Source organism: Gorilla gorilla, chromosome 21 (genome assembly GCF_029281585.2).
Source record: "Gorilla gorilla gorilla isolate KB3781 chromosome 21, NHGRI_mGorGor1-v2.1_pri, whole genome shotgun sequence".
NCBI lineage: Eukaryota > Metazoa > Chordata > Mammalia > Primates > Hominidae > Gorilla > Gorilla gorilla.
This window is the reverse complement of record NC_073245.2, coordinates 27,028,609-27,564,689: the sequence shown is the minus strand read 5'-3', so window position 1 is coordinate 27,564,689 and position 536,081 is coordinate 27,028,609. Positions and strand designations below refer to the sequence as shown.

Genomic DNA, 536,081 nt, shown 5'->3' with positions numbered 1-536,081 from the left:
TTTCATGAGACTGAGTTTCACTCTTGTTGCCCAGACTGGAGTGCAATGGTGCGATCTCGGGTCACTGCAACCTCCGCCTCTCGGGTTCAAGCGATTCTCCTGCCTCAACCTCCCGAGTAGCTGGGATTACAGGCATGCGCCACCACACCCGGCTAATTTTGTATTTTTAGTAGAGATAGGGTTTCTCCGTGTTGGTCAGGCTGTCTTGAACTCCCGACCTCAGGTGATCTGGCCACCTTGGCCTCCCAAAGTGCTGAGATTACAGGCGTGAGACACCGAGCGCCCAGCCACTTTTCAAATCTTTAATAAAGATCCAAATCACCTGAGATCCTTGTTAAACTGCAGATTCCAGAGTTGAGGGGTGGAGTCTTAGATGGCCCCAGGAGATGCAGATGCTATACTTTGAGTTAGGAGGTTTCATGGTTTTTCCCTACAATTACTGTAGCTCTGTAATTATTTATGTGCATTTGCCATTACTACCAGATAGCTGGGAGTTCCTTGAGGTCATGGGGTATTTAAGATGCGTGTGTATGAACTGGCATAGCCCCCGATACATAGTAGGTGTTTAATAAGTGTTGAGTAAGTGAACCAGTATCTGAAGATGTTTTACAATTTATCAAACTTATATGTCAGTTTATCATAACTTAAGATGAGCCCCCATTTTTTTTAGGTCCCACTGAACTTCAGCCTCTGCATTTAACACCCAGGTTTTCTAGACATTGACATTCCTCCTCTCCACACGGAGGGAAAGAGTTTTCATACAATGCTATAGACTAATAAAGATTTATGCCCTCCGGAAGTTGAAAGGTAATCCCCAATGTGATGGTATTTGAAGTTGGGGCCTTTGGACGGCGATTAGGCCATGAGAGCAGAGCCCTCTTTAATAGGATTAGTGCCCTTATAAAAGAGGTCCTAGGCCGGGTGTCGTGGCTCACACCTGTAATCCCAGCACTTTAGGGGGCTGAGGCAGGTGGATCACGAGGTCAGGAGTTCAAGACCAGCCTGGCCAAGATGGTGAAACCCCGTCTCTACTAAAAATACAAAAATTAGCCAGGCGTGGTGGCAGGCACCTGTAATCTCAGCTATTCAGGAGGCTGAGGCAGGGAATTGCTTGAACCCAGGAGGCAGAGGCTGCAGTGAGCTGAGATCGTGCCACTGCACTCCATCCTGGGCAACAGAGCGAGACTCTGTCTCAAAAAAAAAAAAAAAAAAAAAAAAGAGGTCCTACACTACTGCTTGCCACTTCCACCATTGTGAGAACACAGCAAAAATGTTCATCTATGAACCAGGAAGTGGGCTCTCACCAGACGCTGAATCTGCTGGTGACTTGATCTTGGACTTCACAGCCTCCAGAACTATGAGAAGTAAATTGCTGTTGTTTGTAAGCCACCCAGTTTATGGTATTCTGCTATAGCAGCCTGAACAGACTAAGACACATAAGGTCTCTCCTTAAATATGAGATTGGTATATTTCAATTTCGTTTAGAAAACATTTTGCATACTTAATCTGTGAACATATAGGCACTTTCATTTAAAACCATTAATATAAGCGGCAGGGAAGAAGAAATGATACATTAACGAGGAGCCTGAAGAGAGATGTGTATTAATAGATAGGCTGGGGAAAGCTCCTTTGCTGGGAGACATAACACTGTCAATATACAGCATAGAAAAAAACTTCATCTCCTCCCTCTCCACAAATTCACCTATTTCCTATCTCCTATCCCTATTTATGTAAGTAGTCTTTTTTTTTTTTTTTTTTTTGAGACGGAGTCTTGCTCTGTCACCCAGGCTGGAGTACAGTGGCAGGATGTCAGCTCACTGCAACCTCTGCCTCCTGAGTTCAAGCAATTACCTTGCCTCAGCCTCCCGAGTAGCTGGGATTACAGGCATCTGCCACCATGCCCAACTAATTTTTGTACTTTTAATAGAGATGGGGTTTCACCATGTTGGCCAGGCTGGTCTCGAACTCCTGACCTCAAGTGATCCGCCCGCCTCGGCCTCCCATAGTGCTGGGATTACAGGCGTGAACCACCATGCCCGGCCGTCAGTAGTCTCTTTTAAAAATAACTTAATCCTCTAAGACACAAGTGTAGTTTTATTGTAAAAGATTCAAACAATACAACAAAGAAAAAACCCCTTTGCGCACCTTCTCTCTTTTCCCATAATCCCAGTCCTCTCCTCAGAGGTAACCACTGATGTCAGTTTGCTGTATGGACTAACAGAAATACACCTTGGGCATATGTTTTGTGTTTCGTTTTGTTTTTATTGGTGTTCTGTGTAATGGTTTTATGTTGGGTATGTGGCATCTTGTAACTTGCTTTTGTGCAGTTAATGATTGTCCTGGCAATCTTGCCATTATCAATAAATCATTTCTTATAATTGCTGCAAGGTGTGACTGTTCATTCATTTAACTTTTCCCCTACTGATGGGCATTTAGGTTATTTCCAATCCTTTGCTTTCACAAACGGTTCTTCAGTGAACAGCCTTGGGACTGGCTTCTTTGCATACATGAGCTGGTAGACTTCTCAGAAAATTCCTCCCATAAGATTACTAAGTCAAAAGGAATGCATAAATTTTATTTTACTAATTACATATTGCCAGATAGCCTTCTAAAAAGGATATACCAATTTATAATCCCTCCTACAGTAGTTGACAATCTCATCTACTTACTCTCCACTGACAGTTTATTCAAAGTTTGAGGAATTTTAGAACAGGCAAAACTATAGTGAAAAAAATCAGAATAAGTGTTAAATAGGGTGGGAGTGGAGATTGACTGCAGAGGGGTCTGACAGAGCTTTCAGGGGTGATGGTCATTTTTTTTTCTTACTTTGTTAGGGGTTCAAGTTACATGGGTATACAGGAGGCAGAGGTTGCAGTGAGCCAAGATCACACCACTGCACTCCAGCCTGGGCAACAGAGACTCCATCTCAAAAAAAAAAAAAAGTTACATGGGTATACACATTTGTCAAAACTTAAGATTTGTGCATTTTGCCGGACATGGTGGCTCACACCTGTAATCCCAGCACTTTGGGAGGCTGAGATGGGCAGATCACCTAAGGTCAGGAGTTCAGGACCAGCCTGACTAACATGGTGAAACCCCATCTCTACTAAAAATACAAAAATTAGCCGGACGCGGTAGTGGGTGCCTATAATTCCAGCTACTCAGGTGGCTGAGTCAGGAGAATCGCTTAAACCCGGGATGCGGAGGTTGCAGTGAGCCAAGATGGCGCCACTGCACTCTAGCCTGGGTGACAGAGCAAGACTCCTTCTCAAAAAAAAAGAAGAAGAAGAAGTAGTAGTTTAAATGAATCAAAGAAGTGGTAGTTTAGTAAGGGTTGTGTCTGGTTACAAGTAACAAAGACTTACAAAATAATGGCTTAAGGCTTTATTACGTGTGTGTGTGTGTGTATATGGTTTACTTCACACATAGAAGTACAGTGGCAAACAATTCAGATTTGTTATATTGACTTGGTGGTGCTCAAAACCCAATTTCTTCATTTTTTTTTTTTTTTTTTAGCCAGGGTCTCACTCTCACCCAGGCTGGAGTGCAGTTGTACAAACACGGCTCACTGCAGCCTTGACCTCCTGGGCTCAAGCAATCCTCCAATCTCATCCTCTTGAGTAGCTGGGACCACAAGCTCACACCACCACCATGCCCAGCTAATTTGTGTGTGTGTCTGTGTCTGTGTCTGTGTGTGTCTGTGTATGTAAAGACAGAGTCTTGCCATGTTGCCCAGCCTGGTCTGGAACGCTTGGACTCAAGTGATCCTCCTGCCTCCGCCTCCCAAAGTATTGGAATTACAGGCATGAGCCACCACACCTGGCCCCAATTTCTATACTGTTGCTTTGTTGTGCATAGATTGTCTTTCTAAGGTTACCTCACAGTCCAGGATGACTGCTAGAGTACCAGCTATTACTTCCACATTTTAGGCAGTAAGAAGGAGGAAAAAAGATAAAAAGGGTATCCTCTTTTTTTTTTTTTTTTTTTTTAGACACAGTCTCGCTCTATCACCCAGGCTGGAGTTACAGTGGCACGATCACCGCTCACTTCAGCCTCAACCTCCTAGGCTCAAGCAATCTTCCCACCTCAGCCTGTCAAGTAGCTAGGACCACAGGTGCACACCACTGCCCCCAACTAATTTTTAAATGTTTCGTGTGTGGAAACAAGATCTCCCTATGTTGCCCAGCATAAGCATCCACTTTTTTATAGAAAGATCCCAGAAACTGGTGGGGTTGTGGGGAGGAGGTGACTCACACCTGTAATTCCAGCACTTTGGGAGGCTGAGGAGGGTGGATCACCTGAGGTCAGAAGTTCGAAACCAGCCTGTCCAACATGGTGAAACCCTGTCTCTAGTAAAAATACAAAAATTAGCCGGGCATGTGCCTGTAGTCCTAGCTACTCCGGAGGCTGAGGCAGGAAAATTGTTTGACCTGGGAGGCAACAGAACAAGACTCTGTCAGGAAGGAAGGGAGGGAGGGAGGGAGGAAGGAAAGGTAGGAAGGAAGGAAGGGAGGGAGGGAGGGAGGGAGGGAGGGTGGGTTCCAGAAACTTATACCATATTTCTAGACCACATACCCTGTACTATATAGGATTTCTCCTTTTATCTCATTGACCAGAACTTAGTCATATGGCTGCAAGGGAAGCTGGGAAACATGGTCTGTTCCCTGACTAGCAGTGTGCTCAGCTAAGACACTGTTGTTCCTTTACTAAGGAAGAAGGAGAAAATGGATATTGGGAGATAACCAGTAGTGACTGCCACAGTTAGATATTATCACTGGCCTCATCCCACAGATGGGGTAAGGTGAAGAGACGTTCCTTGGGAGCCCAGAGGAGTACAGGATCTGATCCCAAGCCCTTTACCAACAGGCTGCATGACACAGCACTTGTGAGTGAGGCTGAACAAGAGAAATGAGGTATGTCTTGTTGCTTGCTTAACACCACAGAGGAGGTTAATTGGCAAAGTAAAACAAATAGAAGCTGTAGAAAATACATTCTGAACATTCCTTACTGCCCATAGCCTGGTGCTGATGGATCAGACAGCCCCAAGGGCCCTGGCATCTATTTTAGGAAAAGGCTAAATATGTTTAAGTATATGCATGGGAAGGATACAGTACCACATGGTGACATTATTGATTTCCCTATTAGTCTTTATGGTAGAGTAAAAATCATATACCACTATTTTATAACATTAAAGATTGACCAATTATGTATGTTTTTCAGATAATAGCATGCTTCTTGAGTTAAACAGTGAGAAAATGGAGTACAAAGTAGTACAATTATCTCAACCAGTGGTTCTTAATCCCTCTTAGGCCATGTATATTTCCCTTGGGATTCTTTTTTTTTTTTTTTTGAGACAGAGTCTCGCTCTGTTGCCCAGGCTGGAGTGCAGTGGCGTGATCTTGGCTCACTGCAACCTCCACCTCCCAGGCTTAAGCAATTCTCTTGCCTCAGCCTCCCGAGTAGCTGGGATTACAGGCGCGTGCCACCACGCCTGGCTAAGTTTTTGTATTTTTTAGTAGAGATGGGGTTTCACCATGCTGGCCAGGCTGGTCTCAAACTCCTGACCTTGTGACCCGCCTGCCTTGGCCTCCCAAAGTGCTGGGATTACAGGCGTGAGCCATCGCTCCCGGCCTGGGATTCTTATAAAAAGTATAAATCCTCTGGGCGCGGTGGCTCATGCCTGTAATCCCAGCACTTTGGGAGACCGAGGTGGACCGATCATGAGGTCAGGAGTTCGAGACCAGTCTGGCCAACATAGTGAAACCCTATCTCTACTAAAAATACAAAAAATTAGCCAGATGTGGTAGTGTGCGCTTGTAATCCCAGCTACTTGGGAAGCTGAGGCAGGATAATTGCATGAACCCAGGAGGCAGAGGTTGCAGTGAGCCGAGATCGCGCCATCATACTCCAGCCTGGGTGACAGTGTGAGACTCCATCTCAAAACAAAACAAATAAAAAAAAAGTATAAACCCTCTCTCTAGAGAGACGGACATTTGTTTCTACTCACAAAGCTTGGCCTATAACCTTAGGGAGCTCATGAACTGCCCTGAAGCCCATCTAATAAATTAAATATTTCAAGAAAGTTTTTGGGAAATGTTCTAAAACGCAAATCCAGTGCAAGGATAAATGAACAGTCCCACGGTTCCTTGCATACACACATACACACATCAAGGGCAGAGTGGGCATCACACCTCTCATCAACACAGAGCCTTTCAGAACTTTATAAAATAGAGCATTTTATAAAATACAAACGGTCTGAACAATACATGCAGAAACGCAGCTTGTTTTTATTCATTCATTCAGCACTATATCCTGGGGATCTCTCCAAGTTGTCTTCCATTTTTCATAAGCATGATACATTCTTTTTTTTTTTTTTTTTTTGAGGTGAAGTTTCACTCTGTTGTCTGGGCTGGAGTGCAGTGGTGCGACCTGGGCTCACTGCAACCTCTACCTCCCATGTCCAAGCGATTCTCCTGCCTCAGCCTCCCGAGTAGCTGGGATTACAGGCACCTGCCACCATGCCCAGCTACTTTTTTTGTATTTTTAGTACAGACAGGGTTTCACTGTGTTAGCCAGGATGGCCTCCATCTCCTCACCTCGTGATCTGCCTGCCTCGGCTTCCCAAAGTGCTGGGATTACAGGCATGAGCCACGATGCCCAACCTCCATGATACATTCTTTTTACACTTCTGATCTGGTTGTTGTACTTCCGGAGAAAGAAAAATGAACACAAAATATTCAGAAAGGGGCAAACAAGGAAATCAAGCATTTTTTAAAGGATAGATGAAATGAGTTCAGACTCTTCAGCATGTAGGATTGAGTGTAATCACAAGTCATAAAATCATGAAGGATAGGAATGAAGAGACTAGAAATTTCACAGTAAACCTTAACATATAAAAACAAGAGAGTTTTTCTAAAAGCTCAGAATAAGTCACTTTAGAAAAAATGAAAGGACTGTTTCACACAGTGGTTAAGAAAGGGAGGAAAGTGACAGAGGAGGAAAAAGCATGTCACAGACAGCAATGGGCTGGTCGTGGCAAGCTCTCTGGTTGGGACTCATTTTTCCCCAGCTCGTCCCATTATTCCCTGCAGACTTCTGCCTCACCCGCTGCTACTACAGGGCAGGAAAAACTCAGAACCAGCAAAGCGCCCACCCCAGAGGCTGCCAGGTAATGTCAGGGCAGTGCTGAAGCCCTGCTGGGATATGGAGGTGATACCAATGCATGCAGGTGGGCATCTTGTTTATATTCACAATGGGAAGCCACTGTCAAATCTAACTGAACATTTTTTCATTTAGATTTGAGGATGTTTCCTGAGGTCCTACTGTGTGCCAGCTGCAGCCATGTTAGCTACCAGGAATATGAAGATGAATAAGGAGATCACAAGTGAAAACAGAAATGCCAAGATGAACTTGGCCCAAGTTCCCTTGGGAATTCTCAGGATCCTACCTGGTGCAGCAGATCACACCAGGGAGATGTTACTGGATTTTTGATGAGTGGAGCATCCACAGAGGAAGGAAGTGAGTGTTTGTTAATGACATCATTCATCACTTACGTTGGCAAATATGAATATGGAAGAGATGGCTGGAGGGTTTATTCAAAGTTGGATATTTGGAGGAAGAGAATGCCTGATGTCCTACCAAAAAAAAATTAGACCCTATGGACCAAGATACATAAGATAGATGTAGATATGTAATGGGTTTCCTCCCTGTTTTTTTATTTTCTATGGGGTCTGCTCTGGCTTACCTCCTAATTTTCCTGTCTTCTGGGGGGTAGCAGGAGGGATGTCAAATGATGGTTCAGCCAAAGAAACCCAGCTCTTCCTGATGAGGGAATTCTGAGTTGTATTCAAGGAAAACAAACACCAAAAACAGATAGCCAAAGACCAATGGTCATGATTTGAAATTTGAGTGCCTTTTACTGTAACTGTTTTGCTCCAATATTTCCACTGCCAGTCCTTCGGTGAGGTATTTGACTCTAGATAAGAGGTCCCCAACATTTTTGGCATCAAGGACTGGTTTTGTGGAAGACAATTTTTCCACAGACAGGGTGGCAGGGGGATGGTTGGCGGGAGGGTGGTTTCAGGATGAAACTGTTCCATCTCAGATCATCTGGCATTAGTTAGATTCTCACAAGGAGCATGCAACCTAGATTCATTGCATGCACAGTCCACAATAGGGTTCCCACTCCTATGAGAATCCAGTGCTGCCGCTGATCTGACAGGAGATAGAGCTCAGGTGGTCATGCTCACTGGCTGCATTCCTAACAGGCCACAGACCAATACTGGTTCATGGCCCAGGGGTGGGGACCCATGCTCTGGATGACACAAATTCTAGTCTTGCCTAGCCCTACTGTTGAGTAGCCATAGGACCTCTGCAAGGTGCACCCCTTTGGGACTCCTTCTCCCCACCTGTAAACTCAAGATGTTGACTAATTTGACCCTTTTAACTCTAAAAGGTGATGCTTGCACTCCGCAGAAGAGATACTGAGTGCCTGGCACAGTCTTAGCAATTCGTGAAGTATCCTGTCCTAGTAATACTAAGGCAGGCTCTTAAATTTTGATTTATAAACTCTAGGCCTTGGGCTCTAGACAAAACAGGGCTCTAGAGGACTTGTTTTTTTGTTGTTGTTGTTGTTGTTGTTGTTGTTTAACGGCAAAAGCAATAAATTGCTGTAGTTTTCTAGATTGTAGACTTAATGTGGTTCTCCCAACTATCCATGTCTGGGCAAAGGGAGCTGATTGACACAAGAGATCAAACAGCATTAGCTTCAACATCCTTACGTGTAAATGAGGCAAACACATCACATCTTGCAATTGGTCCTGCTTTTTTTTTTTTCTTTACTCTTCTTTTTGGAAGGGAGAGTGGAGGTGAGTGGTCGCTAAATTCAGGCCCAGTCATTAAGAGGTGGTCCCCTAGTAAAATTTTCCATGCTGGAAGTGGAAGGAATTGCTTGCTCATTTATATTCTCTATCCTGTGGAAAGCCTTCCCTCCCACCCCTTGAGCCAGTGAGTCACTTCCTCTCTGCAAACCTCTAAAGCCTCCTTTCTTTCTCAGCCCAGACCTGGCCCTCTGGAGAGGGTTTTGGAGTCGTGGGTAGGCAGGGTACCTCAGGCAGCAGGCAGCACACCTTGGATGTGAGCTGAATGGATTTTCAAATTTCACAGAAGGAGCCTCCATGCTGGAGAAAGTATGTAAGTGTTCTGATAAATGCCAAGTGTTGGATTCTAGGTTTAGCATTTTTTCTTTTTGCTTTAAAGAACTCTAGGAAAGAAACTCCCGTAGAAGGTACAGCAAGCGGGTTGCACATTTGTTTTATGACTCATGGAAATTTCTAAAATGATAAATATTGGCTCAGCAGTAGTCTGACATAAGACACACTCAACTAAAGCACCATGGTTACAAGAAACAAGAAGTGCATATTCGGTAAATAAAGTGTGGCTCCACTTCCAAAAGCTTTCAGAGAAAAAAGAGCAGCACGCAAGGCCTGGATTCTTGAGTTTCCCTTCTTGAACGGCCAAAGTTCCATTTGTTTTTCCCAAGGCCAGAAACTTCCCTGAGATGACTGCAGTGTCTTCCCAGCCAGGAAGCCATTTTAAATGGTTTGGGTGCTATACTTTATTCAGTCCAGAGTCTTTTTGGCTACTGTAATGAAAAAATTTTACACATCATAAAAATTAATGAGGTTGAAGAGACAAGTATTTTTCTCCTAAAAAAAAAAAAAAAGGAAAGTAAATATTTTTCTTGCTGAGTAAAAACTCCCCCATCTTTGTGTGTATAAGATGCTAGGCATCTTGGAGAGATGTAAGGAATCTGGAATATCAACTTTTCAGATGAAATTTAGAGAATGTGAGCCACAAATAATGGCTGGGGTCCTCCTGAGTCGAGTTTTTATTTCTTATGAAACAAAGTCAGCATTACTTTCACTTCTCATCAGCTGATTTTAGTTTCTAAAGAAAATATAATAGACTAAAATTCATACCCAATGAAAAGGCCATTGTATCCACTTACTAACAGCTGGGAGCGAGCGGCTTGGATCTGCCTTTCAGCTGGGTTTTCCTGCATAACAGGTTTATTAACAGAGCAGCGTGACTCACGAACAGTGTTCTTTAGAATCACCCCCCAACACACACACTGGAACCACGATAAACACTTGGTAAGGAGGATCAATCACAAAATAAACTGAGGAAAGACTCAGGCTACAATTCTATGCTTCAAATAAAACAGCAAAAGAGACTGTTAGGTGCATGAAGGTCCCAGGCAAGAGACCTGGAAGAAGGCACCAAATCTGAAAAGGTGATTCAGTAAGTTAGCTGGGTCATGCCAGCAACCCTCCTACAACCACTCATGGATATATGGACTTCCTTTGAGCCAGGAGGGCCCAGGACTGAGTCACTAGAATACGTTGTAGGGGACATAGCGGGGCAGAGAAAGCTAAAGCCATTCTGTAAGCTCCTGCAGAGAAGCCCCCTTGAGGTAGGGGACAGATGAGGTGCCCCCCATGGTCTGCAACACCAGTGCAGGTGGGAAGGGATATGCAATGAGGCTCTGTATTCAAAGGCCCTTTGACCCAGCTGCTGGGAAGCGTATCTCAAATTTCTCCAAAGAGAAACTGCGAGGGCCAGATTATTCAGAGAGATTGACGTGGGACCTGGTATCAATGCTGCAGAAACGGACTTCTCCTTTGCACGGCCTGGCCCTCTGTATTTGCCCTCCCTTTGCTTTTCCACTCATCTTATATTAATCAGTGTTGCAACAGGAGGGAGCTCTCCCCACCAGTGAGGCAGTGGCAGGAGTGTCTCTGCAGGTAGCCAAGGTGATGCTGGCAGCCAGGAAGGCAGCAGTTGGGATAGCTCTGGCAAGATCAGCTCACTGGCTGCCAGGGAGAGAGCCTGGGCCCTGAGCCAGGACACGGATGGGCCTGGATCATTCTGCTGTGAGCCAAACACCATTAAAAATAATTTCAGAAGGGAAACCACTTTGGTGCATTTTTTTCTGGCTATTAAAAAAATACAGATTTATCAGGGGAAAAAAATGCTGAAAATGTCTAAGAAAGAAAATAAATGTTCCCTATTAATTTTCCTGCCACATATTTATATAATAATAAAGAGGTTGTTTTAAAAAATTTAATTATATAAATTATCTGGGAATGTCTTCTTATTAAAAAAAAAAACTCTGGGTAGAAAAATGTCACCTTCACTCCCCTGCAATTCTTTCCCCCATCACCAAATTTAAGCTCTACTACTGGTTTAAAATGTGCAGAACAAAGTCTGTCCTTCCAGGTTTTGCTTATTTACACACGCGATAGATAGATAGATAGATCAATAGATAGTAATAGATAGTTTTGTGTTCCTGTGTTTTTTTATTATTATTTTTAATTTTTTCTTTTTTAGAGATATGCTCTCAGTCTGTCACCCAAGCTGGAGTGCAGTGGTGTGATCGTAACTCACTGCATCCTCAAACTCCTGGGTTCAAGAGATTCTCCCACCTCAGTCTCCCAAGTAGCTGGGAGTACAGGCACACACCACCATGCCCAGCTAACTATTGTATTTTTTTGTAGAGTCTTGCTATGTTGCCCAGGCTGGTCTCAAACTCCTGGCCTCAAGCAGTCCTCCCGCCTCGGCCTCCAAAAGTGCTGGGGTTACAGGCATGAGCCACTGCACCCAGCTGATGATTGTATTTTAAATTTTGCTTAAGAAAGCCTTTCTACCACCAATATTTCATTTGGAATTAGTTTTATATATTGTGAGATACCTAATTTTATTTTTTCTCAAATATATATCCATTTTCCCCAAAACTTTTTGTCTAACTAGCCTATCCTTTCCCATTGGTATAAAATGTCATTTTTACCATCTATTCCATTCCCATGTAGAAATGGACCAACATGGCTCTATTGCTTGCTCTATTCTCTCCACTGATTTCTTCATTCTTATACAAATATCACCTTTTTCATTACTCTGGCTTTATTGTATATTTTAAATATTTGATGTGCTCTTGTTCTTCTTGTAAAAATTGTCCTTAGTTATCCTTATATATTTTCTCTTTCATATGAATTTGACAATCTTCTTGTGAAGTTCTATTTAAAAATCTTGACGGTATTTGATTGGTATTGCACAGTTTTTAATCATCAATTTGTGGGGAATCCATTATCTTTACAATATTGATTCTTTTCACCTGTGAACATGGCATGTTTCTGTGATTCTTATTGTTTTGTTTGTTTATTTTGTTTTGTTTTTTGAGACAGGGTCTCGTTCTGTTGCCCAAGCTGGAGTGCAGTGGCACGATCTCAGTTTACTGCAACCTCTGCCTCCTGGGTTCAAGCGATTCTCATGCCTCAGCCTCCCAGGTAGCTGGGATTACTGGTGTGGGCCACCATGCCTGGCTAATTTTTCTATTTTTAGTAGAGACAGGATGTCACAATGTTGGTCAGGCTGGTGTCCAACTCCTGACCTCAGGTGATCTGCCCACCTCGGCCTCCTACAGTGCTGGGATTACAGGCATGAACCACCACTGCTGGCCATGTTTCTGTAATTGTTTGGGCATTCCTTTGTGACTATCAGTAAAACTTTGTACTATTCTTTTTTTTTTTTTTTTTTTTTGTGAGATAGGATCTCACTCTGTCACCCAGGCTGGAGCGCAACGGCACGAACACAGCTCACTGCAGCCTCAAGAGATCCTCCTGCCACAGCCTCCCATGTAGCTGGGACCACAGGCATGCACCACCATGCCTGGCTAATTTGTTTTAATTTTTTGTAGAGACAGGGTCTCACTTTGTTGACCAGGCTGGTTTCAAACTCCTGGGCTGATGTGATTCTCCCACCTCGGCCTCCCAAAGTGCTGGGATTACAGGCATAAGCCACTGCACCTGGCCTACTTTTCTTCATGTAGAGTCTATGCATGGCTTAATTGGATTATTTCAAGGTATTTTGTGATTTTTAATTAATTATAATTCATTATTGTTTATTAAAGATAAACATTTGATTTTGTTTATTAGTCTTATAGCCAGCCATCTTACTGAGCCCTCATTAATTCTAATACTTTTCCTCTTAATTTTCTTAGATGTTTTGGGAATGAGATATAAGCAACCAATGAGAGTTCTATTTCTTTGTTTCTAATTTTTATAACTAATTTCTAATTCTTGTCATTGCATGGGTTAGGTTTGGAAGCATAATGCTGACTGGTGGTGATCCTTATCTTGTTCCTGACTTTGGTGGAAAAGCTTCTAATATTCCATCATCTCTTCTGCTCTTTCTGTTAGGCTTCTGGCAGATATCCTTTAATATGTCAAATAAATTTCTTGTCTTATTTTTGTAAGAGTTTTCATCAGTGGTGGGTATTTAGTTTCATTAACTAGGTGTTACCCTCCTTTAATTTGTTAATGTAGTAAATTGTATTAATGGATTTGCTAATGCCAAACAATTGTGGCCTTCTATGATACATTCTGCTCGGGCTTGAGGTGTGTTCTCTGGAACTACTGCTAGATATGGTTTATTAGTCATTTACTTAGGATCTTTACATTTATTTTCACAAGGAAGGCCTATGTTTTATTTTGGTTTTGTGTTTGTGAAAACACAAAATAAAGAATAAATTGGGACTATTTCCTTCTTTGCCTTTTCTCTGAACAAGTTATATAAGGCAAGACTTACCTGTACCTTAAAGCTTTGATAGTATTGGCCTGAGAAACCAGCAGGTCCTTAGACCTGATCTTAAACATAAATCTAACAAAGTCAGCCTTAAACTAATTTTTATATTTTCTTTTGTTCTTCTCAAGTTTTCTATTTCTTGAGTCAACTTTGGCACTTCGTCTTTTTTTCTAGAAAATCATGCATTTTATGTAGATTTTAAATTTGGGGGACATAATACTGTACATAATAGTTTCTATTCCCTAATGCTAAAAATATGCCATCTGCAACTGTAGTTTAATTATCTTTGTGCCAAAGATAATTACATTGTGACTTCTCTTGTATTTACTCAGACTTGCCATCAGAAATATATATGTATATATATATATATATATATGTTTATATATATATATATATATATATATGTTTATATATTTTTAACAGGTCTTTTCAAAGATCCCAATTCTAACTGATATAAGATGAGCTCTCTACTAGTAAATCCGAAAGGCCTTGATGATCACCTTATCTAAAGTAGTTTGCCACCCCACTTGCCTCCACTGTCTATCCTGTTTCTGTTCTATATGATTTTTGAAGCACTTATCAGCAACTGACACATTGTATATTTGTTTAGTTGTTTATTGTCTCTTTAACCCTAATAGAATATCTGCTCCATAAGTATAGGTACTTTGTTTTCTTCATCACTGAATTGCCAATGAATTTTTCGAATATCACTTGGCACATAGATGATAAACACTAAATATTTGTTGAAGTTGTTGATTGAAGTAATTGTTCTTTCATTGAGGATTTTTGTTTTTGTTTTTTTGTCTACCCTGTGAATTTTATTCCATGGATTTTAGTTGTTCTTGTTGAGTTTGGCATTTCATCCTCATAGTTTCTTCCCCACCACTTTCCTGAAACTGCTTTTACTCATATGACTATGGAACGTCACATTGCTAAATCCAATGGCCAATTCTTAGTCCTCATCTCATACAACATAGTCAGTCATATCTTCTCTTCACTTTGAAACACTTTACTTACTTGGCTTCCAGAATCCCACACTCTCTTCCTGATTTTCCACCTACCTATCTGGTCCTTTTCAGGCTCCTTTGCTGGTTCCTCTTCATCTCCTAACCGCTGATCTCCAGAGTCTCCATGCATACTAAGTTCTTAGACTTCTTCTCTTTACTCTCTGCACTAATTCCCTTAGTTTTCTGATTCAGTTTCATGACTTTAAATATCTTCTCTCTGCTGTATGTTCCCAAATTTATGTCTATCCTTGACCTCTCTCCAGATTTCTGACTTGTAGATGCAACTGTCTATTCAACACTTGCCCTTGGATGTTTCATAGACATCTCAACTTCTCATAATTAAAACAGAAATCTTGATATTTTTCCCCCAAATCTGCTTCACTTCCAGTCTTCCCCATCTTGTAAATGTCAATTTCATCCTTCCAGCTTCAGATTTTATCCTTGTCTCTTCTCTTTCATATCCCACATCAGTACATTCTGTTGGTTCTACCCTCAAAATATATCCAGAATTCTATCACTCCTCATTACCTCCATTGCTATCACCCTGGTCTAACTCACCATCACCTCTAAACTGGATTACTGCAATGGTCTCTTGGCTGGTCTCTCTGCTTCTGCTATTCTCAGCACAGCCATGAAAGCCATCCTGTTAAGTTGTAGGTCAGTTTATGCCACTTCCTTGCCAAAATTCTCAAAGGCTTCCCTTTACTCTCACAGTGAAGCCAAATCCTTATGGAGGATTTGTAGAAATCCTGTGGGATCTGTCCTCTCGTTGCCCTTCCTGACCTCATCTGACCCGCACTCTATCCTCACCTGCCCCACTCTTGCCATGATGGCCTCTGCACCCTTCCTTGAACAAACCAGGCACATCCCATTACATTTATTCTTCCCCATGTTTAGAACGCTCTTTCTTCAAGAATCCAAATGGCTTTCCCATCACTTCCTTCCGTTCTCTACTCAGATGTAACCTCCTCAGTGAGGTCTTCTCTGACCACCCTGTCTAAAATTACCAGATGCCCCACCATCCTCCCAGTTCCCTTTTCTTTATTTTTCTCTGTAACACTTATCACCACTTATTATACTCTATTTTTCACTTATTTATCTTATTTACTTTCTGTTTTCTCCAATTGAATATAAGCTCCACAAGAACAGGGATCAGGGATTTTTATTTTCTTCTTTTTTTTTTCTTTTTGAGAGAGAGTCTTGCTGTTGTCGCCCAGGCTGGAGTGCAATGGTGTGATCTCGGCTCACTGAAACCTCTGTCTCCTGGGTTCAAACAATTCTCCTGCCTCAGCCTCCTGAATAGCTGGGATTACAGGTGCCTGCCACCATGCCCAGCTAATGTTTTTGTATTTTTAGTAGAGACGAGGTTTCACCATGTTGGTCAGGCTGGTCTTGAACTCCTGACCTCAGGTGATCCACCCGCCTCTGCCTCTCAAAGTGCTGGGATTACAGGTGTGAGCCGTCACACCCAGCCTTATTTTATTTTTTTCACTTCTGTATCCCAAGGCCCAGAAGAGTGTTGGCACAGAGTAGGTTGTCAATACATATTTGTTGAATAAATACATGAATAAGATTCGTGGTGTAGATGTACAAGTGATTTCAGGTACAGATGTGATGCCTAAGGGTAGCAGCCATCTGTGAGCTTGGGCACTGATATAGTTTGGATGTTGTCACCTCTAAATTTCAAGTTGAATTGTAATCCCCAATGTTAGAAGAGGGGCCTGGTGGGAGGTGATTGGATCGTGGGTGTGGATCACTCATAAACGGCTTAGCACCTTCTCCCTGGTACTGTCTTTGTGACAGTGAGTGAACTCTTGCGAGATCTGGTCATTTAAAAGTGTGTGGCACCTCCCTGCCTTCCTCCCACTCTCACTGTGTGACCAGACAACTCCCCCTTTGCCTTCTACCATGAGTAAAAACTCCCTGAGGCCTCCCCAGAAGCCGAGCAGATGCTGGTGCCATGCTTCCTGTACAGCCTGCAGAACCGTGAGCCAACTAAACCTCTTTTCTTTATAAATTACCCAGTCTAAGGTATTTATAGCAATGCAAGTATGGCCTAATACAGGCGCTAAGCCACATACTAAAGCCAGCAGAGTGAAGAGTTGGAATGAACCTGGGACTGAAGGCTCCACCACACTCGCCCTGAACTGCCTACCTCTGGACTGCATGTCATCATGTTAGGGAAGCAGGAGCATAGGAGAGCCAGAGTGGCACCATTTTAAAATCAACTCCATCATAAAACTGGCAAGGCACATTTCTTGTCTATCATGACCTGTGGTTATATGATGTTTACAGCTGAGGAAACAGCTTAACAATGCCTGCAAGGATAAACTATGACAGAAAAAAATGTCCAGATGTCCTGGTATTGCATAATAATACATGCTTTTAAAATGATTGTAGTTGGCCAGATACGGTGGCTCATGCCTGTAATCCCAGCACTTTGGGAGGCCGAGGCGGGTGGATCACCTGAGGTCAGGAGTTTAAGACCAGCCTGGCCAACATGGTGAAACCCCATCTCTACTAAAAATACAAAAATTAGCTGGGTGTGGTGGTGGGCAGATGGGCACCTGTAATTCCATCTACTCAGGAGGCTAAGGCAGGAGAATAGCTTGAACCTGGGTGGCAGAGGTTGCAGTGAGCTGAGATCACGCCATTGCCCTCCAGCCTGGGAGATAAGAGTGAAACTCCGTCTCAAAAAAAAAAAAAAGGATTGTAGTCATGCTTTGATGTACTTATGCACTAAAATGCCAAGAACAGTTTTCTTTAAATCAACAAACTAATAAATTTTGTGACACTGTTAGCCCCCCAACAGGTAGATATAGCTTAACTTTTATATAGGTAAGACCCTATATAAGAAAAATTTAAAACAAAGATGAGACATTTCTCCTCTTGCTTTCTGAGGACACCCTACTCTGTAACTAAGTGGCTTTTAATAAGCTTTCTCTTCTCACTGTACTCTGTGACTTGCCTTGACTTCTTTCCTGCACAAAGTCCAAGAACCCACTCTTGGTGTCTGGGTCAGGACCCCTTTCCTGGCAACAATTAGAGAAAAATAATCCTTATGTGGTTAAGCCTGTTATGTGCATCTGAAAGCAATCCTGAGTGGTACTACCTCACGGCCTGGAAAGGTTGAGAACTATTCTGAGGGTAAATAGAGAAGTGGGCTTGGGACAGATCTCCTAGTGATATGGTTTGGATCTATGTCCCCACCCAAATTTCATGTCTAATTGTAATCCCCAGTGTTGCAGATGGGACCTAGTGAGAGGTGATTGGATCATAAGGGTAGATCCTTTATGAGTGGCTTACTTTTTATTTAATTAATTTATTTATTTTTGAGACAGGGTCTTGCCCTGTTTCCCAGGCTGGAGTGTAGTGGCATGATCTTGGCTTACTGCAACTTCTGCCCCCCGGGTTTAAGTGATTCTTGTGCCTCAGCCTCCTGAGTAGCTGGGATTACAGGTGTGTGCCAGCACGCCAGGCTAGTTTTTGTATTTTTAGTACGGACGAGGTTTCACCATGTTTCCCAGGCTGGTCTCGAACTCCCAACCTCAAGTGATTCACCCTCCTTGGCCTCCCAAAGTGCTGGGATTACAGGCATGAGCCTACTGTGCCTGGACTGTGAATGGTTTGGCACCATCCCTTTGGTGCTGTTCTCGTGATAGAGTTCTCATGAGATCTGCTTGTTTCAAAGTGTGAAGCACCTCCCCACTCTCTGTCTTGCTCCTGCTCTGGTGATGTAAAACGTGCTTGCCCCTGCTTGCCTTCTGCCATGATTGTGAGTTTCCTGAGGCTTCCCCAGAAGCAGAACCTGCCATGCTTCTTGTACAACCTAAGGAACCATGAGTCAATTAAACCTCTTTTCTTTATAGATTACTCAGTCTTGGTATTTCTTTATAGCAGTGCGAGTACAGACTAATACAACCAGGAACCCCAGTAATTCAAAGATGTGATATTTAAGAGGATCCATTCCAGAGGCTGAGAAGGAATAACAAACATGACAAAACATAGAAGCAACTGGATTCATGGAGCCAAGATCAAGTGCTGCAAAAGGGAAATATGGGGCTGGCATAGTGGCTGACACCTATAATCCCAACACTTTGGGAGGCCTAGGCAGGAGAATCACTTGAGACAAAGAGTTTGAGACCAGCCTGGGCAACATAGTGAGACTCTATCTCTACAAAAAATAATTTAAAAATTAGCCTGATGTGGTGGCATGTGCTTGTAGTCCCAGCTATTTGGGAGGCAAGGGCAGGAGGACCCCTTGAGCCCAGGAGTTTGAGGCTATACTGAGCTATGATCACACCACTGCACTCCAGCCTGGGTGACAGAGCAAGACCTCATCTAAAAAACAAACAAACAAACAAACAAACAAAACTACCACCACCAAAAAACAATAAGTATAAGAATCTGTTTTCTTTTGTAAAAATACACAGTTGGAGACTGGTTATTTTACCAAGGCTTTGACTGAAATGTTATGCTTTTAGACTGATTTTTTAAAAATTGAGGTTGACTCCAAGAACTGATAAAAGCTCCTTGGAGAAGACTGGCATCATACTCGGTCTATGCAGTCTCTGTACTTGGTAAGAAAAGAATGTCACTTTCTAATGGCCCAAGAACCCCAAGTTATCTTGGGACCTCCAGAGGAGAGGAATTCACCCAATTCATACAGGTGTTTGCAGGAACAGATAAATTTGTGGCTGGGCTTGAGGCTTTAACAAGTCTGAATCTGAGATTCCTTATGTAAAAAGTTTCAGCAAAGCCAGTTTAAGAGAGCCTATAAGGCAAATAATTATTATTGGTGCAACTTTATGCAAATCATCAGGCCAAGAATAGTAAGACTAAAACTTATTTTGTAAATAAATTGATCGTACCATAATTTGTTTTTAATAAAAATGAGAGACCAGAAAGAAAAACATTATCATACATATGCTATTAGATTCTAGCCTTGTCTGTCGTTTTTGAGGGTTTTTCTTTTTTTTTTTTTGCATTATTTTCTGCAATTTGGACTAGATCTTAAATTCTTTCCAGGCTACAACTCCAAACTAACATTCTCTGGATAGATTATGCCCACTATTAATATTTGTTTTTCCCCCATTTCCATAAAAATGCCTCTATTGGCTGGGTGCAGTGGCTCACAACTGTAATCCCAGCACTGTCGGAGGCTGAGGCAGGCAGATCCCCTGAGGTCAGGAGTTTGAGACCAGCCTGGCTAAGATGGTGAAACCCCTGTGTCCACTAAAAATACAAAAAAAAAAAAAAAATTGGCCGGGCATGGTGGCATAAGCCTGTAATCCCAGCTACTTGAGAGGCTGAGGCAGAAGAATTGATTGAGCCTGTGAGGCAGAGGTTGCAGTGAGCTGAGATTGCGCCACTGCACTCCAGCCTGGGCGACAGAATGAGACCTTGTTTCAAAAAAAAAAAAAAAAGAAAGAAAAAGAAAAGAAACATGTCTCATTAAAAATCCACTTGCTTTATGTTTTAGACAGCAGGAGGCTGGTTTTCCAACCAATTCACTTAGATTCCAAATGCCATCCAATTTCTTTTTACAAACATTGTTAAACTGGGCTTAAGCATTTTATTAATTATCATTGGGTGCTATTTGATTTTTAAAATAATTATTTGTTATATTCAACAGGGGTACAGATGGTTAAAGTTTATGTCTTCCAGGCTTCAACAGTTCTGAATCAAGCTAATAATGGCCCAGCTATTCCAATCCACACTATCCCAGGAGGAGCCCAGTTTTTACAGGTCTTTAAAACAGTAAGCGAGAGATTTCAATGCCCTCAAAATTAGGCAAGGATGACAACCCTGCTCAGCAGGAAGCAGCTTCGGAAGATGAGATCTTTGGCCCTGTCTCCTTAAGAATAAGAAGGATGAAATCTCTCTGGGGGAATCGAGGTACGATAGGAATGGGACAGACTTCCTCCCTCATATATATATTTATTTATTTATTTTACTATTTTTTCCTTAATTATATTTAATTTTTTACAGACACAAAGTCTTACCATGTTGCCCTGACTAGTCTCAAACTCCCGGACTCAAGGAATACTCCTGCCTCTGTTACTGGAAAAAGGAGTTGACATTGTTTGGCTCTGTGTCCCCACCCAAATCTTTTTTTTTTTTTTTTTTTTTTGAGATGGAGTCTTGCTCTGTCACACAGGCTGGAGTGTAGCAGTGGCATGATCTCAGCTCACTGCAACCTCTGCCTCCCAGGTTCAAGCAATTCTCCTGCCTCAGCCTCCCAAGTAGCTGGGATTACAGGTACCTGCCACCACACCCGGCTAATTTTTGTATTTTTAGTAGAGACAGGGTTTCACCATGTTGGCCAGGCTGGTCTCGAACTCCTGACCTCGTGATCCACCTACCTCGGCCTCCCAAAGTATTGGGATTACAGGCGTGAGTCACCGCTCCTAGCTGAAACAAAGAGCTGCTTTCTTCTTTTTTTTTTTTTGTTTTTTAAATGGAGTCTCACTCTGTAGCCCAGGCTGGAATGCAGTGTGGTGTGATCTTGGCTCACAGCAACCTCCACCTCCCGGGTTCAAGGGATCCTCCTGCCTCAGCCTCCCGAGTAGTGGGGACTACAGGTGTGCACCACCACACCCAGCTAATTTTTATATTTTTAGTAGAAACGGGGTTTCACCATGTTGGTCCAGGCTGGTCTCAAACTCCTGTCCTCAGGTGATCCACCTGCCTTGGCCTCACAAAGTGCTGGGATTACAGGCATGAGCCACTTCGCCCAGCCCCAAATCTTATCTTTAATTGTAATTTCCACATGTTGAGAGAGGACGTGTAATCCCCACGTGATTGGATTATGGCGGCGGTTTCTCCATGCTGTTCTCATGATAGTGAGTGAATTCTCATCAGATTTGATGGTTTTATAAATGGTAGTTCTTCCCGCAGTCTCACGTGCTCTCCCTCTCTCTCACCTGTCACAATGTAAGACATGCCTGCTTCCCCTTCTGCCATGATTGTAAGTTTTCTGAGGCCTCCTCAGCCACGCGAAGCTGTAAATCAATTAAGCCTCTTTCCTTTATAAATTACCCAGCCTTGGGAAGTTCTTTATAGCAGTGTGAAAATGGACTAATACAGTGGTCTTGATCCAGACCCCAGGAGGAGATTCTTGCATCTCGCACAGGAAAGAATTCAAGGTAAGTGGTAAAGTGTGATGAAAGACGAGATAGTTTATTGGAAGCTACTCTGTCACAGAGTAGCACATTTTCAGAAAGCAAGAGGAGGAACACACCATTTTTGTTTCAAGTTTTTCTCATATGGGGTCTTGTCTATGTAAAGACTAAACTAAGCTGTGCCAATGTGCAGGTGGGCCGACAGCATGACAAAATTTATTATTCTGTTCATTTAAAGAAAACTATCTTTGGCATTTTAGTGTGCAAGTACATCAAAGCATAAGTATAATGATCTTGAAAGCATATCTTGTTATTGGTATTGGGACATCTAGGCTTTCTGTTGTTGTAGGAGTTTGCCCTTGCAGGCATTACCAAGCTGCCTCCTAGGTTGTAAACACCTTAGGACCATGGGTTGTGACTGGAAAAGAGTGTGCCTCGCTAGTTTTAAGATGGAGTTGATTTTAAAATGTTTTCACTCTGGCTGTCTTAGGCTCCTGCTTCTCTAACACCATGGCCTTTCAAAGTGTTGGGATTACAGGCATAAGCCACCATGCCGGGCCCCCTCCTTCATAATGTTTAACCATGCCTTTTACTTAAAGAATTCAAGGAACTGGCCTTAGGAAATCTAAATATCAAACCAAGGAAGGAATGCTGAGCAATTGATTTACAGCCTTGTTGATGCTGGCCAGACCATCAGATGGCCCATTACTCAAGATAACCATCACAACCAGTTATGCCACCTGCATACCCTACCTCTTCTGTGCTTCGTCCAGCCCAGCCCGCAAACCCTACCCCCAGTGTCAATGCTCATGCTTTGCCTAATAAAAAAAAGCCCTACCTGCTCTTTTTGGAAAGTCAGTCAGGCAATTCTCTTTTTCTCTTGTGCTACCTCCCTTTTGCCTGGGCATAAGCTTCACTGAAGCCTCGCCTGGGAAAACTCTTTTGTCCTCATGTCAATTTCTATTGCATTGAGAGCCCAAGAATGAGAGGTTAGTAAAATATTGACTTTCCCCTTTTCACACAACAAGAACACAAATGATCAGATTATGTAACAGATACATTTCTCAGCTTGGGAATGCAGTTTGTAGGTGTTAATGATCATTTTAGTATTTGAACCTTTGTCTGGATGCATGGGAAAGTCTTAAAATGTTATTTGTCCTAAAAACTTGATTGGTTTCAGTTACTGCGGAAGCCTATTATTACAGCTGCTAAAAGCTTGATGATTTTTGGAAAAAGAGGGATGTTTTACGTTTTCATGACGGCTTGGCTATTCCACAGCACTATGAAAAATAACAGATACATCTGTATCTTTAGGTGATGGATATTCAGGAGGTGGTAAGAGGTTCAAAACAGAATTATGGTTTTAACTCCATATATTATTCCCAACTCTGTGTTGATTTAATGGGAACTCTCATACTGATTTTTTTAAGTTAGGTAATTTATTTCTTGTCTTAGTACTTCCATTAAAACCAGCATAGAGTGGACACAGCTCTTTTGTTTTGTTACATTATTATCTCTAGAGAGCTGATCTATTAAAATAACTATGTAGAGGTACTTCAGCTAATTTGATTACCTGAAAACAATAATGTGGGGCTGTAGCAGTGACTGTGCTGCACCCCCGTACCCCCTCAGCACTCACCTCTATGTGCTAAAGCCTGCTTACTCTAAACCATCTGCCACTTTCTGTCCCACAAGTGCTGCACAATTGGGAGTTGGGGCTGTGTAGGGAGCAGCCCTCAACCAATGATGGATAGGGGATTGGTGGATAAGTACCCAGCTTCGCATCCCTTGCCTGGGATATCTCTGTGATGCATTCTACTCTGTCTCCTAGAACCCTTAGATATGTTGAGATCCAGTTGCCCCCATGGTGATGGTGGTCACCCTGCCATCATTGGCTACTTTCCCTTCCCCATCTCACTTCCCCACTCTTCTACTGGTGTCCTGGGATCATGTCCAAAATACACTACTTGTACTCAAATCCTTGCCACAGAGTTGGCTCCTGGGGGACTTCAAGCTAAGACGGATGCTTAAAATAAACATAGACCATGTGCAAAAAATAAAGGCAGATATTTGTTAAGCACTTACCATATGCCAGACAACATTTAAGTCTCACAACAACTCTTTTGGGAACTTCTATCACCTCCAGTTTATACATGAAGCATGTGAGGCTTAGAGAGGTTCAGTGTCTTGTGTAAGTCATGTAGCTAATGGGTCATGAAGGATTTAAATCCAGACTGTTTAACTTAAGCGGACATAGTTTTCATGACCACATGTCCTACAACAGCATATCAAGTTGCTTCGCATATCTTCACTGGTACATATTTCATAAGCTTTTGAGGGCATTTTGCTGGTGGATTTTTCTGATAGATGAGCTGATAGATTTTTTTGTAACCTATCAACAGTAATAATGTTGCATAACTTGGATGAGTCTGCATTCACCCAATGGAAATCTGAGTCACATGCCAGAAGGTTTTTTTTTTTTCCAGCCACGTGAAGAAGTTCAATAATGTTTTATTTTCTCCTAGCTCTTCTAAAATGTTTTTGCAGCTAACACTGTTGCTGCTGTTTTTCTTAAAACTGGCTGCCCAGCTTAAAATTCATTGTGTGATAAATAAAGGTCACCATTTATGCCCTAATAACAAGTTGGATTGATCCAGGGTTTTAGTCGGTCAGGACGCTGTGTGAGGCATATTCATTCCTGATGTGAAAGACAACATTTCATGGGCTCTGGATGACCCTTCTTTGAACTGAAATGCTCTTCTGGCTGCTGACTTTATCAAGTTTTTTCTTTGTTACACGGCAAAAGACACTCTCTGCTTACCGCCACTGTTGGTCTTCAGAAAGAATGAAACAAATGATTTGTGGTTCCTAGAAAATGTTATAAAATTGTTTCCCAAGTTAGGTCACTGCAGTTACAAAATTTTTGTTTCAGTAGAGGAGTTGGCCAAAAACAACAGAGCCAATGGTCAGCCATTATTCCAGGGGAAAGAAAATATTGAGATTAGCTAGGAGTAACTGCCTCCTTTTCCACTGAAACAGAGACAGATTCCTCTAGTGGTGCCGAAGCTATTTTGAGATAAATCTGTTTCTCTCTTTATTTACTGGCTGACTTCCCTAGTTTTTGAAATTGACTTATAAAATTTTGGAAGGCATTTTAACTTTATAAGGCAATTTATTATAAATTATTTTTCAGAAACATCTTGAGCCAACTAGAAATGAAAACAAACCATGTTCTCAGGCTGTATACTCTAATTCTAGTCTAATTTTTTTAAACTTAGCATTTAAATTTAGGGTTCCATGTTAAACAATACACTTAGGAAGACTCTCTTTGAGCTTAATGAGACTGAGGAAAGAATGCCAAAATTTCCATCACCAGAGATATGGTATTATTCATAGGTAATGTGAGGTTAGTAAATGTTTAACAACTGACTTTTTTTTTTCTTTTTAAGATGGGGTCTCACTTTGTCACCAGAGCAGGCATGCGATGGTGCGATCATAGCTTACTGCAGCCCTGACCTCTTGGGCTCTAGTGATCCTCCCACCTCAGCCTCCTGAGTAGCAGAGACTACAGGTGCATGGCACCACACCTGGTGAATTTTTTTTTTTTTTTGGTAGAGATGAGGTCTCTGTATGTTGCCTAGGCTGGTCTTGAATTCCTGGGCTCAAGCAGTCCTCCCATCTCGGCCTCCTAAAGTGCAGGGATTACAGGCATGAGCCACAGTGCTTGGCCAACAGCTGACTTTCTAGGAGAGAAATGTCTTCATTTGTAGTGTTTATCATTCCTGTGGTGTAGATACTCTCACCGTTTCCAATTTCAAGCTACCGATGAGGTGTCAACCAGCTTGCAAAATTCCTGAAAATTTAGCAATTGGCTCTCATTATCTCCTAAGAGGCAACTCCAGAACACTCCTGCAGGCGACTCAGCCAGCAAGTGCCCCAAATGCAGGCAGGGGAACATTGATGTGTTGACTCTGCAATGCCCTGAAATTGATTTTGGAGGTTACAAGGACATCAGTTAGCAAACCCTCGCAAAGTGGCACTTTTGGTTACACTGTGTGTGTCACCCCAAAACTCAGGTTACCTTGATAAAATAATGTACTCTGAGAGAATTTGGTCCAAAATATCCTATTTAATTGTTGTTCTTGCCAAATCATGCAATTAGGGTCACCGAGGACAGTCCAAGTGCATTTTACAGACAAGGACCACTCACAGCTCTGTGGCTCTGGTTTAGACTGCTATGTTCAGCAAAGGCTGACCACAGAACAAAATAAGCAACCCATATCCAACTTGGATGCTACGCTTTGTAATGGATTTTGTTTTCGGTTGACATCTGAAAAGCCACAGCCATTGAGGATGCCTGGGAAGTGTCTTCATTAGCTATCACTTAAGGACCTCTCTTATTTTGTTCATCTTCTTAAAATAGAAAGCTCTTTTCCAAGGAATTAACTTTTTCTTTTCATGTGTCTTATAACTATAGTCTTTCTGCTGACTGGTGCACTGTTCTCTTTCTTAATAAATGTATTTTTGTTCTGTCCCTATATATTTCCTCTAATGATGACAGACAATGTAAACCTAGCCATCATAGCAGACAGCAAAGTAAATTTCAATTTTGGACTGCTACTAAATTTGACCATGCCCCTTGAAACAGCCCCATCAGCGAATGTGGAATGAGAGGGCCTGGAACTGCTGGTAAGATCCCTTGTAATGATCCATCTTTGGCCAAGCACTATTCAGCTTTCCCATTTAAGAGTTTCACGACAAACCTCCCAACATGCAAAAACTTTATCTTTTATTTCAAGTTTCTATCTAATATTCACTAATTATTATTATTTTTTTAGAGACAGGGTCTCACTATGTTGCCCAGAATGGGGTGCAGTGGCTATTCACAGGAATGATCATTGCTCACTGCAGCCTTGAACTCCCAGTCTCCAGTGATCCTCCCGCCTCAGCCTCTCAAGTAGCTGGGATTACAGGTGCATGCTACAGCTCCTGGCTCTAATATTCACTCACTCTTTAATTCATTTTATTGGGCATCCACTTTGTGTCAGAAGCTTTAACTACTTGCTGAATGAGATTTTGTAGCTCCCAGCGTTCCTAGTATCTAACGAGCCAAATGAATCAACAAAGCATGGTGAAGTGCCCACGGTGTAGTAGCAACAGTGGGAAACTATTACTACCTGTAGGCTTTAAAGGAGCAGGAGGAAAGGATCTTGGAGGAGAGATTATGCCAGAGCAGAAGGGAAGCAGGAAGGGAGTCTTTTTGATCTCCTGACAGTGACTTCCATTTGCCAAACCCTACAGGAAGCTAGAGGACATGAGAGGCACCCGGAGGTGATGCAGTCTGGGAGGGCCAGGCTTTCAGCGTTTTAGAGAGGCATGGAGAAGGATGGAGGGTGGGCACCTGGGGAGATCCTCAGGTGGACAATGGCCACTGAGGGATGCCCAGCATTGCTATCAGCCCTGCCCTCAAAGAGCTGCAGTCTAGTGAAGATACTCATACAGCAGGTCTGCCAGGTAAACAGCGGGGGACCTCAACTGGAATGGTGTCTTGGGGTATGGGGGCGTGGGTGTGTAGAACTGAAGACCACTTTAGACATCTTCCGCATACATTAATATACATGAGGGGTTGGGTGGGAGGTGTAAAGGAGTAGGGAAGATATTGGTGTCAAAGCTGAGGGTGACAGGCAAATGGAGAAAAGGATGATGTTTGCTGGGTGAGAAGTAAAGCCTGATGACATAAATTTCAAATAAATGAAGGCATAGAAGTCAGTAGGAGTTGATCACGAGCAGGCAGGTGGTAGAGGGTGGAATAGCAGGAAATATTCACATCACTTGTAGCTCCTTACCAAATGAACTAACAAGTCAGATGGTTGGAATAGGTCATTCTTTGAATTTTGGCCAGACCCTGCTAAACAATGGCGAAGTTCTGTAAACCGACTATTTTTAGAATTTCATTAGAAAACTTCATGTGGAGTTTAGGTCTGAGGGGGCGTTGAGGGGCTTAAAATGTATAGTATACTCCTAAACTGTACCTTACTATACTCCTAAACTGTATGCACAATATGAAAATAGCTTGCACTATTGTTGTCCCCCCCAATTTCAGGTCAACGCTGGGAAGCTAGTAAACTTTGGAAGATAGAACATGTTCTCTTGTGTTCAATCAGTCCCTACTGATATTAATAGAAAAGTAGACCTGGACCTACAAAACAATGGACAACCCAAATGTATGTTTCTTTTTTTTCTTTTTGTCTTTTTTTTTGAGATTGAGTTTTGCTCTGTGGCCCATGCTGGAGTGCAGCGACACAATCATGGCTCACTGCAGCCTTGACCTGCCAGGCTCAGTCTATCCTCCCACCTCAGCCTCCCGAGTAGCTAGGACTACAGGGGCACACACCACCATGCTCAGCTAATTTTTTGTATTATTATTATTATTTTTTATATATAGCGACAGGGTTTTGCCATGTTGCCCAGGCTGGTTTCAAATTCCTGTGCTCAATCAATCCACCTGCCTCAGCCTCCCAAAATGCTGGGCGAGAGCCACATGCCCAGCCCCCAAATGTATGTTCAATCTATGAATATTTGAATGTATATTTCTGTCAGAAATATATTCATGGGCTGGGCATGGTGGCTCACACGTGTAATCCCAATACTTGGGGAGGCTGAGTCAGGAGGATCACTTGAGGCCAGGAATTCGAGACCACCTGAGCAGCACAGCAAGACTCCTGTGTGTATGAAACAGTTTAAAAATTAGCTGGGCATGGTAGTGTGCACCTGTAGTCCCAGCTAGTTTGGCAGCTGAGGTGGGAGAGTCGCTTGAGCCCAGGAGGTTGAGGCTGCAGTGAGCTGAGATTGTACCACTGCACTTCAGCCTGGGCTGAGCAAGACCCCATTGCAAAAAAAAAAAAAAAAAAAAGAAGAAGAAATATATTCATGGATGCATGTGCCCAATTCCTTGGGATCTATCTCCTAACTGATACAAAGCAGGGCTGGAACATCCTTCTTTTTAGGACAGAGTGGGCATGCCAGTTGGACAACAGTGGCTTGGTAATATATCAAACCACTTGACAGTCTATTCCCAGAAGGAAACGGGCTGTGGTTCAGATGTAGGCTGACCCAACTTGAAAGTGGTGGTAGGTTTGTTTAATGATATCTTAGAGAGAAATATAGAGCAGAAATATGAATACCACGGCTAGATTTATAGCCACAGAAATTATAACTGTAAAAGACACTTCTCCAAACGCAGTCCTGAGGATGGCACCTGCTGGGACAATGACTCATTTCTGCATTTATGAGGTCATGGGAAGGGCTGCTTTTCATGCATAACCAGAATGACGATGAGTTGGTACGACAATGTCTCAAGGACATTCTGAGACTGTGCAGAGAAGGCAAGTCCAGATGTGTCTGAAAATCCGTACCATCATTTCGGTAGGTGTAAAACTCCTACCGTGGTTGTCAATGAAATCCTGGTTGCTGAGATCATGATACCATCTGGTGAATCAAAGGAAGATTTTTGCATTTTCTTGCTATCATTAAGAAACACCTGTTCTCAGCACAATTTTCCTGGAGGTGTTGGGATTTTGAGAAGTAACTTTTTCTTTTGTTACAATTTCAAACTTATGGAAAAGTTGCAGGAGGAGTAAAAGGAACTTCTATACCTCTTACCTAAATCCACCAATCATTTGCTTTATTATTTTATGTATTTATTTATATATGTTTATATCAACATAAATGCATATCTATTATTTATTTTTTGAACCATTGAGAGTAAGTTGGATATCATGCCTCCTTATCCCCAAACCAGTTTCCTGTGAACGAGGTCATTTTCTTTCCTTCCTTCCCTTCCCTTTCTTCCTTCCTCCTTTCCTTTCCTTTCCTTTCCTTTCCTTTCCTTTCCTTTCCTTTCCTTTCCTTTCTCTCTTTCTTTTTTTTTCTTTTGAGACACAGTGTCCTTCTGTCACCCAGGCTGGAGTGCAGTGGCACAGTCTTGGCTCACGGCAACCTCTGCCTCCCAGGCTCAAGTGATCCTCTCATCTCAGCCTCCCAAGTAGCTGGAACTACAGACGTGTGCCACCATGCCTGGCCAATTTTTGTATTTTTGGGGGTAGAGACGGGGTCTCATTATATTGCCCAGGCTGGTCTTGGATTCCTGGGCTCAAGTGATCCTCCTGCCTCGACCTCCCAAAGTGCTGGGATTACAGGGGTGAGCCACAGCACCCAGCCAAGGTCATTTTCTTACATGTCATAATACAATGTTTAAAATTAGACATTTTAACTCTGTTACAATATTTTTATCAATCCCCATTCCATATTCAAATTTCATCAATTGTCATCACAATGTCCCTTATAGATTTTATTTTTGCAGTCTGGGGTCCAGTTTAGGATCCTGCATTACATTTGGTAATCCTGCCTTTTGTCGGTGCCTGTCAGTCAAAGCACCAGGCACACACTTGCTGTCACACAAATTTGTTTTGTTTTTTTTTTTTGTTTGTTTTTTTTTTGTTTTTTTTTTAGTGCTTCAGTTTCTGAATTAGACCCTGAGAAAAGCAGGTTGGATGCTTAGTGCTCTCTTTGATAGTGTTTGAATCTCAGGCTTCATTTTCCAGCAACTCTTCAGAGTCAACTGCGTGTGTGCAGTTAGTTGGAGAGAGAGCCTTGCTTCTGAGTGTGTTTCTCCATCTGCTGTGACCCTTCCTACAGACTCATCACTTCCAGGAGCACTGAGCATACTTCACGGGTGCGTCTTTAGAGACTGGGGCCTCATGGAGAGGCCTGGCTACAGGGAGCAGGGATAGCAGGGATCCGGGAGCCAGGGGTCTGCCTGCCCTTTTACTCCTGGGCTGTCACTTTCCATGGCTGACTTACCTTTTGAGTTGGTCCAGTTTGGTGGAAAGGCTTCAAGCTGTGCACCCTGGTGGGACCATGTGGCAGGGCATTCAATTTTAGTATAGGGTGGCCCTCTTGTGGCAGACATTTGCATGTTCTGGGAAAAGGACGGATGGTAGAAGGTGCAGAGTCAGAGTGTTAGAGCAGTGTATTCGTTTGCTAGGGCTTCCAGAACAAAGCACCACAGACGGGTCCACCCTAACAGCCTCAATTACCTCTTTACAGGCCCCATCTCTGAAGGCAGCCACATTTTGAGGGAGTTAGGACTTCAACATGTGAGATTTGGAGGAATACAATTCTGCTCATAATAAGCAGAAAGGAACCTTAGATATTCTTTAGCTTAAGTCCATCATTTTAGAAAACAGATTGACCTGTTCAAGGTCACACAATAGTAGGCAGCAGAGACCTAACGTGAAACCCACCTCTAAGGAGTATATGATTACCTCCATTACCTTTTGTTTCTGTAAAATGTCCAAAGCAAACTCAGAATGTATCTTAACTGAAAGGGATGGCTCAAAATGCTAGAGTATGAAATTGACTAAAAGGCAAAACATCTAAGCCTATTTTACTCAGGCTTTTAGATATTTGTTAGTGAAGAAAAATGTTAATTAAAAAATTTTGAAACTATATTTTACATTTAAATAACTTTATTTTATTTATTTTTTGAGACAGGGTCTCATTCTGTCACCTAGACTGGAGTGCAGTGGTGCAATCTCAGCTCACTGCAGTCTCTGCCTCCCAGGCTCCAGCAATCCTCCTACCTCAGCCTCCTGAGTATCTGAGACTACAGGCATGTGCCTATATTTTTTGTCGACATGGGGTTTCACGATGTTGCCCAGGCTGGTCTTGAACTTCTGGGCTCAAGCAGTCCACCCGCCTTGGCCTCCCAAAGTGCTGGGATTGTAGGTATGAGCCACTTCACCCAGCCTTAAACAACTTTAAATGGAATAAAAGATATGATGAACATTAAACCTGGCATATTTCACTAATTTCTGATATTTTTATACTGCTAAAATCACCATGCATCTGGTATTTTGCTTTTCTTTTCCCCTTCAAGTTTGTTATAAGCATTTTTATTTATATCATAGTATATTCCACAAGGTTAAAATTGTTTGGTGGGGCCAGGTGTGCTAACTCTCACCTTTGATCCCAGTACTTTAGGAGGCTGAGGCAGGAGGATTGCTTGAGGGCAGGGAGTTCGAGACCAGTGTGGGTAACATAGCAAGACCCTGTTTTTTTAAAAAAATAAATACATAAATAAAATAAGTAAAATTGTTCAATGGTTATAGCCCATTTTCTCCTATTGTTACTGCAGTTTGCTAAGCCATTCTCCTCTCTGCACCTCTCCCTCTCTTAGCCATTATACATATATATAGCCATAACATAAAGCAAGTAATATTTATTAAATGTCTATACTGCAAAGGTGATCACACTTTTTGCAGGTGTTTTGGAAAATAATTTCAAACTTTCTAGGAAAAATGGCAAGAATAGTACAAACAACCCAGATTCACCTCTTAATATTTGTCTAATTTCCTTTCTATCTCTCATGCTTATTTATGTTTATATTTATACATGTCATTTTATTCAGAATCATTTGAGAATAAGTTGCATACATCATGGGTCTTTGCTCCTAGATAGTTCAGAGTATATTTTCCTTTTTTTGAGATGAAGTCTCGCTCTGTTGCCAGGCTGGAGTGCATTGGCATTATCTCGACTCACTGCAACCTCTGCCTCCTGGGTTCAAGTGATTCTCCTGCCTCAGCCTCCCAAGTAGCTGGGACTACAGGTATGTACCACCATGCCTTGCTAATTTTTTTGTATTTTTAGTACAGATGGGGTTCACCATGTTGGCTAGGATGGTCTTGAACTCCTGACCTCATGATCCGCCCACCTTGGTCTCCCAAAGTGCTGGGATTACAGGCGTGAGCCACTGTGCCCAGCCTGAGCCCTCAGAGTGTATTTTCTAAGAATAATGATATTATTTTACATAACTGTAGCATAGTCATAAACTTCAGTAAATTTAATCTTGATACAATTTTATGGTCTAATCTATTTATATTCTAATTTTGTTAATGAACCTAGTGATAACCTTTATAGCAGTTTTTCTCCTCCAATACAAGATCCAGTCTAGGATCCATATTGCATTTATTTATTTATTTTTATTTTTGAGATGGAGTCTCACTCTGTCACCTAGGTTGGAGTGCAGTGGCGTGATATTGGCTCACTGCAACCTCTGCCCCGCCGGATTCAAGGAATTCTCATGTCTCAGCCTCCCGAGTAGCTGGGACTACAGGCACAAGCCATGATGTCCGGCTAATTTTTTGTATTATTAGTAGAGATGGGGTTTCACCATGTTGGCCAGGCTGGTCTCGAACTCCTGACCTCAGATGATCCACCCACCTCAGCCTCCAAAGTGCTAGGATTACAGGCATGAGCCACCACACTCGGCCCTATACTGCATTTAGATGTCCTGTCTCTTCAGTCTCCTTTAATCTGGAACATTTTCATAGCTTCTCTTTGTCTTTTATGATATTAACATTTTTATAGAATACCATCCCCCTTCTGTTTTTATTAATAGGATGTTCCTTCTTTGGGATTTATCTGGATGATTCCTTATGATCAGATATAGGCTATATATTCAGGTTATGCAGGCCAGATAAAAGACGTGTATTTCTCGGACCAACCAAGATACCCTTGAGAGTGAAAGATGATGCTTGCTATATTTACGCTGAGATAGTGGGTGTAAATGTGTCTTAGGCAAACTGGGATGTGTGGTTACCCTACTTATATAAGTGATTATTCTCATTTTACCAGTCTCCATACTGGGACTAGATAGGTTAAATCACTTACTGAAGTGATGGGACCAGAACTTAACATCAGATCTTTCTTATTCTAAAACATCCATTTCCTGTCCCTGCCCCCAAACTACTGCCATTCAACTGTACTTAGAGTAACTCTTCCATAGCTGACCTTTCATCAAGTCCTGTGGAATCTATCTCTACAAACATGTCTCTTGAATTAACAAATTCATTCAGCAATGATTTCTTCCTTATGCATACGATCTCTACTCCTACTCAATGGTCTCCCACCAGTGATATGGTCTTTAGGGCTGTTGACAAATATTGCACACTCCTTCTAAGCACATAGCAGGATTGCATTTCCCAGTGCACCTGAAGTTAGACAATACAACCACAGCATTTTGCTAAGATCTTTATTTTAGAAGTTGTCCAGATTATCTTGTGTTTTCATTAGTCAGTATGGATTCGCCTCCTGCACCCTGAGGGCAGAGACTTGATTTTGTGCAATATTTAACTCTGAGGCTACGCTTTGTGAGGAGATATTTTCTGAGTGTTTATTTCACTGGATTAAATTGAAATAATTTTTTGTTATGTTTCTAGAATATATTTTTCTCAAATGGTATTGCCATATGTGGTCGATTGAGTTGTGGGTCCTGATTCTCCACTCCAGCATGATGGGATTATCCACCCACACCCTTGCCAGGGCCTCAGGCTGAGCCCTGCCTCCTCCTTGCTTCCTCTTGACTTTATTTGTGGCCATGTGATTTGCTTTGACCAATGGGATGTCAGCAGACATGACGCAAACAAAGGCCTGGGATGAGCTTGTGTGGCTGGGCTTGCTCTTGTGCTTTTTTCATTGCTAGTTTAGAAGCTTGAGGGACATTGGGAGCAGAGCAGCCCCTGCTGAAAGGAGACCTACAGCTGGAAGACAGCTGAGCTCCCAGCCCCAGGGAATGCAGTGATAAATACTTCTATTTTGTTCTGTAGCAATATTTGACTGATACATGGTATCATAGGGAACAAATGATTTTATAACTCTTGCTATATGTTGGTTTTGCTCTCGTGAGGAAGCCTGAAGTCAATTTACCATGCTATCAGCATGGTATATATGCACCTACAAAAATATTCATGTGGTTATCCTCAATTTGACCATACAATTACATTTTATGTATTTTTATTTATTATTTTTATTTTTATAAATAAAAGAAATGGGGGTCTCACTATGTTGCCAAGGCTAGTCTTGAACTCCTGGCCTCAAGAGATCCTCCCACTTTGGCCTCCCAAAGTTCTGGATTAGAGGTGTGGTCCACTGCACCTGGCCAAATCTAATTTTAAATGGTTTAAGAAAATAGAACAATAACCATGCCACCAGCACAGTTTAGGGCCTTGCAGAGCTTTATTCCAGACGGAATCTATTATCTTGAGGTAATAATTTGGTGTAATAATAAACTCCACAAAGATCTGTGTAATTTTCTTTCTCTATCTTTGATAACTATGACTTTAATTTGTAGTATAATCACACACAATCCATATAGTTAGTAATTATATGGTACTACTAATCCTTTTAAGAAAACAACCCTTTTGATAATTATTTTTAAAGTTGGAGATATGACAAAATATCTACATTCAGAAACATTCTCATCAAGTGGTATTAATTTCTTTTCTTAAATTTACTTTTAAATTTGTCAAAGTCTAGCTATTAATTATATATATATATTTTAAAAGCTTGTCCTTAAAATCCAACTATTAGTTTCATAATAAAAATTAAAATGGAACATAATGGCGCAAAATCCTTTATTATTCTCGAATTGAGGGTTGGCCAATTAATGGCGGATCACTTGAGCCCAGGAGTTTGAGTCCTGCCTGGGCAACATAGCAAGACCCCGTCTCATTTTTTATTAAAATTTTTTTGTATTACATTTTACGTTAAAAAAAGAAAAAGAAAAAAGCAATTTTTTTCTTTTTCTTTTTCTTTTTTTTTTTTTTTGAGACGGAGTCTCACTCTGTTACCCAGGCTGGAGTGCAGTGGGGCGATCTCGGCTCACTGCAGCCTCCGCCTCCGCCTCCCAGGTTCCAGCGATTCTCCTGCCTCAGCCTCCCAGGTAGCTGGGATTACTGGCACACGCCACCACGCCTGGCTAATTTTGGTATTTTTAGTAGAGACGGAGTTTCACCATGTTGGCCAGGCTGGCCTCGAACTCAGGTGATCCGCCCGCCTCGGCCTCCCAAAGTGCTGGGATTACAGGCGTGAACCACCTATTACAGGCCCATGGGTGGGGCTCTATTTGTTTTTTCCATTCAAGAAAGCATGTCAAACTCCATCAGAGCATGGGTGAATTATAAAAACATAACCGTGCATGTCTCCTAAGTTATTGTAGGCTTTTATGCACGGGTATTCCTAAGAAATTACTTGCGCCACACCTCACTACTTAATGGAGACATGCCATTTTATTTTGCATCCATGGTTAAGAACCTCTGCTATACAGAAGGGTCCTAAACGTCATGTTATGATTATGAAAAAGAATTGCATGCATAACCGAGCAATTGGAAATAAAAAAGACCAAAAGAAAAAAAAAGAATTGCTTAAGTAATCAGAAAAAAAAAATGGCATTGTTAAAGAGTTCTACAATTGAGTTTGAATGCAAGAGGAGACAAAGTGACAAGCCCTGGGCTCTTGAGCTAGTCCAAGTTTAAAGAGTTCGCTTGGGGATTCCTTCACAGTCCCCAGTGGAACCAGTGAAAAGAGCGTCATGCCTCCCGTGTCCCCTGACCCTCCATTCAATCAAAAGCAACAGGCCTGAACAATCACGGAACAAAAACCTCATTGCCCAGCGTAACCTTCCAACCCCGGAGCTGTATGGGCCGCTAATCCGCCGCACAAAGCGGGCCGCTGCTCTTTTCTTCTCCCGCGCCCGGGCCCAGCGTGGCGCCCAACTGCTGATCGGCTCTGGAACGTCCCAGCAGCGCGCCGGGGGCCTCCGGTGTTTATTTAGCGGGCTGCGGGCTGCGCCGGGGGCCTCCTGGAGAGCCGGCTCGGCGCCGCCCGCGCGCCCGCGCCAGAGCAGCCATGTACCGGCGCAGCTACGTCTTCCAGACCCGCAAGGAGCAGTACGAGCACGCCGACGAGGCTTCGCGCGCCGCCGAGCCCGAGCGCCCGGCCGACGAGGGCTGGGCTGGGGCCACGAGCCTGGCGGCGCTGCAGGGGCTCGGCGAGCGCGTGGCCGCCCACGTCCAGCGGGCCCGCGCCCTCGAGCAGCGCCATGCCGGGCTCCGGAGGCAGCTGGATGCCTTCCAGCGCCTGGGCGAGCTGGCCGGGCCCGAGGACGCCCTCGCCCGCCAAGTCGAGAGCAACCGCCAGCGCGTCCGGGACCTGGCGGCCGAGCGCGCCCGGCTGGAGCGCCAGGGCACCGAGGCGCAGCGCGCGCTCGACGAGTTCCGAAGCAAGTAAGCGGCGGCCATCGGGGGAAACCGAGGCAGGGCGTGGGCCGTCCCGGCGGCGCGGGGCTGGGAGCACGCTGCTACCATGCAGGGGTGGAGCGCCGTCTCTGGTCCCCTGTCGATCGATGACCTCATCCCTGCACGCAGGTGGCACATTTCCTTAAGCTAAGACTAGCTTCTATTTTGATGGCACGTCACAGTTTAACGAAGTTGTATCATTTACTTTTCATCTATTTTTAAATTTTGGTATAACTTACATGTTATAAAATGCACAGATTTGAAGTGCATAGTTCAGTGAGTTTTGACAAATGTATATACCCGTGTTACCACGAAAACAAGTGAGATATTTCCACTACCCCTGAAAGTTCCCTCCTCCCCTTCCCCAGTCAGTCCCCTTTGCCCCAGACAGGAGGCATCCATTCTGATTTCTATCACTATAGATTGACTTTGCTTATTCCACAGTTCCACAAAAATAGAATCTTATGGGGTGTACTCTATTGTCTGGCTTCTTTTGCTCAGCACATTGTTTTTGAGATGTGCCGATGTTATTTAATCCTTACAGACTTATCTTTACCGCACCTGTTTTACAGATGAGGCGACTGAGGCTCAGAAAATGTAGGGATTTGGGGCAAGGCCCCTCAGCTGGCGAATTGCTGTCCTGGGACTGGAATTTAGGTCCCAGGCATGCTAAGTCTAATTGCCTTCATGGCATAGCAGCTGACACCTGGGAATTATGCTCAGTATGTGTCCTCTAGTGTCTTGATACTCAAAGTGCGGTCCATGGACCAGCAGTATTGGCATCACCCGGGAGTTTGCTAGAAATACAGATTCTTGGGCCCACCCTAGAACTCCAGAATCAGAATCTGCATTTTAACAAGCTCCCCAGGTGATTTTCAGTTTAAAAAGTTAAATGTTGAAGACTAAGAAGCACTGGTCCAGGGCATGGTCTCCCCTCCCACAGATTGAGTAATGTGTTAAAATCACATAGGAGCTGTTAAAAAAAAGATGCAATTTCTCAACATTTTTTCAAGTTATAAATGTGTGTGCTCTTTGACTCAGAAGGCCACTTCGAGGAATTTATTATAGGATGCACTCTAGCAGGTATGAAATGGCATGCCTGCACAGATACTCACTGCAGCAGGTACACTCCAGCAGGTGTGCAATGGCATGCCTGCACAGATACTCACTGCAGCAGGTACACTCCAGCAGGTGTGCAATGGCATGCCTGCACAGATACTCACTGCAGCAGGTACACTCCAGCAGGTGTGCAATGGCATGCCTGCACAGATACTCACTGCAGCAGGTACACTCCAGCAGGTGTGCAATGGCATGCCTCCACCGATACTGCAGCAGGTACACTCCAGCAGGTGTGCAATGGCATGGCTGCAAAGATACTCACTGCAACAGGTACACTCCAGCAGGTGTGCAATGGCATGCCTGCAAAGATACTCACTGCAGCAGGATCTGCAATAAGCCTGGAACCAAATAAATGCCCATTAAAAGGAGACAGGTGCTTCCTCCATGTAATGGAATACTATGCAGTGGAAAAAAGTATGTTATTGTCATTTAGTCTTTTAAAAGGGGAGAAGAGTAGAGTTTTTTTTTTTTTTGCTTGCATAAAAAGAATTTCAGGACACACACAAAGACACACACACACACAGACACACACACAGGCACATGCCCCAATGACACTGGCTACCTGAGGGGGATAAGTGAGTAGGAACTGGGCAATTGGGAGACAGAGGTGGGAAGGAGACTTTTAACAGAACATCTTTTTATATCTTTAAAAAAATTATTTAACTATGGGCTGGGTGCAGTGGCTCACGCCTGTAATCCCAGCAGTTTGGGAGGCCAAGGCAGGCAGAACACTTGAGGTCAGGAGTTCCAGACCAGCCTTGCCAACATTGTGAAACCCTGTGTCTACTTTAAAAAATACAAAAATTAGCTGGGTGTAGTGGCACGTGCCTGTAGTTCCAGCTACCCGGGAGGCTGAGGCAGGAGAATCACTTGAATCTGGGAGGCGCAGGCTGCAGTGAGCTGAGATTGCGCCACTGCACTCCAGCCTGGGTGACAGAGTGAGACTCTGTCACACACACACACACACACGCACACACACACACAGTTATTTAACCATGTAAGATATTCATCCATTTAAAATTACATAAATGAATTTTAAAATACAGATGTCTAGGCTCTACCCTGGACCTCAAGAGGGGCCCAGAAGCTTAAACATTTTTAATGAGTGCCACTGGTCATTCCAGCCAGATTTGGGAACCCTTGGCATAGGGTAGTCAGAGGATTTCTCTAAACCTGCTCTATGTTTGAGTTCCAGTTTCTCAATCTGAATCTTGGGCAGGTTATTCAATGTTGTGTTCTGAACACATTTATCAAATCACATTTATTGATTCGATTCCTGTCAGCTCTTTTGTCTTGGGGTTTAATCTATAGAAACAGACTTGGAGCTGGTAGAAGGGACCTGAAAATCCACTTGTTACAGAACTTCATGGGGAAACTGAGCCTGGGAGAGGGCCTGTGGGTGGCAGAACTTGAACCTGGGTTTTCTCACCCTGGGCCTATGCTCTTTCGGGAACACTGTATCTTGAGAGAATCCGTTCTTGGACTCCTGCAGCCTAAGGCCCAGAAATAGGACCTCATTCAGATGAAGCTCATGTTCTCCAAAGCAAAGGGTGAAAGTGCCCTGTGGCTCAGACATCCGGGGCAGCTTGATGGACCATCAGGATTCCCTGGATGGCCTTTGTGTTGGCATTAGACTATAGTCTACTGTACTTTGGCTGGTAAGCATGACATCCATGAGTCCTAGTTGAAGGAAAGGCCATATTAGGTTTTCCTGGTCTTTACTGATTGCACTTGGTTCTGAGTTATATGCCCATCATGAAGCAGTTCCTTCAGGCTCTGTGATTTATTTAAAATTCACATTAATTTATTCCCTCCCTTTGCCCCCTTGGAGAAGTTTTGACATTTGGATTGTGGTAGTGGGAACTGAAAATCATTATAGAAATGCTCATCCACATCCATAGGCACACACGCATACACATACATGCCAGGCTGGAGTTTACATTCCAGAGGTGAGTTGATGGCTACCTAAAGCCAGGGGAAAATAATGCAGCAATGGGTTAGTATGTGCAGGCTTGGTTCCATGCCAGCGCTAGGCATAGTCTCTATCTGGCAGTTGAATAATTTCAAAATCAGGTCTTTAACAGGTCAAAGACTAAGCAAAACACTAAATAAAACAAGAATGAAATAAAAACAAAACTATCAAAATACAACGACAGAGTCAATTATCCAAATTGTTGAAAACTAAAAATAATTTGTGCAAAACAATCAGTTAATCGAAGCCAGTTTTTTCACTTTATGAATATACTTATATGAATATACACATTATCATGAATTCTTTGTAGTGAAATCACTCTCTCTCTCTATTTTTTTTTTTTTTTTTTTGAGACGGAGTCTCATTCTGTCACCCAGGCTGGAGTGCGGTGGCGCGATCCCGGCTCACTGCAAGCTCCGCCTCCTGGGTTCACGCCATTCTCCTGCCTCAGCCTCCCGAGTAGCTGGGACTACAGGCGCCCGCTACCACACCCTGCTAATTTTTTTGTGTTTTTAGTAGAGACGGGGTTTCACCGTGTTAGCCAGGATGGTCTCAATCTCCTGACCTCGTGATCCGCCCGCCTCGGCCTCCTAAAGTGCTGGGATTACAGGCGTGAGCCACTGCGCCCGGAAATCACTTATCTTTAAATATAATATCTAGGCTTGTCTTTACAGCATGAAAATTACTCACAATATCAGGTTAATGTGTTGATCCTCAAACATGTTCTTAAGCTATGGAAACTCTTAGATATTTCCAGCAGGAAAGAGCAATAAGAAAATTAGATTTTATTAACAGTTTTATTCTCAAAGCTAATTATACATTTAAAAACTAATTTCTGGCTCTGTTACGGCAACACACAAAATAAACTACCAAATGTAACATCCTGGTGTGAAAGGTAAAACTTATGCAGAGATGTTTAGTTTCCTAGATAGAACTCAGCTTCGCAGATGGTTTTAGATCTGGGAATGCGTGCACATTGCACATATTCATAATTGTTCTTCCTTCAGTTCATGACTTTTCCTTCTGAGAACATGGTGGTGTGGTTTTCTAGCACCTTTCATGGTTGCAGAATACTTGAACCCATGGCATGGGCATGCAAGGGCACAGAAAACTATGCTTTGTGGATTGGGCTCAGTGTTAATTAGGATTGCTTTCAACTATAAAGGACAGAAACTCCAAACTGACATTGGTGCGCTTCAGACCAATTAGGATGGCAACTATAAAAAACAAACAAACAAACAAAAACAACAGAAAATAAGTGTTTGTTAGGATGTGGAGAAATTATGGACTGTTGATGGGACTGTAAAATGGTACAGCCATTGTGGAAAACAGTATAGCAGTTCCTCAAAAAATTAAAAAATAGAGTTATCATATGATGCAACAATTCCATTTCTGCACATATACCCAAAAGAATTGAAAGAGGGTTTTGAATAGCTGCTTGTATATATATGTTCATAACAGCACTGTTCACAATAGCTAAAATGTAGAAGCAACCCAAGTGTCCACTGACAAAGGAATACGTAAACAAAATGTGATAGATACATAGAATATTATACACCCTTACAAAGGAAGGTAATTCTGACATATGCTACAATATGGTTGAAACTTGAAGACATTATGCTAAGTGAAACAAGCCAGTCACAAAAAGAAAAATATTGTATGCTTCCACTTACATAAGGTAGCTGGGCTTGTCAAATTCATAGAGACAGAAAGTACAATGGTGGTTGTCAGGGCTGGGGATGGGGAGAATGGGGAGTTACTATTTAATGGGTAGGGAGTTTCCACTTTGCAAGATGAGGAGTTACAGAGATGGATGTTGGTGGTGATTTCACAATATTATGAATATATTTACTATCATAAACTGTATACTTAAAATGGTTAAGATGGTAAATTTTATGTTATGCATATTTTACCCCCCCCCCCCCATACAGAAAAAAACAGAAAAAGTGATACTGGCTTACCCAAAATGTCACTGGCTTATCCAAAATGTTTCTCACTTGTGTAAGGTCTGGTTAAGCAGTTTAGTATGATACTGTACAGTATTTGCGACACAGAAGGTTCTGTGTGGCCTTCAGGAAGGCAGCATTCATGTTTCTGGCTGCAGGATGGAGGGAGGGATGGAAAATGAGAATAAAGGGCACACATACACCATTACTTACTAAAGGTATCTGAAAGCTGCCATGCAGACTTATGCTTCTATCCCATTGGTCAGGACTTAGTCACATGGCCACACCTGGCTGCAAGGAATGCTGGAAAATATAGTCTCCCTTCTAGGCAGTCCTGTGCTTGCCAAGCATCAAGGGCTCTAACTCCTGAAGACAGCAAGAATGGGCATTTGGGGGTCACCTTATAGGGAACAAGGGGAGGGGTCATTTAGGAAGGAATCTTCTCTCTTCAGGGTTAAAATTCCCCCAGAGGGACGTGCCTCAGTTGTCCCAGCTGAGCAGAAAAGGAGCTGGGGTACTTATGCTCCAATTTGCCTCCTTCAGAGTTTGGGGGCTGCTCCCAGAGGCCCTGACTCCCTGGCACGTCCAGCCTGCCCCACCCACTTGCCCAGAGGAGGCCGTCGCTGTGTGGGAGTGATGCTGCTGGGAGGAGGGAAAAGTGTTGGGAACATCTGCCTGAGTTTCCTCATCTTTAATGCAGCACTAACAATAACTGCTTTCTTCTAGGGTGATGTAAGGATTAAATGACATAATCCAGAAAAACTGACAAATTACATGTGTCAGCAAATAAAATGCTATAGGAAATCCAAGTACGGTGAGGTTAATGGTGGTGTAGATTGTGCAGGGCAGTCTCCCATCTCTGCCACTGCTGCACTTGGGTTGTAGATAGGCCAGGATATAATTCCCTCATCCTTGGGGTGGCTGGGAATAAGGCTGTAGGGGCTGGGGTTGGGGCCTTCGGGCTGGGAGACTCCTATTCCGCTAACTGCCCCTGGTTACCCCACGCAGTGTGCAAATGGTACCACTTTCTGATTGGGAGGCAGTCAGCTAGGAAATGCAGCATTCATTAGCTCTACTTTAAAATTAAGACCCTCTCCTTAAAGGAGAGGGCATCGTACCCAGGTTGAATTTAATGCTGATTGTGTGATCCATACATATGAAAGCATGGTAGTTACCCAACTCTCACTTATGTGTCCAATTTGCAGGTATGAAAATGAGTGCGAATGTCAACTCCTGCTAAAAGAAATGCTTGAACGGCTTAACAAGGTGAGCGGAACACATCCTTGGGTTTATGTGGCTTAATTACAGTGTTGAATGGAATGGTGGAAGTGCAGGTTTTACAGGCTTCCTCTTTGTGTTGCTTTGGCGGTCACTACTTCTTATGCAGTCACTCTCTCTCTTGACTTGTTAATTTCAATTGAGTCTTTATGAGTGAACTCACACACCCATACACACACCCCTCTCTCATGAGAGAAACACAAGACTATGAAGCTTGTTGGTTATGCTAGGCTAGCAAAACGTGCCGGCGTTACAATGACAAGCTGCTGTTTTACTTGTCAGACATACTGATCCCCAACACCAAATTTAGGAAGGACCTTGCTTTGGGCAGTGGTTATTTGGACACAGTGATACCTCTGTCCTGTTGGCTAAGAGTTTTGAGATTGCTGCTCCACAGGAGAAGTCTCAAGAGAACAGAGGAAGAAATTTCTGTTTCCTCTAGAGTTCCCTCTTATAGTGTGACCAATAGCCCCAGGGGAGATGCCAGGGGTTCTTAGCCACTTGACTTTCCTGCAGGGTTATGTGGAGTCGCTCTTTACAGAACAGTGGTGATCTCCTTCTTGGGATTCTTCATCATCATTCTAACTAACTGATTGGATTTTCTGTTTTTGCTGGGAGAATCCCACCACCAAAAAGCAGAATGATTCTGGACCACCAGGGTTGTACAGAACCAGGGATGGCAGATAGCTTTAAGCATGGCCCTTTTCTGATCGTTTTTGAGCTCAAATGTCAGAGCAGAACGACCCATGGAAATTATTTAGTGGAAGGGCTGCTTGATTAGGGCACATGGGCTGCCCTTCCCCGCCCCTTCCATGCCTACAACTCATCAAAATTGCTGACAAAACCGCAGACTCTTCCCTGCCATGCCCAGGTATGCTTTAGGCTTCTTTGCCACATGGAACTCCAGGCAGCCTCTTTGGACAGTCAGGGTTAGCGTTGGATGTTTGCCATCCCTTCACTTTGTCCAGCCTTTGCTGTCTAGGATTACTCTGCTGGTTGAGGGGAAAATCAGAACTAGAATCTAGGGAAACCCAGTTTTGCTTTGTATGTTACCTGCTCCTCTGCGCGTGAGCACGTGTGATATGTTCAAACCAGGACAGTGTGCAAAAGAGGGTGCAGTTTGTAATAACACAGGTCATTCAATGCAGGCTGGGACTCTCAGGACAGCTAGTAGGACACTTGGGCACCCTAGATAGAAACACAGAGATGGCAGTGAGAATGCGCTTCAGGAAGGCCCTGAGGACACACACTCAATAGTTGGCCTGGAGAACGATGGCCTCGAGCCTGTTGGACATCTGAGCTGGGAGTTGGGCCTTATTAGTGTCTGACATCACTCTGCTATTCTGCTGACACCTGTAGCTCATCCCCATTCTTCTCTTCCCCATTCTGCAACCTCGGACTGCCAGAACATGGCCTTCAGACATGGGGACCCAGCACCCTTCACAGCACCCCTCAGGCCCTCCCAGGCCCTCTCCCCAACACTTCCACATGTTGCTTTGTGAGCATCTGTCCTCACTTGTCACTCACGCAGTGCCATCCTGGGTACTCTTCAAATAAAGGGGAGAAAGAATGGGGTTCCTCTTTTACCCTTGATGGAAAATGACAGTGAATTTAAAAAACAAGCTTAAACTTTCTGTTGTTTTTCTCTTTTTACAAAAGCAATCCATATTCTCAGTAGAAAAAATAAGGCAACATAGATAACGAAAAATAAGGAAAAGGCATCGCATAATACACCTTCATGTATATTGTGACATAGAGTGTGGACATTTGAAGTATCAGCCCTGTAAGAATATTATGAAGGTTCTGGGGAAAGATGCTACCAAGAATGTGGGTGAGACCAGCACAGGCAATTAGCATGACTGGCCCCTGGGTCCAGGTAAGACAGTACTGCCCGCAGGTGAGCTGCAGAGCCCCAGCGAGGAGTGTAGCCTGTTACTAGGAACCTCCTGCTACGGCTGAGCATCTGTGAGACTGTGGGCCAATTGCCTCATCCCTCTGAGCCTCGGTTTCTTCATCTGTGAAATGGAATCACAATATTCCCCACCCACCATAGGAGTGAAAGTGCCTAGTGAGAACTAAATGATGTAATAATGTATATGACTTGCCCATCACCTGGTGGCGCTCAATCCCTGATCACTGTTATTATTACAGAGCACTTGATGTGACAGACACCAGCTTGATTTTCTCCACAGTGTGGGTGCAGAACCCTGTTGAAATGGGAGGTGACTTTAGAAAGTGCATGGAGGAGTGATATTTAATAGTTGTGAATTTTTTATGATTACCTGTTATTTACAGCGGATGACATAAAATATTCCTTTCCAAATAAATCTACATAAACCTGAGTACCTTTAAAGACAAATACAGAGTGAATAAGATGCAGGTGGTCCTTGGATAATAGTAGAAATCATAAACACAGCAGGCAGATGCAGGGAGCTGGGGAGGGCCTTGTGCAAGCCTGTGGGAGCCTCAGAACAGCCCGTGGTTATTGGGGGGGCAGGTTTTATTCTCAGAAATGACCTATTCCAAATCCTTCTCTGGGCCAGTGAGGAAACTCACCCTTGATGAGGTTAAATGACTTCAGAGCCTCGCAGCTCAGCTGTGGTAAGTGTAGACAGGAGTTGGGGTCTTTTGTATTTGTGGTTTATTCTCTACCTCCAAAGAATAGTCAGGGAACCGGTGTTACTCAGAGGCCAGACACGAAGCCAGAGAGTTCTCGGCTATAGGTGGCCCCATGGACCTTGATGTTGGTGTCCTGTCCACACACCCTGGGGCCATCCCAGTGGTCACTCAGACACGCTGAACACCCTGATCACTGCCTGCATGTCGGGCTCTGGGAACATGCATGGCCCACATCAGTATAGTCCAGAAGCGCTGGGTGTTAACACCCCAGGAACAACCCTCAGTTGCTGTGGACTGGGATAGGTGGATAAGTTCCCCACCTCTCATAGCAATGGTTCAGAGCCGCATTCCACATGGTCCCTCAGAGGGACCCCAGCCATACTGAGCTGTCTACAATGGCAACCTGCTCGTCACATTCCTTCATTGGTTTTGTTCCCTTCTCTGGCTCACTTCCCTCCCTTACCTGTGCTTCCTGGGATCACCTCCCAGATAAGCCACAGGTACCCAGTTTTTGCCTTGGGGTCCACTTCTGGAGAACCCAAATAAGTCCCTCAAGGGCAGGGCCAGGTGAACACTGGACCTTTTTGTTCTCTGCTGAGATCGTCAGATGACATGAAAGAGGCTAAAATTCACATCGCATCAGCTGGTCGTGTGAGTGATTTTGGCTTGCAGGTTTTGGGTATTTTCTTACATCAGATCAACGAGGTTTTAGCTCAGTCTCAGTGGCCATTTCCTTTGGTCTGACTTGTGGAAGGGATTCATCCCTGGGTGTGGCCGTGGGACATCACTGATCCAGTCTTTGCATCCCACTTGGAGGATATTGCAGTGTATGTGAAAGGACTGATGGCCCCTGCCTTCACAAAACCACCATGCATTTCTTCATGCTGCCCGTGTAATCAAGCCTACGGAAAGAGCTCCTGCAGTTTTATCAGCCAGATAAATTATAGTAGGCCACTCTTTGCTGTGCACTTAGAAGTGAAATAAACTCCTCAACACGTTACCTACAACCTATGGCCAAAGTTATTCAACTTCTCAGCCTTTTGATGTAGTAGGAATTCCAGGTGACTTTAAAATATTTGGGTTTGCTAACTTCTAGATCTCATGGTCACCAAATATATATGTATGAAGTTACTGGTCTGCTATGATGCCTGATTTGCTTATCTTAAGGAAACTGTAAGCAGCAGACTTTAAAGTCTCCCTCTCCTTTTCTCTTTAAAATTCCCAGAATTTTAAAATGATGTGGTTTCTAGTCAAATGCTTTCACTTAAAAACAATTTTAAAAATATTTAAAGGCTGACATATATACTTTTTCATGTAATTCATGTGTCTCTTAAACGTGCCTGAGGAAAGCAGCAAGAGGCCAGGGAGTTTAGGGGATAAAATGGTGCAGGCATGAAGCCCGACCTTCAGGGCTATGCCTTTGTATGCCCAGGAATTCCTCTGAGCCCGGAAATGAACTTCCAGAGAAGAGAAGGAGAGAAAACTGGGAAGGAAGAGGAGGAGTCTGGGGGTGGAGAGGCAAGAGGAGCGGAGGAAGAGTCAGGATGAATGCAAAGGGAGAGACAGCAAAGTTGAGGAGACTGAGGCAGAGGCAAGAGAGAGGGTGGAGAGATGTAGAATTTGTCCAGTGCCCTCCAGGCCAACATTAGCACCTGGAAGAACAGCCATAACATTTTTGGAGAGGTTTTTGACATCCAGAGTTGAAGGAAAAGTGTTTTTTAATTAAATTCCATCTAACTAGAACTCTTAATGAACTTAAATACCCATTCTTTAGCAGTTGGGTTTTAAATGGAGTTTCTGGGATCCCTGTGAATAGGTCAGCAAGGCTGTTTTTTTTTCCTTTTCAATCCCCACCATTTGAGTTAAAAAAGGGCTGATTTTCAATAATGCTCCAAATTCTAGTTATTTCTCCAGCTCCTTTCTAAAACCATGGCTGTAAATAGTCTAGATTAGTGGTTCTAAAACTTCAGTGTGCATCAGTGTTACCTGGGGTGAAAGGTGGGCGGGGGGGCACGTTAAAACCCAGACTCCTGGGGCCCAGCCCCAGAAATTCTAGGCCAGTAGGTCTGGCATCTGCTGGAGTATTTGCATTTCTGATCCGTTCCCAGGTGTTGTGATCCAGGGACCACACTTTGAGGACCACTGGTCTAGATCTAGGACACAGGCAATTATCAGAGTTGGAATGTTTTGTAAAATTAGACTATTGACCCATAATCTCAATTCAGAAAAATCTAGATGATTCTGCTGGTGAAGCTTTTGAAAATTCAGCTGACAACATCCACAGCATAATAAAAACACAAGCGTCTACACATTTCTGAGTTCTGGCGCAAACAAAAGAAAACACTTCCAAAACAAATTTTCCTCAGCGTATCAGCAGCTGTACATTCCAGTGGGCCCTACTCACCTTTGGGGGTTTTGGGGTCAGCTTATCGGGTGATTATCTTCAAAGCAGGACAGTGTGCTTGCAGAAACATCTGCTTAATCCCTATTTTAAGAATACATATTGACTGGTCTTTTACTATCACTATGAGCAGTTTTAAAGATTTAACTGATGGGACCCAGTGCTGGTGGTTTTGACACAATCCTAGGAGGGAGGTGGGGAAGAATGACAGGCACCTCGAAGGACAGAGTCAGGGCTTAGCACTCAGCTCTTGGCTAGGAGAGAGAAGCCCATGGTAGGTTCCAGGCCTGTTATCTTCCACTAACTTCCATTCACGAGTTCAATGATGCACTGCATCGGTCTGGCCTCAGCCCTGCATACGTGGAGGGAGGCTCTGGACTTCAAGGTGCATTTGGCAGAGCCCTCATGTTGCATCGAGTTGCTTGAAGGGTCTCTGAGGGAAGAGGGCAGCTGAGCATGGGAGATGCCTGTGGCCCCTTGGCTTTGCTTCAATACAGTGGCTTCCATGGACTGCTTTGTTCAAAGGATGGCACATGTGACTTAACAAAAGTTTGAGGACCAGTGACCCCAGGGTTCCTTCTATTTCTAAAATTTGGAATGTTTGAGTCCTTATAAATAATAACACAAAGGGTCCTTGAAGCCCTGTTTCCAGTCATTCAGCTTTGTGGCTCAATCTTGGATGCATTTTGTTAAGAGTGATTGAGAATTCTGTGCCCCACCCCATCCTCAGCAGTCTTAAGAGGGGCAGAGGGAAGATAGAACAACATCCACCCAATACTCCTGCACCTCCGGCCCAGATTTAGCCAGGCCTCTCTGAGGGTGTGGTCCCATCCCCGGGGCTGAGAATCACTCCACAGGGAACCACTGCCTTTGAAGGGAGTGGGGATGCGTCCGGTAACACTGTGATTTTCCTTCACATCGTGTGGTCCAGCTGTCAGTCAAGATGGTGGTCATGTGACCCGTGCTGGCCAATCACAGCTCTCCTGAGGGAGGGATGCAGGGACGAACTGATTCAGAGCTGGGTCACTCTGAGGACAGATCCTTGACTCCTGCTACTTAGATTCCTGGAACTGCCTTGGTTTCCGTCTTTCCTGAGGTCTGGCTGGTATTTTACAAATGAACCAGGGTTTTTCTGAATCCTCCACCCTTTTCTGTTGCTGGAAAGATTCTGGCTTCCCTTTCCACCATTTCTCTTATGAAAGGGCTTCCTAGGCTTGTGAAATGCTTCTGGGTATTTCAGAAGACCAGACACCAGGATCTCCAAGGGGCCTGCCCACTTCCCCTGCGGTAGGAAGGCCTTGATTTGCATGAGTGCATCAGTCTGGGTCTGATCGCCCCGGGCCGGGTAGCGCACGCCTTCTGGAAGAAGAAACGCTATAGCTGAGTTTTCATTAGACCCTCCCTCACTGTCCCTGGGTCGCAGGATGTGAGGACCCATCATTAAGGGCTCAGAATGGTAACCCCCTGAAGGCAGAGCTCGTTAAAGGTCAATGGCTAATTAATTAAACACATGAATGAGCTCAGAAGCTAAGTCCCGTAGTTAGATTTCATATTCTTGTAGTTTGGACAGTTCAGTGTCCTGGATCTGGAAAAATGTGTCCCTTTTTGTAATTTGGTTCATTCTTTTATTTCTGATTTAAAACAAAAAACCCCAAAAACTTCAGACCACGTGTAGATTTATTGAAGGGAGTGGTTTTCCCAGGAGCTCTTGCTTCTCCCAGTGGGCAGTGGTGCTGGTGGCAGCAGGAGCCCGGTGCCAGGGCCAGGAATCAGGAGGAGCCTTGGAGAGAGTAGGCAGGAGAGTCCAGGGGCCGGGGTGAGGAATGACTCTGGACACTGGTGTCCTTCCCTCTTCTGTCGAGAGTTCCTTACCTGGGGATTCACCCTGCAGCAGAAACCTGGAGGAGCACTGAGGAGGAACAAGATGTTCTGTTGCCGAAAATTGCTCCCATAGAGCTGTGCCATGCAGTATGGCAGCCACCAGCCGCATGTGGCTGTGGAGCACCTGCAATGTGGGGAGTTCGAATTGAGATGTGTTATGAGTGTAAAATACACAGCAGTTTCAAAGACCTCATCTTGGGAAGATATCTCACTACTAACTTATTGATTACATGATGACATGATAATATTTTGGGTATACTGGGTAAAATAAAATATATTATTAAAATTAATTTCACCTGTTTCTTTTTATTTTATTTAATGTGGCTACTTCTAGAAAGTTTAAAGTTGGCCAGGCACGGTGGCTCACGCCTGTAATCCCAGGACTTTGGGAGGCCACGGTGGGTGGATCACTTGAGGTCAGGAGTTCAAGAACAGCCTGACCAACATGGTGAGACCCCGTTTCTACCAAAAATACAAAAATTAGCTGGGCGTGGTGGTGTGCACCTGTAGTCCCAGCTACTTGGGAGGCTGAGGCAGGAGGAAACGCAAAAGGAAATGATTTTTTTTGTTTGTTTGTTTTGTTTTGTTTGTTAGTTCATGTCTTTTATTAACTCATACGGTTCCTTGTCTTCTGGTTTGTTGAAGCAGTAAGTCAGACAACATTTGCCACAATAATGTCTGTCAAAGTGGCTCGCCATAAACACTCCAGCACCACATTCATCAGAAGGGCACTCTTGATGAAGGTGACTAATTTTGCCATTCTCGTCTACCTTATAGTATTTCAGGACAGCCAACTTAATCTTCTTTCTCTTGTGCTTATTCTTCTTGGGAGTGGTGTAAGACTTCTTCCTTTTCTTAGCACCACCACGAAGTCTCAACACAAGATGAAGAGTAGACTCCTTTTGAATGTTGTAGTCAGACAAAGCACATCCATCCTCCAGTTGCTTGCTAGCAAAGATCAGTCTTTACTGATCAGGAGGAATTCCTTACTTATCCTGGGTCTTGGCCTTTATATTTTCTATCGTTTCTGAGGGTTCAGCCTCGAGGGTGATGGTCTTCCCTGTGAGGGTTTTCACAAAAATCTGCATTTTGGTGGCAGCTCCACTGCAGATGGTTGATGGAAAAGGAAGGAAATGTTTTAAGATACATTCCTAAGGGTTGCACATTGACTAATTTGATCTTGTACAACTCTCAAGTTCTGTAAGATAAAATCTTCAGTTCTCTTGGGTAGATAAAAGAGCTTCAGAAGTTTGAGTTGGGTGAGGGTTGGCCACTCCCCTACCATCTTGCTAATGCTTTAGACCAAATTCACACAGAAAGAGATTTGTTAAATATTAACATTTGTTGTGATGCAGGCCCCCAAGGTCCATACAACCTTCTCTGTAGGCTCCATGAAGTCTCAGCTCTGGTGTCTTAGGTGCTAAGAGAACACTTTGCATGGAAAGCTCATTCAAGACAGAGGCTACAATAGAGTCAGAATTTCAGGATCCTTCTTGTCAGCATCAGACAATCAGAAATCTTACTACATCAGCAGTCTTTCACAAGAGCAATTAAGGAACCAAGTGCCTTTTATTTTTATTGAATTAATTAATTAATTTTTTTTGAGATGGAGTTTTGCTCTTTTTGCCCAGACTGGAGTGCAATGGCATGACCTTGGCTCACTGCAACCTCTGCCTCCCAGGTTCAAGTGATTCTCCTGCCTCAGCCTCCTGAGTAGCTGGGATTACAGGCATGTGCCACCATGCCCGGCTAATTTTGTACTTTTAGTAGAGATGGAGTTTCTCCATGTTGGTCAGGCTGGTCTCGAACTCCTGACCTCAGGTGATCCGCCTGCCTCAGCCTCCCAAAGTGCTGGGACTACAGGTGTGAGCCACCACACCCGGAGCCACCACACCTGGCCCCAAGTGCCTTTCTTAAGAGTACAGTCTCAAGGCCTTGCCAGACTGAAACCCTAGTAGCACAAGGGCGGGGAGTGTCTCTACATCTCATGGCCAGTCCACATATTGTGACTGTCATAACTCTGTTCATGCGAGTGTGGAGAGTGTCTCTTACATATTTTAGTCAGACCACGTGTTCCCCTTGATTAATGAGAGCCCATTGCTCATACTCATTATGTTTATTAGCAAGTCACTAATAAGTCAGTAAAAATTCACTTCCCAAGGCCTCAGGTGTTGGCAGGTGTGCATGGCAGAGGTATCTTGGGAGAGTGGGGAATCCTGATGAACCCAAGTAATGCTCACCTGTAATATCACACCGAAGATGCCAAAGTATATAAGTCACTTCTGGACATCATAGCACAATCTTATTAAGAGCATGAATAATTCTTTCATACCTACTTGGTGTATCCAAACAAGATCAATGAGGTAAGAGCCAGTGAATTATCAGAAAGTTTCCTGAGAAAATTCAACCTTTTGTGATCAATGTAGTTTCCAACCTTAGAGGAACAAACAAATGCTATTCACAAAACAGTCATTCTAAAAAATGCATTTTTGTATGAAAGATGCATCTCCTCAAGGTAAATGTTAACAGTCCTTGGGAGAAAACTGCTGGAATACAGATTTCAGGATTTAAGGGAAAACAATTTCTTTCTTTCAGTCTTAGAAACCCAACTCACTGATGATGAGATATAGAACAAATATAGACGTTACTTAAATATTAACTTTATTTGGTATGTAAATATACCTAGCGCTCCGATCTTTCTAGATCAAGGTTACTTAACCCTGGCTGTATTGACCCTTTAGGCAAGGGAATTCCTTGTGTGCAGGGTTGTGGGGGGATGCTGTCCTGTGTATTGTAGGGTATTTAGCAGCGTCCCTGGCCTCTACCCACTAGTTGCCAATAGAAGGACCCTACCACTAAAGTGGTGACAACTAAAAATGTCTCTAGACACTGCCAAATGTCCCCTTGGGGGGCCAAATCACCCTCTGTTGAGAACTGCTCTTCTAGAACAGGTCCAATGGGCTAAGCCATTGCCTTGCTAGAATGCATAATCTCAGACCCCTCCCAGACCTACTGAACCAGAGTCTGCATTTCAGTAAGCTCCCGGGTGGTCTGTGTGCTCATATACCCGGCCAGCTTTACCCCTGTGCTCCATGGTGCCTGTGGCCAGGGATATGTGGCTCTCATTGCAGGAAGCTGATGAAGCCTTGCTGCATAACCTGCGCCTTCAGCTGGAAGCCCAATTTCTGCAAGATGATATCAGTGCGGCAAAGGACAGGCACAAGAAGGTAATCATGACCCCTTGAAGCCCTTCCTCTAGAAAACCCAGTTTGGGTTTGATCAGGTAAGCCAAGGGTACTGTGGCTTAAAACAGACTGCTAGAGTGGCATACCTTTGTGCATTTTCCCTCGAACCAAATAGGGGTGAATTGGTCACTGGACAGTGCTTAATGAGCTAGACGTGCTTTGAAGAGTGGGCAGTAGTGGGTGTGTTTTGAGGGCCCTGGTGTTGGGAACTAGTATCTATATTGTACAGTATAATTTACAGTGATTTTATATAGATCTGTCTTCATTAAGCTACAGTCCATCAACTGTTTCCGCTCAGAAAATACATTAAAAAGTCTTGTTTTTAGCTCTGCCTCTGAGCCCGTTAATTGCAGGAGCACATTATTCAGGAGCTTCCTCTCCTGCAGTGCTCAGACTCCCCCAGCCTCCAACAGTTCCTCACAGGCCTGATTCTGGGGGGCCCTGGCATAATTGAAAGATCAGATTCTGCAGCTGTTTGACCATGGGTGAGTGGCCTAACCTCTCTGAGCTGCTTTTTCATCTTCAAAATGCAAATGCAGGCTCTCTTTCCCAGCAGTGGTGTGGGTGAAGTAGTGTAGCAGACCTGTGGGTGCCTCAGGGCTTCCCTCTCCAGGGGCTCTGGCCTCCTCCCACTGCCATCCCTGCAGCTTTGCCTGAGGACTTTCTCCAAGCAGCTGGAGGCTGCTCTGCCTGTAGTGGGGTGTTGGGGAACTCCTGTCCCCAGGAGCAGGGAGCAACCTCAGCCAGAACTGATGGGAGTTGGTGTATAAACACACCAGCTCCCTCTCGCCTTTGTAGACCAACTCTGAGGCTTTTGTTCTGCATTGGCACCCAGAGATACTCACCAGGATTGAGCTCCAGGTGCCCACAGTGGTGATCCATTGGTAATAGCCCTCGCTGACTGCTCTCCCTTCCTGCCTCACTTTCCCACTCCACCCGTCATGTTTCCTGGCATCATTGCCCGGTCAACTGTTTGCACTCAGATACTCAAATCCCTCTCTCAGGGTCTGCTTCTGGGGAAACCCAAACTAAGACAATGTGGGAACACGGGTACAACCTGGAGCTTGGCAAGTGCTCAGTGAACCTCCAGTTCCCTTCCTACCTCAGTGTGTACCTGCATCAGTACACCAGGCCTGTCTGCTCCAATCAGGGTCCCTCCAGCTTTCCATCAGGCCCAGCCATTTCCTCCTCCCCACCCACCTCCTTGCTTCTACCCTGCTTGATGGAATCCTGGGAACAGTGCCTGGGCCAGTTTTGAAGCAGCTCAAATAATTCTTCCAGGCCATTTAGGATGATGATGATGATGATGACGGTGATGATGATCGCTCACACTGTGAGGCTTCCCTGTAGTATCTCACTGGATCCCAAGAGCAGCCTTGTGAAATACTGCTCAGGTCAGGCTTCCTCTAAGCAGAGCTCTAGGTAGTGATTTTTTGTCACTGATGTCTTAGTGGAGGGCTCTGAGGAGAAGGGGAGGAAAAGGGCAGGACAGGGCAGGGAGCAGAGCAAGGACATGTCCTCAGCCGGAGTCCAGCTGTGGCCTTCTCATGATCCTACAGGAAGCTCTGGAGTGTGAATGTGAATTACACCACAGCTGGGTCCCTCAAGGAGTTGAGAGAGTTGGTCTTTTGTACTCCTGTGCTGTCAGTCGTTGGCCTGGGTTGGGGATGAGGCAGGGCCTGGTAGCTTCCTGGACAAGATGACCATTTGTTGGCCAAGGGCTGCTTTCTGGAGAGGGCCGTGTCATCTGTTATTATTCACAGAGCTGGGGACAGGGGCACTGGCCGGTAAAGGGGATCGGCATCCCTACAGATAGTTATCCCTGTTTTACAGAAGAACTTGCATTTTAGGAGGTTTAAATAGCTTGCCGGAGGTCACACATAGCCAGTAAGTCTTTTAGTCCAGGCCTGATTGACCAAAGCCCATTCTTTGAAACACTGCTGGTGTTGGAAAGGGTCCTTTGTGCCCTCCAGGGCCTTTTAACTTATTTATTTTTGACACGGTGTCTCATTCTATCACTCAGGCTGGAGTACAGTGGGGTGATCACAACTCACTGCAGCCTCCACCCACCCCCAGGTTCAAGTGATCCTTCTACCTCAGCCTCCTAAGTAGCTGGGACCACAGGTGCACACCACAACACATAGCTAATTTTAAAACTTTTTGTAGAAATGGGGTCTTACTATGTTGCCCAGGCTGGTCTCCAACTCCTGGGCTCAAGCAATCCACCTGCCTTGGCCTCCCAAAGTGCTGGGATTACAGGTGTGAGCCACCATGTCTGGTGAGGGCTGGTTTTTTTCTCTTTTTTTTTTGTGCCTCCGCCACCCAGGGCTTTGTGAAGACCAATGCACCAATGTAACTGAAGAGAAACAGTGAAATAAGGCAAGTCTTAGTTTATTCATCGGCCCCGTTGTTCTTGTGAAGATTAAAGGAGACTGAGGTGCCAGGAATGAGCATGGTGCACATGTGGGCAGGCCCACCCATGGCAGCAAATGCATCAGTCTCTTCTTCCTCCTGAACCTGGTCATGGTCTGTCCTGTCTGTGATGAGGGAGCGTGTGGAAGTGTCCATTCCTGTTCTCATCTAGTACTAGAAGGAAAAACCAGCGCAACTCAACTTATAATGAGAATGTTTTCCCTCCCCCAACAGAATCTTCTGGAAGTTCAGACCTATATCAGCATCCTGCAGCAGATCATCCACACCACTCCTCCAGCATCCATTGTGACGAGTGGGATGAGGGAGGTAAGAATTGAAGCAGGAAAAGGCAAACCAGCCCTGGAGGGAAGCTGTAACTGGAGACTCCCAGGGAAGGTCTCACAGGTTGGACTGTGAGGGCGGCCACCAGGGTCCACTCCCCACTCCTGCCTTGTATTCTCATCTGAAGTTTCTTCTTCTGATATTTTACTTGTACTGTAAATGCCAATATTTAGACATGTGAGGATGTAAACTGCATCCTTGACCATTTTCTTCGGTATTTTCTCTTGAGAATTATGAGCTGTTCTTCCTTGCATACTTTATAAGAAATGACCAAGCTGCTTTCCAAAGCCATGTGCCATTGTTGCATCTCCACCCACAATGCGTGAGGGTTTCTGTGGCTCCCTGTCCTTGCCAGCACTTGGTATGTCAGCTTTTTAGTGTGTCTTTGCTCTTCTAATGGTGGTGGTTTTAATTTGCCTCCCCTAATGACTAAGGAAGCTGAGCATCCTTTTGTGCACTCATCTGCCATCCGGATAGCTTCTTTGTGGAAGTATCTGCTCAAGCCTCTTGCCCATTTAAAAAATTGGTTTGTTTCCTTATTCTCCCTATCAATCTGATAATGAATTTCAAATACAGATAATCTCAGGTAATTAGTGAATATATTTTTAAGACGGAGCTCTGCTAATGATTATGTAAGCCTGTGGCATTGAAACTAGTGGGAAAGGATAGAGATTGTTGAAGCCAATTTGTAAAAATTAAAATTTGGATATGAAAAATTATTTCCGATATTATGTTCCAAATTCCTTCTTCATTTAGCTCTCTAGCTGCTCAACAGGATAGTAACGCTTTTCCTAATATGGTTTATGGAATTTTGTGATGCATAGCATGATATATATATATATATATAGACTGGTGCCGAGTGAGGTGGCTCATGCTTGTAATCCCAACTACTCAGGAGGCTGAGGTGGGAGGATCATTTGAGGCTAGGAGTTCAGTACCAGCCTGAACAACATAGCAAGACCCCGTCTCCAAACAAACAAACAAACAAGAAACAAAAAAACCCCACAAACACTGGAAATGATGCAAATTAAATAAAAATGTTACAGTGTCCCTTCTTCAGAGGTTGTGGTAGGCTAGTACAGGGTTTGGTGGATTGGTCAAGAGATAAGGTTCTGGGTCTTTTTGCAAGGATGACCTAGGATGGTGGCTCTCAACCCTGGTGACACTTGAAATTGCCTAGATGTGTGCTCAGGCCATGCTCCGAGTCAATGAATGGGCTGCCCAGGAGGTGGGGCCTGCCCAGGACCAGCATGCAGACAAACTGCTGCAGAACCCATGGGCTGGGGTCACCGGCTGCCTGAACTTTTTCATCTTAATTATTTTATACAAAGCTAAAGAAATCCCCAAATTTGCTTTAGAAGACACTTTTGAACCCTGCAAAGTATCATCTAAGAGACAGGAAAGTTACTTTTTTTGGCATTCATGAGGATAGTTTTGTCTGAATTGCCCACCAGTTACCATTTCAGGATCCTGTTCTCCTTAGTGGATGTAACTGAGGTTGCTACAAAGGCCTAAAAAAACTTTTCCTGAAGCCTTAATTTTCTTTCCCAGAGATTCCTTTCCAGAGATGTTACTTTTATTTTTCAAACCCAACTCTAACTCAAAGGTGTTTTACATCCAAGCATACCTTTTGAATTGTATCATCTATTCCCTTGTAATAAGACCCTTCTAAGTCGTAAGTATACAGACACTAAACTGACTTTGATGTCATCGATCAGCATCATCTGGGCTTGTGAGACGTGCAGAGTGTCCAGTCCAGCCTCAGACCCACTGAGGCAGAATCTGCATCTTAGCCAGATCCGCAGGGACTTGTGTGCATGCTCAGGATAGAGAAGCACTGATTGAGAAAGTGTCACATCTTTATGAGTCTTAGCTTAGCAATTCTACAATCAAGTTAGACGGTCACTTTCCTGTATGTCTGTGTCATTGCTGCAGCCACTTTGTAAGGTGTTTGAAGCAGAGGCTGTCTTCCATGCAGCCTCTGGACACAGAAACCCTCATTGTAGACTTGGTGTTTGATTTTGCATGGCTTCGAGTCAATGTGCTCTGTGTCAGAATGCATGGCTCTTGAGCAGTCAGGCCTTTGTGAAACAATTTGAATATTTTTGAATAGACGTGGAAAGGCAGGTCAGGAGAGAGGCACCTGCTTGGCAGAGTGTGGAGAGGTCAGAGGATTTCCTTCTAGCCAGTCCCTGGAGCGTCACTTCCCTTTCACCCACTGGGGCTGATGGCTCCTGCTTTGTGCTGCGCTGACATCTGAGCACAGCGTATGGCTCGCGGCTCCAACCAGCCTTCATTTTCTTCGAGAGTGTGCATTCCAGGTTTTCCTTTTCACAGAAGGGAAAACAGAGGCTTTGAGAGTCAAATGCCTTTTCTAGAGTCTCTTAGTAGGTTCATGGCACAGCCAGGTCTAAGCTCTGGTCTCCTGGTACTTGGTCCTGGCATTTCACACTCCCAAGGAGGTTCAGACTTTGAAGACAAAGCAAAAGGCATTGATGGCTGTGCTGTGGGCCTGGCTTAGTCTTCTCAGGCCACTATAACAGGACACTACAGACGGGAGGGCCGACAGGCAGACATTTACTTCTCACTGTCCTGGGTGCTGGAAGTCCAAGATCAAGGTGCCAGCAGAATTGGTGTCTGGTGAGGGCTCTCTTTCTGGCTTGAAGACGGCTGCCTTCTTGCTGTGTCTCACGTGACAGACAGACAGGGGGTGGGGGTGGGGGCTCTGGTGTCTCTTCTTGTTCTTACAAAGACCCTAATCACATGATGGGGCCCCCCATCCTCATGACCTCATCTAACCCTAACACCTTCCAAAGGTCCCACCTCCTAAAACCTTCATCTTGGGAGTTAGTTAGGGCTTCAACACAGAATTCAGGGGGACACGATATTCCGTCCATACCAGGGCCCCGCACCTTCTCTGCCCTTTTCCTCTCTGCATGTCCCATGAGTCTGACTCTGGCCTTCTCTGTGCAGGAGAAGCTCCTGACGGAGCGGGAGGTGGCCGCCCTGCGGAGTCAGCTGGAGGAGGGCCGGGAGGTGCTCTCCCACCTGCAGGCGCAGAGAGTGGAGCTGCAGGCCCAGGTACGCTCGAGTCTGCCGCGTGTGCACTGGGGCTTCCCACATGTTTCATGGAGGTGTTACACGCAGGCACACGCATGCAGCTTGAGGAGCTGTCACACGCTGAACATATCCTATGTTCCTGGCAGAAACGGGGTTTTCTGAGTGGGTGGCCAAGCGCTCTGCTCTGGCCTGGACTGAGGAGTTTTCCAGGACACAGGGAGAGTCCTGAGCTGGGGGACACAGGCGCCACACTCATTCCTGGCCCCTCAGAGGTGCCCCTTGGGACTCCTTCGAGTCATGCCCTCCCCACCGAGTCTCAGGCTTAGGCTGCCCCAGTGTCTACATCATGCATTCATTTTGCCCAGGTCAAGCTTCGTAAGAATAAGAAGAAACAGACACCATAGGGATTTTTATCCTCCACTTGTTCAAATCTGTGCTTCTGTTTTTCTTCTCATGGTAACAGTTCTCCTTCGGAATTTGATTACAACCCGGAAAGAGTGGTTGTATCAGTGTTTGCTTCTAGTTAGAAACGTGTTGGTGGAAAGCTCACATTTCTACCCCCACCCCTTTTGGGTGAAGCTTAATTTGAAAACAAAACAGAAAAGCTCCACGCTGTCCTGTGGCCTGTGCCTTCTTGGCTACTTGCCGGCTCATCTTCCTTTGTTCCTTCCGGTTCTGTCTCTTTCTCATTACCCTACAGCAGGTCATTCCACAGGGACGGTTGGGTTAAAATACTGCACCTTTGTATGGCTCTCTAACCACATTTCCCAAACCAAAAAGTAAGTTGACATTTGGTTTGACAAGTACACATGGGGACAAGAGAGCAAAACGTGCAAAAATCGGACGCTTCAGAAAGCCTGGACCATTTGGATGTTATGTGTTACTCTGTCTAAAAATGTGAAGCCACAACTAGATGTAGCGCTTTTTATTGATTTCCAGTGCCCCCATGTCTGCTCAGGATTTCATTTTGGGACCTTGGAGTTCACATCCTAATTCCCATCCCAGCATGCACCACACAAAACTCACAGTGCAGCAGCTGTCAGGGGCTGCTGGAAAGCAAACCCGGGTCTGTGGTGGTCCCCTGAACTGACGATCGCTGCAGGAGAAACCAAGTAAGGCACTTAAAACTCCTCCTTCTTGCGAGACAAACCCTGGCTCAGGGACCATGTGCCTCATCCTGGTGACTGGGGCCTGTGTGGTTTCTTCTGAGGCTCTGACAGGATCGAATAAGGGTTGTATGTGTTTGTGTACATGGGGTGTGTGTGTGTGATATACATGGTATGTGTGATATATGTGGGATGTGTATGTGAAGTGTGTGTTGTATGTGTGTGTCATGTGTATGTGTGTGTGCTGTGTATGTGAATAGGGATGTGGATACAAGCCCAGTCGTGGTCCTAGAGACCAGTGTTTTCCAAACGGCTAGTGACAACTCATTTTTGGATGTAAAATGAACTCAGTAGAATTGACTGGCATGTAAAAGGAAGTCAACAAAATGCTGGACTAAAATATAATAAGAAAAACAGTGTACAGCAAGTGAAAGGGAGGATTTGTTTTGTGAAGCCCTTGTTTTATCTCTCTATATCCATATGGATATGTTGAAATACACACACACACACACACACACACACACACACCCCTATCTGATGTGTATGGCTTGCAATGAGAAATGTGGTTTTTCCTGGGGCGGTGGTGATAAAGTTGAAAACCACTGCCCTAGAGATACTGAGAAAGATGAAGGAGCCCAGCCTAGATGGCAAATTCCAGTTCCAGGACAAAAAGAATGTTCCTCTCTTTATGTACAGGTATTTGTTGAGTATCAAAATAAGAAATTTCACAACAGATTAACCTGGTTTCTGAGAACATGAAATGAAACCGCTGGTTGGCCGCCTGTTTCTGTCCTGAGTGGCTGCAGGAGGACTTCCTGGCTTTTCCCTGCTGCCCTCGTCTCTAAAGCAGGGTCTCAAACATCTCTTCTGTGCTGCCTCCTCCACTCCCACCCTTGGCAGTCTGATGGAGACCGCTTCTCAGAAAAATGATGGTAAAGGCATAAAATAAAATACAGATAATTTAAAGGAAACCAGGCTGGGTGTGGTGGCTCACGCCTGTAATGCCAGCACTTTGGGAGGGCAAGGTGAGTGGATTGCTTGAGTCCAGGAATTTGAGACCAGCCTGGGCCACATGACGAAACCCCACCTCTACAAAAAATACAAAAATTAGCTGGGCGTGGTGGTGCGTGCCTGTGGTTCCAGCTACTTAGGAAGCTGACACGGGAGGACTGCCTGAGCCTGGAGAGGTTGAGGCTGCAGTGAGCTGAGATTGAGCCACTGCACTCCAGCCTGGGCAACAGAATGAGACCCCGTTTCCAAAAAAAAAAAAAAGAAACTAATTATATTAAAACAGTTATCAAAATATTACTGAATCATTTTAAATAAAATGACAGATGTGCTTATACTCAGTAACAAGCTGTAGCATGGAGCTGATGAAACACGGCTGTGTCCATTTTCTGTTGCTGCCTTGATGAGTCACCACCAGCACCCGTGTCATCGCAGTTGTGTAGGTGGGAAGTCTGGGTGGGTCCTATCGGTTTCTCTGCTCTGGGTCTCAAAAGGTAGAAAGAAGGATGTTGGCCAGCCTGGGCCCTTGTCCAGAGGCTGTTAGGGGAGAATTTGCTTCCAGTCTCATTCAAGTTCTTGGCAGGAGTGAGGACCCTGTTTCTTTGCCGGCTGCTGGCCAGGAGTGGCTGTCAGGGCTGCCCATGCTGCTTGGCTTCAGGCCCCTCCACGTTCAGAGCCGGCAGCGAACTCTGAACCCTCTTCCTGCGTCTCATCTCAATGACTTGGACTTACACGTTTCTCTGACTTCTGTTTTTAGGGGATAATCTTGAATAAACTCCTTTCCTTAAAAAAGAGTAACTGATTAAGAACTTTAATTATATCTGCAAAGTCCCTTTTTGCCATGTAACATATTCAAGGGTGTAGCACCAAGGGGAAAAGGTCATGGGGGCCAAAATTCTGCCTCCTTAGCTCTGATGAAAACCCAGACGTGGCTGGGTGCACCCGGGAGCTCCTGACTCAGTGGGTCTGGGGTGTGGCCCGGGATGCTGCATGTCTAGGTGTCCCTGTGATGGTGCTGCGGCTGGTCCAGGAGCCACACTGAGAACCACAGGGTAGGGGCGGGTCCCAGGGAGGGGGCGAATGTTCCACCTGGTCCCCCTGTGTCCCAGGCTTGGTCCTCATTTCAAATGTTTGTGGCTGGGTTTTTGCTTGTTTTAAAGGTTTTAGTGGCTTCCCAATGTAGCAGCTAAGCCAGAGCTGAAGGAAGATTTGGCCGCACACCGCCGGGCAGGGCCCGCACTGTGGCCGGAACTCGGTGGAGGGCGGGCCGAGAGAGAGCGTCTGCTAGCACCAGGGCCGTGGCAGCGGGTTCCGCCTATGGTTAGGGCGTCCGAAGCTTCCCGAACTCTCCACAGCAGGGGTCGTGAGGGTGAGGTCCCCGTCCCAGCAGCGGGGGCACCACCTGGGAACTTGTCAGAAATGCAAATTCACAGGCACCCCAGACCGCTGACCCAGGAGCTCTGGGGCGGGCCGGTGCGCCTTGTTTTCACAAGCCCTCCACCTGGCTCTGCGGGCTCAGTCTGGGAGACGCTGGGCGGAGGATGGGAGAATAGTGCCTGGGCTTGGAGCTGGAAGCTGGAAGCCTCTCCTTCAAATAAGTGCACATAGACCCGTAAGAGCCCTGGAGGAAGCACTTCGGACAGGTGGAGAGGAAAGGACAGGTAATTCTAGTTCCCTAAATTGCATGGACTGAGAGTTTCTGTGACAGGGAAGTAAAGAAAGTCACTTTTTAAAATTGCATGGACTGAGAGTTTCTGTGACAGGGAAGTAAAGAAAGTCACTTTTTAAAATTGCAAAGTGGGAACCGCCCCTGTCTCATTTCTCATTAAAGTCACTTAGCACCATCTAGTGGTTTAGTTTGTGTAAGACAGTATGTAATGAGTTTCCTTTTTTTTTTTTTAAGACAAAACAAAAACAAAAACAAAAACACAAACAAAAACAAAAACCTTGCACCTAAAGGTGTCTGGGGTCCTAAGGACTGAGGTGAGAGCTCGCCCCTCCAGATGGGGCTCGCGTCAGGCTCCTGCCTGTGTCGCGCCCTCAGCGGCTTCACAGCCCAGTCGGGAGACAGATGTAAACCAGGCAATCTAACGGTCCAGGCAGAAATAGCAGTCTCCTGGCTCCGGATAAAGTTCAGGTTGCCACACGGCCCCACCCTTGGAGGAACCCTGGGCCAACCTCTCTTCTCTTCGTCTCCTGACCCCTCCTGCAGTTTCTGGGACCTCCCCTTTGCTCATTCCTTCTCTCCTTTCTGGAAGTCCCTTTCCTTCCTCGGTTCCAGGGACCGGTCCTGCCTCCTGCTGGAAGCCCCTTTCTTCCTCTGAGATGCCCTGGGCGTGCCTCCCCTGCTGGACTGCGGCCTTCTAGAGGAGGGTCCGTGTCTCATTCTCCTCGGCCAGGCTGGTGCTGGGTGGCAGTGGATGCCGTGCCACAGTGGCTCTCGTCACAGGCATCTCCATTCCTGTTGAGCTCCTGAGACAGGAGCTCTTACTGGTTTTCGTGAACACTCTTCCTTCTGATGAAAAGTTTAAATTATGGAGCTATAAAAACCACATCGATATAGACATCAGTCCACTTTTATAAACCAAGTCATCACTTCACTGGACTCAGCAGAATCCCGTAGAGCATCTGCGACCAGTGCGGAGTTGGAGGGCTCTGGGCCTCATGGTCATGTGGGGGATGGGGGCTGTGGGGGCGCCCAGGACAGGAGCTCCTCCCGCAGTGCTCCAGCAGAGGATCTCCAGCCTTTAAAACATGCAGCCTTCTTCAAACAAACACAAATGCACACCCAAGAAAACACCCCATCCCTCCACCCCCTACCACTACCACAAAAACAACAATCACCACTTCATGAGACATAAAAAGATTGCACTCCACTTGTAGGGTAGAAAGATCACAGGTGACTTTCCTGGGCTCTCATTTCCCATTTTGTGATGCTTTGTGATTGTATTTACAGTTTAAAACTTCGCTAAGTGAAAACCTGCAAGGAGAGGTCTCTGCATGGCTCACACTGGTTTTCCCATGTCTTCAGAGAGAACAGGCTGGTGTTGGCCTGTTGCTGTGTGGGAATGGGGAGTTTGCAGGGGCCCTGGAGACAGAGTGTGTGTGTGTGCACGCACGTGTGTGCTTGCATATTGTTGCCTGCAGCAGGGAGGGGCTGAGGGGCAAGGGTGGCCTGGTTCTGGGGGGTGTTTCAGACCTTGTACAGGTAGATTCGAATCCTGCTGTGGTATTTATGGGCAAGCCACTTTGCCAGTGTGCCTCAGTTTCCTCATCTGTAAAGTGGAAATAATGACAGCCCTTCCCTGATAAGGTTGTTGTGAGGTTGATGAGTTGACCAGCTTAGGACTTATCAGCATGAGCCACTACCCCCCGCTCTGGGCTGGGGAACCCACACCCAAAAGGGACGGCCACCCCAGAGCTCCTGGGTCAGTGATCTGGGGTACATTCTCTTCATATGTAATTTTTTCTTTTACTGTTTATTATGGAAGATTTCAAACATAGAAAAGTGAGAGATTATAGGTGCTATGGCTCACGCCTGTAATCCCAGTACTTTGGGAGGCCCAGGTGGGAGGATCACTTCAGCCCAGAAGTTCAAGACCAGCCTGGGCAACATAATTAGACCTTGTCTCTACAAATTTTTTTTTTTTAATTGGCTGGGCATGGTGGCATTCACCTGTGGTCTCAGCTACTGAGGAGACAAAGGTGTGGGGATCGCTTGAGCCCAGGATGTGGGGGCTTCAGTGAGCCCTGATGGCAGCACTGCACTCCAGCCTGGGCAATAGAGTGAGACCCTGTCTCAAAAATTAAAAGTGAGAATAGTCTGTCTCATGAGCCCTCCTGCCCCATCCCTCAACACGTGGCCCCTCTATGTTCTCTACAGCCCCACACACTTCCCTCACCATGTAATTCCAACACTTCTTTGAGATTTAGGCCTCAAAGGGGTCTTTTAAATCCCCATATTCCTTGGAAGTGTTTCCTGGAGTGTCTGAACACTCTGGTGTGGGTGAGATGTGGCTGCACCAGGCGTTAGTGTGTCTGACTTGTATTTGCTATTACAGGCGACTGTTTGAATCCAGATTTCTTGGGAGGAACAGAAACTGGATCACACTAGCTGAAACAGGAAGGGGACTCTTGTTTTATTCAGAAGTAATTTTAGATTTTTGAAAAGTTGCAAAAACAGCACAGTAGTTTCCAATATATACCCCTCACCCAACTTCCACAAAACCGTGGGCCGATGATAAAAACCTGGAAATTAACAATGATCCTGTCATATTAATAGACTGCACTAAAATCTCACCAGTTGCTCCACTCGTGTTTTTTCCTGGTCTAGATCCTGCTCACATTTAGGTGTCATGTCTTGTTTGTCTCCCCCAGACTGGGATGGTCCCCAGTCTTTCTCTGTCTTCCATGACCGTGATGCTTTGGAAGAACCCAGGCCAGTGGCTTTGTGGCACATCTCTCCTTTTGGGTTTCCCTGATGTTTTCTCAGGATTAGATGGAGGTTCTGCATTCTTGGCGACACACCCATGGAGTGATGCTGTGTCCTGAGTATTTCGTTATGTGGCTGTGTCCTCATACAGGTGACATTAACTCTGATCACTTGGTTAAGGTGCTGTCTGCCAGGTTTCTCCACTGGAAAGGTACTATTTTTTTTTTTTTCAAAGGAGCAGGGTATAAAAGGCAGGGCATGAAATCTGAGAGCAGGTGTGCATCAGGAATTAGGAACCTGGAACTGGGAGCTGAGGCAGCCGCTCTCTGTCTCCTTTTCCTCCTCTTCCTTCTCTTGCCATGGCTCCCTAATTTCTGTTTGTCTTTGCCTTTCGGCTTCATTTCTTTTCCTCTCCAAATAATTACCTTTCTCAACTTTGCCGTGCACATTGAAAGCTCGCCACTCCAGAGCGGCAGCCTCAGACCTGTTCACGTGTCCCTGTTGTCTAGAACCTGCCACCAACTCTGCGATTTCTGAGACTCCTTTCCAGATTCCCAGGAGAGAAGACATGTGACAGGCCAGCCTAGGTCAGGCCCACCCCTGGTCCTATAACTCTGCACAGGAGAGTGGGGTCACCTTGTTGCTGGGACCCTGCCTTTGGATGGGTGGGGCTGACATCAGACACAGGGACAACGTGGACTGGACAGACATCTCACTAAAGTGCTTAGCACACGTGCCTTTTCTTCCCTTCCTCCTCCCTTCTAATGCAACAGATCTATGGCTGAACACCTGCTTTTTTTTTTGTTTTTTTTGACAGAGTCTCGCTCTGTCACCCAGTCTGGGGTGCAGTGGCATGATCTCGGCTCACTGCAAACTCCGCCTCCCGGGTTCAGGTGCCTCAGCCTCCAGAGTAGCTGGGATTACAGGCACTGGCCACCACGCCCGGCTAATTTTTGTATTTTTAGTAGAGATGGGGTTTCACCATGTTGGCCAGGCTGGTCTTGAACTCCTGACCTCAAGTGATCTGCCTGCCTTGGCCTCCTTAAGTGCTGGGATTACAGGTGTGAGCCACCACACCCGGCCATTTGCCGAACACCTTTGAAAGCTACATTTTCACTTAAGGAATTTCATGATCCAAGGGCATAAAGTGTATAAAGTGAAGAATTGGGTTTTGATGGCAATGATCATCTTCCAGGGTCTCCAGTAGGTACATTTAGGTCTGGATGTAGGAAATGCCTGCAGTGGACATACATGAAGTTGAATATAGATGCGTGTCTTGCCCCTTGTGACTCGAAGTGTGGCCCATAGACCGGCAGCATCAACATCACGTGGGAACTGGTGAGCAAGGCGGAGTCTCCGGCCCCCCATCCCTGCTGAGTCAGACTCTTAACACCCTCAGGTGGTTCCAGTGCACACTGGCTTCCAAAAGGGCTGCGCTAGGTAGAAGTGTGGTTTTGTTTGTTTTGTTTTGTTTTTGAGGACCATGCGTGTCAAATTCTTTCCTACTCAAGAATGAGATTGGAAAAGAATCACGACTATCTTGGCCTCTACTTTATAAAGTTTAAATTTTTTTTAAGCTTCTTGACTCTTTTTTAATAACACTTGATCAAGCACAAGAGAAAATATTGCAATCAAGAGATGTGGGAAACGTGAGCTGCAAGAGGCTGCGGCTGGGGTAATGTGGCGTCACTGTCTTACCAGAAACATCTCTTTAAAAGTGGGACTACACGCCAAAATAATGAGAAAAAGTGTAGTATCGTAAATACATAAACCAGTAACATAGTTGTTTATTATCATCGTCAAGTATTATGTGTTGTACATAATTGCATGTGCTAGACTTTTTTTATGCAACTGGCAGCACAGTCTGTTTACACCGGCGTCCTCACAGACATGTGAGTGAACGTGTGGCTCCACGGCCCTAGGATGGCTACGGTTGTCACAAGGCGACAGGAATTGTCCAGCTCCATTGTACTCTTATGGGACCACCATCCTATATGCAGTCCATTGTTGACTGCAGTACTGTTATATGGCCCACGACTGAGCATTTGTGGGTCTTTGTGTATCATCACAACCCCTTACACTGAATATAAAACTATCTCTTTCTGTTTTCCTCCCTTAATTTTTACTTGCTCTGATTAATGTACTGTATTTCTCTGACATTATTTTGTGTGTACACAAGGGCACACACATACACCTTAGCTACCAAAACATAAATGTAACTCTGCCGATCCAAACTCGGGAGAAAATCAAAGCTGAATGAGAACAAGGAAACTTTTCTCCCACTCAGTATTTCAATAAAGGTAGCATCTTATCTATTTAGTATGTGCTTCTTTTTACTTATTTTTTTGCTATCAGATTTATGCTAATTCATTAAAGTCTGAAGAATGTACTTTATTTGAATTATACATATTATTCCACCGATAGCAAGTTTTTTTGCTTTTTCTTTTAGACAGAGTCTTGCTCTGTTGCCCAGGCTGGAGTGCAGTGGTGTGGTCTTGGCTCACTGCAGCCTCTGCCTCCCAGGTTCAAGTGATTCTCCTGCCTTAGCCTCCCAAGTATCTGGGATTATGGCGTGTGCCACCACTCCCAGCTAATTTTTGTATTTTTAGTAGAGATGGGGTTTCACTATGTTGGCCACGCTGGTCTCAAACTCCTGACCTCAAGTGATCTGCTAGCCTCGGCCTCCCAAAGTTCTGGGATTACAAGTGTGAGCCACCTGGCCTAGGTTTCGTTTTATTTTCTAGGTTTGTCTTCAGACTGCCTTTGGGGTGGGCCTCCTTATGGGCTAATTGCAGAGGGTGCTGATATTAGTGCAAGAAGGGCTGGGTACGGTGACTCACACCTGTAATTCCAGCACTTTGGGAGGCTGAGGTGGGAGGATCACTTGAAGCCAGGAGTTTGAAACCAGCCTGGGCAACGAAGTGGGACCCTATCACTACCAAAAAAAAAAAAAAAAAGCCCAGCATGTTGATGCTTGCCTATAGTCACAGCTACTCAGGAGGCTGAGGTGGAAGCCTTTAGCCTGGGAGGTCGAGGATGCAGTGAGTCGAGATTGCACTCCTGCATTCCAGCCTGGTGACAAAGTGAGATCCTCTATCAAAAAAAAAAAAAAAAAAAAAAAAAAAAATTGTGTAAGGACACAGGAGCTCAGTTTTCACATTGCTTTTTAGCTTAAGGATTCCAAAGTGATTCATTGCTAATCTTGAATGGACAGAGAAACACACAAACAACATAAAACATTCACCGAGTCCAGGTTCCTTTTCCTGGTGAGGTCTGTCTCTTAGGGAAGAAGGGGGATGGATTTTCTTACAGTGTGTCCTTGCCCACAGACAACAACTCTGGAACAAGCTATTAAAAGTGCCCATGAGTGTTATGACGATGAGATTCAGCTTTATAACGAGCAGATTGAGACACTGCGCAAGGAGATTGAGGAGACAGAGCGGGTCCTGGAGAAGTCTTCTTACGACTGCCGGCAGCTGGCGGTCGCCCAGCAAACCCTGAAGAATGAGCTGGACCGGTATCATCGTATCATCGAGATTGAAGGCAACAGGTGAGCGTGTGCCCTCCCCGTCCAGGCCACTTATTCCTTCCACAACTCTTTATTGAGTGCCTATTGTGTGCCAGGCACAGTTATAGGCAGTGGGCATGTGTCAGGGAAGGAAACAGAACAATTCCTGACCCCATGGGTGTTGGATAACTAGTAGGGGAGACAGAGGATGAAGGTACGACCAGTGCTGAGGAGGAAGTTCCAGCAGGGAGGAGGGTGGTGGCAATAGGGGTGATGGGGGAATGCTTGCAGTTTTAAGTAGGGTGGTCAGAAAAGGCCTCACTGAGAAGCCTGTGTTTTGCTCATAGGCCTCTGGGGACATAAGTGTCCCAGCAGGTGGGATGCCCAGGAGTATTTAATGAGGTGCTGCAGGTGAGCTACCTGGCATGGAGCCTGGCACTTGAGGGCACTCAGAGGTGTTGGTGATGCTTCTGCTGCCATCCTCACAATTCTTAGCACCTTGCTGAGTCAGTCTGTGGCTGTGACTATGTGTCTGTCTGGTCTCCTCCATAATGGAGCTGTGGCTCGATCCCTACTCACTTTAAGAAAGCTGGGAAATTCTCTCTTTCTCTCCAGCTATGCTGGTATTTATAGCTACCGTGATTTCCAGAGAACGGGTTGGGAATTAATTTGTGATTCTTCACTTCAGTCTTGCTAAATTCCTGGGTTTCGACTGAATGAAAAGAGAAGCCCCCCACAGCTGAGGTCCCCACCAGGAGCAGCTCTTCCCTTCGCGCTGGGTGCTGTCTCTTGGCTGTGAGCACTCGAATGCTTGGCAGGAGAAGCAGGATTTTATTTTTCTTTCTCCAGTGCTGGTCGGTGTATCTGGCATGATTCCACATTATATTTATGTCACAGTGAACACTTTATGCACACATCTGCAAGAATAAGTCTGGAGCTGGCATTTCGGTGACTTTGTAAACATTTTTGTTTTGGGACAGGGCTTCACAGAAAGGTGGCTGGATACCTCTTTTATTTATCTATAAGTTCTGATTTTGGTCTAATTTTAAATTGATAGAAATGTTGCAAGAATAGAACAAGGAACTCCTGAATACTCCAGATTCACCAGTTGTTTATATTTTATCTCAATTGCTTTATCATTTTTTCTCTATTTATATATGATGTGTGTGTGTACATATATATGTATATATGTATATACGTATATATGAGTAGATATATGTATATATGTATGTATATATATGTATATATACGTATATATACACATATATACATATATACACACACATATATACATATATACACACACATATATATACATATATCTTAAGTTGGAGATATCATACCCTGTTTTCCCTAAATACTTCAGCCTGGGTTGACTACTCTAATTAAAAAAATCAAAAAGGCAAAAAAACAAAAGGCAAAAAAATAAAAAAGGCACTGTCTCATGGAGAAGTGGCATTTTTAGGTTATAAGCAATCCCCACTTTACAATTTTTTATAGGTATGTTTCACAGTTTATGACTCTTGAGCTCAAAGAAATGATCACTTCCTTTATGTCCTCATCCAGTATGTAAATGTGTATATGGCTGTCTGTTTAAAATGATATCTAATTCGTGAGCAATTTGGTCTAGAGAAAGCTTTTTTTTCATTTTTGCTCAACATTAACGAGAGTCGCTCTTGCCCCTGACCTCTGTTTGGCTTGTTCTTTCTGGTTCTTTCTGCCAGGCTGACCTCTGCCTTCATTGAAACTCCCATTCCCCTGTTCACCCAGAGCCATGGAGTCTCTTTCAGCACTGGATCCGGTGGGAAAGGTAACGCTCCCCAACACTGGACTTCTGTTTTTTTCTGTCTTGAAAAAAACCAAGCGGCTCTCTTCCTGACTTTAACATTCATGCTTGCTTCAGATCCATCTGGAAATTAAATGCTTTTATGTGAGGGAGGACTCCTTCCCACCCTCTGCCCTCTCTGGCTTGCTAAGTGACTGAGCTGAGAAGTTTATAAGGAGAAAAATCGACTAGGGGGCTAGGCTACCTTGGGCATGCCATCCCTAATGTGAGGCATTTATTTTGTATTTTTATATTTGTTTTATGGTTTGACAGCAATAACTTTTGCAACACAAGGCATTTAATTGGGCAAAAAGTACAACTCAATATTCACTTCTTGCTCCCTCCGCTCGGCAGTAAGTGAACACTGGATCACATCCCACCGCCTCCCGACATTGAATCAAAGGGTTTGTGCCAACGCGTGTAACATGGTGTCCAGTGCAGAGTGGCTGCTCAGTCATCGCTCATTCTCCCCTCCCTCAAACCAGGCAGAAACAGCTTGGCTGGTAAATGTGGCATCTGCCTTCAACATTTGGTCTGTAAGACCTCACCTCACATCGAAATCTCCCAGTTCTGAACAAGCCCAGCATTTGGGGAGAAAAGAGAAGGTGGTAATATGGATGCTCATGCATATAGGGCCTTGAAATCCTTATTTCCAGATAGCTCAGAGGGCTTTGTGGAAATGGCGTTCCAGAGTCAACATGGTTGGAAAGGGAACAGCCTTGCAGCTGGACGCCCAGGGCCAGGTCTGCAGACGTGCGGCCCTGCAGGGGCTTGCTCTCAGAACAGTCCCAGCTTGGCTGAATGCTCTGTTAATGCTGTTCTGAATTTCTTAATAATTTGGAACAAGGGGTCTTGTGGGTTTTCTTGGCACCGGGCCCTGAGATTCTGTGCAGTCCTGTAAGCACCTCCTCCTCGCATACCAGTTCCCAGCAGTTTTCCTGTGCTCTGTCCCTCTCTGCATCCCTTGCACCTGTGGCTTTGTGACCCATGTCTGCTGTTGCCAGCTCACCTGGCTCTCTTTTTATTGTGAATCAGCCGTGCTTGATGCCGGTGCTTGATCGGTCTTGCCCTGTGGTTACCAGTGGGAAGGGATGCAGGGGATGACTTTTGGGCTGAAAAAGTTCAAAATTCACTATGTGGGTGGAGCCGGGAAGCCTCATAGATTATACCAGGTGAGAATTTTGTGTGTTTTCTTCAACTTTTAGTTTTTCCTTTCAGCTAGTCTGGAAGCAGGAGGGTGGACTTGGGGCAGGGGATTCCTGTCATTTCTGAATTTCATAGCATCGCTTCCTCTCTTGGCCTGGGAGGAAGGGGAGGCTGATCACAGCCGGGTGGCATTTATCTAGCTTGAGCTAAATATGGAATGAGGTAGATCCACCGTGAACAGGTTCCATCTCCAGGCCCAAGGCCATCTGAGCATGTCAGAAGCCCCCAGGTGGCTCTGTCGTCTCTCCTTTGAGGAAGTCAGAGGAGAGAATAACTTTGCGGAATGGGCTTCTGTGGATCCAAGTGTCTGCTGTGAGCTCAGTGGGGCTGCAGTGGGAACAGGGGCTAGGGCTCCCATTGAGTGTCAGGACAATGGCCTTGCATACCTTCGTAGGTTCTGCCTGGTGTGGGGTGAACTGTGGGTGTCAGAACAGGGAGCACCTTCCCTCTGGAAGCCCAAAGGCATCCAGTGACTTGTCCAGAGTCGCCCAGCTGGACCTCAGCCTGGGCCATGGAGCAACAAAGCCAAGGCCTTTCTTCCATTGCTTCTGCTCCAGATGAAGGAAGCCCCACCCTAGTACTATAGGCGTTTGTTTCCGAGAGAGTTAGCCTATTTTCCAACCAGCGTATTTTCTTTCTCTCTCAATGACAATTATACTTGAATTTCTGCCTGTGTGTTTTTCCAGATCTTACCAGAGCTCTGCAGGATATAACAGCAGCAAAACCAAGACAAAAAGCCCTCCCCAAGAATGTTCCAAGGAGAAAAGAGATTATAACAAAAGACAAAGCCAACGGAGCTCTGGAAGATGCACCATTAAAAGGTTTGGAAGACACAAAGCTGGTACAGGTGGTACTTAAAGAGGAAAGTGAATCTAAGTTTGAATCAGAAAGTAAAGAAGTAAGTCCCCTGACACAAGAAGGGGCTCCAGAGGATGTGCCAGATGGAGGGCAGATAAGCAAAGGCTTTGGGAAACTATACAGGAAGGTCAAGGAGAAAGTGAGAAGCCCCAAAGAGCCTGAGACCCCCACTGAGCTCTACACCAAAGAGCGGCACGTGCTGGTCACAGGGGATGCCAATTACGTGGACCCTAGGTTCTATGTCTCCCCCATCACAGCTAAAGGTGGGGTGGCTGTTTCTGTTGCGGAAGACTCTGTGCTTTATGACGGCCAGGTGGAGCCCTCTCCTGAGTCACCCAAGCCCCCTTTAGAGGATGGGCAGGTGGGTCTGCAGGAGAAAGAAGATGGACAACCAATTGACCAGCAGCCTATGGACAAGGAGATTGAGCCAGATGGTGCAGAGCTGGAAGGCCCTGAAGAGAAACGTGAGGGTGAGGAGCGGGACGAAGAGCCCAGGAGACCCTGTCCCACGGTCACACCTGGTGCAGAGGAACCGTCTATACCTGAGCCTCCAAAGCCTGCGGCTGATCAGGATGGAGCTGAGGTGCTTGGGACTAGGAGCAGAAGCCTGCCAGAAAAAGGCCCTCCCAAGGCTTTGGCCTATAAGACAGTGGAAGTGGTGGAATCTATCGAGAAGATTTCCACGGAGAGCATTCAGACATATGAAGAAACCGCTGTGATCGTGGAGACCATGATTGGAAAGACAAAGTCAGACAAGAAGAAATCAGGAGAGAAGAGCTCTTAAAATGCCCAGGCTTAATGGGATAAAATGTCTTTGGGGCCACTGTACGGGTAATGCTTTGATATTTTAGAGCAAATGATAAGAGGGTGAGGGTTCCTGTTTGGATTAGACCATAGTTGACCCATCTGGCATTGCCAACGAAGCCTTCATTAAAATGTTTTCTTTGCTTGCACATCCTTTGTCTAATTAATAGGGACCTTGGGAATGTAGGTGGGTCAGCTTCATGAGGACAAGGATGCTCTGTTAAATGGCCACCATACCGTCCTCATTTAGGAAAGAGACATGCTCTTCATCCTGGTTCATAAGTCTCATTAGAGACTCAGATAGCATCTGGATTTCACACAGAAACGTGCTGGTTGATGACATCGGCTCATCTTTATTCCATTTCAAGCACAAATGTGTGCTTATGTGGATGAGTGTTTTGCTAGAGATGAAATTATTAAAGGCATCTCTCTTAATGTGGATTCCCCCAGAAGCTGATCCCAAAGCAGAGAATGCGAAGTTTCATTGGAAGATGAATTTAGGATGCACAAGTAGGAGAGTGGAGAAGGCAGGGAAGAGAAGGGAACCAATAAGGAGGACGTTACCACCAAATCAGCTCACACCAGGGGCCACTGAGGAGCTCTGGCAGACAGCATAGATCACGTGCCTCAGAGTCAGCCTCCCTGAGGGGTGAGGGAGCTGGGGTATTAATCCTCCAGCTCCTGGCAGTCAGTGGGAGGTGTGCTCTCTGGGGGCCAAGAAAGCTCTCAGGCAAAGATGTCTAGGTGCTGGCATTTGGAAGTCAGGCCTGGAAATACAAGGAAGTACTAAGGGTCAAGGGGTCATAGGCAGTGCACCAGTGTCATCTGCCACCATATGTGTACCAAATGTACTTGGTATGAGATACTTAAAATTTTCTCACTCGGAGATTGCAACCTAGGTCAGGTTTCAAGAAGCAAAGTGAAGTGTCACTGTGTAAGTTCCTTGTTTAGAAGTGAGTTAATTAGTCCAGCAAGCATTTATTGAACATGTACTATGTGCCTGACAGTGTGCTGTGCCATTAAGGGGCGATTTTTCAGACTTATCAATGCTCTCAGTTACCATAATATAGCAGTGGCCATGTGAGTGTGCATGATCTTGAGTGTGCACACACACACATGCACACAGGTACTTACTGTGTCACATCCTAAAACACAGAAATTACTCAAAACCAGAATCTTTACACAACTGTCTATGTTGCCCTCCAGTATCTATCTTTGTACTCACAGTCCAAAAATAAGTTATGCCAATTAAAAAAAGTCTCCTTCCCTGTGTAGCTTCTCCAAAGTACATTAAGGGAGCTGAGTAAATGTGTTTAAATGGGTTATAGTATCGGCATACAAAAAGCATCTGGTGAGACAACTACACATTATTAGAGGAAATTGACAGAGTCACAAATTACATTCTGTTATTTCTTGGTTACAAATAATATAATACTAAATGGAGTCACCTTTCCTTTCTATTTAGAGCTTGAGACAATCTTGTTCCAAATTCATTTGAGGTTTGGATTTCAAGAAAGAATTAGGCTTTTGTTGTTTTTTCTAAAAGATGAATGGGGAACCCATTCCACTGAGTTTTGAAATATTTATAACTTAAAAGCTTAAGGGAGAATGATAGAAACCATTAGCTGGAGCCCAGGATGTACTAGGCTTTGGGCCTGTGTGTCTATTATCTTCAGCTTCAACAGCCACTGCAAAGCCTTTCTTTTCCTCCTTGGGTCTTTTTATTTTCTGAACTATGTGTTCAGTTTATATTATTTTAAAAGGCAGGGGGTATTGCTTTAGAAAGAAAGGTCATTTTTATATTATATTCAATCAGTCAAGAAAAATGGATTGGGATCTGTTCTGTGCCAGGCATGGTCCTGGTCACTGGGAGACAGCAAGGAACAGTGGGAAGTGGTCCTGCTCTCACAGATGTGATGTTCTGGTGGGGGAAGAAGGAAACGCCATGCAAGCGGGTAGCGAAGAGAAAGTCAGAGACTCTACCATGAAGGGACTCAACTAGCGTGACCTGCTAGAATGACTGGGGGTCTAGTTTGGATTGGGTGGTAAGGGAAGACCCTGTGAAGGGGTGATGTGGGACCTGAGTGACAACACGGGGTATCACATACAGAGCTGAGGGTAGAGCATTTCAGGCAGAGAGAGCTGCAAGTGTAAAGGCCCTGGGGGCAGGAGTGAACTCGGCCTGTTCAAGGAGACATAAAGGGGACTGCAGGGGGACAATGGAAGGAGGTGAGGTGAGGGTGGGAGGCAGGGACCAGGTAAGCACCATTTCCTGGCAGGTGCACCTCAGCCTGAAGGTTGAGCCCATACTGTGAAATGCGGGGCTGGCTGCAGTGCACGCTTTAGAGCCTAGTCAGGCTCTGACTGTGGAAGGGTCCCAGGGATTTGACTCACTTTCTCATTTTCTTGACACTCTACTGTCCCAATCTAGTTCTGTTTTCTCCTGTAGAGCTGCAGAATGGGTTCATTTCTGGGCTTTCTCTCTCTCCAGGGTCCTGAAGCATGCACGATATCTTTGGTTTCATAAAGAGTTTCTTGTTAGTAACATGGAGTCAGAGCAGGCCTCCTGACAGCATCCATGCAGGGTCCCGACAGCATCCATGCAGGGTCCCGACAGCATCCACGCAGGGTCCCGACAGCATCCATGCAGGGTCTCGGTCTCCTCTTCCCTGAGGCAGCTTTGGGTCTGTTGGGAGCAAGACTCTCCCAGAGTGCCTGCTCCATACAGCAGCTGTGTGGTAGCCCCTGCCCCACTCATCTTCCCAGCACTTGAGTCAGTGACCCGTCACTGCAGTTGTATCAGCCACCCAGGGTGTCTCACCAGATCCCCCAAGTCTCCCTGTTCTGGTTCATGACCGCTCTCCAGCTTCTCACGGCAGGCGCGTGCGACTCTGCCTTAGAGTTTCCTGTGGCCACAGGCACATGCTTGGTCCATACCTGGGCAGATTGGTTTTCCTGGGGAGTTCATGCTCCCGGGAGCAGCCCTCAATCGAGGGTGGACGGGACCTGGAGGAGCAGGTCTCTTCTCCCCAGCCCTCTCACTCTGCTGTTAGGGTAACTTTTAGGCATATTCTACATAGTCTCTTGGAGCTCCCCAGTGGGTTTGAGCCTCAGATGCCTATGAAGAAATGCACTGATCAGTGCCTCCGGTATTGGCCTCCTCCTTTTCCTGTCTCACTTTCCTTCTCAAGATATAGGTGCTTCCTTTCACATAAATGACTTGCCCTTCACTCCTTGTCTCAGGGTTGCCTTCTGGTAGGACCCAACCTGAGACAGCGGACTAACATCTGCCACTCCTACCTCCGTCCCTCAGGCGACAGCCCTGATTTTGTATTGAGTAGCCGCTCCTCCCACACTGGATACAGCCCTAATGTATCAAGATATTCTGTCTTCCTCTGGCCTCAGGGTGGGCCAGTGACCCGGACCAGCCCAATCAGATTCACCCTCAATGAAATTAGAAATCTGAGTCCGGTATAGCTCAGGCTGCAGGTGCTGGCACTTGCCCCCTGAGACCCCGGCAAGGTTGCCTGCCAATCCTTGCTGTGTTTCCGGGTCCCCAGCCTTGCTCCAATCACTGTCTTTTTTCTAGGATGGTGTTGGCTGGTTCTTCAGGCCTGAGGGCTACATCACATGTTTTTGACATACTGCTTACTTGTTTCCGCTAGTTAGAGTTGGTTTTCTTTGCTTGTAACCCCAAAGATAACTGCTAAGTAATAAGGTTAGGTATCAACAGATAAGGAGGTTTGGATTAAGTTGGGTTGCCCCCAAAGCAGACCCTGAGAAAGGTCTTGGGTGCAGGCGGTTTGTTAGGGTGGTGTCGCAGGAAGGGTAGTAAGCTCCTGTCTCTTGCTTCAAACCTGCCCCTCTCTACCCAGTGATGCTGGGGCTGGGACTCTGCAGCCAGGTCCTGCTTAGCCAGCTGCTCCCTGGGAGGTACTGTTAGAGGGGAGCTGGGGGAAGACTGAAAGTCTGGAGGAGGGAGAAGGCACTCACTGGCTTTTGTTTGCTTTCTGCTCTTGTCCACACCACCCCAGCAATCCTTCTGTGGTCTGAATGTTTATGTCCCTTGCAAATTCATATGTTGAAGGCCTTACCCCAAGGTGAAGGTATTAGGAAGTGGGGCCTTTGGGAGGTGATTAGGTCATAGGGCAGAGCCCTCATGAACCAGATTAGTGCCCTTATGAAAGAGACCTTAGAGACCCCCTCATCCCTTCTAGCATGTGAGTTGGGAGTGAGGAGGTGCCATCTATGAACAAGGAAGTGGGCCTTTGCCAGACATTGAATTTGCTGGCACCTTGATCTTGGATCCCCCAGCCTCCAGAACAGTGAGAAATAAATTTGTGTTGTTTATAAGCTACCCAGTCTATGACATTCTGTTACAGCAGCCCAAATGGACTGAGACAGCTTCTTCACCCTGGCAGTGGCAGTTCCTTCCTGTAGCAGCAGCTGAGTCCAGTTCTCCATTTTCCCAGCATTTGCAGGACCAGCCTCATCGCAGTCTCTGCAGAGATGCCTGCACTAGCCTGCTGATGCCCCTCCTTGGTCTGGGTCCCAGCACACTCCCACCTCCGAGACTTCCAAGTTGTATTAATTCCAACCTCTCCTCTTAGGTGGTAGCTAGCTGCTTCTTGAAGGTCTGCTGACAAGAAGTGGCCCACTAGGCACTTGTATTCCGTAACCAGCCCCATACCACCCCCTGGGCTTCTCCCTAAGGCCTGTAAGCGTTGATTTTACAAGAAAAAATCTGCCTGGGTTTCTGTGAGAGAGTGCCAGCGGTCCTGAGGGAAATCTTGGCGTGAACCAGCTGCTGGGTGGTTTCTCTAATCTTTTGGCCTCATGCACCTGTACCCAAGTCAGATGACTGATTTGCACATTGGGACCACTACAGACCTCCACCTGAGCTTCCTCTGGCTTCACTCTGCCAGGTCTTAACTCCCCATCTTTCAGGTCCTAACACGTGCACTTGTGCTCCACCTCCGGGCACTGTGGGTGGGTAAGGCAGGCTGGGGTGCCACGGATGCCTTAGGATCCTGCCCGGGCCAGGAGGACCTCTTCATTGTGTGAGCCCCCCTCTCCCACAAATGTTGGACTTTTTGGTCCATGTGATACTTGTGTTTTCTTTTGCTTTTTGAATTAACTAGGTAACAGTTCATTATACTAATTGTATGGTACTTTGTATTAAATTCTCTCTGTTAAAATCACTGGTATGGTTTCTGTCTCCTGACTGGAGAAAGAGGAGGCATGAGATGGGGAATGGATGTGTCCACGCAGGGGGCATTAATGAGGTGGCCACCACTGTGGGCAGCTGGGGCTCCATCCCACTGGGGACCCTTCAAGAGAGTGGGTAGAACATCTTCAAATTGTCCCAAGCAGGAGGTGAGGAAGCTGAGCTACCCGTCTACCAGCTCTCCATCCCATTTCTCCTCAGGAGAGGGTGGCCCTAGGGCACTGATGCCCTATCACCTGTGGCCTGCTCCACACGAGGTCTGGGGCATTTCTGCAGCTGGGCAGAGAGATAGAATGGCCTTTGGCATGCATGGAAACTGTCTACAGATAACCTTTAGGTGGGCCAAGGAAATACAGGGCAGAGGTTGGCAAACCTTTTCTGTAAAGGGCCAGATTGTAGGCCACACAGCCTCTGCTGTAACTACTCAGCTCTCTTGTGGTAGCATGAAATCAGCCATAGACAATACAACAACAAACAAGCACAGTTGTCTCCAACAAAACTGTATTTACAAAAGCAGGCCGCGTACTGGGTTAGGCTATAGTTTGCAGACTCCCTGATACAGAGGATGCACCAACAGTCTGCCGCAAAATTCAGTTAACATCTCAGAAGACACTTCTAAAGCTGGCATTGGAACCTGTCTCTTCCTTCCACCTTCATGTTGGGAAATTCCATTTAGTTCTCTCCTCGACTTGAAGCTTACATTATAAGAAAGATCTGGCCGGGCATGGTGGCTTACTCCTGTAGTCCCAGCACTTTGGGAGGCTGAGGCAGGTGGATCATCTGAGGTCAGGAGTTCGACACCAGCCTGGCCAACATGGTGAAACCCCATCTCTACTAAAAATATTTAAAAAATTAGCCAGGCATGGTCGCACACGCCTGTAATACCAGGGGAGGTCGAGGCAGGAGAATCGCTTGAACCTGGGAGGCGGAGGTTGCAGTGAGCCTGAGATCACGCCACTACACTCCAGCCTGGGCAACAGAACAAGACTTTGTCTCAAAAACAAACAAACAAACAAACAAACAAACAAAACCTAAATGAAAAAAAAAACCCAAAAAACAAACAAAATCTTCAAGCAGCCATTACTATCAAGTTTATCCTAAAATTTTTCTAACATAGATTTGTGGTTAGGACACTGCTGGTGAATGAAGTCACTCCAAAACTCACATGGCATTTGGCACATTGATGATTGATATCTTGATTGGTACAATACCTGACTCCATTTTCTCAGGCATGGATAAAAGCAAGCAAACAACATAAAAAGCCACACTGACTTATGTTGTATTCAAACAGAGTTTTTGAGTTGAAACTTATTTTATCAGAAGATACACTCCTGGTCAATGACTCCACTGGGCTGATGCCCTCACCAGCTGTACCTGCCCCTTTACCCTCATGCTTGCATCCTTGTGACCAGGAGCTTGCCTGTCACCTGTGGCCCATCAGTGGTCCTGGGACATGGTGCCAGAAAAGAAAAAGATAAATTTTAGCTTCTTCCCTCCATCCAGTTTGAGTAGCTCATGGGATACCCTCTGGGATTCAGAGGGACATCTTTGAGGGGGTTGTGAGGTGGCACACCCCATCTTGGGATGGGGAGGGCAGGTTGGCCCAAAGCCTCCTGGTTGGAAATCAGTAATAGTGACGTTAGGCCTAAGGAATTACCAGCCTCATTTGGCTCTTCTGGCACCTGAAACTCTGTGAGCTGAGATTTCTAGTTGCCTTCCCATCCCATCCCACCGCAAATCATGCATGAAAGAGCATTAAACATTTAGCCACACAGAATCTTCATCTTTTTAGGCTGAGTGCATCCCTCACCTGAGATCATTCTATTCCCAGGTTCACAAACGTGAGTCTCTTCTCAGTTCTAAGAGAAACATGGAGCCAGGACATTGGCTTGGAGAATTTACCCCAGGTTCTCAGACTTTGATTCCAGGTCCCTTATACATCTTAAACCAAATTTGATCAGGGTTTTTTGAAGCCAAGGAAAGGGTTCAACTAAATGCACAAGAGACTAATGGAAAAACTCAAGTACTAGCTGATTAGTTTACAATTCAAAGAGAGGGTGTTGTTTTCTGCAGATCTAGCTGCTTGGATCGTTTATACCGGTGTTAATATTCTTGGGAAGCTGCATAAGGCATGAGGAGGCTGTGGGTGAGCATGCAATGGGACCATTGGCAAGTGGTGGTGTTTTAATGCACTCTCTCTGGGGGTGGCTTTGCCAATGTATTGGCCTGTATGCCTCGATAGACTTCAGCTCTTCAGGGACCGGAATTCTCCCTTATGTCAGGCTTCATGTTTCCCTACCCTGAATGCTGCCAGACACTGTCTTCCAGCTTTGGTCACCCTGACTCTCGTCTATTCTAAGCTCCCATGTGCTGAGTGCCCTCCATCCTCCCACCCTTTCTCTTGACTTATTCTTTGGAGACGAAGAACCACCCTGCTGGCCACAACTGAACCACCTACATTAGCCTAGGAGACATTCTGTCTCTGGCATTTCACAATTCCAGAGTTTTAAGGATCCCCTAACTCTCTTCCACAACCACTGTCCTTTATCTTTGCATTTTGCTTTTTAGAAATTTCTACCAAATTAGACTATTTGCATCTAAACACTTTAGCTGTGAGATCACCATTTCCCCTAATTCAGCACTTCTTTCTGTTAACTATAAAATACTTATGTGTCCTGAAGGTCTTACACTGTGTGGTTTTCATATAATCACTCCAAGAAAATGCGCTGATCACATGAAAACCATGCATTAACTTATAAGTGATAGGAATGAAGACATAGAGTAGTAACTCTATCAGAATTTTTTAAAATCATTTTTTAAACTTAATCTTTTGGAAATCAATCTTTAAACCTAAGTATTAAAAAGGAGTTTCTCAGGATCACAGGATCAAACCTTGGACCTTATATCCACCAATATCTATTTTTAGTAACAGACTCTGTTTATATTTATTTATTTTTGGGACAGTGTCTTGCTCTTCACCTAGGTTGGAGTGCAGTGGTGTGATCACGGCTCACTGCAGCTTCCACCTCCTGAGCTGAAGCTATCCTCCCACCTCAGCCTCCTGAGTAGCTGATACTACAGGCACATGCCACCATGCCCAGCTAAGATTTTAATAATTGAGTTTAAGTGTTATATCAGAGGACAGAATTATAAATTGTTTTTATAATTAACATGGGTAAATATAGTATATTAATATTTTATGAATAATTATTAAGATCTTTTTCTAGAATAGTCTGTGGTCTATGGGGTAAGGTACAGCCAGTTTGTAATAATGTTCATGGTACCATCCATGAAGAGTGATTGCCATGTTAAATCGGTTCTTAAGAACATGTTTTAAGGGAATGTCAAGCACTCTCTGTAGTAGAGACTCTAATGCTCACCAAATATTCCCTTAGTTGTCACAGATTTCCCAGTTGCGTTGCATTTAGCCAGGGCTATTGCCCAATACTGGCCAGTGGGCAACGGGCAGAAGCGATGCATGTGTCTCCTTCAGGTTAAACATAGAAGAGCGGATGAATGTCCTCCTTGGGTTCTCTTCTGCATGGTGATTGTAGCAGCCTTGTGCTATGATTACAAACCATACGGTGAAGCAGCCTGGATCCTGAGTCACTGCATGGAGGTCTGTGGCCTTGGGGAGTCACCTGAACCTTCACTGGAATTTGTGTGGATGATAAATAAACCTTTGTTGTATTAAACCACTGAGATTTTGAGATTGTCTGTTACTATAGCATAACTTAGTCTAGCCTGATTAATATATTTTAAAATAGTGTTTCTAAAAGATTTTTGACCATCACTCACAATGAAAAATGTATTTTACATTGTGATCCAGTACACACACTCAGACACACACACGTGTGCACACACACATCTGAAACAAATATTTCAGGAAACAATACTTATCCTTATTATGCATGATTATTCTATTCTATTCTATTCTATCCTATCCTGTGATTTTCTTCTCTCCTACTGTATTCTAAATTACTCTATTTTATTAAAAACTGACTTCCTAAATTGATTTTACAACCCACTAATGGATGTAACTAGAGTTTGAAAAATACTGCTGTAGGTAATAATTTGTGTATGATTTATATGTTAATTATAAGTCTTTTATGCATACTTAGTAAAGCAGGCTCTTTAGATCTCTCTTTGGCGATTTTTAAATTATCTGTTCCTAGAATGGAGGAAAGTATTTTCATGTACGATATAGCACATCTCACATAATTTCTGGAGCGTAATGTTTTATTGTTGAGCCTCCTAATTTACAACATGTCTTTTGAAATTTGCTTATAAAATTTTGTCACAGGGAGCAACAATGTTAACCTAATTACTCATTATTCACTTATTTTCATTTTTTAAAATAAATGACTATAAATAACTGTCTCTTGAGTTAGGATCAGGGATATCATAAAAACGTCACTAGCGAGACATATTTTAGTATTAATACTGATGCAAAAAATGAAATAGAGACCAAATATTTATATATATAGCACTATATATATTTTTATATATTGTATACTCATATCAAAACTTGCCATTTCTCTTAAGTAGCTGATAAGTTGCTTTCTAATTTTATAAATTACACCACACCTGTGAAAATATGGACAACTATTTTATATTTTTGCTGCTATATAAGACATTTAATGTTTATACAGAGAGCTGAAAAATTACAGAGGTGATGCAATGGGAATTGATGAACATTTTCACCTGAATTTCCACTGGCCTTTTTCAGCCAGAATCATCTTGATATTCTCTGAATATTCTTTTAGAAATGAATATGGTATCTGTTTCTTCAATAAATACACATACACACATTATAGGTATATGTGTATATACATTTATACAAGTGTATGTATATATACACATATATACACACATGTATATAGTCTACATATGTATATATATTTCTGTGTGCACTTATACACACATGCACACATAATGTCCTTTGGTTTATTTTTAGACCATTAATGTGAAATGAATTTTCGATGATTTCCATTTATTTTTTTCTTGAAATCTAAACTGGTTTAAAAAGACCTTTGCAACAAGTAATAAATTTCTTTTAAAAAATCATATTATTACACTTTAAAGCATGATATAGAGAAGGTCACAGGGTGTTAGAGAAGACAGAAATCCATGCCAATATGGGAGAAAAGAAAGCAAATGGGGTTTTCAGATTTCTCTCTTAAAGTGGCCACTTTCAGGGAATTGAACCTAGTGCTCTGTGTTGCTGGCTTGAAGGAAAGGTGCTCCAGGCTAAGCTCTGTGATCCCACAGGAAGGGAGATGGTGCCTGGAGAGGCTGAAGACAAAGCATTTCTTGGGAATGGATGTGCATTGGGACTGGGGATGAGAAGCAATCTCTGGGTAGGTCACTTTGGTAATGTCTAGTTGGGAATGGAGTGGTGACTTTTGGGATTGACCGTAACCTTTGGGTTGCATGTTAAATGGTCTCAGGGACTGCTTAGTTGCCGAGAAGGTGGCTGTGTGCTTTCCTCACAGAGGTCTTCTCTCACCTCCTTCAGGCCTCAGGTTCCTCTGGGATGAACTGCATGGCCCTGTCTTGGTAGAAGAGGCTCCATACAACTGGAGAACTATGTGAAGATAGCGCTCGCATCTTCAAACGTGCCCCTTTAACCTCCCATGACTCTTCCAGGACAGAGGCCTTTTTCCCAACACATTAATGACATCAAACTGTGGGGGAGTATGAGATTCCTCTTCCATTATACTACTTGGAAATCAAAGCCCACATCTGTGTGTGTAAAGCTGTAAAAAAAAAAAAAAATTACTCCTGTCGCCTCTCACTCAGATCAGATTGAGAAACCTCAAAGTGACTTAGGAAAAGGGACATTCTTGTTTGAAAAGCTAGTAAACTACTCTTCACCAGGTGTGTTTCCAGGCTTGTCTGAATTTTTTTTCTCTTTTGGATAGCTATGTGAGGAGCCCCAGAAAATTGGGGCTGGGATGAACTCTATACAAACTGAGAAAAATTTGGGCTGCTCTAGCGGATTTTAACATCACTCAGAGCAGCAGCTGGTGAGAGCACAGCCACGCTAAGTTTTATATTTGCCACGACGGCTGAGTAGAGTGAATTATCTTGGCATTGGTAGTAAAATATCCAGCACTCATGCTTCCTGGATCTCTTTCCCCATGCAGTAACTAGGGCTCTCTATGAATGGCATCTTTTGAATCACACCACCTTAATCTACATCCCTGGCAAATCTCATTAAATTCAAAACATCGCTCCCCAAAGGATTTATAGCACAGTGTCTCCTGTGCTTTCAGAGATGTGGCGCTCACCCCCTGTCCTCAGCTTTGATTTTCTTGTTACGTAACAGCCCCTTGTTTGAGACCATGGACAATTGTTCTTGGAGTCACTCTATGTGGCTTTTAAAATATGTTCTTTTCTCTTCTCAGAAACAAACAAAAAAAAAATTGAGGGGAAAGCTGTCCCAGTTTTTTTTTTTTTTTCAGGATATCACCGATTTGAATGACAGAAATAAAGAATTTAGAGTCACACATAGGACATGGATGTTGGGAACGCTATATTTGGGGCATAGAGTAAAAAAGATTGTTTCCATTGTAATGAAAATAATCATTGACAGTGAGTGAAGCTTCAGATTAAGAAGACGGAATTCCCTGTACGGGTGATGGAATTGCTAGGTGCCTGCCTGAAACGTGGAGCGAGGACAGAGGCGGAGCTGGGGAGGGAGGGCGGTGGGAAAGGCGGATGTGCAGCGCTAGTTCTTGTTAAGGATGCTTTTCAGGCTTCTCTCCACGGCTTCGTCCAGCTCTTCCTCCAGCTCCTCTTTCTTGGACATGGCCAGCTTGGACTGGTAATCCCGCACCACCTGGTCGATGTACGGAGCGCTCTGAGTGCCATGCAGCATCAGGGTCCACTCCTTCAGCACCCCCTTCTGCGGGGCGCTGCCGACAAATCCCAGCTCCAGGGTCCAGGTGCCTCGGGCGTCTTCCCCCCACGTGTGAGTGGTCATGAAAGGCCACTTGTCAAAGCCCACCTTGGAGTCGTCATCCCTTGGACGCCGGCTCAGCAAAATGGACTTGGTGCCCATAGGGGAAGTCATGTTGATGTTCAGGTCTCCTCTCCTGGTTGCGTTGACCGTGATGACAGCCTGGACATGCTCCAGGTAGCGGACAAAATTTTCCTTCCCCTCACAGGCGTCGGTTGTGAGTGTCAGCACCAACTTGCCAGTGGATGGTATTTTCCTGAGGGCAGAGTGAAGAGGAGATAGGATAAGCAGTGGTGGGTGCACCTTACAAGGGATTTTGAGGGCAGCTTCAGGTAGCAGAAAGGGCAAGGGCTTTGGGGTTGATCAGAGAGACCTGGGTTTAGTTCCCACACTGGCTGTGTGAGCCTGAGTTAAGTTACTTATCTCTTTTTTTTTTTTTTGTCTTTTGAGACAGGGTCCCACTCTGTTGCCCAGGCTGGAGTGCAGTGGTGTGATCTCAGCTCACTGCAACCTTCAGCTCCTGGGTTCAAGTGATTCTCATGCCTCGGCCTCCCCAGTAGCCAGGGTTACAGGCATGTGCCACCATGCCTGGCTAATTTTTTGTATTTTTAGTAGAGACGGAGTTTCACCATGTTGGCCAGGCTGGTCTTGAACTCCTGGCCTCAAGTGATCCAGCTGCCTTGGCCTCCCAAAGTGCTGGGATTACAGGTGTGAGCCACCATGCCCGGCTGTGAGCAAGTTACTTACGCTTGGAACCTTCTGTGTGGAAGGAGAATGTAGCAGATGCTGTGATGTCCCTCCTGAGTCTCCTAAGTCCCTTCTGAGTTCACCTGCAGCTGAAGCTCCCTTGCACCTCCACTGCTTCCTACCCCAGGCACGAGAATCTCCCCGTGTTCCCCCTGGGCTTCCTCCCACCTCCGTGGAAGCCTGCACAGCCTGTGTGCTGGGCCGCCCAAAGGTGGCAGGGATTTAACCTTTGAGGGGTAACTCTCTCCCAGTGACTGACAGGTTTTTACCCTGGTTTCTCTATTCCTCAGCGTGACAACTCAGTGTCCCTAGTGGGACTGAGCTCAGCTGCTCACGGTGGCAACTCGCTCATTAATGCACTCTTCATTGGCTTTTCTCCCCTTCCTTATTTTACATCTCTAATTCCTCACTTGTGTTACCTGGGATCATTTCTCAAAAAACTGTCAGCACCCAAGTCTTGTCTCAGGTTGCACTTTTGGGACAACCCAGACTGAGGCAGGAACTCATAATGCCTTTCTTTCAAAGTGCCAAGTACTTTGATAAATAGAAACTGTTGCTAATATGACTTCCATTACTACCATTAAGAAAAGCTGGGCCGGGCGCAGTGGCTCACGCCTGTAATCCCAGCACTTTGGGAGGCCGAGGCGGGCGGATCATGAGGTCAGGAGATCGAGACCATCATGGCTAACATGGTGAAACCCTGTCTCTACTAAAAATACGAAAAATTAGCCGGGCTTGGTGGTGGGCGCCTGTAGTCCCAGCTACTTGGGAGGCTGAGGCGGGAGAATGGCTTGAACCCGGGAGGCGGAGCTTGCAGTGAGCCGAGATCGCGCCACTGCACTCCAGCCTGGGTGACAGAGCGAGACTCCGCCTCAAAAAAAAAAAAAAAAAAAAAAAAGAAAAGCTGAAAATAGGTAAATTAATTCCAGTGAAAGGCAGTCCAATGAATGATCAGGAGACTTTGGGGGACTCTTTGGCGAGAGTCGGAGAGAGGTTAAGCCTAAGTACTCTCTAGGCTGTCCTTATAGGCAATCTCCTTTCTGGAGATGGCCTTCTTGGAGTGGGAGAAGCTCAAAGGTTCTTGCACTAGAAAGAAGGAAAAAAGGAAACCGCATTTGAGGATTGCGTGGTGTAACAGAAAGACTCCAGACTTTGAGAATAAACCCATTTGGATTAGAATTCTGCTTCTATGTTTACTGCTCATGAGAGCTTGGGCAGGTTATTTAAGTACTCGAAGTTTCACTGTCATTGTGGATGGTTCTTTTTTTTTTTTTTTGAGACGGAGTCTGGCTCTGTCGCCCAGGCTGGAGTGCAGTGGCGCCATCTCGGCTCACTGCAAGCTCCGCCTCCTGGGTTCACGCCATTCTCCTGCCTCAGCCTCCCGAGTAGCTGGGACTACAGGCGCCCTCCACTGCGCCCGGCTAATTTTTTATATTTTTAGTAGAGACGGAGTTTCACTGTGTTAGCCATGATGGTCTCGATCTCCTGACCTTGTGATCCCCCCACCTCGGCCTCCCAAAGTGCTGGGATTACAGGCGTGAGCCACCGTGCCCGGCCGGATGGTTCTTGTGTGGTTAAATAAGACCATGTATGAAATACCAGGCACAGGCGTCGCTCCGCCCCCGGGGAGAACAGGCGCTACCATGGAGGAGTACCATCGCCACTGCGACGAGGTTGGCCTCAATGCTGAAGAAGCCCACAATATTGTCAGAGTGTGCAGATGGGGTTTTAGGTGGTGAAGATTATAATTACAACAACATCAACCAGTGGACCGCAAGCATAGTGGAATAATCGTTAACACATCTGCTTAAGTTGGGAAAAGCTTATAAATGTATTGTGAACTCTGCAGTGGTCCAGAAGAGCGCATATGGCTTTCGCACAGCAGCTCCTGTTTCTGGGATACCACATTTGATGGAACCTGTACTGTAAGATGGGAGAACTGGACCATGAACTGTATTGTCAATGTTTTTGCCATTGCTGTTCTTTAACTGACTAAAAATGTTGGGTTAAAGCCATTAACTTAATAATTTGTCAGTGTATCCTTTCAAAAATAGTTATTTATTAGTGTGCTAGATGACAAGTGTGCAATATACTTTAAAGCTATCAACAAAAACTGAATATTGTAAGCAAGCGATATCATAGTAATTGGCAGATTATCTCATATTCTATACAGCATCATTTAAATACGAAAAATTTAATGCTAGCAAAAAATAAATGCAGAAATATGGCATGACATGAAAATACAATCTTACATTTACACTAGCTTTTCACTAATATTTTGTACCTAAGGTGATGGGGAACTCCATTCAGATAATAAAATTCTCTTTCAGCTAGAGAAGTTAACAGGAATAAATATATGAACAAATAAGCTGCAAGGATAAATGTGGAGAAAATGATGAGAATTAGCTAATATCTTTTCATTTTTTAAAACTTTCTTCCCCTCACTTCGTTGTACATAATATTTAGTGGAAAGTAATTTTTAAAAATTTTCTATCAACTAATAGCATAGTAACAGCTATGATTAACTTGTTTACTTTTTCTGAGGATTAGTAAATCGATTTTTTTTAATTTCAAATTTTTGGATTTATACTTGAGGGTGAATTAAATCTGGTAAACTGAATTTCCTAGTTAAACAAGATTAGTTGCAGTATATGATGAACAGTATATGACTCAAACAGCTGCCTTACAATTCATTCCATGTGGAACAAACATTTATCAGATGCCTATTATGGGCATATGTCTCTGCTAAGCACTATAGTTATCAATGTGCTGTGCAAATGCTAAGTTCCTTTTAGCAATTGTTCAGTTGGAAGACAAGTATTAATATTTGGGGAAGGAAAAAAAACAGTTGTTTTACACGGGAGGAAAAAAGTGAGTCTGGTTACACATATAGAAGTAAGCAAAATGAAAAGCACTTATTGCTTTCTGACAGAATGATAGATGTAATTTTAAGAGTTGCTCCTAGCAAGTTAAAAATGCATATAAAATATGCAACTCTTAGTTAAAGGCCTTATTATCAGTCTTATCTATACAAGTAGTAAATTTTGTCATTGCTTTAATTACAACCATCTGTAAATAATTTTGAAGACTTATGTGGGGTTCAAATTGAGTGGAATAAAGTATAGATTAAAAGTATACAATCATTAGCAGGTTATCTCAGGGCTTATGAAATGTAATTAAATTTATTAAGAAAATAGATAAAAATTAGGGTACACAGCTGGCCACCAAATGCGAAGTCAATCTGTTACTTAACCCTGCAAACAAAATCAGTTTTCATATTACCACTAATACTTATAGAGAGTGGAATCATAACTCATTGAATTTTGGAGAGGAATAAACTTAGTGTTAATATTGACAATATTAAGGCAATATTCTTGTAGGAATACCATGTGCATGTTGGATATTTTGCCAAATAACAATAATTAATACCTGTTAAATGTTTAATAATAATATTAACAAAATAAAGGAGTTCAACGCAGTGATCTTTGTTTTTGGCACATCAAAACTTCTCAGTCATTATTCATGTTTCTTTATGCTGCTGGTTTTTGTGCCCTTGAAGATTATAATGGTGACCAACATATATATGCAGACTTATTTTTTATTATTGTTGTTTAAGCCTGATTTAAGAAAAAAATATTCATACCTCGTGAACTTGCTATCTGTTCTGTTCCTAGTTAAAATATAATAAATATTATCTTCCTGTGCTGAAAAATAAATAAATAAACGAATCAATAAATAAAATAAAATAAAATACCAGGCACAATGCTTGGCACATGTACTGGCCCATTGCCTATGCAAATACCCTCCCTCAATATGGCTTTTATTTTGGAGTATAAATAAAATATTTTTAAACACACATCTTGTAAAGCACATTTACAAAAAGACAGTGGTCATGTGCCCAGTTGGCGTAAAGCCTTGGTTCTGCATTGCCCTAGGAACCAAGGCCATGAACCTGGGAGGGCTTGCTGAAACATACAGTGCAGTTCATTAATACTCTCTGGAGGAACTTTACAAATATAGACTTAAACGGTTTCATGGAGTACTGCTGTATTCCCCTCTCCCACCCCTGGATACTGATGCTGAATGATGTATGGAGTGTCCATCAGCTATGGGGATCCAGTGATGGTGGGGGTGGTCTTTCTGTTCCCAGGATCTGGGGAAACCATCCATTTGGTGGAAAGCAGGCATTAAGCCAACTTTGCAGGTCGGGGTAATGAGGGCCATAACCTGGATTTCTCAAAGATGGTGCTATTTATTCAGAACAAGATCAGAAACAAAACAGGTAAGGTGATAAATAACTAAAGATTGGGCTCTAGCCCAGCAGTGGACAGCTGTGTAGGGTAGCACAAAGAGTCTCAGAGTACGAGTCCAGTTGTGGGCAAGTATTTGCATGATCTGAGCTATTAATTCCTGCCCTGAACAGTTGTTGGCAAGATAAATTATCCTACATATACATTATATATGTACATATATATAATGTGTCTATATGTGTATATACATGTATACTCATATACATAGTATATTTACAAATGTCTAGACCAGCACTGGCCAATAGGACACTCTACGATGATGGAAATATTCTATATATATAAAATCTCTAGTATGGTAGCCACTGGCTACATGTGGCTAATGAGCAATTGAAACATAGATCATGTAAGTGCTGAAATGAATGTTCAATTTATTTTATTCAATTTTAACTAATCTAATATGTTATTATATAACCACATGTGGCTGGCTGCGTCTGTACTGGACAGTGAGGGTCTAAATTGTTTATGTATGTTGAATTTGAATCTGATAAGAACAACAACAACAACAGGCAGAGAGTCTCTTGGCCTTCTGTTTCAAGGGCATTCAGTTTTTTCCTGGCTCACAGGCTCTAGGAAAAGCAGTTGGGGAAACTGCAGCTTTGTTTCGCAGGTTTTCTGGCCACCTCTCTGGAGGTCTCTGAAATATTCATCCAGAACCTCAAGGTATGAGGGAAATGACACATTCTATCACAGGGTTTCTAGGCAGACAAGCAGCCAGGCCCAGAATCGGACTTTCCTTCTAGAGTTGAGCCAGAGGGGCTTTGGGAGTCTTTGCGAAGCACAGTTGCAGGAAGCAGAGAATGATAACAGGAAGAGAGAACCTGGCTCTGAGTTCTGTGTTGAATTTGAGCTCTCTTTTCTTTCCTGTAGTCTAGGGCTTCTTGAAAAGTTTCAAGAAGGAAATTCACAAGCCAACAACCAAAGACTGTAACTGAGTGGCAATCATTATAGATATTATAAAACATCACTAATCATCTGTCAAGTTCAGTAGTCACTATTATCTTAAGAATTCAGAACACCAGCTGAATTCTAAGAAAATTTGTTTTCTGTCCCAATTTGCACCCAGGACCCTTGTGGACTGGAGTCATAGTGACAGACCCTTTACAAGTCAATTTGTAGAAACTCTGGCAGAAAAATGGCATTGCTTCCCTTGTGGAAAACTGAAAATATTTCTTCAATTGGCTAAGAATCAGAGATGAGACAGCCACTTTTGCTAGAAATAAGACCACAGCCCACCATACATGAAGTTTCTGTGAATTAACTATAAGGTCCTTCACTACGTGAAAAGAGTTGTTCTAGTGCTGAGATGACCTCTTATGATGGAAGGAGAGAAATATGGATTAGACTAAACCTGAGATGACCTTCAGGCATACCATAGCTAAGGGTGTTTTGGTAGATAGTGATAGTGCCTCATTCAGATCCCCTTCCCTGGGCTGTGCACCACCCCAGCTACTGTGGGCATTGGCTGCTAACTGTGGTCTTCTGCTTGTGTCTCTGAAGAATCACCCTCATGAGCTATGGAAACCTGGCTGAAATAAGAATACATAAAACCAACGCTCTTGCCCCCAAGCGGGACAACTATGTGGTGGCGTTGATGCTCCAAAGCCCCCAGTGGGTCAGGCCACATGCACATACCTGGTTCCACATCCTTTCTTGGCTACTTCTGCCCCTCCCAAATCCCTCACTCTCTTACAGTCCTCCCTGAAAAGCCCTCCCTCAATAAAGCACATGTACTCAAACCCAATCTCAGGCTCTGCTTCCGAGCAACCCAACCTAAAACAGGTGTTATCTGTCTCTGGAGAAGAGCAATTGGAAACTGATTACCACATCCCTCTGCACAGTGTCTGAGGACTATTGACTATATTCATGTCATCGTTGGTGATACAGAATATGGGCCTCATTCCATCTGTGGGCTCAGTCACCCTCACTTCTTTTGCTTTCTTTAAAAAGCCCTTAAGAAGTTATTGTAAAGATAGATGTAGGCCGGGGACCACTTTGACATTAAGGGCATGGCAGAGGAGCCTGGAATTTGAGTCCCAAGAAGGAGCCTCACTGGCAGAACAACAAGGGCTGGTGTGTTCCTGTCTGTGTGAATCTTCCATGGTGGCTGTTGTATCTGTTTCTCCCAGGAGCCCCACGCTCATGGGGAAGGCCTTAGCGACTAAGACTAAGGGAGGGAAAATGACAGTGAGGCTGAGAAGGGGAAACTAGAACACAGGCCACCGATTGCCCAGGCTAAAGGTCTTATTTGAGAGTGAGTGGTGTGCATTTGTGATAGAGGGTGCAAGGGAGAGATGGAGGGAGACTGAAAGACATATTCCATGCACCTTGGAAAGCCGAAAGACAGGTGGGAGTAGGGACAAACACACAAACTTGTGTTAAGAATCACACATTTTCCTAGAAGACTTGGACACTGGGGTGTGCCTAGGGGTCACAGGCCATGCTGGCTTTGGAGCATCAACGCCACCACACAGTTGCCCTGCTTGGAGGCAGGAGCATGGGTTTTATGTATTCTTATTTCAGCCAGGTTTCCATAGCCCCTGAGGGTGATTCTTCAGAGACACAGACAGAAGACCACAGTTAGCAGCCAATGCCCACAGCAGCTGGGGTGGTGCATAGCCCAGTGAAGGGGACCTGAACGAGAGGCACTGTCACCATCTACTGAAACCCCCTTAGCCATGGTGTGCCTGAAGGTCATCTCAGGTTTGGTCCAATCTGTATTTCTCTCCTTCCATCATAAGAGATCATCCCAGCACTAGAACAACTCTTTTCACGTTGGTTGAGGAGTCTGGCTTTTTTAGCACCACGGAGAGACTGCCAGCTAGAAAAACTCCCCGATCCTGCCCTGCCACGTGAACTGCTTCCTGCACAGGAGCTGGGTCTGCTGAGAGAGGAGACATGTGGCTGGACTCTTCTGAGAATATTAAGTTACTATGAAATTAAATTAAAAGCATGCTGTGAATTCCAGAAGCAGCGAACTTGGTAGAGAAAGAACACCATTCTCCCCTCACAGGTCAGGTTTTTGGCTGGCATTGTGGCATTGGGAGAGCCTAGGAACAGTATTTTCCAGATGTTTCCTGTTTCTCTCTTTATTTGCTCACTTGCATTTTCTGATTTTCTTACAGTGACCATGTATTGCTTTTATGAGAAGAAAAGGAATAAAACATTCTTATTTTAAAGCAAAAAGGAGATACATGCTCAGGAATTGTCAATTTATAAGAAGGTTAAATAGGAGGAGGTTGGTGGTGGAACAAAAAGAGGCTCTGCAGAAACATTTTAAATAGTCACAGGGTGTTAGTTTCCAGGCCATGATCTGGAGCTCATTTGCTGCAGAAAATGAAGCATGCTTTCTGGAGGTTTAAGAGTTCTTAGGTCGGGCGCGGAGGCTCACGCCTGTAATCCCAGCACTTTGCGAGGCCGAGGGGTCAGATCACGAGGTCAGGAGTTCAAGACCAGCCTGACCAACATGGAGAAACCCCGTCTCTACTAAAAACACAAAAATTAGTCAGGCATGGTGGTGTGTACCTGTAATCCCAGCTACTCAGGAGGCTGAGGCAGGAGAATTGCTTGAACGCGGGAGGCGGAGGTTGCAGTGAGCTGAGATCACGCTACTGCACTCCAACCTGGGTGACACAGTGAGCTCGATCTCAAAAAAAAAAAAAAAGAGTTCTTCTTTGACCTATTAGAGGTAACATGCAAAATCCTAGTGTTCCAGTCTTATAAAAGACAAACTTGGGGTTGTGGGGGTGGCTTGTATCTTTATTTTATTGTGTATCATTGCAAGTAAGTGTTTAAACTGCCTTGTGTCAAGAAATAGGTGTTGCTTCCCAGGAGGCCCTGGGGAATGCTTCTTGTGTTATGAATCTTCAACTGTAAGATAAAGTTATGAAGCTGTGGCCTGGTGTGGTGGCTCATGCCTGTAATCCCAACACTTTGGGAGGCCAAGGCAGGCGGATCACCTGAGGTCAGGAGCTCGACACCAGCCTGGCCAACATGGTGAAACCCCAGCCCTACTAAAAATACAAAAATTAGCCGGGTTTGGTGGTGGATGCCTGTAGTCCCAGCTACTCAGGAGGCTGAGGCAGGAGAATCGCTTGAACCTGGGCAGTGGAGGTCGTAGTGAGCCAAGATCGTGCCACTGCACTCCAGCCTGGGCGACAGAGCAAGACTCTGCCTCAAAAAAAAAAGAAAAAGTTATAAAGCTGTGATTGTTTTGATAGAATAATCACAATAGTAACAATGACAGCCACTCTTTCTCAAGTGCCCAAGATGCCTGCTTTTGTGGCAGTCACATGAGGACACTCAGCAGGTGGCCATGGTGAGGTTTTCTCCTCCCCCTGTAGCAGAGTCAGGTGGGCACGAACTTGTGCAGGAAGCCTCTGCAGCTCGGGAGTGCCGGTCCACAGTCCCCCAGGTGGCACAGGGCCGAGCACACGCTGACCTCTCACTCCCATGCTGCTTCCGGCATTGATACCAGGTTTTAACATTTATTTCCAAATTCACTTAAACTTCAGAGCTGAATCACATATTTTGGCACAGCCTTAAAGGAGCTCAGTGAACAGTCCCCTCAGGGTGCCCAGAGGGGCTGGGGGCAGCTGTGTTGGACAGGTCACTCCCAGCTGGCTGATGGGGCCGGCCTGGGCTGGCTCCGCTCATTCTACACACAGCTGGTGCAGCTGGTCACAGCCAGGTGTATTTTCCCCTTTGATTGTAGCTGAGCATCCTTCACTGACTCTCTTGATAAAGCCTCTTTAGAAAATTGCTTTTCAAATTGACTCCATCTCCGGGAAGATTAATGCCAAGGAAACCCACAAACCTGACAATCACCACTCACTCCACCTTGGAAGCTGTTTCTGTGCAGCCCTGCACGTTATGGAGAGTGGCGATTGCCACGGCTGTTGATTCCTCTACCCCACCGCTCCTCGAGTGTGCTTCACGGTCACAAGGGCCTCCTCTGTCAAGCGGCACAGCCAGCCCTGGGGCTGCTCTCCAAATCTCCCTGTGTAGCCTCTGCATTCTTCAACAGGTGTATTTGCCCTAGACCTAACTCATCTGCATCTGAGAACAAGTTCTGGTGTGGGGGTGGACGAGGGACTGGAGGGCACTGAGAGGAGGCAGAGCCCTTCCAACCAAGGCAGAGCCTCCTTCCCACACTTGCCTTGCTGGCCCGCTGGTCCTATTGCCAGCAGTCAGACATTTCCCTTGTGTCCGGCTGCTGCTGGCTGAATATTTTCATTCCTTCATTCACTTAAAAAATATTTATCACCTGTCTACTAAATGCCCAGCACTATTGTAGGCACTAGGGGTACACCATGAATATGACAGACGAGGGCCCAGTCCTTTGGGAGGGCCCAACTGAGTTAGTGCTGAAATATAGTGCTTTCCCATTTCTCTTCATTGAAAACACTGCATTGATCTTGCATAAAGTTCCTGGATAGTTGTGAGATGTTGGGATGATCACATCTCCGGACCTCAGATTCCTTACAGGGACTTGGATAACATTATTTCCAGTGTTCTCTCTGGCCTTAAATTCCACATGTATGCAGATTATGATGGAATGCTAAGCATATTCAGAAACTGGGAGATAAACTGCCGTTCATCTCAGCATACGCCCTCATTCCCTCTCTCTCCTTCTCTCCCGCGGTGCTCCCCTCCTGCCCTCTGTCATAATCACATGGTGCTTGACGATCATTAGAAGTCTGTCCGGCTTGTCCAGTGCAATCTCAGAAAATAAATCCTGGTATTGACACATAGCTTGACTAAGAGGGCCGCAGTACATTCCAAGCTAACTCTTCCCCTAAATACTGCAACGGTGCTGCCTTTTTGTTAATTGTAAATATTGCTTATATGCAAGTAAGTGTAGATATTGTGCCAGTTGCACTGCCTGTGAGGGACATTCCAGCCCCCACTCCCTGCTTGCAGAGTGTCTGTAAACGCACAGACATCGTAAGTCTTTCTCCTTTTGCAATAAGGGAAAGAGGTACCAGGCCCCAGGGCCTTGTGGAATGGATAAGGACATTGGAGTTAAGGCCGTTTGCTTTATTTGTCTGATCCTGTTTTCTCACCTAAATTAAGACTAGGGATGCCAACCTCCTGTGATTAAATGAGATAGTGGAATAAAGTGCTATCCCAGTGACTTTCCGAGAGAAGTTCTTAGCAGCAGTTCTTACTAGCACCCTCCCAAGGCCGCCTTTAGTCTTCTGGGATGCTGCAATTGGATGTCGTGCTGGGGGAAGGCATGAGGCTATAAAATGGACCAGCAAGCCTTTCTTTCAGTCTCATCTTCTTGACACCCCTTCATAGAGTTTATGTTATTAAATCTCCACTTCCCATTCGGTTTGCACAATTCAGCATCCCTCCTGCTAAGATGTAACTACCAGATGTGCCTTAGACATGGCTGTCCAAGATGGTAGCCACTAGCCACATGTTGCTATTTAAATTTAAATTAATTAGAATGAAATAAAATGAAAACTCTTGTTTCTTAATCATGGTCATCCACTTTCTAGTACTCAATAGCCACAAGCTATTGTATTGGACAGTGCAGAACATTTTCACCACTGCAGAAAGTCACTGCACTTCCAAATTTCTCAAGAAATTATTCTGAACTCTAACAAGGGAAACAGTTGTTAACGCCCATTTCATGTTGACTTTGGGTAAAGTTAGTTATGATGAGTAGGATTTAGCCTTAAATCCCCCATTTGGACAGTGGTTCCCAGTCTTGTCTCTTTGTTCATTCCCAAAAGACATGGCAGACCTTGGCATTGTAGACCAGTGAAAAGGGCCTCTGGAATGCCAGTGATGGGGTTTGGGAGATGGCAGCACCCACTAGGTGGGTGTTTCAGAATCCCCAGGGGAATGTTTACTGAAACTCCCTCCCCCACCCAAGCCTCACCTTCTCCAGGGGGAGTCACTGAGATACCTGAGAGCCCACGGTGAGGGGTCAAAGTGACTGGGCTCAGATCCCAGTTTGGCTGCTTAGTAGCTGGATGACATTTGGCGTGCCCTTGACCTTTCCCAACCTCCTGTCATCAGTAATGGCACTGTGAGCTCACAGCAGGGCTGCTCTCACATATGGCCTAATGTAGGACCTGTATGCATGGGAGCTGATTAAGGTCAAGGTCATGTAGTGAAAAGAGCCTGGGGTTTGGGTTTAGATGGGCTTTGCTTCAAGTCCTGCTCTGCCCTTTGTGACTCTGAGCACATTTTTTTTTTTTTTATCCTTTCTGGATCTCAGCTTCCTTGTGTATAAAAAGTGATAATGATAGGACACACCTCCTGGGCTTACAAGGATTAAATACAGTAATGTAAATGGGCCTAGCATATACCACACCTAGTTGGTGTTTCTCCCTGACACACAGCATGGGACCAGTTTGTTGTTAAGGCTGCAAAATATTCACCCCTGCTCCCACCTCGACTGCGTGAGTGTAAGGCACACCCTCAACAATAGGGTGGCTGTGAAGCTTACGTGTATGAAAGCACATAGTATGCAGTTGGCACTCAATAAAAGTGACTTCCAGTCTTACATTTACAGCCTCTGTGGCCTTGACTGTGTCAATCAGCTTGTTTAGAGCTCAGAGAAGTCTGTCTTGCCAAGAGGAGGGACACGGGAGTGAACAGAAATGATGTGTGGACACAGCAGCTTTGGAAAATGGTGAGGAACTGTGCAGAGTAGCTATTTTTATTATAGGACATTTATAACATCACTTGGGACTTGGGCAGCTCTGTGTTTTTAGATTATTATAGGGCTTGGGCTGAAGCTTTATTTTTTCCATGTGGTGCTGATTAGAGTGAGGCCTTCTTAAATCATGGACTGTTTCATGGAAAAAAAATACTCAGCTTGGCAGTAATCCACTTGGTGCCACTTTCTAGGGGTTCAGTGAGTAAACAATGAGGATGCTCACTCATGGGAAGATGCTTGTCCATGGGAGGATGCTGGCCTGTGGGAGGATGCTGACCTATGGTGGGCTGCCCATCTATGAGAGGACACTGGCCTGTGGAGGATGCTGACCTATGGTAGGCTGCCCGTCTATAGCAGGATGCTGGTCTGTGGGAGGATGCTGACCTATGGTGGGCTGCCTGTCTACAGCAGGACGCTGGCCAGTGGAGGGTGCTGACCTATGGTGGGCTGCCCGTCTACAGGAGGACACTGGCCCATGGGAGGATGCTCACCTATAGTGGGCTACCCTTCTACGGGAGGACACTGGCCCATGGAGGAGCTGACCTATGGTAGGCTGCCCGTCTACAGCAGGACGCTGGCCTGTGGGAGGATGCTGACCTATGGTAGGCTGCCTGTCTACAACAGGACGCTGGCCCGTGGAGGATGCTGACCTATGGTAGGCTGCCCGCCTACAACAGGACGCTGGCCCATGGGAGGATGCTGGCCTATGGTGGGCTGCCCGTCTACAGCAGGACGCTGGCCTGTGGGAGGATGCTGACCTATGGTAGGCTGCCCGTCTACGGCAGGATGCTGGCCTGTGGAATGATGCTGGCCTATGGTGGGCTGCCCGTCTACGGCAGGATGCTGGCCTGTGGAATGATGCTGGCCTATGGTGGGCTGCCCGTCTACAGCAGGACGCTGGCCTGTGGGAGGATGCTGACCTATGGTAGGCTGCCCGTCTACGGCAGGATGCTGGCCTGTGGAATGATGCTGGCCTATGGTGGGCTGCCCGTCTACAGCAGGACGCTGGCCTGTGGGAGGATGCTGACCTATGGTAGGCTGCCCGTCTACGGCAGGATGCTGGCCTATGGAATGATGCTGGCCTATGGTGGGCTGCCTGTCTACAGCAGGACGCTGGCCTGTGGGAGGATACTGACCTATGTTTGGCTGCCCGTCTACAGCAGGATGCTGGCCTGTGGGAGGATGCTGACCTATGGTGGGCTGCCCATCTACGGGAGGACACTGGCCCATGGGAGGATGCTCACCTATGGTAGGCTGCCCATCTATGGCAGGCTGCTGGCCCATGGGGGGATGGGCATCCCAGGGCACATGCTTGTCCATTGGAGGATATTTTAGGCTGAGAGGATACATGACTTGGAATTTGCATAAAAATCAGACAATTATTTCACCAAAAATTCTAGGAGATTACTATCTTTTGATTCTACAGGTGTAAGCTAGAAGAGTTCACATCTAGTCATGGATGAGAAGGAGAGGCAATGTTACATTTATTAAGTGCCTACTGTGTGCCTGCTGTAGACTCGTGTGTTGCTAAAGTCTCCCAGCAGCCTGCGGAGGAAAAACATTAGCTCCGTTTTACTGGTGAGGAAAGAGAAAAAAATCTCTTATTTTGGGGCCCATTTGGATAGAATTCAGAGGGTCTAATAATTTCAATGGAAAAAATCCCACATCTTAATTTTCACTAGATTATAACAGAAACTTTTCTTCTCTTTCGATTATGAATGCAGGCCACAAAGCAGAGTGGCATTAGCTCCTCCTCGGACTTTGTCATCAAAGAGATGGCAGATTTTCGTGTCCCACCACAGCCACTGCATGGATCCTGCAGCAGCAATTAGTCATCACTGCTGCTCTGAAATTATTGTGGCCATTAGACTTGCCACTAGAGCTTTTTACTTAATGTGCTGACAAGGGGACATATATTTCAGCATGAATTTATTTTCTAATTGGTTTCAACATAATTGGTTTCCTTTGCAATCCAGTGCATTTTATCTAATAAATTTGGAAAATATTAGACTGATGGGGCCCATAGACGTCACCATGCTGTCAAAGGGAGACAGGGCACAAAGGTTGAGAATTGCTAGAGCAGAGGGTCAGAAATGTCAAAAGTATTGTCTAAGTTGGTGAAGTCAAGATCGGAATTCAGGTCTGGGTAACTGAGTAGAAGAGATGCAGCAAGTCTAGGACCAATGAAGAGTGGCGAGGAGGATAAAGTCTGAGAGGGGTTGGACTCTGGCCAGGCTCGATGGTCCCTGGAAATATGACCCTGGCAGGGAATGAATTTTACCACCATTTAAATGATGTAAGCCACGGAGGTGTATTCTCAAGGTAGAATGAGAATGAATGAGCTATGACTACACATGGTGACCTGGACGAATCTCACAAGCCTCATGCTGAGAAAAAGAAACTGGACACAGTCCAGTCTGAAAACTGGTGAAACGAATCTACAGAGAGAGAAGCAAAAACAAAGGGTGCCTGTGGAGCATGTGGACGAGCTGGAAGCAGGTATGACGAATCTTCCTGGGTTGATGGAATGCCTCATCTCTTGATTCAGTGGTAGTTACCAGGGTGTATACATTTATCAACACTCAAATGATACACTTAAGTTCTGTGTATTTGATGACATGTAAATAATACCTCAGTGATAATAATAAAAATTACTATCTCCATTTTACTAATGCATCAAGGAAGACAGAGGGAAATTAAGAAGTATCCTTACTGACCAATCCACTTGCCAAGGTGGGGCAGTTGGAAGGGAAGTGGGTGCAGTTGACTAACGCTGTGGTTTCTGTGTAGGGAACCCCTTACACAAATCCCTCCAAGTGGCAAAATCCACCTCACTCAGAGGAAAATCAAGTCCTTAGATTGTCCCACAGGTAGAATGAATAAACGAATTGTGTTATAGTCATACACTGGAACACTCTTCAGCAATGAGAAAAGCTATAAGCACACATTAAACATGACTGGATCTCACAAACATAACTCCAAGCGAAATAATCTAGTTGTAAAACAGGACATAGTGTATGATTCTAGTAAGTATGGAACAGGCAAGTTAAGCTATGGAGTTAGAAGTAAGAATACGGCTACGCTGGCATGGGGATGTTAATGGCAGTGGTCACGGGGGCGGGGGGGCCTTTGGGGATGTTAGTCATGTTCTCCTTATTGAGCTGGGTGATGTTTATAGTGGTTGATTTGTGCCCTTAGAAATAATGGCATACATCACTGAAACAGTTAAGGCTCACAACCAAAAGCAGGGGTTCTGTGTTCTATGTAAATGGTGCCTCCTGGATTTATGCAAACCTGCAGCTCTGCTTGGAAACTGGTTGTCCCTGAGTCAAATCCAGGCCGAGGATTGTGGCTCACACCTGTAATCCCAGTACTTTGGGAGGCCAGGGCAGAAGGATCACTTGAACCCAGGAGTTTGAGACCAGCTTGGACAACATAGTGAGGCTTTGTCTCTACAAAAAATAAAAAAAATTAGCAGGGTGTGGTGGCGCATGCCTGTGGCCCTAGCTACTTGGAAGTCTGAGGCAGGAGGATTATTGAGACCAGAAGTTCAAGGCTGCAGTGAGCTGTGATCACGCCACTGCACTCCAGCCTGGGTGACAAAGTGAGGCCCTGTCTCAAAAAAACAAACAAACAAAAAATACAGTTGACCCAAACATGAAGAGGGAATGTGATATTATGCCAATGCCATGGAGCCATCTCAGGGGCACTTTCCACATGCAGCAGAGGGACCACTACCCCCACTTACTCAGGGTCCTGCACGGAGCCTCCCACACAGTGGAATCTCTCAGGCACGGTTTTCCAGTCTTTAGCCATTTTCACCATGGCACCTGCATCAAGGACCCCGTAGCCAAAGAGGTGATTAAATTCCAGGCCGACCCCATTGCGCCGCCACTGATGGACCTCGTCGTGAAGCTGGTTCCGTTTGGAGGTGAGCACAGTCAGATGCTGCATGTCCCGCCAGGTCAGACCCAGGCTGGATACAGGAAGCAGAGAGCAAGAGGGCAAGGGCAAAAGGCAGGGTGAGAGAGGGAGAGAGGCACAATGATTAAGAGAAATATTACTCAGGACACAGACCTCTCGTAAGATTTTGGAATCTCTGTGAACTCTCAAATTCAAGGGAGGGTGTCCATGCACTATTCAAAACCACTATATAAGTCAATTAAAGAAATCTTCTTGCTTTTCTTACTTACATAAATTGATTTCAAAAGTCTATTCTAACACACACACTGGAATGGCTAAAATGAAAAAGACTGACAACGGTAAGTGTTGAAGATGTGGAGCAACTGGAACACAAGTACTTTGTGGATGAGTGTGCAAGTAATTCCAACTAAACTGGAAAACTGTTTGGCTGTATCTTCTAAAGTTAAGCTTAAGCTATGGCCTGGAAATTCTTTTCCTAGGCATATACGTGACCAAATGTGTACATATTCACCAGACCTGTGTACTAGAATGCTCCTAGCCCCAAACTGTGAAACCCCTACATGCCATCCAAAAAATAGGGAGTAAACTAATTGAGGTGTAACTTATAGAATGTGGGGTACTATACAGCAGTGAGAATGAATGAACTCCAGGTACTCTGAACAACATGGAAAAGTCTCACAAATACCATGTTGGCCTAAAGAAGCCAGGCAGAAAAGAGACCATAAAGTATGATTCCATCTGTTTAAAATATAAAAACAAGAATGACTAATCTATGCTGTTGGAGGTCATATTAGTGGTCAGTCTCGTGGGGCAGTGACTGGAAGGGGATACAGGGAGCTTCTGAGTGCTGGTCTTGATGTCCCTTCATCTGGGAACTGGCATGTGGGTGTGTTCCATTTTTGAAAAGGAGGGTACCAGTTCTTCAAGGGTAGAGAAATTATATTCAGCATATTTATATCCTTAGTGTCCAGGATGGTCCTTGGCACATTGTTTGTTCAGTGAATAAACTAGTCTTCTTGTAAATGTTACTGTTTTTGGAAATTAGTGTCTATTACTACACATTGTCTATGTTTTTCAAATTGCAAATCATGATTTGTTTTTGGGCCAGGTTATTGCACAGGTTGTCTATCTGGACTGCACATAAAAATTTTCTCCTAGGGGCATTGAAAATCTCATGGCTAGGGCCTCATCTCAGACCAAGTAAATCAGAATCTCTGGGAGTGAGACCCAGGCATTGGAAACTGTTAAAACTTCTCAGACCATTCCAACAGACAGCCAATGTTGAGAACCAGTGATTTAATGGTTGGTGTTATTATTTTAAAAAATGAATGGAACAGAATAGAAAAGCAGTATGCACTGCACATAATACAGGAAGCTATTTTTTCATGAAATACTTGGAGGGTAGCTGTGTGTGTGTGCTGAGCTGCAGTGCAAAATTTATTACTCACTGAGGATTCTGGTCAAAAAGTTGGCAAAACCTTGCACTACAGTTCTCTTCAGAAGTCAAACAATTCAAAGGACCAGGAGCAACATAACTCATTTGATAAAATTTCAACATATGCAAAGTTCATTGGTTGGAAGATCTGAATCAGAACCAAGAGTTCAAATGATCCATGTACTCTTGAATGCAGACCTTCTTCTATTAAGAAGCAAGTTCCACACTTGGACACAGGAAGGGGAACATCACACACTGGGGCCTGTCATGTGTGTGTCACATGTCACACACGTGTGTGTGTCACATGTCACACACGTGTGTGTGTGGGGTGGGGGGATGGGGGAGGGATAGCATTAGGAGAAATACCTCATGTAAAGGATGAGTTAATGGGTGCAGCAAACCAACATGGCACATGTATACATATGTAACAAACCTGCACATTGTGCACATGCACCCTAGAACTTAAAAGTATAATTAAAAAAAAAAAAGAAAAAAAGAAAAGAAGCAAGTTCCAAGGAAGGTCAATGCTTATTTGAGGAGATTCAGAACATGTCTTGGACATATGGTGTAAAATGATGTAAATGGTGTAAAATGGTGTAAATGGTGTAAAATGGTGTAAAAGTTCCTTAAGTTGATTATGGCTAAAAACTGAGTGTTTTGCTGGAAGGGGATTCTGAGTTTATTAATCTCAGAAGTGTTGACAAATGAGGATCTAAATGACCAGAAGGCTGGCTAGCAGGTTTCTCATTTCTCATCTTTGCCATGAAAATGGGCTGTACTTCTGATGCCTGGAGAAGGGCTCCCTTAAATGTTTCTCTGCAGATTTATTCTCATGGGGTGCATTTTAGAAAGAGAGAGAGAGTGAGAGAGAGAGAAATAATGTTTCAGAACAAGGAACTTTTCACTTTTGAGATAAACCACAGCATAGTCCACTCTCCAGTGTAACTGAGTCTATGACACTGTTTGACCTGCTATTTGCATATGTCTGAAGAGTAAAACCAGGTTCCTTCTAGTATCCCTTCTGAACGATTTAGGAATTGACAGACTACAATATTCTGTAAAGTAGGTATTTATTTCATCAACCTGCTTTAATTGTACCATAGTAGCCCAAGAATTACAGGTGATAGTTATTAAATAATTAAAAAATAAATTTATGGAGTATCTGCGATATACAGGTCACTGTTTTGGAGACTGTAGGACAAGAAATGTGACATGTTCTTCCCTGTTCTCAAATGTTTTATATGAGTTGGGAAAATAAGATGCAGATATATGAGAAGGTACTGTGCAATGAAGTGATTGTATGGATGTCTGTTGAGTGTCTACCACATTCAGGCATCGTGCTAACTCTGGGCATGTCAGACGGATGTCCCTGTCCCCACAAGCTGACAGCCTAGGGGGACAGAGGGACAACTCAGTATTGAAAATGTGAGGGCTGTCATGATGGGGGAGCTCAGGATGCTGAGGGAGGCATCAGTGGAGCCCCCGTGTTATCCTAGTCAGGAGTTCTCACTGTGAGCCTCAATCCCCCTGTGTCAGGACCATTAGTGACATATGTGAATTTCCACCTCTCCTGAATCAGCATCTTGGAGGTCGTGGGCCTGAGAATTTGCATTTAATCCAAATGATTCTTCTGTACAGTGATGTTTGAGAACATTGGTAGTCTGGGACAGTGGTTCTCAACCTTGTCTGCACATTGGAATCACCTGGGGATGGTTAAAAAAATGATGTCCAGGCTCAGAGGTTTTGATTCCATGGATTCCTCCAAACATTTAGTATTTTCAATATGCAGCAAACCTAGTTCAGGGGAGAGCTTCCTAACTTCCTGGACGGCACTGGTGGGGGTGGGGGTGCTGGTGAAAAATAGAGCTTTCCAGGGGCTCCCCTGGGGATTCTGATTCTATGGATCTCCAGTGGGCTTAGGGTATCTGTGTTTTTCACAAGCACTCCAGGATTCTGATCATCAGGAAATCTGAGGAACTTGGGTCCAGGGGTCAGCAAGCATCTCTTAGGAAGTGGCTGACCAGGAGACTGACTTTTTGTTTAATGTTTAATTTTTAATTTTTGTGGGTACACAGTAGGTGTATATATTTATGGGGTACATGAGATATTTGGATACAGGCATGCAATGCATAATAATCACATCAGGGTAAATGGGGTATCCATCACCTCAAGCATTTATCCTTTGTAGGAACCTGACTTCTAACAGAATGGATTGTTTTTCTCGTGTGCAAGGCTGTTCCCTCACCATTCTCTTTCAGAGCATAGTACTTCTATTTACAGCATCAAGTTCCCCTGAACCCAATTAACATTTTCCTCCTAATGATCAAGGCAGCAAAAGTAATTTAAAGTCAGCACATGCATCTTTAGAGAAATTGAAAATGGAAATGTTTTAAAGATGATGCTGTAGTCTTAAGGTTGGAGGAATCACTTCTACTAACATCTGGTAAATTCTAGAAGTCAACAAGAGAATTTTAATCCTTTTACTTGTTGGATCTGATCTTTATCTGACAATGTAAACTGTGTGACCTGGAGCAAGTTGTTTCACTTCTCTGGGTCTTGTTCTCTTCATCATAAGTGATGTTTGGAGTCATAAAAGATCTATTCATTTTCTTTCATTTTTAAAATTCTGAGTCTATCCTCTAAATTTTGATAGGATTAAAAAATAATTTCAAAGGTTGGATTATTTCCAGTCTGAGAAAAATAATGCATTTGTGAGTCAAGCTGGCATTTTCTCCATAGCCTTTGTTTGCTCACGTCCTATGAGGACGTGAGAGGAAATTCAGTTGTCGTGACTCCCTGGTGTAGTTGTGGTGTGGAAAATCTCATCTCAAAGAAAGTGAAACCTGATTTTGTGCATCATGTTTGAGGGAGAGCTAACTCATTCACTGCAGCCCATTGCCATGGCAGGATGAGTGGTGAGCCCCACAGGCAAGACAGTGGCAGGGCCTTTTCTATGTTCCACAGAGAGCCCAGTGGAACAGGCATCCTAATGCTTAAAGCCAACTGTGTGAACTTGGATAAGTTACTTTAACAATTCGAGCTCAGGCCTTTACATCTTTAAAATGGGCATAAGGCCTTATAGGCTTGTTGCAGGATGTAAATGTAAATTATGTATGTAAAGTACCTAGCACAGTGCTGGACACTGAATAAAAAGACTTTATTATTATTAATGATAACATATATCACATATATCAGAAGTTAAAGTAAGTTAGACTACTATTTCCTAAGTATTGACCACAATATTTAAAAGTATGTAAATGAACGTTTTTCAGCTTTAAGGCATATTCAACCTTAAAAATCACCAGACATCCAATTAAAATATTAACTTCCCTAAAAAAAAAATATTTCAGAAGCAGAGCTAAAATATTCCAGGAAGTCATTTGAACCTTATTGATGATCTAACTTGCTACCTTTTGTTGATAAGACAATAGAGATCCAGAGATGAGTGATTGTCCACTTAGATGTCAGAAGACATTAGCAGTTGTATTTCCCTCCATATCTATCTTTTCTCCTTCCTTATTAAGAAAACTTCAGTTTTACTCAGAACAGCAATGCATTCAGCTATAAAATTACATTTCCCAGCCTCCCTTGAAGTGTGGCGGTGGTCATGTGACAGTTCTAGCCAATGAGAAATAAGCAGAAGCCACTGGGTGGGGCTCCTTGGAAAACCCCTTCAACATGGCTGACTCAGCTGGTTTCTTTCTTTCTTTCTTTCTTTTATTTTTCTCTTTCTTTCTCTCCTTCTCTCTCTCTCTTTTATTTGTTTATTTATTTATTTTTTTGCCCTTTGTGCTTCTCCTTTTCCTGCCTGAAATGTAAACATGGTGGCTGGAGTTCCAGCACATCTAGAGAACATGAAAGTGGCAGAGCAAAGGAGCAGAAAGCTAAAAAGAGCTGGATTCCCTGATTCACAATGGTACCCCGGTACCCTAAACCAGCCCTGGGTTCCTTATCTCTGTATTTTCTTTCACATGACAGAAAAATAAACCCTTGTCTCTGTTATTATTTGGATTCGTTGTTTCATGCAGAAACATTAAATCTTGACTGAATACCAACACCTAATCAGAGGCAGAAGCCAGCTACCCACACTCTGCACCCAGAGTCATAGATTCACAGAGCTATTGCCTTATTGATCATCCTCACACCCTAGTTCACAGATCAGCGACAGGCTGGCAGCTTAAGTATTCCCGGAGAACAGGCATTGAAAAGTCAGGTTCCTGGGCCACCCATCCCTAGGGATTTGTATTCTATGAGGCTTGGGTGGGGCTTGGGAATGTATTTTTTAAAAAACTTTACCCAGTGTGCTCAATTTCACTAGCTATGAGGGAAGTGCAAATTAAAACTACAATGTGACTCCATTGCACATCCATAAGAATGCTAAAATATAGAAGACTAATAATACCACATTTTGGCAAGGATGTGGGGCAACTGTAATTCTCATATACTGCTCAAGGTAGGGTCAATGGGTACACCCACTTCAGGAAACTATTTGACGGTATCTACTAGAATTGCACATATGTATATTAATGACCCAACATTTTGACTCCCTAGTAGATGCTCAACAGAAATGTATCTGTATGTTCACCAAAAGGCATGTACAAGAATGTTCCTAACAATATCACTCATAGTAGCCCCAAATGGAAACAATCCAAATATCCATTTATACAGTGGAGTGATATTCAACAATGAGAATGAACGACCTATAACTACATACAGCAACATGGAGGAATCTCTTGCTCTGCTGAGCAACAGGGCACATAAATCGTCTGTTTCTTGATTTGAGTGCTGGCTACGTGGGTCTGTTCATTTAGTTAAAATGTCATGGAGCCACACCTAATGAATTTCTTTGTATATACTATACTCGCTAAAGAGTTTACATTAAAAATCCATCCCCTGGAAGGTCAGTTTTGGAAATGTTGTTCCAGTCCAGCATGTGGACCACTTTACTCCGGATGATTTTCTTGAGTCAAAAATTGATCTTCTTATGACGTCTACCCCTCGAGCCTAGCTTACCCTCTAGGACCACAGAGAAAGCACCAGGTCATATGAGAGAAACCTAAATACTCGAAGGTGGCAGTCATCCCCCACTAAAATTCTTTGAAATTTCTCTGATATTGGTGATACTGGGAGATGGGAGCAATATTTCCTGTGACTCAAGTAGGCATTTTCAAGCATTAGGCAGAAAAGTACATTATGATATTAAACTCCAAAGTGACAACTGGTTAGGAGAGAGAGATGGTTTTCCTTTTCTCCCCTACAATCATGATGGGGGAAATGTTGTTCTCTCTCTTTCAAGGTCCTGATGGACATACGTTTAGATAATTTGTTGTTATGCATGAGGACTTCCTGTAACCTTATCTCAAGATAAGAGAGAGATGAGCTGTGGGACTGCTCTGTGGAGGCCCTATTCCTCATCCCTCTGGGCTCTCATTTGGAGTATCTCATCCTGACCAATGGTTTTCACTTTTGGCTATTGGAGCCGCTTTGCCTAAAGCTAGAGATGCCTTGGAGTTTACTTCTCCAGAGTAGCTCTTAGCCGATGACTGACTCATATAAGAATATGACAGTCCTGCTTCCTTGCCTGGAGGTAGAACAAACTCTGAGCCCTAATTTACACTCGGGATTAGACTGAGGCCAGAACTTTTGAAGTTGAACCTTTGCTTGGATTCTTCCCCATCCCTAACTTGTTTCCCCTACTCCCTTACTGCCTTTCCTGGGATCCCTTCCTTAATAAATCACTTGCACCAAAATCTCATCTCAGGGTCTGCTTCCGACCTCAGAAAGTTGGTATTTTGAAGAATTTTAGGGCTGGCTCCCGTGATGGACTTACCCACAAGCTGCCAGGTGTTATATTTTTTTCCTCTTTATGCCATCAGGGAATATTAAGTTCATGATCATTGCTTCAAAACAAAGCATGCCTGAATGGTGACTGCATTCTTTTCTGTAGGATATCTGGACGTATGTGCTAAAAGAATGGTGACTAATCAAGACAGAGCCATGAATCTCTAGGAGTCCAGCAGCCTCACTCCTCCACTTTGATTTATTTAGGTCTTCCATTTGTGTGCCTATGGATCTAGGCATAGGCATAGGATTTTGTTTGTCAAAAATCCAGAAGACTGTGAGTCAAGTCCTGACCTCTGAGGTTGAAAGGGCAACCGGAAACCCTTCTCGCTTTTGGAGCACTCCTGCTCCCTGGCTCTGCGCAGCTCAGCTACAGGCAGCAGGCTCTGCTAATTGTCTCCTTGCGGATGCAGTGAGCAAGGCCAGCTCAGGCTCCAGGGCCCACTCAGACCCTGAGATGAACAGTTTTATCTTCAGGAAATGTACATTGGATATGAGTAAATTTTGTTTTCTGTGCTTGATAGGGCAGAGGTCTCTGTGCCTAATAGTTGAGCTTTGACCAGTGACTTGGCATCATAAATTTTCTACCTGAATTTTGTTAGAAGAGTCAAAGTTTAGACTTGTCCAAAAAGAAGAGTCACTCTCAATTTGGGGTCTTATCTGTAAAGGGAGGATAATTATGCCTTTTCTTGTGAAGGTAGAGGGTTGAACTAGGTAATCTGTTGAAGCCCCTTTCTATTCTAGGAACCAACTCCTGCCTTCTTTGCAAATCAGAAAATGCACTGCATATGTGGAGAGAGACAAGCAGGGCTGCCTAGAGATTGATGCTGGGAGCCCTGGTTGCCTAGCAACTCTACTCTCCTTCCCCCAGAGACTGAATCCAACTTCTCACAAGTTGCTGGGAACTGCATTCTCTGACAATTCCCTACACAGCCGGCACTTACACTCACACTATGTGTGTGGTGTCTGAAGCCCATGTGTTCATTCTGTGAACATAAGGCCAGCCTCAGGTATCATTAAAAGAAAGTAGAGTAGCAGGTGGGCAGGTACCTCCACTGCTACTCAAATCCAAGGTGTGTCCAGCAGTAGCAATATGTGGCCTCTCCATAGGATGGTGAGGACATAGGAGATGGTCTCCTCTTACCTTCAGCTTGGAAGGTTTCCCAGGAAAGCCCATATCTTGGTCTACACTGCGTGACTTTGCCTATCTTGTTTCAGTGTTAAAAAGTGAATCCACTTCACAAATTAACAAATCTTGAGTGGGACCACCTTGTTTGCCACATGTTCTGAAACACCAGCTTGGCAATTTGATTTGTCTTCAAGTAGCTGATTGTGAATATCACGGAGTAGAAGAGCCCAGGGATACACAGAGGATAGAGGGGTAAATTTGATGAAGAAAGAAATATCTCTGTGCCTTCACTGGGTATCTGAGTAAGTTGCTAATACGTGCTGCTGGGTGTTGTGAGCTCCCAGGAATGTGGTTTTATGGTGTGTGCGTGTGTGTGTGTGTATGCACACGCACGTGTGCTGGTGGGCACATGGGCCACTTAGAAATGCACAGCAGAGTTCATTGGCCCTGACTATTCATGGCCTCTCACATCCACTTTTCCCTCCATGGACACCTGGCATGTGGGCAGAGAGACACGTGTTAGTCCACCCTGCAGAGCTGGCCCTGAACCCAGAGCTATGAACATACTTAGCCTCCAGAGCCAGTGCAAACACGCCAGCTGCCTCGGGGGCAGCTGCAGATGTCCCAGAATGCCTCAGAGTGCAGTTGCCGTACAAATCTGTGGTTGCCTGGAAGGGAAGATAATGAGTAATGAGTGGATAAATCATGCTATTTTGAACCCCCGCACAATGTGGAGCAGGGGATTATCTACTCCATTTATTTATTTATTTATTTATTTATTTATTTATTTATTTATTTATTGAGACAGCCTCACTCTGTTGCCCAGGCTGGAGTGCAGTGGCATGATCTCAGCTCATGGCAACCTCCGCCTCCCAGGTTCAAGCGATTCTCCTGCCTCAGCCTCCTGAATTAGCTGGGATTACAGGCACGTGCCACCATGCCCGGCTAATTTTTGTAATTTTAGTAGAGACAGGGTTTCGCCATGTTGACCAAGCTGGTCTCAAACTCCTGACCTCAGGTGATCCACCTGCCTGCGCCTTCCAAAGTGCTGGGATTACAGGCATGAGTCACTGCCCCCAGCCTACTCCTTTTATTTAACCTATGCTTTGTTCCCAAGAAGATTAAGATGAAACTAAGGATAAACTTAGCATCCATATGCCTCTCTTTTGCCCTAGGTTTTATCTGAGCTTCCTAGTAGCCCACGTAAAAGGGGATACATAGTCAGTTATAGTTACAGTGTCCACAAGATAAATGAGTTGTTCAAAGAAGCATATCTGTGGCTATTCCAGAGACTACAGAGAGATTTATTTCCTGAAACCTAAAAGGAAACATTATGAAGTGGAAAGTGATGTCAATACCCCCACCCTAGTTTTGTTGCATCGGGACTGGCCCTTGGAAAGGCCAAAGGCCACTTCATCAGCATTTCTTTTTCCTTCATGGGGGAAAGAAGGCATTCCCGAAGAGGAAAGAATCAACATGCTCAGCTAAAGTCTCTCTAGAAGGGCAGGCTATTAAAACATGTTTCTCTACATCTAAAATCCACGGAGAGATTCTGAGATGTGTTGAGTCAAGACAACCCAATATGTGGGTATCACCTCCACAACTCTTATTTAGAGGGGAGACTGGTAAACAGATTTTTAAAGGACTTTCACAAAGTGAAAAACCTCATTTTCAATGTTTGTGAGAGCCAGGGTGTTCATTAAAATCATGTATAAACGACAGGAATTCTTCCTCTGTCTGTAGGATCCTCAAGAGAGCTTATTATTTTGAGGAAGAAATTACCAGGGAGGTTTAAGGGCATCTATCTATTGAGCAAAATTATAGTACTCAGAGGAAACTCAAGGCCTTTAGCCAGCCCAAGTAGAAAGAGTCATAAATACGGGTCGAGGACGAATTTACACCACTGAGAGGTCTTTGGGGTAGGGAGTGGAGCTTTCAGGCGTGAGAGTGAAGTGTCACCTCACCTGTCCCTGTCTGCTCTGCCCTTCTCCCTTTCTGTCCATACAGCTTACAGGATAAGAGGGGTCAAAGCCCCCTTCTGTTTGGGAGGAGCTGGCACATTCTTCATCCTCCCCAAGACCAAGGGGGAATGCAGGAGGGCTCGTGGGAAGGACAGGTTTTTAAGGTCTGCGTCCCTTCCAGGTAAAGGGCTTCTCCTCGCTCACACAGGGGCATGGCCATCTTGCCAAGTTGGGATCCCACGTGGGAGCGTGGGATCAAAACGCTGGATGGTACTAATGATTTTGTCCTGAGCTCCTGTCCTCCTGTCTCGAGAAGCCTCAGTGGAGATGGGTGCAGCCAGTCAGGATATAACTCATGCATGACTACTGAACCACCTACTAAATCCTGGTTTGGAGGTGTAAGAAAAGGCTGATCTGTGAGCAAAATCTCCAGAGAGGAAAAGATCCAAAAAGCTTATTATGCTTTACAGATGATGAATTTCCCAGGGGCTTGGAAAATTCACCATTATACCTAGTTGCCAAGAAAGGAAGATTTTTTTTTCTTTGCTCAGAAAAGAGCAACAAACAATAAATCTATGATTATTAATCTTTTTGTTCTAAAAATCATGGCTCCATTTTAAAATATGATGAAAATCACAACTCTTTCCCTGAGAAAATAACAGATGTGTGTGCAATTTTAGGGGGTTTATGGATCCAGAAAAGTCCATCTGTGAATGTTGTTTTTTAAATTGCTATAAATAAACAGACGGGTTCTTGTTTCAGACAGGGTTACAGTGTGATGCCTTGGTTCTTACAATGAGATAGTTATTCTTGTAAGTGATGGAATGAGGCAACTGATTGGTAAACCAGACTTCATCATTACTTGTAAGCCAGAAACAATAAACAAGAAAATCTATGGAAAACGATCCAGAAAGGAGTCCTCACTGATCATGCTACTAGCTCGCAGATGGGAGGTCCGTGCTTTGTTAGAAAGCAGGGCTGGGCATAGAGAAAAGGGGTCTCCCCCTCAGAGCCTTAGTTCAGGCTCTGAGGGAGGGGACAGGAGGGGAGCAAGCCAGTGTCCTAGCATCCCACCCTGACACAGAGGTGCAGTGGCCCTAAGGAAACAAGGACAGAAGGGGACGTGCTCACCACACCGGCCTCGGGGTTCCTTTTCCTCCCGTTGCTGAAGGTGGAAGCCAAGGTGGAAGAGCAGCTCTCGTCGTACAGGGCGGTCCTGCCGTCGTTGATGGCTGAGTTGATGGAGATGGTCCACATGCTGGAGGCGTAGCCGTCGCAGTTGCAGTCGTCATAGCTGCCGCCGTCCCCGGAGGCCCACACGTAGATGCTGCCTTTGCCGCCGCGGCCCTGGGGAGAGCAGGGGAGACGCTGCCGCTACCCACAGCCTGGGCTGCGAGGGGGCAGGGGAGGTCTCCAGCGCAGGGGTTGGGCTTCTTCAGCAGTTGAACCTAAAGACTGGGTGCACTTTTTAAACTGGGTTGGACACCATATCCTTCTGGCAGGGCATTGTGGGAAACTTTTTTTTTCCAGGAAGAATTCAATCTAAAAAAGTCAACTGAATTTACAATTTAAGCTGGGGATAATGAGGTAAGAAAATTGGAAGAACTGTCTTAAAATTTACAAATAAACTGCTTTTTAAAAAAGCTATAAAGGTGGTACATGCTCACAATGAAAAGTCTAACTGTATGGAAAGGAAAATAAAAAACAACTCTCTAGAGGTAATTATTATCTCATTCTTACATCTCCTTATGTATCAGACATTTTTTAGTGAAAATGCAAGTATATGGACATATAATTTTTCTTAGCTACATAAGCTATACAAAACATTTATAGAAGATATATACCTTTTATTTTAAATAGCTATATATCAATATATAAATTTAATGTAGACATTATAAATACAAAGCATACACTTACTCCACAATATATAAAAATCTTACGTGTGTGTGCATATGTATATATTTTTTCTTTTTTATTCAATTGGATACTAGAATCCTTTTAAACAGATAATATGTGACATTTTACTTGAGCAAGGGAACTCCAAATGTAGGAAGAAAGTCTAATATGATCAAGTAAAACACACAGTGAATAAAACCTTAAACACACAGTAGTATGCACAGTAGTTATTGCCACATGCTAATTAGTTTAAATGGCAAACTTTGCGTAAGTCCCTACAGTTAGCATGGCTCTTCTCCTCAAACCACGTTCTTAGAGGTTCTTAAAAATCCTTTTCCTTGTCTTCTGAGTATTTTCCTCTCTACCTAAACAACCCAGGATTGGACCATTAGTTTCTTGCTTCCCACTTTCTTACCCCAAGGCAATGGGGCTTGGGGCTGCTTAGTGTTCACCTGTGGGCTGGGAGGGTGGATAGGAGTGCAGCCATGCAGTGCCGGAGGCAAGGGGCAGGTGCAACCTCCAGCCACTCCACAGCCTGGCCCAGGGTGGCTTGGTTACCCTCTAGAGGGAGCAGACAGAAGAGATTGTCAGGGAAAGTCTCTCCCTGTGTGGTCACCAGGTGTCCATGGTCCTTACGCTTGAAACTGACACAGAATCAGTGGTTTAAGGGTGGAGAAACCAGAAGGAAGAGAGATGACTGGATTACCTCCAAGCGCTCTCTGCCGCCTGACAATCAGACGTGACATTTTCAATTGCTTCTAACAGCACTGGGAATTAATCAGCCTGTGATTGATTGAATCGACAAGTGAACAAATATTTATTCAACCACTAGCTGGGAACTATTCTCAGCATCTTGGTAAATCTATGCTGGAAAACTCCAACCAAAACAAGGAACTGCTCTCAGAAACCAGGACAGCGAGGGAAATAGATCATTCCTACAGTTGGTGTGGAGGATCACACTCTCAAACAGACTCAGATTTGGGCTTGGTATCAAGAAATAGCAAAAGTGTGGCCGGGCACGGTGGTTCATGCCTGTAATCCTGGCACTTTGGGAGGCTGAGGTGGGTGAATCACCCGGGGTCGGGAGTTCGAGACCAGCCTGGCCAACATGGTGAAACCCTGTCTCTACTAAAAATACAAAAATTAACTGGGTGTGGTGATGCATGTCTGTAATCCCAGCTATTCGGGAGGTGCAGTGAGCCGAGATTGTGCCACTGCACTCCAGCCTGGGCGACAGAGCGAAACCCCATCTCAAAAAAAAAAAAAAAAAAAAGCAAAGTACAACTGATGTGTTTCACAATAAATGGGTGAGTGAGGTTGACCATCTGCAGAACTTTCTCCTGAATCAGTCCATATGTAGACTGCTAGTGAGATGAAGCAACGTTTGCTAAAATGAAGGAAATCGATGCTAAACATTCTCTTCTTGGTGTGGGGAGTGTGGTAGATTGATTGTGACCCTAATTATTCATGATTCCTGTATTTATGCCCTGTGCACTACGCCTTTGCAGCCCCATCCATCAAGAGGAGTGGTCTATTTCCTACCCCTAGAATCCAAGCTGGCTTTATGTCTTGCTTTGGCCAATAGAATGTGGGGGAAAGTGATTCTGTATCAGTTCCAAGCACTCCTATGTTCTCTGATCTCTCCCAGAACTCCGTTGCACCGTGAAGATAAGCCTAGGTTGGCCTCCTGATTGATAAGAGACAAGTATTCCAGTCAAATTCACTGCCCCTGCTGCCAGCTGCCAGACACAGGAGGGAAGCCATCCTCGATCCGCCAGTCTCTAACTCACTCTCCTGACATTAGCCTAGCCTGGTGCAGATCAGCAGAACAACGCAGCTGACCTGTAGACCCAAGAGCAAAATTAAATGATTATTATTTTAAGCTACTGAGTTTTGGGGCAGTTTGTTATGCAGCCAGCTCACTGTTACACAGAGAGCAATTGTCAGCCTGTTTCTGAACCGTGAACAGTAAACAGCAAACGTTAATTTTGTTTTAAACCATGAGACTTGCCCACAAGAATGCTTCGTTTTCTAGGAATATTAAACTTTGTTTTCTTAAGCTAGATAGGACACATGAAGCAATAATAATTGTGTCCTTGCTTCTGGTGATTGTGTTTTAGCACCAAAAAGTCTCTGGCTTCTGGGGAAGATGAGCCAGTGAGGAAAAATCTCTAGTTCTAGGGGCAGAAATGAGTGGGGAAGGGACCTCCGTAAGAGGACTGAGAGCTGGTTATGGGATGAGGCTGTTGCTGGCATGCCACCCTACTTTGGCTTGAACTTATATGTCCCCCCAAATTCATATATTAGAACCTAAGACACAACGTGATAGTCTTAAGAGGTGGGACCTTTAGGAGGTAATTAAGTCATGAGAGTTTGGTCCTCGTGAATGGGATTACTGCCCTTATAAAAGGGCTCCAGGGAAATAGCTAGGCCCCTTTTGGCCCTTCCACCATGGGAAGACCCAGTGTTTGTCCCCTCTACGAGATACAGCAACAAGGCACCATCTTAGAAGCAGAGAGTGAGCCTTTGCAAGACACTGAAACTGCCAGTGCCTTGATCTTGGGCATCTGCTTAAGGCTTGATCCATTTCTGCCTCTCAGCTTCACCTGAACAGGAGCTAGGCAGAAATCGAGACAGAACAACTATGGCTCACATCTAAACCATAACCCGTTAGAGGAAGAAGTGCAGAAAACAAAGGTTGACTATCACAGCAAGCATTTCTATAGCACTTACTACATGCCAGGGACTTGTTAAGTACTTCACATATTATCCTATTCAGTCCTCACAGCCACCCTACAGGCAGCCCCATTTACACTGGCCACACAAAGGATAAAATACTTAGGAAGAGCCGGGCGCGGTGTCTCATGCCTGTAATCCCAGCACTTTGGGAGGCCGAGGTGGGCGGATCACGAGGTCAGGAGATCGAGACCATCCTGGCTAACACAGTGAAACCCCGTCCTACTAAAAATACAAAAAATTAGCCGGGCGAGGTGGCGGGCGCCTGTAGTCCCAGCTACTCGGGAGGCTGAGGCAAGAGAATGGCGTGAACCCCAGGGGGCGGAGCCTGCAGTGAGCCGAGATCGTGCCACTGCACTCCAGCCTAGGCGACAGTGAGAATCCGTCTCAAAAAAAAAAAAAAAAAAAAAAACTTAGGAAGAAATTCAACAAACTTAAAAAAAAAAAGCTAAGGAAGTGCTAAATAAGGCTTTGAAACTCTCTGAACTCTATGGAAGGAGGGACGAAGATGAAGATTTGATCCCATGGAAAGATATTGGCCATATTCTCGAATAGAAAGACAGGATCACAGAGATGTCAATTTTCCCTGTGTTAATATAAAAATGTGCCAGGTGCAGTGGCTCACGCCTGTAATCCCAGCATTTTGGGAGGCTGAGGCAGGTGGATCCCCTGAGGTCGGGAGTCTGAGACCAACCTGACCAACATGGAGAAACCTCGTCTCTATTAAAAATACAAAATTTAGCTGAGCGTGGTGGTGCATGCCTGTAGTCCCAGCTACTCGGGAGGCTGAGTCAGAATTGCTTGAACCCAGGAGGCGGAGGTTGCGTTGAGCTGAGATCACGCTATTGCACTCCAGCCTGGGCAACAAGAGTAAAACTCAGTCTCAAATATACATATTATATATATATATATACACACACAAACACATATATATATACACACACATATATATACACACATATATATACACACACATATATATATATACACACACATATATACATATATATACACATATATATACACACATATATATGTATATTTATATATGTAATATTATCCCAATAAATATACAATATATCAATTGAGATTCAGCCAGGCAAATATTGCCACACTTGGCAGGTCAACAGAGGGAATTTTATCCAGGGAATAGGTGTTAAAGGAAAGCCTAAAACCCAAAAGGGAAATGGGAAGTCACCCATGGATTAGAGGGTGGCCGTGGAGCTGAAGGACAAAGGGAGGCCATGACCCAAGAGCCAGCACTGTGGGTGGGGCTGTCTGCTGGGGGGCGGGGTCTCCACCCTAATCCTGCAACTCATGCTCAGTGAGTGGAACGGCTGTCAGCGGCCTGAGGCAAGTAGGCCAGCCTGATGGCTCATGCCTGTAATCCCAGTGCTCTGGGAAGTGGAGGCTTGAGGCAGGAGGAGCACTTGAGGCCAAGAGTTTGAGACCAGCCTGGGCAAAGTAGTGAGAGGCCCACTCACCCCCATCTGTACAAAAGAAAAAATTAGCTTGGCATGCTGGGGCACAGCTGTAGTCTTAGCTACTCGGGAGGAGCCCAGGAGTTTGAGGAGCTGGAGTCTGCAGTGAGCTATAATCACACCACTGCACTCCAGCCCGGGTGACAGAAAAAAAAAAAAAAAAGGCAAGTGCATTTAGGTGAAATTAAGTGAGTGGTGCAACTCCACTTTGAATTCTGCCAGTCTTTTGGAGTTTAGTGGGATTACAGTGTTTCTCAAAAGTTTTTACCAAATGGAAACTTTCAACCTAGGTACTATGGAGTGTACTTAACCACCCTGGTTCTCAACTAGTGTGGACTTTTGCTCCAGGATGCAGTGATGGAGACATTTTTGGTGATCACAACCATGTGTGTTTTACTAGCATCTAGTCCATAAAGGCCAGGGAGACTACTAAACTTCTATGCAAAGGACAACCTCCTCACCACCGACAAAACAGTATTTTGCCCAGAATGTCCATATGCCCAGGCTGAGAAACCCTGCTCAGTGAGGGCAGTGAGTTGGAACTTGCTGGGCATGGCCTTAAGTAGCCTCTCACAAGCCCAAAATTTCTGAAACATTCAAGCAAATTTTTTATTTTGCTCATAATATAAAAAGAATGTTACAAATTGCTTACCGTCAGCTAAGGTGACATTCCAGCTAGAGACTGGTGCAGTGGCTTGCTGTGTCCCCAGCGCATTGTCTACGTTTGAGGAGGTGGAAATCCCACTTTGAGAAACTTGTGGCTAAAGTGAGTCAGTCCCTCCACCCTAACCAATGGGTAGCCACCAGGGTTAATGACCAGAACATGTGCTGGTGTGGGGTTGGTATGGGTGCAGGGTGCAGACCCCTGGTGAGGCAAGCCTGGGAGAGCTTATCTTTTTGTAAACAATTATAGTAATTTTTATTTTCCAGCCACCTTAATTTCTTAATACAACATTAGCATACCTTGGAAAAAGTTATTGTATTTTTTACTATGAAAATAATATTTATTATAGAATAATTGGAATATAGAAGATGAAGGAAATAAAAATCCTTTATAATCTTACATGAATAGATAATCACTGGTGATATTTTGTGGATTCTTGCCAATTTTACATATAAATGCAAAGTATAAGAACGGGCTTGAAAGTGAAATTGGGATAATAAAAATAGATCAACTTTCTCGGCCTGCTTAAAATGTATTTCTCACAATTTATATAATTGACATTTTTTATGTGATTAAATACTCTTCTACACCATAATTTTTTATTAGTTTTATGAAATAGCCATTCCGCAATTTATTTACACCCCTTCTTGAATGTACATGGAATGTTGTCTCTAGTTTTTAAAAAAGTACTTTATGTTTAAAATGAACATAATCTTATATATGTCTTTGTATGTTTATTTTCTTAGGCAGTGTTTCTAAAAGAGGAAATTTTGGGTGAAAAAAATGAATGACGATTCTTAGTCCATCTGCCATATTATTGTTCTTGATAAAGTTTATTAACAGTTTATATGTTTACCAGCAGTGCATGAGAACTCTATATTCAGCTCATATGCGTCATAATTTAGAATTGTCATTTCTTAAAAATAGTTTTGCCAATTTGGTGGGTAAAAATAGTACCTCATTGTTTTGAGTTATATATTTTTTCACTAAAGTTGAATTTATCTTTTTGTGTCTTTCCTGCTCATTTGTATTCTTGCTTTATTATTTAGCAAAGCCCCAAGCCCCAAAAGATAATATCCTTTGCCTATTTTTTTTTCTTTCATAGATTTTTTTTTTTTTTTGAGACAGAGTATAGCTCTGTCACCCAGGCTGGAGTGCAATGGTGTGATCTCGACTCATTGCAGTCTTTGCCTCCCGGCTTCGAGATATTCTCCTGCCTCAGCCTCCCGAGTAGCTGGGATTACAGGCACATAGCACTGTGCCCAGCCAATTTTTATTTTTATTTATTTATTTTTTTTAGTAGAGATGACAGAGTTTCACCATGTTGGCCAGGCTGGTCCCAAACTCCTGACCTCAAGGGATCTGCCCACCGCAGCCTCCCAAAGTGCTGGGATTACAGGTGTGAGCCACCTCGCCTGACCTCATGGTATTCCTTTTATTGGTTTGTAAGAGCTCTTCCTGTATTAAGAAACTGAGCTAGATTTTTATTATCTATATGCATATATATTTACTCAGTTTTTCCTTTTTCTTTGATGTGTTGGATTTAGACTTGCAGACACTTTTCCATTATATTACTTTAATCTGTTATTAAAATATGAATTTTAAAATAAACTCATATTTTAAATTGCACATGAAACAATGTATTGATTTATGAATATTGCCTTTCTGCACTCATAGTTCATGAAAAATTTTATTCAAATTATTCATGAACATCCTTGGCAAATTTTATTCAAACTATTCACAAACATCTTCGACATTTGCACATTTGTCCTCACTAGGTCAACTGGTTACCTGTTGAGCTACCTAACTGTTTCGGTACACATTGTGGTAGTCATTGCTGCTGCTTGCTAAATATTGCAAAGTGTCCACGGTCTGAGCCCATGACCAGGCCTCTTTGTGGTTGGGTGAAGTCTTAGAAGCCATTTTAATCAATGAGTTGTGAGTGGGAGTGATGATAGATGGTATCCTTTGTAGTTTGGAACTTTTACTGGTCAGTTCCAGACTCTGCAGAGTCCCTGTGGGTTCTGTGGTAGTTCAGCGGGAGTAGGGTATCAGGTTCTCTGGAAAAGCCAAGCTAAGGATGATGCAGTTGCCCTGGCCTCTGATGTAAATCCTCACCTCGATTCAGTGTTTGATGGCGCCTGTGGTTGTCTTTAGTTATTGTCTGGTTTTCTTGTAACCACCTTGGAGGTCAGAATCCTGTGTTATTCTGTCTCACTGCTCAAAGGATCCAGCCATTGTAGTGATGAATCTTTCTGAAGTCAGAGGTGCTGCTGAGTTTACATTCATGTCAACTTCTAACCTCGGGTGCATTTCTCACTGGGCCCAGGTGGGCCAACGCTACTAATAGCGCCAAAGGGTGGGTGACCAACTCTCTTGGTTTGCCCAGGATTGAGGGGTTTCCTGAGATGTAGGACTTTTCAATGCTAAAAACAGGAAAGTCCCTGGCAAAATGAGACGGCTGGTCACAAGGATCACCCGAAACCCACCAGACTTTTCTCTTAGTTCTCTTTATCCCAGAAATGAAAGGAAGGACGGTAACGGCACCAGCTGTTTCCAAGGCTGAACCGCAGATTCCACGCTGCAGCAGTTCTGCTCAGTTGCGACCTTCATCTGGCTGCAGAGCATAAATCTGGGCTCACAGGGTATTCGTGAGAGCTCCTTGGCAGGAGGCATTCATCGTCTGCCAGAGGCCCTGGCACTCGCCGCCATGGTGTACGACCCGTGGCTCTGATTAAATTTCAGCAGGCGGCACTGTGGCCTCCCCTCGCCCATGCCTGATTAATCACTGTCTCCCCAGGCAGCTCTCTGTCCCCTGCTTTCCTGGATGGTGGTTTTCTTGTAAGTGGTCCCTGTCCATACATTCCAGCTGGAAGAAGACCTGAGTTCTGTGCTTTGCCCTTTGCAGCCCCTTAGGGAGTAAACAATCAATGCGCTGTCTCATCTGTACCTTAGAGAATTTTTGTAGCCTTGTCTTTAAATATTCCTAAAATATTCCCTCCAGCAGCAACTCTGAAGAGTGATTAAGAAGAAGTTGGGATGTAGTCATCAGAGCCAGCAAAAGGCGTGCCAGGGTTGCCCTGGGTGGCTGCATTTCCTCAAGTTGTGGAAAGTTCATGAATCAGTTGTCACTTTCAAGACCTTCTAGCGTCACCCGAATTCCCCTTCTGGTTGTCAGAGCAAAATAAGATGCTGTGTCCCATAATGGCTGGTTTTTGTAGCTCCGTCTTTGCAAGGGCTACATCCTTTTTCTGAACAGTAAACACATCACCTTGCCAGTGCTTTATTTATCCAGAGAGTGATGACTCTAAGTCTCAGGTTAGGTTTTGCTTAAGCTGCACTTTGGGAGTTGTGTGTGAGCCCATATCCCTTGGGCTTTAGAATTCCCTGTGCCTGGGAGTTTCCAAATGTCAGCATATGCATCTTTTTGTCTAAGGGCTTCCTCCCAAGAGGCTGAAAGGCTGCTCTGTGCATCTGTCCTCAGGCTGAAAGCACTGGGGCATTTACAAACTTTTGGGAACAAACCTCATCAATGTGTTTTATTCCAGCTCCTTTCCCACAGGGTGGGATACCTTTGGGGTGTGTTCTCAAGTTTTGGTGTGGTTTTCTGAAGTTTCCCAGTGGCATTAAGCTCCAGTTGCTGACAGCGATGACTGGCAGGATAACATACCCTTAACTGGCCCTGTCTCTTTCCTGCCACACCTCCCATTCATCACTGGTATTCTCTTCACCTTCCCAATAAACTACTTGATCCCAAATCTTGCCTCAGGATCTGCTTCCAGGAGATCTAAAACTAAGACAGAAGTCAATTATTGAACCCTCTGGTAATTCAGGGGCCTCTGACTGTCACCGTCTTCCCATATACAATGTGAAAAATGCTGTAACTGTAAACCCAACACATAGACTACTAAGCAAAAGAAAAAAAGGATTTCCTTCTTGCCCACTCCTCACTGCTTCTCTCAAGTATTTACTAAGCAAATGTAGGAGGTGCAAACTTCAAATCCCTAAGGAGTCAGGTAGGTGATGTTTGTGTGAAGCAGCCGTCAGACAACTGGGAATGGTGGGATCTATGGCAAACAGTGCATGCCCCGATAAAAGTCTCTTATCCATCTCCTCTTTGTTCTCTTCCTTTTAATCATTACTATGTTGGTCAAACAAAACATATGTACAGGATGATAAAATTGAAAGACAAACGTAAGAAGTGCCTTGTGTAACAGGTAATTCTCTGACTCCTTTGTTTGTGTGAAGATTGCCTTTCAGAAGTGGATTTTTCCTTAGAATAGACCAGGCAGTGGAAGTCACTGGGAGAAAACCTTCGCTAATGCACAATGAACCCTCACTTCCAAAATGCTACAATGTTTTCCAAAAAATGTCACCTTGAAACAAGGAAAGATTTATTCCCACTGCTTGGGGAAATTTATTCCCATTGCTTGGGGAAATTTATTCCCATTTCTTGGGGAAAAGTCAAATGTGAAATAATGTATTTTTCATCATACTCACTCCACTTTCTAAAAGATGCACATGCTGTCATCTGAAGATCAGTCATAACAATTTTTCTCTTAAGCTTCAGCGGGCTCGGCATGCTTTGCAGGACAATCACACTTGAAAGGGCCTTTTCACCTGCAGCCAGGGAGGCTACAGATGGAGGAGAGAGAAATATCCTGCTTCGAGAGGCAGTGGAGAAGTGCAGAAGTCCGTGGAAAATGACAGGGGCACCCAGGAATGTGGAGCACTGCCACCATCTGCACTGTCAGTCTGGACAGAGGGCACACATCTCCTACCTTCCCGACTCTCTTTTGGCCTCAGTTGTCAAAAAAAGTGCCTCTCAGTGAAAATCCATGTCTGCTGAGGAAAGGGGGAATCTGCCAACTGTTCCCCTGGGCACCTGCTGTCACCTGATCTGGGGGGGGCTTGGATGTGTAACCATTTCTCTCCAGTCACACAATGAATAATGCAATAGGGAAACAGGCTGTCTGTGCATCAAAAATTTCATCCTAAATGCTTCTTAAGGAGACCAGGCATTGAAACAGGGTAGGGACGTCACTTTCCTGCCACCCGATCCTGTTGGCAGACATTCTCTGTAAACCGCATTGTGTCACTCAAATGTCGGGCTCCCGTTGCTGTTTCAGATGGGTTGAATTTCAACAGCAGACTGGCATAACCTTGTAATAAAGCGTCTTCACTATTTACTAAACGGTGTAGCAATGGACATTTAGCTGCTGTCACCATGATGTTCACTTCGAGGACTCTGTTTCCCATCTCGTAATTGTGTTTCTGGGATCCTTGTATTTAATGTAAAAGTGGTGAATTCCTTAAAGTGTGAGATCTTTCCTTGACTTAGAAAAGTTGTCCTTCACAGTCTTGGGGTAACTTAGGACTCTGGTTGGGAAACTTGTCATTTTGGGGAAACATAAAACCTTGGGGTTTCAGGTATTTTTCCTCCAGTTTTTCCACTTCCCAAAGGGAACTTCCAGATTCATGAAGGCAAGGGTGGCTGTTACTTGCAGGGAGAACACATAGGTATGTAAGTGCTATAATTTAAGGGAAGTCAGAAGAGTCCTCTAACGAGGGGTGTGCTATTAAATGTTCAACAACCAGCCCTCTGAAGAGGGCATAAAAGGGCTTTATTTTTAGTGTTTGTCAATTTCCATGTTGAATTTCAAGCTCCCAGTGTGATGTTATTGGGAGCATTTCAGCACAGCACTCTCCCTAACTTGGAAACATGTTTCTCTCCTAGGACTGCATCGTGAGCGTTTTCACACGCTCATTCCTTCGAGGAAGCTACATCAGAGAAGGGAGGGAGGGAGACTTCTCAAGGTCCTGAACTAGAAGAAAAAAGTCATAATTGGATCAACTATTGACCATCTTGGCTGTAAAGGAGAGGGCCAGGTGACATCAAGGTGACCTTGAATAGTGAGCAGGTCATTCCCGCACTGCCAAACCTCCTTTTTGATGATCCATTCTAAGACTGGAAAGTGCATTAGTTTGCCAGGGCTGCTACCGAAGGACCACAACCAAAGGACCAAAGTAACAACCAAAGGACCACAAACTGAGTGGCTTAAACAACAGAAATTTCTTGCCTAGAAGTCCTGGAGATGGAAGTGTCGGCCAACCCTGCTGACACTTCCATCTCCAGAACTTCTAGGAATAGAATCCATCTCTAGAAGTTCTGGAGACATAATAGATTCAATTCCATTCCTAGAAGTTCTGGAGAAGGAATCTATCCCATTCCTCTCCCAGCTCCCAGTGGGCTGTTGGCCATCTCTGGCTTTCCTGGGCTTGTAGATGCATCCCCAGCCCTTCTGCCTTCATCTTCACATGCTGTTCTCCCTGTGTGCCTATCTGTGCCCAGATGTTCCTGTTCTTTTTTTTTTTTGTCTTTTAAATAAGGACACCAATCATATTGGATTAGGGGCCCATCCTACTCCAATATGACATCATCTTAATTAATTATATCTGCAATGACCCAATTTCCAAATAAGGTCACATTATGAGGTATTGGGGATTAGGACCCCAACATATGAATATTTGGGGACACAATTGAACCCACAACAGAAGAGGTGCTGATGCTATTTGGCTGTGTCCCCACCCAAATCTCATCTTGAATTTCCACATGTTGTGGGAAGGACCCAGTGGGAGGTAATTGAATCATAGGGGTGAGTCTTCCCCATGCTGTTCTCTTGATAGTGAATAAGTCTCATGAGATCTCATGAGATCTCATGGTTTTAAAAAGGGGAGTTTCCCTACAGAAGCTCTCTTCTCTTGTCTGCCACCATGTAAGACATGCCTTTCACCTTCCACCATGATTGTGAGGTCTCCCCAGCTATGTGGAACTGTAAGTCCAATAAACCTCTTTCTTTTGTAAATTGCCCAGCCTTAGGTATGTCTTTACCAACAGCATGAAAACAGATTAATACAGGTGCATACAGTCTTATATTTATGTTCAGACCTTTGAAAGGATTCAACAGCTCAGAAGAAACTACTCCATCAGATGCCTAAGAAGACTGTGAATATAGACAACTACCCTTTGATGTCCTCAGAGGAGAAAGAAAGGGGTTTTGTTAGAAACCTTCTGACTGGCCTCTGACCCTGCAAGTTCCAAACCTTCCCAACAGAACCACACTTCTTGGTTTTGGAGGCTCATCTTGGGGTGTTTCCCCTAATTTTGAGCCAAAATTTCCCTGAAAGCATCGAGGGCAGGTGGCAGCTGGAGCAGAGGCTGACAGATTGTAACAAGCAAGGGTGCCAATGGGATGGTGTCCAAGTGGAAACACCTCTAAGCATAAGCCTCAAGGAAGGGGAAGGGTGAGTTGGAGAGCCGGAGCCACGAAACCGGGGAGAAGCAAACACGGTGAGTGTGGCCTAGCCCCGTGACTGCAGAGCCCTCCTGTGGCTTTCCACACATTCTTGGGGCTGGCATCCTGCAGCCACCTTGGATCAGGATGTCTGTCTGGTCCCAGGCACTATGAGGTCTTGCCTGAATCTATCTCATTGCCCTGATCCCTCTTAGCGCATTTTTTTTTTTTTTGAGATAGAGTTTCACTCCTGATGCCCAGACTGGAGTGCAATGGCATGATCTCAGCTCACTGCAATGTGTGCCTCCCAGGTTCAAGTGATTCTCCTGCCTCAGCCTCTTGAGTAACTGAGATTACAGGTGCCCACCACCACACCTGGCTAATTTTTTGTATCTTTAGTAGAGACGGGGTTTCACCATGTTGGTCAGGCTGGTCTTGAACTCCTGACCTCAGGTGATCCACCCGCCTTAGCCCCCCAAAGTGTTGGGATTACAGGTGTGAGCCACTATGCCCAGCACCTCCTGGTGCATTCTTACGAGAAACCAATTTATTTGGGCTACCTAGGTCTCTGTTTCTTCAACACAGAGACAAATGGCGTGTGGCTCAGTCATCACACAGCCCACCCGTCCAACCCATTGTCCTGATGAGGAAATACAGGGCTGTTCCTTTCTGGAAATGTGTCACCCCTGCTGCCCTTTTCTATTCATTGTAGGTTTTAAGAAACCATATGTTAGGATCTTAGGATCTCAGGTTTAGATGATTTGGATCCTCAAGATCACGTAGAGCAACACCTTGCAAACTTTAATGGGATCTTGTTAAAATGCGGCATCTGTGGGAGGGGAGGAGGCGCTGAGGTTTTGCATTTTTCACTCTCCCAGGTGGGCTGTGGCCATACTTTGAGAAGCACTGACTCAGACCATTTTGCAAAAAGTGAGGAATGGAGACACCAACTAGTCTGAAGTTCCCCAGCCAATGGGGGGCAGGACTGAGGTTAAAACTCAGGTCTCTCCACTGTCAAGAGCTCTCCACCTGCTGAAATATCCCTGCAACAGGACGGACCTGCTGCTGTGCAGTGTTGGCTCTCTAGTGAAGACAGAGACGTTGACCAGCATCCAGAAAAGCTTGATGCTGAGAGATGAGCCCCTTCATTTGGTGCCCTATGTGCTTCCTTCCCCTGGGGCCTGTGACAGCTGTGGTTGGAGGTGCCCAGAGTGTCACAAAGGCCTGGAAGGGCCTGGCTGTGTCCTAAGGAAACTGTCTTTGCAAAGCAAGTCTGGGGGTTAGATCCAGCCTGTGTACCAAAGTTGGCCACCCACTGCGCTGAAGGGTTCCACTTGGTTTGAAATATTGTTTACTATTGTTTAGGGCTTAGACTCTGGGGAAGTTACATGTGAACTTGCCAATTTTTGTCCAGTGAGATGCTTTAGTCTGGTAAGACTAGGAATGTGTGTAAGCAAGCAACAATTTAGTAAGGATCCAAAGTTAGATTTCTCATGGCTAAATATAATCTAATCAGACTGAGCTCATTTCATCAATTCTTTTACAAATTTTACATTGCCTAGCATTCAGAGGCTTAGACTCACTAGGAATACAAACATGGACACAGGGACAGAAGCTAAGGGATGATTTTGGAGGCTGTGAGTGGTGAAGAGATGGAGAAAATTGGGGTGGAAGAGGCCGGGTGCGGTGGTGCATGCTTGTAATCCCACCTCGGGAGGCCAAGGTGGGAGGATCTCTTGAGTCCTGGAGTTTGAAACTAGCCTGGGCAACATGGTGAAACATGTCTACAAAAAGTTAGCTGGGCATGGTATCATGCACCTGTAGTCCCAGCCACTCTGGAGGCTGAGGCAGGAGAATCACTTGAGCCCAGGAGGTTGAGGCTGCAGTGAGCTGAGATTGTGCCACTGCACTCCAGCCTGGGTGATGCAGTGAGACCCTATCTCAAAAGAAAAAAAAAAAAAGGTAGAAGAAAACCTAGTCTAAAAAACCAATGGTAATAGGCACACACTTAGTTCTAAGCTTCCTGGCAGCCAAAGGAAAAAGGGAAACCTAATGGGGTAAATTTTGAGGCAGTGTTTGTGGGAGGTGTTCCCTAGAAGCAGAGCCTGAGGCAGAGATTCAGCTGCCCCAGACTCATTGAGGGAGGGCTCTCAGGAGCAACCTGCGAGCAAGGGAGTGAAGTAAGATACAGAGGGGAAGGAACTCCAAAGCTATGTGGTCTTGGGTAAAGCTTTCCCTTGGCCTGGCCCACAGGGGGCTCTGGACCATAAATTGCATTGAAGACTCCTCCCTGTTGGAGGCAAACAGGCTCCTGCCTTAGTCATCGGCTGTGGGCTGTGCCCTGGGTGTGGGGGGCATAACTTTCTGGGAGAGAAGATTCCATCGTCAGGGCAATGCTTCGTGAGAGGGGCCACTGTGAGCCATCAGCAGCCAACACTCACAGCAGCTGGGGTGGCCCCCAGGCCTGGTAAAGGGGATCTTGGTGGGCACCAATGGCATCCATTGTAGTCATAGATTTCGATGTGACTTTCAGCCTCTCAACCGTAACATTTCGTGTCTGCATTAATTCCATATCCGCCCCCTGAACAGCTCATCCACTATGTTCTCAAGCCCCAGGCCAGTTCCTGAGGATGGTCTGGGCAGGAAAACACATGTTTTCTGACCTCAAGAAATGTATGGAAAAGCAGCCTTCAATTGCCCACTCTTATTTTCTTCAATATTCTCTTTTTTATGCCCGCGTTAAACATAGTGTTCTGTACTTTCACTTATTTTAGTGTTATCAATGTATAAGTAATGAGTTTATGCATTTTCCATAAACAGACTGTACATAAATGTGTATGTGGAGCAGATGCATTTTATAAAATATTTATAATAGTGCTGGTTTCTATAGCCATTTCATCTATTTGAAATTTACCAAAATTTAAGAAGCAAATTTAAAAACATTCCCAAAATGGAGTTCCAAAAGCCACCCACAAAATCTCACACACTGTCCTTTCCCTCACTGAGCACCAGACCACTTACTCCACACACGGCAGTGACCTTGTGGTGTGAGTCCCACGTCCAGGCTGATTACAGAGAGTCCTCTGGGAGCACGGGGTTGGGGGAAATCTGCTGGCCTGGCAGCCAGGACAGGCCTGAGAAGACTGCGCAAGCCTAGGGGTGGGAGCTGTGCCACGCGTGGCAAGCAGATGGATGCATCAGAACAGCTCATGAAGACACAACAGTTTGGTAATGGATGCTCAAGTAACGAATCTATCGGCTGAGGCCCCAGGAATCATGGAGGACAGATGAGCCATCCCCAGTGTGCCCGGTCCAAATTCCTGACCCAGAGCATCCCAAGCGTAGTAAAGGAGTTGTGTTCTGTGCTATGAAGTTTTGGGGTGGTTGCTTAAGCGACAGTCGAGACTGGGACAAATTCTGACTCTTTGCAGGCACTTCTCAGTGCCGAGCAGTTGCATCTTTATCTCATTTATACATCATAGTGACCCCTCATTATCACCGTTTTACAGGCCAGGCTAAGTCACTTCCTGATAGACTGGAGCCCAGAAATCCTCTGGTCCCTGAGCCTGGGGTCGTGTCTCCTCTGGCGTGGCTCCAGCCGCAGCGTCTCAGAGAAGGGGCCCCCTTCCCCTCCCTATGCAGCACTGACCTGCATCTCATCCCTTTGGAGGCTCTGCCCAGCTTCCTTCTCAGCTCTGTCCAAGCCTGGGCTAATCTCAGAGGAGCAGCTGTGAGAATGCATGCTCAGACCCCCTGCCCCACGAGCATTGTGGTCATAGTCTTGGCTGCTGCCTCCTGGATCTACCGCCCCGCGTGCGCCGAGACCCCACATCCTGTGTGCTACTGCCAGCCAACGACTGAGTGGGTGGTGGGGGTGCCAGTGCAGTCCCCTTTCTGTCTGTGATGGGCAGCTTTGGCATGGGGACTGCTGTCTGAGACCCTCCCTCCCCAGCCCCTTCCTTCCCACTGTCGTTTGCAGGAGCCAGGTAGGCATCGCGTCTGAGGCTTTTCTGCCCTCTCTCCTTATCCATCACAGGCCTCCCCGCAGTCAGCCTCCTGCATGGCTAAGCCCCTGTGCTGTCTGATTCCTGCAGGACCTGGACTCACACGCAGAGTGACAGTGGTTCACCCAGTTGCATCTACCCGTCCACCCACTTTGTCCCACCTTGTGAGTGGCCGGGGCCTAGGGGGCCGGCCCCCTTACCTTGTTCACGCCATCGGCCATGGCCTGCAGCGTGAGCTCCCGGGGCCCATCCACTGTCTTGCCGTTGTCTGTGGGGCCCCAGCTGGCGCTGTAGATGTCAATCAGCTGTGGCATATGACTGATGGAGGAGGCCTCGATGATGTCTGTCATGAATGGCTGGTCCAGCATCCGGATGCCTGTGGACACGTTGAGCAGAGGACACCATGTTTGGGTTCCCCAGTTTGCAGGAGACAAGGAGGTGGAGGAGGGCTTGGGCCCTGGGTACTTGGAAGGGTTGGAGATCTCAGGTGCTCTGGGGCCACTGTGCAGTCCAGGGATCAAGAAAGAGGCACAGACGGTCCTACTGGCTCCTTTCTGCATCCCACCCACATCTTTGCTGATGTAATGATTTAAAGACAATTTTATTCCCCTAGCAAAACTTACTAGAATTCATAATGGGAGAGACCACCTTTGCTGAAGCGATGCTTTGGTAAGCTCGTTTCTAAGTAGAAGCTTGGCCTCAGAGAACTGGGTGTCGGCTGCAGCCAAGTTTTAAGGGAGAAATAAAGCTACTACATATGATAGACGGGGGAGGCAATCAATATTTGATATTTGAGGAGAAATTCCAGCAGGCAGAGGGCAGAGCGCAGGGGACAGAGAGAGGGGCAGGGGCAGTGCAGGAGCAGGTGGGGTCAGGAAAGAGGAACTCCCATTTGCACTGTAGCTGAGAGGGACTTTGGAGAGGACAGAAAGGCAGAGATGGCCATTCTAAACTGTATTAGTAATTCTGTGTCTGACGACCGCCTCTCCTTTCTTCCCTATAGCATCGCTGTAAAGTTTGTGTTCCTCTCTGATGCCTCGTGGGAGTGATTTCTCACAGAATGTTGGGAAGGAGCAAAGTCCTGCAGTCCAGGATAGTGTGGGACACACAATCCTAAGACACAGGGGCACAGGGTGAAGGTGCCGGCGCTGCCCCCACAGAGCTGGTGCTCCTAGGCCTCCAGTCCCCGTTCGGTCATCCACAAAGGCCTCTCCAGGGGGATCTCAATAGCCGCCATTGGGTTGGGTGTGCTGTCCCTCCATCACTACCCTCAAAACTTCGCTGACGGGGTCACATGCCTCTCTCCAGGCTTTGTCATCTGGATGGGTCAGTGGGTTCACAATTCTGTGGCATGGAGCTTAGAGTGCTAGTGAAGCTGACCTGAGTCTTTCCACCCACTGCGATTATGGAATGAAGGGGTTGGGCCATGCACAGTCAAAATCTGGGCCCCAAAACTCCTTCTTTGTCCCCGGTGGCCAAAGGATGTTGTGCCTGAAGGACACTATTTCACAAGCCTTACTCTCTAACATGGCGAGCACGTCAATTGAATTAAAAGCCACCCAGGTCCTTGCCAGGCAGCTGAAATGGACATGAAATTGCTTTCTTTCCTGAGGGACTACTACTTTCAGTCCTCAGGAGACTTGAGGATCTCACTTTCCTCTTCAGTGCTCATAGCCCTCTTCTTGTGTACCTTTAACCTTCCATCGCAACTACTTATTTGCGTGTTTCATACACCACCAGATGGCATGGTCTTTGAGTATAGGGCATGTGTCTATTTTGTTCACTTCCATGTCCTTGAGGATCAACATGATGCTTGGTATTTATTTTAAGCTTGACAAATATTTGGTGAATAAATATCTGGCATTATTACCTTATTTATTTGATTTTCTCCCCAACACAAATAACAGGTCCAGAAGAATGAATAACAGGCTCTGCTTATCCATCTTCTACTATTAACCTATAAGTGTAATCACCATTAATGACAACAAACACCCAGTTATCAGTTAGCATTCTTTCTCCTGGAGGAAGCTTATCTAGAATAAGCCTAGTCTTTGGTTTGAACTTTCCAGATGTTAAATTTTATGGTCCATTTTATAAGGAGATAGGAAATTTAAGACTCTGTATTTTGCTTTTGGTCCACCTATATTTTTATTTATTTAAAAACTTTATTTAATGCAGGTGACCAATGAGCCACAGAATAAACTGGTCAGTGCAGCTTCTTCTTGTGCAAAGTCATGCCCACTCTGTGGGTGGGAAATAGACAGAGGCTGGCGTTCACTTGCTCAGATGCTCTTGAACTTGCCTAGTGCCCAGATGACCAGGACTGAATGGCCCACTCAACTGGAAGGTGAGAAATTCAACCCCGGCCAAAGCAGGCTTCTGCTGCCCCACAAACAAACGAATGCCAGCCCTGGATTTTGCCAGGGCTGGTGCATGGCACTTCCAGCTGTGCCTTGAACCCTCTTCCTCTTTGCAGCTCTTATCACCTTCATGGGCTCCCTCTGTGCTGCGCAAGAACCTCAGAGTGGATGTGTATTAATCTTCTAACTGTTTTAACATTATAGGGTGGCCACAGGCTGAGAGCAAGTCTCTCATTCATATTCAGGGACCAGGCACCCAACATTCTTTTAATCTTGTTAAGCTCAAGAGGAATGAGGCATGCATTAATTGAATGAGATACAGTATTAATTTTGCAAGCAACTGCACCAGGCAGCCAAGACAGAGGCTCAGCGTGACCCAAGGGTTTTTAGGGAAAGCCTCTCCTCTGCCCCTGGATGCTCTAGGAGCTACAGGGGAATGTGGGGTGGAGACAGAGAGTAGACGGAGTGAGAGAGAGGGAGAGAAGGAGAGAGGGAGGGAGAGAAGAGGCAGACAGACTGGGAGAGAGAGAGAGGGTAGATAGAGGGAGAGAGACAAAGAGAATGGGAGAGAGAGAGGCAGAGGGAGAACAGGTAGAGAGAAAGGGAGAGGAGAAGAAGAGAGTGGGAGAGAGAGAGAAGGTAGAGAGAGAAGGAGAGGACAGAGAGAGGAGAGGGAGAGAGGGAGAGTGTAGGAGAGAGAAGATAGAGAGAGAGGGAGAGGAGAGGGAAAGAGAGGAAAGGGAGAGGAGGAGGAGGGGAGGAAGGGAGAGAGAGAGAGAGGAGAGGGAGAGGGGGAGAAGGGGGGAGGAGGAGGAGGGGAGGGAGAGAGAGAGGAGAGGGAGAGAGGGAGGAAGGGGGGAGGAGGAGGAGGGGAGGAAGGGAGGAAGGGAGAGAGAGAGAGAGGAGAGGGAGAGGGGGAGAAGGGGGGAGGAGGGGAGGGAGACAGAGAGGAGAGGGAGAGAGGGAGGAAGGGGGGAGGAGGAGGAGGGAAGGAAGTGGGGGGCGGAGAGAGAGAGAGAGAGAAATCAAAGGAGCTAGGAGTCTGTGTCTTCACATCCCTAACAATGCTGATGTGTGTATTTGATGGGCAAGAACAGACACAGGCACACATGAAGTGTTTCTATCTGACCCCAGGCAGGCCTGCACAGCACATTAATGAGTAGAGGTGACTCTGTGGGTCTCTTACATTCATTTAGAGCCTTCTCTGTCTGCCTGTGCAGCAGGCACTGTGGCTAGCCCTGGTGCCCTGGGGGCTGCATGTCCAGGGGATTTGAGCTGCACCCTCTCTGCCTCTGCTCCTGTTGCACAAGGTGTGCCTGTCCCTGCCTCCAGTAAATACTGCATCTGCCCACAAACTTCGGTGCTCATCAGTGCCACTTTTTGTGCTCATGAATATTAGCTCTGGATGATAAGGAGGAAATTCATGCTCATCCAGGTTTTAGGTTCTGAAAACTCATGTTAGTCATTGTACTTACAGTGATTTTTACTTGTTTATTGAAAAGCTCAGATAAAATATGTTTATCTGCAGTGTTATGAGATTCATTGGCCAATAATAATAGTGATAATAATATATGAAAGCAATTCATAGCTGGTAGAGAAATTTCACGGCATTTTCACAATGGTCAACAGTGTGGTTTTTAAATATTTTTCAAAATCTTCAATCAAAGGTGATCTCATCCCGAAGCCCAGTGTGTAAATCTGTGTGCTTTGGTTTAAAAAGGAAGGTGAATAGGACCAAACCCACCTGGCCTGGCCCCTTCTTGGGGCTGCTCTGAGAGTCTCTGCAGAAATCCAGAACAGTGAGGAACTGTAGAGCCCCACCCTCAGGCGCCTCTTGTCCCTGAGCCCTGGTTACTCTCTGTCCTCTTTCATGAGTTGTTATCTGATTTTTTTTTTTTATTTGCTCCCTGTCTTTGTCTCCTCCTAGACTGTGAGCTATATGGGGCAGGGGACCTGTCTGCCAGCTTCCATCCCCTGCAACAGGAAGGTGCCCACAGTAACTATGGACCACACAAAAGGCCTGAAGGCAGGAGACAGTGTTACGACTCCTTGATGTGGTCTCGAGCTTTAATATTTTCAGAAATATACATTTGACAAATTTGCAAAAACCATCATTTGGAAGGTCATTGTTTGTGGTATATTTGCTTGATTTTGTGGATTTTGAATAACACATTTAATTTTAATTTTTGACTCAATCTTTTTGATTGAAGATGTTGTTTACTTAAAAATTAAAATGAAAAAAAAGAAGGAAAGAATGGGGTCCTTTTTAAAAAAGACAGTTACTTGAATAAAGGCATTTTCAAAATAAAAAAATGTAATATTTTTCTTCAAAATTTATACAATTAAATCAGTGAAAATGGAAATGTAAATAAACTTTCAAATAATGTTCCTGGGGTTATTAAAGCTTGAAGACTGCCGGATGACTTTTGGGACATCCCGTATGTGCGGGTCTACATGTCACGGAGTTTGAAATGAAGACGGACGCGAAGAGAAATGGAGAAGATCTTTGCATTGATTAAAATGGGTTAGGGGCTAACCTTTGGGACACACCAGGAATGCCTACAAATCAACAAGAAAAAGACAGGAGCCTTGATGGAAAAATGAGAAAAATTTATGAACAGAAGAGGAACTCAGGTAGATGCAGAGACGCTCAATGCTCTCTTCTGTTCAGAGGACTCAATTTACAATCTCATCTCCACTCTTCTTTTTTGAATCCCTGGGTTAAGATTCAACCACATTTTAACTTTGGGCTTTTTCTGGAGACAGCGTGGAGGGGTGCTGGGGAAGGACCTCAGACATCACAGGGGCGCCCCCCTAACCTGTAACGAACACCTCGACTTTGAGACCAGCAACGATCCGAGTTGGCCACCAGGTGGCGCTTTAGACCTCCTTAGCCCAGAAAGCTCCCGAATGGAAAGATTCTCTGGAGGGTTTGGCTCATTTTTAGCAAATAATTAAAAACCAGCCAACTTTTGGAATTGCCAGCCAGGATGAATAAAATGTTTTCCTTAAATTTGTAAGATAAACTCTGCTGTTTTTGCAATCCATGAGTAATTCCCCAGTGCTTCCTCAAGAATTCATGCTGACGCCCCAGGGAGCGAGAGGACACTGGGTTCCCTAAGGCACAGGCATGGGACTGGAGCCTCGCAGCCCTTGTAGTTAGAACCAGCGTACGTGGTCACAGGGGAGCCAAGCTGGGGCTAAGGGAGTGGGAAAAGAAAGAAAGGAGCCTCCCTTGCTCAAAATCTTTGGATGGCTGTTCTTGGTTTCTGGAACCTCAAAACGTTGCTGTGATGCCCTAGCTGTCATTGGGCTTCACAGAAGCCCAGTCGCGTCTTTGAGGTGTCAGGCTGCATTCAGCAGGCGAGGCAGAGCCTGCTGCACCTGCCGGGTCCTCTGGCCTGCTCCCTGGCTTTTTGCCTGGGGGCGTCCTCTGCTCAAGGAGCTCCACTCAGTTCAAGCGAGCTGGGCCGGCTGGACAGGCCCGACGGCACCCCCAAACAATGAAAGATGGGAACCGGCAGATTAATGCCGCAGCCTCCTCACATTAGCGGGGTCAGTTCTGAGGGGTGTTCTCCACACTCCCTCAGAGAATTACCTGCAGGACGGGGCCCCTGTTGTCCATGAGACTCACTTCGTTGGCCTCCATTCCTTTCCTGTCTTCTTCCCCCACTCCCTCACTCTGGCTTCCGGGGACCACCTCCCACATTAACTGCTTGCCCGGAATCCTTGTCTCAGGTTTTGCTTTTAGGAAGAGCAAACTAAGACAGCAGGAGAATTAGATACATTTGATGAGCACTCAATGCTCAGGTGTTTTCAGAGTGCAAATAATAAGAGAAGAGGAGAAAAGGAAAAGAAGGAGATGGAAAAAGAAGCTCCCAGGAACCTCCAGAAAGCTGTGAGCTCCCCCTAACTCTTTTAACTTTTGCAGATGGTCATTTTACTTTGTTCCAAAAACCAGTTACCTTGGGTGTGTGAATAAGAAATTCAGGTTTGAATTTTTCAGTTGCTTCCAGTTCTGTCCTGTGAGTAGAGAACCCGCCTCCCTTAGATTCCATCCCAGGTCTGAGCCTGGCTTATAAAATATTAACCCAGTGATATTCTTTCCCCTGAGCTCATAATGGCTCCTGACATTTTAATGCCAGCATTTTGGATGCGCACAAAGTAAAGAGAGCTGAAACCCAGGGGCTAAGCCTCCTCTATTTACATTTTAGAAACCTCCAGATGTATTCTTTTGTGACATTCAGCACCCAGTTCAGGCAAGCCTCTTAGCAAACAGTGTTGAAAAGAGGTTAATAGTGGGTTTGTACAGGTTACTTTTGCTTTATTTAGTTCCATGGAAATGGAGTGTCAGCAGAAAGTAGGTTTATGGTTCCATTAAATTGCCAGGAAAAGAAAATATCAGGACAGTTGTAAACAAAAAAGAAAAGAAAAAAGAAAAACAAGGTTGGGTGACTCAGCCAGAATAAATTAAGAATCAATTTGATGCAAAACTTGGAACAAGACTGGTGCCACTCCATTCTCAGACATCTTGTTGAAAGCTTATGAATCTCTCAGTCTCTGTCTCTGTCTGTGTCTCTCTCTCTTTTTTTTTCTGAGAGGGGAGGGATGTTGGGTTCTAAATTTCCAGTGACTTGCCACTCTTATTTCTAAAGGCTCCATCAAGAGGAAATTCTTAAATATCCTACCCAATGAAATGTAAGAAAAAGGTTCTAGGTAGAATTTCTCTTTTTAAAGATGAGTTCCACTGTGCAAAACATTTTGAAGAGCTCTGAGTATGTTTACAAATAATTTATACACACCACCTTGTATTCTATAGTCTATATTTGAGACTCATTAAAATGTTATTGACACTGACACAGAAGAGTAGTGACTGACAATTCTATTTATATAAAGTTCAAAAACTGGCAATAACCATTTTTTTTTTGCTGTTAAAAAACAAGATCATGGTTATTCTTGGGTGTCTGAGTAGTAACTGGAAGGGGACATGTTTGGGGTGCTGGTTACGTTTTGTTTCCTGATCACTGTATGGGTATGGCCAGTTTGGGAAAAGTCATTAGCTTACTTATGATTTGTTAACTTTTTTGAATTTATATTATGCTTAAATTAAAAATTTAAAACTATTGATATTGCTATGCAGGTTAAAAGAGAAAAATTTTTTTCACTTGTGCCAAATCTGTGGATCCTAGCTTTTCTGTACCAGTGGGATTTTTTGCTGGGCCACAGTCAGCCTTGAGATCAGTGTGATACCTAGTGGGGGCCTCTGTTTGGCAGGGATGGCTTACCTGCAACCTTGGAGTTGTATGCTACTCCAACTCCACAGATATTGTTGTTGGCGGCAGCAGAAACTTCTCCTGCACATCGGGTCCCGTGGCTTTGGAAAAATATAAAGACACATTAGATATGCAGTGAAACGAATTTGGCTAGATCTCTCATGGGCTCAAAATTCTCTTTGGAACAAAAATGAAATCTGCATATCATATACAAGTAAACCCTGTGTCACGGAAGAGGTCAGCCCTTGTGTTAAAGTTCTGTGAAGACTTAAAGTGCTGAGCAAACCATTATCTACCTGTCTTTTAGTTTTCTGTAAAGCGCCCCATTTTGGGGTGGTTTGTAAAGCCGCCATAGAGAAATAAAACAAGTATAAGCTGAATCACTGAGAAGGCTGTGTTTTCAGACCCAAACAGCATTCAAGATGCAGAAGATTCCAATGGTACAAATCATCTGGAACTACCAGATCCAACCATGAAAAGTCCACTTTATTTATATTTATTTATTCTTTTTTTTTTTTTTTTTTTTTTTTTGAGACAGAGTCTCCTCGGTCACCCAGGCTGGAATGCAGTGGTGCAATCTTGGCTTACTGCAGCTTCGACTTCCTGGGCTCAGGTGATTCTCTTGCCTCAGCCTCTTGAGTAGCTGGGACCACAGGTGTGTGCACCATGCCTGGCTAATTTTTTGTATTTTTTGTAGAGAAGGGGGTTTCCCATGTTGCCCAGGCTGGTCTCAAACTCCTGGGCTCAAGCGATCTTCCCATCTAAGCCTCCCACATTGCTGGGATTACAGCTGTGAGCCGCTGAGCCTGGCTAGAAAAGTCCATTTTAATGGTGGGTGGAACAACTACTGAATCAAATGGGCACGTTCCCAGGTCTGCTGGGACAGTGAATGTATGGCCTGAGGAATGCACAAGGTCTTTCCACTCACTGTCCAAATTGTGGCAAACAATTAGGAAATGTGGGTGAATGGGTTCATTGGCTACATATCCCTAGGAATTTTCCATTTCTGCAGCATCAACTAGTGTACTGTCTGGGACATCCTCTTGGGGCAAGCAAAGCTATCGCACCAGCCCTTAAAAATATCACATGCAAGGATTGAAAATACACACACACACACACACACACACATTTTCTTTCTCTGTATGAGTCAAAGTAAATCCTGCCTCCATAAAGGCTACATATTTCATGCCTCAAAATTCTCTTTGGAACAAGAATGAAATCCGCCTATCATGTACCCAGATATGTAAACCCAGTGTCACTGCAGAGGTCGGCCCTTGTGTTAAACCTGTCCCTGTCCTAAAACAGTTCACCAAAGGCTGGAGGACAAGTGCATGTGAACCAGCTTGAACAAAGTAAAGATATTAAATAAGTCTTCTGTATCTTAATTTTGGCCCTTAAGCGGAGGAGAGGAATGCCATGGGCTCTCCAGAGGAACATATGGGAAGAAAAATTTCATTGCTAAATTAGACAACACTAATTAGCAATCAGCCATAAATAGAGGTTTCTTACGATTGTTCCTAACACCAAGCCTTCTCACAACCCTGGGCTTTTGAATCTGGACTTCTCTTGTCATTTATTTTGACTGAAAGAATGTGGCAGAAGTGATGAGCCTGGGCCTCAGGAGACCATGTGGCTTTTCTGCTTTCTCTTGCCACCCTGTCTAGGCTCCATGTGAGCAAGCCCGGGCTAGCCTATTGGATGATGAAAGACACATAACCTGTCATGCCTGACACCCCAGCCAACAGTAATCCATCAACATGTGAGTGAGGTCATCCTAAACCAATCAGCCCCCAGCAACCTGCCAGCTGACCAGGGAGACAAGGGTGAGCTCAGCCAAGACAAGCCTAGCCTGGTCCAGATCAATAGAACTTTCCAGCCAACCTATAGACTTGGGAGCAATAATCAATGCTTATTGTTTCAAGCTACTGAGTTCTGGAATAATTTGTTATGCAGCGTTATCATGGCAGTAGATTACTGACACAATGAATGTACAAGGCTAGAGGGACACCATGGCTCACGTGTGGGGAGCCAGGGTTTGCAGCTGAACTGTCAGGGTGACTGTATTAGGGCTTTTGTGAATAGCCTGTATTGAGGGGCTGCTGGGGTGTCCAAATGAAAACCTGAGGCCCTGTGCCCAACCCTGTGGATTTCCTGAGAGAAACAGGCACACCTTTTCCATCCACACTGCTGGCTTTTGCACCAGAGTGATTTGATCATCTCACTTAGTTTTTCCAGCCAAAAGCATGTATTTATATATGTACTACACTTAGGGAATAGTGTTAGATATATCCAGCAATATGAATAAAACAACCTCTTTCACCAGCACCTACTATGAGATGGGCCCTGTGCTGAGAGAGTTACATGTATTATTCTATTAAATCCTCACAACAGCCTATTATTATCCCCATTTTAAAGATGAGAAAACTGAAGCTTAGATAGATGTGAAGTCACATCTCAAATAGGAGGCAGGACAAGAATTCAAACTCAGGTGTGCTGCTTCCAAAGCCCTGCTCTTAACCATGATCTTTAACTATCATGTAATCCTGTTAGAAACATGCAGATTAAAATTGTAATGGTTAATTTCACTTGTCAATACGGCTGGGCCACGAGATATCCAGACATTCGGTCAGACATTATTCTAGGTGTTGCTGCAAGGGTATTTTGGATGAGACTCACACTTCAATTTGTGGACATTGACTAGAGCAGCTTGTCCTCCATAATGTGCGTGGGCCTCATCCAATCACTTGAAGGTTTAAATAGACAAAAGATCTGGCCTCCTCTGAGGAGAGAGAATTCTCTGGAAGACTGTCTTTGGACTTCACCTGTAACGTTGGATCTTCCTGGTTCTATAGCAGGCTACCTTCAGACTCAAGCTGGACCATTGGCTCTCAGGGTCTCCAGCCTGCTGGCTTACCCTGTAGATTTTGGACTTGCCAGTCTCCAGACTTAGGTGAGCCAATTCCTTATAATGAACCTCTTTTTATATGTAGACACATGCTACTGGTTCTGTTCTCTGGAGAACCATGACTAAAACAAAAAGTAACTAAGTAATTAAATCTGCTTTTGCTGGTTTCTTAGTTCAGTCATTTGCTAATACCCATATTAGTCTGTTTTCACACTGCTATGAAGAAATATCAGAGACTGGGTAATTTATAAAGGAAAGAGGGTTAATTGACTTACAGTTCAGCATTGCTTGGGAGGCCTTAGGAAACTTACAATCATGGTGGAAGGCACCTCTTCACAGGGTGGCAGGAAGGAGTAAATGAGTGCCAGCAGGGGAAATGCCAGATGCTTATAAAACCATCAGATCTTGTGAGACTCACTCATTATCATGAGAACCGCATGGGGGAAACTGACCCCATGATTCAATTACCTCCACCTGGTCTTGCCCTTGACACATGGGGATTATGGCAATTACAATTCAAGGTGAGATTTCAGTGGGGACACAGAGTCAAACCATATCACCATTCAACTAGGTATTCTGGTACAGTATTGTCTCTCACTCTGTAGCATGGTTTTTGTTGGTGGCAGAAAATGCTAAATGGTCACCAGTCATTCTTTTTTCTCCCCAGGCTGCAGTAAGGCTCCCATCCTCCCTTGCACTTGTATGTGGCCATGTGACTGAGTTATGGCAAATATGTGAGCAGATGGGTAAATGCTATTTGTAAATCTGGCCCATAAATATTACCCTTGGGCAATTATTCACACTCTTTCCCCTCAAGTAGTTTGATGCAAAAAAGCCCAGGAACATTGGAAACCTATGCCAAAGATGAAAGGAGTCTGCATCCCCAAATCACTGCTTAGAGGAGAGCTGTTCCACCGGGAACACAGAGATGGACTGGTGGGTGAGTGATACACTTTTTTTGGTGCTAAGCCACTAAGCCACTAATATTTCAGGGCCAAGATTTATTTGTTACAGCTACTAGGATAACCTGAACTAGCACATTTTAATCTTATTCCTATTGATTATTCCTATAATTTTATTAGATCCTACTCGATAAACTGTTTTGGAAGGATAAATTCTAATAATAAGTGACATAAACTAATTTGAAGGATCCCACAAAAAGAGATGTTGGGTGACAAGGATCAGTACAAAGCAGTCTTTGATGAACAGAAAAAAAATGGCTGCCTTGTCTAGTGGTCGAATTCCCCTACCCTCTCACTAGGTGTGTGCAGGGTGCATGATGGACTTTTGGCATTTGTTTATTTAATGCACACTTTGAGGCTGGTGTGTAGAAGTGGGTCTTTTAATGGTGAATGGGCCTGTCTGACACTTTGGGGTTTCCATTTTGGCTCAGGCTTATTATTTAAATATGTGAAATTATGAAATATTTAAAAAATATAGACAATTTCAGTGAATAGTACGATGACTCTCATATAGCCACCATCCAAGTCTATCAAAGCCAAACATTTTTCATACTTTGCATTATTTTTATAAAAACATAATTCTTTATAGGCTGGGTGTGGTGGCTCACTCCTGTAATCCCAGCACTTTGGGAGGCCAAGGTGGGCGTACCGCTTGAGGTCAGGAGTTCAAGACCAGCCTGGAAACCCTGTCTCTACTAAAAACACAAAAAAATTAGCCAGGTATGGTGGCCTGTCTCTGTAGTTCTAGCTACTCGGGAGGCTGAGACATGAGAATTGCTTGAACCTAGGAGTTGGAGGTTACAGTGTGCCAAGATTATGCCACTGCACTCCAGCCTGGGTGACAGAATGAGACTGTCTCAAATAAAAAAAAAAGGCTGGGTGCTGTGGCTCACGCCTGTAATCCCAGCACTTTGGGAGGCTGAGGTGGGTAGATCACGAGGTCAGGAGTTTGAGACAAGCCTGACCAACATGGTGAAACCCTGTCTCTACTAAAAATACAAAAATTAGCCAGGTGTGGTGGCGCGTGCCTGTAATCCCAGCTACTCAGGAGGCTGAGGCAGGAGAATCGCAAGAATCAGAGAGGTGGAGGTCACAGTGAGCCGAGACGGAGCCACTGCACTCCAGCCTGGGTGACAGAGTGAGACTCTGTCTCAAAAAACAAAAAACAACCCCCTCCGCACCAAGAAACAGCATAAATCTTTACAGATACAATTGAGGCCCTCTCTGATGCCATTCCTTCCCCTCTTTGCTTCCTCAGAGGTAACAACTGTACTAAGTTTGCTGTTCAGAACGTTTTTATGAACTTATAATCAGGTATGCATAAGCATATATGTCACTCTTTGCATGTTTCAAACTCTGTATAAAAATTTCCTAGTGTATGATCTATGTAAAATTGGCTTCATTTGCTACAATTTCTGAAGTTAACTTGTGAATTCTGGTTCATCCATTTTTAGTGCTGTGTAGTAGTCCATTTATAAATATGCTGTGATTTATTTATTTATACTTCTAATGATAGGTATTTAATTTGTTTGCGATTTGCTTGCTATTACAAATAATTAGAAAAGAAACATTCTTGTTTATTATTTCCATGTACACATAAGAAAGAGTTTCTCTGAGGTCTTCTTGTAGGATTTAAAACAAGTTATATGGCTATGTACTACCTGCTTCAAGGTGTGAGCAATCCTGTTGCTCAATCCTTTTCAACATTGATCATTGTTGAATGTTACCATTTTTGCTAGTCCAGTTGGTGTGAAACGGTTATGTTATTGTTTCATTTTGCGTTTCCTCATCACTAGCAAGGTAATCTTTTCATAGGCTATTTGGCTTAGATTTTCTTTTCTGTGAATTTCCTGTTAATAACCTTGGCCCATTTCTTCTACAAGGATATTTATTTATTTTTCATTGATTTGTAGCTGTTCTTTACAAATTTTGTATATTAAGCCTTTTTTTCCATAAAATTTGCTGCACGTCTTCTAGTCTGTGGCTTGTCTTCCAAATTTATTTATTGTGACTTTTTTTTGAACAAAAGTGTTTAATTTTAATGTAGCCAGCTTTATTAATCATTTATTTTTCCATGTGGTTTAGTGGCTTAAGAAATCCATCCCTAATTTACATTCTGTAGAGAATCCTCTGCCCTTTCCAGATCTTTTTCCAGTCCTGGAGAGATTAGCTGAGAGTCTAGCACCTTTTAAAGGTCTGAACAGGAATCATCTGTCATCTATTGCCTCTAAGAGTGGCCACTTATGAGATTTCATCTACATAAAAAGAACCCCGGTCTCCACAAACCCTTATCTTAACCCAGACACACCTTTCTATTGATTCCAGGTCTTTAGGTAATAACTCAACCAATTGCCAATCAGAAAATCTTTGAATCTAACTATAACCTGGAAGCCCCTGCTTCAAGATGTCCTGCCTTTCCAGACCAAGCCAATGTCTACTTCACATGTATTGATTAATGTCTTATGTCTCCCTAAAACATATAAAATCAAGCTCTAACTCAATCACCTTGGGCACCTGTTCTCAGGACCTCCTGAGGCTGTGTCATGGGTCATGACCCTTAATCTTGGCAAAATAAACTTCTAAATCAATTGGGGAAAAAAGGAAAGAAATCAATCCCTATGTCATGATCCTAAAGATGTTTTTCTTTATTTTTTCCTAAAAGATTTATATCCATTTAGGTCTTTCATTCTCCTGGAATTTATTTATGCTCGGTATGTGGTGTGGGTGCCTATTTCTCCCCATGTGCATAGTTATCACATTTATTGAATACCTTCACTCCATCTTTCCTTATTGTTTTTATTGCTATCTTAATCATATATTAGGGTTCCTTTTATGTGGCGTCTGTTTTTGCACTCTCTATTCTGTTTCTTGATCTTTTTGTCTCTCTCTATGCTAACCCTACGATCTCATATTATTACGGTTGTGTAATGTTTTGGTATCCGGTCGGCAAAGCTTCCCATCTTGCTGTTGTTCTGTTGTTGTTGAACTTCAACCTTGTCTTCTTCTTCTTTATCTTCATTCTCTTCCTCTTTTTTCTCCTTTTTTCCTCCTCCTTATTTGTCTTCTTCTATTTTGGCCACTTGTTTTTCCATATCAATTTTAAAACAATGTTGTCTAGTTCCACTGAATAATCTATTGAAACTTTAATTGAAATTGCAATGAATTAATATGTTAATTTGATATGATATCTTTATATTGTTCCATCTTCTTATCCCAGAACTTAGTATGCCACTCTATTTATTTAGGACTCCTTTATTCTTTTGTAAATTTTATAATTTTCTTCTTAATGATCTCACACCTTTTCTTAGATTTATAACTATTTGATTGGCTATGAAATGTAGCATAGTGTTGAATTAAAGAGATGATAGGGAGAACCCACATCTTGTGAGACTTAGAGAATGCTATCAAAGCTTCACCATGAAGAATAATGTTTGCTGTAGGTTTTTGATAAACAGGCTGTTATCTTCAATTCGATAATTATCTCCTCAAGTGCATCCAGGCTAGATTTTATGCCATTTATTGAGATTTTATTCCACAGGCTGTATTTTTCAGCTGCAATTGGTTCTTTTCACGTCCATGCTTTTGTTTTTGCCTATGTTTCCACCATCATTTAGTTTTCTTTAAAATAGATGTCATCCATGCATTTATCACTCTGAACAAACTAAAAATAACTTATTATAAAGTCTTTTTCAAGACTGCTTCATATAACCGATTTCATATAGTACAAATTAATATCCTGATTTTTAGTTTTTTTAGGTGTATTTTTTTCAGGTATTTTGGAATAGTGGATTTTAGGATAATTTTGATGTGGAGATATTTTTTCGTCTTTTTTTTTTTTTTTTTTTTTTTTTACCTCTCTTCCTTTCCTGGCTACTGGTCCTATGATTGTTTCAATTGACTCCTTAGTTCTGTTTCTGACAACCAGTTTCTACAACAGTGTTTCAGGGATCTGCAGTCACAGAGATAAGGAGATAAGACAGATTAGTCAGCAAGCCAGTGTGCAACTTGGCTAAGTTCATGCACATGAGGCTGTCTTTGTCTTCTGGTCTCTAGTCTCTCTGCATCTACAGATTCTTAGACAACAGAAGACCCATGGTGGCCAGCTGCAGTCTTTTCACCCTTGGCTTTGGAGAAAGAAGCTCCAGTGTTAGACATGTTAGAACTGAAATGCAGAGACTTCCTGGCTAGTTTGGCATCGACCACGTTTGCTGGCTAATGTCCAATGAGCTCTACAGGGTAAGACTTTGGGGTTTCAAGAGCCTACTTGATAGAATAGATGAGAAATGAATAGCTCAGGCAGAATAGGTTAGAATAGGTGACAGGTGAGAATGAGCAAAGCTGCCTCTGGGGAAGTCCCTGAGTCTGCTGGCAAGCACCCATTGCTTTCTGGAGAAGTGAGCAGACTCCTCATCTTTCTGAGGCCAGATGCTAGACATTTCAATTTTCCTAATAGATCAACTTTGTTTCATGCATACAAGGTATCTTTGGCTACAACTCCTTTTTCAATCAGCAATGCAGAAACACAGGCACTAGAATCTTGACAGAGAGTTTAACCTTGAGCTGACTGTTATCCAGTTTCTGTCAAAAGCTTAAATGAGAGAGCAGATGTCTGAGAAAGATGGGTGAATGCTACATTTACTCCTGTAGCATAAATTCTCCTACTTTTCTTTGTCGTTGAATAATCTTTGACTTAGCTTCTGTAGAAATCTCTTTGCTGAATTTCACAACTCTATTGGTTGTCGGTTAGGGAGTGCTTACCATGTGCCATGCTCTGTACCAAGCACTCTATACCTGTCTTGAATCCGCAGTACAAGCCTTCAAGGTGGGAGCTTTAGTCCCTGTTTATAGATAAGGGAACTGATTCAGGGATCACTCATTCCATACCAAGCAATTAACATAATATTACATTTGTCAACATAATGTGCTGTATTTCTCTCTCTTAAGAAAAGAGTTATTGCCGTCTGAGTACCATAAAATCTCTATATGGCATGTACACATTAGCTTACAAAGTAGAACTAATTATACCTAAATATAGGTCTTTCTTTTACAATCTTTATAATTTTCTCCATAACCCCTAAATCTATATTACATCTACTCCTTTTAGCTGAAGGAAAAATTTAAATAATAAATACTTTTCTAATCCAGGTAGGGGACTAGAAATTTAAAAATTAAATGCTGTTGGATTTCACTGTGCTCTGGTTTGGATGTAGAAAGGGTTGGTTACAAGCAGTAACCTTTGAGCTAATATCAACTGATGAGGTAGTCTTAAAGCTCACATGAAAAAGACTATGTCTTTGAAAACAGTTTGCATTTGATTATCCAGGAGGTGTTTCAGAATTAGTTCATAAAGACATAAGGGAAAGATGTTCATCTACTCCCAAACCATTAAGTATCACCAGGGTAAGGTATCAGCTTACATCAGTGTGAAAATAGCCAACCAGAGAGGGCCTTTTTTCTCACACTTTTTTGTGGCCTGTTGCTTGGGGTTCTTCAGAATGAAGTATGACTTTTAATAAGAAAATAAAAGTTAATCCCAGAAAACCTTTCTTATTTGAAGGTTTAACTAATGCTATCAATCACATTGGCTCACAAAGAGATAAATGTTCTTCAGCCTCCATTTACCCATCTTCCTTCCCTCCATTTTGTTTGCTTGAGTAATAAATGTCTTCTCTCTTCCTGAATTTATAGTAAATTTTTGCAGCCAAGAATTGCATCTAACCTAGAATCTCTCACTGTTTAGGGTTTAATAGATAGAGTATGCTGCATCCCCAACGCCTCATAAATATCGTCAATGGCAGGGATGACATTTCAGTAGTGAACGCCTGTCAAAGAAATGCTATGCAAGAGAGATTTTTATGGACAACAGCACAGTAATGGAATACAGATCTGCAATGCATCACCAAACATTGACCTAAAATGAGCAGGGCTGCAAGATTATTGACAAAACGTGGGCTGCAGACCTTGAGAGCAGCAGGCAGCTTGACAATGGACAGATGTCAAGGCCACTCAACATCTTGGCGTGGTTGAAAAGGTACGCCACTCATCTATCAACCAGTCAGTCAATATTTTTTGAGTGCCAGCAAGGAAAAAAATGTGATGCTAAATCCTGATACCTCTCAGCAAATCAGTTATATCTGTTTTGCACATTACTGATGCTCATTAAATGTGTATTTTCTACCTTTTTGCAATTTGAGTTACTATTATTATTATTTTGTTTGGTCAAATGTATTTTGCTCATTGCAAGCTTAGAGAAAATTATACTCTTTTTGCAAATGTCTTAACTGTATTTCAAGTACATCCCTGGAGCTCAGATACTGCATGTAATTATTAAATGGTTCACAGTAGAATAAATACGCTTGCTCTGCTTAAACAGGAATAATCCAACAAAAGCAAATCAAGCACAAGGCAAGCTATTCTAATATACACATTCCCTAAAAGCAGTTCTGCATATGTATGAAGTTTGTTTTCCTAAAGCACCCTTGGCTTGGAGTTTAATAAAGGAAAACAATGAGTAAGTGCAGAGGGTATGAGATGATGCTTTAAAGTGTCAGGAAAACCTAGGAGAGATGTGTTGCTATTGAACTCAGTCTCCCAACCAAGGGGAACATTTTACTTCTTTGAGTGTCTCCTATAGTGCATTTTATTTTCTACTTTCACAGCAGTGAGAATCTCGTGCTGGACAGCCACTGCCTTTTCCTGTGAAGCAATTGCTCCTGCATTGTAACTAGCCTTTGTGGCAGTCAGTGTGGCTGGAATAGTTAATAGCAACAAGCCTATCGCTGCTCAGCATGTCAGCCCTATACTGAAGTTTCAGGGCATGCTGACACCAGACTTTCTTGAGAGCCCCAAGTCTGCTGAACAGAGATGGGGCATCGGATTTGGTGCCTATGCCCAGAAAACACCTGAAGAACCTGTGGGATGCCTTGGTGTCTGCACAGCTGGTGGGAGGCCCATGCTGGGTCCTGTGCCAGCCAACAGCAAGTGCCAGGCTCCAGGCTATTGGGGCTTCTGAGAGTAGCAGCATTATCTTGAGTGTAAGGAGAGAATGAGCCTCATCTGTGCCCCTGGCCCAGTTTCTGACCCAACCACAGAATTTCTTTCTTTCTCCTAGCAACTTTTTCAACCCTTTTATGTTCCACCTCACTTGCGGATCCTTCTTAGAATGCTGCCTCCTGCACCAGCCTCCAAATCCCACAGCAGTTATCCAGACCACCTCCTGAACATATCCTGCACCTCCCCGCCAGCCTATCTTTGTCCAGATTATATCCTTGCCCTGGGATACATTCGTTCCCTACTCCCAACTCTACCTATTGCCTTAGATAAAATCCTAGACCAATGACCCACTGGCATCAAATCCTGCCTCCACTTCTTATTAGCCCTGTAACCTTGCACAAGTAACTTAACCTGTCTGTGCCTTGGTTTCCAAAAGGGGAAAATCATAATACCTATTTCAGAGGGTTACTACGAGAATTAGTTGAATGAATACATGCAAAACACAGAACAGGGCCTTAAATACAGTAACTGTTCAACTTGCATTAGCTGTCCTTGTGTTATTTTAGTCTGGGCTACATTTTTGCATTGTAGTAACTTGGGCATCTGTTGCCCAATCATTTGACATTGTAAGCTCCTTGGAAGCTTGCACACCAAAACAGTTTCGTGATACCAAACTGAAGTTCTAGTTCTGTTATTATCTCTTTTTATGCCATATGCTAGTTAAATTTACTTCTTGTTATTAGAAAAAAATCAAAAACATACAAAAATAGAGTAAAATCCCATGTACTCATCACGGAGCTTTAACAATGATTAACCCATAACCAATTTTATTGCCTCTATACTTCAGTCATTCTCTTCCCTCCTGCCTCAAGCCATAAGTAATATTGAAGAAAACATCAGGCATAATATCATTTCATCCCAGAGGGGTTTTTAAATAAACATATCCTACACTCATGGAAGGGACGCTTTATTCAAATTCTCCTTCACTCAAGCAGGAATCATCTTCAGGATAATGGTGATGTTTTGAAGTAAGGATTTTCCTGGTGCTGTGGACTTGAGCTTCACCTCACCAGCCTCCCATAATCATTTACAATGGTAGTTATGTTTGAAAGTAGTTGCGATTTGAGTGGTGGCATCATCCAGTCTTTGTAATAACAAGCCATAGTGGGTGAGGATCTTTGAAAATGACTTGATAATTGAAAAGAACCCATTTACTGGTCAAAGTGGACACTCTGTCTTAGTCATTGGCTCCCTAAGGCATGGGGATCATGCTTGCCTGAGTCACTATGACTGTGTCTTGGGTAATTGGACACTTGGGAATTCTTACCACTGACAATGATGAGTTTTATTGCCCTAAGCACTAATTAGTCCTAATTGGAGGTTTTTAGCTGGTTTAAAATTATACTTTTGAGAACAAGTTTGCAAATGAAATATTTAAGAGAGAAGACATTTCCTTAGTGTTTTTAGTTTTTTTTTAAATTTTTTTTTATACTTTAAGTTCTAGGGTACACGTGCACAACGTGCAGGTTTGTTACATAGGTATACATGTGCCATGTTGATTTGCTGCACCCACCAACTTGTCATTTACATGAGGTATTTCTTCTAATGCTATCCCTCCCCGAGTCCGCCACACCCCCTGACAGGCCCTGGTGTGTGATGTTCCCTGCCCTGTGTCCAAGTATTCTCATTGTTCAATTCCCACCTATGAGTGAGAACATGCAGTGTTTGATTTTCTGTCCTTGTGATGGTATGCTGAGAATGATGATTTCCAGCTTCATCCATGTCCCTGCAAAGGACATGAACTCATGCTTTTTTTATGGCTGCATAATATTCTATGATGTATATGTGCCACATTTTCTTAATCCAGTCTATCATTGATGGACATTTGGGTTGGTTCCAAGTCTTTGCTATTGTCAATAGTGCCACAATAAACATATGTGTGCATGTGTTTTTATAGTAGCATGATTTATAATCCTTTGGGTATATACCCAGTAATTGGATTGCTGGGTCAAATGATATTTCTAGTTCTAGATCCTTGAGGAATCACCATACTGTCTTCCACAATGGTTGAACCAATTTACACTCCCACCAACAGTGTAAAAGCGTTCCTATTTCTCCACATCCTCTCCAGCATTTGTTGTTTCCTGACTTTTTAATGATCACCATTCTAACTGGCATGAGATGGTATCTCATTGTGGTTTTGATTTGCATTTCTCTGATGACCAATGATGATGAGCATTTTTTCATGTGTCTGTTGGCTGCATAAATGTCTTCTTTTGAGAAGTGTCTGTTTATATCCTTCACCCACTTTTTGATGGGGTTGTTTTTTTCTTGTAAATTTGTTTAAGTTCTTTGTAGATTCTGGATATTAGCCCTTTGTCAGATGGGTAGATTGCAAAAATTTTCTCCCATTCTGCAGGCTGCCTGTTCACTCTGATGGTAGTTTCTTTTGCCGTGCAGAAGCTCTTAAGTTTAATTAGATCCCATTTGTCTATTTTGGCTTTTGTTGCCATTGCTTTTGGTGTTTTGGTCATGAAGTCCTTGCCCATGCCTATGTCCTGAGTGGTATTGCCTAGGTTTTCTTCTAGGGTTTTGATGGTTTTAGGTCTAACATTTAAGTCTTTAATCCATCTTGAATTAATTTTTGTATAAGGTGTAAGGAAGGGATCGAGTTTCAGCTTTCTACATATGGCTAGCCAGTTTTGCCAGCACCATTTATTAAATAGGGAATCCTTTCCCCATTTATTGTGTTTGTCAGGTTTGTCAAAGATCAGGTGGTTGTAGATGTGTGGTGTTATTTCTGAGGCCTCTGTTCTGTTCTATGTATCTGTTTTGGTACCAGTACCATGCTGTTTTGGTTACTGTAGCCTTGTAGTATAGTTTGAAGTCAGGTAGCGTGATGCCTCCAGCTTTGTTCTTTTGGCATAGGATTGTTTTGGCAATGCAGGCTCTTTTTTGGTTCGATATGAACTTTAAAGTAGTTTTTTTCCAATTCTGTGAAGAAAGTCATTGGTAGCTTGATGGGGATGGCATTGAATCTATAAATTACCTTGGGCAGTATGGTCATTTCCATGATATTCATTCTTCCTATCCATGAGCATGGAATGTTCTTCCATTTGTTTGTGTCCTCTTTTGTTGAGCAGCAGTTTGTTGTTCTCCTTGAAGAGGTCCTTCACATCCCTTGTAAGTTGGATTCCTAGGTATTTTATTCTTTGTAGCAATTGTGAATGGGAGTTCACTTATGATTTGACTTTCTGTTTGTCTGTTATTGGTGTATAGAAATACTTGTGATTTTTGCACATTGATTTTTGTATCCTGAGACTTTGCTGAAGTTGCTTCTCAGCTTAAGGAGATTTTGGGCTGAGATGATGGGGTTTTCTACATATACAATCATGTCATCTGCAAGCAGGGACAATTTGACTTCCTTTTTTCCTATTTGAATACCGTTATTTCTTTCTCTTGCCTGATTGCCCTGGCCAGAACTTCCAACACTATGTTGAATAGGAGTGGTGACAGAGGGCATCCTCGTTTTGTGCTGGTTTTCAAAGGGAATGCTTCCAGTTTTCGCCCATTCAGTATGATATTGGCTGTGGGTTTGTCATAAATAGCTGTTATTATTTTGAGATACATTTCATCAATACCTAGTTTATTGAGAGTTTTTAGCATGAAGAGCTGTTGAATTTTGTCAAAGGCCTTTTCTGCATCTGTTGAGATAATCATGTGGTTTTTGTCATTGGTTCTGTTTATGCGATGGATTACATTTACTGATTTGCATATGTTGAACCAGCCTTGCATTCCAGGGATGAAGCCGACTTGATCGTGGTGGATAAGCTTTTTGATGTGCTGCTGGATTTGGTTTGCCAGTATTTTATTGAGGATTTTTGCATCGATGTTCATCAGGGACATTGGTCTAAAATTCTCTTTTTTTGTTGTGTCTCTGCCAGGCTTTGGTATCAGGATGATGCTGGCCTCATAAAATGAGTTAGGGAGGATTCCCTCTTTTTCTGTTGACTGGAATAGTTTCACAAGGAATGGTACCTGCTCCTCTTTGTACCTCTGGTAGAATTCGGCTGTTAATCCGCCTGGTCCTGGACTTTTTTTGGTTGGTAGGCTATTAATTATTGCCTCAATTTCAGAGCCTGTTATTGGTCTATTCAGAGATTCAACTTCTTCCTGGTTTAGTCTTGGGAGGGTGTTTGTGTTCAGGAATTTATCCATTTCTTCTAGATTTTCTAGTTTATTTGTGTAGAGGTGTTTATAGTATTCTGTGATGGTACTTTGTATTTCTGTGGGATCGGTGGTGATATCCCCTTTATCATTTTTTAATGCGTCTATTTGATTTTTCTCTCTTTTCATCTTTATTGGTCTTGCTAGTGATCTATCACTTTTGTTGATCTTTTCAAAAAACAAGCTCCTGGATTCATCGATTTTTTTTGAAGGGTTTTTTGTGTCTCTAGCTCCTTCAGTTCTGCTCTGATCTTAGTTATTTCGTGCCTTCTGCTAGCTTTCGAATTTGTTCACTGTTGCTTCTCTAGTTCTTTTAATTGTGATGTTAGGGTGTCGATTTTAGATCTTTCCCGCTTTCTCTTGTGGGCATTTAGTGCTATAAATTTCCCTCTACACATTGCTTTAAATGTGTCCCAGAGATTCTTGTATGTTTTGTCTTTTTTCTCATTTGTTTCAAAGAATGTCTTTATTTCTGCCTTCATTTTGTTATGTACCCCGTAGTCATTCAGGAGCAGGTTGTTCAGTTTCCATGTAGTTGTGTGGTTTTGAGTGAGTTTCTTAATCCTGAGTTCTAATTTGATTGCACTGTGGTCTGAGAGACAGTTTGTTGTGATTTCTGTTCTTTTACATTTGCTGAGGAGTGCTTTACTTCCAGTTATGTGGTCAATTTTGTTATAAGTGCGATGTGATGCTGAGAAGAATGTATATTCTGTTGATTTGGGGTGGAGAATTCTGTAGATGTCTATTAGGTCCACTTGGTCCAGAGCTGAGTTCAAGCCTGGATATCCTTGTTAACCTTCTGTCTCGTTGATCTGTCTAATATTGACAGTGGGGTGTTAAAGTCTCCCCTTATTATTGTGTGGGACTCTAAGTCTCTTTGTAGGTCTCTAAGGACTTGCTTTATGAATCTGGGTGCTCCTGTATTGGGTGCATATGTATTTAGGATAGTTAGCTCTTCTTGTTGAATTGATCCCTTTACCATTATGTAATGGTCTTCTTTGTCTCTTTTGATCTTTGTTGGTTTAAAGTCTGTTTTATCAGAGACTAGAATTGCAACCCTTGCTTTTTTTTTGCTTTCCATTTGCTTGGTAGATCTTCCTCCATCCCTTAATTTTGAGCCTATATGTGTCTCCGCACATGGGATGGGTCTCCTGAATACAGCACACTGATGGGTCTTGACTCTTTATACAATTTGCCTGTCTGTGTCTTTTAATTGGGGCATTTAGCCCATTTACATTTAAGGTTAATATTGTTATGTGTGAATTTGATTCTGTCATTATGATGTTAGCTGGTTATTTTGCCCGTTAGTTGATGCAGTTTCTTCCTAGCATCGATGGTCTTTGCAATTTGGCGTGTTTTTGCAGTGGCTGGTACTGGTTGTTCCTTTCCATGTTTAGTGCTTCCTTCAGGAGCTCTTTTAGGGCAGGCCTGGTGGTGACAAAATCTCTCAGCATTTGCTTGTCTGTAAAGGATTTTATTTCTCCTTCACTTATGAAGCTTAGTTTGGCTGGATATGAAATTCTGGGTTGAAAATTCTTTTCTTTAAGAATGTTGAATATTGGTCCCCACTCTCCTCTGGCTTGTAGGGTTTCTGCCGAGAGATCTGCTGTTAGTATGATGGGCTTCCCTTTGTGGGTAACCCGACCTTTCTCTCTGGCTACCCTTAACATTTTTTCCTTCATTTCAACTTTGGTGAATCTGACAAGTATGTGTCTTGGGGTTCCTCTTCTTGAGGAGTATCTTTGTGGTGTTGTCTGTATTTCCTGAATTTGAATGTTGGCCTGCCTTGCTAGGTTGCAGAAGTTCTCCTGGATAATATCCTGAAGAGTGTTTTCCAACTTGGTTCCATTCTCCCTGTCATGTTCAAGTACACTAATCAAACGTAGATTTGATCTTTTCACATAGTCCCATATTTCTTGGAGGGTTTTTTAATTTCTTTTTACTCTTTTTTCTCTAACCTTGTCTTCTCACTTTATTTCATTAGTTTGATCTTCAATCACTGTTACCCTTTCTTCCACTTGATCAAATCGGCTATTGAAGCTTTTGCATGCGTCACGAAGTTCTCGTGCCGTGGTTTTCAGCTCCATCAGGTCATTTAAAGTCTTCTCTACACTGTTTATTCTAGTTAGCCATTCATCTAACCTTTTTTCAAGGTTTTTAGCTTCCTTGCAATGGGTTAGAATATGCTCCTTTAGCTTGGACAAGTTTGTTATTACTGAGCTTCTGAAGCCTACTTCTGTCAACTCATCAAAGTCATTTTCCATCCAGCTTTTTTCTGTTGCTGTCGAGGAGCTGCGGTCCTTTGGAGGAGAAGAGGCACTCGTTTTTTAGAATTTTCAGCTTTTCTGCTCTGGTTTCTCCCCATATTTGTGGTTTTATCTACCTTTGGTCTTTGATGTTGGTGACCTACAAATGGGGTTTTCGTGTGGATGTCCTTTTTGCTGATGTTGATGCTATTCTTTTCTGTTTGTTTGTTTTCCTTCTAACAGTCAGGTCCCTCAGCTGCAGGTCTGTTGGAGTTTGTTGGAGGCCCACTCCAGACCCTGTTTGCCTGGGTATCACCAGCAGAGGCTGCAGAACAGCAAATATTGCAGAACAGCAAATATTGCTGCCTGATCTTTCCTCTTGAAGCTTTGTCCTAGAGGGGCACCCACCTTTGTGAGCTGTCTGTTGGCCCCTACTGGGAGGTGTCTCCTAGCTAGGCTACATGGGGATAAGGGACCCACTTGAGGAGGCAGTCTGTCCATTCTCAGAACTCAAATGCCATGCTGGGAGAACCACTGCCCTCTTCAGATCTGTCAGCCAGGGGCGTTTAAGTCTGCAGAAGCTTCTGCTCCTTTTTTCCAGCTATGCCCTGCCCACAGAGGTGGAGTCTATAGAGGCAGTAGACCTTGCTGAGCTGTGGTGGGCTCTGCCCAGTCTGAGCTTCCTGGCCGCTTTTTTTTACCTACTCAAGTCTCAGCAATGGTGGACACCCCTCCCTCCACCAGGCTGCTGCCTTGCAGATCCATCTCAGACTGCTGCACTAGCAGTGAGCAAAGCTCCATGGGCGTGGGACCTGCCAAGCCAGACATGGGAGAGAATCTCCTGGTCTGCTGTTTGCTAAGACCATGGGAAAAGCACAGTATTTGGGCAGAAGTGTCCCATTTTTCCAGGTACAGTCTGTCACGGCTTCCTTTGGCTAGGAAAGGGAAATCCTCCGACCCCTTGCACCCACTGTCCAACTAGTCCCAATGAGATGAACCAGATACCTCAGTTGGAAATGCAGAAATTGCCCGTCTTCTGCGTTGATCATGCTGGGAGCTGCAGACCAGAGCTGTTCCTATTTGGCCATCTTGGAGTGGAACCTTTTAGTTTTTTTAAGGAGTATTTTTACAGCACATTGCCCAGGAAGATTTGACTAGGGGAGATTTTGTTTGGGTTCAGAAAATGAGATTGGGGGATAATCTTTCCATTGGTTATATTTTTGTGCTTACATCAATCCATCAAAGACTAATTTAGTACCTACTAGTTACAGAAAGACAGCAAGTAGCCAGTGGATATGTTGCCACTGCACTTTCTGATATTCATGCGGACAGCTGGTAATCAATCCTGCTGAAGCCAGACCCTCTCATGGCCCTTCTCAGCACTGTGCCCTGGATGGCCACTGCCAATTCTGTCTAAACCCCAGCTTAATGGCAGACATTTGGTAACTTCACATTCTTGTGTCTGAAATGGTTTATTTGCTAAATATATGCTACCATCTAGGGTTAGAAGTCACAGAGGTAAAACACACTTCATGCCAAAAGTTTCCAGACCTTTTTTATACATTCTCATCCTCTAAACACACACCTCCAAGCATTGCATGTCATTTTCAGGTTGCAGGTGACGTGCATAGAGAATGAATTGTGCTATCCGACATCAGCAATGATCTTTACAAAATATTACAAAATTAAATTTTATTTTCTTTTTTCTTATTTTCTGCATTTGTACTCAGAACCTGCATACCCTGTGTCAACCCTTGATGAGACTGAGGGGTCTCAGGTCAACCTGCTAACTTTAGAGACAGAATCTAAGCTTTCTGTCCACTGAGGCTCTACCCTTGAACATATTCTGGTCATCATGCTGCCTGTATCAAATAATAGAAATGATACTCAGCAAAGAATAGTACAAATGTGGATTTGGAAATAATTTGAAGCATGGGGCTAATCTTGGCTTTGACTTGAATTTTAACTGTTTGACCAAGGAAGCCCTTCAACCCTTCTGAGCCTGTTTCCTTATCACTAAACTGAAAATGACAACATTTGTTTTATGTGCTACTTAGAGTGCCATGAGAAATAAAAAAAAAATGGATAAAGTGCTCTGCACATCATATATTTTTATACAACTAATTGAAATTCATATGTTTTTATGAACTTCACCCAAGGACGTCAATAACAGGGAAACACTAGGTTTAAAAATTACAGTATTCTTTCATTGAGCAAACTGCACATCTTTATTTCTTCATATCTCTTATTTGTAATTAACCATTTAAGAAAAATGTTTACTTGAAGAAAAAAGAGACCACATTTCCATGTTTAGTGGCAAAACAAGCTGAAGGAAAATTATTCTCTTGGATGGACTGTTTGGGTAGTTTCACATCATAGGATCTTTGTCCCAAGCAATACTTCAAACCTCTGCCAATCACACTTACTGTTTTGTTGAAAGGGACTCCATGAGCTGTTATGGGGTTATAGCAGAAAGTGTACAGAATGCTTTTCAAAAACACATAGACACAGACCCATGGGGCAAAATACTTCTCTACAACAGTTTCAACACATAAAGCAAAATCAGCATGTTTTAAATCACCTCGTAATGGGTTGAGAAAGAACTTCTTATTTCTATTTTCTTTTCTCTTTAATGGATTAAAGTAGCAAATAATTTCAAGTTCAGCAGAAAAAAACAGTCAAAAGATTATTCTAGAGGAAGATTGTAATATTAAAAATTTCACTTTAGAGAATGTAGCCACTAAGAAGAAAAATCACAATATAATTTAATGAAGCATGGGGATTATTTTGCTGGTGGTAGTCAAGCCTGAAACAAAACAAAGTAGAATAAAACCCCAAAGCTTAAAGTCAAAGAGACCTCCCAAGGCCCAGTTTACCTGTTAAACCAGTCATCTGTGTACCGAGGGTAAGGATAGGGGTCGTTGCTGCTGAAGTCGTAACTTGCTTCGGCATTCTGAAAAACACAAGGCATCTCATTAGGTCCGTACAGCCAGAGGCGCAGTAAAGGGAAAGCGCTGGGAGACTTTAAACATTTCTAGTCTTCCCTGGAGTGCTGGGTTAGTGTGCTGCACTGGACCAAACCTTACAAAATTGTGTTGGAGCCAAAGCATGTCCTTGGGGTTTTCCATCTTCTCTTGATATTCTCTTTCAGGCTTCCCCATTTCATCCTATTTCAAGCCTTCAAGGGGTTAGCAAATTTAAGCCCTGTGTTCTCCAGGACTGTCTTCCTTTCAAGTTGATGTAGCCCTTGTGGGTTAATGGATTTCACCTGGAACCCAAGGTGTAGGGTAAGCTTCCTTAATGCTTCCTTGGATAGATGGCCAGATGTTCTAGTTCTCACATCACAAGTGAGATGGCCTCTAGAGTTTCCTTGCTTTACACAGAAAGCTCACAACCAGCTTCTTCCTTCAGCCTAGCATAGGCTGGTTTCCTTTCCCCTTATGGGTTTTAAACCCCATGCCCAAGGCTCTGACGTTGTCCACAATTGACCTTATTTATTCACTCAACAAATATCATTAAGAGTCCAATATATGTCAGAGACTTTGCTAAGTACGGGAATACAATGGTGGCATCCCTGCCCTTATGTAACTTATAGCCTAGTTGCGGGAACAGACATCAATCGAAAGATCAAACAAAGAAATGTACCATTACAAACTTCAATAAGTATCTGTATGAACTCTTATGCCCTACAGCATATGGTCAAAAGTGTACTATTCTCTGTCATCCAGCACCTTCCTTTTTCCCACTGAGAATCTTTCCCCACATAAAACAATTATGTAGCCACTAAAACTGTCTAAGCAATTTTGTGGGTTTTTTTTTTTTTTAACATTTAGGTCTCTAGTTGGTTTGCCTTTTATTCTGGTCTGTAATGGGAGATGACCCACCATTGTTTAGTGAATAACCCATTCCTTCCCCATTCCCTTCTCTGCTTGCTTGGAGAAGCTGATCTCTCTCAAGTTCCTTTTTCCTCATCTCATTCTCCTCTCCTTTGTTTTGGGGGTCTGAAATGAAGACCCCAGATGGCTTCTTGGTTCACAGTATACACTGGGCCAGGAAACAGTGGGTTAGAGGCACATTCCAGCTTTGGCATTTCTTGATGTTATGGGTCCTGAGACATATTTAGGAACTGTGCTTTATCATAAGATAACACACTAGTTTTGTGACACACTTGAGTTGGTGACACACTTGAGTTTGTAAGCCTAATGTGGTGCCATAATGTTTTTAAGAGCAACTCCACTAATTCCATTAATTTTTGTTTTATTGTTTAGATGACAAAATCACCAGTAGTTGTAATAATCAGAGTTGTAATGCTAATTTATTTAAATAAATGCTGTACTTGGGCAGGAGTCACCCTGAAATTTGGCCCAGTCATTTGCCTGGAGTCTTAAGCGTGTCGATCCTTTATTCCAGGATCTAGGTCTTCATTCAACACTTGGCTTTCAGAGAGGAGGAAGTCTTCTTGTCTCCACTGACCATAACTACTGGCAAGTCGCCAGTTTTTCGACTCCTTCCCCACTTAGACCCCAGATTGCTTTCATTCACTTTTAAAGTTTAATTCTGTATCTGGCCCAGAATCCTTGTTCCTGGGAGACCCTCTCAGATTTGGCCTTTCTCCCACTGACTTCCCGTGCGATATTTGGATTTCCGTTTTTTTCAGAGATACTATTTTGAAATAGTAACTTGTCTTCCCCAAGTGTGTTCTGTTCTCCTAACCTCTGAATTTTTCAGAGATAACAGCATTCTTAGGTATAGTTAGTGGGGTAGGAATATCGAGAGAAACACAAGTTAATACTTTTTTTTCTGGGCTTCAAAGCTGAGATTGAAACTTAAGCAGTAGATTTGGAAGAGTATCTGCCCAATCTGGTTTGTTTCTCTTTAGAAAAAATTAAAATTCTCTAAGGTGAGGTGGGTGGAAATCCAGCACGAGTGGCCACTCAGCAGGCCCCTGAGGCTGCCTCTTCCTTCTGAGCTGTGCTGTTGGAGTGGGAAGGGGCACGCTGGGATGCCCAACCTCAGAGAGGCCTGGGACTCAGCTCACAACAGGGACATAGTGTTGCAGATCAGAAATGCCCCTGTGAGGCATCTGAGCTACAGGCTTGGGGCAGCTCCATCCTGCATTCCCTTGATTCCCAGTGCAGAGCAGGGAGCAGAGGTTGGTGAGGATGTGACGCTGAGAACTAGCTGGCCTAGGACATTCCGGTGGTCAGGACAATAAGCATCCAGGGTTTAGGCAGGATCCGGGTGAACTGACCACCGAGGCCAATGGGAATGGTGTTACTGCAGAAGCCAGAGTGGACAGATGATGAAAACCAGCACTAGGTCCCCGTCTCCCTCTCTGGAAGGCTGTATGAATCTTTTGAAGCTTGAGGGTGCTTCTGGAGACAGGGAGGACAGGGGCAAAACCTGAGTGGACTGAGACCATGTTTCTATCAGGCTGGCAGAGGGAAATGAAGTCAGTGAGGGAAACCTAGAGAGTGTTTGTCCCTTTGTAGCTGCTGCCTGAGTGACAGGCTTCTCAAACTTTCCACTTGGGCTTATCTTTTGGGCTGATAATTATCACTGGGGTCTGTCTGGGTGAGGCTGTTGGCTCTGCTCCTGACTCTGGGAAAATAGTTTGGCCGGACATGGCAGGGGTTGGAAGGAAGACCTGGAGAATTCTGAAAGCAGAGCTTACAGCAGAGAACCCTCAGAACTCTGCAACCACTGTTATAACAAGAAGAAAGACCTTGTATTGTCTGGGGTCAAATTGGCCTCTGAATGTTGAAATGGATGATAACTCAGGAACCCCAATTATTTTGTTGCCTTTGCAATGAAGTTTTGATGACTAATGCTTAATTCCTTGGGTAACAGTCTACACTGAACATTAAGGAAGGCAAGCAGTTGTTATTCTTGTTTGGCTGTATGTTTTCTGGCTAAAAATCAAATGGTTTCCAGCAAGGAGGAACAATATTTTGCAAGGGTTCTGTTTATGCTTTTACAGCCAAACCGAGTCATTTATTGATTTGAATTACAATGCTGTCTCCAAAGTTATTTGTGTACAGGAATAAGTTAAACTGGCCTTGAATGATACTGGAGTTTTCTATAATTGCCATTAACATGGACATTTGGAGCAGGTGGTGTTTGGTGAATTTAATGTTCTGGTCACCGAGGCTTGCCAGATGCTTGCTTTGTTTGGACTTCTCTAACTTTTTACTGAAATCCTTTAATCGATTTTCCTGCTTTAGAAAATACTAGCTGTTTGGTGAAAATAATTTAATCTCTGATGATTCAGGATCGAGATGATTCAGAGTCATCATTAAGAACTTGAATTATCATTGTACCATCACACCGAGAGTGAGAAGGTTGGGTTGATTCCAAGCTGACCTCAGGGCTTCTCTGGGAGTTATTTCTGGGAGAAACTTCTGATGATGGCTTATGTTCGCTTCTAAAAGTTTAATGCACAGGGGAAAAAAACCCATCCCTGGTATATAATAATACTAAGGCTTAATTTCTGAATATTTGAATGCATAATTAGGAAGAAAGATGAGACTTGCTCTTAGCTAGAAAGTTTAATAATTACAACTTGGCATTGTTTGCAGTGTGTACTTTTCAAACAGATGGCCTGCACCACGCTAAGAAAGGACAGTCACTTATTATATTCACAGATTTCTCTGGCTTTTTATATATGAGGTGCTGTAATTGCCTGGCTATCAAAGATGCAGGCCCACAGATGACACCTTTCGGATTTGGGGCTTGTCTATCTGAACGGCTGGTGATGAGAGAGGTGAGAGCTCCTGCAGTCAATGGTGGCTGTGCCCATTGCTTTTACATCCACAGAGAAGCTTCTGAGGCTCCTGAGATTGCACCTGGCCCTGGCACTGCCATCCATACCCCCAAATCTGGAATTTAATGCCTCTGTGATCAACGGGCTTCCCTGGCTGGGCTGCCCTAGACAAATATGTCTGCAGGTACCAGCTTGATGTAGGGGAAGGAAGAGAGACATTCAAGTCAAACAGACTTGGTTTTGAAATGAGGCTGTTTTTGACCTTGGAAATTTTCCTATTTTTTAGAAACTGTAGTTTCCTCATCTTCAAAATGTAGGTGGTAAAAGTGTTACTAGTTGGTTGCTGTGAGGATAAAATGAAACAAGGAATGTAAGCTGGCAAGCATGTTGCCCCACGCAGTATGGGCAATGCCTCACCTGACTTCTCCTGTTGTGTCCTCTTTCTTTGATCACCTACAGCAAAGGTCACAAAATATGGCCCACCAGCTAAATCAGCCCATGGCCTGTTTTTGTAAGTAAAGTTGTATCGGAACACAGCCACATCCATTTATTTATGAATTGCCAGTCGCTGCTTTTGCACTCTAACAGCAGAGATAAGTCGTTGTGACAAAACCCCACAAAGCCTAAAGTATTTACCAAGTGGCCTTTTTTTTTTTTTTTTTTTTGAGACGGAGTCTCGCTCTGTCGCCCAGGCTGGAGTGCAGTGGCGCGATCTCGGCTCACTGCAAGCTCTGCCTCCTGGGTTCACGCCATTCTCCTGCCTCAGCCTCCCGAGTAGCTGGGACTACAGGCGCCCGCCACCACGCCCGGCTAATTTTTTTTAGTATTTTTAGTAGAGACGGGGTTTCACTGTGTTAGCCAGGATGGTCTCGATCTCCTGACCTCGTGATCCACCTGCCTCGGCCTCCCAAAGTGCTGGGATTACAGGCGTGAGCCACCGCGCCCGGCCCCAAGTGGCCTTTTATCGGAAAGAGTTTGCCAATCCCTGACCAATGTCTTAGGCCTCTTGGGCTCCCAGGCTGCCCTCTGATAGCCCACACTATAGCTTCTTACTCAGTCTTCGTCTTTCTAGGCAGATCTCTCTGCTCTGAGACATACGTGCCCCATACCTCGTTCTCTCCTGGGCTACAGCCACTGAATCTGGTATGAACTAGGCTGATTACCTTGTTGGGAGTTTGAAGCTTGCTCCTCCTGTGTCTCATGCTAGCCAAAGGTGGGTTTTCAGGCAGATACTGAGCCCCAGCTCACCGGGTACTGATGGAGGCTGAGGAGAGCATTACATTGCGATGGTGAAGAGGTGCCACCGTGGTCTCCACCACTCCACTGCCCACCATTGGTCAAGCCCCTAGGGGTCACTGTCCTCTAGTTCTTCTGTTTCTCCACCTACGAGTGTCCTGTTTGTTTCCAAGGTTAGAACACTGCCCTTGGCAGAGAGTGGCAGTTACTTGACATAAGAAAGAAGGCCAATGTATTTAATATGGACATCCACTGATGTGATTGAACAGATATTTTTAGAGTACTGAGGGGCAAACTCTGTGGTCCAACTACAAAATTGTGAAAATGGATTCTGTAATCAGGGCTGTTGTGTACAGTTGTGCAGGTTGTGCATTGTGCCAGGGGTTCCTGCCCACAGGGAGCAACTAGCGTCTGCATTGGACTTGCCAAGCCATGTGCACCACCCCCACACCCCAAGGTGGAGGAGGCTTTAAAAAAGAATTGGTCAGCCCAGAGGGGCTGATTTTTGCTCATTTGTCCACCCAGAAGGGGACATCTTTTCTAATTTGCCCATAGACAGGGTGCTGTTTCCCAGTTCACCCACCAGTAGGGAATGTCATTTTCAATTTCACACAAATGGCACTATATACCTACTAGCATGTCCACGAAGCACAAGAAACAGGTCTCTATAGTTATAGTTGTGCACAAACCCGACCTCAAGGAAATTGTGCCACAGAAGACAAGATGTTTCTTGTGAGACTTGAATAACATCTTAAATAACAGGAGTTTATGATCACGAGTACAACGTGGTAATGATTAACTGCCAATGTAATTCCACAGCTACAGGAACTCAGAACAAGAAACCACATCGCATTTGTCCTTTTATTCTGTCTTGCTACTTTCCCTGAAGGCATTTAACCAAATAACCCAGCTAGGAGCTGTGTAACAATATTAGCTGAAATTGCACTGTGCTCATGGACTAATGAAAGAGAAATGAGCTCCTTCAGACAGACTCTCAAACTGCAACCATATTGCCCCAGAACAAAGCTCATCTGTATGGAAACTGAGAAGCAAAATAGCCCAGTCCGTTACAGCCTAAAGAATTTTGCTATTGCGCCTACTTGAGTCTAATATGGCCATGGCTTAATGTTCCCAACTGTGCCTATTTTGATTTTCCTCAAGTAATTCTCCCACATGCACTGGTTTAACGATAATGTTCTGCTCACTTTTGACTGAAACGAACATTAAAGGGATTTATGTCTATATTAAATCTGGCTGTAAAACTTAATGAAATTTAACATTTCTTCAGCATTCAAAAAATTTAGAAAAAGATACATAGTCAGAAATTTGTTTGAAATCTTTCTTCCATACTCCTAAGTTTGCCAGGGTCATATAATTTTCTAGTGACACAGTGTTCTCCCATTGTGGATTTGACACATTTTCCCATCACTTTCTTCTTGCTTTTGGAAATTCTAGCAACTTCTGTAGTCACTGGAGCACTTTCCAGATAAGAGGAGTTATATAACTGAACTGTCAGGCCACACAGTTGTGTCCTGGGTGGCTGGACATTTTATGTTTTCTTTTCTTCTTTTCTTTTTTTTTTTTTTTGAGATGGAGTCTCGCTCTGTCGCCCAGGCTGGAGTGCAGTGGCGTGATCTTGGCTCACTGCAAGCTCCGCCTCCCAGGTTCATGCCATTCTCCCGCCTCAGCCTCCCGAGTAGCTGGGACTACAGGAGCCCACCACCATGCCTGGCTAATTTTGTTTTTGTACTTTTAGTAGGGATGGGGTTCACTATGTTAGCCAGGATGGTCTTGATCTCCTAACCTCGTGATCCACCCTCCTTGGCCTCCCAAAGTGCTGGGATTACAGGCTTGAGCCACCATGCCTTTTTTTTTTTTTTTTTTTTGAGACAGAGTCTTGCTCTGTTGCCCAGGCTTGAGTGCGGGGGCATAATCTCAGCTCAATGCAACCTCTGTCCCTAGGGTTCAAGTGATTCTCCTGCCTCAGCCTCCTGAGTAGCTGGGATTACAGGTGTGCCACCATGCCTGGCTAATTTTTAGTAGAGACGGGGTTTTGCCATGTTGGCCAGGCCAGGCTGGTCTCGAACTCCAGACGTCAAGTGATCTGCCTGCCTCAGCCTCCCAAAGTGCTGGGATTATAGGCATGAGCCTCTGTGCCTGGCCAGTATTTTCCAGAGCTAAGCAGCTCCATCCTTTGGCCCTCATTGCCACCATTATCAGCAGACTTGGGAGAGGTTCTAAGCACTAAACAGATGAGGAGATAATAACATTAATTCTTAATGGCTAATAGGGTGCCCCAAATTAAAAAGATGCCGTTATCTTTTTCAAAGTTGTTTAAAATATATTATTTAATTGATATTTTCCAAAACCCTGTGGTGGAGGAGGGCAGCTGTATTGCAGGAAGGAGCAAACAGTTGCTCTAAGTAACAGCTGAGGCAGACACCTCCGGAGGGTGTCTTTAGAGTGGCCTTTGCCTGTCTATGTCTTCTTGCTCGGCTTGCTATTTTAGAAGGCCAGTGAAGCATGTATTAGGCTAGATGGAGGCTGATTCCCACACATGAATTTTAAGAGCTTCCCTAAAAGCGTACATTCCTGGAGCTGACCTGATGTATTAAAAATAAGCTGCCATTCATTGGAATGAGGCTCTAAGAGCTGGCTCCAAGATAGGCTCTAAAACTTGGGTGGAAAAATTTACATTGTTATTTGCACTAGCCACCACCTCAAATCAAGCATTTCCTTCAATTACAAATGGGAAGTACAAACAACAGTATTATTAGCAGTACCTGTGAGCATATCATCAATATGTATCTTCATTCCACATTAGGGTTGTTGCCAGTATGCTAAAAAGTATCTTTTCAGCACACCCCTACCTGCCACTAGATTTTGTTATTTGATGCATTAATAAAGGACATATGTCAGCATTTCACAGATGTGTAATTTCAATCTTTTGATAACTGCTTCAATATAATAGCATTCCTCGGTGCCATGGTCTGAATGTTGGTGTCGCTCCAAAATTCATATGTTGAAATATAACCCCCTGTGTATTTGTATTAAGAGGTGGGGTCTTTGGGAGGTAATTAGGTCATGAGGGTGGAGCCCTCATGAATGGGATTAGTGCCCTTATAAAAGAGCCCTGAGGGAGCCTGTTTAACCTTTCCACTATGTGAAGATGTGGCAGGAAGTCCTTGTGTATGAGGAACAGGCCTTCACCAGACACCAAATCTGCTGGCACCTTGGTCTTGGAATTCTGGTCTCCAGAACTGTAGCCAATAGATTTCTGTTGCTTATAAATTACTCAGTCTAAGATATTTTGTTATATCAGCTCAAACAGACTAAAAAACTTGATTACCTTGTATATCTTGTTAATGTATTTAAAATATTATTTTGACAATGAGGGGACACAGGTGCTTCTGTATGTGGTTGGTTGGTGTGGAAGTTGGCACAACCTCTTTGAAGAGAAATTTGGCAACATCTATCAAAATAAACATGAATGGACTGTTTGACCCAGCAATTCCACTTCTAAGACTCTACCCTAAAGACATACTTCCATATGAATGAAAGATGTATATTTAAATATATTCATTCCAGCAGTGACTGTAATAGTGAAATATTAGAAACAACCTAAATCTCCGACACTGGGGATGAGTTAAAGAAATTCTGGTGCACCCGTATGATGCAAAACTCTGCAGCTCTGGCAAAGATGAGATATGAAACTGGCAATGAACTCATTCCCAAGAAATGTTGTTAAGCAAAAAAGGCAATATGTAGAATAGAGTGGATAGTGGGCTTCCATTTGCATAGAAGAGAGGGATGGACTTGATAGTAAGTACAGAGTAGTTCTGAGAAGAAGCACAAGGGTCTTTTTACAGTACTTTGCCTGGGGAGAGGCGTGGGGTCTAGTGTGGAAGGAAGACTTAGTTTTAATTACATTTTGTAATTAAAATTAGTAAAAATTACATTTTGTGTGTTTTTTTTACTGTAATGATATCAGGTAGCACATATGGAGTGCGTATTTTGTATAGGGGGCTCTTAGATATTTTGTATGCGTTACTCATCCTTATGATGTCCTTATGTGGGTAATACCCTTATTGTCATCCTCATCCTATAAGCAGGGCAGCGTAGGCACAGAGAGGTTGAATACTTTGCCCAAGGTCACACAGATGATGTAGGGCAGAGCAGGGATTTAGACCAGGCAGTCCGGCTCCAGAGGCCTCTCTCCTAAGTGTGCAATCTTGCTTTTCTGCATCAGAATTATATTAATCATATTCTACTGCATGCATTGTTTAAAAGAAAAACAAATACCTGGCAAATAAAAAAGAATAAGTTAGTGCATTTACTTCCTAGAACATCAGTGGATCATTCTGTTTAAATCCAAGTATATACATTTAGCTAATAATTTAACCTCCCACAGAGGGCCATACTTCACTAAAGGGCTAGGGGAGCACATGAAATGTATTATTTTGTATGGTCCATTCATTTTTTTTTAATAACATGGTTTTATTTAGTAAATTGTCTCATCCAAGGTTGATGTAATGCCTTTGAGGCCTAAACCAGCAAATATGCCTCCAATGAGAAGGTTAATTCTCCTGATTTCAACAGCAGGGTTCAACCTGTTTCTTTGTTCTCTGTTGATTATGTTGTTCCTTATAGAAGTAGGATTTTTTTTTAAAAAATAAAAATCATACTCTCTATAAGACAAATAACACTGACGACTGAATTCCTCAGAATCTGAAATACTTCCTCTTTTTTCTAGAGCCTCTTCAACACTACCAGGTGGCCCCTGGGTTTCTGAGTACAGCTTGACAATCATTGACTGAAAATGCCATGAGATGCTTACACGTGGTGCCTGCTTTCCATGTTAAATAACATGGCATCGCACGGCAGGACTGTGGCTCCTTGCAAAACGCTCCTGCAATCCTTCTTATTATGCCGGTGACAAAGTCTCTGCTAAGTGCCCCCATGGCTTTAACACCTCCCTATACTTGTTAATCCTTCTTCTTATCTGACAGAGGCAAGCATTGGCAGGCAGAAACACCCTGCTTCAGTTGCTTACATTGCATTTATTTTGACTGTCAGTTCTACTGATGTCATGGAATATTAGTTGCTTTTCTATTTGAAATAGTGATTTATAGTTTCCCTTTAAAATACATTTGTTTATGTTAAAAAGTGAGTCAATTTAAAGAAACATGCTAGGTAAATAATAACACCAGTAGCAAAAGTGTATAGTGACTGTTGGTTGGTTTGGGAAACACTGGAATAAAGTAATGGTGTGGGAAATTTGTGGCTTTGACTCCTCCAGTAATTAACAAAGTTGGGCTCAAAAGTGGGCCAAGATTTAAGTACTTCTATGGGGTATTTGAAAGAGTGATGGAAAAGATGATCTGTCTTAAAATACCCATCCTGCCACTTGTCATTTTGATAATAGGACTGTAGTCCTTTTCATTCCATAGACTGTTGACTTCAAACATTTCCATTCATTCATGCACTCAGCCAATCACTTATTTTTTTCATTGAACAAATTTATTGAGCACCAACTGTTTGCCCCCACTGTACAATAGCAAGTTGCTGTTGCAGAGGAAGATGCCCTTAGCTGAGGTGTCTCATTAGCCTTCATGAGCTCATATATTATTATGGAATTTTTAATAGCACCTTCAGTTATCAACTAACAGTGGTTCCTAACTCAAGCTGCACAAGAGAATCACCTGGAGAGCTTTTAGAAATACAAATGCTTGAGCAATTCCTAGATTCTGATTTAATTAATCTGGGGTGGGGCTTGAGCATCAGGAGCTTAAAAAAAAAAACAAACCACCAACAAACCCAACAGAACCTCTTTTGGTGGTTCTGATGTATAGTCCAGGTTGAGAACCACTGAGCTAACACCTTTGTTCATACCTCATATCCTAGCCTTCTTGTGGCTTAAAATGTGATCTGTGTACTAGCAGCACTGACATTACCTGAGAACTTGTCAGAAATCCAGAATCTCAGGCCCCAGCCCAGACTGACTGAATCTGCATTTTTTTTTTTTTTTTTTTTTTTTTTTTGAGACGGGATCTCACTCTGTAACCCAGGCTGGAATGCAGTGGCACAATCATCCCTCACTGCAGCCTCCAACTCCTGGGCTCAAGTGATCTTCCCACCTCAGTCTCCAGAGTAGCTGAAACTACAGGTGTGTGCCATCATGCCTGGCTAATTAAAAAAAAATTGTAAAGACAGAGTTTCACTGTGTTGCCCAGGCTGGTCTCAAATTCCTGGCCTCAAGCGACCCTCCCACCTTGGCCTCCTAAAGTATCGGGATTGCAGGCATGAGACACTGCATCCAGCCCACACTGATTCTTTTATTTGTGAAATGGGTGGCAGGTTTGCCTTTGATTCCCCGCTTTTCCTTTCTGCATCCATAGCCTCCCTGTTATAATCTTCTCTCGCTTTCTCTCCTCCCCTTCCACCTAAACTCTTCCACAGGAAGAAATTGATTTTGATAAACCATTGACATCTTGGCAGAAATACATTCAGACATTGCCTTTCCCAATATTATCTGCTTTAACAGAAGAGAATGGGCATTGAAACAAGTTAATCTCTAATAGTAAAGATTGAAAGGTGTTAATTTTGGGAGCGTCAAGAACTCCTTGGCATGTCTCAGACTGAAGTTCTTTCTGTGGAAAAAGCCAGCTCTGAGAACAGAGTTGTCACAATGGATTTCTTTGGTTCTGAAGGAGAGGTCTAATGAGCCAAAGAAAACAAAAGAAAACAAGAGAAAGTGTGTGACTACTAAGCATAATATTATTGAATTTGGCCGGGGGCGGTGGCTCACACTTGTAATCCCAGCACTTTGGGAGGCCGAGGAGGGTGGATCATGAGGTCAGGAGTTCAAGACCAGCCTGGCCAAGATGGTGAAACCCCATCTCTACTAAAAATACAAAAATCAGCTGGGCGTGGTGGTGGGCACCTGTAATCTCAGCTACTTGGGAGGCTGAAGCAGAGAATTGCTTGAACCTAGGAGGTGGAGGTTGCAGTGAGCCGAGATCATGCCACTGCACTCCAGCCTGGGCGACAGAGTGAGACTCCATCTCAAAAAAAAAAAATATATTGAATTTTTGTGCTTCTGGTAGTTGAGGGCTGCTGGAGGGATTGATTCTGCAAGAAAGAAGAGTAAAAGTTCAGAGTGGAGGGTTTCCTGCTATTAAACAAGTTTTGATGAATATTACAGTCTGAATTATTTTTGACTCCTGCTGCTTAAAGTTTCTTTCAAATTTTTAGTTTTAAAACACACCCAATTATAGACAAACTCAATGCCAAGCTGCAGGAATGAGAATAGGAGCTAATTTTTTTTTAAAATGTGCTTATATTTCAACTCACACTTATTTTTATACCCTGACTTTTTCCTGGAAAGAAACAATGTATGTTTTCTGGATTCCAACAAATGATATAGACAAATAAAAGTTAACAGTATAGTAAGGTGTAATTTGGATTTAGCAAAAATGGAGATGCACATAGGTAACTCTAGGTGTGCTTTGATTCTGTGCTCAAGTCTTTGCTTGGCCTCATTGTCCAAACTTGACCTGAGTATCGCTTGAAGCAGATCCGAATTCATGACCCATTCTACTTAGGCAACTGCCCTAGAACTGGCCGATTCTCCCAGCCTTGTTCCAGCCTGGTTGGATTTCTCCCATTTCCTAGTGGCCTTCACTGCTGAGGTCTCTCTGTGCCCCCCATGATGACAAAATTGACCTTGACTCAGCCTGGGCAACATGGCAAGACTCCATGTCTACAAAAAGTATAAAAAATATTAACCAGGCATGGTGGTACGCACCTGTAGTCCCAGCTACTCAGGAGGCTGAGGCGGGAGGATCTCTTGAACCTGGGAGTTGAGGCTGCAGCAAGCTATGATTGTGCAACTGTATCATCTTAGCTTGGGCAACACAGTGAGACCCTGTTTCAAAAAAAAAAAAAAGTTGACTTTGAGTAAGCTTCTTGTAAAAGCAGCCCCAGCAGTGCTGTGAGCCATCATCACTTCATTCCCTATCATGTCATGAGAGGATGATGTGGAAACAATGGCTAATTTGAAGTTGAAGGAAATAGAAAAGACGTGGGTTTAAGAAAAGCAGTGGAAGGTAGCTTTGATAGCTTAATGAGAGGTTAAGGCCAGTGATCACACAGGGATGCCCTCCGGGACTCAGGACAGGAGGAGGGCAGCCTGCAGATGGGCTTACCACAGCTGCAGTTATGGACTTGCCTGGAGAGAAGGCTGAGGGTTGAAGGGGCCCAGTGTAGCTGGCTCAAAGTACAATTGAAGCCTGATTCTTGGAGTTCCACAAAGACTGGGTGTACAGTCAAGGGTCTACAATAGCAACCGTGTAAATCAGCTCAAGGAGAGCAGCTCCGGAAAAGGAACCAGAAGATAATGTAGTAGCCAGAGTCTAAATTTGTGTTGTCAAGGTGATGAGGTACAAGTCAATTTGTGTTTCCCTCTCTTTTGACTGGGTGTTCTCTGATGTTGTAGAGATGCTCAAAGCTTCTCCGCCCTTGCCTCCTCTGTGAGAGTTCTGCTTGCCTTTGAATGGCTGGCGAGGTTGAGGCCACTACCTTTGAGTCCAGATGTCCTGAGAGAGACAGAGACACTAGTTTACAGCCCTCCCCCTGAGACTGATTACACAACTTCAGTATCACCTGCTTCTCCTTTTTCAGCTCTAAAAATAGCAAAGATGAGTTCACTGACAGCTGAGTCACCTCATCGAAGGGGTTGTTGTGTCCAAATATCATTGATTGGAGACTTTGTCTAAAACACATCTTAGATGATGTTTTTTCCTTCTGTCAAAAGGACAGGTATATGAATAATAAATACTGTATCAGGGGTCTGTTGCTATTATACATATACATATAAGTTTTGTGTGTAAATTACAAATATGTGTAATTCAGCACAAATTAATTTTGTGTGAGCCCCACAGCAGTTTTGAGAATTAAATATTATAACCCCCATTCTACAGATAAGAAAACTGAGTCTCCATGAGGTTATGTAATTTGCTCAAGGTTTTCCAGCTAGAAGTGGTTGAGTACAAAAAATGTGACCTTCTGACTCAGAAAGCATTCTCTTCTCTCTGCACTGCATGACATCTGCAGCTCATTTTTATGATAAAAAGTAAAGAAAAAAATGTACAAGACTGTGAACACCTTGCTTATCCCAGCACACTCAGCACTGAGTGAGAACATTAAGACCTAAGTTGTATTAAATGATAGCAAAATCAGGACTACCGTCATGAAAGGTGGACTCAGGGACTTGAGTTTCTACTCATTTTTGCATCCATAATAAACCAACCCCCAAAATTTGTCAGCAGTCTTCTCGCTTATTTGTTTTTTCTTGTAACAGTTAATCTTTGCTTTGATGATTCTTTTTAGGATAACATTGCTAAGAGGAGAAGATGGAAATAGAGTGTCGTGACCTTGGGAGATAAGCAGAAAGGAAGTACAAGGCACTTTGTAAATATCTCAGTGTTTATAATAGCTGGGGAAAAAAAAGTTAAGTAGATCGGTTCTCTTTCAGGAAGAAGTAGTTTGAACCTTTGAACAAGACCAATTTTATGTTCCCAGCTAATGTGAAATGTGACAAAAAAGAACTGATCCCCAACTGTTCTGAAGAAAGATTAAATGCACTTCTGGTTCTTTTCACAGCTATTCATTATTTTAATTGGTTTTGAAGCCAAAAAACTTGGACAGCATTTGGGATGGGAATCCAACTTCATAATTCATAAACTATGGAAAAGTGATTATAGCCTTCATTTGGAAGCTGGGCACATACCTTATTAAGTTGCTACAAGATGAAACACCAAAATCTACATTAATCACACAATTCCTTTGTGCACAGGGGTTCCAGCAGGTGAATTATGGGACACTGGTTTCTTGGGAAGGAAATACTCTGCCCTAGACCTTTTGGAGATGACACGTCCCTGACTCATGGTGCTCTGTGCCATTCCTGCTACCACCATCATTCGTGGCATTTTCAAGAACCAGGAAGAGAGCTCATCCAACCCCCGTGCCTCCCTGTTCCTTGTCCTCTCCTCACATGACACTCTGCAGTGAATAGATGTCCCTCACTTTTCCATCCCCTACAGTTAGCTCCAAGTGGTTCAAGGACATGTCCTCTCCCCACATGACACTCTGCTGTGACCAGATATCCCTCGCTTTTCCATCCCCTCCAGTTCACTCCAGGTGGTTCAAGGATATGCACTGGGTTTTTTACTTGATACCACTTGCACATAATAGACTCTCAACAAATGTATCAGATAAATAAGCAAATTTCAAGAATTGTCTAAGTTGTTTTGTTGACGTCAGTATCATTTGACATTATAAGAGTTGTCAGGTGGAGCTCACTCAAGCTCTGAACATTAACAAAATTATTATTATTTTGTTATTATTATAGACAAAACTATAGGTACAGAAAACAGATCCAGGGTCTTGCTATGTTGCCCAGGCTGGATTCAAATTCCTGGGCTCAAGCGATCCTCCTGTCTCCACCTCCCAAGTTTTTGGGACTACAGACACGTGTCACCATGCCCAGCTAACGAAATTATTAAAATAAAACTGTTTGCCTTTGGAATTCGGTAGAGCAACACAAGCATGCTTCCAAGAGTTTTCAAGTCTTTAAACATTCAGCTTTCCATTACTGTACTTGTACTTTTTTTACATTAAATGTTGATATTTCAAGCCTCCTTTTTTAATGTGCTAGTGCCATACCACTTTTATTTATACCACACTTAGCTATGGAGGTGTTGTAAGCAGCATTATTTACACATTTTAATTGCATTTTGTTGTTATTTTAGGAAAACAAGTGGAAAATGGAAATGAAATAAACTGACACTAGAGATAAAATAGAGGTCTCATAAATTTAATACAATTGAAACAAGAGAGAAATCGTTAGGTGTGCTTTGAACAGAAAATCTTTAGCCCCAACTGAATACTTACTGGATTTAACTCAACTGTGCTCAATAGTGATTGAAAAAAAAGAAAAAAAATTTAGAAATATTCATCTTTTTAAAGTTAAATGATTAAAAATTATGTCTAAGAGTTGAAGTATAATAGGGATTATGTAATTATGATAATTCTAACTTTTTTTTAGCTTTCTGGGAGCATAATCTTACATTATAAATGCACATTTATTGTTCAAATTTGGGAACTGCATATATTTTCCAAAAAATCAAATGGAAAAATACTCAGAATTTTATTTAAATTTATTCCATTCAGTTAAAAATCTTGAGATATACTTACTTATAAATTTTTTTGAAACTTTTAAGATACAAAATTTGATGGGAAAAGAAAAAGGAATGAAGTATCTTAGCTTAGCTTGACACGAGACCTAAAATAAAAGTGGGCAAGTGATGTTCTGGTCTCATTGGACTGAAGGCATCAGAGTTCACAGCCTGAGTCCTTATCTGATTCTGGGGACAGAGCTGGGATGAACGGCTACACAACGCCTATCATAGCACATTTACTCACAGACCAAGGCTATCCAAGTAAGAGTGATATTTACAGAGTAAAGCATTCTGAACTCCAGGGACAACCGCACTGTTTTCTAGGCTCCATGACTCTGAGGACTGTCACATTTTCTAGACATTAAAGAGCAGTTGGTTTACCATACAGCCCCTCAATCCCAAGACAGAGGACATTTAAATTCTATACAAAAATCTGTGTGTAGATGTATATAACGATTTTATTTATAATTGTCCAAACTGAAAGTTATCCAAATGTTCCCAGACTGGAAAACAGATAAACACATTGTGGTACATCACACAAGGGAATGCTACGCAACAATAAAAAAGAACATGTTATTGATATATGCAACCACATTGATAAAGAATAAATGCTTGGAAAAGCCAGACTCAAAGGCTGTGTACTGTATGATTCCATTTGTATAACATTCTAGAAGTGACAAAACTGTAGGAATAAAAAGCAGATCTGTGGTTGCCAGGACTGCGAGTGGGAAAAGGGGCAGCAGGAGGAAAGTTTTTTGGGTGATGGGGATGTTCTGCCTCTTGACTGTATGAACTTTTGTCAAAACTCATGGAACAGTGCACCAAAAGGAATATATTGTACTTCCTGTAAATAAAAGTTAACATAAAATACAGCAATTGGCTATAGGACTAGAGTAATTTTAAGTAATAATAAAGTGCTCTTCTCCTGGTAGAAAATTATGATGATTTCTAATCAGAGCTTTGGAATGTACTAACTCTTCTCTCAAGCCTTTTTTAGGGGACCTATTCAAAAGAACTGTTTCCCCCCAAAATTGACTAAAATGACCACTGGGCAGGTTGTGAGTTTTTCCTGACTTGTCAGCAAGGTGCTGAGTGCTTTTCCTGTCAGGTCATTTCATCACAGGAACAGGCATAGTTTCCTTCAGGGCCATATACTCTCGAGTTTGGAAAGTGTTTGACTCCATTCAAGGAAAAACATAATACCTTGGGGGATATAGCCTAACTGTGTTAGTTGGAAAGTGTCCTATTTCCTGAAGGATGAGCTACATGAGACAGGGGATATTTGGGACTCCTTGACAGGATGGCTTCTCTTTCCTTTCCTTCCTTTCCTTCCTTCCCTTCCCTTCCTTCCTTTCCTTCTTTCCCTTCCCCTTCCTTCCTTCCTTCCTTCCTTCCTTCCTTCCTTCCTTCCTTCCTCTCTCTCTTTCTCTCTCTCTTTTTTTTTCTTTCACATGGTATCACTCTGTCACTCAGGCTGGAGTGCAGTGGTGTAATCATAGCTCACTGCAGCCTTGATCTCCTGGACTCAAATAATCCTCTTACCTCAGTCTCCTGGGTAGCTGGGACTACAGGCACCCATATGTCACCATATATATCTAATGTTTAAATTTTTATTTTTGTAGAGATGGGGTCCCACTGTCTCTGTTTCTGAGCACCCAGCACACATTTGGGAGAAGAAGAGCTACTTCCTTTTCCCAGCACTAGCCCAGGTCTTGGCCTTCCAGCCTCCACCAGTAGCTCATGACTCAGCATTTAAGTTGAAGCTTGGTGGGCAGAAGAGGCTCCCTTCCATTTGTCTTCATTTCTGGTTAATTACAGTAATTGGCACAACACTGTTTCCATCCCTACATCTATTAACCAGCAAATGTTCAAGTCATAGGCTCTCAACTCTCATTAATCTCATTGATGAGTTTTTTAATTTTTTTTTAAATCAAGTGTTTTATTTCCTCATTATGGAAGTTTCAAGTCAGCAGCGAAAATAAGGCCATGTTGATGTCAGCTCCACTTCTGCTTTTCAAGGACATTGGAGAATCTTTGAATATTTCAACATTCTCTCAACTTTATTTTTCCTGTCTTTGAGATCAAAATGAGAAGGGATTCTCCTGGGAGGACTATGCATTGATTCAATCTTTTCAGAGAATAATTTGATAAGGTTTATTAAAATTAATATTGCATGTACTACTTGACTCAGAAATTTCACTTCTAAGAACTTATTCTAAAGGGATATTCACACAAGGATTTGAAGAAGATCAAGGAAACGCATTCGTCTCGTAGTTTATAACAGCAAAACTTTAGGGGAAACCCAAAATGTCAATCATTAGGGGCTTGGTTAAACAAATGACGGCGTATCCACACCGTTGGAGAGAATATGTTGTTAAATAAAAGAGCAGGTTGCATGATACGGTGTACTGTATGATTGCAGTTGGGGGAGAAAAAAAATCTGGAAAGATCCACGCAGAACTGCCACGTCACCAAAATTGGAAAGTGAGTGGGTTGTATAGAGGAGGAAAAGGAGAGGAGAGAGAAGGGAAATTGCAGTTTTTATTTTATCTACACTTCTGTAATGTTTGAATCTTTTTGATGATGAGCAAGCCTTGATTCTATATTAAAAAGGCAAATAAGGAAAAAAGAGTGATGCGTTTCTAAGAAATTAGTACAAATGATTAAACTAGACCCCTTTTAGAGTGTACAGCGATTGGAGAGTTTCCAAGTGCCCTGACATCTGTCATCTTCATTTATGCCTGAGACAACCTAGGGAGGTGAGCAGGTGGGCAGTGAAAATTCTGAGGCAAGACATGGCCAGGCTTCTCCACTCATTCTTCCCACATTCACAGGGCATTTTTGGTGGTAACTGATTTCTAAACTGGCTCTTTTGCTTATAGGTTGTGCTTTAAATCATGTTTTTTAATTGAGGTATAATTTATGGTATCATATGTGATCTTAAGCATGCATGCTGCATCTTAGCAGTATGTAAATCTGAGTCACCATCATGCCAATCAAGATAGTGGACACTGTCATCACCTTGAGGAGTTGTCTCACCATATGATGCCCTTCTCAGTTAATCTTCACCTACCTTAGGCAACCACTGTTCTGATCTCTATCGCTGTATCTGAATTCTGCCGGCTTTAGAGCTTCATGTAAATGGAACCAGAGAGTATGTACTCTTGCATTTGTCTTTGTTGGTAGCTAACAACATTTGGAGATTTGCCTATTGTACTGTATGCAGCAGTAGTTTGTTTTTTTTGTTGTGGGATAGTATTCCACTGTATAAACACATCACAGTTTTATTTATCCATTCACTTGTTGACGGGCATTGGAATTATTTCCAAGTTTTGCAAATATAAAGCTGCTATGTATATGCCATTTTATAAACATACGTTTTTGTTTCTCTTGAGTACATACTTAGGAGTGGGATTGCTGGTTGTATGCTAAGTGTGTGTTTAACATTACAAGAAACTGCCAAACTTTTTCCAAAGGGATTGCACCATTTGACATTTGCACTAGCAGTGTAAGAGGTTGTAGGTAGGTTTCACCCTCACAAATACCTATCTTTAAGTATATCCATAGGATTTTCCTGTAAAGGAAATGCTACAGGGACCTTTCAGCAGCTGTAAACCCTGCACTGAGCCCTTACCCATTCTAGTCCTCACAGCTCCCCAGATTAGAGAGATAAGATAAATGAGCCCTGGTCCTTACCCCAGGCAGTAAGTCCAGAAGACAAGTCTCTTAGCCGATGGTCCCTGAAGCTGCAAAGTCTGAGCAGTGTTCAGGCCTGAGCATCTGTTCACACCCTTTCCATGAACCAAAGAGCATCTGTTTCTTCAGGTTCAGTCGATATTCATTGTTGTTAATTTGAGAGATCTCCCTTTCTCTCTCCACCATTCTCTCCCTATATCGATATTGGAATGTGTGGACATATACCCTATATTATATATGCCCTATGTCACATAAGGGCATATTCCCTGTATCCTGGCTGTGTGAAGTGATGACCATGGCTGTTCCTCCCAAGACCCTTGACTACAAGCACATCCATGTCCAGCAGTTCTCAGGGTGTGCTGTGCCCATCCTGAGCTGTACATGGCGGATTTTAGGGGTAGACGGTATCTATTTTTATGATTGTCTTATTTATATGGCAAGTGAGATTTTCCATTTATGGTGGTAATGTACAGTTAACTTTTAAAACTACCTATTAAAATAGTGAATCAGTTAAGTAAAAATGATTAAATAAATAAAAGCACAGTGGGTCATGAGAATTGCAGTTTGATTTCATATTTAGAAAACCCCAACTCTGGTACAATTTCTCATTATCTATTAAAGACACTCTGAGTAACTTGGTTGATCATCATAATCAAAGGAGATTTACTAAGCACCCGTTGTCACTCAGAATATAATGAGCCCCAGAGTAGATACAGGCCCCTGCTTGAGACTGAACATCAGTGATACTGTTACTAAATATATTCCTGTCAAAATCTTTGTAACATCTAACTCTCCATGACGTGCGAAAAATCCGAGCATCCAATTAATTTCCAGATCAACGCTGCATGCTTTCTGATTAAGCATCATAAATGCTATTCAGCGCTCTCTGTGGGTCAGTCCGGGTTCCTGCTGGTGGTGGAGCGAGGCTTTAAGCTCACTGCTGACTCCCCTCCTGAATTTCCTGTGCACAAGACTCCTTCAGGACCCTAGTGCCTGAACTTATGAGGTGCCTAATGAGGCCCGCGCTAAGTGATTGTGTTTTTGTCTGCTTTTTTTAGAGATATATGTTTTGCAGATATCATCTTATTTTAGGTGTTCCTGAAGGTTTCTGTTTTAAGAGGAAGAGAGAAAGACTATTTCGGGAGCACCTCTGAAGTTCAGGGTGCTTTAACTACATTCTTTCTCTCTCTCTATCTTTCTTTTAACCATAACAGCTCTTTGGCAAATAATCTTTCTCCTAGAAAAGCCCCCATCTGCTCTCCCTGCCTCCTTTCTTTTTCACTCCCAATCTGTCTCTTTAGCAGGCAAATCTTTGAAAAATGCCAAATCTAGGCATGTTATTCCCCCTCCCTGCCACCCTGAAGCTTCCCTTTGCTCCTAGGATGAAGTTATGAATCCTCATGGCTCACAAAGTTTATACAGTCAGTTCTCTTTCTACTTCTCCAATGTCATCTCATGCCATATTTTTCCTTCCTGTACTGATATACTTCTTTCCCCCAGCACACACACACTGGCCTTCTTCAGATCCTTGAAAGGGCTGAGCATGTTCCTGCCTCAGGGTCTGTGCACAAGCTTTTCCTTCTGCTTCCAGATTCCTGGCTAACTCCTCCTCATTCTTAAGGTATCAGCATAGGGATAGCTACTCTAGGGAAACCTTCCCTTAACTGGCAGCCCAGATCTGGTTCTCCATATTAAACACATTTATATCACCGAGTACTCTTCCACTGTAGGAAAGCACCTAGATCATAATTATTTCTGTAGTTATTTCTTTGGAGTCTATTTTACCCTCTAGTTGCTAAGGTCCTTGAGGGTAGAAACTATGTCTGCTCTATTCAGCCACTTGTCCCCGCCTCCCAGTTGGGATCCTAGGGATTCTTGCTTCCTGATATTCATGACCTTGTATACAGTCCCCTACAATGAACAAGGCTGACCCATATAACCAATAGGACATTTCAAAATTGTGGTGTGTGACTTCTGAGGCTAGATCGTAAAAGATATTGTAGCTTCCATTTTGGTCCGTCTCTGAGATTGCTTGCTCTGGGTGAAGTCAGCTGTCATGTTGTGAGGATGCTCAAGCAGTTTGTGGAGAGCCACGTGCAAGGAGGAACTGAGGCCTCCTGCCAACAGCCCCCACGTGAACCATCTTGGGAGTCGATCCTCCAGCCCTGGTTGAGTCTTCAGTTGACTGCAGTCATGGCCAACATGCTGACTGCAACCTCACGAGAAACACGGAGCCACCCAGCCAAACTGCTCTTGAATTTCTGACTCATAAAAACGGTGTGAAACAAAATATATATATATATTTTGTTTTATGCTGCCATGTTTTGGGGGTAATCTGAGATGCAGCAATAGGTAACTAATATACTACAGTTTCTGTTGTAGCATAGCTCTCAATAACTAGGTGTTGAATGAAAACATGAAGGCATATTGCTATGCTTCTTTTATATCTCAGGAATGTACAACATGTACAACAGAGAGGTTAATTAACTTGTTTCAAATCACAGTAACTAAATATAGAGGCAGGATTGGACCCAGATCTACCTGTCTGCATGATCCTTATTGGTGCCATTCCTATTATTCTGTTTTATCTCCCTTAAAGACAGAGATCTTAACATCTAGCTGGACAGAGGATTTTATGTTTTAATACAGAATCTTTTGCTGATTATACTGAGGACAGGGCTACAGACTAGGTATTTATTGCAAAGGTCTCAAAAGTGGATTGTGCTCACTTGGGAGGATGTGCTGGGTGATCCATTGGAGTGTTGGGAGGAAATCTTTTAAGCCTTGTTTTACCTTGATTTAAAAACGATGTATTCATTGTAATAGTGGTAAAAAATATGTAACATAAAATTCATCATCTTAGCCATTTTTAAGTGTACAGTTCAGTAATGTTAAGTACCTATGCAAACAATCTTCAGAACTTTTTCATCTTGCAAAACTAAAACTCTATACCCATTAAACAATAACTCCCTATTTTCCCCCTCAACCCAGACCCTGGCAACCGCCTTTCCACCTTTTGTCTCTATGAGTTTGATTACTCTAGATACCTCATATAAGTGGGATCAGAAGAATATTTGTCTTTTTATGACTAGCTTATTTCATTTAGTGTAATGTCCTCAAAGTTCATCCCTGTTGCTGCAAGTAACAGAATTTCCTTCCTGAAATTCTGAATAAATAATCTTAGGACCTTAGGATCTTAAGGTGATAAAAAGGCTGAATAATATTCCATTATATGTATGTAATACATTTTGCCTCTCCATTCATCGATTGATTGATTGATATTTGGGTTGCTTATACTTCTTGGCTATTGTGAATAATGCTACCATGAACATGAGTGTGCATTTTAACTTTTAATATTTATTTATATTTTATCCTTTAAAATTTTCTTTCTTGGATATGCTTTATAATGTACCTAGCCCATTGATAGTAGTACATACACATACTGTCTGAATAAATAGCTATACATGTATTAGGAGAGCCTAGTTAAAATTTTTTTACAAACAGGGATGTCTGATTGGAGACCTCTGATTTTGTAAGTGTCCTAGATGCTATTAGATGCCCCATCCATAATAACTCCTTGCTTTGAGCATGTCAGTGCACATTGACACAACTTCCATCCGTCAGCATTTTATCTCTTTATCTCTGGAGTCAAATTCACCGATGATATGGCAGCTTAGAAGTATAGGAAATTGTTCCTCTCTCCATCCTGATATTAATCATCAACCAATGATGGATAGGAGTTGGTGTGTTCATACTCGTACTCTTTCTCCCTCATGTGTTCTAACTCATGTTCTAGGGGTGCTTAGCAGAACTGAGCTCCTGTTGCCCACAGTAGGACACACTTGTGCACACCCTGTATTGACTTCCTTCACTTTTTCACTCCCCTGCTCCCCTACCTGTGCTTCCTGGCACCAAATTCCAAATAAAATGCTGGTTTGTGGATCCATGTCTCACAGTCAGCTTTTGGAGGAATCCCAGCTAAGACAGTAAATGAATGCAAAACTCTTTGAAATCACTCAGCCCCAGTGATTAGTGTATACAGCATCATGCATGGAAAAGGAGCATCACTTTGACTTAATGTCTGTCATTCTCAAAAGCAAATTAACTAGATTCAAACTACTTGACGATTCCATTTCCTTAACAAAACTAATTCAGCTTTTGTTTCTTAATCAGGGATTTTATTGGAAGGGAGGAGAGTTTCATAAGATTTTAGAGTTACAACAGACAAGAGTTCAATTTTCTCAGCTCTCAAATGAGGGTGCTATGCCCCCAAGATATTTAGCAGTTTTCCAGATGTCACACTGCTAGAAGGTGCTACAGCTGTCACTGGAGCCTGTTTTGAAGCTCTCTGGACTTAAGTTTCTAACAAAACCATTTTCCTACATCTTGACACACAACTGATTAGACCAGCGGATTTCAGCAGACCTATTCTTAAAGGATCAAATAGTAAAAATTTTAGGCTTTGCAGGCCATATGGACTTTGTCACAACTACTCCACCCTTCCCTTAGAGCATGCAGGCAACCATAGATATCAAGTAAAAAAGTGAGCGTGGCTGCGTTCCGATAAAACTTTATTTACAAAATCAGGTGGCCAGAATCTGTGTAGTTAGCCAACCCTTACGTTAGGTACAGAAGAGACAAAGGTCCTCTTTGCCTTTGCATTTAAGAGAAATACTTTTTCTTATTTTTTTGAGTCAGAGTCGCGTTCTGTCACCCAGGCTGGAGTGCAGTGGTGTGATTGTGGCTCACTGTAGCTTCGACTTAGGCTCAATAGATCCTCCCGTCTCAACCTCCTGAGTAGGTGGAACTACAGATGCACCACCCTGCCCAGCAAATTTTTAATTTTTTTGTAGCGACAGGGTTTTGCCATGTTACTCAGGCTGGTCTCAAACCCCTGGCTCAAGCAATACTCCCACCCTAGTCTCCCAAAGTGCTGGGATTATAGGGATGGGCCGCCGTGTTCAGCCTATGAAAAATATTTTAATTTTTAAGATTCAAATTGTTGATTGATTGATTGATTGATTGAGACAGAGTTTCACTCTTGTTGTGGAGGCTGGAGTGCCATGGCACGATCTCGGCTCACTGCAACCTCCACCTCCTGGGTTCAAGCAATTCTCCTGCCTCAGCCTCCCAAGTAGCTGGGATTACAGGCATGTGACACCATGCCCGGCTAATGTTGTATTTTTTTTTTTTTTTTTTTTTTAGTAGATATGGAGCTTCGCTGTGTTGGTCAGGCTGGTCTCAAACTCCTGACCTCAGGTGATCCACCCACCTCGGCCTCCCAAAGTGCTGGGATTACAGGTGTGAGCCACCAGGCCTGGCCTCAAATAGTTTATTTTTAAATAGTATGTAGTCACTTAAATACAGATGTAAGTGCTTTTCCTCAGACCCAAAGAATAGATTACTGGATTCTAAGATGTATCATTGCCATTTGTCCTCCCTCTCAGATTTTTGCTGTGTTAATCCTTCATGATTACTAGCACTGAGGGTATTGTGTTCTAGTTGTTGCTTATAGGACACAATGGCACAGACACAGACAAGATTTTCTTCCCCAAATATCAAAATGAGAGTGTATACTTTTCACAGTGTCAATATTAATTACTTGTAATTTGGTGTTCGGTGTTATTTTCTATATTAATTTCAACACAATGGGATGAGTCTAATTTGGAATGATAAGATTCATTTGCATTTAAATTGATATTTTAAGCATTCCCTGTGAGGAACAGATAGAATCCATGATTATAATTATAAGCATTGTTTCCAGGGCAGGTTTGTTTCCCTTTGGAAGGATTTGTAAATATGGTGCATCAAGTTTAATATTAATAATGGTGACACTATAACACCACGTTTCTCAAGAGAGACTTGTGAATAGAGTGTCCATATTTTGAAAATTCTCTTCTAGTGGAACAGTGGATAAGCATCGCTCATTAGTTAAGAACATGCTCATGTTGGTTTTTTTCCTCTTTCTTTTTCTTTTTTTTATTTTTCAAAATCTTTTTGACACTTAACTGAGTGGAAAATAACCTAGGTTAATTTTTCAGCTTGAAATTGCATGCTTTGAGAAATCAGATGGCCTATTGTTAATTGCATATAACACAAATGAATGAATTAAAAGCATCAAGGGAATCATTCCTGCTGCTTTCTGTAGTTCTCTGTTTTCTTGGGATGGACAAGGCAGTCTTGGATAGAGAGGCTTTCTGTTTTTTGGTTGTAGCTATGAAGAAATATAGCATTTCTCCCCAGAAGTTACTAAAGAAGTACTGAAGTGTTCATTTCCTGGGGAAATTGTCTTCTCTGTGGCACTGACCTACAGCTTTTCTTTCATAACAAAATGCTGGTGTTGACTGAGGTATAAATAAGGAGACGCATAGCAAAAAGACAGAGATAGGAGCTATGTGAGGAGAAAGCATGGCCAGAAGAAATTAAAGGGTGAAGGCAAAAGAAAAAGAGGAAAGCCAAGTGTTCAATCCTCAGCCAGTCAGTCATCTCACAGATACCTACTGACCACTCACTCGGTTCCAGCCATGGTGCTGTGCTGAGGATAAAGAGGTGAACAAGACAGGTCAGATCCCCGTGGCCTCATCCTCCTGGGGCTGACATTCTAATGGGGGAACACATGCAACAAAACAAAAATACAGAACCACAGACTATCTTAAGAACTAGGAAGTGGCTACACAGGGTGTGCAATATAAATTGAGATGGACTCAACTGTGGGAAGAGCTAGTGTAACAGTCTTCTAAGCCTTTAATTAGGGAGAATCCTGGATTGTAGAGTCTGGCTCATCGTGAGTGAGCAGGACAAAGGCAAACATGCTGAGTCTCACAGGGAAGGGGGAGAGCCACCTGTTGGTTTTAAGCACGGAAGTGATATGGCTTCCACTACTTTGTTCTTTGTAATGACCTTTCTGCTTGTTTTGGGGAGAATGCATTGCAGAGGGTAAGAGTGGAAGCAGGAAACTTTTGTGGGGTCCAGGAGGGAAGTGATGCTGGCTTGGTCCAGGATGCCAGTGGTGGGAACAGAGAGGCAGGTGTATTGCCTAGCAGAGCTGGCAGATAGGGTGGCCGAGGGGAAAAAGAAGGGAGCAGCAGTCAAGGATGGTAACGTTTAGCACATTAGTCATTGTGACCATGGCGATGCCATTTGGTGAGATGTGGGAGACTGGAGGGGGCCAGGTTAAATGAAGGCAGCATGACAGATGGTGAACTTCACATTTTGCTACTCACTGTCTGTGTGAACTAAGGCAAATCACTAGCCTCTCTGATCTTCAGTTTCCCGTCTGTGACAGGTGGGTAAGAAAGTACCCACTCCACTGGCTTAACATGCTCGTTAAATGTGATCATGCATATAAAACACAAGGCCAAACACACAGTAAATACTCAACAAATTCTGGGAACTAACACTCCTGCTATTCCACAGAAATCAATGGAGAAATATCAGAACCATGGCAGGGAGAAGAGGTGGGAGACAACACATGGTTCTCATACTTCGTTAGCCAACTATCAACTCTCCATGGGAGGAGAGATGGATTTGCGAGTTATTAATAATCAAGCAAGCAACAAATCAAAACTCCCCAATAAAGCTGCCATGTAGTATAGGATCATTGTGACCGCCTGTGAGTGATTAATTGAAGTGGTTAATAGCCTTGGCCATGGTTTTATTCACAGATAATATATTTTTTGTTGGTAAAGTGCCTGGTAAGAATTCCTGCAAGGTGCTGACTGTATCAAATGACTCAGTGCCCATCTGTCACCACACAGGCCTCTACACAGGGACTGGCTCCTTTCCACCTAGTGTTCTGGAACATTCTTTACATGATAGAGAAAGAATATGTGTGTGTGTGCTTGCGGGGTGTTGTGGAGAAAAAAAGGGAGGGTGGTCCAATATCCATACCAGAATAGCTTCAACACCTTGAACATTCTCAGAAGTTCCATTTAATTTCTATTTTTTGATTGATCAACAAAGACCCAGTGTTCATATAAGCCATATGAATAATCATTATACTCTTTTGATTCTGGAGACAATGAGAATCTTGTTGGGGATGACAATTATAGATGGGGAAACTGAGGGCCATAAAGATCAAACAACGCATTTTTTTTTGGCTTGCAATACCTCAATGGGAGTCTGTGAACTAGTGCTCTTTGAATAGCTTAGACTTACACTGAACTCCTTATTTAAAAAATTGGCAATGCTTGAGTTATAAAACATAATCCATCTCTTTCCATAGCTTAATGAAAACAGCTCCTACACACTGTAATACATCTTATTCTTCTGCCTAGCAGAGCACTCATTGTGGAGAGGTTGTGTGCATGCCACATGGAAAGTGCAGACCTCACCATAATACTCCCGGTGATGTTAAGGAACATTGCTCAGAGCCAAAGTCTGGCTTCCTGTTCTTGGCTTCAGGTTTTAATTATTGGTTAGTAATTAAAGATTCTTTCTTTGTGAAAAATAATTTCCCGTAGGTTGGGAGTCAGCAGCAGGGTTACCATGGTGGAGAAGCTAATCTTATTTCTATGTCAGAGATTCTCTCCGCCTTGGCCATGTAGGATGGAAAATTCTGCTTTGCCTAAAGCTCCAGACTGCTCTAATGTAAGATCAGGATTCCTGGGAGCCAACCCTGTGGTGAAAGCTTGTAGGCAAGTGATTTATTAAGGATGTGCTCCCAGGGGAAACCAGTAAAGTATTCTGGGAGGCAGGACAGGGAGGGCTGGGGAAGCAAGGAAGTGGAAAGAAAACTTAGAATAACACACTAGTTGTTAGCAGGAAAGTGGAAAGAAAACTTAGAATAACACACTAATTGCCCCTTTTAATTTCATTTAAAAAATGCTTTCTGCAAATTCATATGTGTCCTTAAGGCAGGAAGGGAGGGGGAGGCTAAGAGAACAGACTTTGAGGTCTGACCACCTTAGGCTTCTGTTCTTCCCTGCTGAATTCTAGCTGTGCAATCTTGGGCAGGGGACTTAACAACATCAAATGCTTATTGAGGGTGTCCTATGAGCCAGAGGCAGTTCTAAGGGCCTTGTGTGCACTACTGAATTGAATTATCACAATCACCAGTAAGATCAGTATTATTATTAACCCATTTTACAGATGAGGAAATTGAGACACAGAGAGATTAACTTGCCTAGGGCACATAGTTAAGAAGCAGTTGGACGTGAGATTTGAATTCAGCGAGGCTGGCCCAAGAGCTCTTCTTAACTTCTGCACTAAATTTCTCTGAGCCTCTCGTTGCAGCAGAATTATTATTTATGAAAGGGCCCCATGTGGCAATAGGCAGAGTATACTTATTTTTGAGATAAAAGCAAACATATTAAGAAAAAGTAAAAACTGAAGAGTGGTCTATTTTTATTAATTCAGAGAGACAGCAAGTCATTCAGTTTGTGCTCAAATATCCACTATAATCAAGAAGGTTGTATTAGTTTTTATTGCTGTATAGCAAATTATTACAAACATAGTGGCTTAAAACAACGCAAATTTATCTCAGAGTTTCTGGACGTGGGTTAACTGGGGCTTTTGCTCAAGGTCTCACCTGGCTGAAATCAAGGTGTCACTGGAGCTGTCTCATCTAGGGCTTGGGGTCCTCTTTCAAGTTCATTCAGTTGTTTGTGGTTGTAGGAGTGAGGCCTCAGCTCCCAGGGAGTCCGCCATTCCTTGCCATGTGGCCCTGTTCACATTATGGCAGTCGCATCTTCAAGGCCAACAGGTGAAAGCCTCCACTGCTTAGAATCTCTCTGACTCCTTCCTTCTCTGACTTGTAGATTACCTTTTAAAGGGCTCACCTGATTAGTTCAGGCCCACCCAGGATAGTCTTTCCTTTGATTAGCTTAAAGTCAACTGATTAGGAGCCTTGATGACATCTGAAAAAAATCTCTAACTCTGCCATATAATGCAATCTAATAACCTAATTGTAAGAGTGATATCTCATCATAATCACAGGTCCTGCCATACTCAAGAGAGGGACTATACAGAGTGTTTACAGCAGAGGGTGGAAATCGTAGGGGGGCATTTTACAATTCTGCCTACCATCAAGTCTTTGTCTTCAAGGAAAAATGATTAAGAGCTTTTAAAGGTAAGAATGGGCTCTAGCCAAAATGACAGTTATAGTGCTCATGATTCTTTGACACAACCACAAAATTTATCTTCTATCATATTTTAGAAGACTCCATGGCTTCAGAGTCTGATCCTTAATTGAGGCCTGGGCATTGTTTCTTGGTCTTTGTTGCTGCTTCAGAAAACTGTAATTGGATGATGGATCAGACGTTTGGTCTCCATCAGATCCGCATTTGCCCAGGCAATGATCCCATGTAGGTGTGGCTCCAGTGGACGCACCCACTTGGGCTCTGTTGCTTGGCAAGAAGACATGGGCAAGCAGTGTGGATGACTGCCCATTTTGCTGTGGCATCAACCCACTACTCCCCTCGTGGGTGGGGGACATGGGTTCAGAAATCTGGTCAGGCCCGCCTTAGACACCCAGAACTGTGGCTTTAAGACAGTATGACTGGGAAACAGGCACATGAGGAGAGGCACAAAGTGAAAATGGATGTCAGCTCAGCAGGAGCAGCATTGTGAATCACAGCTGCAGCCAGGGGTTATTGCCAAGTTAATTATTTGTAAGGCTTGGTCACCTAAAGGTTTTTGGTTCTATGAGATAGAAACCCAAATAAAAAAGCCAGTAAAATATTTCACATTTTGGGAATTCAGTGCGTATATACCGATAATGAAGACAAAGAAAGGAACAAAGGCAGTTGAGAATAGTAATCTTTCAATTTTCTTATATTTGCAAAAATGACTTTCTTGTGGCTTATCAGTAAACATTGCTACACTTTTTCTGAACAGGTGTGTTTAGTGATAAATGGAATAAAATCCCAATAGTCTCATTAGCATCCTCCCATCTTTTCATCCATCCATTCCATCCAACTATCCATCCATCTATCCATCCATCTAACCATCCATCCATCCAATCATCCATCCATCCATCCATCCATCCGTCCATCCATCCATCCATCCATCCATAATTCAGTCTTTTATTTATGAAGTCTCTCTTAATGATCTCTGTGGGGAATGAGGCCTCTGGTTCATTCTCTCATGAGTAAAAGAGTTGGAAGACATTACCCTGGTCTTTAAGCCAGTTAAATTTAGTCAAAGAGATGAGAATCTGTCGAAGAGTTTTAGGGAATTTGGGGTAAGGAAATGATGTGGGCTACTTTTTAAGTCTAGGCTTCTAGGTGGAAGCAAATCTCCAGATGAAATCCAATTACCCATTTGTCTAGTATCGTATTGATGAAGCTTCTAGATGAATTCATATGCTGTATCGACCCAAGAAAACAAGTTCATCCCCCATGTGGTGAGCTGCATTCTTTAAATGCATTTAAGTATCTTTCTTTCTCTAATTTTTTAGGGCTGACTTGCTTTTTCTAGCTATTGCATTCCTATGTGGGTGGTGTTTTATTTCCAGGCTAGCACTAAGCATATTATAATGTAATTATATACTTACATGTGAACCCCCCAAGGTCAGGGACTGGATTTTTCACACTTCATAATTCAGGCCCCTAGTATAGCATTTTGCACACAGTGGGAACAATATGGCTTTCTTGAATGCTGACTAAGTTCAATGAAACAAATACTAGTCAATTGAATAATTAAAAATAATAGAATGACCAGATATTTTCTTTGCTTTCAGCTATAGCTGTAAGTTTAGGTCCATACAAGTAGTTTCATTTTGTTAAGCAAGGTTTCATTTCTTCCCTATTTTTAAAGCAAAGTATGTTTCTGTAAAAATAAATAGTTTCCTCTAGTACATGAGTTGCATTAAGTGATAGTCATTTGACTGACGGTCTATCAAAGTGATTTTTAAAAAATCCCCATTCTCAGTATTCAGTCTGACGTCCTGGTGATAAAGTGCTCATCATGATCCAGCCAGCATTCAAGAGCACATTGAAAATGCCAGCCCTTCCTTTCAATAAGAAACAAAGGTTATTTAAGCCTCAATTTCATATGCAATATTAATGTGCTTATTTAAATATTCATAGGCCTAAAAGCCAGAAGCAATGTATGTGATCAATACTTCATAACATCTGAGTCATTCGGGGCTGAGTACTGTGCCGGTTTCTTGCTGCCGCCCTTTTATCATGGAGGCCGCATGCCCCCTGGGGCCCAATGTGCACACTTCTGTCAAGCTCAAGGTACTTCCTGTGCTGGCAGCTCTTCTGAGCTCTCAGCAGGCACCCACTTCAGAGACAGTCACCTGTCAGGACCCATCTAAAGAATGGAAAAGTGCAGGAATGTAGGGGTGGGCCTTTTTCTCTTATGATCACTTCTGTTGGTGAAATAGCAACCCTGGAACATAAATAATGTTCCAAATTTTGAACGGAACCAAAGAACCTAATTTGTCCTCTCCTATCTAGGAACCTAATTGCATTTCCAGCAACTTGAGGGATTCTAGACATTAAAGAAAAGAAATAGCTTGTAGTTATTTGCATGTGGATTATTCACCTCTCGAATCGTATTCTCTCCAGGCTTGCAGCCATAGGAACTCAGTTAGGTTCCAGGGTCCTCTCTTTCCTTAGTATCATGCATGATGAAGGAGGCAATGGTGGCATCCACCTATGAGGTGGTTGAGAACTAGGAATTACACAGAGGGTTGTGCATGCTGCAGTTTCTGATCATCGTGGATAGAGGGTCATCATATAATTTAGTTCCTGGTATTACTTGCAATAATATTGGTGAGTTAACATTTAATGCAATTTAACAAATATGTATTAAATGCTTGCTTAACACTGTGATAAGTGTTAAGAGGGACACAAAACACATACAAAGTACACACTTCCTTACAAAGAGCTTATGATCTAACTGTGATGTAGTCAAACATTATAGGTGAACTGCACTGTTGAATGAATGAATGATTGAATGCATGAATGAAGTGCCAAAATGAATGAGTAGGTTAACCATCAGAATCTTGGAGTGCTTTAAAAGAAATACACACTATGAGGCTTATCCCAAAGATTTTGATTCAGTAGGTCTAGGATAGGCCTAGAAGCCAATATTCTAAAAGAAATATACACTATGAGGCTTGTCCCTAAAGATTTTGATTCGGTAGGTCTAGGATAGGCCTAGAAGCCAATATTCTCTCCAGACTGGGGTACACCTCAAGTACTGTAGGAGGATGGAGAAGGGGGTCTAGCATGGGCAGCTGTAACAGTTACTACACAAAAACGGCCATAATATGTCAGCAGCATATAACAGCAGCTGTTTAGATAGCTTACGAGTCCACAGTTCAGCTGGCAGCCAGGTGCTCTGGGCTGGGCTCAGCTAGGCAGCTCTGCTGAGCTTGGCTGGCTTGCTTGTTTCTGTGGGTTGGCTGAGGTTTGGTGATTTTGGTGGGGCTCAGCTAGGCAGCTCTGCTTCTCACTGCAGCTCTGTAGGCCAGTGTGGGTGGTGGTGCTTCAGGCCGTGGCAGCAGGGCAGCTCTTCTCCATGTCTCTCACCCTCCTCTAGGGTACAGCAGGAGAGCCTGGGAATGCCCTTCTAATGGCGATGGCAGAGGCGTGGGAAGGCAGTTGGGAGCACACAAGGCCTCTTAAGGCCTAGGCTCCAAACTGGCACTGTCAGTTCTAGATTATTCTATTGCTTAAAACATGTCACAAGGCCCAATCCAAAGTCAAGGGGTAGGAAATACACTTCACCTCTTTAAAGGGAGATTCTGCAGAGTCCCATGGCAGAAGCTGTGGTCTAGGGAAGGATGTGGAGTTGAGTCAATGCAAACTTCTGTATTTGCTGCACTCAAGAATTCTTGGAAAAGCTCATGAAGTGTCATGAATCTAGACAGATTCTCAGCACAGGATCTTGGAGCTGCTCAGAGCATCACTCACAGTTTCCAAGCTAGAAGACGGAGTGCAAGAAGTGGCCCATCCTCCCAGCCATCAGAACAGGAGTTGATGTCCCACCCTGCAATGGCTTAAATACCAGGAGATTTCCCTGGCTCGGAGAAAACCTCACTTGGGGTAGTTCCTACCTTATAATCCCTTTGCCCACCCTAGGGATTAACCCTCCCTTATGACTATCCTTGAATATTCATCTAGTTTTAAGGTATGTGACAGGGAAGAAGATGCAGGTCAGAAATGCCGCTTCCTCGGGGGCATCCTTCATTACATCCCTGGCCACGAGAAATGGGTCTTCTCCCTGCCTTTACCTTCTCTTTTCTTGGATGTTGTTTTTCAAAGCCTTTGAGATTTATGTTGGTATCCTCTGATTTTTGCCCTTGACTTTGCAACCCTCACAATCTTGTACTTAGCCTGGATCAGTTGTCCTTTCTTCTTTTAATGACCCTAAGCTCACTGGAAGGTCCAATGAACAACTGCACTGGTTTCTTGAGGCACACCCCTGCTTCTCCATCAGGACAACCCAAAATTGTGCAAAGTTGTAACCTCAACTCTTCTGAGACGGAAGGAAATGAATGCTTATTGAGCATCTATTATGTGCCAGGCCTGATACGCATATTATCTCAAGGATACCTTGCAACAAACCTGACAAGACATCCATTTTGCCCATTTCACGGATGAAAAAATTAAGGTTCAAAGATGTTTGATATGCTCCTCTAAGGCTGCACCATGAGTTAGGGAGCCAGGAGTCATCTCAGCTTTGACTCAGTTTCCACTACTGCCAACTGTCAGAACCCTACCCTTGCAAGCTGGCTGTTTTCCAACTGTCAGCACATGCAACTCTGCTGAAGACTCTGTCTGCAGGGCCCTATTTTTCTTGTCTAGAGTGAATCCTTCTATCTCCCCACCTCATCTCTACTCCTGGGTAGTGGCCTTCACCCAGTGGTTGACAGGAGTTTGTGGGTAACTCTGAGGCCCACTCGGTCCACACTGTTTCCCAGAGTTCCCCAGGGAGATTGAGCTCCCATTGCCCTAAGGGGTAATTTGCTCTCTGGGCCACTCTCCCTTTCTGGCATCAATTTCCTCCTTCCCAGCTGGTGCTTCCTGGGATCTCCTCTCAAATGAATGACTTGCTTTCAAATCCTTGTCTCAGGGTCTGCTTCTGAGAAAACCCAGCACACAGCAAGAAGGCTCTCCTTGGATTCTATAGACCCACCAGCTTTTTCTTCACCTTTGTAGCTTCAGCAAAGCTGCAAAGCAGGAGACGTTCTACCCCACCCACCTCCATGCCCTGAAAGCTGCCACCTAAGTCACACTCCACATGTTGTTGAAGAAGTCTCCCTTTGTTCCATAGACCTAACAGAACCCCTGAGCTTGGGCCAGTACTGTGAACCCAGCCTGCAATCCTCACTGGATTGGGAGCTCAGAGTAAAGAGACAACGACCTCCCTGTCTGCCTTCCCCTCACCTGACAGTCATGTCTCACATGCTTGCATCTTTACTGACCTGCCGACTTCTCTACAGAGTGCCTGTGTCTTATTTATCTCTCTTCCTCTGGGGCTTGCACGTAGCAGGTTCAATCCACAGCCATTGTATTGACTTAGAGAAAATACCCAGTTATTATAGCGAAGATGGGTAAAGGAGGTTGTAATTTTAACCTGGTCTAAAATAGTCTCTTGGCTAATACTCATTTCGTGTCATGACTATTGGGATAGAAAAAGAAAAATTTTAATTATTTGGAATAGTGAACTTTTACCAGTGGGACTGGATCCCTCCGATGAAATTCAATCATAGAACAATAGAGTAATAATCCAAGTGGCCGTTATTATCCTTTACTCCCAACACTCAGCAGGCTCAGTGTAGATTTTTTGAATTAGATTAACACTAACAACTTACATTTATATATTGATTTGCAATTTTCCAAGTATTTTATTCTTAGTTTAATGGGAATAAACTGGACTACCAGCATATGCTGTTTCCTCTCTTAATATACAGAATAACCAAGCTTTGAAAATAATTCTGCTTTCAGAAACATTTTGGCTGGTTTGATTATAAAGTAATTTTTTTGAAGAGCCTTGGGTAGAGTTTTCAATTCTCACTGAAAATAAATCAGTAACCACAAAGAGTTTTTTCAACATAGAACATGTCTATTTATTTTAACCTTTAATGAATTTCCAAGGCATCTCTGGGGCAGACATTGCTACATCCCCCTTCAGCCTGACACCCTCATGTCTCTGGTGAACTGCAGCTGTCTGTACCCACACCTCTGCCCAGGGCTTTTCCCCAGGCTGTGGGGAGGTAGGAACATCTTTTGGGACAAGCCCTCAACCAACGACTGATGAAGTTGTCACATAAATACCCCAGCTTCTTGAGGCATCACATCCCAAGGGGGATCACTCTGGCTCACATATTCTATGCTGTCTCCCAGAGCTCCCCAGTGAGATTAAGCCTCAGTGCCTACAGTGCTGTCTTGTTTGATAACTGCCCCGTTTACAAGCTACCTTTCCTTCCTGGACTCATTCCCTGTCCTCTACCCCTGCTTCCTAGAATCCTCTTCTAAATAACCTACTTGTACTCAAACCCTTGCTTCAGAGTCTGCTTCTAGGGAAACCCAAGCAAAGACTCCACCAAGTACCTCTCTCTCAAGGGGCACCAGGCTGGCTCATCCCTCCAAGCCATTAGGTCACTTAACGAGGTGTGAAGCTGCCTGTTAATTCTCTGCTCAAATAATTTTCGAGCCTATCACTGTCTACTGGTTTCATTGCTCTCCTGGGCTGGTCTACTCTATTTGCTGTCCTCATTGTGTTAATGATAGTGTACAATTTTTAATTAAAAATAAAGAAGATTAATGTGGTTAGTCGCTCCGAAGTTGCCACTCTGAACTCTACACAGGGTGAGAGAGACACTGTGCCATTAAAAACCAGCCAGTTTGGGCCCTCTGCTGAGGAATCAAGCACGAGATAGTTAGGTGTTCAGTTTTCTCATCTATACCAAAGAGGCAGAACATTTTCACAGCCATATGTAAATATATATAATTTCATTGTCAGCTTCCAAGTGTTTGATACAAGTTGAAGACTCAGACTTTGCTCTGAATGAAAGTTATCAAGATGTGCAGTTTTGTACAGAAATCACATTTTTTGTTCAATTCTTAGGTCTCATGTAGTTTAAGTTCAGCATAGACATTGTCATCTCTTCAGTAACATCCCACCAGTGGCCATCAATCTTCCCCTTGAATATTTTCAGGTATGAAGAATTTGTTACTTTCATTAATTTACTAATCTTTTATTTTTATTTATTTATTTATTTATTTATTTATTCATTTATTAATTATTTTTTAAGACGGAGTCTCCCTCTGTCGCCCAGGCTGGAGTGCAGTGGTGCAATCTCAGCTCACTGCAACCTCCGCCTCCTGGGTTCAAGCGATTCTCCTGCCTCACCCTCCTGAGTAGCTGGGACTACAGGCACGTGCCACCACGCCCGGCTAATTTCTTGTATTTTTAGTAGAGACGGGGTTTCACCGTGTTAGCCAGTATGGTCTCGATCTCCTAACCTCGTGATCCACCCGCCTTGGCCTCCCAATAATTTACTAATCTTAATCACTAGACAGTTCTTCCTTTGACTGAGTTAAAATCTTGCTTCTGTGGTTACCACCCATTGGTGGGAATTTTCTTGGGAGAAATTACTGAACAAGTGGAATGCCTCATTCTACCAGGAGAATTTGAAATATTTGAAAACATACTCAATGTGCCCGCTTTCTTTTTTCCAGGAAAAGCTTTTCCAGTTCTTTCAGTTCTCCTTAGCATGGTATGGCTTGGAGTCCACCCATGTTACTGTCTGCCATCTCATCTCCCTCTTACAGTGAAACACTGATTGGAAACAACCTAATTGTTCAACAATTGGAGATCAGAATGTTTAAATAAATTATAGCATGAGCAAATGCCATGTAGCCCTTAAAATTATGTTTTGGAGAATATTTAATAACATAAAAATGTTTATGGCACATCAAGCAGAAGGGAAGAATATGCAATAAGAGTCCAATTTCATTAAAAATAGACACATAGAAATTAAAGGCCCAAAATATGTCAAAATAACAAGAATGTGGTATTATGGCTAGTTTTGAATCTGTTTTATGCTTTTTCATATTTTTTGACAGATAACATGCATTTATTTTTTAATCAGAAAAAATGTTCTTAAGAAAGAAAAGAAGAAAAAAGAACTTGAGACTCACAGAACCGATAAGAGTTCTTCAGGTATATTCTGGTATTGCAGATCTCAGAGGAGCTGGCACGGCTCAATATGGAGGTTCCACATTCCAATTTCAGATGAAGGTTTTGGCAGATGGATCACACCATCCACTAACATTGTACCTGCAGCTCACTGGAACCCCAGAGGATTCTTGCCCCCAATGAATGACTATCTTTTTCGAATCTGGCAGCTGGAGTTGGGAGCAGCCTGACAGGAACTGCCTGGGCTAGGCAGGGAGAAGGGAAGGATGCAGAGGTCGGTCTTCATGTCTTAGGCCTTTGTGGGGTTATGCTATGCACAGGAGACAGGCCATGTGCCCTCAGCTCTCCAGCCCAATGGGTACCACCCCACCTTGAAGTCCTCCAAGTGGCAAGATGATTGTTTCCCCAAGGATGGTTTGGGAAAGTGAGCAGAACTCCACGTGGCTGCCCTGTGAGGCACTGGGTCCTGGAGATGGAGGGAACTGTGGAGAATATCAATGCTTCTGTCTGCAGAGGGTGGAGTGGGGACAGCCCTCGGAGGGAGGACCACCGACCCTGCAGGCCATGATCCCTGCCACACTTGCTCTCTGGGAGGAACAGCCCCAGATACATCAGAGCCTTGGAGAAAATGCAATGCAGCACTTCTCAATCCCCTGCCTGACACATCTCCAGGGCCCTGCAGTTATGGAGGAGGCAGGGAAAGGTGAAGGCACTAGTGGAGTCAGCCATAGTCAGGGGGAGGCAGGAAGGACTGTGTCCAGGGCAGTCCCTTTAAGGAGTGCATGAGAAGACCGGCAGACAGCTCCACTCATGTTCAGTAGGGAAGGCACCATGAGGAGACAGGGAGAAGGGCTGTTTCCTTAGACTCCACACACAGGACCGCTGGCACAGGCAGTTTACAATGGTCTTCTCCATAGACATGGATTATTATCATTGCCGGGAATATAGCTTTGGTTTAATTTCTGTCATTTCTCTCTGGGGCCACATTGGCTGGACTCTGCCAATGATTCATTTAATAGTTTTTCCTAATATTAAAAAAGATGCTGCTCTCAATTTATGCTCTTCTAGATTTATAAGATCCCTTCAATGCCTTGTTTCTTGTTGCCCAGTGCATGAAACACATGGAATATTCCCACTTTCTTTGTGCAACGTAGAGACACTCGCCTTCCAGGACAAATGACCCAGACTGGTGACCTCCAAACACTTTTTGCTGGGTAACCATCCTTTCTTTTATGCAAGCCCTTGTTCTCTAAATATGAGTCTCTTCAATGACTAAGATAACATTTTTTACACCTAGATCTGGAGGTCTCAGAAGTATAGCTTAGAAATAGTTTGGATAATTTTAAGTGAACACACCAATGCTTGAATCTTGTACTCCCTGGGGTTAAAATAAGTGATCGATTCTGTTTAAAGGGCTTGTGGGCTTCATCAGGAAAGCAGCGTGTGACTTGCTGAGTCAAAAATTAGAGTGTGTGGTTCTAGCCCAGCAGGGCTTTTGGTGATTCTCTGCTAACATTGCTTGTTTGTCAAGGGATAGTAATTCTCAATGTTATGGGGGAAAGTCAGTGGAGTGGTCATAAGTGACACAAATAATCAAAAAAGATAACGCTCTTACTTTCATAAAGCTGGGGCTGCAATGTGAGTCACTGCAGTTTTTGGCTTTTTGCCTTTGGTTTTGTCCAACAAGAACCCAAATGGCTCATTTCCACCCTTCAATTCAATATCATCAGGTAGAGTTGATTTAAACCTTGCCAAGTCTCTCTCTTCTTCCCCCTCCCCGTACCTACTTTCTTGGCACTCTGCTCTTTCAGACATCAGATTTCTTTCTTCTCTCAAAGCCACTGCCTTTTCCTGCTGCCAGGCCACATGCCTTGTCCATTTGCTTGCGGCCTGAGCTGTGGCTCCAATGGGATGGACAGTTCCAGTGTGGCTGCCCATGTGGCTGTCTGTGTGTGCATGCATGTGTGCCTATGAGTACGCGTGCATCTTTTGTGCTTATGCATGTGTGTGTATGTTCCTGTGTGTGTGTGTTCCTCCACGTGTGCATGCATATGTTCCAGCAGGTGTACTCCTGTGTGTGTGTGTGTGTGTGTGTGTGTGTGTGCATGCTCCTGTACTTGCATGCATGTGTATAGACATGTAGACACGTGCATGTTCCTAATAGCCAGGGACACCAGGACATTTAAGATGCATCTGTTTCCCCACCAAAGTTGGCTTGTACTTACATAGTTGGAGGCCAGGTCTGGGTGGAGATAGTCAATCCCTGTGAAAAGACAACAATAACACAGGAACCAAAGGTTAATACCTGCTACTGTGTCCTCAGGAAAGCTGCCCAAGAAAGTGCCCTCTTTATGGGGCTGGTGCCAGAAGACTTGCCATGGGGGTGAGTGCCCCATCACACAGCTCCCAGTCTTGCACCTCCCTTCTGTGTGGAGGTGTGAAGGTGGGCTGCACTGCCAGAGTGGAGAGACAGCTGCCCAAGACACGCTTGAGAGTGAAGCCAATTAGAGTTTGAGGCCCAAGGATAACACTTCTGACATAAATGTCAGCACTAGGGGGCTTTGTGACAGTGAGATGGATGGCTCATCAGAGCACTGATCTAAGAGAGATTTGTAGAAATCTTGACATTTTTAAAGCATCAACTGGCATTTCTCTGAAATGAAACTGGCCCTGGGGAGGAAAAGTGATTATTATTTAACAGGGCATGGACAGCAATGGATTAGGAGAATGTACTCTGGCATGGAAATAATAAGAGAACATGGCTGGGCAAGAAAAGCCATTAGGTAAAGGGCAAATGGTTTCCAGTGAGGTGTTGCTGGTTGGGAGCTGAGGCTTGTCTCCTCAGAATGTGGCTTTCCAGGAAGCCTGAGGCTTGAATGTCTCAGCAGGAGCCCTGCTTTCTCCTGAATGGTGGCCTGTCTTGTTGCCCAGTAGTCGTTCCAAGGGTAAAATCGTGGACTATGAGCACTGCTGAGTTCCATCAGACCCTTGGACCTCAGAAAGCATCAAGAAACTCCAAGGGCAATTGAAAATCTCTCATTTGGGTTTGCAAAACCACATAATCTTTGCAGCAGTTACACCTGAGCATCTAGCCCTCCAAGAAACAGGGCAGGTTCTTGACACCATCTAGCATAATGGTTACAAACGTAGGTTTGTGGAGTCAAAGACAGGCATTTGAGTCCCAACCACCCTGATAACTGCCTGCAAGACTTCAGGCAAGTTGCTTGGACTCTGTGCTAGTTTTCCTTTTTGATCAACTGGGGGTGAGAACAATGTAAGGACTAAAGAAATGAATGCATGTGGTATGCTTGGCCCAGCAGCTGGTGCATTTAACAACTATATGGGGATGCAATATCTAAAAGCCAGAAGTATCATTAAATCTGTCCCAAGGCTGCTATCTTCACTGCATGCTTACTAAGGCTAGGCCACCATTAGAGATTTGCCTTCCCCAAAAGAGCTTGTATTAGGATGCATATTTCTGAAAAGAAATTTTTCTTTTTTTTTTCCGGTTATACAATTAGTAACTGGACTGAGAGTCACTAATCTACAGTATGTGTGTTAGGTTTCACTGTTGATTTTGATGAGTGAAGCAATTGCTGTCACTATGGCTGCTTTCTATAGTTTGGGAGACTATAGTCCCCTCCCCAAATCATTATGCCTTCTTCTCCCACTTGCCTCCCGAGGTCTTCAGAGGGAAAGGCATCAGAATATTTAAAGACAAATATTTTTAAATGTTGTTAACCCTTGTTCTGGATCCTAATTCAAAGACGGTCAATTTTGGTCAGGCATGGTGGCTCACGCCTGTAATCTCGGTGCTTTGGGAGGCTGAGGCAGGAGGATTGCTTGAGGCCAGGAGTTCAAGACCAGCCTGGGCAACATAGTGAGACCCTGTCTCTACAAAAAATAAGGACATCACTGCACACTAACCTGGGAGACACAGCAAGACCCTGTCTCTAAAAGAAAACAACAAACAAATCCCAAAAAGCAAACCAAGAAACATCCCCCCAGCAAAATGGTCAGTTTAGGCTGTGGGGTGAAGTTGGGGATGAGCATAGGTTTTGAAATCAGTGGATCCAGTTCCACTCCGGGCTCAGACACTAACACTTGTGTGGCTTTAGCCAAGTGACATAATCTCTCTGAGCTTTGGTTTCCATGTATTTGAAATGGGACTATTATTTACTTTGCAAAGAAGTTTTCAAGATTAGAGACAATTCATTGAAAGTCTTCAGCTTATAGTAAACACTTAATACATTCTATTTCTTATCATCATTAGTCCTAACATCTACCACATCTCTGGAGTAGTGTGCATATGCAGAAGAAAAGAAACATTAAAAAATATCCACTTGGTTTCAGCATATTGTGTTGAAATTAAATCACTTCTATTCGTTAAGATAGCTTAAATTTTGTGAACTCGTTGGGTGAAAAATTTTGATAATTTTTACCTAAATATAAATTATCAAAAATATATTTTAAATATTTATATTTTAAAATATATTCTCTGGGTGTGTCTTTTTTCACACTTAGCTAGATCAAACAAACTTATCTAAATAAGTGTAAAAAAAGACACACCCAGAGAATATATTTTCCAACAGGAAGTCAATTTTTAAAACATGGCTTCATGTTCTGAGAATGGAAGCTGTTAAGGAGAAAAATGTTCCAATAAATAGTAGTGTCTTCTCTGTCAAGGGAAAATACTGGAGCAAGGAGATAATTTGAGACCAGAAGGAAATTAGAATTAAAACAAGAGAAATTTAGCCTAATTAAAATAAACGATCTTAAATTAGGTTAAGAGGAATACTAAGTGTTAAGTTAGAACAGATACCGACTTTGGTCTGAGAAAGAGAATGATTGATATGACTGTGAAGGACAACAAACATGATTCGGAAAAAGTAATAATGGACTGAAGAATGGAAAATAGTAATTTGGTAACTAGATAGTACTTTTATATTTTTGTATATTTGATTATCTTTTAAGGTGGGAGGTACTGAACACATCTTCCTAATTGGCTTATTTTTAATTCTTACAATATTCTCATATTCATTCTTATACTTCATGCTTCTGTTTATTTCTCAGCAGTGAATGCCAGGCACAGTGTCGGTCCTGGAAAACCGCAGGTGATTTAGACGTAGAACCTGAGCTGTACAACTATCTATGGCTCACAGCCTATGGGGGTACCGACTGATCACCAGCCAATCATAATAATAATTGTGGCACAGAAATGACAAATACTTGGTTATAATTTTGTTCATAAATCATTAGTATCCTATCATCAATTTGAAGCTTCTTGGAAAGTCTAATCCACAATAGTCCCAATTCTCAGGAAGCGGTGACAGTCCTGGAGACCTCGAGGAACTAGGAAGGAGTTCCATGTGCACATTCCTAGGTAGAATGTTAATAGTTCACTTCAGATGCGTAGCATGTCAGAACCCTGGCTCTGAGCTCCAGTTCTTTAACCCTAACCCTAACCCTAGAGCCTCGGGGCCCAGGCAGAGAACTGCCGTGGGGTGGGGCTACCATAGAAAACCCCCACTAAGACAATGCCCAGTGGAGCTGTGGGGGTGGGACTGCCCTGAGACCCCAGAACTACAGACCCACTAACATGTGATTCCCGTGTGGGAGAATGGCAGGCATGAGACTCCACCCCATGAGAGCTGCTGCATGGGCTGTGCCCAGTGAAGCCATGGGGGAGGGGTCATTAGGAGCCTTGGAGTCCCAGCTCCCACCTCAGTGTGTCCAGAAGGTGGGACATAGAGTCAGAAAAGATTACTCTCAAGCCTCAGAATTTGTTTGCCTTTTTGGATTTTGGACTTACTTGAGACCTGTTACTCCTTTCTTCTTTCCTATTTCTCCCTTTGGGAACGGGAATGTATGTTTTATGCCTGTCTCACCATTGTATTTTGGAAACACGTAACTTGTTTGATTTTACAAGTTCACAGCTGGAGAGCAATTTGCCTCAGGATGAATTGTACCTTGAGTTTCACCCATCTCTGATTTAGATGATATTTAGATGAGACTCTGGGCTTTAGACTTTGATGTTGTTGCTGGAACAAATCAAGACTTTTGGGGCTACTGGGCTAGAATAAGTGTATTTGTATGTGAAGGACACAAATTTTCGGTGGGGAGGTGCTTGCGGGCAGGGTGAAATGCTGATTTGAGTGTTTGTGTCCCTCTAAAATATATGTTGAAACTTAATCCCTAGTTGCAATAGTATTTTGAAGTGGGGCCTTTAGGAGGTGATTAGGTTTTGAGGGCTGTGCCTTCATGAATGGGGTTCGTACTTTTATAAAAGGGCTTGAGGGAGAGAGTTCATCCCTTTGTTACCCCTTCTGCCAGGGGAGGACGCAGTGTTTGTCCCCTCCACAGGATGGAGCAACAAGGGGCCATCTTGGAAGCAGAGAGCAAGCCTTTATCAGATACTGAATTTGTGATTTCCCAGCCTCCAGAAGTGTGAGAAATACATTTCTGTTATTTATAAATGACCTAGTCTAAGGTATTTTGTTATAGCATCAGGAACGGACTAAGACAGGCACATTGTAAACATCTACAGCCAATCCCCTGGAGTCCTGTTGGGGCAGGATAGAGTTTATAGCCACTCTGGTGAGTAAGACATCAAGACCAAATTATAGTAAAGCACAACATGTGGGCACTCTTTTTGACGGTCCCAGCTGAGCTCCAGTGACAACCAGCAACAACCACCAGCCATAGAAGTGCACCATCATGGATGTGCAGCCCAGCGGGGCCTTCAGAAGACTGCAGCCCAGCTAATATCATAACTGCATGAGCAACACTGAGTGAGCAGTGCCCAGCCAGGCTCTTTCCAGATTCTTGTGCCACAAAATCATGATTAAAGATAAATAGCAACTTTAAGCTGCTAAGTGTTGGGGTTGGATATGGTTTGGCTGTGTCCTCCCCCAGATCTCATCTTGTTGGGGGGACCCGGTGGGGGATAATTAAATCATGGGGGTGGGTTCCCCCACACTGTTTTCGTGGTAGTGAATAAGTCTCACGAGATCTGATGGTTTTATAAGGGGAAACTCCTTTCACCTGGCTCTCACTCTCTCTCCTGCCTGCTGCCAGGTAAGACACGGTTTCATCTCCCGCCATGATCGTGAGGCCTCCCCAGCCACGTGGAACTGTGGGTCCATTAAACCTCTTTTTCTTTATAAATTACCCAGTCTGGGTATGTCTTTATCAGCAATGTGAAAATGGACTGATACAGGATTATCTGTTACGCAGCAAAAGTAAGCGGAGCAGTCACCCTGCTGGACCTTCCTACTGTTTTCTATGTGATGCAGAGTTCTAAATCTCTCAGAAGGGTGTGGGTGACTATCTGGTCCTCAGGTTTGAATCTTTTATTTATTTATTTATTTGAATTTATTGAAAAAATTGTCTTTTGTCCTGGAGAATTTCCACATCCTGGTGGTGTCATTTTTTTTTTATACTTTAAGTTTTAGGGTACATGTGCACAACGTGCAGGTTAATTACATGTGTATACATGTGCCATGTTGGTGTGCTGCACCCATTAACTCGTCATTTAACATTAGGTATATCTCCTAATGCTATTTCGAATGAGGCCCCCATTCATAAAGTCTCACCAGGAAGGCAGAGCAAAGGATTAGGTTCCAAGTACCAAGAATGGTGGTTAGAATTAGTTGTGAGATTTTGGGCAGTTTCTTGCCTCCCTAAACCTCAGTTTCTTCATCTGTAAAATGGCGATTATAATAATACCAACCTTAGGGAATAACTGTGGTTGTATTTCCAAAATGCTAAGCAGTGTCTAGCACATGGTGATTACTCAATAAATGTTCGTCGTTTTTACTGTTAGTTGTTTATTCTTACTTCAGCTTGAAGCTCCCTCTGACCTTAGCTCACTGGCCTTCCATCTCACTTCCTTGGCTCCATCTGATAATGGCTAAGGGCCTTGACCCATGCCTTCTCTGATCTTGTGTGATCTTGAGAAGCAGCCATCTGCCCTGAATTATTCTTGGGCTGGATGACTCTTGTCCATCCCTGTATCTTGTCGTGATCACATTCCATTTTCCAGGTCAAGTTCCCAACTCTAAACAATTCCATTACAGTAAAAGGGAGGAAGTTGTCATCATTAAGTGGGGTCCTTGCTAATATCTACATACGTGAAATGTCCTAATAGACCCTTAAGAAATAATTTCTGCCCCTTTAGACAGCAGCTAACCATGGAGGTCCTCTCCTAGTGATATGTAGGATGTGGAAATGACATTGCTTTGTACCTAAGAGAAGGCAGCAGATATTTATTGAGCATCCATTGAGTCACTGGATCCAGCAGAGGGGATGATGGCTGAGTTTGGAGTTGGGCAACCAGAGTTGGGAGGGCAGCGATTAAAACTGGCTGTCCACAAATTTAAACTTCTGCACGCAGATGATTGAACATTTGCCACACAGGCCAACATGTGAGAGACAATGTTGATAGAATATGACATTAGTTTTGCCCTTCGGTATCAGGGTTGGCATCTGTGTCTGTCTTTAACCTTATTTTGGAATATCTTGCCAAGAAAATGTCTGGGACATGGCACCATACCATTCATGCGTGCAGGTCGTTAAGAGAGAGAATGCAGTACTGATGTTGCCAGCCTTCCCGGTTCTAGCTGTGAGAACAGAGATGGCCAATTACATGGCAAGAGCATCTGTCCTTGTCCTCACCATGTGGGGAGCTGCCCTTGTCCCAAATGTGCTCATTTTGCTATTCAACAGTGAACTTGGATACTTTTCTTCAGTTATCATACGGAATAGCATGTGATGCATTAAAAATGGCCACAAATTCAGAGTTTATTTCCTTTCCACTTGAATCTGGATTGGCCCTGGGACCATTCATCCAACATAAGTGGCAGAGTTACCGGTGCCCATTCCAGATCTAGCCTTTAAGAGGACTGGCAGCTTCTGCTTCTTCTCTTTTGGAATGCCTACTCTTGGGAGTCCTGAGCCACCTATAAGAAATCCATCTACCTTGCTGGAGGCCTCATGTGAGAGGAGAGGTCCTCAGACTCCATGGAAAGGGAGGGAGGCTGAGCCTTTTCAGCCTCCCATTGGAGCCTCTAGTTGACTCCAGGGTCAACTGCCTTCTGACTCCGCCTGCATGATAGACTCCAGTGGAACTTGCAGAACTGCCCAGCTGAACTTCAGCAACCCACAGAACTGTGAGAGATAATAATATGGTTGTTTTTTAAACCACTCAATGTTGGGATGCTTTGTTCTGCAGCAGTAATTGACTAAAACGAAGAAGAAACCAGGAATTGTAATTGGGGGGCAGAGTTTACTTTTTTGGGAACCCAAAGGCCATTAATCAGCTGAAGAAAGAACATCAAATGAGAAATTCTGCTGAGACTTTCTAAAGGGCTTGCCTTTGCATGTGGAAATGAGTCAGGAGCCAATGACTTTAGGAGTCAGTCAAAGAGCTTTCAGTTAAAGTATACTGAAATGGGCATCTACAGTACTCTTGGAGGTTTCCTAAGAGCAGAGCAATGCACATCTGTTGGCACTTTAGTGCCACTTTTAGGGTGGCTTCTCTGATCCCCGGCTGGGGATACCCAGTAGGATATGCTGTTAGAAATGGTCATGACAATATCTCCTAGGTAGGTTTTCCCCAAACCCTGATGCATTGTTTTCCTGGGTGAGCTGGCCTGAACCCCTTTGGAACAGTTTTCAAGAACAAGTGTGAGAAAAGAAGAAACATTTTTAAATTCCTGACATCTGAGCACACACACTCTCATGCAGGGCTCCTTTCTTCTTGTGAGAGCACTTGGCCTCTGGAGGAAGGTTTTACATCCACTTAAAAATGTCTCACACATCAAAAAACATTGAGGCATTGTTTTTATGTTGATATTTAATGAGCCCACACAAGACAACGCAGGTTTTAAGCAGGCTGGCTCCTCTTGGTTTCCTCTGTCATTTCTGCTTCAAAGCCTTACTTTAAGGAACACAGTGTTCTGTTCTTTGAGGATCTTCAGATGGGAAAGGCTCAACTGTTTCATCTCTGTGTAGCCTTTGTATATAATTGGGTCAATAATGCACAGTAGAGCTTTTTGCTGGCAGACCCAGATGGGTGATGGAGGGCAACAACACATCCCCAGTGAAATGACCACAGGCAGCGATTCTCCACAATCTTGGCAGGGCCAAGGACGTGTGTAGTTGGAAAAATGCCAATTCATCAAGCCCATTGGTTTTCATATCACAAACTATGGAAAATGAAGCTCTGCTAAGTCTTTGGTAGGCACGCAGGTTGAATAACATGTAAGGGATGTCTGTAATAAAAGGTTATCAAAGGCTACTTTACAAGGGTTCATTCTGAAAGCAGCAATAAAGTCAAATTTCCCCAAGCTCCAATCCTGTTACTGAAAAGCTGTTTTATGGATGTAGAGTCACGCTAATGTAACCTTCTGTGATGATGAAAATGGAATTGAATTTCAGCAGCTGCTAGCCCCATGTGGATATCAAGAACTTGAGGCTAGTGTGATTGAGGAATTGAAATAAAATTTTACATTTTATTTAACTTTAACTAATTAAAATGTAAAGTTAAATAGGCACATATGGCTAGTGGTGACCGCATTGGATAGTGTGGGTCTAGAGAAATTGATGGTAAATATAAAGAGGTTTGGAGGACATTTTAAGGTAAAGTGTAAGCAGTAAGAAATTATGGTTGAGTGATAGGCAGCTTTCATTTATTCGTTTGTTTAGCTTATTATTTATTAATTCAAAAAATATTTGTTAAGTGCAACCTCAAGTTTGAGGACCACTGATTGGAAGAAAGGTGAAGATCTGGGCACAGTGCAGTGTGGCCATCATGCCCAGTATCTTGCTGTTCCATCTCTGGTTAGCATCTCCAAAACAATACAACTTTTATCAAAAGGCAAGCAAAGGTACGCTTATTTCCAAATGAGGCACAGGCTTCAAAATACTCACCATCATCCATAATTCCGATGGTAACACCTTTCCCCGTGTATCCCAGCTCCCAGGCTTCAGCCACATTCAAATCAAGGCCAGGAGTGCCATCAGCTTGCCCAGTATTGATCTGGTACAGGAATTTCAAAGCAGAGAATGGTATTAGTTTGGTGTTGTAAAGCACCCATGTACATATTTACTTGACATGCTCTATAGCCATCTAATATTTCAGGACCAGCTCAAAGGCCACATCTTCCATGAAACAGTACTTCTGGGTGTCCCTCCCAACCCACCTATAGTGTTTCCTCTCCATTTTTTTTTTGGTATAAACACTTTGTGTTTTCTGTTTTCTGTAAATATGCAAACATAGTTTCAATCCCCTAATATCTTATAACTAGATCACTATCTTTAAACTTTTTCTAGAAGAGAGCTGCTATTGCAGGAAACCCTCCCTGATTTAGAATTAAATGCTCACTTTCATAGCTCTTTGTTTATACCTCATGTTTTGAATTTACAGCATATTGTTTTGGATTATTCTTATTTGAATATAACTTCTTACTAAATAACAATATCTTTTGCAGGAGATAACATGTCCTAGTTAATCTTTGTAATTTCAGTGCCACCACACTAAGTCTTGTTCAAAAGTATTTGTTGAACTGAATTAAAGAAAACTGGCTCACCTTTAGTGCATGTTCTAATGCAGAAAAATAAATCCTAAGGCCCCTCATCCTGGCCCCCAAAAATATTTCAGAAAAGAAAGAAAGGAAAACAAAGAGCAATTCCACAGTAATATGTCCACTCCCAATCTTCATGTGTCTTTGTACTGTGTAGGTTTTCTCCAGGATGGATTGTAAAAAAAATAATGAAGTCAGAGCTTGTATTGGCAAAAGCCCACAGTGATCAGTGGCTGTTATGATATTGCTAAAACATTGTATGATTGTCATTGGGGCTCTTTAAAAACTTTACTGTGCTCTTTCTTCTAGAGACATGTTAAGACTACACACCTCTCCACCCACTCTGAAGTTAGAATGGCGGATGACTGATTTTGGCCAATGACATGTGATCTCATGTGCCATTTTTTCACATCCAGGCAGAAGCTTTAAGAGTTTCTTTTAAAAATTCTACAATTTGCCCCTTTTCCTTGCTGAAGGGCTTATGAAAGCAGTGTGGGAATGGAGCTCAGATGGAGGTTGGTCAGCCTGCATTTCTGAGCAATTATGAAGCATTAGTCTTGTAGCAAAAGTGAGAAACAAGCCTTGCTTTTGATAAGCTACTGTGATCCGAGGGTTGTTCATTATTGCAACAAACCTAGCCTATCCTGACTAATACAAGTACCCTCATTCAATTACCCATATTGGATTTTCAGACTTCCATGCCAAAAAGCATAAGTCAGAGTCAAGCTCTGAAGCCCCAGAAGGGAAATTGTGATGAATTCCTGTAATGTAGCTGTCCACAAGGCTGTAATTTAGTTCTCTCTCTTGTTCATCACTTTTTAATCTTAAATAAAATACAGCTTCATTCACATTTACAAATTAGTCACTCCCTTTCTGTCAATATGCCCTGCAGTTCAGGTTGGTTTGGAGTCACTGATCCCTTTTTAAACATAGCTTGGCCAATCCAAATGGATCATGATGAACTGTTGGTGACCCACAAAATGCTCACTTCACCAGACAAAATGGGTTTTAGTGCCTCCAGGCCTGCCTCAGTTAAGCCCCATGGAATTGATTTCCTGCCATTGTTTTAGGAAGCATTAATAGATGCTCTTTTTGCTACTTTAGTCTCCAAGCTTTCTTGCTAGCCCCTTGCAAAGTCATTGGATCCTTTCTTTTAGGCCTATGACTTCATTATGTCCCCTGTTACTCTGTCTGTTGAAACCCCTGCATTACTCTTCCCAGACCTCTGATTTGACTTTGATATAGTTTTGCAAATCTTCACTCATACACTGGTGCACTTTTTCAGAACTGAAGAGAATTCCATCAGTTGTTGGTCATAGCCTCCACCCTAGGAGAGCAGGGCTACTTAGCAGTTCCAGAAGAAAGCAGATTAGAGAACTAGATGCACAGGTGGTGACAGAAAATCAATACATATGTAAGGGGACAGAGAGGGTCACTGAGTTGGATACTGGCTAACATCCTAGTGAATAATGAGGATAGAGGAATTCATCTTTTATCCAGAGTCTCAAAATGGGAAATGTCCAAAAGGACATAAAGACACTCACCAGATACCACTGCTTTGTAAAAAGAGGATCGTTCATGTTGATGTCGATCTCATTGATATCTCTGTAACCTCGCTTTTTTCGGTCAAATCCTTCCTGCTGCAAAGCCATCTTTACCTGGAATGAAAATGCTGACATATTACCTGAATATAATCTGAACATTCCGTCTTCTGGAATTTTTTTCCATGAATCCAAATTTCATTTGTATGTCAGGTGTATTTTTTTCTTTGCCAAAAGCAAGTTCATCTCATATACATGCTCACCTTACCATTATTATTATTATTTGTATTTTTTTGTAGAGATGGCGGGGGGTCTCACTATGTTTCCCAGGCTGGTCTCGAACTCCCGAGCTCAAGTGATCTGCCCGCCTTGGTCTCCAAAAGAGCTGGGATTACAGGGGTGAGCCACTGTGCCTGACCCGTTACCATTATTTTATGAGAGCATTTACTTATGGTTGCACTGAACAGACAGGCTTTGGTGATGACTCAAAGTGAGTTTCCCTAAAGTAAGAATTAGATAGAGAAAAGTATTCTTTTTTTTTTTTTTTGAGACAGAGTTTCGCTCTTGTTGCCCAGGCCGGAGGGCAATGGCGTGATCTTGGCTCACTGTAACCTTGGCCTCCCAGGTTCAAGCGATTCTCCTTCCTCAGGCTCCTGAGTAGCTGGGATTACAGGCATGTGCCACCACACCCAGCTAATTTTGTATTTTTAGTAGAGACAGGGCTTCTCCATGTTGGTCAGTCTGGTCTTGAACTCCCAACCTCAGGTGATCCACTAGCCTTGGCCTCCCAAAGTGCTGGGATTACAGGCATGAGCCACCGCACCTGGCTGAGTAAAGTATTCTTAAAGAAGATAATGTGGTAGGGGTCATTAAGTGAAATAAAACAATGGAACATTTCTATTAAGGAGAGAGGACTGATGTGGATTCAGGAAAGGAGAGAGTGAAAACAGCATGGATAATTTTTCTGGATGGCTTCCCAGTCTTTAATTTGTTGACAGTGCTATCACGTTTGAGAATCTGCTGAAAAAGAAAACTTCCCCAAGACAAGAACAAACAGACAAACAATGAGGCCGGCCTGGAGAGCCAACAAATGCCATAGCAAAGTCCTAGAAGGTAAGAGAGGAACCTCTGAGAAGAAATTGATGGATGGTGTTGTGTCCTTGCACTGACAACATTTCAATTTTGGACAGCCAGAAAGAACCCCAAGCTCTTGGATGTAAATGCAATTTAGGAGCTGAGTTAGTTCAAGCAGCTTCTGGCAATGGCTAGGCTTTGTCTTAATCAGGAAACTTGCTTTCACTTGGACAAAGACTAATTTATCATGCAACAGTTGTGGCCAGTCTCCGAACATGTACAAACTCAAGGATTATGCACATATATAAAAGGGTGCTGCTGGATATTACTATTATATTTTGTAGCCCAACATTTTTTTTCCTCTTCCCAAATCTCCCCAGTGTATTTGGGGGAATTACTTCCAATCCATCAGGTTCTGTGTTGGTGGAGTGAAGTTCTAGGTGCCCCCCTGCTGCAGGCACTAGAGTCTCCCTCTGCCTTAGGGGTGCCTCTGTGGGTGTCTCTTTCCCAGGATTTGAATCTTGGGAAGGTGAAGCAAGGACCAGGATCCCCTGGAGCCCATTTATCCTGGAGATTCCCTCACCAGGCTCTCCTAGTAAAAGATCCTCACTATGTTCCTGCAACCCAGCCCCGGAGCTTTCAAGACTGATCCTCCAGCCGCCCATTGATTGTGAGCCCCCGATATCTTCCTGACAACTTCTCTCTGGTTGAAGTGAAGCAGAATCTATTTCTGTTGCTTGTAATCAAGAACTCTAATGGATACCAGATGAGAGAAGGACAGCAGGGCCCAGGTCAAGAATGACGGCAGGAAGAGAAGAATGAAGAGACCACAGATGTGGCAGAAAACCCTTCCCCTCCTTACTGCACTGCCTTGCAGAGGATCCTGTGAAAGGCTAGATCCTCACTTCTTTACTCTGCACACTGACATGAGAAGGCCTGAAGCTCATTTGCCAGAGAAATTGTAGCCACACCAGAAAATCTATACATGTGGAAAACAAGTATTAAGTGTGGCATTGGCTCTGGGAGTTCTTTGGAGGTATTCCAACAAAGGACAGTCACAGTCACTGTGGCAAGCTTAAAAAAAATCTCCGCAAAGAAATGTGAAATAATTAGAAAAATGGGATAGATGGGTATTTTTATAATGGCAAAAATTTGGACCTAACTAGTGCCCATCAAATGGAGATAAATTATGATTCAAAGGTACATATACATATATATATACTTATGCACGTGTATGTGTGTGTATATATATAAATATATGTGTGTGTGTATATATGTGTGTGTCATACCGTCACATATGTACATATATATGCACACACACATGTATATCCTCTAGGAAGCCATTGCCAAGATGGGATTAAATGTGCAAGTATTTTATGAGAGAAAAATACAAGAAACTGTGATGTAAGTCTGACCCCAAGTAAAGAACAGTGAACAAAGTTGGGCAAATTCATCCTTGATTCCCCTGTAATCTAAGGATGGTTTGGTAAAACTGTTGGGGATTAAATTTGAGGAGCCCTGTGTCTCCCAGAAATGGGCCTGCCTGAGTTCCCCTGCTGCTCACAGTCACTGGGGGGAGTGTGGCCTTGTTGGCACAGTGACAGATTTCAGAGTGCAGCAGCTGGGGGCCTTGGTCAATTATTTTCCCTGAAGTCAGAGATTTGTGCAGCATATTCCCATAGCTGTGTGTGTGTGTGTGTGTGTGTGCGTGCACACATGTGCATATTCATTAACAGAATGTTTAAAATGTTGAAGTAAATGTATAGTTCTCCACCCGGAAACATAGCCATCAGATACACCCATCTCGCAAACTTCTTTCACTATGGAAGCAAGAGTGCCTCTTGCACTTGGGAAGGAAGGTGTCTCACTTTGGCCATTGCCTCTTCCCATTTTGGTTCCACAACGAGAGGCCTTTATCTGCTCTACTCACTAATCGGAGGCCTTGGTTGACTTTCACTGAGGGATTCCCATTCTATTGGACTCCTTGTCATAAATAACTTCCCTGAGAGGATCTTCGGGGAGCAAGAGCAACTATCACATGGAAGTTTGAAAACTCTAAGCAATCTGTTGTTTCTCAGTAGCGTAAGAACAAAAATACTCACATCAGATTTCACCTTTATAAATAACAGTGCAGGAATGGCTATTACAACCACTCCAAACTCATTTAGACCAAGTGTGCTCTAATGAAAAGACTGCTCAAATTCATTTCCGTGAAATTAATTTTTAATTCCATAAATTAGGTTTTAATGGAAACTAGTGATGCTTAGGAATGCTGCATTCTCTGGGCACTGCCTCCTTGCAACTCAGGAATTTAGGAGTCTTGAGACTGAAGGGGGCTTTCTGAGTCTGTCAGTTTATCTTCTTGTCCACAGTTACACTTTGAAAGAGACGAACACCTTGAACAATATATGCTTTCACTTGTTACACACAAATAACTGGAAAACTTTTTTTTTCCCCACAATGATACCATGTAACCCTATTAATCATGTTTATTGTTCTGGGTTCTCATTCAATCTTAATTCATATTCATACCTAATTTTTAAAGAGTAGTAATCATACTATAAAGTTGTGAATTCTTTTTTCACTGAGTATCCTACCATAAGAATTGTAATATGCTGCTACTTAGCTATCATACTTTAATTAAAATGAAAATTTAAGTAAAATTAAATACTAATGGCTACCTAAATGTTCCAGAGTCATATACCACAATTTATCCATTTCCCTCTTATTAGTCATTTAGATTGTTTTCCATTATAAATAGAATTACCATGACCAGACAGATTAGGTTATAAACTATTTTAGAAGACCTCTGGGAAAGACTGCAGTGTTACAATTCCATGTATGATAAAGCCCTTAATGTCAGAGAAATATTTCCGAGTGTCTAAACTATATTTTCACATTATTACTAAAAGGTCACTGACTTATTCTCTCTTCCTCCTTCTCTGAATTTTAGCCTTCCATACACTATACCTTTTATTACCATTTAGATGTGATACGAATAACATGCATACAACTTAATTATTCCCCTTCTCAGAAAATAACGTATAGTTCACTTCCGTATTTAGTTTTAGAATGCTTCCTCAAATAGGACCGTTGGCCTACACGTTTGTACAAATAAAAAGCATAAGAAAGTAGAAGTCTTTGTTACTGGGAATCATTATTATTTCTATGAGAATATCTTTTAAACATTTAAAAAAATTTTGTTGTAATTTCAACTTTATTTTAGATTCAGGGGGCACATGGATATATGGCATGATGCTCAAGTTTGGGGTATGAATGATCCCATCACCCAGGTAGTAAGCGTAGTACCCAATAGGCAGTTTTTCAGTCCTTGTTTTCCCTGCTCTTCCTCTTTTCTAGTAGTCCCCATCGTCTACTCTTCCCATCTTTATGCCCATGTGTTCCTAATGTTTAGTTCCCACTTATAAGTGAGGACACCTGGTATTTGTCTTTCTGTTCAGGTGTTAATTTGCTTAGGATAACGGACTCCATCTGCATCCAAGTTGCTGGAAAGGACATGATTTTGGTCTTCTTTATGGCTGCATAGTATTCCATGGTGTATATGAGGTGTACCACATTTTCTTTATCCAGTCCACCTTTGATGGGTACCTAGGTTGATTTCACGTCTTTGCAACTGTGAATAGTGTAGTAATGAACAGAAAAGTGCATGTGTCTTTTTGGTAGAATGATTTATTTTTCTTTGGGTATATAGCTAGTAATAGTATTGCTGGATTGAATGATAATTTTGTTTTAGTTTCTTTGAGAAATCTCCAAAATGCTTTTCACAGTGGCTGAATTGATTTACATTCTCATCAACAGCGTATAAGTGTTCTCTTTTCTCCACAGCCTCGCCAACATTTACTATTTTTTTACTTTATTTATTTTTTTTTCTGTGATGGAGTCTTGCTCTGTCACCAGGCTGGAATGCAGTGGCATGATCTTGGCTCACTGCAACCTCCACCTCCCGGGTTCAAGCGATTCTCCTGCCTCAGCCGCCCAAGTAGCTGGGACTATAGGCCTGTGCCACCACGCCCAGCTAATTTTTTTTTGTATTGTTTTGGAGACAGGGTTTCACAGTGTTGGCCAGGATGGTCTCAATCTCCTGACCTCGTGATCCGCCCGCCTTGGCCTCCCAAAGTGCTGAGGTTACAGGCATGAGCCACCGCACCCAGCCTATTTTTTGACTTTTAATCAGCAATTCTGACTGTTGTGAGATGGTATTTCACTGTGGTTTTTGATTTGCATTTCTGCAATGATTAGTGATATTCAGTATTTTTCATGTTTGTTGGCCACGTGTATGTTTTTTGAGAAGTATCTGTTGATGTCCTTTGCCCATTTTAAAATAGGGATTTTTTTTTGTTGATTTGTTTAAGTTTCTTATAGATTCTAGGTATTAGATTTTTGTCAGATGCATAGTTTGCAAATATTTTCTCCCATTCTCTAGGTTGCCTGTTTACTCTGTTGATAGTTTCTTTTGCTGTGCGGAAGCACCTTAATTAGGTCCACCTGTCAATTCTTGTTCTGTTGTGATTGCTTTTGGAGTCTTCATCATGAAATCTTTACCAAGACCTATGTCTGGAATGATATTTCCTAGGTTTTCTTCTAGAGTTTTTATTGTTTGATGTCTTACTTTCAAATCTTCAATCTATATTGAGTTCATTCTTGCATATGGTGAAAGAAAGGGGTGCAGTTTTATTCTTCTGCATATGGCTAGACAGTTATCCTAGCATCATTTATTGAATAAAAAGCCCTTTTCCCATTGCTTACTTTTGTTGACTTTCTTGAAGATCAGATGGTTGTAGGTGTGTGGCTTTATTTCTGAGTTCTCTTTTCTGTTCCATTGTTCTATGTGTCTGTTTTTGTATCACTACCATGCTGCTTTGATTACTGCAGGCTTACAATATAATATGACATTGGGTAATGCAATGCCTCCAGCTTTGTTCTTTTTGCTTAGGATTGCTTTGGCTATTCGGGCTCTTTTTGGTTTCATAGAATTTTAGAATAGTTTCTTCTAATTCTATGAAAAATAACATTGGTAGTTTGATAGGAAAAGTGTTGAATCTGTAGATTGCTTTGGGCAGTATGACCATTTTAATGATACTGATTCTTCCAATCCATGAGCATAGACTGCTTTCCCACTTGTTTGTGTCATCTATGACTTTTTTCAGCAGTGTTTTGTAGTTCTCCTTGTAGAGATCTTTTACCTCTTTCGTTAAATGTATTCTTAGGTATTTTATTCTTCTTATAGCTATTATACGTGGGATTGTGTTCTTGATTTGGCTCTCAGCTTGAACGTTATTGGCGTGTAGAAATGCTACTGATTTTTGCATGTTGATTTTGTAACCCAAATGTTACTGAAGCTTTTTTTATTAGTTCTAGGAGCCTTTTGGTTGAGTCTTTAGGGTTTTCTAGGTATAGAATCATATCATAAATGAAGAGATATAAGTTGACTTCCTCTTTTCCTTCCTGGATGCCTTTTATTTCTTTCTCTTGCCTGATTCCTGTGGCTGGGACTTCCAGTACTATGTTGAATAGGGGTGGTGAGAGTAGGCATCTTTGTCTTCTTTCTGTCCTTAAGGGGAATCCTTCCAGTTTTGCCCATTCAGTATGATGCTGACTATGGGTTTGTCATAGCTGGCTGTTATTATTATTTTGAGGTATGTTTCTTCAATGCTTAGTTTGTTGAGGGTTTTTTTCTTGAAGGCATGATGGATTTTATTAAAAGTTTTTTCTGCATTTATTGAGATGATAATATGGTTTTTGTTTTTCGTTCTCTTTATGTGATGATCACATATATTGATTTGCATATGTTGAACTAACTGCATCCTAGGAATAAAGCCTTTTTAATTGTGGTGAATTGACTTTTTGATGTGCTACTGGATTTGGTTTGCTTGTATTTTGTTGAGAATTTTTACATCTATGTTCATCAGGGATATTGGCCTGTAGTTTTCATTTTTCACTGTGTCTTCACCAGATTTTGGTATCATGGTGACGCTGGCTTTGTAGAATAAGTTAGAGAGGAGTCTCCTTGATTTTTTGGAATAGTTTCAGTAGAATTGGTACTAGTTAATATTTTCTTTAAAATGAACAGATGGCTATTTCACAATTCCAGTTCAACTTTTGAACCTTGATTTGACATTTGTGCACAAATATTACCCAAGCAACTCTACCCATCCCTTACCCACCTCTAGTCTCTCTATGATGTGCCAGTTATGACCATGCTAAGATGAAGCAGAAAACATCCCTGTGCATTTGCATATGATTGTATACTTAACAAGGTACTTTTACTACATTAATTTTTTTTTTTTTTTTTTAGATGAAGTCTTGCTCTGTCACCCAGGCTGTAGTGCAGTGGCACCATCTTGGCTTACTGCAACCTCCGACTCCCAGGTTCAAGCAATTCTCTTGCCTCAGCCTCCCGAGTAGCTGGGACTACAGCCATTTGCCACCATGCCTGGCTAATTTTTGTTTTAATAGAGATGGGGTTTCACCGTGTTGGCCAAGCTGGTCTCGAATTCCTGACCTCAGGTGATCCACCCGCCTCGGCCTCCCAAAGTGCTGGGATTACAGGCATAAGCCACCACGCCTGGCCTTAATCTTCCCAACAAAACTGTGGGGTTGGTATTGTTACAGTTGAGGAAAAAAAGGTTTGGAAGCCATTGTCCAACAGTTAAAACATGGCAGAGTCATCAGGTTGATGGATTCTCAATGCTATGAACTTTCGACTAAGCCGCATTGCCTCTCCCTATGGGCACATAACACAGTCAACCTTCCAGTATCTGGGACAACTTAACTGTGCATATAACTCTCTGAGGACCTGGGCCATGATCACTTCCCTGCTGGGCTGATAATTAAACAGCTGTTAATTAGCATTGACTGTGCTGGGGTGGGAGGGGCCAGGAGAAAGGGGAGCAAAGGGGAAACCTGCCTCCAAAGATGGTGAGGGATGTCTTTGCTTGAAGTGAGAGCAAGAAAAGGAGCATAAAACACAAAACTAACATGTTGCTAAAAATACTGGTTTATTAATCTATGATGTCCTTGATTGTGTAAAATTATTTCTTGTGCCACTGAGAATTATTTTATTTACCACTATGATGGGTTGGATTGTGCTGTCCTGAAAGATATATTAAGGCGCTAACCTTCAGTACCTCAGAATGTGACCTTATTTGGAAATAGGGTCACTGCAGGTGTAATTAGTTAAGATGAGGTCATACTAGATTAGGATGGGTTCTCAATCCAATACAGCTGGTGTCATTATACTAAAAGGGCCTAGAAACAAGGAGAATGCCATGTGAAGACATACAGACACACAGAGTGAAAGGCATGTGGAGATGGAGGAGGCAGAGACTGGAGTTAACGTCACTACAAGAAAACAAGGTGTCCTCGCGAAGCAGAGGTCCCCAGCCTTGACTGCACAGTGCAATCACCTGGGAAGGTGGCAAAAGCCCTATGCCCAGGCCAACCACCAGAGCAGGGAACTGAGAGTTGCTAGGGATGGGCCCTGGCCTCAGCGGTGTTTAAAACTTTCCAGGTAATTCAAATGAGCAGCCAGCGTAGTGAGCCAGTGTGCTGGAAGAAGTATTAAAAATGTAACAAAAGTACCCAAAGAGCATGAATCTTTTATTTATGAAAAACCTCTTAATTTGCATGGTAAGATACCTTGCCTTTATTATAGTCTGAGGATTTTTTTTTTTTCTTGGTAGGTTAAAACACTTTAGCTCTAACACCCATGGATGGGCTTGAGGACACATCCATATGGGACACAGGATTAGGGCTGAAGGTAGAAGTTACCTCTGGGCCCTGGCCTGGTCATCCTTGTCACTGTTATCTTCCTGGGGAGGGTAGAGGATCTGAGGCATTTCTGGGGTGTGCTCACAGAGCTGGGCACCAGATAGGGACAGAGTAAGTTCTTCCTCTCACAAGGTGTTAGAGGCAGGGCTGGGAACTTTCGTTTCACGCTTTGGGAAGCTGGTAAGAATTGAGATGGATTGGGTTGTGTATCCTTCATCTCACAGAAAGGGGAATATAGCTTGACTTCTTTGTAGGCACACAGCTGCCTTCTGTGTAATATTGTGAAGGAGGCAGCATAGGATTGTGGATGAGAGCTTGGTCTTGGGGACAGGCAGACATGAGTTACAGGCCCTGCTGTACCTGTTGTTCTCTGGCTGTGGGGTCTCCAGCAAGCTGTGGAGCCCATTTAAGACTCAGTTTGCTCACCTGTAAAATAAGGATAAACCCTAGTGATGGCTGACACTTACTGAGGGCTGACTGTTGCACTGGGCAGTGCCCTGAGTACTCATGTACATTATCTCAGTTATTTTCCCCGACAACCACATGAGAGGTTAGGAATGAAGGCATGAAGACACCACGTGGCTGGTTAAGGGTCCTATGGTTAGCCAAGGGCAGAGCCACGGGTCATGCCTGTTGTGGGCTGGACTCTGTTCCCTCTAAGTTCAAATGTTGAAGTCCTTACCGCCAGTACCTCAGAATGGGGTTGCATTTGAAGATAGTGTCTTTAAAGAGGTCATTAATTAAAGCCATCAGGGTGGGGTCTCATCCAATATAACTGGTGTCATCATATTCAGGCACTGTTACCAACAGAGGGAATGGTGTGAGGACACAGGGAAAAGACGGCCATCTACAGGCCAAAGAAAGAGCCTGGAACAGGTCCTTCCCTCATGGACCTGATGCAACCAACCCTGATGACACCTTCATCTGAGACTTTTACCTCCATACATTTCTGTTCTTTAAGCCACCCTGGCTGTGGCCCCCCATATGAGAGCCTTCGCAAACTGACACGACACTCCAGCAGTCTAGCTATGTACTTCTCTAGCGTACTGTGCTGCTCCTCCACTCCCATGTGTACTTTGGCTGTGGTGAGGATCAAAAGTGATGGTGCATATAAGCACCTGGCCCACTGTGTGAACTCAAGAAGTGCCAGCAGTTACTTCTATAATTTTGCTAATGTTTTTGTAATGTAGAAAGGCAGTGGGGTAGTGACTTCCCTTGTTCCAAAACACCTCAAGCTAGGCTCATCTCACTCCAAAGTTGCCCAGATGCCTGGACTTTAATCTTCTTGCTCTTAGCTAACTGAAGACAAAGCAAATCAAATGTGAGAAGAGAAGCCAGCTGGAGTCCATTCCTAAGTGTGTCCTAAATGCAACACAAGTCCCCATCTGCATGAGGGGCATGTCTCCACATCTTTTTGTTAGACTTTCTTTTTTTCTTTTCTCTCTCTCTTTCTTTCTTTTCTCTCTCTTTCTTTCTTTCTTTCTTTCTTTCTCTTTCTTTTTCTTTCTTCTTTCTCTTTTTTCTCTCTCTTCTTTCTTTCTTTCTCTTTTTTCTCTCCTTTCTTTCTCTTTCTCTTTTTTCTCTCTCTTCTTTCTCTCTCTCTTTCTTTCTTTCTTTCTTTCTTTCCTTCTTTCTTTCTTTCTTTCATCTATGTGTCTTTCAGCAGTTTTACGTTCACAGCAAATTGAGAGGAAGGCACAGAGAGTTCCACATATCCTCTGTCTCCTCACATGCACTGCCTTCCCATTATTATCAACATCCCTGCTGGAGCACAGCGTGCATTTGTTACGCGTGCTGAACCGACACTGACACATCGTCATCACCCACGGTCCATGGTTTACATGAGGGTTCACTGTTGGGGCTCTAGCTTTTCTGCCTTTGCCTTTGCAATGTGGTGTGTTATCTCAGTGTTTGAATTGATGAGCTGGACACAGCTCATCAAGCGAGAAACCCCCAAAAGCGATTGATGGAAGTGATGTGGGAGATTATGGAAGAAAAAGGCCTCTCCAAGGCTCAAATGTTCTAGTTCATCTGCTTTGCCGCCAGCTGCTGGCTTTGGTTGTCGAGATCCAAACAGGGATCTGGAGAGGAGAGAGGTCTGCAGAGGGAAGACTTGGCCCATGGCAGTCAGATGCCAGGAGGGAGGGAGCAGGCAGCAGACAGGGAGTCTGCCGGCTTAATTGCCTCCTTGAGCAGAAGGTATGACTTTTTGGAAAGCCCAATTACAGGCAAATTACACAGCTTAAGTTTTCAAAGAATACCAAGTTAAGCCACGATTATGGCTGAATGCACAGTATTGATTGCCCTCATTTAGAGAGGTTGGCCCATCTTGCAAGAATAAAGATGATCAATTGAGGAGGGAGGATATGGCTGCATGCCTCTGACCACAGTTCCAGTCATTGAGTCTTAGTGACAAGTGTTAACAAATTGCTATCTATCATCTAAAGCTCTGGATATAAGGTATACCATGAGATAAATCAATGTAATTAGGGAGGGATCAAAGATGTTTCTTGTGGAGTGAGGTGCCAAGGCAGCCAATGAGAACCCTGAGAAAGTGAAATCTCAGCTTCTATGTTGGTTGGAACATGTGCATTGCAGCCAGGGCTGTGCTTGTTTCCAGGGTGGTGGGGGAATGTTAAGAGATGGATTTAGGGAATTACATTAAGGAAAAGGATATTAAAAGATGGAGGCTCTATGCCAGATATTACGGCAGGAATGGTTAGACTGGGGTGTGCTTGACAGGACAATTTTCCAGAGAAGCTAGAAAGTCCCTAAATGCTGTTCTTGGCCAAAATGACATGTTCCTCTCAATGAGTGTCTCCTGAGATGTAAGTGCAGTAAAGAAGCAAAGCTAGCTAAGCCTCTTTAATACATGAATAGCTTTGGCCATGCACATTGTAGCACCCCAAAGAGCCTGCCTGGGCCAGGTGAATGGCTCTGTTTCCCACTGCAGGTGGGCTAAAGGGCCTCAGTCTAATAAAGAGAGCTCCTGGGAGGACAAATGGGAGGAGGAACAGAAGGATGGTAGGGGGGACGAGGAGAAGTCTCTGTCCCTCTTCACTCCAGCTGTGACCAGTCAGTGTCCCCACATCTGACCAGTGCACTCAGCACTACACCTCCCTGGAAAGGCATTTGGGGGTGAGAGGTAAAGGGGAGCCAACAGGGCCCACAGAGAAAGTGCTCATGGCACCTGGCTAGGAATGAATGGCTCCAGCACCACCCAGGAATACAGGTTCCAAAAGCTTTGTTCTTGCAAAGCCTCCTTCATTTTGTTGATTCATGATCCAGTTCTGCTAGTGAACCAGAAGGAGGATGCTGGGTGGGGACGTGTCTGGATTGCCTAGTTCCCATTCTGTGCCGGAGGGAGGCCTCATTAATGTGCTTCTGGAAGGCACAGGTGGATCTGACTGAAGAAGTTCTGCAGTTTCATTCAATTATGCTGTATATGGCCAGCAAGCTTCAATGGAAAGAGCTAATAGCATCAAGGTCATGTGTCTTGGTCCTGTGGGTCAGTTACCTTGACTCTGTTTCCATGGCCACAGGCTAATGATGGTACCCCAGCCCCAGCTGCTCCCTTACAGGTGTGTGTGATGAAAACAGGGGAGGTGGGTGCGTGGAGAGTATTCTTGATTTGATCCAAAGTCATGACTCTCCTGAATGCTAAAGACTATGCCCCAAACCGTGCGGTTCAGTGAAAGAGCACCGAATTTCAAGTAAGAAAGAACTGGGTTTGGGTTCTGAGGTGGTTTGCTTCTGATTTGTGCATGTTCTGAGGTAGGGCCTCAAATTCTCCAGGTTGTGCTTTCTTCATCCAGACCATGGGTTTGGCAAGTCTAGTCTACTGACTGCTTCTGTAAATAAACTTTGTTGGAACACAGCTATGCCCATTTGTTTATACACTGCCTATGGCTGCTTTCACACTGCAGCCGTAGAGTTGAGTAATTGCAACAGAGACCATATGGCCTCAAAGCCTGAAATATTTGCTCTCTGGCCCTTTACAGAAAGTTTGTTGATTTCTGGTGTATAGCATGGACATGATGGAATTCTTGACCTCACAGGCTTACTGGTGAGGATGACATGAAATAAACTTTTCTTGCTGAGAATAATGAAGCATACTATAAATGTCACTGGCTATAATTATAATGGTCAATATATTCATGAAATCATTTCATCGTCAGAGTGGAAGCAAGGGCAGCATTTGGGTAGTGGTACAAATCATGTGATTTGAGGGGCACAAAGAAAGCCTCCAATGACCCATATCACCTCCCCTGAGCACACGCACACTGACCACACTCCTGCCATGAAGGGTTAAGCTTTAGTTTTGAGCACTCATTATCCAGGCTGATTATGTCTCTATTTGAAAAGATCTGGAAAACAAGTCCTCCGGGAAGGGCAACACATCCAGGTATTATCACTTACCCACACTTGTGCATGAAGTCATTAATTAAGCAGCTTTTTGCAAAGATGCTGGTTGAGATTGGTTCGAGGAAGGAACAGGAGTTTATGGAAAAGGTAATTTTGAAAGCCTTGGGCAGTTTCCTGCAAGTCCGGGAGAAATGCTACTGAAATCAGCAGCAAAGGATCCGGGGCTTAGGTTGGGCCCCATCACAGAAAGAAGGACTAAGACAAAGGAAGTAAGAAGGCACTGGGAAAAGAGCCTTCCAAAGTTATTTGTTTTTCTAGGCACATATTTTTTGTGCTTGGCATGTCTTTGGCATGGAGGGATACACCCACCAGTTATTTGCTATAACAAAGGTTGCAGTATTGTTTCTTGTAAGTTTTCAATGGGGAACAAACAAACAAGCTGTCTGCTACAGAATACAAATGAATTCTTGAAAATTCCTGATCTCCTTAAACCTTCTTCAGAGTGTGTTAGTTTAATTTTTGGATGAGGACAATGAACTAAAGAGTTAAGAGGAGAGAAGATTCACTTCCTCAGTTCTTTCTTCTTCAAGGATATCTGTTTTTAATCTTCCTCGAAGGTTAGCCCCTTAGTCAACAGTGGTGCCTTGTCAATTATTTCCTCTTGTTCATATTTCATGCATTGCCAATGGAACAGTTCCAGGGTGACGGTAGAAAAAAAATGTGTGTTGAAATTGCAATTGGCATATGTCTGAAATATTTGGGGGCTGGTGACCGTGCCTCCCCAGCACCAGGCAGCTGGAGAGTAATTCATATGTCAAGCCAAGCAGCCCACGAATGACAAAACACCAACAGGGAATAAAGGTCAGAGCGATTGATTCTTAACACACTTCTACTTACGCACAGAGCACCCGATGACAGGGCGTTAATGAGCCCCAGCATGGTGATGCGGAACAAATGAAAAAAGTAATGAATCGACTTTGCAATAGTGCTCCTGGAAGATACGGAACAATCCATGCTCTTAGATTAGCCTGTGAGAAATACCAGGAGAAAGTGGCTTTTCATCCTGCGGTGGGCAGTTTTCTGTGGCTGCTGTAACAGATGGCCACCGACTTAGTGGCTTAAAACAACACAAATTCATTCTCTTACAGTTCTAGAAATCAGAGGTCTAAAATCAGGGTGTCAGCAGGGCTGTGCTCCTTCTAGAGGCTCTTGTGGGGGGAAGGGATTCTTTTTTTGCCTTTTCCAGCTTCTGGAGGCTTCCTCATTCCTTGGCTTATGATCCCATTTCTCCATCATTAACGGCCGCAACAGTGGATGAAATATTTCTTGTATGATATCACCTTGACTTTCTCTTCTGCCTTCCTCTTGTAAGGATACTCATGATTACATTGGGGCCATTCAGATAATTCAGGATAATCTCCCTGTCTCAAAGCCAGCTTATTAGCAACTTTAATTTCGTCTAAAACCTTAACCCCACCTTGCCATGTGGCATAACATATTCACAAGTTCTAGGGCTTAGAATGTGGGCATCTTTGAGAAGGTCATTATTCTGCCTCCCGCATGCAGAAAGAGAGCTAATACTCATGCTGGAGAAGTGAGGTTGGTTGCTGACAAGTTCTACTGAAGATATCTGTGCAGGGATGAAGCAGCCCTGTTTCGTGGCTGGCAGATAGTGAAAACAGAGGCCACCCTCAGGAGGACAGCTACATGTGGGTTATACTATTTTCTTAGATGAGTCAAACTGAAGCTACTAAAACCATCCAATTCCATTCATTTCCACAAACATTTAAGATGGGCTTTTTAACTATCAGGTGTTTTGGTGGCCACTGGGAATTTGTAAATAAATGAATCTGTCTCCCAAATGTAGTTGGTGTGAGTTGTATGAAGTTCAGCTACAGATGCAACATGTATTTTTTCTCATTCAGTACGGAGAGTGCTGAATAAAGGGATAGTGAGAGTCAGTCTCTGGAGAAGGACTGTCTAGGCCCACATACTGAATCTACCACTTGCTAGTTGTTTGGCCTTAGTCAAGTTTTTTAAGCTTTCTGTACATTTGTTTTCTCACCTGTAAAATCAGGATAATTATAGCAGGAACCTCACTGTGTTGTGATAAAAAATAAATGTTGGCTAGGTGCATGTCTTATGCCTGTAGTCCCAGCACCTTGGGAGGTTAAGGTGGAAGGATTCCTTGAAGCCAGGAGTTCAAGACCAGCCTGGGCAATATAGCAAGACCCTATCTCTACCAAAAAAAAAAAAAAAAAGAAAAAAAAGAAAAGAAAAAGAAAACAATTAGCCAGGTGTGGTGGTGCGCACCTATAGTCCCAGGTGCTTGAGAGGCTGAGGTGGGGATCACTAGAGCCCAGGAGGTCAAGGTTGCAGTGAGCCATGATCGTGCCACTGTACTCCAGTCTGAGCAACAGAGCACGACCCTGTCTCAAAAAAAAAAAAAAAAAGTTTATTAAAGAGCTTTATAGGCGAGGCCTGGTGGCTCATGCCTGTAATCCCAGCACTTTGGAAGGCTGAGGCAGGTGGAGCGCTTGAGTCCAGGAGTTGAGACCAACCTGGACAACATGGTGAAACCCCGTCTCTGCAAAAAATACACAAATTAGCCAGGCATGTTGACACATGCCTGTAGTCCCAGCTACCAGGGAGGCTGAGGTAGGAGGATTGGTTGACCTCAGTGGGGTGGAGGGTGCAGTGCGCGGAGATTACGCCACTACACTCCAGTCTGGGTGACAGAGCAGGACTCTGTCACAAACAAACAAACAAGCAAAGAAACAAACAAGAGCTTTATAGATTGCTTAACACTAAATGCATTCTAAATAAACATGGAATAATAACACCATCTCAACAATGTTTCTTGGAATGTGTGGGAAGAACTTCTGAATGATGCTAATTTTGCTGTATGTGTGTGTATGTGTAATTTGCTGGTGCTGGGTGTGACACACAGCTTGTCACTCAAGAACATTTACAGTATGTAGTCCACTCCTTAAACTGTCTACTCCAATTCTCCTTCTTGTAAAATGGGACGGGATAGTGCTTTATACAAACAAATCAAAGAAAATCAATTACCCCTATGGCCAGGCTAACCTTACAGTTTTGGGAACGCATGGTTCTCACTGAACAGCAGCTGAAGCAGGCTGGACAGGATTGGAAAGATGCAAAAATGCATATTGCACATGTGAGTATGGAGAGGTGGCCCTGGAGCATGTTCACGGAACACTGTGAAAAAACAGTTGTGGAGATAGATTTTTCTGTAAACAAGTCTGACTTTTGAGAGCACATGTGGTTATTCTACTCTTGTGTCTGTCCCTCTTAAAAACAGTTTTCTGCCAGAATCATTTGTCTGAAAGAGGCTTCTGGATACTAACTCCTTGCCTAGTGCTCTTGAGTTTCTCACTGAAGTACTCAAGACATGCCATGAAAAGCAGAACTCATAGTCCATCTGCTGCTAGAATTCAAAAGAATTGCTGCTAAGTAGTGTAGCTATTCAGTGCGGCTGAATAGATAAACACATTTGACGGTCCATCTCTGTAGGGTTCCTGAAAACAAGAGAATTTTTCAGCAAGACCCCTTCTTTGAAAGGGTAAACATAAAATAACACGTAGACATATACATTTCCAAAATACACAATTTATGGAAAGGAGATAGATACTGGTGGCAGCCTGCTTCACTTCGGGAGCTATAAATCACAACTTTCAAGTGTGTGAGTGGAAATATAAGAACCCTGGTGGATTGTCATTTTTTAATCACTTATTTGTTCAGAATGTCAGAGAAATATGCAGTAAGGGTAGGAAGAGATTCAATTTAAACCCTGCAATCTTTTATTTTATTTATTTATTTTTGAGATCGTCCTGCTCTGCCTTCCAGGCTGGAGTACAGTGGTGCAGTCTCGGCTCACTGCAACCTCTGTCTCCTGGGTTCAAGTGATTCTGCTGCTTCAGCCTCCCAAGTTGCTGGGATTACAGGCATGCACCACCATACCCAGCTCATTTTTGTACTTTTAGTAGAGACATGTTGGCCAGGCTGCTCTCGAACTCCTGACCTCAAAGTGATCCACCCGCCTCAGCCTCCCAAAGTGCTGGGATTACAGGTGTGAGCCACTGCGCCCGGCCAATCCTTTAAACATTGGGAATTTGGCAAAGAACTGTGCTCTTCCAGTGCTATCTCTCAGGAGGTGACTTAGTTAATGGACAGATCAGGGACAACCCAGCAGTGAGTCTGGTGGTGAATTCTGGGTTTGGGTAAAGCTTATCTTTAAAAAATAAGTAAGCCAGAAAAAAGAAGCCCACATAGGAGGGCTGGAATGAAAAATGCAAGGAACAGGGGAGGGGAACATTCTGCTGAAGATTCAGGGAAAAACACTGGACTGCAAAATAACTAAGCGTAAGAACCAGAAGAAATTCCTTGGTGTATTAATTAGGATGTACATCAAGATTGTAACAAAATAGGAGCCCAAATCCGTAAGACGGAGAGGAAAAAAACACAAGATAAGCAGTAAAATTGAAGAATTTTACCTTTTTAAACAAAAGATACAAAAGGTAAAAAGGAACAAAAGGTAAATTGAAGAATCATAGAGACAAGAAGAGGATGCCCAGCACAAAACCCAAGTTAAATCTGGTTTGAAAGCAGCAAAGAGCAGAATTCACAATGCAGAAATGGACTGGTAATGACAGGTGAATTTTAGCAGTTTTACCAGAAAGAGATTAAAATGTCGAAAGGGGAAAATTATAGGTGTGTAGGACACAGAGCAGAGAAACAGAGATTCAACAATAAAGCTATAGTTAGTTTGGGGGATGGGAATACTTCTGAATGCTTTCTCAACAGCAAATGCTACTGCTATCAAATGGGAGTGATCTGAAGTCAGATATCTTTTCATGGGGACCTGCATGACTCTTCCTCCATGCCGCCTGTGTGTTTACCCTAGAAGCTTCAATATCTCCTTACTGAGGAGCCTCAGGAGGTAGAAGTAAAGGGTGGGTTTTCTTGTCCCATTTGTTCTTAGTGGTGCCAGCATTTGGGGTAGACCCCATGCTTAGGAATTTATAGCCAGAGAGCTATAAACTTAGGCCTGAGAGGGGGAATGCGTCACATAACAGGTAGGGGTGGGTTGCATGGATGTTATAAATGGCAAATGTTGAGTCTTAGGTCCTAAAATCCCAAGGTCAAAGCATTAACTCATGACATGTCCATTGCTAGTGTTCACTGTAATCTACAGTAAACTGAGCCCATAGTCTATGCATAGTTAGGAGGCCACTCTACTCTTTTCCATTGCTGGTCCTTAGACTGAGGGCAGCAATGACAGGGGAGCTGGGCAGTTCCAGATTTATCAGTGTGTACCAGCTCCTCAGCTTGGGAATATTCCTGACAATATTCCTGGAAAACAAACAAACAAATAAACGGAACCATTGGAAAAGCCACGAAGCAAAACACTTCAGTGTAGAGACTGAAAGACTCACTCCACTCTAGGCAAGATTAATAACATGAGATCTGTATTTAGCCATATTCCAGGGAATATTTAAATTGCAGTGATAGAGACAAAATTCCAGAAACCTTCAAGTAGAAACAGCAACAACAAAAACAACCAAAACATTTTAATTGTAAAGGAATAAAAAAATCAACATGGGCTGGGCCTGCAATGCTAAATGGCCAAAGCCAATGAGGAAATGTCGGCGGATCATGAGCTCAATGTTTGTGTTCCAGCTACTGTTGCTGCAAAACAAAGAAACCCAGGACGTGGTGGCTCACAGCAGCTTGTGAACAAGCCTACCGTGGTTCTCTGATGGAGTTCACTGATTTCTGTTCACTTTGTTCACTTGTCTCCTCCACTTCAAAACATGCTCAGGTCAAAAAGCAAATGAAAGCCACCAGGTTGTTCATGCCTCGTCAGCATTTTAAAAAGCTGCATCGTGTCTCGTTTCACAATGTGAAATGTGATCACTTTTATGGAACTGTTGTATGGGGTCTGAAAAGTGCTGTGTATCCCTAAGAAGCTTTCTAGGGGAGGGTCTTGTTATAGTAATTGTTGAATAAATCTCCCTAAAAATGTGTGCTGTTCTTAATGAAAACTAGACGGGATTCCTTGATGAGGCCACAAAATCACTTCAAAAACAAGTTGCTATGTGAACATTCCTATATCCTTTCTAAGAGTTCTATCTTGAATTTTAAGGAGGGTCGATTTGCTGGAAGTTCTGCTATCAATTTGGACTCACCCATCGCACTAGTGTGTTGAGATTGTCTTCCCTTTGAATTGCCAGTGTCTCCTAATCATTCCAGGAATGACATGTATTTGTTTGCCCTCCCAATAGCACTCAGAGCTCTAGGAAGGTCCCAGTCCTGTCTCATCTCCTAGTACCATCCCTCTCCCTGGGAATGACCCCTCTCTCACTCTGTTTCTGAGTTCCCAGAAGTGCCAGAGGCAAAGTAGGAACTCACTAAGTATTTATTTAATTTTTTAAAAATAAGTTTTATGTCAAAGAAAAAGAGAGTTTTCTTTAGGGTTGCTACTCTCCTGAAATGATCCTGACAGAACAGGCAAAAAGTTCACTTGAAAACAAAACCAACAACAACAATTTTAAAAACATAAGGTTAGCTGGGCACGGCGGCTCACGCCGGTAATCTGAGCACTTTGGGAGGCCGACGTGGGTGGATCACAAGGTCAGGAGTTCAAGACCAGCCTGACTAACATGATGAAACCCCATCTCTACTAAAAATACAAAAAGTAGACACGCTTGGTGGTGCCCACCTGTAATCCCAGCTACTCAGGAGGCTGAGGCAGGAGAACTGCTTGAACCCGGGAGGCGGAGGTTGCAGTGATCTGAGATGGAGCCACTGCACTCCAGCCTGGGAGACAGAGTGAGACTCCATCTCAAAAAAACAAAAAACAAAAAACAAAAAACAAAAAACAAAAAACAAAAACACAACCCCCCCCCCCCCCCCCCAAAAATGTAAGGTTTCTTCTCAGAAGAAAGAACCTGAGTCTGGAGGGAACGCAGGTGTGGAAGTGCTTGAGTTCAGGGACAGGTAAGAGCAACTGGCCCAAGTTCCAGGGCCTGCCTGATCTGAACCCAAGTTCCAGTGCCTGCCTGATCTGACCTGAACCCAGGCACATTGTATGCAGAAAGGGGACATTTAGACCTTATTTCCCTCTTTCTCTTCTCCTCATGCTTTTTTTTTTGTTGTTGTTTTTTTTTGAGATGGGTTTTTGCTTTGTCACCCAGGCTGGAATACAGTGGCATGATCACAGCTCACTGCAGCCTCAACCTCCCAGGCTCAAGAAATTCTCCTGCCTCAGCCTCCTGAGTAGCAGGGACTACAGGCATGCACCACCATACCCAGCTAATTAAAAAAACATTTTTTTTTAAAGAGTCAGGTCTCCCTATACTGCCCAGGCTAGTCTCCAACTCCTGAGCTCAAGTGATCCTCCTGCATCGGACTCCCAAAATGTTGTGATACGGGCCTGAGTCACTGCACACCTCTCCCAATGCTTTTAAATGATTATTATTTATTTCAGGGAAAACAAAAGAATTATCTTTATAAAGTAAGATAAGGCAGATTTTTCTTTATTTCCCTCTTGGATAGAAAAGCCAATTTTATTTTCTGGTTTGCAGTAAATTTGCTGCATCCTGTTCTCATCTACAGCTGAGGGTTAAATGAATCTTCTTCCAACCAAGTGCTGAAAATGTGCTCCAAGGGCAGAGCCTGGCAAACCTGACCCAGTAAGACCTTTTCCCTAAGAACATCGCAAAAACTGAAAAGCAAGCCCAAGAATTCCCCACTGTGGTTTTCGTCATATTCTGTTGAAAGCAGTAATCTACTTAAATTCAGAGTATCTGACAAAATCATGAAAAAGTGTCACTCTCTGGGGATTCTCCTTTGTTGTTCTTTGAGGCAAGTTCTCTGGGACTGTATCCTTTAGGAAGCACATATTGGAAACAGGGCTCTTCTCCATCCTCCATCACTGGTTTCCTTCCAATGGTGTGAATTGTGAGTGATTTCCAATCTGCTGCCCTTTGGCTCCCTGAGGGAACCCCTGGCTTTTTCTTTCGGAGAAGTTAACCACACATAAGTTTCCTTGGGTGTCAATAGCAACCTAATGTTGATGCATGGTTTCTTGGATGTCCTCTATATCAAAGAAACCCAGAAATTTCTTAACCTGTGTTTATCTGTCATCGCTGACACAGACTAAGACAGAACATTGTTGTCATTTCCAAGGGTATAACCAGTTATGCACGTGGACACCTAGGATGCAGACCCCAGCCTCTGAAATGCACCACATTACCCCGTCACTGGCCCTCAGTTCATCTCAGCTTTCCGTCGACCCTCTTCAGACACGGATGGAGCTGTTTCCATGGATTGGTTGGAAATATTTTCCACTATGCTACTTAGTGCCACAGGGGCGAGCTGTATTATCAATTAGCAAATGATGAAGTGTGAACAATGATGTGTAGTTTTTGAATCTAAAACCACAGTGTGTGGTGGGGTCACCTGCTGCTTAACCAGCTTCACATTCAGAAGCCAGAACTGCCATTGTTGCTCCTCACATCATCTATTTCTATGTGGACTGCCGTTTGCCTGATGTTTGCTCAGCACCTGGTAAGCAAAGAACTTTCAAAAAGGTAGAAAAGAAAATCAATATTTCTACCCATTTAAACAGCCTCCCATCATTCAGTGACATTCGCACAGTGCTGGGGAGGAAAGCAGGAGATCAATGCATCTTAGGGACCTAGAGAAGGTATTTGGTTAATTCCTCTAAGCAATCAATGGCATTCAACTAGTTGCTAGCCTGGGTTCGAGTGACTAGGTTTTTATAAAGCTGTGGCTTAAAGAAAGAATGGCGTATACCTGTGTTTATCTCTTAAAACCTGCATCTTTCCAGCTCAGAGGCAGCAACCTGTTTCCCTGCTATATGCAAATATAAAAATCTTAACAATAGCACCAAATGCAAAATACTTTACAATGATTATATATCTAATTCTTTCAACAATATTATAAAGTGGTATTACAATTGTGACAGTCTTAAAACATAGCTGTAAGTTCTTTGATATTCTTCTCATCAAGAGGTAGATGTTCCTCTCTTTGACCTGGATGAGCATGTGACTGATTCAACCACTGATTTATCGTGAAATAAGTGATGCTGTGATGAGCCACACAATTCAAAATTGCAAAAATATGGAACCAGCCCAAATGCCCATCAATCAATGTGTGGATAAAGAAAATATGATACACACACACACACACACACACACACACACACACACACACACACCATGGACTACTACTCAGCCAGAAAAAGGAAAAAAATAATGGCATTTGCAGCAATCCAGATGGGACTGGAGCCCATTATTCTAAGTAAAGCAACTCAGGAATGGAACATCAAACATCGTATGTTCTCACTTATAAGTGGGAGCTAAGCTATGAGGACACAAAGGCATACAAATGATACAATGGACTTTGGGGGACTTAGGGGGAAGGATGGGAGGGGGCAAGGGATAAAAGACTACACACTGGGGACAGTGTACAATGCTCGGGTGATGGGTGTGCCAAATCTCAGAAATCACCATTAAAGAACTTCTTCATGTAAACAAACACCACCTGTTTCCCCAAAACCTACTGAAATAAATAAAAGAGCCCACAAGCAAACAAATAAAAACTAGACAAGGAACACACACACACACACACACACACACACACATGAAGTGATGCTGTGATGCTGTCTGACTTACAAGAATACGCCAGAAAAGGACATCTTGCGTTTTGGCCTCGGGCAAGCCAGTCAGCCTGTAAAGAAGTCTGAGCCCCCTGAGACTATGGTCCTGGAGAGGCTGAGCTTTGGTCCTATGGTTGATCCTCAGCTGGGCTCCCAGCCTGTAGCCATATGATGGGACATCTTGGACATCCAGCCCTGCTGAGTCTTCAGACAACCCCCCCAATCTCCGCTGCCGTCTGACTGCAAGTATATGGCATCCCAAGTGGGAACCGCAAGCCCTTCCCAAATTCCTGAACCACAAAATAGTGAGCCAAAAAACTGTGGTTTCCTTTCTTCTCTAGGCTCTGGGGTAATTTGCTACACAGCAATAGTAACTGAACAATTATCCACCATTCTACGAATGAAGAAATTGAACTTCATAAACGCTGAGTAACTTGCCCAAAGTCACACGATTTCTGGATTTCTGAGTTGCCGGTTTTACACCAGATTTGCCTCAGTCTGAAACCAATGCCTTTGGCTGTATATGCTAATGCCTTTGTAAAGAGCAAGTTAATTGCAGGGGAAACCCAACATGACTGAGAGAATGTGTAATTAGAAATGAAATACCACTGTTTTATGTGCTTGCTTGAAGATTCAGTTGGTGGCGCAGATCTCCATCCCAGGCCTATACAATAGATGTGTGGGTGAGAAGTACTGGTCCTGTGGTTCCAGGTCTTCTACTTCTCTCAGAGCAGGAACATTTTCTTCCAGGTGTTGTTCTCCACCCCTCATGGCCCCTTCCTATTGGCCCTCCCCAGCCTCAACTTTACCACCAGTTTCTCTGCCCCAAAGTCAGCCATCACCTTTTTTGAAGCAAAGAACATTTTTTGGCCATCCATGGCCCTGGACTCATTGCCCCCCCCATAAGAATCCGCTCTGATCACTGTCACCACACTGAGAGAGAAGCACCACTAACTGCACTTTGTGGATGCAGAGAATGCGGCTTGTGGGAATTATGTGGCATACCCAGGTTAATTGGTAAATTTTAACCCACTGTTTTCTGATTCTCATTGTACCATGCTCATTTCCAGTGTCCTCAACTTATCACACATTTGAAAAATAAATTACAATTCAGTGTGCCTGTGGTACCCAGTAATTTCTCATTCCAGTGACTCTGATGACTCTAGTGAGAGGCGTTATTCCTACATCAGGAGGTTTCTGGCTCCCTCCAGGCAAAACTGTTTTCTATATAAAGACCTTCTCTGGAAAATTAGAGTGCCCACGCCACTGCTCTTTCAGATCCCCAGTCTGGAGACTATGCTGGGAGAAATGATTCCAGGCACAAGTGACTTGAGCTGGTAAGTAACACTGACAAGCTGTGTTTCTTGGGCAAGTTATTTAACCTTTCTGGGTCTCCGCTTCTTCAGGTGTGAAGTGAGAGAATGGGCCAGATGAATTGAACATGTTGTGAACATACTATGAATACACAACTATCTAGATTTGAAGCCATATATATATATATATATATATATGCAGTGACTTGGAAGAAATGTATGGAAATAATAGCAACAGTGAAGACTTACTGAATAACTTCCATGTGCTAGCATGGTTCTTAGCCCTTTACACTTATTTAATCCTTGTTACTATTATCATCCCTATTTTACAGATGAGGACACAGGGGCTTGCCTGAGGTCACACAGGTAGAAAGCGGATGAGGCAGAATTTGAACCCTGGCTGTTTGAAGCCATAAATACATGAAGTGGCCCCAGAGACTGCTCTCTTAAACTACTTCTTAGTACTAACAAATGAGCAATAATATCCCAGGACAGACAATAATGTCAGAGAAATTCTGAAGGAAGGGGGACATTTCCAGCTGTGAAGATTATCAAGTTGGGAGGCCTCAAGAAGCTTGTGTTCCTGTGCTGCTCCATGCCTGGTGACCACCCTCGCTCCATCAGCATTTCCATAGGTGTCTCTTGTTTCCTTTGGAGGGAGGAAAGTTATGCTCCAAAACAGGATAGAGCATGAAGCATGAGATTCTGCAAAATCAGTTGCATACATTTGGAGCGCAAGTCATGGTGGATCTACTTGCTTTTTCTTTGTAAACTTTTAATTTGGAAATAATACAAAAATTGGGAAAAGAGTATTTAGAATTCCTACATACTCTTCATTCAGATTTTCTAAATATAACATTTTACCATATTTGCTTTATCATTCTTTGTCTACACATACGACACATGCAAAATCATTTTTTTCTGAACTGTTTGAAAGTTGCAAACAGTATGCTCTCTGAAGTTAAAAAACTTCAGTATGTGTTTCCTAGAAACAGTCACTTTCTCTTACATAGCCACAGTTCAGTTGTGAACATTGGGAAATTAACATTGATACAATACTATTATCTAATCTATACCTTATTCAAATTTGATCAATTGTCCCAATGATGTTGTTTATGCCCCCATCAAAAAACAACCCAGGATCCAATTTAGGGTGACTTGTGTGCTTTTCAAAACTTTTCATTTTTAGAGCAGCCAAAGCCCAAAATAAGGTAGGATTCTCTTGGTAGGACAGGGACTTCAAAGACTGTATTGCATATATAGTAAAATAAAGGCAGGGTGCATACAACCAAGATTACGAATGCTACGGTGAAAACCATCAACCTTCTAGCAGGTCAGCAATGGTGAATGCTGTGCACAGCTCAGTTTCTCGGTGTCCTTCTAGAGCAGTGGCATTCACATTTAGAAGCAGCATCAGAATCCTCAGGAATGCTTATTAAAACAAAAATTGCTGGGCCCCACTCTCAGAGTTTGTGATTCCGTAAGTCTGGAGCAGGGTCTTAGAAAATCCTAACCAATTCCCAAGTGACACTGGTGCTGCTGGTTCAGGGGACACAATTTGAGAACTGTTGCCCTAGAGAAACCTGTGCTTGATGGTGTCCCTCCCATATTTCAGGTGACAGCTTCATCAGTGATCTCTTTCTTATCAAATCCAGTGCCCTATTTTCAACTCCACTTGGCTTTTTGATAGAGGTGGCTATCAGGGCATTTCTCTACTTGTCAGAATCCTCCCATTTCCACCAAGACACTCCAACTCCCACTCAGGAGGACTAAGAAAATAGTATTTGTGTGTGAGGTCCATTGAGTGTGAAATTTGCAAGCAAAGTATTATTTGTATTAATCAGAAGCAAACTTTAACGCAACCCTTGGGCTCAAGGCCATCCCAAGCTGAGTCCACCCTAGATCAGCCAAACCTCAACCAGTCATTTAGTAGCTGTTAATGAGAAGTAACTGTCTATATTGCTGTGAACACCTGCAAGTTTCGTTAGTTTGTTATGAAGACATAGCACTGATGCACAATTTTATAGGATTCTCGTGAGATTAAATAAGTTAACAAATGTAAAGGGTTCAGAACAGTGCTTAGCATGTAATAAATGCTCTGTAAGTGTGAGCTATAATTATTATTATAACCAGTGCCTAGACCACTGAGAAAGTTTGGATAATAGAAGAGCTTCTAATGACTTCTGATATCCATCTTTCTCATAGTGCCTAGCATCCAAGACCAGGGTCCTAGCCTACAGGTTTGATTTTGACCCAATTACTTTACTTTTCTGAGTCTTAGTTACCATTTATCAAACAAGGTTGCACACTTCTGCCAACCTCAGAGGTTTTTTTTTTTTTAATCACATGAGATGATGGGCATAAAAATACTTTGAAGATTATGAACCACCATTGCTGTCATTATTTTTACCTTCTCTCCAATAATAAAAGCAATTCTGAGTGGTTCACAGTAGAGAGATCATTTAAGTGCCCCAAGATCTGTTTTTCTGGTGGTCAGTCACAGACTGGGTGTTTGGATTTTTATAAATGCTAGAGCTTATCCTGGGAAGGGTCTTACATTGGGTTCTCAAACTTGTCATAAAATTCAACTTGAGATTCTTTAATTATACTTTCAATTTTCATGAAGTATTCTTTACTTGTCAGGTGGATTGCAGCTGAGAATGGAAAAAGCAGTGAGTTTGTAGACAGAAGGCCTGGGTTTAATAGATGGTTCGTGATTCAGGGTCTTCTTGGCTGTGACCTCAGAAAGTTATTTAACTTCTGGGTAAAATGAAGGTGACACTCATGAAAGTGTAAACTGTACGGGGTTATTTGAGAATCTAATAATGTCCAACGTGCTGCAGATGTGCTGAAACATTCTTTTACATACTTTATGAAGGAAGTGTGATCAGCACAGCCCACATGGAGTGTGCTGGAAGAGTCCATCCAGCTCTGAAGTAGGAACGCTGTTTGAGTCAGGAGCGCTACCTTTAGATCTATCCATGTCAGTTCTTTGGGTGCTTACCTTTTAAACATTTTCAATCCCCATCTCCTATGACTGATTCTCACTGTGGAGACTAAAAGAGCCAGACACCTGCTTACCCAGCTTCCCTTGTAACCTGGGAAGGCCATGTGATCTGTTCTGAGCAAAAGATATAAAGGGGGCATCTGACAAAGATTTTTTTCCCCTTCATGAATGAAGAAAGAGCTCTTTCTCATTTTCTCAGCTATGCTGCTGCTTCCTGCCTTTGGAAGCTGGAGTAGGAAGATGTGCTCTCTGGACCCGCAGTAACCATCTTACAACCACAGGGGATGGTTGAGACAATTGCAGAGAGCAACCTGAGGCCTGGATTGTTAGCTGCTGGTCCAGCCTCAGACCTGGCCACCTGTAGACTTCCTGTTACATAGGCTGATTGAAGCCTTTATTATTTCAGTCATTATTACTTCTGTTCTTGGCAGCAAAATCATTCTTTATTTTATTTTATTTTATTTTAATTTATGTATTTTTATTTGAGATGAAGTCTCACTCTGTCGCCCAGGCTGGAGTGCAGTGGTGCGATCTTGGCTCACTGCAACCTCTGCCTCCCTGATTCTGCAACATCTGCCTCCCTGGTTCAAGGGATTCTCCTGCCTCAGCCTCCTGAGTAGCTGGGATTAAAGACACGAGCCACCATGCCTGACTAATTTTTTTTATTTTTAGTAGAGACAGGGTTTCGCCATGTTGGTCAGGCTGGTCTCGAACTCCTGACCTCTTAATACTCCCGCCTCGGCCTCCCAAAGTGCTGGGATTACAGGTGTGAGCCACTGTGCCCGGCCAAGAATTCTTAGCTGATATACTATCTCACAGTCTCTCTCTCACATAGAAAGGAAGGTCTAGAGCTGTATTGTCCCATAGGTAGTCACTGCCCTGTGTGGCTACTGAGTACTTGAAACTTGGCAGTCTGAGTTGATTTGTGCTCTAAGTATAAAACACACACTGGTGTTTGAAGACTTAGTACAAGAAAACAACGTAAAATATCTCATTATAATTTTGTACTGATAACATGTTGAAATGATAATATTTTGGATATACTATGTTACATAAATATTATTTAATTTCTCTCATTTCCTTTGCTTTTATTATAGAAATGTGGCTACTTCATATTATGTACACAGTTGTGGCTCACACTACATTTCTATTGGCCAGTTCTGTTATAAAAAGATAGATACCAAACTAATGATAATAACGATTACCTCCAGGGTGTGGAGATGAAAGAGGGGCTCGATATAGAGGGAGATTTCTTTTTTTCCTTCATATACTTCTTGAATTTTCCACACTGACCATATATTTACATAACAGATTATCTTCTGTGACTTTTAGGAATATAGGACAAGATCAAAACAAATGAGTTAATACATGCAAATATGCTTCGCTTTGTCAATTGTTTTTCTTTTTTAATTTTCATTTTGTGTAACAATCCTGCATATGTAATTTGTCAATTGTTAAAGATATGCACGTGTTAGCTGAGAGAGCGAAGTTTTTAAACTTGGTGACCGTCTATTTTGGAACATTATATGCACTTCAATATGTGTAATAAGTCTTTCAGTTTAAATATTAGACAAAGCTTATGGAGAAACATGTAGGGTTTGCAGTAATAAAACAGAATGTGTTTGTTTTTAACAGTAGAACTCTATATAAAATGATCTTGCTTCTGAATAATTGGGAACATTTTCATAAGTTTAAAAATAAAAGGTGACTTGTAAGGAAATTAAGATGTTTTGGGGTTAGCTCATATATAACTAATAATATTTATGATAACCCTCTTTTTAGTGGTAGAACACAGCAACTTGTAAAACAGCCCAGACTTATTCTGGCTCCTGCCTTATTGTGATGTACTGCTAGGTTTCTTTTTCTCCAAAAACCCTCGAGTCATTAAATTTTGGATTTAACATTGATTTACTCCTTTTGAAGTTTTGCCAAATACAAAGATAAATTACTAAGCCTAAGTGATTAAGGAAGAATAATGGTTTGTTTTTAGTCAACACTGTGTTTGGTATTTTAATTATTATTATTTTTAATTAAAAAGCCAGTGTGCCATTCCCAACCTGCTAATGGAGCTGGAGAAGAAAATAGCAACCACGTTCTGAAAACCAAAGAACTCTAATTCATCAGGCCAGGCTGCAGGGAGGGAAGATCACCCACAGGATGTCTTAGCTCTGCTGCTTGCTGTGTTCTGGCAAAGTTTAGATACTAACTGACATTTAGTTGAATGCACTGGAGTCTTTGAGTGTAATTTCACGGCTGTCAACAACTCCCATGCAGAAATCCAAGTGATTTTGCTTCAGGTTCATCATTTAACTCACAGCTCAGCCACAAGTTGACTGTGTGTTGTTAGCCAAGTCAGTTTTTCCTCTGGTCCTCATCTTCTAGGCAAGTGAAATAGGGCATTAGATTGGAAGATAATCTCCAAAACCTTTTTCGGCTTTGAACTTGTGTCCTCCTCTCCTCTTCCATTTACCATACATAGCACCCTTTCTCACCAAACATACAGTGTGTCAGTAAAACTGACATTTAAAGCTGCAGGTAATTATCTGCATTACAAATATCCCCACTGCTAATAAATGTGTACTAAATTATGTTTGTCTATGTATTTTAATATATAAAAAATTGTATATAATTCTATAATTATATGTAATTCTACAATATATAAAATTATGTATAATTTTATAATATATATAATTGCATAATATATAATTATGTAATATATGTTAGGTAATATTTATATATTGCATATGATATGTGTAACATATAATTATATATATATTAAAATACACACACACATACATGGGAAGGAAACTCCATTGTGGAAAACCTACACATAAAATTCCCAAATCCCAAAAACTTTTCTGGGAGAAGTCAGAGAAAAAAAACAATATATTTCCAAATCTTTAATGAAACTTAAATTTAAAAATGCTTTGTAACTACCGTTTGGAAATTTAACGTTGGTGAATGCATGATGAGCTTGCTTCCTTTTATCCTCTTTGTTCATTTTCCTACCACTCTTTAAAGGAGGAAGTAAGAAATCTTTGCAAGCATTCATTTCATTTCATGGTGGGATTGTTCTAGGTGCAGAGGCAGGCTCAGGATTCAAGAAACACAGCCGCTTAGCAAATTTCTTCTCAACATGGGCATCGCGTGCGTGTATAAAAGCATGATTTACTTGGGGTTTTTGAGGCAGCAGTAAATAAATTTGGAAGCACTGAATTGTATTAGAAAAACATGACTGAGCATTTAAAGCTTTTTCTCAGTGAAATTAATGGTATGTTTGCTGGCAATCTCTTTCCCATGCATTAATAGGGAAAAAGTGATTTACCAAAAAATGGTAATAGAAACCAGCAAATACCTTAATTTGTTGTATTATCCTGGCCAATTTAAAATTCGAGGAAGCAGAAATGGCACTGGCGGAGACACAGCGGTAGCAGCTGCTCGGTGACTTCGTGGAGCGTGCACTGTCTATGGGAGGGAGCGCCGCGTTGCCATGGCAGCGAGCAGGTCCGGGCGCCGCTCTGCCCCAGGGAGGAGAGGGGAAGGAAGGAGAGCGTCCTCCTTCCTTGGTATTTACGGGTGGGGGTCGGGGTAGGGCACAGGACCTAGCATTTTGCTAAATCTTTGGAGGATACAGGATGTATTCATGTTGGCCCCTGCCTTCACGAGACTTACAGTTAGGCCGGGCGCCCTCGGAAAATGCATCTGCTTATGTCCTGTGTCCTGAGGACTCAGGGGTGAGCCAAAGTTGACACAGCCCCGACCCACAGGGAGCTGACTTCTTGGGAGGAATGTGATTGACACAGCATTTACAAGGGAGATGGATTTCTCAAAGGAAAGCTGTTGTGCATGCATTTGTCGGGGATCTGATCTGTTCGTGGTCTCAGGATACCTTCTTTGAGGTGAACAGTGCTTTCTTTGAAAGGAGCTGTGACTTCAATTAGATTTTGAAAAATAAATGATCTTGTAGCTGTGGACTTTTAAGTTAGCCTGTTTACATTGTGTTACTGCAAACGTATAGAAGCTTGGAGTTGGGTCTAGAATTCATCCAGTCTTTTCACACAGATGAGGAGACAGAAGAAGGGGGAGGATGAGAGGACTACAGATATACTGAGAAGAGCAAGATCACAGTGGAGTGAGGCTGGAAGGAGCCCAAAGGGAGTCTGCATAGGGACTGAGGGCAGGCAGCCCCACATCCTAGGCAGCTGGCCTCCCCTGGATTGAAGATTCTGACAGGAGCCCTCTCCATGCACCTCCAGTCCCTCTCTGAGCACATGTCTCAGGTGGGTACAAATAAATCCTTTGTCTCAGAGTCCCAGAAGAGGGCTTTTTCTTCCCTAGATAACAAATCCGTCATTTGTAAGACTGTAATAAGGTTAAGAACTTGTTGAGTCTAGACAAGCAATAATTCTTGCTGTCATAAACCACATTCCATCTCTGACTGCTGTGTTTGTTAAAACCATTTTATTTTTATTTTGGAATAGTTTCAGATTTATAAAAATGTTGGAAGCACAGAGTTGCCATATACTCCTTACCCAATTTCCCGTTATTAACATCTGCCATTAGTATGGTACGTTTCTCACAACTAATGACATGATGTTGATATATTATTATTAAAGCCCATATGTTATTCAGATTTAATTCGTTTTTAACTAATGTCTTATTTCTGACCTATAATCTCATCTAGGATTCCATATTACTTTTATTCATCATAGTTCCTTAGGTTCTTCTTGGCTGTGACAATTTTCAGACTTTTCTTGCTTTTGATGACTTTGACAGTTTTGACAAGTACTGTCTCTGACAGCTTTTCAAAGGCATACAACATACACGCTGATAGAGGGCTTGATTGCCATTTGGCCATTTGCTTTTCTAAATGATTCTTATCATGTACCTGACCTCTAATATTGAGGTAGATTGCTTGTTGGCTTTGAATTTTCATCCTTTGCTGTACCCACTGTGGGTGGAAGTACTAACCTACTCTTGACTTTGGACTTGATCATGTTGAGTTGTGTTGGCTAATGGCATGGGGGCAGAAGAGACAGTGGGCCATGACTAAGCCTAGGCCTTAAGAGGACTCCTGTGATTCCACTTGACCTCTTTTGCTTCTGTCATTGCAGTGAGAGGAATATGCCTGGACTAGGCCCCTGGTGGCTTGAGAAAAACATACTTGGGCTAGCCCACTGGTGGCTTGAGAAGAATATGCCTGGGTTAGCCCACTGGTGGCTTGAGAAGAACATGCCTGGGCTATACCACTAATGGCTTGAAAAGAACATGCCTGGGCCATCCCACTGGTGGCTTGAGAATAACATGCCTGGGCTAGCCCACTGGTGGCTTGAGAAGAACATGCCTGGGATAGCCCATTAGTAGTTAAGAAAGATTAGAGGCACGTGGAGCATAGTCACTTTCTGCTGAGCCTCATCTAGAACAGTTTACCCCAGCCCACCTCTAGATGAATGGACAATAACCAATGATTGTTGTTTTTATCCTCTGAGCTTTGGAGACACTTGTTACACTTGTTATGTAGCAATAGTTAATTGAGATATGACCTACCACTGAGTAGATGGAAGGCTTTATAAAAACTTTGAAAAATATTTGGTATTAAAAAAGTATTTCTTTGGGAACATGTAATCAATGTGATCACATGCCCCATTGGGTTATTTTAGTGTCTGTCATGAGAGAACATCTTTCTCATTGAAAATATGAGCTGCCTCACCTCTGAGCCAAAAGGACAATGTCTTTTGCTATTTACAAACTGTGTAGTGATTTGTGAAAAATCAAAATTAAGCTGCTTATAAATGTGTTCATTCACTTATTCATCTCTTCAACAGCTATTTATTTGGTACCTAATATGTGCTGGGCCTTCTGCTTGGTGCTGAGCACACAGGGTGAGTAAAAGTGGAGACAGTCTGGACCCACAGGGAGCTGACTTCTTGGGAGGGAGGCAAATGACATGCAATTACAAGGGAGATGAATTTCTCAAAGGAAAGCTGTTGTGCATGCATTTGTGGGGGATCTGACATGTTTGTGGTCTCAGGAAATCTTCCATGAGGAAGGCTGACCTGAATTCTGCAGCCAAGAGGAGTTTGACTGGGCAGAAGAGGGGAGCCTTCTATGCACACTGTGTGGCAAGGAGAAGCATGGTGGCCTCGCGACACTGCACAAAGCCCGGTAGGGCTGGACTTCAGGATGAGGAGGGGGCTGTGAGGCAGTAGGGGGTCTGTCTTCTGGCAACCCAGCATTTGAGCACCCTGATTATTTAGGACATCCCCATTTCCTTCTGCAGATGCTGAAGTAGGGGAAGAGACCTTTCTCCATGCACTGTGGGAGCATGCTTTTTAAGCGTATCAAGCCCACAGCTCCTTCTCAGGCTGTAAATCTTTCGGGAGGGCCAGGAGGGTACATACTGATTAGAGACTTCCATGGGGGCTACTGATAGCTGAACATTCAGCAGTAGGGGGAATATCTGGGTTGTGGAATCTGGCAGCAGGAAGAGGGTGATCAGGACCAAGGTGGGCTAGGGTCTGCAGGAGTGTCCTAAGTCGATGGTTCTTATGGTAGGGCCTTGGCTACTCATCTCTAAATCAGCCTGGTTCCCATCTTGCTAATCTGATTCTGTGAGAGATGCCCTTGTAATTAATTCATTTTCCGCATTAGTTACCCAGATTCTACTTCTGTTGTTAAACCTAAGAACCCTGATAAGAATAGGTAGGTAGGTGCCAGATCATGCCAGCTCTTCCAGGTCATGTTAAAGAAAGTGGCCTCTTGCTTAAGAAACCTAGAGATCCATACAGAGGTGTTGGAGATGGGAGGTGACTGTCAGATTGGAGCCAGTGGTTATAGCCTGGTATCATTTGAGCTTCTCCAGAAGACCCCAAGACAAGGACTTGAGTATAGTTTATCTAGGAGGCAATCCCAAAAAGCACCAATGGGGAGAAAAGGCAGCCAATACAAGGTATGTTATCAGGCTTGTTACTACTCTCCACAACTAGGCGTCAATCCCATTGGAGAATTCTGGGAATAGTACACAAAACATGTCTCAGAGTCATCCCACGTGAGGGAGGAGGGAACTGGGGTATTTGTCCACCAACTCCCATCAATCATTGGTTGAGGGCTTCTCTGGTGGGGAGCATTCACTACTCAGAACTTCCAATCTGCCCTGAACCAGGGCCAAGTGGGAACTGCCTAAGATGAAGAGTTGCAGGTATTGGCAGTTGGAAATCACAGAATCTCTGCTCCCAGAAATGGTCAGGCCTGAGGACAGTGGGTGGGACACAAGAGTGTCAGCTCACCTGGATAAAACACTGGCTGGCTTTTATATCTTATAAACTAAAAATGATGTCGTAGGCTGGAGGCTGTAGAAAAGAAACAGCAATGAGTGCCCTGTGCTGCCCATGGAAAACTGAGCAATTGAAGAAACATATAACAAAGCTTTAGTTACTTTCTATTTAGTCCCTATTTATAATTTGTTTCTGCTTCAGAGGAAAGTTTAAAATATGCAGAACTTGGTTTTGTAGTTCAGTAGACTGAAGTTAGAACCCTGGCTCCACATTAATAGCTTTGTAATCTTGGGTATGTTGCTTAATCTCCTGTTCCTGGAAGTACCAAAAAGATGACCGTGAACCGATTATATTAGTTTGCTAGGGCTGTGAGAACAGGTGGCTATAAATAACAGAAATTTATTTGCCCACAGTTCTGGAGGCTGGAAGTCCGAGATCAAGGTGTTGGCATGTTTTGTTTCCTCTGAGGCACCTCTCCTTGGCTTGCAGATGGCTGTCTTCTCCCTGTGTTTCCTCACATGGTCATCCCTCTGTGTGTGTCTGTGTCCTAATCTCCTCTTCTTATAAGGACACTATTTGGTCTGAATGTCCCTCAGAATTCATGTGTTGTAACTTAATTCCCATTATGGTGGTATTAAGAAGTGGGGCCTTGGCTGGGTGCGGTGGCTCACGCCTGTAATCCCAGCATTTTGGAAGGCTGAGGTGGGCGGATCACCTAAGGTCAGGAGTTTGACACCAGCCTGGCCAACATGGTGAAACCCCATCTCTACTAAGAATACAAAAATTAGCCAGGCGTGGTGGCATGCACCTGTAATCCCAGCTACTCTGGGAGAGTGAGGCAGGAGAATCACTTGAACCCAGGAGGCAGAGATTGTAGTAAGCCGAGATCGCGCCATTGGACTCCAGCCTGGGTGACGGAGTGAACTCCATCTCAAGAAAAACAAAACAAAACAAAACAAAAAAGAACTGGGGCCTTTTGGAAAGTGATTAAGTCATGAAGATACCACTTCCATGAGTAAATTAATGCCCTTATAAAAGAAGCATCAGAGAGAGTTCACCTTTCTTGTCCTTCCATCACTTCTACCATGTGAGGACACAGTGTTCCTTCCCTGTGGTAGATGCAGCAACAAGGTGCCATCTTGGAAGGAGAGACTGGGCTCCTGACAGACCCCATAACTGCTGGCCTTGGCCTTGATCTTAGACCTACCAGCCTCCAGAACTGTGAGAAATAAATTTCTGTTCTTTATAAATTATTCAGTCAATGGCATTTTGTTATAGCAGCACAAATGAACTAAGACGTAAGTCATATTGGATTAGGGCTCAACCATATGACATTGTTTAACCTTAATTACCCCCTTGAAGGCCTATCTCCAAATACAGTCTCATTCTGAGGAAGGGGGGTTGGGCCTTCAACCTATGAATTTTAGAGGGGCACAGTTTATCCCATAACACCAATGAAACAGCTTACTTATCAAGATTGATGACTTACTCATCAATACTCCTTTCAAGATCCTTACCTCCATATGCTTACCAACCCAAAGAAACTTTTCGTAAACTTTTCCAGTCCCAATAAGTGCCCTGCCTTGCAAGACCAACTTCGAAATCACCCAGCTCAGGCCCTAAAACCATTCTCCATTAAGAAAATGTTCTCTCTTATTGCAGGAAGTAGGATAAGCTTTGCTTGATCAACAGGTTTCTTTTGTGGGCTTTGAAGAGTAGATAAGATTGAATAAAATGATGAATGAGTACTCTGTTATAGTACTTGGCATTTAGAGGTGTTTAACCAGTGTTAGTTTTCTTCCCTAACATTGGTTAAACACCTCTAAATGCCAGGTACTGTAGCAGAGAGGTACCTCACACGAGAGATTTTCAAAGCACGAACGATAATTTTTATTTTTCTTCCTTTGTTATGCCCAATTGACAAAACCATCTCACTTCAAAATCCTTCTGTCTCTCTGTTTTGTCTGAATAAATCTATGCCTGATACAAGTCAGCAGTTTCTAGATTATTTTCAACTCTTTTTAATAGTTCTTGGAATGTCGGAATCAATTAGAGGTTAGTCAAAGGTTTTTTCATGTGTAATACAATTCTGTTGAAGATGGCAGTTGGTGGGAATCTTGCAGACTCTAGCAGTTGAGAGTGAATTATGGAATCAACTACTGTTATGTAAATTACAAGAAAATGGAGGATAATTTGTTTCTCCCTGTAGGATCAGAGCATGATGCTCTTCACATTGAAAGAAGTACTTATCATTACCTGATTTTGTTAGAGCTTTATATGTCTGTCTTTCCCCAAAATGGAAAGCTATTAGAAAGAAAGGATTGTTAGCTCTATACTTGCTATGTAATCCAAGACAGAGTCTACACACAGTAAAACTTCAACATAAATTGATTAAGTAGAATTGAATTTAATCCTCAGCAGTGAGGAGAGTATTGGAGAGTGGGGAAGAAGGAGGACAACATCTGTGTGCCTTTCATGGATGGGCTGCTTACATACTTCTATCACTGCAATCCTATGTGGTCAGAATTGCTATTGTCTTTTAACAGATAAGGAAACTGAAGTTGAGGGAGGATAACTTGGCCAAGGTCACAGTTTTGAGAGACGACAGGGACAGAATGAAATCCAGATCTAACTAATATTGCTTCCTAATGGAAAGCAAGGAAAAAATCTTTGCTTTCCTGTTGAGTAACTTGGGTGAATAATGTTGAAAACAAATACTTTATTTAAGGCAGCTGAGACATTATTGGTTTGCATAACAACAACAACATAACCCAACCAGTCAACAGAAGGGGGAGAAAGCGGAAATAATTGACAGGGCTGTTTGATGCCTAACATTTTGCTTGTTTTACTAATGTGTTGCTTTTCATGTGCTTGCCTTGGTTTTAGTCACAACCATTACACATTTAAGCTAGTCCTGACTTTCTAGTTAGTACTCCGGCGATGGTTAAGGCAGAAGGACTCTAGCCTTTCCCATATTCCTTCTGCATTCTCCTGTACAAGCTTGAAGCTGCTTTTAGAAACCCCAAAAGACTGTCTCTGCCTGAAGGCTTTTCTCTGACTCACTAGCTGTGTGCCTAAGGAAGAGTGATGTGCTGGAGAACTAATCCTCCCCGAGCACCCTCCAGCGGTCTCTGACAGGGAGTTTGTGGATAAACACCCAACTTTCTTCCCATTGGGTGGATGACTGAGTCATGTTCTCCACAGTTTCCCAGAGGTGCTCAGCAAGCCTGAGTCCCAGTTGCCCACACTGGTAATTTCCTTGAAAACACACACTTTACGGTGTTTCTTCCCTTTCCTGTCTCAGTTCCTCACTTTCACATTGGTGCTGCCTGAGGAACTTGACCTGGGTACAAAACTCTTTTAGACCAAGTGGGCTGGCTAGGGAGGGGAGACATGAGAATTCTGCTCTTCTCTGCTGCAGTGGATAACTGCAGTTATGAAAAGAAGACACTGATTCCAGGAGGATGTATCTTGCGACCAAGGGAACGAGTCTCCCTAAGGTGCACTGTAGGAGGAGGAATTCAGGTTTCAGAGTATGTCCTATGAGTTCTATATGATTTCTGGGAACAACATGGATGAGAGCTAAGTGTCTCCTGGGCATACACCTTTTGCAGTAGGACAGCTCTCCCTGGAAAGGCAGTTCATGCGCACATTGAAGTTTGAGAAGTACTGCCTTATGAATCTGAAAATAATATAAGAAAAACATAACACCTTGAGCTTCAGTTGGTTTTCCCTCATTACATCTGCTTGTTTACGTGCCCACCTGAGCTCTGTCTTTTCTTTCTGAAAATATTTTCTAGACTCTTTAGTCCTGATAGATTTTTCCCCTTATAAATACATTTTCCTATCCTAAAAATTAAGTGAAACTACTATATCAGTGATTCCAGATGCTTGCCAATACCTTCATAATTAATGTAGTATTGAGTTAGTCATGTGACTTTGGGCCCAAAAAAGTCACCTTTCTGAATTTAAGTTGTCCAAAGAAGGATTTGAAGATAGCTGAGATCCATTTTGGCACATGCTTACATGATTCAAAGTCCCTAGAGTTTTGGTCTGGTGATACGGATAAAAGCGTTTTCAAGGATACGTCTGTGGTAGGTTGTTGCAGTAACGGCCTTGATTTATACCTCCCTCCCAGTGTTCACCCCCTTGAGATTTCCCGCCCATACTGGCCCTAGGCCTGGCCAAGTGACTTGCTTTTGCCAGTGGAATATAGTAAACATGCTATAAGCAGATGCTTGGAAAATGTTTCTGCACTGGGGCTTGTTCTGTCCTGCTGCATCTTGGAACACTGTTGACCACCAGCATGTGAATAATCTTGGGCTACTCTGTTGGAGATATACAGGGCCCAATCCCTTGCACCTCCCAGACAGCAGCCAGCATTAAAACCAGAAATGTGAGTGAGGCCGTTCAAGACCAATCAGCTCCTACTGACACCATCAGCTGATTGCCTCTACGCGATGAACCCCAGGCAAGACAAGCAGAAGATCCGCCTAGTGGAACTCGTCCTAAATGCCTGACCCAGATTATAGTGAACTAATAAATACTTTTTGTGGTAATCTATCATGTCTTAATGGTTTGTTACATAGCCAAAGCTAACTTATTGCAACTTTTTTGTCTTTATCTTATCGGGGCGTAGCTTGGTAACTATTTAAAATGGGGAATTATAGGAGCCCAGGTATAAAAAAAAAGTCATTTTAATAATCAGAAATTAGTTACAATTTACAATTAATTATTTAATGACTCACTAATGATTAATTCTTGGTTGATTACATCCTATCTGATGAAAAAATATGTTTTTCTCACAAAGCATGCTCTGTCTTCAAACACTGGCTCAGAAATGAGCATTACACATAACGAGATGGGGCTTTTCTTCTCTGTCTTATTCCCCCATTTCTGATTGCAGCTGAATTGAATAATCCTGCTCTGGCTGTTCTGATTGTGTGTGTACTCTTCCCGTGGGCTTCTTGTCTAAAGTGGCAGATGTATTTCTCTCTATCTCCCTGAAGAAATGACAATAGAAGTAAATTGTGGCCCTGTAGCTTATTCAAAGCTGCTGAAAGCAGAAGCAGGCTTCAGAGAAACCTAGCAGAACTTTGACATTTGTAGGCGTCCCTGGCAGATGGCGATTGTTGGGTGGAATGCCCCGTGGAGATGAAAGACCACCAGCCACAAGTGGTTTTGGACCATATTGTTTGGAAAATGACAAACATACTTATTGTTTCCTGACTTAAGTCAAAATAAAACAGACCAAAACAACTCCCACGCTGCAATCACAGACACTTGACATTACCCAACTCATATACAATGCAGAATGCATTTTGCCTTTGAAACAGGGGCTGGTAATGTTGTTTTTCATCTATATGAAATGATGAAAAATGTCATTTTTTTTGGATATAGGACTTGGGCAAATGAAAAACGTGATGACAACTTGACTTCAATACATTTTGGATCTTAAATGTCCATTCTTCAGGAGCCGGTAACATCCTTCATCTCTCATAGAGGGCAGGCATAAAGCCCCTGCAGAACCTCTAAACAGTGCATAAAAGACTAGAACACAAGTTCAAGGACTGGAGTTTTCTTTGACCACTTTATAGATGGAAATTGAGCTGGAAGTGTTCTGTCTTTGGTTTTCTTTGGCATTCAGAACTATGTTCCAGCTAGGAGCTCACTATAAGCAAGTAAATCAGAATATAACCTGCATGGCAGATCTTAGAACACATCCAGTCATGCAACTAAGTAGCATCCAAAGCCCAGGATGAATGCTGGAGATGACTGACACATTGAAACAAATTTGAATGACACATACATTTTAAGAGACTGTCTGTAAAATAGAATTGGGCAAACATTTTTTCTATTCTGATTTATTCTCTTCATCTCTGCTGCAGGCAACCGTCAAGCTATTTGGTTATTATTCATCTTTCCAGCCATTCCATAATTGTCCTTCCTGCGTCTACATCTTTTTTTAAAAAATTATTTTCTTTGTTATTTTCCAACCTTTCATGTGTTGTTTATGTGTTCCCTTTTGAAAAAAGAAACTCTTCCCATGTCTCTTTTATTTTGGGGGTAGTATTTTATTATTATTTCTATTTTCTGTTACTTCTTATTTCTGCTCTTTCAAAAACTGTCTGGCAATTGAATGTGCACATGAATAAAGAGGAACTGGAATGAAAATGTCCAAAAAGGATGCTGGAGGGACTGGGGGAGTTGTATTGAGGTGGAGAGGAACAGATGGCAGCTGTTAGTAAAAGAAAAACACGTCTAATAAATGAAGATTTAGTTGCCCATTTTTCAAATCCAAGTTTGTCAAGAGGGACACTAATGGACACAGCCAGAATTGGCGGCAGCACAGTGGGAAATGGCAGGAAATTATGCCCACTCCAGTGAGAAAAGGAAAGAAAAGATGGGTCAACTGGGTCTGGAAGGAGCTTTGGATAATTCAGATGAATATAGGACTATGAATATCTTTGTGAATTTGCAGAATTCACAAAGATGTTCCAAGGAATAAAGTTTAATAGGGGGAAAATTATGTATCAGTAATTCACATTTCTCTCCCTCATGCCCACCACTTTGTACTGGGGGACAGCTGAGTCAACTCTCAAGTTCTCCTTTATTAGGGAGAGTTTGGGAGCTGAGAGAGAATTAATGCATATAGAGAGGCTAAGTTGATTTACCTAACTAAGAGCTAGCAGGCGCATCTGTTGGGAGAGAAGAAAAGACTGAGTCAGAATGTTTGGGAAGCTGGGAGATGTCAGGGCAAGAAGAGACAATGTGGCACTCTCAAAAAGCTGAGAAAACAAGGAAGGAAAGAAAAGTGGACTTTAGGACATGTTCCCATTAGCATTCTCTGAGAGAGAAAATACTAGCATTAATTTTTAATGACTTTTGGCTGCTGAACCAGATTTTTTTAAAGCCTGCACTTCATAGGGCCTGAGAATTACCTATGTCACAGGAAATCTCCTGGTGCATTCAACTCTTATAATCTGTCTGCCACATCACAATATTACATTTCACAACTACAACATCACACATCACGGTATCAGAAACATGGGGGTGGTGGAGAAAGGAGGCATTATTAGCTTAATGATCAAGCACAAATTGATGCTGCGTTATTATTCTAACTTTTTATAGGACTGTGTATCTCCTGTAAGATTCCATCCTGAATCCTGGAAAAGGATTCTGGGTTGCCAGCACTCTAGATTCACTTAGAATCAGACTCTGACACTGGGATTTGAGAGCAAGTAGTTTATTTGGAGATGGTCCAGAAAGCTCTGGTAGAGAAAGGAAGGGAGACAGGGAAGGGAAGGAAACAAGTAGAGGCTGTGTTTTCAAGCTTGTTATCTGAAGAAAACTGTACAAGTGCTTGCTTACATGATATTTCACATCTATGTGCCCAGAGGCTGATACATATATTCATACATACACAGACATATAATTTTAAAGCATTTGCATGACTTGGATAACAGACGGCACCCGTGGTGTTTTTCACTTATATCAGCCAACCCTGGGTCAGTAACAATGGAGAAGGAAACGGGAAAAGAAACTTGCGAGGGTAGCAAAAAGAGAGGCATGTCCTGTGAGTCGGTAGTTAATATTTACTGAGCAGGCACAACTTGCCCACACCAGGTGCCGAGTGCCTTCCATGCCTGAGCAACCCTATGCGGTCAGGACGACTGAGATCCATCTGACCTACGAAGAACGAGCCTTAAAGGGGGTAAGGCTTAGGAGTGGAAGCCAGGCGGCCTGACTTGAGAGGCAGAGTTAATCTCTGTGGCGCACTCGCTCCCAGCAGGAATGATCGCGTTGTCAACAGAGATGCCAGCAAGGCGGGACGGTTAATTTTTAACCCTGGGGAGTGGACGCAGCTAGAGCCCCTTGCTCCTGTGCCTGCTTGGCGGGTGTGTCCGCGCGGGCCATGGATTCACACTGGCTTCACACCGGCCGGGGGTGAAGCACCGGGACAGAATGACAGCCACGGGCCAGGACGCCGCAGCCCTGCAGGAGACCGTGTCGGCGATTCACATTCACCCAGCGCCAGACTCACCCCCAAGCCAGGCTTATCTTTTTCTCACTTAATCACTGCCTAGAGAACAGGAGCCTGTCGTGTGCGAAAGGATGGGCGCGCCCCTGGCTGCAGGCACCTACTCATTCTCTGCCCTGTTTGGGGCAGAGGGAGCTGTGTGGGCCCCTCAGCTCCGCCCCTGCCCGTGGAGGGCGTGGAGGGCACCAGAAAGGCGCCGGGAGTCGCAGGCCCGACAGAGACCCGGGAGCTGGACGCTGTGCACCGGGCCGCTTTCCGCGCAGGAGGGAGGCCCCCTCTGGAGGGCCAGAGAGTGATCGGCCACCCGCGGGTTCCCTTATAGCGCAGAAAAGCATCCAGGGTCAACCAAGCTCACGGTTCACCTCTATAAATAAGTGTGCAAATCTTTGGTTGTGCAGTTCTGAAAAATCTAATTCCTTTTTTTTTTTCCTCCTCTTTATTCAACTCTCTGGCCAACCCCTCCCACCACATCCTCAACCAACACACTCAGGAAGACACACACCATCACCACCACCACACCGCACTGAGAGAGTCAGGCAGTTATGATAAATTCGTGCTGGGCGTCAGAGCGGGAATTAGTCCTGGGAGGGACTCCAGAAGTCCCAGGCCCTGGTTCCTCGGTGTTGGGCTGGAGGAATCCACAGAGAAAGCCGCAGGGTTTTTTCAGGGAGACTTCCACAGAGTGGGCTAAGTGCTTATGGCCCTGGCTTATTTCAGAAAGGAATTGAAAAGCCTTTTTCAGCATTTAATATCCCGTGTTGTAGGGAAGTCCTTCATTATGTCTATCCTAAATCTCTATTTCTGCAAGTTAGCCATCAGCATATTCCTGAAGAGCAATTTTGCTAACACAAAAATAACATTAGACACAGCAAGCATGAAAGGAGTCACACTTCTATTAGTAAACATTCAAGAAGCTTCTGATAATGTTAAGTGGCAAAGACAACACGTGAAAATTCAATTTTTGAGGCCACTGACTAGCAGACACTAAAGAATTAGAAAGGATCTTAAAAAATCAATAAAGTAAATCAATATTCCCTACTAGAGATGTAATTTTAAAAATCATTCAAAAGTAACAACTGGTGTCTTTGTGTTCATCTGGCTTAATGTGTAGTAAAAGCAGAAAAAACAAACCCAGTTTCACAGACAAGCTAGGCACCAACTCACGCCTCACTTTAGGCCACTGCACAGACTTGTCCCTCCCCAAATCGTTCACATCCAAGGCAGTAACTGTAAGCTATTCAGAGCATAACTCAGGCCATACCCTGTTAGCTCACAATTGCCAAACCAGTGAGGTTTCTACATGGGTGATAAACATTGCCTGGAGCAGAAGAATTTCACTTCCTGTAGATTTGGAAAAATCTGCCCGGCTTGATTCATTCCCACTTGTGTCCCGGGTTTGAGTCTAGATGTCTCAGCATTATTTTCAAGCCTGGCTCTGGTTTTTCCTGATATTGCAAAGCTGATGCCCGCTGAAACACAAAATAAAAAGCTACCTAGAGAGGAAATCAAAGCAGGTTGGAAATCTTGAAAATTGCTAAATGGTAGGTCCATTTATCCAGTGAGTTGCTATTTCAAGACAGGGTTTAAATGGCTAAAATTGCTCAGTTTTTGGTTGCCTGCCTATTTGTTAGGCAATGTATATTAATACTCAGGGTAATGCAGTCTCTTTGGGGTGGGGGTAGGGACATGGTGGGTGGGGAGGTGAGGTTGAGGTCTATTTTCTCCTGGAAAGGAGCACTTAGTCTTTGGAAGAAACAAAAGCACATCATTAACGGAGTGCTATCCTGGCTGAGAAATGGAGGTTTTACAGTTTGCTTTGTGCATATGAGCTATTCACTTACAATCAGGTACACACGATTTGTGTCTCATTATCTATTAGGAACTGTTCTTCAAATGGGTTTGGGGCTGGATTTTTCAATGGGCTGAGGGAACAAACAACTACTCTTATCTTCCAGCCTGTCAGCCTCAACATTCATGTCGTCCTTCCATTATCAAGAGTTGACTTGCAGAGAAAAATCTTGTAAATTATAGCCTATTGTTGGGTGAATCACCCCGCAGTGACCCAGAAAGCAACTTTGGAGGCCTCTGCCCTCTTCAGGATGCAAACAGGTTGGGGAATGAGGTTGATGAGGGGGAGAAAAATGAGCTTATGTTTTTCTTCTTTGCCAGCCTTTCTCTGCTTTTCCTACAAAGTGAGTCACTCGAAGGTCTTAAGTCAACTGCTTCCTCCTGGGTTTTAGTGTTATTAGTGGGCCCTCTTGGAAACAAAAATATGATTTGCTCTTGGGGTCTTTTCTGGTGATGGAGGTCAGCAGCAGCAGGAGTGGGAGGGGGATGGTGAGCACAACCCTGAAGAGAGAGTTTTATAAAATCTGAGGACTAGCTTACTCACAGGAGCTAGACCGTCAGCTCCTGGCCAGGTGTGGACTTTGAGGCCCTGGAAACGTGGCTGGTCCGAGTTGAGGTGTGCTGTGAGTGGAAAATACACACTGGATTTTGAAGACTAAGAATGAAAATAGGAGTGTAACTATCTCACTAATGTAGTTTAGAATATTGATCATGTGTTGAAATGGTAATATTTTGGATATGTTGGGTTAAGTGAAATATATTATTAAAATTATATTTTAATTGCCTTGTCTTCCTTTTTAAAATGTGCCCACTAGAAAATTTAAGATCACCTATGTGGCTTCCTTTATATTTCTAGTGGATAGCATTCGTCTTGATTGTGAATTCAGAGGGGAAGATGCTTTCACTAGGTTAGTGACCCAAATTCTCCTCTTTGGAAGTAATGTCAGTACTTGTGGGAACAGCCTGAAAAGAGACGGGAAAAACTTGGGTTTAGGACATATAAATCTAAGAAGTTTAGAATTCTAGACACAGAGTTTATCTGCTCTATTTCCTAGTTTAATTGTAGTTTCTTTAGGGCTAACTTGGTGGCTATACCTAAAATATTCTTGGGAACACACACACTCGCTTCTCCACCACTACGGCACCTCTCTTCTCATAGTCTGGAAGAGAAGAATGTTATCAGGATAACAAAAAAAATCATCTGACCTGGCCCCTAATTGGGAAGTTTCCTACTGTGTGCAGAACAGTGCATAGGACAGTGGGAAATTTCCTAATTGGGGGTCAGGTCAGGTGATTTTTTTGTTATCCTGATAATATCCAGGGTTTCAGTTTGTTGTCGGGTTAGTTTTTTGAACACTTCGTGCTTGGCTTTCTTGTTCACTACAAATATTAATATTTGGCCTACTGACTTCTTAGAATTGATACATGGATCAAATGAGTTAATGGTTTTGGAAGTATTTTTGGAAAATGTTAAATGGTTCTTAATGAGTAGGTTGTTATTGGCCCTCAAAAGAGAAGAGTGCCAGTCAAGGAAAAGAGGATTTACTTCTGGAGAAATTACAAGGAATCAGAAGTCCCCTGTTTCTTTGACTCTGAGATGGATGTCACCCTCTGATTGCTCCCACACTGATTTCAGAATTTGGGCTTGGCAGGAAGACTATGCCAGAATGGTGAGCTGACTTCTAAGTTTCGAAGTCCATAAAAATCTAGTCTCTAAACCTGAAAAATGTGAGGCTGCTTTTCAATGTCATCTGCTTTGTAAAGAACCTTTGATGAAATGACGTGTTTGCAGTCAAAATAGATAATTCTCAATAATAGAGGTTGCCGAGTAAAGCAGTCAGGCTATAAAATCTGAATGGAATATCTTCTATTTATTTGGTCCCTGTGTTCAGTTAGGCCTGACATGGGCACATACTGAATGAGGGAGAGGGAGAAATACTATCCCTACAGATCTTTAGAGCAAGCTGGGTCTAATGGCATTTAGAGTATATACCAATTACAGAAGTAGGGAAAGGGAAAGAGAATTATTCCCTGGAGATATTACTAAACCTATAAAATCAAGTTTGCAGCCATTGTTTGATGCCTTGTAAAACTCACAGCCTCCTATTTCACTCCAGTATAGGCTCCTTGTAGGGTCATCTATGGGAGTTATGCTTCCTAAAAATGTACTGTACTAGGATCACAAGATGTAGGTTCTTGTCCCAGCCCTGATCTATCCATAATAAACTACATAATGAAGACACATCCATCATTGTCAACGTGCACGTGATTGGCCTAAGGTACATCCTAAAAGCTGAGAACTTCTTCACGTTCTCCCAGAATGACATGATAAATCACCCACTTTTGGATTCAGTCATCTGCTTGCTGGGTCACCTTGGAAGACGAACAGCTTACTACTTCAGTTAAAGGTGATACCACCACCTGCCCCTTAATTGCTTCTATTGGGATAAGAATCAGGTTATAGGTGCCTAAATTTTTAAAGAAATATATACATATGAGATATTCATGTAATATTTATCAGGAAATAAATTAGTCAACTTAAGTGAATTTTTTTCAGAAACAGGAACTTACAAATTTAGCACCAAATGCTAAAAAGTAGATGTTTTCAATGGAAATCTTTTTAAAATCTACCACAATGCAGAATAGAAACTAACATTTTTTCTTATAAGCAGAAGGTTTCATTATCTTGTTCAATTTATACACAGTCATGAAAATGGAGGGTGTCCAAGGAGGTTTGCTCTATGTTTAATGGGCTCAAACTACTCTAGTTGTTGATCTTTCTAATTAAAAAACATTTTTTACCCTTTCTATCCCTGAGGAAGACCATTTATTCACTTTTTCCATGATTTTTTTTTTTTTTTTTTTTGAGATGGAGTCTCGCTCTGTAGCCCAGGCTGGAGTGCAGTGGCGCGATCTCGGCTCACGGCAACCTCTGCCCCTCCAGGTTCAAGCAATTCTCTGCCTTGGCATCCAGAGTAGCTGGGATTACAGGTGTGTGCCACCACGCCCATAATACAAAAAAAAAATTTTGTATTTTTAGTAGAGACGGGGTTTCACCATCTTGGCCAGGCTGGTCTTGAACTCCCAACCTCGTGATCCACCCGCCTCGGCCTCCCAAAGTGCTGGGATTACAGGTGTCAGCCACTGCCTCCATGAATATTTTTTGATGGCCTACTTGGTGCAGGATGCTATATGACCTACTAGATACATAAAGATAAATGAAACCTACTCTCTAATCTCAAGGAAATCAATCTGCTGTGAGGGAACAGACTGGTTTTAAGACTTATATTTCAATTCAAGAAAATATAGCTTGAATAACTGCACATGCATGCATTGGCAACATTTATTTTTGGCATCTCAGAGGTCAAGATAAGAGGAACAAGGCAAGTTCTCAACCAGTGTTGGCTATTAATATATTATTATTTTCATTAGCTCTTTTAAATGTTGCAAATATCAGGTAATAAAATTTCCACATAAGAAAATATTATCATGATTGTTTATTATCATCAATGTTTTTTACCTCGTGATAGCAACCCAACCTCCAGACAGAGCCTGGGGGAAAGGGTCAAATTTCATCTTTAGAGGTGTACTTTTGCATTTCTAAGCCAATTAGGTATCAGCAAATGTCTCAGCAAGTCTTATCAGGGGGACAGTGTGGTGGTTGGAATGACTCGTTTATGGAAATGGCACTCCTTGGTGCCATTCTCATGATAGCGAGTGAGTTCTCATGTGATATGGTTGTTTAAAAGTGTGTTTTAGCACCTCCCCCCTTGCTCTTTCTCTTGCTCCTGCTCCTGATTTGGAAGATGCCTGCTCCCCCTTTGCCTTCCGCCATGATTGGAAGCTTCCAGAGGCCTCCCCAGAAGCAGAAACCACTATGCTTCCTGTACAGCCTGCAAAACTATGAGCCAATTAAACCTCTCTCTTCCTCCCCCTTCCCCTTCCCTTTCTTCTTCTTCTTCCTCTTCCTCCTCTTCCTCTTCCTTTTCCCCTTCCCCTTCCCCTTCCCCTTCTTCTTCTTCTTCCTCTTCCTCCTCCTCTTCTTCTTCTTCTTCTTCTTCTTCTTCTTCTTCTTCTTCTTCTTCTTCTTCTTCTTCTTCTTCTTCTTCTTCATCGTCGTCTTCTTCTTCTTCTTCCTCTTCTTCTTCTCTCCTTTTGATGGAGTCTCGCTCTGTCACCCAGGCTGGAGTATAGTGGCATGATATTGGCTCACTGCAACCTCCTCCTCCCAAGTTCAAGTGATGCTCCTGCCTCATCCTCCCGAGTAGCAGGGATTACAGGCACCTGCCACCAGGCCTGGCTAATTTTTGTATTTTTAGTAGAGACGGGGTTTCACCATGTTGGCCAGGCTGGTCTTGAACTCCTAACCTCAAGTGATCTGCCCACTTTGGCCTCCCAAAGTGCTGGGATTACAGGCATGAGCCGCCATGCCCAGCATCTCTTTTCTTTATAATTTACCCAGTCTCAGGTATTTCCTTATAGCAATGTGAGAACATACTAATATACTATGGTTTAGTACTCTGCAGAGTATTTATTATTTCTTGACATATATATTTTTATTCATTGCTTTTTAAATAAATTTTGGAGACTGTCTTTGAACTTCAGCTTTTCTATTAACTTTGTGGAACACAGTAAGGATGAGAAGATTGCATTTGGATCAACAAAGTCTCTCCCAGCTCATCAATTGTCTAACACTCATCACTACAGCTTTTGTTTCCTCTTTGCTGTCATAGCCCTCACTATTATTTTATGGCCATGTGAAAAGAGAAACTCTCTTCATTGACTCACTTCTCTTCTGGTCCATGGCTTCATCAGTACAGATTGCCAATCCTTCCATGATCTGTCTCTGGTCAATCTTTTCAATTTTATGCTGGACTGTGCAAAAATGGCCACAATACTTCACTGCTCCCTGTCTACTTCATTCACTCCCTCTGCCATGTGACTTTTCAGATTCTTCCATCAAGAGTCAGAGTCTGTTTCCCCTCCCCTTAAATCTGGGCTGGACTTTGATTTCCTTTGATATTTACTCTGTGATAGAGTTTGGCAGAAGTGGTGGTGTGTGAGTTCTGAGGTTAGGCCTCAAGAAGCCTGGGAGCCTCTGCTCTCCTTGGGATCCTACATAGTCACCAAGCTGGGCTAGCCTCCTGGAAGATGGGAGACCACATGGGGCAGAGTTGAGTCAGTTCAAATGCCCCCACGAAAACCCCAGAAATGCTAGAGGTCCTGGCTAAGATCAGCAAAGTTGTCTCCATGACCCACAGCTGTCCATAGATGTATGAGACACCCACCTAGCTGAACTCGGTTTAAATTAATGACATGCAAGAATACTTAGCTAAATAAACCATTGTTGTTTTAAGCCATTAAATTGTGGGATGGCTTATTATGCAACAATAGCTACTTGATACGTGTACAAAACTCCCTTCACTACAGCCACCCAGGTTTCTTTCTAGTCCTAAAACACAGAGAATTTGTTCTGTCCTCGGGACCTTTGCACTTCTGCCTGGAATGCTCTTCCCTCAGATCTTTGCATGTTTAGTTCTTTTTTGGGGGGATTCAAGTCTTAGCCCAAATGTAGGCTCTTTGGAGAGGCCTTTTCTGACCATCTTTTCTAATTGTACCACCTATTTATCTTCTATCACATTATCATGTAATATGATTTGGATCTGTGTCGCCACCAAAATCTCATGTGGAATTGTAATCCCCAATGTTGGAGGTGGGGCCTGGTGGGAGGTGGTTGGGTCAGGGGAGTGGATTTCCCATGAGTAGTTTAGCACCATCCCCTTGGTGCCGTTCTCATGACAGTGAGTGAGTTCTTGTGAGATCTGGTTGTTTAAAAGTGTGTAGCACCTTCCCCTCACTCTTTCTTTTGCTCCTGCTCCTGCCATGGAAGGTGCCTGCTCCCCTTTAACTTCTGCCATGATTGGAAGCTTCCAGAAGTCTCCCCAGAAGCAGAAGCCACTATGCTTCCTGTACAGCCTGCAGAACCATGAGCCAATTAAACCTCATTTCTTTATAATTTACCCAGTCTGAGGTGTTTTTTTATAGCAAAGTGAGAAAAGACTAATATTCCATGCTTTAATACTCTGCAGAGTATTTATTTCTTGATATATAGATTTTTATTTATTGTTTTTTAAATTAATTATCTGTCGTACCTAATTAGAATGCAAACTCTATGAAGTCAGGGAGTATGTTGTGTCCCCAGAGCCTAGAACACTGCTGGTAGGTATATGGAAGAGGATTCAATACAATCTTGGTGAAGGGATAGAAGGCATTCATCAACCGGCTCAAGTTTGCCAAAGCAACATGTAAAAACGCAGATAGTTGAAGCCCACCTGTACTAGTAGAGATCCTATGGCTCTTGTTCTGGCCCTAGCCATCTCTCAGGCTGCTTCTCTTCTGCCACTGCCACCACCACCCTTTGGCCACACCAGGCTGTTTGTCATATTCCCCATGGCTCATTCTTTATGACCGTGTTATTCACTTCAGAATGGGCTTTGACAAACTCTCTTTCATCCCTCTAGGGCTCTCAGCTCAAATTTGACTCTTCTTTCTATTTACCTCTGGTCAGCAATGAGAATTAATTATTCTTCATCTATGATTTTAGAGCTCATAACAACTGTTTCTATGATAGACTTTTCCATTAGTCTGAAAATTGATTGAGATTAGAGACTATTCCTTATTCAACTTCATATTCTCAGTGCTTGGCAAGTAGGGTCTCTAAAACATTTGTCAAATTAAAAAGATAAAGCCTGTGAAATAACTCTGCATGCTATAGGGAATTATAATCTATAAGATTGAATAATCTTACAATTTAACATGGTTGACATTCTTATTTCTAGGTTGACTTGGCTGATAAGACATTAACATATCATTCCACCTTTAGTAGAACGAATGAATGAGCCAATAGCATCCAGACTATTTTCCCTCACAAATTATCTATCTAAATGAGAGATGCATGACATTTAGATTCAAAGCTTTTTCTAAATACCAATATAGTTTCAAGAGAAACTTTCCCCTAAGACTTAATGGCAAAAGAGTTGTGATTAGGTCTGACATCTATTTCCTCAGGAAAGTTATCAAGGCCGAAAGAGTTTGTGTGCAGTTCATCATGTATTGCTCTGAACTCTTGACATAGGACGTTAAAAAGATTCTGGAGTCATTGGAAATGCTTCTGCTAGTGAACCCAGTGGTTTAACCCAGTCTTGCATAGATGGAGCAATAATGAGAAATCAGGGAAGGGTACTGCGAGGCACTGAGTCACTGTTTCTATGAGAACAGTGTCCTCCCTTCAGTGAGTCCTCCCATTTCTCATTAGCACTCCACTTGTGCAAGGCCTGGTCAAACTTTTACATGTTATACTTTTAAACTTGGAGAAAAGCAGTTTCACTTTATAAATCTAATGCCCACTAGACAGAAGCAGTTATTGCCTGCCTGGGGCCATCTTCTGTTTGAGAATTCAAACAATCCTCTTTGGGAAGCTTCAGCCTTTTCTGCATCAGTCTGTATGCAGGTTCAGTCACCAAAGGGCTTATTTTTATGCGTTTTTTTGGGGGGGCATAATTTAATTGTTTGGTGTCAAGTAAACAAGTAAGAAAACAAATCAAAATGCCAAGCTGAAAACAAAGAATCTACTCAACATAATAATTTATCTACAAACCAAGAAGCGACTGAGGAACTACAGGAATTCACATAAACTTTGCACAAATTGCATTGCCAATACTCTTTGGCTAAAGGGAGATAAGATTGTATTGTCCATCTTTATGTCCATATAATTGTGTTTTAGAAAGCCCTATAAAAATGGTTCATCCTAATAAACACAGTGTTTAGTACTGAAACGTTATTCATGCAAATTCTGCTCTCATTTTGGAAGTAACACATTTGCAGAAAAATGTCAGGCTAAGAAAAGACTGTAGCACTCACAATGCGAATGCCTAACAGTAGCAAAATGCATCCTGTTCAACTTAATTACAATGATAATATTTTGTTTAGTTTTTGTGTGTATGGCATAGTGCTAAACCTGCAAAGGTTTGATTAATTACCTATTCAGTGAATTGATAAAGCTTTTTTGTTCATTTTTTTATTCAGCAAAAGTTTAATGAGTGCCTACTATGATTGATGCCATTGCAAATGCTAGGAATGCAAAAAATACATAAGGAAAATAAGACATTTTTCTGTGTTTATGTTTTTTATTGTCTTGAAAGCATACTTATTAGGCGATGTGCTTGATTTTTTTAATTAAATTCTCATAATGACCTTTTGAGAGATGTAGTATTATACCCATTTTAAAGATGAGAAAACAGCTTGCAAAAGAGTTAAAGTGACCAGTTTCAATCACATGGCTGGGAAGTGGCAGAGAGCCGAGATTTGCAGCCAAGCCTGGGGTTTTGATGGTGCTGCTCTTGTCACCAGATTACACACGATTCCTTCCCTTCTTCCCTCCAATCATCCCTCTTGTCTTACTATCCTCTTTGGATTTAGCTCCATCAGAACATTTCCCAACATGTACCTTTCATAAAAGTAGTTCTCCAGATGCCTCAAAAAAAACATTTTCATTTTGCAAGTGACTTATCCTGTCCCCTTTTTCAGACATGTGACAGAATCTTCTGATATTTAAAACGTCAAATAGTCTTAAGATAAAGACATCTGTTTAATATTATTTATACGAGTGTTTCCCTAAATTCCTGGGCCATAGAAACATTTTCTTGCCTAACATTTATTAGTAAACATATTTTGGAAAATGCTGCTTTGTCATAATTATTTTTCAATGGAGCAGAAACTGAACTCCCTCTTAGAACGTCCTGAATCTCAACCTGTAGGAAACAAAAAAATGGTAACAGGAGGAGGCAATGGAAGCATTACTAGGCTTGTGAAATGAGATTGAAAGGAGAGAGAGCTGGGAGGAGCTGCAGCCTGCTGAGGTGGGCTTAACCGTAGCAGATGATTCAGTCAGAAACAAAACAAAATAAAACACAATAGGAGGCCAGGTGGAATTGCTTTTAACTATATTCTTGTCGCAGCTTCTGGGTACTGAAAAATTCTCTCCCTACTATGGCTTCTTTTTGAAAACAATAAGCAAAAACTTTTGCTATCTATTATTATCTGCATTTTACATACGGGGAGACTGAATCATAAGCTCAATTGTACATGGTCACACAATTAAGAATTGAGCTGCAATTAAAACTCAGAAGGAGTGACTTCAAAATCAATTATCCCATCAGGCTCACAGGTTTTAAAAAAATGTGTAAGTTGCCTTATGGAAATTACACAACACAGAAAAGTTTCTAAGTAGAGAAAATAGGTAAACAAGAAAAAGTGAGGAAAAGTTAATCTTCTACCCAGATTGCTAGTCCAGTGTCCCTACAATAGCTTTCTGTGCTCCATTTCAGAAAATTCTATTTATTAACCAGTAATTGGCTCTTAAAAAGATAAGAAATCATGGATTGAAAAGCTGATTAAAGAATGTTATGCTGAAATTCCACCTCCCCAACTCAAAATATGCTGTTACTTTCTCTCTTTTAGGCTTTTGAGCTGTTACTGCTATTAATTCCTTCATAAGTATTTATTGAATGGCTACTATGTGGCAGAAATATATCTAGACATTGGGATCCTGCATAATGTGAATAAAAACACAAAAACTTACAATAGGTCATAATAAAATAACTAATGTTTATTTAGTGCTCACTTTGTGCTAAGTACTTTCCTTACCAAGTATCATTAATTCTCCAAAACCACCTTAAGAAATTGTTATGCTTATTATCTCCGTTTTGTAGATGAAAAACCTGAGGCTTATAGAGGTGAAGTAACTTTCCCAAAAGACTCCCAGTTGGATAATCATGAATTGAGAGGTCTCATTCCAGAACCATATGTAGCTATGTAATAGGTATATATGGTTATAATATATATAATATACATAATATATATTTATATATTATGTATATAGATATGGTTCTGGAATGAGACCTCCAATACATATAGTCATAAATTGAGAGGTCTCACTTAAAAATATATATATAGGCCAGACACGGTCATTCACACCTGTAATCCCAGCACTTTGGGAGGGCGGGGTGGGGGGGTGGATCACCTGAGGTTAGGAGTTCAAGACCGACCTGGACAACATGGCGAAAACTCCCCTCAACTAAAAATACAAAAATTAGATGGGTGGGGTGGCACGCACCCGTAGTCCCAGCTATTCAGGAAGCTGAGGCAAGAGAATCTCTTGAACTCTGGAGGCAGAGGTTGCAGTGAGCTGAGATGGCACTACTGCACTCCAGCTTGGGTGACAGAGTGAGACTCCATCTCAAAAAAATGTATGTATTTTTAATATATAATATAATATATAATATATATATTATATATTATATATTAAAAATATATACATTTTTAATACATATTAAAAATATATAACCATACATATCTATTACATATATTATATATTATATTAATATATAATTATATATCATATATTGTATGTTTATATTATATATTATATGTAATAGATATATATGGTTATAATATAGTAATATAATATATAATATACATGTAATAGATATATATGGTTATACTAATATATATTATATATAATTATCTATAATATATGAAATAGATATGTATGGTTATATTATAATAATATAAATATATATATTATATATATATTTTTTTAAATCACTGAGCTATACCCATCCCTTTGCCTGGCAAGAGATTGAACAATATAGGAAAAAGCAACTTGACATAAGAGATGTGGGGAAATTCAAATGAGAAAAGATGAGAATTTATAGAAAAAAGTTTAGGAGAAAAATGGATTATAGATTTATTAAATTTTTTCAAGTTCTCTGGTTCAAGATGTCAGAGTGAGCTCACATTGAGCCTCCTTCTCATTCCAAACATAGATCAAATACAAAAGGGTAATATTAAATATATCTCCATGTTCAAAAACAAGGAAGGGAGCTCTTCTTCAACCAGAAACAGGAGACAAGAATAACAACACCAACAACATATTGGGAAAAGGGTGAGATCTGAAGCTTTCCATGCTATTCGTAACCAGTACTGAATAACAACATCATAGTGCGTTCCTCAAAGCTTTTCTGATGACTGGGGTCAAACAAATCTCATTCACAGCACGGCCTGGATCCTGGTTCTCTGTGTGAATTCAGGAGTTGAAACAGGGCTGTCTACCCATGAAGATAAAGAGAATAGCTCCACTGTTTCTTGAGGTAAAGGAAGTGAACTTAGAATTTTATTACCAACTAATACATTAATCAAGAGTGAACATGATGTGAAGAACATTTTCGGACATAAAGGGCTCCAAAAATGTTTTTGGTACAGACCCTTACTGAAAGAGCTACCAAGGGGTGTGCTTCAGTAAGAAGAAAAATGAGGTCTGGAGGCAAGGAATGGGACATAAGAAGCAATAGTAAACAACAGCAACAAAACAATCTGAAAAAATTGTTTTTCAGATTGTTTTCAAATGGTTCAGACCACTTACCAGCATGTTTAAATTGGTAAATTTAAACATGCTCAGGGCAAATGACAAAGAATAATTGATAGAAACTGACATGGGTTGGTGGAGGGAGTTGTTGAGTGGTCATGGAATTCGAAGATTAAGAAAAATTTAGTATCACCTGTTTTGACTTGAGCACAAAACTCCTACTGTAGCCCAGTAAGAATATTCTTGTTTTCTCAAGGCCTAGGGTTGCCTGAAGTTCTGGGTTAAGCAGGGACAGCCTATGGAGAGATGTTAGACAAAACGTGTGATTTTTTTACTTGCCTACATCCTAAACATTGGTATTTCTGGGTTCACACACTTTGACTTGGTGTGAAGGTCAAGGCTGCTGTACCAAGTATGTAAATTGAAGAGGAGAAAAAAATATAATTATATATATATATATTTGAGATGGAGTCTTGCTCTGTCACCAGGCTGAAGTGCAATGGCATGATCTCAGCTCACTTCAACCTCTGCCTCCCCAGTTCAAGCAATTCTCCTGCCTCAGCCTCCTGAGAAGCTGGGATTACAGGTGTGCGCCACCACGCCTGGTTAATTTTTGAATTTTTAGTAGACACTGGTTTTCACCATGTTGGCCAGGCTGGTCTCGAACTCCTGACCTCATGATCTGCCTGCCTTGGACTCCCAAAGTGCTGGGATTACAGGCGTGAGCCACCATGCCTGGTCATAATATATGTATTTTTATATAAATAAAAATCCAAATAAAAGGTGATCTCCAATCTCTAATATAAGGTGATATCGCATTTTCTCCAAGAAGACTATCCAAAAAATGTTTTATAGACAACTTAAATATCAAAGCTCTTTGGACTGTAGATGAATCAGTCAAATGTCTCCTTATGGAAATTAATTTATTTGTTTACTCACACACATTTAAAATTATGTATATGGAATATTGATTTCAAACCACTGCTTTTTTACTCTCACAGTTCTTGACACTATTTTATCCTAACTCCTCCAAGGGGCCTTTGACATCAGAGCCCTCCTCCTCCTCCAGCTGCTTTTTGAGTCTCACACAGAGTTGTCAGAGCAGAGCTGCTAGCAATGTCTCCTCCACCAAAATGATGAGACACAGAACTCTTGGCATCCACATCCAGCCAGTGCTGGAAATTTTATCCTAAGACCTAAGTTCACATTCCCAAATTTCTAACGTCAAATACATTTGCTCTCTTTGCTTATCCTGTAGATGATGGTCTGCTATCTTAGTGTCTTGCTTTCTAAATTGATTTTAGAAGGCTTTTTAACAACGACACCCCACTGTTGAAGTGCAAGGTCCCTTCCCAAGCAATAGTGACTACATCTTCATTAAGTTTCTTTTCATCCTTTTTATACTTATTTCATTGGGTCATTTCCCTAAGAGCTCAATTAGCACTGATTAAGGTTAAGGCAAATTATGCCTCTCCTAAATACAAATTTATTTTATGAGTAATATAATTTTGAGAGCACTTACTATTATATACTATTATAAGAGGCTTTGTGAGGACTTCGCCTGAAGACAACTTCCTCCTTTTGAGGGTAATTTTGGTAAAATCTCAACTCACATTAGGAAAAATTAGTGTTTTAGGAATTATCTTGGACTTTATTGTTTAAAACCTTTCTATTTTTATTAACTAAAAAATATGAAAATGAGAAATGAGAAAAATAAAAATATTCTCACTGTAAAAACTGAGACATAAATAAAGTTCAACTTTCCCTTGACCACCTTTCTACTTCTTAAATATCCAGAGAGACAGCGGGTTGGACACAGATGTCAATGTCATCCTCCTAAACTGCAGAAGGAACTAAAAGGGATGCAAAAACTGAAACCTATACCTGGGCTGTAAATCAGACAACATGCATAATTTAAGTTAGCTAGCATTTCTTCCATATTTCATGCAGATAGGCTGGGCAAGGACCTCTGGGGAATGGGCAAGGACCTCTGGGGAACCAATCTATGCCCTGTCACTCAGCCGGCCAGGCCTTGGGGGGATGCATTTTAATTCCATCAATGCCACTGGGTAACAGGCGCCCACAGCAGTGCACACACTGGGTTCAATAGACACAGATGGCTCTGTTGGGAGGACAGGGCTGTGGACTTCTAATGAGGGCAGGTGTAGCCAGTGAACTGTGGAGACTGCTGGGGCTAACTCATGGCTGCCTCAGCAAAAGGGGTGGGAGTCAGGCTGGATGCTGTGACCATCCCTTGAGCTCTGACACTTTCCCCTGGGTCTCTGAACAGGTGAAATAAAACCAGAGCAAATCTCAGCATTTCACTCCTTCCTTTTCTGGGCCTGAAGTATGTGGACAGCAATTTCTCAACTGTGAGCAAGGGGGCTAAATACAGACCTGTCTCTGTGAGGAAAAACAGAGACATCCCTAGACTCTAAGAAGACTAGCTTTGTTCATTCCAAAGAGTTAGTCAATGCTTTTCACCAAAATAGACAAATAGCAAGGGATAGGGGAAAGAGTGTTTTTCTACTTCCCAAAGTTATGAAAGTAGACCTGAGAGTCCCCAAAATGAAATGATTTGATATCAGTAAGGATCACATAAAGAACAGAAATAGGATTACTAAATTCAAAACCCCTGCACCAGAAGAATGGCAGATTATGTGAAAAATTGGATTAGCGAAGGAAAAGGTAAACTTAAGAAAAATTTCCAGAACTCAGAGGAAACAATAAAGAAATAAAAATTGTAGAAGAAAAGAGAAATGGAAGATAGGCTGAGGATATCTAGTACTGCAATAATTCTTCCGGTATTTGGAAATGTAATACAATTCTAACCAAAAGTCCCAAGGGCTATTTTTTTGAAACTGGATTAAATTGCTCCAGAATTCTTCTGAAAGAATAAATGGGCAAGGAAAATTAAAAATACGGTTGTTAAAAGTAATTGTAATGAAGGAAAACTGGCAAATATAAAAACATTATACAGCCAAAATAATTGAAATAAAATTTAGGGTAAGAAAAGATAGATTTGATGAAACAAGATATAAACTGCAGAAACAGGTCCTTGTGTTTGGTACACCATAAAAGTAGCATCTCATATTAGTGAGGAAAGGATGAATTATTTAATAAACCAAATTATGAGAATTGCTTAACAATTTGAGGGTATTTTCAAACACCAAAATAAATCCTCATGGCTTAAAATGATCGCATGTGAAAACAAATAAATGAGGCACTTAGGAAAATGTTGATCTCAGAATAGACAAGACCTTTCTAGCAAAAAAGTGAAGGAAGAGACAGTGAGGTAAATTTTAAAAAAATAAACTTTCAAACTTTCTGTACATTAAAAATTAGAAATATTAAGTATCAGTGATATCTTAAATATTATAGGTTAAATATTTGTAACACATACATTATGCAAGAGCTAAAATGCATAAAAGTATTGCATCATAGACTATAGGAATAGGTAAACGGGTAAGATAAGGACAGGCGATTAACAAATGGAAGTGTAACATGTGCAAATATATGAGGGAAAACATCTACAAGAAAAATATTCCTTCTCAGAGGCTGGTGAATGACTGACTAATAGCTTCATCTGCTTCCAGTGAGTGTGTCTGAGAGTGTTAGAAAGATTTGCTCAAATACTGGCAGCTTAGGGAAGTATAATTCCTCCTTTCTATAGAGTCTACTTGAAAAAAAAATTACTTAAAAATATTTTCTAGCCCGTCGAGGGATAAACAGGAATTTAAAAATTTAAGAGTGAGGATATGAAAGTACTGGTGGTAAAAATAATTTAAATACAATGAGTAATATTAACTTACAATTATCATAAGAGCCACAAAACCTCTAAAATGGAATTTTCCTGTCTCAACACTATTGGCATTTTGGGCTGGACAATTCTTTGTTGTGGACTCTGTCCTGTGCATTGCAGAATGTTGAGCAGCATTCCTGGTCTTTTCCCACTAGATGCCAGTAGCAAACACCCACCCTCCCACCAGTGACAATCATAACTGTCTCCCAACATTGCCAAGTGTCCCCTGGGGCCAAAATCACCCCATTTCTATGTGGTGAGAACCATTCCTTTTAAGCTGAGTCATAAAATGTAGACTGTGGAGGAGGGTGGCTGAAAGCAAAGCATAAAAACCCCACCTCTATCAATTAAAATTGAAAAGTAGTCAAGTAGAGAGGAAGTAACAGTGTGCTAAAATTTAGTATCTTACTCAGGATTGATAAATATTGTTTGATAGTTGACATTTTATAATTAGAGAAAATGGGTTAAAATATGTTTATATTTTATGACAACCATGAGAAGGATAAAAAGATGGATTAAGTTTTCAAAGCATAAGAGGAAGGAAAAGAGCAATAAAAATATAATGCATAAAATAAAAGGCGGAAAAAGGAGCTAGTCTAGAAGTTATAAGAGCAAATGTATTTGTTTTGTTAATACATAGAAAATATCTTAAAGTGCTTTACTAAAATAAAAATACTTTTAGCTTAAATCAAAATGCAAAATCCAATTGTATATTATTTTAAAAAATTAGCTTAAAAATAACTGACATAGGAAGGCAAAAAATGAAGGAATTAGCAAAGGTGTATCCGGCTGATGTAATAATAAGACAGTAAAGGTGGCAGTGTTTATCCTGGAAGAAGTAGACTCAAAGGCAAAAAGCATTACATGATATGATTTTATATTGATAAGGAAGGACATTCACGAAGAGGATAACCCTGATGACTCTGAACCAAATAATATCCTGTCAAAGTATATAAACCGCTCTTGCCATTGCCATGTAATGAGCAAGCTCCAGGGAGGGGCTAGTCCTGAAAAGAGACCCATGGCAACCCCCTGAGCCCCTCCTGCAGCCTGAAGTGCACAGTCCAGTCAACCTGAGCTAGTGCTGCTTCAGACGGTAGTGTTGAATCTGGATCCATTCATGATAAGTCCATTCCTAGTTCCCCAGATGATGCTCGAGGATGCATAGCTCTCTCTGCCCAGGCAACTCCACCATAGCACCTGACACTCACCAACACCACCTCAATGGAGTTACCAAACTACTCTCCCAAATTCCAGATCTTCTCACTTCCCTCTTCAAAGGAAATGCAAGCTTACTGCCATGGCTTACAAGACCCAACAGGACCTGGACTCCACGTCTCTGTCTGGCACTGTTCTGTATCGCTCTCTGCTTCCTTCTCCTCTTGCTACCTCGGACTCTTTGCTATTTCTCTAATGTAAACAGCTCCTTTTTTGACTTTGAACTTGGCTGTCCCCACTGCATACAATACCCTGTTTACTAACTTATCTGCTTAAATGTCAGCTCTTTTAATTAATGAAGGTTATACAATTATAATTGTATTCTTATGTCATGGATACATTAATCTTTTTAAATGCCCTTAAAAATAAATATATAAAGGGGCCACTCTGAAGCTCATTTAAGCTTAGCTTACTCTCTAGATATGCTGCTCTCTGGTCTTCAAGGAAATATGATATTTAACAAAAATAAATATCTTTGAGTCCAACGAATGGAGGATCTTTAGACATACATTATCTTACTGTGAAGAGCTGTCATAAGTGGGCTTGTGGCTTACCTTTACAGTAGCGGTGAATTCACCCAAACTTTTAGGGTTGAAGTGACTTCACCAAGAAAAATCCTTCTCACACTTTCTTCTGATAAAAAATTATGATAATTAATTTAAAAATATGCAGCATAAAATCTGCCAGAAATGCAAGACTCATTTTTAAGGTGATTTGAGCTCACGTGCTCTCTTTCCTTCCCTATCAAAATTTTGCTGAAATAACTGAAGGGATGTTCATTTAGGATAAAATATGCAACAGAGCTGGAAAACCCAGAAGGCTGAGTTTGACAGGCCAGGTTGGAAGAATTTCTGGAAGACAGGAAACAGATGGCGTCCAGGTGAGCACAGGTGAAGTGCTGAGGGGGGCGCGAGTGGTTTGGCAGTGTCAGCAGTAGGGATGTCTACAAAAGGTCATCTTATTTAATCTTTATCTTTAAAAATTGGTAATTCTTTATAATTTTAGATAAGAACAACTTATATTTCATGATTTATGTAGCTGATTAACTCAATTTATGTAGCTGATTAACTCTGTCTTGTTCTGGGATGTTGGGAGTTTTTGAGACGCTGAGCTGTGTAGCGGACCCTGTCTGTGTCCTGCTCAGAGGCCCTTGGCACTCACCATTGCCAAGCCACGTCTGTGGCCCAAGGGAGCCTGCTTTGCTTAGGCTGTCTTGCTGCTTTACACTGGCAGTCACATTTCTGCTCATTGGCCATCAGAGGCTGGAGCAGTAAAATCGGACAGACACCAGATTCTGGGGCTTTGAAACACATCAGAGTCCTGCACCCTCTGAGGTTATGGGATTATAACTTTGTGTACCCTTAGAAGCTGGCAGGGCTTGAACCCCAGGTCTGTGCCACCCCTCACACAAGCACTTTTGTGGATGCCCTGCTATCAGCTTGCTTGAGGAGGGGCTGGGTGCAGGCCACCATGGTTATCAATATGGATACATTATTTTTATTTGTAAAAGTGAGAGGCCAGACACGGTGGCTCACACATGTAATCCCAGCACTTTGAAAGACTGGGGCAGGAGGATCACTTGAGGCCAAGAGTTCCAGAACAGCCTGGGCAACATAGTAAGACCCCCATCTCTACAAAAATAAAATTTAAAACATTAACTGGGCATGGCGGCACACACCTGTAGTCCCAGCAACTTGGAAGGCTGAGGCAGGAGGGTGGCTTGAGCCCAGGAGTTGGGCTGCAGTGAGCCACTGCACTCCAGCCTCGGTAACAGAGCAAGACTCTGTCTCTAAAATAAATAATAAATAAATAAATATATATATATAATATAAATAAATAAATATATAATAAATAAATAATAAATAAATAAGTAAATAAAAATGAGGCAGATAGAAAAATTAGGGACAAATCTGTAGAAACAGCAGCTTGAAATAGGAGACCCAGCTGAGCGTAAAGAACAAATGCTGGTATTGCACGGTGGTAGAGTGTTCCTGGCTCTGAATCAGACTGTCTGGGTTGGCTTCCAGGCTCTGCCCAGTCTCCTTGCTTGGGAAGTGGTAATAATGGCATTTAAAACAATATCTGGCATGCATTAAACTCTTGAGAGAGGTGTGTGTGTGTGTGTGTGTGTGTGTGTGTGTGAACTGCGTATAAATGCAGACCTCACTGAAACAACTGAAAATGCAGGGAAGATTATTACAATTTTGAATGTCAGTGAAATGTGAGGGATGCTTCTATCACTATGATATGAACAATTTGCTATGAGAAAAACAAGAGATAGGAAAAAGAGAGCTCTCCAAGCAATTAAAAACTATTAAAATTCCAGATTTAATTTAGCAATAAAATGGACATTGCTAAACACCAAACTAATAAATAAGAAAATGAATTCAAGGAATTATCCCAGAGCAAAGAGAAAGAAGTAAAGGAAGGGAGGGTAAGAAGTGTTGAGAGACCTAGAGTGTCTTACACCTATGTAATAAGAGTTTGAGAAGAAGAGAACAGAGGAGATGGAGGAAAACAGGCAAACATATTTTTGATTTGCAGAAAAGTTTTAGTGTTCAGATTGTTAACTCTCACTGAATGACAGACAAGATTACTGAAAATAAATCACATCTGGTGAAATTTCTGAATTTATAGGATAAAGGAAAAGTCCTATAAACTTTTAGACAAGGGGGAAAAACATTATAAAGGAAGGAGGATCAAGTGGAGCTTCCCAGGTACTAGACTTTCCAGTGGAAATAACAAATGCTAAGAGAACATGTAATATATTTTACAGAGCTCAGAGGAAAATGGATTGTGGCTTCTGAATTCAGATTGAAACTGTCTAACCTTCATATGTGAGGGCAGGAGAAATAAAGTAAAGTTGGTTATTCCAGCAGAAGACTAGAAAGGGAAAAAGGAAAACACTGGAGAAGTATAAAATACGCAGGCCTTAAAATGAGGACTATAAGGGATACGTAATCAGTGACACATTCCTACTGAATGTGAATGACTTGGATGCCTCATGAAAGGCAAGTGTTGTCAAACTCAATAAACCAAAGCAAGCACCTGTTATAAATTGTTAACCCAGACACACCTAACAGAGACAGGATGAGTAGGAACGGGTGGTGGAAGGCCTGCAAATAAATAGAAAACAACCACCAACTCAGAAACAGGGCTGGTAATGTTAACATTAGGAGAAACAGAGTGACATGAAAAGTACTCAAAGAAACAAAGAGAAATATTTCACACTATTAAAAGGAATATCTACTAAGAGAAGCAACAATCACTAACCTTTAAGCGGTCAACATATCTTTGGAATACATAACGCAGGACTCTTAGAAATAAAAGGAGAAATCAACTGGACTTCAATTATAGTGGAGACATTACCTACTCTTTTCAGAAACTGGCAGACCAGGAAAAGCAAAAAACATAAGGATATAGAGGATTTATGCAGCACAACGAATATGCTGGATTAATAGTTATGTGGAAAACTGCAATTGCCAAGCAGATACTCATTTTCTTCAAATACTCATCTTAAAAATAATTATAGACTACTTAGAGAGAAATAAAAATGAAAGACTTTATTTCAAAGCCTGTGAGGTCAATCCAAACCTTAACTCAAAAAGAGAAATTTTTAATAAACATTATTTATTAATAAAACATATATAGCTCTTATTACAAATAAAACAACATACCATTAACTCAAGAAATAAAAACACAAATTTCAAAGGAAATAATAATTTCACAGAAAGAGGCATTTTAAAGATAAAAGCAGAAACTCAGTCTTCCCCACCCCACCCCAAAGAGACGAATATTGGTTAATAAAGCCAAGTTTTGATTTTTTGAAAAGGCAAATATAATAGACCCACATCTTTTAAAGCTATAATCAAAAAGAGAGAGAGAAAATAGCAGTACATTACATTGGGAATGAAAGCATATAAGTACAGATACTGAAAGAATTTTTTAATAAGAAAATACTTTATACAAGTTTACAACAACAAATTTCATAATTGAGGTGAATAAGTACGTTCAAGGAACATGTAAATTACCAAAAATGACTAACGAAATGGTAGAAACCTAAATAGACAGTAAGCTTAAAAGAAATGGAAACCCCAAAGATACACTTCCAAAAAGGGACTGGACCAGCCCAGTTTAAAAATGAGTTATATTGACCATCAAGAGGCATGTTTTCTTTGCCATTTAAACTGTAAAGAAGCACAGAAAAACATGAAGGTTCCAGTTCATTTGTTGGGCTGAACAATTCCTGAGAAGAAGGCTGCCAGAAGAGGAAACTATAGACAAATACATCTTAGGAATATAGATTTTTAAAATTCTAAATAAAATATCGACAAACTGAATCCAAAGAATAATAAAAGATAATCTCATGACAAAGTAAAATATAATCTAGTCATTTCAAAATGATTTTATATTAAGAAATCTATTCATATAATACACTTTATTAAATTAATTCGTTAAAAGAAAATGCAACGTGACCATGTGGATACATGTTTCAAGTATACTTGATATAGTTAATAAAATTTCCATGTCTGATTAATCTCTGTATAAATTAGAAACATAAAAAATGTTCTGAAACATGATAATGGGAATTTGTTAGAAGCCAAAGGACATAAAAACAAAATAGAGGCATTCTTATTAAAATCTTAAACAAGACAAGGATGTCCACACTGACAGCTATTATTCATTAGTCTGGAGGTTGTAGCCAAAACAACGGCAAGAAAAATGTGTGAGATATAAATATATTATAAAACACAAGTTAAATAATCATTATTTATTCTTTATGTGAGTTTCTTCTTAGAAAATTTGAGAGAATCATTTTATAGGTGCCTTAATTAATAAGAGTTCAGCAAGCTGGAGAAAATCAACATGTAAAAACTTCATAGCTTTTCTATGTACTAGCAGTAAAGTTTTAGAAAATGTAATAAGGGCCGAGTGTGGTGGCTCATGCCTGTAATTTCAGCACTTTGAGAGGCCGAGGCAGGTGGATCCTTTAAAGCCAGGAGTTCAAGACCAGCCTGGCCAACATGGTGAAACCTTGTCTCTACTAAAAATACAAAAATTAGCCAGGCATGATGGTGCGCGCCTGTAGTCCCAGCTACTCGGGAGGCTGAGGCAGGAGAATCGCGTGAACCCAGGAGGCAGGGGCTGCAGTGAGCTGAGATAGCACCACTGCACTCCAGCCTGGGCCCCAAAGCTAAACACTCTCAAACAAAAATAAAAAAAAACACCCCAGAAAACTTAATAAGAAAAAGTATTCACAATAATAACCCAGCTATAAGAGCCTTGAGAATAGACCTACAGGAAATATGTAAGACCTAAATAAAGAAAATGATGATATTCTGCTGAAGAACCCACCAGATGTGAATAAATTGAGATATGCCATATTCTTGAAGGGTATGACCCAACATTGTAAAGGTATCAATTTCTCCTCTTCCTAATAATCAATAAGCTTAATGGAAATTGAATCCAAATATTTGATTTTAAACCATTTGTATATAATAAATTCAAACAATCAGGTCTAGATAAATTAATCAGTAAGTGATATTGAGTCAATTAGCTAACTACAAAAGAAATTCCTGTATCACACCATACACAAAAATAAATTCCAAATAGATTAACCATGTAGATGCATATTGTTAATTAATTTGCCTAATACTTTTGTAATTTTATCTTATAAATATAGAAGTACTTTTTCTTACTTTCTTTTGGAAAGATGGAATGGGGGCAGATCTTTAAGTCCTTTCTTTTCTTTCTAAAACAAGAAACAATGCTTTAAAATACTACATACTAAAATAAACGCAAAATGAATTAGAGTTAAAATTGAGGCCATGAAAGAAATAAAAAGAAATGCAGGTAATATGTATTTGATTTTGGGATGAGGACTCTATGAATAAAAAGATTAAGATATGGGACACATTTAGAGGTTGCTGCTTATCTACTCAATATCCATGCGCTGTATTCGACCTTCCTAATAGAACCCTTATATTACTGAGGACCGCAATGTGCTCAGTCACAAAATTATACTTCCCAATATTTCTTGCCAAAAGGTGTGGGCAATATTTTTGGATTCTTATGAAAGGCACTTTTTACCCCTAGATTTTTCTTGATTTTCTTGTCTGGAACAGGGATGTGACAGTAGAGTTTCAGCAGCCATTTTGTGATCTCGAGATTGGAAGTTATATGTTCAGAATGACAGAGCCAAAAAAATAAAGGAGCCTAGGTTCCTTATGACTTTGTGGAGCTCTCATATCAGCTCTATACTGCCTGCCTCCAGATTCCATTTCTGTGAGAAAAGAAAACCCTTATCTGTTTATGCTGCTGTGGTTAGGTCTCTGTTCCTAGCAGCCAAACACAATTTCTAACTGATAAAATAAAAACCTTCTATACCTCAGAAGTACCATAAATATAAGTACTGCAATTGCTGTGGAGGACAATTGGTAGCATCTATCAAAATTACAAATATATATACCCTTTGCTGTAACCATTCTATTTCTGGGAATTTATCTTACAGATATACCTGCATATGTGGTCAACAATAAATGTAACACTGTGTTATAGCAAAAGATTGATAGAACTCAAATGTTAAGTAACATTTGAACTGGTTAGCTAAAATGTAATCAATTCATACAATGGAATGAATATCATCTGTCTCTAAACAAAAAAAAAAAAAACAAAAACAAGGAAGCTGCTCACGTACTAATAAGAAAGGTCTAAACAGCAGATACACAATGGTGTTTATAGTGTGCTGCCATCTGTGTAAAAAGACGGGAGAAGAATATATATGCATATTTTGTATATACATAAAAGAGGCTCAAGAAGGTTGTATGTACAACATTAGTAATAGTGGTTATTTAAAGTAAGTAGGGGTAAAAATGAGCAAATGAGGGAAGGAGTTTTTTTTTTTAAACTTTACACCTATATATATTATTTTTGATGCAGGTGAATATATTATTGCTATGGTTTGAGTGTCCCCTCCTAAACTCAGGTTGAAATTTAATTGCCACTGTAACAATATTAAGAGGTGGGAACTTTAAGAGGTGATTGGGTCATGAGGGTGGAGCCTTCATGAATAGATAAATGCCATTATTGAGGGCATGGTTTAGGTACCGTGGGGGTGGGCTCCTCAGGAAAGGATAGTTTGGCCCCCGTTTCCTCTCGCTATCTCACATGCTTGCTTGCCCTTCCACCATGGGTTAACACAAGAAGGTCCTCACCAGATGCCAGCACCATGCTCTCGGACTTCCAAGCCTCCAGAGCTGTAGGCCAAACAAACTTCTTTTCTTTGTTTTCTTTATTACATAGTCTTTGGTATTCTGCCATAGCAGCAGAAAATAGACAAAGACAATTACCTCCTTCAAAAATCCCACATAAATATAATTTAAAAGGAAGCGATATAGCACTGTAGGTGAAGGCTTATGGAATATCAGACAGAACTAGGTGCTACTGTCTCTTGAGAGTATGACCAGGGCCAGTTATTTAACCTCTAGGAGTAGTCTTAATATTTCCATTAGTAAACAGGATGATAACATCCACTTCCTAGGGTGGTGGTAAGAATTAAGCAAGATAAAATATGTAAAGTACACATTCCAGGCTGGGCACATGGTGATAATCAGCAGGGACAAATATGATTATTAGAAATTTAAATGAGAAAAGAGAACAAACCATTTTCCATATGAATGGTAGAAAATGGGCTAATATTCTTATGACAAAATGGGATCATACAGATCCTTAGGGAAAAGTGTAGCACTTCCCAAAAGATGACAAAAACACAAGGGTAAATCATTAATTCAGTCACTAACTGAAGACCTACTGTGTGCCAGGCAGTGATCTGTGATAGATGCTGTAAGCCACACACTCAAGGTACCTGTCTTCTCACCAAAGGAAACTATAAATGATTGAGAAATATGTGGAAAAAAATTGCTTTCACTAAAAATCAAGTACATGCAAATTAAAATAAAATAAGATGCCATCTCTGACCTGCCAAATTGATGACAGAGGAAAAATGGTAATAATACCCTCTTGACAGAGATGTATTAAAGAACCTAAACAATGAGCAAACTGATGAATGCACCAATTCTACTTCTAGAAATTTATCTTCTGCAAATAATCAGATGTACATTAAAGAGTACAAAAGAGAATTTATTTTGACACTGTTTTTTGAATCTCATTTACTACAAAAAATTAGAAATGGCCATTTTTCCTAAATAGAGGAATTGTTAAATAAATGATGCTATAACCATACAATGAAAAACATTGCAGCTTTCAAAAGCTATATTATAAAGGAAAGTAAAACAAACATTGATTTTACAATAGAAAGTCAGCTTTGTAAAATAAAAAAAATAGAGAGAGACAAAACACTGAAAAGATATAAACAAAAAACGTTAAGTGGTGTTTAGCTTTGGGTATAGGTAATTTTTATTTTTAAAGTGATACTCTAAAATATATATACTTATAGATACAGACTAATTGATGTGTTGGTTTTTTGAATAGTAAAAGTATTTGTAAATAGTTACTATTTTCAGTTTTTAAAAATTAATAAACTATATTTTTTAGAATAGTTTTAGGTTTACAGCAAAAATGAGTGGAAAGTACAGAGGGTTCCCATATACCCCATCTCCACAGAACCTCTCCCATTATTGATATTCAGAACCACAGTGGCACAATTATTACAATCAGTGTTAGTTGTTAAACAAGGAGCTTCAGAGTGACCCTCAAATATGCATATGTGACTTGCTGTGTTATTTTTTTTAATGCAAAACTAATTTGGCTTGTTTTAGGTACACAAATCTGACTTTGAAAAGGCCAATTCCAACTCTCATTTTGCTCTTCAACCTAGATATTGACTAATCTAACAAGGCTAAGTGATGGAGCAAAGTTTGAGAGGTAATATCACTGCATTGATTTATATCCAAAATGAGAAGATATTTGATCACTTGCTTATTCAGCACCGTCTGGGACCTTGCTGCTGTCCTTCGGTTGAGAGAAAGGAAATGCTTCTTTCTAGGCACAAGGTGGTTTCCCGTAACATCTGTCATCCTTATTTCCTTCTATAATCTATTAATAGTACTGCACAAGAACGCAGCTTTCCTTTGCGGATAGCCTTTTGGGATAGCTTCACGCAGTCTTTTGAAATTGCTAACTGCAAGTTGATTTAGATTGAAGCCAGTATATTTGTTCGCTAGGGCTGCTGTAACAAAGTACCATAGACTGGGGGGCTTAAACAACAGAAATTTATTTTCTCACGATTCTGGAGACTAGAAGTTCAAGATCAAGGTGTCATCTGGATTGGTTTCTTCTCACACTGCTGTCTGTGGCTTGCAGATGGCCTTCCTCTCCTACGTCTTCACGTGGTCTTTTTCCTGTGTGTCTGTGTCCAAATTTGCCCTTCTCATAAAAACACCCATTATATTGGATTAAGACTCACCCTAGTGACTTCATTTGAGTTATCCTTTTAAAGGTCCAATCTCCAATTACAGTCTAATTCTGAGGTACTGGGGGTTAGGACTTCAACATATGAATCTGGGGGGAAACAATTCAGCCCAGAACATGAGCCGTGGCATTGCTGCAGCCATTAGTGGTGGAGCAGGTGAGTAGGGACTCACTGTCATTGACTTTCTCCAGCACCCAGAGCTGTCTTTGCACCCTTGGAACTGCACCTGCTCTGGTCTTGCTATTGCTGTCCATCGAAGCCACCCTCCTCTGTGACAGACCATGTTGCAGAATCCCTGGCCTCTCCCCTTCTTGAAATGCTGTCCTGGATTTCTGCTGGCTTTGGGAGCATCCTCATGTGCCCTAGGGTAGCAGACACCTGCTGAGGTAGAGGTTAGATGGAAGCTGCATGAAAGGACATGCCAAGTCATCCTCCACTAGAAGGGATCTCCTCAGAGCAGAGTTGTCCATTCTTGGAAGGGCCTGGTGAAGGAGTCCAGCTTGATCAGGTGGATTTAGAATGGGAAGTGGGGAAGGGCACGTACAGCTGTGTGATCCAGCCTGCAGAGCCAGCCCTTGGGTGAGAGCTCATCACCTTGCATGAGGAAGACAGGGCGTTCTGGGACAGAAAGGAAAAACACCCCAACCCCAGATTCCCAGTCAGGCTGCTCTTTCAGGGTGAGCTGGGGGAGGGTACATCAAGGTCAGGTGTTAGGCAAGGGCAACGAGGCCACCAGAGTAAAGCTATCTGGAGCATAAAGGCAGGCAAGCCTTATGGCCAGGTATGACACAAAGCCCAGGGGCTTAGGAAGGCTCCCCAGGCCTCCCACTAGGGTGGCCTGGGGGAATACTGGCTGGCCAGGGTCATAATCTTAACCAAAGGAGTTGTAGGATTGGTGCTCTCCTGAGAAAGGACAGCGCCACCTGTGGTTGCTAATGGCACTGCTGACTCTGAAGCACCAGGGTTCTTGGAGAATTGAGGACCTCCTTCCATAAGATAAGTGGATGCTTAAGCCACTAGTTATAAAATAAAATTGCATGACCCCACTTGCTCCTATGCTTGAGCAGACAAGAAAGAATCCACCCTCCGCTCCTTGACCTGTTTACTTCCTCAGCTTCATTTGTATCATTCTTTTATTTCCTCCCCATTTTAACACACACACACACACACACAAACACACACAAACACACACACACACAGACACGCACATGCTGGTGCAAGATCCCTGAAATGCCTCCCGACCTCATGAATAAATATTTGCAAGTATTTTTCATGGTGCTTTCCTCTCCTTCACCCTTGTAGACTCCCCACTTTCTCTCAGTCCCCCCCAGTAGCCTTCGATGTCTATTGTGACTTTGTCTGTCTTGCCCACTGGATGTGTGGCTAATTTTGTGTGTCAACTGGGCTAGGCCATGAGGCTCAGATGTTTGGTCAAACACCAGTTTAGATGTTGCTGTGAAGGTATTTATTTATTTATTTTTTTAGATGTGATTAACGTTTAAGTGAGCAGAGCTGAGTAAAGCAGATTGCCCTCAAAATATGGGTGGGTCTTATCTTATGGTTTTAGGAGAAAAGACTACGGTCCCCTTAAGGAAGAGGGAATTCTGCCTCCAGACTGCCATGGACTCTAGCTGCAGCATCAATTGTTGTTGGCATTTCCAGCCTGCTGGCCTGCCCTGCAGATTTTGGACTTGCCAGCCATCACAATTGCATAAGCCAATTCCTTAAAATAAATATCTCTCTTTACATATACAACCTGTATGTATACACCCTATTGCTTCTGTTTCTCTGGAGAACCCTGACTGATTCTGATACAGACTGTGAGCACAACCCCCTTCACTGGGATGGAGACCAGGGCAGAGGGTGCTGTGGAGGGAGGCATGAGCTGTTCTGCAATTCATGAGCAAAGCAGGTGGGCTTTTAAAAACATTGCAAATTCTTACTGGATTCCTGACCAAACCAGGATTTATATATAAACGTCTACCAAAATATGGCAGAAAGGTAATATCCAAAGCATTGCTTTGCAAGAATTGCTACATTTTTCTTCCTCCAGGTACATCTCAGTAGATTGTACTTTGAAGATTAAGCTCCTGGAAAAGTATTTAGTGCCTTTCTTATAAAGCATCTGACACATTCTAGGTGTGAAAGAAAAGGTTAATTTCCTAAAAAAAAAAAAAAAAATGATCCTGTGCAGAGAGCTTGCTCTTCCAAGTCATACAGAGGCTGCACCTAATTTCTTTATTTATCTCTAACATTCTTCCTCCTGCCTTTGAAACTCTTTTGTTTAACATTAGCATTTGATTAACCTTTTATTCAAGAGACATCTGGGTTTTGTTATACACTATTATGTTGATTCTGGCTTGTTTTTATTTCAGATAATTTTCAAGTAGCCACATGTGTTAGGTAGTAAGGTCTTCCTTTATTGCTAGTTTTTGGCAATGGGGCTCCAGGAAGAGCTGTTACTTCATTATCCAAACCTTGTTCATGTGGAGAAAACAAGTACAATCCAGTAATGACAGCAAGATTTTGTTTTCCAGGCAGAGTTATTTGGAGGAATGTCCTGGCCATTTCTGCCTTACATTTATGCATTTTTTGCGGGCTTTCAAAATTATATTTTGTGTCAATTAAAACTCACATAAAATACAATTTAACTGAAAAAAACTAAAGGTAACTCTGTAGTTAGGGTTACATGGGATCATCTCAGCAGTTCTGGTGGGGTCTGTTAAGTAACAATTTTTCTTCAAGTGTCCTTTGAGGCCACTAGTACTGCCATTAGTACTGACTCATAGGTGGGTTTGTGATGTGCTGGGGCCTGGATGAAGTTGACTGTGTCCTTAAAATCTGGAGCAAGGAAAATTCCACTATTCCACTCCTAATTCCTTAACAGTAATGATGGCTCATGATTGCCAGGGCCAGAACCCATCCAGGGTTTGTACATGTTTTGGCACTTCCTCTGAGCTTTGGTCTGAAGGTTACTGCTCTTGTGTGGCCAATCTGTCTGCAGTTGTCTGCAGCAGGAGCTCAAAATACAGTCTACTGAAGAATTCAGGGCTAGTGAGAGATTTACAGTGTTAAAAATTATAGGAGGTTGTTGTTTTGGACCAAACTTTTGCACTAGACTTCAACAGACCAGACTAAAAATCAAAATAGAGTCACCCATGCTAAAGTTCTACATCACCAAACCTGAACTATGACGTTATCCAGCCTTCTGAGAAATCGGGAGACAGAAATAACAGCTATTTTCCAAGCAGGTCAGTTTTAATTGTCAATCGACATGGTAATAAAGTTCCCTCTGCTGTATTCCTTACACAAAATAAGTAGCCTGACATGACCTGATGTTAACTAATCAGTTATTTTTCTATTGTTCTATTTCCCTGTCCCCACCCTACAAGAAAAAGTAACTTTGAAAAATAATGAATACATCCTTTGTTCTTTGTTTCTGCTTTCTTCAACCCTTCTTGAAGCCATCCTCACAGGGTTAAGAAGAATTCTGGACAGAAATATAGTTATAAATAAGAGTAAATAATCAGCCTTCACTTTTACCCACTTCCTTGAACCTGATAGTCACAGAGCACTGATACTGACCACTGGCATCCCCATTGTTCCTATAGATAAGATCTCTGACATTAGAATCACAAGACTTTTGTTTAAGAATTGCTTAAGGTGTTTTCCAGATCCTGAATTCCAGCAAAACAGTTGTTGCCAACCAGTTTGAAACCCCCAACAGAGTAATGAAATCAGAGTGAGAATACAGTTTCTTTATCTCCCTGTCCCATGACTTCACTCTGTACTCTTCACCCCATCAACAATCTCCATGCTTCAGCCCACTCCATAACCCTTAAAAACTCTATCCCCAAACTCCTTGGGGAGACAGATTTGATTTTCCCTCCCTCTTCCTCATTTGGTGGCCCTATGGTTAAATCTCTTCTCTGTCACAATCCAGTGTCTTGGCATATTGATTTGCCATGCACATCGGGCAACAAACCTAGTACAATTACATTCTCTGTCTAGAAAGCCAACCTCTTCTGCTAGGCTCATTGGAACACTTATTCTATTTTATGGAATTAAGTGTTGACCAATTCTAAAATTGCTATAAAGCCCAGCGAGATCTTTAAACTAAATTTGTTGTAATTTGTCCTTTGACAATAGCTTGTGCATGTCTGCTCTCCCTCACAAGGAAACAACAGAGAAAATGGATCAGATAACTCCTGCAAAGTAGAGCCAGTGGTGATGGTGGATAGAGTGGACGAAAGCCATTGCCAGTAGTGTGCTGTATCTCACAGTTAGCAAAGCATGAGGCACAGTTCCAGATTAGATGAGCCTTGTTAGTGATGGAGCAGTCAGAGTTCAGGTATACGGGGCCAAGCCTGGTGCTCCTGAAGACCTGGATGTGACTGCTACTCTTTGACTGTTAGCTCCATAAACCTCCATCTCTCCATTTAGTGGGAACAGTGTTCCCAAGTGAGAACAATGATACCTTTCTGGGCCATCTCACACAGTACTCAGAAGATGACAGAGCTTTGTTAACTCCCAAACCAGGAGAGATGGCAATGGTGGGGGTGGAGTTGATATAACAACCCACAAGAGTCAGGGCTACATGGATTCTGGTGAACGATATAAATGTAAATGAAGAACATGGCTGGAGTCACACTCATTAGATATGGGAAATGTGGATTCTGGCCATGGCTCCTGCAATGATAAACTGTCATTTGGCAGGCTTGTTTTCCTTATCTGTACTCATAAAGAGAGGTTTGTGTAGAGGAGAAGTGGATAAGTAATTTCTACTCTAGCTGACCTGGGGCTGAGCAAGCATGCTAGCTGGATTTAGGTAGGTAGGGTAACCAACGTAAAGTGATGATACCTGAGATGGAATTGTCCCCTGCCTTTTTCTCTAGCATGACAAGTTGCCAGTGACTTAGTTCTTCGGTGCAGGAAACTGAAGTCTTAACTGCGTTTCAAAAAAACGCTCACTCTTGAACTCATACAGTGGCCATATGCTGGCTTGAGTGAGAGATGATTAGAAATTAGGCCTGGCCTAAGAAATCTTTTAATCACTCACATGATCCGTAGGTACTTAAGGTATGGAAGCCCAGCCTCAGTGCCCCATCCATTTGGTCTAGCTCTATGTGTGCTCATCAAATTCGACAGTTCCTTCTGGAGAGTCTGAGGCTGTTTCTGTGTGTAACCTTCATTATGGGGTATTGGTAAAATGTGCTCCAAGTAAGATCTCAGTTTATCATGCAAATCCTAGACATCACTCCGTGCCTTTTTGAAATCTCCTTAAAGATTCAAACTCACCCTGAATGCCCCCGCTTGTGAATATCTTTTTTCCTTTTAGGTCTTTCTACAGAATTTAGCTAATTATTCTGTAGTCTCTTTACCTACCTATTCATTTATCTACATATTTATTTATATCTGTATCTGTCATCTTTCTATCATGTTTGTTTATCTGTGTATCCACCTATCTCTCCATCTAGCTTTTATAGCATCTTTTGCCTTTCTGTTTGAATGTAGTGTTTGAGGTGATCGAGTTCCCTGCCCAGTTGCTAAATGGAGCATGACCTACCAAAGGTGTTCATGGCAAATGGTTCATCAGTTAACTGGGATAATGGAGTCTAAGCCATCACTCTTAAGCCTAACTCCCTAAGATCCCCAATCCTAACCATTCTTTATACAAGGCCATGAACAATGAAGAAAAGTCTTACCCCGGAACATAGAGAAATAAGAAACTCAAGATCTGAATAATCTTCAAATCATGCCAGCTTATCTACAAGCCTCCCTCAGACTCATTCTCCCCAGCCTGTGTTATTAACAGAAAAAAAGATAAAAGGTGTCACTTTATTTAAAAAGAGAAAAGCCTGGCATAACCCTTTTTTTTTTTTTTTTTCACAGCGTGTGTGCCCTTTCAAAGGAAATACTTCCACTAATGAGTCTCCTTTGCTTGTCTGTTAGTTATTAGGCACTTCCTAGAAAAAAAAAATCTCTTTCCTTTAATTAATGTGGCTGTTTTTTAGGCCTCCTTTGGAGATTATCTTTTTATCCTGAGCTACAGAAATAAGATGAGGAGGAGGTATTATGTTGGCATGAACTTATCTGTATTCGACGTGACAATGGGGAGCTTTCCTCTTTCTTTGCTTGAGTAAGCTTGTCTTTGAAAAGAGCAGACCATGGGCTAAAGTGAACATTTGGGTCAAAAACAAGCACAACCAATGAAATAAATTGATATTTCTTCTTAAAGCTACATAGGACTCAGTGCAAATGGCAGACTAAGAGCCACTTCCCATGTCTTCTCCCTTCTTTGAATCCTTTGATATTACATACATATGTATCATCCTATAATATGATATGCAGAATATACATATACATACATATGTGTGTGTGTGTGTTTATGTGTGTGTGTATGGAGAGAGAGGTAGGGATTGTCTGTCTGCCATTTGTGCAGATACACAGCTATATAAACATAAATCCATATATATATATGTAAATATATACAGGCCTATATAGACATCCTTAACTGCATTAGAAAGCAAAATGGGTGCCCCCGGTGGAGCATACACCATGAGAAATTCCTGAAAGGTGGAGTCAGACTAATAGAGAATATTCCAGGGTAGGAGAGAACTGTTATGGATTGTGTGAATGGCACTGGGAAGGTCAAAGATTAAGAATAATATGGGGAAGGGGAAGTACCTAAGGGCAACAGTCAAGTGGCTTACTGGGACATCATACTAGGAATGGCAGCTTCCCTGCAATTCCCAGAGAGAATCTTTATCCACAGGTGGGACCAGTAAGCATGAGAATCAGGTGAGAGTGGCAGGGCACTTTCCAGAGGGTTCAGAAACATTCCCATTCCTGCAAGAAAAGGTATTAGAACACCTGGCTTGCTGCATAGGCTGGCCATGGCCTGCAATTGCTTGGCTAACATACAGCGTTCACTGGGATTCACAGCAACCAACAGGGGGCAGCAAACGTAAAGGTGAGAGTATGATAAAAGGTGGGCCAGGGATGAGAAGCCATACCAGCCAAGTTAAGTGGGCAGATTAATTAGAATAAAGAGAAACAAAACATTTATATATGGTTATTGGCATGCCCAGACCAAGCAGCCTGAACTGATACAATAGCTGAGTGAAAGGTCCTTGTGACATTCTCAGCATCACCATGGGAACACTGGTAACATAGTAAGGGGTGGAACTAGTTGTATATAGCACCCACATTCGGGATCTAGTCTTTACCGAGGTTTGCTCCCAAAGGACAGGAGCACCTGACCTTAAAGTTCACTGGCTTTCCTTCTGGATTGCATTCTTCATCAGGGCCAGGAGAAGTGTTCAGATAAAAAGGGAGTTCCAGGAAGGCTGAAGTTAGGTATGGGGTCATTGTCGATAAGGGAGAAGCCTAATTCCATTGCACAGTTAGGAGGACAAAGAGGTTGTCTCCAAAATCTGCCTAATAGATGGGTAGTCAACGTGGATGGTAAATCAACTGAGAAGTGTCACATGCCCAGTTTGACCTCAGATGGAGAGTCTTGAAGGTGAACCTCACCTGGGTTACTATACTTTCAAGTAAAAATATTTGCTTTTTAAGGGAGAAGAAAGAAGTCTCCAGGAAAAAGAAGGAGAAGGCAAATATGGCGGGAGATCAGATTTGGTTGCAAATTATAGTCATATTGCTTGAAAGACCTTCCAGACAAGTGAAAATGCAGTGGATAGAAAGGAACAATCCACTGAGGTTGCTGAAAAGCAAATCGGAACAACTGATTTTTGCAGTAGATACGGGCCTCCACATGGTTGGTGTGGGAGTTTATCATTTGCCACACACTGGCAGATATGCTTATTTGGCCAGCTAGAAAGACAAAAGGCACATGGAAAGTGCCAATTAATTACTCAGGTATCATTTTGATCTTAAACACCCAGGCACTAGGTGTACCTCATTATCACTTCCTGACTTGGGGAATTAATGGAGAATCTTCTATTTGTCTTAGGTAGAGCTAACAGATGTTAGAGCATTTCCCTACCTAAAGAATTCTGGAACAAAACTACCTTCTTATTAGACATGGCCCACTATATGTAGCCATAGGTCCCTTCTGACTTTTATAACTTCCTCTGGGTGACTCTGAAGTTGAGAAGGCTCTGCCACACTTTCTAAAACACAAGGGCCTGTGTCTAACTTCCATACGGCATCATTCTGGGATAAGGCATAATTCCAAGACCAAAACACAAATTTGACCCATCAATTTCACTTCTGACAGCTATCCTAAAGAAACAATTATATGTGTGCACAAAGAAGCATGCAATGTTGTTTATGTAGTGAAAAGTTTGAAAGAAATTTCCACCATAGTATATCTACATTTTGGAATCTTATGCAGTCATGAATAAGAAAAATTCAATATGTGTGTACTTATAAGTCAAATTCTCTAAGATATACTACTAAATGGAAAAAAGGAATTTGCAAAATAGTATATACTATACGATTCAATTTTGGTTAAAAAACTCTTACCACAAAAATTAAACTCTCTGTTTCCATATGTGCATGTATAACCATGTTGACATATAATAAAATGTCTGAAAGCTACACATCGAATTGATAATAGTGTTTTCTTCTGCGGAGGATATGAGCTTGATTTGGAACAAGTGAGTTTTTTTCTTTGTCTTCTACATTTGTTTGGATGTTTAGCATAAAAATGCATATATGCATTACTTTTGTAATTAAAAATAAAATAAAAAAATAAAAAAGTGTTGTTTTGAAAACACTTATTGACTCAACACTTCAAGAATACAATCAGCAATTTTATCAGAGAAACAAGGATATTTGCATGTGGATGGGCCACACACTTTTTTTTTTTTTTTTTTTTTTTGAGACGGAGTTTCGCTCTTGTTGCCCAGGCTGGAGTGCAGTGGTGCGATCTCAGCTCACAGCAACCACTGCCTCCCGGGTTCAAGCCATTCTCCTGCCTCAGCCTCTGGAGTAGCTGGGATTACAGGCATGCACCACTGTGCCCAGCTAATTTTGTATTTTTAGTAGAGACAGGGTTTCTCCATGTTGGTCAGGCTGGTCTTGAACTCTGGACCTCAGGTGATCCACCCACCTCGGCCTCCCAAGGTGCTGGGATTACAGGCGTGAGCCACCACCGGGCCACACACATTTTAAAGCTTTGCAATGAATACTCAAATGTCATGTCAATAGAAACATAGCTTTCATGGAAAAAAATGAACTTAAACAAAAAAATCAAATAAGAGAAACGAGTTTCACTACAAAATGCAGAGAACTAAGAGCAAATTCTAGAGAGAAAGAGGAATACCAGGAAACAGGAATTAGAATGATCTTAACCTCCCAATGGCACCATTGTAGGCAAAGATAACAGAGAAATACTTGCAAATTTCTGAGAGATGTTTATTCCCAACCTAATAATTGATAACTTGTCAAACTATTAATTGATTTGAACGCAGATTAAAAGTCCTAAAAAGTCACCTCTCATGAAGGACATTCTGCATCGGAATGAGGAAATAATCTGAGATAGGGAAATGAAGGGGTTCCAGGAAAGAGGAATCCAACACTATCTAGCCAACAGGGAATTCCTGGGATAATAGTGAAGGAAGTGCTAGGGTAAGAGGTGTGAGCTGGTCCAGAAAGCAACCACTACATCGTGAAGTCAAAGGATGGTATCTCTAGGGTGGATGACAACCAAATAAAGCAATGGATCGTTTAGGGGATGCGTTTGACCATACTGAAAAAATTTAGGAAACTATTAGACAATGTAGGGGGAAAAATTAGACATAAGGAGATAGGAAAGTGAGCAAGTTAAAAAAAAAAAGACAACAGAGGTCTTGCTCTGTTGCCCAGGCTGGTCTTGAACTCCTGGGCTCAAGCAATCCACACACCTTGGCCTCCCAAAGTGTTGGGATTACAGGGCCATTATTATTTACTTATTTATTTATTTTTATTATTATTATACTTTAAGTTTTAGGGTACATGTGCACAGCATGCAGGTTTGTTACATATGTATACATGTGCCATGTTGGTGTGCTGCACCCATTAACTCGTCATTTAGCATTAGGTATATCTCCTAATGCTATCCCTCCCCGCTCCTCCCACCCCACAACACTCCCCGGTGTGTGATGTTCCCCTTCCTGTGTCCATGTGTTCTCATTGTTCAATTCCCACCTGTGAGTGAGAACATGCGGTGTTTGGTTTTTAGTCCTTGCAATAGTTTGCTGAGAATGATGGTTTCCAGCTTCATCCACGTCCCCACAAAGGACATGAACTCATCATTTTTTATGGCTGCATAGTATTCCATGCTGTATATATGCCACATTTTCTTAATCCAGCCTATCATTGTTGGACATTTGGGTTGGTTCCAAGTCTTTGCTATTGTGAATAGTGCCATAATGAACATACGTGTGCATGTGTCTTTATAGCAGCATGATTTATAGTCCTTTGGGTATATACCCAGTAATGGGATGGCTGGGTCAAATGGTATTTCTAGTTCTAGATCCTTGAGGAATTGCCACACTGACTTCCACAATGGTTGAACTAGTTTACAGTCCCACGAACTGTGTAAAAGTGTTCCTATTTCTCCACATCCTCTCCAGCACCTGTTGTTTCCTGACTTTTTAATGATCGCCATTCTAACTGGTGTGAGATGGTATCTCATTGTGGTTTTGATTTGCATTTCTCTGATGGCCAGTGATGATGAGCATTTTTTCATGTGTTTTTTGGCTGCATAAATGTCTTCTTTTGAGAAGTGTCTGTTCATATCCTTTGTCCACTTTTTGATGGGGTTGTTTGTTTTTTTCTTGTAAATTTGTTTGAGCTCATTGTAGATTCTGGATATTAGCCCTTTGTTAGATGAGTAGGTTGCAAAAATTTTCTCCCATTCTGTAGGTTGCCTGTTCACTCTGATGGTAGTTTCTTTTGCTGTGCAGAAGCTCTTGAGTTTAATTAGATCCCATTTGTCAATTTTGGCTTTTGTTGCCATTGCTTTTGGTGTTTTAGACATGAAGTCCTTGCCCATGCCTATGTCCTGAATGGTATTGCCTAGGTTTTCTTCTAGGGTTTTTATGGTTTTAGGTCTAACATGTAAGTCTTTAATCCATCTTGAATTAATTTTTGTATAAGGTGTAAGGAAGGGATCCAGTTTCAGGTTTCTACATATGGCTAGCCAGTTTTGCCAGCACCATTTATTAAATAGGGAATCCTTTCCCCATTGCTTGTTTTTCTCAGGTTTGTCAAAGATCAGATAGTTGTAGATATGCAGCATTATTTCTGAGGGCTCTGTTCTGTTCCATTGATCTATATATCTGTTTTGGTACCAGTACCATGCTGTTTTGATTACCGTAACCTTGTAGTATAGTTTGAAGTCAGGTAGCGTGATGCCTCCAGCTTTGTTCTTTTGGCTTAGGATTGACTTGGCAATGCAGGCTCTTTTTTGGTTCCATATGAACTTTAAAGTAGTTTTTTTCCAGTTCTGTGATGAAAGTCATTGGTAGCTTGATGGGGATGGCATTGAATCTATAAATTACCTTGGGCAGTATGGCCATTTTCACAATATTGATTCTTCCTACCCATGAGCATGGAATGTTCTTCCATTTGTTTGTATCCTCTTTTATTTCATTGAGCAGTGGTTTGTAGTTCTCCTTGAAGAGGTCCTTCACATCCCTTTTAAATTGGATTCCTAGGTATTTTATTCTCTTTGAAGCAATTGTGAATGGGAGTTCACTCATGATTTGGCTCTCTGTTTGTGTGTTATTGGTGTATAAGAATGCTTGTGATTTTTGCACATTGATTTTGTATCCTGAGACTGCTGAAATTGCTTATCAGCTTAAGGAAATTTTGGGCTGAGACGATGGGGTTTTCTAGGTATACAATCATGTCATCTGCAAACAGGGACAATTTGACTTCCTCTTTTCCTGATTGAATGCCCTTTATTTCCTTCTCCTGCCTGATTGCCCTGGCCAGAACTTCCAACGCTATGTTGAATAGGAGTGGTGAGAGAGGGCATCACAGGGCCATTATTAACTACAGGGAAACAAAAAGCTGTTTGAGAGAGGAAGGGATGTTATTGGTATAAATGGCTCAGCTGTAAATAGTACTTAAGGACTCACAATAATATGAACACTGAATATTAACCTAGCCCCATCTTGTGATACATCTATATTCAAAAGCCAGAAAAAATATAAACATGGTATGTGTGTGTGTGTGTGTGTGTGTGTATTGCATTTAAAAGTTAAATACTCATCTTCCATAGAAGAAAGCCAATAGACAACATCTGAAATGAAGCAAATCCACACATTTCAGCATACACATATTATTTTAAAATGTGGAGTTAATTAGCACAAGAAACACTTAAAGAATTGGTGGATAATGCCTCTGAGGGATTTGAGAAAGCTGGAGCAAAATGCTTCTGTTTTTAATTATAAGGCTTGCATTTGATTTTTAAAACTGTAAACTATCATTTTGGTAAGATGAAAATAAAACCACCATGCATAACTAATTTTTTTATGATATGTAGAATTACTAAAGGACAGCAGTGAACAAAAATGCTACTACATAGGCAAGTTTCAGAGATCAGTATCAGTCACCATGTAATCGAATGCTAGAGAACAAAATATTATTGGTCATGGCCGTCATCTTTTGAACGTTTACCCTAGCATCATTTCATTTAATGCTCACATCAACCTTTCAGATAAGTAATATTATTATTACCTACATTGTATAGATGTGGTTGTGAGATGTTAAATAACAATGTAAACTTACGTAACTGGCAAGTGAGTGAGTGGTGGACCTGAGATTAAAACTAGAATTTATCCAAAGCTCAAAATCTTGGCCACAAGTTTACACTCCAGAGAGACTAGGAGGTTACAGGAATTTAGAGAGGGACAAGAGTTCTGAATTCACCCTCTTCTTTTTCCAGACCAAGCAGTGTTATGGATCCCAGCAGACTGCACATTTCCTTATACTTCAAAGAAAATGCAAATCCAATGTATTTCCTATTTAATCTTACATTGGATTGAGTTTTTAAAGATAATTTTATTTGAGCTTCTTTTAAACTCAGTTGCTACACATTTTTAGTCAGGCTACTTTTAGATTTGTCAGCACAAAACTTAAGACTCTGGCCTGAATCTCTATGAACAATAGTAAAAGTCCACAGTTTTCAGAGAACCTTTCTTTCCATCATATTTGATTGCCAGAGTAACCCCATGAAATAAGCACAGGTAATGTCATTAATCATTTCACAGATGGGGACATTGAGGACCATAAAACGAAGTGGTTACCTGGAGCCCACATAGACAATAAATGGCTGAGCTGTGATTAGAACTCGGAACTCCCAATTCTTCCTTTGATTCTCCTCTCACTATGTATGCTGTTACCTGCTGATATCACTGCACCAAAAGGGATGCATTGCTTTTGTTTCATGCCAAAGTTTATACTTTGGAAAAGCCTACTTCTTTTAGATCTTTTTCAAGTGCATTGATTTCTTAAACTCGAATAAACTTAAACAAGAAATGGACTATTTTATAAGGAAAACCATTTTCCATTAGTCTCCCAACATTATATACATATATATATATATAAATAATATGCACAAAATAAGATAGAATAACAACTCCTAATGATTATGGTTCCTATACAACTATAAAACTAAGACAAGTTTACAAGTTAAATATAAACACCACAAAAACAATAATAGCCAAAGAAACAATACTGATTAAAACACAATGTGACTACGCTGTAGACTGCTGCGGTGTAGTGTCTTGGGGTTCATTTTAATGTGCTTTATGCCATGACTCAGTTCTCCACCACTCATCCCCTCTGCACTGCTGGGAAAATTCGTTTGTCTTCTTGTTATCTATTGCTGCATAATAAATTACACCACATATTAATGGCTTAAAACAACCAGTTTATTTGGCTCAAGATTTTTTGGGTCAGGAATTCAGGAAAGACATGACTGGGTAGTTTGTCTCCAGGTAACATCAGTTGGGACTGGGGCTAAAAGATCCACTTCTGAGATGGCTTCTTCACTCATAGTTCTGGTATCTTGGTGCTCCTTGGCCTCTCTCTCTCCCCACAGTATATCAATCTCTCCACCTGGCTTGTCCTACTCACAGCATGGAGTTCTCAGGGTAGTCACAATTCTTTAGTTTCTGAGAGGAAGGAGTGGAAGCTACCAGGTCAGGTAGGGGCTGGCTATGCCCAGAATTGGCCCAGTATCACTCCCACCACGTTCTACCAGATAAAATGTTACAGAGCCTTCACATGGGTGAATAAATAGACTCTACCTATGGATAGAGGAGGAGCCAGGCCCTATTGCAGAAGGTCACACATGAAGAGAGATGTTCCAATCGTTTTAGGACAACAGAAGCATCCCAGGGTGTATCCCACCCTTTCTCAATAGCCAGAGACTGGATGGTAGTATTGCTGCCAATACAATTATAAACATGAGTGCTGAATTTATGGGAAAGTCTCAATCCCAAGGATCACCCAGAATAATAGAATATGGGCTTTTATTCACGTTTATTATTGTTTTGAATAAAAAATACACTATGCAAGGGACTTCTACTGCTCCCCAAATCCAGTTTGTCTCTCCTTCCTGAGCACATGGGAGAACCACACTTCTTAGCTTCTTTTCATTAAGACATTCATTTTGCCTAGTTCTCGCTAATGGGTGGTGAGCAGAATGATATGTAACATTTGCAAGCTGAGGCATTTACAAGTGGGTAGAGCTTATTATGCTTTCACTTCCTCTTTCTCTTCCAGTGTCCTGGAATTCATGTGCTAGGATAGTGGCGTTTCAAGATGGTGAAACTTTCAACAGCATTATATTAATCAAATCTATCCAGCTCATGCTGGACTTGTGACTTGTAGCACAGTGAAAAGGAAACATTTGTATATTAAACCATTGGGAGTTAAAAGTTAATTTGTTACTGCAGCATAATCTAGTTTATCCTAACTAATATCTTTATTATTCACAACGTTCTGGAAGAAAACCCAAGGACTCTGGCATAACACAGTTTAAGGAACACTGTTTTAATTCACACACATATTTTTCATGGAGTAGGTGCAGGCAAGGAAAACAAGTAGAGAACTAAGAAGATGCAAAAGGAGTAGATGACACTATCACCTTTTCTGCTTTGGCAAAGTTATAATGTATTTGTGAAATTAACGTGTACTTTAGATGGAGTCATACTTCCAGCTTTGAAGTCTTAGGCATGTATTGGCAGACATTTGCACTTTCATTGTAATTCCATGATAGGGATTAAAAATTAAGGCAATTTATTTCCAGTCATTTGGACTTTCATTGTTATTTAATGGTAGAGATGATAAAATGAAGACAATTAGTGAAGGTTAAATGACTTGCCCATGTCACATGAATAAGTGTTAGAATAATTATTTTGGAAGCACTGATAGAAGTTCAATGATAGTTAATATTTCAGCTCTGGAGAATATGATCCTTAGCTGAATTAGTCTATGTCTGAGATATCTTGACTTACTCATTTAAAGGAAATCACTTTATTAAGTTTTATAAAATTTGGTTTGGTCTACACTTGAGTGCCACCTGGCACCCTTGAAATTAACAATTACCCATTGATTTTGGCTCTCTGATTAAAATTTCATGACGAAACATCAATCAGTAGCAGGTGTGTGGACAAGTTATCAACAGAATTCAAATTGCCTCAAGGGACTGGATTGAAAACATGTTGGTCTGGTACTTTTAGTCATGTGAATGACCAAATTAGATTGTTCCATGGCAAATAAACTGATTTCTCAGAGAGCCATATACACACACAAATCAACCAGATTCAGAGTGATGGAGTTAAGCCATATAAACAGTCTTCAAACAGCCTCCCTGGTGAGACACTGTTTTTTCATTTAACTTGAATGATTTTTTAGAACTTTGGGTGCTTTAGAATTTCCTTTTAATATGGGGTCAGTGTGAAATACTCCTTAGAGTCTATATTAATAGATTCATATCACCCTGGCAGAGGATTCTGAACTTTGTCATTTTTCTTTGTGCTGTTTAACTTTTTTCTTAAGAACTGTTGAAGATATTGATGCTGATCAAAATCATAGATGACAAGAAAGTGGAAAGGAGACTGAATCCAAATCTAATAAAATCTTGACAGGTCAGAATGAACTCTAATAAGATGAAAATTCAAAAAATAAATCCTTTTTAAAGGTTCCTTGTTTTAGAACCAATACCTCGATCCTTCAAGGATGGATTATGAGTGTATTTTAGAAGAACCTAGAAATTTTAGCTAATTGTAAGTTCACTATTAATCAATGTGAGATCTATGACTTCCAAAAAATGCTAAAATGATTTTAATATGTGCTAATAGAAGAATAGCTTTTAAAATGTGGGAGATATGGGAAATGAGCATGCAATACTACTCTGAAATAATCAGAGCAGACCTGGATGTTATAATGTATTGTTCTCCAGTAATGTTCAGAGAGGTGTAATCAGGAAGGCATGGGAAAGAAGTGCCAAATTCAATGAAAACATCTGAAAGAACTAAGAATGCTTACTCTAGGAAGGTCCAGGGGGCATGATAACTATTTTCAAATGTTTGAAGGGTTCTCACATGGAAGATAGATTAACTTGGCTTCAGAAAGGAGAACGTGGATTATGAACCAACGCTACAAGGAAGTAGCTTTGGAATTCCCTTAAGGAAGAACTTTTATGTGGACTACCTTGGCAAATAATGAAGTCACGGACTAGTCATAGAGGTGTTCTATCAGGTGTCATCCTGTCCTGGGGTGTTGTAGAGTAGGGACTGCAAAATGGTAGTGCATGGAAAAATTTGTCCTGATGATGTATTTTCTTTAGATTGGACAGTGTGTTTAGAAATTTTAATTTAATCACTAATATTTTTTTAAAAGGTAAAAGAATCTTTACAAAGATTGGTAGTTGCTACTTTCCTTCAAAATTGTAGATGTGGCAACCAGGGCGTCCATTATTGGAGGTAACAATTAGCTGAGAATAAGAATCCGCTTCCTCCTTTTAAGAGGGTGTGTACACTCAGGTTCACCACAGTCCCCACCACTCTCTGTTGTGTTCCTCACACAGAGAAGAAGATCATTTTGCCGTTTATTCTCTTGCTTGTGTAGCTGTTTTGCTTACAACTGACCCACCTCAATTTGTAATTTATTTGCATGGCCTGTGTAGGCATCCAGCTTGTTACCCCTGTTGGACACACTGATTGACTAGGCTAAAGAATCGAACTTGTTTAGCGATCAAAGGTTTTCAAACATTATTTTTTATTTTAAGGACCCCCACTCCTTCACACCCATGATACCAGGGAAATCTTAAACCAAATCCCAATTTATAAAACATGATAGAGGAGCTATTATCTTTGAAGTGGATGAATAACCTCTATCTCATAATCTAATATTTCCCCTGAGACAAGAAATGGAATTTTAGGGTACTATTGAATTGGTTTGAACAGTACAGGTTTTGAAATTGTGTTCTATAAGTTGAGGATACCAACACATAAATGCTAGTTCTTGCAAACACTTTAGAGCATTGGTTTAAAGAAAAAGCCCTATTTCTCAGATGAAAAGAAAGACATGTAAAGGAAGGATCACAAACTGGTTAGAATTGCTGGGTTTTTAGTCGTGGCTTTGATATTAACCAGTTGGAGAGGCTTCAGGTTAGTCCCTGGAATCTCAGATTTAGGACCTCAGAGGGCATTTTACAGACTAACTAGTCCACACTCCTCATTGTACAGACAAGAGAACTGAAGACTGGGGGAAACGACAGTTTGTTCAAGGAGAGCACAGTTAATTGGTGTCAGTGTTAAGTACTGGAACTCAAGAATGACCTCAAATTGGACTCTATCATGTTCCTTTTCTCCCTAATAGACAATTATTTGGGTCTCTTTCAATACAATAGGTTTTAATTGCTTTGCTTTGCTTCTGTTGGGAGAAGAAACTTTCTCATGTTGATTCTCTAAGGTGTCCTTAAAAATTAACATCCATTAAACTATTCTTTACTTGGGATGGACTGCTCCCCCTTTTCAGGGGGAATGGAAAATTGTTTTGTCTTACCTGTTTTCTCTCAAGCAGTAAGTTCTTTATTGCTAAATGGGACATGCTCATCGTAGAGAAGATGAAATACACAATGTTTTCGGTACAGATAATGGCAAACCAATTAGATAAACTCCAGCAATTGGGTTGTTATTCAGACATGAATCTCTTTGCCTAACTGCTGTTTACTCATTTCTAGACCTGGCTGCACTGTTATCCTCTCCTGAACCCATAAGGCTTTGAAATTACTGGAAATGGCAGGAATTCAATTCCACTCATTTTCAAAATTCCCTTGGTTTGGCTTTAAGATCGTGAAACCTGTTTATAGAAAGAGATGTGCTCACAAACATGTCAATAGGCATCAAAAAGGAAAAATAGCTAAACCAATTTTAAAATACCCAGAAAGCGTTCTAAAGAGTATTAAAAAAATTTTTTTTGAGGCATCTCCAACTTCAAACCACTTTTGCCTCACAAAACATTATCTTAGAAATATTCAGTAGCTAGATAGACATACGATTATAACTGTTCATTTATGTCACCATTAAGGAACTTTGTAGTCTCCTTAAGCTAAATATTGAATAAAATTTATTTTGAAGCAGAGGTTTGAGGAGTGAGAAATTATATTCTAGAAAAAATTTTGAATCTTAACAGGAAATTCTTTTAAAAACTGTATCTTTCTGAAATCTATGAAAATATGATCAGAATTAAATCAACAACAACTTAGAATTTTATTTTCCTTAATTGGAGGGTAAGGCTTTTTCTTTTTGGTTTACAGTCAAACGTGATCTTTCTCATGGCTTTTATAGTTTCTCAAAATTAAAAAGAGGTGCCCAATTCAGGTTCTTCCCTTGACATGTCAAACAGAGGCTGTTTCCTGGTAACTTCACCTGGCAGCTTGCAGAACGAGGTCTTGGCTCTGAGTTAGTGCCTAGCTGGGATTGCAGGTTTAAGAGCTAGATTCTCATCATTCTGAGTCAAATGTGACCTCCTGCTGCTTTAAAGTACACTACCCAGCCCAGACACATCAGTATCCTTCAATTTCATAAGTTCATGTGTGAACCATGTATTTCAATATCCGTTGAGAAAGCGTTTGAAAAATAGATCAGAGAGGGGAAAAGTGAAGAAACATTGATACTTCTAATGAGAAATAATTATAGGGATGGTCAAGTTACTATGGTAAAATGTAGATGGGCTAGAACACAATGGCTAAAGTTGGTCTTCTCTTGACCTCTGATCCTGTTTCTAGATTACTTGCTGCTTTTCTGTCTCCTTTGCTGGTCCCCAGTTATCTCCTTGACTTCTAAATCTTAGAATACCCTAGGGCTCAGTCCCACAAATCTTCTCTTCTGTATCTACACTCATTTCGTAGGTAAGCTCAACTAGTCTCCTGGCATTGAACACTAACAATAGATGGATGGCTCTCAATTTATATCTCCAACTCTGACCTCTCTCCTAGATCCTTAAGTCCATCTGTTCATTTCACATCATCTCCACTTGGTTACTTAATACAAATCTCAAATGTTAACGTGCTTAAAACTAAACTCTTAATTCCCTAACCACTCCCCATCAACCTGCTCCTCTCACCATCTTGTCCATATGCATAAGTGCCATTTCATTCTATAGTAACGCAGGCTAACAACTTAGGAGTCACCTTTGCCTTCTCGCTTCCTCTCCCATTCCTCATCTAATCCATCAGCAAATGCATCAACGAATTTGAAGACTACCTTCACAACATACTCCCAGATCTGATTTGTTTCTCACTGCCTCCACCACTTCTACCATGGCCTATGCCACTGGCTTTTCTCTTCTGAAATATTGCAATCGCCTTGCATGGATCTCTCTAGTCCAGTTATCCCTCATCCACACCTCTACCCCATTGTCTATTATTTGCCCATAGGCAGAGAAGCCACATCTCATTCAGAGTCAATTCAAAGTTCTTTCCCCGGCTTATCATGTCGCCCATGCTCTTGCTTTATTTTTCCTCTCTAACCTCATCTCCTTCCCCACTGTCCTTGGCTCATTCCTTTGCAGCTTTACTCGCATTCTTGCTGTTCCTAGAACACACCAGGTGTGTCTTGGATTCCAGGTCTTTTTCCTTGGTGGTTCCTCTGTCTGGAGTGCCCTTTCTCCAGATATCCACATGAATACCTTCCTCATCTCCTTCAGGTCTACATTTAAATGTCACTTTCCCAGACTAGCCAAACCTGGATGCTTTTTATAAAATAGAAACACCCCTCTATGGCTCTCCCTCTTCCCATACTCTGCTCTACTCATTCTCACAGCATTTTGACCACCAGTCACACAATTGCTTGGTCATCTGTTTTTTGTTTCTCTCCTTCATCACCACTAGTATACAAGCCCCCTGGGAGGAGGACTTTGTCTTGTTCACTGTTATATTTCAGTATGCAGAAGAGTGTCCTGTATATAGTTTGGGCTTGATAACTATTTGCTGAATGAATGCTCGTTTGCTAGCCAACAACTAGATAAGAGAGTTACATTGTGAATTTAATAAGCATACACATATAATCATTTTTAGAAGATATAATAGAGGCTATATAAATGCATTATATATATATATGCATTGGATATATAAATGCATTTCCTTTTGCATTTTGGGGAAGGTTGGGGAGGGAATCAGGTAAGGCAGATCAGGAGAATTTTGCCCTTCAAACATCTAAGATTTTCCCAGGAAGTCCTAAAGGTTTGCTAGCCCACCATTAGAGACTCTTCACCTTGTGAATTGTAAAGACGATACAGAGCCACCAATTTGCTCCGTGTTAACTTTTCTCTATACCAGGGCTTGTAAGAATTCTCCCAAAGAAAGTTAAAACTCCCAAGAGATCTCTGGCTTTGCTAGCATGATGCCTCCCAGAGAGTTCCTGCTTTTCCTTTAGGAAGCATGAAAGCATGAACAGTACCCATCATTTAAAAATGAACATCTAGAAAAAAACAGCATCTAGAAAAAAACCAGGCTTACTCATTAGCAGCTTTCCCTGTGCCTTTTTGTAGCTGTAGTAAATAATTCTCCTCTGTTCCCCACAAATAGTTAATTATAGCACCAGCAGCAGCTCTTTGAGTTGGGAAGCCAGGCATATCTGCAATGCCCAGAGGAGATGCTGAAAGTCCTCCCTGCCACATTCTGAAAGCAGAGGATTGGAACAGATGAATTTTTCCCACAGGTTGGGGCATCCATGAAGATACCTCTGCCCTGTTTCTTATGCATACCTCCCCCATTGCATTTCTCCTTTTCCTGATGCTGTCAAGTAACTCTCAACTTGCATCACTCGTGAATGGTTTACACCTGCTGACCTCTTGGCATGTTATCTAGAAAATGAATTTGGCCACAGATGGGAGGCTAGGTCAGACACTGCTTCACTTGGGTCTCTTGGCTTCACTATTTGGGTTCAAAATATGGTCCAGCTCATGTGCCTACAGATTCATGTTTTCCCGTCTTAGTTCAGTGCAATCTCTGGAAAAGGGCAGCAGGGGTGGGTGGGGAGCTGGATTGGGCAGGGAGAGCTCCTGATCTGGGAAGCCATGTCCACTCTTCCAGAAAGGTCAAAGATCCCAGAAAATGCCTCTTGAATCAAATGTGAATTTACAGACAAATTGAGTGAAGTGGGCATGGCCGGTGTAATGAAAACTGTGGTGCACTCCCCAGATTTCCTCTTTAGGGCCCTCACACATTTCCTCCAGCTGCTAAATGTGGCTCAGAGTTTCTTTCACTGAGAATTGCCTTTGGTAGCAGGACGTGATTTACCTAAGACTATGTTTCCTTTGAGGGAGTACCCATGCCAATAACTGGTCATTATGGGGGCACAAAGGTCCGGTTCCTTTGCCTCACACTGGGGTAACTCTGAAGGGCCACCCCTGTTTCTGAGTTTCCTGTAAAATTGACTGAGGCCCCTGTTGAAAGCCCATTTGCTCAGCTTCTCCCTTTGCCCAGTGTTCTCTTCCTTGCTCTCCAAGAAGTCTCTGGCACACAACTCTGCATCTCAGAGTCTGTTTCTGGGAAATCCAAAATGAAGACCCCATCTTTGTTTAATTTTTCCTAGAAGAATCACGCCTTAGGGAGTGAATTCTAAAGTGTGCAGAGTGGAACTTATGCATGGTTAAAATTAACTTTGAAAACTCCTTAAGGGTTAGAAACTGATATTGTGTTTCAATACATCACAAGGGTGGAATTTCCCTTTCACAATTTAACCTGGTCGTGTCCCATTGTTCTCACAGCAAATGAAGAAGTCAGCTTGCGTTTAGGAAATATTTTGTATCAAAAGTATTATCTTTAAATGCTACAGGCTCACCCCCAGAAAGGTGAAATGCTTCCACTGTGAGGGTCACCAGGGAACCGAGGCCAACTGCATACTCAGCTGCCTTCAGTTCAAGGCCACTCCAGGGCATAAGCAAATTGAGCAGAACAGTGAGCTCAAGTGCCACCCTTTTTATTTCCCTCTTCTTTTTCACTTTTCCATTTATAGCTGAGCTCATTGAATTCACATAAGTGACATAAACTCAGGAGGTAACTTCACTTCTTTTCACCACATTATTTTTAATTGAGAAAATTCAGTGACTAATTAGTGCAAACAATTGTTTAAAGAACGACAAGTTCATAAGCAGTATCAATTCTCACTTAGTTTTTTACTTAAATCAGACTTCATATTGAAAGGAGTCACGAGTTTTATTTTCTTCCTATAAGTTATAGCTGTGTGGCCCCAGGGAAGTCACCTTCTCTCTCTCTGGGTCTATTTTGCCTCAATGGTAAAACTATATTTTAATGATTCAAGGTCAAGGGCTGAATCAATGTTTCCTTAAGACTCTTCCTGCTCTATAATTCTCTTTGTGCAGAGGAGCAGGGAAAATTATGGAATACAAATCAGTGTAGAGCAGCACCATGGAGTGGTTAAGTCTCCTTACAAACCATGAGAATTTGGGGAACTCAGAATCCACCCTTTGTCCAATTTATGCTACAAGGAAATGAGAATATGAAGAAATAGCAGCCACAAATGCCCTGTAAAATAAAAAGTTCTAGAAAAATACAAAATGCTATTTTCCCTTTTGTGTTTCTCATAATATTAATAAACTTAACATGACTATGTTTCTTAATAAGTAAAATATAATCAAATCTATATGCTTTATTTTTTTCCTTCAATAAAACATTTGGAAGATAAATTGGAAAATTTCTATATGTTTCTCAGAGCAGCACCTCACAACCTCAGACCTCATCCTCTTAGAGTTAACAAGTATAAGGATAAAAAACAGCCTATTCTTTGGGTATAAATCCCTTAAAAAGGCACTAAAACTATCTAATTTCTATTTTTACCCAGCCCCCAGACTGTGAGGCTCTCATGCAGTCATGGTGATGGTAAGTAGAGGTCACCTCAAATTCCATTAGTTATCCACTGGAGGAAGGTGTGGTCAAGACAAAAGAGGGGGAGGAGATTTTTCTCTGTGACATTTTCAATTTGAAAGTAGACTTTCCAGCACTTTGGGAGGCCAAGGCGGGTGGATCAACCGATGTCAGGAGTTCAAGACCAGCCTGGCCAACATGGTGAAACCGTGTCTCTACTAAAAATACAAAAATTAGCCAGGTGTGGTGTCACGCACCTATAATCCCAGCTACTCAGGAGGCTGAGGCACAAGAATCACTTGAACCCGGGAGGCAGAGCTTGCAGTGAGCTGAGATCGTGCCACTGCACTCCAGCCTGAGCAACAGAGTGAGACTCTATCTCAGGAAAAAAAAAAAAAAAGAAAGAAAGAAAAGAAAATAGACTTTCCAAAAGGTAACAGCATTTTCCCTTCTCTTCCCTTTTAATTTATAATAAATAATCAAATAATTAACTAATATAATTGAAAGGAAAGAAGAGTTTGGCCACCATACACACAAATCATATAAATCATGTCCAGTTGATTTTAAAGAATAGGAAACTTTTCTTTTGCTCCAGTGGTATTATGAGATTTCTGAAGTGATTATATTATCCAGTGAAGCTAAATTTTGTGGGTTATTGGCAGTATCTTGAAAACTCCACAGATATATTCAAGAATAGACCCTTAAAGACCAAAAACAGATCACTACCAGAACGTGTGGCTGCCTTTTATGGTTATTAAACATGTGGATACATTTGGATAAGAAAGAAGCTAGAAAGATATAGCTTCTAAATATAGAACACAAAGGAAATATCATCCATTCTTTGAGATGAGAGAAGCAAGGAAAGTTTTTATTGGACTGATAGAAGTTTCTGACTTGTAAAACTGAAACATGTTTAAAAATGAGGAATAATTTTATGGTCTAGTAAAATTGCTTAGTAAAGGAAATAAATGTTTTTAATTCTCAAATCAAATATAACCTCTCTCAAGAAATGAAGTTCAGGTTATTTTTTTATTAAATTATTTTGCTTCCATAAGACTAGTGTGTGTTACTCATAGAATTATGAGTCCTTCATGTTTTTAAAAGATATTTCACTTTAATATTCTATTTCAGATGTGCAAGTATGGTTTGACAGAGCTGGGAAGCAAATATTATCTTAAATAAATCTACTCTTCAGAAGCTTTTCAGGTACTTGTAGAATTTATGAGGTTTTGATATGTTGACCAGGGACTGAAGATAGGTTTGGCTTTAAGATTTGTTGGTGTTGTTCTAGCTAATGTTGAACAAATCTTACAGAGCTTTTGGGCATAAAATATTTGTTTTTGACCCTGATGTTGAGAAGGTATTTTCAGTTTCATTATTTCATTTCAGTGTTGAATTGATTTATTACCTCTTCAAATTATTTTCATTATCAAAACCTTCCAGACACATTGTCCTGCTTTGGTGCCTGTACCACGACTGTGAATATGATTAGGAAGAAGGCAGATTGGGTTTTGGAAATTAAGAACTGGTTCTTCATGGGATTCTTTGTGATAAAACTTGGAAGTAATGAAACAGTCATTGGTTTCTGTTACCCACTATTAAGAATGTATGTAAAAGAGGTGCTAGGGAGAAGACTATATAGTACTTTTATTTCTTAATGGAGACAGATTTTGGGATACGGAGGAAAATATAAGATGAGAAGGGCAATACTATCCCATGGATTAAAACCCTGAAGAAAAAACGGTAATCATTCATTCATTTGACGTGCTCAGTCATTTCCTGAACATCTCACTGTGCAAAGATATTACTGAAATAAACAAGACACAACTTTTGCTTTTTAGCATCTAAATGATGATACTTGGCAGTCAGCTAATCTTTTAGCAGGAAGAATTGGAAAGAGAAGAGAACATCTTTAACACAGTCTACATCAGAATCTGTTTTCTTAGCTATTGTCTGCATATTGATGAACAAAGATGAACACATGGAAAGTAGCACTTTAGCTCTTTCTAGTCTTTTTTTTTTCTGTTTTCCTTTTAGCATAAAAATTAGTTGTTACATGAGAGGCAAACATCATTGAAATTTCTGGTCTGAAGTCAAAAAAAGCCAAAAAGTACCTTGGGTTTCTACCTTTTTCTTTTTTATTTCTTGGGTTGCTAGCAGAGCTTGGAGGTTTCTTTGGTCAAAAAGCTACCTCAGTATGTGAAGCCCTGAAAGCGAGTAGCAGCTCAGACCACCCTCCCTGGGCTTTGTGTTCCTTACCACAAGCCTGTAGACAGTGAGTGAGACAGGCTGGGAAGTGGTGCAGGGACAGGAAGGAGAAGGAAGCTGGGGGCTGGGGCTGCAACCGTAGTTAACGTTAGCAGTTCTAGGAGACAGTACATTTCAGGGAATGATAAAATAACTTACTCTTAAATTCTGTGTTTATAAAGCATAACTTGCCACATCTATGTAAGACATAAAAGCCTGGACCTCCTTCTGGCTACTTGGTCTCTCCCTTTTTCTTTCATTTACTTTTCTTTTTACAATCTGTTTGAATGTGTTTGAGAACCCCCAAATTGGGGTATTCCTACACTAGACTTATTTACCCTTTTGTTTAACAGCTATAAACCCACAAGGCAGAATCTTTAGTTTACTGTCTTTGCACTGTTCATAGTCAATGATTTTTGGTTCAGAATAGTTGCCACTCTATTTTTCTATCAGCAGATGCCAAAATTAGACAACCACAAGAACATCATGCAGGAAAGACTCAGACCTTAACCTAATATTTTGGAAAAAGGCAGTCATCATTAGCAGTTTTTTTTTTCGTTTTGAAAAAAATTATGAGATTTTTATGCTTTATTTATTTTCCTAGAATGAGTTTATTATTGACAACATCCCCAGCATTTAACCTTGATGACAAGATAGGGAAAAGATATAGGATACTTGGTCTTCTTTAGTTTTTCTGCTATTTTCTGTTGGTCTTCATGGGCAAGGCAGATGGTTACAATTACCAGATAGAGGCAATTGGCTACCTGGATCCTTATAATAGATAATGAAGGGGAAATAGGCACCCCTTTTGGTGATAACAGATAATATTTTGAAGAGAAAGACAAATGATTAGAATCACCAGTGACTGATCTCTTCTTTTTATTACCCAATTAGTCCCATTTTATATTTTAAAAGTGTCACTGTACACTTTAAGAGTCAGCATTTCAGAGATCATATGTGTCAGAATGGGAAAAGCTCAGGCCAGTGGTGCTAAATAGTCTCTCTGACCAAACAGGGACTTTTGAGTTCTACTGTGCCTCAGTTCTCTTTCCCAGCCCAAGCCTTTTAAATGTCTCTTTCATTCTGCCCCCAGTTTATATGTTTCTGAATAATCTTGGAGCAACGCCTTTAATCGTGGAAGAAGAGTAGCCAATGGGACTTTTAAGAGAATACATAACTAAAAGGAAAACAACCGGCCATCAATGGCAAGGTTATGGCATAGGTTTGAAGTGTGGGGAAGACCAATGTCACGGTGCACCAGAGTGATCTTTGTCTACTGGTGCCCACCTTGGGTTCAGGGCAAGATCCCTGTCCATATGGCTGCCCAAGGGTATCCCCAGGCAATGAATTGGTATAGCCAAGGCCAAGGTTGTTATCACATAGAGTAGAGAGCTTCTCCCTTAGGTCTTGGTGCCGGCTTCTATGACAGATCCTTTAAGAATACTTGGCCTTGGCTGGCAGCACAGGCAGCTTAATTGTTACTGCAAAAGTAAAGTTAAAGTGGCTTCCTAGAGCAGAAATTCCTCTTTAGGGAAGGTGGGAACTCTTGAGAAGTTAAAGAAAAAATTGCCTGTGGCCTGTCATTTGGCGATCTGCTGAGAGACTGTTTTATCTGAATTCCTAATTGAAGCCCAAATTAAACCCGGGGAAATGTTCACATGAAAAGCCCCACAAGAATGAGTTTTCAGATTCTATCAGCTCAAAAGAAATCTCCTGTGAAAGTCCTTAACTCAAACATCTGACACGCTTTTCATCAGCTGGTCCCTGAGAGTCCTGAGAAAGAGGTTATGCTGCCTTCAATGTACAGAGAACAACTTGTCTGAGTTATTACATACTTTCCTTCCTAGTGATTCGTGTAACAGAAATCAGAATCTACCCAACTGGATGAGTGTGTAGGTATGGGGGATGGTGGAAAATATGATTACTAAAGATCCTATTATTAAAGGCAAGAAGTGGGAACAGTGGGAGAGAAGCCACTTTGTTGCTAAGATGATATGTTTGACTGGGGGAAAGTTGAATTTGAGCCATCACAGGGAGTAGAAAATGGGACCTGGAGTCCAAGAGCAAGGTAAAGACTGAAGATTAAAAAAATGGGGGTGACGAACATCAAGTAGACAGCTGAGACATGAAGGCAAATTAGATCAGTGCTAGAAAATATAGGATAAAAAGAAAGGCTGAGATAGTCTCATGGCCACAGTCATGCATGGATACTGAGAAGTCCACTGCCTGCTGTGAGCTGCTCACTGACTGGCTCTCTCATTCTTTCCGTTCACAACATGGGGCATGGCAACCTCCTCTGAGCATGTGGATTCACCAGTAGAAACCTTCTGTAAAATGACTCATTAAACTGCTTGTTGTCTTCCCATCCATCACAGGCCAAAACATGTTCCCAGGCAACCCGAAGTCCTCACCCAATAATAACTCAGGAGAAGATAGCCAGTAAAAGGGTGGTATCCCAATTTCCTCTTCCTCCAGCCATACAAAGGGGCCTGTGATTATTTATTATGCAGAGACAGAGGAGCAGAGAGTCCCTGATATGACTCTGCAAAGCATTCATTTGCCCTATCATAGTACATTAAGTGCCTTTACTTCAAAATTCCCTGCCAGCCCCTCCACACCCCCTCGGTGGGGTCAGCCATGGCAGCAGAGATTGGGAGGCAGGTTTCTGGGGAAAACTCACCCTGGGGTCTCTCTCCAGCTGCTGCTTGTGGTGTAGGCTGCGTCTTCTCTTGGCCTTTGCAAGCCCATTGTGATAAAAGTGGTATAGACCTTCAGCAAAGGGAAGCTGTGGAGAGTCAAGTAGACATAGGCATAATTAGCTTCTGGGGTTGGCCCAGGGACAGGGACACCAAAGCTGGGGCTGCTTGCAGGGGCTCCATGGGGTAGGGAAGTATGCAAGGAAACCACTGGCAAACCTCCTGTCAGACCTGGTCCTCTATTTCCCTATCAATGTCCTCCTTCCCTTCTCCTTGCCTTTGTTCATGTGGTATCCACTCTCCTCCTGCTCCCCAAATACCTTCTATTCTTTCCCCCATTTTTTAACTTTCTGCACATCCTTTGATTCCCTTTCCTTTTCCATGGAGCCTTACCTTTACATTCACACCCGCATCAGATTCTCCTTGCCTTCCTTGGTCTAGTGTGCATACCCCAGGTACCACCTCGTTGCTCCAGAATTATGCTGCGATGTTTTGTAGTCATGTCTTCATAGCTGTCTGTGACAGATCTTCAACTGTCTATCTGTGTCTTGGGCTTTTTCTGTGACCCCTTGGTGCCTTTTATCAGGCTGAGCACAGTGTGAACATCTAAATTTAGTAAATACCAGTTGGATGGCAGGTCTGGTTTCCCTCTACCTTCCTATCTCAAGGATCCTTGAAATCAGGTCAGAACCAGTCAGAGAAGTCACAGTAATGAGAGGTTGTCTTTGGCACAGGGCCTTTAAAAGTCTTGGAGAACCTAAACAGGCCAGTCATTTGTTCTATGATTCAAGGTAACTTGGTGGGAAGAGCCTTGACCTGGGAGTTTGGAGGCCTGGATGTGGCTCAGGTCTGTTACCATCAGTATGATTGTGGGCAAGTGGTTTCCTCTCTGGGCATCTTTTTCTCTTCTGTATAAATATAGGGGCTTGAAGTTCCCAGATCTCTCCCTTCTCTCCAAATGTCTTCACATTGATGAAGACATGCTGTTTGCAGTTCTTAACCTGATTAATTAATTTAACTGAATGCTTACAAATTATAGACAAATAATGTAAATATGTACTTTTTTTTGGAAATAGGACACATGATTTCATCAGATTCTCAAAAGAGTCCCTAAATCAAAAAGCATTCCACTACTCAAAGTATTTGCTATTGAAAGTTTTGGTGTGTGTGTTGCCATCCAGTGTTTGGAAGAAAAGGGAAGCAGATGTGGTTGATTTGATAGAAAAGTTTTCTAACATAGATGGGGCCAATTTGAGATTTTTAGATCACATAGAACTTCAGTGTGGCTCAAATATTTCTTAAAGAATATTTATTATTATTATTTTATTTTTAATATAAAGAAAATGTAGAGTAAATTTAGAAAACCGAAAAACGCAGATAACAAAGTAAAAATTCTTCATGTTTTCTTTTTTGGCAGTATTGGAGTTAGGTTACCTTTTTGTTTTTTTTCCTCTAGGCCTACCTACTTGTAAGAGCAAATGATTATTTCCTTAATAGTCAAATGAGTGAGTTTTAGATCTTCTTCCTTGCTTAAACACACACACACACACACACACACACACACACACACACTACATATTATGCAAAGTGGTTCTTCTCTTGTCACTCAGATGCTGTCACAGACTTTCACTTACTACCTCCTTTTTTCACATTTTTATTTTGGGTTTGGGGGTACATGTGAAGGTTTGTTACAAGGTAAACACGTGTCGTGGGGTTTATGGTACATATTACTTCATCACCTAGACTACTTCCTTCTTTTGAATGGCTGCATATTATTCCATTACATGGGCTATACCATGACTTATTTAGCCTTTCCATTATTGATGCATATTAAGATGCTTCCATTTTTTTTTACATTCAAAGATAATGCTGTGTGTTGGGGTGGGGAAACTTCAGGTATGATAGAATAAGAACCTTCAAAAATCTACTGCTATAGAAAAGCAAATAGAGCTCTGAAAAAAATTGCCAAATCAACTTATTCAGAACACAGGAAATTAACAAGAGGTTTGCAGCAACCCGAAGAGTGTTTATTCAATAAAAAAGTTGAATCTCAGTGATAATGGCAAACTGTGTGCTGTTTTAGATTGCCCTATGACCATCCTCTTCTTCATAGCTCTGCAGCATCTTTGAACATGAACATCCTCACAATCACAGCAGCTGTGAAAACCAGTAGCCAAATACATAGTAGAGGGTGCAGACTGGGTTTAGAGTTATTTAAAAAGCTCCATCCCTAAATAATTGCCTGGAAGCTATCTGGAAAAGTTCCATTTATAGGATTTGTTGTTATTTGATCTGTCCCAGGGTTTGCTCAGTTGGAAAAGCCCTACTCCCCAGGGAATTTGTCAAAAATAATCGGTGGCAAATTTTTAAGGTTGCAATTTCCTGAAGTAGCAATATGAACTGGGGCAAATAAAAGGCTGGACAAAAACCTTTGTAAAAGAATCTAGGGAATAAGATGTCAATTGAAGGCTTTACAAAGCTCTAATATATTCCTGGACACTTAGAAGGCCATACACATGGGCAGAGCTGTACACACAACCAGGAAATATCTAAGAACGCCCTAAGTGCTCACCTTTAGTTGACTTGATGTCTCTAAAAACAGGAGGTGAAGGCCATAGCAGAGTTTCAAACTGCCTGCTTGAGAATTGAGGATATGTCCCGATATACACAACAGAGCCCCTCAGCAAAGGGTAAAAACAAAAACAAAGCCTTATTGATTCAAGGTCTTTAAGAAAACCTCTGTCCTGTCATTGGCTAACTAATAAGTTAACCAAGCAGATTCAACGGCATATTATAGAAATTACAGACTTTATAGAATTAGTCCAGAAAGACATTAAATAAACAAATAGCAATAAACATATGTGTGCATGTGTCTTTAGAGTAGAATGATTTATAATCCTTTGGGTATATACCCAGTAATGAGATTGCTGGGTCAAATGGTATTTCTGGTTCTAGATCCTTGAGGAATTGCCACACCATCTTCCACAATGGTTGAACTAATTTACACTCCCACCAACAGTGTAAAAGCATTCCTATTTCTCCACATCCTCTCCAGCATCTGTTGTTTCCTGGCTGTTTTAATGATCACCATTCTCACTGGCGTGAGATGGTATCTCATTGTGGTTTTGATTTTCACTTCTCTAATGACCAGTGGTGGTGCGTTTTTTTCCGTATGTTTCTTGGCCGTGTAAGTATCTTCCTTTGAGAAGTGTCTGTTCATATCCTTTGCCCACTCCTTGATGGTTTTTTTTTCTTGTAAATTTATTTAAGTTCCACAATAGCAAAGACTTGGAACCAACTCAAATGCCCATCAATGATAGACTGGATAAAGAAAATGTGGCATATATACACCATGGAATGCTATGCAGCCATAAAAAAGGATGAGTTCATGTCCTTTGCAGGGACATGGATGAAGCAGGAAACCATCATTCTCAGTCAACTAACACAGGAACAAAAAGCCAAGCACTGCATGTTTTTACTCATAAGTGGGAGTTGAACAATGAGAACACATGGAAACAGAAAGGGGAACATCACACACTGGGGCCTGTGGGGTTGTGGAGCTAGGGGAGGAATAGCATTAGGAGAAATACCTAATGTAGATGATGGGTTGATGGGTGCAGCAAACCACCATGGCAAGTGTATACCTATGTAAGAAACCTCCATGTTCTGCACATGTATCCCAGAACTTAAAGTATAATTAAAAAAAAAGAAAAAAAAAACAGGGGTGGGGGTGCAGGAAAACAAATAGAAGTAGTAAAAACAACAAAACCTAGAAACAACAACAAACAACCTGGGGAGAAGTAACTCTGGTTTCCAAACTGTCATATTACAGTATTTAAAATGTCAAATTTTCAAGAAAAATTGTGAGACACAAAAAGAAATAAGAACATATGCTCCACACACAGAGGAAAAAATAATAAAAACTCTCTGAGGAAGCCCAGATGTTGGACTTACTAGACAAAGACTAAACTATATAACTATAAATATTCACATGATATTATATATAGATATAACTATACCCAGACATATGTTCAAAGAAACCATATCTAAAGAACTAAAGGAAAGTGTGAGAATGGTGAATCATCAAATAAAGAATATCAATAAAGAGATACAAATAATAAGAAGAAAGAACCAAACAGAAATTCTGGAGCTAAAAAGTACAATAACAGAATTTAAAAATTTATCAGAGAGCCTCAATAGCAGTAAAGAGATTGAATTAGTAATTTTAAAACTTTCTGCAAAATAAATACTGATGAATTCTACTAATCCTGATTAGTTCTAGTAATGTTTAAATAAATAATTCCAGTCCTTCAGAAACTCTTCCAAAAAGTGGAAGAGGAAGAATCACTTCCCAACTAATTCATTGAGGCCTGTGTCACCCTGACATGAAGAAAAGACAGAGATACCACAAGAAAAGAAAACTACAGACTGTGATCCCTTACAAATATGGCAAAAAATGCTCATCAAAATAGTAGCAAACTGAATCCAGTCACATATAAAAAGGATTTTCATCATAACCAAGTAGGATTTACCCCAGGAATGCAAAGTTGTTTTAACATCTGAAAATCAATTACTATAATAAATATATCAATAGAATAAATAACAAAAACCACATGAACATCCCAATGCAGAAAAACATGTGACAAAATACAACATTCTTTTATAATAAATACGTTTTAAAAAATTAGGAATGAAGGCTGGGTGCGGTGGCTCACGCCTGTAATCCCAGCACTTAGGGAGGCTGAGGCGGGCAGATATCAAGGTCAGGAGATCAAGACCTTCCTGGCTAACATAGTGAAACCTCATCTCTACTAAAAATGCAAAAAATTAGCTGGACGTGGTGGCAGGCTCCTGTAGTCCCAGCTACTCAGGAGGCTGAGGCAGGAGAATGGCATGAACCCTGGAGGCGGAGCTTGCAGTGAGCCGAGATTGCGCCATTGCACTCCAGCCTGGACGACAGAGGGAGACTCCGTCTCAAAAAAAAAAAAAAAAAAAAAAAAAAATTAGGAATGAAAGGGAACTTTCTCAATTTTATAAATCTATCTATGAAAAACTCACAGCTAACACCATACTTAATGGTGAAAGACTGAATGCTTTTCTTAAGACCAGAACAAGACAAAGTTATCTGCTCTTGCCACTTCTATTCAAGAGTGTACTGGAGATTTTAGCTAATGCCATCAGGCAAGATAAAGAAATAAAGGCATCAAGATTGGAAAGAAAGAAGAAAAACTATCTCTATTTGCAGAAGACATATCTTGTACATAGAAATTTATAATGAATCCAGAAAAATTATTAGAATTGACAAAAGAGTCAGCAAGGTTGCAGAATATAAGATTAACATGCAAAATTGATTATATTTCTATACACAAGCAATGAACAGTCCAAGCATAAAGTTAAGAATACAAGTCAATTTGAAATAATATCAAATAAGTAAAATACTGAGGAATAAATTTAACAAAAGAAGTGCAAGATGTATACACTGAAAAGTACAAAACATCACCGAAAGAAATCAAAGATCTAAATAAATGGAAAAGCATCTCATGTTCACGGATTTTTTTAAAATGGCAATGCTCCCTAACTTATCTGTAAATTCTATACAATTACTTTCAAAATCTCAGCTGTCATTTTTGCTTATCCTAAAGTTCAAATGTAAACTCAAAAGACCAAGAATAGCCAAAATAATCTTAATAAAGAAGAACAAAGTTGGAAGACTCACATTTTTCAATTTCAACACTTCTTCAAAGCTAAAGTAATCAAAGTAGTATGGTACTGGCATAGGAGAGACATATAGTAGTTCAATGGAATAAAACTGAATCCAGAAATAATTTATGATAATCAACTTATGGTCAATTGATTTTCAACATGGATGCTAGAACAATTCAATGAGAATGAATAGTCTGTTCAAGCACAGTTTTGTGCTTGGACAATTAGATATTCACATGAAAAAAATGAATTTGGATTCCTATCTCATGCCACATGCAAAATTTAACTCAAAATGATTAGTAGTCCCAAATGTAAGAGCTAATATTGTACAACCTTAGAATAGAACATGTAAATAAATCTTCATGGCTTTAGGTTAGGCAATGTTATCTTAGATACAACACCAAAAGTATAAGAACATAAATTGTACTTCATTAAAATTAAGAATATTTGTACTGCAAAAGAAATAATGAAGGAAACGAAAAGACAACCCACAGATTGGAGAAAAATTTTGAAAATCATATCTCTGATAAGGATCTCGCACAGGAATGTTTTAAAAATGTTTACAATTCAACAATAAATTCAAGAAATCCAATTAAAAGTGTGCAAATTCGAGGAATCATTTCTTCAAAGAAGAAGTAAAAATGGCCTATAAACATACAGAAAGATGTTCAACATTATTAGACATCATAGAATGCAAGTTAAAACCATGAGATATCACTTTACACACACTAGAATGGGTAAAATCAACCCCTGCCCAACTGCACCCAAACCAGCAAGTGTTGACCTGGATAGGGAGGAATTTGAACCCTCATACACTGTTGGTGGGATAGTAAAATGGTACAGCCTATTTGGAAAGCTCTTTGGCAGTTACTTAAAATGTTAAACATATAGACTTGTCATATGACCCAGCAATTCCATGTACGGGTGCATATAAGAGAAATGAAAACATACATTTACACAAATTCTTGTATACAAATGTTCATAGCAACATTATTCATGATAGTCAAAAACTAGAAACAACCCACATTTCTATCAATTGATAAAACAGTAAACAAAATGATATATATGTACAATGGAATATTATTTCTAAATGGAAAGGAATTAAGCAATGACACATGGTAAAAACACGGATGAACCTTGAAAACTTAATGCTAAGTTAAAGAAGCCTGACAGCAAGGTCATATATTGTATCACTTCTTTATATGAAATGTCCAGAATAGACAAATCTATAGAGCTGGAAATTAGATTAGTGGTTGCCTGGGGCTGAGAGGGGACAGAAATGAAGAGTGATTGTTAATGGTCCAGGATTTATTTTAAGGGTGGTAAAAATATTCTAAAATTAGATACTGGTAATGATTGCACAACTTTGCAACTATACTAAAGATCACTGAATTGCAAAGTTTTAGAGGATAAATTTTATGGCATGTGAACTATATCTTAATCAATTTGCTATTAAAAATGCTATGATGAACAGCTTTGTGATTATCACTGTTTGTATAGATGAGAGTTTTCCTGTAGGATATATCCTAGGAATTCAATCTCTAAGTCATAGATTATGAACACTTATCATTTTGATAGATACTTCAGAAAAGTTTCCCTATAAGGTTGTATATTCCAAGATTCACCGAAAAGTAAATAAGAATAAAAATATCCATTTTCCCATTCTCTAAGTAACACTGGATTGACATTTATTAATGATATTTTAACTGCAGCCAATTTATAGGCAAAATATGTCATCTTATTTGAATATTTTTAATTGTTTTGAAAGTTTGAGCATTTTTTCATATCTTTATTGACATTTTAGTTTCTTCTCTTTTGTGCATTTTTCTATTGTGTATTTGTATGTTCCTTGTCATAAGCCAGGCACTGTGTTTGGTGCTGGAGAGACGAAGGTAATGATGATATGGTCTCAGCCTACAAAGAGCTCACAATTCACAGGGAAGGAAGATTTGCACACAGCAACCTATTAACAGTACTCTGTGGTGGAGTGGTTTAAGAACATGAGTTCTGAAGCCAGATTGCCTTGGTTTAAATTCTCGCTCTTCCTCGTAACAGCGCTATGACATTTGGCAAGTTAGTTAACCCTCGTGGGCCTCAGGTTTTTTACTTATGAAATGTTTTTGTTATGGGAATTAAGTGAGATAATGCATGAAAAGTGCTTGGAATAATATCTTGCACTCAAGCATAAGTTACTCTTTTTATTGTTAGAATAGAATGTGCTGTAGCAGAGTTATTCACAAGCTGCTATGGAAACCCAAAGGAGAGATTAGTTCAATCAGAGGGATACTTGGGGAATATTTCTTAGACTTTTTGGAGAAAGGGAAGGGCATTCAGCTTAAGAGACTCTTTTCCACTTCTGTTAAAAATTATATTTTTCTAGTGTTTTAATTTTGAAGAGTGTGGCTGTTTAAAGCCACAGCTTTTTTTTTTAAACACTCCCCATATCAAGAAATGAGGTCCATGATTCCAGCCCTTGCATCTGGGGAACATGATCACTTTAATTACGAGTATGGTGGAAGTGATGCCATGTGACTTCTGAATCTAAGTCATAAGGGGCCATTCGACTTGTGCCTTGTTCCCTGGAACACACTTGCTCTTAAAGTCCTGACCTACAATTTAAGAAGTCCAACTCCTCTCAGGCTGCCATGTTATGAGGAAGCCCAGGCAACATTGAGAAGCATGTGTAGTGCTTTGCTTGACAATCCTGGAAGAGCGCAGCTTTCAAGTCATCCCATTTATGGTGTTAAATACACACATTAAGAAGCTTTCAGATGATTCCAACTCCAGCCATACCAGTCATCCTCTAGCTGTTGAGTGTTCCCAACTGAGCCTCCACACATCGTAGACCATAGACAAGCCACTTCCACTGTGCCCTGCCTGGATTACAAATTCCCACATTCATGAGTATAATAAAATTGCTGTTTTATACCACCAAATTTTGGGTTGGTTTGTTACTCAGCGATGGACTACAGAAACAAGTAGCTAGCTGAAAAAAAAGTTTTATTTCTTCAGCTTTCACGGCTGTGTTAACATAAAACTCTACAATAATATTGGTTCTGTCTGTCAACTGATGACACCGTCTTGGAGCAGCTCAGATAAAGGCTCTCAAGGGACATCCCTGGCACAGGGGGACAGGCCTGGACTCAGAGCAGCAGATACTGGATGATCTTCAAGGCATAGCCAACTTAACCAGGGGTCTTTTCTGTGAATAAAAATTTTTTAGAACATTGTAGCTTTTTGTGATTTAGTTCCTGTTCACTAAAAACCATATTCCCCACGGCAAATTTAACATAAATATTTCGTGTGATAATTCCAGGCTCAATGATTCTTAAATGTTTTCTCTACTTAACCCTGCTGATATACTCTGGATAATATTAAGATTTAATAAAATAAAAAAAGTGAGGGGAGAGGAAGAAAATGTATGTGTGCTGTATTTTGCTTTCCAAAAACTTTCTACTTTGAACACTATCAGGTAGTATGAATTTGACCTTTTGTTTCTTATTGCAGGAAGCATTATGGATCTGATAATTTTTTTTTTACTTTTAATTTTTTGGAGTCTCACTCTTTTGCCCAGGCAGGAGTGCAGTGGTGCGATCTTGGCTTACTGCAACCTTCGCCTCTTGGATTTAAGCAATTCTCCTGCCTCAGCCGCCCGAGTAGCTGGGATTACAGGCACCTACTTCCACACCTGGCTAATTTTTGTATTTTTAGTAGAGATCAGGTTTTGCTGTTTTGGCCAGGCTGAGCTTGAACTCCTGACCCCAAGTGATCTGCCCGCCTTGACCTCCTAAAGTGCTGGGATTACAGGTGTGAACCACTGCATCTGGCCTAGAACTTAGAATTTTTAACACTAGAAAGAAAATTTGGAGTTGTTAAGTGCCAGTGGGTATCAGAGGAACGTATCTTACCATGATTCTGGCTTGTTTTAGTGTTTTTTTAAAATAAGAAATTAAATGTAAACTGAGGTGCAGGGAAAACTCTTCCTTACAGTGGAATTGCCATTAATAAATGTAGAAGGAATGATGGACATTGAATATCATCATTCAGAAAATGTCATAGTAATAGTAATTGTGGCCGGCAAACATCTCCAATAGGTGCTAAAATTAATAGGTGAGATACAATAATAAACAATGGGAAATGTATCTTTATAGTGGAGAAACCTGGCAGAGACCACTTTACCCAAGCGATCTAAGTTAACTTCACCAGTGGTGAGTCATGCTATGGTGCACTAAGAAGGGCACATTGTTCATGTGATTTTCTCACCAAAAATACATAACGTGTATTTATTCAGGTAGAACCATCAGACAAACTCATAACTGACCAGTACTCTTTAAAGTCATCATGTTCATAAACGACAAAAAAGAGCTGCAGAACTTTTCCAAATTAGAGGAAACTAAGGAGACATAACTATTAAATATAATCATATTTTGGATTGAATCGTGGATCAGAAAAAAGGACACTAGTGGGACAACTGGAACATTTTGAATAAGGCCTGTAGCTAATAGTATTATATCAATGTTTATTTCCTGCAATGTTTGGTAATTTTGCTATGTTTACCTAAGACGTTAATTTTGGGGAAGCTGAATAAAGAAGGGTATATGGAAACTCTGCTTTTTTTAAAAAAAGTAATGTTTTTATTGTGATAAATATATATAACATCAACTTTTCAATTTTAATGATTTTTAAGTGAATAGTTCAGTGATATTAAGTACACTCACATTGTGCAACTATCACTATTATCCATTACCAGAAATTTTTAATCATCTCAAACTGAAACTCTGTACCTACTGCACAGTAACTCTCCAGTCCCCACTCCCCAGCCCTGGAATCCACCTTTCTACACTCTGTCTTTATGAATTTGATTTCTCGAATTAGGTTATATAAGTGGAATCATACAGTATTTGACTGTTGGTGCCTGGCTTATTTTACTTAAGCACAATGTCTTCAAGGTTCATCATGTTGTGGCATGTGTCAGAATTTCCTTCCTTTTTAAGGTTAAATATTCCACCCTGTGTACCACATTTGGTTTATCCATTCATCTGTTGATGGACACTTGATTTGCTTCCACCTTTTGGCTATTGCGAATAATGCTGCCATGAACATAGGTGTACCTGTGTGCTGTTTATGCAACTTTTTTTTTTTTTTTTTTGAGACGGAGTCTCGCTCTCTCCCAGTCTGGAGTGCAGTGGCACGATCTCGGCTCACTGCAAACTCCGCCTCCCGGGTTCACGCCATTCTCCTGCCTCAGCCTCCCGAGTAGCTGGGACTACAGGCGCCCACCACCACGCCTGGCTAATTTTTTTGTATTTTTAGTACAGACGGGGTTTCACCATGTTAGCCAGGATGGTCTCGATCTCCTGACCTCGTGATCCGCCCGCCTCAGCCTCCCAAAGTGTTGGGATTACAGGCGTGAGCCACCGCGCCCGGCTTAATGCAACATTTTTAAAGTCTAAATTATTTCCAAGATGCAAGTTAAAAATGTAAAAATATTTTAAAATTTAAATTTGAATGACCTCAGAAAGGTCATGTATTTCCTAGTTTCAAATCAGAACCCACCTACCCCTGCACTTCCTATGGTAACACACTAAGCTCCCTTTCCACGGTTGTGTTACCTTAGGCTACTGAGTTGCATACCTGGCTTGGTCTAGCTGCCTCATTTTTTCAGAGAAGACACTGTGGCTCAGGGGGTGCCAGGGCCTGACCAGATGAATGGGAGCTCTCTGCAGAAATCCCAGCTCTCCTGAGTGTAAATCCACACTGCTTGTGTGGTGGTCCTACTCTACGTCCCAGCCCCTTTGTAACCATGACTAGGAATCCATGAGATTTTGAGCTGGAATTCCTGATGGAGATGAGTGGGACTCAAGGACAGCCAGGCTGATGGGTGACATCCCCACTGCTGTGATCTTGGGACCCATGAGTCTGGATTCTTTGGGATTCTTTCTTGGCTATGAAAGAAAATGGAGCTAATTGGTCTCGTAAAGCTAAAATTTGAACCTCTGACGAGCTTACTCTTATGCAATAAACAGGTAGGTTGACTGATCATGAACCTAACAAAAGACTAACCTGTAGGCATTGGTTATTTTTCTGGGCCTTTTTTGTCTCTTGCTTTTGGAGTGCAGACCCAAGATCCACTGTCTTCTGAGCATCTGAGAAGCAGCTGCTTAAGAGCTTTATGCAAGCATAAGCTCCACCGCAGGGAGAGAAAGACAGATGCTATGTGACTTACAGTAGTATAAGGTACTTGCTGCCCACACAGACCTCAAGGATGTAAGGCTGATCGATGCATTCCTGAGATTCTTAAGTAGACTGCAAATCTTGCAAATAGCAAAGACATATTGAACACAGTGGTAGATTCCCAAACATTCACCTGAGTATCCTAGTAAGAAGCCTCTCATACTGCGGGCATTTAGTATATTTTGAAATGTTTTCTTCATTGCAACACACACACACACACACACACACACACACACACACACACACACACACACACCCTTTTTTATATCATCACTTTGTTCTCTTAAGGCAAAATATGCATGGTTCCAGAAGGAAGGAGAAAAAGAAGTGAACGAAGAACTCGCAGCAAATTGTCAGCTTGAAGATTCAGGCTGGGTGACAGTATAATAATGCTGCTAAGTCAGACTTGCAGAGTTTTTAGAAATTCTCATTATGCCACAAAAATGTATGGATCTCAGCAACACTTCTCATTGTCTTCTTTCTTTTCCTCTTACTTCCTTTTCCCACTGAAAACTATGGCTCCAAGCTATAGCACCTCTCTGAACCCACACACTCCATTTTCCCAGCAGTAGGGAACTCCAGGGAACTGGCAACCAATTGTGAACAGATAAAAAGAAGTGTTAAATTCTCATGGAGCCTATTTCCTGCTTCTTTTAAACACTAGAGTTCTCTTCCCTTAGGGAATCTGTAGATGCTCCAGAGGGTCTGTGACCTTGGCATGGCCTCCATTCCAAATTTTGTGCATCTGTGCATTCGCTTGTTCTCAGGAGAGTCTACTGCTTATTACAGATTCTCAAATGGATTCAGAACCCTCAGAACAGTTAAGGCTTCCCGGATCAGACTCTTCGCTTTTCCTTTGGCTGCTTTCTTTGTGTTTGTCCACTGTGCTGGTTTTCATGGTCCTCAGTCAGGCTTAGTCGGGATCTAGTTTGGTAGAACACTGGACATCATTTGCTATATAGGATTTTTATAATTTTATTTGTAAGAGGGACTGCTGTCAAGAGGTTTAAGAAACAAAAACTGGCAGACGAAACAATCACCAAGGATTGAAAACTGGCTCAGTTGATAATTGCTTGTCCATTTCATTTGGGGACCTGAATTTTACCAACAGGGATAAGCTCTGCATTTTATTGACTTTCTCAGAGACCGTTATTTATTTCCTTCAATTGCATGCAATCTCTTATAGGCAGAACATGATGCCCAGGAGTAGGGATGGGAGAGAAAGGGAAGCTCATTTGAATTTAGGTCTGGGGTAGGCTGCTGGAGGGTGAGAGACCATGTGGAGAAGAACTGACATGTACTTTTTCCCATTCATTTTTCACTCTTCCTAACATTTCTTTCTCCTTCCAAGTCAAGTAGGAAATGGGTTTTGCACATTACTGATATCTGCCCAGAGATGATTACTGATTTCCCTGGATTGTGTGCAAGGTAAAATGATCTCAGTGATAATTCTAAAGGTACCTAATAGACAGGCCTGAGTTTCAACTTCAGAGCAAAGGGAAAGAGAAGAACAACTTCCAGAGTGATTTTATTTCTTAATTATCAACAACATAAGAGTGACTATGTCTAATCTAAAACACAAATTAAGTATCTATTTCCATCACTAAAGAGAAACCACTTTTTTTATTCAAGCAGAATTATTTATCATCAGTGAAACAACAGCTGCTGTCCCAGGCAAGGATGGGATAGTGCGATTGACAGCCTAGGACCACTAGGGGACAGACCACACTCTTCAGGTCCACTTTGGACCACGTCCCCCATGGAATGCGTTGGACCCAACTAACTTCCATAGCACAGAGTAGAGGCACCATTCATTCAGGCATTTTCTGGAGGATATCCTGCATTTACTATTCCACTGTTAAACCAGGAACATGGAACCTCTCTTGGTTCATACTTTTACATTCTCCTTTTTACGTTTGTGACTTACATTCTCCTTTTTCATTTTGTGACTTACTATCGAAGACTGATTGTGAGTAATTACTGTAATTTCTCTGATCATCTGCCTTGTCGTGTTCTCATTGTCAACCTCCAACTGAATATCCCCAGTCAATTCTAATAGAGCCGCTCCAACCCACAGCCAAGTGGATTGTACACACTTTATAGTAAGGAAATACTTCTTGCTTATTGGAAGAGCCATCCACTAGGCTGGTTTCGAATACAGTAGTAGGGAGCAGAAGAATCTTAAATGAAAAAGAAAATTGAGGAACTGACATGTTGACTAAATATTCATCTTTCAAAATTATCTTGGTATGCTGGAAAGAATTCTCTCTCAGAACACAGTCCTCGGAATGCCTGGATTGCAAGCTCTATGGGGACAACACCGGTTTTGCTCATGTCCTAGGTGCAGAGTATCATGTCATAGATACCTGCTGAGTAAATTAAAAAGATCAGGAGGTTCTAGATTCTAGAAAGAGTTATTAAGTAGTTGTGCTATTCAGTGTGGATGACTAAGGTTATGGAGTTCTTTGGGCATTGGTAAGACATTTAATATATTGGGGGTCAAGCAGGCTGTCTAACTAAGCGAATCAGGTAAAAGACAATAGAAAGTGGTGAGGATTGTGGTAAACTGGAGGGTACATGCTCCTCCACAAGTCAAACAGATTGAAAGCATTGTGCTGGCCAAACTCAATTTGTGATCCAATGAGTGATGCACATTGCACTTGTTAGCTCTGAGCTGTCTAGGACTCTACTAAGCACAAGACAGAAGGCACATCATAAGAAATATGGAATGAAAAGAAACTCATGAGATTGAACACGAGGTAAAAATACTCTCAGATATTCTAGCAAAAAAAAATTCTATCAATTACAGATGAGGCTAGCATTCTCTGTTACTTTGGTCTGTAGTCAGGTCCAAGCTCTTTGGAGCAGCCATAGAAAACAAGAGAAGAAGTTAACTACTCCCAAACATCAGCTTTGGGGTCAGAGTTATTTCTAAATAAAGGAGAAAAAGGGGTGAAAAGTAGATGTCTAAGCTAGAAAATTACATGCTAGTATCTTCACAAGCAAGATATCCCTTTAAAAAGCTAGAATAACCCACAAGAATGCTGCATTTGGCAAGGTCAGTATAAAGTGTAATTTGTTAGTGAAACTTTATTGATACCCTACTAAATTCCACATAGACAACAAGGCTAGAGGAAAGGAAATTGTGTTTGATATCTGTCTGCTTGAAAAAGTAATTTCCATTTTTTTAAAGCAGGTGCACTTCATAGAATCTCAGCATATTTCCACTGGAGATGACCTCCATGAGTATCTAGCACTATGTCTCACTTTACAGAGACTCTGAGGGTGAGAATGTAATCATCTGAGCTCCTCTTAGGGAGGAAACTGTCTCTATTTGGGATAATTCTGTGATGGTTGGTGGGTACCTGAGGTCATGGGTGCCTAGAGAGCAAGGAGATCTGACCTGCTCTGCCTGGGAAGAATCTGCCCACACCCATGAGAGGAGGAGATGCTAAAGAAACCAAGGGGCAGATAAAAGAAGGTGGCGAGGATCTGGCAAGAAATGTGAGGCTGGGCAGGAAGAGGCCACTGCCCGTGCCCAGTGATGAGGGGATGAAACGACTCCTCAAAGCAAGTGCTTACTTTAAAGTTCTTTGTGTTTGCAACATAAATCCCCTCCTGGCACCTGTGACATCTTCAGGAAAATGCATTCTAGTCACAGATGCCTTGGGTGAATGGTAAGAGTTTTTTGGTGAAGGGAAATCAAGGGAGTTGGCTGAATTTCACACTTGAGTAACCATTGTGAAGAATGATTGTTTGGGTAGGAAGGAGACATAATTTATTAACTGGAAAGTTTTGGTAGAAGTAGAAAACTGTATCCAGAAGTAAAATGAAAATCTAGCTCCACTTCCAGAATTTAAAGAAATATTGGGAAGACTTCTACAGGGTACTTTATGGGGATTTGAGTGGATCTTATCTACATCTCAAGGGTCCAGGTATTTCTAGTTGACATCTGGATTACATAGATGAGAAAAATGAGGTTCAAAAAGTTGAATTATGTGGATATGGTCACACTGCTCTATAGCGGTAGAGCTGGGACAGAAACCCATTGTTGGTGACAAAGTTTAACCCAGCTCAATTTCATAGAGGGAGAGACCTCAATGTTAGTTTTGCATCAACGTACACATTTTTTCTTTTAGCAGTAATTTTTTACTTTTGAAATAATTTCAGACTTATAGAAAAGTTGCAAGAATAGTGAAAATAACTCATATAGCCATGTCACCCAGAGTCCCCAATTGTTAACATTTTACTGCATTTAAAAAATTATTTTCCTACATATACGTATTACTTTGGTGAATCATTTGAGAATAAGTTGTAGATGGTGTGTGTGTGTTTTCTAAGAACAAGGCAGTATAAGTATCAACATGAGAAAGTTAACTCTAATGTGATATCATTTTCTAATTTACAGACATCATTGATATGTTGCCAACTGTCTTAATAGCATCCTTTATAGCAAAAAAATAAAAAATCTGGCCCAAAGTTCAATCCAAGATCACATGTTGCATGTGGTTGTCATTTCTTTTTTTAATTTGGAGGAGTTTCTTAGTCTATCTGTCTTTCTTTTATGACGTTAATACTTTTGAAGAGTACAGGCCAGTTATTTTGCAGACTGTCTCTCAATTGGGATCATCTGCTTTCTCATCATTAGATTGAAGTGATACATCATGGCAGGGGCATTACACACGTTGTGGTGTGTGCTTCTTGATGCACTGTTCACAGTCTTAAATGCAGCTACCTCAACTTCACAGTAACTGCTCTGCTCTCACCTACCTAATAGTGACTTACAAACTGTGCACAAGACATAATTGTGGGTACATTCAGTGCTATTTACTCAATGTTTCTGAGCATCCAAGTGTGAGAATGCCAAATAACTAAAAAAACACAACTTACTTCGGTGGACTCCTTTTGCTATAATTATCCAAACAAGGCCAGGTATGGTGGCCTGTAATTCCAGCACTTTCGGAGGCTGAGACAGGAGCATCATTTGAGCCCAGGAGTTCGAGACCAGCCTGGGCAACATTGCCAGGCCTTGTCTTTAGAAAAAATAAAAACCTAGTCAGATATGGTGGTGTGTGCCTGTAGTCTTAGCTACTTGGGAGGCTGAGGTGAGAGGATCACTAGAGCCCAGGAGTTGGAGGCTGCTGTGAACTATGATCATACCACTGTACTCCAGCCTGGGTGACAGAGTGAGACCTCGTCTCTAATACAATAAAAAATTACCCAAACAAGAAGCAACTCATTGGAAATGAAATATAGAGTACATGACTTTTATTTATTTATTTTTATTATTCCTTTTTAAAAATTTTTCAGGACGGGCATGGCTGGGCCATAGAGAAAAAAAATGAGAACGGGGAGCTGGACATTTTGAGTAAACCCAATGACTCATAAACTATAAAGGGCTATAATAATCAAAACTACTGAACAAGAAGCCATTCCATTCCCAGAGGTAGAGTGGCATATGGATGCACAGAAAATCATATGCTGTCCCATAAAACCCACCAATGAGAAACAGTGCAAGACAATTTCACACAGAAGGCAAACAAGCCACATTATTTAGATGAATAAAGTAAATACGATTTCACTAGAGAGGTGGACAGCTTGACAGCTCCTTAAACAGATGCTCTTCATGCAGTGGAGGAGCCTAAATTATTTATGTGTGACTTCAGCTCCTCTCTCAACAGCACAAGGCCTGTGGAGTGAGGACGTCATGTCTTTGAGTAACCAGATGTGACAAAAGATCTCATTCAGCCTCAACTTATTAGGGTGTGTCACCAGGTTAGCACGGTCTGAGAAGGTCCTTTGCATTTAGAACGAGAGACCAATTGCTAAAACAGTTTGCCACACCCCAACACATAAAGTAGACATTTGCAGTAGCAAAATAGAGACCTCAGATTGTATGAATTCTTATAAACTAGACTATAGAACTATAGAACTATAAGTGTGCTTTTCCTTGGGCATAAACTTGAACATGTTATCTTTCTGTCTGTAGAATCAACCCCTTTCAATATGCCTCATCTTCATAGGGCTCAACACACACTTGTTAATAAAATAAGAACTCATGTATGAATGTTCTTCTGTAATTAGCTGATTTGTAAGAGGCTGTGTGGAAGGGAAACTAGGAGAGAGAGGGGTAAGTCACTGACTTAGCACTCAGTACACTTGGCTGTAAGCCAGCCCTGCCTACTCCTATGCCATTCCTAAGCATTTGTTCTCCACGGATAATGTTCAATTCTCTTCTGTAATTCCAGGATCCGCTCTTCCCCACAAGCAGGAAAACAGTATGAAGCAGCTTGTGTTGTCCATGGTTATCCATTATTCTAGGGCTGAGCTTACAGTCCATAGTGGGATTCAAACTATGATGTACCCCCTAAGAACTGAACAACCGTTTTATATCAAGTCTAGAATGACATCCAGATAACGAGACAGGTAGTGGTTATCTGACATACAGCCTCACTCACAAACTTTCTTTCTAGCCTCAGGCAACATTTCCATATATCATCCTAGAAAGAAAAAATTAAAAATGAGCATTATTTCTTTGGAATATCAGGGAGTAATGTGCCTATTAGGTGAGCTAGGATCATGGTGATACACCACTGTTCTTTCTTTTCTTCTTGGCTTCTAAGTTATGGGATTTGTTCTGCATTCATATATTTATATCTCAGGGGAGGTGCATTTAATTGTTTTGTTCTTAGCTGGACTAAACTTCATGGATAGAACTGGCTGCTCTACCAGCCGTTCGGTGTGACTACAAGGACAATAATTAATCAAGCCATTAGTATTACTGATGCCATCATCCAGTGGCAATGGAATCAAAGACATATAACCTGACTTCCTAGTGGCATCATCTATTAAATGATGTGCTACTTGTTGCCAGAATTAGTGATTCCATAGGACAAAGAAACCAGGCAGAGATCAAGGCTTCTCCAAGTTACTATTAGCTCAACTTATCCTAGGATGTCCTGTATGTGGCCATCCTGCCACACTTCCCAAGTACCCTTCGATGCCTCCTTCCACCTACCTGCAAAATCCAAATTCCTCAGCATAGTATGGATGACTGGTCATGAACTGACCCCAGGTCACTTCTTTGGCCTCATCTCCCAGTCTCTCGTCATCTAGACAGACAAAACTACTTGCAATCCTCCTAAAAACCATGCCCATTTCATTGCACATCCTGTGGTTTTCTTTATAAACCTCTTCCTTTAAACTTCTTGAAATTATAAGCCTCATTGTAAATTTACCTCAATGTATTATTGCCTGCTTTGTGAAGGCTTTCCTTCTGCTGACAGTCACGGCCTCACATGCACTATGTATTAAATCTATCACAAAAACTTTCTTGACTTGTTTACATGGAGCACTCCCATTTGTCTGTAATCAGCGCGAACAGATCCTAGAAAGACATTCGTTTAACTCTTCATTTTATACATGAGGGAAAGCAGAGCAAACACTATGTTTATGTGCCTAACAACTATTGCAAAAAGCATTTGAGCCTTGTTGCTTACTGGCTGTGGTTTAGACAATGCATTGTTGATACAATTGAACCAGCTTTCCAGACTGAACGAGACAGACAACTAGATTGTGTGACACTCCTATGAGGGATTAGCCACAAACACCAACTATTCTAGGGCTGGGCTAACAGTCCACAATGGGATTCAAACTATGATGTACCCCCTAAAGACTGAACCACTGATTTCTATCAAGTCTAGAATGACACCTAGGTAATGAGACACGTAGAGGGCATCTGACATACAGCCTCACTCACAAACTGTTTCTTTCTAGCCTCTGACGAACCTCAATTTTATGTAACTTTAGGTCCTCTGTGTAGCACATGATATTGACACACTGCCTGCCTTCCCTTGGTCCACCCTGGAGGTCACCTGTAGAGAGTACATACAGATGCCAATGTCTTTCAGGCACCGCTCTCCTGAGGGTGTTCTCTGGCAGTGGAAGCATGCTTGGTCTACTTACAGCAGGCAGAAGTATGAGAGATTTGATGTTCCCCAGGAGCAACCATCAACCAAGAAGAAATGGTAGCTGGAGGTTAAACATCCCAGCCTCCTCACCCTTTGATGGGACCACACAGATAAGTTGTAACTGTCAGAGGGGCCTGTAGTAGGAAATTGGATCCATGTTTTGTTCATATCTCCCTGTATCCATTCCCTTGGTTAGTCTCCTCCCACACTGACTCTAAACTTGGCCATGTGACTTGCTTTGGCCAGTGATACTTAGTAAATGCAACACAAGCAGAGACTTAAAAAGTGTTTTCATGGGCCAAGTGCAGTGGCTTATGCCTGTAATCCCAGCACTTTGAGAGACCGAGGCAGGTGGATCACGAGGTCAGGAGATCAAGACCATCCTGGCCAACATGGTAAAACCCTGTCTCTACTAAAAATACAAAATTTAGCTGGGTATGGTGGTGTGTGCCTGTACTCCCAGCTACTTGGGAGGCTGAGGCAGGAGAATCACTTGAACCCGGGAGGCGGAGGTTGCAGTGAGCCGAGATTGCGCCATTGCACTCCAGCCTGGCAACAGAGTGAGACTTCGTCTCACAAAAAAAAAAAAAAAAAAAAAAAAAAAAAAGTGTTTTCACCTTGGGGTTTGATTTTTCGTCTATCTATTGGAATCATCTTAGGCCAGTAAGACTGAATCCCAGTTGCTTACTTGTTCCCAAATCCATGTCTTAGTGTGTTGCATTATGTTTGTTTACTGAACTTACTCAGTATATGTTTGTTGAATGACCTTAATAATCTTCTCCTTCTATGTGTCTCTGTGGTATGACTGTAGCTCTTGCTAATTTCTTGGTCCATTGGTTTGAAACTCCCATAACTCTTCTTTGGTCCTTTCCTCATTTTCTAGTTTATGGCCAGAATGGTTTGTTTCTGGCTTCGGCTGCTGGGTCCAAATTTGGGTTAATGACAAACCTCATTTAAGACACAACTCTCCAAGGATCCCTGTCCCTTCTCCTCTGCCTAAAGTGCTGCTACTGGACTTCAAGAGATCACAAATGGCTTGTTTCCCATCCTTCTTCCCACATTTTAGGTTCTTCAAGGTCTCTCTTTGTCTCCCATTATTGGCTGACAGTTCCTAGAAACAGTCAGCTGGAACTGACTAGAATTGATTCTTGGATATCAACTACCTTCTTGGGTTTGAGCTTCCATCATCACTGAAGAGAATTGGTGGTGCCCTGATAAAAGTGATATTTTTTCTTCCCACAGAAATAGAGGAGAAGCTAAAGGCAAAGAGGAATAGGATTTGTGGATCACCTTATTCTCCTCTGTCACTGGATTCTTAATGATTAAGTCACAAAATTTTAGGCTATTAAGGGCAATTAAGGAAATCCACTTAACACAGGCACTAAATAGGATGTTCCTATAATCCTTCCTAGCATACTTGGTTTTCCTGATTGCACCATCTCATGAGACATCGGCTGGGTGTGCAGTGAAAATCTAATGATGATGCTAAGCCTTTAAATTTTTTTCTCAGTATTTATTTTGGTATTTATTGAGTGCTTACTAAATATATAGCACTGTTTAGTCACTAAGGGAGTAGTCAAGGAAGTATAAATTCCTATTCTGTCTTTTACCAAGTGTAAACCCAATAGTTGTTGGTGTGGAATCCTTGAGTCTATGAATAGCTTTGTTTGGAAAATCAGAATTTATAAAAATTCTAGGGGTAAAATGGTAAAAAAAAAACAAACAAACAAAAAAGCACATCAGGAGGACCTGAAATGAATTAGTATGGTCAGACCAAGTTGGTGTATGTGGCTAATCACTTATAGGAGTCTCACCCAATCTAGTTGTCTATCTTATCCAGTCTGGAAAGCTGGTTCAGTGATATCAATAATGCATTGTCTAAACCACCGCCAATGAGCAACAAGGCTCAAATGCTTTTTGGAATAGTTAAGCATACAAACATAGTGTTCGATGCCCTTTCCCTCATTTATTTCCTTCATTTATTAAATGAAGGGTTAAATTAATGTCTTTCTAGGATCCCTTCCTGTTCTGAAAGGCTGTAATTTCATAATCATAATTATCATTTGTAAAAATGTAAATGACTGGAAAAACCAGTTAGAGTAATGCATACTTGATTGGCTAGGTATGTCACAATATTCTGGTGGGATAGCAATCTCCAAGTGGTCTGACAAGTGCTAAGAAATCATTAATTCATAAATACCTTTAAAACCACATCAAGTGACTGTAACACTACTTTTCTATTTTAACCACTATACCTCTTGAAGGGATGGTCTATATTTAGTACCTCCACTTCATCACACTTGATGCTTTCCTTCATGATTGGGCTTTTTTCCTGTAGCAGACGTGGTTACTTTCACGCTCAGATCCTCTTGGATAGGCCTTACCATTTTGTGGGTGCCAGCCTCTGCATCTGTTTGCAAGTATTTTTCTGGATGGCCAAATTCTGCTCTGTCTGAGCATATGCCAGGACAAAATTCTGGAGTGTTAACATCAGCCTGGAGTAACTCTCAATCATCAATTAATATGTCAATGCAATGGGTGTATAAATACCCCAACTTCCTCCCCCCTCAGGCAGGATAACTCTGAAGCACGTATTCTATACCAGCTCCCAGTTTTCCAGTGGGATTGAGTTCCAGTTACCCACAGTGACAACTTGCTTTATGATGTACCCTTTATTCCTGCCTTCCTTTCCTTATCTCAATTCCCCACTCCTCTACCAGTATTTTGTAGAATCACTCTTTAAGTAAACTACTTGCATTTAAGTCCTTATTCCAGGGCCTACATCTGGGGACCCAAATTAACACTCGTCTCCTCTTCCACTGTGCTAGGGTGACTCCTCCTATTTCAACAATGACTTTGTCTCTAAAACCAGTGGCTGAGGTTGCTTCCTTCTTTCCTTCTTAACTCTCTCCTCCTTTCCTTTCACAGGCCTGTGTGCTCTTGATTCTTTTTCCATCTCTCCAACAGTCCAAGTTCTGACTCCTCTCCTGGTTCCTCTTTCTCCTTTCATGTCCAAAGTTCTCCAACATTTTGCCCTAGGACTTCGTTTTGTTTTCTCTCAACAGTCTTCCTTGACAATCCTATTTCTTGCTATGGCATGAATGAGGTGTATGTGAACAAATCCTTGTGCATGTTACTTTTAGTGTCTTGATCACCTTCATCTCCTTTTAACTTTGATAACTCACTTCCATGAACTTCATCATTATCTGGAAGTGCTCAATTTTTGGAGCCTTGAGCTTCAATATCCCACTCACCAACCATAGCTCTCTCCCTTTCATCTCTCTCACTGTTATTTCCAATTTACCTATTCTTCTATTTCATTGACACTCTATTCTTTGGAAGATTCCATTTCTCTCACCTCTCAACCCCAATCTGAATGTTGCTTAAGACATTCTTAAGATGTCTGCTGGTGCCACCATAAATCCATTCTTTCCCACTTGCCTCTGCAGTACTGCCCAGAAATCATGATCTGTCCTTTGTCCACTCCCTCTCTCACGTCTACTAGCGGTGTCCGAACTTCCATCTCCTTGAAGCCCCCATCCTAACACCTCTTCCTTCCCTCTGAACATTGACCTTGCCTCTTAATCCTCTGAAATAATTGTGATTCCTAAGTGGATATTATCACCACATTCTCCTCTGTGACCTACAGACAGGACTTCCCCTGCCAATTTTTTTCCCTTTAATCTGAAACTGAGACAGCTCCTTTTTCATGCTTAGGCTAATTTCTTCATGTTTCAGTAAAACCTAGCTACTCAAAAGATGAATAAAAATGAATTTGTAATTGAAGTTCTGATAAAAGGACTTGTGGTAACATTAGAATTTTAAGAAAGAACTAATATAAACAATACTATAAATTATGGTTATTAGTAGAAGGTTAGTATTTATATGTAACACAATGCAAAAATAATGATATACCTAACAAACATTGGAATGTGGAAGTAGGGAAGCTGAGAGAAAGTGTCAGGATGCTAATTTCCCCATTTTACAAAGCACTGAGTCCATAACTCACAAAAGTTGAATTATGTAATTAAATAAGTAAACATGTAATTAAATATATGTAACCTATCTACCATGTATGTATAAAATATGTAACTACAAACTCCTAAATATTAGACACAATAATTTCTTATGAATTTTAGGGAGGTATATTAGGAAATAATATCTCCTTTGTATAGCATATTTATCTGAAGTTTAAAAATTTCCATAGTTTTCTTTTGATTTTCTCTTCTGTTAAATTTTATAATAATTAAATTGAATGATTTAAAACTTAAAATAGCACATATGATGAGATCTCAGCTCTATAAAACAATTTATATATCTCTCTTCTCTCTATACATATTCATACAGAAGTATCTGCAATAGAGTTTATCTAAAGCTGGTAATGGTTATTTCTGAATAATGAGATTTGACATAATTAAAAAAGACCTTCTTGTATTTTTTTTATTACTTGGTATTTTTTAAAATAATGATGATGTGTGGTTCTGACAAAAATATCAAAGTTATTACATTTTTCATATTATCAGGGTTCCTAACTTATCTCGTGATTTAATTTGATTATGTCCACTCATGGTATTCATGAATACTGCAATGTGTAAAAATATTGTCTTGACATTGAGATGTTTACCATCTCACAAATGGAAGGATTCACTTTTTTTGTTTGTGTGTGTGATTATTTAAATCTTAAGAGGAAAGATATTCAATTGTCTACTACATCTAATACCAACATCAATCAAGTAATTCATTCAACAAATATTTCCTGTAGACTTAGTTTTGCCAGACACTGTGTTTACACAGAAAGCAAGGCTGACAATCTCTTTGCCCTCTACTTAAAACTTTAGAAGAGTGAAACCCAAATATTCCAGGTCAAAACTTTTTTCTCTAATGACTTACAACACTTTGCAAATGTTTTAAACCTAAGTTATTATCTTTATGTTCTTGATGCTTCCAATAGTGATTCTGTATATTGTTCACTTTTCTTTGGACTCTTTTGCGTTTGATACAAAATGAGCATGAAATGAATCTATTTAGGAAAAACTAGGAGAACAATTGGATATTTATGGAAGTTAATGTCAAATTTAAAGTTGTAAACAAAGAGCGACCCCAGGATCCTACAGTTTTCTTCCCATTCTTGTCAATTTTCTAATGGAGAAACTGCCAATACCCTGTAACAGTCTCAAGTCTACTTTACTCTATGTCAGGAAATTAAGAGTGTGTCATTGTTCTACTTTCAATGTAAGAACTTGTTTTATTCAATTATTTTTATCGACAATCTCAGCACATCACAACAATTTCCAAAAAGTTGTGGTCAAATTAGCTTCAGGGACAAAAAATTGTCAAGGCAGTTAAATTATTTTCATATGTGTCTCGCATATAAACCATCCATTAATACACAACTATACATTTCAGACTGAAGTGTTGACTCAGATGTAATTTCTTGACTTCTTAATCACTTGTGGACTTTAGCTAAATAAATACACCTTAATAAGGAAAGTCAAACAGAAATGTCAGTTTTTGAGCTGTCCTGTGATTATTTGTATCTCAAATAATAATTCACAAATTCAGCACAGAGTTTCTTTTTGAAACGTTGGATCTGAACTCAATGAAAAATTGAACTTCAGATTTCATGTTTTATTCTTAAAGCCAGACCTCTTTGAGCAGTTAGTTTGAGCGGAATATATAATTATTGTGAACTTAACTATAGCACCACTATCTGATGTGCTATAACGTTATGATCTATAGCTAATAAGACCTTCTGAAATAGAAATTGATTTCTAGATATTCATTCAATTGAGAAAAAAAGGTGTATTTCCCTTCTTTCCCTTCTTTTGGATTTTGATCAGGTTGTAACTGCAGACTTTACTTTCTTTGTTCAAAGAGCTCATCTGTTCTACTATTGATAATATCGAAGTTGGGGAATTTTAGAGAAACAAAGAAGCATGCCAGTTGCCCACTTGCTGGTTGTCACTTAATTCTATTTCCTAGCTGAATGGCTGCCTATAGAGAAATGGATTCTACAGGAATAGTTTCTTAAAAAATAGTTTTTCTAGCACCTTCGACCTGAGATTATGGACAAATCACCACCTTGTGGTCCAACTGTAGTCATAGTCAAGGAGCACATATTAAACACCTATTATGAGTAGGGCACGTTGGTTGCCAGCAGGAAGAACAGTGTGTAGAATGGGTTCTATTTGTTGCTGGAGAAGACAAATCACAAATATTTGAAAAGTTGTTTGGTAGTATATGGTGAAAATATGTGTGCTCTCACAAAACTTTGGAACAATTTTTGTTGTGATCTGGCTCTGTTTGCCTTCAAGGTTTAGAGATTCACTCTAGCAACTTAAGCAAAGGGATATTTATTGACAGCATATTAGTTTGGGCAGTACTCCCAAATCTTAGTGTCTTAATGTAATAGCAGTTTATTTCTCACTCATATAAGGTCTTCCAATTCACGGACCAGGGACCTGGGCTCCTTTCATCTTGTGATGCTGCTTTGGCATTTGGTGTCAAAATTTACTGTTCTCAATTACATCAAGCCCCAGAGGAGAGCAGAACACAGAGAAACAATTGATAGAGAATTCTTATGCATCAGGCATGGAAGAAGTACACATGACTTCTGCTTGCATTACACAGGCTAGAATTGTCACACGATCACGCTTATTTACAAGGCAGGCTGGGAAATGTGGTCTTGCTGCAGCCCATGAAGAAGGAGCAATGAATTTGGTGCTTAGCTCTTCAGCCTGTTACAGGCGTCTTTTGCTGGAAACTGGGGTTGGAAAGCTATTAGAAACTTAGATAAAATGTCTGAGTTTCCCATGGCCTGAATGGGCTTTCTCATGGTAACTGTACTGCATTCTCCTCTCTAGAGCAACTAGCCAGTCAGATTTCCTGAGGAATCCAGTATAATTGGCTGAGATAATTACCATGGTCTATAATGAATTAAATTTACTGAATTTGGGCCAGGTCATCTCATGGGTCATGACTAGCCCATGGATGGATTGCTGCTGGGCTGGGTTCCTATTCCTCACTCAATCAGTTGTCACTCCCTCACAAGTATAACCCACAGCTACTTTTTTGAGGAAAAGAGTGTCACTAGCGCACAACCTGCTTATTGTTACTACTGCAGTAATAGCTATTTTATCCTATGCACTCAGTGCTCTGCCCAGAACTTTACATGCACTAACTACATTGTTTATTTTTCACAGCCACCATATTTTATTAACCATTTTCAGAAGACAACGAGCCTCTGAGAAATTTAGTAACCTAGCCAAGTTTCCAGTGCTATATGATTCCAAATCCTGTCATCTTTACCTTTCAACATTATTGTTCCTCATTTTCTTCAGCCACAAGAGGTGTATTGGGGACAGTGAGCGTTCTGATGGCTATGACTGGTATCGGGGAAAGAAATCGATTATACATCATCAAAGCTCCAAACGGATAGAGAACACTGTGGTCTAGGTCAACCAGACAGGTCTTGAGGGATGAGCTTGGATTTGATCCAAGGCACAACATGAATGGCAGCCATGTCTAGGGAAGCAAGGTTACAGGTTGCTATTTTCCCTTAGCTACTGTGGTAAATCTTTTAGTTCCAGAAGAACTGTCCCTTAAAGTCTTCTTAGATTGAAATCTTTTAGGGAATGCTTAGGATCAAATCTATATGCTGTTTTTATTTTTTTCCTCCAAATATTGTCAATTTTGATCTAAAGAACTTTGGGATAGGGGATGTGGAAATACTGCAAGATAATTCTTCCTTTGACTTACAATTGGCTGCCTGACAAAGTAGAAGTAAAAGCATATAATCTGGATTGAACATTGTTGTGACATTATGATATCATTAAATGGGTGGTATCAAATATTCAAAATACATATATCTGACCAAAAATTTCTATCCATCATAGGTAAAGAAATCCTACAAATAAAAAGTGAAGAGGGACAACCCAAAAGAAAAACTTTTCAGGGCAAAGCATCTGAAACAAATGTGTTTAAAAGAGGATATCCAAATCATCAATAAGCACATGAAGAGGGGTTTAACTTCAGTTGATAATCAGGGAAATTCAAATTAAAGTCACGATGAGACACTACTACATACCACCAGAATGGCTAAAAGAAAACAGATGTAAAATATCTAGTGTTGGTGAGAATGTGGAGCAGCTGGAACTCTCACATACTGTTGATGGGAATGTAAATTGGTATAACTACTTAGGAAAGCCATGTGGCTGTTTGTCTGTAGCCGGCAGAATTCTGAGATGGCCCCCAAGATTTCTGCTCCCTGATGTACATGACCTATGTAATCATCTTCCTCTTGAGTGTGGACAGCCTAGGTGGGACTGTGAAGATGATAGATTTCACTTCTGTGATTAGATTACACAAAGGTGAAGAGATTTATCAAATGTTATTAAAGTCCTAAATCAGTTGACTCTGAGTTCATCAGAAGAACCAAAAGGAAAACAATCCTGGTGGGCTTGAACGAATCAGGTTAACCTTGCAAGGAGAGTGGGCTCTTCCTGAAGGCAGATATTTGAAGGGTGTGGTGTGAGAGGGCTATGGAGAGGTCTCCAGGGGATGAGAGTGGTCCCGGCCCAGCAGCCAGCAAGAAAATAAAGACTTCAGGGCTAAAACCACAAGAAACTCAATTCCTCTAAAGGCGTGAATATGCTCAGAAGAGGGTTGTTTCTTGGTCATGCCTCTAGATGGGACACAGCAGGCTATACCTTGATTTCAGCCTGTGAAGACTTGAGCAGAGGACCTAACTAAAATGTGCCAGACTCCTTACCCATGAAAACTGTGAAATAACAAACTTGTGTGGTTTTAGGCCACTAAGTTTTTTAGTGATACACAGCAATAGAAAACTGATGGTCTTATAAAGCTGTATGTATGCATATCCTTTTACTCAACAATTCCATTTCTAGGAATTCCCAGTAGAAGGCCATATATGCCAAAATACATAGACTTTAATATCCACAAAAGCTATATTTATAATAGCTAAAACCTGAAAACAAAGCAAGTGAGTGAGAAAAGGACTTAGGGATACTGGTAATATTTTATTTCTTGATTTGGGTGCTGGTTACACATGTGTGCTTAGTTTGTGAAAATTCCCTAAGCTGTGTTCTTTCCTAAATTATACTTCAATAAAAGTGAAGCGACCAGAAATTTATTAATTTTTTACTACCTGGCAGCATAATGATTATTAGGTTGTTTTCAAAATTAAAAAATTCTCACACATTATAAAAATGGTCACATGATTTTACTTGTGTAATCATTTCAGCATCTGTCCTCTGTGGATAAAACATAAAACACACCATAATACAATGAAACCCCTAGGATAATATCAGATTCTTTTTAAACCCTAACTCTCACTTGATTTTTGGTTAATCTTCAACAGGTTGCTTCAATAAATAATTTTTGTTTTCTGTTTCAAATCAATTAAAATTAGTAGCATTTTGAGAATTTTAAGGCACTCTTTGGAATAATGCCTTTGTCATTACTGTAAACTCATTCACTCTCCTAGACTTAAGTACCTTTTCTGATGGACATAAGTCTTTCGGCCAGGGCCAGGTCATGATAAAATAGAAAGCTTTAATCTCCATAACCTTTTCAGAGGTAAAGTTATAGGAGTTTTTATTTCATTTTAGAGAGAAAACAAATGTTTGTTCATGGTCTTATAAGAATCAACCAAATAATTGACAAACAATTAAATATTCATATACAGGCCACATGCTAGATATGGAGACTATATAAAGATATAGTATGTCATTTCTCCTCTTGGAAGATTTATAGTCTACCTGAAGACATAAATACACGCACCCATTAGCTAAAGACACGTTCATGTGTTAATAGAAAATAAATGATAAATATAACAAAAGTAAAAAGAAAAGGGAAAATAGCAGAACTCTAAAATTGTGTCTCAAGGGAAGAGTTATTGGCAGTCAGGGAAGGCTTCCTGGAGGCAGCATTATGTAGAAAAGCAATTATTTTTCAGTTAAGCAAATTTGGTTTTAAGTCTGAGTTCTTTTACTTCTCAGATATAAGCAGATACTTAACTTCTCAAGGCCTTAAGGTTTTCATCTGAGAATTACAGCTGATGCCAGTAATTTCTCTCATAGATTTGTGAGGTTAGAATGAGATAATTTAATAAGAAAGCATGTTCTTCTAGTCTCCATTGCTGACCTTTCATATGGATGAATAAATAACCACTGAGAATCTTTTGTGTCTGACACTGAGCCTCGGAGCAGGGAGCAGTAGGGAGTTGGGAAGCATGCTAAGCATCAGAGCAAGGAAGGAGAAGGACATAAGGGCCTCTAAGATGCACAATAACAAATGTTGGCAAAAGTACAAAACAGTATGATGAAAGCAAGATAGGACGGTGTCTGGGAAACCTGGGATAATAAATACAGACAAGGAAGTTTCCTTCAAGGCTGGAAAAACAGTAATGTGCTGGTTACAGGGAGGAAATGAGAAATATAGGAGGTATCATCCCTGAATATTTACCTTTTAAGTAGAAATACAACAACTAAACCCATATTTACTTATATACATGAAATAATGAGGACAAGTGATGACATTTATTAGCTTATGTAGTGCAGTGTTTGCCTATCAGTCGCATAAAAATTTGGAGGAGGGAAAGCTCACTGTGGTCTGTAGCATCAGGAAAGGTTTGAATTTAGGTCTTGAAGAATGGACAAGACATGGATCCAAAAGGAGGTTTATTCTAGGCAGATGTTGCACCAGGCAGTCCCTGTTACTTAAATGTGTAAAAGGGGAAAAACAATCACTGGATTTGGTTGTGGGGTACTACCTGAGAGGTTATGGAGAAGTAAGGAGAGAGGTCTCTCAGATGGGAACTGCAGGTTTCAGGTTGTGATGCAAAATCAGTGTGCTCCTCTCCAAGAAAGAATGAAGGACAAAGAGGCCTAGTTATCTGATCTCTGATCCTAAGGGCACATTTTCAAAGGGGGCAGCAAAGAGAAGAGAAAACCACTGAGAGCAATGGTTTTCAGAAACCTATGGCTCCCTCCCACTCCCCCGCACCCATGAAAAGGTGTGGGGGAGGGGGAGGGAGCCACAGGTTTCTGCAGCAAGATCACACTTAAGAATTAAAATCCCTTTTCAGCTTATCTCAATGCCCCACATCCCCTGAAAGCACCTAGCTTGCCTGGGTGGGTACTAAGGAGTAAAGAGCATGGGTTCACTTCTGAAAGATCTGGATTGAAGCCCTTGCCTGTTTTTATCTCGCACCCCTTTCTGAACCAATTTCCTCAACGGGGCCATAGGCTCAATAATGATAGTAGCCTCCTCAGAGATGTTGAGAAGATTAAGTAAAAATCTATGTAAGGACTCCAGCACGTAAGCTTCCGTATAACTAATAATAATCACTATTATATTTTATAATGGCGTTTGGGTCCTGGGTCTTGCCAAGTTTGGGGTGGGGGGGGGGGGCGTGAAGAAGGAAGGTCGGCTTCTTTATTGTGTTGGTGTCTCTCAAAACAGCCGGCAGGCCACGGGCCAAAACCACAGCGGGGTGCTCCCTCCGCCGGCGCCTTCTTTCCCCTGCTCCACCCACGCTTCCCAGAGCAACAAGTTCCTTTCCGCAAGACCCGCCCGCGCGCCACCGGCGGACCCAGAGCCTCTTCCCAGACCTCTGTCAAACTCGTCGCCAGACTCTTCTGGGGTCGAAATCCCGGTACTGCCTACGCCCTTAGGAGGAGGGAGAGGCCCCCACACCTGGAGGCGCCCTGGCGGTGGCTGGGAGAGAGGCGGGAGGCTTGGGAAGTCAGGACAGAAGAGACTAATAAGAGCTTCGGTCTGCGCGGCCCTTCAAGGCAAAACCAATAACCAAAAGCACCCACCGCTCATCTCACTCCTCTCTCTTCCTGGGATCAGGAGCGAGATGGAGCCTAAAATCTCAGGGACCTCCACCCAGCCCTCTGGTAGCCACATCTCTGTCCTTTGGGTTCCCCTCGCCCCACCTTCTCTCTGCACCCACACTCCACCCCAGCCTGCGCCAGGTCCCCTAAGGACACTGGAGAACCCTGCTACATCTTTTGCAGGAGAGACACGCAGGTCAGCCACAGCCCCCACCCAGCGCCCTTCTCTCCTCTGTCCTCCCAGGATGAGTACCCTGGAGTCTCCAAAGGAGATCCAAGGTGTCCAAAGCTGGGAGGCTCACCTATCTGCCCAAACTGTCGAACTCTGGCAACTTCTTGGAATGGGGATCCCCACGCTCTAGTGGGAAAGCCAGGCTGGCCGCCCACGCATCAGGAGAGGACACCTCGACTTCTCCGTAGGGAATCCCCCTCAAAATCCACCTCTCCAGCTCCTGTAGCCGGGAGTTGAGAACTAGGGAGCCAACCAGAAGTGCGCTCCAGGGGTGGGCGGTCGTGGGCGGGGGTGAGGGCGCAGAAGTTCCGCCCCGATTTTAGAGACCAGTTTCTTTCCAAATCTAGAGTCAGGAAGCCGTTGTTCCCGGAGAGGAGCAGGGACCGAAGTCCCTGGGAGGGAAGTCCTCCCGGCGCGGGGTGGCAGAAACACCGAGGTGAATTGCAGTGTCCAAACGTCCAGCCTCGTCTGTAGGAAACTATTCTTTCTCCGGGGGATGGGGGTGGGGGAGACATCCCTGGCCAAGTAGCCAACGCCAGGCTCAGCTGTTCAGGGCTTCATCCCTCCATCCCCAGGCAGCCTCGAGAACTTGGTACCTCGGACAGCATCCCGGGAGCATGGCATCCTGTGAAAGGTGTTATCCTATTTTCGCCATCAAGTCAAAGAGCAGTAAATTATTTTGATGACCTTACTAGTACAGATGAAGGACATTTTAATTACATAACCGGCGAAAGATCACCGGAGGCAATATCGTGTTAAAGAGCCCATGGCAGAATATCTGCAACGCACGAGAAAGAGAGAAAACTTGCAAATCTGCAATGAGATTGCGCAGGGCTGCCCCCCCACCCCCCCGTTTTGAAACAACATGCGAAATGCATGGGAGAGCTTACCTTTCGGACTCCAAAGCCGTGTTCAGCTGCAACTTGGCGAGCTTCGTCCTCTCCCCCTTTATGCAACTCCACAAGAAAATGATTCGTGAAGACCGGTCGCTCAGCAGATGCAAAAACCATGACACAGAAGAGGAACCCGGCGGCCGCCTTCCACTGGGAGACACAACCACCCTTCATCCTTCTTTGGGAGTGAAAAGTGGTGCTAGGAGGCGCGCAGGCTGGCGGAGCAGGGGACTCGGAGGGAGGGTGCAAATAAAAAATTCTTATATATAGTTTTTAAAAAAAATTTTGTATAGAGAAAGAGACTGAATAGGGTCTTGGAAAGCAGCGAATCAGTGTGTGTTCTCCAGCATCTGGCTGGAGGGGAAGCCGTGCAGTCAGGCGGCCCGGCGCGCGGGCAGGGGTGAGAATGTGGGGAGCTGTGTGTACCGGAGAGAAAGAGCGAGTGTAGGTCTGTGCTTGATGCTAAATCTGCATTTTCAGCTCCTCCTCAGCTCCAATTCCCTAGGGGCTGGAGGAGAGCACCAGCTCGGGTGACGTGAGTCCGCCAGCGGCCAATGAGGGCGGGGGAAGCGGCGGGCCCCGCCCTGGGCCGCCCCGGGCCCGCCCCCGCCCACCCCCGGCCCGGCCCGGCCGCCTCCGCCTTCTGGGGGCGCAGCGCAGCGCAGCGCAGCGCAGCGAGCCCGAACCTGCGCCCCCGCCCCTTTCAGCACCGGAGAGCTCCCCCATCTCAGCCTGGCCCGCCGCGCGCCCAGGAAAATCCCCCCAGCTGTAATCAGGCCAGCGGCGGCGGAGTGATGTCATTGTTTGTGGGAATCTGTAGGCTCTGGGAAGGGAATTACGGTGTGTGCCGCTCTCGGAGGCCCCGAGGGGAGCTGGGGCGCCGGCCTCTGTGCCTCTTCCTGCTTGTTTCCCGCTGCAAAAACACCTCTCTCTCTCTTTCTCTCTCTCTCAAACACACACACATACACCCAAGGCATACTTGCCTCCCCTTATCCGAATAACAAAGCAAGTATTAACCCTCCTCCCACCACTTTGGGCAAATCCCCGGGGAGGTTTGCTCTCCTTGGCACCAGGAGGGTTGGGGAAAGCACCTTCTAGGGGTGATCCATGGGGGGCGAGAGTGCAAGGACGAGCCCTTCTTTTTTGTAGGCTCCAGGCAGGTCCGGAGCGAAGCGGCTGGGAAGCCTAGCAGGAGACCGGGCTCGCCCCACCCGCGATGGTGACTGGAGGAGGCTCCTCTAGGAGTCCTGGCTGCACCTCCAAGATCTGCCTTCAGGAGAGACGCGGCCGGGGTGGACACGGCAGGAGGTGCATTCTCAGACCTGGGGACGTTCCACTGCACAAGGACAGCGAGGGTGCTAGTTGGGGAACGCATAGCCACCGATCCCAGGCGCCTTGCCAAGTCGCCCGCTGAACGTCTTCTACTGGAGGCGAATTCGGGCGCAGCGACGGGGGGCGGGGGCAACTAAGTTATCCAGTTAAGAAACGTGCACTCGCACTGGACTCTGCTAACTGCTGACGACGGACTCCGCTTCTTGCCTGAGAGGGAGGAAGCACGAACGTTCTGTATGTAACGAAATGAGGACGACTGTTTCAAAGCTACTTAAATATTGTTGTGTTAAAGAGTATTTACACTGATCTCATTGTATCATTTAGCTTCAAAGCTCAAAATTCTGCTTTACTTAGATAAGAGGTTAAGAGATCTTTTCTTAGGGGCTTAAGTGCATGCAATTCAGAGAGAGAGGAAGAGACTATACCATCGACACGTTACACACACACTCTCATGTATACACAGATTCCTCTCTTTTTATTTTAGCTTGAAGTCCAAATCTACACAAGTCACAACCTATGCAAGAAAAGCACCATCGGTAGAAATGAATACACTTTGAATGCCATGGACTACCCTGTCTTCAGAGCATGTCTGTTTGCTGACATAGTTGGCTCCCTCATAGCCCTTTAAAAAATTGTCATATAAAAATGTGGGCATTGCTGAAGGTTTTTATTAAAACATTAGAAGTCTGTATGACATTATTTATTATTGTTATTTGAATTCCTCTAAGAAAATTAAGCTATCTGTTAGGACTTAGGGCCATGGTGGAGGCAAGGTTTCTGGAAAAGTATTAACATGGTGAAAGTATTAATAAAGGGAAACAGATCAACTCTGGGCCCCTCAGCTCACTACTGCTCAGAGGCTCATTTCTGCCTTTGTTCCCCCTTTCTGTTACTCTATTGTTTAATAGCTTACCCCCTCATAGTCCATCCGTTTGATTATAACACAAGGTTTTCATGTTTCACCGTGTTAGCCAGGATGGTCTCTATCTCCTGACCTTGTGATCCACCCGCCTTGGCCTCCCAAAGTGCTGGGATTACAGGCGTGAGCCACTGTGCCCGGCCACTTCATTTCTTAAATAGTTTCCAAATACGAAATGCTGGTAAATGTTGAATCTCATATAGCTACATTTTAAATAACTAAAACTGTGAAAAATTGGCCACAAATGATATAAAACCTGAATGACTAATTAAAATAAGTCCTCTTTAGTGGTTTACATAAAATACAGCTCATCATAATATTGTCAGGACAGAATAGCAAATGGAAAGATAATTTTTTCGGTTATTCAAATACTAAATTTTCAATACACAACAATGTAGTAAGCAAGTGGAAGAGGAAATGTATTTATCCCTTGGATATCTATTGATACATTGTTATTTGAAATGCTAATACACACCCATGTGTGCACACAAATTGCTCTTTTAGACAACTATTTCTCAAACTCCTTTTTCCAATAACAGTAGTCAAGGTGGACAGTAGAGAGAATGGCAGCAGCACATTTTGAGGGTAGACCTAGAAGCCTGTTGCCAGGGACCCTATTGCAGGCTCTGCTAGTACTAGGTATGTATACCACTTGGCTGTGGGCCAACATATTGCACCTCTCAAAGTCTCTATCTTTCTATCTGTGAAAAGAGACTGTTGGATTAGATACCTCAGAGCCAAAAGTCTATAATTTCAAAGAGTTGTGAAAACATACGCTGTAATGTAGGAAGCATCATCAATAGTTTGAGAAATGCTGAGGACCACAATACTATTTAATAACATATTGTGGCTAACAGGCATATTTATTTTTGTGTAACCTCCCCCAAATGGTCTCATATTTATCAGTTTTGTGTACTTGAAAAAATAATAACTGACACAAACAGATTGACAGCACAAGATATAAAAATCACCCATTCCTGGAGCTTCTTTTCATTTATTTACTTTTGTATCTGTAACAATGACGTCGGGTGTTTGGTTCTGGCTCAGATGTGTCACAGACCCCTATAGTCTCTTTGAAGATGTTGTCCTGCAAAACAAGACTAGAACTCTCCCATTTTATGGCTTAATACTAGAAATCAAGAGATCTTGGGTGATTTTTTAAAAAACTGAAACCACCTGAGGCATGATTGGGATACTCACATTTAGATGTACTTCTAAAAGGAGAACTTTGGATTCATAGAGCATCATGCCAAGGAAAACCTACCACTGGGGGTACAGAGCAAGCCAGAAGCAGCCATAGGAGAGTCCCCCAAACCTTTGAATATTCTTTGGACTGCTGGAGAAAGATCTAATTTTTCTGTTGATTTCTCTTCAATTGTGTGGGATGTGTAATCTGGAGAGAAATAGGGTATATACCACTGAAAATCACAATTTAAAATACAGCCTTGTTAAAAATCAGGTTGGGCTTTGCCATTTTTGCTGCATTCATTGCAAACATTTTAAATGCAGTAATGGTACATTAATCAGGTAGGAACAATTCTCTACTGTTGTATTGTACTGTTGTATTAGTTTGTTTTCACATTGCTGATAAAGACATATGTGAGACTGGGCAATTTACAACAGAAAGAGGTTTATTGGACTTACAGTTCCACATGGTTAGGGAGGCTTCACAATCATGGCAGAAAGCAAGGAACATCAAGTCAGGTCTTACATGGATGGCGGCAGGCAACAAAAGAGAGCTTGTGCAGGAAAACTCCCCCTTATAATAACCATCAGATCTCATGAGACGTATTCATTATCACGAGAACAGTATGGGGAAACTGCCCTCATGATTCAATTACCTCCCACTTGGTCCCTCCCACAACATGTGGGAATTATGGAAGTACAATTCAAGATGAGATTTGGGTGGGGACACAGAGCCAAACCATATTGACTGTCAACTCTTTCAATGGATTATTCCTAAAGACCCTGCCCTGTCTGTTCCCTCCATTCCAGCCCATATGCAGGCTTTCTGAAATATCGTTACCACTTTACAGATCTTTGCCCAATTTTGAACTCAGCATTGATCAAGTCTTTTTTTTTTTCCGCCAGACTATACTTATTTTCCAAGAACTCACCTCATTTTCCTCTAGTATTTATATATACTCTCACATTTGCTATAACTAAAAATTCAGATACTTGGGAAATTTTAGTTTCTCAGTATGCACCCACTTCTAAATCACTGTGATTCAGTTGGTCCTACCTCTAATTCCTATAGCTTTCACCAACTTGTATCTTTTCCTTAAATAACCTATCTCTGTTTTTCCTTCAGTTGAAAATTCTCAACTGACTTTTATTATTTAAGCCATCTTAAATTAATATAGTGAAGAGAATTCATATGGCTTCAAGTGTTTATTATCATCAAAGCATTGAATCTACAGTGCTTTGGGTTATATTCCTTTTGTAATTTCATCAAAGTCATCCAATTTATTCAGACCAATCATCTCTTCACAAACAAAAGCTACTTCTCGCTTCCTTATTTTCCAGGACAGTGAAAGTTTGCTTCTTTTGCTAATTTAGGTTCTATTATTTTGATAGGATTTGAAGCAGCTAAACAATGAGGACGAGCGGCCCTTTTAATCTTCTTTTGAAAATTAGGAACACATTGCTATTCACTATCTTTAGATTCCTTTTCAGGTCTACGGGACTACAGAATAATGTTTGCTCACTTGGAAAAGTAATTAGTTATTTCTCAGGGTTTATTGGAACATTGCTTATTGTCTGCAGAAAGTGATTATCTATTCATGAATTCTCTACCTTGTGTTATTTCTCTTTCCTTTTTCATGATCTTTTAAAAACCATAGTAAATCTTTCTCAATTTACTTTTTAAATAATTATGGAAATTATCTTCAACAAGGAGTTTTTTTGTATTTCTCAAACTACTTATTACTCAGAAATAATTCAGAGAGAACAAAGTATATGCCTTGTTAGCAAATATAAACAGGAATTTTAAAAGATAAAAATTTTATGTGTAAAATAAAATTTAACACATTCAAAGGTGTACACTAATTTTATAAGGTAAACTCTGCCCATTATAATGAAACATAAGATTCTAGGAAACTACTTACTTTGATCTGAATGCTTTGGATAATTATACACTATTTAGTATCAGTTTGAACGACCTACCCCGAGTAGATAAATTGATGTATGTTACTTAACATGCTAGAGGAACAGTTATAAATTTATGGCTGTGCTCGCAGATATTTTCCACTCTTTTGAAAATATTCTATACTTTCATAGATGTTTTGGCAAAACATGGCATTGTCTATTTTTAGGGAATTTCACTATATGATATCTACTTTATTGTCTTATGATACTGGAGTGAACCAAAAAGTACACCCTTACAAACAGATATTTCTAGAATTAGTCACTCAATCCTAGTTTGTAGATTTATTTTCTCTTTTAAAATCCTACAATCCAGATATTATAATTAATATAGGACCTAGTTAGATTATTTTAAAGTTCTAATAACACATGCACTATGCATTAATTTCTTTTTAATTTTTCAAAACAGCTTTGTTAAGGTATAGTTAACACATAGTAAACTGTGAAGTTTGACTAGTTTTGCAATTTGACTAGTTTTGATATATGTATGCACCTGTGAAATAATCCCTGCAGTCGGATAATGAATATATCCATTTTCTCCAAAAGATTTCTCATGCCATTTTCCTATGGCTCCCTCCCACACTTCTCCCACCCCTTCACACCACCCATCCTCAGTCTGCCACTGCTTTGCTTTATACCACTATAGATGAAGTTGCATATTTCTTGAATGTTATATAAAGGGAATAACATAATGTGTACTTGTTTTTGGTCTGGATTCTGTCACTCAGCACAGTTATTTTGAAATTTTCCATGGTGTAATGTGTAACAATATTTTATTCCTTTTTATTGTTGGTTAGTATTCATTGCATGACCGATAGCACTAACCGTTTGTCTGTCCACTAACCTGTTGATGGACATAAAACATACACATAGACCAATGGAACAGAATACAGAACCCAGAAATAAATTCATGCATTTATAGCCAAACCATTTTTTATGAAGGTGCCAAGAACACACGTTGGGGAAACAATAGTTTCTTCAATAAACGATGCTGGGAAAACTGGATATCCACATGCAGAAGAATGAAACTAGTCTCCAATCTCTCAGCATCTAAAAAAATCAACTCTACATGTATTAAAGATGTAATTGTAAGACCTGAAACTACTAGAAGAAAATATAGGTGGAATGCATCTTGAAATTGGGCTAGACAAGAATTTTTTCAATAAAAGCTCAGAAGCACAGGCAACAAAAGCAAAAACAGACAAAAAAATTACATTGAACTAAAAAGCTTCTGCACAGCAAAAGAAACAATAGAGTGAAGAAACAACCTACAGAATGGGAGAAAATATTTTCAAACTATGTGTCTGACAAAGGGTTAATATTCTGAATATATAAGGAACTCAACTCGATAGCAAAAAATCAAATAAACTAATTTAAAAATGGACAAAAGGACTGAACAGACATTTCTCAAAAGAAGACATATATATGGCCAACAGATGTATGAAAAACCGCTCAACATCACGAACATCACAGAAATGCAAATTAAAACCATGACAAAATACCACCTTATCCCAGTGAGAATGGTAAATGTCAAAAAGACAAAAAATAACAATTGCTAGCAAGGGTGTAGAGAAATGAGTACTCGTATACATTGTTGGTAGGAATGTAAATTAGTACAGCTATTATGGAAAACAATATGGACGTTCCCCAAAATATTAAAAATAAAACGTCCCTGTGATCCACGAATCCAATTATTGGTTATATGTATTCAAAGAAAATGAAACTAGTATGTTGAGGAGACATCTGAACATCCATGTTTATTGCAGTGTTATTCCCTGTACATTAATTTATGCCAGAAATTACATACCAGTGACATCCAGTTCACAGGTATGTTTTGTAGGAAATGTGGTGTCAATAAAAATAGTCACAATCCTTTAAAAATTTATTATTTCCCGTAAAAATTCAGAGATGTGACTTCTTTTGGAATAACCAAAGATTTGGCAACTTGGTCACAATTAGCTAGTTAGTAGCTGTTGTTCTCCCCATCCCATGTAACAAGGCCTGATATGCTCAGTTCACAAGAATCCTCATCCCGCCTCCTGACTCATGTGTTTTACTTTTCTCACCCTAAAGTCATCTGAGTTTATGACTTCTGGTTTAAACAATCTACAGTGTCTCAGTTCATGTTGCTATAGAGATTTTTTTTCACCCTAAAGTCATCTGAATTTATGACTTCTGGTTTAAACGATCTACAGGGTCTCAGCTCATTTTGCTATAGCGATTTTTTTCAGTTATTGTTACTATTTTAACTTTTATTTCAGGTTCGGGGTACATGTGAAAGTTTGTTGTGTAGGTAAACTAGTGTCATGGAGGTTTGCTGTACAGATTATTTCATCACCAAGGTATTAAACCTAGTATCCAATAGTTCTTTTTTCTTCTAAAAATAATGTATTTAATAGAACACATTCAAAAAGATGAAAATAGAAGTATATTCTCTAAATAATTATTAGCATAGATGAAAAAAATAAACTCAGACTTTCAGAATACAGACTTGCAAGAAATGGAAGCAGTCTTGGCCAAAGCTACTCTTTGCCTACCTCTGAGGACAAGAAATAGACAAATTGGCATTACCTCCCTTCTCTGGTAGTGAAAACCTTTGCAAATGTCCAATATCATTAGTTTTTATGTTCTGCATTTTGCTATAAGCTAGTCCTTAGAGGAACCAGCATTATCAATGCAAGGACAGTGAGATGTTAAAGTAAAGTAGGAATTTATCTATAAATGCCCAAGAAAGGTTAGAGTGGCATTATGGGAAGATCGTGAGGCTGGAAGTAAAGATTCTTTTGTTTGACATCGGCTCTAGGTCATTTTAGTCATGTGACCTGAAGGAAGCCATTTTACCCTCTTGGTCTCAACGTAAATTGGGATGGGGATTATTTGCTTAGACTGTGTCTGAGATCAAATTAAGGGCTGACATTCAATGATAATATTTTAGATCAAGGACCCACTTCTCTTGTGCATCTCCTATCTCTTAAGGAATACTGGCTGCATGAGCTATACAATAGCACATGAAGCATGGAAGTGCATTTATACAAAGTATAGCAGTCACATAGTGCCCCTGTAGTGCTGTGGAAAAAATCATCTCAACTGTAATAGCTTACAATAAGTATTTTATTCTCACATTACAGTTTTCTGTGGTTTGGCTGATCTAGAATGGGATTGGCTGAGTAGTTTTACTTCATGCTACAGGTTGGCTCAGCTAGGTTCCAGGCTGAGTTTGGTTTTTGTCTGTTCCACACGTATTTTTTTCTGTAGCCCAGGCTAAAGTGGTAGCAGCTACCTACCCAAGATGTGCTCTTATCATGGCTTAATACTGGAGCTTAAAATACAAGCCAAGCCATGCAAAAACAATAAGGCTTTCATTGCATCATGTTTACTAATGTATTGGCCAAAGCAAATCACATGGCCAAGCACAACACTGTTTATAGGGAGGGTGAAGGAAGAGAATATTTGCTGAACAGTAATCTAAACTACATACCAAGCAAGGTCCACCATCTACAGATATTTTTATTAAAAACTGTATTTTCACAAGTTAGTATAATTTAAATAATTGGCTCAGGAACCATTTTAAAAGGTTGATTTTTTAAGATTAATATCTACAATACACGTGGGGAGTGTTGTTCTAAAATGTTGAGGAAAAAAACTTTTAATAATCTCATTTGTGCGTGGAAAAATGAACCACTCTCCCCCTAGAGTACTGGAGGATTAGAGTGGGCGTGCTTTTGGATATTTTCTTAAGAATGGCTGGGTAAACATTGCTGGGGGCTGAATCTGACACAAATGGCAATGTTCAAGGTGATGACAACAGAAGGAAGGCTTATCTTTTTCAAAATTGGATCAGCTCAGACTCAACTATAATACAAACATATGAAGCCCTGAGTATAGGTAACAGAATTTAGTTATGTTATCCTTAGATTTTTGGACACGTTCCAGATTGTAGTTTCCTGCTTGCATTAATCAGAATTCTTTCTTTTGGTTATAAGGGATAGAACTACAACTCTAACTGGCTTTAGCAATGAAGAAAATTTCTGGTTTCACATCCTTCAAGAGTCCAGAGGTGGCTACAGATTCAGGTATGGCTGGATGCAGAGCTTTCACCATCTTCACTTGTACAGTCCATTACCCTCTTTGATGGCTTAACCCCAAAGGACAGTTTCTTTTCCCCTGTAATGTTTATAAAATTTTGGAATAGCAGTTCATTAATTTGGCTTGTAGCATGTGACCAATTCTTTCCCAATTGGGTTCAAGTATTGAAATCACCTACCTGGCCAGGCCTGTGTGTTGTGCCTTCTGGAGCTGACATGGGATGTTAGACTAAGCTAAACCACGTGGACTAAGAAAGGAGAAGTTTTTATTAGACAGAGGAAAATATGGGGGCTCTTTTCCAGAGAAAGGTGCGAGGATGTTGGCCAGATAAAAACAACAGATGTCTATTACAATATCTGTTCATTAAAATGAACAATGCGTTAGGGTGAGGGACAATTTATGAAGCAGGAGTATATTGAAAGGTGTTAACTAAAAAGCTAAAATGTTGTAAACGGTACAGTGCTATACTAATGTATCCTCTAAGTGCCAGGTGGAGAGAGTGACATTTGATGAATTGGTTATTTATTTGTAGATGTTAAGAAGGACCTTTCATCCATTTGGGCCCACCAGCAATGTTAACTATTAGCCAATAGCATAAACATGTCACTAATTTGTATCTGGTGACTTGTTGATGATGGGTTGACTCAGCTTACTAGAGTATGGGGGTGACATAGCCAAATCATGGGTTCAGCCTTCATGAGGGTAGTCAGTCATTTTACCATGTAGCTGTATATAAATGCCAGGATTAAAATGGTGATTAAAAGTAAATATTTAAAAAGATACATATCTATGCCAGAATGTGTCTTCATATCTTTTTTTCCACTGTCAGGGAAAGGAGGGCTCTTGTTCTTAATTCCACATGAGATGGCAAAATCATCTAAACTTTCATCATTGCCTACAGTACTTTATGTATAATTACATTGTTTCTTCAAGGTGCCCTTATTATTTCTCCTCTCATTTTTCCCAGGAGACATGCACCAGGAGGAACTGGCAAATTTCCTTGGCAAGAACAGATGAATAAATAAGAAGCATGAGCTTGCGACTTTTAGCTGGGGTGATTCGTCAAAAACCACAGCACTGTGGCTGTTTTCAGATTTTAAGGGTTATGTTCAACCTCAATCAAGGGGAGTTTTGAAAGCTGTTATAAATCATCAAATAAATTGAGGAAAAAATTTTGGTAGAACATGATGTTACTTTTTCACGTATGGCTGAATATATTCACCTGAAGGTTTTTCCAAGCTATGCTAGTGTTAGACAATGATGATTACCTATTCATGTTTGTCTAATGTTTTGAGTGGTGAGTGGCATTAAGTGAGGAATCTCATGATGAATAATTGGCTTTAATCCTCAAGAAAGGACAAAGTATCTGAACAAGATACCCCTGAAGATCGGTCACTTGTTATAAGTACCAAGTGGTCAAGATGGATAAATTGGGTTCTACAATATAGATCATATTGGGTTTATAATGCCTCTGCAATTTTTCAACATTATTTTGTAGATCCAACAATGCATACTATATGTGTCTGGTTATTTCTGTTTTCCCTTCAGATCTCCTCTCCATGGTTCTCCACTGTGTGCTGTGCCTGGAGATTGGCTTTTATGGACCACATCAATGAGATTCATTGCTTTATGGCCTCCCACTGGATTCAGCCAACAGGAAGTGCTGTTTAAAAACTTGGAGAGTTGGGTGGGAGAGTCATCTCAGGATTTTCATTTTCCAGGCTCCCTTCCTGCTGGCTCATTACATACTAACTTCATTCCTGTCCCAAATGCTGTAGCTCCCATCAGGGAGCCCTCTCCAGATTCCATTAACCTTGCGATTCCCTTGTCTCTTTAGGCCTAACAGGATAATAACTCCAGTCTGTTGCTAGTCCCATGGACTTCACTATGCTTCATTTGCTTTATTCTTCCATACATTTGTAAGTAGTCCCTCAATAAACTCTCCTCAATTACTCCATCTGTGTAAACCAACTCTTTCATGCTGACATCCTGACTGACATATCACCTATGTAAAATATGACACATGCTATACATGGGATACATTTACATTCAAATTATGACATATTTAAGTATAGCATTTGTAATGAATATAACGAAAACAGCCTTCTGAGAGGCTGGCTGGGTGAACACAGTAGCCAACATTAACAAAACAAAACAAAACAAAAGAACACAACTTAGAAGAACAAAAATGTGACATATATTTGGGCAAAAGAAATAATACAAAGGAAAGTCATATTAAGAGGCAAGGAAAAAATTGCAAAATCCATTAGCAATTTTGGGAAAAGTCCTCAGGGCCAAACAACTAGAATTCAAATTGTGAACAACCAGGAAATCCTAATATCTAAGGGCTAGGAAATTACAAAAAAGGAAAAGGTGGAAGAGGAGGAGGAGGAGAACAAGGAGGAGGAGGAAGAGGAGAAGGACTTACTGAAGGAGAAAAATATGAAGGCTTAAGAAGGCAGGATAGAAGTTATAGGACCCTTCTCCATGACAGCACTCAGAACCACCATCTGGTACAGTAGTATGGAGGATTTGTCCATGGTTTTGGCCAGTTCACAGAGATGAACCTTCCTACCTCTGCAGATCAGGTGGGCTGAAAGAATTCTTAGTGCCTAACTGATGTGTTTTCAGACTTCCCAGGACATTACTTTGTAGTAAAGACATCTTTCAGAAGAGCAAATTGTACCTGGCTAAAAGAAGAAGGAGAGGTAGATCTCATTTGTCTCCCAGCCATTACGTGTTTGTACATGATTGATACTAACATTACTACCACCAGCAATTGATCTGAGAATATTGCTATGCTAAAAACAATTTACCATGAAGACAGGCACAAATGTGATGACTCTGAGAAGCAATTTCAAAATAAGAGGCCAGGATGAAAATAAATCTGAAGTTCACAAGATGGAAATACTCCAAATGTCTGTGCATAAATTTTGGGCTAAGTTTCTTCTAATTCTTTTATTACTTTATCCTGGGCAAAAGGTGATTATTTTATGTAATGATATGTTCCAAGTATGAGAAAAAATTATTAAAATGAATAGGATGAGAATAAATTAGCTGATACAACAAAGAATATTTTTTTTGCATGTGGAAGAAATCACAACTTAAAAATAAGGTTTTACTCTGTTATTATAAGAACACTAACCAAAGAAATAGGTCTTTAAAAATGTCTTATTTTTTATTTTCATGGATTCAGGGGTACATGTGCAAGTTTGTTACATGAATGTATTGCATAGTGGTGGAATTTGGGCTGTTTTTTTCTTTAAGCTATCTTCAATCCAATCATTCTTAACAGAAATAAATATGTAGTTTCTCAGAAAATTATTAAATGTATAATCAATAAGAAAAATCTATCCATCTGGCAGTTTCACAGCTTTGATATTAAATATCTTAAATTTAAAGTGTAAGATTTAATACTAATGGGAGCATTGCAGTGGTTTTTGAAATCTTTTCCCTGCATTGGAATGAATGGTGTGAAGATAGGAAAAGGAAACTGCAATAAATTGCCAACATTGAGGAGAACGGTAATCTAACGAGACCACCAAGCAGAGGCAGGAAGTGTCTTTCCAGCTTCACAATCAAGTTATTAAAAAGCACAGTACAGACTTACAATCACATTTCCAACAATCATCACTTGGAAATGCAAGCACTTGAAAGTCACCTTGTGTTCTACCTCTTGTTTTTCATATTCTGATTTTGGAAAAGTCTCTGGGTTTGATGACAAGAATATTAAAGGATCTTGGGACACAGATTGTCGCCCTTATCAAAATGGTGATAGACGAACTGCAAAACCTTTTGGTACCCAGGTTTTTATCAAAAATAATACATGAGCTATCTGGTCCACAGGGTTATTTTGGGTTTTAAATAAGCAGGCATGAATATATGTATAAATAAAAAGGACCCAGAGATCAGAAGATTTTATTAAAGTCCTTGGGACCTGAATTGAGTTGTTCCAAACCCTAACTGGGCTTGGCCTGGAGAAATCTTAATCCTCCCCGTGGCATCTGAAAGTTTCTGGAGATTACTCATTTTTACTTGCCTTTATTGCTGGGCTTTCTGTGTGCTGATTGGCTAGTCTGGAAAGAATTTCATTAACTGAGACATGGAACTCAAGACCCCCTCAAATTTCCAGTCCCAAACCTACATATCAAACCCATAAAGATACTCAGGAGTACTTTTGCTCTGGAGTTAGTAGGAGGCACTCTTTAGGGAAAGCAGCTGAGTTAGTTATAGAAAGTAAAAATACTTTTCCAGTTACATTGGTTTTAATGAGCATCAATAAATTGACCACACAACAATGTAACTATGGAAATTTCCTTAAAGTGGTCCCAAAATAAATACTCATAATACACAGGCCACACTCAAATAATGTGGTATAAATATTAATTGGTATAGTTTAGTGAAATGTTAGAGGGAAAAAACATGGAAGACTAGAGATAGAATTATTCCGTCTCTGTGATGGTTTGTTCATATAGTAGAGGTGAACTAGAACAAACCTGTGATGTAGCCATCCTTAAATATTCATCAGATATTTTAAAGCAAAGGTAGGTTCAAAGCACCTGGCACAGGCTTTGGACTTAACATATATGTTGCTTTTAGCCAACAGATGCCCCTCCCCTACCAGAAGTTTGACTTATTAGATGCTTCTTTACTCATAAACAAAATAAAGCAAAATGCATCTGACAGATTTTATTTTGAAAATTGGTCTGTCTTTAGGAGTTCTTGGAATCTTTGCTAAGGGTCTATTTTGATGATTTTGGTCATCATTTTTGGATAATGGTGCTATGGAGGATGCAAAACCAAAACTATGACTCTTTTAACCTGCTTCAGACCAGATCATTGGTAGTTTGAACCCATTAGTAGAAAAAGAGGCTATAATTTCACAATCAGGAAAAAATTCTAAGCTGAGCGTAGTGGCTCATGGCTGTAATCCTAGTACTTTGGGAGGCCAAGGTGGGCAGATCATGAGGTCAGGAGTTCGAGACCAGCCTGACCAACATGGTGAAACCCTGTCTCTACTAAAAATACAAAAATTAGCTGGGCGTGGTGGCACACGCCTATAATCCCAGCTACTCAGGAGGCTGAGGCAGGAGAATCGCTTGAACACGGGAGGCGGAGGTTGCAGTGAGCCAGGATTGTGCCATTGCACTTCAGCCTGGGTGACAAAGAAAGACTCCATCTCAAAATAAAAAAAAAAAATTCTACCTGTTCACCAGAGCCTAATACATGAACAATAAAACACAGACCTTAAGGTACAAAATTTTAGTTAGATAGGAGGAATAAGTTCAGGAGATCTATTGTACAATATGGTGACTATAATTAATCATGTTGTATCCTTTTTTTAAACTTTTAAGTTCAGGGGTACATGTGCAGGTTTGTTATATAGGCAAACTCCTGTCATGGGGGTTCGTTGTACAAATTATTTGATCACCTAGGTATTAAGCCTAATACCCATTAGTTATGTTTCCTGATCCTCTCCCTCCTCTCACCCTCCACCCTCCAATAGGTCCCAGTGTGTGTAGTTCCCCTCTGTGTCATGTGTTCTCTTTAGCTCCCACTTGTAAGTGAGAACATGTGACATTTGGATTTCTGTTCTGGCATTAGTTTGCTAAAGATAATGGCCTCCAGCTCCCTCCAGCAGCTCCATCCATGTTCCTGCAAAGGACATAATCTTTTTTTTTTTTGTTTTTGATTTTGTGGTTTTATTTTTGGCTGCTTGTATCCCTTGGTGTATATATGCCACATTTTCTTTGTTCTGTCTATCATTGATGGGCATTTAGGTTGAGTCCATGTTTTTGCTACGGTGAATAGTGCTGCAATTAACATACACATGCATGTGTCTTCATAATAGAATGATTTATATTCCTTTGGGTATATATCCAGTAATGAGATTACTGGGTCCAGTGGTAGTTCTGTTTTTAGGTCTTTGAGGAATTGCCACACTGTCTTCCACAGTGGTTCAACTGATTTATATTCCAACCAGCAGTGTATAAGTGTTCCTTTTTCTCCACAACCTCACCAGCATCTGTTATTTAAAAATTTTGTAGTCATAGTCATTCTGACTGGTATGAGATCGTACCTCTTTGTGGTTTTACTTGCATTTCTCTAACAATCAATGATATTGAGCTTTTTTATATGCTCATTGGCTGCATATATGTTTTGTTTTGAAAAGTATCTGTTCATGTCCTTTGTGAAAATTGTTAAATGAGTAGATTTTAAGCACTCTCAACACATGCAAAAATGGTAATTATGTGAGGTAATGCATCTGTTAAGTAGCTAGATTTAATTATTCTACATTACACACATATTTCAAAATGATATAAAATATATACAATTTTACTTTGTCAATTAAAGTTTCAATTTGTCTATTAAAATAATAAATAAATAAACATTTGAAAAACAAGGACCTCAATTACCCAACAGCGTTAGGAACAATATATTAACAAAGATGTCTTTAAGTGGCTAGATCAATAGGTATATAAGGTCCTGGCCAAAAGACCAACTCTCATGGACTGGGTTTATGGTTTATGTGACTTTGAAGGAGGAACACTTCAAGTGTTTAGCCTCACAGGCAAACTGACATGAATTCTGAAACTCAGGATGTTATTTGCAAAGTGTGTGGGAGCTCTAAGCAAATTACTCATCTTACTATTATGCAACCCTGGAAGGGTGAGGAAGTGGGGAGGGTGATGCCACCTGCATTAGCTGAGAGCTATTGCTGATGGCTGGAGCCAGAGCAGCAATCTTGAACCATGAGATCATCTCTGGAATGGAGTTAATACGCAACTTGCAGATTATAGCTACACACCAGGTAAAAGCCAGTACTGGTGATATAGTTGGGCAAATTGAAAATACCTTTGAGAGTTAAAATTTGCATAATGCCTCTCCTTCATGCTAAGCACTTTGCTCTGTTGCTTTTCTAAACATCAGTGTGGGAGGAGACAAGGAAAATGAGGGTGAGTGTGATAGAGTCAGACAGGTCAGAGTTCAAGACCTAGATTGGTCCTTGTTAGCAATCTAGGTGTGACTTAGAGCAAGATTTTAAACTTATGGTGACTCCATACAGTCTTTTGTGAACCCTTTTAGTATTGTGGGAATTAAATAGGATAAAACATACACAGTGCCTTGTATAGAGTAAATCCTCAGTAAAATTATCATATTATTATAAGCATAATCATATTACTGACTAGAAGACCAAGTATTTCAGCCCCACCCAGTATTATCACCCTCTCATTAGAAGCCTCATTTTGGACTGGGTTGCCATTGTGTTAGTCACTTTTGTTCAAGTATATCTTTTGACTTGGCTAGATCCAGACAGGCCATGGAAGGTGAATCAGTTTCAATGCAGTCCAGAGGTTTTGGTTAGGTCAAGCATTAAAGCACGCAGTTATCTGGGGCTTCTTTGCCACATCCTGAAATTTTACCTGAAAACCAGGATGATATATGGCCACAGAATGATTTAACTGCTGGCCATTGAAATGAGATAAGAAATGCCAAGAGCAGCTTCCAAAAACCATCCTATGAGAAAGGAGGAAGGCACCCTTAGCTTATTTCTCCGTTTTTTTCTCTTTCTTCCTTTTCGCTGGTTGGAATGCAGTTCTGCATGGTTTTTTTTTTTCAGGAAACTCTTGGCTCCACTGTTACTAAGTTTGCCAGAATCCTTTTCTTTGTGTGTTTCTAGACTGCAGTTGGCCAAAGAGAACTTTGTGGTGGTTTGAAGAATCAATGCGAGGACACAGCCACAATGTCTGAAGGTCATGGTTGTCATTTGCAGAGAGAGACAGGTGCACAGGTGGGTTCTGATTTACCACTGCCTCTCACAACCTCATGTCCAACTCTCCCTATTAACTCCTAGCCCTGTTGACCAAGGGCAACTCCAGGCTGACCACTGGATTCTTGGCTGCAAACTCACAAAGGCACCATCTGTGAAGTGGCAAGAACTTCCATAAACTCCTCCACCAGCTCGGCTAGGGGCCCACTCTGGTTGTTAGGCATGCTTGGCTTCTAAGTTCTCCTGGGACCTCTGATGTGTCGATTGGTGTCAGTGCTCCAGGAGGCCTGGCTGATGACCTTCCCCTGATTCTCCAACTCCCGTTTTTGGACCCTTATTCTCTAGCACCTTCCACAATTGTGTAAAGTTGAATTCCTATAAAAAATTTCTTATTCCATAGCACTCAGAGTGGTTATGCTTTCCTGATTCTGCACTTGTATTATGTTTAATTACTGTCAGACATCATTCTGAGACCATATCAGCTTAATCCCCTCCAGAATCACTTGAACTGAAATGGATTTTGATGTTAACCTCTCAGTTGTTATCCAAGTTCCTTATTAAAGCATCCAAGTAAAAATCTGGCCTGCATTTTTTAAATGAAACTGATGTCAGAAGACCTATCTATCATGGCACTCAATGTTATCCTTATAAGGTTTTACATGAGAAATATCTCGTTACCTGTTGTCAGTTTAGATTTTATTTCTTTTGAAGCATTGGTATGCTTCTTCCTTTTGGGGAAACTCTTTTATTTCCATTTTTGCCCTCACTTCCAGGAGGCTCAGAGTCATGAATATTGCCTAATTATAGGAACTAGCTCAGCTCTCAAAGTATTTGGTTATTCCTCTCTTTCGTGCATTTAATTAATTCTATTTTACTTATCTGAATTGCGCTTGTCTTCTTTTTTTAAAAGTAGGGGAAAGTGCAAATGCAGTCCCCATGACAACAAATGATGCAGTCGAGTTTCCCATATTTGGGGAAATTGCAGGAGTTTGTACATCCAGAGTGCAATGGATAAGCCTTACCCTGGGAAAACCACCTTTGTGATGATGGTATTTGCCCTGCTGGGTAAGTATCACACTTGTCTTTTATAGTAACTTGTGCCAAATTAGAAATGGTTGGGTCACAGTAAGGGACTAGAGCCATCTGAGCTAGACATGCTACCTACATTTTCTATTTTTTAAAATTTTATTTTACATATGAGCAAACTGAGGTTCAGTGATATTATGGGATGCTAAGTGGTCAGTGACAGGACCTGCAGGTGGATGCATTTGACCTTTGACTCGTGCTTTCTCCATGTGTCAGGCTGTCTCCCTGGTTGAAAGAATCAGGTATAAACTTATAGACAGTGAAATAAGCATCTCTGTCCTTCTTAACCTGATTTGAGAATGTAGATCTCAACATGGGTCCCTTTCTTGTCTATCAAAGAAGTTTGTGACTGTAAGTGAGACATGAAGCAAATGTGTGATGAAATGGAATTGGTGGTGAAGATAATGAAAATGAGGTGGTGATGGAGATGATAGTAATGCATCATTCTTGTGCAAAGGAAGATTGTGATGATTTTCAGTCACTGTCCTCTACTCTCTCATCGTGCGTTATGTTTTCAAGAGATCCAGCACGTAACAACTTATAATGTAAATTGAAGGTTTTATTACTGGATGAAATGTATTCCCTGACTCCAATAATCATGTAAAATAGCTGAAGTGATCCACTGAGGGCTCACTACATATCAGGCACTGTTTTAGTTCCTTACACATGTTAACTCCTTTAATACTTGAAATGCGGCTTTGAAGTAGATACTTTTCTTATCCCCATTTTACATATGCTAAAATTAAGGCACAAAGAGATTAGGTTGTTTTCCTGAGCAAGATCACTGAGCTACTAAGTTGTGAACCCAGAATTCAAACGCGTGGAGTCTGCCACACTGAACACTCCCTTGAGCCCGTGCTCTTGACCATGATATTGTGCCCCTATTAGTCCTATCTCCACAATCAGGAGAAAGAGTGTGTGCTTCTTAAACACATTTGGATTCAAATCTGGATTCCATAACTTCCCAGCTATATGCCTTTGAGATGGTTACTTAACCTCTTTAAGCATCAGTTTCTCTGAGAGTTCTTTTAAGTCCAAGTGATACAATTCTTTTGAAACAATCATTTACTTATTTTTTGAGTGCCTATGAGCTTAGAATTAAGCTAGGTGCTATTAATTAAAACACTTATGGGCAGAGAATTATACCACCATTCAAAGGTTTTGCTCGCAGACACAAGCATAAAGATGCTAAAAAAGACTTGCTTAATTGGAATAAATTTTCCTGCAGATGGCCCTCAAGTATTCCAGCTTCCCTTAAGAAGACAAGAAAGGCTGTTATTGGAAAAACTCATCTTTTTTGCTTTTCACTTTCTCCCTGTGTCCTATTGTATCCTTTTTTAATGGAATTTTCTTTATTATATTTCTTTGGCAAAGGCAAATCCTTTGAAAATCTACCATCCATAGTTACCTTTGCAAATCACAAATGTGCCACAGGACCCTCCCTGAAACCTAGACACTGAATATTCAGTGGCCTAGTGGATTACTAATGCATGGCAGGGCAGGAAATTTGCTTTTTCATATCACTACATTGGTACCACTGGGAAAAGAGCATTCTGATGATACTGATGGGCTGGACGAGGTCCCCAAATGTCAGTGCAACCTCAACCTTAGCTGGTGTCCAGGCTCTTAGGTGAGAAGGAATTCAAGATATGCCTGAAAATAGTGAAAGAACTGAGATTTATAGCAAAGCAAAAGTGCACACTCAATAAAGGGGAGCACGCACTTGAATATCAAGAGAGTGAGTCACGCTGCAGGTTTTGGGGCTTGTATCTTTACGGCACTGGTGGGTATGTGATTCAATATGTTCACAAGCATATAATGAGTGAACGGCACACAGAAATGATAAAAACCGGTTCCCGAGGGCTCTGGGCAGAGAGCACGGACATTGTCCACTTCACCATTCCTCAGTATTCTTATTTCCATCCTCTATGCCTTTGTGTTTCTTCTCAGAATGCACACTGAAGTTCTAATTCCTTCTGAATTTTGGACCTCAGTTCTGGAGGGGATCAGAATGTGAATTCTCTTACGCACTTCTGTAATGAAACTTTTATTTTTATTTCCTGTTCACTGTCTATTATGATAAAGCTGTGGCTCAGGTAAATCAGGTATTTTTTAATCTAAAATTCACAAATGAGAAAGACTCTTCACGAGAGGTTGAGTGATTCACTTAGGTTTCTATAGCTTAACTAGTGGGAATTCCAATCTGATTCCCCTATCATTGTTCATCCCACTGACTGTAGCATTCTCTTCAGAACCTGCAATCAGATGCTGACCTCTCTGTTTCTGATGTAAATTCATTCTTCTATATGACACATACCTCTGAAATCAGTGACCATTTGCTCACTGGTAAGTAGAAACTGTTAAGAGAAACTACAGGTGTCCCTGAAACTGGTAACCTTCCATGGTTTACCCTTTCCCGTTTATTAAACCCTAAAGTGGTTTCTCGTTCTTAGGTAAAGCTCTCACATTAGCAGCCCCAGATGTGTTTCCATGATTTTGAATTGTCAAATTTATAAATTTATAATTTGCATCAATTTTTGGATTTCTGGCATCTCTGCAAAAGTGAGCTTAGCTAGTTACATTGTGTCTTCATTCTCCCCTGCCCCCAGCTTGTAAGAGCTAGGCAGAGGCTATTTCCTTTCCATATGCTTCACAATTTGCCAGTCTCTACTGAGTCCACATTGCTCATTTCTGTTATCTGCTTGGCCTTGCAAGACTTAAACTGATGGAGGAAAGACAAGTAATTTTGAGGGCCTTGCACTTTAGTTAGTACTGTTAATGAACTTAAACTGATGAATAACTTTATGAACTAAGCAAGGATTGGAGAAATCTTTGTTGTCAGTTCATGAAACTGTCCCGAATTCTCCATTATGCAAAGGTGGGCTCCTTGCTTGATGACTACCTTGTATAACTGAATGAGTTTTTTTCTGCCACTCCTTTGGCTTACATATTTCTTAAGCATTTCCTTGCCAATTAGCATCCTCTATGAGAGATGGAAGAGAACCACACAACATAAAAAGTATTTTGTCTAGAAGTAAGTCTGAAACTAACTACAGACAGTCCCTGACTTATGATGGTTGAATTTATAATGGTGAGAAAGTGATATGCCTTCAGCAGAAATCATACTTCAAGTACTCATTCAACAATTCTGTTTTTACTTTCAGCACAGTGTTCAATAAATTACATGAGATATACGATACTTTATTATAAAACAGGCTTTGTGTTCAATGATTTTGCTCAACCATAGGCTAATGTAAGTGTTCTGAGCATGTTTAAGTCTAGTTAAGCTATGATGTTTGGTAGGTTAGGTGTATTAAACGCATTTTCAACTTGAGATGGATTTATCTGGCTATAACCCCATCATAAGTCATGAAGCATCTATAGTTAAATTAAGTCTTCACTTTGTAACCTTTGTTTCTTCCTGTCACTCCTCCATTTTATTAGCACATATTAAGACTTTATTCTTTCAGTATTAACTGTTTTTATGAAAACACACACATACACACACACACATCAGATTTTTCCATGTCCCATGCTCAATGTGGGTGTAGTCCTTGTATTTTCTCTGTGATGAAACAAGAAGAAACCCTAATTAAATATCTAGAGATCTACTGCATTGCCTTTAAACCTGTGACCATGACTGTCACTAAATTTCCCAAGGTTTTGGTTTCTTATTTGATAAAATAACTAGTGTAGGAAGTTGGGCAAGATTCTTAGTTAAGTTTTTCCTGGATTTAAAAACTATTGCCCAATTCTTCCAGGATCACCTGAAAACTTAGCAATTTATCTATGCATTTTTTTTCTATATCTTGTTGTTAAGATGCTCAGATTCCAGGCAGCTAACTCCTACTGAGAGCATCCTTTGGTGTAGCTTGTGGTAGTTTTGACAATAGTCTCAAGGAGGGACTACAAAGGACTAGAAATTCTATTCCATGACTGTAGCTTTACTAGATACCTTCTTGTGGTTTAGCTTCTTCAACCAAGATTCCATGTTATCATGGTGTTATCACATGAAGAAGGATTAAAATGTCACTTAAATATATACATCACAGTCTAAAATATCAACTTCATCCTCAGGCTCTTCCTAATTCAGGTATGGATCTTGTATATTGTGTCATGGGACATCAACACATTTGCCATGCCAAATTCAGTTCATCAGTCTCATCTAACCAGAGCATAAGCAAAAAGAAAAAAGCACAACATAACTGTAAAAAATAATGAATCTAAAATGATGTTTTAAAAGAGGAAAATAAAATCAATTTGGTGCTGCCTTAATTTTTGATGATTTACAGTGGGAGTTCTAATGCCCAGCAGGTACCATTTGACATTTTCATCTCCAGTGCTGTGAAGAGATTAGCACTTACTTGTATTGATTTAAACTAGGATTTATACCAGGGCTGTCATTTTTATGGAAAGCACAATAAAAGAGATTAGAAAGAAATTGCCAGGTGGCCCGGGTCTAATCAATTGTAGAATGCTTTCATTGGGGACTTGCAATTTTACCAAGCAGAAAGTTAACACACACAGGATAAGCAATAGGAAATGAAATTCACATCAGGCCTTGAGAATTGTGGCAAGGCCAAAACCAAACCACATCACACAATTGGTAGCATCACTCTACTAACTTTCCATGAAATTTCCAAGGCGAAATATCTGTGAAAGACAGCATTTTAGTGCCCACTGAAATAGAACAAACCCCTGCTGAAGGACCGAAGGGAAACACATGATGTATTTCAAGTCAGAACATGTAAGGCTGCATTTGGTGAGATTTTCTTAAGGCTGCAGTCAAGTTGACTCAACTAGGGTATGTAACTTTTATTTGGTTTTGATTGAGAGGGAGGAGTTACTCTATGATTGACTGGAGGTCAAGAAGTCTGATGTCAGAGAACTCAAAGTTCACTGCTCGAATTGAACTCAAAGCCCAGAAGAGATAGACGGTGGAGAGAAAAGTAATGTGAGGAGCGTTTATTGCTAAATTCAGAATCAGAGCTCACATAGCAACTGGCAGTTGACACATGAACGGTGAGATAAAAGTATCAAAAAAGATGTCAACAGACATTTTTGACATCCTAGCAAAGATGTAGCAAATCAACCTGAGGTAATCTGCTTTACTTGAAAAAATTAACCAGAAAGAAGATTCTATTTACTATTGCATTAAATTAGTTACAAGTTAAACACATACCCTACGCCAGTTATTGTGCAAAGGGCCCAAGATAGAAAAACTTAAAATCTGGGAATACTGCACATAAGAATGCTCACAACCTACAGGATGAAAGGTTGGAAATGAACGTGGCTTATTACAGGACACAGTGATAATTGTGATAATAGTTTTATGGCACAGAGGGCAAAGACAGCTCAGAGGAGAAAGCAGTTCAGTCTTTGGGGAAGAGCAGAGAGAATGGGATCAAGGATGGCTTCTAAGGGGAGCTCAAATAAGAGTGGAGTTTTGAAGAATAAGTGGAAAGACAAGGGAGGGAAGAGCATTCCAGGGGGAGGGAACAGAGGTGTGAAGGCACAGAATCATGACTGCATGTAGGACATGAGTTGGGAGAGGGGTCCAGAGTCTGGACTTTATTCCACAGGCCAGGGAAAATTCTGGCTGGTTTTAAGTGTGTGTATGTGTGGTGTGTGCATGGGCCAGGTAGGGAGAGTGACCTGATCAGAATCGTGTCTTAGAATGACCACCTGTTACCATCCTAGTCTTCACTACCTGGACCCATGCAATGCTCTTTTACCTGGTCTTTTTGCTTTCAATCTTGCCTCCAGAGTGTGATGCTCCAAAAATGTCACACTTCTGCTCAAACCTGTCAATGGCTCCTCATGGAACCCAGAGAAGTCCTGTTACATAGAACCACATCTCCTAGTACTCAACAAGGATTCTCTGCTTCCTTTCTGGTCCTCAAACTCATCTGTCTCAGGGCCTTTGTGAACATCATTTTCTCTTCCTAGAATAGTTTTTCTCTGGAAATCTCCATGCTTGTTCCTTCAGCTGATCCAGGTGCTCAGATGTCACCTTTTCCAAGAAGTCTTCTCCAGCTACTCTGCACTCAATATAACAGTGGGGGAAGGAATGAATCAATGGATGAGTAAATAGAGGGGACAGTAAAGGCGGTAAGTGTCCCACAAGAGGTTTGGGAGAGTCTGAGGAGAGCTAATACAAATATGTGGGAATTAAGGTTCTTGGATGGGACTTGGTGGATAGGGCAGAGATGGTGTGGGGAGTCTGAGGGATTAGAAGGTGCAGAGGGTCACTCCTGGGGTCTGAACTGGAGGACTGGATGGATGCAGGACATATTTTCAGAGGCAGGCAGGAATGGTCAGAGAATAAATAATAAGAACATTATCTAATGTTCCAGGCACTGTGCATTAAGTGTATTTCTCACTTCATTCTGTATGATAGGTACTTACCCTTATCATTATCATCATCACTTTTTTTCCAGGATGAAGAATATGAGGCTCAAGCAGGTTAAGCAACTTGCTGAAGCTCACACATCAGTAAGAGTCAGAGTCTCAACCTAAACCTAGATCTAATGCAGTTTATGTAAACGTAAGTTACTGTGGTTACTGCTATTAGATTTAAGTGTGAAAATCAACTCCAACAATCTATATGGAAGTTTAGGAGATACACGAATCAGATGTAGCTTTGCATTATGAACAGCACTGCAAATGCCCTGCTCCTTCTTTTTAGAGCAAGAAGTTAATTTGTTGTTTAACTCGAATCCTCTATGCAATGGACTTAAGCCATTCCCTTTTACCCTAAACCTGTAGAAATCTGAATCCCAACTCCTTCAAGCAGTGCTGGCCAGGCTGCTGCCTGTTTTATATGGTCTGGGCACTCCACAACTAGAGGAAGTTGCCATGATGTGAATGCTCCTGCTGGAGCTGTGCAATATGGCAGCTCCACAATTTTTGTGACACATGTTCTAAAAAATTGTCATTCACTATACTTACCACCTGTTAGGGAAGAAAAGGTAAGTGGAATATTTTCAGAGAAAAAGAGGAGATAGAAAAAGAATGAAAGCCTTGACAACCATGGAAAAAAGGCTCAATTCTTTGAGAGAGGATGTGGTGAAAATACCCCTGAAAGGCACTAAGACCAGCATGGGCAAGGTAGGTCATTAACACATTGCAAGGTGGGGTGTCTGGGCACAGGTGGGGAAACAAAGAAAGAAAAGCCACAGCTACTTTCATAAATATTTTATTCACAGTAAGAACGTTGACCTTTTCTTTAAGCCGAGTCCTTTAAAAACATACAAATGGGCAGTCAGTTCCTGTAAAATTACCTATCAAATCAAGAGGTCGTTGAAAATATTGCTTAACATCTTTTACTTTTCGTTTAGATGAAGAACATAGATCTTGCCTGGTGGACCAAATTTTACAGAACTTCCTCCCCTCCTCCCCTCCTCCCCACTTCCTCCCTCTTCCCCTCCTCCCCCCTCCCTCCCTCCTCCCCTCCTGCCCCCCTCCTCCCCTACTCCCCTCCTTCCTCCCTTCCTTCCTTCTTTCCTTCCCACCTTCCCTCCCCCTGCCCTCCCTCCCCTTGCCCTCCCTCCTCCCTCCTGCCCTCCCTCCTTCCCTTCTTCCCTCCTTCCTTCCCTTCTTTCCTCCACTTTAAAAAATAATTGTATAAAGTTTACCTTTTAAACCCCTCTTATTTTGAAATGGAATACAGATACAGAAAGAATGCACAAAATATAAATATACATTTTAACAAATTATTGTAAGCACTGAAGTAACAGCCATGCAGATTAAAACATAGATCATTGCCACTACTCTAAAGCTCACTTCCCCACCTGCCCCTTCTCCAATTACATTCCCTTCTCTCACCTAGATGTGCCATTCTCCTGATATTTATGGTAACCATTTCCTTGTTTTCTTTTATAGTTTCACCACCAAAGAGTGGATCCTCAAACTATAATTTTGTCTGCTTTCAAAACTTATGCCAGTGGAATCATATTAGAGATTTTTCTTTTGATCTTGCTCTTTTTGGCTCAGTGATATGTGTTGAAGGTCCAACCATGTTGTTGTTGTGTGTCACTGCAGTTCATTCATTGTCATTTCTCCATAGCAAGGGCCATACCTTCTCTGTAAAGGGCCAGAAAGTAAATGCATATGTCTTTACAGAACATATAAAGTCTATCACATATTTTTCTTTCTTTTTTGTAAAATAAGCCTTGAAAAATGTAAAAAAACACACACACTCTTAGCTTGCTTGTCATAAAAAAGAGCAGGCCACAGGCCAGACGTGGCTCATGGACCGTGGCTGGCTGCCCCTTGGTCCTGTAGTATCTACCATATGATTCAACACTTAACTCTAGAGTTGAAGGACATTTTCATTGCTCTCACTTTATTCTTTATGATGTACATAATATTATTACAAATAATATTATCATCATTACTGCCTTATACAGTCGATTGTTACTTAGAATTACCCACACATTGATCGCTTTCTTCAATATTCATGTATTTTTGCTTATTCCTGTTTATTGTTTCTGCTGATCTTTACTTATAGTGTCTTGTCTTTTTGTGTATTTGTTTATCTGTCTTTGACTATGTGCTGGATATTGCATTTTAAAAATTATTTGTAGAAATAACTTACAGTATAGGACTTATTTTTTTTCTCCAAAGATTTTCCATGCATTTTTCTAGGTACCTATAGGTACTAGCAATCAGGGATAATCTTAATCCAGCTTTAGGGTCTGGAATTTCCTGGATTACCCAGAAGAGTTACAGCCAGTCTGCAGTCTATGTAAGAGCTAGTTTACTTTCACTTCACCCTGACTCCTGGAATCTTAGACCGAAACCAGGGGGGTTACCTTGACAGGCCCAGGACCCTGGCATGCGTTCTCCTAACCTGATGAGGTTGTCAGTAGTGCATTTCGGATCATCAGCTCTGTTTTCAGGATTGGCAATTGCCTTGAGGATGTAAGTGGCCTGGGGCGCAGGACTCACAAGTTACCCTCTTTGAACCCCAATTTTCTCATCTATAAAGTGGAGATAATGAGTCCTATCCTATAGGGCTGCTTTTGGAATTACAGAGGTTATTTCTGAAAGATTAGGATGGGATGTGACTCAAGTAAGCCTAAGATACACACAACAGTTGCTGTAGTTGTTGTTATTGTTCATGTTATTATATTATTATTTAGACACTTGCACCACAAATATAACAATCAAAATACGACAATAAATGTAGATGCTTGATGAGAAGTACAGAAGAAAGATGGCATCTGAGACCCAAACTGTCTTTCCCCATACAGCTTAATGTCTACCTCAATGCGACTTCACTATTCCACTATCTTCAACAATATGCCATCACTCTTCTAGGCAACTGTTGCCCAGGAAGTTGCAAATAACTTGATTGGTCATTCCAGAAACTTCCTGAAAGATCTATCACCTCTTCAGTAGAAAGCACCACCTTACAGTTTATACCCCAAGTCTTTGAACACATCATCACAAATTCACGAATCCTAAGTGATTTTGACATGATTATTGCCCATTCCTAACCAAGCCCACAACCACTAACCCCATTGAAAGACACACCTTAAACCAGACTTCAAAATCTCCTAAGTATCCCTATTTTGCCTTGCCCCTCTGTGAAGTGCTAGTATGACTCTCAAAGTAGTGCTTTCACTTACTGCAGAAGGGTAAACTGAGGTTTATCTTTTCAACAGATTGTTTTGGAGATATTTTCAGGAATCAGCATTCCACACAGTGGAAGAGAAAATGGGGAGAGAAATGATTATTTTCTTGTATTTCTAACGGTGAGCACTGTCTTATTCCTGGGAAGTGCTCAGTAATGACTGGATGAACACTTGAGATGACTGGACACTTGAGCGTATCCTCAGAGCACACCTTCCCCAGATGAACTTAAAGTGTGACTCAAGAGTCATTTTAAATATTAATACAATTAATGTAGTAAGAGCTAATATTTATTATTTATTACTGGCCAAGCACTGTTTAAGTTTCCTGTTAAGGAATAATTTTAAAAAAGGATAAAATGATCCTTATACAGATAAAAATGAGCACCTGTCAAAAATTTAACTCACTAATTATTGAGGATCTGGTAACATGTTACAACTAGTTCAAACACATTTATAGTTACATGAAAAATACTGAAATAAATTTACAACCAAATGCAAAACTGGCCAATATCACTTACATTCCCAGGGCAATAATCAGTTACATTCCCCGGAACTCAATTTGTATTTCATGGGTAAAAACGATTCACATTATTGTCAGTTTTCTACAACTTCAGAATTGTGAAATAACTCAAAGATGAGGAAAGGTGGAGATTAACCCAGATGAATAAGGAAGTCAGGATCCCACTAATCCTTTTACTCATTTTAAAGTCTTTTATACATCAAGTATTCACGATTAAAAACAAACAAACAAAAACACTTACCAAAGTAGCAATAGAGGAAACTTCTTTAATCAGATAGAGACGTATCTATACCAAAAACCTACAGCAGACATCAGCCTGTCTGGTGAAGGACTGGAAATTTTCCTTTCAAGATGAAGATCAGAACATGGATGTCCACATTTGCTGCTTTCACTTACTATTGTAGTAGGAGAGGTCTTAAGTGGATATGGCAGAAAGAAAGAATGAATGAATGAAAAATAAAAAGGAATGAACTACTGATGCATGAAACAGCTTGGATATATCTCAAATCATCATGCTAAGTGAAAAGAGCTTGACGAAAAATCCTCCATAATGTGTGATTTCATTTATATGGCACCCCTGGAGAAAGCAAAAGTGTAAGAACAGAAAACAGATTATTGGTTCCAGGGACTGGTGTGGGGAAAGGAGCTGATTGCAGAGGGGTACAAGGGAATTTATGGGGTCATGAACTTTTAAAAATCTCCATTGTGGTGATAGTTATGTTATATGATGTTATGCATTTGTCAAAACTCATAAAACTCATAAAACTCATACCTTTGGGTATATGCTGGGTATATACCCAAAGGACTATAAATCATGCTGCTATAAAGACACATGCACATGTATGTTTATTGAGGCATTGTTCACAATAGCAAAGACTTGGAACCAACCCAAATGTCTAACAATGATAGACTGGATTAAGAAAATGTGGCACATCATCAGAGAAATGCAAATCAAAACCACAATGAGATATCATCTCACACCAGTTAGAATGGCTATCATTAAAAAGTCAGGAAACAACAGGTGCTGGAGAGCATGTGGAGAAATAGGAACACTTTTACACTGTTGGTGGGACTGTAAACTAGTTCAACCATTGTGGAAGTCAGTGTGGCGATTCCTTAGGGATCTAGAACTAGAAATACCATTTGACCCAGCCATCCCATTACTGGCTATATACCCAAAGGACCATAAATCATGCTGCTATAAAGACACATGCACACATATGTTTATTGGGGCATTATTCACAATAGCAAAGACTTGGAACCAACCCAAATGTCCAACAATGATAGGCTGGATTAAGAAAATGTGGCACATATACACCATGGAATACTATGCAGCCATAAAAAATGATGAGTTCATGTCCTTTGTAGGGACATGGATGAAATTGGAAATCATCATTCTCAGTAAACTATTGCAAGAACAAAAAACCAAACACCGCATATTCTCACTCATAGGTGGGAATTGAACAATGAGAACACATGGACACAGGAAGGGGAACATCACACTCTGGAGACTGTTGTGGGGTGGGGGGAGGGGGGAGGGATAGCACTGGGAGATATACCTAATGCTAGATGACGAGTTAGTGGGTGCAGCGCACCAGCATGGCACATGTATACATATGTAACTAACCTGCACATTGTGCACATGTACCCTAAAACTTAAAGTATAATAATAATAAATAAAAAAGAGGTAGAGAAAAATAGCATAGTGAATGCTCATGTAACCTTCATTGTTGAAGTCAATATAATTTTATCTGTACTTGTATACATTTTCTGTCCCCACCTCCAACTGTTAAACATAGCATGATTTTATCACGAAAATATTTAGTATGTCTCTGTCATGGGCAAGGATGTCTTAAACATAACCATACAATTATCACATACAAATAAGCCAATGATAATATCTTAATATCAACAAATATTTTAATGTGTTTAAATTTTCCAGATTGTCTGTCTCTGTCTCTCTCTCTCTCTCTTTTTTTAAATCAGTTTTTTGAATCAATCTAACTAGAATCCTCACATTGCAGTTAGTTGATATGTCCTTTAAGTTTCTTTAAATCTACAAGTTCTTATCTGCTCTCATTTTTTTCTTGCAGTTTACTTGTTTAAAAACCTAAGTCATTTGTCTTATAAATTTCCTAAAATTATATTTTGTTGATTGTATTCTTGTGGTATCATTCAACATGTTTCTGTGTCCTCTAGTTCCTAAAATTGGTAGCTAAATCTAGAGACTTGATCAGATTCTGGTTCAATTTTTTAATAAGAATATTTCATAGCTGGTGATATTTATTTCTATCAAGAAGCATGTATAGTCTGGTTGTCTCTTGTTTTATAATGTAATATAATGTAGCAGCCGTTGCTGCTCATAGTCTAGATCAGGGTTGACATTTTCTTGACAGATCTGATAGTGAATATTTTAGGCTTTACAGATCATACATTCTCTGTTATAATTACTTAGCTTTGTCTTTCTGCTAAGGCAGCTGTTGACAATACATAAACAAACAGGGTTGTGTTCTAATAAAACTTTATTTACAAAAAACCACTGTATGACAACAGGTGAATTTTACTGTATTTAAATTATATGTCAATAAATATGACTAAAAGCAAGTGCATAAATGTGTAGGATTGTCATATCTCTTTGACGAATTGATCCTCTTGACATTATGACCTGACCATTTTTATCTCTGATAATATTCTTGGCTTTGAGATCTACTTTGTCTTATATTAATCAGGCCACATCTGTTTTTTTGTTTGTTTGTTTTGTTTTTTTGAGACGGAGTCTCGCTCTGTTGTCCAGGCTGGAGTGCGGTGGCACGATCTCTGCTCACTGCAAGCTCCGCCTTCCAGGTTCACGCCATTCTCCTGCCTCAGCCTCCCGAGTAGCTGGGACTACAGGTGCCTGCCACCACGCCTGGCTAATTTTTTGTATTTTTAGTAGAGACAGGTTTCACCATGTTAGCCAGGATGGTCTCGATCTCCTGACCTCATGATCCGCCCACCTCTGCCTCCCAAAGTGCTGGGATTACAGGCGTGAGCCACCACGCCCGGCCCACATCTGTTTTTTTAAATGGTGTGATTGACCCACCCAAGGAGACCCCCATTGTCATGCCCTTGTATGATGCCATCCTATGAGTGCAGGTGAAACTTATGACTTGCTTCTACCCAACAGAATATGAGAAAGTTGATTTTTTCTTTCTTCTATTTTGGATAGCTTCTATTGCTATGTTTTCAAGTTTATCAATCTTTTCTTCTGCAAGGTCTAATCTGCCATTAATTCCACCCAGTGTATTTTTTATCTCAGATATTATAGTTTTTGTCCCCAGAAAATTGGACTGGGATTAAAAAAATTTCTGTCTTTACTTAATTTCTGAACATATGAAATAGCATTACAATAATTGTTTTGTTGTTCTCAAATGCTAATTTTAGCATTGGGTCAGGTCTGGGTCACTTTCAATTGATTGATTTTTCTCTCTTTGTTATAGATTATATTTTCCACGATTTATCTATGGCTTGTTATCATTGATTGGATGTCAGGCATTATCTGGTTTTATGATAGGTATTTTTCATTTCTACAAATTTTCTTGAGCTGCTTTTTCTAGGATGCAGTTCATTTACTTGGAAATACTTTTATTCTTTTGGATCTTACTTTTAAAATTTGTTAGGCAAGACAAGAACAGTTAATTTTTCTCCATGACCAATGCAAAATCCTCCTGAGCACACTACAGAATGATTTTCTTTATTGTTTAGATTCCAAATATTTAAGTATTTTATCAATATCTTTCTCTTATTGATTTCTAATTTATTATCATTGATTTTCTTTATTATTTAGATTCCAAATACTTAAGTATTTTTCTCAATATCTTTCTCATATTGATTTCTAATTTATTTCTTTGTGAACAGAAAACACATAAATTATGAGGTAGTTATAAATTATGAGACTAGAACGTCTGGCTGGGGGAAAGGCACTATGCCTGGCCTTGAGTCCTTTTCCCTTTACACCTTTTGGAATGCTTCTTTCCCTGGCCTCAGGAAATCTCATGTATGTGCTTATTGGTACTTTGCTGAATATTTGAGTGAGACCCTCTGCAGATCTCTCTCCTCTTTGGTACTCTGTCCTGAGAACTCTGTTGCCTTGTCCTTCCCAGGCCCTCAACTCCATCCTTTAAACTGAGGAAGTCTGCTGGCCTCTACCTTGGTTCTTTATTACTCTGCCAAGGATGGGAACTCTCTCAAGGTAGTAGCTGAGGTTATTGTAGAGGTGACTTTTTTTTTTTCCTCGTCTCTCAGGGGTCACTGTCCTTCATTGCCTGATGTCCAATATTTTGAAAATCATTGTTCTACAAATTTTACTTTTTGGGGGTTGTTTTAAGCAGAAAAATAAATCCAGTACATGTTATTTCATCTTTACCTCTTGCAGTTTTAACGTGTGATGCTTAAAAGAGAGATCAGTAAATAAAAGCAAATTGTATTGTGTCTGGTAATACAGCTAGATAAGAAGGAATCTGTATCTACGAGAAACACTTAGTAAGCTTCTTCGTTTCTCTGTTACCTTGATCATTTTTCCTAATAATCAAAGTCTGCAAGATTGAATGTGTAGATGTATCAGTGCTTTGGACATTTTATTATGCTTTGATGTTATCTTCACACTTTTTTCTTCATCTTCCTGTGAAAGGATATGACTTATCTTTGCTCCAATAAAAGAAAAGAAGGCCCGACAGCTCAGAATTCTTAAATGGAATGGATTGTAATTGAAAAGTACTCTCCAACTCAATCAGTTCTTGATTATGCAAGATACAGAGTGGAGAAAAGGCACTCTCCATATATGCACATGTACATGTAGGAACACATCACTAGGACTGTGTATTTTCAGATTACAAGTTGTAGAGTTTCCCATCTTGCCTGCAGCTTTTATTCCAGGTGTCCAAAGCCCTCCAGCTCACATTCCTCACATCTTTATCAAAACCTATATAATCTCTTAAAGGAAGAGTTACTAGCTCAATGTAAAGTGCTGACAGGGATTAAAAATGTTACTGTGGGAAGTTGCTCTTGCTAGGTCTGAGACTTGACTGGATGGGCCTCAGCTGCAGCATCTGTGGTCTCGGTCTAGTTTTTCTCATTGCTTTCTTCCTCTTCCCTCAGCCGGCCACAGGCAGACCTTCCTGTCACACAGTTCCCTGGGAGCTGTACCATTCTGAATCCAGTGGATAATTCATTCTGCTTTAAAGAGGAAGAAGGAGGAAAATTTTATCTTTTGTTTCCTTCTTAGCTAATTTTAATTTTAATAAGGCTTTCTGCTGCTGGGGCTCCCCCTGAGATGGGGGCCCATCTAGAATAACTAGAAGGGTAGACGACTTTTTGCTTATGAGCTCTGAAGGTTTTTCAGCCTGCACAGGTCCTGCAACACCTGGGTATCTCTGTGTGGAGCCTCTGGTGTCTGAGGCAATGCTTAAGACTGATGCTATCACAATGTTGATTGACAGGAACTTCTTCTACCACGAATATGATGAGAGAAAAACTGGCCTCTCTGGCCTTTCTGCTCTTGCCTGCCACTGGCATCTACTTCACTGACTTTATTTTATTTTTTAGAACTGGAAGACCTGCTGGTGGTGCATTTAAAAAGGTTTAAAGAAATGAATAAACAAAGATGAAAATACTTTAAGAGAGCTGCACACAGCATGCAAATGTGGCAAAATTTGTGAATAATCACAGGAAAGGGATATGTCAGATAAAATTCTTTACATCTCTCTCACGTTTGGATCTGTGGGAAGAAGGGGGCAGTGCGTCTGCTGCTGTTCTGAACACAATTCCTGTCTTTGATGCTGGGTGCTCGTGACCCTATGTGCCAGCTTATTTTTCACTCCCTGGACGGCTTCAGAGATTTCACGGTTTCTGTGATGGGAAGCTTAGAGGATTCCTGAGACATCCTGCAGCTGTGCTTGTTCTGGGTCACCAGCCCAACTGTAACTTTGCATCTACAGAACCATTTTGGCAAAAACGCGATGGTTTTTATTCATTTCCATCACAAGTACCCTGCATTGTCCTGACGTGTCTTCCTCCTGGGCCCTTCAATGGAAGTCTTATTCCCTGGTTCTAGTGGGGTGTCTTTTAGTTGCCCCCACTAACAGGCCCCCCAGTTGTGTTTTAACCTCACGTGGAAGACAGACAGGAGCAGGAGATGGGTGTTACGGTGTAGTGTGGGGCTTCTGTTGTGGGGTTCCAAGGCTACAGTTCCCACAATGTCCTTCACATCTGGCCTGGAGCCAGGAGACTCAATGGACACAAGAACCAGATTTCCCTTTTTTTTGTATAGTTATGCAATTTTTATTTAACAGAAAAATCATATCACACAAACACAGATGTCCAGTAAGTCCTCACCTAATGTTCAAAAGAGGTTCTTGAAAACTGCAACTTTAAATGAAACAATATTGCTATACACTAAACGTAACTCTTGTTTGTATCAATTAAACTCTGGTAAAACTAGTTTACTTTTTTCTTTCTTTTTTTTTCTTTTTTTGAGGCAGAGTTTCGCTCGTCACCCAGACTGGAGTGCAATGGTGCAATCTCGGCTCACTACAACCTCTACCCCTCTGCTGAAGTTGTAATTAAACTATTCCCTGCATTCTTTTCCGCAAACACTTTAACTACTATGTCAGTATCGGGGTTCAAGTGATTCTTCTGCATCAGCCTCCCGAGTAGCTGGATTACAGGTGCCCACCACCATGCCCGGCTAATTTTTTGTATTTTTAGTAGAGACAGGATTTTGCCATGTTGGCCAGGCTGGTCTTGAACTCCTGACCTCCTGATCTGCCCACCTTGGCCTCCCAAAGTGCTGGGATTACAGGCGTGAGCCACCATGCCCAGCCCTAAAATTAGATTTCTTTAATTATATATTGCTTCACTTACAGTTTCCAAGGATCTATCAACAATGTTAAGAATTTACTATACACATATATAACTTATATAGGTGTGTGTGTGACAGCCATTTTTATACAGATATAGATATATCTCGATGACAGAATCTCAGTTAGGCTTCCTACTAAATAAGACAAAATTATGAGATAATAGTTATTAAGAAATACGGTAATGATTGAGAGCATAATATACACTTAGCAATGTTCTAAGCTGGTTAATGACATAGTGCACTTAAGAAATCTAGAAGGTGAGTAGATACTTTAAACCGGTGACCAACACTTTGAATGCAAGGACTTTTTTGCTTATCTATGGTGGCGTATATCACAAAAATTATTCATGAAACTTCGTTTTAAGCTTATCAGCTATTATTAGTGTTAGTGTATTTTATATGTGGCTCAAGATAATTCTTCTTCCAATGTGGCCCAGGGAAGCCAAAACATTGGAAACCTGTGCTTTATACTATATTTAATTTGAGAATTTGCACCTACAGAGTTTAAACCGCAAATCTCAGTTTATACTAAAACAATAACATTTTGAAATAACAGTACATTTTTTAATATTTAGAAAAACGTTTATTGTTCTGATAAAATTGCTGAGTAAGAATTTTTGTAAAATTATATTTGTAACCTCTATAGGAGTAAAAATCACAAAGCAGAAGAGGTGCAACATCTGTCCCTAGTGTTCCCGGGATTTCTGAACCAAATTCCAATATGTCCACTACTCACCTTACACATTTTAGACATCATCCAAAACGAATATTTGAAAAAAATACTTCGACATAGAGCTCCTCAATATACAAATATTCCTGTGTCTCCAAAAGCAATGGAACGGCAGTCAGATCATGTAGCCCCTTACAAATGGTAAAGTGGACATTGGTTTTCCCTGTAACCTTGAAGGGAGATCACTAAAGAAAAAAGAGGATACTTAGAAGATTTAACAGCACGAGACAGAAGATGCCCCGTTGGTGTATATGAGAAAAAAATGCAGCCTTTTCAGAAATTATTTTCATTGGAGCAGAGCTTCCCAAACTACATTTTAAGGTCTGGCTTCCTCCTTGACCTTAGTCCCCTTGCTTGTGTCCTCTATTTCATTCACTGTCACCTACCTGGGGGTTTGGCTACTGTCTCATATATCTTCACATTGTAGGGCTCTTTTCTTTGCTCCAGACAGGTGACCAGGTCTGGGTTACAGATAGTAACACCCAGGTTTCTGTAGTTCTGCAATATCATATCTCTATATCAATTCTGCTGGGCAGGGTCCAGGTATTTCCACTCTTCTGCAGAGAATTCTATGACCACGTCCTTGAATGTTAAGAGTTCCTCTCATTAAAGTATCTGGAAGTCCTCATGCTTGACCTTGGCCTCACTGTAATATGAGAGGAACTTAATTTAAAAAACAGAAGTGTTTCCACCCAGAACAATAAACAGGATTTGTGGGGAGGGCACAGGTGATGATTTATCTTCAAATTGTCCATGTGATCCTATTGGAAGACTGGGCTGAGAGTCACTTAGCTAAGCTCTGCCTCTCAAGCTTCAATGTGCATATAAATTATTTGATATTCTAGGCCTCACTGTAATAAAATTTTGCAGGTTTGAAAAGAGTCCATGAATTAGCTTCTTATAGCAAGTCCCCTGTTAATGCTGATGTTTCTCCTCCTAGACTCATTATAGTACCACTCGGCTAGAGAAAAGCACAGCACACAGAGTCCCTTACCCCAACACCCTTATCACAACACAAATACTTTTCATCTGAAGACAAGACCACCAATAATCTTCCAGAAGCATGGCATTCTCTGCAGGCCCTTTAAAGTTTACAGAGGCTGCAGGTGGTGTCAAAAATATGGAACGCTTCACGAATTTGCATGTCATCCTTGCGCAGGGGCCATGCTAATCTTCTCTGTAATGTTCCAATTTTAGTATACGTGCTGCGGAGGGGAGCACCAGATTCACTTTTTAAAAAAACACTTTTATTTTAGGTTCAGAGGTGCATGTGCAGGTAGGTTTGTTATATAGGTAAATTGCGGGTCACGGGGGTTTGGTGTACGGATCATTTAATCACCAAGGTGATAAGCATAATACCTGATAGGTAGTTTTTGATCCTCTCCCTCCTCTCACCCTCCACCCTCAAGTAGATCCAGATGTCTGTTGTTCTCTTCTTTGTGTCCATGTGTACTCAGTGTTCAGCTCCATCTCACAAGTGAGAACATGCCGTGCTTGATTACCTGTTCCTGTGTTAGTTGACTTAGGATTATGACCTCCAGCTCCATCCATGCCTCTGCAAAGATCATGATCTCATTCATTTTTATGGCTGTGTAGTATTCCATGATGTATATGTGCCACATATTCTTTATCCAGTCTACCCTTGATGAGCATTTAGGTTGATTCCCTGACTTTGCTATTGTGTAGTGCTGTGATGAACACATACATGCATGTGTCTTTATGGTAGAATGATTTATATTCCTCTGGGTATATTCTCAGTAATGGGATTGCTGGGTTGAGTGGTACTTCTGTTCTTTTAATTTTTATTTATTTATTTTTATTATTATACTTTAAGTTCTAGGGTACATGTGCAGTACTTGCAGGTTTGCTACATATGTATACGTGTGCCATATTGGTTTACTGCACCCATTAACTTGTCATTTACATTAGATATTTCTCCCAATGCTATCCTTCCCCTTTCCCCCCACCCCACCACAGGCTCCAGTGTGTGATGTTCCCTGCCCTGTGTCCAAGTGTTCTCATTGTTCAATTCCCACCTATGAGTGAGAATATGCAGCGTTTGGTTTTCTGTCCTTGTGATAGTTTGCTGAGAATGATGGTTTCCAGCTTCATCCACGTCCCTACAAAGGACATGAATCATCCTTTTTTATGCCTGCATAGTATTCCATGGTGTATATGTGTCACATTTTCTTAATCCAGTCTATCATTGATGGACATTTGAGTTGGTTCCAAGTCTTTACTATTGTGAATAGTGCTGCAATAAACATAGGTGTGCATGTGTCTTTGTAGGAGCATGATTTATAATCCTTTGGGTATATACCCAGTAATGGGATGGCTGGGTCAAATGGTATTTCTAGTTCTAGATCCCTGAGGAATCGCCACACTGACTTCCACAATGGTTGAACTAGTTTACAGTCCCACCAACAGTGTAAAAGTGTTCCTATTTCTCCACATCCTCTCCAGCACCTGTTGTTTCCTGACCTTTTAATGATCGCCATTCTAACTGGCGTGAGATGGTATCTCATTGTGGTTTTGATTTGCATTTCTCTGATGACCAGTGATGATGAGCATTTTTTGATGTGTCTGTTGGCGGCATAAATGTCTTCTTTTGAGAAGTGTCTGTTTATATCCTTTGCACACTTTTTGATGGGGTTGTTTGATTTTTTCTTGTATATTTATTTAAGTTCTTTGTAGATTCTGGATATTAGCCCTTTGTCAGATGGGTAGATTGCAAAACTTTTCTTCCATTCTGTAGGTTGCCTGTTCACTCTGATGGTAGTTTCTTTTGCTGTGCAGAAGCTCTTGAGTTTAGTTAGATCCCATTTGTCTATTTTGGCTTTTGTTGCTATTGCTTTTGGTGTTTTAGACATGAAGTCCTCGCCCATGCCTATGTCCTGAATGGTAATGCCTAGGTTTTCTTGTAGGGTTTTGATGATTTGAGGTCTAACATTTAAGTCTTTAATCCATCTTGAATTAACTTTTGTATAAGGTATAAGGAAGGGATCCAGTTTCAGCTTTCTACATATGGCTAGCCAGTTTCCCCAGCACCATTTATTAAATAGGGAATCCTTCCCCCATTTCTTGTTTTTGTCAGGTTTGTCAAAGATCGGATGGTTGTAGATGTGTGGCATTACTTCTCAGGCCTCTGTTCTGTTCCATTGGTTTATATCTCTGTTTTGGTACCAGTACCATGCTGTTTTGGTTACTGTAGCCTTGTAATATAGTTTCCTTTCCTTTCCTTTCCTTTCCTTTCCTTTCCTTTCCTTTCCTTTCCTTTCCTTTCCTTTCCTTTCCTTTCTTTCCTTTCCTTCTTTTCTTTCTTTTCTTTTCTTTTCTTTTCTTTTCTTTTCTTTTCTTTTCTTCTTTTCTTTCTTTTTTTCTGAGACAGGGTCTCGCTTTGTCACCCAGGCTGGAGTGCAGTGGTATCATCTTGGCTCACTGTAACCTCCACTTCCCCAGTTCAAGCGATTCTCCTGCCTCAGCCTCCTGAGTAGCTGGGATTACAGGTGCATGCCACCATGCCTGGTTAATTTTTGTATTTTAGTAGAAACGGGGTTTCAGCATGTTGGTCAGGCTGGTCTGGAACTCCTGACCTTGTGATCTGCCCACGCCGGCCTCCCAAAGTGTTGGGATTGCAGGCATGAGCCACCACATCCAGCCTGTTTTTTTTTTTTTTTTTTGAAAATTGTGTGTTCATGTGCTTTGCCCACTTTTTAATGGGGTTGTTTGATTTTTGCTTGTTAATTTGTTTAAGTTCCATATAGATACTGGATATTAGACCTTTGTCAGATGCATAGTTTGTGAATGTTTTCTCCCATTCTGTATGTTGTCTGTTTATTTTCTTGGTAGTTTCTTTTGCTGTGCAGAAGCTCTTTAGTTTAATTAGGTCCTCTGTGTCAATTTTTGTTTTTGTCATAATTGCTTTTGGTGTATTTGTCATTAAATCTTTGCTAGGCTCCTAGGTTATCTTCCAGGGTTTTGTAGTTTTAGGTTTTACATTTAAGTCTTTAATTGATCTTGAGTTAGTTTTTGTATATGGTGTAAGGAAGAGGTCTAGCTTCAGTCTTCTGCATATGGCTAGCCAGTTACTCCAGCACCATTTGTTGAATAGAAAATCATTTCCCCATTGCTCTTTTTGGTCAACTTTGACAAAGATCAGAAGATTGTAGGTGTGCAGGTTTATTTCTGGGTTCTCTATTCTTTTCCATTGGTCTATGTGAGTGTTTTTGCACCAGTACCATGCTGTTTTGATTACTGTAGCCTTGTAAGATAGTTTGAAGTTGGGTAACATGATTCTTCCAGCTTTGTTTTTTTTTTTTTTTTTCTTCTTAGAATTACCTTAACTATTCAAGCCTTTTTTGGTTCCATGTGATTTTTAAAATAGTTTTTTTTTTTTCTAATTCTGTGAGGAATGTCATTGGTAGTTTGATAGGAATAGCACTAAATCTGTAAATTGCTTTGGGCAATGTGGCCATTTTAAAAATCTTGATTCTTCCTATCTATGAGCATGAAATTTTTTTTATTTGTTTGTGTCATCTCTGATTTCTTTGAGCAGTGTTTTGCAGTTCTTGTTGTAGAGACCTTTAACCTCCCTGGCTAGCTATATTCCTGGTTATTTTATTCTTTTTGTGGCTATTGTGAATGGGGTTGAATTCTTGATTTGGCTCTCAGTTTGAACGTTGTTAATGTATAGAAATGCTACTGTTTTTTGTACATTGATTTTGTATCCTGAAATCTTAAGTTGTTTATCACTTCTAGGAGCTTTCATGCAGAGACTGTGGGGTTTCATAGGTATAGAATCATATCACATGCAAATAGAGATAGTTCGACTTCCTCCCTTCCTATTTGGATTCTTTTCATTTCTTCTTTTATTTCTTTCTCTTACCTGGTTGCTCTGGTTAGGATTGCCAGTACTATGTTAAACAGGAGTGGTGAGAGTGGGCATACTTGTCTTATTCCTGTTCTCAAGGGGAATGCTTCCAGATTTTGCCCATTCAGTATGATGTTGGCTGTGGATTTTTCATAGATGGCTCTTATTATTTTGAAGCATGTTCCTTCAATGCCTAGTTTGCTGAGGATTTTTAGTATGAAGGATGTTGAATTTTATCAAAATCTTTTTCTGAATCTATTGAGATGGTTATTGGCCTTTGTTTATAGTTCTGTTTATGTGGTGAATCACATTTATTGATTTTCATATGTTGAACCAACCTTGCATCCCAGTGATAAAGCCTACATGATGGTGGTGGATTAGCTTTTCAATGTGTTGCTGGATTTGATTCGGTAGTGTTTTTTGAGGATTTTTGCATCTATGTTTATCAAGGATATTGGCCTGAAGTTTTCTTTTTTTGTTGTGTCTCTGCCAGGTTTTGGTATCGGGATGATGCTGGTCTTATATAATAAGTTAGGGAGGAGACTCTGCTCCTTAATTTTTGGGAATGGTTTCAGTAGAAATTGTACCAACTCCTTTTTATATATCTGGTAAAATATGGCTGTAAATCTGTCTGGTTCTGGGCTTTTTCTGTCTGGCAAGCTTTTTATTACTGATTCAGTTTCAGAACTTGTTATTGGTCTGTTCGGGTATTCAGTATTTTCTGGTTCAATCTTGGAAGACTGTATGTTTCCAGGAATTCATCAATTTTTTCTGGGTTTTCCAGTTCACATGCATAGAGGTGTTCAGAGTAGTTTCTGAAGTTTTTTTTTTTTTGTATTTCTATTGTGTCAATAGTAATGTCCCCTTTGTTGTTTCTGATTGAGTTTATTTGGATATTCTCTCTTTTATTGTTGGTTTGTTTGTTTGTTTTTGAGAAGGAGTCTTGCTCTGTCACCCAGGCTGGAGTGTAGTGGCGCAATCTTGGCACACTGCAACCTCTGCCTCCCGGGTTCAAGTGATTCTCCTGCCTCAGCCTTCCAAGTAGCTGGGACTACAGGCATGTGCCACCATGTCCAGCTAATTTTTGTATTTTTAGTAGAGATGGGGTTTCACCATATTGGCTAGACTGGTCTTGAACTCCTGATCTTGTGATCCACCCACCTCAGCCTCCCAAAGTGCTGGGATTACATGCATGAACCACCATGCCCAGCCTCTTTTATTCTTTATTAGTCTAGCTAGCAGCCTGTCAATCTTATTTATTCTTTAAAAGATTCATATCCTGGATTTGTTGATCTTTTGTATGGTTTTTGACATCTCAATTTCCTTCAGTTAAGCCTTGATTTTTGTTATTTCTTTTCTTTCACTAGCTTTCAGTTGGTTTGCTCTTATTTTTCTGGTTCCTCTAGATGTGTCATTAGGTTGTTAAACTGAGACCTTTTTAACTTTTTGATGTGGGCCTTTAGCACTATGAACTTTCCTCATAACATTCTTTATCTGTGTCCCAGAGATTCTGGTATGTTGTATCATTGTTATTCTTATTAATTTCAAAGAATTTCTTGATTTCTACCTTAATTTTATTGCTTACCCAAAAGTCATTCAGGAGCAGGTTGTTTAATGTTCATTTACTTGTATGGTTTTGAGTGATTTTCTTGGTATTGATTTCTATTTGTGTTGTACAGTGGTCTGAGAGTGAGTTTGGTATGATTTCAGTTTTTTGGAGTTTGCTGAGGATTGTTTTATGGCCGATTGTGTGGTCTATTTTATAGTATGTGCCATGTGCAGATGAGAAGAATGTATATTGTTTTGTTTTGGGGAGGAGAATTCTGTAGATATCTGTTGGGCTCATTTGGTAAAATGTTGAGCTCATGTCCTGAATATCTTCATCAGTTTTCTGCCTTTATGATCTGCCTGGTATTATCAGTTGGGTGCTGAAGTCTCTCACTATTATTATGTGGTTATCTAAGTCTCTTTGTAGGTCTCTTAAGAATTTGCTTTCTGAATCTGGGTGCTGAAGTGTTGGGTGGATATATATTTAGGATAGTTAGATCTTCTTGTTGAATTGAACTCTTTACCATTATGTAATGCCCTTCTTTGTCTTTAACAATCTTATTGGCTTAAAGTCTGTTTTGTCTGAAATTAGAAGAGAAAACCCTGCTTCTTTTTGATTTCCATTTACTTGGTAGATTTTTCTCCATCTCTTTACTTTGAACCTATGGATATCATTCATATCCATATGTGTGAGACGAGTCTCTTGTAGAGAGCATACAGTTGGGTCTTGCTTCTTTATCAAACTTGCCTTTTAATTGGGGGAATTTAGCCCATTTACATTCAAGGTTAATATTGATATGTGTGGGTTTGATCCTGTCTTCATGTTCTTAGCTGGTTATTTGGACGATTTTATTGTGTGTGTGTGTGTTTATGGTGTCAATGCTATATGTATTTAAGTATGTTTTTGCAGTTACTGGTATCAATCATTCCTTTCCACATTCAGCACTCCCTTAAGGACTTCTTGTAAGGCAGTCAGGTGGTAACAAATTCTATTAGCATTTGCTTGTCTAAAAAGAATTTTATTACTCTTTCCTTATGAAGCTTAGTTTGTCTAGATATGAAATACTTGGTTGGAATTTCTTTTCCTTACAAATACTGAGTATAGGCCCCAAATTTCTTCCAGCTTGTAGAGTTTCTGCTGAAAGATCTGCTGTTAGCCTGATAAGGTTCCTTTTGTAGGTGACCAAACCCTTCTGTCTAGCTGCCTTTAACAATTTTTCTTTCATTTTGACCTTGGAGGATCTGAGGACTATTTGTCTTGGGGATAGTCATCTTGTGTAGTATCTTACAGGGGTTATTTGCATTTCCTGAATTTAAATGTTGGCCTCTCTAGTGAGATTGGGGAAATTTTCATGTATAATATCTTCAAATATGCTTTCCAAGTTGCTTGCTTTCTCTCCCTCTCAATAACACCAGTGAGTCATAAATTTGGTCTCTTCACATAATCCCATATTTCTCAGAGGTTTTGTTCATTCTTCTTTATTATTTTATTTTATTTTTTCTGACTGAGTTATTTTGGAGACCAGTCTTCAAGCTCTGAGATTCTTTCCTCAGCTTCACCAATTTTGCTGTTAATACTTGCAATGTGTTATGAAACTCTTAAAGTGAATTTTTCAACTCTCTCAGTTAATTTTTCAGCTCTCTTGGTTTAATCTGGTTCTTTCTTAAAATGGCCATTTTATCTTTTATCTCTTGTGTCATTTTATTGTACCCCTTAGATTTCTTGGATTGGGTTTCAACTTTCTCCTGAATGTTAATGATCTTTATTCCTATCCATAATCTGAATTCTGTTTCTAACATTTCAGCTTGGTTAAGGACCATTGCTGGGAACAAGTGTGGTTGTTTGGAAATAAAAAAGACTCTGTGGCTTTTTGAATTCCTTGACTTCTTGCACTGGTTCTTTCTCATCTGTGTGGGCTGATGTTCCTTCAGTCTTTGAAGTTGCTGTCTTTTGGATTGTTTTTTTTGCTTTTATTGTTTTTGATGTCCTTGGGGATTTGATTGTGGTATAAGGTGGGTTCACTCAACTGGCTTTTATTCTAGTCTGCTCCTGGGTCTTGAAGGTGCCCCATTCAATTACTGTGTCTGTGCCCATGTTTCTTTTGTTGGGTGTTCTGGGCCACAGGGCTTCCTCAGGCAAGGACTGTAGTTGGCAGACAGGCTGTATCCTAGCCAGGTTGGTCCTAATCTACTGTCTGAATGCTTCCCAAGGGAACATGGGGTTGCACCTGCTGCAGAGTTCAGGCAGAAGTGGGACCCCTGGGCTTAAGGCTCTAGTAGGTGTTGCCTATCTGGCTAAGAGAGGTCGGGTGGGTGGGGTTACCTGCCCTGCCATCCTGGTGTTTCTGGGGCAACAGGAGGCTACATCCCTTAGCAAACTCAGGAAGAAAGAGGACCGCTGGGCTGGAAGCTCTAGCAGGCATTGTGCTCCTGGCTGCCAGTGCTGAGGGTGGGTGTGGTGGTCTTTCCTGCTGTCTAGGTGTTTCCCAGGACAACAGAGGCTGTGCCTGCCAGTTGAGTTCAGGTAGAAGTGGGACGGTTGGACCAGCAACGCTAGCAGGCATTGCCTGTCTGGCTGTCAGTGACAGGGGTGGGTGGAGTCACCTGCTTTGCCATCCGGATACTTCCCAGGACAGCAGGAAGCTGCAGCTGCTGGCTGAGTTCAGGCAGAAGCAGGATTGCTGGACCAGAAGCCTGGCAGTAAGCCCTGTTCAGTGAGGGGTGATAGAGCAACCCTACTGCTCCCGGGTACCATGACTGTGACCTCTATTGGGGCTTGGTGCTGGTGCTGGTCTGCTGTGGGGCCCAAGGCTTGTAGAGGTCCCCTTTTGTCTTGAGAGTTACCCCCGCACAATGTCTAGGTGGCTCTCTGCCTCAGTCTAGAAGCCTTGTGGTGGTGGGGGCTGTGGAAGGGCCAGGGGATTCTCCCATTCCCAGTCTTGCACTAGTCCCCGTGGAGAGCACGCATCCCCCAGGGGCACTCATTCACTCACTCACTCACTCAGTCACTCACTCACTCACTCATTCGGAGAAATTCTCCTCACTCTTTGCTGAGCTCATACAAGCTGCTGCCCGGCGTGGCTCCTCTCTGCTGTGTCCCCCACTGCCCTGATGGATCCCGACGTGGTTTCTCAGATGATCAGCTGCAGAGTCAGTGTTCACTAGTTCTTTTGTTTCCTTTCTGTGAGAGTAGCACATAGGAACTCAGAATTCACGTTTTACAGCACGATTTATTTTATTATTTGAAAATGTGTAGACAGAAAGATCCCTCTGGCCAAAGAGAAAGTCTAGAAATAGATCCAAATACATATACGCATTTCATACATAAAAAGGTTAAAAAGATGAATCATTTTGAATAGTATTAGGATACCAGGATAGATGAGTGGAAAAACAATTACATTTAATTCACCTCTTACATCTTACACCAAAATGAATTTTCAAAGCATCAAAGGTTTAAATATGAAAACTGAAAACATGAATAATTAGGAAAAAATACTTAAAATCTTGATGTAGGGAAGACTTTCAAATCATGACCCCACAGCTAGCAGCTATGAACTATTAATTTAACTACATAAAAATTTTAAAATCTTGTGTGGTAAAAATTATGACAAGCAAAGTCAAAAGCCAAATGATAAATAAAAACAAATTGTCCTGTAATCCCAGCACTTTGGGAGGCCGAGGTTGGTGGATCACCTGTGGTCAGGAGTTTGAGACCAGCCTGGCCAACATGGTGAAACCCCATTTCTACTAAAAATACAAAAAGTTCGCTGGTGTTGTGGTGGATGCCTGTAATCTCAGATGCTTGAGAGGCTGAGGCAGGTGAATCTCTTGAACCCGGGAGGTGGAGGTTGTGGTGAGCCGAGATCATGCCACTGCATTCCAGCTTGGGAAATGAGAGGGAAGCTTCGTCTCAAAAAAAAAAAAAAAAAAAAAAAAAAAAAAAAAAAAAAAAAAGACACCAAACAAACAAAAAACAAATTGCAACTAAGATGCATTGCAAAGAGTTAGTTACCTGAACATATGACCATTCCTGTAAATTGATTAGACAAAGTATCAAAACCACAACAGACAAATGGCAATGGATGCAAATGGATATTTGAATGAAATGGAATGAATGAAATTGAATGAAATGGAAGTCTGAAATTAGCATCACTGGGTCAAAACCAAGGTGTCAGCATGGCCACGCATCATCTGGAGACTCTAGGGGAGAATCTGTGCCTTGCCTCTTCCCACTTCTGGGGGTTTCTGGCATCTGTGGTCTTGAGGCAATAGCATCTTCAAATCTCTTCTCACTCTGCTCCCACATCTCCTTCTCCCATATATTCCCCTCTGTCTGTCTCTTATAAGGATACATGTGATTGCATAGGGCCAACCTGGGTAATACAGAGTAATTGCCTCACCTCAAGAACCTTAATTTAATCACAGCTGCAAAATCTTTGTCATATCCAGTAACATTCATAGGATCCAGGGATCGGGACTATTATCTTTGGGGGATCATTTTTCAGCCTATCACATCAAGGTTATACATGGCAGCATTGTTTGTCATAATTCAAGACTGGAAATGACCCAAATACCCATCAATGGAGAGCTGATTAAATAAATTACAGCATACCCATAAAATGGGATATTATGTCATTTCTGATACATAAAGGTTGACAAGATGTTGCTTTAAATGAAAAAATGCAAAGTACTAAACATGTGTGAGGTATGCTACCACTGGTAAAAAATACAGACTCCCCCATATCTACATACTTACTTATATTATGCATATGCTTGAGGATGTTTTGAATATTTCTGAAAAGATGCACAAGAAGTTAGTGACAGTATTTGCCTATTGAAAGGGAGCTTGGGGAACTGGATGGTTGGGGATGGGGTAGAAGGCAGGGCTTATTTTTCATATTATTCCCTTTATAAACTTTTAAATTTAAAACCATGTAGATTTGTTTCTTATTTAAAAACAAAGGGTTTGAAGATCTGAATAAAAAAATCAGTGCGTGTTCAAGAAAAAATACTTCTGCTGCTAGTACTGACTGGCCCTTGTTGTCCACCACATGGTCTACGTCTCCCCTGCTGTGTTGTCCTTCACACAGGGCTCCCTGCCCAGCTCAGTTTCTCTGTACCTGCTCAGATCTTGCCACTGGTAGCTGTACACTGCAGGCGGCAGCCTTCTTGTAGACCAGTTACTTTCTTTACTGTCCACTTGACTGATAGGAAATCTGCTTCTTGCTGACACAGCAACCAGTGGGAGGGAGACTGCCCTTCTGTCCTCTCATCTCTCTCCAATTCTGTTCTTTCCCAGCTCTAGTAAGTAAGTGACAGATCTGCTGCAAGACCAGACTGCAACTCAGGCATGCAATGCCATCTCCCTGAATCTTGAGAGAAGCTCACACCGCTGCCTTGCCTTGGGGCAGGAGGAACAGAGCCCCCTTGCAATGGGAAGGGATCCCCCTCACTGCCCGCCCTGTCCTCTCCACAAGGCTGCAGCTCTAAGGGCTATGGACTAACATCCCTTCTTCAGACATGGAGGTGGATGTAAGGAATATTCCAGAGGTGGTGCTTGTCTGAAATATTCTTTTATAGATCATTGTACTTCATGGCAAATCCTTAGCAGTACAGCGATCATGTACCTCACACCTTCTAGCTGGAACACAGTTGGAAACTTGTAATGAGCATACAAAAGGCATTTTGAATATCCACAGTAGATATGAGAATGTTTATTATCTAAATCTCCTGTCTTTAATTTACAAGAGAACACAGAGTTCCTAATTGTGAGTCTTTTATCCCTCACTTTACTCATGTTTGTAACAGTCCCTTTGACCTAATTTCCACCCTTAGCAGATTAGAAGCAGCCGGTTATAACTGGGAAGAGGCAAATCTAGTAACTGCATAAAGACTGAAAGCAGCAAGAAAGTTACAACTTCCAACAAAAGGAAAGGCATAGAAACCATTTTAAAAAGAACAATAGTAACAACAAACCCAGTGAAGGAGCAAATTCTTTATTTCCCTTGAGGTCCTCATTTTAATTTAGCAAGGTACAATTTTTTGCACATTGACTCTCAGTTTTCAAATATTTAATGTGTCATGTTTTAGAAGGCAGAGAAGTGTATAGGACATTTTTGAGATGTCTTTATCCTCATGTGTTTAGACTTCTTTTAATGAAAAATTGATATAAACATCATTTATCTATAGCAGCCTGTTTCATCTGTGATACCAGATACTCATCTCTGCAGTTAGGCATTTGACATATTGATACTGGGAACAGCAATACACTATTCAAATATGCATCTTGGTGGTCTCGTAACATAGAAATGGAACCAACTACTATGCTTGAAAACAAAATTTCCACTATGCACTATATACATGTAACCAAATTTCTCATGTACTCCATAAATATTACAAATTAAAAAAGAGAAAAAGGAGTTTTTTACATTGGACTCCTTCAAGTCTGCTTCTAGATTCAGTGTTAACACTGACATGCACTTATTGTACATAATTCTCCCAGTTCACTTTTTTGTACTACCAAACGTGTTTGTTCCATGACCCCATGTCACTTCCCGCCTTGCATAAGTCCACAGGATTTCATGGCAGGGTCCAGGTCTATGTAATTTTTTTGTTGAGATTAATATACCTTGAATAAATGCTCATTTTATGTATGAATGAATGATTGTTGACTGAATTAAATATTCAAGTTTGCATGGCTTCTAACAAACAGCGTTTTAAGGGATTTTGTTAAACATGCCCATAGACACAGATAATTGACTAGGGATGGAGACAGACACAAGGAAGGACGAGGCTTGGTCTTCCCATAATTGGATTAGAAAACACAGAGGGAAATTTGATTGATGCCAGGTTTCGGACCTGAAGAGTTGTGTAGAGTTGGCCAGGTGGTCACACTGGACTATGTTCAAAACAATTAAACAGAAGTGTTCTAGAATGACCAGTTGTGAGGGCTACAACATTTAGGAGGATATGCTTGGAACCTGTAGATCTGAAAGCATAACAAGTATAGTTTCATGAACATTTCAGCTGCCTAAGCATCTCTCTTTCACAAACTTCTGATTCGTTATACAAATCTAAGGTCAAGATAACCAGTTGGGGGTCATCAACTATTGAGAAAGAAGGCAATAAGACATTAATTTTACAACAACATCTTGAAACTTGGGCCAGAATTCTCCTGCTTGAAGAGTCATGGTTTTGTGGGAGAACCCCAGCAAGAATCAGATGCAGATATTTAGACCCAGGGGTGAAGGACCACAGGACCAGATATTCCTCCATAGCTCTCTGGTGCTGGGTTTTATAACATTTTAATGAAGCAAGGATTGAGTCTGCTAAAAGTTAAAACACTTCTGTGTCTCACTTCTTCTCATTAGGGACTGTGGTCTCTTCAGCAGGTTTGGGTGGGCTGTGGAAAAGGAGGCTTTTCACAGTGGGGCCCTTTCCACTTGGACACAAAAAGGCTGTTTCTTGCAGTTGGGAGTGTTCTTCTAACCAGAGGAGGCTGGTGTGCTGTGTAGCTGTGAGTCAGGAAGGCTCAACCAGAGAACAAGTTGGAGACAGACACTGTGGCCCTGGGAGATGTTTCTGGCTCATGGCTCCCATCCTCCATGTTCCTTGCCTTGGTCCCCATGGGGCCCAGGTGGGTTTCTTGTCCCTGAACATTTTCACTTATTTTTTATTTAAGCTATTTTAAGTGAGTTTCTCTTTCTTGCAATCTAAAGAGACCTCACTGGAACATGGGTTAATTTGTTGCCATTTCTTTTTCAAATAAAAAGTATGGACATAACATAATCTGAAATCAATGCTTATAACATCTAGGAGGGATCAATAATGTTGTTGTGCAAATGCAAAATTGTGATTGTAATGATGCAAATTGCCAAATAGTAATAGGAGAGTGTGAAGAAACCAGTTTAGACTCAGGCTCACCTGTATTTTAATCTAGACTTCATTATTTATTTGCTGTGTGGCTTTGGGCAAATAACTTAAGCTTTCTGAAACTATTTTTTAATCTGTATATGGAGGAAACAGCACTTATTGTACTGTTTTGCTGAGAAAATTAGAGATAATATATGTACAGTACTGAGCAATGAACCTGGCACTTAGATGTTTGATAAAGAGTGACTGATCACATGACTGTGAGTACACAGGCAAGGAATTAGTTGATCAATCATGACTGTCATGGCAAATGTAAGAGTGAAATGAAAAACCTGTTTTATGAATAGAATAACCAGATATTGGCAAATGTAGGCTTGTCAATGAGCAGGTATATAAGAAAGATTGAAGTGTCTGTGGAGATGTAAGCAGATTCTGACTGAATGAGGAAACTGCCTAACAAAAGGTAAGAATTCCAAGAAATTAACCTACAAAATGTACTTTGGGTCACATGGAAAACCTATGAATAAACTCAACTCATGTGGCATGTCATGACAGCTGACAGAGAGCAGTAAAAGACCGAAATTCCCATATGCTGGACAAAGGAAAGATACTAACCATGGTTACTACAGTAACTATGGAAATTATGAAGATTTGCAGAACAGATGGGCTAACCTCCAGATGCACTTCAGGGATTAACAGATCACCTGAAAAATCAGAATCCCATGTCTTTGGATTATTTCATCTAAACTTCTATGCCCATGTGATCTGGAGTCACAAAAGATACTGTTTCTCTTGAAAAAGTTGAATTGCTTTCCTCTATACTTCAAAGTGCATAATAGTCACCTGGGGATGCCAATCCTGTTCCAATGCAGATCCTGAGGCAGCAGATCTGGAGTGGGGCGTGCGATGTCGCATGTCTAACAGACTCCAGGTGATGCTGATGCCCACGGTCCAAAGACCACAACTTTAAGTAGCAAGGCTCTATGAGTCAGAAAAAATTCACTGGTGAAAATAATTTTAAGCATTATTCTAGTTTCTCTACTTCAGTAGGGCAGTGTTTACATAAAGGTGTTGAGAATGGAATAGATCTCTGAACAATGTATTCCTCAAGCCTACTTGCAAAATCTTGGGCATTGTAGAAGAGCTTTGAGCTCAAAACCTGCAGGCATTAGCCTCAGTATTTCATTTGCTGTCAAACTGACAGGCCATTGCTTGCTGTCTGCTTCTCCATACCTGGGCACTTGTGACAACTTTGCCCTACTTTTTAATATCGGTGCCATAGGTAGAAAGTGGATCGATAGGATATGGGGGCAATGACAGGAAGCGGCCTATGAAATCATGTCACAGTAGGATCTGTAATCCTTTCAACTGTGACAGTTCATTGTCACTTAGCAGAAATCATTGGTTATGAATATTTAACAAATTTGCAATTAGCTCATCTACCAACATGATTACTAAGATGGAATAAACCATTGAATAAAGCTGCTAGGATTATGTACATAATGCCTTTCTGATTATACACGCTTACACATCTGTTTTTGCTTTTCCTTCTCCTCTGACACTCTTTTTATTAATTTTTATAAAACCACATGCCACACCTCACTGCCTTCTGTAGTCTCATACTGTGCTAAGTAAATAAAGGCATTTTTCAGATTCTGGGTAGAAAATTTAGCCTTAAGCTTCTGAGGTGACACCACCTAATGCATGGTATCCAGCAGCAAGAATGCCTGGAATCTTTTGCTAATTTATCACCAAATCCATCTGTGGTCCAATTACCAAATTGCCCCAATTTTTTTCTGGTCCAAAAAGGCATTACATATTATCTGCTTGACTCATTCTACTTGGGTTGTAATGCAGATTAATTAAAAAATCCACAGAGGAGGGGATAGATCACTTGATTTAAGGTCAGGAAAGCTTGCAGCTCACTGGCCATGTGATCTTGTGTCTAATCTCTTCACCTTTCTGGGCTCCAGATTCTCCTCTGTAAAGATAATAGGTAGTCATTACTTCCTGATATTTAATTTTTAAGATTATAGGTCGTTTTCCTTGTGCTGTTGGAATTAGCATCTTGCTACTTCTTCAGAGAAATAAAAGGAAAAACAAAACAAAGAAAAGTAGAGGAGATACTACGTAATAGTAAGTGGTAGAATGGGGAAGAGAATCGTCTTGCTGACTCCTATTCTGTGGAAGCTTTTTCCTCTCTTGGTGAAAACAACTTGTAGCAGTAACATGAAACTACTTGTGCTTGATCCAGAAAACAAAAAGAAAATGTTGCACCACTCAAAACAGACACTATCTATATGCTTTCACTAATAATCAGTACTGCTGTTAAAAGGTTTTCATTTTTCCTAAGTGCATTTCAAACTGTCATCGAGGTGGGGCAGGCAGGTCATATTATCTTTGAGCTCTTTGCTGAATTGTGCTGTCTGCTTTGTTGATAGATCCATACTCTGTTTTTCTTCATGTTTTTAGGAAATGATCTTGATTATTTCTCCCATGCAGCTTGGATTTCTAAAAAGCTACTGTTTTGGAAATGCAAAAGGCAATGAGGAATATTGTAAGAGTTACCAGAAGTTTCTATTAATAATAGTTCTGCTACGTTACTTTGTATAGGAGTGTAGGACTTTTATGTTCGCAAAATGCTTTCACATGCATTAGTTAACATATTTGGCTGATATTCCCAGACACACTACTTTTTAGGATGGGCTTTTTCCAGTCCTTCTGCTGGTGGAATCTGGGTCTTAGCATTTGGAATCATCCCAACACTGATTAGACTTTAAGGGCCAAATTTATGAGTCAGCAACCTGCTTGTTTCTTCATTTTTTTTCTATTGACTTATCATGAGTCCTAAAAGAATATTTAAGCATTTACTCATATTTATTTACTTATCCAGTTTGTCTTTTGTCCAATAGTCATAAGGCGCCACTGCCTATAATTTGCTAGATTATGGATAAACAAATATACATGACAACATTCCTACTCTCAGGGAGCTCAGTGTAAAGGCAAAAACGGACAGGAAAATCCAGGCCCAAGATACACTGGGATAAGAGCCTTGTTGGAGGGAGACGTGGATAAAGGCCAACCAACCAGCACAGCCTGAGGGCAGTCAGCAAATGCTCCCAATGGGTCAGTCATTAGGGCTGAATGTCGTTAGCCAGGACAATGGGTGGTGGATGAGAAGAAGACACCCTTCTTTCAAAGAGAAGAACCAAAAAACAGAGATTTGGAGGCCCCAAGCACTATAACCTATAAGCAACTGCAACACAGCAATGCATTTGATAATTTACTAATGTAGTTACCTCTTTGCTTAACTCTTTATTGTAGAAATTAACAAATGTACACTCAAGTAAAGGGGGATAGTAAAAGAAGGTCTTGCAGGCCCATAACCCAGCTTTTGTGATTTTGTATTAGGAAAAATAAAACTCAGATCTGCTGTCAGCTTTATGGCTTCAGGAGACCACATGATGGGACAGAAGAGAGGACTCAGAAACAGGTCTATGCAGACATGGGAACAACAAATGGCAGACCTGGCATTGCAAATCTATGGAGGAAGGATGAAATATTCAATAGTGATGAGATCATTACTTAACTATATGAAAAAAATAAATTTGGATCCCTCCTTCACAATCTATGTTGTAAATATAAATTCCGGGTTGGATTAAAGACCTGAACATAAACAGCAAATCATTAAGTTTTTTTGAAGAAACTATAGAAGAATATCTTTATTAACTTTGAGTAGGGAAGAATTTCTCACAGTTAAAAATCACAAAACTTAAAGTAATAAATTTAAATTTACTAGAACCCTATGTTTCTTGTAGGCCAAAATGAGAAATTAAAAAGACAAGCCACAGTCTGGAAAAAAATCATATATATATATATATGTGTATACACACACACACACACACACACACACACACACACACACATAAATATATGTATAATCAGTGTATATGATCAGGATTCATTTCCAGAAAATATAAAGAACTCTAACAAAGATGAACACTCCAACAGAAAAATTGGCTAGTTACATGATGAATTTTTAGAAAAGGAAACATGAATAGTCATTGAACATATAAAAATGTATTCAACCTTAAGGGTAATTAGGAAATTCATATTAAAGTCATAATGCTCTAAGGTGGGTTAAATAGAAGGATTCACCAGTATTTTGAATGTTTTACATCTTAAACTGGATGGTCGGTGCACAGTGTTTCTTATATTATTCTGTATGCCTTATATATCTGAAGCTTCACAGAGATATCTTCATGTATGTATGTATATATATTATATATGTACATATATTATATGTATATATAATACATATATAAACATGCACTGTGTATATGTGTAAGTGTACTATACAAGTTGGATTTTATTAAATACATTCGTATAAACTCTTTGCAGGGTTTAATTATCTACACAAGTACCTTACTTAAGAATTGCATTGTATGGGAATGATGCAATTGAATTTCATTCTTCACCAGATATCAACATTGGCATAATTAACTAGGTGGCCTGGGTTAGTAGAAAGGCCAACACATGGAGTGTGCTCTGTGGTAACTGGATGGGTGATTCTGGCTTTTCACTAAACCTCTCTAGACCTCAGTTCCCTCACTTGTAAATGGAGGGAATCCTACAAAAGACCAACCAGTACTGCCTCACACTTGTAAATGGAGGGAATCCTACAAAAGACCAACCAGTACTGCCTCACACTTTACGATTCTATGTTATGCCAGCATTTCTCAAAGTGTGTTGGAAAAAATCCATGAGATTCTAATTGGGATTCCTTGAGAACAGAGCTCTGCTATCAAACAAGTTGGGAATCATTTATCATTGTAACGTACTGTCCTCTTGAGAGTGTGGATATGCAGTAAGAAGGTGGGGAAGGAACAGAAACTGGGAGAAAGAAACCAGCCATGAGGATCTGTGCCCCTCAGGCATGTTCCCTCATGCTGTCCCACTTCTGGCTCCAGGGACTTGGGAGTTGTTTACTTGACAGATATTTATTGAATCCCTTTGTGTAGTCAAAGATAATGAGAGACAGGAGGAGGGGAAGGGAGACCTTCTGTTCTACGGCTTCCCCAGTCCCTTCTTTGAAAGCATGCTTAGGTCAAGGCCATATATTGCTTTGGCCTGTGAGACAACAAAGCCAGCTGGCTGCACCTGCTTCCTGCTCAGAGCTTTCCAGATGCAATTGAAATCAGGAGAGGCTCACACGCAGCATGGGTGCCTTCCTTTGTGAGGCTGGTAAACAGCTTCAGCCGGGGTTTTTATTTTTTTGCCAAAGCAACTGTGCAATGAATAGCTGTGTGTTCTTAGGGACTTCACTCAGCCCACCCTGGGTTTCAGATTCTCATCTTTAAAAAGAAGGGCTTTTATAAGATTATTTTTGAGCTTCTTCATGTTCCTTTATTACCTAAGACATTTATAAATGTGTCCGTTCAGAAGTTCTTCGGACTTGGTTGAAAACATTAGGGTAGAAGTATTCAACAAGGGAATGGGTTAGTAAGACAGCCATTCAACATGTTTGTTGTTGAGGACCTACACTATCTTCAATGCTGGAGAAATAGCAGTGAACAAAAACAGTCTCTTCTCTCATAAAGGATAAATTTCATGGGAGGAGACAGATAACAAATAAAGAATATGCCTGAACATCAGGTAGTGTTAAGTGCTAAGAATAAAAAAGCAGGCTATGTGCCTAGAGAGTGCCGGCAGGGGATTATTTTGTGTTAGAAGTTTAGAGAAGGCCTCTCTATTAAGGTGCCATTCAAGCTGAAACTTATGTGAGGGGTAAGCCACTGATGTAAGCTGGGAAGAAGGGTGGTGGGAAGAAGGTTCTAGGTGGAGGAAATGCCAAGGTCCCAAGGTCGGAGTGTGCCCGGCATGTACAGGGAACATTATGGCAGCAAGAGGAGAGTGGCTGGAAATGAAGTGAGGGAGCTCGTGGGAAACGATGAAAATTCTGCATTTCATCCAGAGTGAGATGGTAAGTCAAAAGAGAGAATCGAGAAGATAATTGACGCGATCTGGATAGAGGTTTGGAGAAACTGACTGAGACTAGTCTGTGGGAGGTCAGGAGGGGGAAGGAAACAAGGCATCTAATTGGAGGCTATTCAACAGCACATGAGAGAGACAATGGAGGCTTGTAGTAGGCTTTGGGGTAAGATTCTGAAAAATCCCAGGGAAGGACTCCAGTTCACTTAGCTATAGCCAAAAGGTCAGGGTTCTGTGATGGCAGCTCCTCCTTGAAATGTGACCCAGAGAGGAGAGGCTTTGCCCCAGAGGAAGAGGATAAAGCATGAACAGTGGATGTGAACCACACTGTTGCCAAGATAAAATGTGACAACTCTAAAACAAAACAGAAAGCACCACGGGAACAAAGAGTAGAAGAGAAGGTATTGAGACTAAAAGTTGTGCTCAAAATTATTTTCTCACATAATCACTGTGGCGTTATAACAAAGAACACAGGGTTATAATACGTTTTCTTCTTGGGACACAATCAACATATGTGCATTGATTACTTCTTATGTCCTGGATGCTGGGTGAGGGGAGGAAGGTTCCCAGCCTGGAAGGAAATTAATAGCACCATGCTGCTTTTTTCTTCCTTCCTTCCTTCCTCTTTTTTTCTTTCAACTTTCTTTTTCTTTCAAAAAAAATGCAAAAAAGCAGACAGACATTTTTCTCTATCACATAAAAGATATTCAGAGTTAAGATACTGAGCCCGTTAAGACATCTCATGATCATCACAGACTCAGGTTTTCTTCTATTTTGCAGTTCTGCCCTTACTATGTTGCCACACTTCTTATTTGCAAAGGATGTATTTGATAAAGGACTATTTCCAAATATATGAGGAACTCTTGAAGAGTTTTGAAAACAACCCCGTTAAAAAAGGGCAGAAGATCTGAACAGACACCTCACCAAAGAAGATACACAGATGGTAAATAAATATGAAAAGATGCTTATCATCCAGGAAATGCAAATTAAAACAATGAGATAACTCTGCATACCTATTAAAATGCCCTAAATCCAGAACACTGACAACACCAAATGCTGGTGAGGATATGAAGAAACTGGAGCTTTCGTTTAATACGGGTGGGAATGCAAAATGGTACAACCACTTTGAAAGACAGTTTGGTGGTTTTGTGCAAAGCTAAGCATACTCTTATCATATGACCCAGCGATCACACTCCTGAGTATTTACCCAAAGAAGTTGAAAACTTATGTCCCCACAAAAACCTGCACATATGTTTTTATAGCAGCTTTATTTATAATTGCTAAGACTTGGAAGTAAGCAAGGTGGTCTTCAGTAGGTGAATGCATGAATAAACTATGGTACATCCACACAATGGAATGCTATTCAGTGCTGACAAAAATGAGCTATCAAACCGTGAAAAGACATAGGGGAGAACCTTAAATGCATATTACTAAGTGAAAAAGTGCAATCTAAAAAGGCTACATACTGCACGATTCCAACTACATGACATTCTAGAAAAGGCAAAACTATAAAGCCAAGACTGCAGTGGCCGTAAGTTTGATTTGTGGCTTAGCTTACGGCCTTACCTGTAAAAGTTATTTAAGACTCCAGGAGCTGCTGAATACAGCTTGTTTGAAAGAAAAGCCAGCCCACTCACAGTTAGATTAAAAACACCTGGGGCTCACACCTGTAATCCCAGCACTTTGGGAGGTTGAGGCAGGAGGATCACGAGGTCGGGAGATCGAGACCATCCTGGCTAAGACGGTGAAACCCCGTCTCTACTAAAAATACAAAAAATTAGCCGGGCGCGGTGGCGGGCGCCTGTAGTCCCAGCTACTCTGGAGGCTGAGGCAGGAGAATGGCGTGAACCCAGGAGGCGGAGCTTGCAGTGAGCCGAGATAGCGCCACTGCAGTCTGGCCTGGGCGAAAGAGCGAGACTCCGTCTCAAAAAACAAAACAAAACAAAACAAAACAAAACAACCCTGCATTTAGAGAAGCATAAATAAACAGCAGGTGCTTTTCTGCTTCCTGAAAATAAAGTACAAACCTTGCCTTCATTAGATGTTTTTGCAGGTTTTAGCCTCTACACCTGCTTAGACTAGAGGTGGCACTTTGTCACCCAAATTTGCTATTTGGTTCAACTTCTGGATATTTCATAAATGTTTATTATTCCTGTCATTTCTCAGATCCACCAAAACCCATAGTTTATATTACTGGGATTCAAAGAGATTTGAATCTGATCTTAGATGCAAAATGAAGAAAAGAAAAACAAGATTTGCTCCACTCTGCATTTCCCCAACAAGCTAGACTATAAGGCAAGTAGCTTGTGGGAGAGAAAAATTCTGTAAGTAAAAAAAGAAATTTTAAGAGATATAAATTTTACCCTCTTCTTACATACCTACTACCATACCCAACACAACACTGCTCAAAAAAGTGGCATTTAGAATGTTCGCTTCTTCCCAACTCCTGCAGTCGCTGTAGAAGGAAAGAAAGACTCCTCTCACTTAATCAGGACCTCAGCCCTGTCTGGGCATTAAAATCACCCATATGGCCTCAAGAGTCCAACACTCAGGTCTTGACCCAGCTCTATTCAATCTGTATCTCAGTGCATGAGGTCCAGGTATAACAGTGAAGCAGCAAAAGGACTAATATAACTAACTCCATTTTTGTTTAAGGGGCTTTACCTATTCCTGCACATAAGCTAGGATAGTTTAGTGTGCTGAGATAATATGCAAAACAGCAATTATGTAGTTTTTTTAAACTCTAGGGTTAAAGAAGTATGTAAACAACTATGTTTTGTTAAAGATTTACAGGAACATTGTGACATGACCAAGGATAAAGAAGTTCCCAACCTACTCAGACCCTCGCTGGCACACAGCTGTCCATGTTCATGGATTACGCATTGATCCCAATCCCCTCCTTTTCCCCCTGCCCTTAACATAAAAAGAGCCTGCAACTTATATTAACTTAAAATGGTGCTTTAAGACAATAGTCCACCACCCTGTCAGTTTGCTGGCTCTCCAAATACACCTGCTTTTCCTCCCACCAACCTTTGTCTCTCAAATCTGGTTTTCTAGGGGCAAGCAGTTGAACCTGGGTTTGGTTACACAGGCAGGTTATCTTCAAATGTTCCCGGGTTATTGCTGTGGACACCATGAGTCAGCGTTACTGTCTCTTGACTTGGAAGAGGAGGCCCTGACTAATAACTGGGCTTCCCCTTTATTCATATTTTGGTTTTGCTTTTTAATTAAATTAATCCTGTTGAACATGTCTTTTCTATTAAGCCACATGAAACTCTATTCTTTCTTTTTAAAGACAGGATCTTAATATATTTAAGCATTTTAGCGAAGAAAGAGGAATTATCTATAAGTTTTAGGTTTGACTTCGTGGAATCTGGTGAATCTGAAAACAGAGATGAGGTGCAGAAGCAAGTAGTGATTCTTTCCTGGAAATGTTAATAAACAAGAAAATTACTATTGTTCCTGGGCTTTGAGGGCATGAAGTGTTGTAAAAGTGTCAGGAAGGCTGTGAACACTTGCATTTTCCAAAAGTTTTATATTTTGTTTGTAAATTCTGAGGAGAGAAAAATCTTAGACACCAAATTTAGAAGTAAGTTGCTGAAAAAAATTTTCTTAATATTAATTGAGTATTAGAAAACCATAAAGAGAGATTACAAAGAGAATGGAACTTTTGCATTGGGATCCATCAATACCATGGCTTTAAATGGAGAGATGAATAAAGGAGAAGCAGACTGTTATGATTCTGTCTCCCTCTTCAGCCCATTTTCTCCAAAGTTCATGCATCTCTATCCCTGAGAAAAGACAGCTAAACAAGAGAGTTACACAGCAGGTATCTTGCAACACAGTAATGGCATAGTTGATTGTTCTGTTTAATAATTGTATGTTTATTATATTATATTTGGGAAATGCAACCTGCCACACAGTTATAGTTCATTCTGATATTTTTTTTACTAGTCTTTGGAACTATAATAACTTTTTAAGTTTTTATATTTTTTGTTATTTCAAAGATAGTCTTCCCTGTAGGTAAGTGGAGTGGACAACGAGGTCACAAATCTAAGTTACTCTTAGATTTGCAGTTTTTTTGAAACCAGAGATGCTGGGAACTCATTAAGTTTTTGAAGCAGCTAAAATCCACACACAGAACTAATATATATATATATATTTTATATATATTTCTGTTATATATATTACAGAAATATATATAATGAAATATATATTATGAAATATATATATATTATATATATTTCTGTAATATATAATATATATTTTTATATATTTCTATAATATATGTATTAGATATATTTATATATTTCTGTAATATATATATTATATATATTTATATATATTTCTGTAAACGAATTTTTCCAAGTTCTTTTCAACTCTTGTAATTTTTCCATTTCCCATATTAATGAGAAGGGAAAAGAAACAGAATAACATTACATGCATGAACAAATGATATGAAAATGAAATCCATTTCTAATTAGTTTACCAATTGGTCTGCATTTTGCTTTAATACAATGTAATTAGGTGTTTTGTCATTTCGAAATTAAGCTTCAGCTATAATTGTGTCTTTGATGTCCCTTGGTAGGTCATTAAAAAAAGGCATTTTCTCTATTTTTCTATAATATACTGAGTTTGAATTATATTTTCATTTTCACTGTTTTGCTTTTTATTTTGTGCCTGCTCATTCAGTGATGCATGGTTAGCAATTACACACTGTGTTTTAAGAGTGTTTTCACCTTTTATTTCAAACACACCTATTACTTTAATTTTACTACAGTGACTAGAAACTGTAAGTCTGGACTTCTAACACCATTAAATTACATGTAACAGCCTCATATTTAATGATTCGATTATCCTGAAAGCCTGATATTAAAGTCATAATGAATGATAGAAAGCTCCATGATCTTTTATTAGTTATGTATTGCTGCCCAATAGATATCTATTTTTATCTAACAAATTACCCCAAAATGTAGTGACAAAAAACACCCGTTTTGTTATGATTATGGGTTCTGTCTGTAAGGGGTTTGGCCAGGGCATAGGTTTGGCAAGGTGGCTTCTGTTCCTGGATGTCAGGAAGCTCAGCTGAAAAGACTGGAAGGAGAGGCATGTCTTAGTAATGGGGCTGGAATCCTCTGGACGTGTCTCCACTCGCAGGTCTGATGCTGGCTACTGGCTGTTGGTTGCAGCATCTAGGCAGAGCTTTATCATGTGATTTCTTTCATCTGGCAGGTTTGATGGTTGGGTTCCAATAGGAACATCCTGAGAGACCCGGTGGGAACTGTGTCACCTTTTATGACCTAGCCCTGTAAGTCATGCAGTGGCACTTCTGCTAAAGTCACAAAACCTGCCCAGCATCAGGCAGGACATAGACCCATTTCTTTATAGGAGGAGTGTCGAGTCACCTTGTAAGAGGAGCATATGTGAAGGATTTATTGATGTGGCTGTTTTGGGGAAATGCAACCAGCCACAGACCTACACTTCATTCTGATTTTTTTTTTCACTAGTCTTTGGAACTAGAATAGTTTTTTAAGTTTTTATATTTTTTGTTTGTTTCAAAGGTAGTCTTGCCTGCAGGTAAGTGGAGAAGACCATGAGGTCAGCCACTATAAATCAATGTTTCCACAATCTGCAGAGGGTTGGAACCCATGAAATTAGGAATAAGGTATAGATTTTTGAAAAAGATAACGTTGTTCCTTCCCTGTGGCTTCTAAAACAATTGGTTTCTCAGAAGCCCTGAGTACATTTGCATTTGTCATAGGAAAATGCTGGGTACTTTGTGATAGAAGGAAAAAAAATGGTGAGTTTAGCCTTATAAATCTGCCTGAACAGACACAAGTAATGTGGTCACTTCAAGTAAGCCAGCTTTTCATCACAGTGTGAGGTGAAAAGTACTTGGCCAGATCTGGATCCTGAACTCTGTTACTTTCTAGCTGTGTGATCCTGAGAAAGTTACTTAACCTCTTGGAGTCTTGGTTTCCTTGTGTGCAAAGGGAAAATAATTTACCCCATGGGCTGTTGTGAGGATCAAATAAGATAATTTGTGGGAATATATTTGGAAATCTGTAGTGTTATGCAGAATAATCTGGGAATCATGGCAGCATCTCATAGAGCTGCTGGGAGGTTTAAATGGTAGAAAAATGTAAAATGCTCGGTATAAGATAAGTATCATCTGTCGTGCAAAGATGAGATGTGATTCTTTCTATAGGTTGTATGCCAGAAGTGGGGGCACCTCTGGTTCACATTTGCATTTCTCCTATGAACAGCCCAGTGTTTTATATATAGTAAATGTTCACATTCCTTTCACATGTTCAATGTCTGAAAGATTTCTGCACTTGATTTGCTCAATGAATCCCATATTTGTGCAAATCTTTGCTGGTTTGGTAATAAGCTCTGATTCAGTCATTCCAACAGCTATATCAAATTCAACACTTCTAATTTTTGATGTGGAATTTGATATTTAAGTTGTTCTTTGCATTCCCAAAGATCCTCTCCAGAAAGGGTTAGCCTTCCTCCCGCCCTCCTCCATACCAGGCCTCTCAGCTCATCAAGGCATTGAACACTCACACAGATGAAACTTATTACCAAACCAGCTCTCTGCAGAACACGACATCTGGCTCTCAATCCATGTGCTATTTTTACAGCTCCAGGAGCTGAATTTGGAGGATTGGAGTAAGTTTAACACAAGGTCTCTGTTCTCAAATGAATGGCTTGTTCATCGTGTCAAAGTTTTTAGAGTTGATTTATTGTATAAGGCAAGTCTTGTGGAAATAATGGTGTCAATGATATGATCTATTCAAGAAGGATCCTCAATCAACAGTTTAACTTTATAAGTAAAGAGAAGAGAATGGAGAAGAAGAACTGGGAAACCATTCTGAGGACAGAAACCAAACAACATATTTTAGCAGAAGTTTATAGGCAGGGTGCCTCAACATATGTTGATTGTCAGTTGCCAAGTTTAATATATAACCTTCCAGGGAAGTGGCTTTCAGCTTCAGTTGCACAGTGCAATTTCCTGGAAGTCACTGTGGCTGGGTCCAGAAGATTAAGTCCTGGGAGCAGCATTCTGATTGAGGCGGTGCAGGCACAATGAGATACATGCATGTGTGTCTCACCATGTAGTGAGATCCTGGCCTTGGTACTGGCTACTCAAGATGTGTTCCCTGGAGTAGCAGCATCAGGATCATCTGAAAGCTTGGTAGAAATGCAGAACCTTGGACATCACTGCTGCAGACCTAGTGAACTAGAATCTGCATTTAACAGTATCCTCAGGTGATAGTGTATACAGTATAGTTTGAGAAATGTTGTTTTAATGCAGTAATTCTCAAGCTCATCTGTGTATTGGAGTTATTTGTGAAAATTTTAAAAATCCAGATGCCTGTATCTCATTGTGCCTACACCGCCTAAATCAGAATCTCTGGGCATAGGACTCAGAAAGAGTCTTACTAATGGATGAGTTAACAATCCCCAGTGGTCAGGAATGCTTAATGTCTCTTGCATAAACTATCCTCTGACTCACCTATGAGTTTTGATTTTTTAAAATTTCTTTAAAGAGAAACAATAATTAAATTACAATGACAACAGTAGAAAAAACAAGGGGAAATAATTTGAGTATAGAATCTTCCTACTTTTAACACTTTTCTCCCTAATCTTTTACAGTCATATCATTTTTAATTCATAGCATTTTTTTTGCCAATTTTTTTTTTTTTGAGACGGAGTCTTGCTCTGTCACCCAGGCTGGAGTGCAGTGGCGCGATCTCGGCTCACTGCAAGCTGCACCTCCTGGGTTCACGCCATTCTCCTGCCTCAGCCTCCTGAGTAGCTGGGACCACAGGTGCTCGCCACCATGCCCGGCTAATTTTTTGTATTTTTAGTAGAGACAGGGTTTCACTGTGTTAGCCAGGATAGTCTCGATCTCCTGACCTTGTGATCCACCTGCCTTGGCCTCCCAAAGTGCTGGTACTACAGGCATAAATTTATTTTTTAAATTATACTTTAAGTTCTAGGATATATATGGAGAACATGCAGGTTTGTTACATAGGTATACACGTGCCATGGTGGTTTGCTGCACCCATCAACCTGTCATCTACATTAGGTATTTCTTCTAATGCTATCCCTCCCCTAGCCCCCAACCCCTGACAGGTCCCGGTGTGTGATGTTTCCCTCCCTATGCCCATGTGTTCTTATTGTTCAACTCCCACTTATGAGTGAGAACGTACAGTGTTTGGTTTTCTGTTCCTGTGTTAGTTTGCTGAGAATGATGATTTCCAGTTTCATCCATGTCCCTGCAAAGGACATGAACTCATCCTTTTTCATGGCTGCATAGTATTTCATGGTGTATATGTGCCACATTTCCTTTATCCAGTCTATCACTGATGGGCATTTGGGTTGGTTTCAAGTCTTTGCTATTGTGAATAGTGTCACAATAAACATACGTGTGCATGTGTCTTTATAGTAGAATGATTTATAATCCTTTGGGTATATACCCAGTAATGGCATTGCTGGGTCAAATGGTATTTCTGGTTCTAGATCCTCGAGGAATTGCCACACTGTCTTCTACAATGGTTGCAGAAAACTGAAACTGGACCCCTTCCTTACACCTTATACAAAAATTAGCTCAAGATGGATTAAAGACTTAAACGTAAGACCTAAAACCACAAAAACCCTAGAAGAAAACCTAATGCAATACCATTCAGGACATAGGCATGGGCAAGGACTTCATGACTAAAATACCGAAAGCAATGCAACAAAAGCCCAAAGTGGCAAATGGGATCTAATTAAACGAAAGAGCTTCTGCACAGCAAAAGAAACTATCATCAGAGTGAACAGGCAACCTACAGAATGGGAGCAAATTTTTGCAATCTGTCCGTCTGACAAATAGCTAATATCCAGAATCTACAAGGAACTTAAATAAGTTTACGTGAAAAAAACAGTCCTATAAAAAATTGGGCAAAGGATATGAACAGACACTTCTCAAAAGAAGACATTTATGCAGCCAACAAACATACTAAAAAAAGCTCATCATCACTGGTCATTAGATAAATGCAAATCAAAACCACAGTGAGATACCATCTTATGCCAGTTAGCATGGCAATCATTAAAAAGTCAGGAAACAGCAGATGCTGGAGAGGATGTGGGGAAATAGGAACACTTTTACACTGTTGGGGGGAGTGTAAATTAATTCATAGCAAATTTTAAGTTATTCACCTTTATCGAGATTGTCCAAAGTATTCAAATAAGTTTTATAAAAAAGAAATCTCTTTGCACTCATATTTGATTGTCTTCACATGACATTTAAAGAGTGCATAATTTCAGAAATTGGAAAGTGGTATAAACAAGTTTGGGAACAAACACTGTTGCTGTTTGTAAGGATAAGACTTAACTTTTAGGAGCAAAAAGAGACAGGCAACTTAGAAAATAGAAATGTAATTGTCTAGGCTAGCCAGGCTCAGCATTTCCCATTTCCATTTGTGAATTGCCTCCAAACAAAGACAAGTACTATCAGAAATTTCACCATCTATTATGCAAAGACAAAGTTGTCTGCTCACATTTTATGTATGAATGGATTGATGTGTTGGGTCATTAGCTCCCAAAAAACACAAAGCCTTCCATTTTTCAGTCTTCTTATATAACATTTGCAGGAAAATACATCTTTAAACTTGTAAAAAATTAACCTTCAGCTAGAAATTGAAGAAAAAAGAAAAGGAGTTGGGAAGGACTCATCAGGTGTTGCTTGGATGCAAAGACTTCTCAGGAATCTGATTTAAATGCAGTTAGCTATTTTCAGATTCAATTTGTTCCCCAAGCAAAATCTATGCAAAATCCAAAATTCCTCTCCAAGCCTCTTTGGAAATAAAAGACTTGCATGTGTCCTGTTGTCTACAGTCCAAACCAACAATGTTGCTTCTGCCAATTGCTACGGTTTAAGCTATTATGGTGAGCAAATGAAACAGTGACAGAAATAGAAACTCCAATTAAAAGATAATGGTATACCAGATCATTCTTGCTGCACATTTACTCTATATCCATAAGCTCTATGATTCCCAAGGAAGACTGATTAAGAATGTATTGCACATATTATGCCCTGCTGTGTCTCTCTCCTCTCTCTTCAATCTGTAACATTAGCAGATAAATTTCCTCCTATGGGGCCTAGGAAGAATTGATATAAGTGAAGCATATAGTAATATTATAATGAATATAGAATATATATATTTAAATAAGCTTGCAGAATAGAAATCTGTATATATTATTGAAAACAGACACAATGCATATATCTAATATGGATAAGCAATCTATTTAATTGGAACTTAAGCTGCCCAATTCTTAAGGCTATTTTTCTATTGTGTGATTGGGAAAATGTTTGCAAATTGAAATTTCATAGTTTTTTTTTGGCATACAATTGGTTTACAACCACTGAATCAAAGAAATATGTATTAAATCATGAGACTATAAACAGACTTATTTACAAGTGGCTTGGCTCATCAATATTTTAAGAAATTTTAAAGACATATTTACATGCAAAGCCACCCAATTCAGAATTGAAACAAAATTATGATTAATATGAAAAATTCTTACTGCATTTTGTAACAGTAAACTCAAGCACAACCATGTTAGTTGAAAGACTGCACATTTTTGAAAGAAATATATTTTATTTCAATTAAAACATCTTTTTAATTTTCTTTCTATAAGAGACAAAAATATTCAATTTAAAGAAATCAGGTAATGCAGAAAAATGTAAACTAAAACTAAATTAAGTAAACACTGAAAATTTCCTACAATTCTACCACTCAGAAATGACTTTTCTCAATATATAGGTGTTAATTGTTTCAGACTTTTTTATGAGTATACAAATACACTTACTAAAAGGCATGCCATAAAAATGTTTGGTTAATTTTTATTTTTAACTGTATAAAACAATCAAAATTTCATAATAATTGGAGATAATTGTCTCTAACTCATTCTATAAGGCCAGTATTACCCTGATACTGAAACCAGATAAGGGCACAACAAAAACAACAAAAACTACAGGTCAATATTCCTGATGAACATAGATCCAAAAATCCTCAGCAAAATTCTAGCAAACTGAATCCAATGGCACATCGAAGAGATAATACACCATGATCAAGTGGGATTTATCTCAAGGATGCAAGAGTGGTTCAGCATATACAAATCAATAAATATGATATATCACGCCAACAAAATGGACAAAAACCATACGATCATCTTAGTAGACACAGGAAAAGCATTTGACAAAATTCATCACCCTTTATGATAACAACTCTCAACAAACTAGGAATAGAATGACCATACTTCAAAATAATAAAGACCATATATGACAAACTCATAGCTAACATCATACTGAGTTGGGTAAAGTTGAAAGCCTTTGCTTTAAGAACTAGAACAAGATAAGGATGCCCACTTTCACCACGTCTGTTCAACATTGTACTGGAAGTCCTAGCTAGAGAAATCAGGCAAGAAAAAAAAGTGGCATCCAAATCGGAAAAGAAATCAAACTGTCCCTTTTGGCAGATGGTATGATCTTATACCTAGAAAAACCAAAAGACTTCACCAAAAACCTTCCAGAGCTGATAAAAAAAAATTCAGTGAAGTTGCAGGATACAAAATCAATTTACAAAAGTCAGTAGCTTTTCTATACACCAATGAGGATGAAACAACCAAAAAAGAAATCAAGAAGGCAATTCCACTTATAATACCTACAAGAAAAATAAAATACCTAGGTATAAATTTAACCGAGGAGGTAAAAGATCGCTATTAAAAAATCTACAACACAAACACATGGAAAGACATCTTATGATCATGGATTGGAAGAATTAATCTAGTCAAAATGACCACACTGCTCAAAGCAATCTACAGATTCAGTGTAATTCCTATCAAAATATCAATATCATTTTTCACAGAAGTAGAAAAAACATCCTAAAATTTGTATGGAACCAGAAAAAGCCCAAATAACCAAAGCTACCTGGAGCAAAAAGAACAAAGCTGGAAGGATTACACTGTCTGATTTCAAAACATATCACCAGGCTGTAGTAATGAAAACCATATTTATAAAAATAGATATGTAAACCAATGGAATAGGATAGAGAACATATAAATAAATCCGTGTATTTACAGCCAACTGAGATTTGCCAAAGCAGCCAAGAATATAAACTGGGGAATGGATACCCTCTTAAATAAGTGGTGCTGGGCAAACTGGACAACCATATGCAAAAGAATGAAACTGGGTCCCTACGTCTCATCATGCACAAAAATCAACCCAAGATGGACTAAAGACTTAAATGTAAGACCCAAAACTATAAAACTATTAGAAGAAAGCATAGGAAAAACTTCAAAAATCACTCTAGGCAAAGATTTTAACGGATAAGACTGCAAAAGCACAGAAAACCAAAACAAAAGTAGATAAATGGAACTATACTAAACCAGAAACCTTCTGTACAGCAGAAGAAACAATTAACAGAGTGAAGAGACAACCTATTAAATGGGAGAAAATATTTTCAAATTACTCATCAGACAGGCGACTGATATCCAAAAAATACAAGGAACTCAAACAACTAAACAGTGAAAAAAAAAAGTCACTAAAATATGGGCCCAGGACATATTTTGAGAATAGACATTTCTCAAAAGACCACATACACATGGCCAACAGGTTTATGAAAAAATGATCAACATCACTAACCATCAGGGAAATGCGAATCAAAACCCCAAGGAGATATTATTTCAGCCCATTTAGAGTGGCTATTATAAAAAGAAAAAAATAACAGATTCTGGTGAGGATGCAGAGAAAAGGGAGCTCTTATACACTGTTGGAGGGAATATAAATTAATATAACCAATATGGAAAACAGTGTGGAGATTTCTTTAAAACTAAAACTATCATACAATCCATCAATCTCACTACTGGGTATTTTTCCAAAGGAAAAAAATATCACCCTGTCAAAGGGACACTTGCATTCACATGTTTATCATAGGCTGATTCACAATAGCAAAGTTATGGAGTCAACATAAGCGTCCATCAATGGATGAATAGATTAAAAAAGTAGTATATATACATAATGGAATGCTATTTGGCCATTAAAAAGAATGAAATAATGTCATTTGCAACAACGTGGATAGAACTGGAGGCCATTATATTAAGTGAAATAAGCCAGCAACAGAAAGACAAATAGTGCATGTTTTCACTCATGCAGAGATCTTGAAGGGCTGTTGAGAACCTTTGGTGGTTGTCCGTGAGTGGCTTTTGCATATGGGAAGTGAGTGTGTTTCCTGTCTGCCATGGGTCACAGCGTGTATGAGTGTCTCCCGTGGACCAGCCATGGACCCTGGAAAAAAGAGAGTGTTCCTGGAGCTGTTTCAGGGAGCACTTATAATGTATCTCGTGAACATAGAGAATAGAGTGATAGATACGAGAGACTGAGAAGATGGGCTGAGTGTGAGGGGAGTTAAAGAGAGGTTGGTTATGAGTAGAAACATGCAGTTAGATAGAAGGAATAAGTTCTAATGTTTAATACCGACTAGAGTGACTATACTTTGCAACAAGATTATGTATATTTCAAAGTAGTTAGAAGAGAGGACTTGAAATGATACTAACACATAAAAATGATAAATACTCTAGGTGATGACTCGATCAATACACATTCTACGCATGTAACAAACACATGTAATGCATAAATATGTAGAGTTATTTTATATGAATGAAAGAGAAAACAAGTTTAGATCTAGATGATTATTTGTAATTACTGTCAAGTTATCCAAAATATAAACTACTCTTATGTGTTTAATAAGCCACTTATTTTGAACATCTGGATTGTTTCTTAAAGTAGTTTTTAAAATTAATTATTTAAAAATGTTTTATCTCAAAAACTATTTTGGAATTTGGAATGCACTGTTTAAAACTTCAAAGAGGCACTTAAAATTTAACTTTGCTACTTTTATTTTTGCTCTGAGTCATGATTTTTTTTTTTTACATTTGCATGGGTCTTCTTTTTTTTTCCTACATGATGTATACATAGAAAATCAGGTCAGTACAGCATCAAAGAGGAAAATCATACAGTGGTAGGCCTGTCCGATTTCTGGCATTCTTTATTAGAGAAAGCATGTGCTAGCTAGCATTTTTGCCCTTTAACACATGTCTTATTCTAATAGGATCTTAAAATTTCCAATGGGAACCAAGATATGATAGAAATGAAATTCCAAAGTGAGGCACCAGCTCATCACATGCAGCATTTACAAAGAAGAATCAGCTTCAAAATTTTTGAGCACCTCATCTAGAGGTTCAAGACAGTGAGATGCAGAAAGAGGAGGTTTTTTTTTTTTATTATACTTTAAGTTTTAGGGTACATGTGCACAACGTGCAGGTTTGTTACATATGTATACATGTGCCATGTTGGTGTGCTGCACCCATTAACTGGTCATTTAGCATTAGGTATATCTCCTAGTGCTATCCCTCCCCACTCCTCCTACCCCACAACAGTCCCCGGTGCGTGATGTTCCCCTTCCTGTGTCCATGTGTTCTCATTGTTCAATTACCACCTATGAGTGAGAATATGCGGTGTTTGGTTTTTTGTCCTTGTGATAGTTTGCTGAGAATGATGGTTTCCAGTTTCATCCATGTCCCTACAAAGGACATGAACTCATCATTTTTTATGGCTGCATAGTATTCCATGGTGTATATGTGCCACATTTTCTTAATCCAGCCTATCATTGTTGGACATTTGGGTTGGTTCCAAGTCTTGGCTATTGTGAATAGTGCTGCAATAAACATACATGTGCATGTGTCTTTATAGCAGCATGATTTATAATCCTTTGGGTATATACCCAGTAATGGGATGGCTGGGTCAAATGGTATTTCTAGTTCTAGATCCCTGAGGAATCGCCACACTGACTTCCACAATGGTTGAACTAGTTTACAGTCCCACCAACAGTGTAAAAGTGTTCCTATTTCTCCACATCCTCTCCAGCACCTGTTGTTTCCTGACTTTTTAATGATCGCCATTCTAACTGGCGTGAGATGGTATCTCATTGTGGTTTTGATTTGCATTTCTCTGATAGCCAGTGATGATGAGCATTTTTTCATGTGTTTTTTGGCTTCATAAATGTCTTCAGACACTTCTCGAAAGAGTTTTTAATGAGTATTTAGAGAAAGTTGTGTTGCTGGGAGGTGTACAAACATCACCTGTTCTCTCATCTCAATCTTAGTTTTTGGGGAGAAGAGCTCAATGGGGCCATTCAGAACTTGTTACGCAGCCCCCCCAAACTTTGGAGACCCAGGAGATGGTAATCTGTCTCCAAACCCAAGAAATTCAGAGGTCAGGGAAGAGCTCCTGACACCTTTTTGTGGTTGTCTGTGGGTGGCTTTTGCATATGGGAAATGAGCGTGTTCCCTGTCCACCATGGGTCACAGTGAGTATGAGTGTCTCCTGTGGACCTGCCACTGACCCTGGACGAAAGAGAGTGCCTCTGGAGCTATTTCAGACCCTTGGCAAGGGGACTCCCTCAAAGAGTTGAGGAGAACCCCAACAGTGAGCATCTGACCATGAACTGGACACACTGTGACAAGCCAAAGAAGAAACATGGTCTACATTATGGGGCCTGCATCTGGAAGAGCCCACAAGTGCATCTGTAAGAGAAAGTATTGATACCTGATACCAGAGTCATGACATAAGGTGAAGAACAGACCCCGTATGTCAGAAGGTGGCTTTTCCACAGCCCATGCTCTTTCCTGCAGTCAGCTGCTATGGGAGGAAGGAATATTGCAGGGAAAGAATGAAGGGGAACCACCCCTGCCTCCACTGCCTGAAACTGACAGGCCACAGTGGGCCTAGCTAGAGAATAGGAGATGGGACACTAACTTTTGCCCAAACATTTCATTACTATCAAGAACTGGTCAGTCTAACTTCCAAATCGAGGCTTTATGTGCTAAAGTGACCATGATACTGTGTAGCCTAACTCATTGGACCTATGTAAGATTTCACCCAGAAGCAGAGAATTTCTATTAAAGGGAAGATGTTAGGGAAAAATTATATTGTGCTTTGAGTATATCGTGTTTGGTAGTTATTCAATGGGCTGCTTGCCTACCTTTTAGTGGCTTCCAACTGGAAACACTGGGGTCTACAGACCTGGCTGGCAAGAACACTGGCAAATTAAATATGTGTGCATAAACATTTGAAGGCTTGTCATTGAAAAGCCTCTCAAAGGCAAGTGCAGAGCTTCCAGAAAAGCTGGAGTACGTGGTATACCCCACTTGGGTATTCCTTGTGAAGTATCATTTATGTGACAGAGACCAGAAAAAGTTTTTTATCAAAGAAAAATTCAGAGACGTTTGTAGTTATTTTGCAGCATGCTTATTAGTTTATTTTGCACTCATATTGTTTACTCACATGAGGAGTCAGTTGGTAGAATGAGCCAGGAAACAAAGGCAAAAACTGGAGTCATAAGACAGGAGAAAAATAAAACTGTTGGTAGTCTGGAAACAGTGAATCTTGTTTGCACAATTTTTGCCTAAGCTGATGATCTGGAAGTGAGCAGAGAAAGGTCCACCTGGCAGTCTCTTTTTGAGTAGGCCAACCAGAGGTATCAAAGATAACAATTTTCTTTGTTCAGGAATTTACCAGAAAGCTTTGAGGTTTGAGCTTGGAACAAATAGTGGTACCATCTTCCTGGCATGTCTGCCATTGTCCTCCCTTCATAACTTCTTCCTTGGTTCAACCTGCACCACTTAGTTCAGCAGATTTTCTCATGATTGAAAACCATCTACCATCCCTCTTTTTATCCATTCGAAGACAGTTTTAGTGTATTTGCATTAGGAAGGAAAACCAGAGAGTACCTAACAGCTGAATTTTTCTAAGTTAGAAAGGGCAGACAGCTTTCCATTTTTCTATTAAAAAATGAATTTGGGAAGGTGGGAGCAGAGGAGGGGACAGAAGAGACAAGGTTAGCTCAGATTATATTTTGGAAGAAAGATTTGGGGAGGTTTTTTAAGCATATGACTCTATAATTTGGGGGCAGCTGCTACAAGGTGATCAGTTGGCTTTGTGGGAATGGCTAGGGATCTTGGGGGCATTTTTACTGTACATAATGTAGTGTATTTTCCCTCTGGTTAAGAGTTCTGCAATACAGACTTAAATTGCTTTTCAATTCCTTTGTAGCTCTTGAAAGCAACGCTGTGCTGAGAAAGGCAATGAAAAGAGCCAAGTTTATTCTAGTCGTTCATGTTAAAGATTTGACAAGCCTTCAATAAAGACACTTAAAAAAAAACCCAGCCTTCATCAAACTTATTTGACCACACTATCCTACTTTTAGAGAATATGATTTTATGTGTAATTATTTGGAATACACTTTGGGAAATGTGATTCCTAGCTCACGTGATCTCAAGATAGGTCAAGAATTCTAAAACAAAATTATTCACTCCTTTCCTAACTTAATTCAACAGAGCCATACAACATTTCATGAAGTAGGATGACTGTCCGGGGTTGGATGCTGTCCCCTACAAATTCAAGTCCTTTCTGAAATCACAGAATGTGAACTTATTTGGAAATAGGACCATTGCAAATGTAATTAATTCAGATACGGTCATAATGGAATAGAGTGGGCCCTTAATCCAGTATGATTGGTATCATTTTAAGAAGAGGAGAAGAGACACAGAGACAGAGACAGTCAGGGGAGAACACCGTAAACAATACAGGCAGAGATGAGAGTGATGTGCTGCATGCTAAGGAATACCCAGGACTGCCAGCAATACCAGAAGCTCAGAGAAGGGCACAATTTTCCCTGAGCCTTCCAAGGGAATGTGCTGACACCCTGATTTTGAAGTCTACCCTCCAGAAATGCAAGACAATAAATTTCTGTTGTTTAAAGCCACCAGAAATTGAAACAAATTTCTGTTCTTTAAAGCTTGTGGTAATTAATTAAGGCAGCCCTAAGAAAATGATACAATGACTATGTCTCAAAATTAAAGAAATATTTGATTTTGTAATCTTGAAAACTTAAGACCACTCAGCAATGAAAAGTAATAAACTATTGATACATAAAAAACCACAGATGAATCTCAAGATAATTCCAGATGATACAAAAAAGAGTACATGCTGCATGGCTGCATTTACATAAAATTCTACCAATGTAAACTAACCTATAGTGACAGAAAGCAAGTGGTTGTCTGTTTCAGAGTGCCTGTAGGGGCAGGAGGGGCTGGAGGATGGGTTTTCAAAAAACACAAAGAACCCTTTAGAATCATGGGCATATTCATTATCTTGATTGCAGTAGTGGTTTCATCATGTATGTATATGTCAAAACTTATCAAAATTGCATAGTTTAAGTATGTGCAACTTATTATATGTTAATTATACCTTAACAAAGCTGCTTAAAATAAAACAACTTGGGGACTCATTAGTTTAAAATAACCAAGAAAATAATGTGCAAGTTTGCGTAGAGGACTGGTGGAAGCATTAAAAAGTACTTCCCCTGTTGTGCACTCTCTCTCTCTCTTTCTCTCACTTTATTCTTGTCCTTAATTGAAAGTGGTAAAGCAAACACATTACCAAAGCAACTCTAATTACTTTCTCTGAACTAGTCTCCAGCAAATTAGGAAAAAGGAGCTGAGAAAACCATTTCAGCTCTGAAATACCACTGTGTGATCTTTTCTTCTGAGACGATCTCAGCATACAGCAAACAGCATTCATCTTGTGCTCCAGGACAGCCCCATGGCTGTGCCTAGAATGCACTTTGGGAGATACCCCTTCCCCTCATGCAATGGACATGGCCATTTTCCCTCTCACTTTCCTTCTGGCTTTAATTAAATGTCATAGCAGAAAGAGGTTACCAAAACAAATGATGCAAAGTGTTCTGCTAGCTCTGATCCATCCTCGAAGACATGGTCTCAGCCAGTCTTTCTCCATAAAGACTTGCTCACCTCTTCCCTGCCCATTCCCCACAGCTCTTGCCCTCATTCTTATGCCATGTAAATGAGCTTTTGGTACATACTGGTTTCTATTGCTACTGTTTTGCATACCAGTCATTGCAGCCCAGTCACTATGATATTCTTGGCCTCTTGAACCTGATATCTTTTGAAACCCTCTTTTCCATTCTGGATTTATCCCTATCCAGATTGTGGGATATATTCTATTCCTCAAAGTGCACAACAACAGCATGCATACTTTTCTCTTACTCTTCCCTTTCATTTCACCCCAGGCCTGGATGCATCATTTGTTTGTCTAGAATGCTACTATGCCATTGTACAGCTGATAACTTTAGATGCCTGCCCTGCAACTCTGTGACAGGGGACTTTTTAACAAGGATGCTCTGCCCACACAAGCCAGAAGTGTTGGAGCATTAAACATTTCCCAGGAGGAAACTCAGCCAGTGAGTGACAGCAGACAGTGTGTGAGTTCCCCAGCTCCCTCGCCCCTCAGGTTAGCTAGCTCTGCAGTGTGTTCCACTCTGCTTCTCCTGGCTCTCCCATGGGATGAAGCTTCAGTTGTCCACCACTTAGTTGATATAACAATGCATGCCTTATAGGCTGCCTCCCTTCCTTATATAACATCCCAACTTCCCTGCTGGTATTGCAGGAAACATCCAGGTAAACTGCTTGCCTTTGAATTTTCCTCTCAATGTCTGCTTCTGGGGAAGCCCCCCACTGAGATTAAGACCTTATGTTAGAGCGCATTGGATAGTTGAGCCTCTTCCCAGTGCCTGAGCCATAGCCCCCCCATTGCTGTCTCCCACTCTTTACACAGCCCCATTTCATATGGTTGAGTCCTCACTTGCAACTCCACCTATTGCCATGTACTTGAGCCCTTCAGGCTGACTTCCTGCATTTCTTCTCAGTGTGCATTTGTCATCTGGATAGAGATGCACCTCCTCTGCTAGAGAGCTGTAGGAGAGAAATACCCTGTAGGGAACCCTGAAGAAACCACAAAAGCGTTCTTTAAGCATTGAATGCACTGGTATGCACTCAGATATCCCACAGCCCAGTTAGGAAGGACTGCTATGCCTTCTCGACTTTCCTCAGCCCATGGCTTGGATCCTGGCATCTAGACAGTGAAGGCGGGGGAGGGAGAGCAGGAAAAAGGAAAGAACAGAGCCATCCTCTTTCCTTCCCCCACGCAAGGGTTTTCTGCAGCTTGAAGTGCTCACTTGGTTCCCAAACTGTGAGAACCAGACTGTGATAGAGCCGCCCCTCTATCCCACTGTGGTTAGCAGAAAAAGGTCTCCCAAAGTTGTCCATGCCTTAATCCCTGGTACTCATGAACGTGTCACTTCACATGTATGGCAGAAGGGACTTGGCATGTGATTAAGGTTACAGAACTTGAGACATGGAAAAAATATCCTGGATTATCCAGGTGAGCCCACTTTAATCACACAAGTCCTTAAAAGTGGAGAACCTTTCCCAGTTGGGGAGAGAGAGATAAGCTGGAAGAAGGAGAAGGGAGTCGAAGCATGAGGGGAACTCAATCGGTCATTGCTGGCTTTGAATATGGAGAAAGGAGGCCACAAGTCAAGGAAGACAGGGGCCCCTAGAAGCTGGCGATGGCTGTCAGCTGGCAGGTCACAAGGAATCTTGGTCACAATCAAAAGGAACTGAATTCTGTCAAAAACCAAATGAGCAGGGAAACAGATGCCCCCCTAGAGCTGCCAGAAAAGAACATAGCCCTGACGACACCTTGATTCTAGCCCAGTGAGATCCATGTTGCACATCTGACTTTAAAAACTTTAAGATAATGCATTTGTGTTATATAAGCCACTCCATTAGCAGTTATTTGTTATGGAAGTAATAAAAAATGAATATACTGACCATCTAGAGAGTTTCTCTACATGCCTAGTAGTCCTGCAAAAGAAGAAAGCAAACCTTTTGAAAGTGCCTCCCTGTCAGGCTGCAAAATAACAAACACTTGGGCAAATCTCTTATTGAGCTGCTGCTTATCAGGGAAAAAGGGAGAACTTCAGGGCGTGTGACTGGAAGCCAATGCATCTACTCTCATTGTTGCCTCTAAATGGGCAACACCAGAACGTACACCTCACTGTTCATCTTATCTCATTTTTCTCTTTTTCTTACTCTTGTGTACCCAAAAGCTTAATGTATATCCACATTATTGCTCAGGGAGGGACACTGGAAAGTTCCAATCAATTAAAACAGTATTTAAATTTCATCCTGCTAATTAATCTACCCTCTCATTGGTCAGAAAAAGCCATCTCTTTATTGCAGCCTGAAACATCAATTAATACCTTGGCCTGGGTTTTTCCTCTATAATTTCAAACCAGTTATTTTTTCAGGTATCAAAGCAGAGTGGAGAGGCCTAATTAATTGATAAAACTGTGGTCATCTGTATTGGATATGACAAAGAGCACGACTCTTAGAACACAGACTCATTAAAAATGCTTCCTGCCTCACAATCGAGATTAAGGAGATCTAAGGAAGACCAAACACCTAACAGTGCATTTATTTATCTGAGATGTGTGATGATGAGAGTCATATCATACTTGAGATCTTGCAATTTTATATGAGCATTTTATATTGTTTTTGGAATCAGAAAAAATACAGGTTTTATTTTTGTTTAAAGAGCATTCTAAATGAATTTGTCCAGAGATTTGAAGGTGTTTTTGTTATTTCAGGGGTTGCGGTCACATTTTAAAATGATTTTGTTTCTCCCAAGGATGATATATATATATATTATACTTTAAGGTCTGGGATACATGTGCAGAATGTGAAGGTTTGTTACATAGGTATACACGTGCCATGGTGGTTTGCTGCACCCATCAACCCGTCATCTGCATTAGGTATTTCTCCTAATGCTGTCCCTCCCCTAGTCCCCCAGTGCCTGACAGGCCATGGTGTGTGATGTTCCCCTCCCTGTGTCCATGTTTTCTCATTGCTCAGCTCCCACTTATGAGTGAGAACATGCAGTGTTTGGTTTTCTGTTCCTGTGTTAGTTTGCTGAGAATGATGGTTTCCAGCTTCATCCATCATTAGAGAAATGCAAATCAATACCACGATGAGATACCATCTCATGCCAGTTAGAATGGCGATCATTAAAAAGTCAGGAAACAACAGATGCTGGAGAGGGCGTGGAGAAATAGGAACGCTTTTACACTGCTGGTGGGAGTGTATTAGTTCAGCCATTGTGGAAGACAGTGTGGCGATTTCTCAAGGATATAGAACCAGAAACACTCCCATTACTGGGTATATGACCAAAGGACTACAAATTATTCTGCTATAAAGACACATGCACATGCATGTTTATTGCAGGACTATTCACAATAGCAAAGACTTGGAACCAACCCAAATGCCCATCAATGTTAGACTGGATAAAGAAAATGTGACACATATATACCGTGGAATACTATGCAGCCATAAAAAGGATGAGTTCATGTCCTTTGGAGGAAGGATGGTATTTTTTAAAGAGGAAGTTTTGATTTCTGCCATTGTTCAAATCTTTATCCTGTGCCTTTTAAAAAATCTTCTTTCATTCAACTACGGAGAAGGAAGAATTAAGTAGCTCCTACTCGAATGGTGGCTTTATCATTTTTTCCAGTCTTAGGGTGAATATATTTATTTTACTAGCTATAATATCATCATTGTGAAATTTAGAATTCCTGTAATGCTTTTGTGCACTGAAATCTTTATCAGTTTTTAGTGCCTCACTTTAACACTTCTAATGCTTTGTCTAGAAAGTCTATTTTGCTTACTATTAATACCTGCACTAACTCTTCTTTAGTTGGTATTCTTATGGTATCTCATCATTTGTTTTAAGTATTTATTATACCATTTTCTTCACATTTGAAAAGATCCAGACTGTAAATTTGTGTCATTTAACAAATATACATTGATTGTGACTGCAGATATATTTGGATACACTTTTATGTATTTTTAAAATTTGGCCCTTTTCATTTTTTCTTTTTTTATTTTACTTGACCTTTTAACTTTTTAATTTTCTTTTGGATCTGGTGTGTGTTTCTCTAATTCACTTATTTCCTCTCCTGGTTTTGAAGTTGTATATCCTATTTATATACCCTGTATATAACAGTAAGTCCTGTTACTTAAGTCTATTACTTAAATGGTCACCCTAGTGATTTCTCTTTTATGTTTTGAATTTTTACTACAGTATAATTTACATATAGAAAAAATGCATATCTTACAAGTGTGCAGCTTACTGACTTTTCACAAATGAACACCCTCCTGTAGCCAGCATGTAGATCAAGAAACAGAGTACCCCCATTCTCAGAAGGGTTCTGCATGCCCCCTTGAAAATGCTACACCTATTGAATGTAAGTTTAACAAGATCTAAGGTTCAGCATAATCTTTAGGCTTCTCACAAACAAAATAAGATTTTATTGTAGAATGTTTTACTTCCATTCACCAGCTCCTAGTTTCTGTACTATTGCTGTCAAGGATTTCAATTCAACTTTATTTTTTAACCCCAAACATTTACTATGACATGCTTATCATTTTCTTTGTTTACCATTCCTTCTTGTGTCTTAGATTTTCCAGGCATCATTTTCTTTCTTTTTGAGGTTTCTGTAGTAAAAATCTTTTGGCAAAATAGTTTCCAGTTTGGTTGTCTGAAAATGTCTTTAACCTTATTTCCACTGCCCCCTGCAAGTTTATCTTTGCTAGCTGTACAATTCTATGCTCACAGTTATTTTTCTCTTAGCACTTTGAAATTGTATTCCACAGTCCTGTGCCTTTGGCTGTCATTGACACAGCAGCTCTCTTTCTAGTTTCATATATTTGTCTTTTTCTCTGGCTATTTCTAAGATTTTTTAAAAATAAAAATATGTGATTATATAATTTTACAGGGATATGTCTACTTATGAGTTTCTTTTTATTTCTGCTCATTGGGTTCAATACGATTTCTGCATCTGAGGAATAATGTAATCCTTTCAGCAGGCAGTTCTGGAAATTTCTCAGGCATTATCTCTTCAGTTATTGCTTCTGGCCCACTGCCTCTTGATTTTCTTTCTGAAACCTTGATTACACATGTTGGACTTCTTCATCCTATGCTCCTTCCTGTTGTCTCTCTGCACTGCATTTTTCCATAAATCTCCTTGTACTTTTTTTCAGACCCACTTTCCCATTCATGCATGAGCTCTCATCTCAGATGTCTCTAACCTGCTGCTTCCCCCATCCATGGAACTTCTGATGTTAATCATGACAGTTTTCTTCAGAAGTTCTGTTTGTTTCTTTTTCAAAAATACCTGTTCAATGTTGGGTGTTTTTTATTCCTTCATCATATTTCCAATGCTTTTATATCTGCCCATGTATTAACCGTAATTATTTTGTGTTCTGTTAATTCCAATATCTGTAGTCATTGCCAGTATGATTATCTTGTTGTTTTTCCTGTCACTCATGTTACCTTGTTTTCCGTGTGTGGTGATATTTGATTGTGAGCTCATTTTTCTTGGAGCTTCGTCTCTAGGAATGCTTTGGAGTTTTGAGTCAAGATGATAGTCCTCTAAAAAGGATGTGCAATTGTTTCTGCTGGTTTCTTACACATACTACTAACCCAGGAACACTTTAATTTACAGTCAGGGCTTGGATTATTTCAGAACTCATAGGTTAAGGAAATTCTGCCCTCAACCTGGTGGTGGTAGTTATGGTCAGAGATTTCTAAGGAAGTTTATTTAAAAAGTTATTATTATTAATGTTTCTCCCATCACCAAGGCCAAGACATGAGACATGAATGGATCAACATCCTCTCTCCTCTTGGAAGGGTTTTTTCTTTGTCTACACCTGAGAGCATTATCTCTTGAAGGTCGCAGCTTTATGTTGAATATTTTTTCAGGACTCCCACCCAGTTTGGGTCCGAGTTTTGTTTTCTGTTCCCCATCACATGTCTCACTAAAATTCAAGGTTGAGAGTGCCTGAGATCAGAGACACGTAGAGAGAATGCTAGTTCCAGCACTGTTTACTTCTTTGAATTTGGCTTTTTCTTTATTTCCACTTTTTAAGGAATTGTCTTATTTTTTCACCGGCTAGTTTGTCCATAGATTTTACAAAAAAATTGCTTAAAAAATCCAGTATTGGTTGAGATGTGTATTATTAACTAGGATTTCTTCTGATATTTTATTATCTCATTACTGGAAAGGAAACTCTCACTATCTCATTCATCTCTGCTGCATTTGTAAAAATGTGTATGATCCAGCAGGTTCCCACTTTGGACAACTGGAGTGTAATTCAGTGGAGAACTCTGGGAGATGGTGTAGAACATGCCTAAGTAATCACAAATGAAGAATGAGGAAACTGAGATCGTTAGGACCCAACTTCCTGTTCATCATTGGTTAGAGACTGCTTCTGGAGATAACTGACACTTTGGTTTTCCTTATACACAGGCAAGAGAAACTTCTCAGGCAGAGAATCACTGGTATTTGCTTTCATTTTGTAAAGGTGAGTGCTGTGAGGTTATGAAAGGGATCCTGACAGTATCTGCCAGGACATCAGGTGGCACAAAGAATAATGCGAACCTTTATCTGGGAGAACTTGGGTTTTGAGTTTCTTGCCCTCAGCAATTCATGGACACATAGAAGTACAAACATTTTTTTAAAAAATCAAATAGAATAGACTTCAAGATCACTAAAGCTCTGAAAAGCTGGCGGAGCTATCTAAAGGTATAATCTGTTTTTCTTATACTTCTAGCACAAGATATGAAAGTGTGGAAGATATCAAATTATGTGCTACAAGAATGATGATGTAAAGAAAGCAGACAAAGCCATGATAACTAGAGAAGGACAGCAACAGGCCTCATACCCTGACTCATGGACCATCCTTTTGCAGAACGGAGCTGACAGTCACTGGCTGCAGCCAGTTGGATTCTTTCTTATAACAGGAGACCTAACTCTTTACACTTTAAAGTTCAGAATATGCTTGGAAAACATCTATGTGTGGCTATGAAAGGCATTAGGGAAGGCACTTGGCTCATTATCCCCAGGATGTAGCAAGGTTCTAAGTCCAGGGTTCCAGTCTCAGTTACTCAATCTCTACCTGCAGAACATATTTGTCCAAGTCCCTGATGTCCAGTAATGAGCAGCAATTGAGAAGATTATGACAGTAACCTCCCCTTTGTTTTCAACCTCATTATTTGTTTGGAGCCCGGTGGGCTAATTTAGGGTTCAGGTCAAAAGGTTTGTTTATAAAAGGACAAATGCAAGTGTTGAACTGGAGAATCACAGTCTTATGCTCACACAGAAATTACCACTTTCTAGCTTTTATTAAACACTATTGAATTTGACCAATCTCCTTGATGAGGAAAGCAGCCATCCATAGGAGGGAAAAAAAGAGAGAGAAGAGAAAAGGCAGACTATTGTATAAACAATAAACAACAAAAGTGACATGAGAAACACAACTTGTTTGCTGCTAATCAGTAGAGATTTGCCAAAACTTGAACCCAAGTTTCTGCGTGTTCAAGGGTATCAGTTTCCATGGTGCCGAAGATTCTGGATGACAAAGGAGACTCTTGTGTATTCTTGAGATATTTCATGCGTTTCTTATCTTACATAAATGGCAACACACTGTGCATTATCCTGCTTTTCTACTTTTCCCACTTAACATTAATTCTTGGAATTTGCCTTATATGAGTATGCAAAAGGCCACATTCTTTGTGGCTACATGGTTTTGCATTCTATGGATAAGCCCACCAATCCCCTATTTATAGGTATTTAAGATAATTTCAGTCTTTCTTGATTAGAAACTGTGATGCAATCATTAACTTCAAGCACATATCATTTTGCACTTTGGAAGATAAATATGAGTAATATTTCCTAGAATTAGAAAGATATTGCTGAATTGAAGGATGTTTGTACTTGTAATGTTAATAGATTTTGCTCAGTTTCTCTCCATAGAAGCTGTATTGATTTTTTTTCCCACAGCAATACATAAGAGTGCTGATTTCCCCCCACGCTGCATGCTCTCTCATACAATGTGTTGTCAGGCTAGTTGACCTTTTCCAATTTAATAACAGAAAAACGGTAATTGCAATTTTAATATGCATTTCTCTTATAAACAGCACTGAGCAATTTTCCCGCTGTCTAAGAGCTGTGGGTTTCACTGTTTTTCCTTAGGCCGTGACTAAGACAGTTTTTCTCTTTTTGGATTCCAGGATTTACTAGAGTTGTGTCTGGAGCAAATTGAGGCTGACTTTTGGGCATAAAAAATTCAGGGTAGGCCCAATTTGAGATTCAATTTCACTGAGTCTGCATGTGTAAAATTTACTGCGATGGGAAATAAACTATGTCAGCAAGATGCTGCCACAAATGCAAGTTTAATGACATGGAACTCATATTTACAATAAAATATTAAAGGAAAAAAGCAGGTTAAAATACAGTACAATGTGATCTCTCTTCCTTTTTTAAAAATATAGGATCCATCTGTAGAAAGGTGCCTGGAAGGATGTATATGGAAAATTAACATGGTTATTTATGGATGGAAAGACTACATGATATTTTACTGTAATTTGTGCTTCTCTTTATTTTTGAAGTGTTGTCAATTACTAATTTCTACCTGAAAAAACTAAAAATAATATTTTAAAAATATAGTCTGCCTCATGGGTGGAGAGCTATAAAAAATACACAAAGTGATGAGAAGAACACTGGACCAGGAGTCAGGAAACCTAATTTTTAGTCCCATTTCTGCTGTTAATATGCTCTGAGATTATTGGGCTTATAATTTAATTTTTAGGCCCCGGTATCATTTATAAAATGGGGAAATTGGGCAAGCTTGTTGTTTTGAATCCTTAGAGCTCTAAAAACTTATCTTAAATGTTAAGATGAGATACTTATAAATTAATGCTGATTAAGTTCTTTTATAGATATATGTTTATGCTCCGAATAGTTGCACTTCATAAAATCAAGGTGAATCTGTGTGTGCCGGTTGTTTCTTATGTAAATGATTGTCTGTGAACTGTATTGGTGTGCCACGCAAAGCAAAAGTCTTCACACTGAGTAATTATCTTTTCAAGGCTCATTGAAAGAGGTTACCTTGGTAACAAGAAATCAAAACCCACCCACTTCATCTTAGGGGTCAGAACAAGGTTCTCCATGTAATCATCATTTCTGTTCTTCAGGTACAAACTGTGAAGAAGCCTCAGTGAGAATGTTCATATATTAGTAACAAGCAGTTTTGTACTCAAAGACACTGTTCATTGCATTGTTCTAGTTCAGGCCTGTTGTCCTGGTGGAAATATTAAGAGCACAACTTTTCATTTTCTGAAGTTTCCCTGTTTGCAAGATAAATTATTTTGGTTCCTCCAGCTCCTCAGCACCTTAGAGAGCTCTTTTTTTAAAGAAAATTATACTTTAAGTTCTGGGATACATGTGCAGAACATGCAGGTTTGTTACATAGGTATACGCGTGCCATGGTGGTTTGCTGCACCCATCAACCTGTCATCTACATTAGGTATTTCTCCTAATGCTATCCCTCCCCTAGCCCCCTACCCCCGACAGGTCCCACTGTGTGATGTTTCCCTCCCTGTGTCCATGTGTTCATATTGTTCCACTCCCACTTATGAATGAGAACGTGCAGTGTTTGGTTTTCTGTTCCTGTGTTAGTTTGCTGAGAATGACGGTTTCCAGCTTCATCCATGTCCCTGCAAAGGACATGAACTCATCCTTTTTTATGGCTGCATAGTATTCCATGGTGTATATGTGCCACAGTTTCTTTATCCAGTCTATCATTGATGGGCATTTGGGTTGGTTCCAAGTCTTTGCTATTGTGAATAGTGTCACAATAAACATATGTGTGCATGTGTCTTTATAGTAGAATGATTTATAATCTTTTGGGTATATACCCAGTAATGGCATTGCTGGGTCAAATGGTATTTCTGGTTCTAGATCCTTGAGGAATTGCCACACTGTCTTGCGCAATGGTTGAACTAATTTACACTCCCACCAACAATGTAAAGGCATTTCTATTTCTCCATATCCTCTCCAGCATGTGTTGTTTCCTGACTTTTTAATGATTGCCATTCTAACTGGTGTGAGATGGTATCTCATTGTGATTTTGATTTCAAATGAGATGGTATCTCATTTGATTTTGATTTTGATTTTCTCTAATGACCAATGATGATGAGCTTTTTTTCATGTTTGTTGATTGCATAAATGTCTTCTTCTGAGAAGTGTCTGTTCATATCCTTTGCCCACTTTTTGATGGGGTTGTTTGTTTTTTTCTTATAAATTTGTTCAAGTTCTTATAGATTCTGGATATTAGCCCTTTGTCAGATATCCACCTGCAAAAATTTTCTCCCATTCTGTAGGTTGCCTGTTCATTCTGATGACATTTTCTTTTGCTGTGCAGAAGCTCTTCAGTTTAATTAGATCCCATTTGTCACTTTTGGCTTTTGTTGCCATTGCTTTTCATGTTTTAGTCATGAAGTCTTTGCCCATGCCTATGTCCTGAATGGTATTGCCTAGGTTTTCTTCTAGGGTTTTTATGGTATTAGGTCTCATGTTTAAGTCTTTAATGCATATTGAGTTGATTTTTGTATAAGGTGTAAAGAAGGGATCCAGTTTCAGTTTTCTGCATATGGCTAGCCAGTTTTCCCAACATCATTTATTAAATAGGGAATCCTTTCCCCATTGCTTGTTTTTGTCAAGTTGATCAAAGATCAGATGGTTGCAGATGTGTGACATTCTGAGGCCTCTGTTCTGTTCCATTGGTCTATATATCTGTTTCGGTACCAGTACCCTGCTCTTTTGGCTACTGTAGCCTTGTAGCATAGTTCGAAGTCTGGTGGCATGATGCCCACAGCTTTGTTCTTTTTGCTTAGGATTGTCTTGGCTATACGGGCTCCTTTTTTGTTCCATATAACATTTAAAGTAGTTTTTTCTAATTCTGTGAAGCAAGTCAATAGCAGCTTGATGGGGATAGCATTGAATCTATAAATTACTTTGGCAGTATGGCCATTTTCACGATATTGATTCTTCCTATCCATGAGCATGATTAAAGCATGGAGGTAGAAGGACCCAAGGGCACTCATGTATTTCTCCCTTGGCTTCTGTGCTCACTTCACCAATCAAGAACGAGGACTATTAATTACTAGGGGTATGCTTCTAAAAGTCTCAGACCTGTAAGAGGTAGTGGAGATTAAGTAATGTTTCTCCATGATTTTATAGATGAAGGAGCTATGAAGTCGGAAGCAAAGCTTCCGAGTCCAGTGGTCTTTTCAGGCCAGCACTTCGATCAAGGGAAATTCTAGCCCTGAGGGCTCACTTGCATGTGAGCCCTGCCTTCCCTTAACACAGTCATCAAGGGTTAGCTTTGAAATCCCTGCAGAACTGTACAGAACCTCTCACTTCTTTCTCTTTCAAAGCAGGAGCACACAGTGTTCACCATAGAGCCTCCTACTCACTTCACGGAATTGACAAGGGAAAGCAGTGTTCTGGTGAGCCAAGTACAAAATGGGAAGGTGATTCAAGCAAGGGTGAAGTCTGGGACAAGACCGCCCTGGGAAACTTTCTGTCCTCCCTTAAGGTTCTTTGTCCACAAGATTCTGAAGGCTCAAGCCAGAGCTGACAACACTGGTCTGGAGAGACTCAGCCACAGTCTCCCACCTGCACCAGGGCAGCCCTGATGAATCAGTAAAGAGAATGTTATCGGTGTAGCACTTGCAGGCTGTTGCTGAATAGCTTTTAATCAGCAATCTAGGGATCCCCTCTCAGGGCGTGGGGAAAACAAAGCGAGGACAAGCAGGTTGTATTCAAAGCACTGAGTAGGCATCAAAGGCAGCATAAATTCAGCCAACTGGAAATTCACTTTAAATAAAAACACAATTTTATACTACCAGCAAGCTTACCTTGGAAACACAGCCCCACCTTCCCCACAATACGGCTCATTTTATTTCCTCCACTAAAGGGAATTGCCGAAAAAATGATTGTTTGAGTGCCTGTGAATAATACAAATACAATTCTTAAGTGTAGCTGCCTCTTGGTTAGCCCTGGGTTTGGAGGGGAGCTGTGGGGAGATGCTCCCCCAGCCTGATCATCTCTCAAGAATTCCAACAATATTCCCCCAGGAGGCAGCTGCCAGCTCACTCTCCTGAGAACTGGCCGACTTGGAGTACTTGAGGTGGAAGCTATCAGTAAGGATTCTTGCTTAGCCTCCTTTTATAAATGTAGAAACGGAGACTCAAAAAAATTAGAAGACTCACTGAAGTTACATTATTCGCTGTTTCATCATTTTACTGACTGTAAGGGCATCTCCTGAAGAATGGTTGAGATGAGGGATGAATGTCAGATCAAATGAGTTAGCAAGTAATTAGTGAGCACCCATAACATAACTGGCCCTCATTTCAGAGATGAGGACAGGTCCCAGGAGACCGGCTTTGTAGACGCCTGCCACAGCAACATGTGTACATACAATGACATATCCACTAGAAACCCTTTCTTCCTGCCAGTTCTACCAACTAATGGGACTGTGATCCACCCTCTCCTCTCATCCTGTATTTTGGCTCTTATCCTCTGACCTGGACACTTACATCACAACAGCTCTGTCTAGTGTTTTTGCCTCCATTACTGATCCATCGGGTCATTGTCCACACTGCTGCCCAAATGAGCTTCTATCAACATCATGGGATCGTATCACTTCCTTGATTGAAACCTTTGATAACTATTTAATTTCAAACTCCTACCTAACATATGAATTCCCCTTGAGGTGAACTTGGCCTATCTGTCCATCCTTATTTCTTTTTTGAGTTGAGTTACTCTACTTTTTAGAGTAATGAACTAATTATAACTCCCCAACATGTGGCTCCATTCCCAGCCCCGTGACTTCATTGCTGCTGCTTTGGCTGGCAATCCCTCTCCCTGCATCTACCTGGTGAACAACTACTGTATTTCATAGAAAGGTGTTTCATCTCCTGTGAAGCCTTGGTTTGATAGTCAAGGTCAGGGAAGACCAAGAAGCCAAACTTAGATTGGGAAGCAAACTTGGCCAGAGGGGAAGGCGGAATGCAATGGTCTTAGCTATCCTTTGGTCACTCACTCTGACTGGTGAAATGCTCATTTGGTTACTCATGGGTCCGGTCTCATTCTTTATTTCTCACAGTATGTCAGCATTCATTCCAGGCCACTCTAGGCATTAGACTTTAAAAAAGTAATAACTCTATGAAAGTGTGTGTACACGTGAGTGCATGTGAGTGTGTGCACGCATGCCCAACGTTCCATAGCCTGATGGCCAGAATTCTCAAGTAGCAGAAAATACCCTGAAATGCCTTGGTTTCAAGAACATACTGGCCGGGTGCGGTGGCTCACACCTGTAATCCCAGCACTTTGGGAGGCCTAGGCGGGTGGATCACCAGCGGCCAAGAGTTCAAGACCAGCCTGATCAACATGGTGAAACCCCATCTCTACTAAAAATACAAAGATTAGCCGGGTGTGGTGGTGGGTGCCTATAATCCCAGCTACTCAGGAGGCCGAGATCACACCACTGCACTCTAGCCTGGGCAACACAGTGAGACTCCGTATCAAAAACAAAACAAAACAAACAAGAACATCCTGCAGCCATTTTCTAAAGGACTTTCTTTGACAGTGTTTATCATCAGGTTTTTTAGAGGACTATATTTCCCACTCTCCTGGTTACCTACCTGTACTGAAAAAAGCAAGAAGAAAAAGGAATATCTCACTCACTGAAGTGGATTTCCTGCTCCCAATTCTCTTCAGGGAAAGCTCAGTGACACCCAGGGTTAAGTTACTTCAAAAAACATGAGGCTTCCACATGATAAGCAGACTTGCGCCATTTTGGTAATTACCTTTTGCAGTCACTGGGGCTCTGGGAAGGGAGACATACCTCTCTAGCAACTTACAATTATAATATAAATCAGCATGTGTGTAGATTAAATGCTAAATGGATCTTATTATTATTAGAGCTGGCTTCTTCCTGTGCTCTCGTTTTACAGTAAAGCATGCAGTTCAGCAAATGGCAGGCTGCTCCAAATTCTCATTCTGGGAGGTTTGAAGGAAAGGCAATATCTTCCCCTCAGGACATTGCAGCAAGGTTGACTCTTTTTTTGTGTGCCCACAGGAGACCAGAACTAGGTGTGATTCCAGAGCTCACACTTTCCTAACTCAGAAGTTTGCTTCTTAGTGATTCCAAACAGAAAGGAGGCTTTTAATAGACCACTTGATGATGCAAAAGCTTTAGGAAATTTTAGATGGTCTCCTTGAACTCTGAGTAGGGATTGACTTCAGGAAGAAAAAAACAACGCTTATCAAAGCCAGCAAGGTACTATGAGAAAGGTTGCTTACTTAGGCCAGTTTCCATAAGAAACAGCACCTGAAATAAGAATTCATGTGCAATGTTTTATATATATTAAAAAAAAATCCCAGAAGGACACAGTAAGTGAGTGAATAAAGTCCCAACTGGAAATAAGGGCGCTGGGCTTCCATATTCCTGCACCATCAGTTAGTCAGTCATCAGCCAGGGCCACCGTGAGGAAGATAATTTCCATGGGACCCCCTGCTCTCTGTGCTTGCTGCCTTTCTGCTCCATGTGTGCAGTGTGGTGCCAGTAGTCCCAGGGAGTGCCTTGAAGAGAGGCACAGATGCAAGCCATTGGAACCCAAACACTCTGAAGCCAAGGGAAGGGCTCACAAAACTAGTAAAAAGGGATCCAAGGAGTGTAGTACACTTGCCCTCTGTGACAGTTTGTGTGTCCACTTGGCTGAGCCATGGTGCCCAGATATTTGGTAAACATTGTTACAGGCATTTCTGTGAGGATGTTTTTGGGTATTACTACTCACATTTAAACCAGCAGATTGAGGAAAGGAGATTGTCCTCCCTCATGTGGGTGGGTCTCATCAAATCAACTGAAAGCCTGAGTAGAACAAAAGGCAAATCTTCTCCCAAGTAAGAGAAATTTTCCTGCTTCTGGACTTGAATGAAACTGCAGCTCCTCCTGAGTCTTGAGCTTCCTGGCCTTCACACTGGAACTAAACCTTTGACTCTCCAGGGTCTCCAGCTTTCCAACTCATACTGCAGATCCTGGTATTTGCCTGCATTCATAATTACATAAACTCAATTGGCTCATCTAATACATATATATATATATATATACACACACACACACACACACACATACCTATATTATTATATAATTTGTATACACATATGTATATGTGTGTGAGAGAGAGACTTGACCTTCCAACTTGACTCTAAATGGATGAATATTTTGTTCGGAGGATTCAGATGCAATTGGTTTCTTATATTGTCTGAACCTCCTGTGATTCTTTGGATGCAAACTGCATAGTGTAATGCTAGTACTCTTTAAATGAATGGAGAGAGGGAACAGAATGAGATAACAAGTGGGACTGGTAAGATAGATTTGGTGACTAAAAGTAGCTGCATGGAATTCAATGCCTGGGACTGTGGAGGTCATTCATTCATTTCATAGGTTCTCACTGAGCTCCCATTTATTCAAGGTCACAGCATTGGCTGGGGTCAGGGCACTCTGAGAGAAAGTGGAGGATCTGTCTCCCTGACCCGAGGAACACAGGAACGGCCATGACAGCGAGTACCTAAAGGAAGGTACAGATAAAGAGCCATTGATATTCCATGGTGGGAGAGTTAACGTTCTTAAAGATGTGACATTTGATCTGGGCTTTTTTAGACAGATGGGGAGAATGCAGAAATAAAGGCAGCCTGGGAAGGAGGGTTGTGCTTGGGAAACCTAAAAGAGTGCAGCCAGGTGGGAGTACTGAAAAGGGAAGAGGACAGAAGATCAGGCTAGAATGGAAAGATGATTCTCTTAACCCCATGCTAATAATTGCGGGCTTAAATGTCTAGAAGATGGAGGAACCAGTCATGACTTCTGAAGAGAGAGATGGTTTGATTATATTGCCTTTAAGTTATATCACTGTGGAGATACTTGGAAGGGTAGCAGAAGGGGCAATCCTGTGGACCAAGAGTGTGCTTTGGAGGAAGCCTCCATAATTATTTAGGTGAGAAATGATTAAAGCAGAGCAGTGAGAGGAGATGATTCAAAAGACATGTTCTTAGCACCCAATTGGATGAGGGGAGTAGAGACAGTGTGGTTGCTGGCATGGACTCCAAGGTTTCTGGTTTGAGAAACTTGGCAGAGGGTGACATCATTCACTCACAGAGTGAATACAGTGATAGAAGCAGATCTAAAACAGAGAAGACAAGTTCAGTTTTGATCTTGTAACATTTAAAGTGCCTTGGAACTTCAAATTTGAGATGTTTATTAGGTGGTTGGATATGTAGGTCTAAAATGTAACAGTGTTTTTGGCTGTAGCTGGAAATCTGGAAGTCATCAGTATTGGCCAACAGTTAATTCATTCAACAAACATTTATTGAGAGTATGCTATATACCAGACACTGTTCTAGGCCATGGGGACACAATAGTGGACAAAATACATAAAACTCCCTGCCTTGTGGAACTTATATAGTAGCACGTGGAGTCAGGTAATAGACAAACAAATACAACATACAGACTGTCAGATGGTGGTTGGGACCCTTGAGAAAAGTAAAGTAGGGGTGGGGCATGGATAGGCTGGGCTGCAAGTGCAATTTCAGGAAGGGTGGTTAGGAAAGGCCTCACTAAGAAGGTGATATTGAGCAAAGCCCTAAAGGTGATATTGAGCAAAGCCTTGAGGAGAAGGTTTGATCCTTGTGGACAAATGGGGAGACAGCATTCCTGGTTTGATCCATGTGGATACATGGGGAGAAAGCATTTCCAGTAGAGGAAAGAGCAAATGCAAAAGTTCTCAGGTGGAAAGCAGCAGAACATATTTGAAGAGCATCAAGAAGGTCAGTGTGGTTTCAGCATAGTCATCTAGAAAGAAAGTGGTAAGAGATAAGGTCCGAGGGAAAATAGGGAGCTAGATCATGTAATAACTTATTTGCCATTAAAAAGTCTTTAGCTTTAATCCTTAGTAAGATAGGATTTTGTTGAAGAAATGTGATCAGACCACTGTGATGGAAATAGATCACAGCGTGGGGGGCAAAGATGAAGGCAAGGAGACCACTTGAGAGGCAATGTCAATAATCTAGGTGGGGGATGATAGTAGCTTGGGTCAGGATGGTGACCAAGAAGGTGATAAGAAGTGGTTAGATTCTGAACATATTTTAAAGATAATGCTATGGAAGACTTTCTGGTAGCTTGGAGGTAGAGAGTATGAGTCTAGGATTTTCAATCTGGAAATATGGACTTGCCATTTACTGAGATGAGAAAGATTGAGAGAAACATTTTTGGGGTGGTAGGAGATCAAGAGGTCAGTTTTGGAAACTAAGTTTGAGATGTCCATTATTCATCTAGGTGTAGAGATCCAGTAAGCAGTATGGTTTTGGGTTCAGGGTAAGATTCAGGCTGGGGATAAAAATGTTACAGTCTACAGCATAAAAATGGTATTAAATCTATGTGACTGAGTGAAATCATCAAGGGAATGAGGATAAATAGAAAAGTCGTACTCAGGAATATGCATAAATTAATAAAATGGAGCACGAGAGAAGAACCCAGGCAAGGCTATAGATGGTGTCAGGTTTCATATATGGGCACAGGAGCCACAGGAATGAGTAGAGTCAACCAGCATATAAGACTGGTCTTGAGCAGGTATGAATATCCCATGTCAGAGAGTGGAAACCAAGAACCATAGTAACTAGGAACATAAAGAATGAATAAAAAGATTCGTGTAGTTGCATGGCAATGTTAGGCCCATCTGCTAATATTACACAGGCTGCTTTCTGTCTGTTTATCTACTGTCACATGAAAACCACCCCAAAACTTAGTGGCTTAAATCAACAACAGCATTTATTTTTCTCATGAATCTGCAATTTGGCTATGGCTAGGTGAGGACAGTTCATCTGTTCTACACTTCGCATCCATTGGGTAGCTATAAGCTTGGGGCTATAATCATCTGAAGACTCTTTCACTCACATGATTGGCAGTTGATGGTAGCTGGTGGCTAGGATTTTAGTTGGGGCTCTCTTCCAGGACACCTACTCATATCCTTGTCCTGTACTTTCTTGTAACATGGCGACAAATTCAAAAGGTAAACATCCCAAAAGAGCGAGGGCCAAGTGGAAGCCATATTGCTTTCTAGCCTTTATTTAGACAGAATCACTTGTGCTGTACTCTATTCATGAAAGCAGTCTTGAAAGCCCACACAGATTCAAGAGGAGAGGAAATGGACTCTCATTTCTTGATGGAGGAATGGAAAAGTTCTGGAAGACCATGTGGAACCAGAGATCTTGCTGTGGCCATTTTATTTTTTCTTTTTTTTTGAAAATGCAATCTTCCATACAACTTGGTAAATGTGTCATGGTCCAGGGTCTTGGCTCTTAGACATGCAGGCTGTGAAACTCACCACTGGCTGGCTTTTTGAATCAAGATACTGATGTATGAGGCTGGAATGCCCATTTATTATTTGCAGTGAGAAAAAAATGTCATTGACATAGAACTACTCAAATTCTCTATGCTTTCCAGATACTTGGTGAGCACAGAATCAGAACAAAGGAGTGAGAGATTTGAGTCGATGACTTGAATAGCAGCAGGTCAAAATGAGGTTTGAATTTCTATCTTGTCAATCGGATGTGAATTATTGATATTCATTGACTGACACTTCTGGGGTCTCTCTCAGTGCATCCCTCCCTTATTCCCCTTTGCGTAGCTTCCAGTTGTAGGAACAACTGCTCCTTTGGAATGGTCTTTCTTTGGGTGTGCTCGTCCACTTAACCTCATCAGTCTGAGTTTGCTGAGGGAAGCCATTCTGCTCCTACAAGTGCGACTTTCCACTTTTCTTTTCTGATTGGTCTTATAGCTTATATCTCAGAAAGCAACCTTAATTCTTTTATTTCTTACTTCTTGTGGGAGGGAGGAGGAGTACAACTATTGGCAAGAGAATGCACAGTAGTCAAGGTGGAGAAGCTGGTTTGGACTAAGGTGATGTTGGTGGGATGGAGGGTGGTTCAGTGAGAGAGAGAATGGAGTTTAGGATGGTACAGTCAGCTCTGTCAGGACTCCACGCAGGCCCCTTCACCATGCTGGTGCCTCTATCCCCAGTGGGTATGAGTGTTGCTTGCTAATGGCTCCCAGCGTCCTCCTTCTCTGACCTCAGGCAATGGAGCATACTCACCTAGAAAAGTGGTGGGAGTGGGAAGCTTGTAACCAATGACTCACTGAGACCAGAGTAACAAAGCCCCACTTTCTTGTCTCAGAGTAAGCCAACTCTTGTGTTGCTCATGCTCCACAGATGTCCATGGCATCAGGCTGATGCTAGATTCCAGCTGCACCCATGTCTTTGCCACGTTCTTGCTTCTGCCTTGTCTGGCTTCCTGCATAGCCTGGTGTTTCCTGAGGGCTCCCTTGCAATGCATCAATTGGACAGAAGTCCCCTTCTGAGCCTCTGCGTCTAAGAAACCCAACCTAAGACAGACTCCAAGGTTTCTGGTTTGAGTAACTAAGTAAATAGTTAACATTTACCTAGAACGTTTACTGAAATAGGGAACACCAGGGTATAAACAGGTGCGAGGGAGAAAAATGAAGGATTCAGTTTGTACTTGCTAAGTTTAAGATGTCTATGACACCTGATGGAGACATCAAACAGACAGCTGGATATCAGAGCAGGAAATTCAGATGAGAAGTTTGGGCTACAGATGTGAGGATCAAATCAAAGAATATAATTTAGACTGGAGGGTCAGGGCATAGTTCCCTGAAGAAGTGATATTCATTCACCACTTGAAGTCTGAGCAGGAAATAGTGAGGCCATGAGTGGAAGAAAGAGCCTTCCATGTAGAGGGAACAACAGGTGTGAAGCCTGAGCCTTTTCTTATTGATGTCAGAGGTGGGGAATTTCTTAAGTCTTTGATTCCAGATGCATCGCTTAACCATTGTCAAAGTAAGCAATATTTCTTTGAAGTTCATAATTTAGGGGGTATTTATTGCTAAGTGACATCCTCATCTTATTTTCCTGGTATTTTTCAGGCAGATTCTATGTCTAGCAATAGGCAAAATTCATTAAGTAGTCTTATTTAAAAAAAAAAAAGAGTGTCAAAGAGCTTGTAATTTTGTGCTATCAGATGACATTGAAATACGCGGAGGCATTGTTAATAGGAAGCAAAGAGGATTCAGTCAGGGGCCAGCAGAAGGGACCCTGGGAGAAATATTAATAAATGGTAATTTTGGTTACGGGAAGCTTAAAAAAGAATTTAACAGTGAGAGAATTAAAAGGAAGTGAAAGTGAGCAAGAAAGGTAAAAATGAGGTAAATGCCGAGCAAGGGAATAATGGTGATGCAGAAAGCACATACTAACTGAGTTGGAGAGAGGATTGACTGCAGAGAGGAAAAATTTCCAAGATAAAAGCTGGACACATCCAAACCCATAAGGAGAAAGATTCCAAATGCAATAAACAGGGAAAGCCAGCTCTTGAATTGGGGTCCTGGGACAGGATCACCCGGGAGCTGGGAGCATCTTGATAGAGAGACTGCCTGACTGTCACCCCAGCCAAAGGACGGTTAGTGCAGTCACTGTCTTGCCATAGAGCCTCAGAGCTCATCATGTCTGCAGAGGAAAGGGGCCTTGTTACATAAGCAGAGTGTTTACACCTGGCCCATCACCAAGGGAAACACTAACTCCCCACACAAAGAAGAAAAGCCCCAGGGAGAAAAAGTCCTTGCAGAGCGCAGGCCTGTGGCCTCTGCAGGTAGGACTGATGAAGAGATATAATCAAGTGTTCTTGCTGCAAATACGCATGTTAAGAACTTGGGTTATTTTTATGTGCGTGTAATGGCAATTAAAGGCCCAAAAGAAAAACAACACATGACTCAAAGGACAGCTTAACTGAAGAGAATATGCTGAAATGAAAAGTGATTCAAGCTTCCCTCTAACCTCGTTCTTTGCCAATAAAATAAATCTAGAGGATCAGGCATGTCTACATAGATGTCATACAGTTCTGATCTGTCTTTCGGTTTGCTCTTCCTAAAGAAGATGACAGCAAAGAGAGAGGGTGTTAGCCTGCATTTGCTCTGACTGTGTGATCTTGGGCAGGTCATTTATCTCCTACAGAGCTTCAGCTTCTCTTTTGAGAAATGAGTAAGGGATTTTTTTCCCCCAAATCTCTGAGGTCTTTTCTAGTTGAATAGTTAGATTCCAAAAATCATTTTACTTGATAATGCCACATTTTCCAGAGTCCAACCAGAGAAAGCAGAAGGTTTGTGATAAACGAATGCAAAGAAAGAGTGCCCGCAGAGGAGAAACCCAGGTGAGTGGACGTGGGCTATGTTCATGGTTCGTCTTCCTGAGGTGTCCTTCCCAACGTCTATTTCCCACAGACTACCTTTTGCTTTTTTGATTTCTATTTCTGCTGAGACAGACATTAAAAAAATTATATATCCATGTAACTTTCTCAATTGTCAGTGGCTCATAGCCAATACATAGAATAGAGAATAAACAGCAATTTCAATTCCTCATTCCTTCCTTGAAGTCTTGGGAAGTTAAGTCAACAAGATGTCCATTGTTCTCTCATAGACAGCATTTCCAGGGTGTCTTTTCATGTGCATATACAGAATAATTCCAAAGTTCCTACTCATTAGTAGGTTCAAAGAAAAAGAAAATTTTCTGAAATGGAAAAGCCTACTGTTTTTTGTTCTCTGTTATAACTTTTGATTTTATTATTGAGTGAAATGGCAATTAAAGGCACAATAAACTTAAAGCTAGTTTATTAAAGGGGGGCACCTTTCATATGTAACAGTGTATTATTTTTTCCTTTTATAATTCAGCCTTAGAAATAATCAGGTAAGGCCGGGTGCAGTGTCTCAAGCCTGTAATATCAGCACTTTGGGAGGCTGAGGCGAGCAGATCATGAGGTCAGGAGTTCGAGACCAGCTTGACCAGCATGGTGAAACCCCATCTCTACTAAAAATACAAAAATTAGCTGGGCGTGGTGGTGCACGCCTGTAATTCCAGATACTCAGGAGGCTGAGGCAGGAAAATCGCTTGAACCTGGGAGGCAGAGGTTGCAGTGAGCCGAGATTGTGCCACTGCACTCCAGCCAGGGTGACAGAGCGAGACTCCGTCTCAAAGAAAAAAAAAAAAAAGGAAAGAAAGAAATGATCAGGTAAGTCCTTTGGAAGTCATTTAGTTTATAGGATTCCCATGGTTTTTCTCAAGGGAAACTGTATTCAGGCTTTGGTGAGTAATAAAACTTCTCTTTAAAGAATGTTCTCTCTGAGCACATTTAGATTTATTTAAATTGAATATACATCCATATGTTTTTATAGGAATTATGGTTTTCCTACTAAATTTCTAAAAATAGTGCCTGAATAATATCTGCTTTAATGAACAGAAAAAAATTATTAGAACAATTTCTTGGTTAAGTTCACTGTATTGGTTGACACTGTAGATTTGTATATTCACAAGAGTTTCACTGCAAACTGACTTTTCAGGGCAAATTCACCACCCAAAAGTCTGTAGTGAAAGGTGAATGCTGAGACTGAGAGTCACAGATGAGATCTGCTTACCTAGAGCAGAAGTTGAAAACTGTAAACTGGTTAAATGTTAAAAAACACTTAAATGGTAAAATTGACAAATCTCTGGAGGCTGAGTATAAGACTAGCATGAGAAGAAGAAATTCCCAGGTCTTAAGGGGGCCCTTTCACTTTTGTGAACTTGACCTACAGGAAACCCACCAGGTTCTCATGGTGAAGAACTGAGAAAGATCCCCTTGTGGCTCTGGCAAGGGGAGAGAAATAAAAATCATGAGAAACTAAGGAATTTAAAGCTTCTGGCCCTGGAGCTATAGAGAACATTAAAGAAAACCCAACTCCTAATCAGAGTAACATAAATCTTCACACTACAGGACTGTTTACCTCAGTTCCTATTACCTGATATGATATGTCCATCACTCAACAAAAAATTACAAGTCATGCCAAAGAGAAAGAAAAACATTGTTTGAAAAAACAAAGCAAGCATCAGAACCAGTCTCATGAGACATAGATTTTGGAATTATCAGATAGGGAATTTAAAATTACTATGATTAATATGTAAAGGGCTCTAATGGAAAAAGTAGACAAGATTAGATACAAGAACAGATGGATGGTAAAAGCAGAAAGATGAAAATTCTAAGAAAGAACTCAAAAGAAATGCTAGAAATAAAAGCACTGTAGCATAACTGAAGAATGCCTTTGATGGACTCATGAATGAACGTAACAAGGTTGGGGAAAGAATCAGTGAACTTTAAAAAAGGTCAATACCAACCTTCCAAACTGAACTGCAAAGAGAAAAAAAGAACAATAAAAACAGAACATCCAAGAACTATAGGGCAATTTCACAAGATGTAATATATATGTAACTGAAATACTAGAAGAATAAGGAGACAGCAGAACAGAAGAAAGATTTAAACTAATAATATCTGAGAACTTTCCAAAGTTAATGGCATACATCAGTCCAAGAAGTTCAGAGATCATCAGGCAGAATAAATAAAAACAAAGCCCCAAAACCAAAGCTCTGCATTTAGGTGCATCGTATTTAAGCCACAGAAAATCAAAGACAAAGAAGAAAAATCTTAAAAGAAGCCAGAGAAAAATACCACCATATCAACAGAAGAGTAAAGATAAGAATTACATCACATTTATCATCAGAAGTCATGCAAGCAAGAAGAGAGTGGCATGCAGTATTTAAATTATTGTTAATTAAAAGAACAAAGTATGCTGGGTGTGGTGGCTCATGCCTGTAATCCCAGCACTTTGGGAGGTCGAGGTGGGAGGATCTCTTGAGCTCAGGAGTTCAAGACCAGCCTAGCCCACATAGCAAGACCCCGTCTCTAAAAACAAAAAACAAATCAAAACAAACAAACAAAAATCTAGCATTCTATACCCAATGAAAATATCCTTTAAAAGTGAAGGAGCAAATACAACTTTCTCAGACAAACAAATATTGATGGAATTTACCCCCAGCAGACCTGTGCTTCAATAAATGTTAAAATAAGTTCTTAAGGAAGAAGGAAATAACATAGGTCAGAATCTTGAATCTACAGGCATGTACTGCATATGGATGTATCAGTCAAGGACAGACTGCATATACAGTGGTAGTCCCAGAAACTTATATTGGAATTGAAAAATTCCTATTACCTAGTGAAGTCATAGCCATCCTAATGTTATAGCACAATGCATTTCTCATGTGTTTGTAGTGAAGCTAGTGTAAATAAGCCTACTGTGTTACCGGTTGTACTAAGGTCTATCATGTACAATTATGTAGAGTACGTAATACTTTTTTTTTTTTTGAGACAGAGTCTTGCTCTGTTCCTAGGCTGGAGTACAGTGGCACGATCTCAGCTCACTGCAACCTCCGCCTGCCAGGTTCAAGCGATTCTCCTGCCTCAGCTTCCCAAGTAGCTGGGACTACAGACGCGCACCACCATGCCCAGCTAATTTTTGTATTTTTAGTAGAGCAGGGTTTCACCATATTGTCCAGAATGGTCTCGATCTCTTGACCTCATGATCCGCCCGCCTCGGCCTCCCAAAGTGCTCGGATTACAGGTGTGAGCCACCGCGCCTGGCCACCAGTACATAATACTTGATAGTAGTAATAAAAGACTATGTTACTGGTTTATGTATTTATTACACTATACCTTTTATTGTTATTTTAGAGCATAGTCGGTATACCTATTTTTTAAAAAGTTAACTTAAAAGAGCCTCAGGCAGGTCCTTCAGGAAGTATCCACAAGAAGTCATTATTATCATAAGAGATGACAGCTCCATGCCTGTTATTGCCCCTAAAAACCTTCCAGTGGGACAAGAGGTGGAAGACAGTGATATTGATGATATTGACCCTGTGTAGGCCTAGGACAATGTGCGTGCTTGTGTTTCAATTTTTAACAATAACGCCTAAAAGGTAAAAAAATTAAAAATTTTGAAAATAGAAAAAAGGTTATAGAATAAGGATAAAGACAAAGAAAATATTTTTGAACAGCTGTATAATATGTTCATGTTTTAAGTTACGTTATTATTATATGAACAGCCAAAAAGTAAAAAAAAAAATTAAAAGTGTATCAAGTTAAAAAGCTACAGTAAGCTAAGATTTAGTTTATTATTGAAGAAAAAATAACTTTTTCATAAATTTAGTGTAGCCTAAGTGTACAGTGTTTATCAAGTGTACAGTAGTATACAGTAATATCCAGGCCTTCACAATCATGCACCACTCACTCACTGACTCACCCAGAGCAACTTCCAGTCCTGCAAACTCCATCCATGGTGAGTGTCCTATACAGATGTACCATTTTAAAATCTTTTATACTGTATTTTCTTTTCAACTTATAGGTTCAGGAGGTACATGTGCAGGTTTGTTAGAGGGGTAAATTGTGTGTCACTGGGTTTTGGTGTACAAATGATTTCATCACCCAGGTGGTGAGCATAGTACCTGATAGGTAGCTTTTTGACCCTCACTATCCCTGCCACCCTCCAACCTCAAGTAGACCCTAGTGTCTATTGTCCCCATCTTTGTGTCCATATGTACTCAGTGCAGCTCCAACTTATAAGTGAGAACATGTAGTATTTGGTTTTCTGTTCCTGTGTTAATTCACTTAGGATAATGGCCTCCAGTTGCATCCATGTTGCTGCAAAGGACAAGATTTCATTGTTTTTTATAGCTGCGTAGTATTCCATGATGTATATGTACCATATTTTCTTTATCTAGTCCACCAGTGATGGACATCTAGGTTGATTCCATGTCTTTGCTTTGGGTATAGTGCTGCAATGAACATATATATGCTGGTGCCTTTTTGGTAGAACGATTTCTATTCCTTTGGGTATATAGCAAGTAATGGGATTGCTGGGTCCCATTAAGTAATTGGGTCCAATGGTAGTTTTTGTACCATAGTTTCACTGTACTTTTTAAATGTTTATATATGTTTAGATATAGAAACACCATATGTTGTAATTGCCTACAGCATTCAGTACAGTAACATACTGTGCAGATTTGTAGTCAAGGAACAATAGGCTATATCCTACACCCTCGATGTGTAGTAGGTGTAGTAGGTTATATCACCTAAGTTTAAGTACATTTTGTGATGTTTCCACAACAATGAAATTGCCTAAAGGTGAATTCCCCAGAATGTATCACTATCAGTAAGCAACATATACATGAATATATATATAGAGAGAGCCAGGTGTGGTGGCTCACACCTGTAACTCCAGCAATTTGGGAGGCCAAAGCAAGAATATTGCTTGAGACCAGGAGTTTGCGACCAGCCTTGGCAACATAGCAAGACCCCATCTCTACAGATAATTTTAAAAAATTAGCTGGGCCTGGTGGCATGCACCTGTAGTCCTAGCTACTTGGGAGGCTGAGGTGGAAGGATCACTTGAGCCTGGGAGGTCAAGGCTGCAGTGAGCTATGGTCACACCACTGCACTCTAGCCTAGGTGACAAAGTGAGACTTGTCTATTTAAAGAAAGAGAGATGAAGAATCTTGGAAAAAAGGAATCAATGAAAGTGAAATAAAATATTTCATTTTTATTATTCTAAAATGTAACTGTATAATTTAATAATAGTAAGAGTGTACTGGGTAATTTATAACATAGAATAAAAGAAATTAAATGACAGCAACATCACAAGGGATGGGAGGGAGAAATTGGGAATATTTTTTCAATGTACCTGCACTACTCATGAAGCAGAAGCATGTAATTTGAAGATGAAATCAGATTAGCTAAAAATGTATATTGTAAGCTTTAGGGCAACCACAGTTTTTTTTTTTTCTTTAAAGAAGTGAATAAGAGAGGGGACAAAATGGAACAATACAGAGACTTAATTAAAACCACGGAAAGCATAAAACAACTACAAACATGGTTGATGTTAAAGCAAATATATGAATAATCCCTTGGAATGAGTAGTCTAAATATACAAGCTAAAAGACAGAGATTGTCAGATAAAAATGCAAGACCCAAGTATATGTTGTTTACATAAAATTCTCTTTAAATATAAAGACTCTGATAGGCTAAAATTAAGGAAATGGACAATGGAGAAAGAGAAACCATACTAATTGAAAGAAAAGTGGAATGAAAATATTAATTTCAGCCAAAGCAGACTTCAAAACAAGGAGAATTGTCAGAGATGAAGAGCGGCACTGGGTAATTATGAATGGGTAAATTTTTGAAGAAGATATAACAATTCTAAACATGTATGTATCTAAAAACAGATCATCAAAATACATGAGGCAATAACTCATATAACTGAAGGAGGGATAAATTCACTATTATGCTTGGAGAATTTAATACCGCTTGTCAGTAACTGAGAGATTAAGCAGGCAGAAATAGCAACAAAATGTAGTTTACCTGAACAGCATTATAATCAACTTGCTCTACTGAAATTCGTAGAATACTGCATCCAACCATAGTAGAATACACATTCTTCTTAAGCTCACATGGAACATTCTCAGACATAGACAACATTCTAAGCCATAAAACACATTTCAAAATTTGAAAGAGTAGAAAACATGCAAGGCATGTTCTCAGACCACAATAGAATTAAATTAGAAATCAATAATAGAAACATATTTGGAAAATCACCAAATAGTTGGAGACTAAACAACACAAATCTATATAACACATGAGTCAAGATGTCACAAGAAACATTTAAAAATACTTTAAATTAAAATAAAAATACAACTTATTAAAATGTGTGGGATGTACCTGAAGCAATGCTTAGAGGAAATTTGATAGCATTAACTACATATGGTAGAAAATAAAAAATATCTAAAATGAATAACTTAATATTCAACCATAGGAAACAAGAAAAGAAGAGGAATTTAGACCTAAAGCAAGCAGAAGAAAAAAAATAGAGCAGAAATCAATGTAATTGAAAACAGGAAAATAATAGAAAAAACTAACAAACCAAAAGCTGGTCCTTTGAATAAATCAATAAATTGGTAAACTTCTAGCCAGACTAACCAAGGAAAAAGAGAGAGAAGAGGAAAAGTTACCAATATCAGAAATAAAGGATGGACATTGAAAGGATAAGAGAGGAATACTAGAAACAACACTGTGATTACAAATTTGACAATTTAGATAAAATGGACCAATTCCATCACAGACACTCCCAAAATTCACACAAGGAGATATAAATAATATAAATAGCCCTGTGTCTATTAAGTAAAGTGAATCAATAATCAGACCCAAATTGTTTCACTAGTGAATTTTACCAAATATTTAAGGGAGAAATGATATCAATTTTCCACAATAGCATTGAGAAAATTGAAGCAAAAGTAATACTTATTACTTCACTCTAGGAGGCTATTGTTACCCTAACACCAAAACCACATATACCCCACAAAAAAATTAACTCAAAATGGACAATAAATATAACTGTACAATGCAAAATTGTAAAACTTCTTGAATAAAACATAAGAAAAAATCTACATGACCTTAGGTTTGGAGATGAGGTTTTAAATGCAATACTAATAGCATAATCCACACACAAAAAATGATACTTTGGACTTCATTAAAATTAAAAACTTATTTTCTGTGAAAAAGACTATTTTGAGAGAAAAAAATACAAGCCACAGACTGGGAGAAAATGTTTATAAAACACTTATCTGATAAATAACTTGTGTCCAAAATATACAAAGACCTCTTAAAATTTAACAATAAAAAACAGGATGGCCGAATAGGAGCAGCTCCGGTCTACAGCTCCCAGCATGAGCGACGCAGAAGACAGATGATTTCTGCATTTCCATCTGAGGTACCAGGTTCATCTCACTAGGGAGTGCCAGACAGTGGGCGCAGGACAGTGGGTGCAGCGCACCATGCGCGAGCCAAAGCAGGGTGAGGCATTACCTCACTTGGGAAGTGCAAGGGGTCAGGGAGTTCCCTTTCCTAGTCAAAGAAAGGGGTGACAGATGGCACCTGGAAAATCGGGTCACTCCCACCCCAATACTGCGCTTTTCCGACGGGCTTAAAAAACGGCACACCAGGAGATTATATCCCGCACATGGCTTGGAGGGACCTACGCCCACGGAGTCTCACTGATTGCTAGCACAGCAGTCTGAGATCAAACTGCAAGGCGGCAGTGAGGCTGGGGGAGGGGTGCCCGCCATTGCCCAGGCTTGCTTAGGTAAACAAAGCTCGAACTGGGTGGAGCCCACCACAGCTCAAGGAGGCCTGCCTGCCTCTGTAGGCTCCACCTCTGGGGGCAGGGCACAGACAAACAAAAAGACAGCAGTAACTTCTGCAGACTTAAATATCCCTGTCTGACAGCTTTGAAGAGAGCAGTGGTTCTCCCAGCACGCAGCTGGAGATCTGAGAATGGGCAGACTGCCTCCTCAAGTGGGTCCCTGACCCCTGACCCCTGAGCAGCCTAACTGGGAGGCACCCCCTAGTAGGGGTAGACTGACACCTCACATGGCTGGGTACTCCTCTGAGACAAAACTTCCAGAGGAACGATCAGACAGCAGCATTTGTGGTTCAGGAAAATCCACTGTTCTGCAGCCACTGCTGCTGGTACCCAGGCAAACAGGGTCTGGTGTGGACCTCTAGCAAACTCCAACAGACTTGCAGCTGAGGGTCCTGTCTGTTAGAAGGAAAACTAACAAACAGAAAGGACATCCACACCAAAAACCCTTCTGTACATCACCATCATCAAAGACCAAAAGTAGATAAAACCACAAAGATGGGGAAAAAACTGAGCAGAAACACCGGAAACTCTAAAAAGCAGAGCGCCTCTCCTCCTCCAAAGGAACGCAGCTCCTCACCAGCAACGGAACAAAGCTGGATGGAGAATGACTTTGACGAGTTGAGAGAAGAAGGCTCCAGACGATCAAACTACTCCGAGCTACAGGAGGAAATTCAAACCAAAGGCAAAGAAGTTGAAAACTTTGAAAAAAATTTAGAAGAATGTATAACTAGAATAACCAATACAGAGAAGTGCTTAAAGGAGCTGATGGAGCTGAAAGCCAAGGCTCGAGAACTACGTGAAGAATGCAGAAGCCTCAGGAGCTGATGTGATCAACTGGAAGAAAGGGTATCAGTGATGGAAGATCAAATGAATGAAATGAAGCAAGAAGGGAAGTTTAGAGAAAAAAGAATAAAAATAAATGAACAAAGCCTCCAAGAAATATGGGACTATGTGAAAAGACCAAATCTACGTCTGATTGGTGTACCTGAAAGTGACGGGGAGAATGGAACCAAGTTGGAAAACACTCTGCAGGATATTATCCAGGAGAACTTCCCCAATCTAGCAAGGCAGGCCAACATTCAGATTCAGGAAATACAGAGAACGCCACAAAGATACTCCTCGAGAAGAGCAACTCCAAGACACATAATTGTCAGATTCACCAAAGTTGAAATGAAGAAAAAAATGTTAAGGGCAGCCAGAGAGAAAGGTCGGGTTACCCACAAAGGGAAGCCCATCAGACTAACAGTGGATCTCTCAGCAGAAACTCTACAAGCCAGAAGAGAGTGGGGGCCAATATTCAACATTCTTAAAGAAAAGAATTTTCAACCCAGAATTTCATATCCAGGCAAACTAAGCTTCATAAGTGAAGGAGAAATAAAATACTTTAGAGACAAGCAAATGCTGAGAGATTTTGTCACCACCAGGCCTGCCCTAAAAGAGCTCCTGAAGGAAGCACTAAACATGAAAAGGAACAACCGGTACCAGCCACTGTAAAATCATGCCAAATTGTAAAGACCATCAAGGCTAGGAAGAAACTGCATCAACTAACAAGCAAAATAGCCAGCTAACATCATAATAACATGATAAAATTCACACATAGCAATATTAACTTTAAATGTAAATGGACTAAATGGTCCAATTAAAAGACACAGACTGGCAAATTGGATAAAGAGTCAAGACCCAACAGTGTGTTGTATTCAGGAAACCCATCTCACGTGCAGAGACACACATAGACTCAAAATAAAAGGATGGAGGAAGATCTACCAAGAAAATGGAAAACAAAAAAAGGCAAGGATTGCAATCCTAGTCTCTGATAAAACAGACTTTAAACCAACAAAGATCAAAAGAGACAAAGAAGGCCATTACATAATGGTAAAGGGATCAATTCAACAAGAAGAGCTAACTATCCTAAATATATATGCACCCAATACAGGAGCACCCAGATTCATAAAGCAAGTCCTGAGTGACCTACAAAGAGACTTAGACTCCCACACAATAATAATGCGAGACTTTAACACCCCACTGTCAACATTAGACAGATCAACAAGACAGAAAGTTAACAAGGATACCCAGGAATTGAACTCAGTTCTGCACCAAGTTGACCTAATAGACATCTACAGAACTCTCCACCCCAAATCAACAGAATATACATTTTTTTCAGCACCACACCACACCTATTCCAAAATTGACCACATAGTTGGAAGTAAAGCTCTCCTCAGCAAATGTAAAAGATCAGAAATTATAACAAACTGTCTCTCAGACCACAGTGCAATCAAATTACAACTCAGGATTAAGAAACTCACTCAAAACCGCTCACCTATGTGGAAACTGAACAACCTGCTCCTGAATGACTACTGGGTACATAACAAAATTAAGGCAGAAATAAAGATGTTCTTTGAAACCAACGAGAACAAAGACACAACATATCAGAATCTCTGGGACACATTCAAAGCAGTGTGTAGAGGGAAATTTATAGCACTAAATACCCACAAGAGAAAGCAGGAAAGATCCAGAAGTGACACCCTAACATCACAATTAAAAGAACTAGAAAAGCAAGAACAAACACATTCAAAAGCTAGCAGAAGGCAAGAAATAACTAAAATCAGAGCAGAACTGAAGGAAATAGAGACACAAAAAACCCTTCAAAAAATTAATGAATCTAGGAGCTGCTTTTTTGAAAGGAACAACAAAATTGATAGAACACTAGCAAGACTAATAAAGAAGAAAAGACAGAAGAATCAAATAGATGCAATAAAAAATGATAAAGGGGGTATCACCACCGATCCCACAGAAATACAAACTACCATCAGAGAATACTACAAACACCTCTATGCAAATAAACTAGAAAATCTAGAAGAAATGGATAAATTCCTCGACACATACACTCTCCCAAGACTAAACCAGGAAGAAGTTGACTCTCTGAATAGACCAATAACAGCCTCTGAAATTGTGGCAATAATCAATAGCTTACCAACCAAAAAGAGTCCAGGACCAGATGGATTCACAGCCGAATTCTACCAGAGGTAAAAGGAGGAACTGGCACCATTCCTTCTGAAACTATTCCAATCAATAGAAAAAGAGGGAATCCTCCCTAACTCATTTTATGAGGCCAGCATCATCCTGTTACCAAAGCCGGGCAGAGACACAACCAAAAAAGAGAATTTTAGACCAATATCCTTGATGAACATTGATGCAAAAATCCTCAATAAAATACTGGCAAACCGAATCCAGCAGCACATCAAAAAGCTTATCCACCATGATCAAGTGGGCTTCAATCCTGGGATGCAAGGCTGGTTCAATATACACAAATCAGTAAATGTAATCCAGCATATAAACAGAACCAAGACAAAAACCACATGATTATCTCAATAGATGCAGAAAAGGCCTTGACAAAATTCAACAATGCTTCATGCTAAAAACTCTCAATAAATTAGGTATTGATGGGATGTATCTCAAAATAATAAGAGCTATCTATGTCAAACCCACAGCCAATATCATACTGAATGGGCAAGAACTGGAAGCATTCCCTTTGAAAACTGGCACAAGACAGGGATGCCCTCTCTCACCACTCCTATTCAACATAGTGTTGGAAGTTCTAGCCAGGGCAATTAGGCAGGAGAAGGAAATAAAGGGTGTTCGATTAGGAAAAGAGGAAGTCAAATTGTCCCTGTTTGCAGATGACATGATTGTATGTCTAGAAAACCCCATTGTCTCAGCCCAAAATCTCCTCAAGCTGATAAGCAACTTCAGCAAAGTCTCAGGATACAAAATCAATGTGCAAAAATCACAAGCATTCTTATACACCAGTAACAAACAGAGAGCCAAATCATGAGTGAACTTCCATTCACAATTGCTTCAAACAGAATAAAATACCTAGGAATACAACTTACAAGGGACGTGAAGGACCTCTTCAAGAAGAACTACAACCCACTGCTCAAGGAAATAAAAGAGGATACAAAGAAATGGAAGAACATTCCATGCTCATGGGTAGGAAGAATCAATATCATGAAAATGGCCATACTGCCCAAGGTAATTTATAGATTCAATGCCATCCCCATCAAGCTACCAATTACTTTCTTCACAGAGTTGGAAAAAACTACTTTAAAGTTCATATGGAACCAAAAAAGAGCCCGCATTGCCAAGTCAGTCCTGAGCCAAAAGAACAAACCTGGAGGCATCACTCTACCTGACTTCAAACTATACTACAAGGCTACAGTAACCAAAACAGCATGGTACTGGTACCAAAACAGAGATATAGATCAATGGAACAGATCAGAGCCCTCAGAAATAATGCCAGATATCTGCAACTATCTGATCTTTGACAAACCTGAGAAAAACAAGCAACGGGGAAAGGATTCCCTGTTTAATAAATGGTGCTGGGAAAACTGGCTAGCCATATATAGAAACCTGAAACTGGATCCCTTCCTTACACCTTATACAAAAATTAATTCAAGATGGATTAAAGACTTAAACGTTAGACCTAAAACCATAAAAACCCTAGAAGAAAACCTAGGCAATACCATTCAGGACATAGGCATGGGCAAGGACTTCATGTCTAAAACACCAAAAGCAATGGCAACAAAAGCCAGAATTGACAAATGGGATCTAATTAAACTCAAGAGCTTCTGCACAGCAAAAGAAACTACCATCAGAGTGAACAGGCAACCTACAAAATGGGAGAAAATTTTCGCAACCTGCTCATCTGACAAAGGGCTAATATCCAGAATCTACAATGAACTCCAACAAATGTACAAGAAAAAAACAAACAACCCCATCAAAAAGTGGGTGAAGGACATGAACAGACACTTCTCAAAAGAAGACATTTATGCAGCCAAAAAACACATGAAAAAATGCTCACCATCACTGGCCATCAGAGAAATGCAAATCAAAACTACAATGAGATATCATCTCATACCAGTTAGAATGGCAATCATTAAAAAGTCAGGAAACAACAGGTGCTGGAGAGGCTGTGGAGAAATAGGAACACTTTTACACTATTGGTGGGACTGTAAACTAGTTCAACCCTTGTGGAAGTCAGTGTGGAGATTCCTCAGGGATCTAGAACTAGAAATACCATTTGACCCAGCCATCCCGTTACTGGGTATATACCCAAAGGACTATAAATCATGCTGCTATAAAGACACATGCACATGTATGTTTATTGAGGCACTATTCACAATAGCAAAGACTTGGAACCAACCCAAATGTCCAACAATGATAGACTGGATTAAGAAAATGTGGCACATATACACCATGGAATACTATGCAGCCATAAAAAATGATGAGTTCATGTCCTTTGTAGGGACATGGATGAAACTGGAAATCATCATTCTCAGTAAACTATTGCAAGAACAAAAAACCAAACACCGCATATTCTCACTCATAGGTGGTAATTGAACAATGAGAACACATGGACACAGGAAGGGGAACATCACACTCTGGGGACTGTTGTGGGGTGTGGGGAGGGGGGAGGGATAGCTTTAGTAGATATGCCTAATGCTAAATGACGAGTTAATGGGTGCAGCACACCAGCATGGCACATTTATACATATGTAACTAACCTGCACATTGTGCACATGTACCCTAAAACTTAAAGTATAATAATAATAAAACAAAAACAAAACAAAAAAATAAAAAACGAACAATTCAAGTAAAAAAGTGGACAAAATATCTGAACAGACACCTCACCAAAGAAGATATATAGATGGCTAATTAGCATATGAAAAATGCTTAACTATTTATAATTAGGGAATTGTAGATTAACAAAATGATAAGCTATCACTACGTACACACCCATTAGAATGGCAAAAACTAAAACAAAGCAAAGTGAAAAATGAAACGGCAATACCTGCTACTGGCAAGGACGTGGAGCAACAGAAATTTCCATTCATTGGTGGGAATGCGAAAATGATACAGCAACTTCTCAAAATGGCTACAAAGATTACCAAACAATCTAGAAATAATGCTCCTATGTATTTAAGTTTGCAAACTTAGGTCCACATAAAACCAGCACATGAGTTTTTAAAACAGTTTTATCAAAATAGCCCAAAAGTGAAAGCAAAGAAAACGTCCTTCAAGAAGTAAATGCATAAACACACTCTGGTAGATAGACACAATAGAATATTACAAAGCAATAAAAATAAGTGAGTGTTCAAACTACCAAAAGATCAATAAATCTAAAATTCAGATTGCTAAGTGAAAGAGGCCAGTCTGAAAAAGCTGTATACTGAGTGATTCCAGCTGGATGACAATGTGGAGAAGGCAAACTGTAGAGACAGCAAACAGATCAGTAATTTCCAGGGATTTCAGAGGTTGCACAGGTGAAGAACAGGGGAATTTATAGGGGAGTCAAACTATTCTGTATGATACTGTAATGGTAAATACAAGGCATTAAGCATTTGAAAACTCATAGAACTTCACAGCATAATGATTAAATATTAAGGTATACAAATTTTAAAAATAATTTAGAAGTTCAGGGGATCCCAGGATACAATGCAGAATGTCATAAAAATATCTAAGTATGAATATATGAAATCTCACTGAAAAAGGTTGGGTAAAATGATAAACCAAGGAAAACTTTGGAAATGATGGAGCCTGTAAAACTAAAGGCAAAAGGAACTGTACATTAAAACTTATTAAAATAACTTATAGAGTTATTTTCTGCATAGGCATAGGTTAACAATTCTGAAACTGCTACACATGTATACTAGAAGTAAACAATTAAGTAATGGATGGCAAATAATGGGATCTGTGTTTCTCATTATTGGTGTTAAAGATTATAGATAAGCAAGTAGAAAGAGACTAGAACAATCCATATGGTAATGGATTAGTATTGACATAAGTATGAAATTATGTTTAGGTCAATATAGACACAGATGGTTACATATAGAAATATTTATAGATACATTTACATACATGGGTTAGTATATACACATATATCTCTTTCCACAGAGAGCAAGCAGAAGCAATGGCATCTCAGCAGTAATGAGCAAGTTAGTGTCCAGATTTTGGTTTCTAATATCATTCTCCTGTAAAAAGAACAAAGGATTCCTGGAGAAATAGCTGATTCTAGGACTGGGGAAGAAAATACACAAGATAACCTAGAGCATCTTGCAGTGCAGAAAGTAAGGAAGTGATGAAAAAGAAACAAAGCAAAACAAAAAATCCAAACCTGTAATGATGGGGTATGCCAAGGTGCACAGTAGCCAACTGAAAGAGCTCCCAATGGTCAAAGTTGCAAAAATTTGAGCAATCAATCAAGTAGCATTGGATTATAATCCAACATATAAAATAAAATAAAAGTCCTTGAATCCATATGAATATAAAGAAATGAATAAACAAATAAATGAGAGAGAATAAATACATTTCCTGCACCAAAGAATTCTAAATAATTTCTGTAAATATTCTTTCCATAAGAAGGTAAAGCATAGTTTACTAGTCCTTAAGTGTGGCCTTTACATAGTGACTTTCTTCCAAAGAGTACAGTACGGAAAAGCAGGGAGATATAATGGGTAAGTTTACAGTGGAAAGACCTGGCAAAGATATCTCGAGCCAGATGATCAAAGGTAATGTCAACAGTGATGAATCACACTGATAGTATGTTCCTTGATAGGATGTGATGAGAATAGCACTTCACCTCTGAGGTTTTCCTCCCTGAAAACACATTATCCTAGTTTAATGATGAAAAATGCCAAGAGAGGAACATTTTACAAAATACTGAACAATTTCAAGATCATCAAAACAAGAAAAGTCTGAGAAACTGTCACAGCCAAGAAAAGCTAATGGAGATGTGAAGACTAAGTGTAATGTGGTATCCTGAAACAAGAAGAAGAAAGGACATTAGGTAAAAACTGAGGAAATCAATAAAGAATAGACTTCAGATAATAACTATCAATATTGGTTCAATAATTGTGACAAATACACCATAATAATGTATGATGTTTATAAAAAGCTAAATTGATTGTGAGATATACAGAAACTTTCTGTACCATCTTTGCCCTAATTTTGTAAATCTAAAACTGTATGATACTATAATAGTGGATATGTCTTTATGCGTTTTTCAAAACCCCTAGACTGTACAACAAAAGACTAAACCATAATGTGAACTCTGGACTTTAGGTAATAATAATGAATCAATATTGGCCCATCAGTTTAACACATGTACCACATTAATGCAAGATATTAAAAATATATTGGTGGAGATTGAGGGGTATACGGGACCTCTACTTCTCAATTTTTTTCAGCAAACTTAAAACTCTATCAAAAAGCCTATTAATTAAAAAAACAAATCAAAAAGAGCTGATACTATTTTTAACTTTTAAGTTCAGAGGTACAAGTGCAGGTTCGTTACATAGGCAAACTTGTGTCATAAGGGTTTGTTGATTATTTCATCACTCAGGTTTTAAGCCTAGTACCAATTAGTTAATTTCCCTGATCCTCTCCCTCTTCCCAACTTCCACCCTCCAAAAGGCCCCAGTGTGTGTTGTTCCCCTCTATGAGTCCATGTGTTCTCATCATTTAGTTCCCATTTACAAGTGAGAACACGCAGTATTTGGTTTTCTGTTCCTGCGTTAGTTTGCTAAGGATACTGGCCTTCAGCTCCATTCACATCCCTGCAAAAGACATCATCTCATTCTTTTTGTGGCCACATATTATTCCGTGGTATATATGTACCACATTTTCTTTATCCTGTCTATCACTGATGGGCATTTAGGTTGATTCCATGTCTTTGCTATTGTGAAGATCACCAGCATTCCTATACACAAACAACAGACATGCCAAGAGCCAAATCAGAAAGGAACTCCCATTCACACCTGCCACAAAAAGGATAAAATTCCTGGGAATACAGCTAATAAGGGAGGTGAAAGATCCCTACAAGGAGAACTACAAACCACTGCTCAAAGAAATCAGAGATGACAGGTGTGGGAAAACATTCCATGCTCATGGATAGGAAGAATCAATATTATTAAAATGGCCATACTGCCCAAAGCAATTTACAGATTCAATGCTGTTTCTATTAAACTATCATTGACAGACATTCTTCACAGAACTAGAAAAAACTATTTTAATATTCATATGGAACTAGAAAAGAGCCTGAATAATGAAGACAATCCTAAGCAAAAAGAAAAAAAGCTGAAGGCGTCATGCTACCTGACTTCAAACTATATTACAGGGTCATAGTAACCAAAATAGCATGGTACTGGTACAAAACCAGACACATAGACCAATGGAACAGAATAGAAAACCCAGAAATAAGACAGCACACCTACAACTATCTGATTTTCGACAAGCCTGACAAAAACAAGCAATAGGGGAAAGGATTCTCTATTCAATAAATGGTGCTGGGGTAACTGGCTAGCCATATGCAGAAGATTGAAACTAGACCCCTTCCTTACACCACATACAAAAATTAACTCAAGATGAGTTAAAGACTTAAATGTGAAATACAAAACTATGAAAACCCTGGAAGACAACCTAGGCATTACCATTCTGGATATAGGAATGGGCAAAGATTTCATGATGAAGATGCCAAAAGCAATTGCAACAAAAGCAAAAATTGACAAGTGGGATCTAATTAAACCAAAAAGCTTCTGCACATCAAAAGAAGCTATTAACAAAGTAAACAGACAACCTACAGAATGGGAGAAAATTTTTGCAAATTATGCATCCAACGAAAGTCTAATATCCAGCATCTATAAGGAAGTTAAGTTTACAACTAAAAAACAAGCAACCCCATTAAAAAGTGGGCCAAGGATATGAACGGACACTTTTTTTTTTTTTGAGACAGAGTCTTACTCTGTCACCCAGACTGGAGTGCAGTGGCGCAATCTCGGCTCACTGCAAGCTCCCCCTCCTGGGTTCATGCCATTCTCCTGCCTCAGCCTCCCAAGTAGCTGGGACTACAGGCGCCCACCACCACACCCCGCTAATTTTTTTGTATTTTTAGAACAGACGGTGTTTCTCCGTGTTAGCCAGGATGGTCTCGATCTCCTGACCTCGTGATCCGCCCGCCTTGGCCTCCCAAAGTGCTGGGATTACAGGTGTGAGCCACTGCTCCTGGCCATGAGTGGACACTTTTCAAAAGAAGACATACATGCAGCCAACAATCATATGAAGAAAAGCTCAATATCACTCAATATCACTGACCATTAGAGAAATGGAAATCAAACCCACAAGGAGATATCATCCAACACCAGTCAGAATGGCTATGATTAAAAAGTCAAAAAATAACAGATGCTGGCAAGAATGAGGAGAAAAGGGAACGCTTATACAATGTTGATGGGAGTGTAAATTAGTTCAGCCATTGTGGAAGACAGTGTGGCAATTCCTCAAAGATCTAAAAACAGAAATACCATTTGACCCAGCAACCCATTACTGGGTGTATAACCAAAAAAATATAAATCATTCTATTATAAAGACACATGCACATGTGTGTTTATTGCAGCACTATTCACAATAGCAAACAGCTAATAAATTTTACAAGCCCCCAAAACTGGCAACTAGAAGGAATTACTCCCACAAATTAAGTAAAGAGAAAAAAGCAACGTAGAAAGAACTATAAAAATAATTATAGCATAGGCTCAAGCTGGCCAGAATTCCTCTAGTTCCAAAATGAAGTCTAGCAATGAGGTTCTGCACTGCAAAACAGAGTGCATCACGGGGCATCCTAGGATAGAAGAAGGTTACTTACAGCCATCTGTGATGCTTTATCAGTTATTTCTACTCCCCAAATCCTGTTCTCAAGTGAAGTGGTGTTCTGCTGATTCATGCTTTTACAACACTGCTCAAAGAACGTTACCCACATTTCTGTCCAAACACACTCCACCTGAGATTTTAGATCCATTAAGCTCTTCCAAACAATTGGTAAAAGAGAGCCTCCACAGCTTCATTAGCAGAGGCAAATATTTGACTTTATGAAGGAGCAATGTCCTGTTGATTCCCACTAAAAGAGGCTCTCGGTCACGGGGCCAGCTGTTTTTGCCTGTAGCAGAAGGTCATGGATTTACACTTAACTACTCATAATTTCTGCATAAAAAGGAGAACTGTCATCTTTCTCAGAGGTCCTGGTGGCTCGTTCCAGGTATCTATTTCTGTTTAAAAATCTACCCCGCACATAGTGGTTAAACATCTTATTTTGCCCATGTTTTTGAGAGTTGGGAATTTAGGAAGAGTTTGGCTAAGTGCTTATTCTCTGGTTCATGTGACATCAGCTGGAGCTGCAGGGGCTAGAGGAATCAGATCACAGATGACTTCTTCATCCACATGTCTCGTGTGTTAGTATCCCTTGGCCTCTTTCTCTTTTCACACGGTGTTTCATCAAAAGCTTCTTTATGTGGCTTGGGCTTCTAATGGCATGGTGGCCTCAGGGCAGTCACACTTCTATTTCTTACATGACAGCAAGGTTTCCTTGGGAAGAGCAGTCTTAGAGTGAGTGTTCCAGGAGACAGGAAGTAGAAGCTGCCAGTGTCTTATGGGATGGGTCTGGGGGCATCTTGTGTCGCTTCTGCTCCATTCTGTTACTCAAAGGAGTCCCAGAGCTTGCCCAGATCAGGGAGAGGAGAACACAGACCCCATTTCCGCATGGGAGGAATGTCAGAGAATGAGCTGTCGTCATAATTTGTCACACGGAATCCAATACCCTACATAGCTGTAAAGATGGCAGTGCCTGGTCTAAGCCAAAACATATCCTATGTTAGAAACTGAAATAAATATTACCAGAAACCAAACTTCCAAGGAGATATTATTTTTCTTAGGAATATCTTACCAAAAAATCCACAAAGTCTGGTACAAAATGGGTAACAATTAAAATAATCTCGACCAAAATATTGGTGGGAAAAAAATTGCTACACCACAATGAGATCTGTATTCTATGTTTATTTTTGTTGTTTGTTTTTTGTTGTATTTATGTCTTATTTGGTAGAAAACAAATAGAATGTCATTATTATAATAAATCTCCAGAGTGAGTTGCCTTGTCATTAGTTTTGTCATCTTATGTCAAAGTGTGGGAAATTTTTTGAAATGTTCTCGAAAATTCCATTCACTACTATGTGGCATTTTGGATCTGTAAGCAATGTTTTTACCATTTAATATACATTCTCTTCTTTCACACTTGAGAAAACTGTGGCCAAAGTGGTCAGTCATCCTGCCCAGGGTCCCACAGCATTGTAGTGTATTAACTAGAACCAATATTTGGACAGCCAGTTCAGTGCTCTATAGTCACATCAGGTACTGTAGGAAAAGGTAGGACCAGTTTTATTTGGAGGTATGTGGAAGAGTTTTTAATCCTTCATTCCCCAAAACTACCATTGATGCCTGAAATTTTTCCAGTAGGGACTCATTTGATGCTACTCCTAATTGAGAGTAATTACATAGAGATAATTTCATTGTGTATGACAGGAAAGGAAAGGAATTCAAGCACAAAATGACTGAGGTTTGGTGTAGACCGGTTTGCCGAACCATCCTTCCTATCCGGGACAACCTGGAACACCACAAAAACCATGGTAGATTTTGAGATGGAGATTATAACAGTAAACATCAAAAGGAAAATGTACAGAAGAAATGGGAGGGCTGGGAGAAGAATGGGCCCTGATGACCCTTTTGTGGCTTTTCTGCATGGCTGGGGGCCACATTTAAAAGGCCATGTCCCTAGAGGAAATGAGAAAAATAAAACTATCATTTTAGCCTCAGATCAGAGTCCAGGAAGTCCAGGTTGACACAAAGATGTAAGTTTAAAACAAACAAACAAAACCAACAACTGGGTGCAGCACACCAACATGACACATGTATACATATGTAACAAACCTGCACATTGTGCACATGTACCCTAAAACTTAAAGTATAATATTAATAAAATAAAAAAATAAAAATAAAAAATCCCAACAACTTAGAGAAAGCAGCCAGATAAGAAACTGGTAGCTGTCAAATAATGTTGAAAAATAATTCAAGCCTAGATACAGCATAACTGTTACTGTATATGTCACTGTATCATGTGACTTTAAAAAATTAGCAGTGTCTTGTCTGCTTTCTTGTCAGTACGGAGGAAAACGCTACATGCCACAGATGTTCCCCATAGAAAGATGTCAAACCTGAAATGGCAGTGCTAGCAATCAAAGACATTGTACAACGGAGAATGCAAAATGCAACAAATCGCCATCTACCAGCAGTAAATTCCATCTGATTGCTGTGCACAACCCGCTCCCTCCCAAACTGCCAAATCTTAAAAGATGTGACATCGTCGTATCATAGGCGACCCAGTTTCCTGTGAGCTGAGTGCTGGACCCTCTGCCAGCCTGGGCCATCTGAAAGGCACACATCTGAGAAAAGCAGGTGATTCAGCCTACCATCGCCATAAAATAAGTACTAATCCACAAAAATTAAACCTGATTGTGTGAAGCATCCACTTAGATTCATTAAAAAGAGATCCTGTTTGAGCTTTGCCAGGCTTACCGGGCTGTGGCGGTAACACAGATATTGGCCTGTTGGTGACTCTGTTATATTGGGTACAATTTGTATAACCTCACTTGCCTTACTTTACCTCATGTTGAGACATCTAAGGACAAATATCCAAAATGATGTCTGGAAACCCCCTGGGACAAAGGATTAGGGAACTGTGGAGCCAAGGAAGACTTTAGAAATCTATTCAATCAAATATCATGTTTAACATATTTAATTTGATTCAGTTTAACATGAATCCCCTGCTACCTCCTTAAATGTCTCAGTCAAGCTCTGGATACACAAAAATAAATGAAATACAGCCTGACACCCTTAAGAAATTTCTAGTTTATTGAATGAGAGTGAGCAGTAAATAGGCAATTCAGATCCCATGTGATAATCTCTATATTAACCTCCACTTAGGATGGTACAGGGCTTGTTGAGTGCAGCTAATAAGGAGACTTAACATAAAAGATGTCATTGGTTGGTCCTTTTTCTTTTTTTTTAAATTTTTTTATTTTTATTATTTTTTTTTTATGAGTCAGGGTCTTTTGTCCAGGCTGGAGTGCCGTGGTGCGATGATGGCTCACTGTAGCCTCGAAATCCTGGGCTCGAGTGATCCTCTTGCCTCAGGCTCCCTGGTAGCTGGGACTACAAGCATGCGCTGCCATGCTTGGCTAATTTTTATTTTTGTAGAGATGGGGTTCTCAGTATGTTGCCTATGCTGGTCTTGAACTTCTGGCCTCAGTCAACCCCCCTGCCTTGGCTCATTGGTTGTTCTTAAAGAACAAGTGGGTGTAAACCAGATGGATGGGATGAGAGGTGGTGAGGGAATGGACCAGGTCAAGCATTGCATGACCCCTGTATAGAATTGACAATATGCAAAAGGACTATACCAGAGGATTTGGTGTTTGAGTGGGGCTGGAAGGCAAGCCAGAGAGGTACCCATGCTTCAAAGCGCTCATCTAAAACTAAGAAGGTGGACATTATTTTGAAAGACAAGGAAAAGTGAATCCCAAAGTTATTAGTTAACTAAGACAATGTCAGTTAGTTGAGGAAAAGGCTGTGGATCTGAGCCTTCAATGTGGGTAAAATTTTATTAAACAAGGAAGGACATTGTAAGAGTCATACCCCGCCCCCCCGCCAGAATTCCCTTTTTTCTTTTGGCATAATCTATGGAGCCTGTAAACAATGACTTTATTTTTTATTTACCTTCTAATTCCTCTTTCCTCTCCCTGGCTCTGCTCATGCAAATGTCCTGTATTTACTTGGATATTTGCTCTCTTTCTGCTTACCTTATCAATTTCCCCATACCTGTTTTTTTCCATTACGCAGTTCCACAGCTAAAAATACCCATTTTGTACTTTTAAGCATTCAGCCCTACTTTTTATCTTGAGAACTTGAAAAATATGACATTTTAACATGTGCTTCTGTTCTGGGGCATCTAAAAATGCAGACTTCTCTCTCTTTGGTCATATTTTTCTTTAACTCCTTTTAAACGCATTTTTATTGCAATATGAAACAGAGAATTTTGTTTTTATATCAAGGATCCAAGAGGTATTTGCTCATCATATCCCACTACCTAATTTTGACTCTTTTGAAAAACTGATTGCAGTTACTACCACAGTATGATTGGAAACAGCAGAACTTGGGACCTTGGGGTTCCATGACTTCTTGCTCACGTGTGGGATTTTGTCAGTTTTATAGGGCAACAGAGAGTAGAGTGAAGGGGATTAGACGGCAGATCTGCAGGAGACAGGGAAGCTAGCCAGCATGCCATGTATAGAATATTGTGATAATATAAGATTGTGGTCACCTTAACTGGGCGACCATGTATGCGTCATGCACAAAGCTGCAACCAAACTTACTATGTTACAAATGAGCAAGAAACAAGAAAATTCCCCGTGAAGATGTAAAAACTGGAAAATCAGTTTAGTAAGAAAGAACGTGCAGGTTCTAGATGTTTGTGTCCATGAATCCATATCTGTGTGCCATCTCCACGGAAAAGTAACTCTTTTAATTTTATAAGGCAGTGTGCTGTAGTGAAACTACAGGTATAGGTGAAACTGAATCCAGTTCTCCTACTTATTAGTGATACGATCTTGGGCAAGTTACTTAATTACTCTGTGTCTTGGTCCATTAAGACTGCTATAACACAGTATACCATAGGCAGAGTGGCTTATAAACAACAAAAGTTTATTGCTAACAGTTCTGGATGTTGAAGAGTGCTGGATCAAGGCTCTGGCAGATTCAGTGTCTTGCTTCTTGGTTCACAGACATTTGCCTTTTCACTGTGTCCCTGCATGGAGGAATAGGATGAGGGAGCTCTCTGGGGTCTCTTTTATAAGGACTCTAATCCCTTTCATGTGGGCTCCACCCTTAGGACTTAACTACCTACTAAATATTCCGCCTCCTAATACCACCACATTGTGGGTTAGGATTTCAACAGTGAATTTGAGGGGAGCACACTCAGTCCACAGCACTTTGAGTCCTAGTCTCCTTGTCTATAAAATGGGAATAAAAATGGTTTATCAAAAGTGTATGAAGATTGTCTTATTTTTTTCTTCCTTCAGAAGCTCATCTCAAAACAAGGATTATCTGCAGGGTGATCTCAAGAAACTGGGAGAGTAGGGAGGTAGAAAGTGAGACAGAGGACGAAGGAAGTCAACATAGAGTGCATGAGTGGACAGGATATGCTGAGGGCACTGGGGCAAAAAGCCTGCTGAGACTTCTAGGAGACATTACAGAACACGCTCAAGATTTGTCCCATCTGAAAGGCCGGGAAGCTAGGATATTGTTCATCATGTCCTGTCTATTATTGGCTGGGAGATGACCTCAAGGGTGGTAACTCTCCAGCACATCTGGTCTGATCTATGCATGGCTTATCATGCTCCTATGGCCAAAGAATTAAAAAAAAACCCAAATAGAGAGATGCATGTGATTTTGGTAGGAAGCTGACAGTGTGTAAAGGATGGTGGGTGTTTAGGGATATGCACAGGACACTGCAGCATCAGCTACGGAAATTAGATGAGACAACACAAATAAAGCCATGGGGACAGTGCTTGGAACCTAGGAGGTGTTCAATAAGTAGTGGCTTAAAAAAATCATAGAGGGCATGGACTGATTTAAAAAAACTTAGCACATGTATACATATGTAACAAACCTGCACGTTGTGCACATGTACCCTAAAACTTAAAGTATAATAATAATAATAATAAAAACTTAGGACTCAAGGGATTGGACCGCTTGAGGGTCCATCTGCTCCCACGTGCCCATGTCACATGCACTCTAATTCTTTAGGAACAACCCTTCTACAAATACTGACACGTACTCTTTAATCGCCCACTCAAGATAGGCTATCCTAGCACCCCAGAGACACATTATAACCCATCGTGCCAAGCAAAGTGGTTATGCCTCTTAATAGTCACTGGCAGCCACTTTCTTGCCAAAGTCCTCTGAATACCAAGACTACATCTGAAAATGTGTCCAGTGGCAGTGCCCACTGTTATAAAGTTCTAATTGGGAAGGATTGGAGCTGGAGGTAAATAAGCAAAAAAAGCTAAAAGTTTGGAAATTTTAATTTATAGTATCCTTTTTGATGTTATTTTGATGAAAATGTAAAGCTACAGAGGGCAAGAGAGGAATTTCCATACATGGAACAGAACAGAAACAGAGTTTCTCAAACTCCTCAATTAACTGAACTGTTTGTTTAATCACTTACTTGGCTTTTGGGAAGCAGAAGCAAGTTCTGAGAAAACCAGATTCAATTTCTTACATTTTGAGCTTAATTGGTGATAACTGAATCTAGAAGGCTGTACATCTGGAGTAGCAAAATAATTTTTTTCTACCAGAAAGAAAGGCTCATATTAATTATTTCAATACATAGTTGATTTTGGTAGACACTCTCCTATGTCCAATCAGCCAAAAATTCACAGTTCACGAGATAGCAAGCAAACTGCTTTATTATTATAATTAACTACTAGCATTATTTATTATTATAACATATGAACCCACTTTCAATTTGGACATCAGTACCTGAAGCTCTTGTCTTGATGCCTAAATACTAAAAATACTTAAGACCTGCACAGGCTGTGTATCATACACATATGAAAATTAGTTAGAGCTTCTTATAAAATAGCATGTAAACAGAGACTTGTGAGGAATAAAATAAAAACTAAAGATGAATCCATCAGCACTAGGTAGATACAGTCACCTATATCACATGTAACTGCAAGCAAGGGGAATCCCCTGGAGGAGGTGAGATTACAGGCTTCTAAAATGAATGCCACGAACAGAGTGGGGGATATAAAATAGCTCATGCCGACTTGCTTTTGTAAGGTCATGTTTGAATGACTTTAAAGTAGAATTCACACTTGAGGAATTTTTGTAATATTTAGATGTGAATATTTGAAACCTAAATAACTATTGTAACAGTCACCGAACATATGAATTTAGCTACATCAGTATGCAACAATTCTGTCTTAAATGTACAAAGTACTCCTCATATAAATACCATAGCCAACCATCCTCTCTCTAACCCAGTCCAAAGCATATAATAAACCCTGATAAATGTTCTCTGTTTATATGAACAAAATATTTAATTCTGTAAATAAGATTTTAAGATAAAAAAAGTTTAATTATTTTTATTTAGTTTTTGAGGCAGGGTCTCACTCTGTCACCCAGGCTGGAGTGCGGTGGCCCAAACACAGCTCACTGCAGCCTTGACCTCCCGGGCTCAAGTGAACCTCCCACCTCAGTCACCCAAGTAGCTGGGACTACAGGCGTGCGCCATCACACCCATCTAATTTTTGTATTTTTTGCAAAGATGAGGTCTTGCCGTGTTGCCCAGGCTGGTCTCAAACTTCCAAGCTCAAGCCAACTGCCCGCCTCACCCTCCCAAATTGCTGGGATTACAGGTATGAGCCACCATGTCCGGCCTAAAAACACATAGTTTAAAAACTCTTTTTGAAAATGAACATACATACAATAAAGTGCACAAATATTAAGTATACATCTCAAAGTATTTCTACAAAACAAGCATGCTATGTAATCACTACCCAGATCATGATGTAGAACACTTCCAGCACCCCAGTGAGCTTTCTTGTGCCCCCTCCAAATCAATGCCCCTTCTAAAAGGTAGATCCAATTCTGACGTCTCTCACAAAATGAGGCTTTTCTTGTTTTTGAACTTCATATGAACAAGATCATGCATTATGCACGCTGAGTCTGGCTTCCTTCATTAACACCACGTTAGTGTGGATGAAGCTTCATCCATGCTGTTTGTTTTGTTTCCTTGCTGTAAAGTATTCTGCCTTGTGACTACACTACCATTCTTGTATCCATGCTACTATTGATGAACATGTGGACGGTTTTCAGTTTGGGACTTGTATTCTTTCCTGGGGCTACTGCAACAAAGTCACCAACAGAGTTGGTGACTTAAAACAACAGAAATGTATTCTCTCTCGGTTCTGGAGGCCAGGAGTCTGAAATGAAGGTGTTGACCAGGGCTGCACTCCTTCTGAAGGCTCTAGGGGAGAATCCTTCCTTGCCTCTTCTAGATTCTGGTGGTTCCATTCACTTCATGGCTGTGCAACATTCCAATCTCTGCTTGTCTTGACAAGATCATCTCCTCTTCTTCCTCTTTATCCCTGATCTCTTCTGTCTCTCATAAGAACACTTGTTATTGGATTTAGAGTTCATCCAGGTAATCCAGGATGATCTCATTTCAATATCCATAACTTAATTAACATCTTCAAGGATAAGTTAGGGCATATTCACGGGTTCTGGGGGTTAAGATGCAGATACATCTTTTAGGGAGGGCATCATTCATCTCACCAATGAGCTATAATGAATAGTGCTGCTGTGAATATTTTTATACATGTCTTTTGGTGGGCACATATATACATTTCTATTGGGCTTATACCTAAAAATAGTAATATAAGTCATAGCATGTTGGTTTATCTTTTGCATATTCCCATCAAACAGTTGTCCAGTGCGGTTGCAGTGTGCCTTGGAAATCACCAACACTGATTGCAGCATGTTACAAATGCAGGATTGGAAAAACAACGAAGCTTAAATATGTTAACTAATTTTCTGAAGTTTCATAAGAGATTAGTGGCAGAGCAGTAATAAACATATTTTTTTAAATGGCATAGGACTGTGTTTAGCAATGCTAATATCCCCTAATGTTTTCTTTGAATTTCACATTTCACGTAAAACATAATTAGCAGATCTGTTCATTAGCCCAGATGCCAATATGCTGACATTTCTTTTCCACATACACAATGTTGGCTCCCCAGTGGGCTTCAGGGAAATGCCAAAGTGGGGAATCACAATCCAACCTTGGCATTTCAGGGATGAGAAACTCAAGCAACAAGATGAGAAGTGTCTCTCTTGTTGCTACTATACAGAGGCAAGTCTTACCTTATCTTACTAGTTGCCATCATGATTTCAGTTAGGTACAGAACTAAATTTCTTTAGGAGCTTGAAAACAAAAGAAATGATTTAAATGGTCTGTAGGAGAAAATGCAGTGGGGGAAGGGTGGGCAGTTGTTCTTTAGAAGAGAAAGACGACAGAAAAGAGGAGATAGGAGGGAGAAGCAAGTAGAGGGCCCAGTCCATAGTCAAAGGTAACAGCAGAGAGCCAGGAAGATTTTAGGGGTAGTAGGCTTATGAGAAAGACTTTACAGAGTGGGAACACCTGCCATGTGCTTCAACACTGCTTGCTACATGATGCATGGTGATCTTCCTCCTACAAAATGCTTGAAGAGAGTAGTTATTTTATGTGCATTCTGGGGAAGAGGCTGGGTTTTATCTTTGGGTTGGGAGGCTTTAGAGGAGACAATATGAATTGAAAGATGAACTCAAGTCAGAGGTTCCATAAGAACATTGTTACACTCCAGAAATTCACAAAAAATCTGGTAGACTGTGGACTTCCTCAGTATGTGGAAAATTGAGATGAGACCATTGAATAGAGGTCTCAGTGGACTAGAAGCCCTCAGTGGATACCAGGTTCCACTGTGTGGGTTTTTTGTAATAGAATTGGTTTAGTAACAAAATATTCTTTTTTAGAAACTTTAATTTGCTTTGTATTTTAATTTTTACATTGACAGAAAAAATTGTACATATTTAATTTGTACAACATAGTGTCCAGATGAGTTTGGAGGTATTCTCTGTTCTTTAATTATTTAGGAGAGTTTGACAAAAATTGGTAATATTTCTTCTTTAAATGTTTGATAGAATTTAGCAGTGAAGCCATCATGCCCTGGGCTTTGCTTTGATGAGAGACTCTATTACTGATTCAATCTCCTTACTCATTATTTGTCTGTTAGATTTTCTAGTTTTTCATAATTCAGTCTTGGTGGATTGTATACCCAAGGAATTTCTCTGTTTCTTCTAGGTTATCCAATTTGTTGGTGTATAATTGTTCATAATGTCTCTTATTAGCCTTCATATTTCTGTTGTGCCAGTTGTAATGACCACATTCTCATTTTTGACTTTATTTATTTGAGTCTTCTTGCTTTTTTCTTTTTTCTTAGTCTAGCTAAATATTTGTTGATTTTGTTCGTCATTCCAAAAAGCCAACTCTTAGTTCCATTGATATTTTCTATTGTCTTTCTAGTGTCTATTTAATTTATTTCCTGCTCTGATCTTTGTTATTTCCTTCTTTCTATGAACTTTAGGCTTAGATAGTTCTGTTTTTTTTTGAGATGGAGTCTCTGTTTGTCACCGAGGCTGAAGTACAATGGCATAATCTTGGCTTACTGCAACCTCCACCTCCTGAGTTCAAGTGATTCTCCTGCCTCAGCCTCCCAAATAGCTGGAACTATAGGCATGAACCACCACACATGGCTAATTTTTGTATTTTTAGTAGAGACGGGGTTTCACTATGTTGGCCAGGCTGGTCTCGAACTCCTGACCTCATGATCCGCTTGCCTCGGCCTCCCAAAGTGCTGGGATTACAGGCTTGAGCCACAGTGGGTGGCTTAGTTTGTTCTTGTTTATCTAATTTTCTGAGGTGCAGTGTTAGGTTGCTTATTTGAAACCATTCTTTTATAATATAGATGTTAATTGCTAGAAGCCCCCCTCTTAAAACTGCTTTTGTTATATTCCATAGGTTTTAGTATGTTGTGTCTCCAGTTTCATTTGTCTCAAAAATTTTTTAAATTTTCCCTTTAAACTTTTCATTGACCCAGTGATTGTTTGGGGGCATGCTGTTGTAATTTCATGTATTTGTAAATTTTCTGAAGTTCCTCCTGTTATTGATTTCTAGTTTTACACCATTGTGGTCAAAAAAGATACTCGATATGATTTCGATCTTCTTAAATTTGTTAGGAGTTGTTTCATGGCTCAACACATAATCTATCCTGGTGAATGCTCCATGTGCAATTGAAAAGAATGGGTATTCTGCAGTTGTTGGATGAAATGTTCCGCAAATCTCTATTTGGTCCATTTGGTCCAGAATGTAGTTTAAAGCTCTCTCCAAGTACCAGAATATTGTGACAATTGGTGTAGTTCTCTTTTCTGTAAGTCAAACGTGGCTGAAAATGCCCAAGTATGACCCTAAAAGTGGATAAAATCTTTGGAAAAAGTAACTTTTCTGTTGTAGACTGTAACATGCATAATATCTATAAACGCTTTGATTAAGGATTTCGCTGAATTCAGATGGGACACTGGTAATCAATAACTAGCTTGGTAGCTAGTAATTTTGGGTTTTACTGTTGCTTATTTTTTTTTTCTCTCTTTGTCACAAATCATTCCTTGGCCTTTGAACATTTTTGCTGCTTTTCCCAGGGTGACTTCCATCCATAATGCAGGGGTCTTTTCTGCTGCCACAGAAATCCTACATTTCATCAAATGTTTCCCTCCTGCTCTCAGGACAAGCTGATCCCCGGAGTGACCCTGTTTCAGGGCATGGCAGTTTGAGGGCCTTGCATCTGCTTTTTGCTTTGATTGCTTTCTGTTACTCCTGTGGATTAGAATCAAACTGTCATTCTTAGGAGTAAGTGTCTAGTTCCGAACAAGATGTGTTTTCGCTGTAGCCTGATGTAGGAGGAAATTATGTATTGTCTGTCCCCTCAGATTGATGAGGAAAGGAAATTGAAGAGGCCTTTGCCTTGTTTGGGTTGATAAGGGGCACTTGGGTGCATGGGCATTGTTTACCACTGAACTCCACAGATGTGGACTTTGGGACAAGCTCCAGGAGTAGAGGCTGATCTGATCACCTGAATTAGTGACTTCTATTTTTTCCTTTTCAGATACGTGCATGGAGAAAGGTTCATGTCAGGAAGCTCTGTCAAGAGCAGAGCTTTGATGGCCCTGGTAGAAGGATGAATGCTCTTTCTAGTGACTATTTAAGCAATGAAACTGTGAATGCTATGAGTGGTCTCCAAAGTATTTGGGGCATTCAGTTAGTCTAAAATATTAGTAAATCAGGCCAGGCACAGTGGCTCACGCCTGTAATCCCAGCACTTTGGGAGGCCGAGGCAGGTGAATGATTTGAGGTCAGAAGTTCGAGACCAACCTGGCCAACATGGTGAAACTGCATCTCTACTAAAAATACAAAAATTAGTTGGGCATGGTGTTGCATGCCTGTAGTCCCAGCTACTCAGGAGGCTGAGGCAGGGGAATTGCTTGAACCCGGGAGGCAGAGATTATAGTGAGGTGTGATTGTGCCACTGCACTCCAGGCTGGATGACAGAGCGAGACTCTGTCTCAAAATAAATAAACAAAATAAAATATTAATAAATCATCTTCTATGGGTCTGGATGAGAGCTTGTCTTCTGTAGATAGAGGAAGGGGAGTGGGAAGAAGTAGAAGAGGTCATCCTAAAGATAGAGGAGATCTTTCAAATTTGTATAAGGCAAGGAGGACATATCTCCCTCTTAAGGTTTTCCTGTAAGATAATACAATCCTTTGAGGCACCAAAGGATTGAAAAATTGCTTTAAAAAAGGATAAAGTAGACTTTTATTTACTTTTTAAAATGTGTGCTTCAGAAAAGAGCCAAGTTCATCTTGAGCCACTTTGAGCTCGTACAATCCCCAACTGGCTCTCATGAAGATTGCAAATTGTGGAAATTTGAGAGGTTTTGTGGGCCGTAGAATATCTCTCAAGATAGAATATGATGTTCTGTTTCAGGGCTTGCAAGCAAGCCAAGTCTAAGCTTTGCCAGTGTTTCAGTTACTGTTGCTGTGTAACAAACTTCCCTAAAACCTAATAGCACAGAACAGCTATTTGATTCTGCTCATAGATTCTGTGGGCCAAGGATTTGGATGGGGCACAGTGAGAATGGTTTATCTGCTTCTCTATGATGTCTGGGGCCAAGCTGTGGGATTTCAAGGAGAGTGACTAGATAGCTTGGGCTGGGATCATCATGTCTGGTGGGTTTTGCTGGCGGTTGACTGGGATCTCAGCTGGGCTGTTGGATGGAACACCTATACATGGAATCTCCATGTAGCTTCTCTGTGTGGGTTAGTTTGTTTCTTCTGCATGGAGCTGGGTTCCAAGACCAAGTGTTCCAAAGACAGAAATGCATAGCAATTTTATGATATATTCTTGGATATCACATAACGTGTATACTATACTTTATTGGTCATGGCAATGAGAAGGTTCTGTCCATGTTCAAGGACAGGGCACATAAACTCTAACATTCAATGGGAGGAGTGTCAAAATTACAGTGTAAGAAGATCACATAAAATGGGAGATCTAAGCACAGTCATGTTTGGAAAATACAATCTGCCAGACACTAATGATTTTTGAATCACATGGGAGATAGAAAGATTGGTGATGGGTACAGAAATAGATAGAGCGGCCCAACTCTTCTCTGCAAAAATAGCAAAGTTGAGGTAGACCAAGTTCATGAAATCTACACCTATAGGCTTAAGGCCGCAGTCTCTACCATGAACACATTTACAAATGTGTATGGCTGGTCACAACTGGGATCAGGGAGGAAAATTCAGGTAGTGTCTTAGTTCAGACTGCTATAAGAAAGTACCATAGACTTATAAACAACAGAAATTTATTTTCAGTTTTAGAGACTGGAAGTCTAGATCAGGGTACCGGTAGGATCAGGTTCTTGTAAAGACCCTTCTCTGGGTGGCAGACTGCTGTCTTCTTCTTGTATCTCACAGGGTAGAAAAAGAGTGAGCTAGCTCTCTGCTCCTTCTTACTAGGTCACTACTAACATTCATGAGGAATCCAACCTCATGACCTAATTACCTCTCGAAGACCCCACCTTCAAATACCATCACAATGGGATTAGAATTCCAACGTATGAATTTTGGAGAGACACAAATAATTTGGTCTGTTGCAGATAGTTTAATGAAAATTAATCTCCATTGCTTGTCAAACAACTTAACATGCATGTCTGCTGGTGACTTGGCAGTGTGCCCATCTTTATACAGAAAATGCAAAGGTGGTCCTAAAGATCTCTAGTTCCCTTCACTTGTTGGTCTGTCATCTAGAGCGGGTGTTTGATTAACTCCTGGGATGCCGCATGAAGAGTGTATAGCTTAATTGGCTGTATAATGCTACCTTGTGTCTATTTGCTTAGATTATTGGCTGGATGCTATTATATTTTTAGAATAATTATTTTGGATCTGGTTCTTTGGGATATTCAACTCACAGTTTGCACCTTCTGTAAGAATTACAAATGAACGTTATCACCTTTGAAAAATAAAAGAACATTTAATTATCCTCGTTTTTCTTAACATTATATATAACTTCGTATCTATATGGTCTCTTAAGAAAGGTTTAAAAGTCAGATGATTTATTTCAGGCACTAAAAGGGGGCTTGTTCTGTTAGCTTAGTACTTAATAAAATCATTAGAAGGTGCAAAAGGTCTGCTTCTCAACAGTAATAAAGGTTTTCAGAGTGATAAAAGGCTTTTTTATGTCCTGGGGTCGTCTCTTTTATAAGAACTGCATGTGGGACTGATGACAGTAGCCCCTTCACTTTGAAGTGTGCTTGGGAACCTGTCAGCATGATCCCAAGACTGGGTATGCTGCTCTCCAAAGTATCAGAGGCCTGGCTCTGGTCATTTAAGCCCAGATCCCATGGCACTTTCATGTATGAAAGTATTGGTTCTGGAATTCTAACTTTTTTGTAAACAGTTAACTCTAAAACAAAACAGGTACCTATGTACTGAAATAGGTCAAGGCTTACTGCTAGCCCACTTGGCAATTGCATTGGTGTTCTGAAAATAGTTGCCATGAGTTATCAACCAAGTGGCTCTTGAAAATCTAACATGGTCTTAAATGTTTTCAGTATGCCTAAAAAATACTACAATGGTGACTCTGGACAAGAAGAAGATGGGAGAGAGAGCAAGAAGACTCCCAGTGCCACAAAACCAACAGTCTCAATGCTGTTTTACAACCCTTTGCCTGGAGAACTTTAAGAATGGAATAGATAACACAGTCAACCTTTTTGTTGACAGTAAAGTGGCATGGGAGTGCCATGCCTGGTTGGCTCCATGTGAACCCAGCACCTTTCCCCAGGTGCTTTCATAACAAAGGAAATAAACTGGGAAAAGACAGGACAGGTCTAATAGAAGGGAAAGAGTTTTAGGGATCCCAGAATTTAGCCCTTCAAAGGACTGAAATATTTGGGTTCTTCTTGGAAAGTATTATTTTTTTTCCTGTTGCTTGTTCCTCAAGAGAGTGTTTCTGATCATATTTATTAACTTCCTTTGAAAAAAGGGGACTAATAAAGTAAAGCTGGTTTCACACAGCTTTACACACTCACACGTTTCCATATATTCCTTAAGTGTTTCTGTAACAGTTGTTCCTTCAGTAGGAATATAGAAATAACAACAGAAAAAGAAAATAGGCTTCTAAAGGAAAACCAGTAGGATCAACTCACATCCTCAACCTGTGCTGTCTGAGAAGCCATGGGTGGTCACCATCTGCTTTCACATCCAGAAGTTAGCAACGATGATTAATGTCAGCATCATCCTGCCTCTGCGTGCACAATGCTTCATTAAGTCTTCCCAGATACACAGCAAACATGACATTTTATAGCAAACACAGCTCATCTACTCCAGGAGCGTGAAAATCCAGAGATACATTGCCTGCCACTGTGTGCATGTCCAGTCTGCAGGCTGAAAAGACCCTAAGGAGCTGGTGGACAGGAGCTTGAGTCCTGGACATTTCAATGCATGGGGTCAGTCTAGCCATCCTTTTTACAAAACAAGTGCATTTCAAAAAAGTGACCTTGCTTCGGCTAAGGCTAGTTCTCATGATAAGCTGAAGGAAATGACATTCCTTTCCTTCAAATGGTTTCTAGGACAGCTTATCATTACTCCTTTCTAAGATTCTGGAAAGTGGCATAGTCTATTATTTTCCAAAACGAGTTGGACCTTAATGACTCTTAAATCTACATCTCTAACTTCAAACCAGCTTCTCAATTTATTGGCAAAATGGAGACAATAATACCTTGTCATGTAGTTGACAGAATTATATGCAGATATATCTGTAAACAATCTTTATATCAACTGATCATCATTGATCATCACTACTTAAATATGAGGCAGTTCCAACATTGACTTCATAATCAGCATTGATAGTTCATGATCTGCATTTATGAAAAGTATAGAAAGAGAGTCCAGCATTTTTGGCCTCACAAAGTGTCAAGACAAAGCTCACAAATATTCCAGCATGATTTCATATGACAGTGATTTGGAAGGTGCTCCTACACAAGTGGGCTGGGTGTTTTTCAGTCACATGCATTTGTTTATTGTTCCATCAATTCCATAATCTTCAAACGTGCACCCATAAACTAACTACTAAGCATCCTAGTTTATACATTACTATTTAAAGAATTGGACCAAGTTATAATGTTAAATCATGGGCCTATAAGAATGAATACTTACTGTTCTCCCATTGAAAAAGACATAATCTGGGAAAATTTTTAATTAAATTGAATTTAGGAAAGCAGTAATTGAGGATTATTGCCTTTGTATAACTCAAAGCATTCATTACCTATAAATAGGGCAAGTAGTGCCTTAATTGCTATGCTGCCAAAATGTCAGTGGTATGTACAGGAACATTGACTGATTAAACACTAGAATATAAAGCAATTGACTTAATCATCCCATGGCAATTAATTGAGTTTTTCATATTATCTGGTGGCAGAATACCAAATATAGAAATAAAGAACCGATTAGACTCCATCAACCATAAAGCTGTCCCATGACAAATCAACACTTATGTAATTGATTCACCTCTACAGGTATATTTCTAATTTAACCACTAGTCAAAACACAGTGAGCTAGGCTTCTCGCTACCTCTGGGTGTGAGGAGTAGAAGGTGGAGAGAGAAGAATGGGGTAGGGAGAATTAAGAAGAGAAACCGGAAAAGGTCAATCTAACACAAGTTCTACATTTCAGTACACTGATGTGGTCAGAACCAAGGCTTCTACAGGTAGTCATGACTGCTTATTTGTGCAGCTACTGACCACAAACATTATGGGAATATGTGATGTGACATCTCAAAATCACAGTGCAGCACTCTTTACAATTATCCTCTAGATGGGTTTCACTCCATCCCCACAATAACCCATACCTCATATTAAGCAGAGGATCATCATGAAAAGTAGAGGGAAATGAACCCTATTTCTGACTTGCCTTTGCACCTAGCTAATGAATCTTTATGATAAGCCAGTTGTTTCAGTTTGTGATGTCATGAGCTCTTTATAGACACAGGCCAAAAAATACTTTAAAGTCAACATCTTTGTCCATGTAATTAGGACATCTTGGTACCAGCATGGCAAAGCTGCTGTGCCTCTATCATTTAACATTCAAACCATGGCCTTTTCACAGGGAAAGGGGATGCTATTAACAAGTATTCCATGACAACAGACATAAGCCAACACCATTTTGGGCCAACCAGATGTATAGGTAAGATCCCAAGTAAAGCCTATTTTGCAAATAATGGGAAGGTAAAGAATTTCCATTCTAACTGTTCTAACACTACCCTACTCATGAAAGGAGGTGTGAAACATCCTAAGACTGACATGTCATCAATTAGATAAAGAGCATCAGGTATGTCATTGAGGGGATAGATGAAAATAGAATACAGTCCTAAAGGGGTAAATTGCTCTTATGTGTGTGAACATGTGTGGACAATTATTTCATTTTCTCACATGAAGAACATGATCTCCCAGACAGCTCACCCTCATCCCTTATGAGAATATTCCTTTTGAACTTTCTCCCTCCATATCTTTCCAAACTCCAGTCATAGTGTAAGAACTTAATTTCATAAATGGTATTTATGAGTAGATGGTTCAGAACAAATGGATCCAATGGCCCTGCCCTGTACTCCAGGGATTCCAGCTGCAAGATTGTTTCCACCTGCCAAACTAATAAGACAAGCATCTCAAGGGCATTCCTATTTTCAAATGTATTACAGACCTGTGGTTAGTGCATAACATCATAAATAAATCCAGCCTCCGGCAGGAGCAAAAAGGGTTCAGGACAAGAAACAAATTCCTTCCCATGAGCCTGAAATGGCATTCACCAGCCTGAGGCTTACCATCTACAAGATAGCATTTCTTTTTGAAGCCTTCAAAGAAAGATAATAGAAATAACAGAAGATGAAGTCAGACATATCACCTATAGTGGCCAGCAGTCTCACATTATTCCATTTCTAAGAGAGACAACAATTTGAGGGAAGACAGAAGGGATATGTATTCAATTAGAAAGGACACTGATCTAGGGGCTGAAAGAGAGTTAGAGCAGTAGGCTTAAAGTCTTAAAAAGAAATGGCCTTATCATTCAGGTTATCTTACACACAGGTATTCCATTGCTCTAGAGCTGACTATGGCAGGATTTTACAAAATTTATAGTATTTTTCTTGGAAAATACAAACATCCATATATGCATTGAATAAGAAGTACTAGTGCCTTCAGGGTATGCTAAAAGAGGTAAAACAAAAATTTCCATAGAACGATACAAGGTAGAGCCATATAAATTATAGATTTGCAGACAAGTAATAAAATTAGTTCCATTAAAACAACCCTTCATTCAACCATTAATGGAATCCATTTGGATATTCCAGAAGGCCCTCTCAACCTTGAAACACATTGATTCAGAACCCCAGCAAATGGCCACCCTAGTGGCGATCACTACAGTCCCGATTCTGGCACCTTCTCTTGAGTGCACAGGAGTAGTTCTACAATGTTACCTACTCCAGCTCTCTGCACTGTCTCACTATACCCAAAGTGGGACAACTAACCCGAAGGTAGAACGTGACGCTCTACAGTCTGCATGCTGAGGTTTCTAGATCTGTATAACACAAGGAGAAAGAAGCTCACACTCAGAATTCAGGTCTTCCATTTTATTGGCAAGCACTTACTATTATAGCATCATTATTCATTAGAACTAGAAAAGATAATTTTCTTTATTCAACTTCTCATTCCACAAATGAAGAAGCCAAGCCATATAGAGATGACAAGGTCAGTCAAAGATCAAATGCCTCCGGAGAAGGTAAGTTAAGGACAAGAATCCAGGTTCCCTGACTCTCCATCCATGCTCTTTCCACTACAGCATACTGTTTTATGTATCATTACTCATATGCTTCCCCAGTGTTTTATTTAAAAATAGGAAGATTGAATGAAACCTTGTTTAGGGCTTCTATGAAGGTCCTAGAGGCAGCCATAATGCCTTCTTGGTACTCTCCTTTGTTAGTGCACAGTCCAAGTACTTAGGTAGCCCACAAACTTCCCTAGAACCCGCAGATTGATGTGTAAGCCCCTGAACTTGAGACAATGTCCTCTTTTTTCCAATTTGATGCTTCATTTTATTTTTTGTTTGTTCGTTTCTTTTTTTTCTTTTCTTTTCTTTTTTTTTTTTTTTTACTAAAAAGTCTATTGCTATCAGCAAACAAAAAATTTATACATCAGTGCCTTCAAGCCTGGTAAAGTTTAAATTCTATTTATTCATCATTCAGGGCTTCCTGCTAGTAGGAAATGTATTCTGGAGACAGCAAGAACAGATAAATAACAATCTCAAAGGGAAAAGAAATAAATAGTGCAATTAATGTGATCTGAAACCAACATAAGAAAATCTACTTTGAATAAGCAACATCACAAAGATATAGGAAATGTTTGGCTAAAAGGATAATGTTTTGCATCTGATTTCTCTGACAATGAAGTTTTCAAGTTGAAAAATGCTAAGGGTTAAGAGATAAAGCCTGCTTCTCAGAACCTTATGTTTATGCATGTTTTGAGATATTTTTAGGAATCTGAAGGTAGACAAAGATTATAAGGAACAAATTTAGATGTTTTGTTTCACACAAAGAATAAAGTGATTAGAACTGAAATTAATTAGTATGGAGGTGGAAGAGGGGGTGTTTATCAAGGCATAGAAGTTTCCCGGTAGATTTTACTACTGTATAATCTTCCTATTAACTTCAGGAAAATGACTGATATGCTGGCATGCACAGAGGAGAAAAATAAGACAAAACCAAAGTTATAATGCACTGGGATAAGACTGATTCAAAGAAACCTGTCCCAAGCATGTGGAATAGAAACCAGAAAGGTGATCAGAATGGTTGCTGAATTTTCATTGCACAGTAAAAGAATTTCATTGTACTTGAGAAAAAAAAACTCTCTAAAATGAATCACATGTACTATGTCTCTCTAAATTTGTAAACTCTAAGGAAGTCCTGTGTATACAAGCAAAGAGAACCCCAAATGTTTAACAAATATGCATGGATTGAACTGACCTATCCTGTCTTCCTCCCTCCCAACCCCTGATCACCGTTACCCCATGACGGCTTTCTTGGATATTTTCATTCTGTTAATAGCCTTTTTTATTTTCCTGGCATGTGCCTATTTAGAGACTATTCATGATTCCAGTGAATTAGCTTGACTCAAGGCTGTGATATCTCTCACAACACTCAGCACCATACAGGGTTTCAGAGAAGTGGATTTTCATTGTAAGTTCTGCCAAATGAACACAAATATATAGATGGGTTCGAGTCGGTATATATGGATCAGCTTCATAAATGGGAAACTTCTGTACTCTTTGGTAGCTATATATAATTTGTAGGGCTCACAGAAAACGTGCTAAGTCTTGTGTTGAAGCAGGTTATTTTATCAAAGGACCTTAGTTTAATTAAGAGATCAAAGGATGGTTAAATCGCAAAACAATAGAATGTTTTAGTTGCAGGATCTTCTATGATTGTGAGATTTACAAAGTAGTTAAGATGGAGAAACATTGCAAAGCAGGTGCTTCTGCAGCTCAGACCGGTACATCAGCATTGGTAGAACATTGACCTTCATTTCTGTTTCTTTATCGATGATAGCCACTCAGGTCTTTACATTGATCATTGTCTTCATGAATGGATTTGAAATAGACAAGAATCACAAGAAATGCATAATCAACACAAATACTGTGTCACTCTGGGATGCCTCTTGGAATAGTCTCAGTGCTCTTTTCTGCCAATCCTTCAAGGTCAACTCTTTTCTTCTCAGAACACTTCAGCCTCAATGGAAAATGCCCACCCCTGAATTCTCAGCTCCTCTAGATTTACCCTTCATGAAGTGATTGTGCAAAGGGCTACCTTATGACTTTTTTCTGCATTATTGTTTTGCAGAATTAGTCAACTTTCCCTGTCTTCCTGTCTGATCTTTCCAGCTAAATACCAAGTCAAGTTCTCTGTCAAACAGTGTAGTTATTTTCCTCCTCATCTTTCAGGCCACTTTTGGACACATACTTAGTGGAATTATATATTTTAAAAACATACAAACAGCAAGATAAACATACAGAAAACTTGCAATGCTTGCATAAACTCTGTCTTACTCAAGACTCAATGAGTCCACAAGGAGAAAAATACCCTATGTCGACATGATTCACTGAGTTCGCACAGCAGGAGAACATATTTTCCTCTATGATTGCTTTAAAAGAACTTGCTGAAGATAGGTGTTATATAAATCTAAGAGATTCCTGGTATTGCAATGCAACCTAATGAAATTCTTAACTGTTAAGTACCTTATTGATTCCAAAGAACTCATCAGAGAGAAATGGAATAATAAGGTACATTAACACTTTCCATGATGCATGATCCTTTTCAGGGAGTTTTGATACCCTAAAGGCCCAGAGCTAAGAAAAATAATTTGTGTTCTAGTCTCCTGTGACTCTTCTCCAAGAAAGAAGGCAATTTCTTTTAGCCAGGTTTGCATTTCACTGACTGTTTGTTTTTCATATCCAAGGTGTTATTATTGTATTAATCTTCTGCTTGCAAATGGAAGTGCAATATTTACAAGGGTTTATTTTTGTTGTTGTTCTTTAAATAATACATATTGTTTCTTCAAAAAGCCTGAAATGAAAAGAAATTGTTTAGTTCTGGCTGCATTCAACAAAATAGGAGAACTTATATGCCCTATATTAATCCAATTCATATCAGTTCTCCCAGCACTGGGTCTAACCAGTTGCTCTTTACCCAGAAGTTTGGGATATAGAGATCAGTGGGTACAAAAGAGGTTGAGAAGCTTGGAATTCCCTAGCTACGATGGCATTCCTGAACTGAAGATTAATAGGGGAGGCTATTTATCCATTTATTTATTTAGTCATGCAAATATTTTTTTGTTGTCTACCATATGCCATAGCCCTAAATATAGAAGTCAACAACCAAGACCTGGTCATTGCCTTCATGATGCTAAGCACTCTATTTGGGAAGAAATCATTAATTCATAACCCCATGCATATGTATGCACTTATAGTGCACCAGGGCAGGTCAAGGCAGAAGCAGAGGCTGAGAGAGTGTGTTCTTGGTCCTGTGTTCTCTCTCTAGGCCCTCTAACTTACACCTTAGGCACACTGGTCTTCTAAGACATACATCATGGTGAAAATCTCGATAAAAGTTAGGCAGCAATAAGCTTGGAAAGAATACTTAGGTGTTACTATGGGGCAGGGGGAGATACTGAGTTGTGCAAGCTAGATTTTTTTACCCTAGCTCTGCCATCTTGGATAATTCATTCCTGTCTTGGGGACTTGAATTTTGTCTCCTGTATAATCAAGAAATCTGGCTGGGTGATTAAGGCTCCTTCCAGAGCTAAGATTCTCTGTCTCAAACCACAATGTTTATATTTTAGACTTTCTCCTGAAATCCACCCTCCAAGTAAGGGTAATGAGTGACAGACTTTGAATAAGTAAGCCTTTTTTAGACATTAGTGTGGGCTCAAGTTGACAAATACCAGGATCTGTGCCAAACACTGGGGAAACAAACTGCGAGTAGGACATGAGACATTTGTTGCCCTCAGCAAACTTCAGTTCAGCTGGGAAGACCGAGACAAATAGAAAGTATTTCAGGACAAAATGGCACATATTGTTATGAGGAAGGAACATTCAAGGTCCATGAAGCAAAAGGAGGCCTGCCTGCTGTTTATTGGACTACTCTTCTGGGTTCCCACACCTCAACCAGGGGGCCACATGGACCTGGGGCATCCACTAAGTCTTACATTTATCTTGGCCTGAAAACAGTAACATAATGACTATGGGATGAGAATGTGGTGGCTGCGGTACAATACCTCATCTGCTGTCCAAGCAGCACCATTAACACCAGGGCTGGAGATCCCTGGGCTTGTGTTGGTTAACCTCTCATTCATGTCCGTGACCTTCCACATTGCTTTCTTCATGTAGATGAACTGCCTTCCCCTTTGACTTTTCTCTTTCCACTGTGTTACATCTTTCTTGGTCATGATCAGCCTCTTGCAGATGGCCAAGAACTATCACTCTCCTTGCAGATAGTTAATAGTCAAGATGTATCACCCTCCTTTGAGATGGTCAAGACCTATCACTTTCTTTGAAGATAGCCAAGACCTACAAACTTCCTTGCAGATGGCCAAGACCTATCACTTTCCTTGGAGATAGTCAGGACATATCAGTTTTTTTTTAAGATAGCCAAGACTTGTCACCCTCCTTGGAGATGGCCAAGAACTATCACCCTCCTTGAAGGAATTACTTCCTTGGAGATAGTCAAGACTAATAACCCTTTTTGGAGATGGTCAAGACCTATCACCCTCCTTGGAGATGGCCAAGAATTATCACCCTTCTTGGAAATGGCAAAGACCTATCAATCTCATTGGAAATCATCAAGACTTAGAACCCTCCTTGGTCCCTGCCCCACCCCATGCAGTCAGTTGCTAAATTCCAGCCAACCTTCCTTCACAGTCCTTCTTTTCACCACTTTTCTTGGTATTCCCATTTCTCCCAGTCCTGCATTATTGCAACAGCCTACTCTGTCCCCTTCATTTCTCTCTTTTTAGTCCATCATTTGTGATGTGTATGGCATTATTCTTGGACTGCAGCAACTGCATATTTGCCTTAGTGGATTAATAAAAGAACCTGGGAATTCTCTGTGTCTCACCAGCTGATCACATGGTGCTGAGCACAAACCCCTGGGCCAGTGGATATCCATTAAGGGTCTGAAAGAGACCTCAGTGATCCCACCTTTGCCATCAACTTTTCTCTACTACATACCCCTCACCTCAAAAGGAAAACTTGGGTGATTTCTCCCCAGAGCCTTATGACATACCTTGGTACTAAAATAGAAAACTTACTGATTCTTTGTCCTTAGGTAAGTGACTTAACCTCATGAAGCCAAATAAATTAAGAATAATTTAATTAAAACGAGATAATATTGAGAAGTGCTTTATATGGAACCTGATTTGAAGTCAGGGCTTAGTAAATATCAGCCACTCTATGTGGGAAGTCTGGCTTTCTTTCAGATCTTCCGAAGTTTTTCCTGCCTCCTGTGACAAGGTCAGGAGGCCATTCCTTCTGCGTGGAATGATCCCCCTCTCCTCCACCTGACTAGCTCTAATCCACTATGCAACTCTACCCCGAAGGGTCACTCTTTTGACCTCTTCATTTTAGCTTACATCATCTTATTGCATGACATCATAGCTGCCCTCATGCCTACCACTTATTCTTAATACAATAATTTTGTACTTGCCTATGTGTATATTTATCTAATGACCATCTCTCCAACAAAGCTGCAAGCTCCTCAAAGGCAGGGACCTTGCTATGGAGCTTATTGCTGTCTTTCTAGAACTTGGCACCTAGTAAGAGCTCAACAAATACTTGGTGACAGAATGGATGATGAGTAGAAAAGACCAATTTCTTCACGTTAGGTCATTTTCATATTATGTTCTAAACATAATTTTCAGTTTTCACATGTATTTCCATTCTTTTTTGTTTGTTTGTTTGTTTTTAGATGGAGTCTCCCTCTGTCTCTCACGCTGGAGTGCAGTGGCGCCATCTTAGCTCACTGCAACCTCCACCTCCCAAATTCAAATGATTCTACTGCCTCAGCCTCCTGAGTTGCTGGGATTATGGGCGCACACCACCAGACCTGGCTAATTTTTGTATTTTTAACAGAGACGGGGTTTCAGCATGTTGGTCAGGCTGGTCTCAAACTCCTGACCTCATGATCTGCCTGCTTCAGCCTCCCAAAGTGCTGGGATTACAAGCGTGAGCCACCGCGCCTGGTCCACATGTATTTCCATTTTAAGCTGAAATTATTTGCTTCAGAAGACTCCAAGAAACCTTTCTCTCCCTCTTTTATCCCCATTTGTTAGTGTTCTGCTGTTGTTTGAAGTAGTATTTTTCACAGCATCTCTTTCCCAAACTTGATCAATTACCAGTAACTTAGGAAGCTCTTCTTTAGCTTTTCCCCAAGTGCTTTATAAAAGGTTAAAACAAACCTTTACAAAAGATAAGCTTTTATTGGCAATTTATTTCTGTAATTGATGGAATTAAAATAAGAGTGGCAAATTAGCCGAGTTTGATCTCAGGTACAGAGATCGACATGAGTAATCCCTGTAATGCTGTCCTAATTGCTATCTGCATGACTCTGATTAGAAACATTACATTATTTACTTAGCCTTTGATGCCAATCTCAGAACCAGAACCAACTAATAGCTTTTTAAATTTCCACTCTCAGATGCTGTCTGCTGTCTATAGATTTAGACTATTGCCAGGAAGCTATATGTGGAGTTTTCAAAACCTACTGGGGGCACCATTTCTTCTGCAGAGTAGGCTGGGAAGGAGGAGCTGTCCTGGGTTCTGAAATGGTGGGCAAAGTGAAGTTTATCAGAATAGCAGTGGGGCCAATGTGACTTTATATATGGCTGTTCTTTGATGTCTTGGATGAAGAGCCACCTGGCAAATCTGGAAGATTAACAAGCTCGACAGTGGGACTAGCCAGAGACCAAATTGTGAGGTAGGCTTATTTCACCCATTGTGTCCCCTCACCAGGGGTCTAGGCTTGCTGCAGAATCTGCCCATGTCCACAATTAGGGGCTCCCTAGTGCGGTCTGTTCTTCACTCCTCATCAAAATTGCTCTCGGAGGTGCCAGTTTCAGGGCCTACTGAGTTCTCCATTAACTGATAACGAAGCGCATGCAGTGGTGGAAAGTGCAAGGGTTTTGTTGTCACAGGGATGTGGATTTAAATCCCAGTGACAACCATGAGGCCTTCAGCAATATTCAACGACCTTTTGTGCTGAACCAGTTTTCTCATCTGAGGATAACAAGAGCTACCTCATAGAGTTTTATTCAATACAGACTAGACTTAATATTACTTTCCTTTTATTTATAACTATTAAAGGCTTCATTTGTTAACGTCACGGTAAGATATTTGCATTTTAACAAGAGTTTTTTTTTTATCAGAAATAATTTCTCATCCAAAGAAGTTGTTAAGCATTGGTGAAATTTCAGATGCTGGAAACCGCTGTCGGGGGTGCTGTCGTGTGTGTGTGTGTGTGTGTGTGTGTGTGTGTATGTGTGTGTGTGTGTTGGAGAATGAGGTAGTTTTGGCCCAATATGCTAGATTAAATTACTGGTCTCTGATTTTCATTTCTCTGCATGGAATGAAAAGTCGACCTTTTCCACGCCTGTAATCCCAGCACTTTGGGAGGCCGAGGCGGGTGGATCATGAGGTCAGGAGATTGAGACCATCCTGGCTAACACGGTGAAACCCCATCTCCACTAAAAATAAATAAATAAATAAATAAATATAGTCGGGCATGGTGGCGGGTGCCTGTAGTCCCAGCTACTTGGGAAGCTGAGGCAGAAGAATGGCGTGAACCTGGGAGGCAGAGCTTGCAGTGAGCTGAGATCGCACCACTGCACTCCAGCCTGGGCGACAGAGCAAGACTCCGTCTCAAAAAAAACAACAAAAAAAGAAAAGTTGACCTTTTCATCTACTTTCTTGCCTTGCCTCATGAAACCAGTAACTGGGCTCCTGGCCTTTTTCTCTAAACTGAGAATCCCCCTGTCTCTCGTATCTACCACTCCATCAAACAATCCTATCTCTTGGCTTCCACAGGTGGGGTCTACATTTAAACTCCAGGTGCCCATGCTCACCTGTGTGGTTCACTTTCATTATTTGCATATTTATATACCCATCCTGTATCCTCCCAGGGAGTGGGGTGTGTGTGATTCTTGAATTCTTGTTATTGATGATCTAGTTCCTTCTATCGTTGCTTGAAGACAAGTTGTAGCAAGTGATTAGTTGTCCTTTTTTACAAACTTCTGGTGGCATGAGGCCATGAGATCAGCACAGACATTCAGAAGGAGGCCCACTATGGAAACTGCATTTGGAGCCAACTATGTTTCTAGTAGGCTTACCTGCACAGAGGACTTCTTACTATTTTTCTGCTATGAGGTCTGGTAAAAGATTTGTAATTAATTCTTAAACCACTGAATGGAGACTAAGAAAGGGAACAAATATTCAGGGTTTTTATAAAGTAGGTTAATCAAAAAATGGCACCTTTATCAGGGAGATTATATGTATGGGCTTAGGATCAGGTACATCGTTTCTAAACACTCAAGAGATCATTTGAGAGAACTCACCACACTCTGGTCTTCACTATAGAGGTGGCTGATTACTTATTTTGGAATTAAAGTTTTGGTGAGAAGAACTCTTGAGCGATCTCAATGCAAAGCTCTGCCAGGATACAGTGAGAATGCAGCTAATAACTTCCAGGAGGTTTCCTCTGCTGGTTTTCATTGTAACTTAGAGTGTTCCCTATTTTTCATCAGAATTAAAACAAATGCATTCACTGCATATTACCTGTGAGTACAGCACTGTGCTAAGGACTTTGGGAGAAACAAAAGTATATGATACAGTTCCTGCCATTTAGGTGACTATCACTTATGGGAAGGTAAATTTCTACAATGAAACAGGCAGGGATGAAATAAATTGAGAGCAATAATTGATTATGAATTTAACTAATGGCACAACTAACATACCATTCATATTTAACAAATATCAACATAGTTTATTTCAGATTCTCCTTTTCTTTCTTTTTTCTTAAGAAATAAAATATTCTGACTGGGTACAGTGGATCATGCCTGTAATCCCAACACTTTAGGAGGCCAAGAAGGGTGGATTGCTTGAACCCAGGAGTTCGAGACCAGCCTGGGCAACATGGTGAAACCCTTCTCTACTGAAAATACAAAAATTAGCCAGGCGTGATGGCACGTACTTGTAGTCCCAGCTACTTGGGAGGCTGAGGTGGGAGGATTGGTTGAGTCTGGGAGGCAGAGGTTGCAGTAAGCCAAGATTACCACATTGCACTCCAGCTTAGGTGACAGAGCCAGACCTTGTCGTAATAAAATAAAATAAAATAAAATAAAATAGAATAAAATAAAATAAAATAAAATAATATTCCACATGGAGTTGATTCCTTTACCCATCACATTTCCTTCTGACCCAGAGGCAGTCATGATTCACAATGTGGCATGCATTCTTACCAGCCATAGTTTTATACTTTTACTACATAAAAGAATATTCATTGAAAGTACACAGTCTCATTTTCTTTGTTTTAAAATATTACACAGCATCATACTCTGTATATTTCTTCCCAATCTTCATTTCTGAATCAACATTGTTTTAAATTCACCCATATTTGTGAATATGTTTTGATTGCGGTATATTTTCCCATTTTATTTAAATACTGTTATATATATGTGGCACATATATATGTATATATACACACATACATACATTTCTTCTATTGATTGACAGTTAAGCTACTTGATTTTTATTTTTCCTTTATATACAGTTCTACAATGAATATTCTAAATCATCTCTCATCTCTCAGTGTTCATTTCTGATAATTCTTCTAAGGTATATGCCTGGAAATAAAATTGCTGGAGTTACAGAGTAGTTGCAATTTCAACATCCTATCTATGAACATGCTATAATCTTTCCTTTTATTTAGATTTTTTGGTATATATTTCACTAAAGTCTTACATTTTTCCCCATGAAGGTTTTATACTTATTTTGATAGATAAATATTTCTTTTTTTCCTAACTTTTATTTTAGGTTCAGAGGTGCATGTAAAGGTTTGTTACATAGGTAAACTCATGTCTCGAGGTTTGTTGTACAGATTATTTCATCACCCAGGAATTAAGCCCAGTTCCCAATAGTTGTCTCTTCTGCTCCTCTCCCTCCTCCCACCCTTTGCCCTTAAGTAGACCCCAGTGTCTGTTGTTTCCCTCTTTGTGTCCATATATTCTCATCATTTAGCTCCCACTTATAAGTGAGAACATGTGATATTTAGTTTTCTGTTCTATGTTAGTTTGCTGAGGATAATAGCCTCCAGTCCACTCATGTTCCCACAAAAGACATGATCTCTTCCTTTTGATAAATATTTCTTATCTCAAAGCATTTTTGTTGGTTTTAATTATGGGTTTATTACTGTTACTATCATCATTATTATATTTTCTAATTAGCTGCTGATGCGTATTGATCAGATATTTAGTAGTCTTTCAATCTTTCTGAATTTGTAGTAATAAATAGTTTGTATATTGGGATATTTTTCAGTGTAGATAATCATATCATCAGTAAATAATGACTATTTTATTTCTTCCTCTTCAATGCTTGCAATAATTTCATTCACTTACAGCATTGACTATCAACAATTTAGGTGGAAATTACCGACATGGCTATCTTTATTTTATTCCTAGAGATATGCAAAATATTCAATGAAGATTGAATGCTACTAATCAATCACTTATAAGAAGCAAAGAGCGTAGTGACTGTATGTGAATGCCTTGTCCACCTCCATGGTATTTCATACATCATTGCTTCTGATCAAGGAATTAACTTCACAGCAATGGAGTGTCACAATGAGCTGATGCTTATGGAATTCACTGGCCTCACCATGTTTCCCACCATCTTGAAGCAGCTGGCTTGATAAAATGACAAAATGGCCTTTGGAGGATTTAATTACAGCACCAGCTAGGGGGCAAGGTACTCCACAAGGCTACATATCCTCCAAATCAGCATCCAAAGTATGGTGCTATTTCTTTCATATTCAGGATGACTAGAACTACACCACCAACTTTCCTGATCCACAGCTTGCAGATAGTAGATCGTGCGACTTTTTACCTTCTGTAATTGTGGGAGCCAATTTATTTGTTTACACCAATCAATCAGTCAATCAATCTATCTCTCAATATCTGTGGATATATATATATATATATTATATAAAAAACTTTGTTTACATATATGTGTGTATATGTGTCCTGTTAGTTCTGTTTCTCTGAAGAATCCTGGCTAATATACCATATATGCCCTAAGCATATGGAGCCTACTCAATGTGGAGATCACTCCTTTGGCAGACCTTTCCAGTGGTAAATGAGATCTTGCCCGTGTTTCTACTATCACACAAAGTATTCATGTTACCATTTAAGGCATTTATTATGAAAATTTAGCCCAGCTTATATTTTTGTATTTCCAAGTTTTTCCTAAAACACTAAAATATGATCCTTGCTGAAATGGGCATTACTTTTTCTTTGCTCTGTTTTCCAGGGAAATGGAAAAGGACTTGCTATGGCCCTAGAATGACAATTTGTCTTTCTAAAAATCAGAACCAATAGCAAACTCAAGATGGCTCAGATTTAGAGACTTTATCAAAGCCTCTGAGGGATTTTGAAAAACATAATTTCCAAGCTTTGGAGGAAGAATTTTTAATGTTTCTGTAATGTTCTCAATCAGAATAGGTTTTTGTCACAAAATAACTCCTCTGCAGAAGTCTGATGGAGGGTGTCTTTTTAAACATCATTCCTCATCTATTCAGAGGATCAAATACTTAAAAGGGATTTTATTGGGAATGTTTTTCTTTATCTATCTGTTGACAGTAAGCCAGTCATTGAAGGAAAAGAAGACAAAGGCTGGCAGGAAAGCTATGCACTCAAAAACAAGCAGCCAAATGAAGTTCTCATCCTGACTGCACCTACTTCTGAGCTCACAGGGTGTGTACCTGAGATGGAGGTGATTATTAAACACAGTGCCCTAACCACTGCCCTTTGGTATGGCACTTCCTACTGACTGCATATCAGTGGTGTTGAGCAGATTAACTCATCAGGGTCTTAGTGAGGCACAAACCTTCTCTTGACACATAACTATGTGTAGCTACTTAAGAGTGCTTGGTACTGGAGGTCATTATGTTAAGTGAAATAAGCCAGGGACAGAAAAACATATTTGGCATGTTCTCACTTATCTGTGGGGGCTGAAAATTAAAATGATTGAACTCATGGAGATAGAGAATAGAACAATGGTTACCAGAGGCTGGGAGGGGTAGTCGGGGGAGGTCAGGGGGAGGTGGGGATGGTTAATGTGTACAAAAAATAGAAAAAATGAATCAAATTTAATATTTGATAGTACAACAGAGTGACTATAGTCAATAATAATTTAATTGTACACTTAAAAGTAACTAAAAGAGAATAATTGGATTGTTTGTAACAAAAAGGATAAACGCTTGAGGTGATGGATATCTTATTTACCCTGATGTAATTATTAATCATTGTATGCCTGTATCAAAATATCCCTTATACCCCATAAATATATACACCTAGTATGTATCTACAAAAATTAAAAATTAAAAAAATCTAAAACAAAAGAGTGTTTGGTACTTTCTTTGTGGTGAGGTCCCACTCCAGCCACAGAGTCTCCACAGGAGGAGAGAGAATATCTGAAACCTCTTGAGAATATTTGTGGTACTGAGTTAACAGGGCTGGGTCATCTGTACAAGTCTGCATTAAATTTGGACAACAACTTTCCTTTAGATTTCTTGTGTTGCTCACTTTAGGTGATTTCTGAGAATGAAAAAAAATCTTCATGAGTGCAATATGTGAATACATTGGGTTTATTAGAATTACTATTACTTTTTCATAATATAAAGAACCATGTTTGGAAATAAAAGTTGTTTTGAGTATTCCCTAGGAGTCCAGATTTCATTTAAAATTCCTGATTTATAAGTTGAGAGCTTGCCGACAGCTTCTCGAAAATCCCAGGCCCATCAGAGTCTCTTTCTAGAGTGTGCTTTTAAGTAGGACGGCTGCTAAAGTTACAAAGAATGAACACCACGGGCTTCTCATTCTGTTTCTTCTTGAACCTGATCTTAGGGATGAAGGCAGTTTGCTTGGGGACTCTGACATGACCCTAATCCCTTTCCTTCCAACAGAGCCAGTGCTGCAGTAGATGGGTCGGGAGAGAAACTCCATGCAAGATTTTTAGTGAGGCCACCAGCTACCAGGTCATGTGTGAAAGTACTGAGTGCTGTTCATGAAGTGTCACACAAAGGCACTGTTCAGAAAGCCTGTAATAAAATATGTGCATCTGGCCCCCGTTGGCACAAATTAGTTTTATTGATTAGTTTATTGGATGGCGCCCAGTACTGAGAAGGTTCCCAAGAAGATAACAGCTACACAGTGGCTGTGTATAATTGGAGAGAAAGCATATAGACAAACAAAGACACCATGAGGAAGCCAGTAGCATAGGACGGGTAATGGAGAAGGTGCCATGAAGAGGGTGATAGAATCTCGGTTGTAATGCCCACCTGCCCTTCATTTACGGCCTTGCTTTGCCACTTGTTAGCTGTATGCCCTTGGGCACATTTCTTAACCTGTCTGAGCTGCTGTTTCCTTATTCGTAAAATGAGCAAGATACTATTAGTACCCATCCTTAGGAGCTGAGTAAGCGTTAAACAAATTAATGATGCCATCTGCTTCATTTGAGAAGCACAGAAATGGGCAGGTAGCACCTGTTTGGTTCATGCTTTTGCCCCCAGGACCCATTGCAGCTCCTGGGATTGGGGAATGTTCTATACATTTTGGTTGAATGATTGAATAAAGAAATAACTGATGAAAGGAAAGAGCTGAGCACAATAAATTATAAACCAGCAGCAGCATTCCATACTTGTGATAGATTATTATTATGGTAGTTTGTGGGGGCAGCAGAGAAAAAGAATGGTGAAAGAGCTTCGAAATGTCATCATGTGTTCAATGCTTTATAAACTGCAAAGGAGTTTAGTGCAGCCCCCCACAAGTGCAAATGATGCCAGTGCCCTGCTCAGAAACACAGAACTTCAGTCCTTCTTGGCACCTTCCTCTCTTCACTCCTCACACTCATAAACTCAAATCTTTTTGATTTTCCTCCTCGGGATTTCCCTCCTCCACTCACATCTTCCGTTGCTACTCCTGCCATCCTCCCGGGCTACTTTCACCTCATCACTAAGTTCCTGGAATAGCCTCTTCACTGGTCTCCCTGATTGTAGCTGACCTAATGCAACAATTTGGAACTCTGGAACTTGAACAATCATTTAAAACGTAATTCAACTCTTCACCCTTCTCTACCCCTTGGCTGTAGCTTGAACTTTTCAGGGCTTCCCACTGCACATACCCTTCATGCATCCTTGTTGGTCTGCAAGCTTCTCCCTACCACTCTCACCTCACACCTGCCTGACTCCTCATGACCCAGCTACACTGATCTACTCTGAGTTCCTCCAAGTGTATGTGTTCTGTCTTCCCACAGAAACTTTGCACCTACTATTACTTCTACTTGAATACTTTGCTCCTTCTTTTCTCTTAGTTTTCTTCTGCTCATCCTCCAAGTCTCAGCTTGAATGTCATTTTCTTGGGCATTTTGCTCTGAACTACCAATTAATCAGATCATTGAGAGGTGCAGTTTATCCATCAGGAGCCTCATCCCAGTATACACATTTATTTATACAATTGTTCAACCCTTGCCTGGCCCCTCACTTGTCTATCCTCCTTATAAGGGCAGAGGTAGCACCTGTTTGGTTCATGCTTTTGCCCCCAGTACCTATTGCAGCTCCTGGGATTGGGGAATGTTCTATACATTTTAGCTGAATGATTGAATAAAGAAATAACTGATGAAAGGAAAGAGCTGAGCACAATAAATTATACACCAGCAGCAGCATTCCATACTTGTGATAGATTATTACTATGGTAGTTTGTGGGGGCAGCAGAGAAAAAGAATGTTGAAAGGAGCTTAGAAATATCATCATGTATTCAATGCTTTATAAACTACAAAGGAGTTTAGTGCAGCCCCCCACAAGTGCAAATGATGCCAGTGCCCTGCCGAGATTCCTGTGGTAGTCACCTACACACACCGAAGGCTGCTTATTTCAAACACCTAAGGCTCTCTGCTGAGAGGGTTTTGTTTGTATGTTTTGTCTCTGGATATAGGAGCCCTTTCTACAATTACTCAGGACAAGCCAGAAGTGCCACAAAGTTGGCACCCCTGGAAATAACCTTCAACCACTGATGGCCAGGGTTTGGAGGAAAATGCTCCAGCTTCCTCTCCCCTTGTTGGTTTGCATCACTTTCTCATTTCCTACTGGTATTTCCTGGCAAACCACTTGCATTTGATTTAAAAAAAATTTTTTTATTGTATTTTAAGTTCTGGGATAAATGTGCAGAACATGCAGGTTTGTTACATGGGTATACACGTGCCATGGTGGTTTGCTGCACCTATCAACCTGTCATCTACATTAAGTATTTCTCCTAGTGCTATCTCTCCACCAGTCCCTCACACACTGACAGGCCCCGGTGTGTGATGCTCCCCTCCCTGTGTTCATGTGTTCTCATTCTTCAACTTCCACTTATGAGTGAGAACATGCTGTGTTTGGTTTTCTGTTCTTGTGTTAATTTGCTGAGAATGATGGTTTCCAGCTTCATCCATGTCCCTGCAAAGGACATGAACTCACCCTTTTTTGATGGCTGCATATTATTCCATGGTATATATGTGCCACATGTTCTTTATCCAGTCTATCATTGATGGGCATTTGGGTTGGTTCCAAGTCTTTGCTATTGTGAATAGTGTCACAATAAACATACATGTGCATGTGTTTTTATAGTAGAATGATTTGTAATCCTTTGGGTGTATACCCAGTAATGGGATTGCTGGGTCAAATGACATTTCTGGTTCTAGATCCTTGAGGAACTGCCACATTGTCTTCTACAATGGTTGAAGTAATTTACACTCCTACCAACAGTGAAAAAGCGTTCCCATTTCTCCACATCCTCTCCAGTATCTGTTGTTTCCTGACTGTTTAATGATGGCCATTCTAACTGGTGTGAGATGGCATCTCATTGTGGTTTTGATTTGCATTTCTCTAATGACCAGTGATGACGAGCTTTTTTTTTTTTTTTAGCCAACAGTAAGAGAATGTTTAATGTCTTGGTAAAAATTTAAGAAGGCACAGAACAATTGCAATTACGCATGCATGCTTTTGCAGCAATCACTTGGCTTAAAATGCCTCCCACCCAGCGATCTAATAGGCATCTTTCAAGACCAGTTCAAATGTGAAGATTGCTTTGCACACTTTCGGTTTGCATGATTGTTTTTTTTTTGTTTGTTTGTTTTTCAGTTTTCCATTTTTTTATTATTATTATACTTTAAGTTTTAGGGTACATGTGCACAACGATGAGCTTTTTTTCATATGTTTGTTGGCTGCATAAATGTCTTCTTTTGAGAAGTGTCAGTTCATATCCCTCGCCCACTTTTTGATGGTTTTTTTTTTCTTGTAAATTTATTTAAGTTCTTTGTAGATTCTTGATATTAGCCCTTTGTCAGATGGACAGATTGCAAACATTTTCTCCCATTCTGTAGGTTGTCTGTTCACTCTGATGATAGTATTTTTTTTGTTTTTGTTTTGTTTTTTTTTGCTGTGCAGAAGCTCTTTAGTTTAATTAGATCTCATTTGTCACCTTTTGCTTTTGTTGCCATTGCTTTTGGTGTTTTAGTCATGAAGTCCTTGCCCATGCCTATGTCCTGAATGGTATTGCCTAGGTTTTCTTCTAGGGTTTTGATGGTTTTAGGTCTTACATTTAAGTCTTTAATCCATCTTGAGTTAATTTTTGTATAAGGTGTAAGGAAGGAGTCCAGTTTCAGTTTTCTGCATATGGCTGGCCAGTTTTGCCAACACCATTTATTAAATAGGGAATCCTTTCCCCATTGCTTGTTTTTGTCAGGTTTGTCAAAGATCAGAATACAGCTTACAAGGGATGTGAAGGATCTCTTCAAGGAGAACTACAAACCACTGCGCAAGGACATAAAGGAGGACATAAACAAATGGAAAAACATTCCATGCTCAGGGATAGGCCATACTGCCTAAAGTAATTTATAGATTCAGTGGTATCCCTGTCAAGCTACCATTGACTGTTTTCACAGAATTAGAAAAAACTACTTTAAATTTCATATGGAACCAAAAAAGAGCCCACATAGCTAAGACAATCCTAAGCAAAAAGAACAAAGATGGAAGCATTATGCCACCTGACTTCAAACTATACTACAAGGCTACAGTAACCAAAACAGCATGGTGCTGCTACCAAAACAGATATATGGACCAATGGAACAGAACAGAGGACTCATAAATAACATCACATATCTACAATCATCTGATCTTTGACAAACCTGGACTTGATTTTATCTGTGCTTATACTCTGCTCCTAAGGATCCCATGTGATACCCACAATTTCACTGAGACAAGGGCAAACTTCAAGTTCATCATGATTTGGTCAAGAATTGTCCAGAGATCTAAGCTTGATCTCAACACATTTTACCTTGCGGGACATACTTGAAGTCCTGGGATAGCCACTGTAGTTCCTGGTTGTGTTTCAGACCCAGATCTCAGGTGCAACATGTGCCCCCTAAGGATGCTTCTTTGGAAGGAACTGCAGAGAGTGGCTCAACTCCCTGAGAGGTGGGTAGACCCCCTCTACGTAACCCAAACCCTGGAAGAACTGAGGAGTGCCTTTTCAGTAACATCAGCTTGTAAAAGCAAGAGTTAAAATAGGAGGAAATTTAGAAAACATTCTTGTTCAATCCCAACGTGTCTCAGAGCTTCTTACTTACCTTCCTTTGGCTTCCAACACATCCTGTGGAAAATGGTGACTTCCGCAGTGATTCAGTAATTCTCAGATGAGTGAGTGTTGGGTGTGCACAAACCTTGGTGGAAAGGAAGGATGAGGGCTATCGGATATTGGGGAGAGAATGGCATTCAAAAGGTCCACTTCCTGTAGCTGACTGTCCACCAGACTTATCAGATACAGATACCAAGGTCCATTGAGTGCAGTGATTTTCCTCAATTATTTTCTTGTTAGCAGAACCGAAAGTGAGCCCCTGACCTCCTCCCTCTACATCCAGACTTTCTCTCCATTCTTCGTTTTATCTTTCCTCTCCTAAGGACTATCTTCTGTAATCTCTAATCAAAGTATCCACCTGTGATCTGTAGCCAGCATCTATTTTTGCTTGGCACCTAAATCTCACATGAATGCATAATCGATTGTTAATCATATCTCAGTGTTTCCACTCTGGGTGGCCATTTTGCATTTTTTTTTTTTTGCCAATGAACCTTAAGACTGCAACAGTGGTCTTTCATGCATCACATAAGAAGTGGTTGTTAAATTTCAAGCCACTTTGCTAATCCTGCCCTGTTGCCTTCTCTAGTCAGTTTCTCAGCACTAAGCCAGAAGGAATTGAAATGGCGAATACATAACACCAACAGGAGGAAACAATGAACGGAACCATCTTACCCGTTAGTTACAAAGCACTAAGAAGGACCCTGGGGATGCCAGCAATACCCAAGCTAGGCGTCTGGGGAAATTGGATGAGAGAAGATGGATCACACTTTTTCGCTGTCAATTTAGGGTCACTCCCTAGGAAGCTGATAGCAGTGTTTCTTGTAGGCATTTTGGCATTTGATATCTTGATTAAAGACAAGTCTTCCCATGATAACTCCTGTGGTTTTCTACAGAGCTCAAGTCCCTTCTTATCCAAGAATTCTCCCCAGATGGCATCCGAGCTTTATGCACTGAGGGCCTATTTCTCTTTTCTGTCAAAATTTCACTCTCTTTCTCTAGACCTCATCCAATATCATTGCTTGGTATTATATTCTCACAGTTATGCTCTCCATCTCTTATCGTATTTATGCCTTGACACCCACATTAAGCATAATCTTTTTCCTAAAGCAGGTTATTCGATTCCATACTTGTACTGGTGAGGTTTTTGGTTGCAAGGAATAGAAATGGACTTGGGCTAATTTAAGTGGAGAACAAACTTTAGTAGAAGGATATCAGCAACTCTCTAGAATCAAAGGGAAAACTGAAGAACCAGGCTTAGGTGATGGAAAAGCTCAAGGAACACTGGATGATGAGGAGTCTAGTAGCAGGCTGGTTATTCTACTACCAATCACCATGGGCTCAGTACTCCCACCAAATGCTGCAGCCATAAATTGATCACCAACTGGATTCAAGGTGTTGAGAGCATCCAATTGGCTGACTCTCTGTCAGGTAGCCCAGATCCTGACCTTCTGCTAACAAGCCATTAACTCTCTGCTTTTGCTTAGATATTTCTAGTTCCTTCTGCAGCAAGGACACTCACTATATCAAATGCTGTTGGTGCTCTTCCCACATCCCTCTAGCCTTACCATTTCTTGAGCCCAGTGGATGACCAACTGTCAGCCTCTGCATTTCTGTCTTTGAGGACTTCCTTTCCCTGACAGCAGCCTTGAGACAATGGCTGATAGTAACAGGTGTATAAACACCCCAGCTCCCTCGTCCTCAAACTAGAATGATTCTGAAATGTGTGTCTTACACAAGCTCCTAACTTTCCACACAGGGATCAGGTCCCAGTTGCCCAAAGAGGCATCTGGAACGTAAGTCCACCCTTTCTGAGCCCCTGCCCTTCTGTGTCCCCCTTCCCAGGTTCACTGCTCTTCCTCCACCTCCTGAATAAGCCACTTGCCACCAAATTCTTGTCTCTGGGTCTGTTTCTGGGCTAACTCATGTTAAGATATCCACCTGGAAGTGTCTTCTCCCATTAAAATTCTCCTCATCCTTTAAGATCAGGGTTAAATTCAGAAGCAATCAGAAACTTAAAGCTAACATTGACCTGGAAGTGAAGCAGACAACAGCTGAAGTTGACTGCTTACCCAACATCCGCCTGTATATGAATAAGCTCCCTGAAATATTCAGCCTGTTATATGTTGCTTTCTCTATACTCTTGGTTTTTGCCTTCTATTCCCTTGTACAATGGTTGCCTTGAATTATATCATGGCTGAGGAAGGAGGTGTTTGCACCGTAGCCAATACCCACTGTTACACTTGGATAAGTACTTCTAAGAAAGTAGAGATCAAGTTGGAAAAATCCATACACACGCTAAATAGTGAATTAGAGCATCCAGTGTTAAAATGTTTGGCTTTTTTATCTCTTCAGCTGACTACCCTCTAAAGTCAGAACATGGCCAAAATTCAGTCTTCAACTTTTGTTACTCACTATTGCGATTATTGTTGCCATTCTTGTTCTTGTTGTAATATTTAAGTTATTCAAGTTATTCTTTACACAAGTTTGCTTAGAAATAACAGTGTAACCAAAGTAATGGTTGCCAAGATGCTCAATACAGTCAATCAAGCCTATGGTTCAGAAAAGATATCTGGTTTGACAACTTTTTTGGGACTTAAGCAGACTGGAGAGCACTCCCCTCGAAATCTCGTTATTCAAATGTGGCCCAGTGTAGCCATACACACTTTTAGACCTGGAGATACTTCAACAAAGGACATGACTCCCTGAAACAGGCCCATTCAGGCAGTGAAGGACAAAATCAGACTCACTAATTGATCTCCAATGTTTTCTGGAAAAAATATTGATCAAAAGAGGCAAATGTGAAAGAAAAGAATGTACTTAAGGCTAAGACTTTAAAGTGGAGTCAGGAGATTGTGAGAGGATTGCACCCACACCTGCTGAGTCAAACCACAGGATGTTCCAATAGACTTGGATAATAACAGAAGTCAGTATACTCCAGCCTTTAACATCTCTCAGCTGGGAGTACCCTAATTAAACAATCAGAATGGGTTTGCAATTTAGGATTTCTGCATAGCCAATGAACTGTCTTTGAAAACAACTTTTTATGGAGGGCCCACATTAAAAAAAAAAAAAAAAACTTTTCCTGAGCTTGTATAAGAGAATTCCAGAAGGCGGTAGAAGATTTCTTTAAGTGAGAAACATGAATAAAGAGCCAATACCTGTTAGTTTGGCAGCACTGGAATTGGTAAGAAGCATCTGAGAGGGACCTTTCCATCGAGGTTGAAGGAAATCCTGATGTAAATGCCTCTTGCAACAGAGAAAAATCACTAGGCTAAAGGTTGTGGTGTTTTGTGTCTTTGTCTCCTGGGAGCACACTGTGGAAAGATTGTGCTACCAGAGTATGATTTTTGCCTGTAGCCTTAATTATTTCTTTATTATATTGGAGAATGTCTCCTTTAATTGACTGAATATCAAAGGCAGAGGAAGCTAAAAAGATCTGCCATCCAGTGATTATTTCAAAAGGTAACAACTCATGTTTTCCAAAAAAATGCAGACCTTTGATTTAACAGGACCAGAAGCAATTGTAAAGTTTCCACAAATTTCACCAGTTGAGTTTTAATGATGCCATTTGTTCTTTCTATTAATGTGCAAGATTGGAAATGGTAGGTGCAATAAAAAGTGTTGTTATATGGGGCATACTTCACAAATGTGTTTTATAACATGGCTAGTGAAATGAGTTCCTTGGTCATTATGTAACTCTGAAGGTATGCCCCATCTAGGAATAACCTTTTCTAATAACAGTTTGATAACAGCTGAGACAGTGGCATGTCAGCAAGTGAACCATCTACCTAATGAGAAAAAACAAATCATAACAAGAACATGTTTATAACCCTGAATGGGAAGAGGCTGGATGAACTCCATTTGCCAAATCTCAAAAGGTTCACTAGACAGGTCAAGATGACATGTAACTGTCTGAATTGTCTTTCCTGGGTTGAATTTTGGACAAAAAATACAAGACAACTGTGCCTATTTGGAACCCTTGAAATGTTTTCTCCACCAACACTGTTTAATAAAACTTATAACTTTGTTGAAAAAAAAAAGATCACCCCTTTTTAAAGGGGTGGTTAAAAATCCACCCCTAATGTGCTTAACTGAAGTCAACAAGGTCATTTCTTTGGTCATCACATGTTAAAATTTTTTAATTTTGAATGTCCCTGGGAGGAGTCCGGACACTTCAGCCTGGCAAAGTCTTCACCACGTCCTGCTGCTTTCTGCTGACAACACACATACGTGACTGTCCTGGCTTGCGAAGGCTCCTGAGCTTATAATCTTTGTTAAGGCTCAGCTCAGATAGAAACTCTTAGTGAAAGTTTTCCTGACTACTAAGGCTGAATGAATCCCTGCCTCCTCTGGGTCTTCTCAGCAACATATAAGAAATGTGCAAGATTCCATTAGAATCCTTCATTATGAGGCAGTGGGGACACCTCCCTCGCCTCTCCCTGCCTCCTCCTCCATATTTTATTTTCATTGAGATGAAATTTACATAACATAATCATTTTAAAGTGAACAGTTTAGTAGCATGTAGTATATTCACAATGTTGTGTAGCCACCAACTCTGTCTAGTTCCAAAATATTTTCATCACCCCAGCAGAAAACCCCATAATCCATTAGGCAGTTCCTGTCTCTTCCCCCTCCACGGCCTCAGCCCCTGGCAACCACCAATCTGCTTTCTGTCTCTGTATTCTTAGCACTGGGTATGTAGTCAGTATTCAATCAATTTTTTTTGGCGGGGGGCAAGTAAATGATAATTGGATGTGAGAAGAGGCCGGGGGTGGTATGGCAGCATCTTCACTTCAAGGGACCCCATGGGTGAGAGAATCACTGGATCCAGACTGCCTCAGTTTTGTCATCTGTGTAGCTCAGCAAGATAGCTGAGCTCTTGTAACTCCATTTTCTCACCTACAAGATAAAAACAATAATAGTATCTACCTTTAGAAGTTGTTGTGACAATTGAATGAGTTAATGTGTGGAAAACCCCCAGAACAGTGCCTAGCACATAGAAAGCTGGTGTAGGGAGTGTTAAATGCAACTGACGCCATACTCCATTGATGTCGGAGTCTCCTGCGAGTTCATCTTCCAAGAGAGAATCAGAACAAAAATCTAGGACTAGAAAACTGCCATGCTGAGATGGAATGGCTCTTCATAAAAAAGAACATTCACGCTGTTTGCTCTTGAGTCATTGTCTGCTTCTGCTTCTACTCCCGACACCCGGCCACCCCACTCCACAGCCCTCCCCTCTCCCAACACCCAGACTCCTGTCCCAACCTCACTTTTGACCTTGAATTCAAGAGAATGTAAATTCCAGGAGGATAGAGACCACGTCTTCTTTGTGAATCTCTGTATTCTATACCCTAGCACATAATCAAACTCAATGATTGGCTGTAGATTAAATTAATAAATTCCTGTATAAAATCATCTACTATTACAACCACAAAACTTCAGAATGCATCACCCCCCTGCCTCTCAGCGGCTCCCTGTGCCTCAAAAGAAAACTTGTCAGAGCACAAAAGCTCATGCAAGGCCTGCTCCTCCCTTGACTTCCTGTCTGTACCTGTTCACACCTTCTTTCACCACCTCTGCCTTTAGTAGGGGATGGTGGCGGTGCAGACAGACAAGACCACTGATCTCTGGAGTGTTTTGCCGCTGAGCTCATCATACTGCTTTACATCCCAGCCAGGCCTCAGCCTTGACGTAAAACTCTCCAGTTCTATGTAAATAATGGTTATAATTAATAATAAATGAACAGCCTGGGGAATTGCAGAGCAGAATTTAGTGGCTGGAGATTTATACAGCTGCATTTGGTGCCAGTGTAAGATGTGGATATGGAAAAAACCCACGGAGCTATCATTTCAGAGCCAGGGCACTGCTGATAAGCACTATGCACCCAGCAGCTCACAGCCTTGTAGAAAACCACACATTTTCCTGGGTGTAAAGGAGAGGAGGATATTTTTATCTTTTTGATCTCTGTTCCTCTAAATCAGGGTTAGGCCCCCAAAGTCCAGGCAATTTATATGGGATAAGGCAGAAATCTGAACATGAAGAAGAGGCTGGAGAAAGAATTTGGACATACAGAAGAAAACTGAAATAAGGACATCATGTACTTTTAGGAGAATTGATGGAACCAGTGGGTCTTGAAGTGATGATAAAGACCTACTTCTGCAGAAAGAAAACAAAAATGCATCATTCAATGCATAATTGGGGTACAAACCCTGCAAGTCTCTTAGCTCCAAATATTTTAGATGTTCTAACTGGGCACTCACTGAGTGCACATGTTGAGTTTTTTCATAACATACAATCCTTCCAGTCCACACACTTCTATATTTTTTAGGCCAATTCCTCTACCTTCTTCTAAATCTTGATTTCCTGAGTTGGAAGTTAGCAGCTGCAAACATTTTCAAGGTCACCTGATTAATCAACTGCTCATAGTTACAAGGAGGCAGGAGATGGAATAATATAAGGTTGTTGATGGGATTTCTAGGCAACACAGGCAAGGGGCTGAGCATAGGGGTTGCCATGTAAGAAGCTCTTAATGAATGAAAGCTATTGCCATAATGTTTCAGGCTCAGGTCTACCTCGTATTCTTGCATAATCTCATTGGCTCCACATGAAACAAACTTCAGATTCAGGCTACTACTAAAAAGTGCCAGACAACCAGTGGCTCACAGTCTTGAAGGAAAGCAGAGTTATTAACGCACATTATTTCTGGGTATAAAGGAGAACGTTCTTGTTCTTGAAGTATTGCCTTTAATTTATAGAAATTAAGGCTTATTGTTAACAAATTTGGCCAACAAAACAGCTTACAAACAGCAAAACCATGATTTGAACATAGATGGGTAATTTCCAGAGCCCATGCTTACTTCATGCCCTTCTCCTTCCCTGAACATCAATGTCAACTCTCCTGGGGCCCCAGGTTAACATCTTCATGTAAAGAAAAGGGAGAGTAGGTGCTACAAACTCTCAGGGCTCACCAGGTCAAGGCCCATCTGACCAGACACAATTCTTTCTAGTGATGAATAAGGAGGCACTACAGACATATGCATATCTTGTAAGATACTGGATAAGAAATCATGATGGCCACGTGGTCAAGATGAAGTGACTATTTCAGATGACTGGGGATATTGGAGTAGACCTTGAGGTGGTTTCTGGTGTCCATCCTAAATAAAAAAAAAAAATCTAAATTTTTATGTATTCCATGTATAGTTACAGTTTGTGACCTGTGCAGGGTACAGAGAAGGTACTAAAAGAGACATCAAAAGATAGGTCAGTTTCCCTAGGAGCAGAGCCTGAGAAAAAGGACTTAGGTGCATGTGATTTTATGAGGACATACTTTAGGAGAAAACTGCAGGGAATAAAAGAAGCAAGATAGAAAGGAGATAATCAAGAATGTGATGTCAAAGAAAATTTAGACTTGGCCTGATTCACAGGGGGCTCTAGAGCATAAATTATACTGCCAAATTACCCTCCCCTTGAGGCAAGGAGGCTGACTTTTGTACTCCATATAAATCAATTATGTCTCTGGGCTGCCACTTCCAGGGTAGGATGTCCCATCAGTAGAAAAATGTTCTATCTGTTAATAACCCCAGAGAAGGGGAACACCATGAACCATTAACAGCCAACACTCATCCACAGCAGCTGGAGAATGGTTGCATGACAGTGTGCACAGATCACTGACTACAAGCATTTTCCCCACAGGAATGAAAATGCCAGGACAAGTGAGGACAAATAAGTCCTATTTGACAGACCTAGCCAGGTGCTACAGTTAGAATGTGTCTCCCAAAGTCCACATGTTGGAAATTTTATCCCCATACAACAGTGTTAAGATGAGGAACTTTTAAGAGGTGATTAGGTCATGAAGTATCTTTCCTTGTGATGAATTATTGAGGGAGGGGGTTGGTTGTCATGGAAGTGGGTTCCTGATAAAAGATGAGTTCATTTCCCATCCCCTACTTGCATGTTAGACCTTCCACCATGGGATGACACAGCATGAATGTCCTTGACAGATGTTGGCCCCTTGATCTTGGAGCTGTAAGATATAAATTTTATTTCATTATAAATTGCCCAGTCTGTAGTATTCTCTTATAGCAGCACAAAACAGACTAAGACACCGGGCAATACTACAATGGTTAAAGAAAGGCCAAGAAAGTGGGTATTATTAAGGCTCACATGGAAGATGACTTTGAGCACAAGAACAGTGCGGTGGGTAGCATTATTGCTCTCAATTTTTTACTCTGTGAGTGATAGAATTAAACATCCCTGCAGTTTCCATGGCTTCATGGTGGGCTTAGTGCACTTTTTCACTCCTTGATTTGGTCCTGACCCATGCCCACTTGCTTCGGCTAATGGGATATTAATGAACTCCATTGGAACAGAGACCCTAAACGTGCTTATGCGCTTTGGCTTGCCTCTCCCAATGCTGTGAATCTCTATGAGAAGAGCATATCCCCAGTAGCTGGTCAAAGAGAATCATGTGGAGTAGACATAAACCCAACTTGCAGCCATGAGCCAAGTCCAGCTGATTCTAACCAAGCCCAGCTGAGACAAAGCCGATCCGCAGACTATAAACAAGAAGATAAATGTTGTTGTAAACCAACTGCTTTGTAGGCAGCAAAATCTGACTAATAGTGATGGGGATTTTTAAAGGACAAGAGGAAAAGATTATAACACTTCACTCTTATAAATGAAACTAAGATTTTATTAGGACAGCCATACTAAAGACACAAATTGAAGAAGGGGAGAGAGTTAGTGATTCTCCATCTCCTGATAATTCCATCCCTCCTTATAGGTGTTTGTTTAGTATACTTTTACCTGGCCTAGAAAAATAGTCCAATGACATCATTTCCCAAGTGGAAAGTTGGAGGCTCAGAGAGAGTAGGTAGTTTTCCACCACTGCAAAGCTCATATCTGAACCACAGAGAGGAAGTCAAAACCCATGTTTGCTGATCCTCTGTCCTGGGTTTATTCATTAGGGGATGTTTTATGTAGCTGATGCTGTTGATGCCACACCTCACATCCCCCAGTTCCCCTGAGTTCACCTGCACCTCTACCTGTCTCCACCTGCCTGAGGGCTCTGTCTGGCACCTTTGAAGCTCGTGGAGCTACAAGCAGGATCACACAAGAAGAGCAATGGAGTTCATACCTTTTGGGCAACCCTCACCCAACAGAGGATGGAAGGAAGTGGACAGAGGTCCAGCCTTTCTGCCCACTGGGATATTGACTCTGAGGCTGATTGCTCATCAGTGTAGAGCCCAGGGGTAACACCCATCAATATACTCCTTATTGGCTCTGCTCTCCTCCCTGTCACACTCTCCCCACTCCCTCATTGTGTTTTGTGGGGCTATCTCCCAAATAAATGATCTACTCTCAAGTCCTTTTCTCAAAATTTGCTTCGGGGAGAACCCAAATTAAGCCAACTACACTTCTCTTCAGTGCTTGAGGCAACAGGAATTGGTAAGATTTGAGAGGGCAAGGGGAAAAATGTCTGTATTAGTAATGGTTTAATCAGAGAAGCAGAACTACTATGCATGATATAAAATGAGGGCTTATGATGGGGATTAAACCTTTTGCAGTGCTAGGAGCTGGTTGAGCAGTCTGTGTAAGTCTGTCATCTCTGGATCTTCTTCTCAAGGCAATCTCTTAAGCTGCTATTTTGGCATTTTATTTCAAAAAATTTACAATTTGATACAGCTCCTCCACAAAAAGAGGTCCGAGTAGTTTTTCTAGATGTACAATACATGTCTCCAAATAAAGGCATTAAATTAAGTGAACAAAATTTATATTGGGAAACCACTGGCCAAAATAATTGAAGTAATTTGCTGACTTGGCGTGTCAGTTGACATGCTTGGGCCTTCTCTGGGAGGAATGGGCATCATAAATGAAGATAAATGGCAACATCCCTGGTTGCCCAATGGAAAAGCTAATAGATCACAGCTCTTTGCCACTCTTGAAGCATTAGTGCCTCAAAATGATTTTCCCAAGTGTGCTTCAAAGAAGGTACAGGACTTTTACATTCTAAGTGATGAATGCCATGTCCAATCAGTTTTAGTACCATTGCTTTTTGTAGCATAGAACATTGAGAAAATTGGCACAGGTAAAAATTATGTGTTCAGTTCATTGTCATCCTTACTTGATTTTGTCTAAAGCGCATGATCTTGAGTAATGAGAAATTAAAACTTGGCATAAGAGAAAGACTTCTCTATTTACCATACATGTGCACATGCATGCACACAAATCTACAGTGCAGGATCCAACTTCATAGTGATAAACATATTCTAGCCATTCAATGAAATGATCAAATGAGACCAAAAAGAAAAGTGAGAGGGGAAGACAGACAGAGAGAGAGAGAGAGAGAGAGAGAGAGAGAGAGAGAAAGCAAGCAAATAGAATTTTAAAAGGCCAGTAAAAAATAGAATACAGCTACAGAAGGAAAACATTTCAAGATAATCACTTCTAATGATATTTTGAAGAGTGATTTATACAATTTAAGCAGGCAGATGTATATTTATAAAAATTTTTTAAATTAAAAAATAGAATATACCTAATATAATACATTGCAAAAATGGGCACAAGTTCTTTCCCTGTCTATAGCCATGCCATCATTTTCCTCCTACACTAACTCTGATTTTGGCCATGTGACTTGCTTTGGTTCACAAGGCAATAGTAAATGTGGCACAAGCAGAAACATGAAACGTGCTAGCACATTGGAGCTTTCCTCTATTGCTGTTCTTGGAAATCTGCTAACTGTATGTAAATGAGCCAGGGCTAGCCTGCTGGATGGTGAGAGACAGGCAGCCCAGCCACCTCTTCACCCCAGTCAGTAACTAGCCAGCTCCCAGAAGCAGAGCTGCCTAGATGACAAGAAACTAACCACAAATGCATGAACGAGCTCAGTCAAGGCCAGCAGAGCAGCCCAGCTGAGCCCAGCTCATGTTGACAATCCACAGAAGCATGAGCTTAAAAAAATACCATGGCTATTATTTTAAGCTACTAAGCTTTGGGACAGTTCGTTATGCAGCAAAACCTAACAGATATGGTTGACATTATGATATGAGATCCAGGAGCAGGAAGTGTACAACAAGATCCTTGCCAACAGGACCTACAATCTGGTTGAGAAACAAAGAATGTAGAATAAAATATCTAGTCAGTGAGGCAGCATGATGTCTGCCACCATTGTATTCTGGCTTAATAAATTATAGAAAAGGTGCTAATTAGGAGGTATAAGCAGGAAGTGAGAAAGAAGTAAAAGGTATCAGCTAATGATGTATCTTTTGAGAAGAAAGGTTTGAATTAGTGCAACCTAGGGAGGTACATGGCAGGGAGAGACACAGGAAACAGGCAGGTAAGTGAGGTGGAAGCAGGAGGCCTTGGGATCTTGGCCAAGGCACTTAGCATTAAAACAGAAAGCAATAAGCAACAGCTCAAATGTCCAGACATCATTTAATATTTGATAAATTACATAATGTATTTGCCTTAGAGGCTGCACTGAGATGACGATGAAAGATAATGAAAATAAGAGTCATAGATATCTGGGGCTCCATCTTCCCTGCAACCTTCTTCTCTTGGGAACAGGATCAAGTGGCACTGAACTCCATGATCCAACTGGCAACTTTGGGCTGCCATGGTATTACTTTGGGCCCTCAATTAACCCAAGCTAGGACAACAAATCCTTCCAGAAGGATAAAAAGAGAGGAAATTCAAAATCTCTCTTTGAAGCTGAGAAATACAAAATTTGGGAGCTGCCATCAGCCATGGGTTCGTCCTCATGGGACAGAAAACAACACTATCACAGAGAAACAGACACAAAACCGAAGCACACACCAAATCCCCACATGGGGCTCCTGGGCTCTGGTGCGTCCTTGTCAGTTTCCTTCCCAGTTCCCTTCCCAGGGTTGTGCCACCCATCTTTTGATGTGGCTTGGGCCAGGTTTGTGACCAAATTGTTGCACTGTAAAAACTGAGGTGCATAAATAACATGCAGATAAATCTTCCCCAAGTGGAATTTGGGCTCTCTGTCTTTTTTTCAGGCACTTACCTGACTCAGAACAGAAAGTGTGCTGGGATAAGGATTTTTAACCAAAGCCAGGAAAAAGCATCCATTGTGGTTTTAGAGTGGCTAGAGAGGAAGAGAAGGATGTTCTCAGAGTGGGAGAGATGAAGGGCACACCATGAGGAAAAGGGAAACATGTACTGATTGAAAAACTGGAGAAAATCCCCTTCCCCTCCCACTGCTGTGTGTGCACAGATGGAGCTGGCCTCCGATGCCCTGCCATCTCTCAATACTGCCACCTCTGTGCATTTGCACATACTGAGCTTACCTCCTGGAGGCTTTTTCTGCCTCCCTGCCTCCTTCAAAGCCATGATGTGTCCTCAGATCCTCCTGTCAGAACAACTCTCCCTTTTCTGTGTCCTCTTAGCCATCTGGGTCACACCCAAAATACTTACTACATCCTGCCTTGTATTATTGTTGATTGTCACATGCGCAATCTCCCCATCAGGTATTAACTCTGAGAGGGTAGGGAGAGAAGGCAGTGGAATTGAGAATATGATCAATTCCACGTAGTTTGCATGGATGAGGACACCATTCAGGGTGATCCTTGTTTTGTCCTCTCCTAGGTGTGGGTAAATCAAGGCTCTAATCTTCCTAAATGGGGAATTGGAGAACAGCAATTTTAGTAATATCAACTTTACCACAGGCACCCTCAGTGGTAATGGAGTCTGGCAAGCTGATACCTGGTAACCAGGCACACTGAGCAAATCCAGGATCTGTTAGAAAGGGAAGAGGATAGCGGATGCCAGCCAGAGGCCTTCTGAAAAGTCATTCCGCTTCTCACACCAACTCAGGGAGCCCAGTAAGGAAAGTGTTTTCATCCATCCATTTGGACTTAAGATGTGATTTAGGCACAGGTTCCTCATCTTTCAAATGTGGATGGGAATCGTCCCTAGCTCATAGGGCAGTCCTGAGGATTACACAAGACAACATGAGCATGCTGAGAGCACTCAGCGTGCTCAGGAAGTGCGAGCTACTCCAGTGAACTGTGAAGAGCCAAGATACTGAGGCCAAAAAGGCCATGTGACCAACTTATAGACCAGATCATGGGAAGAGCCTGCTGCGGTGTGTGTGAGTCACAGTTGGCCTCCTGCCACCATGAAGGCATGATACAGCAGCAGCCTTGTCACTGATCCCTGCCTACCTTCTAGATCCCCTCAAAGACAAAGGAGACAGTCTCCAGTGTCTCGGTGTCAGTTGTTCAGAGCAGGCATTGCAATAAGACAATTCAGTGGTTCCAAAGAGTCTCCCTTGCTGTGTCACAAATCCTGCAGGCCCACCAGGCCGCCAGCTCATTCACAGGGCTTTTTTGTCATGTAAGTGACAAAATTTTCAGCCAAGCACATTTGGGAAATGCTGGTCCAGAAACCATTGCTCTTCTTTCTTTGATGTCTGCACAAAGCAGTAAACACAAGGAAAGATCTGCTTCCTTGGAGTCCAGGCAAAAAAGCAGCAGAGATAAAAGGCAAAGAAATTCCCTCTGTGGTTAGCTTTAGACTACTTCTGCTGTAGACTACAGTGAGGAAGAACTGAATAGGGAATGCCTACAAAAGACAGCAGAACTAAGAGGCCAGGTGTAGGAGACGGGGTATGCCCACTCCCAGGGGCAACCTGCTTGCCTGCTTCTGAAACTGCCTTTGCAAAATTATAACTAAGGAAATTATGACAGTGAAAGACATCAGACCTAACCAACTCCATCTTGCTTATAACCTTGAAACTGTCCTTAGCCATTCCTGGGCATAGGCTGAACTAGCCTTGGGAAGGAATTTAGTTTATAGTTTAAATAATAGCCCTTCCCAAAAGCTAAAATGTTCTTGTAAAATGAATGAAAGGGCACTAGCCGTCAAGTTAGAATAGGAGGGTATGGAATTCTAAATATTACCTGCCATTATTCTGGAGGTCATAAGATTTACAACTTCCCCAATTATTCTTAAAGGTAACATCACTATTGTGAACCTAAGATCGGCCTTTTGAGATGTCTTTTCAGGTTTTTGCATTTCTAGCAATTAGATGGCCCCACCTAGACCTGCCAACCAGATCTGTGGCCCCCACCCAGGAGCTCAGCATAAGAGAACAGCTTCAACTCCCAATGATTTCATCTCCAAGTCAACTAATCAGCACTCCCAATTCACTGGCCCTCTACCCACCAAATTATCCTTAAAAACTCTGATCCACAATTTATTTAATTTACTACTCAAATCAGGGAGACTTATTTGAGTAATAATAAAACTACAGTCTCTTGCCTCTTGCACAGCCAGTTCTGCATGAATTATTCTTTTTTTTTTTTTTTTTTTTTTTGGAATGGAGTCTCACTCTGTCACCCAGGCTGGAGTGCAATGGTGTGGTCTCAGCTCACTCCAACCTCTGCCTCCTGGGTTCAAGAGATTCTCTCGCCTCAGCCTCCCAAGTCGCTGGGACTACAGGTGCATGCCACCACATCCGGCTAATTCTTTTTTGTATTTTTAGTAGACACGGAGTTTCACTATGTTGGCCAGGCTGGTCTCGAACTCTTGACCTTGTGATCTGCCCACCTGGGCCTCCAAAAGTGCTGGGATTACAGGCATGAGCCACCATGCCCAGCCGAATTACTCTTTCTCTATTGCATTTCTGCTGTCTTGATAAATTGGCTCTGTCTAGGCAGTGGGCAAGGTGAGCCCCTTGGGCAGTTACACTTCCTTTTGCCCGCCCTCCTCCCTTCCCTTCCTTCTTCCCCTCCCTTATTCCACCACTCCTCCATCATTCCTTTCTCATCTCCATGTCTTTTCTCTCTGACTTTTTTTCTCCACAGCATGTATTTCCAGAGTGCTCATTGTACTCCAGGCACCATGCCAGGTGCAGGAATGAGAATGGTGACTGAAAAACACATAATCCCTGCCCTATGGGCAAGAAGCTTTTGTGTGGAGCAGTGTATATACGGGTGATAATATATGTCTGCTAGCCAGTGGAAATGAGCCCAGAGCAGAAGACCTGTGGTCAAGTGACACGTGACTGATGTAGGGAGAGGGACCATGCTCCTGTAGGGTGGATTGTGTCTAAGTCAAAAGTACCAAGACTAGTATGACTTTCTCCTTTAATTTGTCACAAGACAAAATACAGCATCTCAACTCTGTAGTGCATGCTAGTTCATGTCCTCATCATGTGAAAACCCTCCAAAAGGGGCTTCTTAGATTAATGTTTAGGGCTCTAACTCTCAACCCCATCTGACACCTCTTCTGATGCTCTAGCCCCACCAGCCTTCTGGGATGCAGCAAACCTCTTCCCACCTTCCCACCTGGAACCCCTTGTCCTTGTGTTATCCCTTCTTCTTCCTCACACACCACTCCCTGGCCAGTTGGGCCATGGCTGGTTCATGCTCAGTCCCCCATCTCAGTGCAAACATGCCCACACCCAAGAAATTACCACCAACCTCCTTATTAATGTCCAGTTTAATTTCTTCATGGCAGCTATGACTCCTTCACTTCATGGCACTGTCACTCTGAAAGTGTCTTTTTTATATTTCATTGTTTGCCTATTTCTTATCTCTTTTAAATAGACAGCACAGACTAATAGTGAAGACTTTAGACTCTGCAACCAGACTACTTGGTTCTACTTCCAGCTCTGCCACTTTCTAGCTATAGGGTTCTGGGTAGGTTACTTTAGCTGCCTGTGCCCCAGTGTCCCTCTGTGTAAGATGGGTATGTGACAGTACCTACCTGATGGGCAGTTCTTCAGTGGCAGTGTGGATGCCTACAGTGGTGCTAGGATAATGTGTGGCACACAGCAGGTACTATGCAGCACTTGTTGTTAGAGCTGCTCCGTATTGCCCACTGAACTGTGTGCATGCAGGTTGACCTGGTCTGTCTCTTTAACCCGTGCACCTGCAAAGTGACTAGAGCATAGTTGTTGCACAATAAATGGCTGTTGAATTATTCAAACTAACAGGGATCACAACCAATGACAAGTCTTTCAGCTATGTATGACAGTTTCACCAGGCTATCCATTCCTGAGAAATTTATTATTTGGTAATAATAAATCAATAAGTACATTACTTAGTAAACATGCATAAAGGGTACTAAATGATTTGAAAGAAAATAGAATCATTCTAGAGGAGGAAAATATAAAGATAGATCTCATGTATAAGTGCTTTGGAGAAAGAATTTTTTGTCCTCAGTGAGAGTGGATGTAGCACTGCGTTGTCATTTCTTTGAGGGGAATGAATACTAGGGTTGCTCTCCAATCTTAAGGGTCTTGTTCTTCTAAATACAACGTTGAGGAACTTTAAGCTTTATGAGAAAAAAGTTTATTTGAGAACCTATGACTTTTTTTCATTTAAGCATTTTATTTTGCATTTGCTATAATATAGTAGTAAATAAAATACTTAATGAGGAAATATAATGATATTTTGTATTAACCTGACTCCTGTTGACTCCTGTGGCTTCAACACATTTTGACATTTACCTATTTGTGTATTGGCGTAACTCTTGTAAATTTCTTCTATTTCTCTAACCCTTTCCCCCTTCATTCTGCCTAGCCCATGGTGGGGAATCTAGGCAGGGGGCCATAATAATGGTAACTTCTAATACTTACTGGACACTTACTGCATGCCAGGAACTCTGCCATGTTCCTTACATATATTTACTAATTAAGCCTCATGACAGTCTCTGTAGTAAATAGTATTATAATCCTGTCTTACAATGAGAAATTAAGGATCAGAGAGGTAAAGTTACATGCCCAACATCACGTAGCTATTAAGTGGCAGAGTAGAAATTTGAACACACTTCTTCAAACTCTAAAGCCTGTGCTCTTCACCACTACCTTACTACCTTAGATGATTGCCCTGGACAAAGAGAACCAAAGAACAAAACTTTGTGGTTATCCTACAGGGCCCTCGATGCCTCCAGACACGAATCCTGACCTTGGATTTGAAGGTTCCTCTTTTCAGCCCACTGCTTGTTGCCCTGAGCTGGTCCCCAAGGAAGCTTCCTAGGACAGAGCCAATATCTACTGCCCTAAGCTTGGACTTCCTAACTGTCTATCACCCTTTATTGGCTTCAGAGTTAGTGGGAATTCTTAATTAGGTGTTTATCCTCTTACATCCTATTACAATGACATTTCACCAGCACCAGTAGTTCTGAAAAGACACCCTTTTAAAAGTTCATGGCCCTTTGTTAATTAATTCAGAGATGTCCTCTCCCTAAATTAGAATCTTCCTATCTGGCTTGGAAATACTTTTACTATCTTTGCTGCCATAAACTGGCATGTTCTTTAACTCTTTCCTGTAACATATTTATCTGAAAGAATATTTACAACAAATTTGCACAACTAAAAAAGTTGGGGGAGGTCGCCATGGCCAAGATGGCCGACTAGAAGCAGCTAGTGTGTGTGGCTCTCACGGAGAGGAATGGAAGGGGTGAGTTAATACAATACCTTCAACTGAAACATCCAGGTACACGCACTGGGACTTATCAAAGAAATAACCTGACCTATGGAGAATGGAGAAAAGCAAGGCAGGATGATGGCCCACTTGGGAGCAACACCAAGCCAAGGAAACACCCCCTGCCCAGGGAAGCTGTGAGTGAATGTGTGACCCCGGGAACCCACGCTTCTCTCACGGATCTTTGCAACCCTCAGGTCAGGAGATCCCCTCATGAACTCACTCCACCAGGGTCTTCAGAGCTAGGTGGAGCCTTGGCAGAGCAGCCATCTGGTACATGTGGAGACCTGGGAGCCTTAGATACTCGGGCTCTCCAGGCTTCCCAGCAAAAGTAGCTGCAGCTCCAACAAAGCAGGAGGTTAGACTGCCATAGATACCCCTAGGAAAGAGGTTGAATCCAGGGAACTGACCAGGGACTGTCTGCAGGCCTCACTTCCATAGCACCTCACAGGATAAGACCCACTGGCTTGGAATTCTAGCCAGTCAGCAGTGGTAGCTTTGCACTTCCCTGGGATGGAGCTCCTCAGGAAAGGGATGGGCTGCCACCTTTGCTGTTTGGCTGACTTAGCAGTTCCAGTTTTCAGGGTTTGGAGAGTCCAAGCAACCAGGGCTGGAAAGGATCCCCCAGCACAACACAGCTGTTCTGTGAAGATGTGGCCAGATTGCTTTTTTTTTTTAATTTTAATTTTAATTTTTTTTTGAGATGGAGTCTTGCTCTGTCACTCAGGTTGAAGCGCAGTGGCTCAATCTACTGAAACCTCTACCTTCTGGGTTCAAGCAATTCTCGTGCTTCAGCCTCCCAAGTAGCAAGACAATAGGTACACACCACCACATGCAGCTAATTTTTGTATTTGTGCTAAAGATGGAGTTTTACCGTGTTGGCCAGGCTGGTCTTGAACTCCTCACCTCAGGTGATTCACCTGCCTCGGCCTCCTGAAGTGCTGGGATTACAGGCATGAGCCACCACACCCAGCTCAGACTGCTTTTTAAAGTGGGTTCCCAATTCTGTTCCTCCTCACTGGGTGGGACCTCCCAACTAGGGTCCCTAGCCACCCCTGCCAGTGCTCTCAGCCAACAGAGATTTGAAATCTCCCTGGACAGAGCTCCCAGAGGGGTGGGGTATGGGCCATTATCTTTGCTGTTTCAGTGACTTAGCTATTCCAGCCTTCAGACTTTGGAGAGTCCAAGGCAATCATAGGCTAAAGTGGACCCCAGAACACAGCTCCTCTGTGAAAATGTGGCCAGACTGCTTTTTAAAGTGGGTCCCCAATCCTGTTCCTCAGTACCAGGTAATGCCTCACAACCAGTGTCTCCAGCTACCTCCTACCTGTACTTTTCGGCCAGCAACAGGTCCCTACCATGTAATTACATAGAAACTAAACAACATGCTTTTCAATGACTTTTGAGTAAATAATGAAATTAAGGCAGAAATTAAGAAGTTCTTTGAAACTAATGAGAACAAATATATAAAATCTCAGAATCTCTGAGACAGAGCTAATGCAGTGTTAAGAGGGAAATTCATAGCACTAAATGTTGTGTGTGTGTGTTTGCCTGTGTCTGTGTGTTGATTTCCTTCAGTTCAGTTCTGATTTTGGTTATTTCTTGTCTTCTGCTAAAGTTAGGGTTGATTTGATTTTGCTTCCGTATTTCTTTCAGCTGTGATGTTAGGTTGTTAATTTAAGATCTTTCTAACAAACAAAAAAAAACATTCAAAAGATCAATGAATCCAGGAGTTGGTTTTTTAAAAAAAGTTAATAAGATAGATAGGCTGCTAGCTAGATTAATAAAGAAGAAAAGAGGGAAGATCCAAATAAACACAATTAGAAATGATGAAGGGAATGTTACCACTGACCCCACAGAGATTAAATCAACCATTAGAAACTACTATGAGCATCTTTATGCACACAAACTAGAAAATCCAGAAGAGATGGATAAATTCCTAGACACATTCCTCCCAAGAAAACCAGGAAGAAATTGATTTCCTGAACAGACCAATAATGAACTCTGAAATAGAATCAGTGATATGGTTTGGCTGTGTCCCCACCCAATTCTCATCTTGAATTGTAGTTCCCATAATTCCCACGTGTTGTAGGAGGGACCTGGTCGGAGATAACTGAATCATGGGGGTGGTTTTCCTCATACTGTTCTCTTGGTAGTGAATAAGTCTCACGAGATCTGATGGTTTTATAAGGGAAAACCCCTTTCACTTGGCTTTCATTCCCTCTTTGCCTGCTGTCATGTAAGATATGCCTTTTGTCTTCTGCCATGATTGTGAGGCCTCCCCAGCCATGTGGAATTATGAGTCCATTAAACATCTTTTTCTTCATAAATTACTCAGTCTCAAGTATGTCTTTATCAGCAGTGTGGAAACAGACTACTACAATCAGTAATAAATAGCCTTCTACCCTCCCACCCCCAAAATTAAGAACTTGTGGATTCAGAGCCAAATTCTCCCATATGTACAAATAAGAGCTGGTACCATTCCTACTAAAACTACTTCAAAAAATTGAGGAGGAGGGACTCTTCACCAACTCATTATATGAGGCCAGCATCATCCTGATACCAAAACCTGGCAGAAACACAGTAAAGCAAAGAAAACTTCAGGGCAATATCCTTGATGAACATTGATGCAAAAATCCTCAACAAAACACTGCAAACACATCAAAAAGTTAATCCACCACGATCAAGTAGGCCTCATCCCCTGGATGCAGGGTTGGTTCAACATATACAAATCAATAAATGTGATTCATCACATAAACAGAACTAAAGACAAAAACCACATGATTATCTCAATAGATGCAGAAAAGGGCTTTTGAAAAAATTCAAAACCCTTTCACATTAAAAACTCTCAATAAACTAGGTACTGAAGGAACATACCTCAAAATAATAAGAGCCATCTATGACAAACCCACAGTCAAAATCATATCTAATAGGCCAAAGCTAGCAGCATTTCCCTTGAAAACCAGCACAAGACAAAGATATCCTTGCTCACCACTCCTATTCAACATAATATTGGAAGTCCTAGCCAGAGCAATCAGGCAAGAAAAAGAAATAAAGAGCATCCAAATAGGAAGAGAGGAAGTCAAATGATGCCTGTTTGCATATGACATGATTCTATATCCAGAAAACCACATAGTCTTGGCCCAAAACCTCCTTCAGTTGATAAACAACTTCAGCAAAATTTCAGAGTACAAAATCAATGTACAAAAATCACTTGCATTCCTATACAGCAACAACAGCCAAGTCAAGAGCCAAATCAGGAAGGCAATCCTGATAGGCTTTTAAATATAACATAAATTTTATGGTTCCTCCTCTCCAAAAATACTAACATTATTATTTTCTTAGGGAAAAGTAGCATGGATTTCCATGAAAGGAAATTCACAATTTCCAACCAGATGAACAATTTCTGTTCTTGAAGACAGAGCCTAGGAAGCAATACTCAGGGTCCTGTAGCTTGCTGCTAAATTAACTGGGCACCGTGGCTCATTCCAGTAATCCCAGTGGTTTTGGAGGCTGAGATGGAAAGATTGCTTGAGCCCAACAGTTCAAGACTAGCCTGGGCAATATGGTGAGACCCCCATCCCTACAAAGAATTTTTCAAAATTAACTAGGTATAGTGGTGCGTGCCTGTAGTCCCAGCTACTTGGGAGGCTGAGTTAGGAGAATCATTGAGCCTAGGAGGTAGAGGTTGCAGTGAGCTCTGATCACAGCACTGCACTCCAACCTGGGCAACAGAGTGAGACCCTGTCTCAAAAACCAAACAACAGCAACAACAACAAAAAAACCCTTATTCCACAAAGAATTCACAAATGTAAAATAGGACCAGTAGTACTCAACTCTTAAGAATATAGCAAGGATTAAAGGAAGTAAAAGCATTTAGAATATCATCTGGTACATAGTAGGTGTTCAAAGTCACTTTCTATTTAGTAGTTCAGGAAGTTCTTGGAGGGAATCAAAGATACACTTGCCTTGTTTTTAATTCTGGTCAATAGAGAAAGCTCATAGCTAGATTATACAGTCTTATGGTATTTATGCAAGATTGCTGAGGGCCTAGAAATGTCCTAAACCTCTGTTCATCCCTAAATAAAATTACCAGGAGTTCCTCCAAATACTTTCTTCAAGATCCCCCAATGAGATGTTTCCAAACCCTCAGTGAACATTTACACTCAATTATGATTTTAAGATTTCCCTCTGCCATTCTGAGTTCCAAATCTGTCTGAACATTGCTAGCTCTCACATTTAATAATGGCCCTTAAATGGGCAGCATCAAAACATTTAACTGGCCAGACACAGGCAAAATTCTGTGGCATCTCTGCTCCAGAGGTCTGAGTGGGAGCGCCTACTGTAAGTGCAGAAGAGCAGTAAACATCCCCATGTCTCTTGACATAGTGCTTTAATATTGCTCTACTTCCGTTCAAGCTGACCAAAACATAATTCACTGCCGCCAAAACAAACAGCTTGTACTTTTTCATTCCATTTTATTAGATTATTTCTGAAGAGAGGTTTTAGCATGAAATAGAGCAAACCTATGTTTCCATTTTCAGCCACTGAAGTTTATTCCAGTAGGGCTCCATGGCCTCTTTAGGTCAGAAGAGGAAAGAAGAAGGAAGTAGGTTTGGTTTTCAGGTGTTCGTCCCTTATTTGGAGGCAGACTTTGTGGCTCTCTTTAGAGGAGACCTGATGATGCAGCCAAATTCCTTATCCCACTTTCTTTATTGGCACCCCTCTTTTCTCCTCTCTGCCTCTTGTATCATACAGCAATTTGGATAAATATCCATTGCTAAATGCATCTTAACATGTTGCTTTCGATGAGATTCTGCTGTTAATTTGACTTCATCACCAGCACCTGCAGAGGTGGCCAGTAACATCTACAAGGTTTGTTTGTTCATTTGTTTTTTCATAACTGCATGGCAGAAGGATAGAGCCTGTGTGTGCACGTTAGTGGTTTGGAAACATATCTGAGAAACAAACATCCCAGGAAGTAATTAATCTTAAAACCCTAACCCAAGCGCAGAACAAATGTGTTATCACAGAGGAAGATGAGCCTCTGCACCGCTGTGCAGGGAGAGTAGTGGGATGCTAGTGTCCAGTGCATGGGGTATGTGACTCATGGCCAGAAGCTTTCAGTGGGTTGGTCTCGCCTGTCATTCTAGGTAGACTTCCCTCCAGGACACGTATGTTGAATGACATTGAAGGATGCTAAAGAAAAGACCAAATCGTTCCAAACTAAAGCCAAAGTGATGAGTTTCCTCTGTCAATGCATTCCTCATAGATCTTAATCCAGTAGCCTTGGCATTTGGTATCTGCAACTTTCAATTGCCTTCAATCAGTGATTCTTTATCTTTATCTGCCATGATTCCTCTGGCAGTCTGAGGAAGCCGGTGGGTGTGCCCCTTTTGGGATAACTTTTTAAAATCATAAAATACACAGGATTTCAAATGAAAATAATTATTTTGAAATACTTTACCAAAGTATTATAAAAATATATGATAGGGTAATATGTGTGATTCTTTATTTTTTTCAGTTCCCAAATGTAATACTTTAATTTTTAATTTTGAAATAAACGTTGACTTATAGAAAAGTGGCAAAAATAATATAGAGTGCTTCAGTACACTCTTCACCCAGATTCTCCTGAGGTTAACAACTTAGATAACCATGGCGCATTTAGGGACTAGGAAATTAATGTTGAGGCAATACTCTGAACAAAATTGTACACTTTATTTGGATTTCAACAGTTTTTTTTACTAGTGTTCTTTCTCTGTCCCAGGATTCAATCCAGGGTTTGACACTGCATGTAGCTGTTGTGTCTCCTTAGTCTTTCACAATCTTGTTACTTTCGAAGAGCTCTGGTCTTAGAATGTCCTTCAATTTGGGTCTATCTGGCATTTTTCTTACGATTAGGTTGTGGTTATACATTTTTTGCAAAAATATGTTTCCTTATACATGCATTTAATAACTAGCTACCCTAATAAATGCAGTAAATAACTACCCATTTAATGTATTAAATAACTGCCTACCCTGATATATAACCACCCTAAGTTTGAAGCAGTGATGGGTAAAAATGATGATTTGTGAACTGCAACAACTGAAACATGGTGTGAAAATATCTATGACTTCTGTTGGTGACAAGTCAGGGATACTGCTAGTAGTGCTATGGACTGTGGCCTAGATTTAAATTGGAAGCAAATGGAAAATGTCAGCTAGGAAAACAAAGATTTTTAAGACTTTCTTTCTATCCAAGTCTACCGACTTCCCTGCCAATTTCTATCTGTGGATGCCTTAGGGATCTGGATACCCCTAGTTAAGAACCCTTCTCTATAGCTACTGATAGTTACAGATGGCTAAAATTAACAAATTATGTTAAAAGTTATTACTACAAATGATTTCATTTTCCCTAGAAACTTTGGAAACATGACTCCAGTTAGATGATTTTTCATGGAATGCCCCCAGATTGTTCACATGTGAGTCCATGATAGAGCAGAGTGATTGAGACTATGAAGCTATGTCAATGACTCACCTGATGTTTGACTACTTCCGTGGGATATCCTCTTGTGTGTGTGTGTGTGTGTGTGTGTGTGTGTGTGTGTGTGTGTGTGTATCCATATTTTTTTTTCCTCATACAACTCACATTGACAAATATAGCTTCCATATTTTCATCCTCAGGATTTTATTGTCTGTTTGGACAAAAAGCTATTGAAGCAATGATTTCCTGACTCTAATTTTGAGCCAGTCAATGGCCAGTGTCAGAAAGATCCAGGCACTAAGTCCTGCCATGACTAAGCTCTAGAAGACTGAGGTTGAGAGGAATGTGGCCTCCAACCCAAGTCAGGGCTGAAGTGGAACCAGCAGTAGTTGATGAAGACTTCCTAAATGGCTCCTCATCTCTGTGTAAGAGTCACACAAGCATTCTCTACTCAATTCTCCATCCACCAGATGAGGTAGGCATCTCATTTTGCAGATGAGGAGACTGGAGCACAGAAAATAATTCCAATTTCTCAGGAAGAGACTCAGCACAAATTCAATGTTGTCTGACTCCAAGGCTCTTATTTATAACTCCTACACTATCTTGTGATGAGTGGGATTTCTTACCCCACTCACCCAGGGCTTCACTTGTTGCAAATCTACCTGGTAGGATGGCCTTATCAAGGGATGTTTTATTTTTTGAAGGCAATACAGTCACAAACTTAGTCAAAGGGCAGGGCCCTGGAGCAATGGCAGAAAAACAAACAAGGACTTCAGGGTTAGGCAGTTTTATCAACCAAATCTTCCAGGTGTCAGACTGAGGCAGAAGGGTCAGACACGTATGTAAGGTCTAAACAAGGGCGTGCATCTGGAAGTTCTGAGAGCAGCCTGGATTCCAAGGAGGAAGACATAAAAGACTAAACTCCAGTGCAACCCTGCATTCCTTATCATCCTCTTTTGTGTTTCCTGCAGGGGACCTCTTTGGCTCACATTGGCTCCCAGGTGTGTGTCTAGAGCCCTAAGACATCACAGAGAACAGAGGTGCACCCTGCTTATAGTTGCGACTGGGACAGAGGTGCCTACAGCAGGAGAGAGAGAGAGCCTTTCCCTAGTAGACATGGGAAGTGTAGGGAATCTTCTAAGGAAAAGTTCCCTACCAAACAAGTGTTTCCTTAAAAATAAAAGGGGCCAGGGGCCAGCTTAGACATTGGTGTGTGTGTCTGTATGCTCTCGTGCACATGTGTAAGAGAGGAGACATTGGGCAGGTATGGTGGCTCACGCCTGCGATCCCAGCACTTTGGGAGGCTGAGGCGGGTGGATCACGAGGTCATGAGATCGAGACCATCCTGGCTAACATGGTGAAACCCCGTCTCTACTAAAAATTCAAAAAAATTAGCATGGCGTGGTGGTTGGCGCCTGTAGTCCCAGCTACTCGGGAGGCTGAGGCAGGAGAATGGCGTGAACCTGGGAGGCAGAGCTTGCAGTGCCTCTGCACTCCAGCCTGGGCGACAGAGCAAGACTCCATCTCAAAAAAAAAAAAAAAAAAAAGAGAGAGGAGACTGTTCTATTGCTGTTTAACAAATTACTACAAATTCAGTGGCTTAAAACAAGACCCATTTATGATTTCACAGTTTCCATGGGTCAGGAGTCCAGGCACAGCTTAGCTGAATCCTCCACTTAGGTCTCAAAAAACTGCAAAGTGTCAGTCAAGACTGCCATGTGTAGGATCTTCTTCCAAGATCATTTAAGTTAACTGAATTCAGTTCCTTTTGCCTATAGAACTCATGGCAGATTTCATCTTATTTAAGGCCAGCAAAAGCAGGTCTCCTGATTTCCTGTCTCTGACCTCTAACCTTGCTTTTAAGAGATCAGCTGATGAAATCTGGTTTATCCTGGATGATTTTCCTTTGATTAACCCAAAGTCAATTGATTAGTGACCTTAGTTATATATTCTAAATTTCTCCACATTTGCCATAGAATATATCTATTTATAGGAGTAATATTTTACCATACTCACAGGTTCTGCCCACACTCAAGGCTGGGGAGATTATACAAGTTGTTTACACCAGGAATCAGGAATATTGGAGGCTATCTTAGAATTCTGCCTACCATGCGAGAAGAACAGAAAAAAAACCCCACAAAATTATTAACTTCCTAATAAAGAGAATTGTTGAGTTCCAAGGGCTGTATTTAAATATAATTGACATCTGGATCATAACGTTGTCATGTGACATTGTGATGTCTGCTCCGGATATAGTATAAAACATGAAATGGGCCATTCCCCTCCAACAGGGACTCAAATACACATGGATGCTGACTACAGTGAGTGTTTTATTCAGATCCACATAATCATGGAGAAGGGTCAGTTAGAGTTAGAATTTTATTTACTGCTTTGGAAAATGCACAAGGAGAATCTTACTTGTAAATCCTGACCTGTAGATGACTGGAAGGACCTTGAAAATAATTGTCAAGACCATGGGTGGATCCTTTCAATGAGAAGAAAAAGAGCTGTAACTCCCACAGTACAGATGAAGTAAGACAAGTGAGGCTGGATCTCATCTTGATCGTAGAACTGGTGGCTCCCAAATTCCTAATAACCAGCCACGAAAGCTTATAGATCTGACCATAATATGTTTTATTCAGGTTACTGTCTTTACCAGTAGCTCACATTTTCCTATGAATTGTATTTTCTTAATCTCTAGGAAACTCATTGCTCTAATTTATAAAATAATTAGTATATAACTTGATTTAATCATTTCACAATGTATACATATATGAAAACATCATACTGTATACTGTAAATATATACAACTTTTGTCAGCTATACCTTAATAAAGCTGAGGAAAATAAAAATTAATGAATACATTGTTTTTAAAAAGAGTTGTTTCACTTGTTTTGGAACATTATGGTAAAATTGTGGGCCTTGTTATCTGGCTTTCATCAATAGATCACCTTCAACTGGAGGAAAAACTGAGAAAAAAGACTATAAGAGATGCTGTATTTTTTGAAAATTGGAGGGATATGTAAAAACTCATTCTCTTCTCTTCGAATAGAAATTTTGTATTTGTCAGTGACAGAGACCACACGGAGGGTCTTATTAAAATTTTAGTTAGTAGTTTTACCTGCAGCTTTATAGAAAGAGGGATCCAGGATAAATATAGGAGACTGTCACTCAGTTTCTAAAATGCTTTCTCTATTCGGGTTACAGCAAATAGCCCAAAGCCAGAGCATGCTATGATTAAATTACTTTTCCAGTAGGAAGGTTATCCCTGCCTAGTGATTCTCTAACTGGCATCTCAGTGCAAAATTCCACTGTGCTCAAAGTTCCTGGTTCTAGGGGCTTTCCTGGAGCCAAGGAGATATGTTTTTAGGAAAAACAAAACCAGCTTGTTATATTGTCTTTTTTATTTATAATAACAAGCACATACTCACTATGGCTCATTTATGAGTGAATGAAAAGGTGTGGAGAAAGACCACCTCCGTGCTGAGCACCATAACTATTTTGCTCATACATTTGACTGATACTTGGGGAGCATCTTCCCTGCCTATCTGTTGCCATGCCTTGCTCTGGGTGCTGAGATACAACAGTGAAGAGTCCCCTGTGGTTGGGTTGCCGCTAGGGCTTGGGTATTGTGAGAGGTCGGACAGGTTTGTCTCTTGTCACGTCCAGGCCTTGGAGGTTCTTTTAGCCTGGTGGTGACACCAATGTGCACCGCATGTTCCTGTTGGTGTCCTCATTTCGGGCACAGCTTTCCAACAGGGACAGGCCTCCTCCTCCCAGCTTCCTACTATGATGCTATCAGCTCACATTTTCTCAGCATGCTTGCTTGTCACATCCAGGAAAGTGTTGGTTTCCATAGTAACAGTGATCATATATGCAGAAGATTTGGCTTTCTGACTTATTAGTGACTCTTTTTCCTTCATGTGATCTATTCCTACAGTCCCAGGGAAATTTAGCTGCAATACCTAAGAAAATTTACTAATATGTTAACAAAAATTATCTGGGTTAGTAGTGATTTCTTTTTGCATTTATCTGTATTTTTTTTCAAATTTTATGCACTGATGATTTATCTCTTCTGTCATTAGAAAAAAATTAAACTTGTCAGGCAGTCACATAAAAAGCATCAAATACAATGGGCTAATTCTCTGCAGTTTTCTAAGGACACGTGCGTTCAACTCAAGAGAGTGGCATGGGCATATCAAATATGATTCTTTTATGACTATTTGCTCATGAAAGCTGTACCGTATACCCTTCAAAACAAGGCAAATCATGTAATGATTAATATAATGATTAATGGTTTATGTACAGATGTTATTTTATTTGTAAAACATGTGTTTGAGATTCTGGCACTCAATAACATTCTAGGCCTCTGGGGGAAGAAAAAGGAAAGAAATTAGAAGGCTTTCTTGGATTCCCTTTGTTAATTTTAAAATAAACCTATCTTCACAGGAGAAAAATCTCCCATCTTTCATAAGATGTTGGTACTATTTGCTCATTACTAGTTTACTTTCTAAAAACAAATGTAACACAAAGTGAGAGAAGTAACTTCAAACCCTTAGAAATGACCAGGCCCAATGTACCTTCCATAGCAACTGGTGTGGTAAGGCATACCAGTGTACTGAAAACCTTCATGTGTACTGCCAAAAATTTTAAATTATAATTATAGCAATGCCATTGATGGAAAGTTGAGATCAACTGAGTTTTTGACAAGGTATGGAGTAGCATCAGCCCAACACTAGAGATAAATGAAGCTTTTACTAAAATACCACAACATGCTAAAATTTTTCTTGTGAATACAGACGAGAGTCTCTTGTGACAATCAAAAGTTCAACACAGTACTAGAAGAAAAGTGAAGAGAGTAACATACAAACTGTGTCTAACTTTTATAGAGCTTTTGGGATATTACTGTGCCACAGTGATGATAGTACTATAATTATCACCGATGTGTTTAAAGCTGTTTTGAGTCTTTTAATCTCTTCTGGGACTACCAAAAATTCTAGTTTTCAAAGTTTGCCATGAATACACAGTTACATGTACACAACCTGGACACACACAGGTATTATAATTAAAAATAAACGCTTGTATTATAAAAATTCCTCTTCAGCCTCCCCGGAAGGCAGTTACCCAATGTGTGCTTAACTTTGTCCATGACTGGAAGCTCACTATCTTACATGGAAGCTCTCTCGACTTTGAAAAAAAGGTTAATTTTAAATATAGTTTTGTTAAGTTGATGTGAAGTCCACCTCCCCGCAATATCTACCCACTTGTCCTAGTTCTGACCTCAGGAATAAGAGTGGGTAAGTGTAATTCCTTTCCTGTAGGACAGACTCTGAAATATTTGAAGAGCAACATTGTGTTCTCCCCAAGTGTTCTCTTTATGCACTACAACGCGAATGTTTGCCTTAGAAAACAAGACTGTTTAAACATGTTTTGATCTAAGAATCATTTGCACAAAGTCATTTCACTGTGCAAGAGGACCTATAATAGCTTCACATTTCAAGTATTTTTTGTTTAACTCTACCAAATCTGTCTACATCTAGAAATACAACTAGTATACCCAGTGTGAGATTAAGCCATGCTTCTACTGATTCTGGTGTGTCCTATCTGAGGATGCCAGAAGTTGTTCTCTGCAACACTGACCATCCCTGACAATGCCATTACATTAACACCTTTATAAAAACCCATATTCAGGACTCTATCTGCTGAATTGATCCTTGGGAAGGAATTTTGCTCCTTTCTAGGGGTGTGTTTTTCAAAACATTTTGCTGTGCAGTAACCAGATATGATGAAAGATAAATTACCCAAAAGTTCAAGAGATGAAATTTCTGTCCTTGAATAAGGCCAGAATAGTTCAGAACTTTTGATTGTGCTCTCTCCTCCAACCCAACAGAAATTGACTATGGAGTCTTCTAATAAATCAACGGGTTTTCTTAAAAATCAATTGTCTTGAGGACTGCTGAATATGGATAATGGGGAAAGGTGTTTTTACTCTTCTGCTATTGGGTGTTCTGACATTTTCAAAATAATTTTTTAATGGAAATCTCTGCATCTCCAAATCCCTGACAAGAGAGAAAAATGACATTAATCATATTAAAGAAGCCTGCTTGTTTACTCTTGTCAATCTGTAAAGGTTTTCTTTTTTATAATGTAAATTTCATGAGGCAAAAGTGAACATCACAGAAGTCTGCAAGTGTTGTTTGGTAGTACTGAGCTGCTCATGCTATAAAGCAAGGCTTGGTTGAAGAAAAATACAGCAGAGCCAAAGTAAGAAGAGGGTCGAGCAGGAGGAGAGCTTGAGATCAAATGTATGCGGCTAGAAAAAAAAAACTGCTTCCAGGGAGTTGCTGAAGAAAAAGTTAATTTAATATGTGAGAATCAAAGGAATATACTGAGGTTGAAAACCAATGTTGAGTGTAGTTGTAGAAATAAGGACAGATTGGGCAGAAGCAGAGATTAAGAGGTTAGAATTCTCAAACCGTTTGTGGTAATGCTTGAATCCAATCTATATGACCAGTAGGCAGCACGTGTCATGTGCAAATTGCCATGTGAGTTGTACTCCTGAACCAGTTCATACAGAGCTCAGCAAGATAAGTTTGGTCATCATGCACTTGGATATCATGTTGTGGTAGCTAGTTTCCAAAGACAACCCTGATGAAGAACACTTTCTGGTATTCCTATCCCTATATGTCCGCTTCTTCCTCTTATATCTGGGCTGTGCCTGTGGGTGTGAGCAACAGAATGTGGTAGAAGTGATGCTGTGTGACTTCCAGGCTAGTTCACCAGAAGCCTTGCAGTTCCCAGCCCTGGTCTCTTGCTGTGTGTTCTCTAGGAGAAGCCACCTACCAGTTAAGAGGTAGGACTATTCTGAGACCACCACGGTGAGAGAAGCCCAACCTATCCAAATGGAGAGGCTGCATGGAGACACACGCCCAGCCAGCCTCCAGCTGTTCTAGCCATTCCAGATGAGGTGCCCAGTATGTGAATGAAGGAACCATTCTGGAGACCTTGTCCAACTGAGTCGTTAGTTAACTCCAGCTCCAGCTGCCTTCTAAAAGCAAACACAAGACAGACATCACATGAGAAATGCCCAGCTGAGCCCAGTCAACCCATATAACCATGAAATGTGATAATACATTTTTGTTTTAGACCACTTTGTTTTATTTTGGATGTTTGTTAAACAGCAATTGTTAACCAGAACACATGGCAATGGCAAATTTCCATAAAAATGTCAAAACACTCTCAGTTTTTGTACTTCTCTCACTGTGTGCCGTTAATAAGCACTGACTTCCACTTTGAGTGAGATCAGCTTATCTGCTTATACAGAATCCAGGCAAGACTTAGAAAAGGAGAGAGAGATGAGCGTTGCCTTTACCTGAGCTTTCTTTGAGCCTCTCTGTACTGAGCTTTGCATGTTATAGAAATGACTAGAATCTGCAGGGGGTATCCTCTATACTATCAACTCAAAGGGGCTTCCTTTCTTTGCTTTCTGAAGTTTCACTCTAAGATTTGTTATTTGGAGAGGACTTCAGGACAAATTTGGCCCGTTTTAGTTTCTTTTTAGTGGTTCGAGTGACCAAGAAGTATCATTTTAAACTCAGCTAAGATGAAGGGGATTTTGATTAGGAAAACTGTGCCTGGCACGTCAGCTCTTTTGGGAGAACACAGGCACAGGCTTATAGTTTCAAGAATGACCTCAGGTTTCCCTATGATGTATTTTAACCATTACAACTAAGATCTAATCCTTACAAATTCCCTAGGGTCGGAGACTGACCTTCTTGTGAGTTGGTAGGGATTTCAGGATTCTAGATCTCATCCACTTAGCATTAAGTTACCTTGTTGGTGCTCCTATTCACCCTGTATTTCAGGTCGGGAAACTGGATTCTTATGTTGTTTTCCAAGTACATTCTTTGAGCAATCCTCCATTCAAAGTTTTTAAAGTAAGTTCTGAGTTCAAACCCTTTTATGGGAGTTGTATGATCTTACACATGCAATCAAACCCTTCCATGGCTCACTTTCTTTGCCTTATAGAGGTCAATAGAATATCTTTCCCTGGCTTTTGGGAAGGTATAACAAGTTTGCGTACGAAAGTCGTTAGAGTATTCAGCATACGGTAACAGCTTAAATGGTAGCTGCGGTAGTGGTAGCAGTATTCCTGAGAGTATGGTGATTCTGAACACTTAACCATTTCAGAAACAGGAATCCTGCTTCTGAGCCAAGGCTTGTAGGTAGTCTTTTGCAGGTATCAGACTTTCCCTTCTCAGGAAATGAGCCAGTGACCTCTTTCTGGACCTCTAAGGAGGGTACCAACTCATTGTCTTCTCCTGGAACCTACACTGATTATGTGCTGTGAGCCTAGGGGTCATTTTCACCTATTCTGCCACTGATGAGGCTCTAAATTTAACACCAAGAAAATGTTCTCCAACAAAAATTTTTCAAAGGAAACTGTTTTTCGTGATCTTGTTTTAAAATCCTGAGCAGGTAGCTCCTTAATCCACAAGAATAAAGACAGGAATTAATCTATGGTTCCAGGGATGTAAAGGAAGATTTTCATTTTAATAAAAAGCACATTGAAACAAGGCTTATAGCTTGATTAGTGGACCAAGTTTTGCATTTGTTTTTAATGCCTATTGAGTTTCATTGCGTTGCTGGCACCTAATGTGTTCTGCCCCATCACTCCATTTTTCCCTTTTCCATGTGGCCAATCTTTGATGCATCCTATTTCCACATATCCAATAGTTTAAAATAAAGGGGAAAATTGAAATCATTTAGAATCTCACTATAGTATTGTTTTTGTCATAATCTTTTGAACACTTATCCTCAAATCATGTCCCTTTGCTTTCAAAATATGGAAACGTGTTTTATAAAAGTATATTGCTTGGTTAATCAATAGCAAATGTTTTATTCTTTCACCATCTTTCTCATTCTTATTTCCAGTCTTTTAAAATGATTTCACCAAGTTAAATGAATTGCTGTAGTTTATTCACTATACTGTAAGTCCTGATGTAAAAAGGGAAAACCATTTCTCAGAATTGAGTTTCCATCTGCTTTCTGAAGTGGGTGGAGATGTTTTTAAACTTATGTGAATACCTAAAAAACATTTTATTTGGCCAGGTGTGGTGGCTCATGCCTGTAATCCCAGCACTTTGGGAGACTGAGGCAAGAGGATCATTTGAGGCCAGAAGTTCAAGACCAACCTGGGCAATATAGTGACCCTACCTTAAAAAAACATGAAAAAATTATTCAGGCTTGATGGCAAACACTGGTGGTTCTAGATACTCAGGAGGCTGAGGCAGGAGGGCTGCTTGAGCCCAGGATCTTGAGTCTGCAGTGAGCCATGATTGAGCCACTGCATTCCAGCCTGGGAGACAGAGTAAGACCCTGACTCAAAAAAGGAAGGAAGGAAGGAAGGAAGGAAGGAAAAAAGGAAGGAAGGAAGCGGAAAGAAAGAAAGAAAGAAAGAAGGAAGGAAGGAAGGAAAAGAAAGAGAGACAAACATTATATTTGATTCAAGATGAATTGTATGATCTATTACTACAGACCTGTAAATCAGCATGTTTCTAAGTAGTATGTGGCAATAGATATCAAGAGCCTTAAAATGTTCATTTCTTCTGAACAGCAATTTTGCTTCCAGCAATCTACCCTAAAGAACATCAGAGATGTACCAAGATTTATTTCAAGTTCACTGCTCTTCCCAGTGCCTCCCAGAGAGCTTGGGATATAGTGGGTGTTCAATAAGTAGTTCCTAAGGAAATGAATGAGTAAGAAAGGCTCATTGCCACATCATTTATAACAGGAAAATATCAGAATTCATAAAATTTCTAATAGTAAACAATAGTTAAGTACATCGTAATACAATCATATAATACTCTATCATGTGGACATTAATAATAAGCATGTTAATATTATAATATTAATATTAGTTAAGCATTAACAGTATAAAAAGATCTAACTGGAAAAGGCTTATGACAATATTAAATAAAAAATCAAAAGGCAAATCACATGTTAGGGCACCACAAATGTAAAAATATACAAATGTTGACTCTCATCTCCCAGTCCTAAATCTCTAGGTAGGAAATGAGCAGAATACATTTTCTAAAGTGCAGGGAATGTTATTGAAATAGAAAAAGCCCCCTCCCCTTGTTACTAATGCAAGCCGTTTCATAAACCCTGCAGGAAAACCCATTTTGCCATGTCTTAATCCTCAGATTTCTTCCATGCAGCAATGGGCAAGCAATGCTTCAACACCTCAGCTTGTCTACACTAAGCACACGATCAAGTCACTGTGGGATAATAATAGCTAATATTTATCCAGTTACTTTACTATGAGCCAAATAAAGTGCTGTTTTAAGCATTCTACATCCTTTAATTCTCACAATCTTCACCACAGCCATTACCAGTCTCATTTTTCTATCAAGGAAACTAAGAGGCTAGGTTGCTTGCTCAACCACGATTTGAACCCAGGGAGTCTGAACTCAAAGCCCACCCATTTAAACACTGTCTGAATCTGCCCCTCTGACCTGAGGGCCCCATAACATTTTTTTCTACTTAGAATCCCAGTCCATTCCCCTCATGATCTCTTCCTTTTCCCATTGAGCAAACCTCTCAAACTCCTTTCCTGACCTTCCCTTGGTAGAGCTTTCTAGAACACACATACCTTTGTCCCTAATTACTGCTTACTTCAATTGCATGCAGCATTTCTCATTGTGGTAGGATGGTACAAACATAATTTCAGCTTTTGCCATTTAAAAGTAATGGCAAAAGCTGTAATTATGTTTGCACCAGCCTAATAATATCATTACCCTAAGAAGCGGGCCCCCATAATTGGGATAAAAAGGGGTTGTTCCTACTCAGTTGCATCTTAGCAAGACCTCTGCTTTATTTGTTTGAACTCCAGAATGAATTCTTGGCTTACTTCTTTATTGTTTCAAAAATGTAAATATTGCGCAGTCTCTTTTTGCCCGTCTTTTCCTCCCAGTGTGTCCTTTTCTTGACGCATATCATTTCTAGTTGCACCACATTTAGAGCATATTCAAACATACCTAAACCCAATTCAATCTACCAGTTATATTTTATGTTTATTCTTAAGCAAATACATTACCCTCCCCTAACACAACGATTCCACGTCCAATTCTTACTACTAAACCATAAGAAAAATAAAAATGCTATCAGTGTTATCTTTAGAAGGGTGCATTTGTGAGTGATTTTTACTTAGAAACTTTTCCCAAAACCTAAGAAAGGATATTTTAAATAAATAAATAAAACATGTAGTTTTAAGTGACAGATTGATCCCCTTTTATTTCAAAAATTGCAAGCTTATAAATGGTAGTAAAAGGGGCCAATAAATGAGTAATCTATTTTAAAGCTTGAATCAGATTTATCTCTTTCTTTATGAAGGTGTCTACTGCCAACCTGTGCATAAGCTGGCATGAGACAATAGGCTGGCCTCGGCTTATGTTCATAAAACTGTCTGGTCATGTGCAGTTTACCTGACATATGTTATACAATTGACAAATTTACAAAGTTAAAAATGATTTATGACAAAGACTTTACAAATATTTTTTGGAGCCAGAAATTTTACAGCAACACTAAACCTTATAAATATGATGGCTTTATTCTAGAGTAAACATTCAAACCCAGTGCAAAGAACTTACAATGTGTGAAACAGACACAAATGACTTTTTGTATATAAAGCAGTCCTATATTTTTCTTTAGAAAATAATTGGCATATTAAAATTACAGCTCTGCGTCATTTTCACTGATCATGCTGTAGCCAAGTGCAAGTGGATGCATCTGGCTTCATTAAGGGGCTGCTTATTGCAAGAACTCTAGAGAGAATAGAAGCAAAAGTCTTTACTACCCTTTCCTATGACTGGCTGCCTTGGACAAATGCTTGCCTTTATGTAGGAAAAGTATATGTGACTGTTCAAAAATACCTCTTCAGTTAAATACCACACATGATAGTCAATAATGGGGTCAATAAAATGACCAATCAAGTCCAAATGTTCTGAAGAATTCACCAGATCAAATGACAATGTGTATAAATACTTGAGCTGGTTGTAGGATAATGAGCCAGTGAGTCACCAAGGAGGGTTGCTCAAGAGTGGTTTCCATCTGGTACCTGAAGGAAAGCCAGGAACATCAGCCCTACACAACAGAAGGGTGGGAGTGGGTTTGGCTCTGCTTCGTGTGCCATCTGCAGATTTAGTCCCAGTTGTGTTGGAAGAATCTCTCCTCTTATCAGCTTTTACAAATCCCAAGAGTTGCCTTTAATTAACAATAACAACAAAAATGTTAAACTCTTTTGACCATGCAGACCCATGTAATTACTGCCCTTCTCACCTTCACAACCAAGTTTCCAAGAAAAGCATTCCTGTTTGATGATGGGTTAGGTTAGTGCAGTCATTTACTTGCTGCATTTTCAGTCCAGTTAAAATGTGAAATCACTGTTTCTTATTACCTGTTAATGCACATGGTTGATGTACCTGAATATTACTCCGTGCCCGTCTCTTACCCCAATCTTAACTCCAAATCCAAGTATAAAGACCTTTATTTATTCATTCCTGTACTGTTTAAATGATTTACAATTTGTGTTTTTTGTGATTAAAAAGATAAAGATCTACCCTGGAGCTGAGAATAAGAGAGCCCACTGTGAACTAACTCCTCCAATGCCCTCACAGTCTAAAAATACTATACCAAATAAGGTTGGCATAACCAGAAAGTCTTTGAAAAGAATATTGTGTACACTCTGCAAACTTCAAGTGTGAAATAAAATGAATTCAATTAATAATAAGTAGCTAAGTCTATTTATTAGCAGAAATCAAATGAAGACACCTATTGTAGTTTCAAAAGAGATGCAGATGATTCAAGATTCTTGTAAACGCTCAGAGAATAAACAAACATGGCACTTGAGGACCATTCCTGAGACCTTCAAGTGTGGTAAACAGATGACTCTACATCACACACTTTTCGGGTGCAACCTAATTCTGATGTAAGAGTTAAGATGAAATCTTAGGCAGATGGTGAAAGTATAGGAGTCCTCAGTAAGGTTTTCCTTTTAATGAAAAGCAGTCCCCAAATCATTCTGTAACAAAGAGCAGCCTGTAAAATTTAGCTGCAGACATAGGCAAGCAAGCTAGAAGCTTGTAAGCGTGAATGATGGCAGTTGTGCCAATAGGAAAAGGCTACCTGGGGCTAGCCATATCAAACATGGCAGCTCCATCTTCCCTTCTTTGTCAGCCATGTGTACAGTAAAGAGCAGACAAGATGACACTGGCCAAGTGGAAAGCTCATTTGCATAATAAGATTAGGGTGGGGTGGGCAGCCTTCCCTGCTGGCTATGTAAACGTCACACCAGGTCCAACCAATCTGTGGGCCTTACATAAATCAGACACCGCCTCCTCAAGCCTGCCTATAATATCTGGTTCTCTTGCCACAAGCCGGATCTCCTATTTGGGAGATCTTCTTTTAATCTTCTTGGAGTGAGACAATGAAACCCAGGTATTTACCCAAGGCAACGACACCACTTTAATTCCAACCTAATTCCATTTCTGAACTTTTACCCCAGTCCCTGGACCAAATCTGTACCATTCCCAACTCTGAGATTACACAGCCCTATCCCTAACATAAATCTAAGAGTCTGTGATAAGGAATAGTAAAAGTTTAAGGTTGGGGGGAGTTTGTTTAGCATATTACTTTGCATAGTAGGATATTTCGAAGTATCCACTGATGATCAATTTTCAACCTACATGGTGCAGTTATAGGTTCTCTCCTACTTGCCCTCTACAGAGAAGTAAGAGGTAGCTGCAGTTATAATTTATAGCTAATGCAGAGATACTACATCCATCTTTCAATGATCCATCATTCTCCCATGTAGGGTTGTGCAGATTTGCATGGTGATTTGAAATCCCTTCTACTGTAGGGCACAGTCTACTAGACAAAAGGGAGTTTCAAAGACAAAAGGAGAGGAAAGGCTTAGAAAAAGGAAGTGGGCAAAGTGAACTCACACCTTGATGCTGGGTGAAGCGAGAGTGGAAGAGAACCACTGCTCTGCTTCTATTTCTTGTCTGGGCCTTTGGTGGATGGAAGCACTGCATTTTCTGCCCAATTCATCCTTATGAAGGAGGGCATTAGAGAGATGATATCATGGCACCTCTTGGTGTCAAAGACGCCTCTACTTCCCTTGGATTTGAGTGGTGTGCACAAGGTTCCTATAGTTTATCATGACCCCAAGTCTGGTATGAGGTTGGCAGAGAGAGGGAGAGAGAGAGAGCAAATAGCTGTGTGCCTGCTCCTGGTGTCATTTGGTTATTTCAACAAAAGTTCATGCTGCATATGTCATAATAGAAGCCAGGGGTAAATGTAGTTAGAGCTCCAAGACTGAGTACAGCCAGAAGCCAGAGTGAGCGTGAAACTCTTCCTGAGAAAGACATGTGCACTACTGGCTTCAAGAAGATCACTTCAGCCAAGGAGCAGTGGACACAGTCCAGTCCCTACTGATGCCTCTGTTAATTTCCTTGGGATATGGGAGCCATCTAAGTGGCTAGAACTTCTGAGTTCTAGTCTGTGACTTGTACACAAAAGTAAATGAAAAGAAATCACTGGATTCAACAAGGAGAAGATCAGGAATAGGCTAGATCAAATGGTACTAGAGAGACAGGTGGAGAGCCACAAATTTTTTCAGTTACAAAATCAGAGAACACTACCTATATGACACATTTGTGTTTGAGATTCTGGCTCACAATCCAGTGTATATTTTCAAATCTTTTAATTCTTTTGCACTTGTCACCATGTCCTCATGTTAAAAAACAAAACAAAACAACAACAACAAAAAAAAACTTTTGACTTGGTGGCAGATCAAATTACTCATGTCGAAAAGTCACATGCCCAGGACTTGAGGCTCACAGAGGCAGTTTGAGAGCATGTTGCTAAAATTCTTTTTTTTTTTTTTTTTTTTTGCCACACAAAATAGTAACAGTACTCCCAAGAATAAAAGAGTAAACGTTATAATAACAAAGAGGATACCATCATAAATTATTAAAGGGTCAAAACTATGGCAGTTTTGGGGAAAAAACTTCAGTGAATGAAAGAGCAAGAAATGTTTAAGAGTCAGCACAACTTATTATAGCTAAAGCTTAATTCCTAACACACTTTAAAGTCTTAAATGCTATATAATCATTAGGAAATACAAAATTAAATAAATGTAGCATCTAAATAAAAAAGACAAAGAAGAATAAAATAATCTAAAGAAAACAGAAGAGAGAAAATAATGAAAATCGAATAAAATAAGGAGTTAGAAAATGTTGGAGCAGGGGTGCAGGAAGGAGAGATTATACACAAAACCAAAACAAACTTAGAAGAAAAACTATATTTAAATAATAGCAATAATAAACTATGAAAATGAAAAACTTAACTAGGAAAAAAAGGGGCAAGAATGTGGAAACACACAAGAAGTAAAAAAATGTAAAAAAGGAAGCACTAATTGATACAGACAAAATTAAAATAATCACAAAGCAGAACATGTATGACAACTTTAGCAATAAAATCGAAAGCCTAGATTAAGATAACTGTTTTCTAAGAAAATGGTTACTAAAGTCAATATCTTAATGAAATATTAGCAAATAAAACTCAGGAGCATATTGTTAATAACAGGGAATTGTAATCAAATATTTATTCCAGGAATTCAAAAATCTAATATAATGCATAACTTGTTAACATAGTATAATGTAAATCAAATGATATAAAACACAAGATTAGCTCATTAAATTTAAAAAGGCAGTTGCAAATATCCTACATTTCCCTCTCATTTAAAAGGAAAAACAGTATAATAAGAATAGATGGCATATGAGTCATGAAGTGGAATAATCACATATAGAATATGAATTACCATATTTAAAGGTAAAAAATAGAAATATTTCTATTTTATAAATAGGACAAGAATGCTATTAAAACTTATTTAACATTGTTCTGGAAGTACTAACCAAAGAAGTTAAACAAGAAAAATATACTAAGTATATATATATATATATATGTATATATATATATGTGTATATATATATATATATACACACACACACACATATATATACACATACATATGTATATATATACATGTATATATATGTATACATGTATATACATGTATATATATGTATACATGTAGTGTGTGTGTGTGTGTGAAAGAAGCATGCAACATATATCATTTGCTCTGATAGAAAACATATACCTAGATTACTCCAGCCAAATAAATTACAATTTAAAAAATAAACTAATTTAGTAAGATGACTAGTAATTAAGTTAATGTACAAAATATTACATTAAATATTAATATTAAAAATCTTATCCTTATCTAAAAACTAAGAATTTAGCTTGAAAATAAATTTTAAAAATTCAATTAATTATCAACCTGAAATATACAATACCTAGAAATAAACTTATCCAGAAAAACATATATTTAAAGATTCAAGGCTCTATTAAACTTTTCAGTTGAACTTAGTGGTTTGACCTCATGCGTTTTAATTCTCTCCTTCTCAAGACCTTACTAAAATGGCATTTTAAAAAAAGATGACTCTTTAAACCCACAAATTCAAAGAGAATGAGAGAGAAACAACATTCATTGGATGAGAAGTGTCCACTGAGTGTAGGAGGAAAGAAGCAGATGGGAGAGGAGCGGAAATGCCATCTACACTGCAGGGCGTGGCCGAAAGGCCTTCAAGAGCTGTTCAGACTCTCAACAAAGAGGAATCTGGCACAGCAGGGATCAGGGCTGGACGCGGCTGAGCTAGTGGAGATTGGCTGAAGGTCTCCATAGAGAAAGCTAGGGTTTCTTGGCCCTCCCCATCATCGTGGTGTTCCATGGCTAGTTCTTATTCACTTGCTGCCCTTCTATTCGTTGCTTATCTCCATCCTCCTCTAGTCCCAGGGTGACTGACCTCTAAGGGTGACATCTCCTGGGCTTCTTTGCCCCCTGGCCTTAGTTGGATTAGCCAGTGAGAGGGACCTTCCTCGGGAAACTGGAGGGTGGAGATGAAGAGAACAGTCCTGATATTCCTTCCCCCTATTTCCGTGTAGCTTCTTTAAGATTTGTCTGCATCCCTCTGTGGCCACTGCTCCTGTCCAGAGCCCCGTCTTCCAAGGATCTTCCTTGGAAGAAGTTCCAATAACATGATCTCTCCCCTTGCTCCTTCCACCCTTGAGACGGTGATGGCTTCCTACTGCTGCTGGTCTTTGAGGGCTTCACCCTGCCTTGCTGGGGTCCTTAATCCTGCTCACTTCATTAAACTCTCTCCGGGCAAATGCAACGAGTCTGCCTTCTGTTTCTCATTGAGCCCCCGGCTGACTCAGGGAGGGAATGAATACCACCCCCTCCCACCTCCACTCATACAGCCTGAGGGATTGCAGCTTGGGAAATCTCCAGACTCCAGGGCCAGGCACTGTGGTGATCCAGAGAGAGAGACAAAGGCCGTAGGACCACGAGGCAGAGGTCAGCCATGCAGAGGAGGACCTCCTAATACAGTAGTGTGTGCGTCTGTGTATTAATATAGCATGCTGGTACAAGCATTACTTTTTTTCCTGGTAAGAGACTAAAAATTGGCTAACTTTTGGGAAGAAAGCCAGCAGGGTATGGTAGAAGGTTTTGATCTACATTTTATAACTTTTGGTACATCCGATCAATCAGTGCATAAGCCTTAAAGCCAAACTTTCTGGAATTAAATCCAGGTTCCATCAACAGCTGTGTGATTTCCACATGCCTCAGTTCTCTTATTTATAAAACAGGAATAATAACTTTTACTTCAGAATGCTGTTTTTAGAACTATATGAATATATGTCTGGCACATAATAATAATTTAATAAATGTTATATTTATTATTACTAAAAATGTACATGCACTTTAAAAATCTGCAGGAGTTATCTAGGAGTAGAGCTCTCAGACCACATTGTTTATGTTTTGCAATATTTAGACAAACAATGCTTGTTATTCTAAAGAAAAAATGCACGTGTCCATATTCACATGGCAGTACAGATTATTTTTTCATACAAACTGTCGCCCATTAAAACACAGAAAGTGTATCAAAGATCTCATGGCATTGGACAGAAACATGCTTTTATTGGGAGGTGGGGCAGGCACAGGGGTTTCTTGAAAGAGCCTTGGTCCAGACATCAGCAAATCTGGCTTGAAATCCCTGTT

The 536,081-nt window shown here is 41.2% G+C and overlaps 2 protein-coding genes, 2 long non-coding RNA genes, 2 other non-coding genes and 1 pseudogene across 9 annotated transcripts; 3 read left to right on the top strand and 4 right to left on the bottom strand.

The window, feature by feature from the left end:
* Nucleotides 1-8,949: 8,949 nt before the first annotated feature.
* On the top strand, nt 8,950-74,080 carry BFSP1 (beaded filament structural protein 1). 4 transcript variants are annotated; one of them, XM_063702082.1, is made up of 8 exons: nt 8,950-9,188; nt 43,152-43,212; nt 53,257-53,352; nt 56,017-56,109; nt 59,098-59,205; nt 69,060-69,280; nt 70,963-71,048; nt 72,956-74,080. In XM_063702082.1, exons 1-8 carry the CDS (start codon nt 9,145-9,147, stop codon nt 73,909-73,911), a joined length of 1,665 nt encoding a protein of 554 aa, XP_063558152.1. In that variant the 5' UTR covers nt 8,950-9,144; the 3' UTR covers nt 73,912-74,080. The 4 variants fall into 4 exon arrangements, with proteins under 4 accessions (XP_063558152.1, XP_063558153.1, XP_055228884.2 ...); XM_063702083.1 differs by having other exon boundaries at nt 8,951-9,192; XM_055372908.2 differs by lacking the exon at nt 8,950-9,188 and adding an exon at nt 36,297-36,897.
* Nucleotides 74,081-83,379: 9,299 nt separating this feature from the next.
* On the bottom strand, nt 83,380-342,383 carry PCSK2 (proprotein convertase subtilisin/kexin type 2). The gene is made up of 12 exons (XM_004061834.5): nt 341,842-342,383; nt 308,936-309,040; nt 210,353-210,466; nt 208,156-208,264; nt 199,449-199,486; nt 159,063-159,139; nt 138,866-138,954; nt 131,421-131,596; nt 114,276-114,491; nt 111,751-111,851; nt 102,603-102,830; nt 83,380-86,378 (listed from the first exon to the last, which is right to left on the bottom strand). The coding sequence occupies exons 1-12, from the start codon at nt 342,016-342,018 to the stop codon at nt 85,892-85,894; spliced, it is 1,917 nt and encodes a 638-aa protein (XP_004061882.1). The 5' UTR covers nt 342,019-342,383; the 3' UTR covers nt 83,380-85,891.
* LOC101145219 (dynein light chain Tctex-type 3-like) lies at nt 88,484-88,913 on the top strand (annotated as a pseudogene).
* A 378-nt stretch (nt 342,384-342,761) lies between the features above and the next one.
* LOC129528982 (uncharacterized) lies at nt 342,762-353,190 on the top strand. Its single transcript, XR_008674339.2, has 3 exons — nt 342,762-343,537; nt 351,223-351,312; nt 352,293-353,190. It is a non-coding gene; the product is annotated as an uncharacterized lncRNA (long non-coding RNA).
* Nucleotides 353,191-360,006: 6,816 nt separating this feature from the next.
* On the bottom strand, nt 360,007-360,169 carry LOC115931795 (U1 spliceosomal RNA). Its single transcript, XR_004068246.2, has one exon. It is a non-coding gene; the product is annotated as a U1 spliceosomal RNA (small nuclear RNA).
* Nucleotides 360,170-379,085: 18,916 nt separating this feature from the next.
* LOC115931806 (U6 spliceosomal RNA) lies at nt 379,086-379,192 on the bottom strand. The gene has a single exon (XR_004068252.2). It is a non-coding gene; the product is annotated as a U6 spliceosomal RNA (small nuclear RNA).
* A 145,046-nt stretch (nt 379,193-524,238) lies between these two features.
* Nucleotides 524,239-527,528, bottom strand: LOC129529107 (uncharacterized). Its single transcript, XR_008674514.1, has 2 exons — nt 527,437-527,528; nt 524,239-524,945 (listed from the first exon to the last, which is right to left on the bottom strand). It is a non-coding gene; the product is annotated as an uncharacterized lncRNA (long non-coding RNA).
* Between the last annotated feature and the right edge of the window lie 8,553 nt (nt 527,529-536,081).

Bases quoted from the DNA above. Each gene is read 5' to 3' on its own strand.
- PCSK2 (XM_004061834.5), bottom strand. From the start codon at position 342,018: ATGAAGGGTGGTTGTGTCTCCCAGTGGAAGGCGGCCGCCGGGTTCCTC. The intron at 309,041-341,841 runs GTAAGCTCTCCC...GACTCTCCACAG, and splicing joins ACGGCTTTGGAGTCCGAAAG to CTTCCCTTTGCTGAAGGTCT. The intron at 111,852-114,275 runs GTGAGCACGTCC...CTTCCCTTCCAG, and splicing joins GGAACCCCGAGGCCGGTGTG to GCAACCACAGATTTGTACGG.
- BFSP1 (XM_055372908.2), top strand. From the start codon at position 36,521: ATGTACCGGCGCAGCTACGTCTTCCAGACCCGCAAGGAGCAGTACGAG. The intron at 69,281-70,962 runs GTGAGCGTGTGC...TCTTTCTGCCAG, and splicing joins ATCGAGATTGAAGGCAACAG to GCTGACCTCTGCCTTCATTG. The intron at 71,049-72,955 runs GTAACGCTCCCC...GTGTTTTTCCAG, and splicing joins CACTGGATCCGGTGGGAAAG to ATCTTACCAGAGCTCTGCAG.